Source organism: Monodelphis domestica, chromosome 1 (assembly GCF_027887165.1).
Source record: "Monodelphis domestica isolate mMonDom1 chromosome 1, mMonDom1.pri, whole genome shotgun sequence".
NCBI lineage: Eukaryota > Metazoa > Chordata > Mammalia > Didelphimorphia > Didelphidae > Monodelphis > Monodelphis domestica.
This window is the reverse complement of record NC_077227.1, coordinates 461,510,093-462,055,799: the sequence shown is the minus strand read 5'-3', so window position 1 is coordinate 462,055,799 and position 545,707 is coordinate 461,510,093. Positions and strand designations below refer to the sequence as shown.

At 41.1% G+C, this 545,707-nt stretch overlaps 16 protein-coding genes, 1 long non-coding RNA gene and 2 pseudogenes across 65 annotated transcripts; 8 read left to right on the top strand and 11 right to left on the bottom strand.

The window, feature by feature from the left end:
• Nucleotides 1–9,230: 9,230 nt before the first annotated feature.
• On the bottom strand, nucleotides 9,231–20,179 carry DOLPP1 (dolichyldiphosphatase 1). Of its 2 annotated transcripts, none has more exons than XM_001363898.4 (8): nucleotides 19,851–20,179; nucleotides 15,945–16,045; nucleotides 15,172–15,256; nucleotides 14,928–15,027; nucleotides 14,317–14,415; nucleotides 13,506–13,634; nucleotides 12,686–12,775; nucleotides 9,231–11,029 (listed from the first exon to the last, which is right to left on the bottom strand). In XM_001363898.4, the coding sequence occupies exons 1-8, from the start codon at nucleotides 19,924–19,926 to the stop codon at nucleotides 10,993–10,995; spliced, it is 717 nt and encodes a 238-aa protein (XP_001363935.1). In that variant the 5' UTR covers nucleotides 19,927–20,179; the 3' UTR covers nucleotides 9,231–10,992. The 2 variants fall into 2 exon arrangements, with proteins under 2 accessions (XP_001363935.1, XP_007475182.1); XM_007475120.3 differs by lacking the exon at nucleotides 19,851–20,179 and adding an exon at nucleotides 16,165–18,616.
• Nucleotides 20,180–50,597: 30,418 nt separating this feature from the next.
• MIGA2 (mitoguardin 2) lies at nucleotides 50,598–77,457 on the bottom strand. Of its 7 annotated transcripts, none has more exons than XM_016427976.2 (17): nucleotides 77,362–77,457; nucleotides 74,473–74,525; nucleotides 72,965–73,078; nucleotides 71,704–71,914; nucleotides 70,793–70,905; nucleotides 69,716–69,833; nucleotides 67,685–67,824; nucleotides 66,027–66,144; nucleotides 64,538–64,638; nucleotides 63,892–64,007; nucleotides 59,462–59,534; nucleotides 58,565–58,651; nucleotides 58,106–58,204; nucleotides 56,773–56,907; nucleotides 56,154–56,207; nucleotides 55,317–55,433; nucleotides 50,598–53,994 (listed from the first exon to the last, which is right to left on the bottom strand). In XM_016427976.2, the coding sequence occupies exons 3-17, from the start codon at nucleotides 73,058–73,060 to the stop codon at nucleotides 53,794–53,796; spliced, it is 1,779 nt and encodes a 592-aa protein (XP_016283462.1). In that variant the 5' UTR covers nucleotides 73,061–73,078; nucleotides 74,473–74,525; nucleotides 77,362–77,457; the 3' UTR covers nucleotides 50,598–53,793. The 7 variants fall into 7 exon arrangements, with proteins under 7 accessions (XP_016283462.1, XP_056668497.1, XP_007475179.1 ...); XM_056812519.1 differs by having other exon boundaries at nucleotides 72,965–73,216; nucleotides 77,362–77,449; XM_007475117.2 differs by having other exon boundaries at nucleotides 72,965–73,204; nucleotides 77,362–77,449.
• A 53,527-nt stretch (nucleotides 77,458–130,984) lies between these two features.
• Nucleotides 130,985–134,109, top strand: LOC100013840 (HIV Tat-specific factor 1-like). The gene has a single exon (XM_056822804.1). The coding sequence runs from the start codon at nucleotides 131,128–131,130 to the stop codon at nucleotides 132,475–132,477; it is 1,350 nt and encodes a 449-aa protein (XP_056678782.1). The 5' UTR covers nucleotides 130,985–131,127; the 3' UTR covers nucleotides 132,478–134,109.
• Nucleotides 134,110–140,257: 6,148 nt separating this feature from the next.
• SH3GLB2 (SH3 domain containing GRB2 like, endophilin B2) lies at nucleotides 140,258–171,990 on the top strand. 9 transcript variants are annotated; one of them, XM_056822808.1, is made up of 13 exons: nucleotides 140,451–140,833; nucleotides 156,762–156,903; nucleotides 158,870–158,998; nucleotides 159,807–159,940; nucleotides 160,765–160,857; nucleotides 162,842–162,853; nucleotides 164,061–164,123; nucleotides 166,225–166,248; nucleotides 167,250–167,339; nucleotides 168,356–168,456; nucleotides 168,741–168,755; nucleotides 170,299–170,539; nucleotides 170,810–171,990. In XM_056822808.1, the coding sequence occupies exons 1-13, from the start codon at nucleotides 140,771–140,773 to the stop codon at nucleotides 170,915–170,917; spliced, it is 1,215 nt and encodes a 404-aa protein (XP_056678786.1). In that variant the 5' UTR covers nucleotides 140,451–140,770; the 3' UTR covers nucleotides 170,918–171,990. The 9 variants fall into 9 exon arrangements, with proteins under 9 accessions (XP_056678787.1, XP_056678796.1, XP_056678802.1 ...); XM_056822809.1 differs by lacking the exon at nucleotides 162,842–162,853 and having other exon boundaries at nucleotides 140,258–140,833; XM_056822813.1 differs by lacking the exon at nucleotides 168,741–168,755 and having other exon boundaries at nucleotides 140,455–140,833.
• Nucleotides 171,991–172,963: 973 nt separating this feature from the next.
• NUP188 (nucleoporin 188) lies at nucleotides 172,964–221,573 on the bottom strand. Of its 3 annotated transcripts, none has more exons than XM_001363725.4 (44): nucleotides 221,441–221,573; nucleotides 214,035–214,089; nucleotides 213,180–213,253; nucleotides 210,275–210,359; nucleotides 208,635–208,715; nucleotides 207,540–207,584; nucleotides 206,404–206,496; nucleotides 206,140–206,259; nucleotides 205,049–205,260; nucleotides 201,687–201,801; nucleotides 200,116–200,316; nucleotides 198,959–199,048; nucleotides 198,395–198,460; nucleotides 197,263–197,382; nucleotides 193,881–194,007; nucleotides 191,971–192,123; nucleotides 191,679–191,805; nucleotides 191,263–191,350; nucleotides 191,045–191,121; nucleotides 190,204–190,318; nucleotides 188,874–188,994; nucleotides 188,620–188,686; nucleotides 188,066–188,194; nucleotides 187,071–187,210; nucleotides 183,788–183,894; nucleotides 183,282–183,488; nucleotides 182,981–183,150; nucleotides 182,550–182,619; nucleotides 182,031–182,098; nucleotides 181,330–181,525; nucleotides 179,735–179,812; nucleotides 179,289–179,374; nucleotides 178,863–179,008; nucleotides 178,247–178,428; nucleotides 177,955–178,155; nucleotides 177,496–177,588; nucleotides 176,339–176,497; nucleotides 175,563–175,700; nucleotides 174,853–174,927; nucleotides 174,498–174,713; nucleotides 174,229–174,360; nucleotides 174,059–174,132; nucleotides 173,783–173,912; nucleotides 172,964–173,608 (listed from the first exon to the last, which is right to left on the bottom strand). In XM_001363725.4, exons 1-44 carry the CDS (start codon nucleotides 221,470–221,472, stop codon nucleotides 173,432–173,434), a joined length of 5,238 nt encoding a protein of 1,745 aa, XP_001363762.1. In that variant the 5' UTR covers nucleotides 221,473–221,573; the 3' UTR covers nucleotides 172,964–173,431. The 3 variants fall into 3 exon arrangements, with proteins under 3 accessions (XP_001363762.1, XP_056678668.1, XP_056678671.1); XM_056822690.1 differs by lacking the exon at nucleotides 221,441–221,573 and adding an exon at nucleotides 220,824–221,062; XM_056822693.1 differs by lacking the exon at nucleotides 221,441–221,573 and adding an exon at nucleotides 219,559–219,634.
• LOC100618970 (stress-70 protein, mitochondrial-like) lies at nucleotides 183,965–187,023 on the bottom strand (annotated as a pseudogene).
• A 48-nt stretch (nucleotides 221,574–221,621) lies between the features above and the next one.
• On the top strand, nucleotides 221,622–374,302 carry KYAT1 (kynurenine aminotransferase 1). Of its 13 annotated transcripts, none has more exons than XM_056822772.1 (15): nucleotides 264,713–264,848; nucleotides 265,071–265,128; nucleotides 357,157–357,215; nucleotides 359,989–360,136; nucleotides 360,358–360,507; nucleotides 360,602–360,688; nucleotides 360,911–361,039; nucleotides 361,698–361,818; nucleotides 370,438–370,514; nucleotides 370,659–370,748; nucleotides 372,380–372,566; nucleotides 372,653–372,732; nucleotides 372,958–373,044; nucleotides 373,507–373,585; nucleotides 374,147–374,302. In XM_056822772.1, the coding sequence occupies exons 2-14, from the start codon at nucleotides 265,108–265,110 to the stop codon at nucleotides 373,570–373,572; spliced, it is 1,302 nt and encodes a 433-aa protein (XP_056678750.1). In that variant the 5' UTR covers nucleotides 264,713–264,848; nucleotides 265,071–265,107; the 3' UTR covers nucleotides 373,573–373,585; nucleotides 374,147–374,302. The 13 variants fall into 13 exon arrangements, with proteins under 13 accessions (XP_056678774.1, XP_056678754.1, XP_056678771.1 ...); XM_056822764.1 differs by lacking the exons at nucleotides 264,713–264,848; nucleotides 265,071–265,128 and adding exons at nucleotides 336,046–336,434; nucleotides 354,603–354,726; XM_016432438.2 differs by lacking the exons at nucleotides 264,713–264,848; nucleotides 265,071–265,128 and adding exons at nucleotides 336,046–336,434; nucleotides 354,603–354,726 and having other exon boundaries at nucleotides 373,978–374,302.
• Nucleotides 221,717–223,752, top strand: DOLK (dolichol kinase). Its single transcript, XM_001368130.5, has one exon. It carries the CDS (start codon nucleotides 222,058–222,060, stop codon nucleotides 223,642–223,644), a length of 1,587 nt encoding a protein of 528 aa, XP_001368167.3. The 5' UTR covers nucleotides 221,717–222,057; the 3' UTR covers nucleotides 223,645–223,752.
• On the bottom strand, nucleotides 225,942–246,697 carry PHYHD1 (phytanoyl-CoA dioxygenase domain containing 1). Of its 5 annotated transcripts, none has more exons than XM_007475109.3 (12): nucleotides 245,714–246,697; nucleotides 242,739–242,897; nucleotides 229,383–229,458; nucleotides 229,159–229,206; nucleotides 228,599–228,654; nucleotides 228,053–228,115; nucleotides 227,652–227,673; nucleotides 227,210–227,338; nucleotides 226,975–227,091; nucleotides 226,538–226,664; nucleotides 226,292–226,373; nucleotides 225,942–226,185 (listed from the first exon to the last, which is right to left on the bottom strand). In XM_007475109.3, exons 1-11 carry the CDS (start codon nucleotides 245,753–245,755, stop codon nucleotides 226,328–226,330), a joined length of 885 nt encoding a protein of 294 aa, XP_007475171.1. In that variant the 5' UTR covers nucleotides 245,756–246,697; the 3' UTR covers nucleotides 225,942–226,185; nucleotides 226,292–226,327. The 5 variants fall into 5 exon arrangements, with proteins under 5 accessions (XP_007475171.1, XP_056678866.1, XP_001368127.2 ...); XM_056822888.1 differs by having other exon boundaries at nucleotides 225,942–226,193; nucleotides 226,296–226,373; nucleotides 245,714–246,696; XM_001368090.5 differs by having other exon boundaries at nucleotides 225,942–226,373; nucleotides 246,262–246,690.
• LRRC8A (leucine rich repeat containing 8 VRAC subunit A) lies at nucleotides 262,511–303,930 on the bottom strand. Of its 5 annotated transcripts, none has more exons than XM_056822728.1 (5): nucleotides 303,580–303,853; nucleotides 298,959–299,083; nucleotides 278,994–279,091; nucleotides 274,758–276,922; nucleotides 262,511–264,755 (listed from the first exon to the last, which is right to left on the bottom strand). In XM_056822728.1, exons 4-5 carry the CDS (start codon nucleotides 276,912–276,914, stop codon nucleotides 264,480–264,482), a joined length of 2,433 nt encoding a protein of 810 aa, XP_056678706.1. In that variant the 5' UTR covers nucleotides 276,915–276,922; nucleotides 278,994–279,091; nucleotides 298,959–299,083; nucleotides 303,580–303,853; the 3' UTR covers nucleotides 262,511–264,479. The 5 variants fall into 5 exon arrangements, with proteins under 5 accessions (XP_056678706.1, XP_007475177.1, XP_007475176.1 ...); XM_007475115.3 differs by lacking the exon at nucleotides 303,580–303,853 and adding an exon at nucleotides 303,052–303,305; XM_007475114.3 differs by lacking the exon at nucleotides 278,994–279,091 and having other exon boundaries at nucleotides 303,576–303,930.
• Nucleotides 317,559–317,843, bottom strand: LOC130458313 (60S ribosomal protein L36-like; annotated as a pseudogene).
• Nucleotides 374,303–385,018: 10,716 nt separating the features above from the next.
• On the top strand, nucleotides 385,019–393,602 carry SPOUT1 (SPOUT domain containing methyltransferase 1). Of its 3 annotated transcripts, none has more exons than XM_007475105.3 (12): nucleotides 385,049–385,139; nucleotides 385,523–385,565; nucleotides 387,142–387,264; nucleotides 388,005–388,164; nucleotides 388,440–388,529; nucleotides 388,783–388,832; nucleotides 389,700–389,830; nucleotides 390,025–390,097; nucleotides 390,598–390,696; nucleotides 391,575–391,677; nucleotides 392,593–392,740; nucleotides 393,294–393,602. In XM_007475105.3, the coding sequence occupies exons 1-12, from the start codon at nucleotides 385,104–385,106 to the stop codon at nucleotides 393,366–393,368; spliced, it is 1,131 nt and encodes a 376-aa protein (XP_007475167.1). In that variant the 5' UTR covers nucleotides 385,049–385,103; the 3' UTR covers nucleotides 393,369–393,602. The 3 variants fall into 3 exon arrangements, with proteins under 3 accessions (XP_056678859.1, XP_007475167.1, XP_056678857.1); XM_056822879.1 differs by lacking the exon at nucleotides 385,049–385,139 and adding an exon at nucleotides 385,179–385,229; XM_056822881.1 differs by lacking the exon at nucleotides 388,440–388,529 and having other exon boundaries at nucleotides 385,019–385,139.
• Nucleotides 393,603–396,639: 3,037 nt separating this feature from the next.
• ENDOG (endonuclease G) lies at nucleotides 396,640–414,240 on the bottom strand. Its single transcript, XM_001367875.4, has 3 exons — nucleotides 413,347–414,240; nucleotides 412,503–412,612; nucleotides 396,640–399,591 (listed from the first exon to the last, which is right to left on the bottom strand). Exons 1-3 carry the CDS (start codon nucleotides 413,845–413,847, stop codon nucleotides 399,309–399,311), a joined length of 894 nt encoding a protein of 297 aa, XP_001367912.1. The 5' UTR covers nucleotides 413,848–414,240; the 3' UTR covers nucleotides 396,640–399,308.
• LOC103096591 (uncharacterized) lies at nucleotides 413,976–438,716 on the top strand. Of its 2 annotated transcripts, none has more exons than XR_008917469.1 (3): nucleotides 413,976–414,109; nucleotides 414,758–414,841; nucleotides 438,377–438,716. It is a non-coding gene; the product is annotated as an uncharacterized LOC103096591 (long non-coding RNA). The 2 variants fall into 2 exon arrangements; XR_458331.3 differs by lacking the exon at nucleotides 438,377–438,716 and adding an exon at nucleotides 425,960–426,096.
• TBC1D13 (TBC1 domain family member 13) lies at nucleotides 415,637–439,445 on the bottom strand. 4 transcript variants are annotated; one of them, XM_001363567.4, is made up of 12 exons: nucleotides 439,032–439,445; nucleotides 437,863–437,936; nucleotides 435,485–435,525; nucleotides 434,704–434,765; nucleotides 434,391–434,490; nucleotides 432,762–432,844; nucleotides 432,246–432,405; nucleotides 428,542–428,752; nucleotides 426,993–427,156; nucleotides 425,996–426,156; nucleotides 425,584–425,641; nucleotides 415,637–418,850 (listed from the first exon to the last, which is right to left on the bottom strand). In XM_001363567.4, exons 1-12 carry the CDS (start codon nucleotides 439,052–439,054, stop codon nucleotides 418,785–418,787), a joined length of 1,203 nt encoding a protein of 400 aa, XP_001363604.1. In that variant the 5' UTR covers nucleotides 439,055–439,445; the 3' UTR covers nucleotides 415,637–418,784. The 4 variants fall into 4 exon arrangements, with proteins under 4 accessions (XP_001363604.1, XP_056678840.1, XP_056678838.1 ...); XM_056822862.1 differs by lacking the exons at nucleotides 434,704–434,765; nucleotides 439,032–439,445 and adding an exon at nucleotides 434,572–434,648 and having other exon boundaries at nucleotides 437,863–437,937; XM_056822860.1 differs by lacking the exons at nucleotides 434,704–434,765; nucleotides 439,032–439,445.
• Nucleotides 439,446–440,762: 1,317 nt separating this feature from the next.
• Nucleotides 440,763–463,221, top strand: ZER1 (zyg-11 related cell cycle regulator). 4 transcript variants are annotated; one of them, XM_007475099.3, is made up of 17 exons: nucleotides 440,763–440,991; nucleotides 441,217–441,331; nucleotides 448,211–448,468; nucleotides 449,169–449,319; nucleotides 450,857–451,293; nucleotides 451,677–451,853; nucleotides 452,170–452,284; nucleotides 452,586–452,732; nucleotides 453,319–453,492; nucleotides 454,903–455,118; nucleotides 455,530–455,571; nucleotides 455,819–455,938; nucleotides 457,258–457,373; nucleotides 457,502–457,690; nucleotides 458,240–458,337; nucleotides 459,262–459,364; nucleotides 461,157–463,221. In XM_007475099.3, the coding sequence occupies exons 3-17, from the start codon at nucleotides 448,311–448,313 to the stop codon at nucleotides 461,212–461,214; spliced, it is 2,301 nt and encodes a 766-aa protein (XP_007475161.1). In that variant the 5' UTR covers nucleotides 440,763–440,991; nucleotides 441,217–441,331; nucleotides 448,211–448,310; the 3' UTR covers nucleotides 461,215–463,221. The 4 variants fall into 4 exon arrangements, with proteins under 4 accessions (XP_007475161.1, XP_001363446.1, XP_007475163.1 ...); XM_001363409.4 differs by lacking the exon at nucleotides 441,217–441,331; XM_007475101.3 differs by lacking the exon at nucleotides 454,903–455,118.
• Nucleotides 463,222–464,383: 1,162 nt separating this feature from the next.
• On the top strand, nucleotides 464,384–467,689 carry ZDHHC12 (zinc finger DHHC-type palmitoyltransferase 12). Its single transcript, XM_003339632.4, has 5 exons — nucleotides 464,384–464,751; nucleotides 465,182–465,333; nucleotides 465,544–465,624; nucleotides 466,229–466,395; nucleotides 466,639–467,689. The coding sequence occupies exons 1-5, from the start codon at nucleotides 464,652–464,654 to the stop codon at nucleotides 466,949–466,951; spliced, it is 813 nt and encodes a 270-aa protein (XP_003339680.1). The 5' UTR covers nucleotides 464,384–464,651; the 3' UTR covers nucleotides 466,952–467,689.
• On the bottom strand, nucleotides 467,411–487,922 carry PKN3 (protein kinase N3). Of its 3 annotated transcripts, none has more exons than XM_007475097.3 (22): nucleotides 487,600–487,922; nucleotides 483,438–483,720; nucleotides 482,179–482,315; nucleotides 480,480–480,594; nucleotides 480,226–480,365; nucleotides 479,560–479,743; nucleotides 473,959–474,102; nucleotides 473,573–473,682; nucleotides 473,206–473,349; nucleotides 472,718–472,793; nucleotides 472,481–472,640; nucleotides 471,925–472,051; nucleotides 471,740–471,807; nucleotides 471,341–471,404; nucleotides 471,026–471,117; nucleotides 470,690–470,866; nucleotides 469,899–469,961; nucleotides 469,625–469,701; nucleotides 469,042–469,184; nucleotides 468,819–468,926; nucleotides 468,590–468,670; nucleotides 467,411–468,352 (listed from the first exon to the last, which is right to left on the bottom strand). In XM_007475097.3, the coding sequence occupies exons 1-22, from the start codon at nucleotides 487,615–487,617 to the stop codon at nucleotides 468,140–468,142; spliced, it is 2,724 nt and encodes a 907-aa protein (XP_007475159.1). In that variant the 5' UTR covers nucleotides 487,618–487,922; the 3' UTR covers nucleotides 467,411–468,139. The 3 variants fall into 3 exon arrangements, with proteins under 3 accessions (XP_007475159.1, XP_007475158.1, XP_007475160.1); XM_007475096.3 differs by lacking the exon at nucleotides 487,600–487,922 and adding an exon at nucleotides 485,579–485,918; XM_007475098.3 differs by lacking the exons at nucleotides 467,411–468,352; nucleotides 487,600–487,922 and adding an exon at nucleotides 485,579–485,922 and having other exon boundaries at nucleotides 468,625–468,734.
• A 16,154-nt stretch (nucleotides 487,923–504,076) lies between these two features.
• SET (SET nuclear proto-oncogene) lies at nucleotides 504,077–511,035 on the bottom strand. The gene is made up of 8 exons (XM_001367588.5): nucleotides 510,134–511,035; nucleotides 508,145–508,202; nucleotides 507,170–507,312; nucleotides 506,601–506,704; nucleotides 506,334–506,447; nucleotides 505,804–505,974; nucleotides 505,566–505,712; nucleotides 504,077–504,995 (listed from the first exon to the last, which is right to left on the bottom strand). Exons 1-8 carry the CDS (start codon nucleotides 510,204–510,206, stop codon nucleotides 504,972–504,974), a joined length of 834 nt encoding a protein of 277 aa, XP_001367625.2. The 5' UTR covers nucleotides 510,207–511,035; the 3' UTR covers nucleotides 504,077–504,971.
• Nucleotides 511,036–545,707: the final 34,672 nt, after the last annotated feature.

Genomic DNA, 545,707 nt, shown 5'->3' with positions numbered 1-545,707 from the left:
CTGCATCCCAACCCCATAGTCTTTGCAAACACAAGTACCTTATGTTGAGAAAAAGAAAATTGCCTTCTGAATGGCAGGACAGTGTTAGCTTTATCTAATAAAGCAGTTGGAAGCCTCTAGGCTCATGACAAACAACTTCCTGCCTAAGTATTATTTTAGCCTTACTCTGAAGAACACACTGGGTACACATCTCTCCTTTGGACCAACCTCCAGGACTCATTCATTGAATATTAATACTGTGTTCTGAGTCCTTTGCTTGACTTTGTAGGAGAGGAGAAAAAAAAATCCATGCTCTTAAGGAACCCAATTTGTGGCAATGGATCCATAATCTTGATATGGGCATTCCCTTTACCAATGCAAATTGCAATCCATCTATATATACAACTCTTGTCATCCTGTGTGACTTGTTCAGATCCTTGCACAGATCACCAATACTGTGACACGGCCACATGCTGGCTTTTGGGAGGTGGTGCAGTCTTTTAAGCTTGTATTCAAAGTATTGAAAAAGGCTTTTGGGGGACTCTGGGTGGAAAGACATGGGGAGGTTCATGAGTCAAGTCTTGGAGTGAAAAAAGCAGATTCCCCATATGGGTTAGCCAGCCATGGAAACAAGGTATGATTGGAGAGGAACTTTAAAAAAATAGTAACTTTCCTACCACCCTGCATAATGCCTGTAATTATCATATAGTAGATGCATTGCAATATCTCTTAAAAGTTGTCAGTGAATTAAGAACCAAGCCTAGAGATGGGAGGTCCTGGGTTCAAATATGATACTTCCTAGCTATGTGACTGGACAAGTCACTTAGCCCCCAGTGGCCTAGTCTTTACCACTCTTCTGCCTTGGAACCAATACATAGGACTGATTCTAAGACAGAAGATAAGAGTTTTGAAGAAAAAAAAAAGTTGGGCTTCAAAAAAACCTCCTTAGGCTATTGTTACTTGCTACAGCTTAACTTGACAGCTGGCGCCATAGGAACAGGATCCAAGACAAGGCCTGGGAGGCAAAGATAGTCCTGAACCAGAGAAGACAAACCTCAGAGGCTTCACAGTTTTGCTAAAAGCAAACCCTAAAGGGAATTAAACTTGAACAAATGTATTCAGTGTCCAGCACATGCAAAATGTCACTATCATATCACATCGCTTTTGAAAGGGGCTTTAGTTTCAAAACAACAACCAAAAACCCCCCAAAAAATCACCTTCCTGATGCATGGATCCCATGGCATGTTCTGGTATTTAAGCCTAGTAAAGCACATGTATAGCATGTCACATTTACAAAGTGCTTTCAGAGTCATCATTTGAGTAATAATTCTGTGAGGTTGGCAAAATAGTTATAATATTCCCATTTTGCAGATGAGGAAATGGAGGCATGCAGCTTTTAAATGACTTGTCCAAGGTCTCATGGATAATAAACAGCTTCAGACTCCAAATCCTGTGCCCTTCTAAGGTTAGAATAATGTCACACTAAAGGACATATCAAGGGGTAACTAGGTAACAGTGGACAGAGTACCAGGTCTAGAGTCAGGAAGACCTAGGTTCCTACCTGTGTGACCCTGGGCAAATCACTAAACCCCCATAGCCCAGCCCTTAATGCTCTTCTGCCATATAATCCATACTAGGTATTGATTTTAAGACAGATAGTAAGGGTTTTTTTTATTATTAAATAAAGGGCATATCAATAGGGCTTTGGTTTTTCCATCTGTAAAATGAGGGTATAGAACTGAAGGGTCTCTAAAATACCTTTCAGCTTTGATTGTCTGTGGTTTTATGTGAGAGAAAGCATTCCTCTATTACTGAGATGGGAAGGAGAGGAAAGGAGGGAACCTATATACTCCAGGAATATATCAAAAGATCTAATTTTATTCCAAATCTCTATCCCATACCACTTCTCATGATGTTCTATTGCATGCAGGAAAGTCCGCCAAAGTACAGTATTTGATGAGCAGAGATTAAAAAAGAATACCATCCCTAGCCAAGAGATTAAGACTGCTAATGCTTGTTGTACAAGATTCCAGTCAGGACAGAACCAGCCCCAGTTCTCAGCACATGAAGGATTCTGGTCAGAGAGAAGCAGCAATAACTCTGACATTCTAAAACAGAGTTACCTTTTCCCATCCTGATTTGTTATCCCAGAGCAAAGCCTCTTGAGAGTTTGAAGTCCTCCCACCATACCATACAACCTAAAACTTACCCATCTCTGATCATGAAGACTAAAAGAGGGTCCATCCAACATGGCAGACAGTGAGGTAAAGTGGTATATGGAATTTGTGATCTAAAGGACCTGAGTTCAAATCCCGGTTCTTTCCATGTGGCTTTGGCTGAGTCACCCTCTGTGCCTCCATTCCCTCATCTATAAAATGAGTGTTGGACTAGATGGATCTAAAGTCTCTTCCAGTTTTAAATCTATGATCCTGTGAACCTCCACTGTCCCTAGTAAAAATTGGGTAATAGGCCTAGCAATAAAGAAATCACATATGCTTAGTGTCTTCTTTCCATTCACATAGTCCTTTAGTCTGATATGTGAGAATTTCTGATTCCAAATCAAGCACTTAATATGTACTCAGTTCTACTCCTGTAGATGACAAATAATGGAAAGTTTTCTGCCCAAAATAACTAAGAGACAAAATTCAATGCTAGCCAAGTTGTAGAGAAGCAAATACACTCATATTGATGGCAGAACTGCAAATTAGTAGAATCTTTATGGAGGGCAATCTAGCAGTTAATAAGAGTCCAAAAATAATAGTTGCTGGGGGCCATCAGTCCATGACACCTTGACAGAATCACACATGGTAGCTGGGGAGACCACAGAGTGGTCCTTAGTAAGATGTGACTGCCCAATCTTTCCCATTTGCATGACTTCTTTCATCAATGCCCCTTACCTATGAATTGACATGATTATTATTCCCCCTAGTCTCAAAAGAAACAATGCAAGAGCAAAACCATGTACCCTAATTCTCCAAAACATCACCAAAAGAGCAGACCCTCAAACCCAATCCCAAAAGACTATCATGGGTTAACTTTTATATAGGCATAATTCCCAGAAAAACAGCAGCTACAGGCCAAGCCCAAAACTTTCTCATGAAGTCAGCATACAAATCAATCATAGAGGCCTAAGTGATAAGTACAAGTACATCAAGCTTCAGTATGCCTCAGTGACTCAGGAACTCCCTAGAAGCCACCAGCCTAAATTTGAATTGTGTTCCCAGACCCCTCAGCCTCGATGATATGATTGTTGAATTGTCTTCTAAGAACTGCTGATTAATTATTCCATTTTATTAAAAGCAATACATAATTTTCCTTGATTGTTTGTAATCTCAAAACTTCTCACATGGTAATGAGAAAATTAAGCCACCTGTGATGAAATCATTTATCTTGTGTGCAACCTTTATTCTGTCTGTAATCACAACACAAAAATATAGAATGTTAATCAAGTGATTTGTTAAAAGTTAATGTATCACTTTTCCAATGATTTCTCTTTGATTTTGTATACCTGCATGTCAAGAATATGAAAATAAAAATAAATCCCAAGCCTGGGAATGTCAGAGCAGCTGAGATGCAAAGCAATCCCATGGCCATTATGATTAAGCTGTCTTCCGTTTGTTATTTATTTTATTTTATTTATTTTGACTGATTGTTAGCCACCTGTCAGGAACCCTGGAGTCACGAGTGGGGCTGGACCCTGACCATGGCAAATAGTCTTAACTTTAGACTCAGCACTCTATTGAGAATATACCCTAAAAGTATTCTCATAAACATTTTGTTAGAAATATATAAAACATGATTGTGTCATTTCATTAGAAGCAAATCAAAGTATGTTCAACATTGATAATAACCTAATATAAACTAAGGCATAACATTGTCATTGAATACTACAATGCCATTAGGGATAGAGATTAGACCTGTGATTTCAATGGTATAGAAACTCCCAGAAATGCCCTCCTAATGCAAGTTGACATTCTTCTCAGGAACTTTGGGAATTGTCCATTGTCTGAGTGTCAAATACAAATAAAATTGGAGCCACTAAAGCATGCTGAAAGCAACTAGAGAGTATAGTGGATAGAACACAGGACCTGTAGTTAGGAAGATGAGTTACAGTCCAGCCTCTGACACTTACTAGCTATGTGATCATGGGCAAGTCACTTTGCCTTGTTTGCCTCAGTTTCTTCATCTGTCAAATGAACTGGAAGAGAAAATGTCAAACCACTCTAGTATCTTTGCCAAGAAAACCCCAAATGTGGAGCACAACTAAACAACTAAACAACAAATTATCCATAAGGATCCCTACGGAACACATAATGCCTTAGTTTTAAAATTTACTGTATTTTATTGCATCTTTACTTATTTTGTTAAATAGTTCCCAATATTAACATTTTAACCTAGTTCAGACAGTCTTTGTGGGCCACAAGGGGCCCATGGGCCTTGTATTTGATACCTCTGGCCTAGAGTACAGTACAAGATTAGGTGACACATCCAGGGTGTGTCAGAGGTGTGACCCAAACCCATCTTCCAATTTTCAGACCAGCTTTCTATCTGACATACTTGAATACCATTATAACTGATAAGTATGAGGAATATAAAACATTTTGGAATGATCTATAGAAAGTAACATGAAATAAAAGAAGCAGAACTAAAAACAGTATTCACATGATATATTTACACAAATACAGAGATGCACAAATAAAGGGATTAACTAAACTGGGCTGACTATACCCAGAAATTGTTAGCACCTGTTTTACTAAACTCTCCCACAGAGACTATATATATATATAGTTACAGTATCTCTTAAGAGCCAAATGTAATGTTGCAGAAAAGGCATTGGGGACTAGCAATTTGGAGTTACTATGTTACTGTCTGGCAATAAGGTACTTTTCCCTGTGGAATCTGGCAGAGTACACTCTTTAAACTTTGATCTAAAAGAGAGAAAGTGAAAAGATGATGAAATATGCAACTTACCACTTAACAGAGGTGATACTTAGGGTACAGATTGAGAAATCAATTTTTTTACTAATGCCTACGAAGGGATTAGTTTTGCTCCACTTTGCATATTTTCCCAAGGGTTTTATGGTGGATTATTGGTTTGGTTTCATTCTTTCAATGGGCGGCGAGAGATGAGAGGAAGAAAAAATAGATTTTCATTCATTAAAATTTTTTTAAAAGGTGAGAAATGTATTTCTCCTTGAGAACTGTCTTAACTGTTATGTTATGAAGAAGCATTATAAAGGGGTAGCTAGGTGGCTCAATGATTAAAGAGCCACACCAAGAAACAGGAAATGCAGGATTCAAATCTGGCCTTAGACATTTCTTAGCTGTATGACCCTGGGCAAGTCATTTAACCCCAATTACCAACCTATACCATTCTTCTGCCTTGGAACCAATACATAGTATTGTGTCTAAGACTGAAGATAAGGGGAAAGAAAGGAAGGAAGGAAGAAAGGGAGAAGAAAGGGAGGAGGGAAGGAAGGAAGGAAGGAAGGAAGGAAGGAAGGAAGGAAGGAAGGAAGGAAGGAAGGAAGGAAGGAAGGAAGGAAGGAAGGAAGGAAGGAAGGAAGGAAGGAAGGAAGGAAGGAAGGAAGGAAGGAAGGAAGGAAGGAAGGAAGGAAGGAAGGAAGGAAGGAAGGAAGGAAGGAAGGAAGGAAGGAAGGAAGGAAGGAAGGAAGGAAGGAAGGAGAGAGGGAGGGAAGATAGGAGGGAGGGAGGAAGTTTATAAAGTGAATTCTATGAAAAGTATATGAGGACTTTTCAGTTACTGTATATTCTAGAAAAATTGTTTCCTGTGATGACTAACATAACTTAACTCACTTCCTGAGACTGAATTTAACTCTTGAGAAGAATTAAGAGGATCTTGAGAGATATTAATTGGTATCTGGAAAGAAATGAATGGTGAAATTGTATTTCTGAAAGTAAAGAGAAGTTATTTGCTTTGGGGGTTACTCTGGATGTGATCTTTTTCAGAGCCTAAACATGTAATTAAATATCTGTCTTCACTTTATTAAGGATTTCATTTGCGAATAAATTGTATATTTGGTAGTTTTAATAGTTACTTAATCACATGAAATTAAAAGATTTACTACAGAGAAAGATATGATTAACAATGATTAGGAAAGGAAAGGAGGCTTCTCCAGTTTACTTAATAAATAATATTTAATAAACTAGGGCAGGGAGTTAAGTCTACTTATTAATAAGAAAGAGATTACAAATTTATTTATACTGAGTTTGTACCCCAAAGAGATAATAAAAAAGGGTTGTACAAAAATATTCATAGCTGCACTCTTTGTGGTGGCAAAAACTTGGAAAATGAGGAGATGTCCTTCGATTGGGGAATGGTTGAATAAATTGTGGTATATGATAATGGAATACTATTGTGCTATAAGGAATGATAAACTGTTTGATTTCTATATGAACTGGAAGACCTCTATGAACTGATGTGGAGTGAAATGAGCAGAACCAAGAGAACATCATATAGAGAAACTGAAACATCGTGGAATGATCAAATGTAAAATTGACTGTGCTACTAGTAGCAATGCAATGATCCAGGACAATCCAGAGGAAGTTGGGGAAAAGAATGCTAAAAAAATTGTGGGAGTAGAAACACAAAAGAAAAATATTATCTATCACTTGTTTATATGGGTGTATAATTTGGGGTTTTGGTTTAGAAAGATTACTGTATTACAAAAATGAATAATATGTAAATAGGTATCAAGTGATAACACATGTATAACCCAATGGAATTGCTTGTCAGCTCTGGGAGGAGGGAAGAAGGAGGGAAGAGAAAATAAATCATGTAACCATGGAAAAATATTTTAAAATTAAAATAAATAAATTTTAAAATAAATAAAAATTTTGAAGCCAGGAAGAGAGATGATATATTATGAGCTCCTTGGTAGCAGGGACTGGGTATCACTGGTGCTTAGCACAGTGCCTGGCATTGTGGTGCCAACTAAATGCTAATTGACTGGTTAACTGACAGTCTGACAGTTTTTGCTGGATAGAGCAGAGTCCCCAGGAGACAGGAAAACAAATGATGAAGCCATTGCAATTATCTAGGAATGAGGTGATAAGGACCTGAATTAGGGCTACAGTGGAAATGGAAAGAGGGTTACATATGGTTCTCTAAGGACAAAAATAAGGAAGGGGATGGGTCAAGATGAGTTCAAAATTTATATTCAACATCTTGTCAACTGCCTCAGTTATCTCTCCCCTGATTAGAGAACAGTACAGCAGTAAACTACTCTTAAAGCTTTTCTTTATAAAGGGCTTGAACTTTCCAAGTAACTAGATTCTCCGTCAGAAGCTCTACTTAGTTTCAATTCAATGCCTCAACATTATGTAAAGCATTTCTGAACAAAGATGCCGAAAATCACTCAGCCAATCAAACTGGGTCCACTACCAGTGGGACTTCATTGCTGTCGGACAATCATTTTAAACTTCCCTTATCAATTCACTATCCCCCACTTCAAGCCTTTTCATCCTTTCTCAAACCTCCCGAGGCTCCCCTTGTCCCTACTTTCTTAGCTGAGAACCTTGCCTCATATTTTATAGAGGCTATTTGCAGTGAGCTCCTTCTCCCATCATTCAGATGACTTCTGATACTCTTTTCCTTCACTCCTGACTCACATAATGAAGTGGCTTTACTCCTTACTAAGGCTAAGTCTGTTCAAGTGATCCCACCCCATCCTGTCTCCTCCAACAGATTGCCCCTCTATCATCACCCCTCATTTTTTCTTTTAAATCCTTAGCTTCCATTTTAGAATCAACATTGTATTGGTTTCAAGGCAGAAGAGCTGTAAGGGCTAGGCAATTGGGTTTAAGTGACTTGCCCAGGGTCACACAGCTAGAAAGTATTTCAGATCATATTTGAACCTGTCCTCTTAACTCTATATCTACTGTGCTACCTAACTGTCCCTTATATTCAAGCTTAATGACATGTCTGTCCTCTTTTCAGAGCTCATGGCATCTGATGTGAACAGTAGAAAATTTTCCTTTTCTCCCTTAAAACATACATGTAATGCCCAAATTGGAGCCAGGGTGGTAAAAACAAAAGGTATATATACATATGTCTGTTTCTGTAGATGTAAATACAAAAAGAATCCAGCTTGACACTGACAATCACACTGGACAAGTCATTTGACTTTCCTACACTCTATAAGTTGCAGAGAAGTGCCCAACCTTCATTGGTCACACACACACAGAGAAACAAAAACTTCTACCTATTTATTTCGGAAGACTGGGTTGTCAGAAATTCTGCCCATACCTGAAGGGAGAATTATGGTTGATATGCAGGCTACTCTGGCATAGGTGGAAAGAGAACTAGATTTAGTATCTAAGAAGCCTAGCTTTGAGTGTCATTCTGCTTCCTAATCTGACCATGTTATTTCCCCTCTCTGCAACTGTTTTCTGATCTGTAAAATGGGGATAATACCAGTTGCACTACTTGTCTCAAAATGGGACTGAGATCTAAAGTGCTGTATAAACTGTGAGTCAGTCATCATTATTATTTTATATTAGTCTAGTTTTGAAATTCTGACTTTCCTGACAAGGAAGTGGAACAATGACTTTCAGAGATCATTCCTGCACTTCTTGGGAAATAACAATCCCCAAAGTTGAGCAACAAGCACCATCTCACCACTCCGTTTAATTCAATGTTCTTTATGGGAGTCTTTTTCCTCCAGCTACATTGCCTATGCTTCTATCTCCCTGAATTTCACCGGTAACAGCATATGTGGGCTAGTAAGGCAGCTGTCCCTGGAGACACAGCTCTACTCATCCATTCCACTTCCCAAGCCTCTTCCAAACGGGAAGAACAATAGCCAGCAGCATGAACAGTGGTGCAATGAATGACTTAGCCAGCTGTGGCTTTGCATGGAGGAGGTAGGTGCCAGTTTCCCGCCAGTGTCCTTCTGCCACCCATTGGCCCCAGGCAGAGGTTTCTTCATGATTTTCAAGGATGGACTTTGAGAGGTCATTGGAATTAAATCAGAAAGATAAGGGTTGCCACCACCTTATTTTACAGATGAGAACACTGGGGCCCAAAGAGGGCAAAGGACATACCTATAGTTAAATAGGTATCAAAGAGCACCTGCTGCTAGAAGTCTCACTCTTAGTAAGAAATTTCCTGAGCTAATGTGCTAGGTGGTTTGTCCCTGAACTCTTTCATCATCAGTGGTGACCACTGTTAAGATATACATCCCAGATAGTCCCACTACTGCAGCCACCTTGGAGATCACACACTGAAGTCATTCATTTTCCATATTTTATTTTAAAACAATAGTAAACAACTTTATTTATTGTCTTAATCCAAACCACCTGACATCTGGCTTATCTCTGGTCAAAAAATAAAATGAGAAGGAGAGGGTAATATGGGGACTGACCTAACTTCCCCGGAAATAAGCCCATTTTCCTGACATCTGGAATGGATTGGGGATACTGTCTTTGCAAAAGAAGAGAAAAGAAAAGCACCACCAAGGTGTGCTTCAGCAGCAGCAGCAGCTCAGGAAACCAATTTTTTTTCTTCAGTGATTTGAAAATGTCCCAAACTGTCCAGTTCAATTCTAGATGTTTCTTGGGGTTTAGACACATCTTCCCCTCAATGATTCCATTTAAAAGCAACTTTAAAACAAGAGACCCATGTACAAGTAAAATAACTCTTATGACAACTTCAAGACATCCAAGTTCTTCTGTCCAGCATGAGACCTGGTCTGATCGAACACATTCTCAGCTAGCATATTTCCAGTCTGTAGTAGCCCCCCATGAACAGGCTGAGACTTCACTTTGGAATAAAGTCTCAAGGAAAGACAAGTGTCTGAGCCCACCAGGGGAAGAAGGGTGGTGGCAGACACACCTAGCTCAACTCAAGGTTCTTTCCTTTTTGTTTTGAGTGGGTGGGTGGGTGGGTAGGTAGGGGTTCTGAAGTGGCTGGGACATTGGAAGTGGGAAGAGGTGAAAGGAATTGAAGAGCAATTGCTACCTGATGGCAAGACAAAAAGACAACTGTAAAACAGCTCAGGTTTCCGTCTACAATTTAAATAACATTAAAAAAAAGTTCTTTCATTATAGAAGGTACAACCCATTGCATGGCCAGGGATCAGAGAAGGCCCTTGGATGAGATCACTGCTGCCAAGAAATGTCATAACCAGACCAACGAAGCACTGTTTCTCTAAGTTATCACTCTCCCAAACATGGAAATAGCTGTGTTACAGGGAACAATACTCAGAAACAGCATCCACCATAATAGGCTGTTATCAGCAGAGAAGAGATAGGAATCAGAAAGGGATGATTTCCCCAGATGCTCTGCCATAAGCCCCCATGTTCCACAACCACACTAAGAGGAGAGGTAGGCTGCTTCCTAGTGTTCAAAGCAAAATGTCCATCAAGTTTTGTTTCTTCCATACAAAGTGCAGATAGATGGAACTGATGTCATCCAAATAGTCTGGAGTTAAGACTCTTCCTGTGCCACTGAGAAACCAACTCTCTTCAATGGGTTCCTCTTCAGAAAGGCATTACCCCAGCCCTAGCTCCCAACTCAAAAATCAAATTAATCTTAGGAAAAAATAATAAATAGCATGTATATTTCATACCACCTAAACTCCACACAAATAATTGGCTGTTAAGATTTTCCCCAACCACCCTGTCTCAAGCTCTCAGGTGAAAGCTGTCTTCTTTCTCCTCTATCATCCCACCCTCAACCCCTTCCTCTGGCCTCTGATGTTAGAGTACATTCTGTCTCTCAGTGTGCAGTGGTAGTATGGGCAAGGTCCATTTGCATCCTGGTCCTGAGGACAGAGGGGATGCCTGGCAAGCCACCCAAGCCAACACCCAGGCCTCTGGATCCCTGCTGAAGGCCCCAGTCTGGCCTTTGGTCCCTCTTGTTGATTAAAAAAAGAAAAAGAAAAAGAAAAAGAAAAAGGCTTCATGTGGTGACTTGGGTCTGTCGAGGTCTCCATGGCAGCATCCTACCAGTCAGATCTGTGGGGCTGGCCCAGCCACGCCCAAGCACTCTCACTGCAGCTTTGTACCCAATTTTCGCTGTCTGTTTCTGCAAGGTAGCATTGAACAGGTGACCGGAGAATGGTAAAAAAGAAACAAAAAAATAAGGTCTTCCTCTGTAACGTCAAACAACTTACTTCCCTTTTCTCTAAAGTTGTGTTGGTGAACCTATGCCACGAGTAACTAGAAGGGTATGGCACATGATATGAGAATTGAAGTTTGGGCACTTGGTCTCTAAAGGTTTGCCATCGCTGTTCTAAAGTCTTTTTCTGCTCTCTACAAAATTATTTTTATTAAAACTCAAGTTTAGAAAGAAATTGTTCATGCTCTCTGTCTTATTTGATTTTAATGACAGCCTTATGAGGCAGGCAGGTCAGCCAAGAAATATCATCCCTACTTTACAGATAAGCAAACTGAAACTCAGAGAGAAGGTCACATGACCTAAAAGAGGTAGACTTCAATCAAGATTAATACAGTCTTCACTATATCATAATCCCCAGGCAGGCCGAAAGGCAGGCACTCTCTCCACCCCTGGCCAGCTGTGTCCTTTTTGCCATTAATAGGATTGCCTTTCCCCAAAGCTCTCAAATCCCCTTTCCTAACACATGTAGTACTTTACCAATTCAGCTTGTTATTCTAATTCAGCCCAGGATGCACATCTCTAGAGTGGCCCACCAGCCTACACACCACTAGGATTTTCTTTTCAGGCACTCTGGTAACTCTCTCATTTGGATGGTTATTAATCCTCTAGATTAGAAAACTATAAGGCTATGCTACCTACTTTACAGGATTTTGGTAAAAAAAAAATCCTCTGTAAATTGAAATACTAGAGAAATAGGAAAGAGTATTATCCTCTCCCCTTCCAATCCTTTTAATTCCTTACTGTGCATCAACTTTCTCCATGCTCTCCAGCCCCTTGTAGTACCGAGCCACCCTGGGTTCTTTAATGTTCTCTCTGATCCCTCATATCCTTTGTTTGAAAGCTCAATATTCCTGGCTTTTCTGTCAGAGAAACTCTGAAACTAGGTTCCTTTCAGATCTAATATCCTATGACCTGTGTTTTTCTCTGAGTTCTATGGGGACTTCTTTTTCTTTTGAATTATAAGAATTACTTTTTTTCATTTTTTTGTTTATTGAACCTTTATTTTCTGTCTTATTAGCAACTCGAAGGCAGAAGGACAAGAGCTAGGCAAATGAGGTTAAATGACTTGACCTAGGTCACAAAGCTAGGAAGTGTCTGAGGCCATATTTGAACCCAGGACCTCCCATCTCTAGGCTTGGTGTCCTATCTACTGAGCCAACTACCTGCCCCAAGATAATCTAGAATTATAAGAGAATATGAATAGGAAGCTGATCTGGGAGACAAGAAAGCTTTGGGTTCAAATCCTGTTTTTGACATAAACAATCTATGTGACCTCTGGACTAGGCTCTACACTTCTCACTGGTGTATGTAAGAGGAAATATCCTCAATGACTGTTCTCAATAATGGTAAAAAAATCAAAGGTCTGGTGACAAAAAAATACAAAACATGATAATCCAGGATCTTCCAATTTAACCCTCAATTGGAGAAACTGGGTCAGCTGCCTTCCAGTGTATCCCTAAATCCCAGACCTTAGGTAGGTAAGAGGACAAGAAGCCTTTCTAGGAGAACATATGGCCAGAGGGATAGGCTCCTGATTCAAGGACAATCTCCTATTGTACTCACCTGGCCTCTGCTCTGGTGACTGTGTATTCAAACCACAGGACATTGGGAATGAGGCTTGTATCTCGAATTAAGAAGAACTCAGATATGGGCCTAGGGAAAAAGAGCAGCAACACGTTCAGGTAACTCATCTTCTACAAAGCCAGCCCAGAACCCTCCCAAACTACCAAGTCCTGAGGAAAGAGTCCAACTGTCCTGAAAGAGAGTCAGGGGAATAGGGGAGTCCTGATGACAAGACTGGGTCAAACAGCAGCCAGTTCTCAGTGTTGGGGCATGGAAGGTGCTGAAAGAGACAGTGTTGGGTTGCCACATCTGACTAGGATCAAAGCTCTATGAACTATATTCCCATATAGTTCTAGACACAGAACGTGGTGCTTGTAAGTCTGAGACCTGAGGATTCTGAACTGTGCCTATACAGGGAGAAGATACTGTCCTAGAACTCAGAAGTTCTAAGCCAGAGGAATGCCCAGAGTCTAAGCAACAAATTCCTAAACACATAGAAAGAGTAGAGGTGATAACCAATATACTGGGTCTTCCACATTTCCTAAGGCTCATTCAGAATCTTAAAACACCTTCCTACTTGGGTTTTTTTAAAGAAATAGTCTGGAGAGCCTTGACAATGGAGGCCTGGGCTAACAATCAGGATGCATGGATTCTCTTCCTAACTTTGCCACAGGTCAGTCCTGTAGGTGTGCAAATAATCCCTGAAAGAAGAGCTCCCAATGGACCCAGGGAAAAATGAGAACATAGGGTGGGGAGGAAAAGGTCCCTGAACACCCTGAAAGAGAAGAAATTGGGGGAAAGGGATTTGGGAAGGAATTACCAGGCTGCTATCCTGGGGAACAGTGGAGTGAGGATCTCCTGTGTGAAGGCAAACCACGCGACAGCCATGATGCTTCCTGCAACCCCTCCATAGAGAACCTGGCTCCAGGTGTGGTACAACAAATACACTCTTCAGAAGAAAGCAATGGGAAGGAACCAATGAGAGAGAGACACACATCAGACAGACAGTTCCTGGCAGCCCAGGATGCCAGGTCAGAGCTGAGGCTAAGAGGCAAAGATGGTCAAGTGCCTATCACCTGAGATGAGATCCATGCTTCCCATGGGTTCAGTAGGACAACTCCTTTCTTGAAGGTTCAGGAAAGTTCTGACCTCCAGCCCAGGAACCCTGAACTCCAAACCCAAGGAGGACCCCAAGAACAGTAAGGCTAAGTCTTGCTTATGGGGAAGTTTCTTGGATCTAACCAAAATGTGGTGAGCTGAGTAGGGAACAAGAAAAGTGAACAGATAAAAGCAGTATTTAGGCCTTCCTCTTCAGTATGTTAAGCAGAATCCTAAAAAACAGCCCCATTATATAAACTCTTGCTCAGTAGATTACTCTGTCCTTCAGTTTTATTAATTTGGTGGCCTCCATGGCTGATTTATCTTCAATGTCTTTGGGAGGGAGGGAGGTCTAGGGTTATGCATCTGGCCAAAACTGAGGCAGAAAGGGGAGGAGCCAAGCTTAGGGTTAAGTAAAGGACCCCAGGGACAATTAAGAGGCCCTGAAGGGAGGATCAGTTCCTGAAGGAGCTGTGAACAGAGGAGGAAAGGAAGATGGATGAGCAAGAAGGAGGGCAAATACTACTGCATACCTACTATATGAGACGAGAAAGGCTATTGTCACAAGGCCCAGAGAGAGCACGTGTCTCCATAACAAGTCCAAAAATCTGGCATTGTTTGTTTGATGCATTCTGGAAAAAGGGGGAAGAAAGAAGGACTGGTCAGGAGATTGGTAAAGCAGGTCCTTGGCCTTTCAATCCTCAGTGCTGAAGCAATAGTCTCCACAATAGGCCTCAGCATTCTGACCTCTACTCTCTCCAGCTTTTGACCCCAATAACCATCAACACCTTTTGAAAGCATGGCTTATAGAACACCCCATTGTTCTCCTGGTTCTCCTTCAATATCTCTTACAACTTTACCTAAGTCACTTTCCATGGATCTACTTCTCTATCTTGCTTCCTAACCATGGCTATCCCAACCAAGTGACCCAGGGACAAGGCAAGGATCCAAGTGGAGAGGAATGTCATTGACCATTCTAGGAAGTGGGTACAGGAGATGCCAGTGCTTAGACAAAGTTCTCAGCCAGGACCAATAGAAGGCTTGGAGTGGATAAGGGCACAGAAAAAAATGGCTATCAAAAGATACCCATAACCCCAGTAGTAGTACCCCCCCTCCCCCAAACCTTCCCAGGAAAGTACTTTACCTTAAATAAAGAAAAAGGAAGGAGTAGACTGAGAAGAACCACATAAACTGGGAATGGCTGGAAGGCATCCCATATTTGGTATTCACCATGGAGTGGGTATCTAAGAACAAATAGGCAGCATCCATCAGGCAGTGTCTGGGGCACAAAGCTGTTCTCCCCCTGGATATCCAGCTCCCCCAAGCCAGGAGATGTCTTCATCCAGCTTCAGCTCTCCCACTGCACCCCTCCAAAGGTCCCACCATACCTCCACAGGGCCGGGGCTCCCGGATAATGTGCTTTATTAGCCAGTTGACCCCCTCGTTGAGTACCAGACCCCCCAGGAAAGAAATCTGTAAAAGAAGGAGTGGAGTCAACTCTGCCTTTGGAACCCATAACCAAATCCCTCCCTCCCCACCCATGCTGACCCAAGCCACTATTCCTAGATGAGAGGATTAATCTGGGGCCAGCAGGATAGAATAAAACACTGGTTTGTGGATACATATGTGTGTGCACGCAGACACACACACACACACACACACACACACACACACACACACACACACACACACACACACACAATGCTAGCTGCCTAGGTGTGAGTACTATCCTGGTGCAACTGACAAAGGCAAACACAGTGTAGTGGGACAGAGAACTGAATTAGGAATCAGAAGACTTGGGTTCAAATCCTGCCTCTCCCATCTACTACCTATGTGTCCTTTGGCAAGTAACATCAGGTCTCTTGACTCCCATTCCTCCACAGTAAACTGAGGCAACAGTTGAACTAGATGATATCTGAGGTTCCTTCCATCTCTAAATCCCATGATCACTTGCAGCAGGAGTCCTGGATCTGGGAAACCCCCTGGCTTGCCTTAAGGCACCTAGAATAACTGCCTGCAACACAGAAGAGGGCTTCCCCACTGCCTCTTGCCAGTCTTATAAAGATAAGCCTCCCCCAAAATCAAGAAGAAAGGTACAGAGTCACAGGAAGGGAGAAAAGGGCTGGGGGGGGGGGAGGGGGGGGCAGTGGGATAGACTCACAGTGTGAAGTTCTCGCTTGAATATGATGAGTGTCACAAAGCCAACAATAACGAAGATGGGGCTGAGGCTCAGGTAGGCAAGGAGGTGGCCAGAAAGATCGCCTGGGGATGGTGGGAGGCAAGGAAATGGAGAACCAGTCAGAAACCATCTGTTTGAATAAGAAACCCAGCAGAAAGCCACCAAAAAGCCAGTGCAAGGGCTCAGAGAGCCCAGGAGAAACCTTCAAGTCTGACCCAGGACAGCAATTCTGATGGTGAAGGCTGACTCCACACCATGAGAAGGGAGCAGGAATCACAAAGCAGAAGCTCCAGTTAACCAGCCTTAGCGATGGGAGAAAGCAGGCTCCAAGAGAAAGCCGCATCTCCTTGGCTCCTCCCCAGAGAAAGTACAGAGGAAAGCCAAGGAAAGGAAGAGAAGAGGCTTGGGGTCTTTCCCTGCAATGACCAGAAAGGAGGATACAGGTCAAATGACTCAACACAGCTTATGCTTCTGGTATGGAAACTCAGCTTGAGGCACACACCACCCCCTAGAGTTTAGGGCCTAGGCAGTGTGGCTGCTTCTCCCCACCCAATACAGCCCTCCCAGGCTGCAGGCTCGGGTGGTTTCAGAACATTTTCTCCTTCTTTTAGAAATAAACTCAAATCAACAGAGGCTCTTGATTCTTACCTTAGGGCTCAACCAATCTCTGGGGAAAAGAGAGGAGAGGGAGAGGTAGTAGTGTTGGGGAGTTGCAATTTGCTTCCAGTTTTACCTTATCTGTAATCTCTATGTCAAACAATATTTGCCCCATCTCAAACCTCTTCCTGAGGCCAATACCTGGTACATTTCCTAGAAAACAACCTAGGCCAAAGGCCAGATCCATACTGAAAAAATTCTAACCTAGGAAATGATCCCAAATAAACCTAACTGGGATTAATCCAGTTTGCACAGGAATCCAGAAAACACCAAGTCAAGCTTCAGCTCCAGGTAGAAAAAAACTGGAGGGGAGGGGGGGAAAACAGAGACCCTTGAAGCCCAGGTAACCCTGGGACTCCCAATGAATGACTCAAGGAATCCAGGCTTCAAGGGAAGCATTTGCCAGGGTGGTTTCATTCTAAACCTCCTCCAGCAGAATCATAGCAAAGAGTTAGTCTAGGAGATGTCAAGAACCCCAGTCAAGAAATGAAGAGACCAGAGTTTGGGTCTGATTCTGTAATTAAATGTGGGACATAGGCAAGTCATATTGCTTTTCTGAGCCTCAGTTTCCTTATTTATAAAACAAAAGACTAAAAACTACATAGTCTCTAAGGTCCCTCACAATCAAATACTATGAAATTCTATAACAATAAAAATATTTGTAGAATTTAAGCACTTATATCTTCTTTCTCTATCTCAAAATTTCTGGGATCATTTGTTTAGCTCTTTTTGTTCCCATAATTCCTTACCTTACATTAAACTCATCTATATACATGTAATATTCTATAGAATGGGAGCTCCTCGAAGGCAGGGTTTATTTCATTTTCATCTTTATGTCCAGCATCTAGCAGAATGCCTGGCACCTAGCAGCCACAGAAATTTCAACTGAATTTGAAGAAGTAAAATAGCATCTCTATTGAAACTTCCTGAGACTCAGAAAGCTTAGGTAGAACAACTAATGACAGAATTGGGATGCTAAACAAGCTGTTTTATTGTAAGAAGAGTGTTCTATGAAGACTTGCAAGCTGCATCCTTCAAGTCTGTATTCCTGTGAGTACCTAACAGAGTCAGACATGCAAAGGTACCTGATCAAGGCCTCTAATGCCTTCAGCCATTTCTGAGGGTCATGACTAAGTAAGCCTCTGGTCCTCTTCCACTGTCTACAGAAGGTCTAAATAACTTTTTTTTGGCAGCAGCAATGGGGAGATATAACTGGGGCAGAACAGTGAACACACAATGATGGCATGTGACAAGGGATATCCCTTTGGTGATTCCTCTCCTCTTTCCAGAGCCCAAAAGCAAGGATACTTAAAGGAGCCAAATCTGCCTAACAACAGTCTCTGTGTTCCCCTTAATGCAAGCAGGAGGCAGGAAGGATAGGGATAGGTCCACTGACTTCAGCAAGAAATCACTTTTGATTCATGTGGTTTCTTTGTGTTGGGGGAGGGGGTATCATTGTAGCCCAAAAATCTATCTCATTGAGGCAGCTAGGTGACACAGTGATTAGAGCACCAGGTCTGGGATTCAAATGTGGCCTCCGACACTTTCTATATGTGTGAGCCTATACAAATCACTTAATTCCAAGGAATACCTTGCCCTTCCTTCTTAGAATGTTTACTGAGACATAAAGGTTTAAAAAAGACTTATTTTGTTGGCTATGCAAAATGCTTAGGAAAATCTGTATACCTTCACCCTCAGAGGGGGCTAAGTAAGCTAAGGACAAAACCTTCTGTCAAGGCTCTACTCAGTGGGATAGAAAACAAAACTAGCCAGACATATGTTTCTCTCTCAACTGGGCCTTGGATTAATTGGAAGACTGTGTGCTATATATATATTGTAGAATTTAAAATCCAATTAGTTGTCCCTTTTTCTGCATAGGAAAGGGACTTGGCTATGTAACCCTGGAACTTCTATATACCCCATCTTGAGCCTAAGGGGACTCCTTCCCATAATATGATTTTTCTCAGGATGGATATGGCCTTTGTTTGGCTGTTTCAAAAGCAATACTGTACCAGGTACTGTTCCCAAATAGCTGTGAGATGTAGGGCAACTCACTTCATCTGAGTCTCAGTTTCCTCATCTGTAAAATGGGAATAACATACAGCTATTAAAATTTAAAACTGCACCAAAACTTTTGGTACAACCTGTATTTTCTTTGTATTACTACCTAACCCCTCAGAACCCTAGTGAGAAAAATACTTTGTAAACTTGAGGGAGGGAGGGAGGGAGGGAGGGAGGGAGGGAGGAAGGAAGGAAGGAAGGAAGGAAGGAAGGAAGGAAGGAAGGAAGGAAGGAAGGAAGGAAGGAAGGAAGGAAGGAAGGAAGGAAGGAAGGAAGGAAGGAAGGAAGGAAAGCTGTAAAAAACAGAAGTTCTGAATCCTGTGTCAGATTTGGAAATGTATTGCAGACAAAGGACAGGACCAAGCTTTCCAGGTCAGCATCCTTCCCACCCTCCTCCCCCAAACACACACACCCCTTTTTTAACAGATCACAAAAAGCTGGCGGAAACTCATTCCTTCACATCCCGTCCTTTCCCCAGACGGCCTGGGCTCAGTTCAGCCTTTGGAGCCACACCACAGGGTCCAAAGGGTCCCAGGATCCACATCCTGCAGCAGGAGAGTAGGGGTCAAGGGAGGGGGAGAGGGAAGATTTGACCCAGGGCGCCAGAGGAAAGGATCTCCCGGCTGTAATCAGAGGCAGCTCCAGTGGGGGCTTCTCCAGTTCCTGAATGCGACAAGGCGGTCAGGCGGCGTCTACAGGGGGCAAGGAGGATGGGCGGCTGGCCCAAGGCAAGGAAACTCCCAAGTGCTCACGCACTGTCCCCTCCCAAGCCGAGGAGGCAACACTCCCTCTGCACCTCTGCTTCTCTAGTCTTCAGGGGGCAGTGCCGGGGTGAAGAGAGAGTCCTGAGACCCAAACCACTCCATGCACCTAACAACTCTGCACCCCACAAGCCCACTTCACGGGTCCGTGCCACTGAGCCCAGGTAACTAGCCGCGCAAGCGCAGAGTGAGTGAGACAGCGGCTCACAATTTAGCACAGCTCATCGCCACCTCATTGCGCTTGCGCATTATGCTCAGCGCCGGGACCCTTCAATGGCTCACTATCTGACAGCTGCCACCCCAGTCCCCAGCTGCCCCCTCCCCTGGCTTACCAAGGAAGGTAGAGGTCGGGTGGGAAGGGGCGAAACATAGGGGAGTTTTCCCTTGAGAGCCTGGGGCTGAGTTTTACCTGCAGGATATTCGACGTGGGTGAGGGTCACCGGCCGCCATGAAGCGGGGAGCGAGCACTGTCCGTCCGCTGCCATCTTACCCGGAGACCGGGCTTTGCCGATTAGCCAATCAGGAGAAAGAGGGGAGATGGTCCTGACCTATCACGCTTAGACGACTCATCACACCCAATCGTCGGCCGCTACAGGTAGTGGCGCAGCCCATCAGAGCGCAGGCCATCGGCCTAGCCAGAGCAACGAATCAGAGAGTGGGGCTCATGAAGTCTTTGAGCTTCTCCCACCGGGGTTCAATCCGTTGCAAGCACAGGTACGGACCTGGCCAATCAGGGTGAGGCAAGGCTACAGCCCATAAACCGGAGCGGTGTGACCAATCAGAGAGAGAGACTGACGCTAAAGGGGCGGGCAGAATGAACCAATCAGTCTTTAGCTTGGGGGGCGTGTTGGACTTTGGTGGGAGCTTTGGTTTGGGGGCCTGGCTCTAGGATTATTTGTGCTCTAGAGTAGTTGGGGTTCCGCTCAGACTTTGGGTCTGCGTTTTTTAGTACCGCCTACTCCTAGATTGTTCTCAGCGGCAGGGTCTAGGGACTGGGGCATCTATAGCTCCTTAATCAGTCTACCTGAGAACTGAGGAATTAAGAAGAACTATTGTCCGGGATTGCTCAAATCAGTCTCTTTGAACGAATAAAAAGTCAGACAGAAAAAAAAAAAACTTATTTTTAAAGTTAAAAAAAAATTATTTCTCTCCCTCTCTGTCTTTCCCAGCCCTTGAGAAGGCTGTCAATTATACATGTGAAGTCAGGCAAAACATATTTCCTTATTAGCTACACACAAAAGCAAGAATAATGAAGTTTAAAAAGGATGCTTCAGTCTGCATTCAGAGTTCATCAGTTCTCTCTGCCTGTCTGTTTCTCTCTCTGGACGTGGATAGCATTTTTCATCAACTATATTCTTGTTAAAAGAAAATTTCATCATCCTTCAGACAAAGCCCCTACACCTACATCCACAGCCCTGTCTGTGAGAATTGATCCCTTAGGAGGGCAGCTAGTTGGTGAAGTAGGACCCAGAGTCCGGAAGAGATGTTATAAATCTAGCCTTAGAAAATAGCCATGACCTGGGAAATCTCATTATCCCGCAAGATTGAATCTGCTCCAAGGGATTTCTGGTGCCCATTCCAAGCTTCTCATTTCCCACCAGCTACACTACTTTTGTGTCTCTTAGAATTTCCACATGATACCCCAGAGTTCAGGATATCTTCCCACATTCCTTCCCCTAGCCACTCAAACTTCTGCTTCCTTCAACTTCAGTCTTCTCCTTTTAGATTGTAAACTCTTTGAGGGCAGGAACTGTCTTTATTTGTATTTGCACATGGAAAGTATTTAATAAATGTTTATTGACTATGCCTATAACCTGGGTATGTCCCTGCCAAATGAGGCAGTCACCTTTGTCTACATCAATTTTCCCATCTGTAAAATGAGGATAATAATAGCATCTGCCTAGAAAGGCTGTTGTTAAATTAAAATGAGATATCTGTAAGGTGCTTTTTAATAAAATGCTTCAAATACTATATAAGTGGTAGCTGTTATTATCTATAAGATAGGGATAATAATATTTGTCCTACTTACCATACAGAATTTTGGGAATAAAGCATTTTATAAACTTAAAAACACTATGTGTAATTGGCATATAATGACTTATTTTCTCTCATTTAAAAAATTTTTGTTTGCCCCTCCTTTGTGAAGGTACAAAGATGTGAAAAATTATGGTCCTTCCCTCCAGGCAACTTACATCCTTTTTTCTCCTTTTTCACATAAGCAGGCAGAAACATTTTTTCACAGTTAGTCCTTGGACACTTTCCTTTACACTCTTCAGATAGCTCTCAGTTTGAGCTTTGAAACACATCCCAATACTCAACACACAGCAATAAATGATCATAGTAATATAGTGTTTGATAAACCCAAAGATCCAAGCTTTTGGAAGAACTCACTATTTGACAAAAACTGCTGGGAAAACTGGAAAACAGTATGGCAGAAGTAAGGGTTAAAATAAAAAGGTTGGACTAAATATATAAGAGTATGGTCACCAAAATTAATATGTCTCAAGTCAGAATGACTTTTTTATGGTAGTTTATTTACAAAAGGAGAAAGAGTGACACTAAGGAAATAAAAGAGTAGATAATTACTCTGGCCAGGTCTGAACCAGGCAGGGCTTCAGAGGCCCCAGCAAAGTAAATTAAACAAGGATTTTAGCCACAAGGCCTCCTCCAAAACGAGGGGCCTCTCTGGAGGCTTGTACCTCCAGAAAGCCAGGAAAGGGAGTCAGCCTTTTTCACTTACCCATGTGGCAGTTCTAAGGGAAAATCCAAGAGCAGTCTGAGGTTCCCAGCCAGAGCTCCTGTAGGGCCAAGTTTGAAGGCAAAGGAGCTGGTCACAGGAAGTTCTTGCTACTTTTAAAAGCCCTTCCTTTTGTCACTTCCTGTGCCTTCCTTCCACTTTACAAGGACCAATTGAAGCTATAGCTTTGCCCAGGAAGCAGTCAGTGGGTTTCTGATTCATCACCCACTATTGAACACATGGGTCACAGACCTCCCCATACTTAAGAATAAGTGGGGTGTATATGCTTCTGGTGATTAAATATAAAACTGGGCAGGGGAGGGTTAATCCTATCTTCACAGAAGCTAGGTATAGACTAGCATCTCATACCATCTACCAAGATAAAGTCAAAATGGATATATGATTTAGAAATAAAGGGGGGGGGCAGCTGGGCAGCTAGGTAGCTCAGTGGATTGAGAGTCAGGCCTAGAGACGGGAGGTCCTAGGTTCAAATCTGGCCTCAGACACTCCCTAGCTGTGTGACACTGGGCAAGTTACTTGAGCCCCATTGCCTAGCCCTTACCACTCTTCTGCCTTGGAGCCAATACATAGTATTGACTCCAAGACGGAAGGTAAGGGTTTAAATAAAAAAGAAAGAAAGAAAGAAAGGGTTATACTATAAACAAAATAGAGAAACATAGGATAATTTGCCTGTCAGACATATGAATAAGGGAAGGATTTATGACCAAACAAGACAGAGAACATTATGAAATGTAAAATGGATAATTTTGAATACATTAAGTTAAAAAACCAAAACAGCTAAGATTAGGAGAGAAACAAAAAACTGGGGGAAAATGTTTATAGCAAATGTCTGACAGACCTCATTTCTCCATATATAAAGAACTGAGTCAAATTTATAAGCATTTAAGTCATTCCCCAATTGACAAACAGACCAAGGATATGAACAGGCACTCCTCAGATAAAGAAATTAAAACTATAAAAATCACATGAAAAAAATGCTCTAAATCACTATTGGTTAGAGAAATACAAATAAAACAACTCTGAGGTTCCATCTCACACCTATCAGATTGTTTGTGGAGGACTGAGGGGTTAAATCTCTTCCCCCTCCCCCCATTCTCCCTCCTCTATCCTGTAAATTCATAAAGAGGACACAGGTGCAGCGAAGAAAGCAAAGTAACCTTGAGAAAGTTATGGAAAGCAGAGAGAAATCTCCTCCCTGGCTCCAGAGGCTAGGCTCTAGTCAAAATTATTTTTGTTGATCATTTGCTTCCCTTAATGAGCTACCTTGGTAGAGAGTAGATAAATATGCACATTGCTTCTGGCTGAGAGGCTGGAACAGCAGAAGCCTGAGTGAGCAAGCAGTAGCCTAAAGCCTGTTGATAGAGTAACATGGTGGATTAAAGTTAAATTGTTAGAAGCATGCTGGTAACAAGTGTCATTCTTTTAACTCTTCAGTAACCCTCACCCCCATCTCTTTCTCAGACCCCGTGCAACAGTCTGGCCCATGAGACATCATAGTAAATTGTTATAATTGGTCAATATGACAAAAATTGAAAATGAGAGACTTTGAAAGAGATGTTAGAAAGTGGGGACACTAATGCATTGTTGATGGAGCTGTGAACTGATACAACTATTCTGGAGAGCAATTTGGAACCACTGCCATAAGCCATAAACATGTGTACACTCTTTGACCCACCATATGACCAACATATGACCACTAGGTCTATATTCCAAAGAGATCAAAGAAAGGGGAAAGAACCTACTTGTACAAAAATATTTATTGCAGCTCTTTTTGTAGTGGCAATGAATTGGAAACTTAGGGAATGTTCATCAATTGGAGAATGACTAAACAGGTTATGGTATATTGTTGTAATATGATACTATTGTGCCACAATAAAAGGAACTGATAGAATCTGAATGCAGATAGAAGCATGCCATTTTTCAATTTATATCCTTCATGAGCATTTTCTTGTATGTGTGATGTGTCTTCTTTCACAACATGACAAATATGGAAATATGTATTACATGATAGCTCATGTAAAATCTATATTATGTTGTTTGTCACCTGGGTGGGGGGGAAGAAGGAGGGAAAGAATTTAGATAGCAAAATGTCAGAAAATAAATGTTTAAAATTATTTCTATAGGGGCAGCTGGGTAGCTCAGTGGATTGAGAGTCAGGCCTAGAGATGGGAGGTCCTAGGTTCAAATCTGGCCTCAGACACTTCCCAGCTGTGTGACCCTGGGCAAGTCACTTGACCCCCATTGCCCAGCCCTTACCACTCTTCTGCCTTGGAGCCAATACATAGTATTGACTCCAAGACAGAAGGTAAGGGTTTAAAAAAAATTATTTCTATAAGCAATTGAAACAATATATAATAAAGTCAGAGGAAAAAAAAAAAGAAACACAGTTCCAAAAGCATGGAATATATATCTGGTAGATCCATGGATAAGGGAAAAATTTATGACCAAAACAAATTTGTGACCAGAAATAGCGCATGTAAAATGGATAATTTTGATTACATTAAATTTAAGAAAATTTTTGCACAAGCAAAGCCAATACAACCAAGATTAGAAAGAAAATAGAGAACTAGGGGTGGGGGAAAATTTGATAGCGAGTTTCTTTGCTACAGGCTTCATTTCTCAAATATATAGAAAACTAAATAAAATTTATAGGAATACAAGTCATTTCCCAATTGATAAATGTCAAAGGATATAAACAGGAAGTTTTCAGAAAAAAGAAATCAAATCTATCCATGGTCATATGAAAAAATTCTCCAAATCACTACTGATGAGAGAAATGAAAAGTAAAACTACTCTGAGGTGCCACCTCACACCTATCATATTGGCTAATATGACAGAAAAAGAAAAATGACAAATGTTAAAGAGGATGTAGGAAAATTGGAATACTAATGTACTGTTGGTGGAGTTGTGAACTGCTCCAACCATTTTGGAGAATAATTTGGAACTATGCCCAAAGGCCTATAAAAACTGTACATACCTTTTACCCAGCAATATTAATATTTGGTCTATTACCCAAAAAGATTTTTAAAAGGGTGGGGAAGATATATGTATAAAAGCATTTATAACAGCTCTTTTTGTGATGGCAAAGAATTAAAAATTGAGGAGATGCATATTAGTCAGAGAATGGTTGAACAAGTGGTGGTATATGATTGTGCTATAAGTTATAGTATACTATTGTGCTCTAAGATATGATGAGCAGGGACTGATGTAAAGTGAAGTGAGCAGAACCAGGAGAACACTGTTCACAGTAACAACAGCAATATTATTCAATGATCAACTGTGAATGACATCTATTCTCAGCAATACAATGATCTAAGATGATTTCAAAGGATTATGAAAAATGCTAACCATCTTCAGAGAAAGAATTGATGGAGTCTGAATGCAGATCAAAGCATACTTTTTTAAACTTTATTTTTCTTCTTGTATTTTGTTTTGTCTGTCCTTTCTTTTGCAATGTGGCTAATAAGGAAGTATGTTTTGCATGACTGCACATGTATAATATGTATCAAGTTGTTCGCTTTCTCAAGGAGGAGTGAGATGAGGGAGGGAGAAATGCATTTGCAACTTGAAAGTTTTTTAAATGAATGTTAAAAATTGTTTTAACATAACTGGAAATCTATATTTAAAAATAAAAGAAACACATGCCAAGGTTCAAAAGCTCTCAAGACTCACACCCTGTCAGAGAAAGTAAAGGGAGTAGGGATCTAGGATAGAGGGCTCTTCTGAGGGTGAGGGAGAGGGTCTTATTTGGTGACAAAGAAGAGATGGAGGGTGTCTATTAATTTCTCCATCATCACATATTTTGTATTCATTATACTAAGAGAAAAAAAATCAGCTTGAGTCTTAAGGAAGTTTTCTTTAATAAGAATTAAAATGTAGGCACTTCCGGTCAAGATGGCGGCTTAGAGGCAGCAAAAGTTCAGACCTCTGAAAACCCTTTCTTACTGATCATAAACTGAATGCTCCTAGGGGACTGAAATTCAAACCTAACAACAGGACAGAGCCGGGGAACCGTCCTCCTGGACTTGGATCAAAAAGTACACCCCCCAAAAGCTGGAATCCTAGATCACTCATGTCTAAGGGGAAGGCATAAGGAAGGTCCCAGGACCCCTCCCCCCAACCCAGAGCACTGAGCCCGAGGCAGCAGCAGGAACATCAGGGCCTGCAAAAGGGCCTCAGGGCTGGCTGTTCTGAAGGGCTCACCTTGAAAGCAACCTGAGCCAGTCTCGGGGGCTTCCAACACAGACAGCAGGGAAACAGAGAGAAACGGGGGACTCCATCTGAGTCTCACCAGAGGTTTTTGCTTCGGGTCACATCCAGTCCAACCCAGCTGAACCTAATCCCATCAGGAGCCCTCAGAGCTCAGGGAGGCCAGGACCCCTCTTCCCTTAGAGTGCAGGGCCTTCTGAAAGGACAGAAACCTCAGGGCCGGCAAAGGCACTGAGGTACCTTGCGGACAGTGCTGTGCCAGGCTCAGAGCGTGGAAGTAAGGCAGCGGAGAAGCAACTTGAGGGAACTGAGAGCAGTAACACCTGAAAAGCCGGCAGGCAGGGGATGGCAGACCCTGGGCTTCCCCAAGAAGACAGCACAGCTGCGGAGAATGGACAATTTGCCTGGGGCTAAAGCCTCGGACCATCAGACAGATACACTAAGAGCTAGTCCTCCTCACTCAGATAGAGATGGCAAGCAGTACAGAAGTGCAAAAGCCTCCAAACACCAAGAAAAACAAGAAGAAGGGGGTGACTTTGGACACATTTTATGGAGCAAAAATACAAAATACAGAGGAGATAGAAGAGGAAACACAAACAAATGCTCCAAAACCTTCCAAAGGAAATGGAAATTCTTCACAAACTCTTGAAGAATTTAAATAAGAAATTATCAAAAAGATGGAAGCCAGGAAAGGAAGGCAGGAAAAATGGGAAACAATGCAAAAGGAACTCAGCAATATGAGAGACCAAAATATGCAAATGTAGAAACAGCTCAAAGCCTCAAAAAACAGGTCAGACCAAACTGAAAAGGAAAATCAGTCTTTAAAGATCAGAATCAGGCAACTGGAAGACAATAATCTTGCAAACGAGCAAGAATTAATAAAGTAAAGTCAAAAGGCTAAAGAATTAGAAGACACCATAGAATATCTCACTGACAAGGTGACAGACCTGGAAAACAGAGGAAGGAGAGACAACTTGAGAATCATTGGTCTGCCTGAAAAACCAGAGATAAACAGTAATCTTGATATCATAATACATAATATCATCAAAGAAAACTGCCCAGAGATTCTAGAAAAAGGGGACAAAATATGCATTGAAAGAGTTCACAGAACACCCTCTACACTGAATCCCCAAAAGACAACTCCCAGGAATGTAATTGCCAAATTCCAAAGCTTCCAAGCAAAAGAAAAATTCTTACAAGACGCCAAAAAAAGACAATTTAAATATAAAGGAACACCAATCAGGGTCACACAGGACCTAGCAATTTCTACTTTGAACAACCGTAAAGCATGGAACATGATATTCAGAAAAGCAAGAGAGCTGGGTCTTCAACCAAGAATCAGCTATCCATCAAAACTGAATCTATACTTCCAGGGGAAAGCATGGGCATTCAACAAAATACAAGATTTCCAAACATTTGTAAAGAAAAGACCAGAGCTCTGTGGAAAGTTTGATATCCAAACACAAAGAGCAAGAGAAACATGAAAAGGTAAATATGAAGGAAGGGGAAAAGGAGAAAAATGTTATCTTTTTCTTTTATTCAAACTCTCTTCTATAAGGACTACATTTATATCAATATGTATATATTAATATGTGGGGAAAATGTAATGTGTAACCCTCAAAAATTGTATGCATCATTAGAGTAGTAAGAAGAATCACGCATAGGGAAAGTTTGGGGTATCAAGGAGATATGGAGAAAGGGGGGATAGAAAGAAAAAGGGAGGGGGGAATCAATGGTACTAAGATATATTCCAAGAAATAGGAAAAAACAACTAATTAGAATAATCTTTCTCACACAAAGATACACATGGGAAGGGGAGGGGAAGAATTCTCCTATAAGAAGGAGAGGAAGAGAGTCTTTACTTAAACCTTACTCTCAGTGAAATCAAATCTGAGAGGGAAGAGCATCCAGATCCATTGGGATCTTGAATTTTATCTTATCCAACGGGGTAAGGGAGAAGGGAAAACCAAGGGGGGTAGGAGGGAAAGGAACACAAAAAGGGAGGGAAGGAGAGGGGGGAGGGGGAGGGAACAAAAAGGGAGGGGCTAGAAAGGGAAACATATCAAGGGAGGGGACTAGGGGCACTGATTTAAAGTAAATCACTGGCTTAAAAGGTTATATCTAAAGAAGGAAGGTCAGAATTAGGGGAGGATATCAAAATGCCAGGGAGTCCACAAGTGATAATCATAACTTTGAACATGAATGGGATGAACTCACCCATAAAACGTAGACAAATAGCAGAATGGATTAGAAACCAAAACCCTACCATATGTTGTCTTCAAGAAACATACATGAGGTGGGTAGACACTCACAAGGTCAGAATTAAAGGATGGAGTAAGACCTTCTGGGCCTCAACTGATAGAAAGAAGGCAAGAATTGCAATCATGATATCTAACAAAGCCAAAGCAAAAATAGACCTGATTAAAAGGGATAGGGAAGGTAAATATATTTTGTTAAAAGGGACTTTAGATAATGAGGAAAGATCACTAATCAACATGTATGCACCAAATAGTATAGCACCCAAATTTCTAATGGAGAAACTAGGAGAATTAAAGGAGGAAATAGACAGTAAAACCATATTAGTGGGAGATTTGAACCAACCACTATCAAATTTAGATAAATCAAATCAAAAAATAAATAAGAAAGAGGTAAAAGAAGTGAATGAAATCTTAGAAAAATTAGAATTAATAGACATATGGAGAAAAATAAATAGGGACAAAAAGGAATACACCTTCTTCTCAGCACCACATGGCACATTCACAAAGATTGGCCATACACTAGGTCACAGAAACATGGCATACAAATGCAGAAAAGCAGAAATAATAAATGCAGCCTTTTCAGATCATAAGGCAATAAAAATAATGATCAGTAAGGGTACATAGAGAACCAAATAAAAAATTAATTGGAAATTAAATAATATGATACTCCAAAATCAGTTAGTTAGAGAACAAATCATACAAACAATTAATAATTTCATCGAGGAAAATGACAATGGCGAGACATCCTTTCAAACCTTATGGGATGCAGACTAAGCAATAATCAGAGGAAAATTCATATCCCTGAGTGCATATTTTAACAAACTAGGGAGGGCAGAGATCAATGAATTGGAAATGCAAATAAAAAAACTTGAAAGCGAACAAATTAAAAACCACCAGAAGAAAACCAAACTAGAGATCCTAAAAATTAAGGGAGAAATTAATAAAATTGAAAGTTATAGAACTATTAAACTAATACATACGACTAGAAGCTGGTACTTTGAAAAAACAAACAAAATAGACAAAGTACTGGTCAATCTAATTTAAAAAAGGAAAGAAGAAAAGCAAATTAACAGCATCAAAGATGAAAAGGGGGACATCACCTCCAATGAAGAGGAAATTAAGGTAATCATTAAAAATTACTTTGCCCAATTATATGGCAATAAATATACCAATCTAGGCAATATGGATGAATATATACAAAAATATAAACTGCCTAGACTAACAGAAGAAGAAAATAGAATTCTTAAATAACCCCATATCAGAAAATGAAATCCAACAGGCCATCAAAGAACTCCCTAAGAAAAAATCCCCAGGGCCTGATGGATTCACAAGTGAATTCTATCAAACATTCAAAGAACAGCTAATCCCAATAATATACAAACTATTTGACATAATAAGCAAAGAGGGAGTTCTACCAAATTCCTTTTATGATACAAACATGGTACTGATTCCAAAACCAGGCAGGTCAAAAACAAAGAAAGAAAATTATAGACCAATCTCCCTAATGAATATAGATGCAAAAATCTTAAATAGGATACTAGCAAAAAGACTCCAGCAAGTGATCAGAAGGGTCATTTACCATGATCAAGTAGGATTTATACCAGGGATGCAGGGCTGGTTCAATATTAGGAAAACCATCCACATAATTGATCATATCAATAAGCAAACCAACAAAAATCACATGATTATCTCAATAGATGCAGAAAAAGCCTTTGATAAAATACAACACCCATTTCTATTAAAAACACTAGAAAGCATAGGAATAGAAGGGTCATTCCTAAAAATAATAAACAGTATATATCTAAAACCATCAGCTAACATCATCTGCAATGGGGATAAACTAGATGCATTCCCAATAAGATCAGGAGTGAAACAAGGATGCCCATTATCACCTCTATTATTTGACATTGTACTAGAAACACTAGCAGTAGCAATGAGAGAAGAAAAAGAAATTGAAGGCATTAAAATAGGCAAGGAGGAGACCAAGTTATCACTCTTTGTGGATGACATGATGGTCTACTTAAAGAATCCTAGAGATTCAACCAAAAAGCTAATTGAAATAATCAACAACTTTAGCAAAGTTGCAGGATACAAAATAAACCCACATAAATCATCAGCTTTTCTATATATCTTCAACACATCTCAGCAGCAAGAACTAGAAAGAAAAATCCCATTCAAAATCACCTTAGACAAAATAAAATATCTAGGAATCTATCTCCCGAGACAAACACAGGAACTATATGAACACAACTACAAAACAATCTCCACACAGCTAAAACTAGACTTGAGCAATTGGAAAAACATTAACTTCTCATGGGTAGGACAAGCCAATATAATAAAAATGACCATCCTACCCAAACTTATTTATCTATTTAGTGCCATACCCATTGAATTTCCAAAAAATTTCTTTACTGATTTAGAAAAAACCATAACTAAGTTCATTTGGAAGAACAAAGGATCAAGGATATCTAGGGAAATAATGAAAAAAAATACAAAGGAAGGGGGCCTTGCAGTCCCAAATTTCAAACTATATTATAAAGCAGCTGTCATCAAAACAATTTGGTACTGGTTAAGAGACAGAAAGGAGGATTAGTGGAATAGACTTGGGGCAAGTGACCTCAGCAAGACAGTATATAATAAACCCAAATATCCCAGCTTTTGGGACAAAAATCCACTATTCAATAAAAACTGCTGGGAAAATTGGAAGACAGTGTGGGAGAGATTAGGTTTGTATCAACACCTCAAACCCTACACCAAGATAAATTCAAAATGGGTGAATGACTTAAACATAAAGAAGGAAACTATAAGTAAATTAGGCAAACACAGAATTGTATACATGTCAGACCTTAGGGAAGGGAAAGACTTTAAAACCAAGCAAGACTTAGAAAGAGTCACAAAATGTAAAATAAATAATTTTGACTACATCAAATTAAAAAGCTTTTGTACAAACAAAACCAATGTAACCAAAATCAGAAGGGAAGCAACAAATTGGGAAACAATCTTCATAAAAACCTCTGAAATGGTTTAATTACTCAAATTTACAAAGAGCTAAATCAATTGTACAAAAAATCAAGCCATTCTCCAATTGATAAATGGGCAAGGGTCATGAATAGGCAGTTTTCAGATAAAGAAATCAAAACTATTAATAAGCACATGAAAAAGTGTTTTAAATGTCTTATAATCAGAGAGATGCAAATCAAAACAACTCTGAGGTATCACTTCACACCTAGCAGATTGGCTAACATGACAGCAAAAGAAAGTAATGAATGCTGGAGGGGATGTGGCAAAGTCGGGACACTAATTCATTGCTGGTGGGGTTGTGAATTGATCCAACCATTCTGGAGGGCAATTTGGAACTATGCCCAAAGGGCGATAAAAGACTGTCTGCCCTTTGATCCAGCCATAGCACTGCTGGGTCTGTACCCCAAAGAGATAATGGACAAAAAGACTTGTACAAGAATATTCATAGCTGCCCTCTTTGTGGTGGCCAAAAATTGGAAAATGAGGGGATGCCCTTCAATTGGGGAACGGCTGAACAAATTGTGGTATATGTTGGTGATGGAATGCTATTGTGCTAAAAGGAATAATAAAGTGGAGGAATTCCATGGAGACTGGAACAACCTCCAAGAAGTGATGCACAGCTAAAGGAGCAGAACCAGGAAAACATTGTACATAGAGACTGATACACTGTGGTACAATCGAACGTAATGGAATTCTCCATTAATGTCAATGCAATGTCCCTAAACAATCTGCAGGGATCTAGGAGAAAAAACACTATCCACAAGCAGAGGACAAACTGTGGGAGTAAAAACAACGAGGAAAAGCAACTGCTTGACTACAGGGGTTGAGGGGACATGTCTGAGGAGAGACTCTAAATGAACACTCTAAGGCAAATACCAACAACATGGAAATGGGTTCGAGTCAAGAACCTATGTGATACCCAGTGGAATCGCGTGTCGGCTAGGGGAGAGGTAGGGGGTGGGGGGAAGAAAAGAAAATGATCTTTGTCTCCAATGAATGTTTGGAAATTACCAAATAAAATAATGTTTAAAAAAAGAATTGAAATGTAAATAGAAGAAAATGAAGATAAACTCTATATAATTATAATGATCTGGAAAGTTGACACTAGAGAAGAGTTGGAAAAAGGTCCATTCTTCCTCTTTTTTGCCAAGGTGAGAGAAAATGGCCATTCAATTCTGCATATACCATAGTCAGCCTAAGTTGACATGTTGGCTTATTTTACTTAACTTTTTTCTTTCTTTTTATTCTTTGTTGCAAGGGATATAGCTCAAGGGCCTGGGGAAGGAGAAAAGATATATTCAAGTGCATATGTTATAAAAAGACTAAAGAAGCACCATGGCATTGGAAATTGAGTTGACCTCAGAATCAGGAAACCTTGTGTTTGAGCCACTCCAGTATCATTGCTAAGAAAACTCCAAATGGGGTTCTAAAGAGTAAGATACAATTGAACAACAAATATTTGGGTTTTTTTCCTCCTGAAAGGGAACTAACATTTGTACTGCCCACCTCATAATATAAGTCAGTTATTAAAGTTCTAGTACCTACAACTCTTCACACAGCTGCCCCTTCTTAAAATTTCTGCTCAGTCCTTTTGGCATATCTAAATCTTCTATATCACTTAAGCTTCTATTTCTAGTTCTACCTCCTCTCTGAAATCTTCCCTGACCCCTCCAAAGACCAGGAAACATTATCTCCTTCCTCTGACTTCCTCTCCAGCCTAGGATTGGTACAAATCCCATAGTACTTAGTTCTATAGCCTTTACCTTATTTCACCAACCAGCCAAGGGCTTTACACACCCAGCAGATGGGTGTATGAGGAATGGCCAAACAAGTTGTGGTATATGAATGTAATTGGATATTACTCATAAGAAACAGACTATGAATGCAGAGGAACAAGGAAAGGCTTATATGAACTGAATGCAAAGTCAACTAGAAGAACCAGGAAAACAATATACACAATGACTACAATGATAAAAATGGAGGGGGGGGGGAGCAAAGCAATTGAAAGTGAATGTTGGGAAATTATAATGGCCACACTTGGTCCCAATGAGATATGAGGTGTTTTTCTTGCTTCTTTTCATAGATGGGGGACTAGTTATTGGACCACATATATGTTAGACTTTCTCAATGTTGGTTTTATTTAAGTTTTTCTTATTCTTCTTCCCCCCCCCCCTTTGTTTAAAAATGGGGGAATCTCTGGAAGGGATACATTAGGAAAGGTTGTTCAGCTATGTCCGACTCTTCATGGTTCCATTTGGGGTTTTCTCAGCAAAGATACTGGAGTGGTTTGCCATTTCCTTCTTCAGCTCATTTTACAGATGGGAAAACTGAGGCAAACAGGATTAAATGATTTGCCCACAGTCACACAGCCAATAAATATCTGAGACCTGACACTATCAACTGTGCCACCTAGCTGCCCCACTAGGAAAGGTAGGGAATATAAAAATAAAAAGTATCAATAATTTTTTTTATGGAAAAGTTCCTGAAGACTCTTGTCCCTACTAGAACAAAGGACAACCTTTTACCTTTGGCACTGCAGGAGTAAAATGGTGCTGGCTCATCCATGTGAAGGGTCAATCAGGGCCTCAAAAAAGTACCAACCTACACACATCTAGAACACTTCTTTATGTTGTAAATGGGTGACAGCAGAAGCTTTAAAAACAAGGGCAGTTGAACTTGGAGGTGATGTAGGAAAACTGAGACATTAACACACTGTTGGGGGAGTTGTAGTTCTGCTCACTTCACTTTACAACAGCCCCTGTGTAAAGATTAAAATTTGGGGAAACTGATGCAGGTAGAAATTAGTTTCTCTCTGCAAGGAGTATGATATTTTTAGAGGTTTATTAAAGGTTGAGAATTTAAGAAAAATACAAGTAAGAAAACACGTGTCTAGGTCTCTGGCCTAGACAACCTCACCTACATTATGAAAAGAGCCGCGTCTGCTTGCAAGCAGAAACAGGAAAGAAAAGAGAGGCCCAGAAGCCTTTCCAATCAGGTTAAATATCCCATCTTGATCTTGGCCCAGGTGAGAATTCAGTGATATTACAAAGCATTCTGGGGAATTGGAGCAAGGACTTCTGGGGATTGAAGTCCTGGATTCAAGTCTCCATTTTTACATTCCCTTGTTTGATCCTCTGGGAAGAAGGACTTCCCCAAATGATCATAAAAACATAATCAATTTAAAGATTACAATAATTTGAGGATAAGAGAAAAAAAAACGAACAAAACCAATAATTGCTGGACACATTGACAAAAAGCCAGTTAGGGGGCAGTCCCCTTTGGCATGAAAGTATACATACAAATAAATGTTCAATCAACTACACCCAAAGTTCATTTTTGTGCTGCTTGTGATCTGGAGGCTTCTTCATGGTGTCTTCTCCAACAGTTCAGTTTCTGGATTCAGACAGGTATCATCTTTCTTTACCTAAAATTCTTCTAAAAAGGAATTTAAACTTTGCAATTTAAAATAATGATTTTTTTTACATTCCCCCATTAAGAGGGTGATTGAAAAAACACAGGATCACTTGGGGATGCATGGCTGTGGTATGAGGTATATGAATCAATTGGCAAGAGAAATTAAAAAGATATCAGAAAAATCCAAATAAAAAAGAAAAACCTCTGGATGAAAATATAGACTATCAAAGTCTTATGTGTAAAAATTCCAAGTCAAGGAAAAATAAATCTATAACAGGTCCTTGAATCATGTGAATTTCAATCCACCCTCTTCAGACCATTCTTTAAAGGATGGAATTTAGCTATTTCCTGATGTAAAAAATAGACTCGAATACAGGACTACAATCCCCATGAGCCTTTGCTCCACTTCCCCAGAATGCCTTGTAATCTCACCTGGGCCAAGATGAGAAGGTATTTAAGCTGATTCAAAGGCTTTTGAAGGGCTCTCTCTCTTGGCTTTTTTGGACTTCCATTTTGGAGCAGATGTGGCTTTTTTTCATAACGTAGGTGAGGTTGTGTCTAGGCCACTCTATGGCGTGGACACGTGTTTCTTATCCTGTATTTTCTTTAATCCTTAATCTTCAATAAACCTCTAAAAAATATAATACTCCTTGCAGAGAGAAACTAATTTCTACCTTGCCTCAGTCTCTCCATATTCCTAAATTTTAACTGTTACAGTTGGCGACCTAATGGGGAAAAAAAAACTTTCAATCTTCTGATTTCTTTTCTGATCTTAAATTCAGTTTTAATAGCTAGTACCTAGAATTTTTTTTTTGAGCCATATCTCTCTGGCCAAGGTTTTCTACCCTTGCAAAGCTGCTACAGGCTCCCGACCTGTTGCGTTTGCTGCCCACCCCACCTGGCTCGGCCCCGTTGCTTCCTGCCTGCAGCTTTGCAGCCCTGATCGTCCTCACCTGGTACCTGGTCCCGGCCTTGCCCACCCCCGCAGCCGCTCCTGCTCCTGGGCTCTCACCGGCCTGCTGCCTGCCTATTTCTGCACCCCAGACCCACGAGCACAACGCCAGTTGGCTCATCACCCAGATCCTTGGAGCAGATCGCTCAGGACTCATTGCAACCAGCTGGTAACAGTATTGGCCACATGGGCAGAGGGGAGAGACAAGAGGGAAGAGACCCGGTAATTTTCCCTTAAGTTAAGCCTCCAAGCAAACGGGGATGTATTGGCTCCACGTGGGTGGACTGGGGCAGGAGGAGGGATCATATCAGCGGAGAGGGGAAAGAGAGAAAAGGGAGAGGAGAAGAAACAGATTTTTCAAACAGAAACTTAAAAAGCAATGGGCTGTTTAAAAGGAATTTTGACTGTTCTGGTAATTTCATTGATTTTACTTACCTGTCAGGGACCAGACTCAGCCCAAAGATTCAACTTTAACTTTGGGGAGGCAAATGGGTGGCTCAATGACCTGATAGCCAGACATAAAGACATTCGGTCCTGGGTTAAAATCTGGCCTCAGATACTTCCCAGCTGTGGGGCCCTGGATGGGTCCTTTGAACCCCACAGCCTAGCCCTTACCACTCTGCCTTCTGACAATAGACATTTAAATGGATAAGAACACCCAAGGAACTTTGAAGAAACTAAAGGCTATATTCTAAGGCATTTCAGACTCCAATGGTTTATAAAAATCTCTGTATTCTATTGCATTTTTTGTTATGGTTTAACTTTGTGATTTTAAGTTCATACATTACTGGATTCAATATTATTCTGTGAACTGAAGGTTGATTGAATTTATTCTAAATGTACTTAGTTTTAAAATTCTGTTGTTTTTCCCCTATAACTATTGAACAAATATTATTGTGAATAAGCCCATATATGAAAAAACAGCCTTTTTCTATTTTGCTGAGGATAGATAGACTTCAGAACTGGTTATAATTGTATTAACAACCTTGGAAAATTTAATGTGCTAAATATCTCAAATGATTTTAAGGGTTTTTTTAAAATATGATTTTTGGAATTTTTTTTTAACAATCTGGTTATTTTTGCCTGCCCCTAGCCAATAGTAGCTGAAGTGAAGTACATTTTATAACCCCCAACCTTCCCGCATTTCTAAATATGTGAATGGAAGTTGGGCAGTTAATCTCAGGGCATTTGTATCCCTAAAAGCCTCCAAGAAAAAGGAGCACCCCTTTATTTATACTCTTCAGCTCACTATTTTACTTGCACCAGAATGATATATAGATTTCTTGATTATGTTCTTAACCCTAGATGAGTTTTACTTTTTTTAAAAAAAATGTTTATTACCAAGGTTGAAAGATTGCTATGTTTGTAAAAATTGTGACAAATGTCCATCAATTCATAGGTTTTAAAAAATTTCATACAGCAACTTATGTGAAATATGAAAGTGTGTTTGTTTGCTATTGTAATTAATTGGGCTATTGAGAATTTTGGGAATATTGATATCTATATATTTGTACTACTGTATTTTTAAAAATGAAAAATTGTTAACTTTGTTCAATTCATTTGCCTTCTACTCACAGTGATCATGGCCAGATACAAAGAGGAAATGGATCTCATTTTTGATGAGAAAGCCTTGCATTTTATATTTTCTTAGCTGACACAGAGTGTCAATGATTATAAGCTATATTTTTGAATTTTTTAAAGCTCTTTTATTATTATATTTTTCTTGCATGTGCAATATACTTTTTCAGTTTTTTTATTTTTTTCTCTCCTTTTTATATTTGAAGCACGTCACCAGCATTAAGATTTTCTTTAACCTTTTGATTTTTAAGTTTAAGATACATTTGCTAATGCATGCCCTAAAAGGCTGGTGACTATAAAAATGATGCCACTAATTATTTTAAAAAAAATTATGGGACTTTGCTTAATGATTCTGTCTGATTCCAGGACAAGATATACACACAAGAGCCATTGCACAGAGCCAAAGAAAAGCAAATCCAGGATGGATTGATGCACTCCCAGGCCAATACAAAGGTCTTAAATCTAGTGTGAAGCCTCGAGGTTACTATGTTTAACATGTGTTAAGACATAGGCTTTCCTTGTGTCCACACTCACTCTGAAGATACTCACAGACGAGTATCCCCAAAACCTTGGCTCCTATAATCTGGTCCCCTTTTCTGCCTTTCATAGTGTGGTACCTTTCTGTAGTCCTGGCTACTGACTGGGTAAATGCCTCATTGCTTAGATCAATTTGATTGGGCCCTGATTCAAGGAACTGTTATACATTTATTTTTCTTTTACTTGGAATTTTTACACATAAGACTTTGATAGTCTATATTTTCATCCAGAAATTTTTCTTTTCTTTTTGATTTTTCTGATGTCTTTTTTTTAAATTATATTTTATTTGATCATTTCCAAGCATTATTCATTAAAGACATAGATCATTTTCTTTTCCTCCCCCGCACCCCCCATAGCCGACGCGTAAATCCACTGGGCATTACATGTTTTCTTGATTTGAACCCATTGCTATGTTGATAATATTTGCATTAGAGTGTTCATTTAGAGTCTCTCCTCTGTCATGTCCCCTCAACCGCTGTATTCAGGCAGTTGCTTTTCCTCAGTGTTTCCACTCCCATAGTTTATCCTTTGCTTATGAATAGTGTTTTTTTCTCCTAGATCCCTGCAAATTATTCAGGGACATTACACCGCCACTAAAGGAGAAGTCCATTACATTCGATTATACCACAGTGTATTAGTCTCTGTGTACAATGTTCTCCTGGTTCTGCTCCTCTCGCTCTGCATCACTTCCTGGAGGTTGTTCCAGTCTCCATGGAACTCCTCCACTTTATTATTCCTTTTAGCACAATAGTATTCCATCACCAACATATACCACAATTTGCTCAGTCATTCCCCAATTGATGGGCATCCCCGCGTTTTCCAGTTTTTGGCCACCACAAAGAGCGCAGCTATGAATATTTTTGTACAAGTCTTTTTGTCCATTATCTCTTTGGGGTACAGACCCAGCAGTGCTATGGCTGGATCAAAGGGTAGATATTCTTTTGTCGCCCTTTGGGCATAGTTCCAAATTGCCCTCCAGAATGGTTGGATCAGTTCACAACTCCACCAGAAATGAATTAATGTCCCTACTTTGCCACATCCCCTCCAGCATCCGTTACTTTCCTTTGCTGTTATGTTAGCCAATCTGCTAGGTGTGAGGTGATATCTCAGAGTTGTTTTTATTTGCATCTCTCTGATTATAAGAGACTTAGAACACTTCTTCATGTGCTTATTAATAGTTTTGATTTCTTTATCTGAGAACTGCCTATCCATGTCCCTTGCCCATTTATCAATTGGAGAATGGCTTGATTTTTTGTACAATTGATTTAGCTCTTTATAAATATGAGTAATTAAACCTTTGTCAGAGATTTCTATGAAGATTTTTTTCCCAATTTGTTGTTTCCCTTCTGATTTTACTTACATTGGTTTTGTTTGTACAAAAGCTTTTTAGTTTGATGTAGTCAAAATTATTTATTTTACATTTTGTGATTCTTTCTATGTCTTGCTTGGTTTTAAAGCCTTTCCCCTCCCAAAGGTCTGGCATGTATACTATTCTGTGTTTACCCAATTTACTTATGGTTTCCTTCTTTATGTTTAAGTCACTCACCCATTTTGAATTTATCTTGGTGTAGGGTGTGAAGTGTTGATCTATTCCTAGTCTCTCCCACACTGTCTTCCAATTTTCCCAGCAGTTTTTATCGAATAGTGGATTTTTGTCCCAAAAGCTGGGATCTTTGGGTTTATTGTATACTGTCTTGCTGAGGTCGCTTTCCCCCAGTCTATTCCACTGATCTTCCTTTCTGTCTCTTAGCCAGTACCAAATTGTTTTGATGACTGCTGCTTTGTAATATAGTTTAAGGTCAGGGACTGCAAGGCCCCCATCATATGTGTTTTTTTTCATTATTTCCCTGGATATCCTTGATCTTTTGTTCTTCCAAATGAACTTTGTTATGGTTTTTTTCTAAATCAGTGAAGAAGTATTTTGGTAGTTCAATGGGTATGGCACTAAATAGATAAATAAGTTTGGGTAGGATGGTCATTTTTATTATATTGGCTCGTCCTATCCATGAGCAGTTAATGTTTTTCCATTTGCTCAAGTCTAGTTCATATAGTTCCTGTGTTTGTCTCGGGAGGTAGATTCCTAGGTATTTTATTTTGTCTAAGGTGATTTTGAATGGGATTTCTCTTTCTAGTTCTTGCTGCTGAGCTGTGTTGAAGATATATAGAAAAGCTGATGATTTATGTGGGTTTATTTTGTATCCTGCAACTTTGCTAAAGTTGTTGATTATTTCAATTAGCTTTTTGGTTGAATCTCTAGGATTCTTTAAGTAGACCGTCATGTCATCCACAAAGAGTGATAACTTGGTCTCCTCCTTGCCTATTTTGATGCCTTCAATTTCTTTTTCTTCTCTAATTGCTACTGCTAGTGTTTCTAGTACAATGTCAAATAATAGAGGTGATAATGGGCATCCTTGTTTCACTCCTGATCTTATTGGGAATGCATCTAGTTTATCCCCATTGCAGATGATGTTAGCTGATGGTTTTAGATATATACTGTTTATTATTTTTAGGAATGACCCTTCTATTCCTATGCTTTCTAGTGTTTTTAATAGGAATGGGTGTTGTATTTTATCAAAGGCTTTTTCTGAGTCTATTGAGATAATCATGTGGTTCTTGCTGGTTTGCTTGTTGATGTGGTCAATTATGTGGATGGTTTTCCTAATATTGAACCAGCCCTGCATCCCTGGTATAAATCCTACTTGATCATGATGAATGATCCTTCTGATCACTTGCTGGAGTCTTTTTGCTAGTATCCTATTTAAGATTTTTGCATCTATATTCATTAGGGAGATTGGTCTATAGTTTTCTTTCTCTGTTTTTGACCTGCCTGGTTTTGGAATCAGTACCATGTTTGTTTCGTAAAAGGAGTTTGGTAGAACTCCCTCTTTGCTTATTATGTCAAATAGTTTGTATAGTATTGGGATTAACTGTTCTCTGAATGTTTGATAGAATTCACTTGTGAATCCATCAGGCCCTGGGGATTTTTTCTTAGGAAGTTCTTTGATGGCTTGTTGGATTTCATTTTCTGATATGGGATTATTTAAGAATTCTATTTCCTCTTCTGTTAGTCTAGGCAGTTTGTATTTTTGTATATATTCATCCATTTCTCCTAAATTGGTGTATTTATTGCCATATATTGCAAAGTAATTTCTAATGATTGCCTTAATTTCCTCTTCATCGGAGGTGCTATCCCCCTTTTCATCTTTAATGCTGTTAATTTGCTTTTCTTCCTTCCTTGTTTTAATTAGATTGACCAGTACTTTGTCTATTTTGTTTGTTTTTTCAAAGTACCAGCTTCTTGTCTTATTTATTAAATCAATAGTTCTATCACTTTCGATTTTATTAATTTCTCCCTTAATTTTTAGGATTTCTAGTTTGGTTTTCTGCTGGGGGGTTTTAATTTGATCGCTTTCGAGTTTTTTCATTTGCATTTCCAATTGATTGATCTCTGCTCTCCCTTGTTTGTTAATATAAGCATTCAGGGATATGAATTTACCTCTGATTACCGCTTTGGCTGCATCCCAAAAGGTTTGAAAGGATGTCTCGCCATTGTCATTTTCCTCGATGAAATTATTGTTTCTATGATTTCTTCTTTAACTAAATGGTTTTGGAGTATTCATATTGTTTAATTTCCAATTGGTTTTAGATTTGGTTTTCCATGTACCATTACTAATCATTATTTTTATTGCCTTGTGATCTGAGAAGGCTGCATTCATTATTTCTGCTTTTCTGCATTTGTGTGCTATGTTTCTGTGACCTAATGTATGGTCAATTTTTGCGAATGTGCCATGTGGTGCTGAGAAGAAGGTGTATTCTTTTTTATCCCTATTTATTTTTCTCCATATGTCTATTAATTCTAATTTTTCTAAGATTTCATTCACTTCTTTTGCCTCTTTCTTATTTATTTTTTGATTTGATTTATCTAAATTTGATAGTGGTTGGTTCAAATCTCCCACTAATATGGTTTTACTGTCTATTTCCTCCTTTAATTCTCCTAGTTTCTCCATTAGAAATTTGGGTGCTATATTATTTGGTGCATACATGTTGATTAATGATATTTCCTCATTGTCTAAAGTCCCTTTTAACAAAATATAATTACCTTCCCTATCCCTTTTGATCAGGTCTATTTTTGTTTTGGCTTTATCAGATATCATGATTACCACTCCTGCCTTCTTTCTGTCAGTTGAGGCCCAGAAGGTCTTACTCCATCCTTTAATTCTGACCTTGTGGGTGTCAACCCGCCTCATGTGTGTTTCTTGAAGACAACATATGGTAGGGTTTTGGATTCTAATCCATTCTGCTATTTGTCTACGTTTTATGGGTGAGTTCATCCCATTCACGTTCAAAGTTATGATTGTCATTTGTGGACTCCCTAGCATTTTGATATCCTTCCCTAATTCTAACCTTTTCTTCTTCAGCTCTACCTTTTAGTCCAGTGATTTACTTTGAATCAGTCCCCCTTGTCCCCTCCCTTGATGTTTCCCTTTCTAGCCCCTCCCTTTTTATTCCTTCCCTCTCCCCCCTCTCTTTCCCTCCCTTTTTGTTTTCCCTCTCCCCCTCCCCCCCTTGGTTTTCCCTTCTCCCTACCCTTGTTGGGTAAGATAGAATTCAAGATCCCAATGGATCTGGATGTTTTTCCCTCTCAGAGTTGATTTCCCTGAGATTAAGGTTTAAGTAAAAAACCCTCTCTTCCTCTCCTTCTTATAGGAGTTTTCTTCCCCTCCCCTTCCCATGTGAATCTTTGTGTGAGAAAGATTATTCTATTTGGTCTTTCTTTACCCCCTATTTATACATTACATTTTCCCCACATATTAGTATACATAGATTGATATAAATGTAGTCCTTATAGAAGAGAGTTTGAGTAAAAGAAGAAGATAACATTTTTCCCCTTTCCTTAATATTTACCTTTTCAGGTATTCCTTGCTCTTTGTTTTTTGGTATCAAACTTTCCACAGAGCTCTGGTCTTTTCTTTGCAAAAAGTTGGAAGTCTTCTATTTTGTTGAATGCCCATACTTTCCCTTGGAGGTATATAGTCAGTTTTGCTGGGTAGCTGATTCTTGGTTGAAGACCCAGCTCTCTTGCCTTTCTGAAGATCATGTTCCATGCCTTACGATCATTCAGAGTAGAACTTGCAAGGTCTTGTGTGACCCTGATTGGCATCCCTTTATATCTAAATTGTCTTTTTCTGGCTTCCTGTAGGATTTTTTCTTTTGTTTGATAGTTTTGGAATTTGGCAATTACATTCCTGGGAGTTGTCTTTTGGGGGTTTAGTGTAGAAGGTGTTCTGTGAGCTCTGTCAGTGGCTGTATTGCCCCCTTGTTCTAGAATCTCTGGGCAATTTTCTTTGATTATATCTTGTATCACCATGTCCAGTTTGGTGTTTATTTCTGGCTTTTCTGGAAGTCCAATTATTCTTAAATTATCTCTTCTCCCTCTATTTTCCAGATCTGTCACCTTGTCGGTGTGATATTTTATGTTCTCTTCTAATTTCTTGGTATTTTGGCTTTGCTTTATTAATTCTTGCTCTTTTACACGATCGTTGTCTTCCAGCTGCCTGATTCTGGCCTTTAAAGCCTGGTTTTCCTTTTCACTTTGGTCAAACTGGTTTTGTAGATGCATGAATTTCTTTTGCATTATTTCCCACTTTTCCTCCCAGAAGGCTTCCATCTTTTTTGTCATTTCTGATTCAAATTCTTCATGGGTTTGTGGAGTTTCCATTTCCTTTGGGAGGTTTCGGAGCATTTTCTTGCATATCGTCTTCTATCTCCTCTGTATTTTGTATTTTGGCTCCATAGAATGTGTCCAAAGTCGCCCCTTTCTTATTTTTCTTGGGATTTTGGGGCTTCTGTGCTTCTGTGGAGTTTGCCATCTCTGAATGTGGAGGATTAGCTTTTCTTATCTCTGTCTGGTGTTCAGAGGCTTTAGTCCTGGGCAGATAGTCGGTTCTATGAGCTTTCCCTGGGTTAAATTGAGTGTGCCTTAAGGCAATGACTTTCACTGGAACTGGAATGGAAGGGTCTGACCAGGGGGCCACACTCTCCCCCGGCTCTATCTGCTTCCCTGCTGCTAAGGTGCCCCCTCCACTGGTTCGGGTTGATTTCCGGAAGTTGCCTTCAGAATAGCTGGCCGTGAGGCTGTTTCGTCGGCCCTGAGGGTTGCTGTTGTTTCAGACGACCCTGCTCTCTGCGGAGGAAGGAGCCGTGGCTTCCCGGAGCTCGGAGGGCATTGATTTTCACTGAGACTCCGATAGAAGGATCCAGCTGGTGAGGCTGTCTTGCCAGCCCTGAGGGTTGCTGTTGTTTCAGACGACCCTGCTCTCTGAGCGGGGCGGGGCCACGGCTTCCTGGAGCCTTGGACCCCTTAGGTCCGAGTGTTCTTGGGTTCTGGCTTTTGAGGGGGGCCGTACCTTTTGATCCAGGTCCAGGTCCAGGAGGAGGATTCCCAGGGTCTGTGCTGTTGATCGTTTTGAATTTTGGCGCCTTAGGAGCTTATAGTTTGAGATTGATCGGGAAGGGTTTTCCAGAGATCTGAATTTTAGCTTTCTCTAAGCCGCCATCTTGACCAGAAGTTTGATCTCTGATGTCTTTTTAATATCTCTTGCCAATTGATTCATATACCTCATACCTCAGCTATGCATCCCTAAGTGATCCCTTTTTTTTTATATCACCCTCTTAACGGGGGGAATGTAAAAAAATATCATTATTTAAATTGAAAAGTTTAAATTCCTTTTGAGAAGAATTTTAGGTAAAGAAGATGCTACTTCCCTGAATCCAGAAACTGAACTGTTTGAGAAGCCATCATGAAGAAGCCTCCAGACCACAAGCTGCACAAAAATGAACTTTGGGTGTGGTTAATGAACATTTATTTGCATGCATACTTTCATGCCAAAGGGGACTGCCCCCTAACTGGCTTTCTGTCAATGCGTCCAGTAATTATTGGTTTTATTCTTTTCTTTCTCTTATCCTCAAATTATTGTAATCTTTAAATTGATTATGTTTTCATGATCCTTTGGAAAAAAATTATTTTTTTTGCAAACGATCAAATGGGGAATGTAAAAAATAGACTCGAATACAGGACCACAATCCCCATGAGCCTTTGCTCCACTTCCCCAGAATGCCTTGTAATCTCACCTGGGCCGAGATCAAGAAGGTATTTAAGCTGATTCAAAGGCTTTTGAGGGGCTCTCTCTCTTGGCTTTTTTGGACTTCCATTTTGGAGCAGATGTGGCTTTTTTTCATAATGTAGGTGAGGTTGTGTCTAGGCCACTCTATGGCGTGGACACATGTTTCTTATCCTGTATTTTCTTTAATCCTTAATCTTCAATAAACCTCTAAAAAATATAATACTCCTTGCAGAGAGAAACTAATTTCTACCTTGCCTCAGTCTCCCCATCTCCCATAAATTTTAATCTTTACACTGATCAATGACAATGGAGATACTTGGAGTAACAGAGTCAGGTCTTGGAAACTGCAATCTCCACCCTACTCAGGTAGATATTAGGAAGAGCTGTAGCAAAAGGCTCAAGATTTAATTATTTGAGAATATGGCCCTCAACAGACATGTGCAAAAAAGGACAGACCTCTGGGCAGTCCTAGGTCAAGCTAGAGCCACCATTGGCACTTGTGAGGCATAGGAAATGAGGTAGGGAACAGCCTCTGGAATTCGCTCACTTCCTGTGGACGGGGAGAGAGGCAGTTCCTGTGAGGAGCTTGAGCAGAGAGGAGGCCCGCAGATAGCTTCTTTCAGATCAGTCACGTGAGTCAAGGACTGATTCCCTTCTTTACCTTGGCCTTCCAGGACTAAAAACTCCCTCTGACTCTATCAGAAGGTTGAGTTAACCTCTTTCCCTTTCCTCCTCTCTCCTTCTCTTCCTCTCCCTTTTCTTACTCCCTTTGTGATTAAACCACCATAAACTCCATTCTGACTTGAGTGTTTCATTTAGGGAATTACATAGCTGATTTCCCTGGCGACCATAAATTAATATTTTTAACAACCTTTAAAGGTGATTTTCACCACAACAATCAGGGCCCAATTAAATGATCTAAGCAATGATGCATTTACCTAGTCAGTAGCCAGGACTACAGAAAGGTACCACACTATGAAAGACTGAAAAGGGGACCAGATCATAGAAGCCAAGGTTGGAGCCAAGGTTTTGGGGATACTCATCTGTGAGTATTGTCAGAGTAAGTGTGGATACAAGGAAGGCCTACATCTTAATGTATGTCAAGTGTCGCAACCCCGAGTCTCACACTAGGTTCAAATTCTTAGTAAAACTCATTTTGGGTTTAGAGATATCATTCTGGTGGAAGTAAAGTAGTGAGCTGAAGAGTTTATGAGAGGTGCTCCTTTTTTGGAGGCTTTTTAGGATACAAATGCCCTGAGATTAACTGCCCCACCTTCCATTCACATATTTAGAAATGCAGGAAGGTTGGGGGTTATAATTGTATTTCACTTCAGTTACTAGAATGGGTCTTATCTCATGGTAGGGGCCGGCAAAAATGACCAGAGATTGTTAAAAAATTTTTTCTAAAAGTTATGTTTTAAAAAAACCCTTAAAATCAATTGAGATATTTAGCACATTAATTTTCCAAAGGTTGTTATAGCAATTGTAACCAGTTCTGATGAAGTCCATCTATCCTCTATGTGACAATTTACAAAGTCAAAATAGAAAGGTTGTTTTTAATATATGGGCTTATTCAATAATATTTGTTCAGCACAGTTATAGGGGGAAAGCAACAGAATATAACAGTAGTTAAAACCCAGTACATGAAAATGAACAGTATAAAGAATAATATTGAATTAAGTAATATATGAATTTAAAATCACAAAGTTAAACCTTTAAACAAAGCAATCAGTAAAATGGAATAGAAATACAGAGATTTTTATAAACCATTGGAGTCTGAAATGCCTTAAAATATATAACCTCCACTCTTTAAAGTTCCTTGTATTATCCACTTAAATATCTATTGTCCGAAGGCAAATTGATAAGGGGTAAGCAATGAGGTCCAAGCAATCTGCTCAGGGCTACATGGCCATGAAGTGTCTCAGGCCAGATTTCAACCAGAGACCTCCTGTCTCTCAGTCCACTGAGACACCAAGCTGCCTCTCCAAAGTTAGCTAAAAGGTTGTAGGAAGCTGAATATTTTCCCTGACACGCAGGTGAAGTCAATAAAAGGATCAATGCAATTAAAAGATATTCTTGTAAAATAGCCATGCTTTTAAGTTCCTGTTCGTAAGTCTCTTTCTTCTCCTCTCCCTTTTCTCTCTCCCCTCCTATCATCTGCCCACGTGGTCAATACCCCCATCCACGTGGAGGCTTAGCCTAACGGAAAATTACCCCATTTGTTACCAATTGGTTTTTGATCCTGAAGAAACTGGATCTGCTACCAGCAGCCTGGGTGATGAACCAGTTGGGGTCGCGTGTGTGGGTCTGGGGCACAGAAACAGGCAGGCAGCAGCCAGCAGATGATTGCAGGCAGGAACACAGGCAGGCAGGGCCGGGACAGGAATGCAGACAAGCAAGGCAGGGAGCCGGAGTGGGCAGCCTGGGTGGGCAAGTGAGCTGCAATCTGGGTCAAACAGCAAACCGGTCTGGAGCAGATGGCTGCAGGCAGGCAGGGAGAAGAGGCCGAGATGGGTGGGGTGAGCTATCTAATGGATGGCTTTGTGAGGGTAAAAAAACCTTGACCAGAGAAACGAGGCTTAAAAAAAAATTCTAGGCTAAAAAATTTGAGAAGTTCTCATCCAATCTAGTGGTCGCCATAACTGTAAGAGTTAAAATTTGGGGGGAAGCTGGGGCAGGTAGAAATTAGTTTCTGTCTGCAAGGAGTATGATATTTTTAGAGGTTTATTAAAGGTTGAGAATTTAAGAAAAATACAAGTAAGAAAACACGTGTCTAGGTCTCTGGCCTAGACAACCTCACCTACATTATGAAAAGAGCCGCGTCTGCTTGCAAGCAGAAACAGGAAAGAAAAGAGAGGCCCAGAAGCCTTTCCAATCAGGTTAAATACCCCATCTTGATCTTGGCCCAGGTGAGAATTCAGTGATATTACAAAGCATTCTGGGGAATTGGAGCAAGGACTTCTGGGGATTGAAGTCCTGGATTCAAGTCTCCATTTTTACACCTGCTCAATCATATCTTAGAGCACAACAGTATACTATAACTTATAGCACAATCATATACCATTCTGGAGTGCAATTTGGATTTATGCCCAAAAGATTATAAAACATACAGCAATATCATTTCTAGGTTTGTATCCCAGAGATAAAAAAACAAAAAGGGGAAGGACAAAAATATTTAAAGTAGCTCTTTTTGTGGTGGTTAAGAATTGGCAAGTGAGGAGATACTCATCAATTGGGGAATACTTAAGTTATGGCATATGATCATAATGGAATATTTGTTGTAAGAAATGACAAGCAGGAGCTCAGAAAAACCTGGAAAGACTTAAACAAACTGATGCAGAGTGAAGTGACCAAACCAGAACATTATACATAGTGACAGCAATACTATATGATGAACAACTGTGAATAACAGCTATTCTCAGAAATACAATGATACAAAACAAGTCCAAAGGACTCATGATAAAAAAATGCCAGCTGCTTCCAGAGAAAGAACTGATAGTTTGAATCCAGACCAAAGCAAACTTTTTTCATTTTTTTTTGTTCCAGTTTCCTTTCACAAAAGGATTCATATGGGGAAATGTTTTATGTGATTACATGTGCAAAATCTATATCAAATCTGGGAGGGGAAGGAAAGAATTTGAGACTCAAAATTAATTTTTTTTTGTTTTTATATGTAATTGAGGGAAAAATAATGTCAAAATGAAAAAACAAAACAAAACCCAAGGGCAATCAGATACAGAGCCATGGTTCCTGTTTTTTTAACCTTCACCTCCTGTCATAGAATCAATATTTAGTATTAATTCCAAGGCAGAACAGCACTAAGGGCTAGGCAATTGTAGTTAAAAGATTTGCCCAGGAAGTGCCTGAGGTCACATTTGAAGCCAGGACCTCCCATCTCCAAGCCTAGCTTTCTATTCATTGAGCCTCCTGACTCCCATTCTTATCCCCTTTTCAGTCAATCTATGAATCCACTTTAGGTTCCCCATGTACTCCTGAATCTGCCACTGAATGGCTATGACCCTTTACAAGATCTCTAAGTTCCACTCCAGCCGAAGTATGATCTGGGTCTTTAATCTTTGAAAAGTGGGGTATTTCCTCTTTTATACACCACCCACTACTATCAGCACAGCTCGGAATTCCTGGGCCAAAAGATGATAAACTGACTAGAAAGGAGTACTCTTTAACTTGGTGAAATATCTCACCTATGCCAGCAGCTGCTTGACTTTTAGAGTGGTTTCTCCTGTTCATGGACTGGAGTTTACCAGTGTATGCTTAGATGTGCACTAAAATGTGTGCACCTTTCATCTGAATCCTTTCGTCACATCTTTACTATATTCCAAGCTGCATAATAGACCTAGTTTTCTTTGACTGGGGATAAAAAACAAAACAAAACTATTTGCCTAGACATAGAAGGTAGATCCCCTAAGGTCCAATGCATATAACAACTTTCTTAAGAAGTTAAACATGTAAAAGGAGAACTTGAATGAACAAAGGTTCTAGTTCCAATTCTGTTACTAATCAGCTGTGGGATTTTAAATAAAACATCATCTCTCTATAGGCCTCAGTTTCCCCAGGTTTGGATTAGAGCCAAGGTCTTTGATTTTTTTCTTTTCTTTTGTCTTGAACCCATTTGGTAGTCTAGTGAAGGCTTTGTACCTCTCTCAGAATGTTTTTGTTTTGATTTTAACTGAAGGCAATGCTGTTCAGTTAAGTTAGTGAAAATAGATGTAAAACTTTTTTTTTCCATCCAAGTTCACAGGTCTCCTGAAATCTAGCCAAGTTAAGAACTTATGGTTCCAATGACCTCTAGTCCCTTACATGTTCTATGATTTTAAGGCAAAAAATAATTAGAAACATAATGCTCTCATGATATAAAGGCTAAAACACAGGCCAATAATCCCCAAAGTAGACTCAGATCAGAATTTTGAGGACTGCATACCAGATATCACTTAAATCAATCTAAAGACATGCCCATGGCCTTCTTGCCACCTGCCAAGGGAACAAAGAATGCAATTTCTGAGTGAATTAATAACTCTTATGTCTCTCTTCAGAAAAGACCCCCCCCCCCCCCTTTTATAAAATCCTTACTGTCTTAGAATTGGTTCTAAGGCAGAAGAGCAATAAGAACTAGGCAACTGAGGTTAAGTGCTCATCGTCACACAGCTAGGAAGTGTCAAAAAAGAGGCAAAAAAGAGGCCCTCCACTCTCTAGGTCTGACTATCTAATAAGCCACTTCACTGCCTCCTAATAATCCCTTCTTCTACCAAAAAGGACTCACACAGGCCCACATAGTTCCAGGAGAGAGTTTAAGAAAAATTTTTTTAATTATTTTTTATTTGACTCCAGTCAACACACTCCACCTACCGTACAAAAGATAAAAGCTGTAAATCAGTCAGAGGCAGTTCATGGATAGGTAAACAAACAAAATCAAGTGAAATTATACCTTTATGAGATCAGAGCAAAAGACAAAGAGAGAAAGAATCAAGCACAAGGTTACATTCGTAGATTGTGTGTGAGTGACAATGGAGTGTTGGAGGAATGGAGATTAGGAGAAGACCATTTCCACCTAGAAAGCACACTGCCCTCCCAGGGGACCAGTTCTTCAGTTTACTGTCCATAGAGGCACATTTAGTACCAAAGGGAGCTATGAATGACTGAAATGATCAGGATTCATATCTTCTAGAAGTTTGGGGCAAGATGGTTCAGAAGGAGGGAGCAAACAATAAAATCTAGCAGGAAGACAAATGTGCATATTTTATAAAATTTCATTCCAATCTTTTTATTCCCCGTAAAATTTGACTTGGGACCCTGCCCCCAAAAGCTAGTTCTTAAGACTTTAAGAAGCCTAACACATCCCAAACTCGACTTTTTCGGGGACAACCCAACTTTTCTGCCCCATTAAGGCAGTTTTTTAAAAAGTCCTACTCAAGCCCAATGCTGTAATTAATCGCTATGAGTGAAGTGAGTCTGCAGGGCTAAGATAGAAACTCTTGAACACAAGGATAGTTTAGAGAAATGCTAACATAACTTATCTATAGTGGCCAACTGTGTTAGAATACCAAATACAGCTCTCTAAACTTAGACTACATTGATAGAGTATTTGTTTGCTCTCTAGCTAAATAAAAAGTTCTGGGAGATACATCTGTGAGTAAACAGAGTAAGGGGAAACTTGTTATCTACCCATCACTATTCTTCCCCAAATCTGTTGAGGCCATGAGCCCCACCCCAGGGCCTGACCAATCATAATGAAAGTGCTAGTTGTATATAGTGCTAAGGGATGAGACACACAGAGAGAAAGGGCCAGGGCACAAAGACTCTTGGTTTGGGAGTGATGGTTTCCCAGAAGGTAATCAACTGCCAGATACTGGGAAGGGAGCTCCTCGATGCTGAAAATACTGCCCCCACAGCACTGGAGACTAGCTTCCAGAGCAATTCAAGACCCCAGAAGGCTTTGGTCAGCTCTTTCCCAAGGGTACTGCCAGGAGTCTTTGGTGAAGGTGGAATACCATCCCAGTCTTTAGAAAGGGGAAAACAATAACCAAACAAGTCTCTTGAAAAGGTGTTTTTGAATTCTTCAGAGCAGTTTGGTTGGTAGGTAAAGGAGTGGCTGATTTTTTGTGCTGGTTAGACTCTACCCATTGACCAACAATACAAAATCACCAAAACATCAGGCCCCCCTGCCCATGCTGGCAGACATTCATCTGGTCTCAGCACAGAGTGGCAGCATCAAGGATAATGGGCTGGTTTTAGTAGCAAAGAGGAGCTGGAACACTTGGGCCAAAACGATGAGTCCAAGTAAGCTTATACATTTTGTAAGGGAATAAAACTCTGCAGATCATGGTCCATGGTCATCAGCTCAGGAATTATTCCAAGCAACACTAAATATGTAAGTGATCTTTCCAGGTAGAGGGTAGAAGGCAATAGATGCTCAACTCAACACTCACACAATATAAATAAAGGTTTAAAAAAAGATGGTCCTCAGGGCTGCTTCCTTCTTGCTGGATGGAGAGGATTAGGAAGGGACACCAATACATATTTGGCAAACTCTAAATGACCTTCTTTGCTCTGGTCAGCAGACTGCAGATTTGTGGTATAATTGAGATTGTTGTATCTAGAATTGGAAAATCTAAAGGGAAGTCTCAGCTCTCCCACTGACTAGTTGTGTGACTGAGCCAAGGTCCTTCACTTCCCTGGGACTCTTTGTTTCCTTGGCTGTAAAGTGAAAGAGCTGACTCAATGATCTTATCTCTTTCCCACTCTAACTTTCTGGGATCCTCCTTATCTCATTCCATTCTCATCTCCCAGGTTCCTAGTATTTAGCTTTTGTCATCTATTTGGCCATTTGTGTTCCCACTCTATTGAGATCTCCATGCTATTCTTAAGTTCTTCACTGCAGGTGAAATAGGAAAGGTGCCCATAGGCCAGGGAAATAAAAACCAGCCAGTCAGATTTCTGACATTCATTTCCATTAAGAATAATTGTGGCCCTCACCCCTTTGGCTACCCCCTCCCTTTGGTGGACACCGTCCCTTGATGTACTCTTATATTCTCTCATTCTCTCTCTCTCTCATCCTCAGCAGTAGCAAAGATTACCCTTTAATCCCATGGCCCCACATCCCTACTGAAAATGAGGTTCTTGACTCAGCAAACCTACCCTAGGTCTCAATGGCTCACAGCCAGTGATTCCACATCAAATGGTGTCTCTGGAGCAATCCTAAGGGCCTGCTAAATGTTAAGAGTTCCATCCCTATTCCCCCACTCCTCCCTCTAGGTCTTGTCCTTTCTTTTCCCTGTTATACACAACTCTCCTTCTGGTTCTTGCCCCTCAATCTACTTCATTCCTCCATCATCACACCCAACAGCACATTCCAGAGCACTGAATCTTCTCAGATTTGACTAAAGAAACAACCAGCCTTGATGGGGACAGGACTAAGAAACTTCACATTCTCAGCCTTCCAAGAAATCCACTAATCCCTCACCTAACCAAGGCACATCATCACAGCTGCACTGCTAAGCCCACCTAGTGAGACAGACATCTGTGCTGACCTTACTTCCAGTCTCACAAACAAGGCATTGCCAGCTGATTCCCCAGGAGAAAGAAGCCAAGGGGAGACATATTAGCTTCCTGGCCATGGCAAGGGAACTGCCACTGTTCAAAAAGGAGGGGGAGAGGAGAGGGGCATCATGAATATAGGAATCCAAGTGTGTCTCGGGTGTCCACCCACAAATATTAATTTGTGGCTGCTGGCAGCTACAATGAATTGGTCCTTCTGAGCTGAGATCTGGAGCCTAGAATTCCAACCTAAGGGAAAAGAAGCAATCGACTGGTCCAAGACACTGGCAGATCCCTCCATGGAAGGCAAGCAGATGGACCCTGAGGTCAGTGAAGTCAAGGGCCAGGCTAAGCCAATGCCACTCATGTAATTCAGGAGAGAAGCCCCCATTGCCATAGGTGAGAATAACAGAGGAGAGGAGTTAGCCCTCCTCAGGATAGCATGGAGGTTAATGAAGCTCCTCCAGGGGTCCGTTTTCATGGGGCAACATCCCGTTCATCTCACGGACAGGTTCTGTTCCCAGGTAACCTAGTAGGATCTCACTGCGTCTGCGGGACAGCTGAAGGATGTCCTCTGAGAGTGACTGCACTGTGGTATAGCGTACATTGTCCAAGTCAAACATGTCCTTCAGGTAGTACAGAATCTGATGCTGGGGATGGAAGGAAAGGAACTGGGTTTAAATTTTTCTAGGCTCCCCACATTTGACTGAACACAGACCCACTCCTCCAACAATAACTGCATATTTATATAGCACTTTAAAGGATTGCAAAATATTTATTCTGCAATAACCCAGTAAAGCAGGAACTACAGGTATGATTATCATCCCTCTTATACAATGAGGAAACTGGGCTCTAGGAGGTTTGGGGACTGCTCACAAACATATAACTGGTAGGGACCTACAGTAGGCTTTGGAACAGTCTCCCTGCTCCAGGCGCAGCACTCCCCCATGCTAGGCCACACCTCTTCTTGGTAAAGTTGACCACTTTGCTGTCCTAGCACCCTATCATGCTCATTCCCAACTCTGGGCCACTGCTAATGTTCCTTAGTCTGGTCAGAATATCAGTGGTCATCCTGCCTTTGCTGTCTATTACTAATCTGACACTGGGCCATTCTTTCATTTCTTCAATTTCTTCATCTACAAAATGCAGGAATTTTTTCTAGCTTTAAAATATCTGATAAATTACGTGTCAGCTGCAGGAAGGGTGAGTGGAGGGGAGGGAGGGAAATAAAGTGAGTATTGTAACCAAAAAAATAAATAAAATAAAAAATTTTTAAATGAAAATAAAATATCTGATTCCTCCTGGCTCTGCTTGTCCTATCCTACCCAGCCTTCAAGGCATAGCTCAAGTCCCATTTCTTCCATGAAACCTTCCCTGAATTCCAGCCCACAGTGATCTCTCCCACTTCTGCCTATTTGTCCCACCCAATTTAGCCCTTGATCACATTTCATTTCATATGGTTTGCTAATATTTTAGGTCAACTAGGGTATAAGCTCCTAAGAGGCAGTTGCTATATCAAGTTTCTTTTGTACCCCTTGCAAGAGTTTTAGCACAAGGCCAGATGTGTGAGGTTTTCAACAAATATTAATCATTCCTCATTTCCTTATCTAGAGAGGAAGAGTAAGGGAGAAAGATCCCATCTCCAACTTTTTAGAGCTACAGAGAGCCTCTCTATTGGCACAATGAACCCTGAAAGCAGCAGAAGAATTAAGACACATTACTTTGGAAAGAGGGGGAAAATATCAGCACAGTTCCTCATTTCTGCCTTGGAAGCTTTCTGATGCAGCTGAGCTGCCATCCCACCATCAGCCCTGCTTGCCTGGTCCAGCTGGGTTATGATGGAAGTATCACCAAGGGAGAAAGAAAATTTTATTTTTTGATGGGGTACCCTTGACAAACTGGTGGATGGGAGGGGGAGTAATAAGGCCAAAGTTCCCTACACAACAGAAGGAAACCAGTAAACTTATCTTACCTTGAAAAAAGTACAGACTTCAGCCAGCTGTGGCTTGGGCCCTAAGAAGCCAAAGGCAAGAACGGGGCTAACATGCTCCGATACGGAGTAGAAATGAGAGATGAAGCCATCAGGCACCTGCAGTCAGAGAAGGGAACCTACATCAGCTGGGCTACTCAGAGCACCAATCAGAAGGGTATTCAGTGCTCTGGGGCCAGCTCCTTCCTGGTTCCAAACAAATAAGAACCCCTTCTAAGAACCAAGTGCAGAGCCCATAAGGGTTAAGGTGGTATTGCTTTCTTTGGAAAAGGAAGCAATGATCCATGAATTATCATATATTATGTATCCACCCCCACCCCCAACCTCTTTGAGTTTGTGAGCTCCTAAAGAACAGGAATCACTTTGCCTTGTTAGCACTCAATACAAAGGGAATGGCCTCAATCTTCACACATCACCACCTACACCCAAATAGAGAGCCTCACATCTGGAATACCCCAATGCACTCATCCAAATTCTAATCATCCTTCAAGGCCCAGCTCAAGCCTTATTCCTAAAGCTTCCCTGACTACTCCTGCTCTCAATAATCTCTCCTTTCTCTCAGCTCCTACAGCATTTACTGTCTCCACTATACACATGATTACATACTGCCCTCTGCTGTTCTTGAATTATTATGTATATCTGTGTCATCTCTTAGACTGTAAACATCTTGAAGTCAAAGACTAGTTCTCCTATTTCTCTTATAGAGGCATGAATTTACTCATCACAATTCTAGACACAGATGCATGTTTGTATTCTAATTTGAGTGTCCTGAGAAGAAAGGGAATTTCCGGCCAATGGGCTCCATTGGACCTTACTCACCATTAGGAGCCTCCTCTTGGCTTTCAGGACTGACCAGCAAGCAGTGGCCAAAGCCTGGACAAGAGAAACATGGTCACACTCAGGGTGTCCTCAATGCATCCCACCCTACCCTACTCCTACCAAGAAATTGACTACCTCTGCTAGCATCACTGACCTAAAGTTGGAAAGGACTTCAGAAGCCATACAGAATTCAACCCCCTCTCTTTACGGAAAAGAACATTAACTAACAGACCCACAGTCACACAAATAGTAGGTATAGAGGACTTCTGAGCCCACACCAGGACCCTTTCCATTATACCAAACTTTCTCCTTAATAAGTTAAAGGCTTAGGAGTTTCTCCTGAGATGTTTAGAAGTTTTATGGGTTCCCCTTCAGCTCTCTTGATTTCCTCTAGCCAGCTTTTCACACTCCCAGTCTTCTTCCTTCCCAGTGCTTCAAGTCCTTATCTATTACTTCTAACTAGCACCACTCCAGAACTCCAGCTATGATAAAGGATTAGTAAAGGACATGCTCTAAGCCTCTAGGATCCAAGTAGCAGGTTCAGTCTGAAGTAGTGGAGAAGCTAGTTGACACTAGAGGAAAGAGTAAGAATTTAGATAAGGGCTGGAGGGTAACCTACCGTTTCCTTGAAGCTATCAGAGAGCCAGCGATTGCGCAGGACAGCAAGTACAGAGGAGGGGGGGTTCTCTAGGTCCTCAAAGGCGTCCATAAGGATGAAGTCCAACACGATGTCAAAGAAACTCATGCATACCACCTGGCAGGAAGGAGCCAGGCAATGAGGGGGCTGGGACTGCCTAAGGACCCTCTTGGTCCTTTCTCCCCTGGAGAAAGTGACATTTCAGTTCAGGAGAGTTAATAGAGATAATATTACAGATTTAAGGGAGCTTAGAGTTCACTGAGTCCAAACTCCCTCATTTCAAAGACGGAGAAACTGAGGTTCACATAGCTAGTTAATGAGAGAGCTAGGACCACAACCAGTTCTCCTAACTCCTAGTACAGCATCACATTACTTTTCATAAAGGGATCCTTCCTGCCAGCACTGGTCAGCTTCAGTGGCAGGCCTACTTTGTTTTTAAAAAGTCATCTTGGAGGACTGATCTGATTTCTCCTGACTGATAAATTTTTTAAAAACCTTTACCTTCTGTCTTAGCATCAGTTCTAAGACAGAAGAGTGGCAAGAGCTAGGTAAATAAGGTTAAGTGACTAGTCCAGGGTCACAGCTAAGAAGTGTTTGAAGTCCCATTTGAACCCAGATCCTCCCTGGCTCTCTATACTGTGCTACCTGGCTGCCTCTTGATACAGACCTGGGACTATATATATGTGGTTCTTTCTACAAACTACCACAGTTCCTACATTGTACTTTTCTGAGAACAAGCCCAAAAAGAGTTGTCCACCCTACCCTGGGCCCTTTCCAGTGTGGAATGGTAAGAGGATACTTGAAAAAGCCCTCAAGAGAAAGGTCAGAACCACCCCACTCTTACCTCTCAGGGCTCCTGAGAGGTAACCTAACTAATCCTATGGTCGTACAACTCACTGAGCCCAGCCCTAAGGGCTTGCCAAAAAGCCATTAGCTTCATGTTTAGGGCCCTGGATGGTGAAGGAACCCCAGGCATGCTGTGCCCCAATTTCTGGAGGCCCTAAGTGGTTGGAGCTAGGGGAGCCCAGTCTCAAGAAATCCTCAGCTTCCATTCCTATATCCAGGGACCTCAGACTAGATCTTGGGGACAGAGACAGGCCTCCCTCTCTTCCCCTGCCATCTTATCTAATCCCACCCATTTTAGAGGCTTCTTCATCCCCTGGCAGCAGTGGGGGCTACAGCGAGCTCCTGGAGGATGAAAGGAATCTAGTATTACCCAACAGTCTCCTTCTCCATTAAATGTGACAAGGCCAAAAGTCCCCTAGGGCTCTCTCACAAGGTCATGCAAGTATCCCAGCATCTGGGGTCAACTCACCCCCCGCCCTTCCAGCTCCAGCTGTGTGGTAGGCCAAGTCTCTGGTCTCAGGGCATAACTCAACATCTCCTCATAACTTTCCAAGAAGCCCTTTGGGTTCTAGAAAGGGAAAATGAGCATGAGTTCATCTGGCTACCAGAAAAGACTTCTGGGACCTCCCCTAAAGGAAAGAAGTAGCAAAGGCCAAAACCCTGGGTGGCATTTCCTAGAATTGGACACAAGCAACCTCTTAGGGTAGAGCAGTGAGAATGGAAGGAGCAGTAAAAGCCAGGAGGACACAATAAGATTATTAGGGGCATAACTAGGACTAGGATTCAGGCTTTGTGACTACCAGGAAGAGGTTGAAGAGTCAAGAATCTCAAAAGAGGCCTAAAAAGAGGGGAAATGATAGCCAAAATGTTCAGAGTCCACTCAAATTCCCTGCCCACCTACCACCCACCCACCACCATATCATTCTACCTTTTCAGCTTTGGTCATCAGGCCTGTCACCATTTGTTTCCCAACCTCCCCAAAGAACAGCTGGTTACTTTCATCTTGCAGAAGTCCCTGAGGAGGGAAGAGTGGAGTGAATCAATGGAGTGACATAATCCAAGAACTCCTAAGGCATTCTCCACTTCCTGCTCTACTATAAGGTCAACTCAGTGACTGATGAATTTGCCTGGAACTGCCACATCAAGGAAAAGGTCATCAACACTGCTGCCCCTCCAACCTAGGTTATCTTTACACTGACAGCCAGGCCCCCACCCCCTCCATGTTTGGTCTTTCCCAAGAGAACATAAGCTTCTTAAAAGGAGGAATCAGGGGCAGCTGGGTAGCTCAGTAGATTGAGAGCCAGGCCTAGAGACAGGAGGTCCTAGGTTCAAATCTGGCCTCAGACACTTCCCAGCTGTGTGATCCTGGGCAAGTCACTTCGACCCCCATTGCCAAGCCCTTACCACTCTTCTGCCTTGAAACCAATACAAAGTATTGGTTCCAAGACAGAAGGTAAGGGTTTAAAAAAAATATTTTTTTATTAAAAAGTAAAAGGAAAGAGCATCTTTTTTTTTTGTTGGTATGCCCCAAATGCAGAGCAGTAGCATTGGTCTATAAACAGGGTACTCATTAAGTACTTCCTATCCAGGCACCTATTTGAACAATATACCAGGTGCTAGGTACCTGGATCCATATGCTCCAACAGATGGGCTTCCAGTAGAGAAATAAGCAAGTGAAAGGAAAAACCTGGGTCCAAAGGAAGTCCTGTAGGCTGCAAAGTTACCTATGCAATGTGACCCTATGCATTGTGAAAGGGAAAAAAGCACCTCATCCTGTCCCCCCTACCTCAGTGTCCATTTTCTAAGCCCCTAGGCCTCTACCCACCTGGAAGGCCTGCCGGACACAGTGCAATTTAGCCAGGAAGTCCTGATCACTGTAGCAACCCAGAAGTTCTGTCCTAGAGAAGAAAACAAAAAATGTTAGGAGCCTTGGGGATTATAGTAGGATTTTGATCATAGTCAGCTTCCTCTCTGAAGTTTGGCTTTCTCAAGTAAAGAGGAGAGCAAACAAGGAGGGGAACAGGCTCAAGATATTTGAGATTTCTTCCAGGGCAATGACTATAATTCTGATTCAACAAGGATAGAGCATCTAATTGGTCTTCTTTGGTCAGTGGATGTTCTGAAAAGAGGTAGGAATTACTTGAGACTGGTCTAAATATAGACTGCCCTAACCTAGGCTTCACCTCTAAAATGAAACCTCTTTGAAAGAAAAAAAAAAGTACGGTGAGAGGAACTAGACCAGTGATTTCATTGGTATAATGAAAACATGGTTTTCAAAGGAAATTATTTCTTCCAATGCAGGTCAGAGACCTCGTTGAAATCTACAGATTTCTAGAGATGCCTAGAGACTAAGTGACTTGTTAGGGTCATAAAGGTTGAAATTTTAATTCAAGCCTTCCTTTCCTCTCTATCCACTCAGCCCATGTTGGTGAACCTATGGAATGCATGCCAAAGTGGGCTGCTCTCCTCCCCCTCTCCACCCCACCTGAGGACATTTCACACATGATCTGACCCTCTACCCAGCAGCCCAATGGGAGCACTTCCTCCCTCCCATCTCTGGGGTAAGGGGTGGGGGGGGAGAACAACTCAAATGTAGCATGAGGATTGCAGTTTGGGTACTTGGTCTCTAAAAGGTTTGCCATCACTGCACTAGACCAAGATGCCTGAAAAATCATTACTTAAAATTACAGTATTTTAAAATACTTTAAAAAAGCCCATTACTTTCCATCTTATAATCAATACTAAGGATTGGTTCCAAGGCAAAATAGTAAGGGCAAGGCAATGGAGGTTAAGTTACTTGCCTGGGGTCACACAGCTAGGAAATGTCTAAGGCCAGATCTGAACCCAGGACCTCTCATCTCTAGGTCTGGCTCTTAATCCACTGAGCCACCTAGTTGCTTCCATCTCAAGGCATTGACCAAATGTAGTATGAAGGGCAAATATTGTTCTGATTTTTTAAAAAATGAAAGAAAACAATCTGGAAATTCTATTTTTTTTTTCCATTTGAATAAGTTTATTTAGTCAATTTAGAACACTATTCCTTGGTTACTATAATCACATTATTTCCCTCCTTCCCGAATCTGGAAATTCTAAATGAATTTCCAGTGTAATAGTTGGTGACCATCTGGAGAGGGAAGAGATGGATACAAAGAACCAACCTGGCTTCAGCAGTAACAGACAATTCTCAGTGAATTGGGATCCATTCCCAATGAATCTTTTTTCTTTCCCCTGTAGCCTTTTCTTGGCTACTAAGCTAGTGGATGAGAAGAATGTTTGTGGTAGGTATAGTTTACTTAACTATCAAAAGCCCTCCATCCACTGCCTCCTGCTATTCTTAAGACACCTAGACTAGGACTACATAGTAATGAAGTCAAAAGGGTTTGGAAGTGGTCCAATTGCTAGATGCAAAGCAGTCATTTTCAAGGATATAAAGGACTGTCATGTGGAAAAGGGTTTAGATTTGGTTTTTGGGGTCCCAAAGTATAGGATCAGGAGCAATGGATAAAAGTTGCCAAATGAGGCCAATTTAGGCTTGATATCAGGAACAATTTGCCCATAATTGTACAGAAGTGCTGTCTTGGGAGGTCATAAATTCTCCCCCATTAGAATTATTTGAGCAAAAAGTAGATGGCTACTTGTGTGGTATATTGTAGAATTCCTTTTGGATCTAAGTTGGGCTATATGTCCATCAAGACCCCTTCCGGCTCTAAAAGTGGTTCTGGGCCAGAAGGCCTCCTGGCTGCTTAGTGGAGGGTTGGCTTGAGCTTGTAGTGGCCATGCCAGTACATCTCAGGATTATATTCACCTGATGAAGTATTAGAGAACTCAGTAGAGGTATACAGAAAAAATATATTACAAGGAGTAGCTGGGTGGGAAAACCAGGCTTGGAGATGGGAGATCTTGGATTCAAATCTGAACTCAGACACTTCCTAGCTTAACCTGGAACCCTGGAAAGTCACTTAACTCCAATTACCTCATCCTTACTGCTCTTCTGCCTTGGAACCAATATACAGTATTAATTCTAAGACAGAAGGTGAGGGTTTTAAAAATAAAACAAAACCAAATATCTTGAGAAGTACTTCAAGTGAGTCAGGGACCTTGAACTCATCAAAGACAACTCCAAAGCCCCACTGATAGCCTGTCTGTCACCCAAGAAGGCGTTCTAAAAGCCTTAAACTGGCTGCCCTGGTAATGAATTTTTCAGTCAAGGAAACTCTCATCTACTAAGTTAGTGATGGTGAACCTTTTAAGAGCTGGAGTACCATGCCCGCCCCCACCCAAGACCCTGTGCCATGCTCCTCCCATGACCAAGTGCTGAGGGCACCTTGCCTCTGCCTTACCCCACACAGGGGAAGGAGGAAGAGCTCCAACTGGGCTGCTGGGCAGAGGAAGTGAGGAAGGTCCTTAGCAAGGATAGAGAACGGGAGGGGAGTAATCCAGTAGTCCAAGCACTCTTCTCTCCTCCAGCTCTGCCCCCTGTGAGCTGCCCACCTTACCCCCATATGCTCTCATTGGGCTGCTGGGCAGAGCATGTGAAAAAGATGTTATCAGGCATGGTGGAGAGGGGGAGGGGAACAGCTCTACCTGAGCCCCTCTGCCTTTAGAGTAACAAATTGGGGGGAGAGGGGCGGGGGCTACGTGCCCATAGTGTTCTGCATGCCATCTTTGGCACCTGTGCCAAGGTTTGTCATCACTGTACTAAGTCAGAAAGATTGTGACTTGCATTGATTGAAATATCATCCATATCCACATTGATTTTTTAAAAATTTGTGGTGAATATTTTTAAAACTTTTTAAATTCAAATTTGTTTTATTTATTTAATTATGGTGCCACCAAAAAATAATGACATTTGGCCTCAGATACTTCCTAGCTATGTGACCCCTGGCAAGTCACTTAACCCCAATTGCCTAGCCCTTACCACTCTTCTTCTGTCTTGGAACCAATACACTATTGATTCTAAGAGAGAAGGTAATAGTTTAAAAGAAAAAAGGAAGAAATAATATAATGGACTCAGGCAACAGCTTATGAAAGTCTCTACCCCAAGCCTCCAGAAAAGCTATTTTTGTCCCATCCATTACCAAGAATTCTTAAATAAAAAAAGTTTTACATAGCATATATTTTCACAATTTTCCCAAATTAAAACCTTCCCTACATAGTCAGTTCTTCATCTATTAGTTTTTATAGATTCTCCTAAATCAGATTTTTCCCCCTTCTCTTTCGTTCTTTTCTTTCTCTCCTTTTTTCTCACCATATGCTTTTGTTAAAAACCCTTACCTTCTGTCTTAGAATCAATACTAAGTATCAGTTCCAAGGCAGAAGAGCAATCAGGGCCAGGCAGTTGGGGTTAATTGGCTTGCCCAAGGTTACATAGCTAAAAAAAATCTAAGGCCATATTTGACCAAATGCCTTTTCATCAGTCTTGTTAGCTTCATAGACTCCACACCCTGACCCTTTTAGTCAATTCCATTTCAGTTTATTATTTCAATTGATCAGAGGGGTAGTATAGTACCTGGGAAAACCACTTGATTTTTCTTACCACCAGTTTCTAGTTTATAAAATGAGGGAGGAGTTTGACTAGATGATAGATCTAAGGATTCTCTGAATCCTATGACCCTGTGAAATTGGAAAGGCAGAATGATACAGTAGATAGAGTAAGAGGCTTGTAGTCAAGAAGACTTGGGTTTGAATCCCAGATCTGATACTTCCTATATGCCCATGGGCAAGTTCCTTAGGCTCTGAGGTTTAGTTTCCTCATCTGTAAAATGAGTGCCTAACCTCACAAGATTGTTGGTTGGTTGTTAGGCTCAAATAGAATAATGCATATAAAGTGTTCAGTCTTCTAGTCACCCTGATGCTTATGAGACTATTAGGCTCCTGCTAAGCAAAGATGGCTCCAAATTCCCTTTTGCTAATGTCTAGTAGTATGCCATCATCCCTGAAGGTACTGAAGACAAATGCTTGAACTAAATTCCCAAACCTCTTTTCTAAAGAGTAAGGTGCCAGAGGGGCAGTGAAGTGGCTTGGTAGATAGAGTCAGGTCTAGAGATGGGAGGATCTGGGTTCAGATCTGTACAGACATATCCCACATGTGTGACCTTGGGCAAGTCAACTAACCTCAATTACCTAGCCCTTATCACTCTTCCACTTTGGAATTAATACTTAGTATTGATTCTAAGATAGAAGGTAAAGGGTTTTTTTTTTTAATTAAATTAATTTTTTAAAAAGAGTGAGGGTATAGGCTTTTTAGGTCCCCACCTTAGTGTCCGACAGAGAACCTTCCCTTCTTTCACCAGTTGCAAGGCCTCCTCGTATGCTGCAGCTGGCCTGGAGAGTTGAAAAGGGAGATCCCCTATCTGTAGTGAGTCAAACAGCTTCAGGAAGTAGAAAGATAAAGGAGAAAAATTCAGGATTAATAAGGCCCTGCCAAAAGTAATCATTTACACCTATTATATGACTGCCCCATAGCTAAGTAGGATGAGAAATACAAAAGACCCCTGCTTGGATGACTGGTCTTACATTTGTTATAGGTTGGTTTTCTTTTTAAAGTAAAACCAGTTATACTTGTTCACATAAATCTATATATAAACAATTAGAGAAAAGAATCACTTAATCTACCCTATCAGTATGTCAAATGAACACCTATCTGCCAATTCCCAAGCTCTTTCCCATAGTAGAAGACACACAAGACTGAGAGTCAGGAGGTATAAGCTGATTCACTGTGTGATCACTTCCCTGTTTGGGCCTCAGTTTCCTCATTTGTAAATGAATGGAGCTAGATATACCAGAAGATGCCCCAGCCACTATTCTCAGCCTAGTTCCAACAGAAAAGGATCTGCAGTGGGAAAAGATACCCACAACCCATCCCCTGTTTCTCCTCTCCTGGGCAATGCCCTCAAGTCACCTCTGCAGCAGAGAAGAAAGAGTCCTCGGAGGAAAGACTGTCCTCATCATCTTCCTGAAGCCTCAGTGAACCTTCTGTGAGAGGCAGCATGAGAGTCCTCTCTAGGAAGAAGGGTGAGAGATGAAAGCAGCCAAAGCTCATTGGAACCTGGATTTTTTCTTGATTACTTAAAGAACCACTATAATGTACATATTTTATCTTGTCTTAATTTCATATAAGTTTCCCTAGGATAATGGATAGGGGGGAAAGAGGAATTTGTATTTCTGTATGTGTATTCTCCTTGCCTTGTACAGAGTAGTTGCTTAATACATTCGATAATACAAATATAATGTATGCAAAATAGTTTATAATATTTAAAGCTCTCTAAAAAAGTAAGCTACTATCACTCACTCCATTAGATCAAGCAGATAATGTAATTCAGCACAGGCTCCAGTGCCAAACAGTCTGACTGCCAAAAGAATAAGGAGAAGAAAGAAAGAGGAAGGAAGGAATAAAAGGAGGAAGGAAGGGAGTAGGAAAGGGAAGAATGGAAGGAGGAAGGAAGGAGGGAGGGAGAGGAAGACAGTGAGAGAGGAAGGAAGGAGGGAGGGAGAGGAAGACAATGAGAGAGAGAGGAAGGAAGGAAGAAGGAAGGGAGGGAGGAAGGGAGGGAGGGAGGGAGGGAGGGAGGGAGGGAGGAAGGAAGGAAGGAAGGAAGGAAGGAAGGAAGGAAGGAAGGAAGGAAGGAAGGAAGGAAGGAAGGAAGGAAGGAAGGAAGGAAGGAAGGAAGGAAGGAAGGAAGGAAGGAAGGAAGGAAGGAAGGAAGGAAGGAAGGAAGGAAGGAAGGAAGGAAGGAAGGAAGGAAGGGAGGAAGGGAGGAAGGGAGGGAGGGAGGGAGGGAGGGAGGGAGGGAGGAAGGGAGGAAGGGAGGAAGGGAGGGAGGGAGGGAGGGAGGAAGGAAGGGAGGGAGGAAGGAAGGAAGGGAGGAAGGAAGGAAGGAAGGAAGGAAGGAAGGAAGGAAGGAAGGAAGGAAGGAAGGAAGGAAGGAAGGAAGGAAGGAAGGAAGGAAGGAAGGAAGGAAGGAAGGAAGGAAGGAAATGACCACAATACTCCCACCAACAGATCTCTTTAGCCTGTAAAGGTGCTCAGTATCTTCACATAAGCCTCCAGGCAAGAGAGTAGAAACCTTTAGAAAAATCACTCAGTTCAAGACTTTCAGTGGTTTAAAGAATAAGAGTTAGCTTCTAGTTCTGGTTCTATTAGCTACCTGTGGAACTTCTATCCCTGTAAAATGAGCATCTTAGCTTAACTTCTCAAAGTTCCTTCCAGTACTAACATTTTTTGCTATTTCCTAAAGGGACAGTTTGGAGATTAGAGAGAATGAATGATTATGAGGGCGACATGCCTGAGGAGGATGGAGTTGGAAAAAGATCAAGGACACAAAGTCTATTCAGGAATCATCAAACTTTGCCCAACTACCCTTTATCCGAAGACCTCTGCTCCAGCTCACCTAGATCCAAGAGCATACTATCTGATGGGAATGTAGAGCCAAACTCCTCCTGCAGGTGGTATGCCCGATGTAGAAGGGATTCTAGCTTCTCAGCAAACTCCTTTTTCTGGGACTCTGGCTTTAAATGAAAACAGCCCAACATTAACTTCTTTCCCATCAGGTTCCCAGAGCCAAGGTCCAATGGACAGGAAGGCCCTATTAAGTTTCCTCACCCACCTAAAACTCCAGAAATACTAAAGGGGAAGCTAGAGGAAGCAAAATCTCAAGATGCCCTGGGCTTTTGACAATAGACTCTAAGGATTATGGGAGGGGTGATTTTCACTACTGAAGTATTCACTATTGAATTCAGGTAGCCCATTTGAAACATGCCTCCTTGGCATGCTGCATGAAGGGGGACCTAACTGAAAATTCAGTCTAATGCTTCCTCTGTGGAAATAACTTATCTGTCTTACAGTCAGGAATGGGTCAGTCATAAAGTTCTTGGTTGCAGCCACAGCTTCTCAGATTTAAGCCAAGTAGTTTGACAACCTTTCTAGTTCAAAGTGGAATTTAAAAGGAATGAGAAGAGTTCACTAAATCTCTCTCAAACTCCTATGAGTTGTTATAGCCATAGAGGGGTTGCAGAGGTTGGGCAATCCTGGTCACAGTTTTCTGTATCCTTAAATGACCAGAATATAGATTACTGGCCTCATAATGGATATTGTCTGGGAAAAAGGGAAAGTGGGAGACAACAAAGAAGTATCTAATAAATACAGAAGACCTACAGTACAGCTGCTTAAAGCAAAGTATTTCAAACTGATTTGCAGAGGAATAGAATTCTGTAGAAGTTTACTAGGTTGAAGTGTTTCGGGGAAATAACTGAATTTTTCATATTTGAAATTCCTACATTTAATACCTTTCTTTTCTTGTCTCCCAATTGCACTCCTACTCTCTTTTTTTCTAAACCTTTGCCTTCCATCTTAGAATCAATACTAGGTATTGGTTCCAAGGCAGAAGAACAGTAAGGGCTGGGCAATTGAGGTTAAGTGACCTGCCCAGGGTCATACAGCTGGGAAGGCCCATATTTCAGAGGCCATATTTGAACACAGGACTCCATACTTCTAGGCCTGGCTCTCAATCCACTCAGTCACCCGGCTACCCCTTTATACTCTTACTTTTAATGCAAATATTGTAATATTGCACTTACTCCCCAATATTATGAAGAGTAATATTGGAAACTAAACAGCAAAACTCTTTGACTTGTACAAAGTTGTACAAATTTCTCCATTAAAAATATTCTGGGGCTTTAAAAACTCCCAGCTTAGGGACATCATGCTGATGAGGCCAAGGTCATGAATTCTCTCTCACAGGGATCAGATATTTTGCTATGTTCCACAGACACAGACTGACCCCAAAGCAGCTGCCTCACAGATGTGTCCTTGATCACAAGCAGACCCATGAAAGAATACAGATGGACAAGCACCAAGCCAGTTGCAGTCCAAAAGTAGAAAAATATAGTACAAACACAGAGGCTATGAGTCAGTCACATCCTCATCAAACATGTCTACCTGCTTCTGCTTAAGATTTGAGAGAGAGAGAGAGAATGACCTTCCTGAACCTATCCCTGTCCCCATCACTGCAGGATCCCCTCTCCTTGAGGGGGAAGAACAAGCACCTACCTCTGAGAGTACCTCAGATATGGTCTCTGGACTCTTGAGATTGTCCCAGGGTGTGGGGGTGCTGGTACTGTCTCTCCTCTGTCCAATACTCAAGGCCTGCTCCCATTTCTGCAGTGCTTCTTCAAACAGCTCCATTCCTTCTGGAACAGGTTGGGGAAGTAGTTAGTTTACACTCCACCTACAGACCAAGTAGACTGAGGAAAACTCTATCCAATTCTACTGGGGGGCAAGGCCAGTTCTTCAACAAACTGAACTCCACCTTAGAGACGATAAATCTGGATTCATGTTTCCAAAAGACAATGTTATAGGTGGTCTCTGGCTTTGCATCTAATATGTTCCTTGAAACTACATTTTTAGGTAGAACATAATCTTAAAAATAATCTTTTATTAATAGAATTTATTCATAAGTATTTCAGCCCCTCCTTCTCCTCCAAAGATATGTATATGTAGATTGTCTTTCCAGTTTCCATTTTTCATTTCATTCTCTGGAGATGACATTCACAAGTTATTCTTCAAGTATTAGGCTCTGTAGCTAAATATAATGTTCTCTTGATTCTACTCATTACACTGTTCATTATTCCATGTAGTTCTTCCCAAGTTTTTTTTTTAATTAGCCTGCTCATTGTTTCTTATGGCAAAATAGTATTCCCTCACAATTATATACCACAACTCATTTAGTCATTCCCCACTTGATAGGCATTGTGCTTCTATTTCCAGTTCTTTGTCACCACAAAAAGAGAGCTGCTATAAAATATTTTGGAACATATAGATTCTTTTCCCTTTCCCCTAATATCCTTGGAAACAGACCCAGAAACTATATTGTTGGGTCTAAGGGTATACACAGTTTTGTAACTCTCTGTTTGCAATTCCAAATTGCTCTCCAAAATGGTTGGCTCAGTTCACAGTTCCACCAACGGTGTATTATATAGATTTGATAATTACTACCTTTTAATACAATTTACAATCTGGTACTGCTAGAACTTTCCTTTCCTTTTTCAAAAATTCAATTAATTAAATAATTAATTTAGAGTTCTTTACTTTTTTAATTAATTCTTTTGATATTTTTTATCTTTTGTTCTTTATAAATTCTGTTGTTATTTTTTCTAGCTCAATAAAATCATTTTTTGGTAATTTGATTGAGATGGCACTGAGTAAGTAGGTTAATTTAGGTAAGATTGTCATTTTAATTATATTAGCTCTGCCCATCCCTGAACAATTAATATTTCTCCAATTAATTAGATCTGATTTTATTTATGTAAAAAGTAGTTTATAATTATGTTTGTGTAGTTCCTGGGTTTGTTTTGGCAGGTTTACTCCCAGGATTTTATTCTATCTGTGGTTATTTTAAATGGAATATCTTTTTCTACCTCTTCCTATGGGGTTTTGTTAGTAATATAGAAAAATGCTGATGATTTATGTGAGTTTATTTTATATCCTACTACTTTACCAAAATTATTGACAGTTTCAACGAACTTTTTAGCTGAATTTTCCACATATACCATCATGTTGTCTGCAAATAGATGAACCTTTTTAACAAACTATTTTAGTATAGAAATGCTAACTATAACAATAAGAGAAGGAAAAGAAATCAAAAGATTCAGAATGGGCAAAGAGATGAAACCATTTCTGTTGCAGATAACATAATGGTATAGGTGGAAAATCCTAGAGATAAAAAATCAATTTCTAACTGTGTAGCCATTGATGCCTTATTCCCCTCTATCCTGACATTGGAGGAAAATAAAGAATGAAAGTTACAGATACAGGTCTGCATTCTGAGTTACTGATAATGACAGCAACAAAAACTGAGGCACTGCTAGGGAAAGGAGAGCCCATTGGTTTGGAGATGGATCTCAATTCTCTTTCCCAAAAGGGAATGAGAAAGTCTCTAACTCAAAGGGAAGTATCACCAGGAAAATCATCAAACCCCAAGTAAGAGAAAAGAGCTATTAACTAGAGGACATAGCAGGGCCTCAAGAGATGGGAGGAGGAGAAGAGTCTGGAGAAGACTGGGTAGGAAAGCTTGCCTCATACCTTGAATGTAGAGATTCTCTGCATTTGCATCACCAGCAGCCCCCGACTCTTCAGTTACTCTAGGATCCCAGGGCCCAGATGATGCAGCTGTTGGGCTAGAGGAGTTCACTGCCACCATCTAGTCTCCAAGAAGGGGAAGAAAACCCAAAAACAGAATATTCAGTCTAAAGGTCTAAAGCCCTCTAGACTTCTTAAAGTAAGGATCTGACCCAGAACCATGACTTCCACAACAGGAAGAGATTCACCTTTACTGTCCCCAAAATGTACTTGGGTCCAAAGCATAGTAGTGATTTTGTTTTATGACATTTTCAACTGTTGTAGAGAACAAATGCCAGTGCATTTTAAAAGCTTCCAAATGAGGAATTAGTGCCATCCAACATATATACAACTACTTCATGGCCCATCTTCAATACAAATTGGCTCACCAGAACACCTCTCACCTGATTTCCAAATGCTATTAGAGCAGTAAAAAAAGGCTACACTGGACACTCTACCTGGTGCTGGTAAATTCTTCATTCTGCATTTAAGGTCCTCTAAAATCTGGCCCAACACTACTTATCCATGGACACAGGTACAGTCATGCTGGTCTTTGTTGTCTATTTTTTGTTTATGCTTTTTCCTCCAAATAGCTTACCCCTCCCTTCTCCTCTCTCAACAGCTCCATTCAATTATCCCTTATATATCTAGCTCAAGTCTCAAGTGCTCTACAAAATCTTCCTTACCAGTCACAGCTCATCCTGTTCTCTGTAATTCTGAATTTTAACTATGCTACAGAATCCATTTTAACATTTGACTTCTCTCTATTTTCCCTATCTAGATAGTAAACTATAAGGAAGTTCTCCTGTCCTTCTAGTCTTCAAGTGACTAGCATGAGTCTAAACAAATATTTTTGTTTTAATTAAAATGCCAGAGATTGTCAGTACTGTTTAGCTACCACCTATGGTCAGCCTGACTCATTCCAAAGCCAAGGCAAGTACCCTTGGACTGAACCACCAAATCCCAATCTGTGTACTCTTGTACACCCAATCCCCTGTGTACTCTTGAAACGTAGTTAGGATATTCAGGATGGGTCCTCACCGAGGCCAGGCTGTGAGAGGAGCCTGAGTGTTTGCTGGGTTCGATAGAGGAAATGCCACTCAGGGTGTCATTGCTCTTGCTGCTGGGACTCTGGACCCTTCGGCTGGAATAACCTGTATAACAAGAAATAGAGCAGGAAAAGCTGATGCCACAAACTAAAATTCTTTCTCTTCTCCCTGTCTTCCTCACTGTCTCTATCCCTTTCCATCTTCCTTGTGCATTGGTCAGGCCATGCTACTTCTCTGCTCCAAAACCTTCAGTGTGTCCCTACTGCCCACTAAGTTTAAACTCTTGTGCCTGACATTTGAGCCCCTACAATTTACCTTACTAGTAGTCTATTACTGCCCTCCTTGTAGTACTATATGCTCAAACCAAACAGGATTACTCACTGTCTCCTTAACTATAACTGTATTTTCTCATCATGTGGCTTTGCTCATGTTGCTCCCTATAACTGGAAGGTCTCTCTTTTCCTTACCTGTTCAATGTTTCCTACTCATCCCTTAAAGTCCAACTCAAGGGCTACCTTCTCCATGAAATCTCCTTTTCAATTATAAGACTGCATATGAAAGATATATGTGTATCTAATAGAGGGATTGTAAGTTCCATGAGGGGAGGTACCTTGTTTTTGTTTTTCATAACTTAGACAGAGAGAGAGAGAAAGAGAGAGAAGTATGGGTGTGCATAGGTTATAGGCTTAGGATAAACCTAGTCCTGAAAACCAGTTGCTCTCTCCACCCAGTGCTTTATTTTTAATCAGTTCTTTCTGTTATCTCCAGGCAGCCTAGATATCTGAAAATTCAGTTATGATATTTCTTATAGGGCCCGCCTCAACCCAGCTAGACATTTCCAACACAGACCACAACCCTTCTTAGAGTGCCAAGATGCCCTAGCTTCCAGCATGCAAAACCTACCTTTTTTCACTGATGGAACTTTTCTGGCCATGAAAATGGGAATAGGAACAGTTCCAGGCTTCCCAGTTCCTTTCTCTGGGCCAATCTGTTTCTTCCGTCGACGACGGCGCTTCAGTTGATGGGCAGCCAAAGCCAAGGCCACTGTTCCCAGTGCTGTAGCAAAGAGTACTTTCCGCAGGCCCGGAGATAGTCGTAGCTGAGAAAATGCCGACTGCCCCCAGAAGTAGGGAGGAAAAAGATCAGTGAATAGCTCTCATCAAAGCTACAGCTTCCCAGGCAGGGATCCAAGCTACCAGGGGAATTACCCTCCAGTTCCACTACTAAGTGGCATTCGCCTCTAGGGAGGAACTAGAAGTGAAAACTATTCAAATTAGACTTATGCAAGAAGAGGAATTTAGGAAGTTTAAATGATACTAGAAGAGATTTCATTCAGAGGGTCCAGTTGGACTATTTTCATCTTTATTAGATAATACCAAAAAAACCCACCAATTCACATCATGACAAGCAATTCTCACTTTTTATAGTCCTTTCATAAGTCACCTGATCCTCATTATATTGTAATATAGTTGGTAGGGCAAGTTTTATTCCCATTTAATTAATGAGAAAGCTGAGGCTTAAAATGACCTTTTCCAAGTCACACAGATACTTAGTAGAGCATCTAAAAATTATATGAATCTCTCAAATTTTTTTTCTTTTTTAATCCTTACCTTCAGTCTCAGAATCAATACTGTGTATTAGTTCCAAGGCAGAAGCATGGTAAAGGCTAGGCAATGGGGGACAAGTGACTTGTTCAGGGTCACCCAGCTAGGAGGTATCTGAGGCCAGATTTGAACCCAGGACCAACCTGAATCCCTCAGCTGCCCCTGCCCTTTCCCCTCCCCCCCCCCAGTCTCTCAAATTTTAATCCACTGTTCTTTCCACTGAATTGCTGGGCAGGAGTATCAAGAGTTAGTATTGAGGTGGCAAAGAGGACAGAGTGCTAGACTTAAAGTCAGAAAACCCTAAATTGGTGTCCTGCCTCAGATACTTACTAGCTGTGTGGCCCTGGGCAAATCACTTCACCACTCCATGCCTCAGTTTTCCTTATCTGTAAAACGAAAGGGTCTAAGGTCCCTTTTCTCCCAGTTCTTTATGATCCTATTTGCTGTAGCCAGGTTAAGATGGATTCAGAGGAGAAGAAAATGCCTCTCATCATCAGTGACTATTACTAATGGAATACTGACAGCTAAATATTGTAAAAAACAGAAATCCCATTTCTCACCTGTCCAAAGGTTGTGTAGAGAAACACAGGTATCTCTGCTACCGTCATGGCCAAAGCTTGGATCACGGACATGCCTTCGGTTCTTCGGAAAGCCATCCCGCGTTAGAGCTGCAGCTGTGAGAACCCCAAAGTCCCACGATGGGAATGGCTTGGAGAAATGTTTCAACTCGCTGCCCATGGGGCCACAGTCACATTCACATTCCTAAAGGGAGACTCCAATGCCAAAGTCCCTTTGCAGCACTACAAGAACAACTAAGAGTCAGTGAAAACCTGGAAAATCTCATCTATTCTACAGTCAAGAAAAGTCACTTGAAGTTCTAATAACAAACAAATGAGGTAGAATGTCCCCTTTTGGGGCCAAACACCAAACAGCCTTGGCACCAATGCCACAAGCACAGGGGCTACATGTATAGTTTGTGCCAAGGAGTAAACTAAGGAAGCAATTCCCCTATACAGGAAGTTCTTAAGTTCTTGGACTTCCAGGAAGTTCTCAGAAGTACTCTTCTTCAGGAAGTATACTTTGAGGCACCCATCTGAGACAAAACACTAGGATGGATAGACCATGGGGCTAAGGTAAAGAGATCATTCTTAAGTCTCCAAACTGTGCTTCATGGGAGAAAAGGGAGAGTGTTTGTCCTAGATGGAGAAGGTTTCTGGGAGGGAGGAAATGATGTGGGAGGAAGGCCCTAAGTCAGATGAGAGCAAACCAAGGAGATCTGTGCTCTGCATACCTAAACGCCAACTGCATGTTAAGGCCTACTAAGATTCAGGGCTTTCTAAGACACTGGCCTACAGGCAATCCCATGGTGCTTGTTTAGCATCAGACTTTCAATATACCAGGTCTGGATTCACAGAGATCTTATACCACATCTTACAAAGTTGCTCATGTCACCCCTGAGGATTTCTTAAATGTATACAGAGACCTTAGATCACAAGGAACAACTTCACAGGACAGCAAAGTGGGCATAATAAACACCAGGAGAGGGGCCTCTGGGTCCTGGCTAGAAATCAAAAATTACTCATCAAGGACAAACACTGACTTATCTCAGGTGAATGGGAGAGAAAGAACGGATGGTAGTGATTTGGCTCTTGGAACTGATGACATGGTCATTTTGTCAGTTAGTCAACCACATTTATTAGGTGCTTCTTATGTTTAAGGCATTGGGCCATAAGCACTAAAAAAATCGCTGGTATTTTATCACATTACTATTTTAGGAAACAACCCCACTCCAAGGCAATCATTCCCATTTATACAGCACCTTAGGGTACAAAAGAACTTTTCTTACAAAGAACAAACTTGCTGTTTATTATTCAGATGAGAAAGCTGAGGCCCTAAGAGGCTTAGTGACTTGCCCAGGGCTACATAGCTAGTTAGTGTCAGGGTCAATATCCAAGCTAAAATCTCTCCTGACTTGAAGTCAGCCATTCTATCAGAGGGCTCAGACTAGGGATAGAATCACATAGTGTAATGGATCAACTAATGGGCTTGGTGTCAGGAAGATACTTACTAGCTGAGTGACCATGGGCAAGTCATTTAATCTGAGTTTCAGTTTCCACAAATCTGTAAAATGGAGATAAAAATACTTGTCAATATCTACCTGTAGGCTTACTGTAATTCTAAATTCAAGGTGAAAAAGCATAGATAATGTAGCAAGAAAGTTCAAATTTTATCTCTGAAGCTTACTAACTATGTGACCTTGGGCAAATTAAAAATCATTGAACTTCTGTTTCTTTATCTGTAAAATGAAAGGATTGGATCAGGTAGCCTCTTAGATTTCTTCCAGCTCTAGATCTACCCCCATGGCACCTTATAAAATGTCAGGTTTTATTCTTTCTACCTTTTGACACTGGTTCTCAAAGTTGAAGGAAACAGATAACCAAACAAGTCTGACTTCTGTAGAGATAATGTAAAGATGAATTAAAAAACAGCTCAGGGAAAAGTACTTATTTAAGCTGAATTATCTGGAAAATTGCTTCACATGATTTAAAGTTAGAAAGCACTATAGGAATCTAATTCAGTCCCCTCATTCTACAAATGAGAAAACTGAGAACAAGAACAGTTAAGTGATTTGTCAAGGTCAAAAGTTTAGAAAGTAATATCCAGGATTTGAACCCCTTACTCCATCCAAATCCAGTGCTTTTCCAAAACACCAGGCCTAGAGGCCATAGTCAGAAATAGGTAACCTCTAGAAGGCCCTTCTGTAGCTGACTACAGAATTATAAAAACAAGGTACTAAAAACCTGAATTGTCATTCCTATACTGCTAAGGCAATCTGGACTGAAATAGCCACTTAAAGCATCCATGGGACTTTTTCAGGTCAGGACCAGAAGAAGAGGTCACTAAATTCCCATAAGAGGCTCCAGATCCTTTTCCCAAAAGCCCAGCCTCTCCCCACCCTCCCCTAGCCTCCCCCCACACCAAACAAAAAACACCACAGTTCTAAACTCTTGGAGCACAACTGCATTCTGAGTAGTCATCTACTTACACCATCTATCAACTGACAAGGATCAAGCCAAAGACAGTGTAAAAGGATAAAAGCTAGACAAGTAAAGAGAAACTGCTGCCTGTTTCCCCTGAACATCCACTGGCAGGATCAGATGGCAAATAGGAGGAGACTGGGAAAAGATAAAGATATCTTATCACTTACCAAAAGGAAATCTAGGAGCTGAACATAACTGATAAGATTTGGAGCTAGATGTTACTCTAGAGCCCAACCACTAAATTGCACAGATAAAGAAATTGAGGCTTAGGGCTGGGACATAACTTGGTCAAGGTCATACAATGAAAACAGGTCTTCTAAATTCAAAACCAAAGTCTTTTCCACTAGACCAGTGATAGAGGACCTTTTAGAGACCAAGAACCCAAATTGCAACCCTAACCCACATGTGAGTCACCGTAACCCCCTTACCCCAGACAAGGGAAGGAGAAAGCACTCCCATTGGACTACTGGGCAGAGGGGTGGGTCATGTGAGAAATGCCCATGATGCTCCTGGAGAGGGGGAGGGAAGCAGCCTCCTCTGGCACTTGTACCATAGGTTCACCAACATGGTACTAGATGGTTCTTTTACTCTCTGGGTGCTTCTGATTCTCTCAGAATGCCCCATATCAAAACAAGTACTCAGAATCACAAGTTCTGTACCCCAAGACTAGTATCTAGGGGTCTCCAGTGCTAGAGATTGTTCTCCATTGACTAAATTCAGGAATAGCATAACCAAAAGTTGAAATGGGGTACTAGGTCCCAGATCCTGATGCACGCTATATTAGCAGAGAAGCCTACAATACCTGCCCCAGGCCGGTATTGTATATATACCACTCCATTCTGGGGCACCTCTCTCCTAAGCTCACATCCTATTCTTCCATTTCATACCCACTCCATTTCAAATAGCTCTCCCCCAGACCCCTACCCAATACTTACGCTGGCCCCATTGCTTAATTTCTCCCCACAACTCAATTCTCCAACCAAGAACTTTTTCTGTAACCTTCTCACCTCTCCCCACCCCCAACTCTCCACTTAGAGCCATATCCCTCCACCCATCTCCCAGAGAGTCTGCCCCGCCCCCTAATACAAACTACCTCCAGCTTCGACCTTGGGCCACGCCCCTCCCCAGAGTCTCCCTAGCCAACCCCCCAAATCTACGTCCCAACAATTTTAGTACCTCCACCTTCTGAGAGCCTCTACTCCAATCCTCCCTCACCTTGAGCTAACCCCCACCCAAAACCGTTTCCCTAGCCCATTCTCAACAATCTACCTCCTGTGAGCCTTTTGCCCCAGCCCCTCAGGCCACCCCAGCAAGCCTTCCTACCTCCTGAATACCTCTTCCTCGGCCCCCTAACTTCCACCTTGAGCTATCGCCACCCCCCATTTATGCTCTCCCCCATTATTTCCCCCTGAAAGCCTCACCTTAAGCACTCGTCCTCGACCTCGCAAGACTCTCCCACCAATATCCCCCCATCCCAGCAAGCTTTCCCACCTAGAGCAATCGTCCCCCGAGCCCCCTATCTAAAAGGCTCTCCCCCAGCTCTCCACACCCCCCTCCCTGGTGCAAGCTTTCCCAATTCCCATGAACCCCTTCCTCAGAGCCTGGACCCCTACCTTGAGCCGACCCCTACCACTGCCCCACCGGGAATAGAGCAGGCAAAGCTCTTCCTCAGCTCCATCCCGGCCCCAGTCTCTGACACCTCCCCCCCCACTATCCCAACCCCAGGTTCCTCATAACCTCCCGCCGACAGGCCCGGGCCCAGTCGTCCCCTCTCACCCGGACCCATGCGCGCGGCGGCTGGGTGGTTGCATCCTGCCCGGCCAGCCCCGCAGCGTCCAGCCACTACCACAGCTCAAAATGACAGTGACTGCGGGGGATGGACAAGCGCCCCAGAGCCAAGTTCCCCAGGCCCTTACCGGCAGCTCCATCGCTTCGGAAGGGCAGCGTCTCCTTCGCCGGCGGCGCAGCCGAACCCTGATGCCCAGCCGAAGGGGCGGGACCTTCGATCTTAATGGACATCAATTGAAACCAATGAGAGTAGCGATTTCTCCGGTCTCGGGCAAATGAAAAGGAAGGGATTAACCGGCATCTCGGTCCCCGCCTTCCTTCCACCCGCCTCTAGTCCGCACTCCATAGTGTGGTTGAGCTGTAAGATTCCTCCTCTAAGGATGAGAGGTGAGAAGCATTGCTATTCTCGTTTTCTATTGGCTAGAACGTGTTGATTGATGAGATGGGCGGGGAAGAGGAGGGGTTTCTCTTAAAGGGGCTATGATAGAGCCGGAGATAAACTAAATTGTAGAGCTATATGAAGATAGGGAATTCCCTATCTAGGCCATGCTGGCGTGCAGCTGAGAATGGGATTGCATCTTGGACACGAATCACAAAAAAAGAATGAAGGAAAAAAGACAGGAAATCTTGGTTTTCCTGTGTCTTCCCCCCCCCCCCCCTTTCTCTGCTATGCCATAACTTTCCTCTGTGACCTTAGGCAGTCTTCCCTCACTGGGTCTCAGTTTATTCTTCCGTAAAATGGGGACAACACCCAACCTCCTTGACCTCCTTCAAAGGACTGCTGCGAGGATCAAATAAAACAATTGTATGAAAGGATTTTAAAAGTATAAAGCTAGTAAAAATTAATAACGGCTTATTTACCATTCCTATATTTAATTAAGCCCATGAGCACATATGAGGAAACAGAGCCCAGAGGTTGCATGATTTGCCCACGATGACCTAGCTGGCTAGAGGCTGATCTGGAATTGGAATCAAGGTTCCCCTGACTGCAAGTCGAGGGTTCTTCCCATCACACAAATGAGGGAAGCTCAGCTTCCATTGTCTGGGCAAGACCAAAAATAATGATAATACCTGATAGTCACATAGCAACTGCTGGCCGATAATTTCCCTTAATTCCCTCCATAAACTTGTAATTCAAGCAGTGCAAGATTTATTATCCCCCTCACCAAAGGAAATCAGGGGAAAAAAATGAATGGATTTTTAAAAGACTCCTATAATGACTCTTACCTCACCTTACCCTTATTATTGTCTTCAGCATAGCACCAATGTAGCCCCAGACCAAGAGCAGAAGAGCTTCCTGGGCTGGAGAAAAGAAAAGAACTAGGACAGCTAGGGAAAGGCAGTGGATTCTCATTCTCCAAATATATATATATATATATATTTTGTATATATATATATATATGTATATATATATATCAACATATTGCTTTTAATTTATTATTACTCAGAAAATAATATTACAATATAGTGTTTTAAGTAGCTTTTATTCGGTAGTAGAGAAGACATACTTTGCATACAAATACAGGCAGAAAAACAATTAATACATAAACTCTCAAAGTAATAACAAGAAAAAAACCAAATCTACAACTGAACTGCAATATTCAGGGATATTTATTTTTCTTTCATTAAAAATGGATGCTTTAAAAAAGGGGGGATGCTTTTCTTTTTCTTGGCTATAGTATAGTAATGGAAAAGCAATAAACTTTACAGAATACAGTAACATAAAGCTTATGGGGTGCTCAGGGAGGAATAGTATCTCTGGTATGGAGGGCTTGTCCTGCCCTCCTAGGGCAGCTCTCCAACCTCTGACCCCCACCTGACACCCAGCTCTCACTTGTGGCTCCTAGTAGCTGCTAGCATGTGGCAGTGGCCACACCCCGGGGCAACAGCTTAGACAGGCCGGCTAAACCTTGTGAGAGTAGCCATTGGGTTGTCGTGGACCCCTGGTGAACTAAGGCCTTGCTCACCCAGCATGTAAAGACTGCTTTGGCAGAACAGACGGAAGAAACCAATAAGAAGGTTCAACGGCTGAGAGGGCGACACAGTAAAGCACTGTGCAGTGCTTAGGGCGTGTTGGAGCACAAAAGACAACAGGGCCATCCAATGCAGCTGAGGAAGTCTCCAGGTGTAACGATTTTTCATGCCATTGGACCCAGGCTTCCAATGCCGAGAGAGTGGGACTGTCTCTGTGCACTGACTTTTCCACTTAAATCTTCATGCACAAGTATCTTTGTGCACACTCATCTATCATAGATGAAAACACACAAAGACAATCGTCATCCTCGGTTACTGAGAGACTACTACTATGAATGAAGATGGGTTTGAGGTAGAAAGGTGGTTATGCCTTTCCTCTTATATTAAATAATTTTTCTTTTCAAAATATGCTGCAAACAGGCCCCTATCCCACCCCATCCAACTTCTTTCAAAAGAACAAATTTTGCTAACTTTAAATTTCCTCCTGAATCTTTGAATCTCTACATATATACATACATATATGTGTATATCAGGAAATTAATATATTCATGATGCCAGAGAAGGCAAGAAACAGTTATCAACTTGGAGAACTGCTTGGATCAGACCTATAGAACCCTCATAAAGTAGCAGCCCCAAAGGGACCCCATAAAAATAATCAGTTGTTCTCCCAGAATTAGAAAAACAGATGAGTCTGGTTTATTCCAAATTTTTTCAGGAATTCTTTTCATATTTAGTCAGAACTAGAAAGTGCTTTTGAAATTATCTAATCCATTTCACTAAAGTGGAGGGGGAAGTTGAACAGGAGACTTGATAAATGAATGAGCCCCTCTACTCCAGGACACTACCACCCCATAGAATCACAGAACGATCAAGAAATTGCACCCAATACGGTGTGTTATTGGGTTAAAAGAATCACAAGACTTGGGCTGCATTGTTTTTCTTTTGTGCATTGTGACAAAGTTTTCTACTAAATAGCTGGAGACTAGCTTACCATTAACTGGCCATGCCCTGGCAGCTTTTAAAAAGGTGGTTTGGCAATTTGGAGATAGTTGAAGCAAGAGAGGTTTTTAAGGACTAAGTGGTCACGCAGTCTAAATAAGAACAACACTGAAGGAAGAACGAAGCTCTTCAGGAGAGATTGTTACCACTACTAGGTCTGTATCCCAAAGAGATCAGGAAAAGGGGGAAAGGACCTATTTGTACAAAAATATTTATTGGATTTCTTTTTGGAGTGGCAAAGAATTGAAAATTGAGGGGATGTCCACCAACTGGGGAATGACTGAACAAATTGTGGTAAATGCTGGTGATAGAATACCGTTGTGCTGTAAAGAATGATGAACCAGATGATTTCAGAAAAAGCTGGAAAAACCTACATGAACTGCTACAGAGTGAAATAAGCAGAACCAGGAAAACATTGTAAATAGTAACAGCAATATTATACAGTGATCAGTTGTGATATATTTAACTATTCTCAGCAAAACAATGATCTAGGACAATTCTGAAGGATTTAGAACAAAGAATGCTCTCCACCTCCAGAGAAAGAACTGCTGGAGTAAGATTGCAGTACAAAGCATGTGATTTTTTATTTTAGTTTATTTGGGGTTTTGGTTTTATATAAATTTTTTCTTACAAAAATGAACAGTGTAAAAATATATTTTCCATAATAACATATGTATAACCCAGATAAAATTGCTTATCATCTCTGGGAAGGGGAGGGAGAGGAAAGAGGGAAATAGTTTGGATCTTATAACTTTAAAAAACTTATGTGGAAATTTATTATTACATGTAATTAGTAAAAAAAAATCTTCATATTTAACGGGAGATTATTGTTTGCTCTTCTTCTAGGACCTCTTCCAGGGAGATTGGGAAATTAAGGATTTAAGTTCAAAATGAAAATAAAGTATAAAAAAAATAAAATCCAAGAATTTAACTAGTCTTCTAAGTTCCCTTCTAGCTCTAAATCAATGATTCACTGTCCTTGCACATAGTCATGATTAGTTCACATTTGTCTAGCTAAATTGGTATTTGTATATTCTTGGGTTCATTGTATAGTCAAAATCTAAAATAATGCAATTGCTCGATGAAGAAATCCTTACATTAATTCATCAGTTGCTAAGAAAGCAGATTTCAAATGGCTTTATTATAAAGGAGTTAAATCTCTTAGCTATAGAAAAATCAATCTTTAGTTCTTTTCAAGAGCCTCTAGGTTTTTCCCAACCTCTCTATAAGGAGAGGCAACATGTTTTTGTGCAAGGAGCACAATACTATGGAATTTTTTTTAAAAATAGTAGAAAAAAACCAGAGCAAGCACTTGCTCTGACACTTATAAATTCTGTAGGGTTGAATGGGGAGTTCCAGGAGATCTAGCACTTCTGGAGCAAGGGCTTACCTAACTCTTTTTGGGACTACTCATCCACTTTTGGTATCTACCTTTTGGCCAGCTCTCACCTGCAGTAAATGGGTTCAACCAGCTTGAGGGTAACTAACAGGCCTCAAACCAATTGGCAAGTTAGGGGAATGTCTACGCAAGCATGTAAAGACTTCCCCCAGCAAAATGTATACATAAGAGAAAACATGGTTTAAAAATCACTGTGCCAGTTTCAATTGAAAATTTTTTGAATGGTATTATTTAATTGAAATTTTTATTTAATTAATTAATTTATAATATTTTTCCATGGTTACATGATTCATGTTCTTTCCCTCCCTTTCCCCCCTCCCCTCCTGTAGCCAACACACAATTCCACTGGGTTTAACTTGTGTCCTTGATCAAAACCTATTTCCATATTATTGATGTTTGCACTAGGGTGATCACTTAGAGTCTACATCCCCAATTATATCCCCATCAATCCATGTGATCAAGCAGTTGTTTTTCTTTTTAATTATTTATTTTAAACCCTTACCTTCTGTCTCAGGATCATGTGTATTGGTGCCAAGGCAGAAGGTTACTAAGAGCTAGGCAGTGGGGGTTAAGTGACTTGCCCAGGGTCACACAGCTGGAAAGTGTCTGAGGCCAGATGTGAACCTAGGACCTCCCATCTCTAGGCCTGGCTTTCAATCCACTGAGCCACCCAGCTGCCCCCAACTGAATTTTTTAAAGATAAGTTTTGTGGTAGGTGGGGTCCAGCCTCACTCTCACTCCAGGGTTCCCAACAGGTGGCAAACTATCAGTCAAAATAAATAACAAACGGAAGACAGCTTAATCATTACAGCCATGGGACTGCTTCACATCTGATAGCTACTCCACCATTCCCAGGCCAGGGGTTTATTTTTATACCCATTTTCTTGGCACTCAAATATATTACCTAACACACATGTTCAAAGAGAGATAATTGGAAAAGTGATAGTGAATCGGAATAGTGAATTGTGATAGTGAATAGTGAATAGTGATATAGTGATATCACTTTATATAGTGTGAATAGTGAATAGTGATAGTGAATCAGATAGTGAATTGGAAAAGTGAAATGGAAAACTTTTAACAAAACACTTGATTAATAATCTATATTATTATATTGTGATTACAGACAGCATACAAGATAAATGATTTCATCACAGGTAGCTTAATTTTCTCATTACCCTGTGAGAAGTTTTGAGCTTACAAACAACCAAGGAAAACTACTTATTGCTTTTAATAAAATGGAATAATTAATCAGCAATTCTTAAAAGACAATTCAACAATAATATCATTGAGGTTGAGGGGTACTGGGAACATAATTCAAATTTAGACTGGTCATTTCTCAGGGTTCTTTACTAGGGAGTTTCTGAGTTAATGATTTGTGAAGTCAAGTCACTGAGGCATACTGAAGCTTGATGTACTTCACTAATGTGTGGGCCTCTATGATTGATTTGTGTGCTAGCTTCGTGAGAATAGGTTTCTGTGAGTGGGAAAGTTTTGGGCTTGGCCTGTAGCTGCAATTTTGCTGGGAATTATGTAGCTAAATAAAAGTTAACCCATGATAGTTTTTTTGGGATTGGGTTTAAGGGTTTGATCTTTTTGGTGATGTTTTGGGGAATTAGGGTACAGGTGTTTTGTTCTTGCATTATTTCTTTTGAGACTAGGGGGAATAATAATCATGTCAATTCATAGGTAAGGGACATTCATGAGAAGAGGTCATGCAAGGGGGACTGGGTGGGCAATCACATCTTGCCAAGGACCATTCTGTGGTCTCCCCAACTACCATGTGAGACTCTGTCAAGGCATTGTGGCCTGATGGCTCCCAGCACAGTTTTACATAAGAAATAACTAAAGGAAATAGGAGAAATTAAACCAGAAACACATTTTGCTTTATAACAGAATTCAGTGGGCAAGTATAAGGTATTCAGGGGAGTCCCATTTTAACTGAATGAATCCCCTAATCAACATGAAACTGAAGAGTCTGGATCTTTGGAGGTATCTGAGGAACTCCTCTATGAAGAGAGAACATATCACATTGGGCCCCTTATACTAATGGGTCATAGGACAGGGTCTATGTTTGATGTAGAAAGTGTTGATAACATCTACTTAATCTAGAAATACTCAGTAAATAGATGAATTGATCCTGCCTTTGAAAGCCTCTCCCTCTGAAGGTTTAAGGTAGCGAGGTGGCACAGTAGATAGAATGCCAGACCATGAGTCAGGAAAACTCATCTTCCTGAGTTAAAATCTGGGCTTTGCTACTTACTAGATGTGTGATTGCAAACAAGTTACTTAACCCTTTTAGCCTCAATTTCTTTAACTGTAAAGGGAGATGGAAAAGGAAATGGCAAATCACTACAGTTTCTTTGCTAAGAAATCCCAAAAAATGGGGTTATGAATATCAGATACCGAATAATCACACTACTGGGCATACACATCTGTCAAGAAATAAAGGGCCTGGAATAATGTTCTAAATTGACTGAATAAATTATTTTTTTAAGAGAAAATAAATAAATAAGAAATAAAGGTCCTGATGGGGGATTTGTTGACCAAATTGTGGAATAAGAATATGTGACAATGGTGTGAGCTAGGCATGCACACTTAGTAGGTGCTGTTCTAGCAATACTGCCCAACCTGGATGTTTGCCTGCTTTCTGAAATCTAGGAAAAAAGCAGGTAACCCAGAGTTAATCCATTAACCAAGAAGGAAATGTAATATATAATTTGGCCACTAGATGGTGAAACCCTCAAGCTACCAGCCAACAACTCCTTTAGAAGTTATTGAGTAGGCTTGATCACATGGGTCGGTGGATTTATGACTGTGAAAGTAGACTCTAAGCGATCACCCTGGTGCAAATATTAATAATAAGGAAATGGGTCTTGATTAATGGCACATGTTAAACCCAGTGGAATTGCTCGTCAGATATGGGAAGGGGGAGGGGGAGGGGAGGGAAGGAACATGAGTCTTGTAACCATGGAGAAATATTCTAAATCATCTAATTAAATAATTTTTTTAAAAAAGAAAAAAAAGAAGTTATTGAGTAGGCATAAGCTGGTTTGTGTTTTTTTCAAGCTCCCAGGCATGCCCACAGTCCATTAGCAAAGTTTCAGTGTGAACACTTGGGCTACTCTCCCTCCCACTGTCTGGAACTCAGAGGGTTTGATGTATGGATTAAAAATTTAGTTTAGAGAAAAATAAATGGAATAGCTGCATCTCCTTAGCTGCTGTCTCTGGGGTCAAGAGATTCTGCTATTGTTTCTCCATGCCTGCCATATTTGGGGCTAAGAGTTTCACAGGGGGTGGAGGTAGAGGCTGTGGATACACAGGTTTCACTCCCTAGGTACCCAGGGCCACTCTTTGTGTAAATGTGTGCTCAGATCAATTTTCTTCTGGTTCTCTCCTCATTTAAAGCCCTTTTTGATTTCTTTCAGGTTTTTTTTTTTAAGTATAACAGGATCTTCTCAACAAACTCCTATGGTTCCCTATCAAAAATATAAAATCATCTGTTTAGTATTCAAAGATCTTTATAGTTTATTCTCCTCTTCTTCCCTCCTCTCCCCATCTTTCTAGTCTTCTAGAGTCAAGAGATAGTAGCTGATAGAGACATTGATAGAGCAGAGAAATTGCCTTTTGTAAATGAGGCAGTCTCTGCGAATGCCTCAAGGAGAGAGAAAGAAAGGATAGTAGATAGGATTGGGGGGGGGGGTGATGGAGCCAGGTAGGAGATGGCAGAAATGAGTCAGAAACCAGGCCGTATTGATTACAATGGAGCCACAGCAGAACTCCGATCTCTGGACCACACAAAGGCATAATCCATCCAGTGATCCAAAATTAATACCACACAGGTCATGAGAAATGATATAGCTAGCTGAGAGATCAGCCTAGGTCCTTCAGACTATTTGCCAAGCCCAAACCTTATGGCTGAGAGAATAGGGTGCAGGTAATGGAATGAATTAGAAAGGGCTAGGTATTAGCATTGGAAAAGAAAGGTGCCTGGCCAAAGGCCAGGTCCCAGGTGAGAGAGATAGAGAAGGAAAGGAATTAAAGATGGAGCTTGGCCAGAGACAGACATAGGTGAGAGGTAAGATCCAAGAGAGGGAGGTGACTGCTGTGGCTGCTTTTAATGTCTTTGACATGCAAATTGTGAATTTTAAAAAGTCTCCATCTTGGTATAGCACCCCAAAATTGTGCACACCCACGTGTTTCATTTTAGGAATTTCATAAGTAAATTCCTTGGCGGCCATTGTTCAATATTACATCAATCTTAAATGGTAAAATTTCCTCCATTACAAAATGTACACAATACATATTGATGAATTACATAGTGTATTGCCATTGGGTAATTGTAAATTACAACAAGGTGTAGCAGTCCAGCCCATAGGTATTATGGAGAGACAAGGATTGTGAATGGGCACATGGCCATTCTGCTCATGGCAATGAACTCTGTTCCCAGCGGCTGGAGTTAGGGTGCGAAATTGTGCTTCCCTTTGTCTCACTCACCTGAGGATAAAAACTCCACCTTCACCTTGTTGTAATTTGCAATTATCCAATGGCAATACACTATGTAACTCATCTATATGAATTGAGGCATTATGTAACTTATCAATGTATTGAGTTCATTTGCGTATCAAAAAGAATAAATTGGGAAGCTGTGGCCAGCTCCTCTCTACTTGGACGATCTCACAGGTTTGCTCAACACTCTTTCCACCTTTCTCTTTCCTCTCTATCTTTACCTGAGGCCTGGCCTTCGGCCAGGTGTCTCTTCCTTTTCCAATGCTAATACCTAGCATTCTCTAATTCTCTCTATTAGTCTCTATTCATTTTCCCAGCTGAACTATATCATCCTCTGGCCAGTGCAGTGTTAAATTGGGATCTCTGGATGGAATATAGCCTTTCAGTGACATCCATTGATGGGAGCATGACTGCGGCTCCAAAATATTAATAATAATTGATTACTGACTCATTATTGACATCTCAAAGGTTGGCTCTTTCACGCCCTTCACGGGATCTAAAACTTCTATCCCTTTTCTATTTTCCTACCATAAGGTTTCCCACTGGCCGGGAGGCTTTACAAGGTATAGGTGTGGTTTATCTTAGCCAGGTGAACACAAAGAAACCTGTTTTCCCGCCTAACCTGGGGGAAGCTGGGATCAAGAGTTAGAGGCTTTACTAGCCAAGACTGAGTATGCTCTCTTCTAAGCCACTCTGTACATTCTAACTGTTTCCCTTGTCCATAGCTAGGTGTGGACTGCTACAGTAAAAAAGAAGAGGAATTATATCCGTTACTGAATCTATCCTTGTGGAGAGAGAAAAGAATATTTCTGGGACAGTTTAGATTCTTAGCCTTTCTCCTGGAAGAAAGAGCATTCACATGGCCCCAGGTCAACCCATTTAACAGATGAAACAAGGAAGGAAAGAAACATATAGAAAATAAAACATTTGATAGCATTTCTATGATGATCTCTTTTGTTGATGACACTAGAATTAAAACATGTACTTTATGAGGAAATAGAACTGACATATTTGAAAATGAAATGAAGAAAAATAGCTGGGAAAAATTATTAGGTATCAGAGACCAATAAATAAGGCAAAGCAGGAAGAACTGGCCTAGCTCTATATTGCAATTGCCTCAATAAAGACCTAGAGCAGTGATGGTGAACCTTTTAGAGATGGAATGCCAGGCTCCACCCCTGTCCCACCCCCCCCAGACCCAGTGCCATGCTTGCCTCCCCAGACAGCATCCTGTGCACCTCCCCCCCCACAATGAGTATCAAGTGCACTTTATACCTGCCCTTATCCCAAATGGGGAGGGAAGAAATACTCCCATTGGGCTGCTGGGGGAGGGGCAGGTGAAGTGAAGAATTTCCTCAGTGAGTGTAGAGAGGGGGAGGGGAATGACCAGAGTGAGCACTCTGCTCTCCTCCAGCTGTGCTGCCTGTAAGTGGCCCACCTTCCCTCCTGTGTGATCCTATTGGCTGCTGGGCAGAGAGGTGGGGACTATGAAAAAATGTCCTCAGGCGAGGGGTAGAGGGGAAGGGGAGCAGCTCCACTTGAGTCCTTTCTAGTAACACACTGGGGGGGGGGAGTGAGGGTGAGAAGCAGACACATGCCCACAGAGAATGCTTTGAGTGCCATCTTTGGCACTCATACCATAGGTTTAACATCACTGACCTAGAAAGAGCACCAGACATATTTGTGTTCAGGAAGATTCAAGGAAAAATCATGAATCATTTTTCTAGCCCAGGCAAAAGAGACAGAGACTGTCTCTTAGAACACTGGAGATGGAGTCTTGCCAAGAGAGTCTTCCAGCCTAGGGACTGGACTAGGGCCTGTGCCTGGATAGTTAGTTAGAAGTCATCCCATATCCCACAGGTATGGGCCTATTGGCTATAAGGGAGCAGGAACAGGAGACAGCACTGTTGTATATACCTCAGAGCTGTCTCACTTATAATGTAGAGTCTACATTATACTTATCCCAGTTTCAGGTTCTCTAGAGATAGCCCAAGTATATATATATATATATATATATATATATATATATATATATATATATATATATATATATATATATATATACATATATATATATATATTATTTATCCAATTCTAATTTTTAGAGAAGTATTTTCTTCCTTGAGTTTTGTGTTTCCCTTTCCATTTTGCCAATTCTATTCTTTAAAGAGTTGTTTTCTTTCATTTTTTTTTGCCTTCATTTCCATTTGGTCCATTCTATTCCTTAGAGCAGAGCTCCCCAAACTTTTTTACACAGGGGCCCAGTTCACTGTCCTTCAGACTGTTGGAGTGCCAGACTATAAAAAATACTATGAACAAATCCCTATGCACACTGCACATATCTTATTTTAAAGTAAAAAAACAAAACAGGAACAAATACACTATTTAAAATAAAGAACAAGTAAATTTAAATCAATAAACTGACCAATATTTCAATGGGAACTATGGGCCTGCTTTTGGCTAATGAGATGGTCAATTTCCAGATCCATATTTGTCACTGCTATCCATAACAATTGATGCAAGTGTGCATCAGTTAGTCTAGATCTGGTTGGAGATTTCAGATGTTTCATTCTGGAAAAAGTCTGCTGCCAAAGATGGTTGCCATTTTGAGTGCATGGTTCCTGAGTTTAGGATAGGTCTCAGAGGGGAGAGATGCATAGAAATTAGGCAAGCTGCTTGACTTGAATGCATCAGAGAGTCACAATTCTGCAGTTCAGTCAGTTCCATTTGGTAAATTGTATCCATATTTTCAATGTCAATAGAAAATGGGTTACAGAAAAGCTGTATGTCCTGTTCATGGAGATGAAGCTCTAAAAATCTGAATTGGAACTCCTTTTTGCAACTTTTCCAGTGAATCCACACATTTTTCTTTGGGGAATGCAATCAAGGATTTTTCCACTAACAGATTTTTGAGTTAAGGGGAGATGACAGAAATTTTCCTCCTTCACTTGTTTGATAAGGAGACCTAATTTTGCTTCAAATGCTTTCACAAGTAATTGCATATCACAGATGAGCTTCCCTTTTCTTTGAAGTAGCACATTGAAACTGTTGAGTAGCTCTGTTATATCTGTCAGAAAGGTGAGGTGCCATTTCCATTCTGCATCATTGAGCTCTGATATTTCTTTGTTTTTTTGAAAGCATAAAAGCTGTAATCTGTGGAAGTCATAGAAATGTCTCAAAACTCTTCCTTGACTCAGCCAATGGACTTCTATGTGGTACAGAACATTTTCATAGGCAACATTTAGCTCAGAGAGAAATTCCTGCAATTGTCTGTGGTTTAGTGCATTAGCTCTAATGAAATTAACACAAGATACTACAATTTTCCATAACAGAGTCCTACTTCAATGATTTACTACATAGCAGTGCTTGTTGGTCGATGAGGAAGTGTATGGCTATTGGATGAGAATGGTTATGTTTGTCCATCTCTTGGTTAATGCAAGCAATTACTCCTTTCTTAGACCCTACCATGATAGGAACACCATCAATTGTTACACTGGCTAGTTTGGCCCAGTTCAGCTCCAAATCCTTCACAGTTTGGGAAACCTTTTCATAGATATCCTCTCCTGTAGTTGTTCCTTTGATGCTTTGCAGTGCAGCAAGCTCTTCTATGACTTCAAAATTGTCATTTGTTCCAAAAATAAAAATTAGAAGTTGTGTAGAATCACGAAAATCATTGCTCTTGTCGAATGCCAAGGGAAAATAGGAAAGTTTTCTTGCGGAGTTTTGCAAATGCTGATGCAAATTGTCTCCCATTTCTTCAATCCTTCATTTAAGATCCTGAAAGACTAACTGTACTAAATAAGTCTGCCTTTTCTGGACAAAATTCTCCCTCCATAAATGGTCTGCCAGTGCACGATATTAGCTTGGCAACTTGAAAACTTGCTTGCAGTGATGAAATATTTAACTGCTTCTGCTTCACAAAAGTATTTTGCTGAGTTGTCAATGTATTTTTCAGTTTTAATATTTTGTCTTTTCTCACATCTCCAACCAAATAATCATATTTATCTTTATGTTGAGTTTGATGGTGTTGTGTAGCATACCAGGCATGTTAGCATCTAGAAAGTATGATTGATGTATTGATATTGTATCCTGTAGATTCATTTACCAGACACATGGTGTGGAAAGGGACAGTCCAAAGGACTAGCAAAGGATGGGCAAATTCATGGGCTGGGCCTTGACAGCCTGGGCTGGGCCTTGAAGGCCACCCTGCCCTGGCTTGCAGTACATTCATTTGCAAAGAGCGGGTTGGATTAATCTCCACCTCTTTGATCTTGTCATTGTCAGTTCAACCAATGTTAAGACCTATGCCATGTTACATATTCGTTGATCTCCTCCCAATCCACATTCCTAAAACCTCCAATAAATTCTGGGGAACAAGTGCGAATTCCGTCTCTCTCTCTCTTCCCCTCCTCTCCTCTTGCCTCTCTTGCATCACTGTATCTCTTTCCTAGCGACGCTGTCGCCCCCATGCTTCCTATTACCATAGGAGGCATTAAGGAGTTGTGACTCCCCACGTATTTTCTTATTCCTCATATTTCTCAGTGGGAAATATTACCGGAATTTGCGCCAACTCCCCATGTGTTTTAACCTGCTGTCTTTGAGTTTTTGTTATTCACCCATTTCCCTAGTCTCTCTTCTCCTCCTCAGGTTATTACCCACAGGTAAAAATCATATAGGGACCCTAAGCCGGGTCTCTATATGTTGACACAAATTGTATTCTTTGAACACAGACACTATATTCTGGCATATCAAACATACAGTTCTTTCCTTGTACTGCATGAAAAAGTAATCATAAGTCCACTGTTCCTTGAATATCCTACACTCCGAGTCAATTTTTCTTTCTTGACGTCATTGCTTCCTAGGGATTCCAAATTGTTATTAGTAAAAAAAAATACACACACACACACACACACACACACACACATATGTACAGCTCTACAAAAACAATATATCTACAATAATTTTGCCAACACAGAGGCATACAGATGTGTCCATCAATGCAGCCTTCCCAGTCCACATCATTTCAGCCTTACTAGTGGCATATTGGTGGAACTCCACTTCTTAGGCTCACACTGGTGCAGTGCGGGAACTGGCATAATTACAGAGCCAATTCCTTTACCACCTTTCCAGTTCACACTACCCTGTGCAAACTGCACTACAATCTGTGAACTCACACAGGAAAAAAGAAGGCACAACACTAGTGTGTGTCCTCTTGTGGTCTGTATTTATGGATCTGTAATTATGGACCATAATATGAAAAACACATGCCTCACTTCCCCCACATAGTACAATGGCAACCATACTCCCCAGATGCACAATATAATGGCCCCTATAAGCTCCCTTTGCCCAAAAGTCTCTTCCCACATTACTACACAGTACAATTACCCCCATACTCTCCCAGATGCACAACATAATGGCCCCTAGTATAGTATGGGGGCCATTGTACTACCATGTTCCCCCGAAAATAAGACACTGTCTTATATTAATTTGCCCCCCCAAATAGGGGGTATCTTTTAAAACACCCAGTGGCAGTGGGGGGCTTCTTATTCTGCTTTTCCTAGGTTTCAGAAAGCAGGTGGTAGAGGTCCACCACTGATGTCACAGCCCAGATCACTGCTATCCAATGCTTGTATACAGTACTGGAGGCAGTACTGGGCCTGTGACACTGTATACCTCTGTCTGGGATAGCGGAGGCTGCAGAGCTGGCTGGGATGGGCCTGTCACACCTTGCACAGGCCCATCACTGCCACCACTATACTGGGCAGCAGTATACACAGTGTGGAATCCCCTCCTCCAGATCGCCGCTCACCATGCTGATGTCTTCCATCGTGCAGCCACATAATCCTTTGCGCGGCGCCTTATTTTCTTTCAGTTATTCTCAGAACAAGGTGCCACACAAAGGATTATGTCACTGGAAGTAGCACTGTATGTGAGCAAGTTCTTCCAGGGGTTCTTTTGGGGCCTGACATCCTTTCATACTTTCCTTTGAGACCTCACATGTTTCCTTTTTGGCATTGTTGTCCTCTTCTGAGTTAGTATTTTGGTTTTACCTATCACTAAAGTAACTTTCCAAGTTCAAGGTTTGTTTTTTGTTTTACTCATTTTTCTAGATTCCCTCCCCCCCCCCTTTATTTTTATCTATCTGTTGAGATTTTTCTCTGTTCCTGGGGAAGAGGGAACACTGCCCCAAGTTTGCAGAGTACTCTTCTCTAGTACTTGGGGTAGGACCAGCTACTGTTGTTCCTTAAAATGTGTCTGTCAAGGAGGTAGACTTGCTGGCTTGCTCTGGGGAGGTTTGCAATTGTTTTGTTCAGCTATATTCAGCATCCCATTTTTCTAGTTCTCCTACTGTTTCATGGGCTGGGCTGGTCTCCACTCTGTAGCTTCCCTGCTCCTGCCAAGTGACTTGGGCTAAAGTCCCCTACTCTGGGGTCTGCTACCTCAGGAACTCTGCTGCTACATGTGCTAGGGGCCATCAGTCCACAACGCCTTGACAGAGTCACACGTGGTAGCTGGGGAGACCACAGATTGGTCCTTGGTAAGATGTGACTGCCCAATCTTTCCCATTTGCATGACTTCTTTCATCAATGCCCCTTACCTATGAATTGACATGATTATTATTCCCCCTAGTTTCAAAAGAAATAATACAAGAGCAAAACACATGTACCCTTATTCCCCAAAACATCACCAAAAGATCAGACCCTCAAACCCAGTCCCAAAAGACTATCATGGGTCAACTTTTACTTAGGTACATAATTCCCAGCAAAACTGTAGCTACAGGCCAAGCCCAAAACTTTCTCATGAAGTCAGCACACAAATCAATCAAAGAGGCCCAAGCAATAAGTACATCAAAATTTAGTACGCCTCAGTGACTCAGGAACTCCCTAGAAGCCACCAGCCTAAATTTGAATTGTGTTCCCAGACCCCTCAGCCTCGATGATATGATTGTTGAATTGTCTTCTAAGAACTGCTGATTAATTATTCCATTTTATTAAAAACAATACGTTATTTTCCTTGATTGTAAGCTCAAAACTTCTCACAGGGTAATGAGAAAATTAAGCCACCTGTGACGAAATCATTTATCTTTTGTGCAACCTTCATTCTGTCTGTAATCACAATACAAAAATATAGAATGTTAATCAAGTGATTTGTTAAAAGTTGATGTATCACTTTTCCAATTATCTCTTTGATTTTTTTTGTATCTGCATGCCAAGAGAATGGGTATAAAAATAAAGATCAGACATCAGGAAAGTGGAGAAGCTCGGTGATGCAAAGCAGTCCCATGGCCGCAATGATTAAGCTTTCTTCCATTTGATATTTATTTTATGTTATTTATTTTGACTGATTGTTCGCCACCTGTCGGGAAGTCATGAGTGAGGCTGGACCCTGACCACGGCATTCATGGAAGTGAGAAGGTTACTATGTGGAAAGGCATTATACCCACACTGTCTGACAGAGTCATAGTTTGGGGAATGAAGGCTACAGAGCAGCTTTCAGAAAAGATGAGGCACACACTCAGCCCCCCTCTTTGTGACTTCTTCTACTAACTTCCCTTACTAATGAAATTGTTATGACTATTGTTCTCTCCCCAGTACAGGAGAAATAATATGAGAGCAAATACTTATAGGGTTAACACACATATGTCCCATTTTAATCCCCCCAGATTATTACCCCCAAAAAGATTACATTCACAAAATTAAAATCCAAAAATCATTACCCACTATCCCTCCCTTTTCCCTCTTAACAGAGCTATACTTAGATGCCCACACTCATTGCAAGTCAAACACACAGGCACATCAATCACTCCTCTAAAGCACAAGCTACTGATACATTTCACTGGTTTGTTATGTTTACAATAACCAGAGCAAGATCACTAAGTGCTTGAGTGAAACATAAGGAAAAATGCAACTTAGAAATTAGAAAGATACCTGATTCTGGTCTGTATTAACTTACCCTTTAACCTCGGACCTAGCTGCAAAATATTTTGTTACCCATCTCCTAAGTAATTATGATTGATTGTGAAAGTTGATCAAAAGCAACAATGATTCTCTTAGCTGGTCATCCCACAGGTCAGGGGGAACTGACCTCCTTGTTACCCTACCTATGTCATTTATCTCTATCACGTAATTTTTCTGTTGTAGCAACATGGTATATGATCATAGAATGTTGATTAAGCAATTTGTTAAAGTGTGACATATTCAATTATCTGTAGAAGATCATGTATAATTGAAAAATGATTGTGTGCCAGAAAAGCATGTACTCACTGAACCATATAATAAACACAAACTCTGAGCCAGACAGAACAGCTTTGTGACACCTAAGCTCCAGGTTTGAGCACTTAGTTGTCTCCCATCTTATCATTATTCACCTAAACCATCACACCTAGGCAGAAGGGAACCTTGGCTTTGAGAGACCACTGGACGGCTTTCAAAATTACTATAATTTTGGCTTCTCTTCTCTGCTTTTCCTGGCTCCAGGGCTCTCCTGCCACTTGAGAGTTTGGAGGTCTCCTGCCTTCTATACCTATGTGCAGTGGCTCAGGTGGGGCTTGTTCCCATTCTGCAGTTTCATTGCCTCTTTCAGAGTGTAGGATTTTGGACTGCTCCAAGTTCTGCTAATTCTTGCAGAGGCAGTGCTACCTGACCTGCTTTCTCCTTTTACCCTAGTAAGACATATTCCTCCAGTTTTCCTTTGTTTTTTATTTTTTATTTTCAATTAAGTTTAATTAACTAATTTAGAATATTTTTCCCATGGTCACATGCTTCATGTTCTTTCTCTCCCTTCCTCCCATTACCTCCCATAGCCAACAAGCAATTCCAGTGAGTTTTACATATATCACTGATCAAGACCTATTTCCATATTATTAATATTTGCATTAGGGTGATTATTTAGAGTCTACATCCCCAATTACATCCCCATCAACCCATGTGATCAAGCAGTTGTTTTTCTTCTGTGTTTCTACTCCCACAGTTCTCTGGATGTGGATAACATTCTTTCTCATAAGCTTTCCTTTGTTTTAAGGTTATTTTTTTCTGTGTATGGTGTGTGTATGTCTTGGGTTCCAGGCATACATCACAATAATCCTAAAAATATGTACTGATCAAAGAATAGGAATAGAAGAAAGCAACAACTATTAGGTTCTTACCTTGGAGTCTGGTCTTGAATTCAACTCCCAGTCCAATCTGAGGCCTGTAGTTCAGTAACCAGGACAGAGCTCAGACCAAGAGAGAGTATATGGTTATATCACTTTAAAACTACAGAGTCATGCAATTAATGTAACAGGAGAGTTGAGACCAGTAACAATCTACTGGAGCTCCAATCAGGAGCAAGCCTAAAATCATTTCATCTAGACCCAAATTAGGGTTAGGAACTTAGAAAACTCAGCCCACAAGGAAATAGATCAGACTTTGCCCTAAGTCAAACTACTTTAGGTACACTGAGAGCCTACAGATCTTTGATCCAAATGGCCCCTGAGATCATTTAAGAACATAGTGCTGTGAGATCTAAAATAGTGAAGCCCATAAACTGTAGTGAGTTAAAATGGTTGAGGTTATAAATTGTGATAGATATAAGAGAGGGTGAGTAAATTTGACCACAGAAAATATGTTTCACTACAGTGTCTTGGGTTTTAAATCAAATATAAGGTGGTCACCAGGGAAATATTCCCAATTATTCAAATACCCAAGTCAATTGGGTTTTATAGAGATTTTAATTAACAATACAATGAGTAATCAAAGAAAGAGAGAGAGAGTAAGAAAGGAATAAGTATGAAGGGCCTCAAGCCAATAAGGCCTAGCCCTGAGTCTTAAGAGAGAAATCAGTCAGTTTTTTAACACTCACCACAAGGTCTGTCTAAACAAGTATTCTAGTGACACCAGGCCAGCTCCATCTCAGCTGACTTCACCAGAGAGCCTTCCAGCCAGAGACTGTTCCAAAGGGCCTTTCTCCAGAACCTCTCTCAAGAGATTCTTCCCAAGCGATCCTCATCAGAGATCCTCCAAAAGGATTTCTCCAAAAGGATATATCTCCTCAAGAGATTCTGCTTTTTCTTAGATAGGGGTTTTTCTCCCATGTCACCTCCCCTAAATCCTTACATCTACCAATCACTGTAGATGCTTTCCAAAGGACTGCCCATCTAAATTCCTGCTAAGTCGACCAATCTCCTCAGTAAGTCTGAATCAGAAAAAATGCTACTTTGTCGACCAATCTCCTCAGTAAGTCTGAATGAGAGAAAACACAGCTGAGTCAACTAATCTCATCAAGAGAAAACTTGCCCAACCCTTTTAGGTACCTAGCATCCCATTGTATCAATTCTAAAAACAGGCCTGGCTCAAAGAACTCCTTGCCCCACCATAAGCATGGATCCAAGTACTTTCTTTGTTTGGCAAGGAGTTTTCTGCTCTAAAGCATTCTTAAGTACGGGTGGAATAGAGGTCCTCCCATTTCTGATCCTGGTGAGTTCTCACATCAAAATGGGGAATGTTTCTCAGTAGGGAATTTGAGTATTCCTCAATGTGGAGTAAAATTTTTAACATTCATAAGTCTGTGAAATTTTAAGGTTCACAGTGCTCAGCCTTCCCAATAAGATCAGGAGTAAAACAAGAATGCCCAATTATCACCTCTATTATTTAACATTGTACTAGAAACACTATCAGTAGCAATTAGAGAAGAAAAAGAAATTGAAGGTATTAAAATTGGCAATGAGGAAACCAAGCTATCACTCTTTGCGGATGATATGATGGTTTACTTAAAGAATCCTAGAGAATCAACCAAAAAGTTACTCGAAATAATCAACAACTTTAGCAAAGTTGTAGGATATAAAATAAACCTGCACAAATCATCAGCATTTCTATATATCTCCAATCCATCTCAGCAGCAAGAATTAGAAAGAGAAATACCATTTAAAATCACCCTAGACAATATAAAATATTTAGGAATCTATCTGACGAGACAAACACAGGAACTGTATGAACACAACTACAAAACAATCTCCACACAGTTAAAACTAGATCTAAACAATTGGTAAAACATTGATTGCTCATGGGTGGGACAAGCTAACATAATAAAAATGACAATCCTGCCCAAATTAATTTACTTATTTAGTGCCATACCCATTGAACTACCAAAAAACTTCTTTACTGAATTAGAAAAAAACATAACTAAGTTCATTTGGAAGAACAAAAGATCAAGGATATCCAGGGAAATCATGAAAAAAAAATGCAAAGGAAGGAGGACTTGCAGTCCCAGATCTCAAACTATACTATAAAGCCGAGGTCATCAAAACAATCTGGTTCTGGATAAGAGACAGATAGGAGGATCAGTGGAATAGACTTGGGGTAAATGACCTCAGCAAGATTGTCTATGACAAACCCAAAGACCCCAGCTTTTGGGACAAAAATACAGTATTTGATAAAAACTGCTGGGAAAATTGGAAGACAGTGTGGGAGAGATTAGGTATGGATCCACACCTCACACCCTACACCAAGATAAATTCAGAATGGGTGAATGACTTGAACATAAAGGAAACTATAAGTAAATTAGGTGAACACAGAATAGTATACATGTCAGACCTTTGGGAAGGGAAAGATTTTAAAACCAAACAAGACTTAGAGTCACAAAATGTAAAATAAATAATTTTGACTACATCAAATTAAAAACTATTTGTACAAACAAAACCAATGTAACTAAAATCAGAAGGAAAGCAACAAATTGGGAAGCAATCTTCATAAAAACCTCTGACAAAGATTTAATTACTCAAATTTACAAAGAGCTAAATCAATTGTACAAAAAATCAAGCCATTCTCCAATTGATAAATGGGCAAGGGACATATATAGGCAGTTTTCAGCCAAAGAAATCAATACCATTAATAAGCACATGAAAAAGTGTTCTAAATCTCTTATAATCAGAGAGATGCAAATCAAAACAACTCTGAGGTATCACCTCACACCTAGCAGATTGGCTAACATGACAGCTATGGAAAGTAATGAATGCTGGAGGGGATGCAGCAAAGTAGGGACATTAATTCATTGCTGGTGGAGCTGTGAACTGATCCAACCATTCTAGAGGGCAATTTGGAACTATGCCTGTAGCAGCCCAAAGCTGCTCAATAAAGATAATTAAGCTGTAAAGTTAGTCTTAGGAGAACGCATTCTCTATCCTGCCCAAGGCCAGTAAGGCACTGAACTTTGATCCCAACTAGTTTAGGCCAGAACTCAGGTTTCTTTGTTCTCCCCAGGCTGAAAAAGGATCAGTCCTTATCTTATGATAATTTACCTTTCTAACAATGATAATTCCCTATGTCTTTAATTAATATGTATTATGAATATTTGCATATGAATGTTAATAAAAGATGAGCCTTGCAGCAGCCAGCTCTCCCTCCCTCTCTCTCTCTCTCTCACTTTTCCTTTCTTCCTTCCTTCCTTTCACTCCTTTCACTTATCTCTCTTAGAGCTCAGCCTCTGGCCATGCTCGGCTTTTCTTATGCAATTTCTTTTGTATCTCTGACTTACCTCTCCTGCTCTATCCCCTAACCAAAAGCCAAAAAGTCCCAGAATCAAGCGAGGCTAGATGGGACTGGGCTTGCTCTTTACCTGTTTCTGAACACAGTTTTGATTTCCATGGTGTTATAGTCACCTCAGGTTTCCTGTCCTTGGGAAATGAGGGACTGGCTGAGCTATATCTGTGTGGCTAGAATATTACAAAGGATTCGAGGCTGATTCTTTCTTCCATCCCTCCCGACTTCAGATCCTCCCCCCAAGCAGTAAAACTCCTATCTTTCCTTTCTTGAGGGAACTGCTGGTGGTCTCCCTCAATGCCCAAAGGGTGATAAAAGACTGTCTGCCCTTTGATCCAGCCATAGCACTGCTGGATTTGTACCCCAAAGAGATAATAAGGAAAAAGATTTGTACAAGAATATTCATAGCTGCACTCTTTGTGGTGGCCAAAAATTGGAAAATGAGGGGATGCCCTTCAATTGGGAAATGGCTGAACAAATTATGGTATATGTTGGTGATGGAATACTATTGTGCTAAAAGGAATAATAAAGTGGAGGAATTCCATGGAGACTGGAACAACCTCCAAGAAGTGATGCACAGCTAAAGGAGCAGAACCAGGAAAACATTGTACACAGAGACTGATACACTGTGGTACAATCGAACGTAATGGACTTCTCCATTAGTGTCAATACAATGTCCCTGAACAATCTGCAGGGATCTAGGAGAAAAAACACTATCCACAAGCAGAGGACAAACTGTGGAAGTAAAAACACCGAGGAAAAGCAACTGCTTGACTACAGGGGTGGAGGGGATATGATTGAGGAGAGACTCTAAATGAACACCCTAATGCAAATACCAACAACATGGAAATGGGTTCCAATCAAGGACACATGTGATACCAGTGGAATCGTGTGTCGGCTATGGGAGGGGTGGTGGGAGGGAGGGGAGGAAAAGAAAAGCATCTTTGTTTCCAATGAATAATGTTTGAAAATGACCAAATAAAATTTTTTAAAAAGGAAAAAAAAAAAGAACACAGTTCTCAATATCCAGAAGAAGTAGCAATAGGACCCAAAGAATACAAATCAAGACCAAACAAGACCAACCTATTCCCTCCAAGAGTGCTCAGAGCTTGGCCTTAACACAAAATCCCAATTCAAGAAGCTGGAAATCTGGCCTCACACACTTCCTATCTGTGTGACTCTGGGAAATCAGTTATTCCTATTTGCATAGACCCTATCCTTCTGTCTTAGAGTTGTTACTAAGACAGAAAGTAAGGCTTAAAAAAAAGAAGAAGAAGAAGAATTAAGGCTATGAGAATAAGTAAACAAAAGACCCTACAATAAAAAGCAATGGATGAATGGAATGCCCAAAACACAAACCTAGAAAAAGAGAATGACTACAAAACATTTACCAGCAAAGTCTGAAAAACAAAACACATAGTTTGGGTCCAAGTTCAACTAGAACTTAAACAATCAGAACTTTCAACTAGAAATAAAGCAAGTTTAAAAATGAGTTCATGAACTCATCAGTTTACAAATTCACAAGTTTGTAAATGAAATTAAAGCATTAAAGGAAAGAAATGAACAAAAAATGAGTTTGGAGCAAAGATAGAAGGAGAATTGATTGATTAATGCAGGACATACAAAACTTTACCCAAGCAACAGGCCCATTGAAAATTAGAATGGACTAAAAAGTAATTACTGTCTCCATGAAATAATAAAAAATATTAAATCAATGTCAAAAAAAACTGAAAAAAAAATAAAAGAAAATGTAAGGTATTAATAGCAAAGCAACTGACCAGGAAAACAAATCAAGGAGAAATAACTGAATCTTTGGACTACCTGAAACCAATAACTAAACAAAGAGCCTAGATATATTTTAAGAAATAATGCAAGAAAACTGTTCAGATTTATCAGAACAAGAGGGCATAGTGAAACTAGAAAGAATTTATCAGTTAAATCTTTTTTTTTAAACCCTTACCTTCCGTCTTGGAGTCAATACTGTGTATTGGCTCCAAGGCAGAAGAGTGGTAAGGGCTAGGCAATGGGGGTCAAGTGACTTGCCCAGGGTCACACAGCTGGGAAGTGTCTGAGGCCAGATTTGAACCTAGGACCTCCCATCTCTAGGCCTAGCTTTCAATCCACTGAGCTACCCAGCTGCCCCCATATCAGTTAACTCTTGAAAGAAACCCCAAATTGAAAACTCCCAGGAATGTTAGCCAAAATCTATACCTTTGAGTCAAATTTAAAATGCTGCTAGCAGCTAGAAAGAAATAGTTCAAGAATCAAGGAACTATATAGTCAAGTCCACATGGGATTTAGCAGTTACCACTACAATGAAACAGAAAACTTAGAATATGATATTCAAAAAAGGCAAAACCTATAGATTTACAACTTAGAACAACTTATCTAGTAAAATTGACTAAAATGCTACAGGGGAGGAAATAGACTGTTAATGAAATAGAATATGTCTAAGTATTCTTAATGAAAAGACTAGAACTGAGTAGAAACTCTGAAATACAAACCCAAAACTTGAGAGAAACAGGAAAAGACAAATATGACCTAGCAATTAAAAGGGACTAACAAGGATATATTTGTGGGAAGGCATCTAACTTATCCCCATTGAAGATGATACTACTTGCTGATGGTTTTAAATAAATACTGTTTATTATTTTGAGGGAAGACCCTTCTATTCCTATACTTCCTAGTGTTTTCTTTTTCAAACCCTTACCTTCCATCTTAGAATCAATACTGTATATTGATTCTAAGGCAGAAGAGTGGTAAGGGCTAGGCAATGGGGGTTAAATGACTTGTCCAGGGTCACATAGGTAGGAAGTATCTGAGGTCAGATTTGAACCTAGGACCTACCATCTCTAGGCCTGGTTCTCAATCCACTGAGCCACCCAGCTGCCCCTTCTAGTGTTTTCAATAGGAATGGGTGTTGTACTTTGTCAAAGGCTTTTTCTGCATCTTTTGAGATAATCTTGTGATTTCTATTAGTTTGGATGTTGAAATGGTCAATTATGTGGATGATTTTCCTAATATTAAACCATCCTTGCATTCCTGGTATAAATACCACCTGGTCATAGTGAATAATACTTGTGATAAATTGTTGTAGCCTTTTAGCAAGTATTTTATTTAATATTTTTGCATCTATGTTATATTATAAAGGGAGGTTAAGTTGTAACCCGAGGGATTCAGACTTTCAGTATTGAGAGGAGGAAAGAGAGGAGAAACTCCCTTCTCAAAGTGGGGTTTGGGGGAGACAGCTGATATTTAGGGTTGGCTCAGAGAGAAGAGAGGGGGTTTGAAGATTTTCCCCCTTCTGCCTTCCCTCCTTAGCTAAAGCTGCTCTCCCCATCCACTCCTGTCCCTCTTGTTCCCCCTCCACTACTCAAGACCAGAGGGTCTCACCTTGATCTGTTCACTCACACTCAGCTTGGAGAACAGATAACTTTTTAAATGTCCACTCAATCAGGATAATACAAAGGAATAACTGGTAGTAAAGAATGGGAAAGGGAAGTAGGGAAAAGGGGTCCCTGTCTCTAGCTAAACACTTTCCCTTCCCTCCTTGAGTTGGGCAGGAATTCAGGCCTTGGCAGCCTGAGCCCCTGTAAACCTTAAAATTTCTTAGACTTATAAATGTTGGAAATTTCACCATTGGGAAATTTCATACTTGAAAAATTTCCTACTGATAGTCTATTGGAATGTGAACCCCATTGGCATGGGAGGGTCATTCTCCTCCCTACTTAAGATTTCTTTAGGACAGAAACCTTTTGCTGAACAATGGAAAGGGCTTTGACCTATGCTTAAGTACAGAATAGGAAGTTCTTTGAGTCATGATTGATTTTAGAATCGATACAATAGAGATACTTAGAATGACAGAACCAGGTCTTGGAACTTCCAATCTCCACCCTGCTCAGGGTAACAGGATTTAGGAAGGGCTGCAGCAAAGGATCAAGATTTAATTATTTGAGAATATGACCTTCAACAGACATGTGCAAAGCCACAGACCTCTGGGCAGTCCTGGGTTAAGCTAGAGCCACCATTGGCACAGGGAAGAGATGGACAGTGATTGGTAGATGTGAGAACTGAGGGAAGGGAACTTGGATGGTTTCCTTAAAGATAGAGGGGTCTGAGGACTGGGGGGAGGTTGGAGAGGTTTTTGCTCTGAGAGGTTGTGCTCTGAGAAGCTTGCTCTGAAGGAAGCTGGAGGTGGAGGCCCCTGAGACTGTTTCTCCATTTTGGTCACGTGAGTGATAGAGAATGATCTCTTTCCTTTGCCTCAGGTATCTAAGGGCTTGGGCCTTTTGGCCCAGCCTAAACAGAGGGGGTATTTAAGCCCGATTCCCTTCTCTCTCTCTCTCTCTCTCTCTCTCTCTCTCTCTCTCTCTCTCTCTCTCTCTCTCTCTCTCTCTCTCTCTCTCTCTAATACTTTTCTTCCTCTGGTTTGTAATTAAACTCCATAAAAGGTTGACTGCTGACTTGAGTTTTCATTAAGGAATTACATAGCTGAATTCCTTGGCAACCTTAAATTAATATATATCAGTCTTTTAAAGTGATTTCCTTGTCACATTGTGGCTGACCACACGGGAGTCTAAAGAATTCTCTCAATAAACTTCTGAAATTCCTTGCCTTTTTACTCTACCGTCTCACCACTTAGTCCTTGTTAACAACAAACTTGGCTTAAAGACACAGCTGCTAGAACACGTGAGTATAAAAAACTTTTTCTCTCTTCTCTTTTCTCCTTAAGTTAAATTGGAATCAGCAGTTTTTCTTTTTCTTCCCTTTAATCTTAAGGGACAGCTGGGTAGCTCAGTGGATTGAGAGCCAAGCCTAGAGACAGAAGGTCCTGGTTCAAATCGGACCTCAGATACTTCCCAGCTGTGTGACTCTGATAGTTAGATAGAAAACAGCTGTTTTAAATCTCAGCAACAGGACCCTAAAGTCCTGGCTGGAAGAACTGTTTCTAAATATCCTTTCCCTTAAGGAACAACATCCTGGATTAAAAAAAAAAACCCTGTGGAAAGTTTGTTGCTTTGCCCTGCTCCCCACGTGTTTTGTGAAATTACAAAATATATATATAAAAATGAGTACTACATTCTTTGACAATTATATGGCAGCTGAAGAATTAGGGGCATTGAGGAATGCAGGATACCTCCAAATTTTTATATTAATAGGTACTGTCATTTTTGTACTCCTCAATACTATATTTAGAGATGCTTAAATAAAAAAAATTGAGGATAAAATAGAAAATATTGAGGATAAAATAGAAAATATTGAGGATAAAATAGAAAAAAATTGAGGATAAAATGCAAGCCCAATTAGAAGATCTAAAATGTTTCTTACAGGATCAATCGGCAAACACCCTCTCTACCAGAAACAGACCTGTTTCTGAACCTTTGAATGAGGAAATTTCCTTCCCTGAAATAGAGATGGAAAATACCTTCCCTATAGCCCAGTTAACAGACTGCTTCTCTCGTGCAGTGCAAATCTTGACTGAATTTAATCCCCAAAACCCTTCCCCTGCAATCCCAGTTTCTCATGTTCCCTCTCCTACAGAAAACCAAATTCCAACGCAAAGGAGATCTTGTCCTCCTAGAGAAACCTGTCCTTGTCAAACTGACCCACAGGTACAAAATTCAACTAGAGGCCTGTTTCCTCTAAGAGAAGTACCTGAAATAGGACGGAATGGGGATGTGGTGACTTTAAGACATAGGATACCGTTTACTCCCCAAGAAATAAATGAATTTACACGAAATATCCCCACATATGAACAAGATCCTTTTCTAGTAACAAAAAAGATGGGAGACATATTTTTTCAGTATAATCCGTCTTACAAGGACGTTGAGAACTTACTACAGGCTTTTTTAAGTGAATGTGAAAAAAATAAAATAATTGCTCATGTCAACAAAACCCGGGGGCGTAATGCAGCACATTGGCCATCTCAGGATCCCGAATGGGACTATAACAATCCTGAGGATTATCTACAACTATACCGTTGTAGAGAGGCCATCCTCACGGCAATGAAGGAATGTGCAGACAGTACAGATAAGTGGATGGAACTTGAAAAAATTAAGCAAAAGGAAGAAGAAACACCTTCCAGATTTATGGATAAAATAATCGAGTTTGGGGACAGATACTTAGATTGGGATCTAACTAAAGAGAGTAGTTTAAGACAAGTTAGAAGGATCTTTGTAAATAACTCTTGCAAAGCAATTAAGAATTATTTTAGAATGCAATGCCCAAGATGGTCAGATATGGACCTTGAAGAATTGCGGAAAACAGCTATATATGTTTTAAAGGGAAACAAAGAAAAGGAGGAAGAAAATAATGATGACATGGAGGAAATGAAGAAAAAAATAAGATATTTAATAGATAGGATAACTAAATTAGAAAGTGGGCATGATAATGAACCAACGACAATTGCCCCTCTCCATAAATCCAATTATCAATCCATTACTTGCCACTTCTGTGAGAAGAAGGGCCACAAAATGATGGAATGTAGAACCTTTCTTAAGATGTTTGGAAGGAATACACAGTTTAATAATAGCTTTAGAAATAATAACTATAGAAATGATGATAATGGTTATAGAAACCAGAATTCTAGAAATTATAATAATGACTATGGAAATAACTATAATGAATATAGAAATAAGAACTTTAGAAACCAGAATTATAGAAATAGGAATTGGGAAAATAATGATAATGCTCTAAATGAAGAAAATTATAATGATAATGAACAACAACAATATATGAGAAATGGCACTCATCCAAAAAATACTCGAGGTACTAATGACCATCAGAGAGGTGCCCTTCAGGGGGGTGCCCAAGGAATATCCCAAACACAATGATGTTGTCCGGGGGGGGGGGGGGCTGGGGCACAGGAATCAGAGGATACAACCTTTGATTTCCCGGACCCTGATGTCCTACTACCCATTGTCCCTATCCACTGCCCCCCCATACTAATGAACCCCATGTTACCTTAAAGGTGGGTAACACCTATTATGATTGTCTATTAGACACCGGAGCTTCCTGGTCTGTATTAAAGAGAACACCTGATTTACAATGTTATTCTGTTGGCTCAGAGAATGTAATGGGAGTATCAGGAATAACCCAAAGAGTTAAAAGACTTCCTCCTAGAATGGTGTCTGTAGGACCGCTAGAGGTACAACACTCCTTTCTTTTGATGCCTGACTCCCCTTTAAATTTGCTGGGGAGGGACCTTCTATGCAAACTCAGAGCCACAATAACCTGCTCCCCAGATGGTTCATTATCATTAGAAGTACCAGAGGAATCTTTAAATTTACTCCCTGTAATTCTCTCAGAGAATCAGGAGAAAAAAGAGCATCCCATCTTTGCAATACCTAAAGATATACCGGAGTCTCTTTGGGCCACATCTTCTTCAGATGTAGGGTTACTTAAGTTGGCTGTTCCTGTACAGATAAAAACTAAATCTAGCCCACCTCCTTCTATCCCTCAGTATCCCCTCTCAAAGGAGGCAATTGAGGGTATTACACCAGTTATTAACTCATTAATAGAACAGGGAATAATAATCCCTTGCAAATCTGAATACAACATGCCCATCCTGCCAATTAAAAAACCAAAAAGAGGGCCCGATGGCAAGTACCTCTATAGATTCGTATAGGATCTAAGGGCAGTGAATAATCACGTTATAAAGAGACACTCCGTAGTTTCTAACATACATACTATTATTTCATCCATTCCTAGCACAGCTACATACTTTACAGTAGTAGACTTGTGTTCAGCTTTCTTCTCTATATCTATACATGAGAACTCCAGGCATATTTTTCTTTTGTTTGATAGCTTTGGAATTTGGCAATTACATTCCTGGGAGTTGTCTTTTGGGGGTTTAGTGTAGAAGGTGTTCTGTGAGCTCTGTCAGTGGCTGTATTGCCCCCTTGTTCTAGAATCTCTGGGCAATTTTCTTTGATTATATCTTGTATCACCATGTCCAGTTTGGTGTTTATTTCTGGCTTTTCTAGGAGTCCAATTATTCTTAAATTATCTCTTCTCCCTCTATTTTCCAGATCTATCACCTTGTCGGTGAGATATTTTATGTTCTCTTCTAATTTCTTGGTGTTTTGGCTTTGCTTTATTAGTTCTTGCTTTAAAGCCTGGTTTTCTTTTACAGTTTGGTCAAACTGGTTTTGTAGATGCGTGAATTTCTTTTGCATTATTTCCCACTTTTCCTCCCAGAAGGCTTCCATCTTTTTGGTCATTTCTGATTCAAATTCTTCATGGGTTTGTGGAGAGTTTCCATTTCCTTTGGAAGATTTTGGAGCATTTTCTTGTATATCTTCTTCTATCTGTTCTGTATTTTGTATTTTGGCTCCATAGAATGTGTCCAAAGTCGCCCCTTTCTTCTTATTTTTCTTGGTATTTTGGGGCTTCTGTGCTTCTGTGGAGTTTGCCATCTCTGAATGTGGAGGATTAGCTTTTCTTATCTCTGTCTGGTGTTCAGAGGCTTTAGTCCTGGGCAGATTGTCGGTTCTTTGAGCTTTCCCTGGGTTAAACTGAATATGCCTCACTGGAACTGGAATGGAGGGGTCGGACCACGAGGCCACACTCTCCCCCCGGCTCTCTGGGTCGGGTTGCTTTCCGGAAGTTGCCTTCAGAATAGCTGGCCATGAGGCTGTTTCGTCGGCCTGCGGGGGGATGGGCTGCAGCTTGTTACAAGGGAATCACTTTAAAAGACTGATATATATTAATTTAAGGTCGCCAAGGAATCAGCTATGTAATTCCTAAATGAAAAACTCAAGTCAGCCGTCAGCCTTTTTTGGAGTTTAATTACAATAGGAGCAAGAAAGGAATTAGAGATATATATAGAGAGAGAAAAGGGGAGAGAAGGGAATAGGGCTTAAATACCCCTTCTGTTTAGGCTGGGCCAAAAGGCCCAAGCCCTTAGATAGCTGGGGCAAAGAAAAGAGATCAGTCCCTTTCACTCACGTGTCCAAAATGGAGAAACAGTCTCAGAGGCCCCCACCTTCCGCTTCCTCCAGAGCAAGCTTCCTCAGAGCCCAGGAACCACACCGACCAAAACTCAATCCTCTTCCGAGTCTCCAGACCCTCCTATCCTTAAGGACACCATCCAAGTTGCCTCCCCTCAGTCCTCACATCTACCAATCACTCTTCATCAATTTCCCTGTCAATGGAGGCTCTCGCTTAACCCAGGACCGCCCAGAGGCTTCTGGCTTTTGCACATGTCTGTTGAAGGTCATATTTTTCAAATGATTAAATCTTTACTCCTTTGTTCCAGCCCTTTCTAAATCCTGTTAACTTGAGTATGGTAGAGATTGGAATAATTAAATTTTGATCTAGGCTGCAGCCCTTACTCAATCCTATTAGGACTGAATAGGGTGGAGATTTATTCCAAGTATCTCCATTGTATCAATTCTAAAATCAATCAAGACTCAAAGAAATTCCTGTTCTATGCTCAAGCATAGGTCAAAGTCCTTTCCATTGTTCAGCAAAGGGTTTCTGTCCTAAAGTAATCTTAAGAAGGGAAGAGAAGGAACCTCCCATGCCAATGGAGTTCCCATTCCAATAGACTATCAGTAAGAAATTTTCCAAGTATGAAATATCCCAATGGTGAAATTTTCAACAATTATAAGTCTAAGGAAATTTGAGGTTTACAAGCTTCCCCAAGCTCCGAGGGCAGGGACTTTCACTGACTCTTGGATAGCAGGATCCAGCCCGTGAGGCTGTCTTGCTCGCCCTGAGGGTTGCTGTTGTTTTGACCCTGCTCTCTGCCGGGGGAGCTCTGAGGGCAGGGACTTTCACTGGGACTCGGATAGAAGGCCCTGAGGGTTGTTGTTCCGAGGACCCTGCTCTCTGAGCCGGGCCGGGCTGCGGCTTCCTGGAGCCTTGGACTCTGCGCTCCTACCCCTTAGGTCCGAGTGATCTCGGGTTCTGGCTTCTGAGTGGGGCCGTACCTTTTGATCCGGGTCCAGGTCCAGGAGGAGGGTTCCCAGGGTCTGTGCTGTTGATCGTTTTGAATTTTGGCGCCTTAGGAGCTTATAGTTTGAGATCGGTCGGGAAGGGTTTTCCAGAGATCTGAACTTTAGCTTTCTCTAAGCCGCCATCTTAACCGGAAGTCTCCCCAGGCATATTTTTGCTTTCATCTGGAAGGGATCACAGTATACCTGGTGTCGGCTGCCACAGGGTTATGTCGAAAGTCCGAGCTTATTTGAGCAAATTTTGAGCCAAGACACAGACAATATAACATTTAAAAATAGCAAATTAATCAAATATGTAGATGATCTACTCTTGGCTTCAACAGATGCAAAAACATGTCAAGAAGATAGCAAACACCTTCTTTTGGAATTGCACAAAAGAGGACATAAAATCTCTAAGGATAAAGTTCAGTGGTGTCTCCAAAAAGTAGAATATTTGGGATTCATCTTGACTGCAGCTGCTTGTTATATTTCTCAAAAACGAATTGAGAATATTCAAAAATTGAGTGCTCCTACCACTAAGAAACAGCTGAGAGCAATTTTAGGAGCAACAGGGTTTTGCAGACAATGGATTCCTTGCTATGGGGAAATTACTAAACCCCTTATAGCATTAACAAAGGATTCAGTTCCTGAACCCCTCAAATTAGAGCCTGAACTCTTGTCAGCTCTATCAGATCTAAAAAAGGCTATCATGTCTGCCCCTGCTCTAGGCATCCCAGATTACAACAAGCCATTTACTTTATATGTGCATGAGCGAAGAGGAGTAGCCTCTGGTGTGTTAACTCAGACTTTGGGACCTTCTCAGCGCCCAATTGCTTATTATTCTGCCCAACTAGACCCAGTAGCAGCGGGAGCACCACCATGCCTTAGAGGAGTAGCTGCTACAGCCTTACTAGTAACAAAAACCATTGATTTAGTATTGGGATGTCTATTAACAATAATGTGCCCACATGAGATAGAAGCATTATTGATAATACATAGAACACAGGCATTCTCGGATCAGAGAATTACAAGGTATGAAATAACCTTATTAAATAGTGAAAATATTACCTTGAAACACTGTTCAACTCTTAACCCTGCTACCTTGCTTCCAGATTTACCTACTTCAGGAGAACCATTACATAACTGTGAAACATTAATGTCCATGGCAGAAAAGCCTTGAGATAATCTCTTGGATACTCCCTTAGACAATGCAGATCTGATTTTATTTACCGATGGTTCCTCTTTTATGAGGGATGGCATACGTTACACTGGAGCTGCCATAGTCTCAGAATTTGCCACTGAATGGTCAGCTTTGCTACCTTCTAACATTAGCGCTCAAGGAGCAGAACTCATAGCTCTAAAACAAGCTTGTATAATTGCCAAGGATAAAAAGGCAACAATTTATACGGATTCTAGATATGCTTTTGGCATTTGTCACTCAGTCTGGATGCTATGGCTCCAGAGAGGATTTTTAACCTCAGCTGGAAAATCCATAGCTAATGCAGAAATTATTAATGAAGTTATTTCTGCTCTCAAACTGCCTAAAGCCCTAGCTGTAGTTCATTGCTCTGCCCATACAGGTGGCTCTGACCCTGTCTCTAGAGGAAATGACCGAGCAGATGCAGCTACAAAACTAGCAGCCATAGAAGGACCTGGATTAATTTTAACATTAACAACCACTGATAATTTAAATGTATCACTTTCCTATAATGAAAAGAAGTGGAAAAATGGAAACAAAAATTTAAAGCAAAACAGATTAATGGAGTATGGGTGTCATCTGAAGGAAAACCCCTGCTCCCTAGAAGTTTCTATAACCAAATTTGCCAATCTATTCATAAAAATGGTCATTTTGGTACCCAGGGCATTGTGGACTCTGTCAAGAGAGTATGGATAGCCCCTGGTATAACTACTATAGCCTCTAAAGTATGTTCAGCCTGCCCTATCTGCCAGGCATATAACCAACATGCATATTATGGAAAAGCCTTTGGGGGACATCCTCTGGCTTACACACCTTTTGAACATCTACAGATAGATTTCATAACGATGCCAAAGGCTGGACGTTATAAATTTTGTCTAGTAATTGTAGATCAACTAACCAGATGGCCGGAAGCATTTCCTACAACCTGAGCCACAGCAGATTTTGTTGCAAAGATATACTTTTAAAGGAAATTATTCCTCGTTTTGGGGCCTGCCAGCACGTATTGACTCTGATAGAGGGAGTCATTTTACCGATTCTGTCTTAAACCAAATATATTCTTGCTTGGGGATAACTCCAAAATTCCATGTTCCATATCATCCCCAGAGCTCAGGCCAAGTGGAGAGGATGAATAAAGAACTTAAGACTATGATTGGCAAATTATGCACTGAGACCCATTTAAAATGGCCTGAAATTCTCCCTCTGGCCCTATTTTATCTTAGAAGCAGGCCTAGAGGAGACTTACATATTTCACCATTTGAGATGCTTTTTGGACATCCTCCTGTACAGGCTAAGCCTTTCTTCCTGGCTTATACATTGCTATTAGGGGGAGATATTACTATTGCTTCCTATATACAGGAGTTACAGCACAAACTATGTGAACTTCATGAATCTGGAGCTGCAGTACAAGCTGGACCATTAGACTTTTCTCTGCATGACCTGAACCCAGGAGATAAAGTTTATATCAAGAATTTCAAGCGAACTGGAGCAACTCAACCTTCATGGGATGGACCATTCCAAATATTATTAACTACTCCAACATCTATAAAGATTGGAGAAAGAGACTTGGATTCACTGCTCACATGTGAAGAAAGCATCTTCTGCTGAGACTGATTGACTCTATCCTATCATATGAATTGTGACTCTATCTTATCATATGAATTAGAGATAATAATCCATAGACAAATGGATGCTGTTTTTTCAAGAATATATTGAATTACTGATTTTTTTCTTATTTTTCTTATTTCTTTTCTTTTATTTTTTGATCAGAATATTTGATTTTTTTCTCATTTTTTGTACTGAAGGTACACATAATTAATATTAATATTTTTTCCTGCAGTAATACAAGTTAATATATATACTCTTGCTATAATATCAATATATGCCTAAAAGCTTGAAACTATGGGAACCTGCCATTTATTGATAAAATATTATAGGACTGTGATTAATGTTTGTGTCTGATTCCAGGAAAAGGGATAAAAACAAGGAGCACAGACTAAACCTGAATAGTGCCAATAGAGCACACAAGAAATATTAAAGTGAGACTCAAGGTTGCGACGCTTAACTTATGTTTAAGTCTTAGGACTTCCTTGTATCTACACTCTTTACGAAGTACTCAAACAAGTACAAAGCTTGACTATCATGCTGGCTCCCTATATCTCTGAAGAAAAAAAAAATCAGACGAGGGAATGACATTTCCCCATCAAAATAGAATTCTAATTCTTTTCTTCTTATATTATGGCAACTTCCTGTAGTCTTGGCTACAAATGGCTAAGTGAAATATTACTGCATCCTGTCCTACATACTTGTGGGATAGAAATTACTTTAAACTGGACCTATACAAGGCCTATTTTGAATTTTTCTCATGTTTTTGATTACTTTTCTATTCTTTTGATAATTGACACATACACCCCCATAACTGAACATTGCATTCTGAGCTAAACTTGATATATTTTTTAATACTTACTTCAGGGGGGATTGTGTTTTAATTTAAAATCTAAGAATTTTTTTAATTTTGAATTTTTTTTGTTTGAGATTTTTATTAAAATCCAAGAATTTTGTTTAAGATTTTACTATTATAAAAAAATCAAAGATTTTGATTCTGTTTGAGAAAAGATCTTCAAGAAAGAAGCTTGAAACTTTTATTTCCAGAGAATGAACTGTTACAGAAAGATGCCAAAAACCTACACTTCATCAAGAAGATCAAGAATGAACTTTGGATGTGATTGATTGGACTGAACTTTTGATTGAACATTTATTGTAATTGTACACATTTATGCCAAAAGGGACTGCCCCTAATTTGGCTTTCTGTCAATGCGCCTAGCAAAACATTGGTTTTGCTTTCTTTTCTTTTCTATTTCCTCTCTCACTATTCTAATTTCTCTTAGAAAATTGAATATTGTGTATATATATACTTAGAAGTGCATTTAGAACTACAAAATGATTATGTTAAATGATAAATGGGAAGACTAGTCTCCCAATGATCATCAGGGGGGATTGTAAACCTTAAAATTTCTTAGACTTATAAATGTTGGAAATTTCACCATTGGGAAATTTCATACTTGAAAAATTTCCTACTGATAGTCTATTGGAATGTGAACCCCATTGGCATGGGAGGGTCATTCTCCCTACTTAAGATTTCTTTAGGACAGAAACCTTTTGCTGAACAATGGAAAGGGCTTTGACCTATGCTTAAGTACAGAATAGGAAGTTCTTTGAGTCATGATTGATTTTAGAATCGATACAATAGAGATACTTAGAATGACAGAACCAGGTCTTGGAACTTCCAATCTCCACCCTGCTCAGGGTAACAGGATTTAGGAAGGGCTGCAGCATAGATCAAAATTTAATTATTTGAGAATATGACCTTCAACAGACATGTGCAAAGCCACAGACCTCTGGGCAGTCCTGGGTTAAGCTAGAGCCACCATTGGCACAGGGAAGACATGGACAGTGATTGGTAGATGTGAGAACTGAGGGGAGGGAACTTGGATGGTTTCCTTAAAGATAGCAGGGTCTGAGGACTGAGGGGTGGTTGGAGAGGTTTTTGCTCTGAGAGGTTGTGCTCTGAGAAGCTTGCTCTGAAGGAAGCTGGAGGTGGAGGCCCCTGAGACTGTTTCTCCATTTTGGTCACGTGAGTGATAGAGAATGATCTCTTTCCTTTGCCTCAGGTATCTAAGGGCTTGGGCCTTTTGGCCCAGCCTAAACAGAGGGGGTATTTAAGCCCTATTCCCTTCTCTCTCTCTCTCTCTCTCTCTCTCTCTCTCTCTCTCTCTCTCTCTCTCTTCTCTCTCTCTCTCTCTCTCTCTCTCTCTAATACTTTTCTTCCTCCGGTTTGTAATTAAACTCCATAAAAGGTTGACTGCTGACTTGAGTTTTCATTAAGGAATTACATAGCTGAATTCCTTGGCGACCTTAAATTAATATATATCAATCTTTTAAAGTGATTTCCTTGTCACACCCCCTGAGAGAAAGTCAGGTTGACTTACCCCTGGGCAACAGGAGCTGAAGTAAAGTCTGCTCAGGTTTCTCTTCAGAAAGTCCCTTCAAAAAGAAAATGATCTATGTCTTTAACGAATAATGCTTGGAAATGATCAAATAAAATATATTAAAAAAAAAAGAAAGTCCCTTCAATTGGGAAGTGTTGGGGGGGGAGGATTTCCAGTCACCAGCAGGAAAAAGTGGGTAACCCTCAAGAGAGTCTTTTTCTTTCACCCTCTCCCTTTGGCTTCTCAAGACTGAGAGCCACCAACTCCTCTATGAGCCAGAGTCTTCTCCTCCTCAAGATTCCAATTCCTTGGGGCCCCTCCCCCGTCTAGGTGATCAATTTCACACACTCTTCAACCTATCACTTTTTCTTTAGTGCCAGCCTCTGTCACAATGTTCATTAACGAGATTGGTCCATAGTTATCCTTCTCTGTCTTTGGTCTTCTAACAATGATATATTCTAATAGGAAGTGATGGTACAAGTTTCCCCTTGAATCCCTGATTATCATCGGGGATCAAAAAGGAAGTTAAGAAACCAGAGAGCCCAAGATATTGTGTTTTGTTGTTGTTTATGTTTTGATGATGTTGAGGAAAAAGGAGGCTGGGGAGGGATACATTAAGGAACTGGGGGAAAAAAAAGGCAGAGTATTTAAATTTTATAATCAGGCTGTAGTAGTAGAAGACTATTCAAACAAGGAGAAAGAGGATGAGGAGCCAAAAATACTTAAATATCAATCACATCTGAACTAGTCAAAAGAATGAAGAAAATGCACATATTTACATGAAGTTGGTTGAAGAAATCTTTAACTCAACAAGCAAAGAGAGAATGAAAGGAGAAGACTAAATAAAAAAGATGGTATATTTAGGAAAGGATTGGTAATAAGTCAAAACTCTAAGAAAGAAAGGGAAAGAACATGTGAGTTCTGGGTGTGGAAAAGAAAAGGGGTCAGGTTAGCAAAAACACATTGCTTCAGGAATAGAGTATTGGTGCTAAGTATACTCCTTTTTCCCCACTGTGCTTCTTTGAAAAAAAAGAACTGAGAAATAAAGAAAGGAAAAAATAGAGTTAGGTCCAAATTAATGCAAGTTATGAATCCACTAAATTGGTTTCACTATATGAATTTACATTGCAAATTCCCACTGAATTGGAGCCAATTAATAATATTTTACATAATTATAATTTAAAATAATGTGGATTTCAGGACAATTCTATGGGACTTGTGACAAAGGATGTTATCCACTTCCAGAGAAAGAATTGTTGGAGTTAGAATGCTGATGAAAGCATATGATTTTTCACTTATTTATTTGGGCTTATGTTTTGGGGTTTTAGTTTCATAAGATTACTCACAAAAATGAATAATACAGAAATATGTTTTGCATAATAATACATGTATAACCCAGACTGAATTGTTTGCCAGCTCCAGGATGGGGGAGGGAAGGTGGAAGGGAGACCATTTGAATCATATAACTTCAGAAAAAATATTTGGAAATTTGTTATTACATATAATTGGCAAAAAAAAAGAAAGAAAGAAAAACAAATTATCTAACACTTTATATTATTAGTTTGGGGGGGAATAGTTTTAGCTTTCAATTCAATGGTTTTTTTTATTTTAATTTTAATTTTCTTTAATTTTTATAATTTCTATGTTATTCTAGTTTGTTTGTTTTTTGGTTTTGCCAAATTCATTGATTTGTCCTGTTTCTTTTTTATTAATGTAAATATTTAGCAATATAAAATCTTTCCTTAGGCATGTTGTAGCATACCAGGCATGGAAGTATGGTTGATGTATTAAATACCTGATCAGATCAGTTAATGATCAATGTATAGGCAGTTCTAAGGGCAAGAGAATTACTGGGCCTAAGCCACAAAGGATTAGCCCTCACCTTGTTAAACCTCATTCCTCTGAAAAGCGGGCATGTCAGGTGAATCCCCACCTCCTCTGATCTTGTCATTGTCTATGCTACCAATGAGAATCAACTATGCTTTGTTACGTATTCATTGATCCTGGCAATCCACACTAAAGCCTGGGGTGAGGCCATCAGTTCTTCCGCTTGTTTCCTGAAACCTTGAAGTTCTCCTGCGGTCTCTCTCTTTAGTGTTTCTAGCACCACTCTTGGCCACGTGCTTTCTATCTTGGAATTTTTACTTCTGCATGTCAGCATATTCCTCACATTTTCCTTTTACTATTTTTCTAAAGGAAAATGTCCTCAGGGAACCGCGCCATTCTCTATTTAAATTAACTTGTCTGTGTCTATTTATCACCCATTTTCTCAGACTCCTTGCTTCTTCTTGAGCCCAAACCCACTAAGGAAAATTCTTTTTTATAACAGCCCCTGGACGTCTCTTCTACATGTTTTGTTTGCATTTCAAAGGTTTTAGTAGATTGTTTTGTTGTGATTTTATTTGATGAAATTATCTAATATTAATATGATTTTATTCATTGACCTATCAAAAAATAAACAAATAAAATAATGTGGATTTGAGTACATGTAACTACTTCAGGGGATTTATTATCCTCCCTACTAAGGACCTAGATATATAAAGAACAATATGGAGAGGCAGCTAGGTGGCTGAGTGGATTGAGCACCACACCTGGAGTTGGGAGGATTTTGGTTCAAATCTGGTGTCAGATACTTCCTAACTCTGTGGAAGTCACACCTGGGAAAGTCACTTAACCCAATTGTCTATCCCTTATCACTTTTCTGTCTTGGAATCAATACTTAGTATCAATTCTAAGCCAGAAAGTAAGGTGTGTTGTTTTTTTTTTTAAGAATAAAGTTGAGGGAAGTACATAATTATTGATCATAACTATGAAATTTTTAAATGGGATGAATTCACCCACTCACTCATAAAATGGAAGAAGATAGAAGAATGGCTTAGAAACAGAATCCAAAAATGAGGGGATGCCCATCAATTGGGGAATGGCTGAACAAACTGTGGTATATGTTGGTGATGGAGTACTATTGTGCTAAAAGGAATAATAAAGTGGAGAAGTTCCATGGAGACTGGAACAACCTCCAGGAAGTGATGCAGAGCGAGAGGAGCAGAACCAGGAGAACATTGTACACAGAGACTAATACACTGTGGTATAATCGAACGTAATGGACTTCTCCATTAGTGGCGGTGTAATGTCCCTGAACAACTTACAGGGATCCAGGAGAAAAAAACACCATTCATAAGCAAAGGATAAACTATGGGAGTGGAAACACCGAGAAAAAGCAACTGCCTGAATACAGAGGTTGAGGGGACATGACAGAGGAGAGACTCTAAATGAACACTCTAATGCAAATACTATCAACAAAGCAATGGGTTCAAATCAAGAAAACATCTAATGCCCAGTGGACTTACGCGTCGGCTATGGGGGGTGGGGGGGGAGGAAAAGAAAATGATCTATGTCTTTAACGAATAATGCTTGGAAATGATCAAATAAAATATATTAAAAAAAAAAAAAGAAACAGAATCCAAAACTATTTTGTTTACAAGAAGCACACTTGAAACATAAAAATTCATACACAGTTAAACTAAGAGGTTGAAGCAAAATTTGTTATGCGTTAGCTGAAATTTTAAAAAGGGCTGGAATAACAATCATGATGTAGATTAGGTAAGAGCAAATATAGACTTGATTAAAGGAGATAAACAAGAAGATTATATTATGCTGAAAGCTACTGAAGGCAATGAATAGATGTTTAGCATCTATTCACCAAATGGAATAAGCATCTAAATACTTAAAAGAAAAGCTAATGAAGCTAATAGGGAGAAATAGTCAATAAAAATATAATAAGAGGAAATTCCCAATGTACCTTATTAAAGCCTACGCAAATCTAATCAAAAAAGAAATAAGAAAGTAGGTAAGAACCTGAAAAGAATTTTTTAAAAAATTGAATGGAAAAGGGAAGCCAAGATGGCAGGATACAAGTAGCAAACTAGCTGAATTCTTTCAATATTCCCCTCCAAACAACTTTTAACCAACAAAAGGTCAGAGTGAGACATTTTTCCCACTTAAGGCAGGAGGTTGGTAGAAACACTCTATGACACTGGGGTGGGAGTTACCAAAGAGCACAGCACAGCATCAAAGCCAACTGTGAGTTTTAGTGGTGCTCATGACAGCAGCAATAGCAGCTTTCGGAGCTCTCAGCCCTGAAATGGTAAAGAGGTCACATAACTGAGAAGAAAAAGGTAACAGGGGACCCTTTGTTGGCACTAGGCTGAGTTGGCTATGAATGGCAACTCTGTTGCTCATGAGCAGTTCTAGGTCACAGTTTCAAGGTGGAGAGGAGCACTTGTGGTAGCACACAAGGGAACAGGGTGCCTGGTCATAGTTCAAAGATGGAGAGGAGTATTAGTACTTATGGCTCCAGGGGACTGAGGGTCATTCCTGGATTATTAACAGAGCATAGACCAGAAGAGCAGTAACCATAATTCTCCTTGAATCTCACCATCTTGGAAGTACTTGAAACTTGCACACTCCCAGAACAAGCACTGAAAACAGCAGCATAAAAAAACCTGAGGCTTGGGACAGTACCTGCTGGCTCCCAAGTGAGCAACCTAACTTTAACATAAAATTCAAAGTCAAGAAATAGGTTGGGGAAAATGATCAAACAACAAAAAATGAGCTTGAACTTAACTGCTATGGTGGCAGGGAAGATCAAGACATAAACTCGGAAGAAAACAATAATGTAAAAACAGCTACAAAGCAAAGCCTCAAAAAATGTGAATTTGATCTAAGCCCAAAAAGAATTCCCAAAAGAGTTAAAGTAAGAAATAAATGATAGAAGAAAAATTGGGGAAAGAAATGAAAGTGATGCAAGCAAATTAGAAAAAGAGAATTAATGACTGGTAAAAGAGGCACAAAAAATACTGAAGAAAATACTATTTTAAAAATAGAAATAACCTAATGATAAAAGAGGTAAAAAATTCACTGAATATTAAAAAATAGATTATGTCAGATAGAAAAAGAGACACAAGAGCTCACTGAGGGAAGCAATTACTTCAAAATTAGAATTGGGCAAGTAGAAGTTAATAACTATGAGACATCAAAAAATAATAAAACAAACTAAAAAACTGAAGAAATAGAAGAAGATATAAACTATCCCATTGGAAAAAGAAATGATTCAGGAAATAGATTAAAGAGAGATAATTTAAGAATTATTGGACTGCCTAAAAAACTTAATTAAAAAAAAAAGCCCCTAAAGACCATTTTTCAAAAAATTACTAAGAAAAACTATTCCAATATCCACAGTGTAAAACAGAGATTGAACAAAATACACCAATCATCTCCTGCACAAGATCCAAAAATGAAAACTCCCAGGAATATTATAGCCAAATTCCAGAATTCCTGGGTCAAGGAGAAAATATTGCAAACAGCTAGAAAGAAACAATTCAAATATCATGAAGTTATAGTCAGTATCACACAACATTTAGTATCTTCCATGTTAAAGAAGCAGAGTTCTTAGAATATGATATTCTGGAAGTCAAAAGAGCTATGATTACCACTAAGAATAACCTTCCCAGAAAAATTAAGCATAATTCTTGGGGGCGCAGGAGGCAGAAAATAATAATTTAATGAAATAGAGAACTTTCAGGCAGTCCTGCTGAAATAGGAATCATCCTTCCTGTATAGAAAATTTAACATGCAAACGTAATTCTCAAGAGAAATATAAAAAGGTAAACTTGAAAAAGAAATCATAAGGGACTCAATAAGACTAGACTTTATATTCCTATTTGGGAAGATAAAAATATAACTCCTCAGAACTTTATTATTATGATAATAGGAGTTTCTACATAGAGGATATAAATATGTGTCAATTATGTTGGAATAATCACCAAAAAAAAGTGAGGGATGAGAAAGAAGGATGCCCAGAGAAAAGGTGAAAAGGAGAGATAGAACAAGAAAAATTATCTAATATAAAAAAGGCTCACAAGGAAGAGCTTTTATTTTGAAAGGAGAAATACGGGGGTGGCAGGCAATGTTTGAACCTCACCTTCATTGGAATTGGTTCAAAGAGGGAAGAATATATACATCTATAGAAACTCAGTTGGATATAAAAATCTCTCTTACCCCAAAGAGAGATATGAGGGGTAGGGGACAAGAGATAGGAGAGGAAGGGGGAAGGGATAAGAAAGCAGAGTAAGGGATGTAAAAATAAATTATGTTGGCGGCAAACTACATAAAATATAGATGGAAAACTTGCCAATACAAGTTCAAACCTATTTGGATACTTTTGATAGATATGTGATGAAGTGAAGCTCAAATGGCCCTTTAGGGCCAAGTGCAAGGACACTAAAGAGACTCTTATTATAAAAATAAATTATTTATTGAAATATATAAGGATAAAGAAGGATTTTGAATTCTAAGGGATTCTAAATCCACCTAAATAAATTCCCTGGTTCCACAAGGAACCACTTCTCCTGTGTTTCAAAAGCTACACTATTCCTCCCTGATCTGACTAACCCAAATTTATACTATCTAAATAAAAACTATTGCTATTATCCTTATAAATCTTAACTTCACCTTCAAATTATAAAATAGCAAAGGCTAGCTGATTGAGTTTCAACAAGAACCAAAGACCAGGTTTTTCTTTGGTCTTCTCAGAGTTAAATAATCTATAAAAACCACAATAGATATTCAGTAGTGTTTCCCAAGTTGGGAAAGGAAAACATTAAGTTCCTTCATATCTTTCCCTCAGACAGGGAGAGAGGCAAAGATGTTACCTCCTCCAGCCCTGAGAGAGAGTCTCAGAGTGTGGGTCTCTGCTAACTGCCAGAGACCAACTCCCAACTGCCAGAGAGTAATTGACAGAGAAAACTGGTTATAACTATCAACATCTGAAATCAACATACTCTCTCAGCTCTGCTTCAAACTCCAGTTCTTCCTCAAGCCAGTACTCTACTTTTTATCCCTAAACTAATAAAACAATACTTATTTTCTAATATCATCCTTACAGGGAGGAAGTATCAGAAGCAAAACAGTTTTTTGAGGAGGGACAGGATTAAAAAAAAACAACAACAGAGGATAGGCAGAAGAAACCAAGGGAAATACACAGTAATCATAACTGTGAATATGAATAGGATGAGCTCACCCATAAAGTGAAATTAAATAGCAGAATAGATTAGAAAAAAGAATCCAAAAACATGTTGTTTACAAAAAAACACACTTAAAAAGGAAAGACATTCTTAGGGTTAAAATACAGGACTGGAGCAAAATTTAGTATACTTCATTTAGCTGAAATAAAAAAAAGTACAGAGGTAGCAATCATGATCTCATACAAAGCAAAAGCAAAAATTGATTTAATTAAAAGAGATATTCAGGGAAATTATATTTTGCCAAAACATACCATAGCAAAACAATGAAATAATTTAAAAAAATTTACAGCAAGTTTTTCTGATAAAGATCTCAATTGATAAATGGTCAAAAGACACAAACAGCAGTTTTCAGAAGAAGAAATAAAATCTATCTATAGTTTATTAAAAGATGCTCTAAATTACTATTGATTAGAAAAGTGCAAATTGAAACAAGTCTGAAATATCACCTCATGCTTATCAGAAATATTCTGGAGGAAATAGGCACAAAAACATACTACTGGTGGAGTTTAAACTGGTCCCACCATTCTGAAGAACAATATGGAATCATGCCCAAAGAACTATAAAGCTATAGCTACCTTTTGATACAGCAATGGCACTACTAGGTCTATGGCAAAGAGATCAAAGAATAAATAAAAGGACCTATACATACAAAAATATTTATAGCAGCTTTTTTTTGTGATGACAAAGATTGGAAATCAAGGGAAAGCTTGTCAATTGGGGATTGGCTATAATAAATGATGCTGGGTGGTTTCAGAAAAAAAATTGCAAGATCTATATGAACCAATGCAAAGTTGAAGTGTAAGGGACAATGAATAAGTATGAAAAACTTAGTTACTATGATCAATACAATGATCCAAAATAATTCCAAAACACTCATGATGAAAAAATGCTATCTGCATCTAGAAAAAGGGAACTGATGAATTGTGAGTGCAAATTGAAGTATAGTTTCCTTCCTTCCTTCCTTCCTTCCTTCCTTCCTTCCTTCCTTCCTTCCTTCCTTCCTTCCTTCCTTCCTTCCTTCCTTCCTTCCTTCCTTCCTTCCTTCCTTCCTTCCTTCCTTCCTTTTTTCCTCTTTCATCCTTCCTCTTTCTTTGTCTCTTCGTCTCTCTCTCTCTTTCTCTTTCGGTCTTTCTTTTTCTTTCTTTTTTTGTGATATGGATAATATGGTAATATGTTTTGCACGATTTCACATATATAATTAATATAATTTTACTTGCCTTCTTAATGAATGGAGAAGGAATAGAAGAGGGAGAGAATTTAGAACTTAAAATTTCAAAGGAAAAGAATATTAAGAATAAATAATAGCCCAAAGGGCAATAAAAGACTGTCTGCCCTTTGATCCAGCCATAGCACTACTGGGCTTGTACCCCAAAGAGATAATAAGGAAAAAGACTTGTACAAGAATATTCATAGCTGCACTCTTTGTGGTGGCCAAAAATTGGAAAATGAGGGGATGCCCTTCAATTGGGGAATGGCTGAACAAATTATGGTATATGTTGGTGATGGAATACTATTGTGCTCAAAGGAATAATAAAGTGGAGGAATTCCATGGAGACTGGAACAACCTCCAGGAAGTGATGCAGAGTGAAAGAAGCAGAACCAGGAAAACATTGTACACAGAGACTGATACATTGTGGTACAATTGAACGTAATGGACTTCTCCATTAGTGTCAATGCAATGTCCCTGAACAATCTGCATGGATCTAAAAAGTACTATCCACAAGCAGAGGATAAACTGTGGGAGTAAAGACACCAATGAAAAGCAACTGCTTGACTACAGGGGTGGAGGGGATATGACTGTGGAAAGACTCTAAATGAACACTCTAATGCAAATACCAACAACAGGGAAATGGGTTCGAGTCAAGAACACATGTGATAACCAGTGGAATCGTGCATTGGCTATGGGAGAGGGAAAGGTGGTGGGAGGGGGGGGCAGGGAGGAAAAGAAAATGATCTTTGTTTCCAGTGAATAATGTTTGGAAATGACCAAATAAAATAATGTTTAAAATTAAAAAAAAAAAAAAGAAGGAAGCCTTCTGGCAAGAAAAGTGGGGAATGGTACAAAGAGAAAATGTCAGCTTAAAGGACAAGAACTCCCAATTGGAGAAACACATGGAAACCATGCAAAGTAGAATAGACCAAACTGAAAAGGAAAACCAGTCTTTAAAGACCAGAATTAGGCAACTGGAAGCCAATGATCTTGCAAAACAACAAGAATTAATAAAGCAAAGTCAAAAGACTGACAAAATAGAAGAAAACATAAAATATCTCACTGAGAAAGTGACAAATCAGGAAAACAGAGCAAGGAGAGACAATTTGAGAATCATTGGTCTACCTGAAAAGCCAGAAAGAAACAGAAATATTGATTTCATACTATAAGAAATCATCCAAGAAAACTGCCCTGATGTTCATGAACAAGAGGGCAAAATAGATATTGAAAGAGTTTATAGTACATCCTCTACACTAAATCCTCAAAAGACAACTCCCAGGAATGTAATTGCCAAATTCAAGAGTTTTCAAGCTATAGAGAAAATTCTATAAGAAGCCAAAAATAGAAAATTCAGATACCAAGGAGCACCAATCAAGATCACACAAGACCTGGTATCTTCCACACTAAAGGACCACAAGGCCTGGGAGATGATATTCAGAAAAGCAAGAGAATTGGGTCTTCAACCAAGGATCACATATCCATCAAAACTGACTATATACTTCCAGGGAAAGTATGGGCATTCAACAAAATAGAAAATTTCCAAGTATTTGTAAAGAAAAGACCAGAACTAAGTGGAAAGTTTGATATCAAAACTCAAAGATCAAGAGAAACATGAAAAGGTAAATAAGAAAGAGATGGAAAGGGGGAAAATGTTTTTATTCAAACTTTCTTCTTTAAGGACTATAATAAGAAAGAGAGGGAAAGGGGGAAAATGTTTTTATTCAACCTTTCTTCTTTAAGGACTACAATTATATATATTAATATATGGGGAAAATGTTATTTATAACTCTAAAAATTATATTCACTATTATGGTAATTAGAAGAATCATTCACAAGAAGAGATTGGGGTAAAAAGTGCTATAAGATGATATACAAAAAAAGAAAAAGTGAGGGGTGTGTGAGATTTAAAATGGTTGAGGTCTTAAACTGTAGTGATTAAAATAGTGGAAGATATAAATTGTGATAGATATAAGAGAGGGTGAGTAAATTTTACCGCAGAAATATGTTTCACTACAGTGTCTTGGGTTTTAAAATCAAATATAAGGTGGTCGCCAGGGAAATATTCCCAATTATTCAAATACCCGAGTCAATTGGGTTTAATAGAGATTTTAATTAACAATCCAATGAGTAATCAAAGAAAGAGAGAGAGAGTAAGAAAGGAATAAGTATGAAGGGCCTCAAGCCAACATGGCCTAGACCTGAGTCTTAAAAGAGAAATCAGTCCGTTTTTTATAACTCACCATAAGATTTGTCTAAGTAAGGATTTCTAATGACACCAGGCCAGCAGCATCTCAGCTGCTTTCACCAGCTCCCTCCTCCATCTGAATGTTTCAGAATGACTTCCCAGCTCTTCCCTGAGCTCTTATTTTTAAGGGCAAAATCTCCTATGTCACCTCCCCTAAGTCCTTACATCTACCAATCACAGTAGACATTTTTCTAAAAGACAGCCCATTTTTAGTCCACACCTAAGAAGGTGTGGATTTTTGAGTAATTCACACCAGGAAAGCTCTGAGTAAGTTTTCCAGTTCTTTGTTCCTTGTAAATTCACAAGTTGCTTGACCTTTATAGGTACTTAGCTTAAGAAAAGTATGGGTTTAAGTACTTTTCATTGTTCAGAAAAGAATTTACAACTTTATCTTCCCCTAGGGCAGACCCAAGTAGGTAAAGTAGAATTCTCACATTCCTGCTTTAAGTAGAGTTCACTGCCCAAATGGGGAATGGTCTTAATCCAATCTTATAAAGTAGGGTATGGGAAATTTTAAGGTTTACAGGGGTAATAGAAGATGGCAACAAGAGATATTTGAACAAATAAAATAAATACAATAATCTTTATCACAAAAAAAAACAAACAAAGAAGAGGGAGAGAATTTAGAACTTAAAATTTCAAAGGAAAAGAATATTAAGAATAAATAATAGCCCAAAGGGCAATAAAAGACTGTCTGCCCTTTGATCCAGCCATAGCACTACTGGGCTTGTACCCCAAAGAGATAATAAGGAAAGAGACTTGTACAAGAATATTCATAGCTGCACTCTTTGTGGTGGCCAAAAATTGGAAAATGAGGGGATGCCCTTCAATTGGGGATTGGCTGAACAAATTGTGGTATCTGTTGGTGATGGAATACTATGGTGCTCAAAGGAACAATAAAGTGGAGGAATTCCATGGAGACTGGAACAACCTCCAGGAAGTGATGCAGAGCGAGAGGAGGAGAACCAGGAAAACATTGTACACAGAGACAGATACATTGTGGTACAATCGAAGGTAATGGACCTCTCCATTAGGGACAATGCAACGTCCCTGAACAATCTGCATGGATCTAAAAAGTACTATCCACAAGCAGAGGATAAACTGTGGGAGTAAAGACACCGATGAAAAGCAACTGCTTGACTACAGGGGTGGAGGGGATATGACTGTGGAAAGACTCTAAATGAACACTCTAATGCAAATACCAACAACATGGAAATGGGTTTGAATCAAGAACACATGTGATACCCAGTGGAATTGTGCGTGGGCTATGGGAGAGGTGGTGGTGGGGTGGAGGGAAGAAAAGAAAATGATCTTTGTTTCCAATGAATAATGTTTGGAAATGACCAAATAAAAATTAAAAAAAAAAGAATAAATAATTTTTTAAAGTTAGGTACACTAAACCTCTGATAAGTTATTGAATGGGAAAAGAAAGGATAAAGCATTTCTCTAATGTTATGCTACCTTTCCAAAAACTGACTATTTATTAGACCATAAAAACTCGTAAACAAATTCCTGGAGTCAGGAAATGGTGTATCTAATTCAAGGAACAGTAAGGAGGTCATTGTCACTTAGATCATAGAGTAAGTGGAAGAATGTAAAGTATAAGAAAACTAGAACAATAGGAATGGGCCCAGTTTTAGAGGGCTCTAAAACCAAAGAGTTTATATTTGTTTTGTAGATAATAGAATACTGTAGCAGTCCACCCCTAGCTATGGGCAAGGGAAACAGTTAGTGTGTACAGAGTGGCTTAGAAGAGAGCATGCTCAGTCTTGCGCATGACCAGGAAAGCCTCTGACCCTTGACCCCAGCTTTCCCCAGGTTAGGTGGGAAAACAGGTTTCTTTGTGCTCACCTGGCTAAGAGAAACCACACCTATACCTTGTCATTAACCAATGATAATCATCCCTATGTATTGTGTATATTTGCATATCAAAGAGATTAAATACCAGGCCACAATAAGCTCCGCCTCTCTCTTCCTCTTGGATCTCAGCTCTCACTAATGCCTGTCCTTGCTGGAGCTTGGCCTCTGGCCATGTTCCATCTTTGATTCCTTTCCTTATCTACCTCTCCCACCTGGGCCCTGGCTTTCGGCCAGGCACTTTCTTTTCTCTATCATGTCTCCGACCTGTGTGGTATTAAATTTGGATCTTTGGATGGGTATAAGCCTTCTGAGTAGTCCACTGATCGGAGTTATTGCTGTGGCTCCTTGATAATTAATAAGGCCTGGATTTCTGACTCATTCCTGCCACCTCATATCTCTAACTTGACTCCGCCATCCCCCTCGCGGCATCCAGAACTTCTATCCTTCCTCTATCTTCCTACCTTGAGGCTTCTAGCTGGTTGGAGGAAGCTTCAAATACCAATGAGGTTTACTAATTAGGGGGATGATCTGATCAGAGCTGCATTTTAGGAAGAGAATTTTGCCGCCTGAATAGAAGATAAAGTGGAGTAGGGAGAGAATTGTTGCAGAGTTACCAACCAGCCAGTAAATTATTGAAATAGTCTAATTATTAAGTGATGAGGGTCTGTACTAGTATAATGACAGTATTAGAGGAAGGGACATATATTGGTAATGTTATGAAGCTGAAATTGACTGGACATGGTAATAGATTTGTTTTAGGGGTAGTGTGAGAGAAAGAGGAATCAAGGATGACATCTAAGTTATAAGCCTGAGTAATTGGAAAGATGGTAGTTCTCTCAATGATTAGGAAGAAGAGAGGATTTAAGGTAGTGGTAAAGATAAAAAGTACAGTTTTTGATAAATTTAATTTAATATGGTGAAGACATCCAGTTTAAGACACACAATAGGCAGTTGGAGATGTAAGACAATAAATAATTTCATCAAAAATGAAAATAAGATAATCTATTAAAATTTTTGGGATACACTCAAACCAGTCTTTTTTTAACCTTCTAACCAAGTATGCTTTCTAAGGCAGAAGATAGACAAAGTTAGGCAACTGTGGTTAAATGAGTTGCTTAAGGTATAAAAGGGAATTCTTTGTTCTCTCTGAGTTTATACTTGTGAAAGGGAATCCTTTATTCCCTTTGTCTATTTTGAGTTAACACTTTGGTTAATAATAACTTAAGTACCCTTACTTAGTACCTCACTAGATTGTGAAGACAGGATTAACTCTCCTTTGTCTACTTTTGAATTGAATCAACAAAAGCTTGAACACCCTACTTAGCACTAGGTGGAGGAGCTCTCTACCCTTTCAATGCAATCAGCCAGGAGATGAGAATTCACACCTCAGTCAGCCAGGAATCCGTGAACTCTTCTGATGAGTATTCACCTCTCCAGAAGGTGAGAAGCGGTTCCCACAAACACTACCCTCTGGGCAGTGCTCGGCAATTTGGAAGCTGTGATTGGCCCTTGTGAAAAAGTGAAGGGACAAGAAGCCACTATAAAAGGCCCTGAATTTTTGGGGCTAAAAAAGTCTACTCCAAGAAGGAAGTTAGCTTGAAGAAGGAGTTGAACTTCAAGAAGGAAGTCAGCTTCAAGAAGAAGGTTGGCTCAAGAAAAGTCAGAAAGTTGGCCTCACAAGTAACCTTCAGCCCCAGTCATCATCTTGACCTGACTCTTGGAGGGAAATTGGGTGAGTGGATAGCTGGCTTTCCCATCCTGTCTTCTGGAGAGAGTTTAATTCCAGTTGAAGTTCAACAAGTCCTGGCTGAATAGAGCACTGGAGCAATATTTAGTTAGATAGGCTAATGTCTTCTCTATGCTTTTGTGTTTCTTTGCTTTCACTCTTTCCATCTCTTTTGTAAATAAAAGCTATTAAAGTCATTTTGATTTTAAGCAATAATACTTACAATCAGTGACCACCATTATTATTTATAACCTTCATATATTTTAGTCAAACCATTAAAATTTAATTCTTACAAGGGTCACACAGCTAGGGAGAGTCTGAATTCAGATTTGAACCCTGGTCCTCCAGATTCTAGATCTGTCACTCTATCCACTGAGCCACCTAACTGTCCTTCAAACCAGTCTTTAGGTGAAAATTTATATCTCAACATTTTTAGCAACAAAATAAAAGAACAGATCCCTGAATTGGTTATGTAATTAACAAAACTAGAAAACTAACATATAAAAATACTAATTAATACCAAAATAGAAATTCTTAAAATAAAAAAAGAAAATAATAATTGGAAGCAATAAAAACATTGACTTAATTTTTAAAAATGGGAGCTGGTTAAAAAGATCGATTTTTTTTTAGAGAATGTGAAATTTACCATTATCAAAGCATTTTAGATATGCTATCTTAATCTTCAAATTTTTGGGAAGTGGGTGTTTTTATTATCTCTATTTTATAGATGAGGAAACTAAGGCAAAGAGAGGTTAAATGACTTGCCCACATACAGTAAATATTTAAGGCAATATTTGAACTGAGGTTTTCCTGACTTCTAGTTCAACATTATGTACTGTGTCACCTAGATGCCTTATATACCAAATATACTCAAAGTGTTCCTAACATTTTATTACAATTTTAACCTATTAAAGTTTTAAACTGACTAAGATTTTTGGGACACCCTGTTTATCATATTTTTTTTAATATATATAAATAAAAGGTATGCATAGTATAATAATTTTTTTACTGTATCTTCAAATGGATTTACAGGATGACTATATCAATAATTCATAGTTATACCTACAGTCCATCAATGAATTGATATTTCAGAAGCCCCAATAATTTTCATAGAAGCCCTTCCATTTTCTTTTTTTTTTAATCAACTTTTAGCAGTCTAAAGTGAGGTGGGACCTTAGTGTTGTTTTAATTGATATTTTTCAAACTATTAGTGAATTGGAGCATTTTTTTTTCAAGTGACTAATAATTGTTTGACTTTCTTCCTTAGGAAACTACCCCTTCTTATCCCTTGGCCATGCAACAGTTAGAAAATTACTCTCATTCTTATCAATTCTAATCAATTAATTCTATATTTGGAAATGAGATTCTCCTCATAGAAAGTTGCTGCAAAGATTTTTTTTTACCTGCTTCCTGTTTAATTTTAGTTACATTGATTTTGTTTGTGCAAAATATTAGCCATTTTATATTCTGTGATTCTCTCTATCTCTTGTTTGGTCATGAATTCTTCCCCTATCTATAATCTGAAAGGTAATTTTTAATTTGCTCCTCTGAATTGTTTATGACATTATCTTTCAAGTCTAAATCATGTATGTATTTGGAGCTTGTTTTGGTATGGCATATACTATAGTGTTCAAAGTTAGTCTATATTTACATTTCCTAATATTGAACCAATCTTGCATTTTTGTATTAAATCGAAACTACTCATACTTTATGATCTTTCCTATATGTTGCTAAAATCTCCATTTTATTAAATTTTATTTTATTATAACTTTTTAATTAAAAAATTGTCATTGTTTACTGCATAATTTGGTCAACAGTTTTCTTTCTCTATTTTGAATCTTGATTCAAGTATTAAGACCATATTTGTATCATAGAATAAATTTGATAAGACCCATTCTCCTATTTTTTAATAACTTATGTAATGTTGGAATTGTTATTTGAATGTTTTACAAATTTCACTTATAAATTCATCTGGAATAGGAGAAAGTGTTCTTTGGAAACTCACTTATATGTTCAATTTCTTTTCCTAAGATTGGGTTGCTTAAATTCTCTATATGTTGTTCTATTAATCTGGGTATTTTATATTTTTATAAATATTCATTCATTTTATTAGCATATAATTGGGCAAAATAGATCCTAAAAATTCATAATAAATGAAGAACTAAAGGAATACTTTCCCAAACTCTAAGTGCTATGTAAATGCTACCTATTAGTATTATATAGTATGTAATATATTTGTTATGTGCTCTATAGCCATGTGTACATTGCACACAACACAGAAATGTATATACATTTGTACAACATAACATTTTCTGTCCCCTGTGTAAGAATATTGAAAGTACATGTGTATACAGGCATACACATATAGATGTACTATGTTATTTATGTCATGCACTACCACTTATAATGTATATCATAACATTTAAGGTACATCATTTGTACAATTTCATACATTGAAGAATGCTGTATAGGACATATAGATACAGCCACATACAAAGACTTAGCCCAGTTTTGATATCTCTCTCAAACAGAGGGTCAGCTAGGTGGCCCAGTAGTTAGAAAGCCAGACAGAGAATTCTGAGTTCAAATTTGACTTCAGATATTTTCTAGCTGTGTGACCCAGAGCAAGTCACTTAACCTGCATTGCCTAGCCCTTGCCCCTCTTCTACATTGGAATCTATCGATTCTAAGACAGAAAACAAGGAATAAAAAAAAAAGCTTAGGTCAGAACTAAGATGCTTGGGACACCCTGTGTGTTGGTGTGTGTTTATATTTATGTATAGTTGGCCTATACCTGAAAGAAAACAAAGAGGAAATGAGACTTCTTTGCACAACTATATTTATAACAGCTCTTTCTGGTGGTGACAAAGAGCTGGACACTGAGGGGCTGCCCGTCAAATGGGGACGAGCTGCCTAAATGAGGGCCCCAACATAGATGATCCCTCCTGTGCTTTCCGAGATGATGCGGAGAGGGAGGCTGTAGTCCCAGCTGTAGTTCCATCAGCCCACCACAGTTGTCGCTGTCGCCGCAACCCCACCACCTCTGTGGCCGCTGCTTGTCGCCGCCTCTGTAGCAGTTTTCTGCGCAGCCGCGACCCGCGCAGGCGCCCTGCCCTCCCTCCGCCCGGCGCCCCTCCCCACCCCGCCCCTCCCCTCCCGGACGTATTCCCGCGCCCTCCTTCTTCTTCCGCTGCCTCCCCAGGTCCGGGGATCCCACCGGGACCGGGCGCTCGAGGTGCCTGCCCAGAGCGGAGATATGAGCAGCTGCAGGCGGGACGCCAATGAGGAGTTTAACGAACAGCTGAGGCTCCAGCAGCTCCAAGAGGAGGCCAAGCTCTCGGCCAGCGGCTCGCCCGAGGGCCCCGAGGGCGATGACCCTTACACTTTCGTGGACCCGGCGGATGGCACCGCCTACGAATGGGATCGAGACAAGAAGGCATGGTTCCCTAAGATTACGGAGGATTTCCTTGCCAATTATCAGGCCAATTATGGGTTCCCTGCTGATAGCTCCTCTTCTTCCGGTGGGCAGAAAGAGAAGCAGGCTGATGTGGAGGTAAAAGCTTCGCAAAAACCTACAGATCCAAAAGCCTCACAAAACCCTGAAAAGAAACAGAAAGGTGAAAAAAGAAAGCCTGAGCCTGGGTGGTTTCATGTCGAGGAAGACAAAAATACAAATGTGTATGTGACTGGCTTACCTCCAGACATCACAAAAGATGAATTTGTACAGCTCATGTCCAAATGTGGCATCATCATGAGAGACCCACAGACAGAAGAATATAAAATTAAGCTTTATAAAGACAAACAAGGAAATCTTAAAGGAGATGGACTTTGCTGTTATCTGAAGAGGGAGTCTGTGGATCTAGCATTAAGACTTCTGGATGATGATGAAATCAGAGGCTATAAACTGCATGTAGAAATGGCAAAATTTCAGCTAAAAGGAGAATATGATGCTAGCAAAAAGAAGAAGAAATGCAAAGACTACAGGAAAAAGATGTCTCAGCAACAAAAACAACTGGATTGGCGGCCTGAAAAGAAAGCCAACACTGCTCGAATGCGGCATGAGCGGGTGGTTATTATCAGGAATATGTTCCACCCGAAGGATTTTGAGGCAGATCCACTGGTACTAAATGAGATCCGGGAAGACCTCCGATCAGAGTGTGAAAAGTTTGGGCAAGTTAAGAAGGTCCTTGTCTTTGACCGACACCCAGATGGAGTGGCCTCAGTGTCCTACAAAGAACCAGAAGAAGCTGACCTATGTATACAAGCCCTCAATGGGAGGTGGTTTGGCGGTCGTCAGTTAAACGTGGAAGTGTGGGATGGTGTGACTGATTTTCAGGTGGAGGAGACATCCAGAGAGAGGGAAGAAAGACTGAAAGGTTGGGAGTCTTTTTTAGAGCATCATAACAAACAAAAAGAAACCGATTCTGCTGATCCAAATTCTGCTTCCGGAAGTGTGGCCCTGGCTAAAGGGAAATCATCCTCAGCGGATATGACCTCACCTGGAGCAAAGGAGGAAGCTGGTAATGGGGAATGCAGTAGAGGAGGGACCCAAACTAAGGACAGCAGCTTGGGCCTCGGTGATAATCAAGTCCAGGGATGTCATTAACCCCTTAAGCATGCTTTGTAGGGCAATGTTCGGATTTCTTTCTTTGTGCTTCTGGGTGATTACTGGTAGTATTTCCATGAATACGTGCATATTAATCAGATGTCATCCACTTAGTGCTTTGAAGTTTTCATTAAAAGCAGTATTTAATGAGGAACTAAAAATATTTGTTAATGGGCTGACCTAGTGAAACATCCCAAGTCCTTGGTGCGAGTGAACTGAATTTGTTTTTGTCAGATCCTTGCTTGTAAAGTCTCTAACGGTATCTAAATGTGTGAAGTATGTTGTAGTCTAATTTCAAAATTTGTGATCATAAGACTAAAAATAATTTGGTAATATTTAAATTGAATTTAAGGCTTAAGTTGAATTTTAAACATCACTATTAAATGTTTTTCTATTTTTAAAAAATGATGAAATTGATAGTTTCAGAGTAATCTGGGAAGACTTGTATGAACTGATGCAGAGTGAAGTGAGCAGAACCAGTAGAGCAATTTATACAGGAACAACAATATTATAAAGATAAACAACTGAAAGACTTGAACTCTGATCATCATGATAACCAACCATGATTCCAGAGAACCCATTATGAAACATGCTATCCATCTCTTGATGGAGAGGTGATGGACTCAGGGCGCAGAATGAGATATATTTTTTGGACATGGCCAATACAGGAATTTGTTTTGCTCGACTATGCATATTTGTTACAAGGGTTTGGTTTGGTTTGGTTTTCAGTGGGAGAGGGGAGGAGGGAGGGAGAGAATAGATTTTTGTTAATTGAAAAAAAAATAATTAAAAAAGAGAAAAGTAGCTAGATCAGACAAATTATATACATAATAAATCTGTGCTGGATTTAATATATTTTTCAAAACATTGAGGGATTGATTTTCAATATATTTCAAAGAAGTGTATGAAATGATTGGAAGAAACCATGCATAATACTTCTTCAACATTTCAGTACTTTAATAGATTTTGATCTCATCAGTGTAGGTATTGCCTTCACTGTTGCAGATTGCAACCTGATGTAATTCTCTTTCACATCTTCCCATAAATCCCCCCCAAGAGACCCACTGCTAGTGCTGGGGGCCTTTTTCTAGTTTTTTTTTACTTTGGTTACCCCTCACTTTCCCTTTGTGACTGGCCCTCTTTTTCTGGTAAAACACCTCTCTGATAACAGACTTCATGCTACTTCTGCAGAATTCTTCACTGATAATGTGTTAAAGTATTATCACCCAAAAATGGTGACTGAGAGGTCTTTAGCAACAGCTGATCTATATAGCTACTTGTTCATCTCTGTAAAAATGTTGAGATTAACTTATGTACATATCTAGAGTGTCCTTGATGAAAAACATAAGAAGGGAATACATAGGCTCTTGTAGACAGTTTTCTACAACAGACCACATCTTTGCAGTCACATAATTGATTGAAAGGGATGGGGAATACATGATCCTACTGTTTATTGTTATTACCAAAAAAAAGTTTGAGTCAGTAAAGTACAATAAAAAAAACTTCCAAAAATCATATAAGATTCTGTGATAAATATAACAATAAGGATAACATTGCTTAACAGTTTTCCCCCCAGTTGAATGTCAGCTCCTTGAGGACAAAAATTATTTTGAATAAATGCTTGGAGATTGATTTTTTTTTATCATCATTATCAAGAAAGACATAAAATAGATAAATATATGTAATGGGGGATGGGATCATGAACCAGCTCTTTTTTCTTCTTTCTCCTGTCCTAGTAACAACTCTTAAAGCAGAAGGGCAAGAGCTAGACAAAATGGGTTTAAGTGACTTGCCCAGGATCCCACAGGACGTATTTGAGGTCCTTCATACTCCAGGTCTGGTGCTCTATCCCCTGTGCCACCTACTGGCCCCATGACATGACTTTTATGAGCAGGAGCAGAATGTTCATCTGATACAATCATCATGTGTATTTAGGAGTTTATGTGGACATTGTATAACTGGTTCCAGTCGGCTGACCATGTGGTGAAGAAGAGCCTCTTTGAATGGCCATGTCTCAAGAACTTGAGGAAAGGAGGGAAAAAGAATCCAAAAGACACTAGTAAACCAGAACCTGGCCCTTCCTTTGGTGTGATTTCTTCTTGTCTTGCAGCTTTCTGGTGAGAGAAAAGAATGCTGTGAAGGAAGGGATTTCAGATCCTTCTGAGGTCAACCAATATGAATATGGGCCTTGGTTTTTTTGCCCTTGGTTTCATCATTTGTTGTTTTTTGTTTTCATTTTCGGTAAAAGAGCTTGGAACGGATGTCTTAGTGTGTTTTGGAAGGTCAAGAGAGATAGCCCATCGCAGTAAAACTCTTTTGGGGTCATTTTTATAGTGCTTTTTCTCCCTTGGATTTCTAGTGAGAGAGGAAAGAATATTCTCTTCCCTTTCTACCTCCAGTGGCAATGGTAGCTTGTATCAAAAGCATATACCAGGGATAGCTAGGTGGGGACATGTGTTTGCCTAACCAAACCTGAATCCCTGGCTGATTCCCTGGGAATGTTCTAGGCTTTTTTTCTTCCTTTCTTTTTCCTTTTATGAGCATGGGGTTCACATCTTGAGAAAGGGACATTTCCATATTTGGAGGTTCAAGAGTTCCCAAAATCCTGAGTGGGGCAACCACTATGCGACAAGAAAAGATTTCCTTAGGGAGAAAAAAGGTAAGAAAGAAAGAAAGTTTTCCTTAAGAGTACTATTTTTTTTAAAACCCTTACCTACCATCTTAGAATCAATACTATGCATCGGTAACAAGGCAGAAGAGCAGTAAAGGCTAGGCAATGGGGGTTAAGTGATTTGCTCCGAGTCATATGGCTAGATGATGTCTGACTTGAACCCTAGACCTCCCTTCTCTAAGCCTGGGCCTTAATCCACAGAGCCTCCTATCGGCCCCTGCTATTTTTTTTTTTTAAAGAAAAGAGTTCCATTGCCGAGAACTCAATATGTACCTGAAGGACTAAAGAGAGTCCTTCCCTGGGTGGACAGATGACATGGTCTTTGTCCAGTTGTGAGTTGCCTGAAGAATGCAGGCAGGTAAGAGGTGAATGTGGAGTGTTCAGGAATCTCTGAAAGAGTCTTTAGTTTCTAAGAGGAGTATACAAGTGAGAGAGGCTACTGAATATTCTGTTTGTTATGTATTTTTTCACACACACATTTGAATCCTTTGCATCTTGTGAAGTTTCGGTGATGAAAGAAATAAGGGCTTTCTTATACCTTTTTTTTTTAAAGAAAGAAAAGGAAGAAGGAGGAGAAAGGTCAGGAGAGTGAGTCACCAGGAGGTCTGGGAGCAGTCTATGCTGGAGTTTGTAGCTAGCCTATTAAGCTTTGAGGCCCTGAGGAGTAGGGAGATACTTTCAGGCCCCAGCAGTAGCTGAGAGGATCATTGTTCTAATAGTGATGCTGTACTTGGATGTGTACTTGGTGGGACCAATGCTCTGGTGACAGCCAGGGTCCACACTTTCTAGGAACTGAAGTGATACAGGGGAGAATATGCCACCAAAATATTTGGGGAATGTTTTGTATTTCTGTGCTTCTTATATCATTGAAGCAAATATCTCGTTGTAAAAACTAATTGATGTTGGAGGAGCTAGGTTGCTGAGTAGATAGAGAGCCAGACATGGAGATGGGAGGGTCCTTGGTTCAAATCTGGTTTCAGATCCTTCCTAGCTATGTGTCCTTGGACAAGTCATTTAACCCCAACTTCCTAGCCCTTCCCACTCTTCTGCTTTGGAACTGACATTTAGATTCTGAGATTAAAACTAAACTTAAACTAAATTAAGACTAAAAAACTAATTGATGTTAACTGGTTGGAACTGGTCCACTGGTGACTGAAAGAAGGAGTAACACACTGGAATGAGAATCTAACCTGACAGCAGAAGAGAAGTAGTTCAACCTTCCCTGAGGAGATGTAGTTAGCCTTGGCCTAGAAGGGTAAGTTCAGAATATTCACTGCAGGTGTATGCACCAAAGGTATTCTTCACAACCATGTAGGAAGCCCAACCCATCATCCAAAGAGAAGAAAGATTCCCTGTAGACCGTGAAGTCCTCCAGATGCTCCTGCTTGCAAATGACATTAAAACAATTGTTTCAAGCTTCAGAATGTCACAGAGCTCCCCCATAACAATCAGCCTCACAATCTATGTAGGGAAAAAAGAAAAGAAAGAATGAATGAAAAAGCATTTACTATGTACAAAGGGTATATTAAGACGGATGATAGATACTACAGATAGATTCTATAGATAGCTATCAAGGGCATTTGACAGTAACTTGCACTCAGATATCACTGAACTTTACAAAGCACTTACCTCATTTCCAATCTGAGGTAAATAATACAAGGACTGATACTGTTTAAAATTTAATTTTTAAATTTTATTTTTCCATGGTTATATGATTTTTCTTGTCTTCCTCTCCTCTCCCATGGTTGACAAGCAATTCCACTGGGTTATACGTGTATTATCACTCAAAACCTATTTCCATAATATTAATTTTTGTAATAGAGGCATCTTTTAAAACCAAAACCCCAAATCATATACCCATAGAAACAAGTGACAAATCATATGTTTTCTTCTGGACTTGTACTCCCACAATTCTTTCTCCAGATATGGATAGCATTCTTTCTCATAAATCCCTCAGAATTGAAGGACTGATAATATTGATATTCATTAAACTCTAGTGGCTCCCTATTACCTCTAAGATGAAGAGCAAAACTTTCTAGAATTAAAAATCCTTTGTAGCCTACATTTCTGGGCTTATTTATTACTCCCCTTGGGGACCCTTGAGTCCAGCCAAATTGAAGATGTGGCTTTTTGTTATTCTTCAAACATAACATTTCCATCTCCTGTTTTGTAAATGGGTTCTCTTATATGCTTAGAATGTGCTCCTCTCTTCAACTCTACCCCTCAGCATCTTGACTTTCTTTCAGAGCTTAGCTCAGAAGTATCCTTCTACATTAGGTCTTTTCTTGATTCTTCTAGCTGCCACCTCCCCCATCTCATCTTGGAAATCATCACTATGCATCTATTTTGCACACGCATGTGTGTGTAATTATAATACCCCCAACCACCATAGAATAAGGGAAAGAAAAGGGAATAAGCATTTATATAGTATCTACTACTTACCAAGCCCTGGGCTAAGTGGTTCTTTTTAGCCCTTACCTTCTTAGAATAAATTGTGTATTGGTTCCAAAGCAGAAGAGTGGTAAGGGTTAGACAATGGAAGTCAAGTGAATTGCCCAGGGTCACACAGCTAGGAAGTGTCTGGGGTCAGGTTTGAGCCCAGGACCTCTTTTCTCCAAGCTTGGCTATCCACTGAGCTACCTGGCTAGTCCTGGCTAAGTGTTTTTACGGATATTACTAATAAATTTCATTTGATCCTCACAACAACCCTATAAGGTACTTGCTATTATCCCCATTTTATAGTTGAGAAAACTGAAGCAAACCACGTAAGTGACACGTCCAGGGTTGCATAGCTAGTAAGTGTCTGAGGTCAGATTTGAACTTGGGTCATTATGACTCTATAGACACAGAACTCTTATCCACCATATCACCTGCTGCCTTGGAATGTAAGTTCCTCAAGGGTAAGGACTGTTTAATATTTGTCTTCATATTCCAAGCACCTAGCACACTATCTAACATATAGTAGGCATTTAATAATGCTTATTCCATAGATAAAAATCTATATTAGCTCAACTCCATAACCAAGATTATATTTGGTGCTTACTTTTTCCCAAATCTGGTTTGGATAAAACTAGGATGTAGCCTATATTTAGTTATTTTTCAATGTGTATATGTATATGTATCTTTGCCCTTTTGAAAAAAATCTCATTTTAGGGATACTATTTATTTTCAAATGGGAATCATTAAATGCCATAATCCACTCCCCCCAAATCAAAGCTTCAGAATCAAAGACAATGGAAAGATGAATGGCAGGTATAAGTAGGGATAACATAATACCTAACAGTGACTTGCCCATGAGAAGTGGCATAAAACATATGATCAAGGACCTTTCTAACAGGAAAAGGAAGTGGGTCATTTTATACTGAGGGCAAGAGAATCCCAGTTGCTGTATTGACATCCACAAAATATTAAAAGAACCCAAAGAAGGCTTCCAGCACTTTCTAGGGTTCCTCTAGGGGATTCACAGAGAAAAAAGAATTCAATGTGATGAAAAGCATGGATGGCAGGCAGTTCTCAAAAAAAAGTAAAAACTATTTTAAAACCATATGAGGGGGCACTGAGGTGGCTCAGTGGATAGAGAGCCAAGCCTAGAGATTAGAAGTCCTGGGTTCAAATGTAACCTCAGACACTTCCTAGCTGTGTGACCCTGGGCAAATTACTTAATTCCAGTTACCCAGCCCTTGTTGCTCTTCTGCCTTAGAACTAGTTTGTTATAAAATAGGAGGTAAGGATTAAAAACAAACAAATAAAAAGCATTGCTACAACTATTTGCTGTATTTTAGACCTTTGTATTTTTTATCTCCTTGGGGGTATATGCTTAGCAAATTTGATCTCCAGATCAAAGGGTATAGACATTTGAGCAACTTTTTTAAAAATTATAATTTCTAAATTTCTTTTCAGAATGTTTAGATCTGACCACTAACAGCATATATCCTGACTATTTTTCCATAAACCCTTTAACACTGATTATTGTCAATTTGCTGCAAAGGCTAAGAAATAAAAACTCAGATTGTTTATTTTTTGCAATTCTCTTATAATTAATAATTTTAAGTAATCTTTCATATTTTTTTAAACCTTTACCTCCTGTTTTAGCCTCAGTATTGTGTATAGGTTTCATCTGGGATCAAATTGTGGTCCATGAATGTAACAGAATATTACTAAGCTGTAACAAACAATTATGGTAAATACAGAGAAGCATGGGAAGACAAATGAACTGATACAGAGTGAAGTATGTACCAGGAAAATATCATAGAAGATGTCTACAACAACATAAATGGAAAGAATCTTAAAGTGAACGCTTGTGTTAAGTACAATTTCCAAGTAAATTTGGTCCTGAAGTAGAGAAAGTGCACCTATTTCTATTCTTTGCGGAGATTAAATCTTGTATTTACAGATTATGCTGTGAGGGACAATGTGTAAACCCTGATTCTGTTGATTAGTTTTGTGAAACTGGTTGTTCTTTTTTATTCTTTGCTACAAGACATTGGAGTGGTGGGGGAAGGACACTCTCGGAAAAAGGAGATAATAAAACAAAAGAGAAATAAAAAACAATTTTTTTAATAAGAGAACATATGGAGGGATTTTATCCCTGCTTGGATAAAAATATAATGATCATGAGGTTCTTCACAAGGTGTAAATTACTACATAAATGTTAGTTATTTATTATTAGGCATCAGCAGAAAGAGGGCCACACCAATGAAATCATGAATTCATAGAAGCCTTAAAATATGAATACATTTAAGAGTTAGAAGTAGATATTATAGCTATAATGGACATTTCTGTCAATCATTCCACTTTTCTTTCCTTGAGCTTTGTTCAAGAATGAGATGATCTGCACAGAGATGGCGTCCTTTCCTGGACAGCCTAATCCCTAATCACTCCAATTAGCCAGTCTCCACTCCTACAAGGTAATGGGGTAAAGAACCGACCCCGAACTTCTCTCCTGAATCCGGGGCGCTTTGCTACAGGATGCCTTCGTTCAGTTTCATCACTTCTTCTCTATCACCTTCCCTCCCCAAGTACAGAGCCCTTTTTTCCCTCGGTTTAGGGTCAGAGATAAACCAAGGAGGGTTGGGGCAGTCCCCCATCCCTCTCCCTCTCCCATGGGGGATGGCTCCAATCCAGGACAAACAGCTGGCACAGAGGAAACAGCTGCTGGAGAGCTCCGCAGTCCCCATTCTACTAACCTGAACCATCTGGCGATAGAGACAGAAATGCGGGAGGGGGTTTCTGATTGGGGGGGGGGGGAGAAGATCCTAGGGTTTTAGGAAGAGGGAAGAGGCCGAGAAAGAAGAGGGGTGGAGAAAGAGAGGGCAACCCGTCCCCTCGCTTTGTCTAGGGCTGCAGGTATTTTCCACTTTAAGAAGCAACCCAGCCGGGGGCCAGAGGGCAGCAGCGAGCACCGGCGCCGAGCTGGGGACGCGGGGCGCAGTGGGTTCTGCGCGCCGCGGCGGCACCTCCTCTCCCCGAAGCTGACAGGCAGCAGGTGGGCGGAGTGGAGGCCGGGGCGGTGGCGGGGCGGACTCCGCCGGCTCCGATGCGAGGCTGCTGGTCCGGGTCGGTGCTAGCGGGAGGAGGAGGAGGAGGAGAAGAAGAAGGCTCCACCAGCAGGGGGGCCAAGCCATGGACTTCAACATGAAGAAGCTGGCGTCGGACGCGGGCATCTTCTTCACCAGGGCGGTGCAGGTAAGCTGAACCTGAGCAGGGTTGGGCTGTGCTTGGATGAGCCGGGCTGGGCGGGTGGGGCAGCTCGGAGGCCTGGCAGCTCCTGCACAAGCCAGTTTGCTCCCTGGACCCCAGTTTTCCACCTCGGCTGCGCGTCGGGGACCTTTCCTCCTCTGCGAAATCGACATCAGGAGTCTGGGCTGCGGCCAAGAGAGAGGACTGAGGGGGAGCGAGTCGAAGAGCTGCTGGAGAGCTCCCGGGACTGCAAAGCAGTCTCCGCGGCGCCTGCCCTGCTTCCCATCTGGTGCGATCTGTGACTCGGCTTCTGTATCTCCTAGGGCTCTCCCCGAGAGACCCGGATGTCTGGGATGCTATAGGGTCTGTTTGAAGCATCCTAAGGCAGTTGCTAAGAAGGGAGGAAGGAGAGACCCTGAACCAGAGACCAGAGGCTGCTGGCACAGGACTCTGGATCTACGATGCGGAGTCTGACCGAGACAGTGTCTAGGAAGCTTTCAGTCCTAGGGAAGGCCCCTGCTATGGAGCCCTCCTTTTCTCTATCTGGCTTTAGGGAGATGAATTGACCCGGTCCTGGTGTGCCAAGCCTCCTCTGCTCCAGGCCCTCAGAAGCAGCTTGGGGAAGCAGGGAGGGGAAGGGAGGGGAGCTAAACTTAAAACTCATATATCTCTCCATTCTCTCTCATTCTAGCTATTTCCCCTTTTTCTCCCCCCTCCACTCCCTAGTCACTAACCAGGATAGCTCGATGGGGGAGGAGGGAGTTGGGGATGGGCTCCACCCGCTTCCCTCACCATCTTCCACTCAGCCCCAGATTCCTCTTAACTACTTAACCTAGGGCTGGGGCTGCCTGAGCCATACTGTTAGCATGGCCCTTTCTGCCCTTGAATAGCCAAAGGAAAGAGTGGCCTCCACATATGCTGAGCCATGCTTCCCTAAGGTAAAGGGAGTGATATCTGAGCAAGAAGTGTCCAGATTACCACTGAACTTCATAGTTTGCATCTGGCAGCTTTTTCTGCCTGTTTTTTTTTTTTTTTTTGTGGGAAGGGTGAGGGAAGGCTGGGGATGGAATAATGACCACATCCTGACCAGGACACGTGGCCCATGGGTCACACCCCCTATTCTAAGGCTGGTTGAGCAAACCTCGAGTAAACAAACATTGTGGGTTTCTGGCTTTCCTCTTTATCCAGATATGGATTACAGTTGAGGAGGGGAGAGGTCAGGGTAGGAGAGTCCCTGAATATTGAGACTGTTCTAATTCGCTTTTGTTTGGTCAGCCTGGAAATTCCTTCCCTAGGTGAATTTTGGGAGAAGGAAGTTTCTGTCTCAGTCTGGTATAGTAAAAAGAGCTCTGATCTTAGAGTCAAGAATTCTGATATTGAGCCCTAGTTTTGCCACTCATTTGGCACTTGGACCTTCATTCTGTAACTTCTCTCTGAACCTCAGTTTCCTTATTTATAAAATGAAAGTACTGAATTGGTGCATAGCTCTAAGACTCCTCCATAACTTAGAGTGATCTCAGCAGGAGGCAACTATCTGTATTCCATACTTAGGGTAGACTTCCTTGATGGAAGAGGCAATATGGCATAGTGAGAAGACTTAAAGTCAAGCAGACCTGGGTTCAAATTCTGCCTTATTCACTTAAGTGTTGTTTGACCATGAACTAGACAAATGTCTAGTTTTTGTCCCCTTTGAAGGATCAGTATTAATGATGTATTCAAAAGCTGATGCCAGTGAACAAAGTGTTCATGGATCCGACTTATCTGGATAGATTTCTAGTATTTCACATGGTTGATAAATACCAATCTTTCTATTGGTTTGGCTGAAAATTTGTTGGGTTTAGAAATTGTACTTTCAAAGAAATGAAGCTGCAACTGGCAGACAGACTGAAAAAAGATCCTTTTGAATACATCTTTAATACCTTTGTGATTTGTCATTACTGAAACCCCTCACCCTTTTAGTCTCAGTTTCCTCAAATATAAAATGGGGCTGGCGGTGACAATAATAGCATCTACCTCAAAAGATTGTTGTGAACTTCAAATGAGATAAGGTACAAGATCAAATGATTTACAAATGCCTCATCTCCCCTAGGGAAATAGAAAGGGACCACCTAAGTGGTGGAGTGAAGAAGGGTCTCAGATCTGCTTACAGTCAGTGACAAGGTCCTGGGAAGAATTGAGGTGACCTAGCTCCCAACCCAAGACCTCAGTTATTGAGAGCTGTGTCCTTGGATGTTCCTTGTCCATGTTTACTACAAGTTCCACAAGACTGTTTTCTCCTACTCCTGAAGGGCACAGGAAGCTGGTTTTTCTCTGGACTCTGCATTGACACCCCACCCCCGCTGCACACACTTATGGTCATGGCTCTGAGATTTGAAGTTGGGGGCCCTCCCCCTGGCAGAGAATGGTTGGGTTGTCAGGGCAACCGTATTATCAGCCTTTTTTATCTAGCCTAGACTGGATTGGCAGGTTCCTTCTCACCCCCACCTACCTCTAAGAACACTGGCCCTACCCCCGTTTCCCCTTCCAAATTCGCCTTTCTGCTGGAGCTGGGGGTTACCTAGAGTATGTGTTCATATCTGTCTGTGTGCAAGGGGAAGGCTGCACATGTGGAGCCTGGGTAGGAGCTACTAGCAAGTGAAATCTCTGGGGAGTAGGAGGGACCCTGTCCCACGCAGCAGGGAAGAGCTTTATAAATAGTGGCTTTCCCCCCACCCCCCATACCCAGCCCTGTTGCCTTCTGGCTCTGGATCAGCCCTACTCCCAGGATTCTCGGGCCAGGTCCCTTTTAAAATAGACAGGGCCAGAGGACCAAAGCTGAAGGGGAATGTAGGGGGTGAAGAGAGAGGGCAAGACTGAAGAGGCCCAAACGCACTAAGAGGTGATGGAAAGGTTTCCAGACCTCACACTTAAAAGTTGTTCGGTGTAAGGAGCACTAGATTTGCAACCTGCAGACTTTGAAAGCGATGTCCTCCATTTCCTCACTTAGAGAATGGGGAGCTTTCAAAGGTCCTTTCTAACTATAAATCCTAGGATCCAGACCTAAGACCATTCTTGGTTTCTGCTGTCTGAGCTTGGAGCAGAGAGGCCAGCTCCCTGAAGGAGCTTTTCATTCCTCTTTCCCTCAGTCCCAAATCCCTAAATCTTTGCTAGTGAGAGGACCAGAGCCTCTGCAACCATTAATCTTACCACTGCAGAAAGGATAGGGCAAGGATTAGTCCAGACCAAACGTTGGAGGCTCCTGGAAGAACCCATAGTATTTAAGGGGAGGAATGGCATCTGTCTAAGATATGAGGATGGCAATGGTCATCTGTCTTGTGTTCAAAGATAGGAGGGGAAGGTCTTCTTTTTTCTTCAGTCCTGTAGGTCCATTCTACTCTCCAAAAATGGCAGATGGGATATTAGAGTAAGGAAGGCAGTCAGATCCTGGACTATGGTGGATGGACTTAAGGACTGTGGGATGGCTGAGAGCTTCTCTGTCTGATATCTAAGGGTTTTTCCTCCTCAGTGGAAGGTGGGAACAAGAGATTTCCAGGGCTACCAAACCCTATTTCAGTTTTCCCTGCTCGTCTCTGGGTCTAGTTGCCATAGTGATGGTAACTTTAAACATGATTGGGGAAATGGGAAATATAGCAAGCCTGATATGATCTGGATTTTGGCCATTTAAGCTTGATAAGGCAGCATTATTTTCACATGAACTTGTCCAGCAAGCAGCTAGAAATGCTAGGCTGCAGCCCATAGCATCATGAGATGTGGGATTGGAAAGGCCCTTTAGCTCATCTAAACCAATCTTCTCATTTTACAAATTACAAAAAGGCCCCAAGAGGAGAAGTGATTTTTACCAAGATCATACAGATAGCAAATGGCAGAACTAGGTAGGATTCAACCTAACTTTGTACTGAATTTAGTGTTTTTTTCTACTATGACTTTCTCTTAGGAGACAGATCAGTTTGGTTGGAGATCAGTAATTTATTAAGCATTTATTAAACCCCTGTTAGATGCATGCTAGGAACTTGGGATACTAGTCCCCCTGCCTTGTAGGAGTTTACATTCCAGTAGGGGAGGGATATGGTCTGGACCTGTGATTTTATTGGAATAGGGAACTCCTGGATGAGAAAACTCCCTCTAACTATACCAAGTAGTATCTTCTCTGAAACTTATAGACTTGGGAATTACCTAGAATACAAAGAAGTTAAGTAATCTTCCCAGCATTGCAGAGCCAGTATGTCAGAGGCAGGATTTGAATCCAAACCTATCTAGCTTCAAGACTTAACTCTTTATTCCCTATACCTATGATGGCATAACCTGTGGCACACATGCTGGGGGGGGGTGCTTCCCTCCCTCCCATTACTCTTGCCTGAGGACATTTCTCCCATCACCTGCCACTCTGCCCAGCAGCCCAATGGGAGTGCTTCCTCCCTCCCCTTCCTCCAGGGGTCAGGTAGGGGTTCACACACCATGTGAGGATTGCAGTTTGGGCACTCAGTCTCTAAAAGGTTCATCATCACTGGCCTATACCAAGCTGCCACTTAGACAATATAAATTTGTGGTCATTTAATGGGCTTTATAACTAGGGAATTAAGAGATACTTTTTTTTAGTGCTTTAAAGTTTTCATATTTTAAAAAATATTATAAAGATATTTGATTTTTATCAATTATATGTAATAACATAAGTTTTCCACAACAGTTTTCAGAAGTTATATGATCCAAATTGTTTCCCTCCTTCTCATCCCTCCCTCTTTCCTGAGCAGACAAGCAATTCTTTCTGGGTTATACATGTATTATCATGCAAAACATCTTTCCATATTGTTCATTTTTTGGTAAAAGAACAATAATATTATTAATAATTAATAATGAATTAATAACCATATTAATCCAAAACCCCAAAATAGAACCCAAATAAACTAACGTGAAAAATCATATGCTTTGATCTGCATTCTGACTCCAATAATTTTTCCTTTTGAAGAAAGTATCACTTGAGCTGAGCCATGAAGAGAATTTGGGATTAGGGTAGCTATGTGGATAGAGCACCACACCTGGAGTTGGGAGGACCTAAATTAATATCTGGCTTCAGATTCTTCCTAACTGTGTGACCCTAGGTAAGTCACTTAACCCCAGTTGCCTAGCCCTTGCCATGTCTTAGAGTTGTTACTAAATCGGAAGGGGGAGAGAGAGACAGACAGACAGACAGACGGACAGACAGACAGAGACAGAGAGACAGAGACAGAGAGACACAGAGAGAGAGAGAGAGAGACAGAGACAGACAGAGACAGAGAGAGACAGAGAGACAGAGAGACAGAGACAGAGACAGAGACAGAGAAAATGTGTGTGTGTATGTTGGGGTTCCAGGAGGCTAAGATGAGGAGGAAGAGCATTCCAGGTAGAGGTGGCAGTCTCTGTAGGGGCATAGGAATAAGAGATAAAATGTTGTGGATAAGGAATAGCAAATAGGAGATGGCTGGAAATGTAAACCTGGGCATTTAGCAAACATATGGGACTAGTTTAGAACAAGGGAGACTGTAGAGATTGAAGAGGCAGAGACCTTTAGAAATACCTGCTCTCTCAAAATAAGCAGAGCAGGGAGAACATTGTACACAGTAAAAGCAATATTGCACGATGGCTATCTGTGAAAATTCGGCTACTCTCAGCAATGCAGTGATCTGGGACAATCCTGAAAGCCTTCTGACTCCAGAGAAAGAACTGGTGGAGCCATCTTTCACATCAGGGTAGCTTTGGCTTTATTTTGAAGTTTTGGTTATATATGAGTTTGCTCTTACCACAAGGACCAATTCAGAAGTGTGTTTTGCATGATAATAAAAATGAAATTAACCAAAACAAAAACAAAGGTGCTCTGGCCAGCTTTGGTAGTCGTGGGGTGGGTGGGGAAGTTGTCATGGTGATTCAGTATCTTAGTAAATGCTTGGTTGGGTGGGCCAGAAATTGGGAGGTTGTTCTAGGTTGGAGACAAGTGGAGACAAGGAGAGCAGTCAGTTTTAAATGAGGGGCTTTTTAGGATGAGAGAGACTTGAGAGTGTTTACCGAGCAGGGTGGACGCAGGCAGGATGAGCCCTTGGGAGCCCAGGAAAAGGAATGCAAAAGAAGGGGAAGTGAGTGATGGGGAAGGGAGGAAGAGAGTGTTGGAGAGAAGTGGTTGAGCTGGCAGAGTTCAAGGGAACTCCCAGGCCCAGGACTTGGGTCGCTTCAAATGGTTGCCCATGCAGCATTAGCCCAACTCAGATTCTCCTTTCATCCCCAGGATAGATCCTGGTTGGCTGCAGTAGCTACATGCTCAGTAGGAAGAAACCCAAGCCCTAGTGCATTATTGATGGGCTGGAAGGCAACACCCCTTGTTCTCTCCTCTCCCTCCACCCCCACCCCTGGCCAGAGAGGCCACTCCTCAATAATTTATCACTATTCCTTTGGGAGAAACCAGGGCAGGGCCTTCTCCCAGGCCTGAGTAAATTCATCATAACCCATGCTGGGCATTACCAGGCTGTGAAACATGCTGCCCCCTCCCCTCTCAATTTCTTTATATCCTAGATGGGGCAGGAAGGAGGAACAGTGAGACTAGGGATTCCAGCTCTAGCTCTGGAGCTAAATTTTGGGGTAAAGAGGCGGCAGCAAGTAGTTCCATCCCAAGAGGAGAGGAGCAGAAGGTAAAGGGATCAATCAATCAGTCCAGATGTGAGTTTTGCCTCCCACCCAAGAGTGGGTATTCATCATGCTTCTCTAGGGTTTACCACAATTCTCTGGTTCTTAGCCTGGCCTATGAAGGCTACCTTATGTTCCTTTCATGGCTAGAAATATTTGAGCAGAGGCAGGGGTCACCACAGGGGATAGGTATTCTAGCATTGGGTAAGTGGGTTCTCTAAAGAACCCAAAGGTATGTCCTTCCTACCTGGGAGAGTCTTATGTCTATGTACTTTCAGAATAACAGGATTTAGGGAAGTCTCCTATTCCTCTCTTTTTCCTTTGAGGCAGAGGCCTAGAGGCTTTCGGTAGGGAAATGTATCCTTGTAGCAGAGATGCAGGAAGAGGCACATAGCCAATAAGAATTAGGAGAAAATGACTCAGAACTGGGAGAATTATCAGGACAGCAAAGGCCCAATTTAATCAAGTCTTGGAAAAATGTTCTAGACAGTTTAAAAAAATCAAATTAATAGGTGAATTGCTTGAGGTAAATGATAGAGAAACTAGCATTCAAATTCAAATTTGCTTCCATCATTTCCTTTGAAAATAATCTATTGACTGCCTCAATTGCCCAAGGCACTAGGGATACAAAAACAAAATAAAAAGGATCTCTGCCCTTGAGAAACTTACATTTTATTGGGAGAATATAACATGGGAATGTGAACTACTGTAAACAGAGAAGTATATGTATGAGAACCTGGAGAGCATTATTAACTAAGAGGATCAGGAGGATAGAGGATGGCCCTTGAGCTGAGCTTTCAAGGAAGGAAGGGATTCTGAGGTATGGAGTCAAGAGGGAGCACACTCCAATCATGAGGGAAAAGTTTGGGGCACAGTGAATTGATTGGTTTGGTTGAAACATTGAATGCATCACGGGAAGTAATGTGTAATAATTCTGGAAAGGTAGTATGAAGACTGAATTTAGCTATCTCCTGATTGTAACAATGAAGGTATTAAGCTCTTCCTTTATTGGGAAGATTGAATTGTAATCCACAATCTATTTTTAGATTTTAATCCCCAAAAAGGTTATAACTCCGCATTTTAAGTAGATCTAACCATTTTAACTACAAAAAGGTGTTGAGTAACTACAAAAGGTGAACTAACCAAAAAAAGGTGTTAAGTAACCCAAAAAGGTATAATCTAACCAAAGAAGATGTGAACTAAAGAGTGAGCAGTCTTGGAGAAAAGCATCTGCTGTGATTGGTAGATGTGAAATTTAGGGGAGGTGACACAAGACAAAAAGATCTTTAAAAAGAGGACCAGAGGCCAGAAGAAGGTATTCAATTTGATATAGTGGATTCAATGAGATCAGGAGATTGAAGAGCTCTCTGACTCAGAGGAGAGACTGGAAGACAGACACTTGAGGTGCCAGGAACGACGGGAAGATAGACACCCAGACTTCTTTCCATTTAGACAGTCACCCATTGGTGAGTGAAAGGCTGACTTAGTGACCCTGTGTGACCCATCATCTTGAGACTGTTTTCCCTGAGTATTTCTTTTCCCTTAGTATTTCTACCTGACTTAGAGGAAGCTGGAGTTTCCTCTCTCTCTCTCTCTCTCATTCCTTAATATCTTCCCTCTATTGTAAATAAACTACCATAAATTCCATTTACTTTAGTAATTCATTTTGGGATTTAGAAATTAAATCCCTGGCTACCGACCACCTACTTAAATATTCAGAGTCCAACCAAAATTAAATTTAACAGTAGGCTGGAGCCAAATTGTAAAGAACTTTACATTCCAACATGAAGAATCTCTAGTTTGTCCTAGAAGCACCAAGCAACTTCTGATTTAGGAAGAAAATGTTGGCAGCTTTGTGAAAGATAGAAGAGAGAGAGTAGAGAATGGAATCTGGGAGCCCAATTCAGAGATCATTACAACAGGGGTAGCTAGGAGGCAAAGTGGAAAGAGCTCCAGGCTTGAAGTCAGGAAAACTCAACTTCTTGATGGCTTCAGTCAAGCCATTGAACCCTATTTGCTATAGCAGCTCTTTTTTGTGATGGCAAAGAATTGGAAATTGAGGAGATATCTATCTATTGGGGAATTACTGAACAAATTGGAGTATATGATAGAGGTAGAATACTATTGTGCTATAAGAAATGATGAACAGTATGATTTCAAAGTTAGAAAGACCTGTGTGAATTGAGGTAGGGTTAAATAAGTAGAATCAGGAGAACATTATACACAGTGACAGCAATATTGAGGAATCATCAACTGTGAAAGACTCAGCTACTTTCAGCAATACAATGCTCTGGGACAATTCTGAAGGACTTATGAAACGAATGACATCCACCTCTAGAGAAAGAACTATTGGATTCAGAATTTTTCACTTATTTGTGCTTTTATTTGGAGGTTTGGATTTTATATGAATGTTCTCTTATAACAGTGACCAATATGGAAATATGTTTTGCATGATGATACATGAATAACCCAGATCAAATTGCTTACCATTCTTGAGAGGGGGAGGGAGACTTATAAATTCAGAAGATGTGTTCAAAATTGTTATTATGTACATGTAAATGGAGAAATAAAATATTTTTTAAAAAAGAAAAGATGAGAATTTTTTTAATGATCATAAAATTTTTTAAAAACTATTTCCCTCAGTTTCCTCGCTATAAAATGAAATGGAGAAGGAAATGCAAACCACTCCAATATCTCTGCCAAGAAGCATCAGACATGACGAAATAACTAAATAATAACCAAAAAAAACTACAATAGCCCAGGCAAGAGATGATGAGGGTGGAGTGAGAATGGGACAAATGTGAAAGATAAACTAGGATGATGGCGGTGGTGAGAAGGGGAAAAATGTGAAAGATATTACAGAGGGACAATCAACAAGACTGGGCCTGAAGGAGAAGGAAAAATCAAGGGTGATTCCCAATCAAGGATGATTCCTAGCTTGTGAACCTGGAGGGTCTAGAAGATTGGTGATATCTTCAGCAGAAAAAGAGAAGTTGGAGGAAATGATTTTAATATGGGTTTAGCTTATTTGAGGTAACTAGTGGGCATTCAGCGACGCATGATCATATATAGGTAGTTGTCAACACAAAACTAGAATTCAGAGTTCTGGAGAGGGCCGAGGACTTCAGATTAAGAAGGGGTGAACAAACATTTGTTGGAGGAATCGAAGCCCAAGGCGGATGAGGATACTATAAAAGAACATCTAGCTACTTTATATGAGTTTGGGGACATTTTATAATATATTAATATAGTAGCATGACTCTAATCTTACTATAATTAATACTTACTATTAATAAACTAACAATTATTATTACTAATAGTGGTAGTAGTAATAGTAACCTCTTAGTAATAATAAAATTTAAGGTTTGCAAATCACTTTATAAATATATCTATTTTTGTCCTCACAACAACTCTGAAATGTAGGTGCTATTTGTATCATCCTCATTTTATAGATGGAGAAACTCATGGTTAAATGCTTTGGTCAGGGTCACATACAGCAAATAAGTGTCTGAAGTAGGATTTGAACTTAGGACTTCTTGCCTCTATATTCACTGCTCTCTGCTGTACTACCTAGCTGCCACCTTTGGATGGGTTACTAGTTAGCTGATCCAAGAGAATGATTTTTAGGTTCACTGCTATCTCCCTGGAAGAAAACTCAGTGATGGGCCACAAAGCTCAATCTTCAGCTCTGACCTTTTCAGGACTTTAATTAACGACTTGGATGAAGGTGCATTTGGCCGGGACCAAGCAAAGATGGATAGTGACTGTATGTATGACAGAATAAGGGCTAGAACACTGGACTGAAAGTGAATGGAAACTCCTCTCCCTGGGTCCAAAAAGCCCAATTCCACAAGCACAGGATGGGGAGGGGGGTGCTTTGCTCAGTGGTTCAGGTTAAAAAAAGACTAAGGTAATTTTCAGTGAATCAGCAAGCTGCAGCTGCCAAAAAAAGCAAATTGGTTGAGGCTGTCAGTCTAGAAGTACAGTGTCCAGGCTAAGAAAGGAGTGGTGGTTCCACCAGTCTCTGCAAAGGGCAGTCCACAATTGAGACGATTGTGTTGAGATCCAAGCAGGATTTTGAGAGGAATTGGCAAATGGGAGTAGATCCAGAGGAAGGGATTAGTTAGATAAAAAGACTTAAAGCCAAGTCTTTTATTTATTTATTTATTTTAACCCTTACCTTCCATCTTGGAGTCAATACTGCGTATTAGCTCCAAGGCAGAAGACTGGTAAGGGCTAGGCAATGGGGGTCAAGTGACTTGCCCAGGGTCACACAGCTAGGAAGTGGCTGAGATCAGATTTGAACCTAGGACCTCCCGTCTCTAGGCCTGACTCTCAATCCACTGAGCTACCCAGCTGCCCCCCAAAGCCAAGTCTTTTAAAGAGTAGTTAAATAGGACAGTTGGGTGGCTCAATGAATAGAGAGCCAAGCTCAGAAAAGGAGGTCCTGGGTTCAAATTTTACCTCAGATATTTTGTAGCTATGTGACCCTGGGCAAGTCACTTAATTGCCTAACTCTACTCTTGTTTTAAGATTGATAATAAGACAGAAGGTAAAGGGTTTTTTAAAAATTTGTTTGTTTTTAAGTAATTACAGGAGCTGAGGAATTTTATATTTCAGAAGGAATACTTTGGAGTGGGAAGTTGAAAGAATGATTGCTCTCTTTGAATATTTAAAATATGCAAAAGACAAACTTGTTAGGTGGACCAGAGGAGAAAACTAGAGATTCAGGTTTGGAAGTTATAGAAAGTCAGATTTCAACTTAGTATGAAGAGTTCTTTCAAATGATGGAAGCCGTCTGAAAATGATTGGCTTGCCATGTAAGGTAGTAAGTTCCTCATTGCCTAGAAGTGATATTTAAGCATCTGTCGTTCAGTTGTGATTTTAAAGACTGTTTCTGTACATCTCCCAGGAGGAAGCACAGGGGCTGCTTAAGGACTTGGTCCTTCTCTAATCTGCAGGGGAGTTTTGACCTGCTCCATTTCTAAACTGGGCCAGTTTGTTTCCCCTTAGGTAACCCAGTGACTCCCCACTCCTGGGCATGAATCATATCCATGCTGAACATAGTAAGGAATCCCATCAGTTTAGCCCACTGTAGCTTAGAACTCCTAAACTCAATAGATCCACCAGGCTTAGTCTTCCTAGTATCTGGAATTATAGATATATACCACCATGCAAACAGTTTATTTTAAAGTGCTTATTTTGTGTTGGGTATAGAGAAAGAGAAAAGGTTTAGAGAAGATTTATCAAGGGCAGCTGAGTGGCTCAGTGGATTGAGAGCTAGGCTTAGAGATGGGAGGTCCAAGGTTCAAATCTGGCCTCAGATACTTTCTAGCTGTGTGACCCTGGGCAAGTCAGTTAACTTTCATTGCCTAACCCTTAGGAACCTTCTGCCTTGGCACCAATACACAGTAGTGATTCTGAGACAGAAGGTAAGGGTTTAAAATAAATAATTTTTTAAAAGACTTGTTCCTTGCCCTTATGATGTTTATGATCTAGTTCAGTGATGGCAAGCCTATGGCACAGGTGCCAAAGATGGCACACAGAGCACTCTCTATGGGCACTTGGCCCCACCCCAGTTGGTTCCTAGAAAGGCAGAAGGACTTGAGAGTGGAGCTGCTCCCCTCCCCCTCTCCACTGTGTCTGATTACATTTTTTTCACATCCTCCGCCCCTCTGCCCAGCAGCCATTGGGACCTCTTTCTCTCTCCCCTGTCTGGGAATGGAACTCAACAGAGCACTCAGCCTCTGGTGGGGGGAGGGGCACAGCACTCATTCTAATGGGGTGGGGCCCAGCACTCCATCTCTAAAAGGTTTACCATCACTGATTTAGTTGGATGCAAAGATGCCAATCCTGGTAATTATAATATACAATAATCCAGCATATTGGAGATAATAAGCAAAATGCTATCTGAAGTACAAAGGGGAACGTTTTTACCTGTGAATAAGACATTGCTTTGAGGGAACAGCATTTAAAATGGTCTTTAAAAAATGAGTAAGAAGTGAAGAAGGGAAACAGAAGATGCCATTCTGGGTGTAGGAAATAATGTAGTCAAAGTCCCAGGGGCAGGAGAATGAAACGTGTGTTCAGGGGGAAGAGAGGGAATCAGGTTGGCTAAAGAGTAAATCAAGCTGGAACAGTAAGCTAGTACCTTGCTTATGGAGAGCCTTGAATGCCAAGTTAGAATTTTACTTAGGCAGTAGGGAGCTCCTGAAAACTTTGGATCAGGGCAACACGACAGAAAGGTTATTCTAGAAGCAATATGCAGGATGTATTGGAAGGCTAGAGAGCTGATTGGGCTATTTCAGTAGTCCAGGCATGTATTGGTAGTAAGGAACTTTGTGAATGTGGAAAGAATAGGGAAAAGGCACAAATGCATGTTCTATAAAAGAGAGATTGAGAGGATTTAGTGTGAACCAAGATATCTGGTGAGATGTCAGGAAACAGTCAAAGATAGCCCTTTGGTACCTTTACAGCCAGAAGTAAGGAAGTCCAAAGGAGGGACCAGTTTCACAGGAGAGATACCAAGCTCAGTTTTAGGTATGTTGAGATGCCATTGGGATCTCCAGGTGCATTTCCTGGGTGGACATCTGTCCATTTGCCAAGAGTGTTGTGGAAGGGATTCCTGTAGGGAATAAAAGGTTAGACTCTCCCTTCAGGATCCCCGCAGGATCTACAATTTAAGACTCATAAGACCCTAGGATTTAGAACTCGAAGGGACCTTTAGAGCTCATCTAGCCCAACAAACTTTACCATTTCTTAGATCAGAAGACTCGTAACGCGACTTGGCTGAGGTCACCTAAGGAGTAAGTTACAGAGTTGAGATGTGAATCAAGGCAATCGAATTCCACATCCAGGGCTCTTTTAACTACAATTTTGTGATCAAGTGTACTTGCACTCTGTATTTGGTGCCATGGGGTGGAGGGAGCAGGAGTGCATGCAGGCTGCCCCACAAGATGTCAGCCAACAATGCAGAAAGCAATAGCAGAAGTAACCAAAGTGATCTTTTTTTTTTCCTTCACCAGTTATGTAAAAACTGGATCAACATGAATAACTCAGCTTGAATTGCTTGCCAGCTCCAGGAGTGAGGGAGGAAAGAAGGGAGGGAGACAATTTGAATCATGTAGCTTTGGAAAATGTATATGGAAATTTGTTATTACATGTAATTAGTAAAAATAAATAAATATCCAATTATGCAAAAACAATTTTTAACATCATTTTCTAGCATTTTGAATTCCAAATTTTCTCCTTCCCTCCTTCTTCTTCTCCCTTCCTGAGGTGATAAACATTTTTTTAACCTTCCATCTTAGAATCAATACTGTGTATTGGTTCTAAGGCAGAAGAGTGGTAAGGACTAGGCAATGGGAGGTAAGTGACTTGCCCAGGACCACCCAGCTAGGAAGTGTCGGTCAGATTTGAACCTAGGTCCTCTAGATTCAAAAGCTAGAACTCTGTTCACTGAACCACCTTCGCTACCCCTAAAGATGACACTTTTAAGAATATGTTGTTTGATATTTATCTGTGCTCTCTTAAGTAAGATTTCCCAAGCCTACGCCTGATTGTCCTAATATATGCCAGTGACAGACTGAAAGCAACTAATTAATCTTCCTCTACTTCCTCTTCCCCCAGCTCTACCAAACAGCAAATGGTCTAGCCATATGACTTACTTCCATTATACATTGTACATCACACTTTTTATTAATACTGGCTGCCTTTCAGACTGTTGTTTCTCATGGTACAGTGAACAGAGCTCTGGAGTCAGGGGCCTTGGGTTCAAATCCTCCCTCTGATACTGAACTATGAGACTTGGACAAGTCATTTAAATCTCCCTTGGCCTCAGTATCCTTATATGTGAAATGAGGGGATTGGATTCCACAGCCTCTGAGGTCTCTTCCACCTCTAAATCTATGGTCCTGCATGGGGAGAAAGAAAGTGAAGTCTATCCATGGGTACAGCAGGACTTTGGAACCGGAGTGGGCTGGTGTTTGATGCCCTGTGATAGCAATGGGGGAGTGACCTGTCTGATTTTTTTTTACGAATTTATTTGGCTCAAAGAAAATTAGAGTCAAGCCCAGTTTTGATCATAGACACTCTCCTAAATTAAGTCAGGATTCATCCTAGTTTAGTCAGAAGGTGGTGGTGGGGAGTCTGTTTGGTCTTAGAATGTCAGAGCTAGAAGAGATCTTGGAGATCATCTATTCATTTTTAAAACATTCTACTATCTGATGTGTGCAGAGGACTGTGGTAAATAGGCATGCGTAATCCTAGGAAGAGATCTGGAGACCATTTATTTATTTATTTTATTTTTAATTTATTTTTTGACTTTTTAAACATTATTTTATTTGGTTATTTACAAACATTATTCATTGGAAGCAATGATCATTATCTTTTCCTTCCCCCGCCCCCCTCCCACCACTTCTTCTGGAGACCATTTAGTCCAGCCCTCTCTTTTCACAAATGAGGAAACTGAGGCCCAGAAAGATTATTACTTGACCCAGTGGCAGAGCTAGTGTTTGAATCTTGGTTGTCTGACTCAAAATCAAGTGTTCTTTCCATCAGAATAGCAAATTTGTCTCCCCCGAAATCAATAGTCCGGCACTCCAGTCCATTCCTTTCACTGTTGGTTCAACTGAGGATCCAAGAAAGAAGTAACTTTCCCAAGACAATAAATTAGTGTTGAATCCCTTAATTAGATCCATTTCTCTTGAATTCTGTAAGGGACAGCTCCCAATGCTTCAAAGTGACGGAAGGACAATTTCAGTGTGGAAAAGGTACAGGATGTTGGCTCCATTCCTGGTCCCATTTCCCCATCACAATGGTTAAAGGGCCGCTTCTCCCATCTATTATTCCTGACAGCATTCTTCTACATACATTCCAAAGCTGCCTCTCCCAGAGGCCAAAGGGGCAAAGGATGGTTAGTGTAGATCACAATGCTATCAAAGCAAATAGAAACTTGGCTCAGAAAACATCAAATTAATATTATCTATATTGTATTGCATTTTTATTTATTTTGTTAAACATTTCCTAGTTATATACTCCTGTCTTAGAATTGATACATCAATTCCAAGGCAGAAGAGCAGTAAGGGCTGGGCAATGAGGGTTAAGTGACTTGCTCAAGAAGTGTCTGAATCCAGATTTGGATCTAGGACTTTCCATCTCTAGGATGGCTCTCAATCCACTGAGTTACGTTTTAATCTGGTTCTGAGGCACCGTGGGAAGTTTGGCCCCTCTGGTCCTAAACCTGGACCCTGAATTCTCTTTCTCTCCTTTTTGTTCTCCCTTACAGTTCACTGAGGAGAAGTTCGGTCAGGCAGAGAAGACAGAACTAGATGCTCACTTTGAAAACCTCCTGGCTCGGGCAGACAGCACCAAGAACTGGACAGAAAAGATCCTTCGCCAGACGGAGGTGCTACTACAACCAAATCCTAGTAAGCAGCTGGGAACCCAGGTGTTGGGGAGGGATGTCCGCAGGATGGGAAGGGCTGGCAGAAAGGCAGAATCTAGCCAGATTTGGAGCTCTCTGCTCTGAAGGGCTGCATCCACCTAGCTAGGGTCCAGGAGTCCCCTGAGTCAGTCAGACTCATTAAGGGACTCTGCCACCTAAGGGGGAATAGTTTAAGATTTAGCATGAAGGTACATTGCCTTTGGTGTGGCTGTAAAACCAGTAGAATGTAAGCTCTGAGAGGGCAGGAACCAGTGGCAATACCTTGCAAATAGTAGGTATTTAATAAATGCTTATTCGATGGGGGGTTTCAGTGGGTTTAACCCAAGAGAAACCAAGGAGGTTTGTCTGATCAAGGGACTGTGGCTTTGGCTTCTCTGTTCAAAGGAGAAGATACAAAAGAATCATTCTTTGGGGCATAAAGACTCTGGGATGGGAGAACTGACTAGAAGAGTATAAATACCCTTTGGAATAGAGGAAGGAGAACATGGTAGGATGCTGGAGCTGGAAGCAAATTAGAACAGAGTGTGGGGTTGGAAGGGATCGTAGAGACAATCTGATTCATTTTATTGAGGAGAAAACTGAAAGGGATCTCAGGATCATAATCCTGGAAAAGCGAGATTATTTGCTCAAAGTCATACAGGCAGTAAAGTAAATAGCAGAACTGGGATTGAGCTGAGGTCCTGGGATTCCAAGTCACTACATCCTGCTTTCTCTTCAAGTGAGCTGCCCTTGAACCATCCAGGGACAGATCCAAGGAGCACCCAGCTGGCAAAGTGGATAGAGTGCCAGGCCTGAAGTCAGGAAGACCTGAGTTTGAATCTGGTCTCAGACACGTACTAGCTCTGTGTGACCCTGGGAAAGCCATTTAACCCTTTTGGCCTCAGTTTCCTCATCTGTAAAGTGAGCTAGAGAAGAAAATGGCAACCACTCTAGTATCTTTGCTAAGAGAACCCCAAAATGGGGTCATGCAGCATCAGACACAGGGGAAAAACAACTGATTATTTGACAGACCCAAGGCTAGGACTCAGGGGGCATTGCAGTATAGTGGTAGGTCCTCTGACTACCTTTGGAGACTTGGTTTTATTTCCAGTTCTGATATCTACTACCTTTGTGACCTTGGGCATGTCTGGACCTCAGTTTTCCCTTCTTTAAAATGAGGTGAAGGGGGCAGCTGGGTAGCTCAGTGGATTGAGAGCCAGCCCTAGAGATGGGGGGTCCTAGGTTCAAATCTGGCCTCAGACACTTCCCAGCTGTGTGACCCTGGGCAAGTCACTTAACCCCCACTGCCTAGCCCTTACCATTCTTCTGCCTTGGAGCCAATACACAGTATTGACTCCAAGATGGAAGGTAAGAGTTTAAAAAAAATGAGGTGAAAAAATAAAATGAAATAAAATGAGATTATTAGGGAAAGGGAGCAGCTGGGTGGTTTAGTGGATTGAGAACCAGGCCTGGAGATGGGAGGTTCTGGGTTCAAATGTGTCTGTGTGATCCCAGGCAAGTCATTTAACCCCCATTGCCTAGCCCTTACCACTCTTCTGCCTTGGAGCCAATATTTAGTATCAATTCTAAGATGGAAGGTGAGGGTTAAAAAAAATAATGAAGTGATTGGATAAGATTATCACCGTTTCCTCCAGCTCTGATTTCTATGGTCTGTAGTCCTACCTAAGGAGAGAATAAAAAGTTGAATTCATCTTGTTTATTATTTTTTAATTGCCATGTGGTTAAATTGGGCATTAATGAGGATCTTTTGTTTGGTGAGGAGGAAAGTTATACATATCTCTTATAATAAAAATGACTTGTGGATTGGAGATCAGTAAGTAGTGATGGCTGAAATGGGGTGGTGAGGGGAGGGAGAGGTTTGGATGCTTGGTGACCGGGGGTATAAGTGACCGCCGAGACAGACGTATTGGGATCATAATGGGGGGGGGTCTCCGTGGGTCTTGTTCCAGGTGCCCGGGTAGAAGAATTCCTCTATGAGAAGCTGGACAGGAAGGTTCCCTCTCGAGTCACCAATGGGGAGCTGCTGGCCCAGTACATGACAGAGGCTGCCAATGAGCTGGGGCCGGAGACACCCTATGGTGAGGCTGAGCCTCTGCCCAGGCCTGACTTCTCCCTCCTCCTTTCCTCCTTCTCCATAGCTTTTCCCTTTTCTCCCTCCCTCACAGCACCATAGATTGTCCAAGCTAAATATGCAACATGAGAACATCGCATTTTAGACTTGGAAAGGTAGGCGCCTTCGAGACCATCTAGTCCAGTTCCTTTATATTACACTTTAGAGAAAGAGAGGCCCTCAGGAAGCAACTTGTCTAAGGTCACATGGCTAATATGAAGCAGAGATGAATTTGAATCCAGCTCTTCTCCCCCTCCCCACAGGGCAGAAGCCCATGCCTTGAAGCTTGCCCAGCTTCTCATATTCCAATGCCAACACCTAGTGGCTCTGGCACACCCGTAGGGGAAACTCTCCCTAAAGCCTGGAGCACGGGGACAAGTTTCCAGCTTGGATCTGTGCATTTCTGTGTCTCTTTATACATCTCTGTATTTGTGTGGCTGTTTTTTTGATTGCCCGAGACTCTGAAGATCTATTTTGGTCTTAAAATGATAGTTTGTGTATTTGCAAGTCTGTATTTAAGTTCTTCTGACTTTGCGTATATATGTGTACTCTCTGGGGGGTTTGAGTATTTCTGGGAGGATGGGTGGGCACCTTCAAATGTGTGTGGTCTTCCAGATGCATGTAATGGATAAATATGGTTTTAGTCAAGCCACCTCGTCTGGGGGGGGGGGTGTGTGTGTAGGTGGAGAGGGATTCTCTCTATTTCTCTATAGGCACTTTCCACTCTCCCCATTCCTGGTGTATAACTTTTTGGCACTCTGGTTCCCCATCCTCAGGGAAGACCCTGATCAAGGTTGGAGAGACGGAGAAATGCCTTGGGGCAGCAGAGCGAGACTTCATCCACTCGGCTTCCATCAACTTTTTGACTCCTCTTCGGAACTTCTTAGAAGGGGATTGGAGGACAATTTCGGTGAGAGAATGGAGGAGCTCTGCTCCTAATCCTCGACTCCCTTCCCCGTTGCATGGTTAGAGGGCTTTTTTCTCCCATCACCCCTTTGCAGGTGTTTGCATCCTGAGAAGCTGTTTCCTCCAGGTCGTGCCTGGTGAGCATGGAAACCTGCCTCCTCCTTGTTGGTCCTTCCCTAGGTTCATGTCCCATCTAGTCAGGATGGAATATTTAAAGCTGTCTCTTCAAAAATTCTGTTCAATAGCATTTGAGCGATAGCATATGTATAACCCAGTGAAATTGCTTGTCAGCTCTGGGAGAGGGGAGAGACGAGGAGGGAGACAACAAGAATCATGTAACTGTGGGGAAAAAATTAAAAATAAAATTTAAAAGATTAGGAATGTGATAGGCAGTGGGGATGCAAATTAAAAGTGACACTGACCCAATCTTAAATCTCCTTTTGTCCTCGAAATCTGGGATTGCTAGAGCTGGAAGGAACCATAAAGATCATGTGGTCCAACTCCTTCATTCTCTAAGTGAAGAAACAGAGGCCCAGAGATGAAAAAGTCCTTGTCCTAACATCACCTTATGTAGCAAAGCTGGGACCTGAACATACATGTCTTTTGATTCCAAGTCCAGATTTTTGGGGGTCTTCCACTCTAGCATACTAGGTTCTCACATGACTTGGCTCCTGTCTCCAAATACAGCAGGGATCAGCCAGGCAGAAAGACCGTGCGTTTGTCAGCCTCGGTTATCAGAGGCAGGCCCTGGAGCTTGTGGAAACCAGAACTCTCTCTCGGGCAGCAGAGGCTGGCCTGCGTGTCTTATTGTTTCCCTCCTGCCTACAGAAAGAGAGGCGGATTCTTCAGAACCGGCGCCTGGATCTTGATGCCTGCAAAGCCAGACTGAAAAAGGCCAAAGCAGCTGAAGCGAAAGCTGCGGTAAGTTCTCCCCTCATCATTCCCCACAATGCTCAGGGCCTGGCCCTCCTCTCTCTGGAGTCTTGTTGGGGAAAAGATGACAGGAGGGTAAGGTGATGGGGAACTGGGAGGGAGGGTGTAGAATGAAGAGTGCGCAGTGCCTTTCCCTCTGGATTAGTCACCACTTTGACCCTACCTAAAATTTGCCTGGTTTTTGGCATGAATTCTTACTTGCCTGAGTAGCCTTGGAATGGCCTCTCCTGTCTAGTTGGGGGCTCTGAAATGTACTGATGGACTTTGTGGCCACTTTCCCCTGCGGGAGAGGGGGATAACTTCATTAACTCTTCCTGTCCCTGCCTAATCTAGCTTCCCACTGAGCATATCCAGGAGGGTAATATCTACAACCCTTACTGACCCTACTCTTTGACGGCTCACTTCTGGGAAGGAACCAAATGGGTCTCCTCTCCCTCTCTGGGACATTAGGTGCCTAGGCTTTCCTTTCCTGTAGTTTTGGACCCAAACTACAGGGTGTGTCTGTTTTTTCCTGTTGCCTTGGTCTCACTTGAGAATCTTTTACATGGCAAGATAATTGCGATGCATTGATAGGGCAACAGTCTGGCCAGCAAATCTGTTTGCTAAAGTATCAGCGCACATCAGAGCCTTCTGAAGCCTGAGGTGGGACTGGCTCTTGCATGTTCCCCATTTCCTCTCCTTTCTTCCAGTGTAAGCCTGTTTTCTGTCTCTCTCCTATCTGAACTCAAGGAATTGGGGCAAGAGGGAGACTGTGGCTCCCTTCCCCGACTCCATTAAAATTCCTATTTCCAGGAGGAACTTATTCCCTTCTCCTCCCATTCCATTTGAAGGTAAATTGGGGAGGCTCTTTAAAGCTGGTTCCGCTGGACTCTGGTGGGGTCTGTCATGGGGGAAGAGAACACTGAAGATCCTCTCTGTTGGAGGGTCCCCAGGTTCCTGGGCCTTACTGATCTGTTCGGAGTCAGGGAGAGTGGAATGGTTAAACCACTCACCTTGTTCCAGGGCCAAGGATGTTAACCTGTGCCCAGAGGGACCAGTAAAAATTTCAGAATGGGGTGTAAGTGGGACTTCTGGGGAGTGGTACCTTTCCTGTGTGATATGACTAAAAGGGAGAAATCTGAGGTCATTTTGCTTCTCTAGTCTCACCCCTAAAAAGATCAAGTCCCCCAGGCCCCTATCCTGGGCAAATACTCACACAGGAGATGGCCCATTTTCCTAAGGCTCCTGGAAGTAGGGGGAGGCAGGACTTTTTCTAGTTAGGATAGGAATGTTGGGTGTTAGGGAAACTGTGTCTGTGTATCTTTTAGTCCTTTTCCATCTGCCTTTTTTTCCTGAATTTGGTTCATATCTAATCTCCTGCTTTTTAACCTCTGCCCAGCACTTGACTCTTTCCTTCCCCAGACCATCCCTAGACCCACTGGCTACCTGTATTCAGAGGGCCCCGGGGAACATTCCAGATCTGGGACACCTAAAAGGATCAAGCCATCAGGCTTCCCTCCATTCCCTTCTTGTGCCCTGAATCTTACCTGGGTAGGTTTAAACCACAACCAGGAGGAGGAAGTCAGAGGACTAAGGGGATCTGCTAGAATGAGCCCCATCAGGCCCAAGTTAGAGGGAGAGGGATCTGGTTCTGGGCTTCCCACTTGCATTGGGGCAATCTCCTTTGAGCCAGCTGGGTCCCTCAAAGGAGCAGTATGCTCAGCTATGGTGGCTCTAGCCCAAAGTATAGGACATCCCCAAACCCGTCTGCCCCCCTACCAGAGGATATCCCTCTTCCACTGTCCAAGCCTCCCCACGCACGGGTCTCTTCCGAAATGCCATCTCTAGGACTACGTCTGCGTCTGTCCATCCTGTCGTCTTCGACAGGGAAGGAGGGAGATGTCTGGCTGGGGCCTATTCCTGTAGCTGCCTGCGCTGTTGACTCACTAACTTTTTTTGTTCTTTTTTGGTCTGCTTTGGTAACTGGGCTCAGTGTGAGGGAGATGTGAGTATATCTGTGTCCTAAGTGCTGTGCTGCTTTGCCATTTTTATTTTTATTGTTGTTGTTGTTTCTTCTTTTCACCTTTCCCTAAGGGGCCCCTGATCCCTCTCCCCTTGCCCCACCCTCCCTGAAAGGGTGGTGGTGACTGAAAGGTGGGTGCATTGAGGATGGCTCATGGCCCTCTCTGCCTCTGCCCCATAGATGCCATTAGAACGTGGCCTCTGATAATGTGGAATAAAATGGGGATGTCTGGAGAGCCGGGAGCTCATCTGGTCTCGGCTGCTTGGTGGCCCAGCCCTCCCTTTCTTGGAACTCCCAGGCCACTTGTGTTGCCTGGTTACCTCCTGGCCCAGGGCCCCAGTTGGGAGAGGCGGGTGCTGTCCCTAAGAATCGCTTTCTCATGCTCTGGCCGGATGGGTACATGGGTACATTCCTCAGGCCTGTCCATACTCCATTCATCCAACCCCATTAGGGCAGAACCATCTACATCGAAGGGAGGGGGACGGGAAGGGCTGTTTCATGTGGTCCAGGGCTTTGGGGTTAAGATGTTGCATTGGTGGGAGATGGCGCATCCACTGTGGCTTAAGTGAGTTGGGGGCCTGGGAGGGAGAGCAAGGGCCGAGGCCTGCTGATAGAATCTAGAAGGCAGAGCCCATGCCCCCCTCCCATCCCCAGGCTTCTCTCCCTTGAAGAAAATGGTGGTGGTGGAGGTGGGGGTCTGACCACTGACCTAGAAGTCTTTAGCACTCAGCCCAAGGGGACAGTCTTTCTTCCCCTTCTACTCGAATCCCGCACCTAGCACATAGCAGACAATAAATAAAGACCTATTGATTGAACATTTGATGCCAAAAGCCTCTCCTACACAGGCACTTGACAAAGTCTTGGATAAATCCAATTTATCATCTTTGGCCCCTCAGGGGGCTGTTGACCCAGGCTACAGGGGGATGCTGAGCCAGGGGCCCACCCTTAGGTGGATGGCTAGAGGCAGAAGCCTCAGGGAATCAGCTGAAGTTTTGGAGTGGGGGGTGGGTTCAAGTTCTCCACCAATAGTACTTCCCTAAGGAACCCCAGCCCTTTCTTTGGGCTCTCTGGGTACACAGGCATTGCCTGTGAGGGTCTGGATAGGGCATTTACCCTGGCTCTAGCTTCCTGGCCCCAGTAATCTCTGGCATGACTCGTCCGTGAATTCTGTTCCCCTCCCCAACCCCAGGCCGTGCCTGATTTTCAGGAGACTAGACCTCGTAATTACATTCTCTCTGCCAGCGCATCCGCGGTAAGCTCCTTGTCCTATTTCCCCATCCCTCAGCTTTCCTTCCTCCTTCACTGTGCTGCCTCCCACCTCTAAAAAGGAAATGGGGATCCCAGTCACCAGCTTTCTTCCTCCTGCCTCCAGCCTTCCTTACCCCCTTGGAGGCCCCGGAGGGTGGGTGAAGGGAACTGGATCTAGATTATCCATCAGAGGGTGGCAGAGAGCCTGAAGGTGTCTCTCCTGGGTCTGGATTTCCCTCCCCTGACAGCCTTCCCTCCAGCTCCAATGCTCTTTTCAGAGGGTGAAGAAGTGCCAACCCTTCCCTCACTCATCTATCTGCCCCACGTCCATGGCTGCCATCCTGAAAAATCTCTTTAAAAAAGATAAAAGGCAAATTGCTTTATTGCAAAAATGAATAATATGGAAATAGGTATAAGTGATAATGTTTGTATAACCCAGTGGAAGGGCTTACTGACTCTGGGAGGGGGGAGGGAAAAAATGAATCATGTAAATGTGGAAAAATATTTTAAAAAAACATAGCTGCCATCCGTATTCCATTAAGAGAGACAGAGTGCTGTAGAGAGACTTGAAGTCAGGAAGCTCTGAGTTCCAGGCCTCCCAGGGATTCTTAGCTATTTGGCCATGGGCAAGTCATTTAACTATGTCAGTTTCCTCATTTGTAAAAGTGAGACAGTTCATGTAGTGCCCACCGAGTTACTGTGAGGCTCAGATGAGATGCTGTGGGGCAGTCATGTGGCTCAGTATGTAGAGCATTAGGCCTAAAGAAGAGAGGTCCTGGGTTCAAATCTGACCTCTAGCTGTGTGACCCTGAGCAAGTCACTTAATCCCCATTGCCTAGTCCTTACCTCTCTTCTGCCTTGGAACCGATATTTAATATTGATTCTAAGTTGGAAGATAAAGGTTTTTAAAAAAAAAAGGAAAAGAGAAACATTCAGTAAACATCAAAGTACCCTATAATTGTCGACCATTATTATTAATGTCTTAAGAGTATTTCTGCCCTTGCTGAGCTGTAAGATCCCCAGGAAGACAGGGGAAGCCAAGAGGCATGTCTCTCTCTGGGGAGTCAGCCCTGTAACTGATCCCGCACCAATTCCTTCCTGGACTCTTGCCCACTCCAAAGACCCAAGGGATTGGTGCTTGGGGGGCTCAATCCATTCACACTAGCCACACTGACCCCAAAATACGAGTGTCCCTCACCAAGTGGACCCAAACACCCACCCTTGAAGGAAACTCCACATGCCAGCATTCACTTGCCTTGTGTTTTCAAGGATGTGTGTGTGGAGGGGGAGGACTAGAGGGCCCTACGCATTCCAGCCAGAGCCATTAGGGACTGCTGTCCTGGCACTGTCCATGTGGCCACCGTGTGGGGGAGGGACTCGGGAACGGCCGCAGGATTCCTGGGAGATTTCCCCTGTAGGCTCGGTCATCTGCAAAACCCCTCTAAGACCCTTTGGTCTCTGAGCACCCGTATAGGATCTAATGACTCCCTGTATTTCCCCCTGGCCCGAGTCTTTGGAAGGGAAAGAGGGGCTACTTGAAGGGAAAGGGCCTCCTTGTTCACTTCCTCCTAGTTGGTCGCTAAGAATTTCTCGTTTGTTCTCCCTACCACCCGACCCGTTCAGTGGGCGGGGACCCTGAGACTCAGATGGGATGTGACTGGCTCAGTCCTTCAGCCAGGTGGGGTCCAGCATCCAGCTTCCCAGCTCCCTGCCGCAGAAAAGGTGTGGGCCCTTAGCAGAGAAGGGGTGTCCCCGCAGAGTTCAGACAGCCAGCTGGGCTCCATTCACAGTTAAGAGTCCTTAGAGGCTTCCAGTCATTACAGCAGAGACTTGGGTTAGGTACCAGGAGGGTGAGGGACAATGTCAAGAGAATGCTGAGGGAGGGTTGGTAGTTCTTTCCTCCCTTCTCATTCCTGTCTCCCTCGCTTTTCCCAAAGGCCATGCATGTAGCACGTTGGGCTGACTCGCCCCCTCATGTCCAGCTGCAGCCCCTGAGATGTAGGGGTGCGGTGGGGGGGCTGCTGCTGAGCACTGGGGCCTTTTGGGGGGTTGGGCCTAGACCAGTGTCTCATCCATATTGATGTCTCCTGTTGTGGTCCCTACAGCTGTGGAGTGATGAGGTAGATAAGGTAAGTACTTCCCCAGGGAGGGGGGGGAGGCTTGAAATGGACCTGGAGGGGCCAGGCCAGAGGCAGACCCTGAGGCAGGAGGCCCAGCTTCCAATGTTGGCCTTGAGGCTTCACTAGGACACCTTGAGGAAGCCACTTTCACTTTTCTGGGACTCGCTGTCAATTGTGAGATGAAAGGATTGGACTCAGAGGGCAGCTGGGTGGCTCAGTGGATAGAGAACCAGGTCCAGAAATGGAAGGTCCCGGGTTCATATCTGGCCACAGACACTTCCTAGCTGTGTGACCCTGGGCAAGTCACTTGACCCTCATTGCCTAGCCCTTATCACTCTTCCGCCTTGGAACCAATTAATATACACAGTATTGATTCTAAGACCAAAAAAAGAAAGAAAGGACTAGTATCTCTCTTCTGTTTTGTTCTGTGGTTTTTTTAGCTCCAAGAGTTGATATTCTGATATTCTGTGGGTCCAGCCTTCTGGGCCATGGATTTTAGAGCATGATTAGAATCTGGGTCTAAGGGGGCAGAGAAGTGAGTGAGACTGATCTCTGACTTCCTCACAGATTTATATCCTTATATAATGGGTACAGGTCTGTTTGCCTTCTTAATGGGCTGGGGCCAGAGGGAGGGAGAGAATTTAGAATGGAAATTTTAAAAATAAATGTTAAAAAAAAAAAGAGATGCATGTTCTGGGGGTACAGTTCAGAGTTCAGGACACGAGAAGAGGGATCAGGATGGAAGGGCTGAGTTAGGAGGAGAGGGAAATGTCTTTGGCCTTGGGGAGAAGAGGCCCTCCTGGTCCCTGGCAGATGGGAGGGAAGGGAGGCTATTAGGTGAGAATGCCTCAGCACCTAGTATAAGGCCTAACTAATTTATTCAGGCCCTGAATAAATGCTTGTTGAATGACTGATTGAATGGGGATAGAAGAAGGGGAACAGGAAAAAGAAGGGGAAACTCATGTCCTCTGTCACCCCCAACCCACCCCCACAACCCCAATCTCTTCCAGGCTGAGCAGGAACTTCGTGTGGCTCAGACAGAGTTCGATCGGCAGGCGGAGGTTACTCGTCTCCTGTTAGAAGGAATTAGCAGTACCCATGTGAGTGTCCCAGATCCGCTTGAGGATTCTGATACCGAGTTATTTTCCAGCTTCCTGCCCCAGTCACCAAAACTCAAACAAAAATCCCAAGTCTGGCAGAAGTGTTTGAATTAAAAACAACAACAACAAAAAACTTATGGAAGAGAGAACACATTAAGGGGATTCAGGAAAAAGCAATACTCTACTCAAATAAAGGAATCCCTCATGGTTGGGTTCCAGGCATTAATGAAAGGAAGAGTGTTTTATTTCAGAATACAGTTATATGTATGACCAGTATTATGGAGGGCAGCTGGGTGGTCTTGTAGATTGAGAGCCAGTCTTAGAGACGGGAGCTCCTGGGTTCAAATCTGGCCTCAGATACTTCCTAGCTACGTGACCCTGGGCAAGTCACTTAATTCCCATTGTCTAGCCCTTACCACTCTTCTGCCTTGGAACCAATACACAGTATTAATGATTCTAAGATGGAACACAAAGGTTAAAAAAAAAAGACCAGTATTGTGTCAGGTATTAAAAAGGGAGCCTCAGAGGATAGGGTATCCTTATCCTCTGAAGAGATAAGCATTTATTAAGTATCTGTTATGTGCCAGGTTCTTTATAAATATCTCAATAACCCTGTGAAATAGAAGTTATTTTCATCCCTATTTTACAGGTAAGGAAATTGAGGCAGACAGAGGTTAAGTGACTTGTCTAAAGTCACACACCCAGTAAGGGTCTGAGTCTGGATTTGAACTTGGGTCTTTCTGCCTTCCAGACCCAGTGCTCTATACACCATACCATCTAGGTGCCTTGGAAAAAGAAACTACCCTGAGAATGGTTCTCCTGAGAATGGACCTAAAATTAAATGTCATTCTCAGAGAGCCTACCTGAAAGGAGTCTAAATTCTAACCCCTCCCTCCCCGCCCCAAGGGCCTTTCTCTGGGAGTGGGGGGTGAAAAGCGGCCAGGGCGGGGGTGGGGGTGGGAAAGGGAACCAACAGTACTTTGGTATCTCCCCCCCCCCCCCCCCCCCGCCCCCAGGTGAATCACCTTCGCTGCCTCCAGGAGTTTGTGGAGTCCCAGGCCACATATTATGCCCAGTGCTATCGACACATGCTGGACCTACAGAAACAGCTGGGCAGGTGTGCAGGATGGGGAAAAAGGGAGGGAGAGTGGGAGGGCTCTGGAAGAAGGCTGGCCTCGAAGCCGGGCCACTTGCTCTGGAGTGACTCTAAGCCACCCTAAGCAGGGGATTGGACCTTTGGGGTGGGCTCAGCTTGTCTGATGCTGCTCTCTCTGCCCTCGCTCAGAAGCCTCAAGGAGTCAGGTCTGAAAGGTTCTTGGGGGGAGGGCTGAAGGGAGGCAGAGGGCACGGAGGATGCTGTTTTTCACGTGTGTTTCTCTTGCCTTTTGCTCATGCGGCCAGTACTCAAGGTGTGATGTAAGTATGGGTGGGTGGCGGGAATGTGCCCTCACGTTTGGTTAGGAACAGCTCATCTCTGCCTCCACGACCTGGGCTCCTAAACATGAACACAGAAGATGGGTGCTTGCCCATCAGGGAAAGGGCTGCTACTTGAAGACTTACTTGTCCCCATCCTACAAGCTCAGTCATGCAAGGGAAATTAGCCCATGTCAAGAAGTGATTTCTTGAGGCCAGTTGGGTGGCTCAGTGGATTGAGAGCCAGGCTTAGAGATGGGAAGGTTTGGGTTTAAATCTGACCTTAGACACTTCCTAGCTGTGTGACCTTGGACAAGTCACTTAACCCCCATTACCTAGTCCAGTGATGGAGAACCTATGACATGCAGAGCACTCTGTAGGCATAAGCCTCCCTTCCCACCAGATTTCCTTACTAGAAAGGCATAGGGACTTGGGCAGAGCTGCTCCCCTCCCCCTCTCCACCAGGCCTGATGACATTTATTTCACATGCCCCACAACTATGCCCAACAGCCAATGGGAGTACACAGGGGATAGGGTGGGCGGCTCACAGAGAGCAGAGCTGGAAGGGAGCAGAGCACTCAGGCCACTCCCCTCCCCCCTCTACACTCTCTGAGGACATTCCTCACTTCACTTGCTCCTCCACGGGGAGCGCTTCCTCCCTCCCCTGTGTGGAGTAAGGGGAAAGGGGGAGCTAGCACTGTCTCTAAAAGGTTCACCATCACTGGCCTAGCCTTTATACTGATTTTCTGCCTTGGAACTGATGACACAATATTGATTCTAACGGGAAAGCTAAAGGTTTTTAAAAAAGTGATTTCTCTCTTATGACCCCAGAGCATTTTATTCTTCTATTTTAATTGGTATTATATTGTATCTATCCATATATGGCACATATAATACATATGATTATGCATATAATATATATTCTACATATTGCATGTAGAATATGTCAGCTCTTTGAGGGCAAGAACTATCTTGTTTATCTTTGAATTTCCCACAAGGCCTCCCATAATACCTTTTACATAAGGGTGGGAAAGGATCTGTGATTTCACTCATTTCTTCATGAGGAAAGTCCCATCCCATTGCAGGTTAGTTCATTCCTTCTGTGCCTCTTAGAAAGTTGCCCAGGGCACCAGGCACTTAAATCTTACTCAGGTTCACAGAGCTAGTGTATGTATCAGAAAACTTGAACTCAGGTCTTTGGGGCTCCAAGGTCAGCTTTCTAAGTTCTTCCATGGCCTCTCTAACATATAATATGTGCTTAACATATAGTAGGTGCTCATCTTTCAAATAGTCAACAAGTGTTGATTGCACACCCAGCTTGGTGTAGAAAACAGGAATCCCAGTTTTTGTCCTGAAGGAGCTCACAGCCTCATTTGTGCAAATCCTGTCTCTCTCGTTAAACAGAAAACATGGAGTTGTATAGTAAGGTGCTCTTGTTAAGAGAAAAGAGGGATGAGCTCTCCCTAAAGGAAGGCTCTGGAAACCTGAGTTTTTCTACCCATGTTTCCATCCAAAGTTTAAAAAAGAACTCTTCCTTCCCCTCCAGATTTCCAGGCACCTTTGTGGGCAACACAGAACCTGCTTCCTCACCTCTGAGCAGTGCCTCCCTGGCGACGGCTGCTGCCACCATCCCGGTAGTGCCCACTGTGGCTGGTATCCCTGCCACAGGAGAAGCTGCCATCAGCTTGGATGATGTGGCTCCACCTGCTAGTGGTACCCGAAAGGCCAGAGTGTTGTATGACTATGAGGCAGCTGACAGCAGTGAACTGGCCCTCCTGGCTGATGAGGTGGGCATCTTGAAGGGGACCCTGGGGTGTCTTCTTTGTGTGTGGAGAGAGGGGATCATGGATGGGAAGGGACTGACCTAATTAGTGATCTTTTGATGGGAAAGGCAGAGCCTAGCTTCTTTCTGTCCCCATGGCCACTCCAGGGGTCACAGGCCAAGGCTCAGGGCAGGGCTGAGGGTGGTGAAGGATCTGGTAGGGAGGGAGCCAACAGCTAGGCCCTCTTGGGCGGGTGGATTTGGAGCTCTAAACCTCCCCTCTACCTCCTTTCAGCTCATTACAGTCTACAGCCTCCCTGGAATGGATCCTGACTGGCTCATAGGGGAGAGAGGCAACAGAAAGGGGAAAGTGCCTGTCACCTACTTGGAACTGCTCAGTTAGGCAGGGCTCTGGGCCCACCCTCTGAGGGCTGCCACGGCTCCCCATACCTTCTCCCATCACTTCCCACTTTCACCCTCAGGTGGGAGAGAGAAGGTGGGGACGGGGGGGGGGGGAAGGGGGGGAAAGAAAAGGGTGCTGTCCCTTAACTCCTCTTGCTTCATCCTATTGTCTGTTCATTAACTGCCTTGACCAGTTCCTGGTTCAGGGTGGAAGCTGTCCTCCCCTCCCCATCATATAACATTCCATCAGGGATAAAAGGGGTCTCAGAGCAGCCCCTAGTCCCTGATCTTGCTTCTTCTCCCATTCCGTTCTAGGGACAGGACACTGAAGGCCTCCCTCTCCACTGCTTTTCTCAGCCCTCCTGCCCTTGCCTCAAAGCTCACTGAAGGAAGTAGATAGCCACAGTTTGAGGGAGGAAGCTAGGCCTTGGTGGGGGACTCTGGAGAGAGTAAGAGTTATGTGGAATGGGGAAGAGCCTGGGCCCTGAGAGAAAATAGGTCTTGAAAGCAAACCTCTCTGCTCCCTTGCTTTGGAAGTAGGGGGTCCTCACTGGTGCTTATGGTTTTGGGGTCAAAAGGCCCTTCAGATAATGTAATGATCACTTCCTCTGGACCTCAGGCTTTGGCTACATCCCTTAGTTGCCAAAAGAGAAAAAGGGGGCAGTTAGGTACTGCCTGTGTTGGTCCTCAAGGACCAGGGGAAGGGCATATAATGAAAGTGATCTGGGCTTCCCTGAAACAAAGAAGGAAGTGGCTGTCCCTCTCATTCACCTACCTAAACCACACCCCATCCCAGTCCCAAGAGAGCAACCTAGGGACAGGGGCCATAAGAGCCTCTCCATGGTCTCCTTACCACTGTCATTTCAGTCGATATACCTTAAGTGCAGCACCCTTCCTTTTATCCCTCAGGTAGGTAGTCAGACAAGGCTCCTGTTGCAGTCTGTCCCTATGCTCTGTCTCCATCCCTTCTCACACTCACTTTTTAACTGGCATTTTTACTTCTGTGTCAATGCCTGGCTGCTTGGCCTCTTGTGAATGATAATAAACCATCTGTAGTGCACAAGCTTCTACAAACAGGCTCCTTTTTTTTCATAATCAGTCTCAGAACTGTGCCAGAGCCATGTCTTCCCCTGGTATGGTCTGGCCCTGCCCTGAATGCTCAGCTCACAGGTAGGATGGGCTGTGTTCACTAGCCACAGAAGATGACTAGGTAAAACCCAACTTTCATTTATATATATATATAACCCTTACCTTCCATCTTGGAATCAGTACTAAGTATTAGTTCCAAGGCAGAAGAGCAATAAGGGCGAGGCACATGGGGTTAAGTGACTTGCCCAGGGTCATACAGGTAGGAAGTGTCTGAGGCCCTATTTGAACCCAGGTCCTCCTGTCTCTAGACCTAGCTCTATCCACTGGGCCGCCTAGCTGCCCCCAGCAAATATACATTTGAAAGGGTTATTTGTATCTTCTGTTCTGCTTAATGGTCATTAAGCAGCACTATGGGGATGAAAAGGGCCTAAGAGCATGGGAAAGAGAGATATTGGAGTCAGGCAAAAGGGAAGATTGGTCTTGGACATAGGCCACAACTCCCTTACCAAGTTAGACAGTTCCCTTACATAAGAAGGCATTCTCTCTCATTTTGTTCTCAGCTACAGGTCATCACCCAGGTTGCCAGAGAACCATCCCCATTGGGGTCTCGGCCTAGAACAACTTCCAGAGAAGCATTGGGGGGAGGGGGTATTCATATGTTGCATGTAGGGAGAAGAAAGGTGTCAGAATGGCAAGTCCTCAAGGGACACAGGGAAACAGAATGGCCCAAACCACCAAAAAAGACACAGGTCAGGTATAGGTGTCAATTGAAGGTGCATAAAAGTGGTATTTGATTCTCACATGTACAACTTGTGAGAGTATTTTAGTATTATCCCATTTGGCAGATAACAAACTCGTCATATGATTAGTTAAGTGTTGTGAGCAGGATTTCTAGTGTTCTTCCCCTATGCTATGGTGGTTCATACTAAAAGCTCTAATGATACCCACCACACCTGTGTCTATAAACAGTGTTTTAATATCTGTATAAATAGAGCAGTTACAAAAAATGCAATAACACAGTATGGAAAGAGACGCTTCAAACCCGTGCACACGGCCTCTTGTACTGTACATGGCACACACGCCTCTTGCTCAGCTGGCAGCGGGGGCTGGCCTCACTCGGGACAGGATCCGCTGAGGGAAGATGGGCCCAGCTGCTACGAGCAGCAGTGAGAAATGCTCGCAGGAAGGGAATATGCTTTCATGGGGTGTTTTTTATACAAGTGTCTAAGAAAAGTGATCCTCTGATTCCACTGTCCTCTCCTGACCCAAAGGTGAGATACAAAAGTAAGGATGGGTCCCCCAGAGAACCTGCTTGGACCATTGGTTTCCTGTAAGAGGTGCTTTGAGGGGGGCAAGGGGGTTGTCTCAGGCTAACGGCCCACAGGCTGACTGGAAGGAGGAGTGGCCTGTGGAAAAGTCAACCACCCTATCTCTGTACATGCTGGACAAAGGCCTGGACTAGCTGAATAAGAGGTTCTTGGCTCTCAGGGCCTGCTTTGGAAGTTGAGGCTGGCTTGCCTTGAGGTGAAGGAAGGACTCCAGCAGCTGGGGAAGTGGGGGCTCCACGGCGGAAGTAACGAGAAAGGCTGGAGAGCAATGTACTCTAGAATATAAAGGGGAAAGAGTAACATCAGCTCAGATTTTGACATTCTCTCTAATCCAGTTACTTAAGAGGAGTGTGTACTCCTCTGTATCAGGAAAGTGGACCAAAGGACAGGGTGTTGGAATCCCCAAAGGACTGTTTCCCTCTTCCCCTGCTCTGAGGCCCCCTCCATACCAATTCTGAGCTGAGCTCCTGCTTCATTCGCTGTTTGTCCCTGGGGTGTACAGCTGGGTCCCTCAGGTAGCGTACAGCCTGGGAGATGAGCAAGTAGAAGCAATTTTCCATTGTAAACATCAGGAGGGACCTGTGAAGGACCACAAACTAGTTGCCAGAGCTGAATAATGATGAAGAGACAACGACTGAAAATTCCCCACCCATCACCAATAAGATCCTAGGCATATACGGGAAAAAAAAAAAAGACCACTTGGTGCTATATAGAAACGGTCTTACTTCAGAGTCCTGGTCCCCTCCATCTGTGTGCTCAGCCCCACAGCCTGGGACAGGGATTCCTTTTTCTTGTCCAACTGTAGGGAGGGGGGGGTGGAAATATAAGAACCAGAAGTGAAATGAAGAAGATAAAGAAAGTCTGGTAAGGGAGATATTCTAGGCATTGGCCCTACCTCTCCCAACATGTTGAGGGCCACGTTCACTGTGGCCAGCAGAGTCCCAAAAGAGGGAGCCACATCAGAGTCGAAGGTTGGGGTCGTGAAGTTCAGGGCAAAAAGGATGTTGTATTCAGCAAGGTCTAGGGACTATAGAGAAGAGAAATTCAGGAGGCAAAAACCCATCCATTCCTAATCCTTCCGATTCCACTCCCTAATGACTAAAAACATTATTTTCTCCCTGTGCCAGGTCTTTTCTCCAGGACTGAGATATAAGGACAGAATACCTGGTCCAAAATGATCTGGCAGACATCAGGGGTGAAGTGGCGCAGGGCAGCCAGTGTCTTGCTAAGAATTTTTAGGAGGCTATACTGGACTGTTCGAAGGGCCCTCTGTTCTGCAGCCTCGCCGTCAGGATTAGACTGCTTCGAGGACGAGGGCTGGGGGGGGCGTTGGACTCTAGGAGTCACAGTTGAGGGCATGGCATCACTTCCATTTTTGTTCTATGGTGGGAGAAAAGGAACCAAGGATGATTTCCTCCAGGAACTCTTTCTGTTATCATCCAGAATAGAAGTAATTCAGAGTTACAATGTTGGGATTGGAGTAAAGGATTAACAAATGTCTTCCTGGAACTACCCTCACCTGTAAATAGTGCTGCAGCATCTTGCGGCTGTGCAGGAGAGAGGTGCAAGCCTGACATAGGTAACACAGATTTACCTAGAACACACCAGGAAAGAGGGAAGCAGGTAAGGAATGAGAGGCAAATGGGACATTTTTTTAAATCAAAGAGTTTTATTCAGATTATGCTTGTTTCCCCTCATACACTCAACCTTGACAGGAGCTCTGAATGTCCTTTTTATTTTTTTTTAAAGAACCTTACCTTCTGTCTTAGAATCAATGCTATGTATTGGTTCTAAGGCAGAAGAGCAGTAAGGGTTAGGCAATGAGGGTCAAGTGACTTGCCCAGGGTCACACAGCTAGGAAGTGTCTGAGGCCAGATTTGAACCCAGGACCTCCCATCTCTAGGCCTGCCTCTCAATCCATTGAGCTATCTAGTGCCCCCTGAATGCCCTTTGATAAAAGAAAAACTACCTGAAGGAGTAAGATACCCAAAATCCAACCCTTTGCTTCTAAAGGCTCCTTAGGGTCTTTGGGCTTTACTGTCATGTGATCTGGAATCCCATAGGATGTCTTTTATCTACAGTGCAAGTCCAGGCTGAGAGCACCAGTAGTCCCTGCTGTACCCCACCCCCCCCAAATCCCTGGATTTTGCCTTTCTAGGAACAAAGGCCTCATGGCCTACCTGACTAACCTATATGCCAGCCCAGGGTAGAAACCAAGCTGTCCCTTACCTGTATGTCTCTCATGAGCTGTGGCAAATGAAACTGCCACTCCTTCATGAAATTGGAGAGTTGCAGGATGAAGCCTACAGTGTGATCAGCTTCCTCTAGGCAGGCCAAACTTTGAACTGTCCTTACTGCATTGAGGCACTGGAGAGGAAATGAACTGGAAATAAGAACACTTCCAATATAACATGGCTGGGGTCAGGGGTAGGAGGAGGGTAGAAGGGACCATAGTAACTTAAAAAAAAAATCCTTACTTTTTGTTTGAGAATCAATACTAAGGATTGGTTCTAAGGCAGAGGAGTGTTAAGGACTAGATGGGGTCATCAAGTGACTTGCCCAAGGTCACACAGTTAGGAAATATATAAGATCACATTTGAACTTGGGACCTCCCATCTCCAGGTATGGCTCTCTATCAAGCCACCTACTGTCCCCACAGTAATAACTGTTAAGGGTACTAAAGAGATAGCAACAAAGAAAGGGTTGCCTAACTGGGGTCAATTCCTCTCATGAGAAAATAAACTTGGACCCATTATCAACCAGGCAATTATTTTCATAAGGGTCAATCACTGAAAGCATGAGAGGAAAACGAACAAAGATCTAAAGCATGAATTGCCTAGGCAGTATTTCTAACTTCATTAAATTGTCCAAGGGGCAACTCTGGCCCCCTTCCTTACACCCACACCACACTAGATCCCTGTCCACAACAAGTTTTCTATCTGACCATGTGGGGACATGGATGGCCTGGGAGTCACAACTCTAAAAAGTGAGCACAGAAGCTTCACCTGCAGAATTCGTTCCTGATGAACACCCACAAAGTCCAGGGCTTCGGTCAGGAAGTTATAGCGGAGAGTTTTGAGCAGACGTTCCATCAAGGACATGGACAGGCGGTAGACTCCAGGCCAAGAGGGGGCATCAAGGGATTTTCGAGAAGCACCAGGAGTCTGGGTGATATAAATAGGCACAAAATGGGACAAAGCTCTTTTCTCACTAGGACAGAATGACCAGTGAGCAGGGCTGATAAACAGAGAAGTCTTTATGTGTCTCAGGAATTATAGCATTGCTTTAAATTAAAAGAAAGCTTCCCAGAATCAACATAATTACCAGCCCCCAAGACCCTATCATGAGGGAAAAGAAACATCATATAATGTAAAGCACTAGGCAAGTCAGAGGATGTGTGTTCTAGTTCTATTCCTGCTATCTTCTTCTAAGCCTTACCTCAATTTCCATATTTGAGGAGGGTTAGATTAAATGAACTCTAGGATCTCTCTCAGCTCTAATATTCTATTCTATTTAAAAGGGATGGGGTCAGAATAAGGGTTCACTGGGTGGGCCACTGAGGAGGTACTCATTAAAACCTCAAAGTGAATTCCATAGCTAGCTACAGAACCAGCATTCAAGTTCATTCCTGCTCTGAGAGTATGCCCCCTAGTTCTCACCAACACCTTCCATTCTCCCAAACCATGGACCTGGAACAGGTGTGGCAAGGTCAAGAAGTCTTCATAGGGAAGAGGAAGAAGACAGAGAGCCCTAAAGTCAGCCATTAGAATACAAAGGTCCTACACTTGGCTTTGCCAATGGCCGAGGGCTTAGCTACTCCCTCTCTCTGGGTTTATTTCCTCAACTAAAAGGTGGGAAGAATTATTCTCCCTGTTTCTTCCCATTTTCCACAGCTGATAAGTATGAAAAAGGTAATGTTTTTGGTTTTGAAATTCTTGCTGATAAGCCAGAAAATCTAGGAGGGACTATTATAGTTCCCCCCACAGTAGCTGTGCTCTCATGAGGATGATGATTCAGAAGATATCAAGAATTACTTCAGGAAACTGGGACGGTAATAATCCCAAAAGCAAAAAAATAGGCTCATCCACGAAGAGAACAACACTCATTCTAAATCCGGTGGCTGACTCACCTGTACCCGTACTAGAAGCCTGGCTATACTCACCTGCACTGTTCCATTGGTACTGAGTTGATACACACTTAAGAGGGGCAAACAGATGCTCTGGGTGATGCCAGCTCCAGCCACAGCTGCTGCACCCTGGGACACAGATAACATGCTCTGAAGGCAGCCCTCAAGATACTGCAAACTCAATATGTTACTACTCCTCCACCATGGATAGAAGTCCCAAATACTGTGATATATCAATAGCTCTCTTGCCCTTATCATGGGGGATGAAGGTGGGGGAGGGAATGAGGAAAGTAAATAAATATAAGTCCCAACCATAAGCACAAGATGCAGTTGGGTTTCTGATATAATCAGCAACTTTCAAACCCTACCAGGAAATATCTAATGAGACAATTTAATCTGCGTAAGAACAAAAAAGGCAGTTTGGGGTTATTATGACTTCTTGGATCTATGTTTCTGATAGCTCAGGGATGGTGGCTCCCTAAATTGTCTTCTTACCTGTTGGGTTCGGGCCAAAGTGAACAGAAGATGCAGTGCGGCCTCTGTAAAGTGCAGGTTTTGCTTCATTCTCAGGCTCACCTCCAGGGTGGTGAAGAGAGTGGGCAGAATAGGGATCCTCCTGGTAACCTGAAGCCAAGAGTCTCCCTCCTCATCCACTTCACATAGTTCCTTGGCCAGGTGTAAGCCCAAGACACACACCTGCTGGGACCAAGAAAAAAGTAGGCAGAGATAGATGGTAAAAGGCTTCCTATGGTTGCTTGTGGAAAGGGGATGGACAGACTACCCTTACCCCATCCCGCTGATCCTTGTGCCGAAGCCGTGAAGAATCGTCTGTCTCCATGCTGTCCTTATCTTCTGGTGAAGTCCCTGAGGCCAGGCTGTGACGGGTCTGGTCAAAGAGGGCAATCACTTCTTCCTGAAGGGTCTCACAGACATTGAGTACCAGCTGGGAGTACTGTGGGATATCACTTACTGCAAAGTAGACAAAGGATGCATTCACAGTCCCTTAATACCACCTACTATTGGGCTTGGGGGTAGGGGTGAAGGAGTGGTATTCTTCAATGGTTATCTCTTGATCTAGAATAGTATACAAATTTCAACCAAGTGAAGGATACAGAAGAGGTAAATAAAGGGCTAGGTGAAAAGAGAGAAATCGAGAAAATACTGTGTAGTTCTAGAAGCAACGTGTACATGCCACACTTAAGAGGGAGTAATGGAAATGCTAAATTTTAAGAGACTCAGATTTATGCCTGGATTAGCAGCTCCCTAAGGCCAAATCTCCCACTACTGAAAAGGCTCACAGAAAACCAAGACAAACCAACATCAATTCCTGAACTAGAAGAAAGAAAAGAGAAAGCTATGTTGTCAGGGTTGTGGCATCCTTTTTGCTCTCCAGCCCATCTCACCTTTCCATTCTTTCATCTGAAGGACAGTAAGGAGGGCTGAGAACACTTTGGCCTTAGCCTTTTCCATTAGCTGCTGGTCTGCCTGTAGGATTCCCTCCAGAATCTGCATCAGGGAGCTAAGGGTTTCATCCATAGAAGCCAAATCTCTGGGAAAGAGACAACAGTGAAATAAAAAACCTCAGATGTCATCAGTAACTTGCCTTTGGCATCTGGATGCCAATTAACTAGCACTAATCAGATCCAGCTTTCTGGATCAATCATGGTGGAAAAGATATACTAAAACCTAATGTGGGAAATTTAATTTTAATGACAAGTTATTACTTTTCTTAGAGCAAGGGACTAGTAAAGAGGGTCAAGTCAGAGATTGATTACTGAAGCTAACTAGAAGCCAGCACCCTTCACCACTCTTCCAACATAAAACCTTACCTCTTCCATTGCCGAAGCAAGATGAGCAACAGGGTACATAGCATGGATCCTAGACGCAGACAGTTCACTGATGCTGGGACTAGCAGCTGGAAAAAAAATGGTTAAATTAAAACCCTGTATTGTGTTAGTTGGGAAATCTAACTTCCACACATCTGGTGGTACCCCCACCATTTCCAATCATTTCTTCAGCTCACTGTTTACAGATAGGGGTACTCAGAACTAGCCTTGAAATGATGAAGGGTAAAGAAGAATGGCCATTTCATAGACTTGAGGCTTGGAGAAGGCTTGTTTCTATATAATAGATTCTGAAATTGAATCATGCCCCTTACTGTATATCAGTATATCAGTGTATCAGCTGTATAACTAGCAGGCCAGTGCATTCTTAAGTACTTGACTTCATCAAAATATTTCATATACAGTGGATTTAAAAGCTTTGAAACACTTACTAACGCTTTGGTCCCAGCAAGCACATCAAGAAACAGGTGACGTCGAACAGCAGAATCATTTAGATACATTATATCTGCCTGAAAAAGAAGACAGAGAAGGTTTTTAGGTGGGAAGATTTTTCTGATATGTAAAGTGAGTGAGTGAGTGTGTGTGTGAATCTCAACTCTTAACAATGCACCTCAGCCAGTAATTTTATGGATCAATTAAACTATGCCACCCACTTTGAGGTTTAGGAAAGTGACCATAATGAGATATGTCAAGTGTCAAAGAATCTCATTTCCTTAGCTAAAATCCAACCATCTGGGCATGTAGTTCAGTTTCTTAAAAGAGAAAAGAAGATGCTGAGGTCACAAAGGCACAATTCAAGAAAATTCTGCCAAGTCATATGATATATAGCTCACTAGATGAGTAACTATTTACTGAAACTTCCTTGTATCTGAAGGTTCAGAGCTTCAAAACATAAACACAACACCCAGAACCTAGTAGGCCTAGAAGACACTAAAAGTTGTGGATCGTGGTTATGGTAATAGCGCCAATCCCTCAGGGAGACCCAAAGCTCAAACTCTGGCAGTATGAGAGAGGTTTCACAGAAGACACATATATAGTACACTTTAACTAAGAATGCATCCACTGAATCTGAATTCTTAGATCATTAAGTTCAACTTCTGCTGAGAACACCTCATCCAAAGTCTTTGCTAAAGCTCAAGTTCATAGCACAATGGTATCAAACTGGCAAAGGAAAATACAAAATGATCCTTCTAGAATCTACTACTGAACCTCCTTCCCAAAGTGCATACTTGGGACAGACACCCACAAAGAGTCCTGGACCTAAAAACTCTTTTTTGTTGGGACAACTAGGTGGTTCAGTGAATTAAGACCCAGGCCTATAGATTAGGGTGGATGTCCTGGGTTCAAATTTTACCTCAGACACTTCCTAGTTGTGGGACCCTAAGTAAGTCATTTAACCCCTATTGCCTAGGCCTACTGCTCTTCTGCCTTGGAACCCCCAAAATAGTATTGATTCTAAGACATAAGAGTTAAAAAACAAAACAAAAAACTTTTGCATCTATAAAAATTATAATAATTGCTTGTTTCCCTGAAAGGATCAGAGACTGATATTTCTGCAACCAATAAAAGTGAACAAAAATGTCTTGTAGAGAGGATGCTGAAAGACTGCTCTTAATATATTAATAAGATGGCCAGTCAGTAAGTATTTGCTGAGTACCCAGAGAATGTAACAATAGAAGGCAATTGGATATACTCCTAAACTGTGGGCCTTATGGAAAAAGGAAGACTATTAGAAGTTACAACTACAACACAAGGAAAAACAGGAAGTGTCATTCCTGCTGGGAATAATACCTTTATGGTTTTATCTAAAGAGTTTAAACAGCTGTTTTAGTCTCTTCTTTAGTACTCACTGCTGGTCCAAAACCTTAAGTCCCTAGTGATAATTCCTAGGTCTCTCTGTAAAGAGCCAATTAAATGACAGCTCTCACAGATTTGCCCAAAGGGTGGGTGGTGCCTTCCAGGAATATCAATCCACTCTATGACATGAGAAACAAGTGAAATAAAGCTGCTTGGGACACATGCTTACATGGCTGGTGGCAATAATGAGAAGCATCCGCCAGGCAGAGATCAGCATCTGGTACTCCACCAAAGAGGTGCAGCCACTGCCTTCTGTCTCTGCCGTGTGATCTGCCAAAGACTTGATATAACCTGACCAGTAGGCAAAACGCTTCTCACTGGAGAATTTCTTGAGTGTATCTTTTAGGGATTGGTCCAGTGAGCCCCTAAGGAGTTGAGGGGGAAAAAAAGGGACAACTTTAAGCAAGACTGCAAAATGATCAAACTGCACCCCAAAAGGCCAAAAATACCAAACCCCAAACTCCACCAATCTCCCAAGGTAGACAACTTAGGCCTTGTTTTCTACATTTTCTATGTAGATGGTTCCCACAATACTCTTCAAAGCATTTTTCTCCCCTGGGCCATTCACTAAATCCAATGCTGGATGATTCCATCAAACTGGCCTATACCACAGGGCTTCCTCCATAGACACAGAAACTTGCTTTCCTATATACATTCCTGATACTTACAAAAGGTATCAAAGAAGGAAGTCTTGGAGTCTTAAGAACACATGCTGAGGGTACTACTGTGTCTCTAGAAAGTTAAAAATTTCAAACTATCCCTTCTTTTGCTTTGGTTTATAACACTATAAATTCTCTTCATGGAAAGAATAATCTAAAATTTTCTCTACTCAAGCCTTTAAATAAAATCTCAAGAGGGAAAAAGACTCACTTAACTACATAATATATCTCCAAACAAATGATCTTCATAATTAAGGCACAGGTCTCCAGGATACTGGGCTAAGGAGGGAAAAAAGCAAAGAATATACCAATTATACAAAGAAATCTTGCATCTTAGTATTCCATATCTAGTCTTTAGACATGAAACAGAAAGCAAACACAGACAAAACTCATTTGGTTTCTAATGGGACAGGGAGATCCCAAACTAAAATTAGCAAATGACTTTTAAGAGGCAAAGACCTCAGGGTAGTAATGTCTCCAAAGCAGCTGACATGAACTGGATAGAGTCATCCATTACATATGTGGAGAATCAAGAATTCAACAGCCTTTTTCCAGGATAAGACTTAAAAAAAAAAAAGGTAAGTGTTATTTAAGTGGAGAAATACCTAGGATTTCACAAATCTCAAGCCCTTTGAGGAAATAGAGAAGGCATCTGTTCCTATTCCATTCTTCCAAAACCCAGCCTTTCTCCCTCCAATTTTTGTTACAATCATCATCTCACCCAACTTACTTCAGATGTTTCTGAGGGAGGAGATAGAGTCCCAAACAACGGGCTGGTCAAGTTCTCCCAAAACTTTGGTCTAAAAAAAGGATAAATACATTGTGATGATGTTGGTTATTCAACATAAATTCCTTAACTCACCCCACTGGCACTGTTCTCAATGATTTCTCCTTGAGAGATAGGAGAGCCCCAACAAAGGTCATCATATGGTGGTTACTGCTAACACTTCCCAGGCAAACATAGCCCTGTCAATCCATGTTGCTTTGCTCTGTGACTTAACATACTCCCTTGGAGAAAAACAAACCAATTCAAAGCTTACACCTGCTGTTTGTCACTCAGATAAGCACTGATGGAATTAAACCAAAGGCGACAGGATTAAAGCAAGCTGAGTTATGAGGCAGCGATGACCCCTGCTGGTGGGCAGTGAAGAAAATACTCACTTGGTCCTGAGAACCAGCATGGCACTGTCCCGGCGGTCCTGCCACAGGGCATGCAGAAAAGCTATGGCAGCACGGTGCAGTAGAGGAGGACACCAATATCTATCTTGCTGTTTTGAATCAATTAACTCTAGTACCACCTGGAGACAACTCCATTCTCCAAGACTGAATTCCTGGAAAAGAACAGAAAGTTCAGACTACCTGCCATCAGTCTTTGGAGGATTGAGCACAGAGCTGGCTTCCTATAGAGAACTTCTTCTAGGTCCTGCAGCCAGCCCAGATTCATTTTAGGAGAGGAACTTACTTTGGAACCATCATTTCCATCCTTTACTTCAAGGTTCAAAAAAAGCTCAATGAGGCCAGGTTGAGTCTCCACAGCAACAGTGAGAAACTCTAGGATCATAACCTTGATGCGCATATCCTCAATCTTGCTCTGTAGCCTAGTCAGAAAAGCATCCCGGATAGCAGCTGCATCACTGCCCAGGCAGGCATACACGGACATCGGGGCAACCTGTGGGAACACCAAGGTTTACTGCTCTGCCAATGTAGCAAATGTTCTCCCACAGAGTCCCAAGGTGGGCCAACTGTTTGAAGGAGCAAAAAGGGAAAAAGAATAATTTAGGAAAGCTACAAAAGAAAATTACAGTACAAGGAGAGGTCTATTCAGAGAAAACCATTTTACAAACCGCATAAACTTCACCATCTCCTTTAATAGCTATTTCTCCTCAGGTAAAGTTTTACATGGTTCCAAGGTAGCAAAGTAAAGAAAAATCACAATTTTCAAGATTAACTTGTAAAGAAGAATCTTACCGTTGCCAAGCGTTTCAGCAGCTGGATGGCAAGTCGTGGCAAGGCAGGATCATGTTTGTGATAGATGTATTTGGCCAAAACAGCAATAAGATTGTTCCCATGGGCACCTAGAAAAACACAAGAAGAAAGAGAAATTTCAAAAGTTATCTGATCCATGGGACCACAGAGAGATGACTACTCAAAAATGGTAAAAATAACCTGTAAACTATTCGAAAATATGTAGGTGCCACAGAAATCCAAGGAAACCACATTATCTTATCTTTTGCTAATTGTAAGTGGATGAAGATATGAGAGCAAGATATTGGAAAATCTGATATTGCACAATAAAATTATATGTTGAACGGTGTCTTCCAGTTAATGGGTCAGTAACAATAATTAGAATGGCAAGGCTCTAAAGAGAAACTGGCCTTTTGGAGAATGAAAGAATTTTTTTTTTAACATTTAGAACTTCATATTATCTGAATTACCTGTCAAATGATAATTAGCTAATACACTCACTAGAACTTATACATTAAGGAAATTATAGACAGAATACTACAAAAACACAGTAAGATTGAAGTTTGCCCATTTCTGCTCAGGAAGGTCTTATGCCCTCTGTTCCTAAGCTTCACAAATGTTTTCCTGATTTATGCTCCAGTCAAGATCAACTGGTGACATTATTGCTTCCCTTCTTTCTGATCTTCCTTCTGTTCCCCAGAAGTAGAATTTCCAGAGCCTTCTCACTCAGAGGCCATCTTTGTATATGCCATTTCAAAGAGCTTTAATGATGCTTGTTGTAGAGTAGATGCTGCCTGCCTGATGTTTTCTCCTGTTTCACTATCTTTGTGAGCTAAGAGCTCTCTCATTTTAGAGATTTCATCTTTACGTTTGTTACATTTATCTGCTAGAAGTTGGTCTTTGAATTCTTCCATCTTTGTTTCAGTATCATGAATAATTCCTTCTACCATATTGACAGCTTCTACACGTTCTTTCTTTCTCCTGTCTTCCTCAGCATACTTCTCTGTGTTCGTAACCATATTTTCAATGTCATCTTTGCTTAATCCACCAGAAGACTGGATCACAATTTGTTGTTCCCGTCCTGTGCTTTTATCCTTTGCAGAAACACGTACAATTTAATTAGCATCAATGTCAAATGTGACTTCAATCTATGGAACTTCACGTGGAGCTGGTGGAATTCCATCAAAGTAAACTGGCCAAGAAGTTTATTGTCTGTTGCCATCTCTCTTTCCCTCTGGTACACTTTAATTTCTACCTGTGTTTGACCATCAGCAACTGTAGAAAACACGTGGCTCTTCTTGGTTGGAATAGTTGTGTTGCTATTGATTAGTTTGGTGAAGACACCTCCTAATGTTTCAATGCCCAGAGAAAGGGGAGTAACATCCAGAAGCAGCACATCTGTGACATCTAATACACCTCCTTGAATGGCAGCTCTAATAGCCACAGCTTCGTCAGAATTGACAGCTTTACTAGGGGCCCGGCCAAAGAGTTCCTGTACTGTCTGCTGAACCTTGGGCATTCTGCTCATGCTACCAACTAGAATGACTTCTCCAATGTCACTCTTGCTGACTTCAGCATCTTGCATGGCCTTCTGGCATGGGGAAATAGTCCTCCTGATGAGATCAGTGATGATCCCCTCAAAATGAGCTCAAGTTAACTTCATGTTCAAGTGCTTGGGCCCAGAAGCATCCATATCAACTGGTGACATTATTGCTTCCCTTCTTTCTGATCTTCAGATCAGATAAGGTAAGTTGATATCAGTCTGCACAGAAGAAGAAAGCTCACACTTGGTCTTCTCAGAAGCTTCCAGTACTCGTTGAAGAACCATATTGTCTTTGGTAAGGCCACGTCCTGTCTCTCTCTTGAACTCCTTTACAATGTGCTGGAGGAAGGCCTGGTCTAAGTCTTCACCACCTAGAAAAGTATCTTCATTGGTAGATTTCATCTCAAATACACCTTTCTGAATTTCCAGGATAGAAATATCAAAAGTTCCACTACCTAAATCATACACAGCAATGACTTTGTCTTCAGATTTTTTTTTTTAAACCCTTACCTTCCATCTTGGAGTCAATACTGTGTATTGGCTCCAAGGCAGAAGAGTGGTAAGGGCTAGGCAAGGGGGTCAAGTGACTTGCCCAGGGTCACACAGCTGGGAAGTGTCTGAGGTCAAATTTGAACCTAGGACCTCCAGTCTCTAGGCCTGGCTCTCAATCCATTGAGCCACCCAGCTGCCCCCCTGTCTTCAGATTTGTCTAATCCATAAGCCAAGGCAGCAGCTGTAGGCTCATTAATCACTCGAAGTACATTTAGGCCAGATATTTGTCCAGCATCTTTGGTGGCCTGTCCCTGAGAATCATTGAAATAAGCAGGCACAGTGATAACAGCATTTTTTGCTGAATGTCCTAGATAGTATTCTGTAGTCTCCTTCATCTTCATCAAAACAAATGCACCTATCTGACTTGGGGAATATAGCTTCCCATGGGCTTCTACCCAGGCATCACCATTGGAGGAATGGATAATTTTGAAAGGAACATTTTTAATGTCTTTTTGCACTTCAGGCTCATCAAATCGATGACCAATGAGGTGCTTGGTGGCATAGAACATGTTGTGTGGGTTGGTGACAGCTTGTCGTTTAGCTGGCATGCCAACAATGCGCTCTTTGTTTGCTGTGAAGGCTACTCTTAAGAGAGGGAGTGGTTCTGGCACCTTCAGCATTCTCCAACACTTTTGCTTGTTTCCCCTCCATTACTACTATGCAGGAGTTAGTTGTCCCCAAGTCAATACCAATAACTGCCCCCTTAATTGTTTCTGATGCATAGTCTCGCCTTGAAATAATTCGAAAAGGCTCATGACTAAGACCATTCCAGGATGGCGGAGACTGGCAGCTGGGCCCCAGGAGGTGGCTCCAGCAAGGCGAGTGACAGCAGTGCAGCTGGCATTGAGCATGACGGAAGGCAGGCAAGGGTGGGCAGCGAAGCAGACTGAAAGCACCAGAGAATGAAAGAATTTTAAGGTTCAAAGGAATCAAAGAAATTAGCTAGCTTAGCTTCTTTGTTGTGAAGATGAGGAAACTGAGGACAAGATCTACCTAAGATGGTAAGATTTAAGTCATTAGAATTTATCTCTCAGTTGAATGATAGCCAGATTACCACATGGTTTCCACAAGTAGTGGCTGAAGAACTACTAGTCTCAACATGGAACCAATTAGGAAAAGTTTTCTGCTAAACCCTGCATAAAACCCTACACTATATATAGACCTAATGCTGATCATGAGAGAGGTACTTACCATGTTGAGTGAGAGCCTGTTCCAGGGGAGACACCACATTGGAAGGAGGTTTCAGTCTAATAACGTTGTTGGTCACTGAGAAAGCCAGTTTCACTGTCTTGATAAGTAGTTGACCTTGTCCCTGGCCTTCTGTCCCATCACTGAAAAACCAAATGAAAACTCAAGTTGATTCATCCAATTGTTATTCTCATCATATGTGATCTTTCAACTGAAGGGCCTGACAGTGGTCTAAGACTACTATAACTTCTGGCAGACAACCCAGGCCAAACTCAAGACTAAAGTAGCAAACTCCCTTAGCTCAAATGATATAATGAATATAAATTATTCTGCATACTTTAAAGTGTTAGAGAAACATGAGTTATTATCATCAGTTATGTAACAGTCTAGAGGTAAAGTGTAATCATACAGTAACATACCACCCACTGCCACACACACGCAATGAAATAATACCATGTAGAGAAGCATACTGTATGAGCAATTATTTCTGAATAAGAATAGCATGACTATAGCTTGAAGCAGAACCCTACTATAATTCACAACAATCAAATTGGGGCTGCAATCAAGTTATCTATTCGGAGAGCAGAAAGTGAAAGTCTTCACATGTATAAAGGAGTATCATATTGTTTGTCTCTTCAATGGGTGGGGCAGAGGCTGGAGGGAAAGAATTTAGAACTCAAAATAGAAATAGTTTGTAAAAAAGAAGGGAAAAAACCTTCTTGTAGACCACATTCTAGGCAAATTTAAATTAGAATAACCGGGAGATATGGGATCAGTAATGACAATACAAATACCACAGAGAAAACTTTTTCTCTTGGCTAATACATATGCTATAGATCTGTCTGTAGCCAGGAGTATAACATACAGAAAGACAGGGAAAGGGATACCATTTGTTAGCACAGAGGTTAGCATCTTCTGTTCACCTCAAGAAAAACCATTAAAATCCATCTGATAAGAAATTGGAAAGTCCTATCCTGCTGGTGGGAAATGGAACTTACCTTCTGGGCTGAGCTGCCATTACCATGTCAATGGTATCCACACCAATGCCCATGATGTTGATGACTGCTTGACCAGCTTCAGTGTTGGCCAGACTACAGATACAGAGAGACTGTAGGCTGGGAGAATGGCTAAAAAAACAAGACAGTTCTGAGTCCCTCAAAAGCCAGAAAATACATCTTTGGATCATAAGAGCAAGGTTAGAAAAGCATAACTTGCCAGACTCCATTTATAGAGCAATAAGGAGCCTTTTCTAGATAGTCAAAGACTTTTAACAAGCAATCTGGCCTGTTTTGTCCTTTGATCTCCAAATGCAGATAGCACACGAAAAGCAAATCCACATTAAATTTGTAGGGAAATGTACCACTGAAAGTTTTTTCAATCAAGTGACAAGTAGCCTAGGCCACACATACAGTCTACTGCTCCTCCAGAAAAGAAGATATGCTAGCTTTGCCCATTAGGCTTTTACTTTTCTTTCCAAGGTTTGCTGGAGTGGCTGCTGGCACAAGAAATAGAATCTAAACTTTCAAACCCCATCAACTCTTTCCCATCTCACCTGCTATGAATGTCTGATTCATGGCACAGATTCAAAATTGCATGGATCAGTTCAAGTATCAGGCAGCCTGAAATCAGAAAGAAAAGAAAGAATCTAAGTCAAGATGATGGGGAACACAATCCAGAAAACTGTTATAAAATCTTATGCTGCGGGACTTAACATACCACAGGAAAGGAAAATCATCAGAGAAATAGTAATCACACCTTTATTGAGCCCTCAAATCCCCACATGTTCTCTTTTAGGTATATCCTTACCAATTTGTTCTCTCACTCCATGGACATTGTAACGCCACTTGTGATAGCTGGGAAGCATCTCCTTCAGCACAAACATGATGCAAGGGGCCAGCCCTTGGCTCTGGGTGCTACCAAGCTGACCCTATAGGAAACCATTTCATGAGGTCTATTGCTATGAAGCCTTTCAATTACTGCAGAATAAACTGCCAAGAGTCAAAGCCCAAATAGAATTAAGGTAATGCCTTTGCATCATATAGAAGCAGGAAGCCAGAGGATACTGATAAGAGAAATAATATTTGTTAAGCCCTTAAGTCAAACAAACAGTTTGTTAAGCCTTTAAGTCAAATGAACAGTCCATATGAGGCCCTTATTCATTTGGGAAAGCAAACCAGGAGGCATAAGCACCTAACCAAACAGTGTCAGCATTAGGGAGGAGACAAACTAATAGGGAAGAAAAGAAGTTATTTTCAGCATTGAAGAATATATGGACTGCCTGCCCTTTGATCCAAACATAGCAATACTGGGTTTATACCCAAAAGAGATCATAAGGAAAAAGATTTATACAAAAATATTCATAGCTGCACTCTTTGTGGTGGCAAAAAAAAAGGGAAAATGAGGGGATGCCCTTCTATTGGGGAATGGCTGAACAAATTGTGGTATATGTTAGTGATGGAATACTATTGTGCTCAAAGGAATGATGAACTGGAGGAATTCCATGGGAACTGGAAATACCTCCAAGAATTGATGCAGAGTGAAAGGAGCAGATCCAGGACAACATTGTACACAGAGACAGATACACTGTGGCACAATTGAATGTAATGGACTAATGGACTTCTCTACTAGCAGCAATGCAATGATCCAGGACAATTCTGAGGGACTTATGAGAAAGAACACTATCCACATTCAGAGGAAAAATTGTAGTAGAAACAAGACAAACTGCTTGATCACACGGTTAAATGGGAATATCTTTGGGGATGTAGACTCTAAATGATCACCTGAGTGCAAATATCAATAATATGGAAATAGGTCTTAATCAATGACACATGTAAAACCCAGTGAAATTGTGTGTTGGCTTTGGAAGGGGGGTGAAGGGAGGGGAGAGAAAAAAACATGAATCTTGTAACCATAGAAAAAATACTCTAAATTAATTAATTAAATAAAAAATTTTCCCAAAAAAAGAATATATGATTTCTCCCTTGAACATTCTGTAGTCATGTTTACACAAGGGAGATCTCACAGCTTAAACTCCCTGTACTGCCACTACCAAACATAATTCAAGGAAACAGAATCTTGTAGGGTAAATGCTTCTTGTAGGATAAATGCTTCAGAACCATAAATGACAAGAACTTACCTTGACAAGAGTGGTGATTAAGCGCAAGAAGGCAATAGTGACTCCATATTCACCTTGTGGCTGCTCACTATTCATCAAGAGATTTCCATAACCCCCTGCATTCATTCCCTCAGCACTGATAAAGGAGAGAGAAGCAGCATGAAACCCAAAACACAATTCTTGCATTCCCAGGGAAGCACCAAATTTTTCATAGAGCATTCCAGTTACCTCTCAGGAAGCCTAAGTATAACAGCTGTGCGAGAACTCTACAAAATGGCCTGTTTTATGCTTAGTGGACATAAAATAAAATACATTTCATTCAAAAGGGTTTTCAGTAAAGGATACATTCTCATGCCTAAAAACATGCAGTATAAACATGCTTAAATTATAAAGAAGAGTAAGGTAAAAATGAGCAGAAAAGATGGATCCTACTGTTCTATGAGTTGAGGGCTGCTGGGCTCATTGAAACTCCTGAGGAATAGGAACAATGATTTGGCCATTTTGCATTTTAAGAACAGTGGGTCAAATTCCAGGACCCAGGATACACGGATTCTCTAGATTAGAAAGTAAACACCCACACACTTTAGAGTAAGTGCTGCTGGATGCCAAACATGTTCTTCAACAAGGCTTTCTGGTGGAAAAAGAGCCATAAGCAATAGCCTCCCCACCTTGTCCCCTCTTTAAACCAGCCCTTCTTTCCTTGTCACCTCTTGCATCCAAAATGGAAGATGAATGGGCAAGTGGCAGCAGGAAGCAGGTAGATAAAGAGGAATTATTCATTCATTCTAATTATTAATGAGGATGCTCTAGGTCTCTTAACAGATTTTCCCCACCCATCCCCCCCAGCTAAGAGTTGGCTCACCTAATCATCTGACTCATATTGGAGACTGGATGGGCTACGAATGGCAGAAACCCTGTATGGCGAAGATCAGTCCAAACCTATGAAGGAAAGAGAGAAGCTAAATATTTCCTTTTTGCTCCATCTGTGCATACTGTGATAAAGGATGGAAAGGTTTATACCTTTCCATCCTTTATCACAGTATTCCATAATCTTCAAGTGCTAGGAAAATGGATTTTCACCTTAGCTGGATTCCGGGCAGCTAATACAGTCAAACAATTGACACAGGAAGCAATGACATCCACAGGAGGAGAGATCACAGTTGTTAACCTAGTTGAGGAAAGAAAATCAGGCCCTGGAATTTCCTGAAAGTACTGCACTCCGTAAAAGTAGTAATACTATTTGTTCCATGACAAATATTATTTCCAATTCTTCTCCTTCCAAGTTTCTCTTCTCAGTTAGGCTAAACAGGAAAGCCCTCTACTGGAAGAAGAGTAGCTATACCAATGCCACCCACTGAGTAAACTGGCTTTGGACCAATGAATGTGTTGTCCTAGTTCCTAGAAACCCCAACATGTTTGAGAGTAATTACTCAGAGCAGGAAAACTAGGCTTCAAATGTTTTCATATAACTAGGAGACTGTTCATCAGTAACTTACCTCTGCAACAACATGTAGATGCGTGAAGTGATTGGCAGGAGACAGTCAGCTATGGACAAATCAGTGCTGATGACCTTGTGAACCAGGTCAATGACAGGTTTGACCCGCTGGCAGTGCTGAATCACATCTGAGGGGAAAGGTAGTTTGTGGGCTTGAAACTAACTCCTTTTGGATCATTGACCAATCCTATGTGAAGCAAATCAGCAAGACAATCCCTTGATGGTCCCAAGTTCTACCTTCCTGTTTATTCACTTCCCTCTCCCATTATGACTGACTCCCAAGTTGTTCTTACCTGCTGTGGATACAACATGCAGTAGCATTTCAATCTCACAAGTGAACAGAGTCCAACTGCTGTAGGAGTATTCCCATCGTACTAGATATGCCCGGTCATCCAGCATTACCTGACCCACTGTGCCCTGAGGTATACGAAGATTGGTCTGACCCCCTATGGCAGGAATGAAGAAGGAAGAAAAACCACGCTAATTCCTGGCCACTCAAAAGCAAGATAACTCATTATATCTCCATTCTTTTTCTTCTTCTTTTTGAAACCCTTACCTTCTGCTTGGAACTGATACTAAGTGTTGATTCCAAGGCTGAAGAGCAGTAAGGCCTAGGCAATTGAGGTTAAGGGACTTATCCAGAGTCACACAGCAAGGAAGTGTCTGAGGTCACATTTGAACCCAAGATCTCATGTCACCAAGCCTGACTCTATCCACTGAGCCACCTTATATGTGGGTATATAGGTTACAAAGCATTTCCTTCACAATATCACCATTAGGAAGGTAAATATAAATATATTATCCCCATTTTACAGCTGAGGCAACAGGTTCAGAAACATCAAGTAATTTGCCCAGATGTTTAGTCATGAAGCTGAGAACCACTTCATGTTCAATGTTTTTCCCATCCCATACTGCTTCCGTAAAACATTTTCTACTACTCTGGGAGAAGTACTCTTCCCAACAATCTCTGAGAGAGTTTAGAGGTCTTCCTTCCGTTTTAATGACAGAGAAAACAAAACAGCAGCTAAGCGACTTGGATTCCCAAAGTTCCAAAGTCAGTCAGCAAAAACTTGAGGATTAGAATTCCCAGGCTGATCTTCCAGCTTCGCGGGTCTGTAGTCACACAATGCTTTGTGTTTAAAAATGGTTATTTCCCAGGCATCATCATAACTTCACAATAATGGCAACCTTGTGTTCGTGCCTTACTTTAATGTTTGCTGAATGTTTTCCTCACAGGACTGAGAGGTAGGAATACATGAAAGCAGAAAATAATTGGTTTAAAGAAGTCCCTTTAGAAGGAACCTTTCCATTAAATATAAATTATGAAGATGTCTAAATAGGACTTATTCAGAGAGACCATCATAAAATTAAGTAAGAAACCACTATAAAATCAGCTAAGACTGGAGGGCAATTTGGAACTATGCCCAAAGGGTGGCTAAAAGACTGTCTGCCCTTTGATCCAGCCATAGCACTGCTGGGTTTGTACCCCAAAGAGATAATAAGGAAAAAGACTTGTACAAGAATATTCATAGCTGTGCTCTTTGTGGCAAAAAATTGGAAAATGAGGGGATGCCCTTCTATTGGGGAATGGCTGAACAAATTGTGGTATATGTTGGTGATGAAATACTATTGTGCTCAAAGGAATAATAAAGTGGAGGAATTCCATGGGAACTGCAACAACCTCCAGGAATTGATGCAGAGTGAAAGGAGCGGAACCAGGAGAACATTGCACACAGAGACTGATACACTGTGGCACAATTGAATGTAATGGACTTCTCCATTAGTGGCAATGCAGTGATCCTGAACAACTTGGAGGAATCTATGAGAAAGAACACTATCCACATTCAGAGGAAAAACTGTGGGTGTAGAAACACTGAAGAAAAACAACTGCTTGATTACATAGGTTGAGGGGGATATGACTAGGGATATAGACCCTAAATGATCATCCCAGTGCAAATATCAACAACATGGAAATAGGTTCTGATCAAAGTCACATGTAATACCCAGTGGAACTGCGCATCAGCTATGGGAAGGGTGAGGGGAGGGAGGAATAGAATATGATTTTTATAACCAAGGAATAATGTTTGAAATTGACCAAATAAAAATAAATTAAAATATTAATCAGCTAAGAGCTTCTAACCTCTCTAGACTTTCAAAAGTATCTGATTAAGGTAAAAAAAAATGAAGCCTGCCTTTTTCTTACCAAGAGGGTAAAGGAGTTTTGGTGTCTGCCTCCGCCAGAGGGTCCCATCTTCATGTGAGAGCACATCATGGGGCTTATGTTTATAAAGCTCATTGTAGAAAGACATTTTATCCAGGAAACTATATACCTGCAGATAGAGATGGAAACTTTGGTCATCTGCAACCACCTCAGTAAGGTGGAAAGCAGTCTAATTCCTCTTTCAATTTTTTAATCAGATCAGTCAAACACAGTCTTCCCTAAAATACCCCATACCTACTTTGCTATCTTCTGAATATAATTATAGAAAGTCTCATTTGCACCACTGACTTGGTAATTAGGTAGCCTTTTATATAAATGTCATATATCATATTACCAACTAGATTGTAAGTTTATTAAGGGCAGAGTCTGTTTTCAATATCTTTGAATTCTGCCATTATACCTGCAAAGAGTAGACATTTAATACATGTATTCAAAACTTAGAAAAGATTGTTGAGCTCTAACTATAGGTAAGATCTTGTATTAGGTGCTGGAGGACATAAAAGATGAATTAAGTATGAACTTAGATAAAGGATCAGTGACTGTCTGGGAAAACAGGATAAGCAAAAGCACTGAAGATAAGGAAAAGCCAGAAACAAGAAGATTGAGCCTTACAGATCATGCTCCCAGTCACCCAGGGTCAAAATTTAATTCTCCCCTCCTCTTCTTTCACTCAGATCCTCTAACCCAATGGATTCTGGTGGTGGAGTAGGAATATTCCTTGCTATCCACTGCAAATTACAAACTCTCCCTTTACCCCCATGACTCAGAAATTTCTCCCCCTTTTGAGAATTTTGCTATCAAAATCCCCCCCAATACAGATCTTGATGACAGTTATCCATTGGATCTCAACAACATTCAATGTCCTTCCTCAATGAGGTCACTGGCTGGCTCACAGACCTTACCTTTACCACACAACTCCTATTCTTTCTTAACATGACCCACTAGTGTTCCACTTCTACGTATATGAACTCTTTTTTTTTTTTAAACTCTTACCTTGCATCTTAGAATCAATACTGTATATTGGTTCTAAGGCAGAAGAGGGCCAGGCAATGGGAGTTGATGTTCATGAACTCTTAAAAATTCCTTTATCTGAACATCTTTCTTCTACCTTATAACTCCTAACCTTGTTCTTTGTCCTCAATGTGATGGCTAATTCCTCTACTCTGCAGTTCTCTCCTCCCTTCCCTATCTCAATTTCTTAGTGAATTCAGTTAAACTATACTACCACTTATATTCTCAGGGTTTTTGTGATAATTCTCTTTCACAGTTCTCCTCCAACCTATCTGACTGCTCCTTTGTCCAAGTTGTACCCACTAACCATGAATATCTCCCAAGGCTTTGTCCTTGACCTATTTCCCTTTTCCCACTCTACTGTTTCATTTGGTGATTTTGTCAGTTCCCATGGGCTCAATTATCATCACTATTCATATCAGATATTATATATAGATAGTAGGCCCCAATCTCTCAGCTCTGTAACAGCTGCTTCTTGAATATATATCAAACTAGATGTCCTGTAGCCATCTCAAAAACAACATGTCCAAAATAGAATTTTCTTTCCCCTCAAACCCTTTCTTCTTCCCCATTTCAATGTTACTGTTAAGGGCACCACTATTTTCCCAGTCACCTAGATTCATGACCTTGGTACTATCAGGGAGCCCTCACTAGCATTCAACTCACACATCCTATCTATTGTCAAATCTCATCACTTTTACCTTCACATGTTTTGTTGACATTCCTTTCTCTCCAATATTTTCACCCTATAATGGGCACTGATTATCTCTGCCCTGGACTACTGAAATAGTCTTCAAAGTAGTCTCATTTCAATTCAAGTCCAACCTCACTCCTATCCATCATACATTTAGCTGACAAGCTATATATATCACAAGACTTGCTGTTTTTCACTTCTGACTCCTACCTGCTGAGAACATGCTTTAAAACTGACTATTCCCTATACTGAACTACCTACTCCTGGCTTTCCTCAATATGTGGTTCATATTCTTTCTTCTACAGGAAGTCTTTCGTGGCCCTGCCCCTCAACCCTTGGCCCCCTTCTAAGATAGCCTTTTCTATACACATTTGCATATCTGGTACATTCATAATTATTTGAATGTTGATTCTCCCAATTGAATCTAAGTGTCTTTTAAGAACAGTGTCCAGAGAGAGCCCTGTATTTCTTTGTATCTTCAAAATCTGTCACAATGCTTAGAATAGAATAAGCCCTTAAAACAAATTTTTTTGAAACAGCAAATAGGAAAATATTTTGCATGACTTCACACATATAAATGATATCCTATTGTTTGTTTTCTCAGTGTGTGTGGGAGGGGTAAAAGGGAAGGAATTTGGAATTCAAAATTAGTTCAAAGTGAATAGAGGAAAAAATGTTTACTGACTAGACTTCCTCACATTAAGCAGTTGCCAAGTCCTGTCAAGTCTCCCTTTACAATACTCTTTGCACCTACTTCCTTTTATTCACAGTTACCACTCTTGTTCAGGACTTAATTCTCTCTTGCTAGGACTATTCTAACAGCATTCTAATTGATCTCCCTGTCTTTAGCTTTTGTCTTCTTCTATAATATCCATCATACAAGTTGCCAAATAACTTTCCTAGGGCAAAGATCTGACCATGTCAGTCTCTTGTTCAAAAAATCTTTAGAAGTTCCCTATTTTCTTAAGATAAAAGCAATCTCCATATGATGCTGCCATTTACAGTCCTGCACAATGTGGTCTAAACCTCCTTTTTGAGCGTTATTCTATATTATTTCCTTTTCTGTACAATATGTTCTGGCCAAACTGGATCACTACCTATCCCCAAAATGTAACAAGCTGTCTCATCTTCATGCATTGGCAAAGATTACCAGGAAAATGCACTGTCCCTATCTCAGTGTTTCAGAAGCCTTCCTCTTTTTCAAAACTTAGCTCAGGTGCCACCTTCCCTGATCTGTGACCCCAGCTAAATATGCACACATTCTTTCCCATCTTAAGTTTTCTCTTACTCTCATCACTCCCTACCTCATGTTATACCTGTTCCTGAAACATGATGCCCCCTAACTAATATTATTAATCTGTGCAAGTGTTAATGCAACACAACACTATCCCCTATCTGTCAACCCCAAATAGGGCACTTGAGGGAACAGACTGTCATATTTTTCTATGTCCAACACATAGCATAATGCTTTGCAAAAAGGAAGTATTCAATAAATGTGTTGAATTAGGCTAAGGACTAATGTATGCAAATTCTGAAGTTATCTTCCTAATGGACCAATAGAAAGGACTGGAATTTTGGATGGTAATTTTTATTAAAGGGATATTTATATGAAGCCTCTTAAGCTCTTACTTTTCATAAGCACCTGACTACACATCATACCTTCTTGGCTGTGGATTTCCCTGATACAAGGGCTCTGAGCAACTGCAAAAGAGGAGAGAGGAGATGGGGAAACATCCCACACACACTGTCCAAGATGATTCCTAGCCCAGAGGTTGGTTCCTAGGAGTGGAAGGAAATAAAATAATTAATTTCTCACTTTCAACAAATCAAAGCATAAGTTCCTCCCATATTTGGGTAGGTAATTACTTTTATTAAAGCAACAACATATCTTGTCTAGATTCTCCAGCATTCAAAACATAAAATCTTCACCGATAGCAATTTTTTTTCCTAACGTAAGTATTTGAAATTATTACAGGAAAGCATTTGCTACAACAAAAGTTATTACGTGACTATATTGTTCAAGGGTATTAAGTGACTGCCATATAAATACATGATAATGGGACAATTAGGTGGTTCAGTGGATAGAGAGCCAGGTCTACAGATGGAAGGTCCTGGGTTCAAATTTGGCCTCAAACGATTCCCCTATGTGACCTCAGGCAAGTCACTTAACCCCATTGCCTAGACCATACCACTCTTCTTCCTTGGAACCAATACTTAAGTCTCCATTCTAAGACAGAAGGTAACAGTTTAAAAATATATGTTTAAATGTTTGTATATATGCAAAACCATTGATCCCTATATTTGCATCTCCTCTACCAAATATGAACTGTGAATTTCCTCTAGGTAGAGCCTCAGCCTTATTATTATCACTTAATACCAATTTTCCCCAGGAATATTTTTCTGTGCAAAAGCACAATCTATAAGTGGAGGAAAGGTGAGTAATGAAATTCTGCAGATCAGGTAGATCATATTATATAGAGTATTAGCATTAGTATAGCTTTGGGGTTAGGAGCTTCTATTAATACTGAGAACAATGTTGGTAGGTAACCATTTTCTCAAAAGCCAAACTTGTACCCCAAACAATTGTAATACTTTCATAAATACTCAGATGTTCTACTACAGGTCTTTTTGAACTCCATTAACAAGGCTCCAAAAAAAGCATAAATGGAAGATGGTATCAAGACAAGCTTCCAATGGGGAAAGACATGAGTAGTTCAATGTGAGAAACACCTTTCCATCTAAAGAATTATGCAGCAAAAACGAAAAGGTTATTTGAGACTCTTAAACTTACCGTTCCCCAGAAGAGTTCTGGAAGAGAAGGGTCTGCTAGAACTTCACATGCTGTATCAATGACATCCTTTTAAGGGAAGAGAAAGAAACAGATATGGCTTAGTAGTTTCTTGCCAGTCTATCTTATCTCACTATAGAATGTTAAACCAAAAACATCAAACATTCTCCTATTTTAACATACTGGTATCACATTTTTCTATATGATCTGTAAATATGAGTAAGACACATAAAATTTATTCTCTTCCCTGAGTTTTTGTAAATTCAAGAGCTTTTCAGTTGTCTAGTGTTCATGCTTTAGTATACTTGAAAAAAAGATTCTTTATGGGTTGTGAAAATACAAGTAACATCCAAACTCTAGAATAATAGCTTTCATGTCCTTTGAACTCCAAACACATTTCTCAAACTGGTTCCACAAATTAAAAAACAAAAATGTAATTTCCAAAATGGCATAATATTGAGAAGAATCAACAACAGATACACATAAAATACTATTCCGGAAAGGCTATTTCACTGCTAAGCAGCTTTAGTATGTTTCATTCAAAGGAAACAAAACTCCAACACTTACTTGCTGATTGCCTAATGTGTGTAACTCCAGTGAGGTGAGAACAAAAGAAAGCAGTCCATAGACACACATACAAGCAGTACTGGTAGTACACTGTAAAATCAAAGCAACAAATGAGTGATGCTAAGGAACAAGATTAGTCCTTTCCCAGCCCTATCCCCAAATCCAGAATAACCATACTTCAGTTTATTTGGGCACTTACCAGAGAAAAGAATTTGAGATCTGATTAAAGTCTCCTAATTACTAGCAAAAATGTCCCAGAATTAATAAGGTCAAGGGAAATAATACAATTTAGAAAAAGCCCATGAAGGAATGCTCTTGAAATTATCAAAATTCATGGAAGATGATCCATGCTACTAAACTGCTATTAATAGCAGCTTACATTTAGAAAATGTTTATTATGTATACTTTACTTTCTTAAGTAGTGTAAATGTTTTCTTTTTTCCTTTTCATTTCTAAATCCTCTTCCTTTTACCACACACACATTGAGAAGGCAATAAATACAATATCCATTATATGTATGAAGTCATGCAAAACATTTTCTCACATAGTTGTGGAGTATTTAAATTCATGTTTAAGAGATGAAGAAGTTTAATTTCACAAAGGTTAAAGGACCTGACCACAGGAACAGAATCAATGTTGGAGCTGAGAATTGAGCCCCAATTTTTGGTGAGGGGATTCCCTTGACTAGTACAGATCTCTATTCTATGAATAACTTAGTAGGAAAGTCTTCAAGAATTGTCTGAAGCTCAAATAGTTTAGGTAAGTGACATATCCATTTTGCCCAATCAAGTTCAGTGTTTTTTAACAGTACTATACTGCCTTGCTGAACTCTCTAACTTGGTCAAAGAAAGCATAGCTAGACCTCACTTACATATCCCTGAGAAAAACTAACAAGTTTAAGCTAATACTGTTGGTATCACCATGATGGGACTATTTATAAGCTGAGTTTTTATGTTAAGAGGCCAATGGTAAATGATATCACCCACATTGAGTCTTAAAATAAGACTCAATAAACTTTCTATATAGCCTTGTTAGATCTGAAATTGAATCTAAATAGAAAATATTTCATCAGCCATGGTTCAAAATCAGGTTAATCTTTAAGAAACTGTTCTGTTTTCTGCCCATTTCCCACTCCCAAATGCCCAGGAAAGACTCACATTATTTCCTCCACTGGCTAGTGATCGGAGTAGTCGTGTCAGGTACTGGAAAACATTGAGCTGAATGGCTGTGCTGCCCATCCTCCTGATGACACTGCTTGTTTCCTCTGGGTTTAAGGTGTGACGGAGTAGAGCCCAGGCTAAAAGCACAGGGGAATGATGAGGGATGTCCCCAAAGGTCAACATCAGGTGATCCATACTCTATTAAAGGAAAAAGACAACAGCTAGTATAAATGAAATAGGAATGATCAAGACCTTGGTAGGTGTTGATACCAATCAAAGCTGTGTAATACCAGTGGAATCCTATTATAGGGCAAGAGGGACACATTGATTTCCCCTAAATACTGCTTTCTACTATCACAAGGGTTATCTAAGTAATCATCATTGCTCCAATGAGGCTCATTTAGATCATAAATTATGTTAATAAAAGAATCAAATGGAAAGAGATAAAGGTGTCTGGAAAATCCTACCCGCACCAGTAGATTTTTCCATTTTTAAGGAAGGATCACAAAGCACTCAAAATTTTATCAATTATCCTCCAAAATATGGATCACCTTCATCTTGTAATTTATAATCTTCATATGGGAAAATGTAGGAAAATCAATCCTTCTTGGAAACTGAATGATCAAAGAGGTAATATGGTTTAGAAGATAAAGAGCCAGTCTTGGAGTCAGGTATACCTGGGTTCAAGTCCTGCTTCTGATACATACTGGTTGTGGGACCTTAGGCAAGTCATTTAACTTCTCAGAGCCTCAGGCAATTGTCTAAGAATCTAGGGTGCAGAACAGTTGCTGATCTACATTGGTAGAGGGAGTTTCCTCACCAGGAGTTCCCTACACCAATAAAACACAGGTCTGGACAAAAGAAAGAAAGAAATTGAATAATCAAATCCTTGACTCATTTACTTTCCTGTTATTTCTACTTGAAAAACTGAAAAAAATTATAAAATAGGAGAGGCATTATGGAATAGCAAGCAGCTAGTACTAGACCTTCAGTCCAGAAGCCATTCTGGGTTCAAATCTCACTCTTGACATGATGTGTTACAATGAGCATACCACTTAACTAACCTATTATTAACTAGTATATTAATATATAGTATATTAACTATACCACTTAACTAGCCTTAGGTAACTCTCTAAGACTTACTAAGTTATGGATAGGACAGAAATTTGTACAGGTGAAGTGAAAAGGAGTTATCACATCAACAAAAATTACAGATCCCTGACATGTTATTACAAGAAAAATCAATAAAGACAAGACAAGGAATCTCTCTCAAGAGCCTTGCACAGACCAATAACAGCTCGTCTCTTATTCTTAAAACTAAGATGACAGAGTAGAGCTCGTTCTATGTATCTTTGTATTTTTATTTTCCAAAAATGAAAAAAAAAAGGGTAGGAAATCTAAATTGGGAAATTGACTATATTCTTGTTTAATCTATATTATAATGTACATTATTTTACACATATATATACACGTATATATGTATAAAAAAACTGTCAAAGATGTTCATATCCAGAGTGTTAACAATACTCCCAAAGAGATCTTCAATTACAACCAAATCCAAAGTTTACCTGACATATGAGCCCATCCTGGGCAAACTGGTGGAGCTCTGTTCTATCATCCAAAGCACATTTATGTAATGAATCAATATCCATTCCCTCAACAAGGATAAGGGCACTGAAGTAGCTAGAAAGAAAAAGTATCAGAGTCACATGTGAGGTTCCAAACCAGACTTGAGAGTAAGGTATGGCACAATGAACTTCATAGCATACTATCACTTTCACCTAAAAGAAGATGAAATGAAACATAAGAAATCAAAGATCCTCCATACAGAACAAAGCCAAGAGGAATAAAAGGAGTTCTAGATAACACCAAGAATGAAGCATACTTCCTGCTTCTTAGGAGAGAGGTGGCCAACTCAAATGAGAAATGATGTATGAATTTTCAAAAATAGCTAACACTGATTTACTTTGCTAGACTTGTTACAAGTTAGGTAGACAGGGAGGTGGAACAGTAACTAGTGCTGGTCTTGGAGTCAGGAATAATTAAATTGATATACTACCTCAGACACTAACTTAATCTCTTTCAGCCTTAGTTTTCCACATCTATAAATAGGAGATAATAATAGCACCTACCTCTCAGGGTTATTGTGAGGATCAAATGAGATAATATGTAAAATGCTTTGTAAACTTTAACATGCTATATAAATGCTATTATCACTGTTACAGAGCATAATAATTTAGGAGGGGAAGATGAAGTGGTGGGTAGTAAGGAAGTAACAGTAACATTTTTTTTCATCACTAAAACTTTTTTGAAAAGGAGCTGGAGAAGAATGTATTAGAAGAACATGAATTTGAATAGAAGTTGTCCTTCCCCACCAGTGTTACTTGTGTTGGCACTATATCAACCTCACAGAGGCCTTCCCAACAGGGCTCCAGAAGCACAGAATTCTGAGAGTTGAAAACAATTTCACAGGCCATCTAGTTCAAATCATATCCAAAAGGGAGTAAGTACTCAACATGTAGTTACCAAGTTTCTGCTAGAAGGTCTCCAAAGAGGGGAAATCCAATCCACTCTGGGGAGCTAGAACTATTGGAAGCCAAATGTCCCTCTTTGCAATGTCTAGTCTTTGCTAGCCCAGCCTTTTAAAGTCAAAGAAAACAAGTCTAAACGTGTCTCCTTCTTCCTACCCTTTTCCTAGCATTCCTTTCTTCCAAGTTTTAAAATATTTGAACAGAGCTACCAGATTCCCCTAAATCTTCTCTTCTCCAGTCTAAAAATCACTTGTTTCTTCAACTAATCCTCATATGGCACAGACTCAAGGCCTTTCACTACTATGTTTGCTGAAACAATCAAGCCTACCTTTGCCACTCATGTCCTTAAACTGTAAAGCACAGAAATGAAAATAATCAGATATATTCTAACAAGGGGAGAGTACAGAAGAACTATCAGCACATATCTGGAAATTAGAGCTCTTAATTCAAACAAGATGACCCTGGCTTTCTTAATGATCATATCTTTGTGACTCACTTTATTTGACAATAGTGTATGAATTTGTTGAAGAAAGAAATGAATAATATCCAACAACTTAAATGGATAAAACAGAGTTGGGATAAAACAAAACTGCCAAAGTTCACTAAACTCTTTCAATTTAAAAAACAAAACAAAACAAAAGAACATAACTATTACTAAACCCCACCCTCCTTCTCATATTTATGTAGTTTTATTTATTGAAGTATCCAAGTGTAAGATTTTACTTATGTTCCCTACTGAATTTCACATAAGATTCAGCTCAATGCTCTAACTTGGTAAGATCTTTCTGGATTCTAATTCATCAATTCAATATATTAATTATCTCTCTTAGCAAAACATCATCTGCAAATTGATGAATGTGCCATCTATTCCTTTATCCAACTTAATGACAAAAACAATTAGCACAAGTCTAAAAACAGATCCTGGAGATCACCTGCCACTCTGATGTGAGACCACTGAGGACCTCTCTTGGAGTGACTATCCATTCCATTCTAGATTCAGCTAATTGTATCATCTTCTAGGTCAGATCAATCTATCTCATCTAACGAGAAGAGAAGACAACACTTACTCCACCAAAATCCTTTCTAAAATGACAACATGTATCTGTAACATTTTTCCCTTCATCTATCAGTTTTAGTAAATAGTAAATCAGTATTTAGTAAGTAAGCAATGTTAGGTTAGTCTGACATGACTCATTCTTGATGAAGCCATGTAATTCTCTATACCCATCCTTTACCCTTTCTAGATGTTTACCAGCCATCTATTTAAATAAGCCATTCTAGAATTTCTCTAGGAATCTAAGTCAAATTCACTGGTCTACAGTTTGCAGACTTTTGTTCTTTCTTTAAAAACTTGAAGTTTGCCCTTCTCCAAACTTGTTATAGCTCTCTCATTCCACATCTTTCAAATATTACTGAAGGTTCAAAAATCTAAAGTTCTTTCTGTTCCTGAGAATGTGGTTCATCTGAATTTATCAAGGATTTATATAGCTTAGATATCAACACAGTATGGTATACAGTTAAAAAAGTGTGTTGGACTCAAGTCAAAGCCTCTGGTTTCAAATCCCACTTCTACTACTTACTAGCTATGTGACCTTAAAAAATTAACTTAACCTCTCTTGGCTTTAGCTTTGCATCTGTAAAATGAAGGGGCTGGACTAGACAGCAAGCCTTATAAGGTCCAGTCCAGCTCTACAACTATAATCCTAAGAATTCCCTCTTAGCCCTATCTGTCCAGTTATCTTACAAATAACAAAGTCAAATGAGATTTCTTACCACCAGACAAACCATTTCTAACATGACTGATCGGGTAACTAGCCAGACTATCAATATTTCTAAACAATAGAGTTTCAGTGAAATATATTATTCCATATGTGGAACGTGTGACAGTTAGACTGATTAAAGTACCACAACAATAGGTTCATGTTCTGTGTAACCCAGGAATAACCATGCCTCAAAACCAGAGTATATCTGGTTAAGCCAAATCTACCATCTCATCTCACAAGTGCGAGATTTGGTCAGAAGAAGAAACAAATGAAAGAAAAGAGATGTTTCAGTATAAATTAATCTTCACTCCTAAAGAAAGAACTCAAAATTCATGCCCTAAAAACTAAATGAATAATGTCATTTTCCATATGCAGGATGGTACATTAGCATTATTATTCAAAGTCCCAGACCACACATCCTCCTACTCCCACTCTCAACTCTTTGCAAAATCTTACACATGATAGTTTACTCATCTACTCCCTTGACTACCAAATAAGGAGCATATCCATTCTTTCTTTGTCTCCTAGGAAAACATGAGCAACTAAATATGTTGGTTAAGTGTCCAAAACTTGTATACAAAGAACCAATACCTTGTAAGCTGAAATGATCAATGTCATTCTAATTTAGACACTTACCCAATCCTATCCACAAAAGGATCCATGCTCTCATCCACCAAATGTCTGTTGGTCTGCCTACAACCAAACCCTTGTGCTTTGAACATCTTAGTTAATAGCAGCAGGTCACCAGGAACCATTTCGAAGTAGGCATAATAAAGGAAAATTATTTCCAGCAGCATTGACTGCTCCCGCAGGCACTGAACAAACCAGCGAGACACTTGGCGTTCAGTCTATATAACCAAATGAGAAAGATCAAAAGGAGAGATTTAGAAAAGAATCAGAGAAGGAAGGAGATGCCAAATCAACTCAACATTTGCTATTTCTCTACTATGTGCAAAGCATCAGAAATATTAAAAAAAAAAATGAAATAGGGCCTGCCCTCAAGGAACTTACATTATATTAATGGGATATACTATCTAAACAGAGAAATAAATTCAAGTGGTATATATACAAAGTCTGAACTGCAGGACCTCAAGTAAAGCATCTAAGTTATAGTCTTAAAGAAGATATTCATAGTCCATAGCTACTATTGGTCACCTATTTATATATCCTTTAAAACTCTCTGCAATCAGAGTAGTGAGATCATCAATGGGGAAACTGAGGAAGTTGGACCCAGGCTCATAGTTCCAATATTTGCTTTTCAGGAGGTAAGGAAAATAAATTATCAGGGTGAATAATATTAAGTTAAAAGATTATTATGTAGAAATATTAAGTAAAAGGGTTATTATGCAAAATTAGGTATTTCGTTGTTAATGACAGCAATATATGTCTCATGTCTGCTCTGAACAGCATATCACCACTAACTTTTTTAGAGGAGTGTGGCCATATACATTTTCTTTCTTTTTTCTCTTTTTAATCCCTTACCTTCTGTCTTAGTATCAATTCTAAGATAGAAGAGCAGTAAGAACTAGGTAACTGGGGTTAACTGATGGCTAGGAAGTGTCTTAAGGCAGATTTGAAGCCAGGTCCTCCCAACTCCAGGACTGGCTCTCTATCCACTTTGCTATCTAGTTGCCTCATTTGTTAAAATATTACTGAATTTAGAGCCCTGTGGGGGAAAAAAAGGCATACAACTGTTAAGAACCAGCAAATATATCATGATAGCATACCATGAGATTTCCATGTGTTTCCCATGTTGGTGCCTCTGTTTTGTAAAGCTCCTCAAACTGCTGCCGGTACTTTGTGACCAACTCCTTCTCCAACTTATCAACACACTCAGAATACTCAACCTAAAAAATTCCAACATAAATATTTATAGCTAAGATTAGAGATAGTATATATTCAAATGTATAGGATCACAGATGTTATACAAGTATAATCACTACAACAATTTGAATAATATCATAAGAGCCACGAAACCTGGAAATACTTACCCTGTAGGGATGTCTCTCATCCTGGAAATAAGTGAGTAAATGTAAGACACAACGTAGAATACAGGTCCTTTCTTCATAGTAATAATCTGCAATCTGGAAAGATCAAAGACATCTATATCAACACCTAGTCCAATGCCTTAACTTAATGGGCCCTCAATAAATGTTGTTGTTAGCTGTATATGCCAGATTTTTTTCATTGCTTGAGTTAGTTTTGCTCAACTGCTCTTTCCCCTCTTTTTATTCAATGTTTTAAGGGATAGAAGAGGGAAGGGAGGGTAGAAATATGCTGAAAAGCATAGGAGATGTAAGACCAATAGCTATAAAAAATTATTTTTAAAATGTCTGTTGCTGACTATAGTCATGGTTGGAAAGTTAGAAATTACCATAATTATGCAAATACATCTAGGTACAGAAGCTCAAGAACAAGAGGGGTAAAGAAGCTTTGAATTCAAAAGAAATAAAAATCTTCATAAATCAACAGGTGAGAAAACTATTAATAATATAAACATGTTTCCAAACAAAATCTTTGACATCAGCTCTCAAATACAGAAAGTTTAAGCAAACTTGAAAGGCTAGCTACACAGGACAGAAAAACAATCATTACAAGAATAGCATGAATGTTTATCTTATCCAACCAGAAGCAAATTCCTAGCTCTAACTTTCTTATTAAGCTACCTAGTAGGAAACTGCTCCAGAGTCTATATAGTCAAATCCCAATTTAAAGGGAGAACTTTTTGAGAGAGAAAGTGTGGCTGGGCGTGAAGGGGAAGGGAAGAAAGGAGAGAGTAAAGAAACAAACATTATTTATTCTCATGGGTTTAGGATCGGAGAAAAAACTACAAATTTAGAGCTGAAAGGGACTTTAGAGATCATCTAGTCTAACTCCTTGATATCCATAAACATACTTTTATCTTACCCCTCCTCAAATAGCGCCTCTTCCAAAAATGCCTACTTTTAAAAGTGTGCTTATTTCATAGATATGAGGTTACAGACTCCTTCACAAAGAACTCATCCCTTCACTAAGGGAAAACTAGGGTCCAACAAATGGCAGGAATCCAAAATATTGAGGTTGATCAAACTAAACATTCTGACAGCCAATTTTATTAAAAAGAACTAAAATAGTTACCACTACTGACCTTCAGGATCAGAGCCTGGCTCTGTCTCTCATCTTGCAGTACTGTCTATAAGAGAAATGAATGTGAAATAAATAGTTTTATTGGCAATTATCACAAAGCAATAAAAACAATGTCAGACACTGAGGATGTCCTTAGTTTATGTCTTAAAAATAACTTTTATAATGATTATCTTAGTCATCCTAAAGAACATTTTTTATCCTTAATTTTCTAAGATTATAATCCATTTACCTTAGAGGCATTATAGAATCTCTGAAAGCTTTAAACAGTTCTTTAAAAATAATTTAAATCAGGCTCTTTCCATTAAATGCAACTACTAGTGACAGTCCCTTCCTTCAAGTAGCTTATGTTCTAGTGGGGAAGACACCACATATGTATAATCACATTTAAGACATTCTATAAATATATAAAAAAACATATTTAAAATACATACATAGGTATATATAAAACACATTTAAAGCAGATTTCCTGGGCCCTTAGTTGCTGGTGTCTTTTCCTTTTGGAACTAGGAAAGATTGTATGCAGAAAAATACACTTGAGCTGAGTCCTGAAGGAAACTAGGGACTCCAAATGGTGGATGTGATGACAGAGAACATTCTAGGCATGGGTAACAGGAAATCAAAAGTAATGAGATATGGGACAGAATGTTGTACAAGAAGAACAGCAAGCAGATCAGTATGGCTGAATTATAAAATGTACAAGAAGGCTAGAGAGAAGGATGGGGCCAAGCACTGACTTCAATAGATCAAAAACCTGTAACTATGGTTCTTACCATCATTGTTGTGGGTACTATACCTGATGCAGATTGCAACATCTCTATAACTGAGTAGATAGTTTTCAAGGGTAGCTACAGCTAAAAATTCATCGACTTATAGGCAGCTGTTAATGATTCCCTGAAGCTAACTAGGCTACATGTGCTCTGTCACTGGGTCATTTTCAAATCCTTTACAGGACCTGCTACAATTTATATTCCACTAACATAGTCTCTAATTACCTAGGGTTACCTCCATTCTACAATAGGACATCTGAGCGGAATTTTAGTGAAGACCGTCAGGAACTAGAGGTGACAAAATGTTAAAAACAGATACAACTGCAAACCTTTAGTGAGTCCCGGGTCCCCCTATAGTCCTCTTGAAGGTAACACTGAAGCAACTGCACACTCTGCTCTTCATCAAGGCCCTGAAACAAAGAATATATATAAAATTATATAAAGAATAACCATTTCAGCAAAGAAACCATAGAAGAGAATAATAATAATAACATCAGCATCAATAATGACATTTAAATAGCACTTAATATGTGCCAGGCACTGTGCTAAGCACCTTCCAATTATTATCTCATTTAGGCAACTAGGCAAGTGCCCTGGACATGAATCAGGAAGACCTGAATTCAATTCCAATTTCCTCATCTATAAAATGGAAGTAATAGCAGCACCTATCTCCCAAAGTTGTAGTGAGGATCAAAGGTGATAACTGTAAAGGACTTAGCATATTGTCTATATAACTGTCAGATATTATTGTTGTTAGATCTTCACACTAACCTTAGGAGGTAGGAACAATTGTTATTCTTATTTTATAGTTGAGTATACTGAGACAAAGAAGTTAAGTGACTTATCCAAGTTCACACAGCTAGTAAATGTCTGAAGCTGGATTTGAACTCAGGTTTTCCCAACTAAGTCTAGCACTATATTCACTGTGCTAGTATATGTAGTAAAAACAGGCATGGCACATGCACATAATTCCTGCAACTGAAGAAGCTGAAGTAAGACTAAAGACAATGGAATTTCTGGCCCAATATGGTAAGTCCATGGGACTAGGGTCTAGGTATCAGCCTGCTTATGGAGGGACAAATGGGTCCAAGCTGGAAGTAGAGCAGATCAAAGTCTCCAAGTCAATAAGTAATGGCATCAGGGGGCAGCTGGGTAGCTCAGTGGATTAAGAGTCAGGCCTAGAGATAGGAGGTCCTAGGTTCAAATCTGGCCTCAGACACTTCCCAGCTGTGTGACCCTGGGCAAGTCACTTGACCCCTATTGCCTAGCCCTTACCACTCTTCTGCCTTGGAGCCAATACATAGTATTGACTCCAAGACGGAAGGTAAGGGTTTAAAAAAAAATAAAAAATAAGTAATGGCATCAGGTTTATAAGTGGCTATAGGTGGGAAAAACTGGGTAACCCATTCTCCTTCTCTCTAACCTGCCCAAAAAAGAATAGAAACTATCCCAGGGTTTTTGTTCTTTAGAATGAACAAAGCTTTTAACAACCAAAGAGCAAAATTTCATAACATTTTTTTAAAAAGATCTCAGATCATGGAACCACAGATACTGTTCTCTTCTAGCAATGTTAGGAGACAAGGCCCCACTATTTAATTGTTCTTTTTCTTCTTTCCTCAAGCATCATATGAATGTCAGAAACAATTTTGTTCCTCTGTCCACAAAGTTTAAATTGTAGTGATCAAGTCAGTAAGAATCACTATCTCAAAATGTAACTTTTGGGCTTTCTGAAATTTATAAGAAAATGACACTATAATTCATATGAAATTGATACTAAATATAAATTAATCAACCTAAAGACCAAATGATACATATACTTAGGTAAGTGTCTCTAAAACATCATAAATGGGAGATAGCTTGTAGTTGGGATTCTAAGCAAAAAGAACTAAAACTTGGCTATTCTCAGACACAATATACAGATATTCACACAGAATCTACAGGAATATTTTGACACTAAGGTTTTTCTCACCAAAAATTTGCTGATCCTCAGGCCCAGCTCCTTCAGTGGTGGAGCTACATCTTTATTTGCTTTCACTTTTTCTGCTGAACTTGCACTATGAAAAAAACAAAACAAAATCATAACAAAACTTTTCTGACCTGAACATTCTGACAATACCAGAAAAAATATGATATAAGCTAGCTACCAATAGATTCCAATTGGAACAGAGAGTATTAATCTTTTTGGGGATCATGGATCCTTTCGAGAGTCTGGTGACTATGGACTCCTCAGAATGTTTTAAAATGTATAAAATAAAATGCACAAAATTACAAAGGAAACCAATTATATTGAAATAGTTGCCAAAATATTAACAAAAAAATTTCACAGACTCCAAGTTAAGAACCAATGAATTTAAGAGTGGTAGCACTGTATAGTAATAAGAACACTGGAGGAATTAAGAGACACGAGGAAAATGAGGTACAGAGAAACTAAATTATTTGTCCAACATCACCCAGGCACAATGTGGCAGTGCCAAGGTTCAAATTCTGGTCCAAATCCAGGGTTCTTTCACTCTACGAGCTCCTTCTGCCATTCATCCTCTTTGAACCTCAATTTCCTCGCATGCAAACTAGAGATAATACTTATATTACTGGACTAATGTGAAGCTCAAATAAGAAAATATTTCCAATGTGTTTTATAAATTATAAAGTGCAATACAAGCAATTATTAGCAATTTTAGGCTTCAGTTTCTTTATTTGTAAAATGGAGATAATAATCCCAGGTTCTGTTGTAAAGACAATTTGAAATAATAAACACGAAACCTCATGAAAATTGCAAAACACTCTGTATAGAGAAAGAAACTGGACCTGGAAGTTCAATGGTGCAGTGAATTCCCAAAAGTTTAGTCCCTTCTTTGCAACTTCTAATCTAAGACAAATGAGAGAGTTGACTGAGAGGTAAAATGATTTCCCAAAAATCACAAACCAATATTGATCCAAGGCAGCAGGATTATAAATTTAGAGTTTGAACCTAGGGCTTCCTGGTCTCAAGGCTAGATCTCTGTCATCATTATTCCAGGCTACCTTTGCGCAATGGCTGGCACAAAGGACACATTTAATAAATGGTTGCTGAGGGGAATGGAGCCAAGATGGCAGCTTAATAGCAGCAAAAGCTGAAACCACTCTGACGATCCTACCAAAACAAACTTTAAAAAGCACCTCGAAATGACAGAAGTCAAAAAACAACAGCAAGACAGAGTGAGGGGGCTTTCCTGCTGAACACAACTTGAAAGGTAGGCAAAGAGAGTGGGGGGAACTGGAAGGAAAACTTCACACAGGAGTGCTGGCCAACCACCCCCCCCTCCCCCCACTGTACCAGGTTCTGAACCTGGGCACAGGCTGACTTTGGGATCCCAGGATCCTTCCTACACCAAAAACAGAACACCCTATACCCTATACCTACCTCTTGAAGTCCCAGGCCCTGACACTAGTCCACAGTGAGGCCTAAAAGTCCATAGGACTTAGCCCTTTCAGGCCTTCCCTGCAGTAAAGCCTTAGCCCCAGGGCAAAATAGTTCAATAATTCGGGGTGCTTAGTACTGCAAGTCATCAGCAAAAACAGAATCAGCAGTTTTCAAAACTCCCAGGCCAGAACAAATTGTGGTATGTGATGGTGATGGAATACTATGGTGCTATAAGGAATGCTGAACTGCTTGGTTTTTATAAGAACAGGAAAGACCTCCATGAACTGATACAGAGGGGAACATTGTACACAGAAACTAAAACACTGTGGAAAGATCAAATGTAATTGGCTACTAAGAGCAATGCAATGATACAGGACAACTCGGAGGTACTGAGGAGAAAGAATGCTATACACAGCTAGAGAAAGAACTGTATAAGTAGAAATCCAGAGGAAAACATATGATTTATCACTTGTTTATATGGGTATATGATTTGGGGTTTTGGTTTTTAAAGATTACTCTATTATGGAAATAGGTTTTGAGTGATAATATATGTATAATCTAGTGGATCAACTCCAGGAGGGAAAAGGGAAGAGGAGACGGAAACAATCATGTAACCATGGGAAAATTTTTAAAAAGAAAAGAAAATTTAAAAAGGAAAGGAAAAAAACTCCCAGTTCACAGGCAAAAAAAAAGGCTGGGAAAATGAGCAAACAGACAAAGAAACACCTAACCATACAAAATTTCTATGGAGACAAAGAGCAAAGGCACAGAATCAATAGGGGATGATGAGATGCAAGCAACTACACACAAAACTACAAAGAAAAATGGGAATTAGTCTCAAGTGCTGTAAGAACTCTTTAAAAAAATCAAATAAGACAAAAGAAAAATGGGAGAAATAAATTAATGAGAAAAGAAAATAACAACTTAAAAAAGCAAAACTTGGTCAACTGGAAAAAGAGGCACAAAAATCCAGTGAAGAAAAGGGTTCTTTTAAAAAACAGAATTGACCTACTGAAAAAAGGGGCAAAAAAAATCCAAGAAAGAAAAGAGTTCCATGAAAAGTAGAATGGACCAAGTGGAAAATGAGGATCAAAAGGTTGTAGGAGAAATTCCTTCTTTAAAAAAGACTTCAAGAGACATCAAGAAACAATAAAACAAAATAAAAAGAATGAAAAAACAGAAGAAAACATGAAATACCTCATTGAAAAAACAACAGAAAAACGCAGTTGAATTGCTCATTGGCTATGAGAGGGGGGAGAGAGGAGGGGAGGGAAAGAATATAAATCATGGAAGCATGGAAAAACATGATAAATTAAGCTAATTAATTAATTTTTAAAAAGAAAAAACAACTGACTTGGAAAATATTTCCAGAAAAGTCAATTTAAGAATTATTGGATTACCTGAAAGTCATGATTAAAAAAAAAATGCTTGCTGATGACTGCCTATATCTAATTATTTTAAGAAGGTACCACACCTGGGAGGTTTGTAGTATGAAAGTCCCTCTAGCAGCCGCTGCCAGTGTTTATTCAACTCTGACTCAATCTGATTCTGAAAGAGAGCAAAGCAACAATGCAATCACAATACTAAAGAGGTACCAGTGTCATATTTATTTTTAAAGTGATCATCTATCCCCAAAGAATCAGAAGGAAATCCTTTTTAACTGGGTATAGATAAAGATGTCTCTTAGAGACCATAGCAATTATGATGTACAAGTGCTGCTCCATAAGCTAGAGTATGGGAGGGACAAAAGAACAAAGAAAAGGTTAAGGGTTAGAAATAGACCTCATTTCTTCTCAGAATATTCCTTAGAATGCAGAGAAGGAAAGTTTCCCACAGAACTTTCCCCCACCCTCCAACAATTGAAAGTCAAGTAATAGTGCTGCCTATTCTTTTTCTTTCAAAAACCCTTACCTTCTGTCTTAGAATTAATACCAAGTATTTGTTCCAAGGCAGAAAAGTAGTAAAGACTAGACAACTGGGGTTAAGTGACTTGCCCATGGTCACATAGTTAGGAAGTATCTAATTTGGACCCAGGACCTCCTGTCTCCAGGTCTGGCTCTCTGTCCACTGAGCCACCTACCTGTGCCCCTGTTGCCTCTTCTAAAAAGAATCATTTGAGCTGAGAAAGTGTGGAAGCTAGAAAATGTTAATAGGTCTAGTAAAGTAGGAAGTAGAGAATGAGTGATGCTAGTGAACATTTTAAGAAAAAAAGGGGCATAATAAGAGAAAATAATTATCTTGTCTTTCTACTGCAAAACCAAGACAATTTTCTATATGACAAGCTGTGTAGAGAAGTCAATGAAATTTTTTTAATGAGATCACAACTTACTAGTTCTCTCAGAGCTGATCTTCCAAGCAGAATGGTCCACAGTTCTCTACTGCTCCTGGATAAAGAGATAAAATCAACAGGAAATTTTGCTCATTTCAACTACAGTAGGCAAAGCCAATCCTCACTTGAGGATTCTATCCAAAAGCAAAAGTTCCAAAGGTATTGGAATAACCTATTCCAAGATCAATTCAAATTGGGTAAATGACTTAACTATAAAGAGGGGTGAACAAAGAATAGTGTACCTGTCAGATCTATAGGAAGGGAAGGAATTTAAGACCAAAGGTATTGGAATAAACTTGTAATTTTAACATTCATAGTATAAACAGATCAAACTATTGAGATGAATAAGACTAACTTCTGGTATGTTCTTTTTGTCTAAGTTGAGATCGTTCTGCACTATGAAGTTGCCCCTATTTATAACTCTATCTGGTTCCTTTCAGTCATCTCAACAACCAATAAAAAAATAAGGCTGGAGAAGAAGACAATGTGTGTTCAGGGTCCCATTCACTTCTGGAAAACAATATTAATCAAGCTGTAAAGCCCATTATAAAAAATTTTAAATAAAAGAAATTAGAACTACAGAGACACTTATATTGCAGAGAAATCGTGGGGGAGGAGGGAGGAGGAAATTCCCAATGTGGAAAATTCTACTGATAGTTCAGTGTCTGTCTGTAACTTAAAATGGAGAGGTCAAGTAATTTTTCCATGTTAACAATAAAGACTAGAACCTAGGTGTTCCTTACTCTCAAGTAAGCTCTCTCTTAATCCATATTTCACAATGCTTATCACAGGTTCTATAACTCTTTGAAATTTTTAAAAAAAAGTGAAAGAAGGTAACCTAGCAATACTAGATAACAAACTGTACTACAAAGCAATAATTATCAAAACAGCCTGGTACTGGCTAAGAAAGAGAATGTTGGGTTGATGGAATAGTTATACAATATACAGGGGTAAATGACCTTAGCAACCTAGTATTTGATAACTCTGAGACTCTAGCTTTTGGGATTAAAAACTCCCTATTTAACAAAAGCTGCTGAGAAATGAGAAAACAGTATAGCAGAAACCAGGTATAGACCAATATCTCACACCATACACCAAGATAAGGTCAAAATGGGTATATGATTTAGATATAAAAAGCACTACCATAAGTAAATTAAGAGAGCATAGAATAGTCTAACTGTCAGATCTATATGGAAAAGGGAAGAATTTCTGACCAAACAAGAGATAGAGAACATTATAAGATGTAAAATGAATAATTTTGATTATATTAAATTAGAAGGCTTTTGTACAAGCAAAACCAATGTAACCAAGATTAAAAGAGAAACAACAACTAAGGAGAAAATTGTATAACAAATTTCTCTGATAAAGGTCTAACTTCCTATAGAGAAAGAACTAAATCAAATTTATAAGAATACAAATCATTCTAATTGACAAATGGTCAAAGGATGTGAACAAGCAATTTTCAGATGAAGAAATCAAAGCTATCAATAATCACAAGAAAAAGTCTTCTAAATCACTCTTAGAGAAATGCAAATCAAAACAATTCTGAGGTACTACTTCACACCTATAAGATTGGCCAATATAACAGTAAAGGAAAGTAATAAATATTGGAGGGGATATGGCAAAACTGGGACACTAATGCATTGTTGGTGGAATTGTGAACTGATCCAACCATTCCAGAGGGCAATCTGGAACTATAATCAAAGGGCCATAAAATTGTGATCCTGTAATACCACTACTGGGTTGATATCCCAAAGAGATCATAAAAAGGGAGAAAGGACCTACTTGTAAAAAATATTTATAGCAGATCTTTTTGGTGTGGCAAAGAATTGGAAATTGAGAAGCTGCCCATCAATTAGGGAATGGCTGAAAAAATGTGATATATGTTGGTGATGGAATACTATTGTGCTATAAGAAATGATAAAGCAGGACAAATTTAGAAAAAGCTGGCAAGATCTACATGAACTGATACGAAATGAAATAAGCAGATTCAGGAGAACATTAAACACACTAACAGCAATATTGTATGATGCTCAACTGTGAAAGATTTAGCGGCTCTTGGCAATGGAACAATTCTGGAGGACATGCTAAGGAATGCTATCTACTTCCAGACAAAGAACTGTTGGAGTCAGTTGCAAATCAAAGCAGGATCTTTCATATCTGTTTATTTACAGCTTCATTTGGGGGTTTGATTTTGTATGAGTGACCAATATAGAAGTGTTTTTTACATAATACAAGTATGGTCCAGATCAAGCTGCTTATCATCTTCAAGTGGGAGGAGGGAAGCAATGGAGGGGGATAGTTTAGGTCTTATAATTTTGTAAAATATACATTGAAATGTATTATTACATTTAATTGAGAAAATAAATATCTTTGAATACATATATATATATATAAATGAAAATATCCCCTTTGGTTGTTCAGGAAACATGAATTTTTTTTAAAATATCCTAGAATTAGGGATAAAGACTGGCCCCTATGACTTCCTTGAAATAGGAAACTCCTGTTACCAATAATGCAGGCCATCACCATCACTACATATTTTAATCTCTTAAGTGTGATGCCTATAGGAGCAGCTATATGGATACAGCACCTGGCCTGGAATTAAAAGGGCCTGGGTTCAAATGTGGTCTCATACACTTCCTAGCTTTGTGATCCTGGGCAAGTCACTTAACTCCAATTGCCTAATCCTTACCATTCTTCCTCTCTAGAATTTATACTTAGTATCAATTCTCCACCCCTGCTCCCTTTTTTTAAACCCTCACCTTCCATCTTGGAATCAATACTGTGTATTGGTTCCAAAGCATCTTCTGTGGTAAGGGCTAGGCAATGGGACTTAAGTGACTTGCCCAGGGTCACACAATAAAGAAGTGTCTTGAGGCCAGAACTTAGTATCAATTCTAAGAAGATTGGGTTTTGTTTTTTTAAGTGTTGCCTATAAATCTATGAGAGGTTAAGTGTCTTGTCTGGGGTCAGACAGACAGCTTGTATCAGAGATCCATGGGATTTGAACCCAGGCCTTCCTAACTCCTCCTAAAGCCAACTATCTACTATACCACTCTGCCTCCCAATCTAGAATTAAATCTGGAAATGTGTCCTACAGGATTAGCCCCCCTTGAAAGACCATAATGAAGAGGAATAAAGCGATAGAGAAGACTATTTTGTAAAAGCATCCTGGACCAATGGATGGATGGGATGATGTGCCCTGCAGCCATCTAAAGATGCTAGCTAAATTTAGAGGCTCATCTCCAGGAAGTTGGTAACAAAGTGATGAGTTTTTCTGGCAACTGAAACTCAACTTGGACTAAGGTATGAAGAGTTATGATCAACACTGGGGAAGGAAGTTACTCACTGAAGTACAATATAAATATTAGAAATTTATTTTTCTAGTCTGAAAGCAATCTTTCAGAATTTTCAAGTTAAGATCTGAAACAAATCAAAAAAAGTTTATATTTGGTTCCTAAGAACTGATGCTTAAAAGGAAAAAAGCATCAGATTTTATCTCTTCCTCCTTTACTGAGCTTTCTTTGACCATTACAAGAAGCACTCCCAAATTCATTGCTCAAAGTTAATTACAAGATTATTATTAATACTAGCTTGACATTTTATTTAGTGTGTTAAAAGTTCACAGACATTTTACATACATTAAATTATTTGTACCTCAGAGTTTTATGAAGCCGGTATCAAGGGAATTAGTCTCTCATTTTAGAGATAAGGAAACTATGGCTCAGAGAGACTAAGTGATTTTATTCATGATCAAGCAGCTAGTGTCAGAAAAAGGAATCAATCCCAGGTCTTCCTTGCCCCAATTTCAATATTCTTGCCACTATTTCATAGACTATCGTATTAGTAAAATATGGGTTCACCTAACATAAGTATTTTACAAAAGAAACTCCCAACTTTTATGGTTTCTAAGCCCAAACAAAACATTCCATATGACCTATTGTGTAATTAAAATCTGTTACCCTAAAAAACTATGATCCCCAGCAAAACTAGGATCCCCAGAACCCCACTCACTTCCTGTCATTACATTCTGACACAGACAGAATATAAATTGGGTGGAGGTCTGTCTCTCTCAATTTTCCTTCCTGTCGAAGCTTTGGAGGAGCGAGGTTTTTTGAGCAGGTAGAAAAACTTAAGTCACATGATTCTATTTTGTTAGATAATAAACTTTATAAAAATAATACTTGAAGTACTGGACATTAATTTTAAATCCTACACTATGAAGTCATGAAGTCATAGGAGCATAGATCCAAAGGCAGAAGAGACATCAGGGGCCAGTTAATCTATACCTTCAATTTATAAATAAGGAAGCAGGCTCAGGAGAGTTAAACTTAAACTAGGAATAGTTGGCCATAGGATTTAAACCCATACCTTTGAATGCTAAAGCTACTGCTCATTCCATTGTACCATACTGCCTCCTTGTTGCCCTGTTACATTAAATACTATAATGGGCAAAGAAGAGGATTCAAAGATTATCTTCCCTAGAGATATCCATCTGGCTGAATACTCTGGGTAAGCCTGTGTGAAAGCTAGGTTCCTTTAATTCTACAGACTAAGATGCAAAACTGGGACAGAGCCATACAACTTTGATGATGTGATTCTTTAAAAATAGATATACAGACATTCTAGAGACATTAAATAAAAGATGCCTATTGTCACGAGTCCACAGAGAAAAGTATGCAACTTCAGTATAAATTGAGATTTAAGTTTAGCAACAAAAATCTTTTGAATAACAAGTCTAGTTTTGTTTTTAGTGTACATGAGTACGTGTGTATACTTACACACACACAGCTTACCCTTCTACAAATGCATTAGCTGAAGAAAAAAAAATCTTTTTTATATATAAGATATATAAGATATAAGAAAAACACTTAACTGATTTCTAATCAATTTCTGGGTTGATTTCCCAAAAGAAATGATTCAATTTCTGAATAGGATAGTAGATTCAGAAGATGGAAGGGATGTCAGAGGGCATTTGGTCTAATTCCCTCACTTTAAAGAATAATATGTCTTCAATTTATACATCTTTCAAGGAACTCAAAATAATTCTTTGACGTCAATTTCTTTTAACCCATAAGACCTTATTTTGCAATGGTCTAATGATGAACCATATGCTTATCATATCTAGGAGAAACTTGGGGCTTATTATAGCAAAGTAATTTATGCAAGGTGAGTCAAAAACTATCGGAAACAGAACCTAGGTTTTCCAACTTTTTGGACCAAAGACATATATATTTTAAGAAGGAACTGTAGCCTTTTTTTTTTAAAGAGGCTATCCTGGACAACAAACAGAATGGAGAGCTTAATCTAAAATAGACCATGGACTACTTCATGTCTAGAAATATATTCTACTGAGTCAGTGATACCACATCTTCTAGGGTTCTGGTATGAGTCTGATAAGTAGCTCAATGGTAACTCTAACCTATTTTCAATAAAACAGCATATCCTTGTCTGTGAGGAAAGCTTAGAAATGTTTGAAGCATAACTTTCACCTAGGTTCTGCAGTGGTTATGTAACATACCAATAAAGAGGATGGAGAAGTCTTGATATTGACTAAATGGACAACTGCCACAGTCTCTGATATAAATCCTGACACAGAAGATTGTGATAACCTACAAGAGAAGGTTTCATGACTAAACCTTCCATATATGATCTCATATCACTCTATATTCTTTTTATGCACTTAACACTTTCTGATTTCTATTACATTTATCAGAGTACATCAGCTTCCTTGATTATTCCCTTCTCAAATATCTCATAGAACTCAATATGGACCTCTCTTTTGAACCTGATAATAGACTCTAAACTTTTTTAGAGACATGGATTTACCATTTTTTAAATCTTTTTCATCTCTAGAGTTTGACATAGCACCATGAACACAGGAGATGCTGAATCTCACAGAAGGACATGATCAAGTCATACAAGGAAATATCTATATCAATCAGGTCAAAGAAGCATGAAAATATCCAAAAGGTCCATCCTCTTCATCAGAATGGATACTTCTACCTTCAATACAGATCTCTGGATACACTACTAAGGTGGGTTTGAAACCTTCCTTAGACTCTTACTAGCTGTGTGACCTCTGGAAAATTCATTTCATATCTCTGTACTTCAATTTCCTATTATGTAAAATGAAGGAACTGGCTTCTAGATAGAATCTAAGGTCCCTTTAAGCTCTAAATCTATGATTCTATGATCCCAAATCCCTCTTCCCTTTCCCACAACTTAATGGTTTTTCTGAGTTGTAATAGTTGAAAAAATTCCTTACCTGGTAGCAAAACCTTTCTACATCTAGAGAAAGTAATATTCTGATAACACAGTCTATCACATGATTAATAGATCTTGACCTGAAAGGTACCTGGAAGTTATGTAGTCCAATCAAGTTCCTTCATTTTATAGATGAGGAAACTTAGCCCCAAGAAGGATAGGTGACTTCAAGCTGCACAGTAAGCAACAGAAATGACATTTGAACCTCCAGAGATGGGGGTCTTTCTATAATATCAGTGAAATGCAAGTCCTTTCCAGTTTGAGGGCTTCAATTAATCCTTTCAACTCCATAGATATTAAAAGAGCAAGGGAAATTCCATAGGCCTTCCATCTTAAAGGACTTAAAGAAACACATGGACAAGGATGAGATGGGGTGGAGAGGCTGTCTTCTGTATTAACCACACTGATGAAGTCTAAGATTGATCAAAATATTAAGTATCCTAGGTCCTAGGACTAAAATAAATGTATTTTTTCAAATAAATCTTTGTTTAAATTTTCCTTAGTGTTTCCTGCACTTACCAAGCAGCACTCAACACCTGTTGAAATTAATTTTTCCGCTATTCAGTGCACAAAACAAGCACTCAATAAAAGTTTGCTGAACTAATGAATGAATTTGTCATGCCAGCCACTCTATCTCGGCCTCCAGAAAAGGCGCCAGGCAACTGCACCCGTGACAGCCAAAGGATCTGTTCCCCACTAGAGGCCTGCCCGTGGAGGACAGGAGATGGGGGCGGTTCCAAGAGGGAGGTCCCCGCCCCCAGGCGAGAGGAGCAGCTCCCCGCCAGCGGGAGTACAGCACTGCGGGCCCAAGCGGGGCCAAGGGGAGGGGAGAGCGGGCAAGCACGCTCCGCACGCACGAAGGGGAGGAGGGGCTGCTCTAGGCGTTTAGGCCTCCTCACTCTCCCGCCCTCCTAGTGCCCCTCCGCGCACTGGGGGCCTCGTGCCCGGGTTGGGGGCCGGTTTGAAAGTAACCGCCTCATCATCCGCCATCCCCGACCCGGCCGACGCTGCACCCAGCGCCTGCCCCTCCACTCTCTTCCTCTCTCTGTCTCCCTCCGCCAGACACCCTCCATTCACCACCGCTCCCTCTTTCCACATTCTCCATCTAGCTAGCACCAAGAATTCCCGGCCCGTACCTCACACAGAGCCCGCCGGCGGCAGCCGCCATCTTCGCGTCCCCCCCACGTGACCGCGCGGCAGCCCGCGCGCTAGCCGCCCGCCTCACGTGACCTCAGAGGGGCGTGACCGAAGAGTCAAGTGGAGTCGAATGGTTACTGTCGCAGTCCCCTGGGCTGGCGGTGATCTGTCACGTGACCTTCAGGGCTCAAGATGGCGGTTCCCAAGGAGGTGAAAACCTGTGTTTGAGTACAGGAAGATCGATTGACGGTGCTGGGTCTGGGCCACTGGGGACGTGGAAAAAGGGGAGGTGTGTCCGAGTTAGGGCTGCCTGCGGCAAGGTCGCACTGCCCTCTCTAACCCCCTTCCGGCATCCTAAACGTGAGTGGGGAGTGGCCAGTTAATCTTAAATCCTTTCTGGACTTTGGGGTCACGTTGGCACCTGCCGCTTCGTCTAGAGCTGGGGATCCCTGATTCGACAAGTACTTTTGTAAGCAACTGCTGACCAGTCGCCCTTATTTTCTTTTGGGAAACCTCCCCACTTCAGATTTGAAGAGAGAGCCTTTTCCTCCATGATCCAAATCCCTACCTCTTTGGGAGGGAAACAACCGCGCTGGCACAAACTGAGGGTAGTCGAATGGCTTCAGCCATGCCGAACAAAGCTATGCTGGGAGAAGCCACCATCGTGTTTATGGTAGTGCTAAGCATCCATGCCTCAGTATGGGACCGTTATTCCTGGTGTACTGTAGCCCTGGCTGTTCAGGCCTTCTATGTCCAGTACAAGTGGGACAGACTGCTCCAGCAGGGGGCTGCAGTCTTTCAGTTCAGGACCACGGCTAACAGTGGCCTCCTGCCTGCCTCCATGGTCATCCCTCTGTTGGGGGTGGTGATGAAGAAGTGCTGTGAAAGTGCAGAAAACGTCTACTTTGAGCGCTTTGGCATTGTGGTGGCAGCTACAGGTATGGCATTGGCCCTATTCCTGTCCATATTGGCACTGGGCATCACCAGGCCAGTACCCACGAACACTTGTGTCATTTCTGGCATGGCTGGAAGTGTCATCATCTATATCATGAAACATTCCTTGAGTGTGGCAGAGGTCATAGAGGTCCTGGAGGTCCTGCTGATCTTTGTCTATCTCAACATGATCCTACTGTACCTGCTACCCAGATGCTTTACCCCAGGGGAGGCATTGCTTATTCTAGGGGGCATCAGTTTTGCCCTCAACCAGCTCATCAAACGATCCCTGAATGTTATCCAAGGTCGAGGAGACCCAGTGGATTTCTTTCTCCTGGTGGTAGTAGTAGGGATGGTTATCATGGGCATCTTCTTCAGCATGTTTTTTGCCTTCATGGACTCTGGAACCTGGACATCTTCTCTTTTCTTTCACTTAATGACAGGTGTGCTGGGCCTTGGTGTCATCATGCCCTGGTTGTATCACCTAATCCGGGAGAATCCCTTGCTCTGGCTTTTCCAATTCCTGTTCCAGACAGACACTCGTATCTACCTCCTTATCTATTGGTCACTGCTTGCTGCTTCAGCTTGCATAGTTGTGATGTACCAAAATGCTAAGAGGTTGTCTTCTGAATCAAAGAAACATCAGGCCTCTACAGTTACCCGGAAGTATTTCCACTTCATCATAGTGGCTACCTATGTACCAGGACTCATATATGACCGACTATTACTATATGTTGCAGCTGTGGTCTGCCTAGCTGTCTTTATCATCCTTGAGTATATTCGCCTCTTCCGAATTAAGCCCCTAGGCCAGACCCTAAGGAACTTGCTATCTCTCTTTCTGGATGAAAGGGACAGTGGCCCCCTCATCCTGACTCACATTTACCTGCTGCTGGGCATGTCTCTCCCTCTCTGGCTATTCCCAAGACCTTGTGCTCCAAAGGGTAGCCTGGGAAGTGTTGGGGCTCTGGTCCCTTATGCAGGAGTGCTGGCTGTGGGAGTAGGTGACACTATTGCTTCCATTTTTGGCAGTACAGTGGGAGAGATTCATTGGCCAGGGACTGTAAAAACTTTTGAGGGGACAATGTCTTCCATATTTGCTCAAATCATTTCTGTAGCTTTAATCTTAATCTTTGACAGTAAGGTAGACCTTAACTCCAGCTATGCTTGGATTCTAGGGTCTATCACTATAATCTCCCTACTGGAAGCTTACACCACCCAAATAGACAATCTTATGTTACCACTCTATCTCCAGATTCTGCTGATGGCTTAGCCTTCATGCAGAATTAGAGCCATTTGGGTATGATGGACCAAGTGGTGAAAATCTGATTCACTTTTGCAGTGAATTGAGTTTTAAAATAAAATCAAAACTTCCCTTGCATTTGGCTTTGTTGACTTTAAAATAAGATAATATTTCAGATGAAGGAATTGGAAGCACATACCAATGAGCCTTTCCAGAAGTACATTCTTTTTTTAAATTATTTTATTTTTTTCTTCTCTATTACATAGAAGTACATTCTTCATAATTATGGGGTCCATTTAGAGTGCTGAAGATGTATTTGTGAGAAAATCCTAACCTTGAAAAATAGCTACTCATCTTGAGTAATTTCTACCTAATAATTTAGAGAATTGTGAAAAATGGATTTTATTTACTAGACTTGGCTTTTGCAAGAGAAAAGAATGGAGGGAGAAACTTTTCATAGTTTACCTGGGCAAAGGGGAAGAGGAGTGTAAAAAAATGAATGAGGAAATTGTCCTTAGCACCATTTATTTCACCTAAGTGGGTCATTGTATGCAGTATCCCTTAGACTGACCAGTAAAATACAGAACTGGATTGGTATAGCTGGTTGCTTAGAAACTAAGAGCACCTCCTAAGGTGGAGGTAGGCAGCAGGGGAACTAAAAGAAGATATTAGGATAAATATTGAGGGTCAGTTTTGAAGAATAGGAGAAGATGTAAAGTGCTCTAGAGAAGAGGTGCCAATCACATGGCTGCATGAAATGCATAATACTCCTGGGTCTGACCTGAACCAGATGAAAATGTAATTGGGAAATAGTTACCAAAGCAAATAAGAATACCAATAAAACCTAGATGATGTTAATATGTGGTTTTCTAAGTCAATATGCAGCCCACAGGCATCCTTATTTACAGTTTAGTGGCTCCCATTTTTATTTGAGTTTGACACCACTGATCTAGAGTCCTACTTCCTGACCTAAATGATAACTATGAACCAATAAAATCTTTACAGAGCCCCCTGCAACCTCTTAGCAACTCAAAAGGTAAGAGACCATGAGCTGGGGAGGAAAAGCAGACAGGGAAAAGGAAATAGCTTCTTCAAGATTATAAAATTTAAGAAACATAGTCTTTTTATAGTAAAAGTTTTGCAGACCAGCAAAACTTTGTCACCAAGTTAATAAAAGTTTGCATCTCATTAAAAATGAGATGCAAAACATCACTCATGACTTGCCACCTCTCCATCTCCTCTGCCCTGTAGAGCTCCTCTACTTCATGGCTGACTACCAGAGATGCCAATAGAAGGAAACAAGGCAAGCCAAGAGTATGAGTAGGTGTCTGAGGCTCTTAGCTTTCCACCTGTTCTAGCTTCTGCAGAATACAACACCTTTGCATCTATCTTGACTCAAGCAGCATCCTACCTTTGACAACAGAAAGGGTCCTACCACAGCAGGGACCAAGTTTCTTAGGACAAGAGTCTGGGATAGCAGACGGTTCCCCCATTGAGAATTCATACTGGGACCAAGAGATCTACTTCGAGGTCTACCTTTACCTGCCTTTGAAGAGAACCTGTGTCTTTTCCTCTGGCTATATTGTGAATTTTTGTCTGAACAGATCTTTCCTATAAGCTAAACAGAAAGATGACTGTATTTTGCTTGGTCCAAGAACATTTGCTACTAGAGCAGAAGAAAAGATATCTTCAACTATATGTAGCCAGCTGAAGTCCCATTTCTTTCTTCTTTTTTTTTTACCCTTACTTTCTCAGAATCAACACTATGTATTGATTCCAAGACAGAAGACTGGTCTAGCCCAGAGGTACACAGCTAGGAAGTAGCTGAGGCCAAATTTGAACCCAGGACCTCCCATCTATAGGCCTAGCTCTTAACCCTCTAGCCACCTAGCTGGCCCCTGAGGACCCAGTTCTTAATGTTTGTTGAATTCTGTGGTGTCATTTTGATTAGTGGCTTACAAAGTGTGACTAGAAATCATCTGCTCAGTCATAAATTCCTAGATATAAATGTGGGCATTCCCTTGTAACTCAAAAAAATTCTCATTTTATAGATGAAAATGCTGAAACCCAGAGAAGAGGGATGAGTTTCCTGAGATTATACAGTGGATTAGTGACAAGAGCAGGACTAGAATCCTAGTGTTGACTGATCCAGAGGTCTTGTCTACTTTGTCAAACTTAGTGATGCAATTCCCTTAAATCGTTCATTCTAGCATAGTCTGTGAAGGGACTGGTCTGTGTAGGACTAGAGTGTGTAGGACTGGTGTTGCATTTTTGTTATCAAAATGAAAGCAGCTTGAATTGAAAAGTATAGTAGAAAGTACCAACTATGCATTTGGTAATTTTTATTCAGTGACTGATATCATAGACATCCCTCATTCATTTCCTTCTCCCTGTGTTACTTCTCCCTTCCTTCTCTCATACATACATCAAGCTTTTTTCTTCCTCTCTACCAGGTGAGTCTGAGGGTTATCCAGGAGTTGATCCCAAGAAGAAAGGCAGATGTACTAGGTACTAAGTCGTCCAGGACAAAACAAGAGCCATTTACCCCAGAGGACAGAGGAAGCATCAGGTCTACCTAGGTCAGAAAGTCCAGGTAATGGGGTAACAGTTCACTCCTATCACTGGGGAAGCATAAAGAGCCATTTAGTGTGTCATAAAGTTAGAACTAGGGCTTTACCTAGAAAGGCAGGGGAATCCATCTTACTAATTACCATTAGGTATACAGTAGGGGGAAAGGCAGTTCTGGTGTTGGCTGAAGCCTGAAGAAAGAAAAGGGAAGAGAAAAAGGAGCAATTATTTTCAGCTGTTTTGTAGTCTTGAGGGTCTCCAAAACATTGGGGCAGGCAAGAAGGAAGAAGTATATGTGGATAGTCCCTGGGAAAACGGCCACCCTGCCAGACACTTCTGGGGCACTTTGGCTTACCAATTATCTTGGCTCCAGTGAGTGCCCTTGGATTCCATAAGGTGGAAGGTGTATGCATGGCGAGAATGTGTAGAGTGGTTCAGCTCACTCTTATGAACAACCTCTCCATGTATCAGGATGAGACCCCCTGGCAGGAGTGAAGAGTCACATTTCCCTACCTGAACATGTTTCATTCCAATACTTCTGTCTCCTATTTAGATATACCTCCAGTCCTCTTGAAAGCAAAAATAACAAATTATAGGGACAGTTTAAGTCTCACTATTTCTGTTAGCCACACCCCGTGGGCAGAAAAGGCCAATGTTGCAATCACCGAGAACAATGTGGTCTCCCCAAAATTACCCCATAGAGATAAAACCCTGAAGTGATTGGACTTAGTCGCTTAAATCATCCAATAGCCAGGCTCCTGTCTGGCATTCAATGACCTTAAGACCCTTTACCTTTATGGATAGGTGTGGGGATAAAACGGCTGTCCTCATAAACCTGTTCAGAGCCTATGAAGTTGGTGCAGCCCACAGAGCCAACCTGCACCCGTACCATCCTTCGAGAAATGCCATCTGCAATGTTCACAAGGAAGAATGATCAGGTGAAGGGGAAAGCCTCTATATGATAGCTTTCTCTCTGGGTAGCCCCAGAAAGAAAGAAGGGGAGATGTTCCGCAGAGGGGCTTCTTACCAGTGTGGGATCCAGGGATGAACCAGAGGCAGCCATTCTCCAGGGTAGCATCCTCTATCGCGATCCAAATGCCTAGCACTCGGCCCAATGGCTTAGTGTGGAGAAAGGTGGCATCCTGGTGTGGGGTGACTAAAACCACCAACATGTGGGTTAGGCAGCCTAACCTTGCCTTGACTCTTCTTTGATCCCAAACCTGAATTCTCATTCTGTTTAGTCAATATCCATTTCCTGCCTTTTTCCCTTAGCAACCTAAAACTTCTATCAAGAACAACTTTCCTCCATTCCATGGTTATCTATCTATGGCTGGTTCAGAAATAGTTCTGTATCCTGCTACCCACAAAGAGACAGGGACCTAATTTTCTAACCCTTCAGAACCTTATCACCACTAAACACCAATTCACTTTTTGCACCATGCTAGCCCAGGAACCTGTGCACAGCTTACCTTCCCCGCCAAAATGTGGTTGCTGAAAGAGAGGAAAGTGCTGATAAAACAGGAGAACAGAAGGGAATGGAAGTGGGGCATGGAAAGAGAGATTGAGGAGTGAGAAAGTCTCTTTGAATTTTCCAAGATCATTTCATTCTTGGTATTAGTAATTTCTCAAATTAAAATTTTAGAAAAAATTTTCTCACAGGATGTTGGGAAGATCACTCTCCTTATAAAATTGGGCTGAGGGGTACAAGGGCTTAAAATCCCTTATGTATTACTGCTATTTAGAAAAGTTTTAGTACCAATGTTATCCTTTGGCCCTCAAAATCTTTTGCATTTTACATTTGAGTAAACTGAATCCCAGGGAGACCTACCCAAGACCCTAAAGGGAATTAGTGTCCAAGTGGGAAACTTACCTTGAAGATGTACATGCTTTGAACTACCACAGGTACTTCAAGCCCCAGACTCTTAATCAGCTCCTAAGGAACAGTCCAGTTCAGGGACTCAGACCCATAACTATATTACCCCAGAGTACCATCAACCCCAAAGCTGGGAGCTCTTCAGAGTGGACCTTGCCTCATTGCTTAGCCACCCTCCTGGCCTGGATTTAAGACTGTTCCTGTTCCCTTTGGCAGAGAAAAAAGAAGAGTAGGGGGAAGAAGTAGAAAGCCTATTGTTTTCTTCTAAATAGCACAGAAATAATAGAATACTTTTTAAAGTACAGAAAAATTGGGGCATTGGGAATCCTCTCCACCTTCCTGCCAGCTTTAGTTCAGGAGGTGATGGTGGTGGTAGGAGTTCTTCCTATATCAGCCTAACCTCCAGCTAACTGGACTTTGGGAGCAGAATGAAGAGAAAATGAAGGCAAATAGTGGGAAAGGGAGCATGCTTTTGTCAGACTATGGGGGAGGGAGGCCCAAGGCATCCAGGGGAGAAATCTAAGGGAACTTTTCCTCACTCACCTGCACCTGAGGTGAGTGGGTAATGCACTTAAAGACAGGGTCATGGGCATGCAGAGCTGTATGGAAATGGGAGACTGACTCAATATTGACAGTATCTCAGCTGCTCTCCTAATCCATCACCTCCCCTCTCCCAAAGAAAGCAACCAAGAGCCAATACCAAATCAAGATATGGAACCCCAGACCACAGCACACCCCAGAGGAACAAGATGAGGACAAAACCAGGATGCCCATCAAGGAGGGTTGAAGAAAGTGAGCAACAGCCTCCAGCCACCTCCCTCTGACCCATGGCATACAACACCCACCCCCAGCACTGCTAGGCCAGAGCTGCATTTTTGTCAGTTTCAGTATTGTCACATGGACAAATGAACATAGAGACAGGCTGATTTTGATACCCCTACTCCAAAAGTAACTAGCAAACCATACATAGAAAAAGAGAAGCAGAGAGAAGATGAAGCCCCCAGGGAAGGACCAAAGCTGCCCTGGTGTGAAGGGGAAGATCTAGGCTAAGGAGAACAATTGGTACAATCCTTTTTGTTTTAGTCCTCCAAGACTTTTCTTACCATGGCCAATTTTGTTGATAGAGTTCTCTGGTGGGATTAGAAAATTACCTATATATATATATATAAAAGAGAAAGATGATAAGAACTCAGGAAAATTGAAAATCCATCTCTCAGTAGATAGAAATGATAGAGAACTGTTATCTTGTTCCCCCTAGCCCTTCAAGTTAGAGTGCTATGCCCCCCACCACCACCCTCCACTGTCCCTGCCCTCATCCACTTCTTACCTTCCTTGTCAAACACTCCTTTCTCAAAGAAAAATCTGATCTTGTCCCCACTGGTCAAAAAGTAGTCTGTATTGCCCTGTGAGAGACATGGGGAAGTTGGAAACAAATCATTCTCCACAATTATATAGATATAAACCCAGATATCAAGACATCATGATTCTATGTAATGACCCAAAGCTTACAGGAATTCTGAGAGCCAGAATCTGGAGAAGGAGCTGAAAAGATAAAGATTGATCCTGTATCACTTATGTATTGATTCTATTTACAATTAATTGATTTTATACTATAACTCCTTAAATCATGGCTCTTTGTCTCTAAACTTTGTTCAGAGCTTCAGCTAATCTAGAGTGGATTAAGTTTAAAAATCCAGCTCTCCTGCTAATTACTGATCTGTTCTTACCGCAAGAGGAATGCACAGGAACACAAGGGAGTCAGGTGTAATATCTTTACACTCACTACGAAGCTATCCTCTAAGGATGTCTAGTTTGCTACCTTGTACCCAGATTCAAACAAAGAACACTTCTTAGTCTTAGAAAGGATAGGGTGTTGTTGCCAGCCCCTATTACCAAATTTTCAATCAATCCTATTGTTCCTTGCACCTCAGCTCCATAAACAGTCATGTTGCTCTCAATCTCATGATGTCATCTACCCTGTTTTTTTCTTTTTTCTTGTTCTTTGTTCTGTACTCCACAAAACCTACATCAAGGAAACTATCCTTTTGGGTTTTTGGCATAAAGGGAGGCAAGCCATGGACCCATTTTTTGACAGGAAGCTTGGCCCTTCAAATAAAGGTGATCTTGATCAAACCAGGTAAACATGGCGGCAATCTAGACGTGAATTGCTTCCTCTCCCTTGTACCGAATGAAACAGACTACTTCAAAAGAGCATAAAAATCATCTTTGAAAGATTGGAGGGACTCTCTAGCAGCCCACAGCAATGAAGGTACATAGGGTTTGAACATTCCCACACTATAAGAGGGAGAGAAAGCTCGCTGCCAAGTGTGAGGTGAGCTGAGCTGCTCTTCCCCACCCCACTTATGGAATCGGAGTAGGGACCAGCGCACTCACCAGAGACAGCGAGTGAATGAGGAACGTCTCTGTAGTGAGTGGGGAACACTCCAGGGTCCTTGGGATCTAATGAGTACTCCCAGGGAACTACTCCTCAGAGCGGTTTCACTGGAGAGCGTGCAGACCACGGGAGCTCCTGCAAACTGCAAATGCCATGGAGGCTCTAGAAATGGTCTGAGGCAAAATCTCCTCCGCTCCTCGCTGTGGTGAGGGGGGGGGGGCATGCCAGGGTCCTTGGGAACTGACAAGGACTACCAGGGAAAGACCCCTTGGAGCGGTTTTACAGGGGAAGCCTGCATGCATGGGAGAGAAGAGACCACTGACTGCGTGGGCAGGTGTGCCAACAAACTTTGGAGGCCGGGAAGAATCAGCCTAAGGCAAAAACATCAAAATCTGCCCACCTCAACCAGATTCCTGAATAAGAAGGAAAGGGAAAACCACCAAAGGGATGGCTCAGAGTGCTCAAGATCAACCCTCCAAGAAGAAAGGGGAAAAAGTAACTATTGAAAACTTTTACGGAGGGAAAATGCTGGCTACAGATGAAAAAGTGGATGAAATGCAAGCAAAATCAAAACATGCCCACCAAAATGGAAATTATCCACAAGCTCTGGAAGAACTCAAAATGGAGCTTATCCAAAAGATGGAAACCTTCTGGCTAGAAAAATGGGAACAAATTCAGAAAGAGGTCTTCAGCCTGACAGACAAAAACTCACAATTGGACAAACAGCTGGAAGCCTCTAACAGAAGGGCAGACCAAACTGAAAAGCAAAACCAGTCCTTAAAGACCAGAATTAAGATATTGGAAGACAGTGATCTTGCAAAACAGCAAGAATTAATAAAGCAAAGTCAAAAAATTAATGAATTAGAAGAAAACATAAAATATCTCACAAACAAGGTGACAGACCAGGAAAACAGAGAAAGGAGAGACAATTTGAGAATCATTGGTCTAACTGAAAAACCAGAGATTAACAAAAACCTTGATGCCATACTACAAGAAATCATCAAAGAGAATTGCCCTGATGTTCTCAAACAAGGGGGCAAAATAGAAATCTAAAGATTTCATAGAACACCCTCTATACTAAATCCCCAAAAGACAACCCACAGGAATGTAATCACCAAATTCAAGAGCTTCTAAGCTAAGGAGAAAATATTACAAGAAGCTAGGAAGAGAAACTTCAGATACAGAGGAGCCCCCATAAGGATCACACAAGACCTATCAGGGAACATGCTAAGAGACCATAAAGCCTGGAACACAATATTCAGAAAGACAAGAGAACTGGGTCTTCAACCAAGAATCGGCTACCCATCAAAATTGACTATATACTTCCAGGGGAAAGAATGGGCATTTGACAAAATAGAAGATTTCCAAATATTCATAAAGAAAAGACAAGAACTCAGTGGAAAGTTTGACATCTAAACACAAAGAGCAAGAGAAACATGAAAAGATAAATATGAAAGAAAGGGGAAAGGAGAAAAGTGCTTTTTTTCCCTTTTATTTAAGCTCTCTTCTATAAGGGCCACAATTAGATCAAATTATATATATTAACATATGGGGGAAATGTTATGTGCAACTTTCAAAAATTGCATGCATTAATAGAGTAATCAGAAGAATCACTCATAGGGAAAGATTGGGGCATTAACATGATTTGGAGGGGGGAGAAAAAAAAGAAAGAAAAAGGAAGTGGGGAATCAATGATGGTACTAAGATATACTTGAAGAAATAGAAATAAAGTAAATAGAACAATCTTTGTCACACAAAGATACACATGGGAAGGGGAGGGGAAGAATTATCTTATAAGAAGTAGAGGAAAAGAGTGATAATTGGTATTACTTAAACCTTACTCTCAGTGAAACCAACTCTGAGAGGGAAGAGCATCTAGATCCATTGGGATCTTGAATTCTATCTTATCCAACAGGGTAAGGGAGAAGGGAAAACCAGGGGGGTGGAGGGGGGCAGGAACACAAAAAGGGAGGGGAGAGGGGGAGGAGAAGGGAACAAAAAGGGAGGGGCTAGAAAAGGAAGCATAACAAAAGGAGGGGACTAGGGGGACTGATTTAAAATAAACCACGGGTTTGAAAGGTAATAGCAAAAAAAGAAAGGTCAGAATTAGGGGAGGATATCAAAATGCTGGGGAATTCACAAATGACAATCATAACATTGAACGTGAATGGAATGAACTCACCCATAAAACGTAGACAAGTAGCAGAATGTATTAGAATCCAAAACCCTACCATATGTTGTCTTCAGGAAACACACATGAGGTGGGTAGAAACTCACAAGGTCAGAATTAAAGGTTGGAGTAAGTCCTATTGGGCCTCAACTGACAGAAAGAAGGCAGGAGTAGCAATCATGATATCTGACAAAGCCAAAACAAAAATAGACCTGATTAAAAGGGATAGGGAAGGTAAATACATCCGGATAAAAGGGAGTATAGACAACGAGGAAATATCACTAATCAACATGTATGCACCAAATGGTATAGCACCCAAATTTCTAATGGAGAAACTAGGAGAATTGAAGGAAGAAATAGATAATAAAACTATACTAGTGAGAGATCTGAACCAACCACTATCAAATTTAGATAAATCAAAAAATAAGAAAGAGGTGAATGAAATCTTAAAAAAAAATAGAGTTGATAGATATATGGAGAAAAATAAATAAGGACAAAAAGGAATACACCTTCTTTTCAGCAGCACATGGTACATTCACAAAGATTGACCATACACTAGGTCATAAAAACATGGCATACAAATGCAGAAAAGCAGAAATAATTAATGCAACCTTTTCAGATCATAAGGCAATAAAAACAATGATCAGTAAGGATACATGGAGAGCAAAATCAAAAATCAATTGGAAATTAAATAATATGATGCTCCAAAATCGGTTAGTTAGAGAACAAATCATAGAAACAACTAATAATTTAATTTCATTGAAGAAAATGACAATGGTGAGACATCCTTTCAAACCTTATGGGATGTAGCCAAAGCAGTACTCAGAGGAAAATTCATATCCCTGAGTGCATATATTAACAAATTAGGGAGGGCAGAGATCAATGAATTGGACATGCAAATAAAAAAACTTGAAAGTGAACAAATTAAAAACCCCCAGAAGAAAACCAAATTAGAAATCCTAAAAATTAAGGGAGAAATTTAAATTGAAAGTGATAGAACTATTGAACTAATAAGACAAGAAGCTGGTACTTTGAAAAAAACAAACAAAATAGACAAGGTACTGATCAACCTAATTTAAAAAAGGAGAGAAGAAAAGCAAATTAACAGTATCATAGATGAAAAGGGGAACCTTACCTCCAATGAAGAGGAAATTAAGGCAATCATTAAAAACTTCTTTGCCCAATTATATGCCAATAAACATGCCAATCTAGGCGATATGGATGAATATTTACAAAAATACAAATTGCCGCCCAAAGGGCGACAAAAGAATATCTACCCTTTGACCCAGCCATAACACTGCTGGGTCTGTACCCCAAAGAGATAATGGACAAAAAGACTTGTACAAAAATATTCATAGCTGCGCTCTTTGTGGTGGCCCAAAACTGGAAAACGAGGGGATGCCCATCAATTGGGGAATGGCTGAACAAACTGTGGTATATGTTGGTGATGGAATACTATTGTGCTAAAAGGAATAATAAAGTGGAGGAGTTCCATGGAGACTGGAACAACCTCCAGGAAGTGATGCAGAGCGAGAGGAGCAGAACTAGGAGAACATTTGTACACAGAGACTAATACACTGTGGTATAATCGAACGTAATGGACTTCTCCATTAGTGGCGGTGTAATGTCCCTGAACGACTTGCAGGGATCCAGGAGAAAAAAACACCATTCATAAGCAAAGGATAAACTATGGGAGTGGAAACACCGAGAAAAAGCAACTGCCTGAATACAGAGGTTGAGGGGACATGACAGAGGATGGACTCTAAATGAACACTCTAATGCAAATACTATCAACAAAGCAATGGGTTCAAATCAAGAAAACATCTAATGCCCAGTGGACTTACGCGTCGGCTATGGGGGATGGGGGGGGAGGAAAAGAAAACGATCTATGTCTTTAACGAATAATGCTTGGAAATAATCAAATAAAATATATTTTAAAAAAAATACAAATTGCCTAGACTAACAGAAGAAGAAGAAATAGAATTCTTAAATAATCCCATTACAGAAAAAGAAATCCAACAGGCCATCAAAGAACTGCCTAAGAAAAAATCCCCAGGGCCTGATGGATTCACTAGTGAATTCTATCAAACATTCAAAGAACAGCTAATCCAAATACTGTACAAACTATTTGACATAATAAGCAAAGAGGGAGTGCTACCAAACTCCTTTTATGACACAAATATGGTATTGATTCCAAAGCCAGGTAGATCAAAAACAGAGAAAGAAAACTACAGACCAATCTCCCTAATGAACATAGATGCAAAAATCTTAAACAGGATACTAGCAAAAAGACTTCAGCAAGTGATCAGGAGGGTCATTCACTATGATCAAGTAGGATTCATACCAGGAATGCAGGACTGGTTCAATATTAGGAAAACCATCCACATAATTGACCATATCAACAAGCAAACCAACAAAAACCACATGATTATCTCAATAGATGCAGAAAAAGCCTTTGATAAAATACAACACCCATTCCTATTAAAAACACTAGAAAATATAGGAATGGAAGGGTCTTTCCTAAAAATAATAAACAGTATATATCTAAAACTATCAGCTAACATCATCTGCAATGGGGATAAACTAGATGCATTCCCAATAAGATCAGGAGTGAAACAAGGATGCCCATTATCACCTCTATTATTTAACATTGCACTAGAAAAACTAGCAGTAGCAATTAGAGAAGAAAAAGAAATTGAAGGCATTAAAATAGGCAATGAGGAGACCAAGTTATCACTCTTTGTGGATGATATGATGGTCTACTTAAAGAATCCTAGAGAATCAACAAAAAAGCTAATCCAAATAACTTTAGCAAAGTTGCAGGATGCAAAATAAACCCACATAAATCATCAGCATTCCTATATATTTCCAACACATCTCAGCAGCAAGAATTAGAAAGAGAAATCCCATTCAAAATCACCTTAGACAAAATAAAATAATCAGGAATCTATCTGCTGAGACAAACACAGGAACTATATGAACACAACTACAAAACACTCTCCACACAATTAAAACTAGACCTGAGCAATTGGAAAAACATTAACTGCTCATGGGTAGGACAAGCCAATATAATAAAAATTAACATCCTACCCAAACTTATCTATTTAGTCCCATACCCATTGAACTTCCAAAAAATTATTTTACTGAATTAGAAAAAAAAACATAACAAAATTCATTTGGAAGGACAAAGGATCAAGGATATCCAGGGAAATAATGAAAAAAAAAATACAAAGGAAGGTGGCCTTGCAGAGCCAGATCTCAAACTATACTATAAAAAAGTGGTCATCAAAACAATTTGGTACTGGCTAAGAGACAGGAGGATCAGTGGAATAGACTTGGGGTAAGTGACCTCAGCAAGACAGTCTATGACAAACCCAAAGACCCCAGCTTTGGGGACAAAAACCCAGTATTTGACAAAAGCTGCTGGGAAAATTGGAAGACAGTGTGGGAGAGATTAGGTTTGGATCAACACCTCACACCCTACACCAAGATAAATTCAGAATGGGTGAATGACTTGAACATAAAGAAGGAAACTATAAGTAAATTAGGTGAACACAGAATAGTATACATGTCAGACCTTTGGGAAGGGAAAGACTTTAAAACCAAGCAAGACATAGAGTCACAAAATGTAAAATAATTACATCAAATTAAAAAGGTTTTGTACAAACAAAACCAATGTAGCCAAATTTAGAAGGGAAGCAACAAATTGGGAAAATATCTTCATAACAAAAACCTCTGACAAAAGTCTAATTACGCAAATTTATAAAGAGCTAAAGCAATTGTACAAAAAAATCAAGCCATTCTCCAATTGGCAAGGGACATGAATAGGCAGTTTTCAGCCAAATAAATCAAAACTATTAATAAGCACATGAAAAAGTGTTCTAAATCTCTGATAATCAGAGAGATGCAAATCAAAACAACTCTGAGGTATCACTTCACACCTAGCAGATTGGCTAACATGACAGTGAAGGAAAGTAATGAATGTTGGAGGGGATATGGCAAAGTGGGGACATTAATTCATTGCTGGTGGAGTTGTGAATTGATCCAACCATTCTGGAGGGCAATTTGGAACTATGCCCAAAGGGCGATAAAAGACTGTCTGCCCTTTGCTCCAGCCATAGCACTGCTGGGTTTGTACCCCAAAGAGACAATAAGTAAAAAGACTTGTACAAGAATATTCATAGCAGCTCTCTTTGTGGTGGCAAAAAACTGGAAAATGAGGGGATGCCCCTCAATTGGGGAATGGCTGAACAAGTTATGGTATATGTTGGTGATGGAATACTGTTGTGCTAAAAGGAATAATAAAGTGGAGGAATTCCATGGAGACTGGAATGACCTCCAAGAAGTGATGCAGAGTGAGAGCCAGGAGAACATTGTACACAGAGACTGATACACTGTGGTACAATCAAACATAATGGACTTCTCCATTAGTCACAATGCAGTGTCCCTGAACAATCTGCAGGGATCTAAAAAACACCATCCACAAGCAGAGGACAAATGGTGGGAGTAAAAACAAGAAGGAAGGACAACAGCTTGACTGTAGGGGTTGAGCGGATATGATTGAGGAGAGACTCTGAATGAACACCCTACTACTACAGAAACCAATAGCATGGAAATGGGCTGGGGTTGAGCACACATATGACACCCAGAGGAATCACGCATCGCCAATGGGAGGGGTGGGAGGAGGGGGGAGTGGGAAAAAGGTGATCTTTGTTTCTAATGAATAATGTTTGAAAATGACCAAATAAAATAATGTTTAAAAAAAATAAAGGTGATCTTGCTCAAAGAATTGCCTCCATTTACTCTTTTGTCAAATTTCACTCGCCACAGAGCCACTGTGCAACAGGAGAGGATTTTTGCTGTTCTTTCTAATAAATAGACTAACAGACCCTGTGTGCCTTGAGGCTGAAATATTTAGAGGGGCAAAGGTTACTAGCTCTGGCACTAGGAGCGTCTGACAATATTGAAGATTCTACCTCCTCCCCCAAATCTGAAAGTATTTTCAATCATTTTTGTCCCTAGAGAAAAGGAATTTAGCTAGATATGGGGGAATGAGAAGAACTAAGCCCCCAAAGTCACTCCCAAGCTCCTACCTGTATCTGCAATCTCTGGACTAGCATTTCTTTCTCATCACTTATCAGAGAAATCAGCACTCAGAATCATTAATCTGCTAGATTTTTCAAGGGAATCTATGAAGTTGGGGGGGGGAATTACATCTTTATTTCAGTATTGTCATTTTCCTTTGTAATCCTATGTATTTTGTTTTATCTTATTCATCTAACAACATTATTCTGAGTGGGGGTCATGGGTTTTACCAGATTGCTGGGGGGTAGGAGGGAAGTCCTAGGACACAAAGAAGGTTAGGAACCCATGATGGAGACTCTGCATTTTACAGATTATACATATGGAAGTGAAGAGACTTGCTTAAGGTCACACAGATATTAAGTAGTGAAGCAGAATTTAAAATTTGGTGATCATACTCTGATTCCTGGCCTTGTATTTTGTCCACCACAAGATGTTGCTTCTCTCGTTGAATCTAATTAAATTACAAGCCACTAGGTGGCATAGTAGTTAGAGTATTGGACCTGAAGTCAGGAAAATATCAGTTCAAATCCTGCCTCAGACATTTAAGTTGTTAATGCTCTCTTTACCTTCCATTTCCCTTGGGAAAGCCCACTCAGCTTTTGTCCTAGTTTCCCTATCTATAAAATAGGAATTCTCTACCTCCTAGGATTGTGAGATTTAAATGAAATGATATTTTTAAAGGGCTTTGCTAAGTTTTGTTGTCATTTAGTTGATTTAGTTGGATCTGACTTCTTTCTTGGCAAAGATAAGATATCAGAATGGTTTGCCATTTCCTTCTCCATCTTATTTTACAGATGAGGAAATTGAAACCAACAGGGTTAAGTGACTTACCCAAGGTCACAAAGCTAGAAATTATGAATCCAGATTTTAATTCAGGTCTTCCTGATACTAAGACCAGCACTCCCTCCACTGTGCCACCTAGCTGCCCCATTTGCTATCCCTAGGTGCACACTGTTATTTATTAAATTCTTGCTCTGTTCAAGGCACTAGGGACAGAAGGACAAAAAAACAAAAACAAGGCGGTCCCTGTCCTCAAAGGTAATTTGAGGATAGAAAGAACACTAAAATCATAAGGATCAAGAAAGTCTTCTTAGAAGATGTGATGCCTGTGACTATCCTGGAAGGAAGCTAAGAGGAAGAGGCAGGAAAAAACACATTCCAAGCATGGGAGATGTGAGCTAAGACTGAATCTCAGGTGACCAGGTGACCAGTCAGTATGACCCATGGCAATGGACAACAGAGTGAATGCAGAATGATTAATGCAGATGGTAAGGGCAGGCAGTTACCCTTGGTGGGAGTTTGGCAGGGCATGCCTGGCAACAGGAGCAGAGGACAGTTGAACTGCTTAAAGAGAGGAAGGGAAGGGAACAAGCATTTATTAAGCACCTACTGTGTGCTTTGTCATCATTCCCATATTTGGATGAAGTAAATGAAGGTATGAGTCCTGAGAGTTTAGGAAGCTGGGAAACCAGGGAGGTTAAGAGAGCATCAGTATGTAAATTAAAGCCTTCAGGAGCAGAGTTCAGGAGTAGAGAGGAAGCTATGAGCCAAGTCATGAACTCCTTGAGCGTACAGAGAGAATGCCCCGGGTGATGATGAGTGACCGTCCTAAGGATCTGGATAGTGATATATAGTGAACACCAAAGGAAGAGGTGTTGTTGAATGATTCAGGTAGAGGGAAGATCTCTTTCTCCTTCCATGAGGAGTGATGATTAGTCTTTGTATTTCTCCTGGTTCAGTATATGCAGAAAGCAGGACTAAAGGTATAATATTAGAGAGAGTTGTCAAGGATACTGTCAGGGAGACATGTTTACTTGAGTACAAGAAGATGGAAAGGGAGGAGGAAGAGGTTTAAGATGAAGGGAACAGCAGGGTCTTCCAGTGGGCACAATGGAAGAGGAGTACAGAGCAAAACCACATGGGAGTAAGGGGTTCTGAATAATAGGGACAAGGGGATGAGAAGGTAGGAATTTCCAAATGCTACTCAAAACCTCCACTTGTATGCCCTGCCAACACTTTAAACCCAATCCATGCTTAATGAATTCATCATCATCTTATCTAAACCTGTCTTCCTAGTCTGTTACCACCATAATCCTAACTGGGCTCAAAAAATTTTAACCCCTTTTCAACATTTACATTCAATAAACTGCCATACCAATCTCATTGTATAGAATTTTAGAATTGAAAGGAAGCTTTAGAGAGAGGGAGCATGGTCAAGTGATTCCTTGGGTGATCTCAAGAAAATCCCCTAACCTCTCTGGGCATCAGTTAGCTCATCTGTAAAATGAAGGGGTAGCCAGGTGGCTCAGTGGAGTGAGAGCCAATCCTGGAGCTGGGAAGGTCTTAGGTTCAAATCTGGATTCAGATATTTCCTGACTGTGTGTGATCCTAGGCAAGTCATTTAACTTCAGGTGCTTACTTCTTACTGCTCTTCTGCCTTGGAACCAATATACAGTATTGATTCTAAGATGAAAGGATTAAAAAAATAAAAAGATGAAGGGGCTGGGATAGATGATTGCTAATATCTAGTCCAATTCCAATTTACAATTCCTATAATCTAAATTTACCCTAACCCCTGATTTTGTAGATGAGGATACTAAGGCCTAGGGAGGGGAAAAGATTTCCCTAGTCAAATAGGTAGTAAGTGATAGAGTCAGGATTTGAACCTAGATCTTTCCACTTGAAATCCCATGCTAGTTCCACTGTCCCACACTGTTCTCAAAAGAAAACACAAAGATGCCTCTGGCTCTACAAAATCTATGTTTTTCCTAATCATCATATCCATTCCCCTCTTAGCCCAAGTTATAACACATAAAACATTTCACAATACAAGAGATAACAGAAGGATGAACTGAAGATGAAGTCTGCCATGCTACCTCATCACTTCTCCTTCTCATTGGATATCAGTGCATTTTTGCTGAATGCCTTCTCTGTGCCTCACTCACTACCTCTGAACAACCTGGTTCCACCATATCTGAAATCTCTCCCTCTTTACCTCCCTATCTCTTACCTGTATGATTGAAAATCTGTTACCCTAAAAAAAGAACTACATATCCCAAGAACCCACTGACTTCCTGTCATTATGTACTTCCTGTAGACAGAGGATAAAGGGCATGGACTTTGGAGGGTCCCTCTCTCTGATGTAGAATCAGCATTGATGGTGGAGAGTGGGGTTGACTAAAAAATGGCTAACCAGCCATGGGCACGTGGTCTTTATTTTTGTATCTTCTTTATTCCTTGATTTCTAGTGATCATTAATAAATCTCTTAAAATATAATGTTATTATTGAGATTTAATTTTAACTTTTACATGCCATCCCTAGCTACCATTGGGGGACTTTCCTGATCTAGCTCTCTCCCCACCAAATTTCTTGGAATTTATTTTTTCTGTTTTCAGTATGTGTACACCTCTCTTCCTCCAGTGGAACAGAATTGAATGGAATTGTGAGTGGAATTCTTTTCAGGTTTTGTCTTCCTATCAATAGAACTGAATTAGCATAGTAGGCCAAAGACTAGCCTAGCTTCTCTCCTCCTTATTCGATATCACTCAGGTGGCTTCCCCCTACTGCCTCCCCCTTCACTCCCATATCTCTATGCCAGGGGTCCCCAAACTTTTTACACAGGGGGCCAGTTCACTGTCCCTAGGACCATTGGAGGGCCAGACCATAAAAAAAAACTGAACAAATCTGTATACTGCTGTCTGGGATAGCAGAGGCTGCAGCGCTGGCTGTGATGGTCTTGTCACACCTTGCACAGGCCCATCACCACCACCACTATACTGGGCAGCAGTATACACAGTGCAGAATCCCCTCCCCCAGATCACTGCTCACCATGCTGATGTCTTCTATTGTGCATCCACATAATCCTTTGTGAAGCGCCTCTTTCTCCTTCAGTTCCTCTCAGAAAAAGGCACCACACAAAGGATTATGTCACCAGAAGTAGTCCTCTCACTGACCACCAATGAAAGAGGTGCCCCTTATGGAAGTGTGTGTGGTGGGGGCCAGGTAAATGGCCTCAGGGGGCTTCATGTGACCCATGGGCTATAGTTTGGGGACCCCTGCTCTATGCCAAGGCTAACCCTTCTGGGCACACAAGTGATCCCACATCCTTCTATCTTCTCTGGCAGCATGTCCTCTCTATCATCCCTCCCCTCTCACTAATCTTCGGGCTCTCCCTGACCACTGGCTGGTTCTCTGTTGCCTAGAAACATGTGGGTAACTCCTTTATCCTTGGAAGCTGTTACTTGATCCTTTAAGTCCCACTGATATTATTCCATATGTCCTTCCTTTCTTTCATGGCTACACTCCTTGAGAAGGTCACTGACAATAGGTGCCTCTCTGGTGGTTGTTGTCAGTCATGCCCAACTTTTCATGACCTAGTTTCCTTGGCAAGGATACTGAGACTTGGTTGGCATTTCTTTCTCCAGCTCATTTTACAGATGAGGAAACTGAGGCCAACAAGGTTAAGTGACTTGCCTAGGGTCACACAGCTAAGAAGTATCTGAGGTCAGATGCCTGAACCCAGATCCTTCCAGTTCCAGGTTCTATTCATTGTACCACCTATCTGCCCCTTAATAAATGTGTTTTTTTTTGACTGACTGAGATAAATGCTGTTAGGTATTGTATTAGGTACAAACATATAGAGCAATCAGAGACTTTTTTTTTTTTACTGAATCTATGATTTCATCTTCATAGAGAACTTCCAGTGAGGGAACTCCCTTCACTAATGGAAATCAATTCCTACTCAGCCCCTCAGAAGCTTAGAGTTTGCTAGGGCTCAGATAGGTTAATAAAAATCTTGCCCAGGACCACACAGGCTAAATATCATATTTTTCAGAGGTCAAACTTGAAGCTAGTCTTTCTGACTCCAAGGGCAATGCTCTGTCCATTCTAAAATGCCCATATCTAAAATTCTTAATATAAGATGCTCTCATTTGGCATTGGGAGAAGCGGAGATCTGGATGTATTGAAGACCAGGAGAGGGCAGTGTGGTGCAGTGGTGAGTCAGGAGGCCAATGTTCTACTGCCTTCCTACCTGGACTCGGAGCTGTTCCTCTTGTTGAGTAGAGAATTCAGTGCGACAGTGAGAAGGGACTTCCATTTCTGCTACAATCTTCTGGATTTGTTCTCTCATCATATCACACTCCTTGGGGGAAAATATCCCTTCCAGGACCAGAAATCCATCCTCCTGGAACTATGAGAAGCAGAACCTTTTTCAGCGCAGAACCTCTCCTCTGCCCATCCAAACCCTCACTGAAGGAAAGTTGAAAATGTCTCTAGTCTTCTTCCCTTTCCACATCAGCTTTTTAATTTAATTTGTTATTATTTTATTAGATTAGATAGTTTGTCTATTCAGCCTTGGGAGATAAGATAAAGGATTATCTTAAGGACAAACTCCAAATTCCTCAGCCTGACTTTCAAGCTCTTCCATCCATGGTGTGATCCTAAATAACCTTCCTGTAGGTCCATTTCTTTTTTTTTTTTTTTTAACTCTTACCTTCTGTCTTGGAATCAATATTGTGTATTGGTTCCAAGGCAGAACAGTGGTAAGGGCTAGGCAATTCGGGTTAAGTGACTTTCCCAGGGTCACACAGCTGGGAAGTGTCTGAGACCAGATTTGAACCTAGGACCTACCTCCTGTAGGCCTGGCTATCAATCCACTGAGCTACTCATCTGTCCCCTGTAAGGCCATTTCTTATAATTCATAGGATCAGAAATTGAGTTTTCAGGGACCTTTGTTGTTGTTCAGTCGAGTCTGACTCTTTGTGACCCCATCTAAGGTTTTCTTGGCAGAGATCCTGGAGTGGTTTACATTTCCTTCTCCAGCTAATTTTACAGATGAGGAAACTGAGGATAACAGTTAAAGTAACTCGCCCAAGGTCTCACAGCTAGTAAGTGTCTGAGGACAGATTTCAACTCAGAAAGATGAGTCTTCTAGTCTCCAGACCTGCACTCTTTCCACTAAGTTACCAACTTGCCCACGGACCTTAGTGGTCATCTAGTACATTTTATAGACGGGGAAACTGAAATCTTGAGAAGTATTTTACCTGAGATCACAGAGGCAGTAAGTGGTAGAGTCATAATTTGAACCCCCAGGTCTTTTGATTTCCAACTCAGCCCTTTTTCCATTGTTCTCTTTACAGTCCTTAAATTCAACCTGTTGCTTTCCCACTCCCACAGTTCCATCCCTTGAAATGTGCTTTTTTTCTCTATGCTTTAGTCAAGTCCTATCTGTCCTTTAAAACTCAGCTTAGAGGGCAGCTGGGTGGCTCAGTGGATTGAGATCCACACCCAGAGAGGGAAGGTCCTGGATTCAAATTTGACTTCAGATACTTTTACCTCTGTGATCCTGGGCAAGTGATGTAACCCCCATTGTCTAGCCCTTACCACTCCTCTGCTTAGGAACCAATACACAGTATCAGTTTTAAAGACAGAAGGTAAGGGTTTTAAAAAAGACAACCCGGCTCCCCTCCTAACTCATATCCTCCAAAGAACCTTCCTTCACACCCCAGCCATCCTTCACACCACATTCCTCATCAGTGGCCTTTCTCTTGACTCAGTTCTTATCTATAGCACCCATGGGTCTATTCTTAGGATAAACAGCCTGAGATTCATTACATTATAGTGACATATTTAGCAGATTTCACTGGATTCATATTATTGATGCCTGAAATATAGTAAGGGACACAACAACTCACATTTCTATCACATTAAGGTTTACAAAGTCAGTTTTCTTCATAACAACTCTATGGGGCATTCTCTATCAGTATTCTCATCCCATTTTATGGGTAAGGAAACTGAGGCCCAAAGAGGTCAAATGACCAATTGTCAGTCATATTCTGATTTCAAGTCTTCTGACTCCAAGCTCACATGCCAAGTGTTCCTTCTCCTACTAGGCTATAGACTATATACACTATAGAGTGTTAGTCCTGAAGTCAGGAAGAAAAGTCCAAAATTTTTTAAACCCTTACTTTCTGTCTTAGAATCAATACTAAGTATTGGTTGTTTCAAGTCAAAAGAGCAGTAAGGGCTAGGCAATGGGGGTCAAGGGACTTGTCCAGGATCACCCAGCTAAGAAGTGTCTGAGGCTAGATTTGAATCCAGGACCTTCCATCTCCAGGCCTGGCTCTCAATCCACTGAACCGCCCAGTTGCTCTTTAGGTTCAAATTTGAACTTGGACTCTTACTAGCAGTGTGGCCCTGAGGCCCTGCCTCAGTTTCCTCATCTATAAAATGAAGATAATAGTACCTACCTTAAAGGATGGTTGTAAGAATCAAATAAGATCATACTTGTAAAGTGCTTAGCACAGTACCTGGCACATAGGAGGTGCTAAATACATGTGGTTTTTTTTTTTTCTTTCCTAACCAGACTTTAAACTCCTTAAAGGAAGAGACTATATAACATTCATTGTGCCTGGGCACTAGATAGACTCAGGCAAATATTAGTAATTGTAATAACTGATACTTGCAGAGCATTTTAAGTTTTCAAAAGTTCATTATTGGGGCAACTGGGTGATTCCTTGATGGAGACAGGAGATCCTGGGTTCAAATCTGACCTCAGACATTTCCTAGCTGTGTGACTCTAGGCAAATCACTCAGCTCAATTACCTAGCCCTCTTCTGTCTTGGAATCCATACTTGTTGATTCTAAGACAGATAGTAAAGGTTTTGCCTTTTCTTTTTAAGTGCATTATCTTATTTGATTCTCCCTGTGAAGGAGGTAAAATAAATATTATTGGCTCCATCTTACAAGGGATGAAATTGAGGCTTAAAGATGATAAATAACGTGCCTATGTTGCCCACAGCTAGTAAAAGGCAAAACCTGAATCCAGGTCTCAGTTCATTCTACTTCTAAGACTTCCTATTCAACTCCTCCACCTCTGTAAGGGGTGATGCATAATGACTGCATCTGGGCAGTGGTACCATATTACTGAGGGTGGTATCCATCGAGTACCATCCTTGGAGTCAGAACCAAGTCCAGATTCCAGCTGGGTCACTGAATAGCTCTGACCTTGGACAAGTGACTTGAGCTCTCTGGGCATTTTCCCCTCATCGGTAAAATGAGAGTTAATCTAGAGGACCCTTAAAGTCCAGGCCTCGAGTCTCTTGCTTGGTCTGTGCCTTCCAGGTGCAGCTGATTCTATCCCGGGATCTTTCCATCTCTCCTTCTTTCCACCCACTGATGGCTTCAAGCGCTTCACAAATAAAGTTTGGGGTTTGGGGCTTTGGTTTGGTTTTTTTCTTTTTTATACTCCTGGCTCTTCCAATCAAAGCAGGGGGAACTCCAGGGCCCCAGGCTCATCTCCCTTCTCCTGTGCCCTCCCCCATCCCATTCTTGCAATCTGGCATCCCAACCCTGTCCAAAGTCCCCGTGGAACTCGGGGCGGGGGCCTTAGGTCACTGGCTGAGCCCCAACGGCGATGGGAGGCTAGGGAAGGGAAAGATGGGGAATTAAGTCTGAAATAAAGCCGGCCTAGGGCAATGTCCGAGAAACACGGGGAGCCCCATCCTCCTCTCCTAGCGGGGAGCGATCACGCCGGCGCGGCCCGCGGCCCCCACCTTCAGTAGCTGTGCCGGGCTCAGAGCCGCCATGGAGTGCAAAGGGCCGGGCTGACGGGGCTTCTCGGGCTCCCGGTTTGGTTTGGTTTCCTGAGAACAGAACAGGCAGCCGGTGCGGGCTCCTCGGTCCGTCGTAGCTTCCGCGCTGCTTTAGAAGGTGGGAAGGAGGTGAGCGTCACCTTCCCAGAGGCAGACCTTTGGGGTCCGAGCCGGTGGCGTTCCCTCTGGCTCCTCTAGGGCCGAGTCCCGATGCCCTCACGGGATGACAGCTCCGATTCCGTTCCCCAATCGGACTTCCGTCTTCAGGGTGCGGAGATTAAGGAAGAAGGGGCCCCTGGTCAGCCAATCACTATCCTGAGCCCCCACAGCTAGTTCCAGTGGCCCCGGGGGAAACCCGGAATTAGCGCTGCCCTTTAAACCACACTCAAGGCTTTATGTACTCAGCCAAGCGTCCAAATCAAACATTTACCAAGACCTTGTTATGTGCTATACTCCACTAAGTGCCTGGGTTAGAGAAGATGGGAGGCACCTGAGGCTGTACAAAACGAAGTCCCACCGCTCAGTCTACTGGGAAGCAGGAGGGAGCAAGAGGAGAGAGAGGGAACTCTCAGTAGAAGTTCTTAACTTGTAAAACACAGCTCAGATCATGTTGATCCTCTGCTCAAGAACCTCCAGGGGCTCCCTTATGCCTCTAGGATCAAATGAAAACTCCTAAATTTTGGCATGTCATTTCTTTCACATTCTGTCTACAGTGAACTTTTCCAGGACTATTTCACATTGCTCCCCCTCAAGCACTTTACATCCCTGCCAAAGGTCCTTCGTGCTATTCCTCACCTACTGATATTCTTTGGAGCTCAGCTCATGGGAAAGCCTTTCTTGGTCCCATTAATTGTTAGTGCTCTCTCTCTTCTCAAACGATCTGGTATACACATGGGCTTCTTAACTTTTGTTTAGGGCTTGGACCCCGTGATGAGCTGCAGCCAGTTCTTGGCAGGTCAGTAGAGACAATTGTTAAATTTTCAGAATGACCCAAGAATCCTCAAACACTACAAATCAGCCCTTGAATTATTTATTGTTTTGTTGATTGTCTAGGCTTAAGAAAGTAATGATGAAAATATTAATAATGCAAATTAAACTTCAAGAATCATGCATACATTTTCTTCCCAGAGAGCCAGTGGTTAAACATTTGCTAATATACTACTGTATGTGAACTCAGGTCTTTCTGACTCCAGGAGACAACTAGGTAGTGCCAGAGAGTACCATGGGCCTACAGATGGGAAGATCTGAGTTCAAATCAGGTCTTAGATATTACTAGCTATGTGACCCTGGGCAAGTCACTTAACTGTATTAGATACTAGCTGACAGAGTCAAGATGGCAGCTTAGTAGCAGCAAAAGTCAAAACCACCCTGACTATCCTTCCTATTAGATACTAGCTGTGTGACTCTGGGCAAGTTATTTACTCCTGTTTGCCTCAGTTTTGTGAAAATTAAATTAACTCTCCCCTGCCCATTTTTAGATTTAATCACCAGAAGCGTATATACCTCACTTATACTTGAGTGGGGGAGGTATGTGACCCATGTGTGCAATAGTGGATGATGAATTGGAATCGACTGACTGCCCCCATGGCAGTCCTAAACAAAGCTTTAGCTGTAATTGGTACACATAAAATGGAAGGAAGTCACAGGAAGTGACCAAAAAAATGGTCTTTAAAAATGCCAAGAACTTCCTATGAAGAGGTCTTTCATCTTCATCTTGGAGGAGCTCTGACTGAGGACCTTGGAATGTTTCTATTTTCCTTAGAACTACCACCATGTGGGACAGGTGAAAAAGGCTGACTCCTTTCCTGGATTTTCTGAAGGGACTAGTATAACAATCCGGCCAGCAGTTGTTATATAATTTTCCTTTGTGGGTTATAGCTTGAGAATGAGAAGGGAGCCTGAGAAAAATGGGTGATAAATGAAGACTCAAAGACAAGTTAATTGATATGGGGAGTGGCGCTACTCCTTATATTTTCCCTTGAAAATTAATTAAAGGATGATTAAATGAGAAATAAGAGAACACGTGGAAGTAAGAATTCCGAGATAGAAAGCATGTGGGCTAGGAAAGATAAAGAGGGATAGAAGGAAGAACTCCAAGGTTGCAGGAATCAAGAGAAAAAGTAGCACCCCTCACCCCAGCATTTATTGCGAATTGAGAGGTGATCAATGAATACGTAACATAGCAGGTAGGTCTTAACATTGGTTGAATAGACAATGACAAGATCAGAGGAGGTGGGAATTCACCTGACATGTGCTTTTCAAAGGAATGTGGTTTGACAAAGTGAGGGCTAAGCCTTTGTGGCTTAGGCTCAGGAATTCTCCTGCCCTTTGAACTGTCTATACATTGATCATTAACTGATCTGATCAAGTATTTAATACATCGACCATACTTCCCAGATGCCAACATGCCTGGTATGCTACAGACTAGCCTCAGGAGAGGCCTCCCCTCTTGAAAGAGGCTTCGTGTATCCCCAGGTCCTCAGTTCAAGGCTGATGCCCCTCCAGCCAAGGACTAATTAACCCTGCCTGGGTTGAGCCAGGGGTGGAGCAAAATACTTAGTGTTGTAGGTTAGATATCTTACCCTATTCTCTCTCTGATTTTCTTTCACTCTCTATATTTTATAAATAAATTGCTAAAAAAATAATTTTGGAATTTTTAAAATTCCTGGTGACCCTACTCTTTAATAATCCAGTCCAATCTTTTATAATAACCCTTTACATTCTCTCCCTTATAGTTTCCTCATCTTAAAGTGAGCAGGGGAAGGAAATGGTATACCACTTCAGTATCTTTACTAAGAAAACCCTAAAGCAGTGATGGTGAACCTTTTAGAGATATGAGTGCTGCGCTACTCCTCCACTGAGTGCTAGATATGCCCTGCCCCATTCTTACCCCACACAGGGAAGGAAACACTCCTATTGGGCTGCTTGGTGGAGGGGCAGGTGGAGTAAGGAATGTCCTCAGTGAGTGTAGAGGGGGGAGGGGAGTGGCCTAAGCACTCTGCTCCCCTCCAGCTCTGCCACCTGTGAGCCCCCCCACCTTACCCCCTGTGCACTCCCATTGGCTGCTGGGCAGAGGAGTGGAGCATGTGAAAAAATGTCATCAGCCACAGTGGAGAGGGGGAGGGGAGCAACTCTACCCAAGTCCCTCTGCCTTTCTAGTAATGAACTCTATGGGGAAAGGGGAGTTGCATGCCCACAAAATACTCTGTGTGTCATAGATTCGACATCACTGCCCTAAAAAGTTGGACACACAACTGAAACAAATGAACAACAACAAAAAACAACTTATTGACTCCCAGGCTAATGCTCTATTCCCTAGGCTGCCTAGTTGGCCCAGGTATTCAAATATGGTACAAAGAATGAAAAAAAGACCTGGTTCAAGGAATTAATAGTCTAACGGATATGGCAAGTATATCTATGTTGCTGTTGAGTCGCAGCTAACTCTTCATGACCCCATTTTGGGATTTTCTTGACATAAATACTGGTTCAACATTATCTTCTCTAGCTCAGGAATTGAGGCAAACAGGGTAGTTGAGTGACTTGCCCAGGGTTACACAATTAGGAAATGTCTGAAGCTGAATTTGAACTCATAAGGATAAGTTTTCCTGATTCTAAGCCCAAGGCTCTCTCTGCTGTGCCAGCTAGCTGCCCAAGTATAACACTTGTCATAAGCAGTATATTATATAAACATAAATATATATCAATGCTAGTTATTATATTATTATTCTGTATAATAATCATTATCTAAAAATGTGGGTGGGATTGGATGAAAGAAGTTTTAGTATCAGGGTAACTGGATTCTTTTCCCTCCTTTGTATTCTGGAGGCTTCTCTCCAAAGGGGGGCAGGTTCCTTGGCAACCAATATATCCTCAAAGGAAGATGGCCTACATAAGGACCTTTCGTTGAACTCTCCAAAGTATGTTACTTGAAAATAGGAGATCTGTCCCATTCCTCCTCCCCTTCAAAGGCTTTAGAAACAAAAAAGAATCTAGAGGAAGGAATCATCTAAACTTCTGCCAAGTGCAATGGTCTCACTCTTGAAATCCCCTCTGATGAATAGTAAGCTCCATGAGGTTTAGCACCATCAGAGCTCTTACTGGTTCTCATAGTGGTTACTTAATCAATGGTTGGTGAATTGGACAGAAGTCTTCTACCCTTGGCAGTTTGGGGATGTTCCTTTCCCAGGCCCATGGCAAATGCCATCACTGTGTTTTGAAAAGTTTCAACCCTTCCACATTGAATAGTCTCTGGGGAATCAAAAACCAAGCCAGTCAAAGTCCTTATAGATGGCAGCAGTTTATCAATGGAGCTTAGCAAAGCCTTGTATGGTGAGGAAAGTAGTTCCCAGCTGTTTCCTATCCTTGACTGGCTGGTTTGCATATTAATGACACAGCTTCCCAACTGTTCTCCAGGGCCAATAAATCAGCTGAAACCTATTAAAACTCACCACAGAGCCCTTCCCTGAAATGACAGCTTTGTTCTTGCTTAAACTTGAAGGGGACAGAGTGTCTGGGGCTGTGAGAATGAAGACAGGTCATCTGACTCTTGGGATTGCTGGCCAGCAGTCAAGTTTCACTCTCTGTAGCTGCCACTGCCATGGGCAAAGATTTCTAGGAGAAGGGAATGAGGGATGTAAACCCCACTGCCTCTGAAGCTGGACCTTCAATTAAGAACAAGTTGGCAAGAAAGAGGGGGGAGTGGAAGCAGTACAAAGGAACTCAAACTCTCTCACTCTAAGAGCTGTTTGGGTCCTAGTGAAAGGAAAGAAATCCCAGAATTATAGTTCATTAAAGTTTAGAAAATAGAAGGTAAAACATTTTTAAACTAGCAGAAATACTTTTTTAAATTACATGAAATCTGAAGAAAATTGGGAGTAAATCACAACAGTGAAAGTAAGTATTCATAACTGCATTTATTAAAGTAAAGAGAGGTCAGGTCCTAGGGTCACATAGGTCTGAGTTCAAATTCTACCTCAGGTTCATAGAGTAGAAGGAATTTTATCACAATAAAGTGCCTCAAAAGGACAAAAATCAAAATCAGACAAGTGAAGGGTGTAGCATCCCAAGCATATTCACATCTATGAAATATAGATGACTGTATTACTACTGTGTCTCCAAGCATGAGGCTTTACCGATAAGCTTTGTGAAGGTAACCTTGACCTGATCACGAGACCTATTGCCCAACACAAGTCCATTAAGATGTTCGGAGACTTGCCCGGGAAAGTGTGGTTATGTCCTACACGCCCAAAAGGTGTTCCCTCTACCTTGCCACCCAATCTTAATTGTCTATACTTTGTGATGTGGTTACTACGTCCTTGGGAGTACCGCCCAAGCAGGACATGAATAAATTCAGAGGCAATCCCATGAACTTCCTCTTGGCCTTTCTCCCTTCCATGGAGCTCCACTGGGCTCCTCAATGACTATGTCTCTCTCTTCTTGACCTTCCCTTTCCCGAGGCTGTAACCATCTCAGCCTGCATTCTCTATCTTAATCTCCTCAACCACCTTGTATTCCATTATCCTCATTTTCCGCCTTAAGGAAAATCATAGGGGTTGCCTGCCCTATCCAATCACTGATTTGTCCCTGTCTTTCATTTCCACCCTGGTTCTCGGTTCCTACCTCTCCTCGGGTCCCATCACAAAGGTGAGCCCCTTCCCTTGTGGGACCCTGCTGGTCAGGGAAGTCCATTAAGGAAAACCCCACAAAGGGGCTCTGCTACAGAGCGAAGCCTTGAAGGTAGGCAGGGTTTGGGCATTTTCACACTATAAGGGGTGTGATAGAGACATGGAGAGAGAGGTTTTGCAGGACTTGTGGACCAAGATGCAGGGCTGGAGCTCTAGATGTCTGTCAAGAGACGATTCCAACGAAATGTCCCCGGTTGTTGGCAGTTTGAGCTGATTGGGGGGGGGGGGGGGAGGGACATTTGGACTTTGTCTCTGACTGGGAGACACTCTCTCTCTCCCTGGAGGTTGAAGCTGGCTGAAAGACTTTTGTGAGGCTGATTTGATTTTTTGTTTTGTTTTGTTTTCTTTGGCTCTGAGCAGTGGAAGCTGATCAGGGGAGAAGCTTTTGAGTTGGTGATCTGTAAGAGAGTTGAGCTGGCCAGGAGAAAAGGAGAGACTTTGAACTTGGTTTCTTTCTGGGGTTAAGCTGAGAGATCTGGCTGATTTGTGAAGAAGAAGAAAGAAGATTTTTAACTGCTATTGTCCTCCATCTTTCTAAATGTCTAAGAGTCACACTTGTGACTCCCAAAACCCTCAATTTTATCTCATTTAGACTAGGGAAATTCCCCATCCCTCTTACCTCAGTTTCCCATCCTATTATCCCAATAAACCCCTTGACTGAGAAAGCAACTAAAGTATCATTATAGTTCACTCAGGAGGGAGGGAAGGAGCCAAAGGCTTCAAGAAGATCTGGGAGGTGAGGGAGGCAAAAGGGAGAGGTTGGTCAAGGGAGGGGATTGAGGGAGGAAGTAGGTTAGGAAATAGATTGATCCATCAGCAAGTAGTAGGGATCAATTAGCAGACAATCCCCCGAGTAAACCCCAGTATCTATCTAGAGCATCTCCCAGAGCAGTGTCCCCTGTGTACCAGTATCCCTGTGTGTGACATCCCCCAGCATTTCTGTTCTACCTCCATTATAAATAAGCAGGTTTAGGTTCCTGTAGCAGTCCTCTCTAGTCACAAGCCAGAGAACAACAGTCATTGCTGAAGAAAAAGGTTACCCCGCAGTTTACCTTCTCTATTTCAATAAGTAACAATTTCTCTCAGTTTACTAACTTTATTTCAGGGGGTAAAATTACACCTACCAAAGCATGAGCTAATCACCTCTGCCCCACACCACCTACCGTGTCAGAATCAGAGTGAAAGCTGGGGCAATCTCTAAATTCTCAGGGGCTGGCTGAGGGCAGCAGAGACTTACTACTGAGGACAGTACAAAGCCTAGGCATCGGAATTTAGCTGAGGAGTGGCCAAGCTGGGAGTGGAGATAGCACAAAGATGGCTGCTCATAGCAGACAGTGCTGGAGACTGGAAAAATAGCCTCAAGGCAAAAACTATTCTGTAGCTCACTTAAGCAAGAGATACCTGGCCTCCTCACTCGGACTTCTGGCTGAAAAAGGAAAGACAAAACTAACACAACAATGGCCACCAATACCCAAGAACTGCAATCCACAAGTACCCAAAAAAAAAAAAAGGAAGATACAAAGCCTCTTGACATTGGATAACTTCTATGGAGAAAAGGAGCAGAATACAGAGGCAACAGCAAAGAGTGACAAACAAGCAAACACATCCAAACTTAAAAAAAAACCAAACAAACCTGGAAACTGGTTACAAGCTCTCAAGGAACTCAAAATGGAGTTCAAGAACCAGGTAAGAAAGATAGAAGAAACTTGGGAAGAAAAGTGGGAAATGCAAGTAATTTAAAAAGAAAATAACAGTTTAAAAGATAGAATCTCGCATTTGGAAAAAGAAACGCAGAAATCACATTAAGTAATAAGCAAATTGTAGACCAGAATTAACCTGCTGAAAACCATGAAAAGTAGAATAGATCAAACTGAAAAGGAAAATCAAAAGATCATAGTTGAAAACCAGTCTTTAAAGACTAGAATTGGGCAAGTAGAAGCTAATGCTCTCTCAAGACAGCAAGAATTAAAAAAGCAAAATCAAATCCTACCTCAACCACTTGACTGTGTAATTGTGGGCAAGTCACTTGATCTCTCTCTGCCTCAGTTTTCTCATATGTAAAACAGATGATAATAATAGGACCTTAAGGGCTATGGTGAGGATCAAATAAGATGACATTTGTAAAGAGCTTCACAAACCTTACAGATAATAAATTATAAGTAAATCATTTATATAAAATACATTTTTATATGAATAATAAATCCTAATTATTATGAGCTCATAAGATTACTCTCACTGTTTTATCTTCTTTCTGTTGCTCTCCTGTTGACCAGATTCATATTTAAGGGGGCAATGGAGTCTAGTAGAAAGAACACTCTACTTGCTCTTGGCAAAGACCTGGGATTAAATCCTGTCCTGCAACACTTCCTAACTATGGGATCATGACCATCTCACAAGCTCTGTAGCTTGGTTCTGAATCTATAAAATAGGAAAAATCATACTTATAGTTCTCATTTGCAGAATTTTCATGTACAATCAAATAGGATAATCTATGTAAAGTGCTTAATAGAATTTAAATTATGTAATAAATTTAATTAAATGCATTTATTAAATTTAACCCTAGCCAAGAAAGATTATTTTTAAAAATTCCATCTCCCACATCTTTGTCTTTATTCCCCATGCCTGGAAATGATCTTCCTTCTAGAATTCCTGGCCTCCTGCAAAGCTCAGTTCAGTGACCACTTCCCACATGTGAGGCCTCTCCCAATTTCTCCAGCACCACCCTTGATCAGGACTAATTACATTACTAATTACATATGTTATGTATCTATTTAATTGCTCTTTTCCCCTTTTATAATAGAAGTCTCTTGAGGGCAAGAACTATTCATTCTTGTTTTTGTATCCCTAGGGCAGCTTCAGGTCTATAATGGGCACTAAATGCTTCTCAAATCATAGGTCTAGAGCAGGAAGGGACCTTGAGGATTAGTTGTTGTTCAGTCATTTCAAGTGTGCCCCCATCTTCAAGACCCCATTTTCTTGGCAAAGATACTGGAGTGATTTGCTATTTCCTTCTCCAGTTTGTTTTACAGATGAGGAAACTGAGGCAAAGAGGGTCAAGTGACTTACCAAGGCCACATGGCTATTAAGTATTTGAGGCCATATTTGAACTCAAGAATATGAGTTTCCCTTACTCCAGACCTGGCATTCTCTCCACTACACCACCTAGATGGATTACTTAATCCAATTCTTCCATTTTATAGTTAAGGAAGCAGAGGTCTAGAGAACTGAAAGGACCTATCCAAGGTCACACAGTGATAGATCCACTCTACTAGGTCCAAGTCAACCTAATCCAATTCTCCCATAATGGGGATGACGCAGTTCAAAAGTAGGAAGAGACGTAAGGGGTTATCTAGTCCACACATGTAGTAACTGGTAGTCAGAATTTGAACTCAGGTCCTCTGATTCCAGTCAGTACTCTTTCCACTATACCAAGCTGCATTTTAATGATTACAAAGCATTTTTCTTTACAACAGGCCTTGAATAAGGTGGGTAGTATTAGCATTATTTTCCCCATTTCACCAGAAAAATAGAAGAATGATGCTGTGAATTCATCAAGTAAGAGGAACTCCTTCCACCAATTCATATTAACATCTTGTCTTCAACCTAATAGATCCATCTTAGGGAGAGGTCAAGTCACTTGTCCAGGGTGTAAACCTTAACATTTCTTAGACTTATGAATGTTGGAAATTTCCCCATTGGGAAATTTCATACTTGAAAAAATTTCCTACTGATAGTAAGAACTCTATTGGAATATGAAACTCCTTGGCATGGGAGGATCCTTCTCCTCCCTACTTAAGACTACTTTAGGACAGAAACCTTTTGCTAAACAATGGAAAGGGCTTTGACCTATGCTTAAGCAGAGAACAGGAAGTTCTTTGAGTCATGATTGATTTTAGAATTGATACAATAGAGATACCTGGAATGACAGAACCAGGTCTTGGAAACTACAATCTCCACCCTACTCAGAGTAACAGGATTTAGGAAGGGCTGCAGCAAAGATCAAGATTTAATTATTTGAGAATATGATCTTCAACAGACATGTGCAAAGGGGACAGACCTCTGGGAGGTCTTGGGTTAAGCTAGAGCCACCATTGGCACAGGGGAGACATCGACAGTGATTGGTAGATGTGAGAACTGAGGGGAAGGAACTTAGATTTTTTGCTTAAAGATAGCGAGGTCTGAGGACTGAGAGAGGTTTTATGCTCTGAAGAGAGGTCCTGGAGGGAGAGTCCTGGAGAGGTCTTGAAGGAGGCTGTGGAAAGAGAACTCAGGAGGAGTCAGGAGGAGAATTCTCTGGAAACACTTCTTGAAAGGAGGCTCTCTTGAAGGTGGAGACTGAGGTTGGCATGAGAAGCCTTACCTAGAGAGATCTTGGGTGAGTGATAAACCCAACTGACTGATTTATCTCTTAGGACTGAGGTCTAGGCTTTATTGGCTTGAGGCCCTTCATTCTTATTCCTTTCTTATTTTCTCTCTTTTTCTATTGATTAATCAGTGTATTATAAATTAAATTTCTCTATAAAACCCAGTTGGCTTGGGCATATTCATAAATTGGGAATATATTCCCTGGCGACCATCTTATATTTATATAAACCCAAGACACAGTAGAAAACATATTTCAGCGGTCATAATTGTTATATATTTCCTTTGCTCCCAAACATTTTAATTATCACATTTTATGGCTCCCACTCTCTTATCTACAACTATTTAACGCTCAAAACTATTTTAAATCTAACAAGGGACAGTCTTTGAATCCAGGTTTTCCGGACTCCAAGGCCAGCACAGATGAGACCATTAGAGCTCTGATTAAGTGATTGGCTCATGATTATTTTTACTTTGGAAAATGTGTGCGACAAAAAGGACAGTTTCAGAAGAAATTGGGAATATGTGCATAAACTATTGCAGGATCAAGTGAGCAGAACCAAGAGAACAATTTGTACAATGACAGGATTGAAAAGAAAAAGGACTTTGAAAGATATTAGACTGATCTGATCAATGCAATGGCCAACAAAGACAGAAGAGGACCAGTAATGGATGCATGTCCTTACTACAAGATGCAGAATGTTTTTAGACATGGCCAGTGAAGGAATTTGTTTTACTTGACTATGCACTTGTGTTATGAGGGTTTTCTTTTATAGCTGTTGCTATAAGGGTAGGGATGGACAGTAGAAGTGGTAGAGAAATAAATGTTTACTAAAAAAATTACAAAATATAATGTCTGCTTATAGCCCTTTCTGGAACAGTGTTGTTTCAACTAGGCACTGAGATGTTAAGAAGTTCCCCATAGCAAGGAGGCTGCCCAGACTGGCTCAGACCCCCACTTACCCCTCCCACCATTGCTCATCCAGTCTCCAGGCTGTCAAAAGAGGGTGTGCATCATTTCCATTTTGTTATGTGTTCAAAAGCAAACAAGACCAAGCTCAGTCTGGATTGCAACACAAAAGACCAAGTGGCACACCAGGGCACTGGAGTTGAGAGGGAACTCCAAATACCAAAGAGCCATTGGAGTCTATGGTAGTCTTCAATTCACTGATTAAGATTTCCTCAGAAGTAGGAACCAGAGAAAGCTTCTAGCCTTATAGATATTCCAACTCCCAAACCTACAATAATTTCTTACTCTTTTGGCTAGCCCCAATTTTATTATGAAGCATTAATCATCAAAATGAATTTTCAGGCTCTCCCAACTATTGGCTTATTCATTACTGCCTACAGCCAAATCCATCTCCCCATCTTTAAAAAAACTCACTGGGCCCTACTATGCCCTCACTTTAATCACTCTATATACCTTTTCTCTCTCATGGCCAGACTTCTGAAAAAGCTGCTCATACTCATTACCTCTACTTCCTCTCCTCTAACAAAGGAATGGAGGGAGACTCCTTGTAATCTGGCTTCTCACTTCATCACTGTGAAGTCATCCCCAGAGTGAAAAATGATTTCTTAACTGTTGAATCCAATGATCTTTTCTTATTCTTCATCCTTCTGGATCTCTCTGCAGCTCTGTACACTTGATTATCCTCTCCCAATTTTTAGGTCATTTCCCTTTCATTCTCTGCCTTTCAGCAGCCTGGCTGATCTTCAGGTTCCCTCAATGGCTCATCATCAATATACTGCCTCTTAACTGGGGATAAATCCCAAGGTCCTATAACCTGGGCCCTCTTTTCTCTTATACTAATCATCTTTCTTCAGATGATTCCCATATCTGTCTATCTTTATCATCTATCTGTCCATCTATCAAACTCTAATCCCATCTCTGAACTCCAGTTTTGTATCATCATTTGCCTTTGGGACATCTCAAACTGGATATCTCAAACTCAACACACCCAAATTGTAAAATTGAGATTTGAACTCTGGACTCCATTCTCCAGGAGTCCTTGCTAGCTCCCAGAATGCCCTCTAATCTCACTGAATTCTCACCTGAGACGAGAACAAAATTTTATTTAAAGGGTCTTCCCCATAGGCGGGCGCTCTTTTTTGGACTTCTGTTTTGGAGCAGAGGCGTCTCTTCCATGATATGAGGTTATCTTGTCTAGGCCTCTGGCCTAGGCACGTGTTTTTTCTTATCCTGTATTTTCTTTAACCTTTAATAAACCTCATAAAATATAATACTCCTTGCAGAGAGAAACTAATTCCTACCTGCCTCAGTCTCCCTTAAATTTTAATCTTTACAAAATCATAACTCAGTGCCATTTCCCCCAAACCCTTTCCCTTTCCAAATTTTTCCTTTTGCAATTGAGGGTACCATCATCATCCCAATCCCCCAAGCTCACACCCTCAGGGTCATCCTTGAGCCCTCAACTCGCTCAATATCGCCATTTCCCCCTCCATATCTTCTTTCCTATATGTCCCCTTCTCTTCATTAACATAGCCATTAGCCTAGTATAGGCTCTCATTACCTCTTACCTGGACTAATGCAGTAATAGCCTTCAAACTGGTCTCCTTGTCTAAAATTTCTCCCTACTCTATCAATCCTATACTCAATTTTTAAAGAATAATTTTGATCTTGTTACCCTCCTACTCAATAAACTTTAGGGGCTCCCTATTACCTCTGTAATCAATGTAAAATCCTGTTTGGTATTTAAAGCCCTTCATGACTTGGTCCCTTACAACTGTTCCAGTCTTCCTATGCTCTATTCACCTCCACATTCTATGATCCACTTCTACTGGTGACCTATTGGCTGCTCTCTACCCCCTGCCTCCTTTGCACTGGCTCTCCCTCATGTCTGAAATACCTTTCCTCATCCTTGCCTCCAGGAGGCTTCCTCGACTTCCTTCAAGGCTCAGTTCATATCTCTTTTGCAGGAGCAAGAAAAATGTCTTAGTGTAATTTTAAGCTTTAATAGCTTAATGACCCTGCAGTTATTTATCATCAGAATGGGAGTTCCCTCAAGGGTGATTTTATTTTTTTGCCTTTTCTTTGTATTCAACTGCATCAGCACAGTGCCTAGCACACACAGCAAACTTCTTTACAAATGACTGTTGATAGATTTGGATCTTGGAAATCAGTTTTTATGGGTTCAATTATCATCTCTACTCAGATGACTCACATTATCTATCTATCTATCTGATCTCCAGCTCAAATCCCTCTCTTAACCTCTGATCTCACATTACCCATTTTTCCTAGAAGAAATTTCTAATTGAATTGGGGGAGGGAGGAGAGAGGAAGGCAATAAACATTTATATAGCACCTACTATGTGCCAGGCACTGGGCTGAGCACTTATTATAAATATCTTTTTTAAAATCCTAACCATAACTCTGTGAGGTGGGTGCTATTATGATCTTCATTTTACATATAAAGAATTTGAGGTAGACAGAGATTAGTGACTTGGCGGAGGTCACAAAGCTAGTATCTCAGTCTGAAATTGAACTCAGCTATTCCTGACTTTTTCTGTTGTACCATCTAGCTGCCTCTGCAGTATCTTGTGGGGATCTGAAAACCAACATATCCAAAAGAACTCTTCTTTTTCCCCTGATAACCAATATCTTTTCCTAATTTCTCTATTTCTACTGAGTTCACAACCATACTTGGAGTTTTCTAGGTTCATAGCCGTAGTGTCAATGTCATTTTAGATTTCTTATTCTCTCTTACCCTATATATCTAATCTAAGCAGTCATCGAACCTTGTCAATTCAACCTTTAGCATCCATCCTCTTCTCTCCCATGGTTACTGTTTCAAACAATCATCTTTTTTTTTTTAAACCTTGACCTGTTTTTAATCTATATTAAATGTTGATTACAAGACAGAAGAGTGGTAAGGCTTAAAAAAAAAGTAATAAGGGTCCAGGGGCTGATAGGTGGCCCAGTTGATAGAAACCGGTCCAGAGATGGGAGGTCCTGGGTTCAAATTTGGCCTCAAGACCCTTCTTAGCTGTGTGACCCTGGGAAGGTCACTTAACCCCCAATGCCTAGCCCTTCCCACTCTTCTGCCTTGGAACCAAGGCACAGTATTAATTCTAAGACATGTGGTAAGGGTTAAAAAAAAATGGTTTGAAGCAGAGCAGCCATGGGAGAGAAGAGAAGGGGATGGATGCCACATCCACCCCCATCTTTGGAATATACTCCTCCCAACTCTTATGAATCCCTAGTTTCCTTCGAAGATCATCTCAGGCACCTCCTACTTACAAAGCCTTTCTTGATCCCTTAAAAAGTTAGTCTTACCACCACACAAATTACTTTGCATATATTTTTGTGTGTGTATGCCCCCAGACTCCACAGAAATGTAAATAACTCCTTGAACACAGGGACTGTATAATTTTCTGTCTTAATCCGCCCAACACCTGGAAAAGTGCCTAGAACATATATGCTTAATAAATATTTGTTGACTAATAGAAATGAGATCTGTGAAAAAGATAAGCCTCTGCAGGGAGTCTAGTGTTTGAAAATCCCAAGAATGCCAATGATTGGGGAAAAGAACTTCCTTCCCTTAACAATAAGCTCCAAATAGATATACAATGTAAATATAAAAAATTATATCATATGAAAATGGAAGGAAGTACTTTTCAGATTTATGGTCAAAGGATGTTTTACCAAGCATGGAACAGAAGTGATTAGAAGATAGACAATTTAAGTTACATAAAATTTAAAAGCTTTTGTATGAACAAAATCAATGCAGCTAGGATAAGAAAGGAAGCTGTCAACTGTTTTCTAAAAAATTTTGGTATTGAATATCTTATAAAAAGTCTGAGACCTAAAATATACAGTGAATTAGCCCAGATTTAGAAGACCAAAAACCATTTCCCAATAGGCAAGAGGTTAAAGGATATGAACAGCTTTAAAAAAATAGAAATGAAAGTTAACAACCATGTTAAAAATGTTCCAAATCATTGATAACAAGAAAAAGGAAAATTAAAACTTTGAGGTTTCAGCTCACATCCATCAAATACAAAAAAATGACAGAAGGCAGAAATACAAGAGAGGTCATTAAGACTTTGGAGGAAGCATGAATTGATTCAGTATTTCTGGAAAATAATTTACAATCATGCCAGCAAAACAATTTTTAAATTGTTCACATCATTGGACCCAGAGATCCCTTTACTGGGCACATAACCTCAAGGAGGTCAATGATGTAGAGTAAAGGGGAGTTAAAAGTATCCGTATATGGGAGATCATAAAGAACTGACCTCTTTCATAGAGGGGGCAGTTGGGTTGAGAGCCAGGCCTAGAGATGGGAGGTCCTAGATTCAAATCTGGATTCAGATACTTCCTAGCTGTGTGACCCTAGGTCAGTCACATAACCCTCAATTGCCTAGCCCTTACCACTCTTCTGCCTTGGAACCAACACATAGCATTAATTCTAAGATGAAAGGTAAGAGTTAAACAAAAATAGAAAAAAAAAAGGCAAATGGAAGGGAACAAGTAGGTGGCCAGGCCTGGAGACAGGAGAAACTGGGTTCAAATCTGACTTCAGACACTTCCTAGCTTTGTAACTCTGGGCCAATCACTTAACTCATAGCCCTTTGCTTAGCCCTTACAGCTCTTCTGCCTTGGAACCAAGTATTGATAGATAGAAGTAAGTAATTAAGTAATAAATAAAAGCAATGACATCAGAGAAAGGTTTCACATAATGTAAAATATTCTTAGTAGCACTCTTTGTGGTTACAAAGCTAGAAACAAAGTAGTTGCTTGCTCATTGACTGATGAGTGGCTGAAAAAATTGTGGGATATGTATGTAAAGAATTATTTGTCAGTTTTGTTTTTCTTTATGAGAGTTCATGACACTGCTGTAAAAATAGCCTAAAACAAATGGCATTAATTTAAAAATGGTAAAAAATAAACTGCAAAAAATTAAAGATAACAGGGATGAGAAACAGATTGAAATCCCAAACCTGAAGGCAACACTCAGATTACTGCCTTATTCCCATTAGAATTCACCCCCACCCTTACCCCTTCCAGGTCTGTTTTGGGGCACAAAGGGTCAGCAGCAACAGGAAAGCATCCATGGCTTCTCTTGTAGAAGGGCAGACTGATGGCCCAGGCCAGGGGAAACACTCCCTACCCTCACCCAATGACACGAAAACAGCAAGGGGCATTTTGATGTCATAGCTTTATTGGATATGTGAACTGAGTCAGCGAGTCCAGACCCAACTGTAACGGATTGCTTCATGGTTGTCCGAGTCTCTAGTGTGCATTATCTCGTAAGGTTACAACCAATGCAGAAAAAAAATCATTAAGACAAGAGACGCTAAAACGTGCCCTAGTGTCCCAAGTGATCTAAGGCAGGGTCAGGTGGCACCCCAGCTTCACTCCACCCTGGGCTGGTTTGGCAACGTGCCCAAGGAAACAAATTGGCATTAATAGAAAAGCCCCAACTCCTCTCTTCTCCTCTTTAACAGGAATGGGAGGTCTGGAGAGAGAGACCTTGGAAAGCTACACTTTCAAAGCTTCTCCTCTCCTCCCTTGCTTCCCATGCTATGTTCCCCATCAAAGGGGCATAATATAATGGTGGTTTTAGACCATGTTTGTGAAGGAAGAAGAGCCTTGCATTTGGGGCTGAAGCTAATGGCAGCTATCACATGAAAGCCACACCACACAGCTGAGGGAGGGCTCAGGAGTGGAAGCAAAATGAAGCTAGTGATGTTAGGCAAGCCCAGATTCCTGTACCCAGGTATGACACAGGTAAACTGCCTCTGGGTAGAGTATACCTACTGCTAATGATTCTGCTCCTTAACACTGTATGGAGTGAAGTGGGGCTGGGAAAGGAGGAAGGGGAGATGACAGAGCACCAGGTTCATTTGGGGATTTGTCAACATGATCACTCTGTCTCTATGCTGCTCCCAAGCCTGTTTCTACTGCCTGGAAAAATTCCCTTTGGGTAGGAACAGCAAAAACAGATCAACAGCTGCTGCCAGAATACCAGAAAAGAGGGGAAAAAAAGGTCCACCCCAAGATCAGAGAGGAAAAAACAGACCTTTTGGTCCAAGTTCATGGAAGATGCTGGCAACACTTCCCAAACCCCAAGGGGAAAGGAAACACAATTCAATTTTGTCCTGTTGCTTTGCACAAGGGAAACCACCGCCCTATCCTGAGACATTCCTATCTACTGGCCCTTAGTGACTTTTTTTTTAAGTTTTATTTATTTTTAATACCCAAACCAAAATTTAAAAAACATTTTGCTTTTAAAAAAGAATCCTAAAAAAAAAAGAAAAAAGGATCTAAAACCTCCACAAAAACTCAAAACATGTCTCAGTGGACAAGTTTCAGACTTTTCTTCTTATCCCACTCAGCTTGTTGCAGGCACCATAGCAATGGGAAAACCAGCTCAGTCCTCATGACCCTCTTTTTTCACCCCTGACCCCTGAGGTCAGACCTTTAGCAGCATGGAGGACTGAGCAGGGAAACTGTCCGAGAGCAGGGTCACAGCTGGATCTTTTGGCTAGAAAATGGGGTTGGGGAAAAAATGCACTTCTAATACCATTAAAAAACAAAATTAAAAAAACACTCCCCCAAACACCCTATATCTGCACTGAGCTTTCAAGGGAATGTATAAGTTATTGGGAAGAAAGGGGGCAGGCCAGAGGAAGAGGGAAAAAATAAATACCAATAGCTAGATAATAGTCATCGACTCCCCTAATGTGAGCAGAGGCCCCTTGGCCCTAACTCAGCTGCTTGGAGAGAAACATCACCAGAAGAGGCGATTCTGATCCCCTGACCCTGATTGTCCAAATACTGCATGGTCCTCTGGTCTGCTCCAGGCAGAGCAGGCCCAGCCTCTTCTCACTGCCTTTGTCCAATATGAAGGCAGTCTCCACTGGCTCCCTGTTTCCTCTTGAGCTCCATGATCCAGGAGCCTGGTGCGGGAGGATCAACCTGCTCTCCACTCTCCTGGGCCTGCCTGGCTTGACTCCGGCTTTGACGCTCAAGGACTGCTTGGCTAGTCTGACGTAACAGGATGGCGGTAGTGGGGGAGGGAGTTTGGAAGCGGGCCTGGAATGGAATGGGCTCAGCATCGCCTACGCCAGCAGCATTGGGAATCATCCCCTGGATTCTCCAGAGGGGGTTCAGGCCTGTTCTTTGTCCGCCCTCCACAGCCGTTCCTTCACCTCCAGGGGCAGGGTATTAAACAGATCCTCCTCCACCACCAATCCACTCCGCTTCAGCAGGGGACACTCCCCCAGCTCCACAGGAAGACATTCCAGCCGGTTGCCCCGAAGCTCAATCTGGGTCAGGTTGGTTAGCTCACCCACCCGGGATGGTAGGGACTGTAACACGTTATTCCCCAGATGCAAGGTCCGAAGTTTCCGACACTGAAAGAGTTCAGGTGGAAGACCCTCGATCTGGAAAGGAAGGAAGGAAAGGACAAAAGAGATTTCAGTTCCAGGACTCCATAATTATCTGAAACCCTGGGCCTTCTAGACTCACCAGTCCAGGTCAGGGCCTAGTGGTCACCCTGCACCCCAAATCTACCCATGATCTTTGGGTCACCTTTTCCTCTTTAATTTCTTCCAGACCTTAACCTCTACCATTTTCCTTCTGCAAGTATTAAGAAGAGAATGACTTTGATAGTTGATGATTAAAGCAAATATCATATTTGCTAATTATCTTGTGTGGCTATTGATCAATTCTATAATGAATTCTCTGACTTTTTCCAGGCCAAATGAAACTCCTCTGAGCTGATGGAAAGTCTGGATGAAGGATTTACCAAGGAAGGTAAGAATACATTTCTGCCCTTCAATAATAGTGATTCATTCATGCTGCTGCCTCTATCAGACTGGATCCCCAATTCACCCATTACACCTTAGAATACACACATCAGTAGGGGTGACAGCCAGCTCTTTTCTCCCAAAGGGAATAGTAACTTTTCTTTCTGTTATTGTTGTTTTTTTTTAAACCCTGACCTTCCGTCTCAGAATCAATACTGTGTATTGGTTCTAAGGCAGAAGAGTGGTAAAGGCTAGGCCATGGGGGTTAAGTGACTTGCCCAGGGTCACTCAGCTAGGAAGTATCTGAGGCCACATTTGAACTCAGGACTTCCCATCTCTGGGCCTGGCTCTCAATCCACTGAGCCACCCAGCCGCCCCCTTTTCCTTCTGTTTTTGAGCAAGCCATTCTGGAATGCTCAGGGACAGTCCTGTTACCCCACAATATTCTTGGAGAGACAATAAAGGAAAGACTTACTTCTTTCTCCCTCTTTCCCCAAGGCAAAACTACTTAGGTTAGAGGGAAGCTAGGTGGCTCAGTGGAGTGAGAGGCAGGTCTAGAGATGGGAGGTCCTAGGTTCAAAGTGGCTTCAAGCACTTCCTAGTTGTATGACCCTGGACAAGTCACTTAACCCCCACTGCCTAACTCTTACTGCACTTGGAACCAATGCTAAGTATTGACTCTTAAGATGGGGACAGTAAGGGTTTAAGAAAAAAGAGAGCAAATATCGGGACAATAACTGGTTCAATATAATGGCAACAGTTCCCTGGGTCAATCCTTGTGGGAACCTTCTGCCCCTCTCTTTAGATGGTCTCTTAGGATGATGCTTCCTTGCTCTATTCAGAGAACAAGAAGTTTTAGCCATTCTCCATGAAGGTCAGCAAAAGTCCCATCTTTAAATAGCCACATCCGGCACCTATCACCAGGGATTTCTTCAAACCCTTCTTATACCTATTTATATTCCTAATCTGTACTTTTTTGAGAGGGTAGTATTGCATTCTGGATTCAATACCTCATGGTGACAAATTGGCTTTTTTCTCTTGGTTCTAAAACGGTCTCTTTTAAGCTTCAAAGGGGGAGGACAGGAGCCTTGGTTTTAAATTTTAGGATTTGATAAAGAAAAAGAATATTAGACTAGGAATCAGAAGACTTGAGCTCTAATTCTGTCCCCAATTCTCTGTCCCCAATGAACCATATGACCTTGGGCAAATTCCTTTGTTCCATAGGCCTCAGTTCCCTTAGCTGCCAAATAAGGCGGTTGGGCAAAGTGATCCCTAAGGTGGCTCCCAGGATTCTAAGTCTATGTGTCCTTTATTCCATGCCCCACCCCTCCCTCTTCAACCCTTTTAAAGACTATGATCACATTCACTCAGCTTTCATTCACACTGAAGAAGCTTTTTTGAAAAATGAGAACATTTGTCCTGGTTTCATAGTCAGTTCCTTCTGCCAGTCCCTAGAGGGGCTGGAGCCCCTCACCCAGAGGAGATGCTATAGCTTTCACTCCACAAGTGGACACTGAGGCAGTTGAAAGGAATATTATTACAAAGTTTCCAATTACAATGGCCTGGTAAGTGCCAAAAGAAGAGTACAAAGGTGAATACTACAGTACAGGCTTATGCCTTCCAAAGACTCCAAATAATATAGTTCCAAGGTCAGGAAAATCAATCTCTCCCTGGAGGCAGGTAGATAAATAGACAGAGGGACAGACAGAAGACCAGCCTTACCACTGAGACTGAGGCTGCTAAATTTCAAATCCCCAGAGGTCTGGAATATACTAAAGCTGTTGGAAGCACCTCCAAAGGACAGTGTGGTGGTGGTGGTGGTGGTGGTGGTGGCGGCGGTGGTGGTGGTGGTGGTGGTGGTGGTGGTGGCGGCGGCGGCGGTGGCGGCAGAGGCGGGGTACAGGGAGGTTCTAGTTCAAATCAAGTTTCCACCCTCTCCCTAGCAAAATCCTGTAGCCATAGGGCTGCCTTTCATAATAGTGCCACCCACCTAGACCATAAGAATCCTATGAGCAGTTAATGGGCAGTATTTCCCATGATGTCAAAGCAGGTGAGTGGATAGCTATATACCACAATTGGGAGTGACCTTAGGTTCCTTCCATCCCAGGACATTTTTTTCAATCACTGTATGGCCCCTCTGCCAAAGACAGGATCTTTGTTTATCTGGTTCTGTGATGGAAACAGGCCCAGTCTTTGGGGTAGGGTAGGGGAGTGGGGCATAGAGAGAAGCATAAAGGGAGGGAGTGAGAGAGAGAGAGAGGAAAGGAAGGAGATGGATAGACAGACAGACAGACAGCCCCTCATCTTGCCTGAATAGCTGTCTAAAAAGAAAAAATGTTCTGTGGTCAGCTTGGCCCAGCTGTGGGTCTGGGAGAAGGAGGAAACTACAGCAGAAATATAGACCAAAGAAGTTTGAGGGAAGGCTATAAAAGTGGGAAGGTGGGAATGCTATGTCTGCCAGCCACACCACAGCTGTGTCTATGCAATCTGGAGCCTGAAGTATCTGAAGGTTTTCCTCTAACCCAGGGGATCCAATAGAGGCAACTAAGCTCTCATTTTATCATTTCCTTTTGTGTGTGTTCTTTGCTTAGTAGAGAATAAGCTCCTTGAGGGAAAAGACTGTCCATCTTTTATTGGTATCCCCAGTATTTAGCACAGTCCTTGGTATACAGTAAGTGCTTAATCAATGTTTGTTGACTATTACGCTTTTATTCATCTCTGACGTCCTCCTTTCACTTTCCTCACAGTAGATCTTTCCAGTTTGTGATACAAGAGGTTTGTGCTCTGGATTTAAGAGTCAGAGGACCTGGGTTTAAATCCCAGCCATTACATTTATGACACTATCTAGGCCTCAGTTTCCAAATCTATAACATTAAAGAGTTTGGAGTAGATGGCTTCTGAAATCCCTTCCATTTTATAATCTATGATCTTCAAGTCCCCCAATTCTAACCGAGCTCCCCCCCACACACACAGATGTCTGCACCTCCTGCTTTACATAAAGTAAACTGAGACTATCCAACATGAATGACCTATTGTGTGACTTTGTATGAATCACTTTCTTCTCTGGGCTCTAGTGCCTCTCTTTGGAGGGTCCTTCTATAGCTTTCATTCTATAATCTTCTAAATGAGATGCTCATAGTCTCCAAGATAAGCAACTGACTTGATTTCCTTTACCTAGCAACTGCACCCTGGGCCATAGACAGACTATATAGTAAGTGTCCTCAGGGAGTACATGATTCCAGGTGCTAAACTCATACTCCCTGGGACTCAAGCCAAATCACTTAGAAACAAATCTAAGGGGGCAGCTGGGTGGCTCACTGGATTGAAAGCCAGGCTTAGAGATGGGAGGTCCTGGGTTCAAATCTGATCTCAGACACTTCCCAGCTGTGTGGCCCTGGGCAAGTCACTTGATCCCCATTGCCTAGCCCTTACCAACTCTTCTGCCTTGGAGCCAATACACAATATTGATTCCAAGGTGGAAGGTAAGGGTTTAAAAAAAAAAAGAAAGAAATCTAAATTCTATTTTGCTTAGGTGCTGATGGTATCTACTGTTGAAGGAAGATTACTCAGGTACCTCACAAATCAATGATATTTTATCCAACCATTTTTCCTCTTAGTTCAAATCTGGGAAGTAGATAAAAATGAAGGGGGGCTACAAATCAGCCCCAACCTCAGCCACTGCTGTATAACTCTAGGCAAATCACTTAAACCTCCCTCTGGCTAACTGTTGTTACTCTTCTGCCTTGGAACCAATACACAGTATTAATTCTAAGACAGAAGGTAAAGGTTTAAAAAAAATTGAAGGGACAGACTAAAATTTTTGATGAATCTAATTTAATTGTCTAATCCAGTCTGGTGATGACTTCCTTTTTAATCCTTATTTTACATTACTTCTCTTTACATTCTTGATGTTCAGCCAAACTGAACTATTATCTATGATATATGATGTATTTCAATGATATGCTCATCACCTGCCTCCATGCAAGTAGTCTCCCATATCTAGAATATACTCAATTCTCTTCATTTCACTTTCATAGCTTAATTCAGGTGCCATTTTACCTGGTTCCAGTTGTTACTACTCTCTGGGTTCTCCAGTTTTCCTTCAGCACTCTGTCTGGATCACTTTGTCAATCATGTCGCATTCTAATTTATCTATGCATGCTATTTCCCACCAAATAGCAAGCAACCAATCAATCAACAGGCATTTACTAAGCATCTATTAGGTATGAAGCACTATGCAAGGCCTGGGGATACAGATACAAACAATGAAATAATTTCTACTCTCAAGGGGGATATTCTGTTGGGGGAGAGAACACAGACATATTTAAACATACAGACAACATGTGTAGAATATATGCAAGGAGGCTAGGAAGGGTAGTCACTGGCAGTTGTGGGAATTAGGAAAGGCTTTATGTTGAAGATGGTGCTTGAGCTGCATAGATTGAAGGAAGAGAGGAGGCTCCATGATGAAGAGGGGAGAGTGCATTCCAGGAATTGCCCCAAATGGGACAAAAGAAAGGACTCTGTCACTTTTCATCTTTGTCTCTCCAATGTTTAGCAAAGTGCCTTAATAAATGTTTGTTGGATTAACCTGGTTTAACCCCACTGATAGGAGCAGCTAGGTGATGCAGTGGATTCATCTTCCTGAATTCAAATCCAGTCTTATATACTAGCTATGTGTCCCTGGGCTAGTCATTTAACCCTGTTTGCTTCATTTCCTTATCTGTAAAATGAGCAAGAGAAGGAAATGGCAAACCACTCAAATATCTCTGCCAAGAAAACCCCAAATGGGGTCACAAAAAATTGGACACAACTGAAATGACTCCAAAACAACAACTCAACCAAGCCTCATTCTCACTTTGGGGATATGTGGTCTCAACAGCTCAGGAAAGACCTTATCCCCTAAGAAACATCAGCTTTAGCTAGAGGGACCAGAGAACTCTAAAGAGGAAGGAGCACAGAGGTGTGTGTGACACTGATACATAAGGTAGAAGCTGGGCAGATTCTGCAGATCTGCTTGAAGCTAGAATTCTAGGTGCTGAAGAACTGAGAAAAGGCAGATGGGGTTAACAACAAAACAGCCCATTTTCATGTAAATATGTCAAATACTCAGAAAAGGCTGGGTAGAAACAGGAAATGATTAAACAGCAATCTGTTAACTAGGACTTTCAGATTTCCAGGAGGGTCTTGGGAAACATCCATGCCAAATTCCATTCCCTCCTCCTCCTCCCCTCTTAGTCACTGGCAGGCCCCCCCCTTTTCCTACAGAATGACCCTAAGACTGCCAAAGCCAAACAACAGAGGAACTCACTGGGGAACCAATTTCACAGGAAGAGAAGTGGCAAGAGGCAAGGTGTCTCAGGATGGATAAGAGAGTTCTTGGGAGCATGAAGACAGCCTCTGAACCCAAGATGCCATTCTTTCCATCACACAACCTTTCTCAAGGGCTTAAGGCTGGGCTCGCCCACTCCTCCTACACAATGAAGGTAAGGTAAGGATAGGGAGCAAAGGGTCTGCAAACTGGACTGAATTAATTCCCTTGGGAGACAACCCCAGGTGATGGGTGAACAGGTGATGGGATTGTAGGTTTCAAGGTAGAAATGCCTTGAAAGGCCATATAGTTGAACCCCCTTATTTTATTTTATTTTATTTTATTTTATTTAAAACCCTTACCTTCCGTCTTGGAATCAATACTGTCTATGGGTTCCAAGGCAGAAGAGTGGTAAGTGCTAGGCAATGGGGGTCAAGTGACTTGCCCAGGGTCACACAGCTGGGAAGTGTCTGAGGCCAGATTTGTACCTAGGACCTCCCATCTCTAGGCCTGGCTCTCAATCCACTGAGCTACCCAGGTTCTCCCTTCCCCCTCCCCCCCTTATTTTATAGATGAGTAAAGCCAAGCTCAGAGAAAGTGACTCACCCAAAAAGAGTAAGGCAATGAAGGGCTGAAGACCAAATTTGAACTCAGCTCTCTGACTTCAGACCAAGCATTCTTTCTGTGGCATCATGCTTAGTCCTAGATCTGACTCTGTTACCACTTAACTGCATGATTTAAAGTTACTTTATTTCTCCTTGTCTCAGTGCCCAAATCTGTGAAATGAAGGAATTGGACTGGATGACTCCTAAAATCCCTCCCAGTTCTAACTTTACAATACCCTGCTCTACTTACCCCCTCCTTATCGCCTTATGCTACCTCCAACCTAAAATACTAGAGTTCCCCTGAGGAAAAGTTAAAGTATCTGAGAGTTAGCCTGAAGGGAAGGCAATATCATAGTTTCAAATATTTGTGGAATTATTCCCTAGAGGGCACTGAGCTTTGGCTCTGTCTCCAAAGAAAGCAGGTTCAGGATAAAGCAGGAAAATGAGAGTCAGTGAGACTCTTAATTACTTCCCTGCTGTTGAAGTCTCCTATTTAAAAGACCTGTGACTTTCTCAGTCTTGGAGAATTTGTAGGGGTGAAACATTCATCACTGCACATATCCAACCTGTGATGGGCTTCTCCAAACTCAACTAGGTTGGTCCTAGGCAACAGACACACATAGCTTGTCAATGATCCTATATTCAACATCTTTCCAGCTTGGCAGGACAGCCTTCAAGAATCCAGTATTATTTACATCCTATGATGAAACACTGAATTGATGGAGAGACATGCAATGGGCAGTAATAGAAACAGGACCCTCATGTCCTGGAATCTTATATTTCTTACCAGTTAGCACTAATTAAATATAAACTGCAAAACCTCTACTTTCAGTATTAGTCAAGCAGAAGTTGCAGAATAATCAGTTATCCATTCTGTATCATCAGTCACCTGTACTGGATATCTGTAATGTTCTACATTGGGTACCAGCTTTGTGCCCGCTCTACATTATTTACTAACTGTTCTTTATTTACCTTAGTTCAGAACCGTTAGACATTATTAATTACCTATAGTGATCACCCATTGCACTGTATTCCCCTCCTTACATTTCAGAAGAGTAGTGAGACAGTTCCTATATTGACTAGTAACGCCAGGTGGGACCATGAGGAAACATGAGACGTGCACTAAGGGCTCTGGCATTCCAGAGAGATACCCCAAACCTGGATAGGCTCCTTATTTTCTCTGTCTGGTGCCCCCAAGTTCACCTATAACCAAAACACACCTCCATCTGAATTTGGTCATGCCTATTTTCCAGGGTTTTCAGAAAAAATGGCAATTTCCTTGGAATGGGAGGATGACTAGCCCCCAGACCCTAACAAATATGCAAACCCTGATCCGCAGGGCTACAGGTGGCTGCTACTCCACTGTACCTTGGGCTATTTCATCAACTCCAGAGAAGCTATTCTACTAGCCCCTGGGCTAACCCATCTACCCTAAGGCTATCTGATTAGCCCTGAGGCCATTCCACCAACTATCAGGCTATTCTGCCACCTTAAACCTCTTCCTCAAATAAAATTCTTTTCTTCTGGATTGAACAGAGTTTGAGTCTTCCATTCTTGGGCCAAGACCCTGCTAGGAACTTGGGTGTATTTCTCCCACAACAGAATGACTTAAATGGAAGGAGGTTAAGATAGATGGGGAAAACTTCCTGGCAAGTGATTAAATGCAGTGGGAGATTGGAGATCTTAGATCTCTAACCTAAGAGATCTTAAGAGAGTACATTTGGTTATTTGACAATTTAGGCATGGTATTAGAGGCTGGGGCTGCAGCATGTAACCTCTTTAGGTTCTATCTAGCTCTAACTCTACACGAACTTAATACTAGATGCCAGCAAGTTACCTGGCATAGAATACATGCCAGTAGTCTGCTTGTTTTCCCTTTAGCACTAGGAAAGGTCCAAAGCAAGCTTTAAACCCTTTAGCAAGCACACATTTAACTCAATCAAAATTTTCTACAAATATTCTTCAAGAAAGCAAACTTCAATACAGGTGATTCTCCAGGAGGAAAGGGGAGGGGGGGAGGAGGTGGTAGGCAGAACAATTAAGATGTTGTTTAAGAAACTCAAACCACAAAAACCACACAATCTTGCTGTAGGCCTCATCCCATTTGAGCAAGATGCTCTTAGCCCAGTCCGCACCCAGGAATGAGAGTGTATAATAAAATTATAAATTCTTCCTAATTCAGAGGTTGTCTCAGACACAGATCCCAAACTGGACCGAACCTTTCTAGGGGTAAGACCATTAGGTACCTGATATTGTTCCACCAAGCCTGAGTCTGACCCTGAATTTATGATGTGTTATGAGCTGCATACTTTTCTTCCAAGGAAAGTAAATGAGTCAGCTTAAATCCAAGTTCCCTTAAACTGATTACCTGGATTCTTTTTTAATTCTTATAGTATTATACACTGCTATGGATGGGAGTAGAAAATGACTTGAAATCCATTTTAATATCTCAAAATAAAAATATTGGCTGATTACAGCCTAAATAAAGGCCAATTTCACTTCAGCAGTTAATGTCTCTCCTCAAGAAGTCCTTTCTAGCTGTGGGTGGGGAGGATGGGGTGAGTAGTTCTTAGCTTTTTATGTGTCTCATGAACCCTTTGGCAATCTGGCAAATTCTATGGAGCTCTTCTCAGAAAAACCCTTTTAAAGAAAGGAAAGGCTCAATTTTATTTAAAGGCGAGTAAAAATAAAGATGTAACTTTTTTCCCCATCCAAATTCATGGACTTGTAAAAATCTATCCTTTGAGGATCTCTATGGATCCCTGATAAAGAACTTTTATAATAATGAAGTAGACTTGAAGAAGTAGTGGATTTGCCCAGACTCCCAATCAAGCCAACAACAAGGTAACAGGTTGCCTCAGCTCTTAATTCTTTGTTTCATTCATACTTTCTAGGAAAGGCAAAGACACAATCACAGATGTGCCATTTTCTTTGTACGAATTAAGCTTCCTGTTTTTTTTAGCTAACATATTCCTTCTTCTCTCTCTCTCCAAGATTCTAAAAAATAATCACTTTCTAAATGTTAATTAACCCAATTCACTGATCTTATAATAACCACAGAGACTCCTTTGCACTTTCAGATTAAAATGTCTTACTCTAGCTTTTCTTCAGTCTTATCTACCTTCTATGACTTATTTCTACATCTAGATGATAATCTCCTTGAAGAAACTGATTAGGCCTTCTACTGTTCTTATATTTCCCCCTCCAATACTGAGAATAAATTATTTAATGTATTCAACTTTTGCAAGCTTCTGTCAAAAACATACTTCTTGAGGGGGCAGCTGGGTAGCTCAGTGGATTGAGAGCTAGCCCTAGAGACGGGAGGTCCTAGGTTCAAATCTGGCCTCAGACACTTCCCAGCTGTGTGACCCTGGGCAAGTCACTTGACCCCCTTTGCCTACCCTTACCACTCTTCTGCCTTGGAGCCAATACACAGTATTGACCCCAAGATGGAAGGTAAGGGTTTAGGAAAAAAAAAAACATACTTCTTGACCAGTAAAGTAGAACAGAAAACACAGGTACTGGAATCAGAAGACCAATATTCAAATTCAGGTTCTGACACCTTCTAGATGTATGATCCTGGGCAAGTCACTTTACCTAACTTTTAGTTTCTTCACCTATAAAATGAAAATAATATTTAACACTACTATTTAGCTCCCAAGGTTATAGGGAGGTATTTAGAGTCTCCATCCCCTGCGTCAAATTCTACCATGAACTTACCCGGTTGGCTGTCACAGCCAAATTCTGAAGGTTCTGTAGCAGCCCAATGTCAGCAGGGATAAAGGTCAAGTTGTTGTGGCTGAGATCCAGGTAGCGTAGCTTGCGGCAGTAGAAGAGCTGAGTAGGGATCTTCTCTATCTTGTTGCGGTTTAGGTAGAGACGCTCCAGGTTGGTGAGGTTCCCGATCTGGATGGGGATGTAGGCAATTTGGTTGTACCACAGCTTAAGGCAAGTGAGGCGATGCAGGTGCTGGAAACTGATGATCTCCTCTATGGTCTTGAGGTTATTGTCCTTCAGGTCAATCTCCTGCAGGTTGTGGAGGCTGAAGATGGAGTGTGGGATTCGTTCCAAGTCACAGCGGATCAGTTCCAGCTCAGTCAGGTTCACCATCTTCTTTAGACTGTTGAGGACAATCAGCTTGGTCCCTTCGTTGTTGATGGAAAGCTTCTGGAGGTGGACTCCGACATCTGTAACCACCTGGGGTAGCTTGGTCAGGTTGCTCTTGAGCCGGAGGACCTTGAGCCGCTTTAGTTCCCTCAGACCATCGATCACAATGTAGCGGTTGTTCTCAGCATTAAGGTTGCCAGTCAAGTGGAGTTCTTCCAAGGTCTTTAAGCTATAGATCCACAGAGGAATCTCTTTGATGTCAGTGAACTTGATGTGCAAGGCCTTGAGGTTCTCCCTCAGGAAGGCCAGGGCAGGTGCCTCAATTTTGGCTGCTGTGTGGTAGAGCCAAAGCTCCTTGAGGCTGGTGAGCTGGGCAATGCTGGGAGGAATGGTCACGTCAGGGATGAGCTCCAGCTTGAGCACCTCTAGCTCAATGAGGTCAAAGACTGTGTCCGGAATCCCACTCAGCATGAACAGATGCAGCTCCAGCTTGTCCTGGGAGTTCTTGGTGATGCGCTGCCTCAGCTTCTCCAACGTCCACTCGTTGTTGAGGTTCAGCTGCCTTAACTTATTTTCACTCACTTCTGAGAGGAAGACAGCAAAACGCTTGGAGTAAAGGGGGTCATACTGGTCAATAAGGTGCAACATGAAGGCAAAGTCGTTCTTCACATCGGGGATGTCACTGTAACTGCTCTCCTCACGGATGGACTCAAACGAATACTTCTTGAGGGAGCGCCCAAGCATCCACCAGAGTGTATACATGCATATCAGGCCATAGAAGATCACCAGACTAATATAGAAAGAAGCCAGGATCTTGAAGAGAGTGGCTAGAGGGTGGGCACAGCGGTAAGTGCGGTAGCCTGTTAGGCTTTGAATGTCTACGGTACAGTCAACGTCAAATTTGATGTTGTTGACATAGTACACGGTGTAGCTAATGATTAGGATGAACTTGATCACCTTAATGATTGTCTGCCGCATGTAGAGGCGGTAAACAATATCCCCTTCCTCCACATGAGTCCGAAATTTCTTCACTTTCTCAAAGAGAGCTTTGGCCTGCTCCCCTTCCTTCTTGTCTAGCACTCCCGTCTCTGACCGGTCCACAATGCCTTGCTCAATTCTTGACTTACTCCGCTGTAACATGGGCACGGTAGCCTCTACATCTTCACTCACTGTGGATGACTTCTTGTCCATGGAGCCATTCATCTTGTTAAAGGTTGGCTTGGGATCACTCTCCTCCACCACTGTCTCAGAGAGTGCCCGGGTAGTCCAAGGTGAGTCAAAACATTTAAGCAGGATAGAGACAAAGTGCTCCAGTTTAGAACTGGTCCGGGGAAACTTGAACCAGAAGTTACTGCAGGCCAAGAAGATAAGTGTATGGAGCAGCACCAAATAGGGGAAATACTTGGCGAACCAGTGGAGCCGGTTCTCATAGCATACCGCATCCACATAGTTGTACTGATGCCGATCAAGGTCATACTTGATTCCTTTGGGCCCTGGGTCTGGAGATGGAAGGATGGTAGAGTTGTAATAGGTGGTATCTGGGGCAGGAGTAGACCAACCTTGGAAGGAATCATTGCAAGAGTCTTTAGTAACCCATTTACAAGGGAGACAGATCATCTTGTCTTGGGTAACTTGAAGGGTCCCTCCAAATACTGCAATCATCAGCATGACAATGGATATGTAGTCTGTGAAGACATCCCACCATGGCTTCAGGATTCGGTAGGCTGGCTGAGTATCAGCAAAGTATCGGAGCTCTGTGACAGGAATCATGGTTTAACCTGAAAGGAACCCACAGGCAGGTGTTATTGGCAGAGGGCAGCCTGGTTTCCAGAAGCATTAAATAGTAAGTGGTCTGGGGCTAAGTCAGAATGAGATAATAGACCGTTTTATTTTAAATTCTACTTGAAGTCACACCCTTATTTTAAATAATCCTTCTCTCAGAGGAGCTTAAATGACCAGCTAGAAAAGCCAATAAGATTTTCACTCCATTTATAGTGGAGAAAACAAAGATGAAAAGTTAGTCAATCTGTATGTGAGCAATGGTAAATAATGGAGGGAGAGACAAAATCTGGACCTGGTTTCCCATTTTATAATAAAAAATTCTATTCATGAGGGCTTTTAATCATTAAGCCACAACTAATTAATGTACTTCCTTTGTCCCTCTCATACTAAGAATCATTTTTCTATGTCAACCAAAAAGATCCTGATGTCACTTTTAATAAAAGATTTTGTCCAACCTAAAGAAAATGAATTAAATATTCAAATGATTAGGAGTAACACTTAAAGGACATCTAGTCCTCATCTCCAAGTACTCTTCTCCTAGATTACCTAAAAAAGAGATGTGTAAAGGTTTAATATGCAGATCTGTCTCAAGACAACCAACACTTTTAGGTAAGAGGAAAACATCTGGGTAATTCGAATTTGGCCACTCTACCATTAACAAAAAATAACATAAAAATAAGCTTCTCTAGTCAAACATTTCCCTTCAAGCCATCTTCAGTGTTTCATATCTTCAAATACTGAGGGTATGCTAAGATAATTGTGAAAGACATGGGTGAAAAAAGAGATGAACCAGTTTCTTCATGTTACCAAGATAGGAACTGAAACACTTGATCAAGGCACTTTTAGCCAGGATGGATCCAGAAAAAAACAGACACCAAGAGCCTTGGTCACTAGGCTACTAGAGCCATACAGGTTTCCAAGGGTCAGATCATGGAGAGGCTAGCAGACACTAGCAGGACCCTTTGGCCTGGTCATTTCTAGAGCTAGATGTCTATCCTCTCCTTGGAGGGCTTAAATCATAAGCAGAGTGACTGAAGGTTAGACCATACCATGAAAAAGACTGGAGGAGAGAGGCGCCCAGAAATGGCTTTGTGAATCCACAGAAGGGTAGCAAGCTCTTTAATAATAGGGATGGGTTTCCCTGAGCCACCTACACTGTGGGGAAACCAGTCCTTTTACAACTTGCTGAATCATTCAGTTCCATCTTCCACCAAAAGGTAAAGATCCTGCTCTCTCCTTCTACTCATCATTACCCTTGACTCCTACAGCCTACATCCAAAACAACATCTAGAATTTAAACATTTGCCAGGAAGTGACACTCATAAAGCCCACAGTACAGGGGACACAGATAACATGTGCTACCAGTATGCTGTAAGTCAATTGGAGTGTCCTAAAACCAGAGATTCAATTAATACAAGTCAGCTGCTCTGATGTTGAAGCAGGGCACCCTCTCAGAAAGGGTGCCAATATTGAAGATGGGGTGGGTTCCCCTGAGAAGGATGTGGTTACAACTGCTCAGTCTTTAAAGAAGGTTGGGGGATGGGAAGAGAAGGTATGAAATGGAGAAAGAGGATCCTGGCCTAATCCAAATTCAAGTCCCTGAGGAACAAACTAGTTCCTTTCTTCAACTCTGAGGTACTTTATTACTATTTAATGGATGGATGAAAATCACCAAGTCCAAGAAATAACCCAAAGTTCTTTTGTTTTGTGATGATGCATATAGAAAAGGGCAATGAGAAAGCAACGGGTTTGGTGGACTTGGTCAAGAAAACTAACTTAATGGAGTCAAGGTCTCTCCATTGATATGTAGGATAGAAACTTACAATAGGAGCAGTTCTCTGAACTCTGTTAATTAGAAAAGGTGAGACCTTTTCCAGTCCAAAAGACTGGACCAGTTTAATTATTAGGTCAAGTTATCCTGGGTAGTTTCCTTGAAAGAGGATGGGAAAGCTAACTACAGGACAATTCACAACTTGGTTATAACATAAATTTGGGGGAAGACAATTTAATCCTCCTGGTCACTACTGTTAACATACCAGAAAGAGAAACAATTTTGGATTGTCTCACCTAAATTAGCAACATGAACCAAGCAAAGGTTGGAGAGAAACAGTGCTTTCAGTAAAAGTCAGAGGGCAAATTCCAACAGACTTCTTTCTTGTCTCTCACTACAACAGAATATAAAAAGAGAGAGATTAATGTTCAGAGGATAGTTATCCAACTCCTTCAAATCACTTTTTGGAGGTTGCAAGTATACATGGAATGTCCTTAGTTAGGTTGTTGGATTCCTCCTTATGCAAGCAACATGACATCTTTGAGAAGCTGTTCTCACAATTTACAAAATACAATTTTATAATAATAATAATAATAATGGAGTTGAAAAGTACATTAGAGACTATTATTATTATATGTAGTTAACAATAATTATTATAATTGCCACAAAAGTCCTTCACTAACATCTCATCATGGCCTAGAGTTAACAGAGTTCTCAAAGGGCAAGAGAACATAAGATCTAGCAGGATATGCCAAATTGGAAAGAGTGAATTTAGTTTCAGGGCAGAGAGGATCAGTCTGGCTAAGTACAGAGAAGCTTGCCACTTGGATTCTGGCTGCAAAGGGATGAAATCTCTGGCCATCTCTGGCCATGGCTACTTGGAAAAAGAAGAAAAATGTAAAACGTCCCTCGTTTCTGGAAGTGTCTTTCTCCTTTCTTAGTGGAAGACAGCAGGAAAGGAGGCAAAAGACAGGTTAAGAATGACATGGTTTAGGAGAACATTGTACACAGAGACTGACACGCTGTGGCACAATCAAATGTAATGGACTTCTCCATTAGTGGCAATACAGTGATCCTGAACAACTTGGAGGGATCTATGAGAAAGAACACTATCCACATTCAGAGGAAGAACTGTGGGAGCAGAAACACAGAAGAAAAACAACTGCTTGACTACATGGTCAATGGGGATATGATTAGGAATGTAGACTCTAAATGAACATCCTAATGCAAACACCAACAACATGAAAATAGGTTCTGATCAAGGGCACAAGTAATACCCAGTGGAATTGCCCATGGGCTACGGGAAGGGTGGGAGGGAGGAATAGAATATGATTCTTGTATATTCACATCTAAGAAATATAAATGATTGTATGGTTATTGTGTCTTCAGACACAAGGTTATACTCTGATATTTGTGGGCGGACTCTTGACCTAGCCATGCTGCCTTTGCTCAAGGCAAACTCATTAACATTTGGTGCAGAGTCAAATTCCTTTGTAAAAGCGCCCAAAAGTTGTCATCATTACCTTCCCAACCAATCTGAATTATCTATGCCTTGTTACTTATTCGCTGAGTACCTCCCAAGCCACACTGTAATAAAGTTGGAAGGCACCCGGTGACTCTCTCTTCTGGTCCTGCAATCTTAAAGTTTTCACTACTGTCCTCCTCCTTTATCTTTCCTAAGGCCTCTTGGCCACATGCTTTCTACCTCAGAATTCTTACTTCCACGTGTCTGTAAGCTTCTCACATTTTCCTACCAAGGAGAATGTCATAGGGGATCGTGCCTTCCCTATTCAGTAATATTGACTTGTCTGTGTCTCTCATTCTTCACCCATATTCTCAAACTCCTTGCTCCTTCTCAAGTCCCAACCCACAAAGGAAAAATTTCTTTTTGTAACCGCCACTAGCAGGTTACACAAGGAATAATGTTCTAAATTGACTAAATAAAATTTTAAAAAAGAAAAGAAAAAAAAAAGAATGACATGGTTTCTAGATTAGTGATAAACATTAACTTAACTGGTGGTACTCTAAATATCAGATCCTTATTCGATGACCACAGGGAAAATATTACTAGAGAAACCAAACTATATAAACATTAATATTGTCTTTATAAATGAAACCAAAATGTAGAAGTTATATTAAATGAAAGATGACTCATAGCTTCTCTGATGATCATTTGAAAAGCATTTTATGTACTAGGTGCTAAAGACATCCAGGGCTATAAACACAAAAGTGAGAGAGTCCTTGTCCTCAAAGTCCTTAACAATCTATTACAGGGATACAATATGTTCACAGGTGAGTTAAGTACAAAACATGTTCAAAATGAACACAAAATGATTTAGGAGAAAAGGTAAGCACTAACAACTAAGGAAACTGGGGAAGGCCTCTGGAAGGAGGTGGCTCTTGAGCTAAGCTTGGGAAGGAAGCAAAAGTTCCAAAAGTCAAAGGTGGGGAGATAGAGCACTGCAAGCATGGAGGGTGGTGGGGAGAGGAAAGTCTACAAAGAAAGACTTAGAGGCAAGAGATGAAGTGATATATGTAGGAGGAAAACAAGCAGGTTAGTTTGGCTGGACCACAGACTATAAGACTATATAGTAGATGGTAATATGTAATCAGTCTGAAAAGATAGGTTGAAGTCAAACTGTGAAGGATTTTAAATGCCAAAGGCATTCATATTCTATTTCAAAGGAGCCTCAGAAGTTTCATAAGCAGAGAAGTAACACTTGAGAACTATTACTTTAGCATCTATATGGAAGTAGTATTGGAGAGGAGCGAGACCAATTAGAATGCTATTACCAATACTCCAGAAAGAAACAATATGGACCCATACCCAGACACTATAGTAATAGTGATGCCAGAAAAAAAAAGAAAAGAGTATAAATAAAACAATAATAAAATACACTGAGTCACAGAGAAAGAAGCAAGACAGTATTAGGATTACTGTATAAAATCTATTATATGCCTATAAAACCCTCCAAGCTCTACATAATAGAAACTTATAGTTTTATATATAATTATCCTTTTCTGTTCTTTTATGTATATGAAGAAAGAAAATGATCATGTTGATGTCTGTCAAGTTCATAATAAAAACACACACTTGTTAAAAAGTGACAATATAGCTGTGTGACTCTGGACAGGTCATTTAACCCCAACTGTCTAGCCATTACCATTCTTCTGTGGAACCAATACTTGGTATCAACTTTGAGACAGAAGTTAAGGATTAACAAAAAAAAAATGTTGAGAATGTAGAAACAAGTGAAGGTGGGCAGTTTTTTCCAGACTCAGAGTCTGACTCTGAAAGAAAGGAGAGACAGAAGATGACAGTTTGAGGGGATGGTAAATTCACTTTTTACTTTAAGGATGGGAACAATCTGGACATACCAGAAGGCTATAGGGAAAGTAGCCAATCTATCAGGAAAGAATAAAAGGACTGGCATGTGGTAGGAAAACTCATAGTGGATCCAGCCAGCATGGCTATGTGACTTCCTCTACAAGTGTTCAGAAGCTTATAAGCAGAAGCAGAAAAGGAAGATGATGCAAATAATTCAGGGTGCCAGTGGCATAAGGGGATTTATCAGTCCAAAACAATGTTAAAGCTGAACTAAAGAAGCCAGGCTAGGAATGATAACATGGGAATGCAAGATGAGACTGGAGGCTGGGATGAGGATAGGGATGAAGCACAGGGCAATCTTGAAACAGGAAATTGTGATCAGGTACAGGAATTTCAGAGTTACAAATAGAAGAGGTAGAATAGATGTAGGGGATAATGATGTTGAGAACAAGTGTATGACCAATCCTGTATGGCTGAGGTGGAATGAAAGTGAAGTTCATGGGACCTAATGAGGCTGATGAGCTAGAGAATATATGAATAATCAATATGAAAATTAGAAATAAAACGAATAATGGTAAAACAAGCTTCCTTTCTCTTGATAGAGAAGTAATGGTATACAGGTAAAAAAATAGTACATATGTGGCTTACGTCTCTGTTTTGCTCAACTGTTTTTCTTTTATCTAAGGGAAGGTTTTATCGGGAAGAATTATTGGAAAGTGTCAACAAAAAGCATTAATATATCCAATGCAATTTTAAAAAAGTTACTGCAACCCCTAAGATGCAGTTCAAGCAGTCCTCACGGGGAAAATAACATCTTTGCAATCACCCATTAAAATGAAAAAGAGAAGATTAATGAACTGATTATGCTTTTTAAAAAATTAAAGAATAAACAAATGAAAAATAAAATAAGCACAAAAGATGAGATACTTAAAAATAAGAAGAAATAAACTGGAAACAAAACAAATGAAAAATAAAACTAAAAGGTGATTTTTCTAAAAAGCCTAATAAAATTGACTAATTCTTAGCTAATCTAATTAGAAAATCAAGAAAATCAAATCAACAAAAAAACAAATGAGCAAGGTGAAATCACTGCAAGCATAATCAGAACATTATAAACAGTTATATTCAAAAAGTACTAACACAAAAGAAATAGAGAAATACCTTCAAAAATAAAAAAATATTCAAACTATCAAAATATCAGGTAGAGATCTTTAAAAAACACAATCTAAAAGGAAAACAGATCTAGCTATAAAGGAACTACCCAGGGAAAAAAGCCCTGGCCCTGATGGATTCATAGGAGAATGCTATCAAACTTTTAAAAAAATAGTAAGTACCCATTTTTCACAAATTATTCTCAAAACTTAAGAAAGTAGGAAGAAAAAAAATACCAGAATCCTTTCCTAGACAAATATATTTCTAATACTTAAACCAGGGAAAGAAAACTATAAACAACAGTTATTGATGAATAGTGACTCATTTTAGATAAAAACCTATTAATTACAGCATTTATCAAAAAATCATTCATTATGATACAACATACTACAAGTACAACATTGTTTTTATGTTTAAAAACCCTACAAAGTATAGATATAGAGGGACCCTTTTAAAAAACTATAATAAAAAAGCATCTAAAATTTAGTTTATCTAAAACTAAAAGCAAGCATATACAATGGGAATACACTAGAACCTTTTCCAATAAATACAGGAATCAAGCAAAGATGCCCACTCTGTCCCCACTATTATTTGATATGGTTCTATTTATGCTAGCAAATAGCAATAAACCAACAGAAAGTAATTCAAAGAATAAAGAAAGGTAAGTAGGAAATAAAACTATCCCTGTTTGCTAATGATTAATCATCATTAATGCCAGGAAAACAGCAGAGATACTGAAACAATAAATTCCAAAATGCTACAGATTACAAAATAAATCCACAAAAATCAACAGCACTTCTATATTATTGATAACAAACACAAGAAGCAATAATTGAAAGGGAAATCCCATTCCAAATAATTACCAAATCAATAAAATATCTGGAGATCAACCTCCCAAAGAACACACAAAAGACTTGTACAGATTTAATGATAAAATACTCCTTAACAAATTAAAGAACAACCTACATAGCTAGAGGAATATTCAGCACTCATGAGGTCATGCTAATAACATAATAAAAATGACAATACTAACAAAATTAATTTACTCTCTTCATGCTATAACACTCAAGTTTTACCAAGAGGATATTTCTCAAACCTTGATAAAATAATAAAATTCATTTGGAAAAACAAAAGCTCTTAAACCTCAAGGGAAATGATGAAAAATAAGTAATAAGGATGAAGGGAAAATAGTACTTCTAGTCCTCAAACTATATTATAAAGCAGCAGTTATCAAAATATTTGATGAAAAAATAGGGCAATAGACCAATGGAACAGCTGAAAATTAAAAAATAATAAAACTCAATAAACTCAGTGTTTGTAAAGTAGGGGGAAGGGGAAGTTACCCAAGGAAAAACTGTCCATTTGATAAAAACTGCTGGGAAAACTAGAAAGCAGTCTGGAAGAAATTAGAATTATAGACTAATTCCTTATACCACACTCTACAACACATTCTAAATGCATGACCTTAAAATTAAAGATCATAATAAAAAAAATTAGAAACAGATCATGTACCTCTCACAGCTTTGTAAGTAGGAAATATATTCTTTACCAAACAAGAAATAGAAGTAATTACAAAAGATAAAATAATTGTATAAATAACAATTCTACAGAATAATTTGTAAAAGTAAAATAATGATTACTTGAAATGAAAAGCTTTTGCACAAACTGTAATGCATCTATGATAAGAAGAATGGAAGTGGTCAGATGAGGGGAAAAAATCTTTGTATCAAATTTCTCTGAAAAAGGTTTGGTATCTAAGATATATAAAGAATTAATAAATCTACATATGGCTAAAAGTCATTCCCCAATAGATAAAATGGTCAAAGGAAATGAATAAACAGTTCTCAAAAAAAGAATTGCAAAGTATTCACAGTCACATGAAAAAATACTCCAAATTACTAATAATAAGAGAAATGCAAATCAAAATAACCCTAGAATTTTGCTTCACCCTACCTACAAACTGGAAAAAATTACAAAAAATGGGCAAGTCAATGGTTGTGGAAAGATAGGCAAACTAGGAGCTACACTACACAGGGTCTTGAATAAGAACCTGAGCAAAATCTTTCTTCCTGGAAACCAATCTAGAGCTTCAAACATAGGGAAAGGTCCAATACTGAGGCACCAGAAAAATCATGGCCTCAAATCTCACTTCAATTATTTCCACAGAGTGTCCCATCTGCCTAGATTTCTTCACATATGCCCTATCTACAGAATGTGGTCAAAAGTTTCTGTAAAAATGTTTCTAGCAAAGTCATGAAGCTTCTGGGGGCTGTTTTAAATGTCCTGAGTGCCAGAGAATTTTTTTTTACAGAGAACTCTGGCCCAATCAACAAATGGGGAAAGTGGCACATTCCTTTAAATTCCTCACACCTCACCTGAAGAGCAGGAATCAAAAATGACCAAGATAAAATTCCATGAGGAAATCTGACTGAATCCAGAAACTGCACATCCTGGAATCATCTTGTCCACAGATATGAAAACAATGAGAGAAAGAGATGCATGGAAGAAGTTGTATTGTACTATGTGGTACTGGTACCTGTTTTAGCAACTCAGAGCTTCACATATGAGAGACATTATTGGAAAGTAACAGTGGGCAACAATTCTGCTTAGGATTGTTGGTCTTTGTAAGACCTCTGTAAACAGAATTGGGGAAGTTTCACCATCTCTTTTTCTACTGGATTCTGGCTTTTGAGGCTAAGACAAAATAAGTATCTGGTCTGCAGCATGCCTAGGACAAGCATTCCCTTATGAGGGAACCTCTACAAAGTGGAGATTCTTTTTGGATTATGAGACAGAAGATATGTTTTATGATGCAGAGAGCTGAAGCCAAGTCCATACATTTGCCAGATCCTTTTTAGAGCTTTCTGGCCTATATTTTAAATTGGCCTCTATTCCAAGAATGGAAATTTTCTGAAGGTTGACCCGGTATCAGTTGAGGCTGAAGAAACAAATCCCAGAGCATAACCATGATCATTACACTTGTCTGGAAGCTTCCTCTGGAGGGGAACACATCCCCTGACTCCCATGTATGATCTTTTTTACTATATTGTGATTTATTTCACTTTGGGAGCAGGGAGAAATTTGTCTTATTTTGTAATATTCAGGCACTGCACTGTATTCTAAGGGAAAATCAGTATAAGATATATTGATGGTCCATAGGTGTGACACAATGCATGTTCTCAGAACTCAATTTATCAATCAGTTGTAATTATTATTTATCATATAGGATGGCTCTCAATGAGGGGTTTAGAAGATACTCTGTTGATGTAGATATCTGACTCTTCATGACCCTGTGGACCACAGCCCACCAATGCTGTCCATGGGGTTTTCTTGGCAAAGATACTGGAATGGTTTGCTCATTTCCCTTTCCAGTGAATTAGGGCAAACAGGGGTAAGTGATATGCTTAGGGTCATACAGCTAGTATGTGTGAGGCTCATTTTGAACTCAGGTCTTCCTGACTCTAGACCTGTGAATTTCAAAACTACTCCATCCTATTCAGACCATTCTTTAGAAGATGGGATTTAGCTATTTCCTGATCAATAACAATAGAGATACTTGGAATAACAGAATCAGGTCTTGGAAAGTACAATCTCCACCCTACTCAGGGTAACAAGATCAGGAAGGGCTGCAGCAAAACTCAAGATTTAATTATTTGAGAATATGGCCTTCAACAGACATGTGCAAAAAGGACAGACCTCTGGGACGTCCTGGGTCAAGCTAAAGCCACCATTGGCACGTGTGAGAGACAGGAAGTGAGGCAGAGGACAGCTCAGGAGTTCTGGGGACTTCCTGTGTGGAGAAAAAGGGTGGTTGGAGCCTGGTACTTGGAGTGGAGGAGTCCACAGACTGTTCTCCATTTTGGTCACGTGAGTGATAGGGACTGATCTCTTTCCTTTGCCCCGGCTATCCAGGGCCTTGGGCCTTTGGCTCAGCTTAAGCAGAGTGGGTATTTAAGCCCTATTTCCTTCTCTCCCTTTTCCCTCTCTCTCTCTTTCCCTCTAATACTTTTCTTCCTCCTGTTTGTAATTAAAACACCATAAAAAGGTTGACAGCTGACTTGAGTTTTCATTTAGGAATTACATAGCTGAATTCCTTGGCACCTTAAATTAATATATATCAGTCTTTTAAAGTGATTTCCATATCACAGACCCACCAATCTATCCACTGAGCCACCTCAATTGTAAGAAATTGTAAGAAAGAAAAAATATCAATAAAAATTATTAAAAGTAAAAATATATATTTACTAAAAACCTACTTATATTCAAAGTACTGGGCGGCTAAGTGCTCAGGAGCTATAGAAAAAATCAAAAGCAGTTAAGGAGTTAAAAAGATTTCATTTTATTAACAAATGAGAAAAGTCTACTGTAAAGGAGCAGCTCTGAAGCTAAGTCCCTGGCTCCAGAGCTAAGTCTTCAAGAGACCTAAAGCTTCTATAAGAGGTGAAAGCAGAATACAAGGGCTCCAGGCTTGAACTATGACCTATATACAAAGGCAGAAAAGGAATAAGGGGAATGGCAAATAACAAAAACACTAAGTTGGTTATGAAGCACAATGGCAAATAAGCCTGGAAAGATAGGCTGGAGTTCAGTTTGATGGTTTTAGATTCTGAACAGGGGAGATTGTATTTTATTTTAGAAGCAAAAGGAGTCCCAGCTGATATTTAAGAAAAGGAATGAGATGATTAGGCACAAGTTTTAGGAATATCAATTTGGAAGCTATGAATGGAGAATACATTGGAAAAAAGAGATCAATTATTTGATATTGCAATAGTCCAGGTGATGATTAAGGTCTGAGCTAGTATGGTGGCCGTGTGTATAAGAATAAAGAAAGGGAAATTGATCTGAAAGATTTCGTTAGAATCAATAATTTTGGTAATGAATAAACAAAAAGATATGATACATAGTTAGAATAGTTCCAATTTAATTTAAACAAGCGACTGAAATAGAAGAATGGGGAAAAGGATAAAGGAACAGGATGAAGTAATTTATCAATATTTTCTCAACAAAACTTTAATTGAACCAATCAACCTGGCACCAAAAGAGACTAGAAAGTTTCTAGATGTTATCAACAATCTTCTCAGGAGTTCAGCCTATCTATCCAAATAGAAAAAACAAACAAATGAATGAATAGATAATGCCTATTGCTACTATGCTATGAAGCTGAAAGGACAGTCCGTTGAATTTGTCCATTGGTACAAGTTTGAAGGACAATATACCAGGTGCACAATAAACTAAGACCAACTTTGAAGATAATAAACTCAGGCCAGAGTTAATTTTGGAAACATGGTGCTTCCAATAATTCAGGCTTCTCTCTAAAACAAAATCTATCTTTTAAATAACAACATTCTTCTATTGATTCCTCAATCAATAGACCAGTGCACATTTACTAAGACCCTTCTAAGTGCCAGGCACTGTGATGGCTACAAATCATAAAATAGGAATCAAAATTGCAGGTCACCTGGGGACAACTGGGTGGCTCCATGGATAGAGAGCCAGACCTGGAGACAAGAGGTCCTGTGTTTAAATATGGTCTCAGATACTTCGGAGCTGTGTGACTCTGGGCAAGCTACTTAATACCCCTTATAGCTTTTCTGCCTTGGAATCATACATAGTATTGATTCTAAGATGAAAGGTATGGGTTAAAAAAAAATTGCAGGTCACCTAAAGGGCAATGGCATTTACTGAATACAAAATAGGCTGTAGTATATAATACCAACAAAGAATTATGTAGGGAAAACTACATATGAAAGATATTATTCCCTATTAAGTGGCCAATCAGTTCTTAAAAGAACTATTAACTATTTTTTAACCCTTATCTTCTGTCTTAAAATCAATATTGCCTATTGGTTCCATGGCAGAAGAATGGTAAAGGCTAGGCAACAGGGGTTAAGTTACTTGCCCAGGGACACACAGCTAGGAATTGTCTGAGCACAATTTGAACCCAAGACCGCCAGTTTCTAGTCCTGGCTCTCAATCCTTTGAACCACTCAGCTGCCCCCTAAACTATTTTTTTAACCCCTACCTTCTATCTTAGAATCTAAATAATAAATATCTGTTAGGCAAATAGCTAAGAGCTAGGAAATTTGGGTTAAGGGGCTTGCCCAGGGTCACATGTCTGAAGCCACATTTCAACACAGTTCCTCTTGACTCCAGATGTGGTGCTCCATCCACTGAGCTACCTAGCTACCCCAGAATCACAAACTTAATATTAACAACCATGTGAAAGAATGATCCAAAGAGAAATGTAATTCAAAACAATCATGAGGTTTTATTTCACACCCAGGAACTCTGCAAAGGCGACAAAAATGTGGAACTCTGCAAAGGCGACAAAAATGTGTACAGTTAATGTTGAAGAATTTTGGAAATATGGGCTATTGACATATTATTAGTGGAGCTGCAAACTGGTAACATTTTGGAAAGCAACTGAATTGTGCAAAAAAAGTGACTAAAATGTCCATATCCTCTGATCCAAGAGATTCCACTGGTAGGGTGACATTAGACAACAGCATTAAAGACCTACTCTAGGTAGGTCAATGACAAAAAGGATCATACAATCTCTATGTACACAACAGAAATGCTTTTTGTGGCTGAAAAAAAAAAGAAGCAAGCAAAATAGAAGCCTATCAATTGTGGATGGCTAAACAAAATGTGGTCTATATTATACAATATTACATGCTATAAGAAACAATAAGTATGATAAATACATGAAGAAAAGTATGACCTAGCAGAGTAGCCAATATGACAGTAAAGGAAAATAATAAATGTTGGAGAGGATGTGGCAAAACTGGGACACTAATGCATTGCTAGTGGAATTATGAATTGGATCATTCTGGAAGGCAATTTGGAATTATGTCCAAAGGGCTTTAAAAGAATACATGCCTTTTGATCCAGTAATACCACTACTCGGTCTGTATCCCAAAGAGATTTTTAGTGGTAGTCTCTCGGTTACTAGTTTTTGCTGGTTTTAAACCTCTTTTGAAGGGTTACCTGGTAGAGATGCTAGGTTAAAACATAACTTTTCCCCTGTTCAAGGGACCACCACTCTTCACTTTCTCTCTAAGCAGTCTATAGGACTGACCCAGGAAGAGGCCATGTGAATAGTTTTCTACCTACCCTACAGGCTTGTCCAAGAAATAGCATAAACATCCACCTACACAAGTATTAGGCTATGAGTTGAACCATTGGTCTTGCTTGTTGACAAACTCATTCTCCTGGGAAACTCTGAGAGGATGTGGAAAAATAGATTTCACTGGATCCCAGGGTTTGTTTTTTGTTTTTTTAAGTCTATGTTCAGACAGACATTCAAGTCCAGTGGCTGAAATCCCAACAGATTTTGGAAAAGATTGGTAACATAAGGTCTCCATTCCCAGTTTAACAACAGAAACCCTGCCACTAGTCTTGGTCCCCAAGAACTTCAAGTCATTTCCTGTCTAAGCTTTAGTTTCCTCATCTGAAAAATAGAGCTCTTGTCTCCTGAGGTCTCTGTTTACATTTTTGTCATCTTTGCCAATTTTCTGGTGTGAGGTGAAATCTTAGGGTGGTTCTGATATGCATTTCTCTTATTAGTAAATTGTTATTGGTTTTTTAAAATCCTTGTGTGATAAGGGCTAGGCAACTGGGGTTAAGTGACTTGCCATGGGCCACTCTATATTTCCTGAAGGGAAATCAGTTATCTCTCTAGTCTGATTTTCCTATCTGTAAAATGAGGATTAACATTTAAATTATCTATTTCCTCAGGTAATTATGGAAATGAACTGAAATAACACACTTTGTAAACTGTAAAGCACTACAGAAATGTAGAAAGGGTTGGGGAAAAGATGGGAACACAAAACATGGTTAGTGGGGCTCCAAAATGATGCATGCTATTATGATGATGATGTTTGCTGGCTGGAGGAGAGACTGTAGCTGGATGCTGTGATGTTCTAGCAAAGAGGGTCCTAAAGGCACTGATTGGGATCTATTTGTCCACCAGCAGAGGAGGATATTGCAGAGAGATAGTTAACTTGACTACCCAAGTCCAGACACCTCCTTCCTTCCCAACTCCCATTAGGCCAGCCAAGGAATTCATTTATATCTTGGCCAGCTCTTCCACAACTTACTGAAAAGGTATGCTCCTTAGGAAATATCTAGGCAGGGAGGTGAAAAAACTGAATCACAAAAGGACAGGGGACATAACAGTTAACCAGTTACTTCAGAAAGCAGAACTGCACTGAACTCTGAACTTTCCTTAACTACACAACCCTGTCCTATCTGTCTGGGAGTAATGTCAAAAGATGACACTCTGCAGAAAGCTCTGCCAGCAGCCACTCCCTAAAAGACCTGAAGGGTAGCCCGGTAATTTTTCGATCTCAAAGAAAAGGACAACATTCCAAATTCCTTATTCTTCTCCATCCACTCAAAGGTTTTATGTGTGTGTGCATGCATGCGTGCGTGCGTGCGTGCGTGCGTGCGTGCGTGCGTGGTGTGTGTGTGTGTGTGGGTGTGTGTGTGTGTGTGTGTGTGTAAAAGGAGGGTCAGCTCCCCTCTAGATAAATCTACTTCATGACCACTTAGCCAAGGTTTCCACCTCTATGGCTGAGAAGACTTGGTGATGGGAGAAAACCCTGCTAAATCCTAAGAGCCCTGAACACAAAGGAAGTTCATCTTTAAGCTTCCCTGCCTGTCCTGATTGTTTTCAATGCTCCCCAGTGTCCCTCCATACAGCCCATCAAGCTATAGGTCCTGAAACCCACCATTAAGTAAAAACCAAGTAGGTGCCATTCTCTCTCTTTTTTTTTTCAATCCTTACCTTCCATCTTAGAAGCAATACTTAGTATCAGTTCCACAGCAGAAGAGTGGTAAAAGCTAGGCAACTGGGGTTAAGTGACTTGCCCAGGGTCGCACAGCTAGGGAGTGTCTAGAGCACATTTGAACCCAGGACTTTCTGTCTCCAGGCTTGGCTCTCTATCCACTGAGCCACATACCAGTGCCCACCTTAGATTTAAAAAAACAACAACAACAAAAAACAAACGTTTTCAGGCCCTTTGTTGTTTTATCATGGTCATTTCCTAATATACTCCTCTAAACATTGAGCCCTCTCTGGTCTGGGTCTATGATTTTATTGAAAACTCCAGGTAAGGCCTTCCCTATACTGATGTAGATGTGCAATTACTCTACAACTTACATCTTGGAGTTTCCTGGGCCATTGTGAAGTTAAATGACTTTCCCAGGGTCAACCTCCCAGTCTCTGTCAGTACTAAAACCCAGCACTTAGAAGCTACAAAAGTCAGTCCTCTGTCCACTAAACTCTTACTACCTCTAAGGAACTCTCCCTTATAACAAAGAAAATCAGTTAAGTAGAACAGAGTCACAAAGTGACCTTGTATGACAGCATGGCCATAATGCTGCACCTCACCCAACTTTACACCTCTTTTCTAGAGGTCAAGATTATTGACTGAAGTCAATAATAGTTTGACTGCCTTCAAGTGTTCTTTTCACTTATATTACGGGAATTGTCACATATACTATTCTCCTTTCTCCATTCTGTATCAACTAGTATATGTTTTCCATGTTTCCCTGAATTCCTCATATATGTCATTTCCTATTGTCTAATATATGACATTAATAAACTACAATTTGTTTAGCAATCAAGTCATCACCCATTCTACAGGTCCCCATTTATTTCCAGTTTTCTGTTACTCTCAAAAGTGCTTTTAAACAAACAACTCAGTAACAACTTTAAGACAGAAAGGTAAGGACTAGGCAAAAGGGGTTAAGTAACTTGCCTAAGGTCACACAACTAGGAAGTATCTGAAGTCACATTTGAACTCATATCCTCCCAATTCCAAGTCTGTGTCAGCTAGCTGCCTCAACTAAATGTTATTAATATTTCAGTGTTCAGGAAACCTATCTTTGGCCCTTCTTAGTCCAAAGATCAAGATGGCATTATCATCTTTGTCTGCTTGATGGACATGGGGTGAAACCTCATAGTTGTTTTTAAGTAAGTTATTATATTCTCTTTAATGATATGCCCTATTCTTTTCCATATGGTTACTGATCATTTCACTTTTCTTCAACTGTTCAGATCCTTTGACTATTTATCTACTGAGGAAATCTCTTAGCTCTTAGGACTTAAGTTCACAGGAGAAAAGAGGGAAGGGTCTCTTTGAAAATATAAGTGATGTAAAAAGGAGATATCAATAATAATTTAATTTTTAACAAATTTAGTTCCCTTCTGAAAAAAAAAAACAAACCTCACTTACTCTATGCTCCAAAAGATAATGATTTAGAAAGAAAATAGAAGGTTAAAAAAGATCAGAACCTGGAGCGTACTGATCCTCAAACTTGGCTCTTCTATTATTTCTAATTCCCTCAGCACTAGATCCATCAGGTTTAGATTGTAAAGCTCCTTTAAGTTAGGAAAGGTAATCACCAACCACTCAACAAGCATTAAATGCACCCTTAATGGTTCACCTCGTATGGGCCCCACACTGTGCTGTGGGCATTTAATTTGCCCAGTATGGTGTCCAGCATAGCATCTGACACCTATGGGTGACAGATAATATAATCCATTTGAAGATGAGAAGGGAGATAGGGGAAGGAAAGGGGAATAGATGGAAGGGGAGAATGAGGAATGGTTTCTAAAGAATATCAAGTCTGGAAAGAGTGTTTAGGTAGACTAGGAATAGGCAATCTCTTTTTTAAAGTAATGCTGGAGGCAGCTGGGTGACTCAGTGGATTGAGAACCAGGCCTAGAGATAGGAGGTCCTGGGTTCAAATTTGAACTCAGGCACCTCCCTCGCTGGACAAGTCACTTAACCCCCATTGCCTAGCCCTTGTTTCTCTTCTGCCTTGGAACCAATATAGTGTTTATTCTAGGGAAGGGAAGGGAAGGTATTCTAAACTAAGACAAGGGTTTTTTAAATTATGCTACTTGATTTCCATTAAGTTCATAATAAAAAAATACAACAAAAAGTAATGCTGACTCCACGTCTCCCAGTATGCTAGAGTTTCTAATGAAACCATGGCTCTCACTGGGAATGTAGGAGGCAGAAGGCAGCAGCTCTCAATAGACGGTAGAGAAAGAGGCAGAATGCCATGGGGCAGAGCAAAGAAATCTCTAAGTAGTGTTTTCAAATAGTAGCAGGTGGGATTAGACAGCTGCAACCAAGAACTTTTCAGATATATAAAGTTGATAAGAGACAACCAGCTGCTGAGGTAAGGTACCTCTCTATCCCTAGAGGACTATAAATGAATTCCTATCAATTTGTGTCATTGGCTACAGTAGTTCTCAAACGTTCAATCTCCAGGCCACTTTAGCAAGGCCTCGGTCTCCCAGGTCTACTTGCTACATCTATTCCCACAAGAACTGTGCAAAAAAATCCCCACAAGAATGAAACAGGGGAAATAGTGTTATTTGGGGGGAGGTGCCAGTAAAAGAGTACATAAACTGCCTGTTCATGCTAGGGAGGTCTATGACCTCATCCTTTTAAAAAATATTAATTTTCAGGGCCTCTAACCACTTGGAAAGTCACACTGGAATAGTGTGACAGGCAGGAAAACTCCAGGAGTGAGGAAGAATGGAGAGCAGATGCTTGGGAATGGGTGTCCTATCTCACAGGGTTATGGGAGAATCACCCGCTGAAGAGGAGCACCTGAGGAGAAATCCCCTTCTCCATTTCAGCTCTCTGAGGCAAAGCCCCAGGTACCTTGTGACACTTTCTGCTTTGCAGAACTCAAGCCACACTCAAATGTCAAGAATATTAGTCCAATACTATTCGTTTCCATCCACCTTACTGGGATTTCTATTCAGGAGAGTCAGGAAGACTAAACTGGGGGTTAAAGGAATAGGATTCTGCTCCTAATAAAAAGACCACCCAAATGCTCCCCTCATTCCCCCCAAGCAACAGGTTCCTAAGCCACCTGAGCAGAGTTTTTGTGACTTGAAGACCTGGGTAAACAGCACACAGAATCCCTTCTCTTTAAGCAGAAAGAAAGAGTTTGATCAAGAAAGATTCCCAAACTGGATAAAGAGGAACAGAGCCTGAGGAGCTCCCATCCCCCAATCCTTTCTAGCTCAGAGTAAAAAGGAAGGCTGGAACAATTAATTTCCAGCTGTCTTTCTGTAACACTTTCCCAGGAAAGAACCATTTCTAAGAAGCTGGTTTTTAGGATAAGATGGAAAAAGGGTATTAGGTCAAAGGGTCCTTGACCCAGAATGAAGTCAGTGATGAACAGGGAACAGTTTACACAGAAGTATGTGTGCAGTGTGTGTGTACACACAAACATACCCACACACACACACGACAAAAAGCACATGCTTATGGGGGCACTGCTTTCATTTCCTTCTAGCTGAAGGGAGCTGAAAGAGGGAGGAATGGTTGTGTCCCCCCAAAAGAGCCTACTAGCCATCATTAAGAGCAATTCCAAGCAAATAGTTCATAGATAGCCCCAGGCCACCCCCACCCAACTGTGGGGTGAGTCAGTCTGCTGGGATGGAACTAGAGCTTCCTGACTTGATCCTTTCCCCACTTCCTTTGCACCCCCAGGAAGAGGCACACCCTCTGCCCATTACAGAAGTGAGACCTTTTTCCTAGACTAAGCTGATTACAACCTCATGACAAGTTTTAGCTCTCAAATGATTCAAGTCTCTTGACACAGGTTTTCTTTTTTTACAAATGAAGGAAGCACAGGTAGTTACATGATGGGAATGTTGAATAAAAGGCACCAATCTCTTCTTTTTATCAATCTCTTTATCCAAAGCTACCTTGTATTTCAAACACACCACCACCCTTTTTTTTCCCTCCAAGCTGCCAGACCATCACTGCAGGACAAGGGTAGATATCAGACTCAAAGTGGAAGGAAGGAAGGAAGGAAGGAAGGAAGGAAGGAAGGAAGGAAGGAAGGAAGGAAGGAAGGAAGGAAGGAAGGAAGGAAGGAAGGAAGGAAGGAAGGAAGGAAGGAAGGAAGGAAGGAAGGAAGGAAGGAAGGAAGGAAGGAAGGAAAGGAAGGAAAGGAAGGAAAGGAAGGAAAGGAAGGAAGGAAGGAAGGAAGGAAGGAAGGAAGGAAGGAAGGAAGGAAGGAAGGAAGGAAGGAAGGAAGGAAGGAAGGAAGGAAGGAAGGAAGGAAGGAAAATCAGCAAGAGATAGTTCTTGAGTCCACTTGTGGATTTCCAGGTCCTTCAGCTTTATGTTTTAGAAAGTTCTTCCCCTAAGCCAAGCAGAGACAAGAAATGGTCCCCTTTTCCAGAGTCCAAATGAACATAGGTTTCAGTGAGAGACTACTACAGGTAGGATCACTGATGCTGTTTAACCAAACTCTGGGAGTGTACCACACACACTGAGTCACCAGACAGCCTGCCTTGACAAGCAGGGAGAAAGAAGTTTGCTATGGGAAGAAGACAGTTTCAACGAGCAGCTCTAAGCACATGTTTCACCTCGGAGTCAACTAAAGCTTCCTAATAGGGTAATGAAATACCTGAATTACTTTTCCAGGAATGGTGTAGCCTCTTCTCCTCTCTCTATAATCTTGGGGAAAAGGACAAAACTACTCTCCTATCAGTTCAGAACAATCTTATACTAGATATAAAGGGAGAGACTCTGAAGACAGACACAATGCGCCTTTTGGTCCCAGAAATCTACAATCTCTCCTTGCTCTAGTCCTAGTTTTCAAAGACAAGATTGACTACCCTTCACCTGACACTGGCAGCAACTTTCTGATGTTAACAGTAAGTAAAGGCAGGTTCCTATTACAAAGAGACTTGGTAGAATGATGCAAAGAGAGAAAGATCAAAGCCAGCCTTTCACACCAGCTGATGAGCAAGCCATCTGTCATCCATCAATCCTTAAAGGATTGGCAGTTAAGATTCTGGGGGCATCCAGGTGGTTTGTAAAAGCAATAGAATTTTACAACCACTTTTACTCCCTTTGAATGCCACTCTGGGTGTGAAGCTAAATTTGCATCAATACATTTAGTCTTAAGGTTTCAAGTCCTCTAGAGACCTTTAAACACAAACACTCATCTGATAGAGTAAGGAACATTAGCAAAGAAATCCAAAAAGAACAACTTATCTAATTAGAAGAAGGACTCAATTCTTCTTGAAGCCTCTCCCACCCCCTCCAAAGAGCTCAGTCCCTCAGTGACAACACTAAGAAACCAGCAACATCATCCCCCCTCCATGCTAGGACAATTCAGCAACTTCAATAGTATGAGAGGGCCCAAGTGCTCTGAGTGATCTCACACAAATCACCCTATCTCTTGGGTCTTCAGTTCCCTTATCTATTAAGGGGGTTGGACTAGATCTGATTCTCCTAATTTTCTGAAGAATTATCATCTATTGGCATTTAGAGTCTAGACACTCCTCCATGTTACCAGAAAAAAAAAAAACAGTTCAGATAACTCCATTATGTCAGATGCCAAGGAAGGGTAAGGGTGGATTCAGTATGGATTCAGGTAGAGAAGGAATTAAGGGTTGATAAAAGAGATGAGAACTGGATTTCCTGAAGGATCTTTGATGTGTTACACTTTTAAAAGAAAAGAATAAGCATCAAAGAAAAGGAAGCATGAACACCATAGGAGGGCTAAAGTAAATCTCTGAAAACAGCCTTGGGCTAGAAAAGAAATCCTAAAAATAACATACAAGCAAAAGATTTTTGTGACTTTTCTACATTCTTCCAATCTACCATATAGTCCTCCCTTCATACATAATAGAAATTTTTCCTTAGCAGAACACACTAACTCCCCTCCAATTAAGGCAATGTATTGATATGATTTTTAAATATCAGTAAGGCTACATTGCTATATCCTTTGGTTAGGGGATGAAACCACCCCAGGATTTCCCATTATCACCAAGAAATGATTCCCAAACCAGTCTCCTATTTCAAAATTATAATTACTTTAAACTTTTAAAAAATCTCTATTAGGAGGACAAAGAGTGACCATAACCAAAATGTGCTCCAAGATAAAAGCTGTCTCCATGGGATAAAAATATTACTATCAGGGACTGTTCTGTTCTCAGAGGAAATAACAGTCAAGCTACACACAGCATTTCTTTTTCTCTGGTCACTAGTATTTGCTTCTCAAGGAAAGCAGTACAAGCTGGAGCCCATACTATTCCAGCCAGGATGTCTCTGGCCATTAGGAGGAATTCTTACCCAAGAAAAGCAAGACACTCTGCTTCCTGCCTAGCCTCCCTGCTGAGAGAGATGGCACAAATTATGGTCCCAGCCTCTGCTTCCCTGGAGGTAGAAGAGTGCCTAGAAAACAGACAGGAAACTCCTGCAGGGCAAGACTAAGGTTGGGTGATTTTGTTCCTAGTAAGCAAGAAAGCCATAGAAGTCATGTTAGAATTAGACAGTTTCCTTTTCGTTATTTCAAATCCTGCTGACAGAGATTTCGGGCAGGAAAAAAAAAAAGACAGGATTCCAGCGAGAGACTTAGAAAAAGCCTTCAAAAATGAGCTCTCAAAGACCCATTCTGTACCATTGGGTCTATGTAAAAGATACATCGATACACTTAATTTTTGTATTTAAGTAGCACAACAATAAGCAGATAGACATGAAAACAAAGAGAAGAATTGCTCTCCTTTACTTCTAATTTCCACCAAAACTCCAGAGTAATACAGTGATAGATACCAGAGGAATACAGAGATTGCTGATCTTTTCCTGAAGTCACACTCAAGTATGGAACAAGACATTTTGTTTCCTTCCCATTCATGCTTAGAGGCCCAACATAATTTAACTGGTTCCTGCCCCATGGGCTTTAAAGTTAAGGGGGACATAAGAAAGGAGGCCATGGCCCTTACCTTGGAGCTGGTTTTGCTATCTATACTTCAGTCCTCTGTGCTGGAGTTGGACAGCATCTGTATTGACTGGATTCTGATTTGGTGCTGAAGCGCCACATTCCCCAAGCGCCATGGAAGCAGCCCCCCTGGAAAGAAATAAGAACCTAGCATCAATAAAGGGAGAAGCAGGAACCAGTAGTCCAAACCAGAGATAAGCCAGAGGATTAGGACTCTATCTGCTCTCAACTCACTGTGACATTTTAGCCTGAGTCAACCTGTACCCTCAGTGTCCCCTTTTTAACTATAAAATGGGTCTGATCTTTGCTAATATTGATGTCCCAAAGGAATCTAAGATCCTTACTCTGTAGTTACTCTGAAGAAAAAAGAATTTATTCTAGGAGTTATTATTGCCAAAACTTCCCAAGAATTCCATAGCAATGAAGACAAATGTCAATAGTGGGAATTATACTAAATTGGGATTAGATGTTAGGGAGGAGATGGTTTAGGGAAAGGTTCCATCTGAAATACAAGAGAAATCAACAGACCTAAAACATATTAACTCCCAGTTGTGAGACTCTCTTCCCCTCAAATTATCTTACATTTATATATGTACATGAAAGTGGCTTAGAAGGTAGGTCTTATTTAGTTTTCATCACTGTATCTATCCCCTGTGCCTCCTTGAACATAGTTGTTGTTCTGTTGTTTTTGGTCATGTCCAATCCTTCATGGCTCCTTTTTGGGTTTTTTTTTTTTGGCAAAGGTATTGGAGTGTTTATTCATTTCCTTCTTCTACTCATTTTACAGATGAGAAAATTAAGGCAAACAAGATTAAGTAAACTGTCCAGGGTCACACAGTTAGTAAAGGTCTGGCATTCTATCCACTGTGCCACCTTGCTTCCTGTTACACACAGTAGTTATTCAATAAACATTTATTGATGTTTATTAACCTAATTGTGCTGCTTTTGGTACCCAGTAATATTTATTAAATGTTTGGCAAACCAATCACAGAATCTGGGAGTTGGTAGGGACCTCAGAGGATCATCTAATCCAACCTGTACCTAAGCAGAGATCCCTTTCCCCTCCACTAGCAAATCATCCCTGACATAATTTTCCTCCAATCTCCACTTGAAGATGTCCAGTGATGGGGGTGGGGGTGGGGAGAAGCAGGGAAGGGGAGTGGGAATAACTGCTTGAGGCAACTCCTTCTACTTTTGAAAAGCTCTGTTTTATAGAGTTTTTGTTTCATCAAACTAAAATCTTGCCTCCCCATAACTTCTATCCATCAAGACTAGTTTTACCTTCTGGGAACAAGAACAAATTTGAACCTTCTTCCATATAATACCCTTTTACCTATGTGAAGAGAGTTAACACATCTCTCCTAATTTTTCTCTGCTCACAAATTCTTACCAGGAAGCCAGAAAACCTTGCTTGGTCTATCTGTACCTTCCTCTGACCAGTCTTAAAATATCCTCATAATTAAGAAAGACAGGGTGATTCAACCCTGTGAATCCAACCTTATAAGGTATGAGGAGTTATTTTCTATTCAGAGGGATGGTCTGAAAAATGGGAAATAATTTTTCAAGACTATCCCCCCCCCCCCAAGTAAGATTGAAACAAACTCACTTTGCTTAATCACCAGGTCACCCTCATACAATCTATCTTAAGACTGGCCAGAGAAAGGTAATGAGCACAAACACACAGAGCATCACTTCAATCTCATTTCCACTGGGACAAACCATCTGTCCCTCCACACCTAAAAACCTTTGCTTAAGGGAAGAATTTGACCTTCATGTCTATGATGCTAGTATGACCCCTACCATCTGCATTGCCAGGCTCTGCAAAACTGCCCCCTTATGACAGTTTCTGAAATATCAAGCTTTCTATAACACCGGAGACATCAGACCCCACTATTCTCTGATCAGAATACTTTGCTGACTACCTGAATTTTCAAAAGGCAGGGAATATGGTATAGCAGAAAGAACAATGTATAGAATCAGATGCATCCTTATTCTGCAACTTACTAATTATGGAACCTCCAGTAAATTGTTTCTCCACTCTAGCTCTCAGTTTGTTCACTTGCAAAATAAATGAACTCAACAAAATTATATCAAAAGTTGTCTATTTCAGTTCTAAGTCCTATGAACCTACAAGGCTGGGATGCCATTTACTGGCAAGCAGTATAGATGCTTCACAGATAAAAGAGATGCTGAAGGTAAAGGAAAAAGAAAAAGGACATTTTTTAAAACCATGCTCTAAGGGAACAGCTGGGTAGCTTTCAGTGGATTGAGAGCCAGGGCTAGAGATAGGATATCCAAGGTTCAAATCTGGCCTCTGATACTTTCTAGCTGGGTGACCCTGAGCAAGTCATTTAACCCCTGTTGCCTAGCCCTTACCACTCTTCTGCCTTGGAACCAATACACAGAATTGATTCTAAGACAGAAGGCAAGGGTTTAAAAAAAAGCAACAAATAAACAAACCCATGCTCTAATGTCAATTTAATCCATGTTTCCCTTTCCCCTTTCACCAGTCCTCCTGTCAACCCCTAATGCAAAGGCTTCCATGAGAGCAGGGCACAGAGAAAGACTTGTCAAGGACTTTCCCAAATAGAATCACCCCAAATCCTTGTCCTAAAACCACTAGAAGTCAAGATCTCCCAGTTCTGAATCTATAGACAATTTCTGTCCCTCTCAAATAGGATAGCATCAGTTGGGCACTAGGTGATTACCAAATAATTCTGCAATGAGTATCAAACTACCCAATGACTTAACAAATCCTGCCCTTGCCAAAAGGATAAAGATCCTTATTCAAACCTTGTCTTCCAAAAGCCTAAGGGAAAGAAAAAAGAAGCAGTGGTAGGGAAGTTTTAAAAAACAGCAACAATAAACTCAACCTCCAGAAGAGAAGACCTGAGGGAACATGATCTCTGTCTTCCAGTGTCTCTCATGTGAAAGGGGGAGATAAGTAGATATATATATGTATATATATATATATACTTGACCTCGTGGAGCAAAAGTAGGCACAATAGTTAATTACAGGGAGTTCTGTAATCTCAATCTAAGGAAAACTTCCTAAAAGAAGTGCTGTCCAAAAGTGGAACAGGATGCTTCAGAGAAGTTCTACATCACAGGTGGTCTTTAATGGAAGCCTTGTTTGCCAAGCATGGAGTGGACCAATATTCATGCTTCAGTTAGGGTTGGGATTAGATGATCTCTGTGCTTCCTTCCACTTCAGACACTACAATTTGTAAATTACTACCACTAGGGTCCCTCCAACAGGGCCTCTTCCTCTCCAGGTCTAGGAGAATCTCCCCAATTTAGAGCACACAAGCCCTTCCAAAGAAAGAGACCAGGCCCCTAAGGCAACACGTAAGGCTCTGCACACTGGATTAGGCCTAGGATGGGAGTGGAGAAATCATTTTTATCCTACCCATCATGCTGGACAGACCTGCCATTTATTCCCCAGGTGCTACTAATCAAGTGCCACCCTTCTGAGGGCCTCAGTTTCCCTCTGTAAATGAAGAGATTGTAGATGATCTCCCAGATCCTTTACAGCTCCGAAACCTTGGAATGCTGATTCTCTATTAGTCATATGCTCAAGATGAGGGAGCCAGCCCAAGACCAACTCCTACAGCCCAAGCAGTGGACGAAGTGGGAAGAAAAGTTAAGGCAGCCCCACTCCACCCCGTCCCCAGGAAGGGGGACCCTCCAAAGCTGATACGTTCCTACCGAGCCAAAGGACCTCTGAAACTGGGTGATACCCCAAAGTATAAGGTTCCTCAAACTGGGAGTTATCCTCAAAGTGAACGGCCCCTTTAAACTGGGTGATGCCCCCAAAGCAAAGGGTTCCAACAACGCCAGATGATAGCCCCAAAGCAAAAGGAGACTTTAAGCTGGGAAAAGATTGGGTGACACCCTCAAAAGGGAAGGCTGGGACCAGCCAGGCCGAGGAGGGGAATGCGCCTGGCACCACCCTTTCTCTCCCAAGCGCCTAGGACTGGGTTCCGTCACCTCCGAACGTGGGAGCCTTCCCCGGCCCAGGTTGGGGGGTAGCTGTGACAGCGCTCTTCCCGTCCCGTTCCCCAGCGCCAGACCCCATTCTCCGTTCCAGCACTTACCCCACAGAGCCCGGCAGCCTCCCGGCACCCTTCCGCGATTCGGTCCCCGCCGGCTCCTCCGGCCGGCGGCTCCTTTTGTTTGTCCCCTCACTGCACCACTCGGGCTCCTCCGCCCCGGACGTGACGTCACCTAGGGCGCACGCCGGGGGAAGGGGGGTAGCGGAGTTGGAAAAGACGGGGAGCAACCCCTCCCACTGTCTTATGAGAAAGGGGGAGGGGAAGGAAAGGAGGAGTAGCCATGTTTGTGAAGGGCTCTCAGACAACACACATCCTCCCTTGGAAGCACCATCTTACTTAAGGGCGGATGTAAAAAAAAAAAGACCACAAAAAAAAAAACAAAAAGAACTGGCAGAGTGCTCTTAAAGGGACAGTAACACCCGTTTAGTCTTAGTCTTGCTTGGGAGCAAGGGAGATCTTTGCAATCCAAACTTTCTCCTCCCTTGCAGCCGCGCGCGCCGGGCGCACGGTGAGTAGCTCTTCCTGATTTATAGTAAGAAAAGAGGAATGCATGACTGCGTGCTTACCTACCTGGAGCTTCTAGAGATCCAGCGTGCAGGTGCTAAGCGAGTCCTGTTCCTGTCACTGGACTAGGCACGTGCCTCCCGGGAAGTTGGGTACTGGGTGGGTAGGAGCTGGAGCCGAGCAGTCCCGCAGGATGAACCACGGGGCCAGTGGCTGGGGGTGCCTCCGCGCCTCCTGAGCTGAGGTCTCGGATCTCTGGAATCCCTTTGGTGATCGGAAACTGCCTCGCCCTGCAAACCAGGAAACCTCGGTTCTGGCCCCTTGGTTCTGGCTAAACAGTTGTGCGACCTTGGGCCTGGTCACCTCTCCTTTCTAGGTCACCGTTTCGTAATGTCCAGTGTCAGACACTGGTCGTCACCGTTACCATCACAATATCTCTCCTATTTGTCCTGTGCTTTTCAAACTTTAAGGCGCTTCCTCTCCCCATTCCCATTCATTCATTCCTTCAGTCAAAAAAACATTGATTAAGCGACTAGTATGTGCCAGGCACAGCGACCCCCTGATGGGGCTGCAGTGATCTAGAAGACAATCGGGCCCCTGCCCTCCAGGGGCCATTACTTTCTTTGGAGGGAGAACGCATGTACGAATATAGGCAAGTAGTAATCTGAGGCTGTATTTGAACTTCAGTCTTTCTGAGTCAACCGCTGCACCCCCAAATGTGTAGATACTAGGCTGAAGAGAGAGTGTCTTGGCCGGAATCAGGAAGACCCTGAGTTCAAATCTTGCCTCTGAGACTTCCCGACTGTGTGACCCTGGGCAAGTCACTTAATCCTGTTTCCCTCAATTGCCTCATTTGTAAAATGTGGTGGAGAAGGGAATGGAAGGCCAATCCAGTATCTTTGCCAAGAAAACCTCAAATGGTGCCACTAAGGGCCCAACACGAAGAAATGTCTGAACAATGACAACAAAAGGGAAATTGAGAGAATCATTAGGTGTTTCAGGGTATCAGGATAGATTTTCTGTAGGATCCACTTTCCTGCCAATTACCCAGGTTCAAAACCACTGATTCATCTTTAATTCACTCCCCATATCCATTTCCTTTTTTTTTTTTTAACCCTTACCTTCCGTTTTGGAGTCAATACTGTGTATTGGCTCCAAGGCAGAAGAGTGGTAAGGGCTAGGCAATGGGGGTCAAGTGACTTGCCCAGGGTCACACAGCTAGGAAGTGTCTGAGGCCAGATTTGAACCCAGGACCTCCCGTCTCTAGGCCTGGTTCTCAATCCACTGAGCTACCCAGATGCCCCCTCCATTTACTTTTACAGATCTTGTTAATTCTCCCTAGACAACATTTGTCCATCCTTAATAAAAAAACAAAAAAACAAAAAAACCCTTACCTTCCCATTTATTGATTCCATGGCAGAAGAGTGGTAAAGGCTAGGCAATTGGGGTTAAGTGACTTGCTCAGGGTCACACAGCTAGGAAGAATATGAGGTTAACCCAGGATCCCTTGACTCCAGACCTGGTGTTCTTTCTACTGTGATCCTAGTTAGCCCTATTAATATGATTTTTATAAAAGCTAAGATATAACCTTCAATTAGATGCTAAATGTCTCAGTAACAGCTTACAGTTTCTGACTTCAACCAAAGAGATGGTTAGCCAATACATTTCCTTCTAAAGATGTAGGAGATTCAGAATCCCATAAAAAATTCCTGCCTTTAAGGGACTTAAAGTTCATTTGGTAAGACAACCACATGAAAAGTTTGGTACTAATCCAAGAATTAAATAACAGCACAGAACAAAAAACAGATGTCACTGTGGTCTTCTCTCCTGTTTTTATGCCTTCAACTTTCTCTTTGGCTGCTTAACCTTAGGGTTAATGAGGTGCTGACCTTGATAACTAGTTAACATCTTAAGTTTAACCTACATTACTTTCATAAACATCCATAAACAGATTTATGAAAGATATGTAAAGATCTTGCAGCCCATCATCAGTAGAAGCTTTGAATCCCTGTGGTACACTGCAGGTCCATTTCATTAAATTTAGTAAACACTTATTAAGTTCTTACTATGTACAAGGCACTAAGGATATTAAAAAAGAACAAAAAACAGCCCCTGCCTTCAAAGAATATACATTCTCCTGGAAATAATACAGTGGCTTGATATTTACATAGTACTTTAAGGTTTACAAAACACTTTACATTATCTTACTTGAGCCTTGCAACAATGGAATATAATGAAGTTATTACACCATAATGTAGGTATTTTACAGATTAGGAAACTGATACTCCTTTTGTTTTCTTGATAATATAGAAATATGCTTTGCATATATTCATATGTATATAAGGAGTATCATATTGCTTGCCTTCTCAGTTGGTGGGGGCCCAAGGAAGGGAATTAAAAAAAACAAAGCTCAAATAAGGACATAATGGAAAGAAAAGGACTTGGAAAACTCGATTTTTAAATCCTGCTTCAGACACTTACTAGATTTGTAACCCTTGGCAAATCACTTAACTTCTACCAGCCTCAGTTTACTCATCTGTAAAATTGGAATAATCCTGTCAATCTACCTTTCAGGGTCGTTGAGAGGATCAAATGGGAGTAATATTTGTAAAGTGCCTTTCAGACCTTAAAAGTGTTCTGAAAATGCTAGCTACCATTGTTATTACTGACCTCATCATCATTATCATTATTACTATTATATATTACACTGGTCTAAGATCTATTAAGTGGTCAAGGCAGAATTATTCCCCATGTTCCCCCTAGAGCCAAGCCCAGGTTTCATCCCCACTATACCAGGGTGCCATTTGAATTTTTCTTTGGTGAGTATGTTGCTGGGGTTGACATGACTGACCAAATATAGCCAGTAGTTCTAGCATTAAGGATTTTCTTGAGCTAAGCCTGCTTGGGGAGATACATGATGGTAATCAAGGTAACTATTCCCAATAGAGAGGAGGAGGGAGAGGAGAGAAACAAAGAGAGAAACATAAGGTAACAACCCAGCAAAGTGAAGCACGCTCCTTTGTTGCTAAAGATTCTGCATTCCTGATGACCATTGTGTGCCTGGCTAGTGTGTGGTATGTACAGCTGATTTCGTAGTGGGATCTCTAGATTCTAATGAATTTTCCGTTTTTATCAATATTTGTGTAGGAATGTGAGGATGTGTGAGATAGCTGTTAAAAACCTTTGAAGTGAGAATTAGACTTGTCTGTCTCTCATCTTGTCTCCCAGTATTTTCTCTCGACTGCCCTCTATGCCTGGAACACACTCTCCCTCTTCTGCTTCAACTACTGACCTGCCTGACTTCTTTAAGTCCCACTTAAAATCTTCCATCTTCAAGAAGTCTTCCTTAATCCTTCTTCCAATTGTTTTCTATTTACCTTTACAGAGCTTTCTTTGCTTATATTTGTTTGCATGTTCTCTCCTCCATTAGATTGTTAGCTCCTTGAGGTCAGGGACTGGTTTTAGCTTCTTTTTGTATTCTCAGTGCTTAGCTCCATGCATGCATGGCATGTATTGTTGTTCAGCTGTGTTTAACTCTTTGTGGCTCCATCTGGGATTTTCTTGGCAAAGATACTGGAGAGGTTTGCCATTTCCTTCTCCAGTGGATTAAAGCAAACAGAGGTTAAGTGACTTGCCCAGGGTCACACAGCTAGTAAGTACTTGTCTGAGGCCAGATTTGACCTCAGGTCCTCCTACCTCGAAGGACCAGTGCTCTATCCCCTGCTCCACTTTGTTGCATGGCACATAATAGGCACTTAATAAATGTTTACTGTTTGGTTGATTGTCTTGAGCCCAAGGGATAAAAACTAGAGGCAATGGGTGAAAGTTGAAGTTCAAACTAATAGAAAGTTTCTCAACCATCATTAGAGCTGTCAAATTCTAAAGGGCTGACTAGATGACCACTTGCTGGATGGATTCGATATAGGTGGTTTCTAATTCTGCAGGTCTGTATTCTATAACAATGATTATAATACATGGCATGAAGTATGATTATAGCCGATTTCTGACTGTTCATCCACCTCACACATTCCTTACTTACATGTGAATAAAGTCTGAATTGTCGAGTCAGCTCCTTTCAGAGTTGGAGAAAAATACAGAAGGTCCCTAAGCCAGTCTGTACCTAAGCACTAAGCACAAGTTGGTTTTCCCTTGTTCAACCACTTACTACCTCTGTGACCGAGGGCAAGTCATCAGATTCCTTTCTGTTTCCTTTTCCTATAAAACGAGGGGGTGTACACTAGGAAGTCTATCTATGAAGTCTTCTTTCAGTTTTAATAACGTATGATTCAGTTCAATTCCCGAACCATCCCTGGGGAAATATATATAAATGGCTCATCTCCCATTATCCTTCGTGTTCCACAGACACCTGAAGGTGGAATGTTTGACGTCATCTCTTCTGCAGTATGATTCTGTTGCCACTGGTGCCTTGGGATATTTACATGGGTATCTAGATGTCATCTCCGGGCTTCTAAGGTTACTCAATTGACTTTTTTCTGAAGTCTAAAGGAGTTGTTTACAAGTGATATGTTCAAGAAATGTGTTAACTGCTGTCACTGTGCTCTTCCTCATCTCTCAATCAGCAAATATTGCACTTACTGAGTAAACCAATATGTATAAAGCTAAATATTAAATATGATCAGTGCTTTGAGAAATATAGAGCTACCCCATAAGATGATGTACAAAGGAAGGAGCTGATCACTAAGCACTGGGCACCTGACCCTTTGCCAGAGTAGAGCAACCAGGATGATGAAGGGACTCAAAACCACAATATGAAGATCAGCTAATCTGTTGAAGGAATTGGGATGTTTTAGCCTAGGGAGGAGATTTTTTATAGGGGAAAAACATTCCTTAGAGGCATTTTATGTTTTGTCCAGTGAGTGGTGTGTGTTTTAAGCAATTTGGCTCATTCCATTAGTATGTAATTTCCTTCAGGATAAAACCTGGTTTGTTTGGCCTTTTTGCCTCAGTATTCTTAGTGACTGGCACATTTATTCATTTATTTTATTCAAAGATATTTTATTTTCCCAATTACATATAATAACAATTTTCAACATATATTTCCAAAATTATAAGATTCAAATTGTCTTCTTCCTTCCCTTCCCTCCCTCCTCTTGGAGATGGTTAGCAGTTCTGAGTTATACATGTATTATTAACTAGCACATTAAAAAAAAAAAACATTTTGTGATTTTGGTTTAGGGAGCTGCAGGTGAGGATTTTCCTTATCTCAGTAGATTTCTCTTCATTTTCTAATCTTAGAGAGCCAAGGCATCAAACTCAAAAAGACTAGGGCACTTGGGCCTAAACAGTACAGTAGGGTTCCTGCAAGGGGCATATTGACTTAGAAAACCACATTATACATTCTATTTTATGGCATTTTAATTTGTTTTGTTAGATGTTTCACAATTACATTTTTTAAACCCTTACCTTTTGTTTTAGAATCAATATTGATTCTAAGGCAGAAGAGTCTAAGGGTTAGGCAATTTGGATTAAGTGCCTTGTTTAGGATTATACAGCTTGGAAGTGTCTGAGACCAAAGTCCTCCTGTCTGCAGGCCCAGCACTCTATCCATTTAGCTATCTAACTGCCCCGAGGTTACATTTTAATCTGGGTCCAGCTTTACTCAGGAGTGTTTGTAGGCAGCTTGTTGACATCTTTGGCCTAGAAGCATTGAGGGGTTGAATGACTTGCCCTCATCATAGATTGTTAGAGAAAAGGTAGAACTTGGGTTTAGATCCATCTAACTCCAGTGCCAGCTCTCTTTCCACTCTACCACATTGTATTTTTGCCTTGGGCATATTAGGACCTCAATGAATGTTGACTGAATTGGCTCTATGCTGTCTCTGTCTTCTTTCTATTACTTTCCACTCCCACAACCAGACTCTGGGGCAAAAGTTCTGGTCGTGGAGTCTTCAGGTTCAAATCCTGACTCTGGCACTTATTAGCTGTCTGATCCTGGATGTGTCTCAATTTCTTCCTAATATTTGTAGTGCAATATCTCCGGATTGTGCTAGAAGAGTGCTGTTAGTCTTCAAGGATTATATAAATGTAAGTTATCAAAGCCTTCATCTCTCATCTGGCCAACAGCCATGTAACTCATATCAAACTCTTTCCAATCCAAACTGCCTAGACCATTGTGATTCATCTTCCCTACACATACTCTACTCATAAACTCCAATTTTCTATGGGATAAAGTCCAACTCTTTAACATGGCATTCAAGGCCTTCTACACTTTGGTTCTAATTTATCTTTTCAGTCAGATCTCCTGTTATTCAAATGATTCTTACTCATCATCACCTGTACACACCTTGAACTTTCCAACCTCATGCCTATAGTTCATATCGTTCCCTAGGTCGAGAATGCTTTGCCCCTTCCTCAAATTACTGCCTGCTGAAATTCTGCCCACTTCCTCTAGTGAGGTTTTTCTGATCTGGCTGTCTTCTTAGATACCAACAATATTTTGTATTTCTGTACTTAATTAGATTTCATCTTGTGTTTTAGTCATTTGTGTCCATGTCTTTTCTCCTTCATTAGATTATAAACTCTTTGAGGGTAGAGATAATATTTTATTCATCTTAGTACATCTTAGTTCATTGTTTACTACTAGCATTCAGTATATGGTGGGACACCTAATGTTTGTTGAATGAATGAATAAATGTACAAGTGAATGACTTCAGGGTTGGGTGGATGGTTATAATTTTGTGTAAGGGATTTTTGTTATTGTGACAAGGACATGCATTAAGGAAGCTCAATTCTTTGTGAATTGACTAGTCAGCTGGACCCTGGAGGAAGCTAGAGGAAGGAAGTGTTATCATGGTTGGAAGGCTATGCTGAGTGAGCTCAGAGGAAAGGCCTGGCAGGAAAAACGTTCTTTTCCAATAATAACCTAGGCCAGCTGTGGCCTCCCCAGCCCATTCCTCCTGATCCCCAAGCACTGGGCATCTGACCTTCTGCTGGAGGAGAGCAACCAGAATGGCAAAGGGGGTTCAAAACTAGATGATATGAAGATCAGCAGATCGGGGAATGTTTTAGCCTTGAGAAAAGTCAAGATTGATTTCTGCCTTCAAATATAGAATACAGATTCAGATGAATGCACGTTCTTTGGGAACAGGGACTGTTGGCAGTTTGGTCTATATTTCCATCACCTCGTGGTGTACACAGTACACAGTAGGTAATTAATAGATGTCTATGGAATAAATATCTAAAGGTTTATCATAAGGAAGAAGAATTTAAAAGTTGTTTGACTTGGCCCCAGAAGGTAGAACCAGGAGAAGTCAATGGAATATGAAGATATTATTTAAATATAAGGACAAACTTTTTTTTAAAACTCTTAACTTCTGTCTTAGAATCAATACTGTCTATTGATTCCAAGTTAGAAGAGTGGTAAGAGCTAGGCAGTGGGGGATTAAGTAACTTGCCCAGGGTCACACAGCACTGCCTGTCTCTAGGCCTGTCTTTCAATCCATGAGCCACCCAGCTGCCCCAACTCCTTTGTTAGATGGGAATGCTAAGGCCTAGAAAAGTTGAATAATTTTCCTGAAAAGCACATAGTAAATCATGGAAAAAGTGTTACTTGAACTCCTTCCACAACACCATTATGTTTCTTTAATTTATATTTTGCCGATCAGCCTGATTGCCCTTTGGTACAGCCAAAGCACTGCTGTGTTTGTACCCCAAAGAGATAATAAGGAAAAAGACTTGTACAAGAATATTCATAGCTGTGCTCTTTGTGGTGGCCAAAAATTGGAAAATGAGGGGATGCCCTTCAGTTGGGGAATGGCTGAACAAAATGTAGTATATGTTGGTGATGGAATATTGTTGTGCCAAAAGGAATAATAAAGTGGAGGAATTCCATGGGAACTGGAAAGACCTTCAGGAATTGATGCAAAGTGAAATGAGCAGAACCAGGAGAACATTGTACACAGAAAGTGAAGCATTGTGGAACGATCCAATGTAATGGACTTTGCTACTAGTAACAATGCAACAAGCTAGGACACTCCTGAAGGATTTATGAGAAAGAATGCTATTCACATTGAAGGAAAGACATATGGGAGTAGAAATGCAAAAGAAAAACATGACTCATCACTTATCACATGTATATATGGGGGTGGGATTTGGGGTTTAGGCTTTAAAAGATCCCTCTTTAGCAAAAATGAAGAATATGGAAATAGGTAGCAAGTGATAACATTTGTACAAACCAGTGAAATTGCTTGTCAGCTCTGGGAGGGGGGAGGGAAGAGGGGAGGAAAAGAAAGTAAATCATGTAAACATGGAAAAATATTTTTTAAAATGAAATTAATTTTTTAAAAAATAAAGGAAATGAAGTTAGTCTGACACAACCTATTCTTGATGAAGCCATTGTCTTCACTGTTTCCCTTTTTTCGAGTATTCACATTGACTATCTCTTTAATGACATGTTCTGGAATTTTCCTAGTAGTCCAAGTCAAACTGACTGACCTATAGTCAATTTATAGACTGCCCCCCTCCTCTTAAATCAGACCATTCTTGTGTGGTTCTGTTTTCTATAGTATTTCACATACTAACCTGCCTGTTCTTTCAGGACCAGAGGACCAGAGTTCATCTGGATCAAGTGACTTGAATTCATCTTGGATTACAAGGTGTACTTCTATTATCTCTCTCTTATCTTGAATGTCAACTCCCACTTAGTCATTTCTATCTTGTCACTTCTTTATAAAGGTCATTCTCCTTTGAAGAGAAAATAGAAATAGAATAATGATTGGGCAGCTCTGCCCCAAGCATGGATCCTGTCCATTTTTTGATTCTCACTCTCCCCCATCCCCCACTTTTTTCCCCCCAAAAAACAAAAGAAAACCTCTTTTGGTTGCCCTTCCCTTCCCTTGACAGCCTGAGGTCATTCTGAGCTTTACCTTTCCTCATATTTTTACAGGAACATGCCAATATTCATCTTCTGTTATTAAACCTTCCATCTTCTGAATTATAGCATCTATATAGGCCCTAACCTCAGGCACCTAACTTCGACTAACTGCATCTCCTCCCATTGCTTTAAAGTTCTAAGATCAATCCAAGGGGTTGTGAGATTCTTCTAATGCTACTTTAGTTCATGAGCTTCCATCCAGTGTGTTTCTGCCCAATATTGATCAACTAGTTTCTCCCTCAATAATAATCTCAACATTCAGAGAAGGAACCGTTGGATGAATACAGATCAAAATATAGCTATCTTTCACATCAAATGTATTTCTGGTTTTATTTTGGGGTTTTGGTTATGTATGAATGTGCTCTTATAGCAATGATCAATATGGAAGTGTGTTTTTCATGACAATAAAAATAATTTTTTTTAACACACAAAAAATCATCCAAACAGTGATTAGTGCCCAGTATAATTCTGAACAAGTCATAGCTTCTTAATATCATCAATAGCCAGTTAACAATTAGCTTTTACAAAGAGATATTTTACTGAAAAGCTAGAACTAGCACCAAAGTATAGAAATCTACATTGAGCTGGAGTGCACTCTTCTCTCTCTATCTTAGGCACAGGGATGAATGGGCTCAAACTTAAAGTGGTTGCTACACAATATTCCCCACCAGCACCACCAAATTCACTTCTAGGCTCATTAGAGCCATAGAAAAGGTGTTCTTTTGCTTGTAAGAGCCAATGTCTTGGTAACCAGAGCAATTTGCTACTGGTCTAAGTCAAACATATCACTTCCCCCAACCCCCCCCCCCCCCCCCCGGGCTGATTTCTCACTGAACTATGCTATAAAAAGGTTTATCTCCTCTAATCTGTTCTATCTCCTCTTAACATTTTGGGAAAAAATGAAACCCAACTAAGACAGAAAAAGGGCAGTACCAAGGAGGGCTCAAGGACCTTTTTTCTACCCAAAGATCCATAATAGTTCATCTTTCTCCTCATTCAGAAATTGTCAGGATAAGAGGGAAATCAAATTCTTCTGTTGAAGCCATTTATAGGCTTCCTCAATTATGGTCCAAAAGCCAAATAAAAGACTTTTCAACATCATTAATTAAGCCAAAAGAACCAGTGTTAGAATATCTGCCTGTGCTCTAAAGGAGAAGGCAGGACCTTCCATTATACATTCCCCAAAGCATGATCTCATATATTGGCTATCAGCAGACAGAATACACATTGTACATTTTCAAAGAACTGGGCTCCTATTGGTTAATTCCTCATTAAATGTACATTTCTTTCTAAAATCTAAATTAGCTGATGAATTTCTTGTGCATATACTTCAGTCCCTTCAGACAAATCACATTTTTCTTCCTCAATGGAGTTATTTTCTTTTGTTCTTGCAGAATTTCATTCTTGAGCACCTCTTATTCCTCCTAGGCAGACTTTGCTTAAAGCATTTTAATCTGAGATCCTACCTGTCTTTGCTAAGAACCCTTTGAAATGTGCTTTCCCCAAATCTAGAATGCACTAAGATTAGACTAAGCCCAGATGTCCCCTTTTTTTCTATCACAAACTCCAAGATAGAATGGTCCCTTGGTCACTTCTCCCTAATGTTCCCATTGTATCCATCCTGGAAACCAGTTCCTTCCTGTTAGTGAGAATCAGATCCAAAATAACAAGTTAAAGAGTTATTTGTTGCTCTGTTTTGGAGGGGGAGAAAGAGAGAGAGAGAACTCCAAAAGACCTCTGGATTTAATTATTGCCATTTTGCTAATAATAATGGCAACATATTTATATAATAATATTTTATTAGGGAAAATGAATACAGAAATTCATAACTTTATAGAAGATAATTTCAGTTTTTAATGCTATAGAATCATTTTCTGCACTAACTGGGTGGGAGATGGGGCTCCTTGGCCTTTAAAACTTGTTTGGATAGTCTATATTATCAGGTCTCTTTCAGTGTTAATATTCCATGTTATAATTCTGTCCTAGCACTAATATTTTACATTCTAAGATTTCTCTTACTGTTAATGTTCTGGATTCTCTTGATGATTCCCTATAATTCAATTCAGTGGACATTCATCAGGGGCTTACTGTGTCTAGGGCTCCATTGCAGGTGCTCAGAGATACTCTGATGGATCTATGAGCTCCCCAGTGTGAATACTCCTGTCACTAATGCTGATTGTAGTCCATCTATACTCGATCATCCTCCTGTGTGATTTCTGTCTATGCTTATAAATCCTGGTGGGTGGGGGTGGCGGTGTATGTAGTAAAGCCCTTTTATCCAACATGCCTTTCTCTATTATCTTTCCACATGACATCCAGGTGGATCAATGGGATTTGTGTGATCTGCTTGTTAGCCCTTGCTCTCACTCCATGACCAACCTACCTTCTTTTTGGGTCATAACTCTGCTTCTGTCCTTATGATTTTTCTCTTGCACTGTTCTTCACTGTAATAAGCTATCTATAGTCTGTTCATGCCCAGCACACAGCCCAGCCACCTGAAACTTTCCTGGAGACTGTGATACTTCCTGACTCATATACAGACAGCACTGTCTGAAGAATACTGATGTTCAAAAGATGGACATTAGTACCAAAAGAATCAGGCAAATAGAACAGCTTTGAAAGTTAAATGTCGAACTTACTTAAAAAAGAAAACAACTGAGAGATAACTGTAACCTCCTTTTCTAATCAGTTCTTTATATGGATATACACACTTTATTGAGTGACACTCAAGTTCAGTATTTAAAAAAATTAAAAGGTGGGTTACAGTTTCAGGGAGAATCTTGGGATCATAAGAGCCTTGAACCTTTTTCCAAATGCAAGCCAAATATTGATATGAATAATCAGAGGAGAGAATTTTGGATGATTTCAAAATATGCACAGGAGACATCTGGTTGGAAGCAAGCTTGGAAAGCAGGGGTTTTCTGTACTAAATTTTGTGTTTTATCATCAATGAACAATGAACATAGTGGAATCTTATTTTCTCTGCCATAGTTCAATCATTTGTATGACTACAAAAATGTTTTCTATAAAATATTGTTTGCAAAAAATGCCTGCTCAAAAAAAATGCTACTGAGAACAACAATGTTCTCAGTAATGTGTAGATTTTTCTTATAAAGGTTTTATAGACCTAGAAAACTAGGCATAGCATATTTTTATCACTTTTTTCCAGCAATGAAGTCTGTAGAGGTTTTTGTTGTTGTTTTTAAAGAATTTGAGGGCAGCTAAGTGGTTCAGGGGATAGAGAGCCATGCCTGGAGACAGAAGGTCCTGAGTTCAAATTTGACTATAGAAACTTCTTAGCTGTGTGTCCCTGGTAAGTCACTTAATCCCAGTTGTCTAGCCCTTATTGCTCTTCTACCTTGAAACTGATATTTATTTATTAAATCTTTACCTTCTGTCTTAGAATCAATACTGTGTATTAGTTCCAAGGCAGAAGACCAGTAAGGGTTAGGCAGTGGGAGTTAAGTGACTTGCTCAGGGTCACACAGTTGGGAAGTATCTGAGACCACATTTGAACTGTAATGGAGGAGATGAAAGGAAGGGGGGGAGGGAAGAGAGATTGGATGGAGGGTTGGCTCTCCTCTATTACAGGGCAGGGGAAGGGGGGAGTTAGCAAGGTGCTGTCTTCACAGGGGGAGTGTGAGTAATGGAGGACAGGAGACAGGAGACAGGTTTAATTGATGAAGTGACCCTATATCTACCTCCGAGGAATTACAGCCCCTGAGGTCACATGACCCTCAGTAATTTCCACTTCCCAAAAGGGCATTGGCTACCAGCCCCCCCTCCCTCAGGGTTTAGATATGATCAGCTGCCAAAGAGAGTGATAGCTTCCTTGGTCAGACATACTGAGTCACAAGGGTTGGAATCAACCCCTCAATCCTTGTGGAAACTTAATCACCTTGTTTGATCCCTGAGGTAAACCCAAGCCCAAAGTCTAAATACTTTCAAAAGGATTTATTGAGGTTATTTGGGGAAGGTGATGGCAAAAAGGTGTGAGGGGGAAAGGAAGATGGGTGAAGGGGAGCCCTAAAAGCTGCCCTCCTTGCAGATTGGCTTTCACAGTCCAGAGGCCAGAAGTCACAGTGCCCTGGCCTCTTGCTTCACCAACTGCTTCTTTTCCTAGACTTATTCTTAGCCAAATCCCAAGTCCAGTTCAAGAGGGTAAATAAGAGAGAGGAATCCAGGGAGATGGATCAAAGGGCTCAAAGCCAGGATGAGTCCCATAAAAATTCCGGCTGAGAAGCACACAGATGATGGTTGAGTCTCCGTGAAGGTATCTGAGGGTCCCAGAAGGGAAGACAGGCCCCTCTGGATGAGTTCTTGGCTCTGCTCCCAGAAAAACACCTTCCCTCTTTACTTCCCAGGTTGCAAGTAATCCTGTCAGTTGGCTTCAGAGTTTTCTCCCCCTTTGGAACTCTCAGTATCCTCTTCGTCCCTCCTCCACTGCTGCTTAGCTTAACCATGAGTCTGGTTTCTTTCCTAAATACAGAATCTCTCTTCCCTTATATTACAGAGAGGGGAAGCAGTAAGCCCTCCTTCCAATCTCTTTCCCCCTCCTCTCTCTCCTCCTTTCATCTCCTCCATTACAGAACCCAGGACCTCCAGACTCCAGGTCTTGCTTTCTATACACTGAGCCTCCCAGCTGCCCCAAGAGCCGATATTTAGTATTGATTCTAAGACAGAAGTTGAGGGTTTTAAAAAATAGGAAAAATAATTCAGACTTGGCAAATTTGAGTTTCCTTTGCAGAATTAAATTGCAGGATTCTAGACCCCTGGTCTAGTCTCTCAAAAAGTGTCCTCCGGGGGCAGCTAGGTGACTCAGTAGATAAGAGAGCCAGATCTGGAGATAGGAGGTCCTGGGCTCAAATGTGGCCTGAGATACTTCCCAGCTATGTGGCTTAAGACAAGTCACTTAATGCCAGTTGTCCAACCCTTATTGCTCTTTTGCCTTGGAACTTGTACTTAGTATTGCTTCTATGACAGAAGGGAAGAGTTTAAACAAAATAGAAAGAATTTTATATCTTCCCCCTCCCCCCTTTCAGCTATCTTGGGCATCATTTCCTCTATGCATTATCAGAATTGTCCCTCTCAGCACATATACTATGTTTTTTTGTTTTTGGTTGGGTAGGTAGGGAAGGAGGCAGATTCCAGTTTAGTCCTTCTTGGCAGCATCCTTCCTCATGGCAGCTAAGATGTTTCTAAGCTCCTCTCTCTTCCTCTTGGCCAGGATGTGAGTTCCCACCTTTTTTGTGATGAACTTAAGAGCTCATTTATCCTTGGAGACCTTTAACCATTCCATGGCCCACTGATCGTGAGGGGTAAACCCACACACCTCCCCAACCACATCCCTCCGATACTGGAATGGAGGCTTTAAAAAGTTCTTGGCAACTTTGTGACCCTTTTTGAGGCCCATGGCCATGGGGTTGTGGATGGCCATGGCTTCTTGGAGATGGCAGCTCCAAAGGCAGCCACAGCAGAAAGGAGGAGAGAACACTCAGCATGTTTCCTTTATTGATAAGCTACTTGCTTTTCCCGCCTTTATCTTTAATACCATTTTCTATTTTATTACGTAGTACACCAGAGACTATGGTGTTAAGGACTCAAATATGGGGATTCTGCCGCTATTGGAGGACAAGATAATTTTTAAATTAAAATGTCAATAATCTGTTCCACTTTGTTTGTCCTCTTCTTGTCCTTCTGGTTTCATCATTAAATGCCCTGGGGATAATTTGGAATCAGTCCCCTTGCCAAATCTCCTGTAATTCTATTTTTCCTTCACTTCTTTTCCCTGTTTTATGGGACAACAGAGATAATGCTGCTCATATTTTCTTCTAATATCCTTCCCCATAAGATTTTACAAATGAATTTCTATTTTAAACTGATGCTGCTCTATACTGCTCTCTCTCCCACCTTGGCCAGAAGATCTAATATTGGCTAACCGAAGAGGTTTCTTGACTCTTTTGTTCTCCTTGTTCAGTTGGCACGCATTATTTTTTTTTATCTTTCTAAACCCCTACCTTCTATTTTAGAACCTCTACTAAGTATTGTATCTAAGGCAAAAGAGCAGTAAAGGCCAGGCAATTAGGATTAAGTGATTTGCCCAGAATCACAGAGCCAGGAAGTGTCTGAGGTCAAATTTGAACCCAGGACCTCCTGTCTTTAAGTCTGGCTCTCTATCTACCCTGCTACCTAGTTGCCCCTCAACAAGCATTTATTATGTGCTTTTAGTTTGTCAGGGACTTGAACAATGATACAGAGAATGAAACTATCCCTACCATGAGGTCAATCAGTCAATAAGCATTAACATTTTTAATTTTTAAAATATTTTGTTTTAGTTAGCAAAAAGCTGCCTTCTTACTCTCCCAGCCTACCCCACCCTCACTGAGAACTCAAGAAAAACAAAATTAAACACATTTATAGTCAATCAAAACAAAATCTTCATGAGCCACATCTGAAAAAAATTTTTTTGAGTCATTCTGCATTAAGCTCTTCACCTCTCCATCAGAAGGTAAGTAACAGGCTTCTGGTATTATGTTTGGTCATTATGCTGAAAAGAGTTCAACATGATAGCATTCTATGATATTGATATACTTGTTCATCTATTCCCAAATTTATAGGCACCCTCTCAGATTCTCATTCTTTGTCACCTTAAAAAAAGCTGTAAATATTTTTGTGCTTCCTGAGTTTGTTTTGGTTAGGACTTCTCCTGATCTACCCTCCCTCTGATTCTCTCTTCTCACACTTATCTTTCCCTCCCATTTTCCTGTTGAGTAAAATATATATCTGTACCCATTTGTGAGCTTGTGTATATTCTTCCTTCATTAGACCAGTTCAGATAAATGTGGTTCAAATGCCAGCCAGATCCTTTTGCCGCATCCTCATTTGTACAAATGTCTACAAGTGTACCTTGATTATGTGAGATATTTTCTCCAACCTTTCTTCCCCTTCTTCTCCCTTTCTATCCCCCGGTGGATTCCTTTACCCCCTCTCTTTACATTTTCTTCTTAAGATAATCAAAACATAACAGAATTATTTCCAGGCCTTGTCTAATTTGGCTCCCTTTATGAATCTTGATGATTAAAGGGATCAAAAGGGCACACATATCATCTCCCCTTATTTGATAATCCTTGTTTAGGCCTCAATCATTGTCTGTTCATGTTTACCTTCTAACATTTCTCTTCATTCCTGTGTTTGAACTTTGAGGTTTTTCTGCAGTTTTGGCCTTTTCATCTGGAATGCTTGGAAGTCCTTTATTTCATTAAAGATTCATGTTTTCCCCTTAAGCATTAAATTCAGGTTTTCTGGAAAAATTATTCTTGGCTATAAGTCTATCTCCTTTGTCTTCTAAAATATTGGGTTCTAAGTTCTCCATTCCTTTACAGTGGTGACTGCTAAATCATGTGGATTATTGTGTTCCAAGTTTTCCTCTCTTTTATAGTGGTGGCCACTAAATCATGTGCAATCCTGACTGTGGTTCTTTAGTACAAAATTCTTTCTTTCTGGATGTTTACAGAATTTTTTTCTTTGACCTGGCATCCCTGGATTTGGGCTAAGATATTCCTGAGAGTTTTCATTTTGGAGTTTCTTTCAGAAGTTAACTGATAAACTGATTTCTGCTTCCACTTTGCAATCTTATTCTAAGAGATCTAGATAGTTTTATTTTAAAATTTCTTGAAATAAGACATCTAGGCTTTGTTTTAGATAATGGTGTTTAGAGTGTCTAATGATTCTTTTTTTTTTTTAAACCCTTACCTTCCATCTTAAAATTAATACTGTGTATTGGCTCCAAGGCAGAAGAGTGGTAAGGGCTAGGCAACGGGGGTCAAGTGATTTGCCCAGGGTCACACTGCTGGGAAGTGTCTGAGGCCAGATTTGAACCAAGGACCTCCCATCTCTACCATCTCTAGGCCTGGGTCTCAATCCACTGAGCCACCCAGCTGCCCCCGAGTCTAATGATTCTTAAATTTGTTCTCTTTGACTAGTTTTCCAGAGCAGTTGTTTTTGCTATGAAATACCTTACATTTTCATCTACTTTTAAAAGCTTGTGACAATGTTTTAATATTTGTTGTTGTTTCATGGAGTTTTATTGGCTTCTCTTTGCTTCATGCAAATATTCAGGAAGGCTGTTACTTGGTCAAGATTTTGTACCTCTTCTACCAAAATGCTAATTCTAATTCTTTTTTTTTCATAACTTTTTTTTAACTCTTACCTTCCATCTTAGAATCAATACTATGTATTGGATCCAAGACAGGAAAGTGGTAAGGTATAGTCAGTGGGGAGTAAGGGATTGGCCCAGGGTCACACAGCTAGGAAGTGTCCAACCTACCTACCCCCCTTTCTTTTTTTGTTTTGCTTTTATCTTTTTTTAATAGTTTATTTATTTATTAATCTTTTCCCATGGTTACAAGATTCATGTCCTTTCCCTCCTCTCCCCCCACCTCATTCATGTAGCTCATGTGCAATTCCACTGGGTTTTACATATGTCATTGATCAAGACCTATTTTCCCTATTATTGATATTTGCACTAGGTTGATTGTTTAGTCTACGTCCCCAATCATATCCCCATCAACTCATGATCAAGCAGTTGTTTTTCTTCTGTGTTTCTATTCCCACAGTTCTTCCTCTGAATGTGGATAGCATTCTATTTGATAAGTCCTCCAATTTGTCCTGGATCATTGCATTGCTGCTAGTAGAGAAGTCCATTACATTCAATTGTACCACAGTGTTTCAGTCTCTGTGTACAGTGTTCTCTGGGTTCTGCTCCTTCCATTCTGCATCAATTCCTGGAGGTTGTTCCAGTTCCCATGGAATTCCTCCACTTTATTATTCCTTTGAGCACAATAGTATTCCATCACCAACACATATCACAATTTGTTTAGTCATTCCCCAATTGAAGGGTGTCCCCTCATTTTCCAATTTTTTGCCACCACAAAGAATGCAGCTATGAATATTTTGGTACAAGTTTTTTCCCTATTATTTCTTTGGGGTACAAACCCAGCTATAGCTGGATTAAAGGTCTGCCCCCTTTTCCATAATTAATTTCTTTTCTAATTTTTTCCTTATTAAGTACTTTCATTTCATTCTATTTACAAAAAAACATTTTTAAACTCTTTTTTTTGTTTTTTTTTCTTAATCTGAGTTTTGCTGGTAGATGTTTAAGAATCTTCCCTTTCTTCTGTGTTTCTGTATTGAGCTTCCCTTGCACCACATTAACTCCTTATAGCCATGTTCTTTTTTGTTTGCTCATTCTTCCAATCTGTTTCTTGACTTCAGGCTTGATGTTAGGGCTGGTCTCTATCACCCTTCTGGTAGGAAGGTCTAGTTTGGTCCTATTTCTGTTTTCTTGGGGTACTGAGTGTTATTCTAAGATCTCAGGGACAGGATGAGTAATTTCAGTATTCCTAAGGTGGTCCAATTAAAGGCAAAAATCTTATCGCTACTAATATATACACTTCCCCCACTACATCTGAGTTTTGCAAATTCTTGACCTGGGTTTGGACCTGAGTAAGAATAAGCTGCCATTGGACTCATCCCCTATCAGCCAGCTGAAACCAAGCTCTGTTGGTTCAGAGTACACAATTTTGGCTTCCCCTAGTCTGTTCTTGGTTATCTCTTTATTGGCTAGATGCCAGAGATGAAACTGTCTGAGCCATAGCAGTACAGCAGACTTTTGAACTTCCTTTGTACAACCCATAGCTTCCCTGTCCTGGAAGGAAACTTCCCTAAGCTGAGCCACTTTTCAGTATGCCCTGGGTCTAAGACCCAGAACTAGGGAATGAATGACAAAGCTGCCAGTTTGTACCTATCCCCATCGATGTGCCCCAGTATGAGTCCTGGGGTGTCCCATCTGGATCTGGGCTCTCCTTATACCCTTGTACATGTCTCCCCTCGGGTGCTGAAATGGCTATCTCATGGCCAACCCCTGTTCCCAGTGTCCTTGAACCTCTCTGTCTCCCTCTCCAAAGCTGGGCTAGACAAATGACTCACACTGACTTTTTCCTGGATTTGTCTTCCTGGATTCAGTCTGGTGCATTTTCCAGAAATGCCTGGAGGAGTTTTGGAGGGGAGCTCACTCATCTACTCCTATTGCTCTCCAGTCTTCAAGAGCATTAATTAAATAGACATCACATACCCGGAACTGTACTGAGTACTGGGGATTAATACAAAGAAAAGCAAAACCAGTTTGTCCTCACGGACCTCACAGTCTAATGAGGGAGACAACATGTAAATAAGTAGGTAACTATGAGATACATAAAGAGTAGATGGAAGGGGAGAGCTCTAGCAGTTAGGACAACCGAGAAAAGCCTCCTGTAAAAAGGGAAACTTGAGCTGAGTCTTGAAGGAAGCCAGAAAAACTGAGATTCAGAAGTGAGGAGGAAGAACATTCCTGATGTAGGCAGCCAGTGTAAAGACACCAAGATGGGGGGCAGCGAGGTGACTCTGTGGATAGAGAGCCAGACCTAGAGACAGGAGATCTTGGGTTCAAATGTGGCCTTGGACACTTCCTGCCTGTATGACCCCCTGGGCAAATCACTTAACCCTATTTTTTTTTAAACTATTCTTCTGCCTTAGAACCAGTTTCTAAGATAAAAGGTAAAGGTTTAAAAAAAATGGTGCCAACATGGGAAATAGAGTGTCCTGCATAAGGAACAGCAACTAGGCCAAAATATAAGTAATGCAAAAAAAAATACTAATAAATACAGCATAGTATGTGAGGGCACTAGCAGCTAAGAGGACCAGGAAAGGCTTTGTATAGAAGGTGGTGCCTAAGCTGGATCTTGAAGAAGGAGAAAGATTCTGTAAATTAAAACATTACCTTTTCTCTTACTGTTAATACTCTGGATTCTCTTACTGATTCCCTTTAATTCAATTCAGTGGACATTTATCAGGTGCTTACTGTGTCTAGGGCTCCATTGCAGGTGCTCAGAGATACTCTGATGGATCTATGAGCTCCCCAGTGTGAATACTCCTGTCACTAATGCTGATTGTAGTCCATCTATACTCGATCATCCTCCTGTGTGATTTCTGTCTATGCTTATAAATCCTGGTGGGTGGGGGTGGCGGTGTATGTAGTAAAGCCCTTTTATCCAACATGCCTTTCTCTATTATCTCTCCACATGACATCCAGGTGGATCAATGGGATTTGTGTGATCTGCTTGTTAGCCCTTGCTCTCACTCCATGACCAACCTACCTTCTTTTTGGGTCATAACTCTGCTTCGGTCCTTATGATTTTTCTCTTGCGCTGTTCTTCACTGTAATAAGCTATCTATAGTCTGTTCATGCCCAGCACACAGCCCAGCCACCTGAAACTTTCCTGGAGACTGTGATACTTCCTGACTCATATACAGACAGCACTGTCTGAAGAATACACTGATAACACTAAGTTTGTGATGCTGAACTATTTGAAAGTGTCAAGGATTTTGGTGGCTGAACAGTGGGATGAGTCAACCACCTTCCCAGGAGGAGAGAATGGATCGGAGAGGGAGAGGACATGAAGGAAGGAGAGCCAACAGGGAGGCAGTTTCAATAGTCCAGGCCAGAGATGAGGAGGCCTCAAAGGAGGGTAATAGCTGTGTGATTGTAGAGAAGGGACCGAAAGGAGGAATTCTGTGAACGCAGAAACTCACAAGATTTGAATATATGAGATGTGTTGGAATGGTAAGTCCAGGGTGCACTGAGGTTATGAGCTTGTGAGAACTATGGTGGTACTGTTGACAATATAGAGAAGTAGGAAAGAGGGAACAGTTTTAGGATAAAAGAGAATGAATTTTGTTTTGGACTTGAATTTTGAGATGCCTATGGGACAAATAGTTTTTATGTTCTTTTTTTAAGAAACTCTTACTTTCTGACTCAGATACTAATGATCAGTCGTAAGGCAGAAGAGCAGTAATGGCTAGGAAATGGGGTTGTGACTTGCCCAAGATCACACAGCTAGGAAGTATCTGAAGTCAAATTTGAACCCAGGACCTTCCATCTCCAGGCCTGACTCTATTCCCTGAACTACACAGCAGCCCCTGAACATCTAGTTTTCAAATGTCCAAAAGGAAGTTGGTGACTAGGATTCAGGAGCTAGAATTGTGCTCAATATATAAATCCGGGAGTCATTTGCAGATATTAATGTGAGCCAGCAGTGGGCAGTAAGGAACAGTAATAGGAACAGGACTGTCATACTCTGAAATCTTGCATTTCTCACTAGTTAGCACTAGTTAAACATCATCTGCAACACCTGCAATTTCAGCGTTAATCAAACATGAATTGTAAATTGCTTAGTTATCGACTCTGTGTACCAGATGGGTAACATTCTATTCTAGGCATCAGCTTTGTACCCATTCTGTTTTATTCATTGCTTATATTTCTCTTAGAAATAATTAATTACCTATAGTGGTCCTCCAGTGTACTGCATCCCCCCTCGATGGTCCCACTCTGGAAGGGCATCAAGACTTCTTGACAAATGATGACAAGGTGGACAATGGAGGAACCTCCACCTGAGTTTGGGAAGGGAGATGACAAGCTACCAAACCCCAATAAATATACAAACCCTGATCCATAAAGGGAGGCAGCTCCACCCCTCAGAGGAAGCGGCCACCCTACAGCGGAGCTGCTGTCTACTAGCTGCTGGGCTTCTCCATCAGCTCTAAGGCTACCTGATTAGCCCCCCACTAACTATTAGGCTATTATACCACTAAAAATCACTTCTTCAAATAAAACTCTTTTCTTACTTGACTGTGTAATTATGGGCAAGTCACTTGGCCTCTCTCTGCCTCAGTTTCCTCATATGCAAAACAGATGATTATAATAGCACCTTAAAGGCTATGGTGAGGGTCAAATGAGATAATATTTATAAAGAGCTTTGCAAACCTTACAGATGAGAAATTATAAAAATCATTTATATAAAATACAATTTGAGTCTCCCATTCTTAGGGTGAGACCCTGCTACAAATTTGGGTGCATTTCTCCCATATCAAGATGATAATTGAACCCATGGGAGCTTATTCGATCACCAAATAAGATAGTATGGTTGGGAATTCATAACCATTTTTGTGTCCTGGGCCCAATCTGATGACTGTTCCTAAATGCATAAAATGAAACATATAGGATTACAACAGAAAACAATTATACTGAAATGTAAATATCAAAATATATATTTTTTAAAGTTAATGGATCTCCACCTAAGAACTCCTAATATAGAGGGGAAAGAGATGAAGGTCCAGGACAGCTTTTGGAGACAAGAGGGTGAAGATCAGCAAAAGAGACTGAGAACTAATAGTCAGACAGGTAAAAAGAGAACCAGAAGGAAGCAATTAACAAAAATTTAGAGAGGAGAAAATATCCAGGAGAAGGTAAACAACAATGTCAAATGCTACAGAAAAAAGTTAAAGATGAGTAGCTAGGTGACTCAGTGGATTGGGCCTAGAGATGGGAGGTCCTGGGTTCAAATTTGGCCTCAGACACTTCCCAGCTGTGTGACCCTGGGCAAGTCACTTAAACCCCATTGCTTCAGCCCTTACTGCTCTTCTGTCTTGGAAACAATACACAGTATTGATTTTAAGATGGCAGGTAAGGGTTTAAAAAAAAAGTCAAGGATGAGGATTATGAAAAGGCCTTTAGATTTGGCAATTAAAAGATCATGGCAGGGAGAGAAATTGGGAGGACCTGGGTTCAAATATGGCCTCAGATACTTCCTAGCTGTGTTACCCTGGGTAAATCACTTAACTCCAATTACCTAGACCTTACCCCTCTTCTGCTTTAGAATGATACTTTGTATTGATTCTAAGAGAGAAGGTAAGGATTTAAAAAAAGAGATCATAGGGGAAGAGGAAGGATTCAGGGGGAAATCTAGGCAATGTCAAAAACAGAAACTATCAATAAAAATCCATTTTTTACCAAAAAAAGATCATTGGGAACATTAGAGCAGGCAGTTTCAGGAGGATGGTGAACTGAGGGGCCATTTTCTAGAGGTTTATATGAGAGTGGAAAGAGAGGAAGTGAAAGCACCTAGTGTAAGATTTTTTTTCAAGTTCAGGCAAGAATGGTAGGAGAGAGGGGATTATCACATCAGGGAGGAATGTTTTTTTAAACATTCATGCTTTTGTAGGCAGAGAAGGAGCTTTGGTTCTATCTAGGAAGATAGCATAGACAGATGAGTGAATAAATAACAAATCTTTTAAGAGCTTCCTCTGTGCTGCAAAGCACTCTGTTAAGACCTGGCAGTACAGTTAAAAACTTGCAAGACATTTCTTCCTCTCAAGAAGCTCACATTTCAGTAGGGGGAGACAGCACTAATAAAAACTTCCAGCTGCAAGTCAAATGGGAAGACCCAGGGTTCCTTAGGGTGCAACACCAAGGAAGATGGTCATGCCTCTTCCTTAATGTCATTCCCATTGATAAAATGAAATTTTTGATATTCAACCATTTGAAAGTGTCAAGAACTTTTTTTTTCTTCTGATTCTTGAATTCCTGTGGCTAATGAGGGCAGAGAGGCTATAGCACTCAGGCTGAGGCAGTTAGTTGACAGATCCTGTCCCTCCTAGGGGGTTCCTTTCTTGGACCTTGCTGCCTCAGCAAAGTTGTCATGGGCGGGTGGTCAGTGATAGGGCTGGGAGCCCTTTTCCATAAGGTTTGCTTCCTTAGATAAGGCTGGGTGTAGAGGAGGCAGGAGGAGGAGAGGGAAGGAGGTGTCTGCAGCACTTAACTGGTGGTAGTAGTTCTGCAAAGATTGTGCCCCTCAGCAATGGCTGTGGGGACTGGGCAGGCAGCAAATCAGGCTGGACTACAGGCTGGTGCAATTCCTTGGACTTTTGGTCTTTGACTTTTGTTACCAAGGCTCAAAGGGAGGTGCTAGAGGTGTTGTGTTGTGAGTGACTTGTCCCAGTTACATCTATAAGTAATGCAAAAAAAATGCAAATAAAAACAGGATAGTATGTGAGGACTCTAGCAGCTGGGAGGACCAGGAAAAGCTTTGTATAGAAGGTGGTGCCCAAGCTGGATCTTGAAGAAGTAGAAAGATTCTGTAAACTGTAACAAGAAAATAAAAAATTAATTCCTTAGATATGATTGGAGATGTAGACTCTAAACGATCACCCTAATGCAAATATTAATAATGTGGAAATAGATCTTGATCAATGACACACGTAAAACCCAGTGGAATTGCATATTGGCCACAGGAGGGGGTGGGAAAAGGGGAGGGAAAGGTCATGAATCATGTAACCATGGATAAATATTCTAAATCAATTAATTTTAAAAAATAAGTAATCCCTTAATCAATGCTTTGAGGGTGGTCCAATTATAATCTTAGAAATTAGAATTTAGAATTACTAGGATGGAACTGTATGATTTATATCAAGAATATAGTTCCAGGCAACAGTCTGTGTATATAACCAGATTAAGAATGTACTTCCAGACCTCTGACAAAGGTCTAATTACTCAAATTTATAAAGAACTAAGTCAATTGTACAAAAAAATCAAGCCATTCTCCAATTAATAAATGGGTAAGGGACATGAATAGGCAGTTTTCAGTTAAAGAAATCAAAATTATTAATAAGCACATGAAAAAGTGCTCTAAATCTCTTATAATCAGAGAGATGCAAATCAAAACAACTCTGAGGTATCACCTCACACCTAGCAGATTGGCTAACATGACAGCAAAGGAAAGAAATGAATGTTGGAGGAGATGTGGCAAAGTTGGGACATTAATGCATTGCTGGTGGAGTTGTGAATTGATCCAACCATTCTGGAGGGCAATTTGGAACTATGCTAAAAGGGTGCTAAAAGACTGTCTGCCCTTAGATCCAGCCATAGCACTGCTGGGCTTGTACCCCAAAGAGATAATAAGGAAAAAGACTTGTACAAGAATATTCATAGCTGCGCTCTTTGTGGTGGCAAAAAACTGGAAAATGAGGGGCTGCCCTTCAATTGGGGAATGGCTGAACAAATTGTGGTATATGTTGGTGATGGAATATTATTGTGCTCAAAGGAATAATAAAGTGGAAGAATTCCAAGTGAACTGGAACAACCTCTAGGAAGTGATGCAGAGTGAAAGGAGCAGAACCAGGAGAACCTTATATTGTTAGATTTAAAATAGTTTTGAGCGTTAAATAGTTGTAGATAAGAGAGTGGGAGCCATAAACTGTGATAATTAAAATGTTTGGGAGCAAGGGAAATATATAACAATTATGACCACTGAAATATGTTTTCTACTGTGTCTTGGGTTTATATAAATATAAGATGGTCGCCAGGGAATATATTCCCAATTTATGAATATGCCCAAGCCAACTGGGTTTTATAGAGAAATTTTAATTTATAATACACTGATTAATCAATAGAAAAAGAGAGAAAGTAAGAAAGGAATAAGAATGAAGGGCCTCAAGCCAATAAGGCCTAGACCTCAGTCCTAAGAGATAAATCAGTCAGTTGGGTTTATCACTCACCCAAGATCTCTCTAGGTAAGGCTTCTCATGCCAACCTCAGTCTCCACCTTCAAGAGAGCCTCCTTTCAAGAAATGTTTCCAGAGAATTCTCCTCCTGAGTTCTCCTTCCACAGCCTCCTTCAAGACCTCTCCAGGAGCTCTCCCTCCAGGACCTCTCTCCTCTCAGACCTCCTCCAGAGCATCAATCTCCTTCAGTCCTCAGACCCCGCTATCTTTAAGCAAAAATCTAAGTTCCCTCCCCTCAGTTCTCACATCTACCAATCACTGTCGATGTCTCCCCTGTGCCAATGGTGGCTCTAGCTTAACCCAGGACCACCCAGAGGTCTGCCGCCTTTGCACATGTCTGTTGAAGGTCATATTCTCAAATAATTAAATCTTGATCTTTGTTGTAGCCCTTCCTAAATCCTGTTACTCTGAGTAGGGTGGAGATTGTAGTTTCCAAAACCTGGTTCTGTCATTCCAAGTATCTCTATTGTATCAATTCTAAAATCAATCATGACTCAAAGAACTTCCTGTTCTCTGCTTAAGCATAGGTCAAAGCCCTTTCCATTGTTTAGCAAAAGGTTTCTGTCCTAAAGTAGTCTTAAGAAGGGAGGAGAAGGATCCTCCCATACCAAGGAGTTTCATATTCCAATAGAGTTCTTACTATCAGTAGGAAATTTTTTCAAGTATGAAATTTCCCAATGGGGAAATTTCCAACATTCATAAGTCTAAGAAATTTTAAGGTTTACAATATAGAGACTGATACACTGTGGTACAATCGAATGTAATGGACTTCTCCATTAGTGGCAATGCAGTGATCCTGAACAACTTGGAGGGATCTATGAGAAAAACCACTATCCACATTCAGAGGAAAAACTGTGGGAGTAGAAACACAGAAGAAAAACAACTGCTTGATTCCATGGGTCAAAGGGGGCTATGATTGGGGATATAGACTCTAAATGATCATCCTAATGCAAACATCAACAACATGGAAATAGGTTCTGATCAAGGACACAAGTAATACCCAGTGGAATTGCATGTTGGCTATGGGAAGGGCAGGAGGAGGGGGGGAGGGAACGAATATGATTATTGTAACTAAAGAATAATGTTCTAAATTGATTAAATAAAATTTAAATTAAAAAAAAAGAAAATTCCATGGTAAAAAAAAATAAAAGGGCTATACAAAAAAAAAAAGAATGTGGTTCCAGGATAGTACCTCAAATAATCATCTGAAGTCTCTATGTTAATATATTAATCATAAGTGAATTACTGTTTAAATCCTGTGTGAATCTCTTTTATAATGTACTTTATATAAAATTAATTCAGGTAAAAGGTTTCAGAGACTAGAAAGGCCTCAAAAGTTCTCAGAGACCATAGTGGGTTTGGAAGGCCTTGGAGAGGTTGGAGATTTCCCAGATAAGGGGGACTGGAGATAAATATGAAACTATAATAGAGTGTGTATTTTGCAATTCAGGGTCTCAGGCTTCAAACTGGGAAGCCTGCAGAGCTCTGGCCTCTAATTTTTTTGCTCCCAGTAAAGCCAGACCTTTGCCCAGGGTGGTTTCCCAGACTCTTTTCTTTCAAAGTATATATTGTAGGGAATTTTTAATATCCTGAAGAATCATGTATTCCAAACATGGAGATGGCAGGTCCAAAGGCAAACAAAGATGGGAGATAGAGTGATGCTTGAGAAACAAAGAAAAGATCATTTATGCCATTCCCAGTGTGAGATAGGAAGTAATATATAATGAGCCTGGAAAGCTATGTTGGGGCCACATTTGTGAAGGACTTAGACATCCAGAAGAGTTTTTATTTTGTGCTCAAGACAATAAGAGGCCACTAGGTTTTTTTCAGCAAAGGAATGATGTGGTCAGAACTGGACTTAAGAAAAATCCCTTTGGTAGCTGTGTCAAGTCAGTGAGCATTTATTAACTGCCTACTGTGTCCCAAGTACTGTGGATACAAAGGAAGGTAAAGACAGTTCCAGCTTTCTAGATGGAGGAAAAATTGAAAAGAGGAGCGATTTTGGGGAGGAGTAATAGGCTAGGCAAGAGGAAGTGAGGATGTGAACTAAAATAGCAGCTGGATTAATAAAGAGAAGTGGTAGATGCAGCTGGGTGGCTCAGTGGATAGAGATCCAGGCCTAGAGATGGGAGGTCCTGGGTTCAAATTTAGCCTCAGATACTTCCTAGCTGGGTGACCCTGGGCAAGTCACTTAACCCCCATTGCCTAGCCCTTCCTGCTCTTCTGCCTTGGAACCAATACACAGTACTGATTCTAAGCAGGTAATGGTTTAAAAAAGAAAGAGAGTGAGAAGTGCTTAGATGGGAGAGATGCTGTGGAAATAAAAACAAGACTTGGCAACTGATTGGCTCTCAGGAGTGAGGAGTTCAGAAATAACAGTGAACCTGGGACTTTGGAAGAATTGTGTTACTTTTTACAAAAATAGGGAAAATTGAAAAAGGGGTAGGTTTTAGGGGAAAGATCATGAGTTCTCTTTTGGACCTGCCAAGTTTGAGATGTCTCTCAGATGTCTAATCTGAAATGTTCAATAGGTAGCTGGTGATATGAAACTGAAGCATAGGACTAATTAGAGTTAGATCTATAGATCTGTGAATTGTTTGCATAAAAAAAATAATAATTAAGGAGTTGATGAGAGACAGAGAAAGGGAGGAGGCCAAGGAAATAACCTTGGGGAATGTGCACAATTAAGGAGTATCCTTTGGAAGATGAGTCCTGCCAGGGGCACTCAAGAAGGAGTGGTCAGAGAGGTAGGAGGAACATAAATGAAAAGCAAATATCCAGGAAGAGAGGGTGATTGATAGCATCACATGTAATAGAGAGGATAAGAAGAATAAGGAATGAGAAAAGATGATCAAATTTGGCAATTAAAAAATTTTTTTCATATGTTTGGAGAGTTTCATTTGAGCAATAAGCTTAGAAGCCAAACTGAATAGATAAATGGATGAATGGCGAGATAAATAGATAATTTATTAAGATTTTTACCATGTGCCAGGCACTGAACTAAGATTTGAAGCTACAAATACAGGTCCCTGCCCTTGCATTGTAATGAAGGAAGACAAAACATAAAGGGGTACTGGAAAGCTAAAGGGAAGAGGATATGATCTCTCCATTGCGAGGAGAAATGGTGTGATTGAAGATTTGGGCCCCAGTTAAGGAAAGTTAAAGCTCATCCATCAGGGCTAAGATACTCAGGGTCAGAGATCCAGTTTGACAAAGAAGACAGATAAGAATCTGGCTAAAGGGCAGGCTGCAGGATGAGGGAAATGCCTGAAAAGGGAAGAGAGAAAATAGAGGCAAACAATGTAGATAAAATTTTTTAGGAGTTTACCTAATAAGGAAGAATGATCATCTGGGGGATGGTAGAGTCTAGGGAAAGGTTTTTGAAAATGGGGAGATTCATGGGGACTGATTTACATCAACTGAAATAGTGATAATCTATGCCAAAGTCCATTATTTTGTTGATTTCTGTTGGTAGCGTGGTTAAATAGGTCAGGCTAGAGTTACCTCAAATTACCCAGCATTATTTTTTTTTATTATGATTACAGTTTGGTATTGATCTAACAATACACATATAACTGATTCAGTTTCCTGTTTAGGATATACTGAATTTCATATTTTTGTGTGATTTTATTTGTTGCTCAATATATCCTGTGCTTCCATCTTCCTTCTAGGAGAAAGTATTTGTGACTTATAGCCATGTACCCTTTGGCCTCTCTTGTTTCTTATACCCAAATCATGTTTTCTTTCCTATATATTTTAAAATTTTTATTGATGTTTTTTGTTGTTACATCACATTGATTTATGAACATATCCTCCCAATACATTTTTCATTGTCCTCTCCTTTCCACTGAAGTCACTACTTATTAAAGCATATGATTTAATTTGAAGAGTTTCCAGCCACAATTCCAAAGACTTCATGATGAAACATGCTACCCACCTCCAGATAAAAAAGGAAGGGACTCAGAGTGATCGAAGTTCTTTTCCTTGTTTCTTTTCTCTCTAATTATTTGGGGGGAGGATGGGGGACATGGATAATATGGGAATTTGTTCTCCATGGCAATATGTATTTGTAACAGTCTTTGTTTTTCTTGCCTTCTCAATGGGTAGGGAAGAGAAAAGAGAAAAGGGAGAATTTAGAACTGAAAATAAAATAAAATTGGGGAAAAATAATTTGAAGGATTTTACTGTTTTGTTTTTTAAAACCCTCACTTTCCATCTTAGAATCAATATTGTGTATTGATTCTAAGGCAGAAGAGCAGTAAGGGCTAGGCAATGGGGGTTAAGTGATTTGCCCAGGGTGGCACAGCTTGGAAGTTTCTGAGGCTAAATTTGAACCCAGGACATTCCATCTCTAGGTCTGGCTCTCAATCCACTGAGTTACCCAGCTGCCCTTATTACTGTGTTTTTCTGTAGTGAACCTTCCATGACTTCATGGGAATAGAGTTCCTCTTCCCAGGTGTTTGTGACATACCATTCCTGCTGAGTACACCAGAACATAGAAATCTCAGTTCAAGGCTGCATAAACAGTTCCAAGAAATCCTGAAAACCGGTAACTCCCCTGTTCACATTCTGGGGAGGATAGATTGTTTCTCTCGAGAAACAGCTTTAAATCTTATGTGCTGCATACAATAAACATTCCTTATCCCTGCTTTGATAATGTTCCAGTCCTTCCTTCTTGCCTTAGCAGTCCCCTATTATGACTCCGTAGATGTCCCTGGCATTTTTCCAAGAATTTCTCTATCTTCTTACCCTTTGCAAAAGATTCAGGGACTTCAGTGGTATACTATCTTCTAGGTGGTCATTTTGCAAATCTCAGTGTATAGTACAGTACAAGATGGCCAGTGAAATAGTCTTTTAATTATTTATTTTAAACCCTTACCTTCTGTCTTAGAACTGATACTGAGTATTGGTTCCAAGGCAGAAGAGCAATAAGGGATAGGTAATAGAAGTTAAATGACTTGCCCAAGATCACACAGCTAGGAAGAGCAGATTTGAACCCAGAACCTCCCATTTCTAGGCCTGGATCTCTATCCATGGAGCCACTCAGCTGCCCCAAAATAGTGTTTCCTGATCTGTTGCCTTTAGGCAACAAAGGTGAGCCATCCTTTCATTTAGTTGCCACTTCCTTTTGTCTTATGGGTTCATTGATATCAAGGCCAATATTGACTGTATTCAGTAATAATTCCTGTAGTACTAGTAGATAGAGAACTGGCCATGAATTCGAGAAGATCTAAGATCCTGCCTCTGTAGGAGTGCAGGCTGAGGGAGGTTGGGGTCTGACTCTAGGAATTCACTTAAGTTCTCAGTGTCCTCATCAACTCTCAGAGCAAGTACAGTTTTATATTGGTAAAAGAAATCATAAATCTGGACATACATACAATAAGTATCATTGTCATGGGGCAGCTAAGTGGCTCACTGGATAGAGCCAAACCTAGAAAGGTGGTCCTGAGTTTAAATTTGGCCTCAGATACTTCCTAGCTATGTGGCCCTGGGCAAGTCACTTAACCCCTGTTGCCTAGCTCTTACTGTTCTTCTGCCTTAGAATCACTATACAGTATAGATTCTAAAACAGAAGGTAAAATGGTTTTTTTTTAAAATTATTGTCATTATCCTTCTGTCTCTTATCATAGTTATTTGTGTGCTCATTCCCCATCCTTATCCCTCACCATTAGATTACAAACTCTTTGAAAACAAGATCTTTCTATCCCTATTGCCTAGTATAATGCCTGGCACTATTAGGCATTTAGGAAATATTTCTCTGATTGAATGAAATAATTTAAATCAGATCAAGATTCAGCAGTTCCAGACACTAATGCATTGTTGGTGGAGTTGTGAACAGATCCAACCATTCTGGAGGACAATTTGACACTATGCCCAAAGAGCTATAAAACAATACATACCCTTTGATCCAGTATAATACCACTGTTAGGTCTATATCCCAAAGATTTTTTTTAAGGGGAAAGGACCTACTTGTACAAAAATATTCATAGCTGCTCTTTTTGTGGTGGCAAAGAATTGGAAATTGAAGGTGTGTCCCTCAATTGGGAAATGGCTGAACAAATTGTGGGATATGATGGTGATGGAATACCATTGTGTTGTAAGGAATGATGAACAGAATGATTTCAAGAAAGAACTGGAAAGACCTGCATGGATTGATGCAGAGTGAAATAAATAGAACCAGGAAATTATTATACACAGTAACTGCAATATTGTGGAATGATCAACTGGGAGAGACTTAGCTACTCTCAGCATTACAGAGACCCAGGACAATTCTAAGGAGCTTAGGACAAAGACTGTTGTCCACCTCCAGAAAAAAGAACTGCTAGAGTTGGAATACAGATCAAAGCATGTGATTTTTCACTTGTTTATTTGGGGTTTCAGTTTTATATGGTTATTCTCTTACAAAAAATGAACACTATGAAAATGTTTTGCATGTATTACCCAGATTGAGTTTGTTTGCCAGCTCTAGGAAGGGAGGAAGGAAGGGAGACAATTTGGATCATATAATTTCAGAAAACTTATGTGGAAATTTGTTATTACATGTAATTGGTAAAATAAAATATATTTATATTTTAAGAAGATTCAGTAATCCTATAGTTTAGTGGAACAGATCAGAAGAACAAGGCCATAGAAGCAGGATTTTTGGTTTTATATGGTTATTCTCTTACAAAAATGAATGCTATGGAAATATGTTTTGCATGTATTACCCAGATCAAATTGTTTGCCTGCCCTGGGAGGGGGGAAGGAAGGGAGACAATTTGCATCACATAACTTTGGAAAACATATGTGGAAATGTATTACATGTAATTGATCAAATAAAATGCTGGATTTATAATTTTAAAAAGATTCAGCAATCCTATAGTTTAATGGAACAGAGCAGAAGAACAAGGCCTTGGAAGGCAAGTGTGAACTCTTATCGTGAGGGACGCTATCTGTTATTACTGGAGAGGATGCTGGAGAGATGGCATCTGGGGAGAGCCAGGCAAGGGAGCTTCTTGGAGCTGGTGAGTTAGTTCAGATGGGTTCAGAAGGAGGGAGGCCCAGGAAGCGATCTAGCCTGCCCATAGAAAGGAGGAAGCTGGAATAGAGAGGTGCATAAGGATACTTGGGTGTCATTGGATAGGGCAGCTGGGTGGGAATGGGAGGAGACATTCCAGTGGACTGCATTGTGTCCTGAAGGGCAGAGTTCAGCACAATCCAAATAGCCTTGGATCTTGCCCGTGCCCTCTCCCCTTGCCCCTACCCCCAGCTCTCTCTGTCTCTAAATACCTTCCTTTCTCCTCACCCTCCCCATCCCCTTCCCTGTCTTGTGGACTGAAATCCTCTCTCCACCCCTCTTCTCTTTTCTGTGATTTGTTAAGACTGAGAATGATTCCTGGTGTCTAATTTCAAGCCAGTTTGTAGAGCTCCTGGGTAGAGGTGGAGAAATCTGGTTTTACCACTGGGTGTCAGGATCTCTGCTTCCCCTCCTGATCAGTGTAATTCTTGGAGGATCTCGGGCTCTTTGTCAGGAGTTCAGGCTAGCAGCTCCTGAGAAGGAAAGGCTTGGTGTTGGAGCCACTCGGGAGAGGAGGCGCTTCTGGAGCACTCTTGAGTAAGTGGATCCACTGACTGACTTCCCCAACCTCCTAGGGACCTAGGCCCCTGCCCCCAGCGTCCTGCACAGGGTTTAGAGAGATCCCCGAGTGGGAACCTCTCGTTTTATTCTACTTTTGTTTTTTGGATGTCTTTTGTTTTTAAGATCACATTTGAACCCCGCTTATCTCACTTAATCCCTAACTCTTCTCCGGTAACCAAAATTAAAACCCAAACCAAAACAATTCCACAAAACCAATGCATGCTTCCACTTCATCTGGTCACCCGGGCCACAATAAACACCTTAGTCTCGTGATTGCTCAGGTGTGTCCGACTCTTTGTGACCCCACAGACTTGTCTGTAGGGCCTGGCAAAGATGCTGGAGTGCTTTGCCATTTCCTTCTCCAGTGGGTCCTCATTTTACAAAAGAACTAAAGCAGAGAGGAAGTGACTCACCTGGGGACGTACAACAAAAGTGTCTGAGGCCAGATTTGCTCTTGGATCTTCCTGACTCGAAGTCCAGTGTTCCATCTACTGTGCCATCTATCTAGCTGTCCTTATAGACTTCTACCTCCCTGATTCGATGCAAGGTTGCTGCAGTCTCCCCTCTCTACTCTGGGGCCAAGTTTGGGCATTATAATGCCCAGGGCCCAGTTATATTTCATTCTTCCCGTTTACACTATGGGAGTCTTTGTACTGATTGTTTTTCTGACCAACCCATCCCTCACCCCCATTTCATAGATGTGAAAGCTGAGACTGAGATAGGAAATGTGCCTTGTTCAATAGTAATAGACTTAGAATTCAAACTCAAGCCCTCTTGATTTAAATTACATTGCTCTTCCCATGACAACACTTTATCTCATTTTTTGGATCAGAAAGGCTCTTCAAAACACTGGCCCAGGGGGCAGCTGGGTAGCTCAGTGGATTGAGAGTCAGGCCTAGAGATGGGAGGTCCTAGGTTCAAATCTGACCTCAGATACTTTCCAGCTGTGTGACCCTGGGCAAGTCACTTGACCCCCATTGCCTAGCCCTTACCATTCTTCTGCCTTGGAGCCAATACACAGTATTGACTCCAAGACGGAAGGTAAGGGTTTAAAAAAAAAATCAATACAAAACACTGGCCCAATGACCCCAGGGCAATCACAATCAATATGGCTAACTATCATTTTATAGAAGAGACAAGGAGGTTGAAGACTTGCCCAAGCCAAATATAAATGGGAATAGGGAGACCAGAACCCAAATTTTTGCTCCTTTGAATGTCATCATTAACAATAATAATAATAACGATGCTGAAGAAAAACAACTGCTTGATCAATGGAGATATGATTGGGGATGTAGACTCTAAACGATCACCCTAGTGCACACAACAACATGGAAATAGGTCTTGATCACCCTGTAGAATTGCTTGTTGGCTATGGGAGGGGGTTGGGAGGAGAGGAGGGAAAGAACATGAATCTTGTAACCATGGGAAAATATTCTAAATTAATTAATTAAATAAAATATTCCAAATTAAAAAAGAATAATAATAATGGTGCTGTGGGAAGAGTGCTTGATTTGGAATGAGAGGACCTGAATTGGAGTCCTGTTGCCGCCATTTGGGGGCATGTCAAGGGCCTCTGTTTCTTCATCTATATAGTGAGAGGCTGCTCTGGACTAGATGACCTCTGAAGTCCATCCAGTATGTATGTAAATACTATATGTAAGTAGAACAGCCACACACTAAAATATCAAAAGAAAATGTATCCATCTGGATACTATATATCTATACTATAAATTTCTGACACCCTGACCTTAAAGGTCTACTGAGCCTCCACTGTTTTTAGCCCTCCAGAAATGTTGGATCAGTTCAAAACTCCACCAACAATGCATTAGTGTCTCAATTTTGCCATGTTCCTTCCAATATTTATCATTTTCTTTTACTGTCATATTGACCAATCTGATAGGTATGAGGTGAAAGCTCATAGTGGTTTTAATTTACTTTTATCTAATCAAGAGTGATTTAAAACATTTTTATATGATTATTGGTACCCTTGACTTCTTCATTTAAAAAATGCTTGTTCGTATCCTTTTGTCAATTGGAGAATGACTTGTAGTCTTATAAATTTGACTTAGTTCTCTATAGATTTGAGAAATGAGAACTTTATGAGAGAAATTTGTTGTAAAATTTTTCCCCAGCTTGTTGTTTCCCTTCTAATCTTGGTTATATTGGTTTTGTTTTAAAAAAACTTTTAAATTCAATATAGTCAAAATTATTCATTTTTTTCTTTATTCATTCTTTATCTCATTTGATCATAAATTCTTCCATTTTCCATAGATCTAACAGGTAAACTATTCTATATTCCCCTAACTTACTTATGGTATCGTTGTTTATGTCTAAATAATATGCTCATTTTGACTTAATCTTGGTATAGGGTGTGAGATACTAGTCTGTACCTAGTTTATGCCATATTGTTTTCTAGTTTGAGTTTTCTAAGCAGTTTTTGTCAGATAGTGAGTTCTTATCCCCAAAACTGGGATCTTTGGGTTTATCAAACACTAGATTGTTATGGTCTTTTACCCCAGATCTATTCTACTGATCCATTTTTTAGCCAATACCAGATTGTTTTGATGATTATTGCTTTATAGTACGGTTTGAGATCTGGTACTGCTAGGCCACCATCCTTCACTTTTTTTTTCCATTAAATCCCTTGGTATTTTTGAACTTTTATTCTTCCAGATGGATAAGTTTACTTTTGATATTTTAGTGTGTGGTTGTTCTATTTACATAATTGTAATCATTGTATAAATTGCTTCACTTTGCATCTTTCCATGTTTCTCTGTTTTCATCATATTCATCATTTCTTACAGCACAGTAATATAGTTTGAGGTCAGGAAGTGCCATTCCTCCTTTGTCCTAACTTCTTTTCATCATTTCCCTTAGCATTTTAAGATCTTTTGGGTTTTTTCCAAATGAATTTTATTATTTTCTCAACTTATGTAAAGTAATTTGATTGTTATAGCTTTGGTAGTGAAAATTAACTTTGAAAGTATTATCATTGGCACAATCTAGCCATGAGTTCTGAGCATTCCTCCAGTTATGTAGATTGTTAATTCTTCAAGGAACATTTTGTAATTCAATCTGAGCCTCTTATGTGCTTTGAAAGGTTGATCCTTAGATATTTAATGCATTTTGTAGTTATTTGGAATGCAAATCTCTCTTCTACTCTTGTTTCTTATGTTTTGTTATTATATTGAAATGCTATTGATTTTTGAGGATTTATTTTAAAACTAGCAACTTTACTGAAGCTATTGTCAATTAGTATTTTTGCTGATTTCCTCAGTTTTTCCAAATAAATTGTCATATCATCAGCAAAAGGTATAGTTTTATCTTTTTATCTGTATTTATTACTTTAATTTGTTTCTCTTGATGGAAATGTTATTGTTAGCATTTTCAGAACTATATTAAATAACAATGGAGAGAATGAACATCCTTACTGTACTCTCAATTTATTGGAAGAGGTTTTAGTGTATCACTATTGCATATGATACTTCCTTTTAATTTTACATAGATGCTTTTTGTGATATTAAAAAAGGTCCCTCTGTGCCTATACTTTGTAGGGTGTTTAGCATAAAAGAATACTATACTTTCTCAAAGGTTTTTTCTGCATCTATTCAGATGAACATGTGATTTTTAAATTTTTTTATATGATTATACTGATTTTCTTTATGTTGAACCATCTTTATATAAATCCCACTTGATCATAATGAACAATTTCATGGATAAATTGCTATAATCTGTTCAATAGGATTTAAAATTTTTCTTGAGTCAATGTTCATGAATGATATTGACATCGTTTTCTTTCTTTTTTCTCTTTCCCTGGTTTGGATATTAAAATTATGTTTGTCTCGTAAAGAGATTCAGATAGAATTCTTTCTTCTCAATTTTGGAAAATTTATAAAGTATGGGTCCTGTTTTTTAAAAGATTGGTAGGATTTTCCTGTGACTCCATCAGAATCAGGAGTGTTTTTCTTTCACAAATCTTTTTAGGTCTATTTCCTTTTCTGAGATTGTGTTATTTAAGATCTCTAGCTGATAGTTCTAGTATTTTATTCTTTTTGAAGATATTCCTCAAATTCTTTTATGTTCTGATTTTAGTTAGCATATTTCCATAATGTGTTCTGATTATTCTGTTTTTCTTCCGACTATGCTGTGATTTCATCTTGTTCATTTGCTATTTTGACCTTTCACTAGATTTCTGCCTTTGTGTATATTTAGAAAGAAGTCTTTTGCTGGCCCTTCTGTTGTCACTTTTTTGTTGTTTCAGTCCTTGCCTGCTATTTTTACTCACTCCTTTTATATACTATTGTTTGGGGTGTTTGAGAGGTAAATAATCTCTTTGGTTCTGGATTTCATTCTAAAAAAGTTAAAATCTTTTATTGAATGTTGATCTTCTGTTCAGTATAGTTAGCTCAGATTGGTGACCCTGGGCTTTATCTTGAGCTCCATTATGGAACACATTATTCCATTCTGATCTTTTTCTAGTGGGTATAAAATAGTCTTGTGTTATTAAAATACCCTCTCCTTTGTATTGGAAGGTCTTTCTCCTGATATCTTACAGAGCTTGTTTCTGCATTGAATTGTTAGATTTAACTATTATGTATCTTGGAGTCTGCAGGTTTGGTTTAGTTTGGTTTTTCTGAAGGCAATCTGTGAATTCTTTCCATTGGAATTTCATTGTCTATTTTCAGTAGTTCTAGACAGATTTCTCCTATTTGTTTCTTCACTATGGTATTAAGTGTTTTTGTCCTGTCATATTCTTCTAGGAGACTTGTAGTAAGGAGATTTCTGGGTTTGCAAAAATTCAAGGAGTTGCAGGGCATAACAAGGGTGACTGACAGCTTTCAAACCAAGATTCCAGAGAGCTGGCTGGGTCAGAATTCTAAGGCAGTTGGGGAACTGGCAACTATCTCTCTCAATCTGGGATGCAGACAGAGGGGTTGTGTGGAAGTGTATCTATGAAGGAACCAAACTTGGAGCTGCCAGAGACTTGGATCATCTTTAAGGAGAGGTTGAGTGAGTGTTCCCCTTAACACTGGTGGACAGGAGTGAGTGGGTGTGAACCTCCTCCCTTCCTGAACCTTGTGGGGACTATTCATCTGGATACTGCAGTTTGACCCAACCAAGGACTCTGGAGTTGTGAGAATCTGGGCCCTGTGAACTTTATTAACTACTTTTATCTGTTATTACCTCTTTTATTTAGTTAGGTTAAGGTTATTTAGAAAGGCTAAGATTTTAATATCTGGGTGGGTTAGAAAAGAAGTCACTCCCTGACTCCCCTTCCAAATTCCTTGTCCCTTTTGCTAATAAACCTGTTATATATATATATTGTTAGTGATCCCTTTTGTTTAACTTCCCTATTACATTTTGGCAGAGCCAGCTAGGCAAAACCTTAGGAAAATAATTGACTTTGATCAAGAAAAACAGATAGAGGGCAAGTTGGCAGTTGGGGGCTAACTGGAAGATTCCATTGTCACTCCCAGCAGTTGGTTGCTTCCAATGCAGATGCCATGGAACTCTCTGATTCTTGCTGAACTCTGGGGAGGGGATTTAAAAAGTTGAAGTCCACTAGCACATGTGCTAGGTGTCCATTTTGGGTTTTTTTGTTGTTGATTTTTTAATTGATTTTTTTTTTGGTTCTGTTCTTGGGTGTTAAGTAATATAAATAAAAGTGGATAACAATAGATCATATTCTATATCATATATTAGTTTTATGTTTACTGTAAACATGTCAGGGGACGTGACAAATGACAAAATGTACCTTTTGTGGCATTGTGTTTTACACATCCCTTATGTAATCTTTTATCTGTTTCCTCAATGTTGTTATGTGATGTTAGGGTATGAGTGGATGAAACCTTTGATGTGTTTAACTATGCAATCAGTATTAGCATTTGTACCTTTGAGCTGTATATGTTTATTTATATTATACAAGTGTAAATGTGTGGTGTTTGGTATTGGTTATAGATTGAAAGCTATTGTGGTGTGGATTACTAAAGACTCTGAGATGAAGCAAATGATTATAATTATGAAGGTAAAGATAGAGGCATTAGGGACATGCATGAAAGACAATGATTTTAACAAATGATTTTGGAAATGATTTAAAGGGTAATGATGTTACTAATGAAGCTAATGATGGGAAAAGTAAGAATTTTACTAGATTACAAAGGGAAGAGGCATAATGCAACAAAAACCAATCATCCTTGTTTCCATTAAGGAATATCCCTGTTGTAACTGATGACGAAATATACAAAGTAAAAATACACAAATTGTTTACACCAGAAAATTTAGAATCAATTAAACATAGGACTCCATCATTTACAGAAAAACCTAACAACCTTGTAAGGGAATTTCAAAGGGCTATAGATATATTTGACCCTGATTATGGTGATTTTTATATATTGATGAAAGAATTATTAACAAAAAGAGAAAGAAATAAGTTTATTGATGAGATAAGGAATGATCCATTATTGACCCCATGGCCAGAAATTTTTCAAGGAGGGGATATGAATAATAAAACTGATTATGAATTGATGAAAGAGGCCAGAGTGTCAATAATGGATGTAATGAAAAGGCACACCAAAAGACCTAATGCTTGATCTAAATTTGAGAATTATCAAACAAAAAACAAATGAAACACCTACAAAATTTCTGGAGAGAATCACAGAAGCAGCAGAAATTTTATTAAACATGGATGTTTTGGAAGAAGGCACAATTGCTCATATTAAGAGGATATTGTGAGAAATGCAATCCCTAAAATTAAATAATTCTTTAGAAACAATTGCCCTGATTGGGAAGAAATGGGACCAGAGAATTAAGAAGAAAGGCAACATATTTATGTATTGACAATGAGGATAAATATGATGAAAGGGACACTGTAATAGAGGATTTAAAAAAGAAATTGAGGGATGCAGAAAACAAATCTAGGGACAGAAAAATAAAGGAAGCGAAGACTGTGGCAGCTCTAAGATTTGTGCAGCCAAATAACCACTACAAGCCTAAGGAAAGGAGATCTGGAACTCAAAGGTGTTTTTTGTGCAATCATATAGGTCATTTTGTAAAGGAATGCAGTTTTAGAGGGCAATTTTCCAAATTATTTAACAGAAATAGTGGTTATAATAGACAAAATAATTATAATAATTGGAATAATACTTATCAAAGGAGAAATAATGTAAACACCTGCCCTAATGCTTGCTGTCAAGGGGCTCAAACACCTGATTTAAACACTATGCAGGAGAGGGTTAAATCTGGAGCAAGGTCCAAATATACTCAAGTAGTTAACGGTGATCAGAACAAAGGGGCATGTTCATTATGAAAGTGTACCCAGAGTTCTTCTGTATTTGAACAATCAAGGGAAAATGGTGATGTGATAAGATTAATGAAGTTATAAATTATGTGATTGAAACAAAGGATAATGTAATTAGTATTAATAATTGTGAGAAAAAAGAAAATTGTAATGTAAAATTAGTGGAAAATTCTAGTGATTGTGAAATAATAGATAATAGTGAAGAATGTAAATTGGATAAAGATAATGTGATTTTAAATGCGAGCAATGATAATAGAGATTATCAAGACCAATGAGAGTAGTGAAAATGCTGATGATGGTGTTAAAGATGTGAAATCCTGGGAATATCATACAATTCAAGCAGATGTAAATTTTGATGGACAGGAAATGACTGAGCTTTGTACTGATGTTACTATGCTTGCACCAGTGTTGGAAACATTTCAACCACCTAAAGTACAGAACTATATGTATCTGTAACTATTGAAAATCAGAAGCAGGCCACTGAGATTTAGTAGCCTGAGAGATTGAAATCAGGAGCAGTAATGCCAGAGACAGCAGCAAGGAACTGAGGAACATGGGCTCAAGCAGATGGGCAAGAGAAGCAGCTTATCTCTTCCTCAACGAGTCCCCAGGATAAAAATAGCCTGGCTGATAGGGAGAGTGAATAGGCAAAAAATAGGGAAAGAGGAGGAAGCTGGGTGGCTCAGTGGATTGAGAACCAGGCCTAGATATAGGAGGTCCTGAGTTCAAATCTGGCCTCAGACACTTCCTAGCTGTATGACCTTGGGCAACTCACTTAACCCCCATTGCCTAGCCCTTACCACTCTTCTGCCTTGGAGCCAATACACAGTATTGTAGTATTACTACAATGTAGTAATTTTAGTAGACTCTGTAAAAAGGCAATGGGTAGCACTAGGAATAGTTCTGTTGCAAGTAAGATCTGTATGAATTGTTCTGTTTGCCAAAAATTCAATCAAGATGCATTCAGAAAGAAAGGTTTGGGTGGTAGACCTTTGGCATATTGTTCATTTGAGAGTTTGCAAATTGATTACATCAGCATACCAAAAGCTGGAAAATACAAGTTTTGTCCGGTAATTGTGGACAGATTGACAAAATGGTCTAAAGCTTTTCCATCAAATACAAATACAGCTAACTTTGTGGTAAAAGTGTTGATTAAGGAAATTGTTCCTGGGTTTGGTGTGCAATTTACCATAGACTCCGATAAAGGATCTCATTTCACCCAAGATATCCTGAAAAGAATCTATGAGGATCTAGGAAGAACACCTAAATATCATGTTCCTTATCACCCACAAAGTTCAGGTCAAGTGGTGTGTGTGAATAGGGAACTCAAGACTATGGTGGGGAAAATGTGTTTTGAAACTCATCTAAAATGGCCAGATATGGAGCTGTGAACTGATCCAACCATTCTGGAGGGCAATTTGGAACTATGCCCAAAGGGCAACAAAAGAATATCTACCCTTTGACCCAGCCATAGCACTGCTGGGTCTGTACCCCAAAGAGATAATGGACACAAAGACTTGTACAAAAATATTCATAGCTGCGCTCTTTTGTGGTGGCCCAAAACTGGAAAACGAGGGGATGCCCATCAATTGGGAATGGCTGAACAAACTGTGGTATATGTTGGTGATGGAATACTATTGTGCTAAAAGGAATAACAAAGTGGAGAAATTCCATGGAGACTGGAACAACCTCCAGGAAGTGATGCAGAGCGAAAGGAGCAGAACCAGGAGAACATTGTACACAGAGACTAATACACTGTGGTATAATCGAACGTAATGGACTTCTCCATTAGTGGCGGTGTAATGTCCCTGAACAACTTGCAGGGATCCAGGAGAAAAAAACACCATTCATAAGCAAAGGATAAACTATGGGAGTGGAAACACCGAGAAAAAGCAACTGCCTGAATACAGAGGTTGAGGGGACATGACAGAGGATAGACTCTAAATGAATACTCTAATGCAAATACTATCAACAAAGCAATGGGTTCAAATCAAGAAAACATCTAATGCCCAGTGGACTTACGCGTCGGCTATGGGGGGTGGGGGGGAGGAAAAGAAAATGATCTATGTCTTTAACAAATAATGCTTGGAAATGATCAAATAAAATATATTTAAAAAAAAATAAAAAAAATGGCCAGATATTCTTCCCATAGCTTTGTTTTACTTATGTACTAGAGCAAGAGCAGATTTACACATATTATCTTATGAAATGCTCTTTGGACATGATCCATTACAGGCAAAACTTGTAAGACAGTGTATACATCTCTCTTAGGAGGAGATTGTCAACTTGCTTCTTATTTAAATGCATTGCAACAATAGTTTAGAGAACTGCATGATATGGGAGTATTGATCCAATTTGGTCCATTGGATTATTCTCTTCATAATTTTCAACCAGGTAATCTGTTATATGTGAAAAATTTTGCTAAAACATCACCAACACAAGAGAATTGGGTAGGTCCTTATACAATTATATTAGTGTCACCATCTTCAGTGAAAGGATTAGCTAGTGACTCATGGATCATTGTTCACATATTAAATTAGCTCATGGAAGTATTAAGGAAAATGTACAAATCATTGAAGAAGAAAATGAAGAAGAAATCCTGGAAAGCTGAAATTCATCAGGCAAATAGAGTCTGCAGTCAAAAAGATCAGTAAGGAAAGGACCATTCCAGTGGAAGAGGACATTCGGACAGAAGAGGACACCGCAGATGAAGAAGAGGATTAAAACAATTGATGGACATTGTGAAAAGACTGAAGGACTTATAAATATTAAAATAAAGATTGAATGGAATTTTCCATGAAGAGGATCACGTGATTAATGGACTAATGATTTTAAGGAATTTGGAATAATGTATTATAAAACAATATAACATAACATATATTCACTCAAGTATACACCAATACATTTACTATCATGGATTTTGGAGAGGAAAAATTCTTCAAACAAGTTGAAAAGAGAAGAAATAATCTGAAATTGTGCTAAGTATATTGTATGCAACAGTAACAAAACACTAAAACTACAGTAACACTGACATAACATTAACAAAACAACATAACATAGCATGAATAACAACATAACAAAAACATATACATCAAAATATAAACATGGTTAGGAAACATTGAATCACTAGTTAAATGAGTGAAACAGTGTATAGCTAGGTACTAACAATATTATAATTAGTTATAAAATAGTTAATTACTAACAAAAAATAGTTAGCTACTTAGTTTAGGACAGTAATAGTATAAAATTTAGTATAGGAATATAGGTAGATAGGAGATTTTATTAAGATGGGGCTATAGTTAGATATTTTCGAGTTTAAGGTTGATAAGATAAGATACTGAACTACTACAAAATACATTGCAACATACATAGAACATTTGACATAGCATCACATATCACACAAAAAAAATGTAAATACATATTGTAAGGGGGAAAGGGGGTTAATTTTTTAAGGGTTAGATTTTATAGTTTAAGAATGTGGTTGCCAGGATTTTAATTAATTCCAAGGAGATTTTATTTACATTTTATTTTTTTTAATGTAGAAATAGTGAAGCAAGAAATCAGAGAGAGGATAAGGTAAGATATCTAGCCTCAGCACTAAGTAATTTATCTCTGGCCCCTTTCCCCCTCACCCCCCAGGCAGGGAGAGTTAGTTTTGACCTGGGGAAGCCTCTCTCAAGAGTAGGTCTTTCCTGAGGCCAGTCTCTTCAGAGAAAAACCAGCAGTTAAGAGTTCATCTTTCACTCACCACTGTCAGTCCAGTCAACAGATTCTTTATCAGCCTCACCAGGAAACAGAGTCTCAGGTCCAGTCAGCACTTCAAGGAATGAAGAATTTTTCTCTCACAGGAAGTCACAGTTCCTTTTAAAGATGCTTCCTTTGCATCACTTCCTGTGTCTTCCCCTAATTTTATATCTACCAATCACAGTTGATGCTCTGCTCAAGGACTGCCCAGAAGGCAGTCAGTTGATTCTGATTGTCACCCACTATCGCACACATGGGTCACAGACCTCCCCCACTCAAATGTGAATGGAATGTTTACACCTTTGGTGATTAAATCTAAAATGAGCAAATCTTCATACTCAACTTTAAGTAGGGTGTTCTAAAAATAGACAGGGGTTACAATTTTATCTTCACAATCAGGGGAGAGTTAAGGATTTTCATTGTTATAATCAGGGAAGTATTAAATTTAATCTTCACAATATGTAAATATATGTAAATAGTATGTATAATAGGATTATAAAATCAATTGTATTATAGTGTACATATATGTATAAATATGAAGTGTATGTGTATATATGTATAGCATATGTATATTTATTGTATATAGGTGTATATATGTAAAACTTATGTAAACAGACCATTTATGTTCTGTTTGTGTATGTACTATTCAATGTATTTTGCATAAGTTTGATGGGTTGGTTTAATTTTTTGTGTAACTTATACAATGTGTTTATTGTAATTTTCAAAATTTTTGTCTTTGTTGTTCATACATTGCAATAATAGTAGAATTTTCTGCATGAGTTGATGAGTAGTACTTTATGATTTTACTGTTTTGCATGTATTTGTGTTTATCTTTTGGTTTTGATGTTATTTGCTTATTTTGCTTTTGCATATGTTTGATCTGTATTTTAAACTTTGTACTTGTTCATTGTATACTTTCCTCTTTTTTCCTTTCCTTGATTAAATCCCTAGAATAGGATAGTATTAGAAAGGATAAGATAGTTGAGTGTAGATTGTTTATTATTTTGGGTAGAAATTTTAGTTTAAGAAATACGTACTTAAGTGCACAAATGCCAAAATAGTGTTTTCAACACAATTTTGACTTTGTGCAAAGAGGGGACTGTAGTAAGGTGTTTGCAAAAATTCAAGGAGTTGCAGGGCATAACAAGGCTGACAGCTTTCAAACCAAGATTTCATAGAGCTGGTTGGGTCAGGATTCTAAGGCAGTTGAAGAACTGGCAACTATCTCTCTCAATCTGGGATGTAGACAGAGGGGTTGTGTGGAAGTGTCTCTATGAAGGAATCCAACTTGGAGCTGCCAGAGACTTAGATCATCTTTAAGGAGAGGTTGAGTGAGTGTTCCCCTTAACACTGGTGGACAGGAGTGAGTGGGTGTAAACCTCCTCCTTTCCTGAACCTTGTGGGGACTATTCATCTGGATACTGCAGTTTGACCCAACCAAGGACTCTGGAGTTGTGAGAATCTGGGCCCTGTGAACTTTATTAACTACTTTTATCTGTTATTACCTCTTTTATTTAGTTAGGTTAAGGTTATTTAGAAAGGCTAAGATTTTAATATCTGAATAGTTTAGAAATAAGTCACTCCCTGATTCCCCTTCCAAATTCCTTGTCCCTTTTGCTAATAAACCTGTTTTTTATATATATATTGTTAGTGATCCCTTCTGTTTAACTTCCCTATTACAGATTATGATGCTTAGATTATCTCTATGCATCTTGCATTCGAGAACAATACGTTTTGCTTACATAACGATCATATTTTCTTTTAATACTGCTAACTGGATCAGGAAAAGGCCCTGGTAGAAGGTTAGGACCTGAATTCGACTTTAAAAGAAACTAGAGAGTCCATCAGAGATGAAGTCTTCTATAATCTTCAGCCTCTAAGGTACAGGAAGTAAACTAATTCTCTATAAGTGCAAAGGGCAGTAATACTTAGGGTCGATGTATAGAAAAGTTGCAGGGAAACAACTTTTAGTTCCATGCAATAAAAAGCTTCCAATTAGAACTATCCTAAAAATAGAATAGGCTGCCATTTTGGATGAAGATGTTCAAGTGAGGTCTGGATGACCAGTACTTGTCTAGGAATGCTATACATATGTGTATATGGGAAACAATCATGTATTGGGTAGAGGAACTGCACTTCTATGGTCTCTTGAGTCTGGAATTCTGCTCAGGGATAAATGCTTAATAACTGTCCCACCACATATGTGTATATGTATATATATATATATATATGTATATGTGTATATGTGTGACTCTTTAAAGCTGAACCTCCATTATTGTTTTCTAGAGTCAACAGTCAACAACATAAATCAAGTCCTGACATATCCTTGCACTTTCTAAGGTGTAAGCATTTACACTAAAAATTAAATAGTTGTCTTTCCAGTAAAAGCATGCTCCAGCATATCCCTAATGGTATGGATTCTAATGATTGAACTTCAGGCTTCCTATTCTGGGTAGTTACACCCTTGCTTTTCCCATCTGTAAAATACATAGAATAATTCCTAAGGCCTTCCCTTAGGGGTGAGCATATGAGGAGGGAAAGGGCTCTTGGGGCTCTTTGGAAGGCAGGGTCAAGTGATTCTAGTCCCTAGCCATGGATCAGTCCATTTACCATTTACCTTCAGTCCCAAATCCTTCTTAATCTAGAATCTCTAGAGGCACTCTTTTTAAATTTGGGATTTTTTGTTTTTTGTTTTTTGTTTATTTATTTAGTTAATTTAGAACATTTTTCCTCGGTTACAAAATTCATATTCTTTCCCTCTCCTCCCCCTCCCCATAACCGAGGCACAATTCCACTGGGTTTTTCCATGTGTCCTTGATCAAAACCTATTTCTGTGTTGTTGATGTTTGCACTAGAGGGATCATTTAGAGTCTATATCCCCAATCATATCCCCATCGACCCATGTAATTAAGCAGTTGTTTTTCTTCTGTGTTTCTCCTCCTACAGTTTTTCCTCTGAATGTGGGTAGTGTTCTTTCTCATAAATCCCTCTGTGTTGTTCTGGATCACTGCTTTGCTACTAATGAAGAAGTCCATTACATTCGATTGTACCACAGTGTATCAGTCTCTGTATATAATGTTCACCTGGTTCCGCTCCTTTCACTTTGCATCAATTCCTGGTGGTCATTCAGTTCACATGGAATTCTTCCAGTTCATTATTCCTTTGAGCACGATAGTATCCCATCACCAACATATACCACAATCTGTTCATCCATTCCCCAATTGGAGGCCATCCCCTCATTTTCCACAGCTATGAATATTGTAGCATCCCAAGCATATTCACATCTATGAAATATAAATGACTGTATGGCTACTGTGTCTCCAAGCATAAGGTTATACCAATGAGGCTTGTGAATGTAACCTTGAACTGGCCATGCGGCCCTTGGCTAAGACAAACTCATTAACATGCTCGGACTCAATTCCCCGGGAAAGCTCGGTTTGCAATCTACACGCCCAAAGGTGTTCCCTCTACCTTGCCACCCAATCTTAATTGTCTATACTTTGTGATGTGGTTACTACGGGCTTGGGAGTACAGCTCAAGCAGGACAGGAATAAATTGAGAGGCAAACCCATGAACTTCCTCTTGGCCTTTCTCCCTTTCATGGAGCTCCACTGGGCTCCTCAATGACTATGTCTCTCTCTCCTCTTGACCTTCTCCTTCCCTGAGGCTGTAACCATCTCGGCCTGCATTCCCTATCTTAATCTCCTCATCCACCTCGTGTTCCTTTGTACTCATACTCTCCTATCTAAGGGAGTATCATAGGGATTGCCTGCCCTATCCAACCACTGACTTGTCCGTGTCTTTCATTTCCACCCTGGTTCTCGGTTCCTACCTCTCCTCGGGTCCCATCACAAAGGTGAGCCCCTTCCCTTGTGGGACCCTGCTGGTCAGGGAAGTCCATTAAGGAAAAACCCCACAAATATTCTTGTACAAGTCTTTTTCCTTATCATCTCTTTGGGGTACAAACCCAGCAGTGCTATGGCTGGATCAAAGGGCAGACAGTCTTTTAGCGTCCTTTGGGAATAGTTCCAAATTGCCCTCCAGAATGGTTGGATCAATTCACAACTCCACCAGCAATGAATTAATGTCCCAACTTCGCCATATCCCCTCCAACATTTCTTTCCTTTGCTGTCATGTTAGCCAATCTGCTAGGTGTGAGGTGGTACCTCAGAGTTGTTTTGATTTGCAGTTAATTATAAGAGATTTAGAACCCTTTTCATGTGCTTATTAATAGTTTTGATTTCTTTATCTGAAAATTGCCTATTCATGTCCCTTGTCCATTTATCAATTGGGGAATGGTTTGATTTTTTGTACAACTGATTTAGCTCTTTATAAATTTGAGTAATTAGACATTGGTCAGAGGTTTTTGTTATGAAGATATTTTCCCAATTTGTTGCTTCCCTTCTAATTTCGGTTACATTGGTTTTGTTTGTACAAAACCTTTTTAACTTAATGTAATAAAAATTATTTTACATTTTGTAACTTTTTCTAACTCTTGCTTGGTTAAAATCTTTCCTTTCCCAAAGAGCTGACAAGTATGCTATTCTGTGTTCACCTAATTTACTTCTAGTTTTCTTCTTTATATTCAAGTCATTCACCCATTCTGAGTTTATCTTGGTGTAGGGTGTGAGATGTTAATCTAAACCTAATCTCTCCCATACTGTCTTCCAATTTTCCCAGCAGTTTTTATCAAATAGTGGATTTTTGTCCCCAGAGTGGGATCTTTGGGTTTATCATAGACTGTTTTGCTGAGGACACTTACCCCAAATCTATTCTACTGATCCTCCTTTCTGTCTTTTAGCCAATGCCATATTGTTTTGATGACTACTGCTTTATAGTATAGTTTGAGATCTGATACTGTTAGGCCCCCTTCCTTCACATTTTTTTTTCATTATTTCCCTGGATATCCTTGATCTTTTGTTCTTCCAAATGAACTTAGTTATGTTTTTTTCTAATTCAGTAAAGAAGTTTTTCAGTAGTTCAATGGGTATGGCACTAAGTAAATTCGTTTGGGTAGGAGAATCATTTTTATTATGTTAGCTCTTCCTACCCATGAGCAATTAATGCTTTTCCAATTATTTAGATCTAGTTTTAATTGTGAAGAAAGTGTTTTGTAGTTGTGCTCATATAGTTCCTGTGTTTGTCTTGGGAGATAGATTCCTAAGTATTTTATATTGTCTAGGGTGATTTTAAATGAAATTTCTCTAATTCTTGCTGCTGAGATGTGTTGGAAATATATAGAAATGCTGATGACTTATGTGGGTTTATTTTGTATTCTGCAACTTTGCTAAAGTTGTTATTTCGACTAGCTTTTTGGTTGATTCTCTAGGATTCTTTAAGTAGACCATCATATCATCCACAAAGACTGATAGCTTGGTCTCCTCATTGCCTATTTTAATACCTTCAATTTCTTTTTCTTCTCTAATTGTTATTGCTAATGTTTCTAGTACAATTTTAAATAAGAGGTGATAATGGGCATCCTTGATTCACTCCTATCTTATTGGGAAGGCTTCTAGTTTATCCCCATTACAGATAATGTTTGCTGATAGTTTTAGATATATACAGTTTATTATTTTTAGGAAAGGCCCTTCTATTCCTATACTTTCTAGCGTTTTCAATAGGAATGAGTGTTGTATTTTGTCAAAGGTTTTTTTCTGCATCTATTGAGATAATCATGTGATTTCTGTTGGTTTGCTTGTTGATATAGTCAATTATGTGGATGGTTTTTCCTAATATTGAACCATCCTTGCATTCCTGGTATAAATCCTACCTGATTATATTGAATAACTCTTGTGATAACTTGCTATAGTCTTTTTGCTACTATTTTATTTAAGATTTTTGCATATTGGTCATTAAGGAGATTGGTCTATAGTTTTCTTTCTCTGTTTTTGAGCTGCCTGGTTTGGGAATAAGTACCATATTTGTGTCATGAAGAATATGGTAGAACTCCTTCTTTGCTTATTACGGCAAGTAGTTTGTATAATATAGGGATTAGTTGTTCTTTGAATGTTTGATAGAATTTATTTGTGAATCCATCTGGTCCTGGGGATTTTTTCTTAGGGAGCTCTTTGATAACTTGTTCAATTTCTTTTTGTCATATGGGGTTATTTAGGTGTTCTATTTCTTCTTCTGTTAATCTAGGCAATTTATATTTTTGTAAATATTCATCCATATCACCTAGATTGCCATATTTATTGCCATATACTTGGGCAAAATAGTTTTTAATGATTGCCTTAATTTCCTCTTCATTAGAGACGAGGTCTCCCTTTTCATCTTGGATACTGTTAATTTGGTTTTCTTCTTTCCTTTTTTTTTTTTAAATCCTTACCTTCTGTCTTAGAATCAATACTATGTATTGGTTCCAAGGTAGAACAGTGGTAAGGGCTAGGCAATTGGGTTTAAGTGACTTGCCCAGGGTCACACAGCTGGGAAGTGTCTGAGGCCAGATTTGAACCTAGGACTTCCTGTTTCTAGGCCTGGCTCTCAATCCACTGAGCTACCCAGCAGCCCCCTCTTTTTTTCTTTTTTTTAAATTAGATTGACCAGTACTTTGTCTATTTTATTTGTTTTTCCAAAGTACCAGTTTCTAGTCTTATTTATTAAATCAATAGTTCTTTCACTTTCAATTTTATTAATTTCTCCTTTAATTTTTAGGATCTCTAGTTTTCATCTGTGGATTTTTAATTTGTTCACTTTCTAGTTTTTTAATTTGGATGCTCAATTCATTGACCTCTGCCCTCTCTAATTTCTTAACATATGAACTCAAGGATGCAAATTTCCCCCTAAATTTTGGTTACACTGAATCCCATAGATTTGGAAAGTAGAGGCACTTCTTAACATTTTTTGTGTCAGGGACCTCTTTGGCCATGGATCAGCAAATGGATTTATGGACTCCTCCTCTGAATTTTCTTTTTAAGTGAATAAAATAAAATACAAAGGATTACAAATTACTATGTTGAAATGCAGTTTTCAATTTTTCAAAAGAAAAAAAAATTTCCCAAACCCTTAAAAACCCCTCACGGGAAAGGTTCCATAGATCCAGGTTAAGAACCCCTGATCAATATGGACCCCACTTTCACCCACATTCTCTTCTGCCTTCGGAGGGGGAAGTCAGTGGTGCCCCTGGTATCTGGGAAAGCAATGCTCAGGAGCCCCTCGGTGCTGATGGTGCTGAGTCAGCTGGGAAGGAGTTCGGAGGTGAAGCTGGCCAGGCCCCTGCACCAGATGGTAAGTGTGCATGCCTCTCCAGGCTTCGGGTAGCACAGAACTACTTCTCAGTTCATCCCCCTCAGGTTAACATCCCTTCCTCTAAATATTGCCCAAGAATTGGATTATCCCTGCAAATTCCCTTGGGGATTATTTGTTGTTCTGTTATTTAGTTGTTTCAGTCACATCTGACTCTTCATGACCCTTTTGGGGTTTTCTTGGCAAAGATACTGGAGTGCTTTGCCATTTCCTTCTCTAGCTGACTTTATAGATGATGAAACTAAGGCCAATATTGGTTAAATGACTTGCTCAGAATCATACAGCTAGGAAGTATCAGAGGTCAAATCTGAACCCAGGACCTCCCATGTCTAGGCCTGACTTACTCCACTGAGCTACCTAATTGTTTCCTTCACCCTCCAATTAAAAAACTTTTTTTTATGATTTTAAGTAGCAATACCAAAATGGAAATCCAGGTTCTTCTGTTTATCCCAGGGTTCTTTCTTCCAGAGTTCCTTTGTCCTCCAGGGCAGGATGCTAACACCATATTAGATAGCCAACAAAGGAGCTATGTCTATGGCTAATTAAAAAAAAAAAGGTTTTAATATGAACTATCATCAACAAATATTCCAGTATAAAAAGAACAAAAAAAAAGATTGGTGTGTAGTTTAAGTGTATGTTAAAGTTAACGCAGTGATAACAAAACTTCTATTTGTCTCCTTCCAACCCTTTTGTTTTCTTCTTTGTGTGATTTTTATGTTTTTCAGTTAACTTTTCTTAAAACAACCAAAAAACACCTTATTATCAGTTCTAAGACAAAAGAATGGCAAGGACTAGGCAGAGTTCAGTGACTTGCCCAGGGTCATATAGTTATGAAATATCTGAGACCAGATTTGAATTCAGGTTCTCCCAACTCCAGGCCTGGAGCACAAGTATATTACCAAGCTGCTTTGTTGTATTTTTGAGTAGCTTTCATTTTTCTAATTCACTTCTGACTGGAAAACCAGATTTATAAGCTTGTTTGAAATAGTTGACAAAAACATCTCAGTGGATGCTGAGTGAGGGCCTGATGGGATTCTCATGTAGTCAGAGGCTTGAGCTTTGGTCACTGGAATTGGTAACAGCTATTTTAGCTCCTCTGAAACCCACTTTAAATTTAAGTTCGTTTAATTTCCTTCCTTTCTCTTTATAGCAAATAAATGGGACCCTGCCCTCCATTAAAAAAATTTTTTTTTTTTAATTCTTACCTGTTTCAGAATCAATATCAAGTATTATTTCTAAAGCAGAACAGAAAGGGTTATTTGGAAGTTGAGGTTAAGTGGCTTGTCCAGGGTCATTATGCTTAGAAGGTCAAATTTGAACCCAGGTCTTCCCGACACAAGGCCTGGTAATCTATCCACTCTGCTCCTGCCTCCACCCCCTTTCTTAATTCTTGGATTCCTTCTATTTTCTTCTCTTCCCTAATCCCTAGAATTTATGACCCCTTTAATTTCCACCTCACTCCTCAGTTTCTCCACTCTCTTCATTTCCTCTCTCTTCCAGTTTTTTCCCCACCCCATGCCCTGGGTCTCTGTCGTCCTCAAAGAGCCCTAAATCTCCTCCACCCCCTTAATCCCTCTTCCGTCTTCTCTCTTCTCTTGAGCCCTTCCTCCAACCTTGGTTCCCCCATAGTCTTCTCCTCTGTGCCCCATTCTTCCTGCCTCCCATTCCCTTGCTCTTCCTTTTCATTTCCCTGTTTCTTCAGCCTTCTGTCTTCATCTCCCCATCCCCATCTGGTTCCTTCTCTAGGTGGCCCTCCTTTGCCCTTTCCTAACCCAATCCACTTCTCTCAGCCCTTCCTACCTTCCCTCTTGTCCCCACACCCTACTTTTGAGGGGCTCCCCTCCCTACTCAAGTCCCTTGGCGTAGTTCCATAGCAGAGCAATTTCAGGGAATGGAATTAGCCCTGCTGGACCATTACCACATGAAACTGTGGCTCCGACCCCAGACAAAGGCTAAAACTGGCCTGACTGGTCAGTGACCAGTTTAAGCCTAGAAGCAGTTTCCCAGGGCACAATTGCCTGCCTGCCCAAATCCAGTCAGAGAGCTGGGAGGAATGGGGAGAATGTGGCCCAGATGCGGGTTACTCTTTACACAACTGTAGGGGTAGCAGCTTTCAGATAAAGAGCTTGGGCCCTAAAGAGCCTGGGGGAAACATCCCATCTAGTCCTGGATCAGACCTAGGTGGGGCATATTCCGAGATTAGAGATCTGGCCTGTAGCCACCGGAGAAGGGATGGTTTTTTACATTTTTATTTTAATGAGGCTACTTTCCCCGCCCCCGGGGGGGTGGAGCCAAGGATGACTGGCAGGAGCCAGAGCCACTGGGGAGGGAGGAAGGCTCTTCCTAGGCTCTGATTAAGAGGGAGCTCCTCACCTCCCAGCACTAGTCGCCTTGCTCTCTCTCCCTCTCCAGGTCACCATGGCCAAGCAGGTACCGGCTCGAAGGCTCGAAGGCATCGACAAGAACCCTTGGTGAGTAAGAGGCAGAATGGGCATCTAGGGTTTGGGGAAACGGGTGGGGAACAAAAGAACGGGCAAGAACCTTTGGTGACTAGAAAGAAAGAACCGGCATTGGGATGCCTGACGGCTCAAGGATTTCTGGTAGAACCTGTCTCATTCCTGTGCCTTTTTCTATCAGGGGGGGAAAAAGCAAAACCTGTTCGGGTTGGAGGAGCTGGGAATGAGGGCCTTGAGCCCGGGGGGGCGGGGTGTGTGTGTGTGTGTGTGTGTGTGTGTGTGTGTGTGTGTGTGTGTGAAAACTTCCAGCCTCCAAATGTATATGCAGATGACAGTCCTACCCTCCTCACTCCATCCTTCCAGGGTGAAAAAGCATTGCAGCCTGAGAGACAGGGAGTTAGATAGCTCTGAGAATGCTTAGTCTGACCAGCACATTTACTGGGGACTAGATAGAAGCAGTAGTGGGTGGGAGGCCACATCTGGCCAGGCTTGAGGAATAAAGGCAGGGATGAGTGGCCCTAATGGGGTAATTCGTGAATTCTTAGACATAAATGGCCTTTGATTGGCTGGGGATCTGCTCTCATCCATTCAGTTTTCCATTCATTCAACTCTCTGATAGATGCTCTTGGAAAGATCCAATGAGATTGTATTTGTTCTCAGCAAATCATTTAACCTGTGTCTGTCTCAGTTTTCTTGACAGCAAAAAGGGGATCATAATAGCACCCACCTTCCAGGTGGTTGTGAGAATCAAATGAAATAATATTTGTAAATCACTTATCAAAATGGTTGGCACATAGGAGGGTTTTAGTAAATCGTGTTTTCTTGTTTCCTTTCCTCTCAGAATTTATAATTGGGCAGCAGGCAGACATATATTGGTTGTGCTAACATTTATATAGTCCTTGGGGCCCCTAGGTGGTTCAGTGGATAGATTGCTGGGCCCAGAGCCAACAAGACCCGACTTCAAATGTGGCCTCAGACGCTTCCTAGCTGTGTGATCTAGGACAAATCACTTAAACCAGTTTGCCTAGCTCTTGTTCTTCTGTCTTAGAGTTGTTACTAAGACAGAAAGTAAGGGTTTTTAAAAAATATGTAGAAAGAGAGCTGTCCATACATGCAAGATAAATTGGAGATAATTTCTCAGAGGAAAAGCCTAACACTGAGGAAGTCTGGAAAAGACTTTTTACAGAAAGTGAGATTTTTAGCTAAGACTGGAAGGACCAGAAGGGAGAGGATTCCAGGTATGGAAGACAGCCAGTGAAAAATGCATAGTGGGGCAGCTGTGTGGCTCAGTAGATAGAAAAGCTAGGGCTGGAGTTGGGAGAATCTGAAGTCAAATTGGGATTCAAACACTTCCTAGTGGTGTGATGACTAGTCACTTAACCCCCATCTAGCCTAGGAACGGATATTTAGTATCAATTCTAAAATAGATGATAAAGGTTAAAAAAAGAAAAGAAAAACACCCAGACTTGGGAGACAGAATAGCTTGTACAAGAAGTTTCACCTAGGAGATTACTGTCACTGGATCAGAGGGGAGTCAAGTCTAAGTTTATAATAACAGGTAGGTTTACAAAAGGCTTTACAAATATCTATTTTATCTTCATAGAGAGAATAGCTATTAAATAATTTCTCACTTTGCAGATGAGTAAACTGAAATATATTAAGGTAAAGTGACTTACCCAGGGTCTAATAGCTAGTTTGAGGCTGAATTTGAACCTAGGTCTTCCTGTATCCTGGCCCAGGACTCTATATTATGCCACTTAGCTGTGATGAATGGAAAGATAGGAAAGGAACCAAGTTATCAACAGAACTTTTATTAAGCTCCTATTAAATGCCCAAATGGAAAGTATGGCTTAGAGAGCTGGCTTTGAAACATGGAAATCCAGAGTTCAAGTTATGCCTTTGATGTATCCTTACTGGGTAACTCTGGGCAAATCACCTAATCCCTCAGTGCTAGTCTAGGTAGCTATCCAAGACTAAATTGCAGAGAAGGAACTGCCCTGCATTAGCAGTTATTTATGCCAATAAGATTTCCAATGCATCTGTAGTCTCTATATACCTAGCCCTTGTGAGTCTGGTTGAAGATAGATAAAGTACCTCTTGGCCCAGCTTCAGGAGGTGGAGAGGATTGGGGTCTGGTCTTTTCTATGACCAATGAACTATGGTACTATGTGACCAGAAGCTCAGCTTTTTTTTTTTTAACCCTTACCTTCCGTCTTGAAATCAATACTGTGTATTGGCTCCAAGGCAGAAGAATGGTAAGGGTCACAGCTGGGAAGTGTCTGAGGCCAGATTTGAACCTAGGACTTCCTGTTTCTAGGCCTGGCTCTCAATCCACTGAGCCACCCAGCTGCTCATCTATTTCTTAAGAGCTTTCAGTTTTCTGAGAAGTAACCTGGACTTCCAGTAGAAAGTTTCACAGAGCCCTACAGGCAATTGGAGGGGCAGAGAACTTCAGAGGTGGGAGGGCAAAGAGGTAGAAGAGAGCTGGCCTAGAGCCCAGAGTTGAGCAGCAAAGCAAAAAGCAGGAACTTAGCTGCGAGATCCTGGATGGTAACCTCTCTGGGCCTCAGTTTATTCATCTTTAAAGTGAGAGAGTTGGACTTGTAAGATCCTTTTCAGCTAAACCTATGGCCTAGTTCTGGCCTCGTTCTAGGATTTACCCTTTGGGGCTACATAGCAGACCAGACGCCAGTGCCCCTCATCCTTTGTCCGTGCCCATGGACAGGGAAAACTGTGCTGATCCTTGTTCCCTAATTTAATTTTTCCTGGTTTTCTACTCCTACCCTAGGTTGGAGTTTGTGAAACTGGCCAATGAGAATGAGGCTGTGAACTTGGGCCAGGGCTTCCCTGATTTTGCACCTCCAAAATTTGCCACAGAAGCATTCCAACAAGCTGTCAGCGGAGACGTCATGCTTAATCAGTACACCAGAGCTTTTGTGCGTCCCCCCTCCCTTTCCCTACTCAGTCTTCCCTTCCACCCTCATCCAACCTGAGTACAATGACCAGACTTAACTCATGCCCTTTCTACACACCTGTCTTCCTCCTAATAATGTGGAGAGTTGAGCCCAGAACCAAAAGGGATGAAAGGGAAAACTCTAGTCCACCCAAGGAGACATTGGTCTTTGATGTTGGCAGGTTCTCTTGATTCTCTCCACAGGGCCACCCTCCCCTGGTAAAGATCCTGGCCAAGTTCTTTGGGAAATTGCTGGAACAGGACTTGGATCCCCAAAAGAATGTGCTTGTGACAGTGGGTGCCTATGGGGCCCTCTTTTATGCCTTCCAGGCCCTGGTGGATGAAGGAGATGAGGTGAGAGAGGTAGAGACAGTAGGGGAACAGAGGTCCATGAGGCATGGGCAACTAGTCCTAATGGTGACTCCCCTTACCTTCAACCTGTCCCCAGGTTATTCTCATTGAACCCTATTTTGACTGCTATGAGCCCATGACAAAGATGGCTGGTGGCTGTCCTGTGTTTGTGCCACTTCGACCGGTGAGAATTTCAAGGGACCCCAGGCCAGTTGGGAGTCAAGGGCCAGAACCTGGGATGCAAGTGTGGCTGAATCCTGTCCCCTTTGGGAACTAGAAGACAGGGACGTATGGGAGAAAGGGAAAGGGTGAAGAGAAGGTGGCATCAAGGAAACAGGGCAGGAAGAAGACTCACCTTGTTAACTGAACAACACTCTTCTGGCTTCTCTCCGGCTTCCTCTGCTAGCCATCAACCTATAAGGGGCAGTTGATGTCCAGTGGCGACTGGCAATTAGATCCAGATGAGCTGGCCAGCAAGTTCACTCCCCGGACCAAGGCCATCGTCATCAATTCACCCAACAATCCCTTGGGCAAGGTAAATATACTTTTCTTGAGAGGTCTGGATAGACATTCATCAGAACTTCCATTGTAGAAACCCCCTGTGCCCATACATATTTGCTCTTGGGAGTTCTGCATACTGAGAGGTGAGGCAATTCGTCCACAATGATCACACACAGCTGTGGTCTGACAAAGTCCAGGTCTTTAACTCCAAAACTAGCTACCTTTATTTTGCTGCCTCTCTAATTCTAGCCTAGTGTTATAGCACTTTAAGGTTTGCAAAGAGCTTTACATTTATTCTTTGTCTCATTTGATGCTCCAAACAACCCTGCGCAGTTGTGCCAGTTTCATTAACCTTCTTTGACAAAAGAGGGAAATGGAGGTACAGAAAAGTCGTGGGGTCATGTAAGTAAGAGCTGGGACTTGAATTCAGGTTTACTGAGTAAATTCAGTGTTCTTTCTACTTGTTATACATGTACTATTTAGGACTGACGTAAGGTATCCTTTGGTTATCTTCTCCTCCCTTGACAGGACCCCCTTAGGGTTCTGAGTTTGAATACTGTCAGTCATTTCCATAAAAAAAAAAAAGTGAAGACAGGCCCCTCTCCCTTTTCCTTGGAGGTGGGTCTCTGCTGGATAGAGTTCCATCCTGGGTCTATCTTTTCTTTTCTCTCCACTCTGCTTTTTCCTTACAGGTGTTCAGCAGGGCAGAACTGGAAATTGTGGCAAATCTGTGCAGAAAACACGATGTCCTGTGTATCAGTGATGAGGTTTACCAGTGGCTGGTGTATGACGGAAAGAAACATATCAGCATAGGTAGGCCAAGCTAGGAGGCATCCCCTCTCTGAGCAGCAGAGGATCTGATGAGGCTAAAAACTATCCATCCCAGTCAGTCAGTCAGTCATATCAATAAGCATTTAGTAAGTGCCAGGCTGTGAGAAAAGCAAATTTAACAAGCATTCTTTCATGTCTTCTGTTAGTAAAACATTGTGCCAAGCCCAGGGGGACAACCCAGAGTTTAGAGGAAATGTGGTCCCCTCCCTCATGGAACCCACAGACAAGAAGCCCACTGCAGCATTCTGAGCCCGTGGTCATTCAGCTTCAGCTTGAGGGGAAAACCATTGCCTCTCCAGGCAGCCAGCCCCGGGCTAGGCAACTTTAACTATCAGGAAGTTTTCCCTTACATCCTATAAATCTGAATCTTTTCAAGGCTGTCATTGCCCCTGGTTCTGTCCCCTGGAGCCAAGCAAAACACACCTGCTCTCTCCTCTCCCTGTAGCCCTTCAGATAGTTTGAAGACAGCTCTCATGGCCTCTATGGTCTTCACTTCTTCTAGGCTAAACATTTTTTAATTAAGTTTAATTAATTTAGAATATTTTTCTATGGTTACAAGATTCATGTTCTTTCCCTCCCCTTCCCACAATCCCCTCCACCAATGAGCAATTCCACTGCATTTTACATGTGTCATTGATCAAGATCTATTTCCATATTATTAATATTTGCACTGGGGTGATCGTTTAGAGTCTACGTCCCCAATCATATCCCCATCGAACTATGTGATCAAGGAAATGTTTTCCTTCTCTATTTCTGCTCCCACAGTTCTTCCTCTGGATGTGGATAGTGTTCTTTCTCATGAGTCCCTCCGAATTGTCCTGGATCATTGCATTGCTACTAGTAGAGAAGTCCATTACCTTCGATTGTTAGGCTAAACATTTCTAGATCTTTCAACCAGTCCAGTTAGCAGAATGTCCAGTACCCTCAGCTTCCTGGCCACTCTCTCCTGAACATGCCTCAGGCTGTCTGAATTTTTACTAAATTGTGGTGCCCAGAACTAAAACACAGGCATCCAGATGTGGTCTGACTAGGACAGAAGATTATGGTATTATTACCTCCTTCATCCTGGTTTCAGCCTATGATAACATCAGCTAATCTGGCTTACCGAAGGACTTTACTTTGCCTTGTCTGGCACAGTTGACTGATCAAAGTCTTTTTCTTTTTTTAAGCCCTGCCCTTTAAGTCCAAGTATCAATTCCAGGGCAGAAAAGTGGTAAGGCAGTTAAAAGGTTTGTCCAGAGTCATAGAACTACAAAATATCTGAGATCAAATTTGAACCCAAGACCTCCCATATTCAAGTCTGAATCTCTATCCACCAGCTGCAACTTGGTGAAAGCCTTTTTTTTTTTAATTCAAAGATATCTTAATTTCCCATTTACACATAACAATTTTCAATATGTTTCCAAAATTATAAGATCCAAACTGTCTCCCTTCCTTCCATACCAGAGATGGTAAGTCATTTGATCTAGACTATATATGTATCATGCCAAACAAACTTCTATATTAGTCATATTATAAGAGAATACTCATTTAAACCAAAACCCCAAAGTAAAACCGCAAATAGACTAATGTGGAAATAGTCTGATTTGATAGGCATCTGACTTCAATAGCTCTTTCTCTGGAAGTAGATAACATTTTTTATCCTAAGCCCTTCAGAATTGTCCTGATCAAAATCTTTTAACTAGGAGTGGTGATAGTGGTTTGGAACATTCCTGGAGGGTAGGTGAATGTAGAAGACAGATAACCCAAATCTTGTGTCAGAAGCCCATTAGAGCCCACATATCTTTTTTTCAGAGGAACTTATCTAGCCTTCTCTCTCTTTACTTTTTTTCCTTAACCCTTACTTTTTGTCCTAGAATCAATACTAAACACTGGTTTCAAGGAAGAGGAGCACTAAGGGCCAGGCAATTGGGGTCAAGTTATTTGCCTAGGCTCATACATCTAGGAAGAATCCAAAACTAAATTTGAATTCCAGGCCTGGTGCTGTATCCATTGAGCTGCCTCAATTCATATACTTTTGAAGTTGATAATTTTTAATTCAACATAGAATTTAGCATTTGCTTTTATTAGAATTAGAATATATATAATATAGAATTATTAGAATCCATCTCATTCATTCTCAATTCTAGTCTTTCAAAATTTATTTGGAGTTGGTTTTATCATCTACCATATTAGTAAATGCTATGAACTTAGAATCTTCTGCCAGTTTGAGAAGCATGTTCTATATGCCTTCATTCAGTCAGTGTTAAAAGGCATGAGGCTGAGGATATATTCCCTGGGCTCCTTCTCCAGAGATCATCTTCCTAGCTGACATCAACCTTCTAATGACAGTTCTTTGTTGAGCTTATTCAGCTCAAAGTTCATCTATCAAAGTCATCTAGCCCATCTTTTCCACAAGAATCACCTGAGGTTTAGTTTAAATGCTTTGCTAAAATCAAAGTATGCCATGCCTTTAGAATTCTTTTAAACTAGTAAAGATTCAAATAGGCTTAGAGTTGAAAGGGACCTCAGAGGCCATCTATCTAGTCCAACCCACATCTGGAAAAGAAATACCTGGCAAAAGTGGATCTCCAGCATCTACTAGTAAACTTCCAGTAAAGGCAACATTCCATCTTCGGACAGCTTTCATTCTTAAGCTTAAATCTATTATATTTCTTTGAAATTTATGTCCATTGGTTCTGCTCTCCAGGACTAAACATCATCAGTATAATCCTCCTTTTTTGGGACAATTCTTCATATAATTAAAGACAGCTACTGGATTTCTCCACCAACCCAGTGTTTGTCAGGCTAAATACCATTTCCTTCAATCCATCCTTATATAGTATTGGCCTAAGGCCTACCAGTCTAGTTACCCTAACAAAAGGGAAATAAAGTTGTCTTGCTATGACCTATGGTTAATGAAACCCTCCTGGCTTTTAATGATCACTGCTTCCTTTTCCAAATGCTTCATAAACTACTTCTTTAGGTTAACAAGTTCTGGAGTATTCCCCAGAATATATCAGGTTTACTAGTCTATCATTTACTCACTCCACCCTCTTCCCTTTGTTGAAAATTGAGACACCTTTTGCCGTTCTTCAGTTCTTCTTCCCTTTTCTGAGATCTTTCAAAGATGGATGATAGTCATTCTTTTTAGTATTTATTTCCAAGGACCTTTGATCTTATGCATCCAGGAAGTGACATGAACTCAGTGGTGATAGCTAGATGTTCAATCAATCAACCAAATTTTATCAAGGGCCTAGGATCTGCCAGGTACTCTTCTAGGTACTGAAGATACAAAGACAAACAAATAAGTCCCTGTCCTCAAGGTGCCACATTCTGTTTGAGGGAGACAACAGATACACACTTATAGGGACACACAAAATAAATACGTGATAATTGATGCAGGGAGGCATTAGCAGCTGAGGGAAAGTAATCTAGAAAGGCTTCATGTAGACACTGCTTGAGTTGAATTTTGAAGGAAACAAGGGATTCTAAGATACTGAAGAAGGAGGAAGTGCATTCCAGTCATGGGAACTGCAAGCAAAAAGGCACAGAGATGGGATCACTATCATAGGTAACAAAAATGAAGGTCACTGTATCTGGAGTGCAGAGTGCCTGAAGAAGTCACATATAACAAGTCTGGAAAGGTAGTTTAGGGATGGATTGGGAAGGACCCACAGAAGATCTTATAGGCAACAGGGATCATAGATTTAAATCTGGAAGAGCCTTGTAAAGTCAGCCTCATTTAAAACAGATAAGTAATTTGGGGTCTGAAGAAGTTAAGGGATTTGCCCAAGGTTACCAAGATAGGAAGTGGCAGGCCAAGATTTGGACCCTGATCCTCTGACTTTAGTCTTAACTCATGACAGTTTATTGAATAATTGAGACAATCAGATGTGTGCTTTTAGGGAAATCACTTTTACATATATGTGGAGAATGGATGAAGGTAGGGAAAGGCATAAGGCAAAGATATCCAATTAGGAGCTTATTGAAATAGTCCAGGTGAGAGGTGATAAGAGATTTAACCAGGGTCATGTTTATGTGAGTGAAGGAAAGGAACGGTGTGAAAGATCTTGTTTCTATCTCCACAATATTTGGTAACTAGATAAGTAGAGTGAGACAAAGTAAGGAGTCAAGGATGGCACTAAGGAGTCAATCTGGGTAAATGGAAGAATAGAGGAGCCCTTGACAGAAAGAGTTAAGTTCAGAAGAATGGTCTGTTTAGAAAAGAAAAAAGTTCTTTTTAGATTGTTGATTTTGAGATACCTGAAATAGATAATATCTGTTTCAAAATATCTATTGGGCAGTTGATGGTGTGAAACTGGAGCTCAAAAGAAAAGGCTATAGAGAACTGGGAGTCATCTGCATAGAGATGATGATTAAATCTGTAAAAGCTGATGATGTCACTTTATGAGAGAATTTAGAGAGAGAAATTGGCCCAGAAGAAAGGGCATGCCTGCATTTAGGGACTTAAAATGGCTGATAAGCCAACAGAGGCACCTAAGAGGAAAAGATCAGATGGGAAGGAGAAAGATGGGAAGTCCAGAGAAGAAGGACTATTCTTGAGAGACTGTGGTTATGAGTGTTAAATCCCATAGAGAAGTCAAGAACAATGGGCATTGAGGAAAAGCCATATTTGGCAATTATGAAATCCCTGGTAACTGTAGGGAGAATAGTTGAAGGAGGAGTCTAGAAACTAGACTTCCAGGGCCTAAAAAGAGGAAGTGAAAGTAATAAGTATAGATGACTTATGAAGAAGGAAAAGGGGGGGCTGTTCTAAGAGTGCATATGCAGGAAATTCAGTGGCCATTTCCTGAGGAGAAGGTAAATCTTTGCTATTTATATTCTTTGCTTCCCATTCCAATGATTATTTGTGGAAGAATAAACAGAAACAAAATAAAGATTTGAGTATTTTTGCCCTCCTGACATTCTCCATTATCCTCATAACATTCTTCATTATCCTCATCCCATCCTTGCTGACCCAGTCTTACCCCATGAATATCTTTTGCCCCAAATATAGCCTTAAAAAGACCTATTGTTGCTTTTAACATTAATCATCACTTTCAGCTCATTCTGGCCTTTAGCATTTCTAAGGACTGTGCTACTCTTTACCTTCAGTTAATGACCCTTGTAAAAATTTCCAGAAGTTCAGCGAGTTCCCCTTATGCTCACTCTTTAGGCATCTCCCCTTTTGCTTTTTATGAATTATTTCTACATGGACACATAGGATTTAGAGTTGAGTGTCTAAAATTTCATTATCAACTTCTCAGCTCTCTCAGCCTGACTTCCTCTTTAAAGTACTAGGTCCCTGGATCCTACCTCTTGTTTCACTCAGTACTTTGAAGGCCCTTCTCCCAAACCTAGAGCACCTCTCATCTACCCAGCTTTTCTCTAACAAACTGTCAGAGTCATCATTTGCTCCCAAGGTTCTTGTCATTTCTACTTTAAAAACTAGTTCTTCCTTGATGGTCATAATTAGGTACAGAATAATAGTTTATCTTTTGAGGTATGAAATTGTTCATTCAAGACTTCTTAATAACAGCTAGCATTTAGCTAGTGTCTTAAGGTTTGTAAAATGATTTACAAATGTTTTCTTACAGCAGCTCTGGGAGGTAGGGGATCTTACTATCTTCATTTTGCCTATGATAAAACTGAGACAGACAGAGGTGAAGTGACTTGCCCAGGTAGCACAGCTAGTATGTAAGGCAGCATTTGAACTCAGGTCTTCCAGATTCTAAGTTCAGGGCTTCATCTACTGTGCCCCCTCACTGCCTACTTTTGGCAGAGAGTTGTCATATTTCCAGCAGTATCTCAATCACTACCACTTTATGCTATCTATTGCTATGCCATCCATAGATAGATACAAATAGATTTATATATCTGTTTCCCAGATTGTCACCTAACCCTTCTGTTAGCAGTATTCCCCTATAACAATATTTGCTTTTTGATTCTCCTTAGAATGATTCTAGCCCAAATCCTTTTTGCCATGATTCCCACCTTGAATTTTTGAATTTTCCCATATAAATGCATCTCAATCACCTCCAATGCTATTTCTTGGTAGCAAGTAGTACCCCCACTACAGACAATACTACTGTGTTTTTTGAGTAAGATGTACCATTTCAGATCCCCAAGTCCCATCTCATCAACTTTCCTTGATGTCTAAGAGGTCAAATTTGCCTCCTTTATGTTAGAATCTCCTCTTTTCCTTACTGTCCAGACTTTGTGCATTCACATACAGACACCTGAAGTTGGGAGCTTTTTTGCTGGTTCCCTTTCTGAATGTTATCTTCCTTGTCTTCCCCACTACCTTCCTATGGTGTACCTCTTACTGGAGCATCAGGCTTGTCAGATCTCTTAGGGCTTTTCTCTCTCTCTTCTTCATTTTTCCAGTTTAAAATCCCCTGATTAGATTCAAAAGATTCCCCAAAGTATGGGGTTTGGGGCCCCTCCTCAGGCACACTCCATTTTTGTCCAAGAGCCTTTCATTCCTATATTTTAAACAGCAGTCCAGAAATCCAAATCCCAGTCACCACCACTCTCATGTTTAGCCAACTGTTTACTTCCCAAATCTGCCTTTCTTTTTTGATTCCTTACCATCAATTGGTGGTAAGGATGAAAATACCATCTGTGCCCTCAAGATCTTCAGGGTTTATTTGCTTGGTTTTTTTGTCCAGGTTGTCATAATCCTTATTGATGATCTTGGAACATTCTTTTTAGTGATATACTTTGTCTTCACAGGAATCACCAGAATGAGTTGTAGACATCATCTTTGATAATTCTTGGGAAAACAACCAACCTCTCTGTTTTTAAGCATGAGATGGCCCAGGCCTAGCTCCCTGACCCTTTATAGGAAGCCCCTCACACCTGTTACACATTTCTAGTTATTCTTTTCTCTTGGTGACTAGCCCGCAACACTCCAATCACCTGACAGTGACAAGAATTCCCCTCTGCATTGCCACATCCATTTTCATCTTTATTTTCTCCTTGATGCATTTATTCATTCTTTCACAGAACATCTCATTCTTCTTTATAATTTGATGAGCAGAAGGGCTTCCTCTAGCCCTTCACTTTCTTCTATAGACCTGAAACCAATTTACATTTTGGATATACTGCTAAATGTTCCCAGCTTGCCCTATTTCCTAAAAACAAGATCAATGATCTTTTGTCTTCTTTTGGCTATCGCCCTCTCATCTAACACTTCTATCTAAGTCCTGTCCCTAACTAATAAAGTGTCAGTCTGTGAGGTGTTATTCTAATGAAATCCACTCACTTGGTTTCACCATGTTACCCCATCTCTACAATTTTTTACTTCTCTGGTTACTAGTCTGGCTCTCTGGCTCTACTTGGGGTAGAAGGATATATTTAGCACACAGAAGCAGAGAAAATCCAATTATTTAAGAAAACACAAAAACACAGGACAAAATAACTATCTAATGATTATTACTTGCCTTATTCTGTCTGGTTGATCTCAGAATACTCCTCTCTGCTAACTCTGACCCTGTCTGTGTTTGGGTGGAAGACTTAATTTATTTGGCAGTCAAAAACACAAAGCCAATTTCCTACTAAGATCTGCCTTCCTCGTTTCACCTACCTGATGCTCTTGAAACCCCCTCCCCTCTACTTGTCTTGCTCATGGACGTCTTTTCTCCACTTAGTGGAGAAGGGAAGCTTACTTATTTAGTTGACAGAACACAGAGATGTTAGATGAAATCTAATTCTCACTACCTTATTTCACCTTGCCCTTGATTTCTACCTATTTCACCTGATTGCTGCTGGTCTTGGCCTCTATTCAAAGGGCAGATTTACTTAACAGATGAGGCACAAGTGTAAGAGACAAAAGGCAAAGTCCAGTTGTTTATTTAGATATTCCCACTTCATTTCTTCTTGCCAAGACTCTACAAATTTTTTTTCTTATTTGTCTGGGCAATAAGCTCTCTGACTTCCTAGCTTTTACTGCCCCTACTAGTAGGAATTACCTGGCACCCCTAACCCCCATGCTTTTGTGAATGGGCTTGACACATAGGGAGTATAGAAATGGCTGGAATGCTCCTCTTAGAGAGCCTATATAAGAAATAATGAAGGGAGAATGGCCTCAGAGAAACTAGGGAAGGTTTACATGAACTGATGCAGAGCAAACAGAACCAGAACAGTTTATAACATTGACAACAAATGACTTTGAAAGAATTAGGGTCTCTGAACAAGAGCATAACAACCAACCACAATTCCAGAGGCCTCATGATGAAACATACTACTTGCTTCCTGATAGAGAGGTGAAAGACTCAAAGTGCAGAATGAGACATGTTTTGGGGAGAGGGGAAACACAGATAATGCAGAAATATATTTTACTTGCCAATATATTTTTATAACAGTTTTCTCATTTGGGAGGGAGGAAGAGGGTCCACTGGAGCAGAGAGAATACAGATTTTTGCTGATTAAAAAAATAAAATATAGTTTTAAAAGAAAGGAGAGGAAGAGTCTGTGCTGTCGCAGCTAACAGCTAACAGACCCTCTTTGGTGCCCTTGGTCTCTTGGCCTGCTCCAGCCTTTCCTTGTGGCATTTGACTACCCATCATTCATTTTGTTCCAGTCCCCTCAACAACTACTTTTTCTTCTCCTTGGCAGCCACTCTTCCAGGAATGTGGGAACGCACCTTGACTATTGGCAGTGCAGGAAAAGCCTTTAGTGTCACTGGTTGGAAGGTGAGCCTTGGGAAAATACGGGGATTTGAAAGACTGGAGAGGAAGTCTAGGTGAGGGCAGGAGTGAAGATAGGGGGAAAAAAAAAAGGTTTGGAGAACATGGGGCTCCAGGGGAGAATCTAATCCTTTTCTTCTTCTGGTCTAGGTGGGCTGGACCTTGGGACCAGATCACCTTCTAAAGCATCTTCGGACTGTCCACCAGAACTCCTTATATCACTGTCCTACTCAGGGCCAGGTGAGGGATTGGAATGCCTTTCTTTCCTGGTGTCGGGGACTTTGGACATTATGAAAGACTAACATATCTGGATAGACTTTGGGATAGACCCTCCCCCTCTATTCCCCCCCCCAATCCCTACTGAAGGAGATTGCCACTAGCAAGTGAGAGAATGCAGCAAAGGTTCAGAGGAAGGGACAACCTTAAGAAATGTGATGAGTCGGGAGACCACTATAATTAGAGCTACTTAGGTTCTAGCTGACAGATGCTAGCTTCAGCAGACAGCTCATGGGTCCCCAAACCAGGGTGAGTAAAGTGGATCTGGTCATTTGACCAGAGGCTCAAGACTGACAAAGAAACATGCAGAATCAAAATTCAGGGGGCTCAAAGCTAAGAGGGATAGCAGTGAGATTGGGTGTCACAATATGGCACACTCCTAGGCTCATGCCTTGTGAGGACCAGTAGAAGGAACTCAAGATGTGTAACTTGGAGAAGACTTTAGAAAGAATCTGATAATTGTCTTTTAGTATCTGAAGGGCTCTCATAGTAAAGAGAGGTTAGCCTTGTTCTTCGTGGCTCCAGAAGACCAAACTAGGGGTCATTGTTGTCATTCAGTCATGCCTGACCCCAATTTGGGGTTTCTCTAGCAAAGATACTACACTGGTTTGCTATTTCCTTCTTCATGTCATTTTTCAGACGAGGAACTGAGGCAGACAGGGTTAAGTGATTTGCCCAGGGTCACATAGCTAGTAAGTGTCTATGGCCAGATTTGAACACAGGGAGGTAAATGTTTCAGATTCTAAACCCAGCACTCTAACCACCATGACACCTAGCTTCCCTGAAAGGAACCTTAAAAATTATTTACTCTAGTCTATTTATCTTGCAGAGGAAAAAAACCGAGGCTCACAGTATTGAATTTCTTGAGCTTATATAGCTAGTTTGTAGTAGAAGCCTACCAGAAATTGAGGTTCTTGGGAGATTAATTTTGAGGCTTGTATATGATTGACTGGAGAAGGAAGATACTAGAGATGGAGAGACCAGTTAAAAGACTACTATAACAATCCTAGTGAGAGGTGATGAGATCTTGAACTAGGTTAGGGCTGATAGGAATAGAGAAGATCACAAATAATAATAACAACTTGGGGCAGCTAGGTGGTTCAGTGGATAGAGAGTCAAGCCTAGAGCCTGGAGATCCCAGGTTCGACTGTGGCCTCAGACACTTCCTAGCTGTATGGACTTGAACAAATCACTTAACCCCTATTGCCTAGCCCTTACTACTCTTCTGCTTTAAAACCAAATTTAATATTGATTCTTAGATGTTAAGGTAAGGATTAAAAAAATTTTTTTTAAATAATAGTAACTCAATTACATAGCACTCTAAGGTTTACAGAGTATTTTACCCACAACAAACAAACCAGGGAAGTAGGTAGTACAAGGGTTTTTATTATCTTTTGACAGTTAGGAAAACTTAGGCCCAGAGGAGGCTAAGGAACCTGCCCTAGGTAACAGCTAAGTGACACTGCAAATGACGAATGGATCTAGTTAGGAGGGAAAGCGACAAATCACTGGTGAATTGAAGATTGCCCTTGAGCTGTTGTGATTCTGGGCAGCATCCAGGGTACCCCTATCCCACCCTTTCTCCTACATTCCAGGAAGCTGTATTTTCCAATTTTGAGCGGGAACTGAAGCTCTTTGGTCAGCCTGATAGCTACTTTGTCCAGCTGCCTGAAGCTACTCAGAAAAGTCGAGATCACATGATAGAGAGCTTGCTGACCGTTGGAATGAGGCCTGTTATTCCCCAGGGCACCTACTTCCTCATTGCAGACATCTCTACCTTCAGTGAGGCCTGGGGGAGTAGGGAGAGGGGTTAGGGAGCATTGTGGGAGCACATCAGGGGCTTAATGGGATGCCCCCATGTCATGCAGAGGAGAAGATGCCCGACCTCCCTGGCTCAGAGGGGGAAGCCTACGACTCCCGCTTCATCAAATGGATGATTAAGAACAAGGTAGGTCCCAGAAGGTTGCAAGCAAGACTTTGCCCCTCCTCCCAAGCCCTTTCCCTCTCTAGGCTTGGATCAGAGAAGACACCTTTCAACTCTGACCATCTGGGAAGCTGTTGCTCTGGATTCTTGAACCAGGAGCAGCTAGGGTCAGAAACAAACTTTGCTTGTAACCCCTCTTCTTCCCCTTCCCTGCTTCTCTGGGTTGGGACTTATCGCTTTGCCCCATAGGGCTTGGTGGCTATTCCGGTCTCAGCGTTCTACAGCTCTGAGCAGAAGAAGCATTTTGACCACTACATCCGATTCTGCTATGTGAAGGTAAGCATGTGCATGCTGGGAAACAGTGAGGAATCCCGTGATGGGATATGATATGGCATCTTCTGCAGCCCCACCTCCCCTCTTAACTTAAGAAGGAATTTTTAGCACACCCAGGGATGTAAACTCTTGTCAAGGATTGGTACCCAATACCCCTGTGACCTGCCTGGGGTATAGAAATCGTCAGATGGGCAGATGCCTGACCCACCTCCATATACCTATTTCCTCTGTCCTATCCAGAACCACTACTCCTATGTGGGGATTGCTACTTCCCTGGGCCACTTCACAAAATTATCTGACTTTCCATGAGTCTTTCCTTATCCATTGGCACGGCCATGGGTCTTTCCTTGTCCAGCAGGAATCAAGGGTACATCCCCCTGGGACTAGAGGGGGCAAAGAGGGATCTAGTGCAACAAGGCTTGCTGGCTCTTGGGCAAAGCATGTTGATTCCAATCTTCTGTTTAGAGTGACTCCACTATCAAAGCCATGGATGATAAGCTACAGCAGTGGAAGACAGAGCTCAACGGCTGATTTCTACACCTAGGTCTCTCCCATCCCCCTTCCCATTCTACTTGATTGGGCCCTTCCCTTTCTCTCCATCCATCCTTTGTGCTTCAGGTATTCCCAGGTTTGGGGGAGGGAAGGGGGAAGCCCCTTAGATGTGGCCCATGTCAGAGTGGGAAGGATAAAAAGGGAGCACAGAACCATCCCAAGTCTTCCTTTGTCTGCTCGCCCTTTTATTCTGGGATTTGGGGGACCTAGGAACCCTCGCCTAACCAGCACCCACACTCCCATCCCTTTGAGAGGAAACATTCAGCTTAGTCAGCATTGGAGTGTTTTCTCTATGGCAGGGCTCTTCCCAGAACCTCCCTTTCTCTTTTATCATTTCCTTTTCTCTCCATTGAATCATAAAGTGGGATTTCCTTCCCCACTTAGAAAACCTGAATCAGCCACCCCAAACTGAGACATGAATGCCAACCAGGCCAGAAGTCACCTGAGGTTTATAAAGACATCTGACGGCTTACTTTTATGCCTCCTGGGTCCTGTGTCGATTTAATTGCTAGCTTCTTCCTTGGGTTTTTCTTTTCTTCTTTTCACTTTTAAGGACTGGCACAATATTGTAAAGAGTCAACAGTCAAGTTAACTTGCACATCCAGCCAATCACAGCCTTGAAAAGATCCCTTTAGACTTGAATCAAGAATGTTTACTTCAAGCCAAGAGCCATATTTTTCTCTTAATAAAGTTTATTGTACTCTACAAAGGCAGTTACTCTTCCTTCAATGACCTCTTTGCTGGGTTGAAAGACCAATTAAAAATATCATAACTTAGTAATAATCCTGTAAAAATGAGAAGAAAAAATGAAATTTTTTATCTCAGCTAGCAAAATCAAATGTAAAAAAGTTCATCAAAGACCAATAAATAGCCATATTTTTAAGTTCCTATTGAAAAAACATTTCTTCTTTCCCTCTTGTCTCTCCCCTCCTATGTTCTGATCCACCCATGTGGAGCCAATACCCCTGTTTGTTACTAGCTGGTAGAAATGAGTCTGAGAAATGAGAAATGAGTGATCTGCTCCAAGGCTAGAGTTTGTTGGGCAGGCAGGTCACCAGGTGATTGCAATCTACGTTGAATCAGGTGGGCCAGGTGAGCAAGAGAAAACACTGGGGTGGGCAGGGCCAGGACAGCAGCAGGGAGGGAGCCGGAGCTGGAGTGGGCAGCCAGGGTGGGCAGGTGAGCTGCAATCTGCAAACAGGTCTGGAGTGGGGGGGGGGGGGGGGCTGCAGACAAGGATGCACGCAGGCAGGGAGAAGCAGCCGTCCAAAGAGGATGGTGGCGGCAGACAGGCAGGGCTGGGAGCGAGCTATCTAATGGCTGGAATGAGCAGCAGCTTTGAGAGGGTAAAAAAACCTTGACCAGAGAAACATGCTTAAAAAAAAAATCCTCAGCAGTAGCTATTAAAGGCTGAACTAAAGATCAGTAAAGAAAAGAATCAGAAGATTGAGAGTATTTCGTTTTCCCGTTAGGTCACCAATTGTTAAGATTAAAATTTTGGGGAAGCTGAGGCAGGAAGAAATTAGTTTCTCTCTGCAAGGAGTATTATTTTATGAGGTTTATTAAAGGTCAAGGGTTAAAGAAAATACAAGCAAGAGAAGCACATGCTAGGTGGGCCATAAGGCCCACCCAAATTTCACTCACATCATGAGCCGTGTCTGTTGCCAGCGGAGCCAGGAAGAGAAGAGTGCCCACCATGGGTGGAGACCCTTTGAATAATGATTTGCCCTCGGCCTAGGTGAGAATTCAGTGAGATTACAAAGCATTTTGGGGAAGTGGAGCAAGGACTTCTGGGGATTAAAGTCCTGGATTCAAGTATCCATTTTTTACAATAGTTGTAGCTGAGCCAATGTGTAATGTCAGAATTTACATTCAAAAATTATTTGTATTTCCCTAAGCAATAGTAGCATTTCTTACAAGTTTGAAATTTTACAACATATAGAAAACAAATTCCTTTTGACAGTATATAGCGTAGACATACAAAATAAAGGGTATACAGTAGTGTCTGAATAACTGTAGCTATTCTCTTCTGATCCCATGTTAAAGTCTTTGTAGTATAGGAAGTATCTGTTGTCATTAACATACACATGTGGGGGTTTAGTCCATACAAGTTAACATTCTTAATATTGGGGTTTAGTTATGATAGACTTCAGCATGACAAGTGTCCATCAGGTGAATAATATTAAATATACTTAAAATAAGTGTAATGTCAGTCTTTGGTGTGTTTGTAGTCACCAGTGATGGTTTTGTCCAGTGTGGCTGGAGTGTGGCTGGTGTGCAACAAACTGATGTCATCAGTGTTGTTCATCTGCTTCTCTTCCTGGTCCTGTGTCACATGGCATGATGTGCTTTGTGGGTGACCAGATGTTTTCACTATCTGTAGAAATACAAGCAAACCCTCAACCCAATGTTGGGTCCCCTATAGTCTTTATCTCCTGGTAATATGCAACCAAATCCAGGGTTACCATACAGTGTAAACTTTATCATTACATTCAAAATGTTATTGCATAGGATTAACCTCTATCCCTTCTGGGATGGAGAAGAGATTGATGGTTGGGTGTACCATTACATCCTTTTTTTCTTTTAAGAGCTTAAATGCCATTTCCAGCAAAATTGACCTTTAAATAAGTCTGATTCTAATAAAGACATACTGTTTTTTACAAATATAAAATGAACCGTTTAAGACAATTATCATACATACATTTTGGATAATATAAACAATTTCTGCTGCAATTGAACAGTATCCAATGTACTGTTATAAAATTCCCAATTGCATAATTTGTTATTTGATCAAATTTGGGTAACATGGAACAATTCCAATAAAATAATTGCAAGTTACATATTGTACAAATACCATTTGAAATATTCAGGTACATGATAAACCTTGATCTTACAACAAATACCCATATACTTGTAGAATAGAATATCTGTAAGCAAATCAATGATATTCTTCTGTAGGTCAACCGTCTCTTAGAAAAAGTTCATTTGTGTGGATAGTTCATTAGAACTGTCCCTAAGGCAATGGTTTTGCCTTGTTTGTTTTTCTGCTGTTTTTTCTGATGTCTGGCCTCTGTGCTGTGCTGTGGTTGGTGCTAGACAGACATCTGCTTTCTCCTCTCTCTGAGCTGACTTTTTTTTTTTTTGAAATGCTGGATGCCTTCAGTTTTCCTCCATGGATTTCTGGTATCTGAGAAAATAGAAGCAAAATCTCGACCCCAAATGAAAGACAATGACTGAAAATATATCCTTTTTGTTTTTAAAATTTAGGACTTTAAAATTTCTTTGATCCCTTTCTCCAATTGCTTATATTTAAGAATTTTCTGGAATATCCGTCTTATGAGATAAATTCTATGATTTATCCAATTTAGCCCATCTATTGCTGGTAGAAGCACTGTTATTTCAAAACTATTTTGGAATGGTCAAATGTGCCAGATTATTTAAAAGATGTGCAATAACTTTGCATATTTCTTCATGTTGAGCTTTAGCTCATACCTCATGAGAGTAATTATCTCCAATCACATATTAGTTTTCCACTTCTACAACAGGAGCATATGATCATGCACCCTTTTGCCAAAATTGTGCAGTCCTTAAAATCCTGAAGTTACCTCTTTGAAGTGAATGAGTGACATTATATATTCCACAAAATTTGCACTGCCAAGTAATTTCACCTGTTTGCATAGAATATTGAGGTACAATAGATCTGGCACTCTGATATAGTAGTGAGTGCTTATTATCTGCCTGCTAAGAAGCACTGGCTGCTATGCCATTTTCTCTTGAAATTCCCTCATATATAAGTTAAGGAAGGTTCATGTCAGAGTAAATATGTGTCATAAAATTTTCACTTTGACTTTGCAAGATAGCATACATTGATTTTTAATATTCACCTTTTAAACCAATAACCATAGAAACAACATACAATGAATCACATATAATTTTACAAGTTTGTGCTATGATATTAAGCATGTGTCTAACTGCAGTCAACTTTGCTTTCTGCAACAAACTATACTGTGCATGCATCAATATTACAGGACTATCTGATATAGAGCTTCTGCTTTTTCCTGATTAGATGCAGTGAAAGTATTCACAGCATTATCAACAAGGTGCAATGATGTTATTATTTTTAAACCTTCATATCTAAATTCATAACTTAAAAGATTCTGGTACCAGGAATGGTATTATCAATTTTACCTATAAACTTTGCAAAATTCAATTGCCAAAATAGATATTTTACAAGTAACATTTGAACTCATATTCTTGTCATTGGTTTTAGACTAACATCAGTATCAGGACCAAAACTTGTAATTTGAGTAAGTAGTAGTACTGCCAATTCTAAACCACTAATAAATCACTGTACCGGTTAACAAATTAATTAATAAAATTAATAAATAACTACTGGTTAAAAAATTTGAATCCATCCAACAATGTGTCCACTCTGACGTCATGCAACAATGAGAGTGTGTCTCATCTTTAAAATTGATGCTGTATCATTTTGAGAATGAATAATTATAAATAATTTGCTTTTTGGATAAAGTTGCATTAATGTGCCTCATATAAAGTTTCTGCACATCGTTCAGATTTTTTAAACAATGCCTAATAATTTCTATCCTTGGTGACCTCATGTCCTGTTAAAAACAATTGTTCCTACATATCTAAAATTTGGATATATTTGAAATTTCTCTGAAGTATATACCGATTTAAGCTTGTCACCTAAACAATTGTACTGAGTATTAACTTTCCTGTTGACTAATTCCAATACTTGTGATAAAAACTTTTAACCTAAGGTGCAGGTGTTATGCCATCCACGTGGCAGGATTAATTTATCAATCTGCTGGAGTAACTTTCTTTTTAAGATCCAAATAGGTTTAGAAGCAAGTCATGTGGCTGGAGCAGCCCATGTAGCTTCACATCTAATTAGAAGCCTTAAAATTTCTATTTGCCCCATCATACTTAACCTATAGTTATAATACTAGAATTTAGACTAAGATTCATTACAGATAGAATATCTCTTGTCCAAAGAGACTATGGTATATGAAAAATATCAGAAAAAAATTTTAACTTTCCCTATAAAGAAATATGATCAGATATTTCTTTGTAATTTTGCCATGTCCAATATAAATTGGAACTATTTAACTTTAAATATGACTTCACAGTAACTCCATTTTTTAGCAAAGATCTGTTTAAAATAATGGTCTGGCTGGATTCTCTGAGTGCTTTAAAGAGTCTCCCAGATCCCCTTTTGATATGCTAAAATTATGCTGAGCTCTGCTGATAGATAGCTAAAATTCTTCCTGTCTTTTCAGGATTATTTCACCAAAGTTCAAGTTTTGCTAATGCCTGTGGTCCCAGTAGGTATGGTGTGACCCAATGCTGTTCTTTGGGACATTCTTTGAAAAATTTTAGAGATCACCTTGGCTTTAAACTGACATGATCCTTTAAAGTGTCCAGCTTTGCTTGAGGCAAAGCAAACACGTTTTCTCCTTTTTAAATTGAACTGCCCTCAGATTCTTTAGACCTAACGTTCTTTATGTCTTGGGATGTTCTTATAGCCCTTTTGTGAGGAATTGTCTCCTCAAAGAACTCTTTAACATTTATCAGCTAGCCCAATGTGATGAAAGCTTTGTTCTGAGAATAACAATTGCCTATTAAGACTTCAAAATTTACCTGTGCAAGATAATTCCTCATAGGGAGTGGGCCCATGAATTTTCTTATGATTTTTAGCTTGTTCCTTGCATAACTTTTGAAATAAGCAGTTTTTAACTTAAGAAATCTTCTGCACTAAACTTAGATTCACTTAATACCAATGATCTGGCCTTAGAGATTGCTGGCTTATCTAGTCCAACAGACCCTAATGAAAGGAGTTTTATTATCATACTGAATTTTCCTGCTTTAAATCTCTTTAGCGGTCAGGAAGGCAATATTATTATGCTGTACTAAATTTACTTCTGCCCTTTCAGAATTATCTCTAATTTCTGTTGGAGAAGCAGTTTCAACTGCTTTCCTATGCAAATTTAAAATGATTGTAATACTGCATTAAGTTCTCCTGGAGGCAGAGATTGAAATTGAGGAGTGGGGCAAAGGGGGTAAAGATAGATTCACTGTCAACTTCTGCAGTAGCTGACAGTGGGGGTGGGGGTGGGGGGTTTGGGCATGAATAAATAGTCAAATAAAGGCAAAAAGTTGAAAGAGGAATCCAGTTAAGTACATTGTTAGTAGCATTAGTGAAAGGTTGGGGTAATAGCTCAACTCTCCACATTTAGTGCAGTATTCTGACTAGATTCCATGTGCTCCCAATTGCTGGTAATATTCTTTGTAATTACAAAGCTTTTTTTTTTTTAAACTTCCTTTGATAGCTTGCTTTGTTGTATAGAAACTACTCCTCCTTCTTTTAAAGGCAGGACATTACAAGAAGCCTGGAGCTAAACTTCTGAGATCTTATTTTCTAGTTTTAAAGATCAATGGATCATCAATTTGACCTATTTGATCCCATTCAGCTACCCTTTTTTATGGAAAATCAAGATTTTAAAATAGTCTCAATGCAAGGAGTAGTCTTTGAAAATTTAAGATCTGGCTTCTGAAATAAAGACTTCAACAATCTAATATAACAGGTAAGAAACTTAACAGGCATGAAAAGATAGATTTTCGACCCATATTCCTGAATGGAAAAGCACTACCTCACTGGCCAAGCGCAGATCTGCTGATCCGTCTCCAATCTCTACCTCCAACACTTTCTCCTTAGGTGACTTGCATGAGTTGGACGCCAGATATAAGGACCTGTCTGCGGTCCCTGTATATATTTACCTGTGGGTAATAACCTGAGAAGGAGAAGGGAGACTGAAGGAAATAGATGAATAATAAAGACTCAAAGACAACAAGTTAAAACACATGGGGAGAGGCGTGATCTCCGTTAATATTTCCCATGGATAATTAATTGATGGGAAATATGAGAAATAAGAAAACATGCGGGGAGTAAGAACTCCTTAATGCCTCCTATGGACAAGAGTGTCCGAGGATAAATAGGAAGCATGGGGGCGACAGCATCATGAGGAAAGAGAGATCAGGAGGAAAAGATAGGACAGAACAATCAGACCATCCAGGGAGGTAAGAGAGATTTGCGCTTGTTCCCCAGTATTTATTGGAGGTTTTAGGAATGTGGATTGGGAGGTGATCAATGAATAGGTAATATGTCATAAGTTTTAACATTGGTTGAACTGACAATGATGAGATCAAAGAGGTGGAGATTAACCTGACATGTGCCTTGCAAAGGAATGTGTTCTGATAAAGTGTGAGCTAGGACCCTGTGGCTGCTCAGGAATTCTCTTGCCCTTTGGACTGCAACTTCTATACAATGATCATTAACTGATCTGACTATGTATCTGGTAAATGAATATATATGATACAATATCAATACATCAACCATACTTCTAAGATGCTAACATACCTGGTATGCTACAGTAATGAATGCTGGAGGGGATGTGGCAAAGTTGGGACATTGATTCATTGCTGGTGGATTGTGAATTGATCCAACCATTCTGGAGGGCAATTTGGAACTATGTCCAAAGGGTGCTAAAAGTCTGTCTGCCCTTTGATCCAGCCATAGCACTGCTGGGTTTGTACCCCAAAGAGATAATAAGGAAAAAGACATGTACAAGAATAGTCATAGCTGTGCTCTTTGTGGTGGCAAAAAATTGGAAAATGAGGGGATGTCCTTCAATTGGAGAATGGCTGAACAAATTGTGGTATATGTTGGTGATGGAATACTATTGTGCTCAAAGGAATAATAAAGTGGAGGAATTCCATGGAGACTGGAACAACCTCCAGGAAGTGATGCAGAGAGAAAGGAGCAGAACCAGGAGAACATTGTACACAGAGACTGATACACACCAAATGTAATGGACTTCTCTACTAGCAGCAATGCAATGATCCAGGACAATTCTGAGGGACTCATGAGAAAGAGCACTATCCACATGCAGAGGAAGGATTGTGGGAGTAGAAACACAGAAGAAAAACAATTACTTGATCACATGGTTCGATGGGGATATGACTGGGGATGTAGACTCTAAATGATCACCCCAGTGCAAATGTTAATAATATGGAAATAGGTCTTGAACATGTAAAACCCAGTGGAATTCACGTCAGCTACAGGAGGGGAGGGAAAGAACATGAAATATGTAACCATGGAAAAATATTCCAAATTAATTAATTAAATAAATGATTCCAAATTTAAAAAATACCTATAATTGGGAAATATACATGTGTATATATATATATATATATACTTTTTTTAATGAAAAACTTATCTTCTGTCATAGAATCAATACTATATATAGGTTCCAAAATTGAAAAGCAATAAGGTCTAGGCAATGGAGATTAAGTGACTTGTCCAGAGTTATACAGCTATTGTCTGAGGCCACATCTGAACCCAAAATCTCCTATTTCTAGGACTGGTTCTCAATTCACTGAGCCACCTAGCTACCCCTTTAATTGGGAAATATTGAACAAAATAAATAAAAATACACTAAAAGCATAGATAACATTAATATGTGATTTTCTAGGTCAATTTGAGTCCTTTAGGGATCTGTATTTCTTTGACTCCTCCCTGAGATCATGCTCTCTAACTATAGATGTCCCTCAAGGATCTGTCCTGGCCCTCTTCTCTTCTCCCTCTTTACCAGGTCAGTTGGTGATCTCATCAGATTTCATGTATTTAATTACCATCTCAACACTAATGATTCTCAAATCTACCCTTCCAGCCCTAAACTCCCTGCTGACCTCCACTCTCACATCTCCAACTGCCTTTCAGACATCTCAATCTAGATACCCAGAAGATAAATTTAAAACAGCATGTCCACAAGAGAACTCATTACATTTCTCCCAGGCCCTCCCCACATCCCCCTACAATCTTCCCTATAGAGGATGACATCATCCTCCCTGCTCACAACCTAGGAGGCATTCTGGATTCCTCACTCTCTCATCCCTCAGGTCCAAACTGTAGTAAATTTCACCCTTGCAGCATCTCTCAAATATGGCTTATATCACCTCTGACTACCCCCTGATGCAAGCTCTCATCACCTTGAGATTATTGTGATAGCCTGCTGATGTTCTTTCTACTTTCTCTCCCCCTATTCAAATTCATCCTCTATCCAGCCACTAAAGTGACTTTCCTAAAGTTTGGGCCAAATCATATCACACACACCCAACCCTCTTACTCAGTAAACTAGAGTGGCTTCCTATTGCCTCCAGGATCAAATCCAGAATCCTCTTTGGAATTCAAAGCCCTTAATAATTTAGCCCCTCCTACCTTTACTATCTTCTTATACCTTATTCCTGAACATCTATGATCCAGTGACTTCAGTAATGCCCAGTCTCCTAGTTGTACTCCATCTCTTGGCTGGAAGCATTCTCTCTTTTGTCCCTCAAATCTAGAATGCACTTCCTTTAAGTTCCAACTAAAATCCCACCTTGTAGGGGAAGCCTAACCCCACTTAATTACAGCATCTTCCTTCTGTTAATTATTTCCCATATATCCTGTATATAACTTGCTTTGTATAATTTGCACGCATGTTGCATTCATCATTAGATAGTACACTCTGGGAATAGCTAGGTGCCTCAGTGGATTGAGAGCCAGGCCTAGAGATAGGAGGTCCTGGGTTCAAATGTGACCCTGGGCAAAGTCATTTAACCCCCATTGTTGAGTCCTTCCCACTCTTCTGCCTTGGAACAAATACATAGTACTAATTCTCAGGTAAAGTAAGGATTTTAAAAAAATTATCCTTGAGGGTTGTATCCCTAGTACTTAGCATAGTGCCTGGCACTTAATAAATCTTGACTGATTGTTGATTGATTGATTGTGTAAAAATAGACTCGAATCCAGGACTTCAATCCCCAGAAATCCTTGCTCCACTTCCCCAGAATGCCCTCTAATCTCACTGAATTCTCACCTAGGCTGAGAGCGAGATGAGGTATTTAAACCTGGTTGTGAATAGACTCGGCCTCTTTTGGACTTCCGTTTTGGAGCAGACACGCCTCTTTCATGAGGTGAGGTTATCTTGTCTAGGCCTCTCTGACCTAGGCATGTGATTTCTTATTCTGTATTTTCTTTAATCCTTAACCTTTAATAAACCTCATAAAAATATAATATTCCTTGCAGAGAGAAACTAATTTCTACCTGCCTCAGCTTCCCCTAAATTTTTAACTGTTACACTTGATGATTCCCTTCTCCCCCTACCTATCTATTTGAGGACACCATTGCCACAGAAGCTATTTACATAATTTATAGTATATATTTATTAATATTTAAATTATATAGCTCTGAGGTCTAATTCAGATGCTTCTTTCCCAAAATGCCAGCCTAACAAGCTGACCCGGGCCTGCTTGCCTCCCCTAAGCCCCAACTCATGTTCTGACTTCCTCTTATCCTTTCCTAAACTATCCCTCTGTTCCAATCATACATAAAAAAAAAAATAGAAAAGCCCCATAGAAACATTAAAAAATATTCCTGGTATAGGCTAGAACAGAAGACAATGAACAAAGAATGATCATTGGTCTGAGCACTCTCCAAAGCCCTGGTTGTTTTCCATCCCTTCTATGCCTGAGTAAGTAGTTTGTCCCTGTTACTATATCTAAAAAGATGGTCCACCATTCAAACAACTTTGGTATTATACTGTGTATACTTGATGGACTCAATGCTTCATCTCCACCCCTTGCAGAATGCAATGTCTCACTGCTATGGCTACACACACACTTGACCTCAGTGGCTGGCTTTAGGTGATGGATGAATCTCTTTCAACTTAGGGTAGTCTGGAAAACAGTCTCTGGGCTTTGATTGGGCAGAATATGCCAAAGCCTGCTAAAGTCTGATTCCAGATCTCCAAGCTTGCATTCTGTAGGGTAAAAGGAAATTAGGAACTCCTGGTCACAACTTCACCTGGATGAAGCTTAGCAGGAACTGGAATAATAATAACACTTACTAAGTGTAAAAGTCCCAGCACTGCTGGAGCCAGGGTAGGCTGAGAGTCATAAGACCTGGACCGTAGTGCAAGCTCAAATACCCATTTCACCCCGTAGATCTTGGACAAGTTGCTTCCCATCTTTGGGCTTCAGCTGCCTCACCAGTGAATTGAGACAATACCTCCAGGTTCTACTTCAATTTAGTTGAAATGAGAAAGAAATGAGACAAAATCTGGAAGCCAAGGTTTTATTCTGATCCTCCACAAAAATGCAAATTTTTATTATTCCGCTTGGCAATCTGGGTATGGTTTGGAATGGGTGGAGCGGGCGCGGCCTGCAAACCTTAGGCCTCCAGCTGGGCAGCTCAGAGCAGCTGCTAGGAAACAGGTGAGCCCGCCTACAGCCCGGTGGTCCTCGCCCTGGCCCCGCCTCACCCAGCCCCCCTACTACCTGGCGCGCACACTTGGAGCACCAGATTGGATGGTTGAAGGAAGAAGGATGTGGTCTCCAAGCCGCTCCTCTGATTGGCTGGGGGGCGGAGCCACCGAGTTTCTGAGCGGAAGATGGCGGATCTCGTGGGGAAGCGGCCTCGGATCCAGGTGGGCTGGGGGGTTGGCCAGGCGCTTGGCTTTCCCGGGCCCTTTGGCCGGGGGATGCTCCTACCGTGGAGGCGGCTCGCACTATATAAGGTCCTCTAGCGTGTCTGCTCTCTTGGGGCCTATAGATAACTCTGGGACCCCAGGTGTGGCCTTACCGCAGCAGCGCGAAACTGCTCGGAGCTGCCCGGAAGCAGAGGATTGACTCTGTGGGTATGGGGTCTGAGTCCCGGGCAGTGCAGGGCCGGGCTCGGCGCGTGGCCGATGTCCAGACTCCATCCTATCCAAGATCTGGGTTCCATCCTGGCCGGGATCTGGGCTCAGTTTCTGTCCGAGTGGAGTGGTGAATAGGGGGAACGCTCAGTCTTTGATCTGCTTCTTTCCAGGGAGAAGTACGAAAAATCGAGTGGCGGAAATTGAAGAAAGAGAGTAAGAACCGAGAGGGCAGGAGTAATTTAGGGTGATGGGTGTTTAAAGTGTTGGTTCGTTTCCGGGCATAGTGTCTCCCTCTTCTCTTTCTTTGCACCTATAGAATACTTTCAGAGCTGGAAGAAACTTTAAATGATATCTTAGTCCAAACCCTCATTTCACATAGGAGAAAACTGAGCGTTCAGGCCGAGGAATCCCCCAACAAACTCTAGTGGTCTTGCCATTGTAAGAAACTTTTTTATTTTAATTTTTATGAAGACCTTTTTCGTTTTGCATCAAAACTAACAAACATAACCAAGTCTGGCAGTATATCACACCCATTGTCCCCTACCTCTTCTGGAATAGATAGGCATTTACCAGGCAGGAAGCTAAACACTGATCATCCTTGTCCTAAAGAAGCTTCAGTCTAATTGGGAAAGACTACACTGATGTAATCAGGAAGGAGTACTTTCCTAGTGTTGATTAAATGATTGATTTCTGAGTTAGAATAGGTAAATGAGCAGAGTATATTTGGAGGTGTTAGGGCTAGGGCCAGGTTGCTGATGGTGACTTCATCAATCAGAAGTCCCCTGTCTGAAGGCTGGAGCTTGAAGTGCCAAGTAGATGCTAGAGAGCAGGAGTATTGCCACAGGAAGATGACCATTTTTATAACTGTAGGACAGTAGCCATAGTAAATATCTAAAGAGCAAAAGTTCTTAAAGCCCAGGAAAAAAGGATGGGGGAGGGGACCAAGCTAACTAACCCTTATAGAATATCTGATGCCTTTTTGTTTTCTCTCTTCTACAAAATGGATTAGGTAGCTGAATATTTATGAAAATTTATGGGGCAGCTAGATGACTCGATGGATAGAGAGACAACTTAGAGAAGAGAGGGCCTGTGTTCAAATGTGCCCTCAAATATTAGCCATGTGACCCTGGACAAATCACTTAACCTGAATTGCCTAGCTCTTTCTATTCTTTTGCCTTGAAAGTTATTCTAAGACCAAAGGTAAGGGTTTTATTTTTAAAAAGAAAGAAAAACTTAAGCATTAAATAAGTCATTTGATTTTTGCTTACAGAATTTCATGCAGGCTTCATATGTTGAGTTTAACAAAACCATTTTGGGTTTGTTGAAAAAAATATGCTAAATTAGGTTTTAGTGATTATTTTATAGTCTTGGTTTTTTTACATTTTTCCAGCATGTTGTTTTTAATCCAATTTCAAATCTTTGAGAGGCAACATGAAGTATTAGGAAAACTGCTAGATTGAGGAATTTGCAGATTTGAGTTTTGGGTCTTTACTCAAACATAGATTACCATATTGATCATGGACAAGTCACTGAATCTTTCTGAGACTCAGTTTCCTCATCTGGAAAATGGAGATGACTATGCTTAAGCATTCCATCTCAAAGAAAACAAACTATATATTCTACAGTGTTTATATTTTTGGGACTTGCAGTTTAGTTCTCTACATCTCCCTCAGAATTTTCCCAACATCTCCTGCTTTCAGAAATTCTTCCCTCAGGCCATTGCTACCCCTGTCCACACACCAAACCCATGAGATCATCCACATCCCCCATATGGAGATCTTTTTCCCAGGGAAAGAAGAGAAGAAGAAATGGAGAGAGCTGAAAATGATAAAGAAATTGGAGAAGCAGCGGGCTCAGGAAGAGGCAGAGAAGCAGAGAGAGGAGGCTGAGGAGACACACAAGCAAACAAATGGTATATCCTAGGGGCTTTTCTACTCAGGAAGGCTCAGGGCCCAAGAACACCCTAAGAAATCAGCTAGGGGCCTGTTCTTTAGTTTTGTTGACTTTTCATTGTTTATAATAGGCCTGTGGCAGCTAGGGTCTCCTTTTAGGGTTGCCAACCTGGTTGTTAAATAGTCACATCCCGATGTGATTTGAGAAGCTTAGCATCTTTCCCACTCAGTCCCAAACACCCTAAAATGTACCTGCTGCCACCACTAGTCACCTCAGGTTAAATTCCACCATCAGAAAGTCATAAAAACATAGCCTGCCATGATGGGAAAGGGACATTAGAATCTAGGCCAATCCTTGCATTTTACAGGAGAGGAAACCAAAGCCAATGGAGGGGGAAATGGTTCACTAAGGTCATACAACAAATTAGTGGAGCTAGGACTAGAACTTGGATTTTTAGAGTTACTATGTTAAGGGACTGTCTTTTGCTGAAGGACACTCGGAGGCCATTTTCTATAATTAATACCTTCCCATTGGCATAGTTAATTGTGAACAAAGCCCTCAGAAAAAGATTTGGAGAAGGGCCTGGAATGAGAAAAGGGAATCCTTGATGCATGTAGTCGTAGAGCCTGCATGAGGGAAGTAGGATGCTAGGGAAAGAGTCCTGAGCTGAAGATTCAGATCTAATGTTTAGGCCCAGTTCAGGAACATTCATTCACTTTTGAACCATGGAAAGTTATTTCCCCTTTTTGGCTCCTCCAGGACGATCATATACCCTGAGCGTGGCCCTCCCTGGCTCTATCCTCAACAATGCCCAGTCTCCAGAGCTTCGAACCTATCTGGCTGGACAGATTGCCCGGGCCTGTGCCATCTTTTGTGTGGATGAGATTGTGGTATTTGATGAAGAGGGTGAAGATGTCAAGTAAGGAGCTACCTAGCCCAGGGAGGAGGGGACAGTATTGAGATGGGTAGGGGAAGGGGACCTTTGCTCAGTACATACAAATGGCCCATGGAGGCCACTTGTCAGAGCCCAGAATCCCAAAACATTCCAATTAAATGAAAGGGGAACTAAGCCCCATTCCCTGGGCAGGAAAGGCTAGGGACCCCTTCTCTCCTGCCCATGGGGTCACCTATTTCACAGAAGCATTTGGAGGAGTTGAGCTTCTAAGTCAACTAACCCATTTCATACCCTTCTAGGAGCATTGAGGGAGAATTTGTTGGCATTGGCAAAAAAGGACAGGCCTCGGTGCAGCTAGCTCGAATCCTCCAGTATTTGGAGTGCCCACAGTAAGAGGAAATTTGTATTGGAGAGAGGGGAAGGGGAAGCAGGAATGGAAGGTGGAAAGCCTCACTCCAGAGAATCCCCTCTCACCCCCAGCCCTATCTCTTGTTGGGGAGGAGGGAAGGTGTCTAAATCCCAAACAGAGAATGAAACTGGAGAAGGGAGGATTGGAGAGCAGGGCCAGGAGGAGGGAAGGTACTTATAACTGGTCCGAGAGGGGAAATTCTCCCCTGAAATTCACTGAGAACTGTGTTCTAGGTACCTGAGAAAAGCCTTCTTCCCCAAACACCAGGATCTGCAGTTTGCAGGTAGGACCCCAGCTGTGCTCCTGTATCTTTCCTTCATCCCTCTTACTCTTAAATCCTCCCCCAGCCCAAGCTCCTATCCCTGTAATTGTGCCTAGAACAACAGTTATCTTGGAGTCCAAAGATCTGAGCTCATTGCCCCATTCCCACCTTTTCTTTCTGAACTTCTGTGACAAGAGAAAGTTTATCATTGTATAGCCCTGCCTTCATCACCTTTAGCTCTCTGAATCTTAAGTTCCCTTAGCTGTAAAGGGAAGAAGCTAATACTGTAGGCATTTTCACAGGATTGTGAGGGAAATGTTTTGCAAACCTCAAAGCTTTATATAAAATGTGAAGTTTTGCTATTAGATTCCAAATGATAGGTGTTAGATGGATTCACTAAGGGAAGTTTGGGAATGTTCTCTATACAATATGTTTGATTTGAGATAAGCCAAAGTCACAGAGAACAAATGCCATCTTCATTCACTTCCCGGCTGTGGCCTGTAGTTTTCTCCTTGGTTAAAATGTGCATATTTGTCAAATCTGGCCTTAGAAACTTCTGAGCTATGTGACCCTGAATAAGTCACTTAAACCCCATTGCCTAGCCCTTACTACCTCTCTTCTATCTTGGAATCAATACTTAGTATTAATTCTAAGGTAGAAGGTTTTAAAAAAAAGACTACATGTTTAATTACTTGGTCTCTAAAGTTTTTTCCAGCTATGGAATTCTCTAACTTTCCCCCCCCAATCACAAAGCCCAGAAGTGACCAAGTGAACACTAGAACCCAGGTCTCCTGTTTCCCAGGCCTGGGCTTTTTCCTCCATACCACAGTCTTCTGGAATTTCCTGGTATCTTCTGGGCACCTTCAGTTCTGTTCTCCTTTTTTTCAGGGCTGCTGAATCCCTTAGATAGTCCTCACCATGTACGGCAGGAGGAGGTTTTGGAGTACCGGGAAGGGATTGTGTTAGACAGGCCGACTCGGCCTGGACGAGGCTCCTTTGTCAATTGTGGCATGAAAAAGGTACCCTGCCTGGGGCCCCTAGACCTGGATGCCGGTGGCTTTCACCAGCTTAGTACAGTGCCTGATGCACAGCAGGCCTTAATAAATGCTTCTTGGTTCCAGTAGGCATTCCTATTTTTCCCCAGGTTCTCCCCTGGGGAGGGATGGGGGAAGATTTCTTGCTCAGGCCCAGACTCAGACTCTTCCGTCTGTAGGAGGTACAGATAGACAAGAACCTGGAACCTGGTCTGAGAGTCACTGTGCGGCTGGATCAGCAGCAGATCCCAGGTATCCTGCCCCTTCGTCTGCCACCCAGCCCCTCTCATGAAGTTTAAGGGATAAACAGATCCAAGGGCCTTGATGGATCCCTGCTCATAATGAAGCTGAAAGTGTGACCTTCCTCCTCATATCATGTCAGTGCAATTTACCTGGTCTCCTTTGCTTCTGTCACATTTCACATCTATATTGTCATACTGGGTTCTCCCTATTAGGTGATGAGCTCCTTAATGACATTTTCATTCTTGTATTTCTAGTGCCTAGTAAATAATGGGCTTTTAATCAGTGATGGTTGGGTTGTGCTCTATGAATGCTCTAATTCTCTAATTTTTTTAATATCTCCTCCTGTGACTAGCACACTTCTCTAGGTATAGGAAGCAATTAGCAAATGTTGATTGATTAGATTGGCTGGAAAGCCCCTACTAGAGATGGATTTGCAGAAGGGGCCCAGGGTTTATGGGGGGAGAGGTCCCATAGTCTTCTTTCTGATCTCCTTCCTTCTTCCCTTCCAGAGAGCAAAAGCCTAAAGGGACGAGTTGTATCAAGCCAAGAGCCCCGCACCCATGCTGGGCTCTACTGGGGCTATAGTGTTCGCCTGGCCTCCTGTCTTAGTGAGTATTTGACCTCCTACCCCTAGTGGGCATTGGCTAATGCACCTAAAGAGCATTTGCCTGATAGCAAATTTTCTAAGTGTAATCCTGGCATTGCCACTTAATCTTTGTGTGACCTAGGACAAATTATTCCCTAGCTTTGGGTTTCTGTTTTCTGATTTGTAAAATTAGAGGAAAAGACTGGAAGATTTTTAAGATCCTTTGTCTGATAGAAGGAACATTGGACTGAAGTCCAAAGACCTTGGTAGATCATAAGCTATTTGATTGAGACAAGTCAACCTCCCAAAATGAAAGGGTTGGTTTAAGATAGGGGTTCTTAACATTTGTTGTGCCATAGTTTTCTTTGCATACTGGTAAAGCCTATAAACCTCTTCTCACACATAAAACAAAATATATAAGATTACAAAAGAAACCCATTTTATATTGAAATAGTTTAAAAAAATTTTTAAGTTCACAAATCTCAGGGTAAGAATCCCTAGAATTGATTTGTTAAGTTTAAGTCATGTCTGACTCTTCCGTGACACCATTTGGGGTTTTTTTGGCAGAGATACTAGAGCAGTTTATCATTTCCTTTACCAGATTATTTAACAGATGAGGAAACTGAGGCAAACAGGATTAAATTACTTTCCCAGGGTTATACAGCTAGCATCTGAGGCTGTGGTTGACTCTAGTCTTTCTGACTCCAGGCTAGTTGCTGTATCTAATGCGCCACCTAGCTGTCCTTCCAGCTCTAATATCCAGTGGTTATAAGTTTTTGGTTCTTTGCTTGGGATAAGAACCTTCTAGGAAATGGGTCTCAGAATTAAGTGCTGTTTGGGATGGCGGGGGATGACTGAAGTATATCTGCAGTCTTAGCTAAACTGGACTCTTCTCTCCAGGTGCAGTGTTTGCTGAGGGCCCCTACAAGGATGGCTATGACCTGACCATTGGAACCTCAGAGCGAGGAGAGGGTCTGGCCTCAATCCAGCTTCCCAATTTCAAGTGAGCTACATTCAGAGACAGAAGCACCAAGGGGGTTGGGGGTGGGGAATGGGGGGCAAGACAGAGAGCTCAAAGGAAGCAAGCTAAAAGAGGAGCCAGGAAATGTTTTTGGAGCTAATGTTTTGGAGCTTAGCTCACTTGTTCCCTCCTCCTGTCTCTTCCCACCCCAAATGCAGAAAGTATGAGTTATCTCCCTTCCTACTGTACCCATCCCCTTATCATCCCCAGAGCCATGGGCCTCCATCCCAGGAGGAGAGCTCTCTCATTTGTTATCAGTTATCCTTGTGCCCTGCTCAGAGATAAGCCAAAGAACATAGTCTCTGTCTCAGATAGATTGTGTTACCCAGCTGGGGAGACAAGTAACTTGGAATGGGAAGGATGGATGATAAAATCTCACTATTAGGAGGTTCCCCAGGTGTCAGCTGATCTAGTAGATGGAATCCTCCTCTGCATAATCCCTGCCATTCTGTCTAAAGACTGCCAGGGATATGGAACCTATCTACATCTCTCTTTAAGACCAACTTTGAAAGACAAGAACTCTATAATCAATGCAACCACTGTCTCCCGCTTTCGGAAAAGTCTTAATTGCTAGGGAGTTTCTCCTTATAAGCCAGAATCTGCTCCTAGGTCTTTCCTTTTGGCCCAAGCTTAGCAAGTCAGTCCTCCTTCCACTTGACAGCCTAAGGGATTCAGTGATCGTGTCCCTTTGTAGAGGCCACCCATGAAGGAGAGTTGTGGTCCTTTGTTTAATAATACTTTAGAAATTCAAAGAAAGCTTCCTGATGGAAGAGGATGGCATGGGACCTGGGCTGGAAAGGATGGATGTGGTTTGAATAAACATTGCAAGTGATAAGACCTTCCTGATTTAAGCTCTCACTTTCACCCTTCCCTACTCTCTGTTCTCTCTCCTTCAAGCCATGCCATTGTGGTGTTTGGGGGCCTCCAGGGGTTAGAAGCTGGTGTTGAGGCTGATCCCAACCTAGAGGTCACAGATCCCAGTGTTCTCTTTGATTTCTACCTCAACACCTGTCCGGGACAAGGCAGCCGAACCATCCGTACTGAGGTAAGAATCTCAGTACCTTTTCTCCTATGGCCCCCACCTTCCTGTGATGCCATTTCCTTTCCCGTTAGCCAAGGCTGAGTCCTGGAACTGCCCTGAAAACCCTTTCCTCTGAAGAATTCCCCTTATCGAACATTGAGGCTTCTCTCAGCAGCTTGAGAGGTGGGTGGAGGGGGGGGTTAACCTTTCTTTTATTATTGCCTCTCATTTCCCTAGTGTCCTTTGTCCATCAGTAGATGATGCCCTTGGCTATAGATGGAAAGATGAAGTCATAGCATATTAAATGTTAGAATGAGGAGATCTTTTAGAAATAATGTGTCTGACCCCATCATTTTACAAATTTGGAAATGTGGCTAGAAAGGGAGAAAGTGGACATAATCCAGAAAGATGCATCCTTCTATGTGTGGAGTTTTGCCCCCAAAGCCTGCTATTGTTCTCTCCTAAACATATTAGGCTTTTAGAGGGGTATTATGGGATGGGGGAATAAGCCCTCTGCTGCAGTTCTGGGAACCTGGGTTCTGCCTATCATTAGCCAACTTGGGTCTTTCCATTCCAGGAAGCCATCCTCATCTCCCTGGCTACCCTGCGACCTCATATCACTGGGGCTGGGGCTGGGGCTGGGCCTGACTGAAGGCCTCACTAAATGCTGCAAGACCTACTGTAGCACTGACTGACCTGGTGTTGGCGGCAGATTGACTGGCAGGAGGCCTTGGGACCCTGTTTGCCAGTCACAAGATGGATGAGGAGAGACTCCAAGACTGAAACCAGTTCTGGATGACCCTGCCCAGTCCAGGGGCAAGAGGGCTGAAGGTCCTAACAGACAACTCACCAATGAATAAAGTGGGGCAGTGCCCCTTCCTGGTCACAGCTTGCTTTTACAAACTGTTTATAGTCCATAATCTTCTGTTTCAGCATCACCCCAGCAGCCCTTCACAGTTTATAAATACCTTCTCATATCTGTCATCTCCTCTTAATTCAACAGTCATTAAGTGCTTGCTGTATGCAGAGTGCTCTGCTAGCCAGGAAGTTTAGGTGTTCCTCAAACCCCTTGTGAGGTAGACAGGATGTTAATTATACCACTTTACAGGGGAAGGAGCAGATTTCAGTGTACTTGTCTCCACAATACATTGCCTGCAGATGAGGAGCAAGTACAATGGGAAAAAAAATAGCTACAGGGGGAAGCTAGATGGTTCAGTGGATAGAAAGCCAAGCCTAGATGCAGGGAGGTCCTAGGTCCAAAATCTGCCCTAGACACTTGCTAGCTGTATGACCCTGGATAAATCACTTAAGCTCCATTGCTTAGCCCTAACCACTCTTCCTGTCTTGGAACCAATATATAGTACTGGTTCTAAGATGGAAGATAAGGGTTTAAAAAAATATGTATATTTGCTGCTAAAACTGAATTCTTCCCATTAGACTGAAGTTTCTGTGAAACAGGCAGCACCAATATGCTTCTGTCTCCACTTCCTCCATGGAAGTAGGCACTTCCAGAAATGACCTTAAGACAGCAGTACTAGGCTGTGCCAATACAGCTCCCCTTGGGTCTTCTAGACTGCTTCTCCTAAGCAGGCTCCCTGCTCCTCACGCCAGCTTCCTGGGGACTCTTAAGACTTTTAGCAGGAGACACCTCTGTGCTCAAAGGCTGGGCAGGCTTTCTTCCTTAAACTTCAGACATTTGAAGGGGCAGCTACAGGCCACTGCTGGGGACAGAAGCTGTAGATTGCAGGGGATTGAACAGAGAAGGGAGAAAATGGAGGTAAATAGTATATTTCAGGAAAGATCCAGGATAAACGGGCCAGAGGAATCCAGGCAGTCAAGGCTCTTTAAAGATAAGTAAACAGTTGTTTAGATCAAGGGGAAAGTATTGCTGGGGAGAGATTGAATATGGAGAGAGGGAACAATTAAAGGAACAAGGGATGGGAGCAGGGAAGAGGTTAACTATCCCTCATTGTGCCCTGCTCAGAGATAAGCCAAAGAACATAGTCTCTGTCTCAGATTTTATTACCTAGCTGGAGTGACAAGTGACTTGGAATGGGAAGGTGTGTTTCGTTGGAGTTATGATTTCACCAATGTAGGTATTTTTCCCCTGGTGCAGATTACAACCAATTAGTGCCTTTTTGTTACCTCCTTTATTAAAGTTATTAGGTTCCATTGTTTCTGCTTCTCCCTTACCTAGATGTGTCCTTTCTTTTAAAATCTACTTTTCAGATTTACTTCTCTTTAAAAGTTTAATTTTAAAAAAGTTTAATTTTCCCCCAGTTACATGTAAAAAGAATTTACAATATTTTACTTTTTGTAAATCCTTACTTTCTGTCTCAGAACAAGTATGTGTATTGGTTCTAAGGCAGAAGAGTGGTAAGGCAATGGGGGTTAAGTGACTTGCCCAGGATCACACAGCTAGGAAGTGTCAGAGTTCACATTGGAACTCAGGACCTCTCGTCTCCAGACCTGGCTCTCAATTCACTGAGCCACCTAGTTGCCCTCAGTTTCCAACATTTTAAAAAGAATTTTGTGTCTCAATCTTCCCCACCCAGATGGTAAGCAATCTGATACAGTTTTACATGTATAATATCATTGGATTCAGTTCCTTCTCTGGAAACAGATGGCATTTTTTATCTAGTCCTTTGGAATTGTTTTAGATCATTGTATTGCTAAGAAAAGCGAAATTATTCCCAGTTGTTCATTGTACAGTATTCCTGTCACTGTGAACAATGTTCTGGTTCTATTTCAGTCTTTCCAGGTTTTTTTGAGCTCCTCCTGCTTGCCATTTCTTACAGCACAATAGTATTCCATCACAATCATACACTATAACTTACTCAGCTATTCCCCAAGTGATAGATATCTGTTCTTTTTCCAAATCTTTGTCCCCACAAAAAGAGCTGCTTTAAATATTTTTAAATTTAAATATTTTTTCACATTTTTATCTCTTTGTGCTGGGGAGATCCATGCCTTTTCCTGTGCTACTCTCATCCATGTCCAGGAGAGGCAGCATGATGTAGTTAATAGGGTACAAAATTTGGAGTTAAGGAAATCTGGATTCAAATCCTAACTCAGTCTCAAAGTATGTGACCTTGGGTGTTGGGACCCCCTGTCTGGGGTCCAGAGGGGTAAGAATGTAAATGGACTCAGGAGGGCTGATGGCAATCTTATTGGGGGTAGTGAGGATTTTTATAACCAGCTAGAGTTTCTACCCAAACTTTCCAGATACATGTAGCAGGCAGTGTTTATGTGGTAACAGGTAATGATTAACTATGAACCTTATACCTTGTATGGGGATTGGAGGATATTCAAGAAGATGTCTCCTGCTAGAGTTTCCAGGGATGTGGGATACAAACATGCCCTAGATGGGGAAGGAAAGAAGTGCGGAATGTGGCTGGACACTAGCTGAGGGTTCCTGAGTCTCTGCTTGAGGGTCTCATCACCTGGGCAACTTAACCTCTGTGCCTCAGTTTACTTTTGTAGAAAATGAGGTTGGGCTCACCTCTCAAGTCCCTTCTAGGCTTAAACTCATGATCCTATAAACATCCCTTAAATGGTCCACTTAAAAAAGTAAAACTGAAAATATTAAATATTTCTCTAGTGGATTCTGAATGGGAAATTCAATGAGTTCCTAACAATACAAAGAGCACCCCAATAAATCCTGGATGAGATCACCTATTTGTTAGGAATGGTACTGATCCCCTCCATCCTCTTCTAGGGGTGGGCCTGGCTCGGCTCATTGACTCCACCTGAACTCACTTCAAAGTCAAGTTACCAGGAAGCAGCCAGAACCATGGGCAGTGAGTACTTGAATTCTCAGAGTACTGGGGATGGCTGTAGATACTTTCCTTCAACTGACACTGTAACTCCTGAGCCCCCACACAGGAGAGTTTACAATTTACACAAAATCAAACACCATTGACTCAGAGATAAAACTTTTACTAAATGACAAGGCAAAAGCAATAATAATCTAAATATTCACTCCATGCATAATCATAACATTTACTCAAAAGAAAGCAAGATGTTTACTCAATAAAAACAGCAGCAGAAATGTCTGAACTGTAGCAGCCCATCCAAAAACCTAGATCACACTTTCCCACCAATATGTTGTGCTAGTGGGAGAGAGTGGGCACATATTTACAAAAACTTTAGCAGAGAGGCATGTGAATAGAGAAACTCATGTGTTTAGGGCAATTCATAGCTGGAAAGCAGGCCAAAATGTCTGCAGTCTCTTTAGAGATGGTGCCCTCTGCACCATAAGTCATCTTCTGGCAAAATTATTTCCTGCTATTTGGTCCTCACGGGTCTCTTGCTAACCAAGATTGCTTCTCTGCTCTCCATAGTCACTGAAACACTGGGAAGCTCATTTGAGAGGGTGGTAAGAAAGTGTTACATTCTTTCAGTGAAAAGCAGTTCCCCTAAAACCAGAAAACTGCAAAGCTCTAAGAGATCTATTTCAAGTACTTTTTCCCTCTTAAGCTGTGTAGACAGGGCTTAGGTCATATAGCGTTTGCCATACAGCTCTTCAAATAGCAGGATATTCTGTTTTATCAACTCTTAACAAAAAGCCACATCTCACAGCAAAGTAGATGCAAAGCTTATCTTTGTTCCTCTATTCCCCTGCTAAAACAAGAGAGTACAGAATAGGACCTAGTAACCCCCTCCTCCCACAAAGTTTTCCATCTCTCAGGCTAAAAGGAGCTAAAAACCTTGTTTCTCCAGCCAATCGGCTTTCAGCAAAGCACTGTTTCTTTGCCAAAAATACAGCTGTAGATTCCAACTGTCAGCTTTGATCAACTCCCATCAACTCCCCTTGTGTTCAATCTCCTTCTCCTGTTTCTATATTCATTTAGTCATTTCCCATCCTTCCACTCCCCTCCTGCATTGTTATGCTTCTAATACCTCAAACTAGGATCTCTTCAAGGAGTAACAGTAATCTATCTCTGAGCAAAAATGTGAAACTTAAAAATTCTGTATTTTATCAGGCGTGACTAGCAGTACTTGTATAATCTTCCCATAATCCCCAAATACTTACTTGACTTGTCATTTAACAGCTATGTCCTTCATAAGTCATAAGTCACATGCAAATGAACTGATGGACCCCATGTCCTGCAGCCATCATCACCTCAGTCAGTGATTTACAGCATGCTGAAAGAACTCAATACCATGACCCCTGGGATGAAGAGTTGAAGGAATTGGGATGTTTCACCTAGCTTAAAAAAGTAGAATCAGAACCAGTTACAGGAAATTACAGAGGCAGATTTCTGCTCAATAACACTAAGAGCTATTAAGACATAAAATGTAAGATACAATTCTTTTTGTATAAAAAAGACTTCATACTGTAGCAAGTCCCTCATCACTTTAAGTGTTCAACAGAAATTTGAACTGCCTTTTCTTGGGGACCTCCCAGGACTGTCTATTCCGTAATTCCAACCTTATTCTGAAATTCTTCAAGCAAACCTTAACTGGATTAAACTTTGTATATTCAAATTCTGAAGAGGAAAGGTATTTCTATAAAATGACAAGGCTAGTATTCTTCAAGGCTAATGGACTGGGTCTGGAGGAAGTTCCCAAAAATAATTCTGGGAATGGTGTCCTTTGGTCATTGGTGTCCCTTCTAAATCACGCTTAGCCAATATATTCACTGAGATTTTCTTTTGTCCCATACTAAACAGATTTGTTCATTCCTACTTGAAAACTTTGAGATCTGGCAATACCAAACCAACTTCTTTCCTACCTTTTTCATTATTTCCTGAATATTCTTTTATTTTCTTAGTCACTTGGAATAGATAACTTAATCACCACAATGCCTATGTTTGAGCACTGTAAAATTTTTAAAATTTCTTTTTAATGTCTTACCAACCTCCTCATTTCTGAAGGGACAATGAAGCTCAAAAAGACAAAATGATTTTGCCAGAAGACCCAAAGGCCTTCCAGTCCCAGGCAGTGGGGATGGAAACAGAGCAGGCTTTCCTAATTCCTGTAGAATTTTTGGGATTTTCTGATCCTCTCTTAGCTAAATGTATCTAGTTGACCACCCCCCATGTCCAGTAGGCTATAGATCACAACCAATGAGCAGCAGCAAACCTTTTCTTTATTACAATGATGAATTTTTACTTCAAGGGGTAGAAGGGGCGTCCCCTCTAGCCTACCAAAGGTAGGTTCAATGAAATATAAACCATAATGTTTGACTCTCCCCTACCCTAATATCAGGTGCCTAAGAATCCCCTGAAACAGTTTTAGGAAAGACAGATGTCCCAACAGAGTTGAAGAGCTCTAGCCTCATCTGTCTCCTAGAATCAGGACCAAGGACAAGCCTAGGTACTCAGGGGTACGGGTGGACCTCTAGCCAAGAGGATCAAACTCCTCCCAACCCCTTAAGCCTCCAAGGATACCCAGGAAAGCATAGGGAAGGTTTGGGTATCCACGAGCCCTAGGAATTCTGGCATTATACAGATGGGGAAATGACTTGCTCAAAGTCATACAGGTGATAAGCAGCAGAGCTGGGACTCAAAAACCCATTGCCCTGTCCACTCTACCCACTGCACTGTGTTACCCCTTGTTCTGTCCTTCTCCAGGGCCCTCAATGCCTTCACTTAGCCCCAGAGGCAATGGCCTTCAGGTTGCCGGTCCGGGTGAGAATGTTGGGCACAAAGAGCAACCCAGAGGCCCGCTCAATGCTTTCAATTGGAACCAGGAAGCGTTCCAATGGGATATTCTCATCCACAGGTGCATTGGGCATTACATATGAACGAAGCTCGATCTGCCCCCCAGGAGCCTCCAGGATCAGCACTTTGAAGAAGTGAGTGGGCACTGCAACATTGTTCTTGCCAATCACCTGATACTTCACATACATCTTGCCATCTGCTTCCCTCCTGGACAGAGCAGAAAAGATAGGAAAAGCAATGGACCAAGAAGTTCAATACATATTCATTAGTGTCACAACAATGGCACAGTGGTCCTGCCTTCAAAGCTTTTATGAGCATTTATCAAGTCCCTACTGTGTGCTAGGCATTGTACTAAATACTGGGCATACACAAAAAAAGGAAAAAGACAAGTCTGCCCTCTGGGAACTCTCAATTTAACAGGTAAGAAAACATGCAAAACAACAATATACAAAATAGATATCTATATAGCTATTTAATTTTTATAAAACTGGAGATTATTTCAGGAGCACCAAGGTGAGGACTGGGAAGTTTCCTGCAGAAAGTGGACTTTTACCTAAAACTTGAAAGAAATCAGGAAAGCCACAGGGAGGAAATGAAGGAGAGAGTCCAGACATGGGAACTAGTAAATGAAAATGAGTAGTGAGGAGATGGGGTGTCTTATGTGAGGAACAAGGATGTAGTAGGGTGTAAGAATACTGGAAACATATTGGAAGGGACAACTTAAAAAGCCAAACAGCAAATTTTACATTTCTCCTGGAGGTAATAAGGAGTCACTGGTGTTGACTAGATGGGTGAGGGATGGGAGGTGGAGGATAGCTGACAGGTCCAGACTTATACTTTCCAACGATCAATTAGAAACCTGAGTAAAGGATGGAATGGAAACAGGGAGACCAGTGGGCAGGTCATTGCAACAGCCTGGGGATGAGGTGAGATGGGGTGATGCGAGCCTGCACCGTGATAATGATAGTAGAAGTGGCAAAGGAGAGAAGGGGGGCATATATCAGAAGCATTGTAAAAGCAAAAACAATAGGCCCTGGCAAATGATCAAATACGGAGGTTGACAGTGAGTTGAGGATGCCACCTAGGCTGCAAGCCTGGATGACTGGGAAGATGGTGGCACCTTTAACAGTAATAAGGAATGAGAAAGCTCAGAAGAGAAGGTCCATTCAGCAGCACAGCAGTAAGGGGATAGTGAGAATGATCCAAGGCTGAGGCTTGCCAAGCCAAGGTCTACAACAGGACGAAGGGGTAAAGAACCCAAGAGAAGAGGATCGTGCAGAGTTGAACTGGCCTACCAAGTGCTCAAGATGAGATGGGGAAGGAGAGCGGCTAGTGCAAGATTGATGGCTTGGGAAAGAAATGAAGGGGAGGGATTAGAGGTCATGGTAAAAATGAAGAACAGGTTTGGGGATTGCAAGGCAGAGGACATCAAATGACAGGAGATGGAGTCAGATAAAGAAATTTCAGAGCTATTGAACATAAAAATGATGGATTTGTAGATGTTGCAGAAATATGCCAGAAAACCTATACTTCATCAAGAATGAACTTTGGATATGGTTGACTAAACTGAACTTTGATTGAACATTTATTGTAAATGTATACATTTATGCCAAAAGGGACTGCCCCTAATTTGGCTTTCTGTCAATGCGTCTAGCAAAACACTGGTTTTGCTTTCTTTCTTTTTCTTTTCCTCCCTCACTACTCTAATTTCCTCTTAGAAAATTGAATATCGTATATATGTATAGTTAGAAGTGCATTTAGGACTACAAGATGATTATGTTAAATCAATACGAGAACCTTTCTTTGTGTAGCTGAGGCAGGATTGAGGAGTGGCTAGATAAGATGTTGGAGGAAATATCAATATGTACATTGAATATGAAAGCAGGAGTTAGGAAAGAGAAAGACTGAACCCTAGGTCCTGAGGAAGAAAATAAAAATGCCTCAGAGTTTGATAGATAACTGTCAACGGCAGCTTGATTTGATGACAAATGTGGACTGGACAAGTTTCAGAGGAGAGGTTATTCAGTAATGGTGGTAGAGGGAGAGCCTGAGAGCAGCATTTGGGGAGCAAAGAAATTCCTGACTTCTCCACCATGACCAGTCAGGGAATACAAGTAAAAGTACAACCAGTGCTAGAATGGGTGGCCAGGAAAATTGTGTCATCAGGAAAGGGCCAGGTAAGAAAATGGTTTATGATGAGAACTAATCTGTTACCTATGGATCAGGCATTCTAAAGAGCATGGCGGAATTGTTGGGCAGCTTTTGAGAAGAAAGGGAACAAAGAAGCAGTCAGCAAACGATCAAAAGTGGGATTTGGCCAATGGGGTTCAGAATCATTGGGATGGACAGGGAAAGGAATAAGCATTTATAGAGCACCTATTACATGCCAGGAACTGTACTAAGTGCTTTACAAATATGGCCTCATAGACTCACCCAAATCATTGAGGAATGAGTTCAGGTAGGCTAAAATAATCTATAGACATTTGGTCTGAAGGAAGTTAGGCCAGAGAATATACAGCTTGGTGTGGGAGGGTGAACCAGGCAGAGGCAAAGTAACTGCTGTGGAGTTGTAGGTGACCAGAGACAGGGCCTGGAGTGTGATGGAACGGCTGGCTGCCCTGGAAGTCCTCCTGGACAGGCCCAGGGGAAGGCGACTAATACGGAGGTGTCAGGGACATTCCTCATTAAGGTGGCAGAACGTTTTATCAAAGAATAAAATCTGAGATTTAGAAAGGGAATCAGGCGTCATCTAGACCATCTAAAGCATGAATATACAAGGGAACTAAGATTTCACCAGTGCGAGTCCTCTTTGCCTGGATGCAGATCACTACCCATCTCTTCAGACTATACACATCTAGCAGACAATACTCCTAAAGCATGGCCAAAAAGTGTATCATCTACTGGCTAACCTTGTAATGATGTGCTTTTCTGTACTTAGCTAGTCTGGTACTAAAACAGCCTTTCCTGTTTGGAGAGATCCGTCAGCCCTTGGTAGCTATTTGGTAACATAGATAAAGCTCTGGACTTGGAGCTAAGACAGACTTGAGTTTGAATAGTCTCAGGCACTTATCATTTATGATATGCTGGGCAAGTCACTTAACTTTCTTCAGCCTCAGTTTCCTCATCTGTTGAATGGGGATAATAGTAGCTACCTTGAAAGTGGTTATAAGGGGCAGCTAGATGGCTCAGTGGATAGAGAGCCAGGCCTGAAGACAGGAGGTCTCAGGTTCAAAACCAACACCAGACACTAGCGGTGTGAGCCCGGGCAAATTATTTAACCCTAAGCCTAGCCCTTACTGCTCCTCTGCTTTGGAACTGATACTTAGTATTAGTTCGAAGACAGAAGGTAAGGGTTAAAAAAAAATTAATTGTAAAGCAGTAACAATACTGTACAATGATCAAATATGAATGAGTTAATTATCAGTAATGCAGGGTCCCCTCCAGGTCATGGAGCACTAGGGAGACTGGGGAAGTGTAGTTGAGAAACTAAAATAGAATACAAAATTGAAGTTTAGACTGAGGAGGATAGACAAGGAGAGTCAGCAAAGGTCCCCATGCTGGGTGTGATCTGATGACAGAAGCCCAAGCTAGTTCTTCTGGCAATGACCCAACAAGAGCTGTAGTTAATGATGTCTGTAAAAGCTAATATTAGGGCTAAAAAAGCATACATTTGTCTTCAGAAGAAATCAGGGATGGTCTCTTTATTGGTTTAAAATTTTACATGTATGGGTATGTCTTTTTAAACAGCAAAAATTCACCTTTCCCTCCCATGCCAAACCTCCCCAACCCTTCAATTTAAGAATGGGGGGGGGGGACATTATAAACATATATAATCAAATAAAACAAATTCCTGCATCAGTCATATTTGAAAAAACATCTGTCTCATTATGTTCTCAGTCCTTTAGCTTTCTAGTAGGAGGTGGGTTTTGTGCATTACACTGAAGAGTCCCCAATTACTCCAAAGTTGTTTGTCCTTACTATATTGTTGTCACGATACTGTTCTCTTGATTTTGTTCACTTTGCTTTACATTTATTCACTTAAATCATCCCTGGCTCCTCAAAAAACGGTCCCCTTCATCATTTCTTATAGCACGATAGTATTGCATCACATTTATATGCCAAACCCTTACCTTCTGTCTTAGAATTGATACTAAGTATCAGTTCCAAGCAGAAGAGTGGTAAAGGCTAGGCAAATGGGGTTAAGTGACTTGCCCAGAGTCACACAGCTGGGAAGCATCTGATGCTAAATCTGAACCCAGGACTTCTCATCTCTAAGCCTGGCTCTCTATCCATTGTGCTACCTAACTGCCCCTGTTCTATAACTTACTCAGCCATTCTTTTTTTGTTGGCCAGCCCCCCCCCCAGATCCCCATGCCTTGACACCTCAAAAAAAAGTCACTCAACTCCTATTGCCTAGTCCTTACCTGTTTTCTGCCTTTGAACTATTACTTAGTATCAATTCTGAGACAGGGTTTTAAAAAATATCATTTCAATATAACAGAGCCACTCCCAGATTTTGTCTTAATTAGACTCCCTGAGTTCTGATGATAGGTGATATGTGTATTTTTCCCCCCATATTGGAATGTAAACAGTTTATCTTTGTTTAGTGTCTTATAACTGTTTATTCATGTTCTTTTTATGATTCTCTTAATGCCTGTACTTGAACTTCAAAGTTTCTTTGTGGCACTGGTCTTTACATCCAGAATGCTTAGATGGCCAACATTTCTTTAAAGTCAATTTTTTCTACTGTAGGAACATACTAATTTTGCCAGCTAAATTCTTGACTAAAATATCCTTTGCCTTCAGGAATATTGTAGGCAGGCCAAATTCTCTGCTTCTTTGTAGTAGTGACTGCTAAACCATATAGGATCCTTATGTGGATCCCAAGTACTTGTTTTTGTTTTTGTTTTCCTGGCTCCTTCTAGAAGGTCTAGATTTAGCTATTCTGTTCCTGTGCGTTTTTATTTGGGTTGAAAAGATTAAATTGATTCTATATAATTTTCTTATTGATCCTATTGGCAATTTATTTTGTCCTATAACTGTTCAAGTCATGATTCTCTGTCTCTTAACTTAGTTCAAAAGTTCAGATGAAATACCACTACTGGTTTTATATCCCAAAGAGGAAAAAAAAAACTGGACAAGGACCTGTTCGTTCAAAAATATTTATAGCTGTGCTTTCTGTGGTGGCAAAAAAAAAAATGGAAAATGAGGGTTGTCCCTTAATTGGGGAATGGCTGAACAAACTGTGGTATATGATTGTGATGGAATACTATTGTGCTATAAGGAATGATGAAATGCTTGATTTCTATAAGAACTGGGAAGGCTACATGAACCAATGTGCAGTGAAAGGTCAGCAATAATAATACTTAAGTTACCACCCAAAGTGATCTTCTTTTGCATTTACTAGCTTAATCAGCACTTGCATCACTAATTAAGAACCACCTATGTGAAAGATATGAGCATCTTTTTCTTTTTTGTATCACTGTCACTGTCATAACATCTCTCTCTATAAAAAAAGGCCATCTTCTAAGGCTCAGGGTCTCTGATGGGACCAGGGTCCATCTTTATTGTGAGGTGGGCCTCCTCTCAATAAGCCTATTATTTAGCTTGGAGTTCTGTATTGGTGTGATAAATTTTCACCACAGATAAAACTGCAAGATTTCTGCCCTGGTTGTTCCTCTGTAGCTTTCAGACAGTGCTAGAAGTTGGAAATCAAATTCCACTTTCATCCCAGAATCTGAGCCAACCGGGTGATAAAATTTCTAGTGGCACCTGTTCCTGCACTTTGCACTCACTTCCCTGGTAAGGTTTGGGCACCAACTCTTGCTTTGGTTTATAGGTTCTTCCTATGTTTGAGTGCTTCTCTCAGCCTCTCTTCCTTTGCTGACCACGGATGGAAAAAAAGCTTGCTGTGATGTTTTCTTGAATTTTGCCACGAAGGTTCAGACTGGTACATTTTTTAGATGTTTGAAGGGAATTTTCTGTGATGATGGTGATAGTGGTGTTTTTTTGGCCCAGAGAGATGGGGCGGGGGGTGGGGGGGTGGGTAGAGGGTCAGGAAGGGAAGCTTATTGTACTCCTTCCTGGTACTCCAACATTTGGGGGCTTTGGCATCATCTGGCATATGCTTCTCCAGGCCTCTACCCAACTGATATTTTTCAAGCACTACCATAAAGTCAAATTCCCTTATTTTATAGATAAGGAAATTGAAGCCCAGTGAAGGCAACTGAATCATTTGTCAGCAAACATTTATTAAGTTCTTACTATGTGCTGACCACTGGGCTAATCACAGGGAACACAAAGGCAAAAGTAGAAACATCTTTGCCTTCAAGGAGTTTACATTCTATTGAGGGAGAAAATCTGTACAAATATAAATAAATATAAAATTAAGTAGTTCTTTTTGTATGTTAGCCAATTAGTTATTGAAAGAGACAGAAAATTAACTATTGTGAGAAGAAAAGGTATTAAATCAAAAGGTAAAGGACATAAAGAATTGACCCTTTCAGAGATAAACACCTGGGTTGTTGAAAGAAGTAGTGACAAACAACTGTTTGTAGACTACAGGACGATCAAATATAGGCTGTTGGTGTCAAAGCTAAGTGAGGTGCAGCAACATAATGACCTGGGACAATTATTCTGAAGGACATATGACAAAGAATAATATCCACCTCCAAAGGAAAAAAGTACTGGATTCAGATGCAAGTTAAAGCATATCTTTCATATTAGTTTATTCATAGTTTTATTTTGGGATTTTGGTTTTATATGAGTATTCTCTTATAACAATAACCAATACAGAAGTATGTTTTTTTTGCTTGATAATACATATATAATACAGATCAAATTGTTTACCATCTTCCAAAGGGGGAGGGAAAAAGAGGGAGGGAAACAATTTGGATCTTATAATTTCAGAAAATGTATGTTGAAAATTGTTATTACATGTAACTGAGAAAATAAAATATCTTTGAATTTAAAAAAAATTTTTTAACTAAGAAGATTTTTATGAATTACCTCATAACGGAAAAACTCTGATCCAAGCCATTGAGTATTGAAAAACTCAAAAGAAGAGTTAAGTTGACAATAGGAACTGGCCAAGAAATAAGCTAAAAGGAAGACTTTAGCTTCTGTGCTTAGGAGTGTGATGACTGGAAGAGAATCATCCCTTTGCAGTAAAAGTTGGGAACCTTTCTGTTTGGAGGAAAGGGAAATTTATGAGGAGACCATGGCTACTTCCCTTTGGTTTAAAAACAAAAAGCAAAGGGGAGAGACTGGCTTTGCAGCTGCTCTACAGAAGACAGAAGCTGAAACTGACTAGATGATGAAGAGTTGGCTGGGCTTGTCTACAATGTCCAGAGACCTAGCCAGAAAAGTTGGCAGTTCTTTAGCTTAAGGGAGCTGCTTATCATTACAATAACACTATCTCAGAGCCATTTTAAGGAAATATGTGAATAAAAAGGGCTTGCCACTTTTAGCAACAGAAGAGAAGTGATTTGCCCAGCAGAACAATGAGGGTCAGAAAGGGTTTAGATAGCAGAGAATTATCTTCATATAGGGCAACCTGTTCAGAAGAGACCAAGGACATAAAGACCTACAATTCAGGGTTATGAGCACATACGTTGTACTCATCTATTTATGTCTCTACTCGGTTTCTCTAATTATGTGTCCACTCTTTCCCCTGGATACTGTGTATGATGATAAAAGAATGGGACCCAGGTGAACTGAGATGTATATAATTTATGCATTTGCTTTATATTGAGTAATTGTGATGGATTGATTAGTTTTACATTTACCTCATTCTATAAATAGTTAATGGATAGAGGTATTATGGGAAAAATGGTGGCATATTAGGACCTACTGGAACCCCATCCCTTCACATACTCTCATTAAAGCTTAAAAATGCATCAGTTTAAAGAGGAATAAATGGAATCGCTTGGAGAATCCCCTACCTAGCTCATAAATTCTGCAGGAATCCTAAGCAGACAAGGTGGAATGGGTGGAAAGTGTGGTACAAAGTAATTTCATAATACCTAGAGAGGAGTTCTGAGCAGAACTGGCAAGAGAGGTCCTAGAACCCAACAGCACCTAGAGTAGAGGTAGGCCTGAGCCCATAGCAGAAAGGACCCTAGTCAGAACACAGAGTAGGAGAAGCCCTCCTGTCCTTTACTAAGAGCCCAGCAAAGGGAGAGGGTCCTCAAGCAAAGTCTAGCACAGATACCAGTTCCCAGAGCACTGTGGCAAAAGTTGTGCCTTGCAACAAAAGAAAGGAGAAGGGCATTGCAAAAATTCAAGAGTGTAGGAGCAGACCTTGAGACAAGCACAAGCGTCCCATCAAGACACAGGCTGCAGTGGTGAGGAAAGCAAGAAAAGCATCAAATATTATGAAGAAAAACTTTACAATGCAAGATCACCATGAGATAAATAGCAAGGAAGAAAGCAATCCCATAAAAAAGTCAGGGAGAGCTTCAAAGAAAAAAAGATGTTCTGGACACAAGGATTATAAGAATATTTGGAAGAAATGAAACAAGATAGAATTCTCAAGACAAAGGGAACAGAAGTGCTGCAACAGAGTATCAAAAAAAACTATTTCTTTCATAGACCAGAAGTCAGGCAAATCTGCTTATTTGTAAAAATAGGAGTGGAGGGAAAAAGAAGAATAATTACAAGAGGATGGAATGGAGGGAAATATACAATCTAATCATGAACACAAATGGGATTAACTCAATCATAAAGTGGAAGATAGCTGAAGAAAATTGATACTAATCAAACGGAAAACATGAGGGGTTGGAAAGAAAATAATATCTTTTTATGATATAGATATGATCAAATACACACATAAATAAAATCGGGGAGAGAAAAGGCAGAGAGGTAAAAATACTATAGATCGATATCTCTAATGAAAAGGGATGAAAAAATTTAAATATTAGCAAAAAGATTAGAACATATTTTTTAAAAATCACATAATATGACCACATTGGGTTTATACCAGGAATACAAAGTTGGTTCAACATAAAAGGAGGATTATAAATATAGTACAATATTATAAATAGTATAAGCAATATTAATAATATAAATAATAAAAACCACAGGATTATAGAAATAGATGCAATCATTCTTTTAATATGACAAATAATGTCTATCTAAAACCAAGAGCAAATATTCTATGTAATGGAGAAAAGTTAGAGACCTTTCCAATATGACCATGAGTAAAGTGGCGGTAGCTAGGTGGCTCAGTGGGTAGAGTATCAGGCCTGGAGACAGAAGGGCATGAGGCAATGGGGATTTGCCCAGGGTAAACAACAAGGAAGTGCCTAGTATTGATTCTAAGACAGAAGGTAAGGGTTAAAAAAAATAATAATAATTCAAGGATGCACATTATTGCCACTACAATTCAGAATGTAGTCCCAGAAATGGTTATGGCAATGAGGCAAGGAAGAAATCAAGGAACTAAGCAGAGGCAAAGAGGAAACAAAACTCTTGCTTTCTCTAGATGATTTACTTAGTAAACTCTAAAATCAAATGAAATTCATAGAAACAATAAATTCAGCAAAGTCAAAGAATATAAAATAAATTCATGTAAAACATTGTTACTATCTATTACCAACAAAACCCAGCAGGAAGAGCCAGAAAGAGAACTGCATTTAATATACTGACAGAAGGTATAAAAATATTTGAAGTTTAGCTACCAAATACTCCCAAGAACTCTAGGAATCCAAATGTAAAATATTCCTTGCAGAAATAAAGACAAATCTAAATAATTGGAGGAATATTAATTGTTCATGGATAGGTCAAGCTGATTGTAATAAAAAATTATAAAATATACTAATTTATTCAGTGCCATGGTAATAAATTACCAAAGGATTATCTTATAAAGCTTGAAAAATGTTTTTAAATTTTAAAAAATTCAAATGAAAACAAAATATCAAGAATTTCAAGGATAATAATGAAAAACAAAATAAGAAGGAAAAGGCCTTCAGTACTAAGTCTCAAAGTATTCATAAAAAATCATTTGGTAGGGGGCAGCTAGATGGCTCAGTGATTATAGAGCCAGCCTGGAGATAGGAGATCCTAGGTTCAACTCTGGACTCAGATACTTCCTAGCTTAACCCTTAACCCCAACTACATAGCCCCTACCACTATGGTACCTTGGAACTGATCTATACCACTACTAGGCCTAGCTCCCCCCTCAACAAAGAGATAAAAGAAAGTGATAAAGGATTCAAATGTTCAAAAATATTTAGAGTTGATTTCTTCACAGTACCCCAAACTGGAAAACTAAGAAGGTACCCATCTGTTGGGAAATGGCTAAACAAATTGTGGATTGTAAATGTCATGGAATATCACTGTGCTCTAAGAATAAAACGAACCGTTTTAGAAGAATTTGAGAAGACATCTATAAAATGATATCGATAGAAGAATGAAGAACAGCCATATATAATGGCATTGATGTTATGAAGAAAAGCAGATTGAAAGACTTTAGAATTCTGATCAATGCAATGATAAACTCCAGTTCCAGAGAACTAAAGATGCCACTCATGTAATCTTCTGTTTTAGAATTGATACAAGTATTGGTTCCAAGGCAGAAGAGTGGTAAGGGCTAGGCAACTTGCCTAAAATCACACAACTAGAAAATGTCTGAGGTCACATTTGAATCCAGGACCCCACATCTCTAGGCCCAGATAACACTCACTTCTTGCTAGAGAGGTGATGGACTTAAAATGCAGAAGGAAGCATACTTTTTTTTGGATGTAGCCAATATAGGAATTTATTTGGCTGGACTATGCATATTTGTTATGATGTGTTTTTCCCCCTTTCCTTTTTTTTTTGGTTGTTCAATGGGGGGAGCACAATGAGAGGGAAAGATAATAATTGATTTTATATGGATGAGAAGCGCCCAGTGCTAGAAGCTTAGGAGCTACAGTGGTAGGGTTAACATATTCTTCCCAATACAGTTAAAGCACCGTTAAAGTCGGAGTTGTAGCAAGATGGTGGTCTTCCTTTTCTGGTAATACCCAGGCATTCCATGCAGTGGTTAAATGTAGACAAAATACTGGGGGAAGGGGAATCAGGAAAGACCCCAGAAGGTGGTGCTTGAACTGAGGATTGAAGGAGACCAGGGATCCTAAGGGGCTGGGGAGAGGAAGCGGGCATTCCAGCATGGGGGGATAAATAAAAGACTTGTGTGAAAGCCTGAGGATGGGCAATGGAAAGTCACTTAGGTAGGAGGCTAGTTTGGCTGGTGCACAAGTGTGTGAAGGGGATGGTGGTATAACAAGGCTGAAAAAGCAGAGTGGGGCCAAAGTGTGAAGAGTTTTAAATGTCAAACAGAGGAGGCTGGATATGATCCTAAATGACTAACAGCTGTGGAGAGGGCAGAATGCAGAGACTTTGGGCCGAGACCAATTAGGAAGATATGGAACCAGTCCAGATAAGAAGTGATAATACCCTGAATTCAAGGGATGGCCATGTGACTACTCACATGAAGGGTTGATATGAGAATAAGAAGAGCTGGCATTTATATAGTATTTTAAAGTTTAAAGACACTGTACATGATTAGTCTCATTTGATTCTTACAATCATCCTGGGAAATAGATATATTAGCTCCATTTTCCAGATGAGGAAATGGAGGCTAAAAGAGGTTAAGTGACTTGCCATGGGGAATATAGCTAGTAGATGCCTGAAGCAGGATTTGAACTCTGGTCTTTGAGTCCAAGTCTAGCACTGTATCCACTATGCTACCTAGTTCCCTCAGATTCTGTGGAGGTAAAATTGAGAAGACTGAGCTTTTAAACCAGGGTGATTATCCTCCACAAAACTAAAGAAGATACAAGGAGAAAGAGGTATCTGGCTCCTGAAGACAAAAGCTTAAGTTTACACCCACAGTTTGGGGACAGGATATGGATAATGACTTAGCAGTCAAAAAGGTAGAAACCCCAGGATAAAGAATCACAAAAATCCTGGGGAGACAGTGGTCAACAGTGTCAAATGCCACAGAATCCAAGGAGAAGCAGGATGAGAAAAAGCTCTTGATTTGGCAATTAAGAGAGATCATTGCTAATTTGAAGAAAATATTTTCAGATTTAAGTTGAGGCGAGTAGTCAAATAAGGAGTTAAAAAATGAAAGGAAATGGAAGAGTAAAGACAGATTTTTCCAGAATATTGGCTGAGAAAGGGAGATCTATAGTTGACAGTTTAAGGGAGGATGGAAAGGTCAAGTAAAGATATTTTTAAGGATGGAGAAGAAATGGACATGTTTGTAGGCAGCAGAGAAAGATTAAAGGTGGAGAGCATGAGAGTAGGGAAACCCTGCTGGAGATAGGAAAAGATAGAATCAAAGATGAAAGTATTTGAGCTGGTCTTTCCCAGAAGCACTACTTCATCAGAAGTTTCATCAAAGAGAGTGATGACAATGGATTTGATATATAGAGAAGGGGAGAAGAGAAAACTCAGAGTGAATGGGTTGAGGAAGAGTACAACTGCTCTGGAGAATGTAATAGTCAATTAAGGAACAGTGAAAGGAGTATAATAAAATAGTAAAAGACCTTTAAAGCCTTAAGGGCCCAAATGAGATTAAAGAACAGATTCACAGTGGACTCCAAGTGATTGTGACTTCCTCAGGCATAGTTCAACAACAAATGAATCAGAAGAGAGTAAGTGGATGAAGAAGTAACAACAGGATGGGATATGGCAAGGCCTAAGCATCAATTGGGATAAGGGGTTCTAGAATGCAGTCATATTTGACTGGTTAACTACAGGGTCAAGATAGAGAAGGGAAGAAAAGGGTGGGTGTGACTTGAATGAACACTGAGGGAACAGAAGTCAGTGGAGGGGGAGGGAGAGAGTCTGAGAAAGAGAGAGAAAATGAAAGAATAATGGGTGATGATTCAGTAGAGCAGCTTCTGAAATCTAGATCCTGGATGTATGTGTGGGTGAGTGGAGTAAGGATGATTTGTTCACACTCACAGTCTTCAGTGGAAAGAGGAGGATTGGGGAGGCAGGGAAGGAAGCCTAGACTGGGCCTAGATGCTAAGAATCCTCAGGCAGGAGCTCTTCCTTCCTGGAGGCAAAGCCCCCTTGGCTTTCTTGTTTAGAAAACCCCCTCCTTGCTTTTCCTGGGAACTCACCTGGGTAGGAAGAGCGGCCCAGTGCAGACATAGACATTGTGGTAGGTTTGGGTCAGGTTTCGGCAGTACTTTTCCAAATTATTCCAGGCGTTCTGGTTTAGGTGGGGGACCTAAAAGAGAAAGAAGGAGCCAAGTCTGAATGTTCTGACTTCAGAACTCACCAAACATCTCCTGAGTTCAAACACCAGTCACAGGCCCTCTTCTAATTATAGGCACTAGATATATTCAATAATGGCAAAGCACAACCTGGTGGTGGCAGGGACCAATTTGTAAGGAAACGGCAAACCAGCACAAAGTCTTAAGTAAGACAGGAAAACACATTGCAAATACCTACAAACGTATCATCATTGGAAATATTATTTCCCATTTATCCTGTATATAGCTTGTTTGTAGGTAACTGTTTGCATCTTGTCTCCATTATATTTTGTCTTCCTTGAGTTTAGCAAAATGCCTGCTGGCACATACCTAGCAGGCGCTCAAGGTTTATTGCCCAACACACAGCCGCAAACATAACCAGCGTTCCCTAGAATAATTCCACCCTTGAATAGTTCTGGCTCAACGCCAAAGAATCTTTAGGGTCCTTCCACCTCTACATACTATGTAATCCTAAGGAAATCGCAGATTTGTCTACACTCGGTACTTCGGGCAACTCCAGCTTCCACCAAGGTTCAAATCCTAGGGAAAAAGAGCCCATTGTAAAGGTTTATGCTAATGGCAGGCCAGTATATTTGGGTCTGCAGAGAGTCAGTGAATTTGGCTGCACTAATAAGTGCCTCTGGGCAAGCCCCCCCGCCTCTCCTCTGGGCTTCGGTTTCCCGGGCAGGACACCCTGGCGGGTGCTCACCTGCGGCGCCACGTTGCTCAAGTAAAAGGTGTCTTCCATAGCCTTCTGGCTCCAGCGGTGGTTGGCGGCGGCTGCCAGGTGGCCTCGGTCAAAACCACTGCCCCGGTAGTCGGCGTTGGTGGCCCGGTGGTAGACGTGCACGGAGTCATCCTCCTGGAAGCCGCAGGTCTGGCGGTCGCCGGGGCCCCGCAGTCGCTCAGGCTTCAGCTGCTCGATGACCCACAAGGCGCTGCGGCTGCGAGGGTCGTAGCACAGCACGTAGGACTCGCGGCTCTTGAGCTGCGCCAGCCCCGGTAGCCCGTACTTGGCGAGCTCGCCCGGGCCTCCCGCGGGCACCACGGGCCCTGCCGCCGCTGCCGCCACAGGCAACACGGGGAGCCGGCTCCAGAGCCCTCCGACTCCCGGGTTGGCCTTCCTCTTCAACCAGGCTACGGCCCCCGCCCCCAGCCCAGCCCCGAGGGCCAGGGACAGCCCTGGGACCAGCCAGCGGCCTGCCTGCATGTCTTCCGCCAGGAGCCCCCTGTACGCCCAAGCGAACTACTAGAACGCTCCGACCTTAGGCGTTCGGCCCCGCTCCCGGGACGTCGCTCTTAAAGGGACAAAGACCAATGTAGCCACTGTCTGCGAGGCTCAGCGAGCGGCTCCCACCTGCTGCGCTCCTTGAGGCGCCGCTCAGTAACCCGGAAGTTCCAGAATCCTCGAATACTTACGACTGACCCCACATTTCTCTGGATGTTGGGGGTGTTGCCCTTTTAAGAATTTGGTTAGTGTCTTATCAACTGCTACTAAGGAACTGCCTGGTAGCTCTAATTTCCTGCCATAGGGCAATGGTTAAAGCCTGGCAACTGCTTCTCGATTGCGTGGAGGCATGTCTCCACCCAGAGTGCCAAAATTCCTTCAGGAGAGTAGTTCCTCCCTCCTAAATCCTTTTGACTGGGGGGCCTTTCAATTTAAGAGGCAAAGTCATAAAATTATAAATGTGTTTTATATATATATATACATATATATATAAAATGAGCATTTACTGAAGTGTAACTGCCAGTTGGCTGGAGTAACTCCACAGCTCAAAAGGAGACATATATGTGGGCTTTTACACCGCCTTACAAAAGGCACAAAAAGGGTCTATTAGGTGAGGCCATTCAGCCATTTTATTGGGGGGGGGTCGAGTAATAGGAACAGAATATCGAATGTTGCAGGGGAGAGGGGAGTCTAACCCTCGAGTTGTAATCGAGATCAGGTCAGACAGTTCTTGGGGGTTTCCCAGTAACTAATCTCATCAGACCATCTTTGTGGGGTGGGAGGTCTCTAATTAATCCCATCAGAATGTTTAGGTCTAAATAATGGAGTCCTTAATGGAATCAGAGAATCGGTATTGATATGACCATAAAGGTTTCATTTCTTTGCCCCCCAGGCTACTATTTCTGGAGAAAAACAGACAGCATTCAAGTTTCCTTCACACTGGCAGAACAAGTTGGCTTCTCATTCTCTGGGAAAGGTAGTGAGTGCCTCATGCAATCTCTTTTCCCTACAATGTTACAAAACACATGGCCGAGTGATGTCCCCAGGTCCATGAGAGCTGGTCTATGCACAACAGAGTGAAATCTCTTTGTAGAGATGGAAAGCCAGACTAGGTGGTAAGCACTAGTCTTTCAGGGAAGGAAAAAAAACACAACACCTTCATTCTCAACCCCAGTCTTCAAAAGCCTTAGCATTTAAACAATTCATTAAAATATCCTAAGGGGATGGAGCCCAACCCTGGAGTAAATAGCATAGTAGTCCTCTTATCACAGCCCTACCATTAGAATACCTACTGACCCACTAGTTCTGGTGCATGAATCCTAAAAGCAGATTTATTATTTTGAAATTGCTGCCTTCAGACTAAAGGAAGTCCCTACTCTTAACTAAACCTGAGTAATTCTTTGCAAATTCTGCAGAATAATGCCTACTATGAGGTCAAAATTCAAGTATTAGCCAAGCCTGATTTTCACTTTTGTTTAAAGTATGGGTTCCCAGTTAGGAGAACCAACAGTTGTGTTAGGCAAAGACTGGCAATAGAATATACTAGTTTTGAAGGTACTATTTCCCTTCTTTGAGCCTTGGTTTCCCCCTGTTTAAAAAAAAAGGGGGGGGGGGAGTAATGAACTAGATATTCCCAAAATTTTTGGCATCTCTAATATTCTATGGAATCCTGATATTCCCAACTTCTTTTCACAACAGTTCTTTGACCTCATCACGGGATTTTCTCCCATTACAGGGCTTTTTTCAACACAACTCAATCATACCAAATAGGTCCATTGCAAAGGAAAGACACATGATTTATTAAGACAAGTTTTCATGAACAGCATTGATTAACAAAAAAATTTAAAAGAAAAAAATTCTGAGCAATCCAAAGAAATGCCTACTGGATACCATGCATAAAAAACTAAATAAAGTCTGAGGTGTGGTTTGGGGCCTTAGGTCCAACTCTTGAGGTTCTCCAACAAAGACTTGCCTCTAGCCATACAATGCTACAGGTACCAGCCTTTAGGAGACCACTGACCTAGGACCCAGGCCTGTAGACCCTGACCACTTTCATGAGTCCACCATTTGAATCTGGGGGCTTAACCAAAGGGAAGGAAACCCAGATCTCCAACAAACTAGACCAATGGTCTAGACACTTCCCATAAATCTATCATAGCCTGATTCGTTGCTAACACAGAATTCTCCCTACAACCCCAGCCTTCCTTGCACGGTCAAGAAAGCATCAGGACAAAACAGTAGGTTTCTGGGGTGATCATGTCCCATCTTCATTACAGGGTTATATATAGCACAGTATAAGCCCGGAGAAGGCAAGAAGGGAATGTGTCTAAGCTTATCTGGGCAGTCTTGGCTAGACCCCTGAGCCAAAACCCTCAGGCCATAAAAATACTGAGGTACAATCCTGGTACTGTAAGGTAAAACAGAGAATATTTTTCCAGCAAGGGATCAACTACTCTTAACATCCCATGGGAAAAGATGGTAGACGGTCATAGAGTCTGACTAGGAAAACATGCCCCAACTTCATTCCACTTTCTCCTGAAGCTTTAGAAAGGGTCATCCAAAAGGAAAATAAGCAAAAAGAATATAAGTGCTTCCTACCCCTGTGAATGGAAAGAAATCTCTAATCACTCCCAGGTCCTTTCTCAAGCACATGTCCTACCCCTTAAAAGTGTCAGGGATTATAGACACAACCTAAAGCTGGGGGTGAGTGGGAGGTGGACTGTATCTTTAAGCAGTTCCCTGCTCAAGTTATCTCCCTATTACCCTAGAGTACCACAGACTCCACATCTCCAATCAGAAGTAAGGAGTTAAAAGGAATCACCCAAGACTGAGCAAGTACCATCAGGTGGTGAGCCAGCCTAAAGGGAAAGAAATCATCTATATATTTTTTCTCTCCCTCCTTTCAGAACCAATAATAGTGACAGATAGGAATGCTATAGAAATAAAGGTGATGGGGTGATGCTGGAATATTCAGGCGACTTTGATAAGTCATGAGGACTACACATTCATTTTTACCACTAAATTTGCCCACCTGTAATAAATAATGGAATTTTAATAAATAGTAAAATCTCCCAAATACTGTCAGGGCTTAGAAAAGTGAGAGCAGGAGACAGAAGTTTATGAAGACCCTAGCAGAAATGGAATGAGGTGCTTGGCCTAATAACTAGAACCAGTAAAAGAAATGGTCTCATTATCAGGAACGTGGCAGGATTCAAGCCTGGGAAACCTAAGGATGCACATGTAAGGAAAAAAGCCTAAAGAGTCAGATCCAAAATCCTGATCATGCTGCATGACAGCATGTCATGTCATGTCATGACAGATAAGAAGAAAAAGAAACCAATTAAACCTTGAAGCCCCCCCCATAATACCTTGTTTCTTTTACCTTCTCCTAATATTATATTGTACATACGCACTCCAAAGGAAATTAACATGCTTTTGAACAATGTAAAGTCATACATTCAATCATTGCTATATCAAGGGGTGAAGCTGGCCAGCAAACCCTTCTAGGATTCTTCTGCTTTAGTGTCTATGCCAATGGAGTGCTGGCTTGTTCCCTAAGCAAATGGACTTTCTTGTACTAGCTCATTTGGGTTCTTCAGTCCTCAGTATTAGCATCAGGATGTTGTTTGGAGATAAGCCCCACTACAAATTACAATAAGTGCTTGTGCAACAACCGACCCAAGGGGGAACATCTTAATGATCTCAATTTCTTTTCATCATTTGATACCTGTCCCCAAATCAGTATAAGCTAAGACACTTTCCTTAAGCCACTTAAGAACATTCATAAGAAAAAAACTCCTAGATTCCTGCCTCCCACCCTCCAGACTCTTTCCAGGCAAATGTACTATTCTAGGGTTCTGAATACAAAGAGACCTAAGGGAAGAGAAAACAAAGGTTTTGTGAGTAATATTCAGTTCAAAGTACTCATAGGGCAAAACTTAGTGACTTTTGGATTCCAAGACAAATTTCTTTTAATTGGGCAGTGAGGAACTCTGGGTTTACCAAACTCAGAAAATACTGTTGGCCTGCCAAAACATAGTGAGCAGAGGTTTAAAGGTGAGAGAATTGGGGATGGAAGAGACATCCAAGTTCCTAAACCACTGTGGGCATACAAGCAAGGTCTAAGCTCCCTCATACTGGCACTATTCTTGGCTCCCTGGAAATGGGATTTTCATGTCATCAGGTGATTCACTACCTGGGAATTCTATTCAACTAATTGCTTTGACAAAATTGGTGTGGAAAATAGCCCTGAAATATAGTAAAACAGGAGGGTGAGAGGGAAGAGAGACACTGAGAGAGAAGTTCCTCTATCAGCTTCTGGTTCTTTCTAGAATTACTTTTTTCAGGGAAGGAGCCAGAGCACTTATTAGGAAGAGAATAAAGAGTCTCTATACAATTCTTTACTTCTCCATCCACCCCCAAGAGATAAGGTGAAGCAAATCCAAAAGTAGGAAAAGCAGTAGTGCAATCCTCAGCAGCAGGACTGAGAAAAAGATAGGGAGGTAGAGATATGAAGGGCCTCTTGTCAACCTCCAAACAGCCCACTCACTCAATTGGAACTTCCCATAGAAAGTGAGTCTATCTTGAAATGACCTGGAGGAAAGTGCTACTAGGGTATGGAGTGTGTAAGGGGGTAGGGAGCTTGAGAAGGGAATGGGAGATAGTAGCCAGATAATGAAGAACCAAACTAGGGGAAAAAATACAATTATAAAAGAATGGAGCTGCTTTGGAGGTGCTGACTAGGTCATGTGGATGTGAGACACCAGGAGAAGAGTATTCAATCAGCTCGAACTCTACTGCTCCAACAGCTCCAGGCAAAGGGAAGGCTTCTGGGAGTCTCTAAGGGCTGACACAGACTCAGCCATGAGCACAGGGCCTTTCCTTAGGTAGTTGGAGTCCTGGACCTCCCTGTTATAGGCTTACTTCGAGTCCTGGAGCTCCTTGGCTTTCTGTAGGATGTGGTGAACATCTGTGATGGGGTAATCCTGGAGAGGAATGAAAATAACAGGTTTGTACATGAATGCATCATCAGCAAAGAATTCAGGGGCTAGAGGAAGCTGCTACTGAAACAAGGAAAACCCTTTATTCCCCCCAGTCCACAACTCAGAAGTGCTCTAGCTCCTTTAGGTACCTCATCTAATTTCATTTCCACACTACAATGGACCTTGTTTGCACCTCCATTCCATAAGTGTAGAAGCTGATGTCCTCTGAAATCAAACCTTTATGTATATTTTTAAGCCCTTATCTTCCATCTTAAGGTAAGGTAAGGGCTAGGCAATGAGAGTTAAGTGACTTGCCCAGGGACATACAACAGGAAGTATCTGAGGCCAACTTTGAACCTAGGACCTCTCTTCCCTAGGCCTAGCTCTCCATCCATTGAACTACCTAGCAGCCCCCCTTTATGTCCTTTTTTTGTGCATAAGATCAAAAGAGGAAAGATCAGAGAGAAAGAGGTTCCCTCTGTAATGTAAATGAACCTTACCATAGCCTCTTTTCCATCACTATGATGGCACTATTCTCTATATCTCTTTTCCCCAGTCTCTCTATAGCTTCAAATGATGAGTATATGTACAGACTGTAGAAGACTAATGATATCATGGAATGAAGTCTTGACTTGTGCATGAATTAGATTTAAGTGAGGCAGAAATTTCATAGTCAGCAGCCTCACTCTTGCTTCTGGTCATCCAAATCCAGTGGCAGGACAAAAGTCAGGATTAGTGGTGATGGCCTGAGTATGCAATGGATGGACCTTGGCTTTGTGATTGTGAAGATCACCTTTAAAGATTGGTATAATATTATTTATGGTCACCAAAGAATTTATTTATGAAATTCCTAAAATGAAACACTCTAAGAATGGAGTTTATGGTGGTTTAATCACAACGGGAGTAAGAAAGGAGAGGGAGAGGGAAAGAAGGAGAGAGGGGAAAAAAGAAAAGGGTTAACTCAACCTTCTGGCAGAGTCAGAGGGAGTTTAGGCCCGAAGGCCAAGGTAGAAAGGAGAATCAGTCCTTGACTCATGCGACTGATCTGAAGGAAAGCTGCCTGTGGGCCTCCTCCCTGCTCAAGTTCCTAGCACGAACTGGCACCTAGCCTTGTTCACAGGAAGTAAGCAAATTCCAGAGGCTGTTCCCTACCTCACTTCCTGTGCCACACAAGTGCCAATGGTGACTCAAGCTTAGCATAGGACAGCCCAGGTGGGCAGTTAGCTATTTCTGATTTGTCATTGACTAGCACATGCCCGTGTAGTCTGGATGTGCACAATTTGGGGTGCTAGACCAAGCAAGATGGAGATTTTTAAATTCACAGCTTCTTCGATCTCTGACCATCCCTAGGTGCTCCACAGTTCCTGCTTTAGTCACCTTCTTGGCCATCAGAATAAATTGTTCTCATCAGCCTACTCTACCAGGAAAAGTCTTCATGAATTTGAGGTAGAAGCTTCCTAACTCACCAACAGGACTATTGGCCATTGTTTCCCCATAACCTAGTTTAGCCCATCTGGCAAGATGGTTTGCCCCAGTGTGGACACCATAAATGGTACAGCTCCTTAAAGACAGCAAGTTAGATATGTACAGTACGAAAAATGATGTGGTGGTGGTGGTCCAGTTGTGTCTGACTCTTTGTGACCCCTTTTTGGGGAATTTTCTTGGCAAAGATATGGAATGGTTTGCCATTTCCTTCTTTAGATCATTTTACAGATGAGGAACTGAAGCAAATAGGATTAAGTGATTTTCCCAGGGTTACACAGCTAATAAAGTGTCTGAAGATGGATTTGAACTCAGGAAGATGAGTCTTCCTGATTCCCAGGTCAGTATTCTATCCACTATACCACCTAGCTGCCCCATCAATTGAGGTATAATTGGACAAAAATAATCGAGAATGAATGGCCAATATACCCACTCAAGATCAAAAAAGTTATGGTTGTAGTAGAGGAACAGACCACACTTAAGAAATGTATAAACAGGATGTAACCCAAGTAACTGACCATTAACCCTTGTCTATGGCTACTTTAGCACACTTGGCAATCTATCATTGGTCATGCATGTTTTAGCACATAGTATGAATCTGACAAGGCAAGCCAGGTGGTATAGTGCATAAGACAATTGCATTTGGAGGCAGAAAGTTTAAATACTGCTTCAGACACATCAAATGGGAAAGTCAGGAAGGAGAAAGACACTACCACCACCACCATCAGGACAGTATCCAACCCCCTTGCCTATCCTTAGGCTGGTCATAGAACTCATATGGGATGGAGGAAGGGCCAAAATAAGAAAAAAATTACTTCTAATACCAAGAACATCCTGCTCTATAGTGAGATAATTTGGTTTTTTGTTAAAAAAAAAAAAAAACAAAAAACCTCATCTTCTGAATTAGAACCAATATTAAGAATTGGTTCCAAGGCAGAAGAGTAGTAAGGGCAAGGAAATGGGGGTTAAGTGTTTTGCCCAGCGTCACATAGCTAGGAAATGTCTGAGGCCAGATTTGAACCCAGAACATCCCCCAGACCTGGCACTCTATCTACTGTTATCCCTACCTAGTTACCTTTCTCTTTCCCTCTTGATGAGACTGAGGACCAGGTTTTACTATTTGTATAACCTGTAGTCCCTAGACAATGCCATGAACCTGCTCATGTTACCTAAGGACCTCTGGGCCTTGCCATTGAGCCCTTAGGCTTTTTGGATCTTTCTAGTCACCCTGCAGCTGAACTGTTTTTTACGTGCTGTTCCTCTGAGTAAGAATTAGTTTCCTGAGAACTGAGATTCCCTTGCTTTTCTATTTCTGTCCTGAGTACTTGGCACATAGCCAAGTGATTAATGTTTTTGTATTCATTCAACCTGGACAAGCTTTAACTTATCTCAGCCTCAGTTTCCTCATGTATAAATTGGAAATAACAGTACCCACCTCTGAGGGTTGTTGTGAAGATCAAATGAAGAAATATTAAAGTACTTGGAAAACTTAAAAGTGCCACATGAATGTTAGTCATCATTGCTCCCTGTCATCCCTACTCTTTCACATATTTTTAATCCCTCCTTGTCTTCTGCTTCATTTCCTACTGTCTACAAACACTCTCTTATCTCCCTTATCCTGAAGAAAACCCTCACTTGATACTTTCCATCACTGCTATCCTTCATTTCTTCTTTTTTCATTTTTAAATCCTATCTTGTCTTAGAATTGACACCAAGTATCAGATCTGTGAACCTTAAAAATTCCCAGACCCTACTTGATAAGATTGGATTAAGACCATTCCCCATTTGGGCAGTGAAAGTACTTGATCAGGAATGTGAGAACTCTACTTCACCATACTTAAGCATGCCCAGGGGAAGATAAAGTTGTAAACTCTTTGCTGAACAATGAAAAGTACTTAAACCCATACTTATAGTAAGACAAAAAATTCTTAAGCTATGCCTATATTGGGTTTATTGAATAATTGGGACAAAAGGGTGCTAAATACCTATAAAGGTCAGACAACTTGTGAATTTACAAGGAACAAAGAGCTGAGAAACTTACTCAGAGCTTTCCTGGTGTGAATTACTCAAAAATCCACACCTTCTTAGGAGTGGACTAAGAATAGTCTGTCCTTTGAAGAATATCTACTGTGATTGATAGATATAAGGACTTAGGGGAGGTGACATAGGAGAAAATGCCCTTTAAATAGGAGCTCAGATTCATTTTGAAACATTCAGATTGAGGATTGAGCTGGTGAAGGCAGCTGAGATGATGCTGGCCTGGTGTCACTAGAATCCTCGCTTGGACAGATCTTGTGGTGAGTGATTAAGGACTGACTGATCTTTTCTCTTAGGGCTTAGGCCTGGGTTGGCCCGGCTTATCCTTTTCTCATTATTTCCTTTTTCTCTCTTTCTCTCCTTTTCTTTAATTCCTCATTTGTATTAATTAAATTCTCTATAAAACCCAGTTGACTTGGGTATATTTCATAATTGGGAATATTTTCCCTGGCGACCACCTTATATTTGATTTAAAACAAGACACTGTAGTGAAAACATATTTTCTGTGGTCACAATTTACTCATCCACTCTTATATCTACTACAATTTAAGTCTTCCACTATTTTAACTGCCACAGTTTATGGCCTCAACTATTTAAATCTTACAGTTCCAAGGCAGAAGGGTGCTAAGAGTTAAGCAGTTGGGGTTAGGTGACTTGCCCAGGGTCAGGGAGCTAGGAAGTATCTGAGGCCATATTTGAACCCAGGACCTCCCATCCCCAGACCTGGCACTATCTACTGAGTCACCTAGCTGACCCATCCTACATCTCTTCTACCCTTTGTTGCTAAAGGCTATCAAAAAGGCTTTCTAAAATAGACACCTCCAATTTCTTTCTACTCACTCTCTTCTTAACCTCTTTTAATCTATTTCTGACCTTATTCCACTGAAATTACTCTCTCCAAAGTTACTAATGATCTCTCAGCTGCCAAATCCAATGGCTTTTTCTCAGGCCTTATTTTCCTTGACTCACTGTTGCCTCTCTCCTTGACACTTTCTTCTCTCTAGCTTTTCAGATTGGTCTTCTGGTTCTTGATCTTTCTTTTGCAGGTTCCTCATTATAATGGACCATGCCCTTGGACTATAGGTGTCCCCTGGGGGGTTCTGGGGTAGGCCCTCTTTTCTTCTTCCTCTCTACTACTTAAGTTGGTGATCTGATCAGCTCCCAAGGATTCAATTTCCATATCTATGCTGATAATTCTCAAATCTATTGATCCTGCTCTAAGCTTTCTGATAACTTTTTAATCTTTTAATATGGAACTGGATGTCCTGAAGACATCTTAAACTCATTACATTCAAAACAACTCATTACCTTTCCCCACCAGTCAATTTCACTTTTGTGACATCTCTTGTATAGACCCCCTTCTCTCCCCTGACAGTGCTCCCACTCTAGTGCAGCCCTTACCATCATGAACCTAGACTACTGCCATAGCCTGCTGGTGGGTCTGCCTGTCTCGAGTCTATCCCCGATCTAAACCATCCTCTGTTCAGCCATTAAAGTGGTTTTCCTAAAGTGCAGGGCCAATTATGTCACTTCAATGCTCAATAAACTACACTGGTTTCCTATCACCTCCAAAATCAAATACAAAATGCTCTGTTTGGCATTCAAAGCCCTCTATAATCTAGCACCCTCCTACCTTTCCAATATTCTTAAATCTCAGTCCCCAACAGGTCTTCTTTGAACAGTAAAACCGTCTTCCTGGCTGTTTCACGAATAAGACACTCAATCTCTTGGGTCTGAGCATTTTCTCTGGTTGTCCTCCATGCTTGGCACATTCTCTGCCTCTTCCACTGACTACTAACCTCCATGACTTCCTTTAATCCCCGCTAAAATCCAACTTTCTACAGGAAGCCTTCCCCAACTCCTATTAATTCCAGTGCTTTCTCTCTTGCATTATTTGTTTATCCTGTATATAGCTTGCTTTGTATATATTTGCTTGCATACTGACTCTTCCTTTAGATTATAAGCTCCTTGAAGGCAGAGGCTATTTTTGGCCTCTTTTTGTACTCCTAGCACTTAACACAGTGCATCCAGTCATTTCAATTGTGTCTAACCCCTTATGAGTCCATTTGAGGTCTTCTTGGCAAAGATACTGGAGTGGTTTGCCATTTCCTTCTCTACCTCATTTGACAGATAAGGAAACTAAGGCAAACAGGGTTAAGTAACTTGCCCAGGAACACTCAGTTAAGTATCTGAGGCCAGATTTAAACTCAGGTCTTCCTGATTAGCCCTCTATCCACTGTACCACCTAATTACCATCAAATTACATATATTTATATATCTACTTCCACATATATATCTATATGTATACAGATACAGATATAGATATATATAGAGAGAATGCATGTATGTTGTTGTTAAGTGACTTGCTCAGGGTTCCACAAATATTAAGTGTTTTTTTGACTCCAAGTCTTCTAGATTACAAGCTCAGGTCTCTAGCCACTGTGCTACCATATAATGACCTATAATTTGTGATGTATGGAAAATTGTGTTTGAGTAGACTTAAGAGGAAGAAAACTTGCTGAGGAAAAGTAAAAGATAAAAAGAAAGTAAATATGATGATTATTTACATAAGGTCACGTAGCTAATATTGGAGTAAAGAGTGCTACTCTAGTTGTATGTTCCTAAACACTGTTTCCCCTTTGGTCTTATGGGTTGCAGTGCTCTGACTCTCATCAATTCAGGCTTGCCCCCATGAGGCTTCATTTGCTCCTTGAAACAAAACTGTCTGCCTTCATATTCTGTTGCCAGAATGTACTTCTTCCTAAGATTTGTCTCTCAAATTCTAAGCCATGGTTTTTGAACCTCTTATTCCCAGTATACTTATAATCAATCAATAAACATTTTATTAAGTGCCTACTATGGCATAGGGCAGCTAGGAGTCTTCCTGGCTACATATTTATGTATGTACCTGTTATCTTCCCCAGGCGAATGTAAACTTCTTGGGAATAAGGATTGTTTCATTTTTTGCACATATATTCCCAGTATATAGCACACACAGCAGGTGATTAACAAATAATTGTTGTTTGATTATCCATTCACCTATAACAGCCTCCCCTATAATACTTCTCAAAGCAACGTTCAAATCAAGCTCCAAAGAACAAAGGGTCTCTGAGCCCTACAGTCTCCTTGTCAGTAGTCTCCCTGACAGGACACCTCAGAAGGAAGAGTTCAACTATAGTTGTTGGCCATATCAGCCTTGTTTTCCTCAGGCCCTTACCTGAAGCAGCCTCATGTTCAAGGTGAAGTCCCCTCCCAATAACTGCTCCCGGATCAATCTAAAGAAAACAAGTTCCAACACAACTTGAATTTTCAAATTTCAAAAGAAGAGCCCATGGACTATGGATATCTAATTGCTAAGAGGCCAAGACATAGTCCAGATGTCCCTGAGAAAACATCCTGCTTGACCAATAATCTCATTCCTTCCACCACTAATGAGGATTTTTGTGGAATGTTCTCCTAAACAATCCCAATGTCAAATAAATGGAGTGGTTCCTCTACCCCAAAACCCCATTCTGGCCAAATAGGTGAATTCTTTATTCCTTCTTCTGGCATTCCTCCTAATCCCATCCTATGGCCTCTCCCTGACTGCTCAGTGGAAAGAGGGCATTCCTGATTCACAGGAGACTCACACCAACATGGCACAGCAGACAAGGAGGAGGAAGTCAAATCGGTTGTCATCAGCGAAGAGGGTATCCCAAATTCGGATTACATCAGGAAGCAAGAACTCCTGGGACAGCAGCAGTGTTAGCCATCGAAAAGCAAAGAACTGTGGCTTGATGTTTTGCTCTTGCTGTGGGTTATAAGAAGACAATTTGGGGTTAGAACAGGAATCTCTGGACATTTGGTTCTTCCAATATCCTTTTCCAATCAAGGGCTTATTTTAACCAGATCTCAACTGAGTATGCATTTGCAAATCATATTTTAAATTACCAGTTCTCAAAACAGACAATAAGTCAGCTAGTCAACAAACATTTATTAGGTACTTAGCATGTGCCAGGCACAGTGCTAAAAAGTATCAGTATAAAGAAAGGCAAAAACATGGTCCTTCACTTCAAGGAACTCATACTCTACCCTCCTGAAGGTGGGATTTGAGTTGAGTTTTGAAAGAAGCCACCAAGTAGAGATGAAGAAAAAGAGCATTCTAAGCATGTGTAAAGAATAGCAAGAAAGCTAATGTTGACAGATTATAGAATATTTGAGGGGAATAAAGTATAAGAAGACTGGTAGGAAGAAAAGAAAGGTAGAAGAAGAAAGGTAGGAAAAAGCCAGGTTGTGAAGGGTTTTTAATGCCAGGGGACCCAGTGGAATTGCAAATCGGCTGGGGTGGGGTGGTAGGGGGAGTTGACATGAATCAATGAATGATGTAACCATGGAAAAATATTCTAAATTAATTAAATAAAAATTTTCAATTAAAAAAAATAATAAATGCCAGGGGATTTCATATTTGTTCCTGAAAGCATTAGGGAACCATTAAAGTTTACTGAGTAGGGGGTGAAATGGTCAGACCAGAAGCCCTAAAATGCCATGATCTGCCAAGTTCCCCCCTTAGTCCCCAGCCTACATATAGATCAACACTGATAACCAACAGGGGCAAAATCAAATGGCCTGTCAGAGGGCCTTTCTCACCAGCTTCAAGTAGAGCTCTACATCCTTCTCCTTTAGGGTAGAGTACACCTTTTCCATCTTGTAGGTAATGCCACACTGGGAGTCATCCAGGCTCTTAATGAAGTTGTCCCGGATCTCAGACATCAGGTTGGTAAAGCAGAAAAATGTATCTGCCTCAGCATGCTCTGGAAGAGACCCGAGGGGCTGGGGCTGGGGGCTTCAACCGGCACAGAGAAAGAGCAAGGAAGCAGTTATACTTCTTCCCTACCACACTTCTCCGGTTTGGCTAGGGCACCCACCTAGGATCCTTTCCTCTTTCTTGACTCTGTCAAGACAAATCTTACCCATCCTTTGTGGCCTCACTCAAATCTTTCCTCTGAGAAATCTGTCTCAACCACTCCAGACCACAGGGATTCTACACTCCTCTATAGGCCTAGCTATGTCCTAATATGTGTAAAGTAAATGACTGTATACTGCCAAATATCTTTAACTGTATGGAGGTACTTCTTCTTGGTATATGATTTTGTTGTTCTTTTTTAGAACCCTTACTTTCTGTCCTAGTAACAACTCTAGGACAGAAGGGCAAAGGCTAGACAACTAGGGTTAAGCGCCTTGCCCAGGATCACCCAGATCCTCCCAACTCCAGGCCTGATGCTTCATCCACTGAACCACCTAGCTGCCCCTCTTGGTGTTTTTAAGACTACTATTCTTATTTAAAATGTTCACATGTAGGTTTCCTTTCCCTTACACTAAGCTTCTTGAAGGTAGAGACTTTGTCTCCATCACCTATTGTAGTGTCCTAGGCACAGTAATAACATAGTACCTTATATTAGTATAGCATTTTAAAGATATTTTTAAAGCAATTTCACAAACAATAAGTTCTTTGTTCTACTCTTAGGAACTAAATGGCACTATAGCTATTTGTCGGGTAAGCTACAGAACAGACTATGTTTTATTTATTCTTCTTTAGACCAAAGCAGAGAGCACAATGCATGCCCAGAGTGGACTTTTCATAAATGTTTGCTGAATGAATGTATTTTATCTCTTTGATCTTCACAAAACTTCAATAGAGTCAGCACTGATTAAGCATCTGCTATTTATAATGACCCTGAGAGGCAAACAGAGTGGGAATTGCTAAGAGTGCAAGAAAAAGAGCACTGGACCAGGGGCTCTGGGCTCTTGCCCCAGCTTGGCCATTAACAATGAGCCACAGGATAGGAGAAAGGTCATTTTATTTTTAGGCCCTAATCAGCACAAGAAGGGAGGTCAGACCTAATGGTCTGAGGTCCCTTCCAACAATAATATCCCGATTCCTATTGATGAGGAAGAAACTGAGAAAGATAGAAGTTATGGTTATTGGCAAAACCAGGATTACACTCCAAAGTCCTCCTATCTCCTGGGTCCAAAGCTCTTTCAGTAGTAACACAATAATGCTTCCCCATAAATGTTTCTCAATTTTTCACTTGATTTGATTTCCCCATTTCCCTGAAAGGGAAGGAGAGATAGGGTAAGTAGGGGCCCTAGAGGCAGAAGGAACTTGATGAGGATGAATCATCCTTGAGTCTCTCACCTTTCCATTCACTATTGGGATCAGTGGCAAAGGTGTAGTAGAGAGGCCCCACGATTTCATTCATGCCCTGGACGTAAGCGATGCCTGGGTTCAGTTTGGCATAGATGAAGAGAATACGCTCCACCACTTCCCAATGAGCTTCACAACCATTGGGCAGAACTTCATACTCACTTAGTGAATTCGGGGCTGGGCTCTTATGAGGTGAGCTCATCTGTAGAGAAAGGAATGTCATATTAAATAAAACCCTCTAGAAAAAGAATCATAAGTCCAACCAAGGTAATGACTGCTATGTGTGGTTATGATATGTGTGTATGTATATGATATGTGAGATATGTGTGGTTTAGAGTAAGAGGTGTCAAACACGCAGCCTGTGGGCCACATGAGGCTTGAAGCAACACTGTCCAGTGTGGTCTAAATCAGATTAAAATGTAATTGGGGGGGTCACTAGGTGGCTCAGTGGATAAGAGAGCCAGGCCTAGAAATGGGAGGTCCTGGGTTCAAATATGACCTCATATACTTCTGAGCTATAGGACCCTGGGCAAGTCATTTAATCCCCATTGCCTAGCTCTTACCACTCTTCTAAGGAAAGGGTGTAAGGGTGAGTGAGTGAGTGAGAGAGAGAGAGAGAGAGAGAGAGAGAGAGAGAGAGAGAGAGAGAGAGAGAGAGAGAGTGTGTGTGTGTGTGTGTGTGTGTGTGTAACTGCAAAAGATCTGACAGGCAAGTAAAAATAAAGTAGAGATTAGATTTTAAAACTAAGGGAACATGCCTCCCCCACTTACCCCCAAAGGAATCCCAATGTATGGATTAGTGATTCCATAACTTTTTTTTTAATCCTTCCCTTCCCTCTGAGAATCAATACTATGTATTGGTTCTGAGGCAGAAGAGTGGTAGAGGCTAGGTAATGGGGGTTAAATGACTGGACCAGGGTCACAGACAGGTAGGAAGTATTTGGGGCCAAGTTCCATATCCATTTGAGTTTGGCACCACTGCAAAGACCCTGCATTGCAGTGAGAGAAGCAGAGAAAAGTTCAGTGCAAGAGGCTAAGGAAAAAGTAAGGACTGTTATAGACAAAAGAGTGGTTGCCATAAACTGTGACAACGAAAATATGGTTTCAAGACTGTGAATTGCCCACACTGTAAAGATAATTTTTAGTGTCTTGATGTAAATCAAAAATAAGTGGTCGCCATGGGAAAAATTCCCAAATATGAAATACTCAAGTCAGCTGGGTTTTATGGAGACTTTAATTAATACAAATGAAGAAATTAAAGAAAGGGAGAGACAGACAGACAGAGACAGAGAGACAGAGGAAACAGTATGAAAGGGCCTAAGCCATTGGCCTAAGCCTGAGCTTTAAGAGAGACTAGTCAGTGCTTAATCACTCACCACAAGATTTTGTCCCAGGCAAAACTCTAGTGTTCAGAGAGACACTCCAGTTCAGCTCCTGAGCTCAACTAAGTTCAGCCATGGAGAGACCCTCCAATTCAGCTTCCTAAGCTGAACCAAGTCCAGAGGCCTCTGACCTCCTTTTAAAGAGAATTTTCTCCTATGTCACCTCCCCTAAATTTTCACATCTACCAATCACAGTAGCCGTTTTCCAAAGGCCTGACCATTCTTAATTCACATCTTATCACCTTTTATGGGTAGACTAAAACTGAGTAATTCACATCTCTTTGCTAAACTTGCCCTTTTAGTGATTGATTTGACCTTCATAGGTACTTAACACCTTTTTTTTTATTATATCTAAAAATAGTCCTAGCTTAAGGGCTTTTGCCTCTCTATAAGTATGGGTTAAGTACCTTCATTGTTCACTAAGGAGTTTTACAACTTTATCTTCCCCTAAGGTATGCCTAAATATGGGTGGAGTAAGGTTAAGTTCTCAATACATTCCTGACCAAGTACCTTCATTGTTTAAATGGGGAATAACTTTAACCAATTGTTCTAAGGTAGAGACTGAGAAAATTTTAAATTCACAGGTCCTACTCTAATACTGTATTGGTTCCTCTATTAATCTTAACTCAAAGGCTATGATGGAATAGAAGCTAAACTGACTTCCATTGGTAGAAAGGGATACTCCTCAGGCAAATATCAAGAGATGAAAACCAACTAGCCACTTCCAGCCACCAGAAGATCAGCAGTCAAAGTCAAAGGCTATTCAAAAGGTTAAGTTTACATGGTTATTTCCTAGTATATACTTCCTTATAGTGAAATATTTTCCTGGGTCAAACAATATTTGGCTAGACATCTATGGTGCCCTTGTAACAGAAAAGAGGTAAATGGCAACTTTCTAAGAGTTGACGTAGACCATTTGAAATGGTTGAATATTTATTTTTCTTACTATATGCTCTAGTCCCTATATTTGAATACCTGTAACTACCAATGACTGTCAAAATAAAGTTTTGTATGTATGCATGTATGTATGTATACTCACATATATTAACTGCTGCTCTCCTAGACTCATTGATTTTTAAAGTTAAAAAAAGCTTCTATTGCAAAAATTCAAAACTAATTTGTTGATATTTAGAAAGAAAATGTTTTCAATCAGAAAAGGAAGCATATTTAAAAAACGACATGCATAGACTTGGGAAAGAAGTCAGAAGCTCAGTGTTTCTGGGGAAAAAATTACAAGACAAACAAATCAAACTTAAGACTACAATTTACCTATTTCCTGAAGTTTGCCCCATGCTACAAAAAAAAAAGTTTGAATATGCTGGGAGATCATCAGAACAGCAGCACTAAGCTCTGGGTATGTGTGCTTTTTAAACCTTTACCTTCTGTTTTAGTATCAATTCTAAGATAGAAGAGCAGCAAGGGCTCAGCAATTGGGGTTAAGTGACTTGCCCAGGGTTGAAGAGCTAGGAAGTATCTGAGGTCATATTTGAACTGAGATCTTCCTGACTCCAGATCTAGCACTCTATCCGCTGAACCACCTAGCTGCACCACTAAGCTATTAATTAAGCTCTTGCAATGCTCACTTATTTTGTAATAGAAGCAGTTTCTTAAAAATATATTGTAGGATCCAGATAAAAGAACTGTGGGAGTAGAAACACAGAAGGAAAACATTTCCTTGATCACATAGTTCGATGGGGATATGATCGGAGATGTAGACTCGAAATGATCATTCTAGTTCAAATATTAACAATATGGAAATAGGTCTTGATCAATAATACATGTAAAACCCAGTTGAACTGCTCACTGGCTATGGGAGGAGGGAGGAAAAGAACATGAATCATGTAACTATGGGAAAATAGTCTAATTAACTAAATAAATTTAAAAAAAAATATATATATATATATATTAGGGAGCAGCTAGGTGGCTCAGTGGATTGAGAACCAGGCCTAGAGATGGGAAGTCCTGGGTTTAAATCTGGTCTCAAACATTTCCTAGCTATATGACCCTGGGCTAGTCACTTAACCCTCACTGCCTGATCCTTATACCTTTCTGCCTTGGAACTAATACACAGTATTGATTCTATGATGCAAAGTAACGTGTTTTTTTTTAAAAGACAATGTAAATTTACTTTGTGAACAGCCCTTCTCAGTGTTTAAAATGGCTCTGAACCACTGAAGAACAATCACTAACAGCAAGAGTGAACTACCATAGACAACCTGGAATGACTACTGCCCTATGGACAGCAACAGGAAGAAGGACATTAGAGAAAAGTGACTTCCTGAAGGTTCCCATTCCTCCCAATAAGGCTCTCACATTGGTGACTCCGCTCCGGTTTTTTGCCACTGTCTGTGATTTCAATGTAGTCTGTTCTACCCGCTTTCGGAGGGTCTCAAATTCATTCTGAGGGTCCAGGATGAGGAGGCAAGGGTAATCCGTAGGCCTCTGGAAAAAGGATATGTCTGGGCATAGCCTCCTAAAACAGGGGATAAAGACAGGAACATCAGAAGCATTCAATAAATCTTTGGCAAATGAATGAAACTGAGCCAGTGAAAAGGATCTGCCTCTAACCCAGGAGTGCCAAGTGCTAGCACCACAGGCAGTCAGCCTCCAGGATCCCTCTTGTCTAGCTCTATCATTAATACAGTCTGGTTTCAGTTTCCTGAATATAATGCCACAAATTGCTCTTCAGGCCTTCTTACCACAGGCCTTTGGGGGAAAACGGGAAGAAAACAGCAATATCTGAAATGACCACAAAGCTCCAAGTGGCTTAAGTGCCTCCTCAGCTTGGTCTTCTCCCTCCCTCCCTAGCCTAGTTGTCTCCACACTCACCGAACATCTTTGTCTATCTGCAGCAACACCTCATTGTCCTTGAAGTAGGTATTCCACCGACTGTCAGGGTTTGGATTGAGTGGCTGGATGGAAAGAGGAGGTGGGATTAGCAGCCTCATCTCAAATAAGAACAGTCCATAATCAAGGATTTTTATTAAGCTCACTTCTTGGGACTATAAAGGGACCCTGTCTCACCAACAAGGCAGGGAAAGACAACAATTACAGCTAGTCTTGTAACCTACAGCCATATGTGTGGCCAGTCCTACAATCTCCAATGTTCTTAGCTATACAAATGGAACAAGAGAGTTTAATGACTACTGCCAAAGGGATAGGAAATTGGCCAAAATTCCTTAGTCTAGCATTCAAGGCCCTCCACAATTTGACCACAGGCTATTTTTCTACTCACCATTACTCTCTTATATGAACCTTCAGTTTCAGCAAGACTTTTTTTAAGCCTTATTTTCTGCCTGAGTGACAACTCTGAGACAGAAGAGCAAGGGCTAAGCAAACAGGGTTAAGTGACTTGCCCAGGGTCACACACACAGCTAGAAGTGTCTGAGGCCATGTTTGAACCCAGGTCCTCCTGATTCCAAGCCTACTGCTCTATCCACTGGCCCTTCTCATTGTCTTCCAAAAATACTTTGGGCATTTGCACTTTGGATGCTTTCTTTTCTCTGATTAATTTCCTTTAAGGTCCAGCTCAAAGATTATCTTTTCTATAAAGTTTTTAAATCCCATGGTGAGCCCTTCCTCCTTTGACCTTCAAAGTATAGTTAAGCACTTATTTAGCTCTTCACTAGCAACGCAAGGAAGTAGTTATATCATGTCGTGTTTGCCTCAACAAGACTGTAAAGTGTGGCTTGTTTCTTTTGCAACAGCAAACTAGCAATCGCTGGCTTGCAGAATTGCTCAGTAAATGTGTGTTGGCTTGATGTCTCACATAGGTCATTTCATTCTAGTTCTTGCCTTTCTCTAAATTTCAGGAAAGAGCAAGAGATTAGCAACTCCTGATTTAGCAAGGTCCTTTGTGTCAGGGAAGTTCATTCCCTCCCTCTCCTGGAGGGTCAACCTGTCCATCAAGATTCCTCAAATGCGAACTCAGCATCTGCCAAGGTCAATAAAAGAGAGGGGTCAGGGACTGACCAGGGCTTTTTGGACAAGCTCCAGGAAGGAACAGGCAGGTAAGGAGGGAAGGGAAGAAGTTAATGGAGAATAGGCCACATGTGGTCAGGTAACTTAGAGTAATAATGAGATTTCAAAATGATTGTCTACCCTTTCTAATAAACTTTATAAAAATTAGTAATGGGGTAGGTATATTAATTTAATTGTAACACCTTGAAGGGCAATGGGATAATAACTACCTTCAGAAGTCTTTCAGTTAAAGGCAATATTTGACCCTGGGAATGGAGAAGCAATTGGGAGGAAGGGAATGAAGTAAAATCACTCCTATCCTGCTTTTCTAAACCCTATAGATTAGAGGCACAAAGGTTGGGGTGAGAGGAGTAAAGAAAGACAGAAGGGAATTCTAAAACCAAGAAGGGATCCCTCTAGACTGTAAGCATCTGCCACCCCTGACTTGCACCTCTTCAGTTTCTTTCATTAAATCAGCAATTGGCCCTTGGCACTCACATGGTCTTCAAAAGTGACATCCTCTCTAGACACACCCAGGTTAGCTTTGGCTATGCCAGGCTGAATGATCATTTCTCTCAGGAACTGAGAATATAGCTCCCTGTCAAAAGAAGGAGGAGATAGGTAAGCAGCACAGAGGAAAAGGCTGGCTCCCTCTCCTCACACACAGGCACACACACACCTTGCCCACGACTCTTGAACAATTCAGCATAAAGAGAATGTTTCTGTCTTCCTTCAGCTGAGACCAACCCAATTCTCCTGGGAAAAAAACTGTAATTGCACTGAGGATAAATCACTCCCCTTGGAAGCTCACCTCTGCTTGGCCAAGATGGAGGTCCATGAGGCCCTTTCCAAGGGGAGGTAGTTCAAAAGAATCTGCACAAAGGGAAAAGATTGAGGTTCTGATATTCTGTACTGACAGCAGCCCTTGAGGAGAAACTCTGGTGATTTCTGATAGGAACAAGTTCAATGACTGTATCCTTAAGGATGTGGGAATGAGATCACCCTTCATTCTTTACTCAGTGGCTTTTCTCCTCCTGCCATACCCCAAAGTCATGCCTTGTCCTTGCTCTTCTACTTTTTCTTCTAAACTCTACCATGAGCCCTTTTTTAGAGGATCCTCTGATAAGCTACAGGGAAGCTGGAAAATAGAAAGTTCAAGTTTTCCTCCTGGCTTGGGCCAGAGATGTTAGGCAAATCCATTACTTTTTTAAACCCCATGCATGCCACCTCCCCTCATCCCATAGCAGAGGGCTTTTAAGGCTCAAGGACATTTGAAGGTTCTCTGATTGAAGAAGAGTTAAATGAGAGTTGGGATTCTTTTTTGGTTGCCTGAAAGGATCACCTGGTCTAGTATGTAGCAAAGAACAGTTTACTCTATGACTTTCTATGAACAACTTTGGTGCAAGAGGGGAGAGAACAACCTTCCCCTCCTCCCAAAGGCTCCTTGGAGAGAATATCTAAGAGGAATAGAAAACCAATAACTTCCAGCAAAAGTTTTCCCAGTCAGTACTAGAGAGATAGAGGAGGGCTACCCCATGCAGAAGCTCATGTACTCACGGGGGAGCCAAAGCCAAGCCCCCAGGAACACCCACCTTCCAGCAAAGACAGCGTAGTCCACCCTCACAAGGGATCCCTGTAGAACACAGCAGGCAGAGGTCACTCATTTGGGCCAGGGCCTTGAGGACACTGACTGCACACAGGGGACTAGGTTTAAACTCAAAAAGGTAGTAATGATGGGATAAGACATAATGTCAAAGGTTTAATTTAAGGATCACTGAGATAGGATCCTGGGGATACACAAGGTGTAGCTAGGAGTTTCTGCTTTCAGGAAGATGTTTCCCTTTTCCCTAGCAAAGAAGACAGGCAGTGACCTCATTTACTCCAGTGGTAAAGAAAGATCTGATCAAACACAGTGCTCAGGGAAAAAAGGTATTCTTGTTTGGCATCATAAACAGATCAATGAGGTTTTTGAACCTAATCTTCAATTTTCTCCTCTTAGTACAGGTCTTGAATTCCAGTGGGATACATCTGTCTGTGAACTCCTAGGGGAGAACCTGTTCCCCAAAAGACATTTTATACATTTCAAATGACTCATGGGGAAGTCAACATATCCTCTGACTTAGCATAAAATTCACCCAAAACATCAGAGCCTATAGCTCAATTAAGGCATTCTCTAAAATCCCTGGAGATTCAATGTTGGCATGCCTTTAGCTTAAGGAGAACAAATCTCCATCTAGATTCTCAAGGATATCCATTTTATGAGTGTATCAGCACATAAATTCTAAATTAATTCCTCAACATCTCAACTAAATTTGAGAGAAGAGGCCTTATTCTTCATACCTTAAAAAGGTAAAAGTATACAACCCACAACACTCTTAAGTGCAGCATGAACCAGATAAAAATGTAATGGAGAGGGCAGTTATGTAGCTTAGGGGACTAGGAGCCAGCACTGGGTTCAAATTTGACCTCAGACACTTCCTCACTGGGTGACCCTGGGCAAGTCCTTCACCCCCATTGCCTAGCCCTTACTACTTTTCTGCCTCGGAACCAATACATGGTATTGATTCTAAGATGGAAGGTAAGGGTTTAAAAAATGTTATAGAAAAATATTGAACAAAATGAAACAACTTTAAAACTTATAACATTAATATCTGCATGGTCTAGTGGCTCCATTTCTATTTGACTGTGACACTACTGGTTTACAGGATAGAGCGAAAGACTTACAAAGTCAGAAGACCTGGCCTCAAATCCTAACTCAGGGAGTTACTAGTTTCACTGCAAATAATCTTAACTCTCTGGGACTTGGTTATCCCATCTGGTAAATGGGGGTAATAAGAGCACCTATATCTCTGAGATGACATTTGTAAATAACTGCCAAACCTTCAAGTATTGTATAAATGAGTTTCTGTACTATTATTATTAAGGAAAGAAATTTATCAAGCTACTATTATGTGTTAGGCAGTATGCTAAGTGCTTCATATATATTATTTCAGTTGATCTTCACAACAACATGAGATACATGTTATTATTATATGTATTTTATAGTTGAAGAAACTAAGGCAGGGACAGCCAGGTGGCTCAGCTGGTAGAGGGCCTGGGTTCAAATATGGCCTTAGGTATTTCCTAGCTATATGACCCTGGCCAAATAACTTAACCCCAATTGTCTAGTCCTTACCTTTCTTCTGCCTTGAAACCAATACTTTGTATTGATTCTAAGATAGAAGGTAAGGTTTAAAAAAAAGAAAAAAAGGAAGACAAAGGCTAAATGACTTGCTCAGCGTCATAGCTAGAAGGTGTCTGAGACTAGATTTGAACTTTGACTCTTAGCCCTGGGACCTACCTTGCTGATTATTTTTAAAAAGAACAACTTTCTGGGGGATCAGACATGAAAAAGAACCATTTATATTACTAATGATATTTTTTAAAAGTCTGGCAAAGAACAGATATCTCTTCTCTGAATATGCACAGTGCCGGTTAAAACCAAGTTAAACATTGATATGTTTCCCCGGCTGGAATTTCACCACTAAGCAAAGTTCAATATGGTCTTGTTCAGTTTGGGGGTCAGTTTTACGATTCTAAGGCATGAGGAAAAAATAGAAATGATTCTACAACTAACCAGATTAAGGCATTTAAGAAGTTCACTAAATAGCCCCTAGAGCTAGGAGAGGCTTCTTTAAACCTAAAAAGTTCCCCAGAGCAACATAACCCCAATGTTGGAGCAGCTCCCAGCTGAAAATGCTGACTGCTTCAGCAACATTAAAGATGAAAAGATCCAGGAAGAACCCTTTAATTCTTCTGTCATCAAACTATGGCATGGGTATAAAAGCACAAAGTCATCACAATCAATGGCTAATCAGTTGCAAATAGTTCTGGGGGCTGTTTCTAGAACTATCCTAGACCAGACCAAGTTTGATTCAGTTCCTGCCTCAGTATTCCTAGGGAAGTTTCCATTAACATAAAATTGCCTTACCACTGAAACTAAGTTCTCGAAGCTTCCCCAGGGCAATCTTGGGCTCCCTCAGGACATCCTGGAAATCTGCAATTCTAAAAGAAAACATCAGGTTCAAAAGACCCTATCAGTCCTCAGACTTCTCCATTCCTGATCTCATTTTCTTGACATTTGCACAGTCATCTGCTACAGAGCTGTTTTCTCAAGGAAACTTTTGGCAGCAACTTATTAGCTATACTACATTTAAAAAGCCATTACTCTCCATTAAATTAATCCAAAATAAAAGAATCTCAGAGCTGAGGATTTTTGAGATGTCTTTTCCAACCCCCTCATTATATACAAGAGGAAATTAATGCCCAGAAAGAGGAAAATCATTTTGCCCAATGCAACATATCTAATTGGTTGGTTAAAAGAGACATTAGGAATGGGACACCCTCATTCCCAGGCCTGTGCTCTTTCCACTGCATTATAATACTTTCCCTAAAATATGCCCACTTATACCTATAATTCACTCAAATCTATTTTTGCAATCTAGGCTGTGCCATAGAACAAGACAGGAAAAGCCAACAAATTTGAAGCACTTTTCACTTCTGAAGGTGAGGCTGGGAACTAGGACATATGGCTTCTCCTTTCTCGCAAGACCTAGGACCATGACTTTGGAATCTCTCAAGTTCTGAAATATTAGAGGGCGAATAAGAGGTGATGGGGAATCAGAGGAGGAGACTAGCAGGAGGCTATAGGGGAAGAAAGAAGAGAAATGGAAGTAAAATGAGTTGGGTTGGAGGGTATGGAGAGAGGAAGAAAAAGAATGAAAACACTAAGAGAGACAGATGGAGAGGAGGAATGGGAAGACAGGAAGAAAGGGGGACTAGAGTTGGCAGGGGAGGGAGGGAATGGGGAGGAGGCTGGACAGAGACAGGGAAGATGAAGGACAACAGTGGGAGCTGGGAAAGAAAGTAGAGGGTGAGGGAGCAGACGGCAGGGTGGAGGTGGGGGTGGGAACAGAGTGCAGGACTTGGAGGGTGGACACAAAGGAGTCATAGGTAGAGTCCCTAGATTCCAACTGCACCGCGGGGCTCACTATGGGATGAAGGAGGGAGTGACAGTAGTCCCGGCTCCCTACGCTGTATCCAGTTAGACAACCTCCTGCATCCCGCCCCCCGCCCCTAGGGCCCCCTGCACCCACTTACCGGCTCTGGTGCCGAGTCGACATGTTGTTGACTTCCGGATTCGCCCCCCCCCAGCCCCCCCAGTGGATGCCACGGAGCGCGGAAAAAAAGCCTCCGGCCGGAAGCGCAACCCGTGCACCGCTGTTCCGTCCCGTCCCGTCCCGTCCCGTCCCGCCCCAAGCAGCCCGCGACGCTAGTACTCCAGCCCAGCAGTCCTCCTCTGGCCCGCATGGACCCCGCCCTCCGGGCTTCACCCACCCACTCTCTTCCCTTAGAGGCGGAGCCAGCTCCCTCTAAGGTTCGTTTCCTTCTGCCTGGTGTACGTCCTTTGTCCAGCGCCCAGGGGAGCTTCGTATCCTTGACCCCTTCTCCGGCCCGAACTGCCCCCCTTGATGTGGCTCCCCTGGCGCCCACCGAGGAACACACGAGACCCCAAAGGTCCCACCTAGCTCCGGCCTGAGCCTTCCACTTTTAAAGGAGGCACTTGATACAACGTTTGTTGAATAAAGGAAGGAAAATGAATGAATGAATGAATGAATGAATGGTTATTTAACCTGGGACTTAGAAAAGAAGTTCCGTGCCAAAGGATCACTGCAAGTCCTTGGCAAAGCCAGGATCCTAGACCCGGAGGAGGGCCCCTTCTCCAGTTCACAAAGAAAGGTTTCTATTTACCTCTGTTCACTTTAGCCACTACCATAGCTAGATATTGGTCGCTGAGTGTAGCGGGCAGAGGACGGGAAGAAATGCTGGATTTGGAGTTAAGAGGACTCTAGTTCTAGTTCTTATACCTTGGCCTAGTCACTTAAACTGAGGGAAGGGGGAGGGAATGAGGGGACTGGACGGGGGAATCTAGAGGTTCGTTACTTTCAGCTCTAAATCTATCTGTTTGCCTCTTACTTCTACGCCTTATAGACTCTTCCATTTCTAAATCCAGTTCGGTTTTCCATTGCACCGTGCTTCCCATCTCCCTTTTTTCAGGCTAGGAAACTGCAACCCAGAAAGAGGAAAGGTCAGGAGGGATGGAGTGCGTGAGGAATACAAATTCTGCTCCGAGATACTAGGATAAGAGGATAGAGTCTTTTGGACTCTCCTCATTAGGCAACTAGGTGGAACAGTGGCTATAGCTCCTAAACCTAGAGTCAGGATAGGCCTGAGTTCAAATCCAGATTAGATAATTACCTGTAGTGACCCTCGGCTAAGTCACTTAGCCTCTGCCTCCCTCAGTTTCTTAATCTGTAAAATGGGGTTCATAAAGCACCTTCTTCCCAGGGTTGTTGTGAGGATAAAATGAGATAATATTTGCATTGTGGTTTTAATCACCATAACAACTTTAATTACTATTATTTTTGCACAGTGCGTGGAAGGCTATGTATGTGTATCGACTTTGAGACTGCCTTAGTCTTTGTTCCATGAGAGAGACCCCAGACTGTGCTCTCCTCCTCACTTCCAGCAACTGTACAGAGGGAGGAGACCACTTGATTTTAGAGAAGGTCCTGGATTGGAAAGTATGGAGAGTGGCATCGAATATAAGTCTGACCATTCACTGGAACAAAAAGAGGCTAGAAGTGAGGGGAGCAATTAGGAAGCGAGAGGTGGCGAGAAAAGCGGTAAAGAAAGTTAAAAAAGCAGGAAATCCGGTAAAAGAAGAGACCTTACATAAACAACAGAACCTTCCCTCGGCTCCCATGGTTTCCCGCCGGACTCTGGATCCAGGGGCCCCGTTCGTGGTTGCTAAGGGGCGGCCCCGGAAGTGACGGACTCCGGGTTTGTTGACAGCGGCGGCGGCGGCGGCGGCGGCGGCGGCGGCGGCGGCTGAGCTTGAGACCGAGGAATCGAGAGGCGGACGGAAGAGCTGGGATCAGATCCGGGAAGACGGGCTCGGGGCCTGGAGCCCAGAGCCAGCAGCGGGCGGGCGGGCAGGTCGGCCTTCGCCCCGCCCCAGCACCGAGGGACCGCACGGGCCGCCGACGGCCGGGAGAAGGTGAGTGCGGGGGTCCCTCCCGCCTGGCTTGGGTCTCCTGGCTCCGAGATCCACTGGATTATTCCCCCACCCCCCGCCGCCACCTCTGCTTGTGGCTCCCGGGAAGCACCCGGCGAAGCGATGGGACAACCTCGCTTCCCCTTCCCTAAGCGCTGGCCGGATCAAATAGATCCAATGGGGTCCTTAGATCTGGACTAGATTTTTGTATTCTCCCATCACCTACAGCCCTCGTGCGCCCATCGGATCTAGTGAATTCCCGGCCTCCTGGTGCAAGATTCGCTGCTTCCCTTGCTGCTCCTATTGGATCTTAGAGCTCCATCCTCAATCACTCCATCCTCAGGTCCGACCCCCTCTCCCTGCTACCTCTCTCTGCATTTTATTGGAGACTGCTAAAGCACTTTGGGGCGACTTCTCCCCACCTCCGCCCCGACTTTCTCCCAGGATTAGCTCCATCCGAGGTAGAAACCCCGCTTCACCTTGCTTCCTCACCTCCTCGATGCAATATTTCTTTCCTAAAATTTCTCATCGACTCCCTTTTTTCCCCCACATTCCCCACCCATCTAGTAGACTGGGGCTGAGAAGGGCTGCATCCTTTTTGTCCATAAAGGCTGAGGTAGAATTCCCAGTATATTTTAGAATCAACTGTGAAATCCTCGTGGGCCCTCCCCTACCCCCCCCAAAAAAAGTTACTAAATATTTGGCTGGGGACGTTGCTAGTGTCCTTGTGTTGTTCTGTAATTTAAAGTTTGGACTTTAATCTTCTTTCCTGTAGACAGAATTATGGATGATGGGTTTAGGCTCTCCCCTTTTCTCCCCATCCCAACCCATACGATGTTAAGCCTCCAAGTTCATAAGTTATGGGTGTCCCAATAAAGGCTGCTTTTAAGTAATGTAATATATGTGGCAAAGGGAATTCCATAACTTTAGGGTGTTAAAGCTTGTAGTGGCCAAAGAAGTAGACTTAAAATGAAACCAGTCTAGCAGTCCACTCTAGAAAGAAAACTTTAGCATGATCCACCCAGGCTCAAAAGTTCACTGAGACTGTAGGTGGAGCCTAATCTGAGGGTTTTCTGTTTCTTACTCTGAGTGTGTTTCTAATTCCTTAGAGTAGGTGAGGGAGTGTTGCCTGAGATTTACCACTAATCATGCCAGAAACATTTTAATTCAGGTAAAATCTGGTTAAAAAAAAATCAAAAACAGCCTTGAAAAAAAAATGGGAGTCACAAAAACATAAACTAAATTCTAAGGCCCATGTGTAGGTAGGGCAATCCTATATGCCATCTTCGTTTGGTAGAGTATGGTAAGACTGGACAGAGGGAAGAAATATGGACTGATTGTAAAGGCACAAGCCTTGGATCTTTTTTTTTAGCTGTGGTGGAGCCACCTCCTTTCTTCAGTCTCCCCACTCCCCCAAACTCCCTTAGATTGTACTGTTATATTGTGATTATGGTGAGAAAAAGATTCATGAAGTAGATAGGAGTCAGGAAGATTTGAGTCTGAATTCTGTGCCAGATTATTGACTAACTATTTGATCCTAGGCAGATCCTCTCTAAGTCTCAGTTTCCTCATCTGTTAAATAGAGATGATAATAGCATCTATATCACAAGGTTGTGGTGAAGATCAACCGAGATGATATTTGTAAAGGGCTTTTGCACACCTTAAAGTACTATATAGTATACTAGCTGTTTTCATACATCCTGAATGACTATGGCAGGTTCGTAAGGCATTGAGATTTTTCCATCTTGGTTTAAATGTGTATCTCCTCCTTGGGCTCTAAATCCCCCAAACATACTATATAATATTCATAGAACCAAGTGAAGTTTTTAAAGCATTTTTACATTTCATTAGAATCTCACAGTAACACTTTGAGGCAGTCAAGACATGGATTATTAGTATTTATTTATACATTGGGAATTTGAGGCCCAGTCAAGGTATTTGACTTGTGATGTGACTATTCAGTCATTTTAATAGTGATCTGGGACTAGAGTCCAGCTGACTTTCTTACAGTGTCAGATCTCCCAAGTAATTAGAGCAATATCTTCTATAAGCACAGAGATAATTTATCTATGCTAGACTTTCACCTGTAGTCTTTTTTTTTTCAATCTAAGCTTAAGCTTCATTAACTGATGTATATTAACACATAACATATTAATATATATCAACAGAAACATAATAGCTATACATTTTAATGTTTTGAACAAGGGAGAAGATAAGCATGCTGCCCTGTGTCTTGGCCAGACCACATCTGGTCTGTGTTCCATTTTGGGCACCATATTTTAAGAGGCAAAGAGATGAGCTACAGAAAGCTAAAAGGAAGGAAACTAGGAAGGAAGCTATGCTATGAGAGGATCAGGTGAAAGGCCCAAAGTAGAGAAGATGGCAAGAAGCCTTTGATATTTGAGGGAGCAAACATTCTGAGTAGCTGTCGAGGGCTCATGAATGGAAGTTACAGAGAAGCAGTTTTTGGTTTAATATAAGTCAGAGTTTACTAATAATTGCAGATGCCCAAGAAATGGAAGAGATTGACTTGTTAGATAATTAGCTCCTTATCACTTGAAATATTCATGTGGATAACTGATGGTCACTAGTTAGTCACCTGTAATCTTATCTAGAAATAAATAGAATAAAAGGCTATAGGACTTTCCTTCTCCTCAGTCAATGTTGGAAAGCAGGGAGAACATGAAACCTTTCAAGATCCCTGACTGCCCACCTAGGTTGGGTGCTAACTTTCTGTACATTGCTCAGTTGTATCTCTTTCGATTATAATGTTGAGGGATATTGACCTAGGACTTTATAGCTCCAAGTCTCCTCTACTCTGAACTGGCATCAGAATGTATTTATGGAAGTTATTTTATTCAAAGCATTGTACAAAGAGCTGTGGGAGAGATACAAATGGAACTTAGAGTCTAATTGAAGAGATGAGATAAATTAAGTAATATAACAGTCAGTGTTAAGTGCCAGAAGAATGAAATAGACAATAAGTGGTATTAGGGATTCAAGAGAAGCCCAGAGAAGCTTGTAATCCAAAAAGAGGAAACTGAGACCCACAGAGAAGGCTTGTTCTTGCCTTTATTTGATGGCAAGAGAGTAGCAGAACCAAGAACGGAATCTAGGCATTCTGAATCCCATCCTGGTATAATATGCTCCATCCTTTATTCCTTTTAGATCATGCCATAAGCAACACAGCTAATGTTCCCCTCCATTTCTCTTTGTGTTCTACCCTTATCTTCCAATATTTCCTTCAAGTCATTCTCAGTTCTAAATCTTAACATTATGGGTTTAGTCATTCTGTGCTCCTCATTTCCTGTAGAATGCCTACACCAAAATGTTCCCTGACTCCTGGGAGATAATAGTAGATTCCTAGATGCCAAGAGAAGTCCTGGACTATCCAAGGATTTATATACCCTGCCCTCTTATTCTCTGACCTAACTAAATCCTCTGGGCCAGCTATATTGTACCTCCTGTTGTGAGTTGGACCAATTTTACTGTTATTCTTTTAGTTCTGGAGAGCTTCCAACCTCTATAAATAGGGCATTTGTTTTGATTTCCCCCCAAGTGTCTTGGTTAATATTTCACAAGGCCAAAGCTGCTTCAAGGCTTTGCCCTTGCTCTCTTCATCAAGAAGATTTCAGCTTCCCTTTGGGGTTGAATTGAATTGAATCTGGAGACCTGAATACACTTCTACTATCAACTCTGGGCAGGTTGCCTTTCCTTCAGTTTCCTTTCCATTCACTTCCTCAATCTCTATCAAATAGCTATTATCTCTAGTTCCTAGAGAAGCACAAAGGATTATTACTCTTCAGTGATCTGTCATGATTATTGGTGGGGGAGGCTGTCATTTGTTGCTGAGTTTCTTGATTGGCCATGACATATGGTGATGGGGTCCCACCCAGATTCAGATAGAACCCTGGGGACGGGGAAGGGGGTAAGGGGGTTCTTATAGCCTGTCAAGTGGCATGACTGAGAAGAACATTCTTTTTCCCTGAGGTTCATTCTTTAAGGACAGTTTAGTGACAAGACTAGAACAGCTCTCCTCTTAACATGCTCCCTATTCCCAATCAGCCAGATTGGCATTGCTAAAGAAGTGGGTCAGCAGATAGTACAGTCTGCTTGGCATGTTGTGGTGCCAACCTCCAACCTCCAGCAGAATCCTCTGATGACCTGGAAAATAAGGCATCTAAGTGGACCAGTGTGCACAAGCTATCCCAAGGCAAATTAGTTTTCTTGGTCCCCAAATAGCAAAGGAGAAGGCATCGCTTGGTCTTTAGTTCCTAATCAGTAAGCCTTTGTCCTCCCAACTGAAAGCATTCATTTTCTCTTCAAAAAATGTTTTTGCATAGTTTTTCTTAATATTTACAAATCAAGTCTAAAATATTCTCTATTTTACAAGTATTGGATCTAGTAGATCTAATCTGTGTCCTTTTAATAACATGTTAGAAATGAGAGTTTCCTTAACATTTCTTTTGGAAAAAGCCAAAGGCAAAGAATCAATTCAGTCTCTGTTCCTCAAAAAAAAAAAAAATTTAGACCCATACCTTCCTTCTTAGGATCAGTACTGTGTACTGGTTCCAAAGGTTAGGCAATAGAGGTTAAGTGATTTGCCTAGAGTCACACAGCTAGGAAGTACCTGAGGCCAGCTTTGAACCCAGGACCTCCAATCTCTAGGCCTGGCTCTACCTGCTTCTTTTTTTAAAGATTTTTAAAGAACATTTTGGGATCCTCTTTACCTCTATTCCTCCCTACCTTCTGTTATCTTTATTGTGTTCACATCATATCTGTCCTATAGTAGAATGTCACCTTCAGTGTCAGTTTGCTATTTTATCCCTGGGGGTTAGCCTAGTACCCTGAAAATATAGTAGGTACTTAGATGTTTGGTGAATGCATGAGCCCTGACTCTTTTATTTCTAGTGCTATGTTAATCACAGTATTAAAACAAAAGAAAAATTTAAGACATGTTCCCTATTTTCTAGGAGATTACAATCCACTCTTGTTAGGGAGACAAGACATCAAATAGTAATTTGATAATTCAGCGCAGTGTGGGTTTAGTGCCAAATGAGTTGTATAGGCTACAAGGCTATAAGTTCTCTAGGAGTTGTGAAAAGCTACAGAGCCCTGTGGTTTTAGAGCAGAGACAGAAAGGGCCTAAGAAAAATTGTTTGAATTAACCTGAACCTTGTATGACTAGTAATATATAGATCCAGATGTGGAATCTATATGAACCTAACCAGGGGGACAGTATTACATATGGTATTCAATGGTATGGAAAATTAGTAGACTGGCATAATTGGAACAAGTGATTCATGTTAGGTAGCAATGGGTATTATGGAAGCCTGAAATGCTAAGCAGAGAAGTTTGGATTTCATCCATCGTAGCAAAAAGTTTCCTCCCTGCTAGTCTAGGAATCCCTTCCCCCCTTTTGCCTCCAAGCCTGGGAACAATGGCTCTCAGGCACCACTGGACATTTTGTGGGAGAATAGTTAATATTGGCAAAGTAAAGCCATACCCCAGCATCCTGTTTGCTGTACTGTCCCCCGAGGGTGTCACATCGCCAGAGGGACAGCTGGCACAATGAACTTATTGTGTAAGGTACATAAGGCTAGGGGGGAGCACAGGCCCAGTGCCCAGGGCTGCACAAACCTCAATCTGTCTAAAACTGCCAGAAGGTAAAGCAGATGGGGGTAGCCAAGGCTTGCTTCCTGAGGCAGGGTTCCCCAAGGGATTTGATTCCTTGGAACAGTCCTGGCATTGGGAGCCTGAGATAGCCCTTGCTCTTGCCAAGGCTGGCAGGTGCCAGAGAAAGGGGTTCGTGGAGTAGAGGTGGAAGAACTGAATCAGGACAAACAGGCCAACATTATCATGTCAAGAAGTATAGTAGGGGAATAGACACAATAGCAAAACACATCCAGGGATATCCAAGAGCAGAATCTAGAATGGTGAGACCTCCAGCCACGAGACCTAAGATCTGTTGGGTTGGAAGGCATAATTCCCCAGGGGAAAAAAAATGTCCATTCTTAACCAATTTTAGACATTTTTAAGGTTAGGAGATGGTGGAAGATGACCTAGCACAGACTCTAATATCTAGTCAGCAAACAGTTTATCAGCTTATGACCAGCCTGGAGAGGAGCCTTTCCACTCTTGGCCAGTCTTCAGATGAAAGACTTAAGAGCTGTGATCTAGGAGTAACCATCTGAAAAAAAGTGATAAATCAGCATCTGTAGAAGTTCTTAACCTGCATTATTTTCATTCATCCACAATCATAGGTACTCATCTCTCACACCACAAACATACCCATTCATAAACATCTCCCCCTAACGGCCCCTTTACTTATTGATGAACCAGGCATAGGTTATCTTGGGCTTTTCTGACTCTCCCAGCCCACTCAGACTCCTCTAGCTGTTGATCTTTGGTGATGATAACTACCAAACTTCTCAGCCAGAGAGGAAAGGATCCACAGGGAGCTGGGGGAGAACAGGGTCCTGGAATGAGAATGTATGACTGAGTTCTTTCATACATAGTAACTGGTATTTAAGAACTAGGTCACTCAAGAAAGCAACCTCCAGCTCGGAGGGAACAGAGCAAGCCACCCTTAATATTATGGACCAAGTTTTCCACTATCAGAAACTTAGAGAACAGCCTGAAACCACTTTTCAGTGTCCTAGAATGACCTTAGGGTGGAATTGGATAGAGTCATAAGTGCAAAGTAGAAAGCTTCTCTCGACAAATGACATAGGATTGTGGTTAAGAACAGAATGGAGTCAAATATGAAGCCTGTATGTGGCTTACAGTATTCCTGTTGAAGGACTACATCACAAGGTCTTAGATTGGTCCCAATTCTAGGACAAATCAGAACTATAGCTGTTAAGTGCTTTAAGATCCTTTACCCAGGCAGTTAGGTAGCACAGCGGATAGATTGCCTGAATTAAATCAGGAGGTCCTGGGCTCAAATCTGGCCTCAGACGCTTCCTAGCTACGTGACCCTAGGCAAGTAACTTAACCTCAATTTCCTAGCCCTTGCTAATCTGTGTTAGAACTAATACTACAATAGAAGGTAAGGGTTTAAAAAAAATCCTTTGCTCAGGTTTCGAATAGAAGTCTGCTCTTTGAACAATTGTATTTATGTCCGTATTTGGCAAGGGGATTCCCTAAGCCAGTAGTGGAGGCTGTTTCAAATGGAGCAGCCCAGGGTTGTTGCTCATCTCCTTGTTTTCCTTGTTGCCAGGCTGTCACCATCTCAGATGTCTCCCTGACTACTACTAGGTCTTTATATCATCCCTGGGGCACCGACGGCTCAAGCAATACGCCTGTGCCCCAGCCCCAGGATGGCATCGGACAGCCCCGAGTCCCTGATGACACTCTGCACAGACTTCTGCCTCCGAAATCTAGAGGGGACCTTAGGTTACCTGCTTGACAATGAGACTTTGCGACTTCACCCAGACGTCTTCCTACCCAGTGAGATCTGTGACCGGCTTGTCAATGAGTAGGTCAGGGGTTAATGATGGGGAGTGGGATATACATGTATATGGGGTTATGTTTTGGGTAAGTAAATACATATGTGTATAAATTATTATGGATAAATGAAAGTATTCAGGATCCCAGATTGGTATTCCAACTTAGCACCTTTTTGTAGATAAGTACCCAGAGGAGCCTAGTACCACCTATATAATCTTGGTCATGGATCCTAAGTCTCATCTGGAGACTGGCCCCCTAGGTGGGAAGTGGCTTATTTCCATGTTGGTCACAAGGAACCAAAGTCCTAAGGAACTTTGTTGATCACATTTTTTTTGGCCACAACATCCTATGAAGAGTGTTTGCTAATGTGTAATAAGATTACAATATACATTAATGAAGAATAAATTTGCTGCATGAAAACTAAGGATTCCATCATACAATCATGAAATGCCCTGTATTTGTTTACTCTTTAGTTTACAAAATATATTCCTATCTAGCACTGTATTTCATCTTTACAACAATCCTGGACCATAAACAGGGCTGAAGTTATGTCTTCCATTTGCCAGATCAGGACACAGGCCTTCTGGAAGAGATGAGTTTGACTAGGCCTTGAAATAGAAGACTAGGGTTCAGATTGCCAGAGAATTCTCTAGAAGGGCATTCCAAGTCCAAGATACTTCCCTTGTTCCATATTCTAACCCCAAGATTGAGCCATTCCTTTCCCTCAGGTATGTGGAGCTAGTCAATGCTGACTGTAATTTTGAGCCCCATGAGAGTTTCTTCAGCCTCTTCTCAGACCCCCGAAGTACCCGTCTCACTCGTATCCACCTTCGAGAGGATTTGGTACAGGACCAGGACCTGGAAGCCATCCGCAAGCAGGTAGGCTGACATAAGGCCTGTAATCAGGCATGGGGAATCTGAACACTTGGAATTTCCAAATAAACTCACAAAAACAATTGGGACATAAGAAGTATTAGGTTTAGTTCCCCACACTCTGGAATCTTAAAGAAAAAATGAAGATGTGGGGGATAAGGTCTAGATGATAACTAAAAGAATTTTAGAGAAAAGAAATCTTATTTTATACAAAAAGCTGTCAAATTTGGAACACATTACCTTAGGTGGCTTAGTCTGAAAATGGAAATAGTTTCATCAAAGGCTTTTACTAAATCAGTAGATTTAGTCTTCATAACAAAGTATTTATTAAGGGAAACTGGGGGTGTTTGGGGCCCAACTCTTACCTTTTGAAGTTGACGTCAGGTCGAACACTCCTCTGGGACCTTTATCATAAACAGATTCCTGAAGTGAAGTACCATGGTTACATTACTGATATTATCTTCAATCCAACCAGGTTAGACTCAGCCTGTTCGATGCTTTGAGGGGGTGGGAGGCAGTATTAGATGCTATCTCTGTTCCTGGTCTATTGTTGTTCATTCATTTCAGTCTTGTCCAACTCCCTGTGACCCCATTTGGGGTATTCTTGGCAAAGAAACTGGAGTTGTTTGCCAGTTTCTTCTCCATTTCATTTTCTAGATGAGGAAATGAGGCAAACTGGATGGAGTGACTTGCCTAGGGTCACACTGCTAGTAAATATCAGAGGTCAGATTTGAACTGGGGTCTTCCTGACTCCAGGCCTGACACTATCCACTGTGACAGCTAACTGCCCTGTTCTTGGTCTGCTATTTCCCAGTTATGTGCAAAAAATTGTTAACATTCATTTTTCTTAAACTCTTACCTTCCGTCTTAGAATCAGTACTGTGTATTGGTTCCAAGGCAGAAGAGCAGTAAGGGCTAGGCAATGAGGGTTAAGTGACTTGCTCAGGATCACACAGCTAGGATGTGTCTGAGGCTAGATTTGAACCTAGAACCTCCTATATCTAGGTCTAGCTCTCAATCCACTGAGCCATCTAGTTGCAACCTACATTCATTTTTTAACATTTCTGTTCCAAATTATCTCCCTCTGTCTTCTCCTACCCCCTTCTTGAGAAGAAAAGCAACTTTATATTGATTATATCTATGAAGTCATGCAACACTTATTTCTGTATTAGCCATGAACAAGACAGGTTTCTGAAAGTTTGTTTGTCCTTCCTCTTCTATCTTGTTTACCATATAATAATAACAATATATCTTTGGGTATAATACTTTATTTTTTGGAAGGGCTCTCATATCTGTTTTCTCATTCGAGCCTCACAATATCCTCAATGATGTGGGCAAGGCAATTATGATTACTCTAGTTTTATAAATGAGAAACCTGCGTTGCTTTAGAAGTATGAAATTACTGTCCTACAATGAGTGACATAACTGAAATTTGAATGCAGACTTTTGATGCCCATTCCATCCCATCACCTACTGAAACCATATAAAAAGGTTGAGGAGGAGAAGAAATTATAATTCTTACATATCTCCCTGATTTTCTTAGGATCTGGTGGAATTATACCTGACCAACTGTGAGAAGCTGACTGCCAAAAGTCTGCAGACACTGGGTAGTTTTAGCCCTACCCTGGTCTCCCTGAGCCTCTTTGGCTGTAGGAACATCTTTTATGAAGAGGAGAACCCTGGGGGCTGTGAAGATGAGTGTGTGGTCAACCCCACCTGCCAAGTACTAGTTAAGGACTTCACCTTTGAGGGCTTCAGCCGCCTTCGATTCCTCAACCTTGGCCGAATGACTGAGGGGATTCCTGTGGAGTCTCTTCTTCGACCTCTCCGATCCCTAGCTGCCCTGGACCTTTCAGGCATTCAGACCAGTGACGTGGCCTTCCTGACCCAGTGGAAGGATAGTTTGGTATCACTAGTTCTCTACAACATGGACCTGTCTGATGAGCATATCCGTGTCATTGTTCAGCTCCACAAACTCCGGTGAGCCTTTTTTCTTCTTCCCATTGTTCTCCCTTCACCTATATTCCCTAGGACAGAAAAATTAACTTTCTGAGGACCTAAGAAAAGAACCCTCTTTGTGACAAAGTTGCCTTGGGGTGGAGATAATTTTGGGACTCTGAGTCTTCTTTGGAATGGAGGCTTTTTCAGAGATAACTAGATTTCTCTGGTTGAGAACTGGGGCTCAGTTCTAAGGAACTTTAACCCCTCCATCTCAGACATATAACTTAGCCTGGACTCCAAGTTATCCTGGAGTATATCCAAGGCCCAGGAGGTTTGTTTCCAGAAGGTATGTATGTATCAAGGGGTATTATAAACACAAGCAGACCAGCTCCTAACCATCCAGACATCCTGTTGTCCAACAGGCACTTGGACATCTCTCGAGACCGCCTCTCCAGTTACTACAAGTTCAAGCTGACCCGGAAGGTACTCAGCCTTTTTGTGCAGAAGCTGGGAAACTTAGTGTCACTGGACATCTCTGGCCACATGATGCTAGAAAACTGTAGCATCTCTAAGATGGATGAGGAAGCCGGGCAGACCAGGTAGGAATTGGACCAGCAAAATTAAGTAAGATATTCCAAAACCATTTTCTTCGAGGGATGATCTCAACTTTGGGTCATACTAGGTTAGCGTAGTAATTGAAGAAAGTTTTTTCCTAAGCTCAGGGCTCATTCAGGATCTAGTATTCCTTTTTAGCTCATTAAATTCTTAATAGGTACTAAGCCATACTATTCCATGGCAGTGCTATGCAAAATCTATATTCAGCTTCCTAGTATGGACAGTGCCATGGGTGATCCTTTCTTGTTATGGGGCAGGTTAACTGTAGCAACTGACCCAACAAGTGGCATCTCTCCCCAGCATCGAGCCTTGTAAGAGCAGCATTACCCCCTTTCGAGCCCTGAAGCGGCCCCTGCAGTTCCTTGGGCTTTTTGAGACTTCCCTGTGCCGTCTGACACACATTCCAGCCTACAAGGTAAGAAGCTAAGAGAAGTCAAGGCAGTTTATGATTTTGGAAGAGATCCCTCCTAATTTTCCCTTAATCCCTGGCATTTCAAGTTGGGAAACAGCAGATTTGGCCAGAGGCCCTGTGTTTCCAGAAAAGCTAAAGACCACTCTAAGATGAGATGCTCCAGTATAAAGGAAGCTACCTCATTGAGATGATCTCAGGATCTGGGGATTCAGTTAATGCAGGCCCCTGTGATTCTTTCTGCTTTACTCTCTGGATAGATTGTTCCCCTCTTCATTTTCTCAGTCACCATTTCCCTTGTCACCAGGTGAGCGGTGACAAGAATGAGGAACAGGTGCTAAATGCTATTGAGGCTTACACAGAGCATCGCCCAGAAATCACCTCTCGAGCCATCAACCTTCTCTTTGACATCGCCCGAATAGAGCGCTGCAATCAGCTACTCCGAGCCTTGCAGGTCAGCTTGCTTCTCAACCCAGAGTCTCTCCTCCTTCCCAACATACCCCAGAACTTCCACTACTACAGAGAGCCTCCTTAACCCAAGGCCGCATTTTCCTTAATAATAATCTCAGGGTCCTCCTGGTTTCTTAGATCTGAACTGAAATTGGGAAGGAGGTCCTGAAACTGTTTGTCATCTCACAGGGTGGCGGTAGTTTGTCAGTAATATGAGCACAGCTGGTGCTCGGATATAGCAACAAAGAGTAATTGCCAAGGCCCTACACAGTGATGACACAGACAGGGGAGAAGAGAGCTAAAACACAGAGTTATGGTCAGCTTGTAGGACCAGCAACCAAGATGTCCACTTCCCAACTCCACCTCATACTTAGGTCACTTGTTTCCCAAAACTGCCTTTTCCCCTCAAACTTCTTAGTATTCATTATATCCCAATGCATTTCATGTAGTTGCCATAGAATAGTTGAGATGGAGAGAGAAGGGAGGCTTACAGGGCAGGTCCCAGGACAGTTTGCTTTTAGCTCTAAACTACCTACTTGACTTAGATGGGATCTCCTATCCCTGGCTCTCTCTTCCTTTTCTCTGAACAGCTGGTCATAACCGCCCTCAAGTGCCACAAATATGACAAAAATATCCAGGTGACAGGCAGTGCTGCGCTCTTCTACCTGACTAACTCAGAGTACCGCCCAGAACAGAGCGTCAAGCTCCGCCGGCAAGTCATCCAGGTGGTACTCAATGGCATGGAATCCTACCAGGAGGTGACGGTAAGAGCCCTTGTCTCTCCCTGGAATGAGCTGGTAGCTATATATCTGCCAAAGTGGGGGATGAAAGGCTTTGAAGGACAAAGGTGGTTGGCATGAATTGAATTCTCTCCACATGCCATCTTGTGTTGGCCTTCACTAAGGGAGCTTTCAGTTTAATGCGGGAGATGAGGCAGGAACACATGCTACTCACATAAGGACATTTAACAACAAGAAGGTAACTTGTAACAGACAGAGAGCTCCAGCAGACCAGTCTACTGGAGATTCCCTGAGCTCCACTTTGGGTGGGTGGTTTCCATCTCTTGGACAGGTTGCCCTTTCTCCTTCACCTCTGCCTTTAAGAATCTTTAGCTTCCTTCAATTGAATGAGCATTTATTAAGCACCTGCCATGTCCAAGGAACTGAAACTAGGAAAAGACAAAATGAAAGATAGTTCTTTCTTTCACATATCTTCTACTAATTCAGCCAAGGTACTGCCTTCTATGCAGTTCCTCAATCTCCTTGAGGTCAGGAACTATTTTTCATTTCTGTCTTTGTATCCCTAGCACCTATAATATAGTTGGTGCTTAATAAATGTTTGTTGAACTAAATGGAAAGTTGCTCCCCTCCTTGAGAGCTTGAAGAACTCTATTGCTTATTACATCCCCTCCATCTGCCCTAGCCTCCAGACCCCATGTATTATTCTTGTGCTTATTGATCTGGCCTTACCTATCCTACTTTCTGCTCTACCTTTTCTTTTTTCACCCATATCTTCTGTCTTAGAATTGATACTAAGTGTCTTTTCTAAGGTAAAAGAGCAGTAAAGGCTAGGCAAAAGAAGAAAAATGATTTGCCCAGGGTCACACAATTAGGAAGTGTCTAAGATCACATTTGAACTCAGCATTTCCTGTCTCCAGGCCTGGCTCTCTATCCACTGAACCATCTAGCTACCTCTACCTCATTATATTTCCCCCTCTATTCAGGTGAATCTATGTTCACTGTCCCTGGCATTTATGGTTCTCTCTTTAGTCCTTTTTCCAACCTTTATTTATGGTTATTCCCTTTCCATAGTGCCCTCCAACCACCCTCTACCTGAGTCCTCAACTCCTTCATCTTCCAGGAAGACTTCTCTCTCCAACCACTCCAGGCCACAGCCCTCCCTCCTCCTTCGAGGCAGCACTACATAGTTGAGCACCTAATTTTTAGCATTCTTTTGTGCTGTTGTTTCCTAGCTAGACTGAGCTCCCTAAGGGGCCAAGGATTCTTTCTTTTCCCCCTCGCATCTAGCTGGGGCTTGAGAAAGACTTAATTAATTTGTGATTGATCTATGTATGTGTCTGAAATAGGGTGAGTCTGGAAAGTCTTCATGGAGGAGTGGGAGGGTCAGGGTGATGGGACATGGCTGAGCACCACTTCCCGGCCCACCCTCCCCAGGTTCAGCGGAACTGCTGCCTGACACTCTGCAACTTCAGCATCCCGGAGGAGCTGGAGTTCCAGTACCGGAGGGTCAATGAGCTCTTGCTCAGCATCCTCAACCCCACTCGACAGGACGAGTCAATCCAGCGAATCGCCGTGCACCTCTGCAACGCCCTTGTCTGCCAGGTGGACAATGACCACAAGGAGGCGGTGGGCAAGATGGGTTTTGTCATGGTGCGTGAAATGCCTGGGGTTAACACCCCACCTTATTTATCCAGATCCTTTTCTGCCTTGAATTCCCTTCCTAATATCATGGCTAACTTGTACTTCTTTCTACTTTTAGTTGAGGGCAAGGAAAAGTGTTAGGGGAAAAAAAAATAGGCTGTACCAGGTCATTTAGCTTAGAGAATGGGAAGGATTTCTTAATAGTGGACATTCGGTAAGTATTAGAATGGATGACCAAAGGAAGTTTAGGAAGGTTCTTCCATTAGAGTGCTCTCAAAATAGAGTTGATACTTGCCAGCTTGGATTGGTTTAAAGGGAAACAAGGACAAACCAAATGACCATAGAGATCCCTTCTAGCTTTAGAATGTTTAGGAGTCATGATTGGATGTCTACTTAGTAATTCATTTTCTCTGCCTACAGACCATGCTAAAGTTGATTCAGAAAAAGCTAATGGACAAAACAGTAAGTTCTTATGTAATAGCTATCAGCTCTTCTTCCCTCCAACAAATGGAAATGGTTTGTTCCATGGGTGGGGTCAGTCCCTCCTCAGAACTCATCACGGAGCAGTGGCATAATAGCTTTTAAATATCATCTCCTCTCTCCATGCTACAATTGGGCATCAATAGCCTCCATTCCTCCAATTCTGGTAATCTGGATATACTTTGTCCCTGGGAAATAGCAGAGACTTATCCATTGCTCCCCCTTGCAGTGTGATCAGGTGATGGAATTCTCCTGGAGTGCTCTGTGGAATATCACAGATGAGACGCCAGACAACTGTGAGATGTTCCTTAACTACAGTGGCATGAAGCTCTTCTTGGAGTGCCTGAAGGTTAGCACTACACTGGGAAACCTGGATGAGCCAGGCTGGGACCAACAAACAACATCACTGAGGCATTATTCACTCTTCACGACTCCTTGGGAATTAGGGTCTTGGTTTCATAATTCCATCCTTCTTTTCATGGATCCCACTTACTCATTCAACTAGTCAACCAACAGTTTTTATACACACTGGGATGCCTACATTGAGTCTATCTCACCTAGGAATGATGTCAGCATCAGTGGACCATGGGGATTTACTCTGGGTAGGCAGGGTTGCTCTCCCAGATGTCACATTCAAAGGTTAGATTTATCCCAAGGTCTCTTAGTGTTCATGTCCTAGCTCTGCTATTTAGGAAGTGTGACCAAACTTTAACATTCTCCTGACTTTCCATCTAATTATACCATCCCTGATGAACCTTCCCTTGTAACAAAGAAGTAGAATTGACCAAATAAATCAACACGCCTAAGCCACATCTGAAAATGCATTCCTCATTCTGTAATCCAGCACCTTTCTGAAGAACAACCAGGAGGCTTCCTTTATCATCACTTCTGAAGTCACCGTTGATCATTTCAGAATTCAGAAGTCTTTCATTGTTATCCAAACTCTTTTCTGATCCATTTATATTTCTAATCTATTGGTCATATCATACCCATTATGAGAAATAACTCATCTTGCTCCAGTCTCTCAAGGGAAGCCTTTTCATTCCAGTATTTAGAGGATGTTTCAGGTTTGCCCCTACCCATGCTGTTATGTCTCTGTAGGCCTCAAGCGTGTTTCCTCTTAGCACTCACCTTTCCAGCATGAAGAGAATCAATTTTTGTAATCTGTCCTTTATGATTACATGAGAGAGAGAGAGAATAGAGTCCCTGCCCTCAAAAAGAGCTTACAGTGTTGTTAAAATATGACTCATACAGAAGAAACACTTAAGTGCTACAAGACTTTACATAATTGAGTATTGAATTATGCAGTACTAACTTCCCTGCTGGAAAAGGGGTCACAGAAGGGAAGACCAATGAGAGCTGGCATACTTGGAGAAGCTCTAAAGGAGGACTTGACCCCGACCCTGAAGATATAAATTGGACAGAGGGAATAGGATGAGAAAAGGAACAGAAGTAGAAATAAGCAAGGTATAGTGTAAGAACACCCAATGGAATCTGCTCTGCTCTGAACCAGCAAGGGCCTTCCCCTAATTAGAGACATGGAATTCCTGTAAACTTTTTCTTAAGATTTTTTCCATACCTACAGGGAAACCTTTGCTTTAATGGCTTTCACCAAATCTCATCCCCCTTGGTCTGCATCCTTATATGTGTCTCTCTATTGTTCCCTAGGAGTTCCCAGAGAAGCAGGAACTACATCGGAATATGCTAGGACTCCTAGGGAATGTTGCAGAGGTAAAGGAACTGCGGCCCCAGTTAATGACGTCACAATTCATCACTGTCTTCAGGTTAGTGCTTCCATAATTTGGCCCCCCCTTACTTCCAGATTGGTGACCACACTGAGTCAGACCTAGTTCTTAGTCCAGGCTTCCAGTTATGTTAGTCAAAACGTTAACCTTCTCCCAACTCCTGCTAGCAACCTGCTGGAGAGTAAGGCAGATGGAATTGAAGTATCCTACAATGCCTGCGGTGTCCTTTCCCACATTATGTTTGATGGCCCAGAGGCCTGGGGCATCTGTGAACCCAGGAGGGAGGAAGTTGTAGAACGAATGTGGACAGCCATTCAAAGCTGGGACATCAACTCCCGGAGAAACATCAATTACAGGTAAGCTGAGAAGATGGGGAGGAGGTCTCCCCATTTTGGTGGTTTGGGACTTAACAGGAAGTCATAGAGAAAGAAGTATATGGAATGACTCTCCTATTGAAAGGTTTAGGTAGAGCTCATTCAGTCCCCAGCTACTGTACTTTACTATAGATCATTGAATCCCAAGATAAGGAGAGCTATTTAGTTCTTTCTTTGTCTCTAGGTGATCCTTCTTCAGCCAGAAAAGTTAACTATTCCTCCTCTTCCTGAAGACCTAGCAGTATTTTGCAAATTTGTAGCCACATATGTTTTTACTTGATTTTAACTATATATCTTGTTGCATTTCTTTTCTGTCATTTGAACAACCCACCACAGTGGGCTGGTTTGAACCCAAGACACTGAATATATATTTTTGGCAGCCCAGTTGAATGCCAACATTCCCTGTGTAATCCCTCTGTGGCCCAGAAATCCTCTTCCTCTTTAGTCTGATGTTTTGAGACTTTGCAAAATATAGAAAAACACAAGGATTACTTGACAAATAACAGAGGTGAGACTATCTTATCATTTCAGGTCATTTGAGCCAATTCTTCGCCTACTTCCCCAGGGTATATCCCCTGTCAGCCAGCACTGGGCAACTTGGGCTCTGTACAACCTTGTGTCAGTCTATCGTAAGTATCTGCCCATTTGATATTCAGATAGACCCACTATGTTCAAGGCCTTGGAAAGAGACCCTGAGGAGAAATAGTCACAAATTATAGCCATAGTCCTTATCTTTAGAGTACCTCAAGATGAGCTAGAGCAGAAAAGAAAGACACACACCATCAGAGTCATTTATAGAGCAGCCTGTCCCAGTAATTATAATGCTGCAAACTAGATGTTTAGGGGACCTGAAGATAGGAGAGACATCCATTACCTTGTATTTATTGCAATTAGCACAAGAACTTGGAGCCATTTCCAAAACCCCCTTTGTTCTCCACCAAATTAAAAAGTCTTGGTTCTGCCTTGACACCCCTCAGTTGTTAATTGTCAGTAAATGGGGTCAGAACCATTGACTTGCCCCAAAACCAATAGAAGTGAATCGAGTCCTACCAACTATCTCAGCTCCCCATATAGTATCATTACATTGGCTTGAGTTATGACTCAAGTCAGTCATTCTAGGAAAGATAGGTCCCAGGAGGCAGCAAAGCCTCAGTACTTACAATCTTCTGACCCATAGCGGGCCCATCTTCTATGCTGGATCTGCTTTTCCATCTTGCCAGGTTTCAACTCTCTCTCTTTTGGGTAGAAGAAAGCATATATGAGCAAGGCTAAGTTTCTGGGCCAAGACACCTATCCTGATCTGTCTGCCTGTATCACCTACTTCACAGGATTATTATGAGGCTAAAATGAAATAATGTATGTAAAACACTTTATAAACCATAAAACACTAATTAAATATGAGTTATTGTTATTATAGCTCCCAGATTGTAAGCTCTTGGAGGCCAGGGACTGTGCTTTTATTTATCTTTGTATTACCCACAGTGCCTGAATAAAGGGCCCTTTATACATTTGTTCAATTACCTTTGACTTGTGGCCTCCCTCCCTCCACACAGCGGACAAGTACTGCCCCCTGCTGATCAAAGAAGGTGGTATGCCGCTTCTGAGGGATATGATCAAAATGGCTTCCGCCCGGCAGGAGACCAAGGAAATGGCCCGGTAGGAAACAAAGGAGCTGCTTCAATACTTAACTGCATGCAACTGTGATTTTGGAGCATTGGGATTGGGGGGGGGGGGGGGGGAGGGAGGTTTCATTGGTGATAGGCCAGTGCATAAAATCAACCTTGGGTGGGGGAGACCCCAGGAAGCAGAAGATACTGGCAGGTAAGATTAGAGCAAGAGCAGCTAAACTGGACAGTGGTAGGATGAGCTGGCAACATCGCACCAAATGCTTCTGAAAAGACAGAGGTTGCAGGGTGGCCCCAAACCAGAAAATTATGGTTGTGCTTCCAAACTATGTGGAGATGTGAGATTGCTTTCATTTTTTGAACTAAGTTATCTTGCTTCCCCAATGGTCTCCATCCAATTTTATCATCTCTAGGTATTGGCTCCAGATTAGAATTTTTTGTTGTTCTTGGTCCAAGGCTGTTTGTTGTAAGACTCACAGAGCAAAGTATGAGCTTTAGAAACAAGTTGTAAAAATTAAGACAGAACAAAGTTAGAGCGAATTTATAAATAAGAAACTAAGTAACATTTCAGAGTTAATTTCACAAAAGGAGTACTCAGACCAATATGTCAGATTTTAACTATGATACCTAAAGTCACTTTATCTCCGGTTTTAGAAATGGCCAATACTGGGGCCGCTGGATGGTTCAGTGGATAGAGAGCTGGGCTTGGAGATGGGAGTTCCTGGGTTCAAATCTGGGCTCAGACACTTCCTAGCTATGTGACCCTAGGCAAGTCATTTCCCTAGCCTTAACTTGGAACCAATGATTAGTAGTATCCATTCTAAGACAGAATGCAATGGTCTAAAAAAAGAAAGAAAGAAAATGACCAGAGACACTAAAGGTCTCCACAGTGTTTATGCCAGATAAGGAACTTTTCCTTTGCTGGTTAGAAATAACTTACTTTAGTCCAGTGTTGGTGAGGCAGAGAGCCTAACTTGCCTTGGACTTGAGCCCACCTCTCTGACATTCTGGCTGGGTAACCCCCAGGAAAGTCATTTAAACTTTCAGTGCCCCCAGGCAGCTTGCTAAGGTTCCAGTTGGAGAGAAATTGCTGGTCTCCATTGGTAAAAAGAAGTTCCTCACCCAGAGCTTCCTTTTGTATGAAATCACAGGTCCAGACAAGGGGGGGGGAAATGGAACTGATAGCACTGGTTTAGGCACCAAGGTTCTAACTTGGTGGTTTTCTCTGAAAAGCCATTTTCCATGCCCTGTCTCATAGTGGACATTCCTTCCTCCCATAAAGGGACAAGTAAGATCCCTTTAACTCTTCCTCTTCTGGGGCTAAAAGAGCACTAACTGCTCTAAATAGAAAAGAATAATAGCTATGAGCAAGAATTGGACAGGTAGTGGGTGGTAAACTGTGCTGGCCAGAGGACCAATAGACAAGGAATTGGGGCATCGAATAGCAGTCATCATCCTGATACTGACCGCATATCGGGAAAAGAAATAGAAGAAGCTCTGAGTGATACAAGTGGAGGGAAAGAAATAGATGGTGAATGATTGAATAAGAACAAACAAAAGGACCATTGGATGACAAGTATAATTGAATGCTTGCCTAGCTATAGCATATATACAGTAGTCTTGATCCTAAGGGTACAGAGCACAGCTAACACCATCATTCTCATCTCACTGGCTGACAAGTGTATCTAGACATACATATTGATGCATCTGGGAAACATTAGCTCTGTAATCCTAGCACATGGGCTCACTCATGGCACCTTGAAGCTCCTTTTCTAGGCCGTGAAACTAAATCATTCCTCCCATTCTCCTTGTGTCATCCTCAGGAAGGTGATAGAGCACTGCAGTAACTTTAAGGAGGAGAACATGGACACATCCAGATAGAGGCAATGGGCCCTCCCGATTCTGGCCCGCACAGGTCCCAACTTCTCTCTAAATTACTGTATCTAGGGAGGAATTCTCACCAGCCTGGCTGTCGGAAGGCCCCCATCCTGTGCGTGTGGGACCCCAATGAGATGAAGGTGCACTGGGGGAACTTTTGCACAACCAATGCTTTTCCTTAACATTAGTAAGATATATATATTATATATATATATAATTTTTTGTTAGGAAGTGTGAATTGAAGTTTTGTGTGTATGATTTCTGTACAAAAACAAAAGAAACATCCCCCTCCCCGAGTCCTTGCAATATTCTTTGGCCTTTTTAAGCCTACAGAGAGCCTCCAATATTCATTCCCTTTTCTCCACCAACCACCTGCTGGCTCAAAGCTTGGAAAATTGTGACTCATGTCTCCTATTATTTCCACTGTCCCTCTTCTGTTGTGCAAGGCACCAGACCATCCCTGGTCCCCTGCATCAGATCCCCGGGACAGCCAAGAGCCTAGGCTAGGCCCTTAGTTAGGCCTGGTGGGGTTTGAAGCTTAGTGGTAAAAGAACACAGAGTCTTAGAACAAACCCTGAAGAGGTCCCAGAAAGCCCAGGGTCCTTGGCTGTTGACTGTTAGAGGCAAGGCAAAGCCATTCACAGTGCCAAGACATAGACAGAAGTGTTGATAAGAGGCTCATAATGGACAGAGGTCTCTCACCTATGTAAGCTCAGAATCACCGTTACCCCTCTGGAGAGACTAGTACTCTGTCCACTGTTCTCCAAGGTGATTTTTTGCATTGATTTTTGCAAGCCACAGACATATACCCACACTGAAAGCCATGCTGCTAAGGTGGCATTAAGCTACTTCCTTACTTCTCCCTCTCCTGCTTTGACCCAGGCCTCCCTCCCCTTCAAATAAAGGGGGAGTGAATGATCTCTTCCTCTCATAGTAGATAGAGCAAGGACAGATTCCTCCTCCATCCCAACAGATGCACATGCCTCCAGGTCCCTGGAGCTTCTCAAGTGCTTGCCTGTCTCAGATAGGATAGCTGAGCTGGCCGTACTTCCCTGTCCCAGCCCCCCACCCCACTGGCCCTTGGCAGCTGACAACCCCATCACTGCTTCCTTGGTCACTGCTTCCTTGCAGCGGCTGAGAGCCTAGAGGAATGACTCAGAGCAGCCGGAAGAGACCTGGGGACAGCTGGAAGTGAGAGCTTGCCAAAATAGAGTCCTCAACCCCAGCATACCTTTTCCCCCACTCAGATTTGCATTAGAAACTCTGCATCAAGAGTTGGGGCAGCTCCCTCCCAGGCCAACACTGTGGCAAGACATTTCTCCAGACCAGCACAACAGACACTTTTCAGTGGTACAGCCTAACCCATCCCATTGGGAGCAGGCAGTACCATGGGGCATTGTAATCTCTGACTTTTCTTTTGGAACCTCTGTGCTTTGTTTTGGACAGTGTGAGACTTGTATGTATTTTTAAATGTTTTGTTCCAAACCCTCTCCATTTTTTTTTTGGTGTAATTTTGAATTGTTTTGAAGTTTGGACAGGTGGTAAGGGGGAAATTGTAAACGAGATGTACTTAGAAGCCAGCCACTCAGAAAATCTTTTCTCCTCTTCCTCCTTCTCAGTCGTTCCTATTAACCTTTCCCCTGAGTGTTAATCTCTGTATGAAAACGGATGGTAGAGGAAAATTGAAATACCTCTTTTCTCCTTGGTTTTCTTTTGGTCAGTTCCCAACAAGGATAAGCCTGTGTTGGGTGAAATCTGAATTTTCTGGTCCTGGTAGTGAAGCTGAGTTTGAGTAATTTGCTGGCCCATCCACCAGAGACTGGATATTTCCCTATGGACTCCCTTGGCCCACCCACCCCCACCCTGCCCCTACCCATCCCTCCCTCCCCTCACCTGGGCTGTCCCTGCTATGAGGACCTTGGCACAGCTTTTTGCTTTGAATGAGCACCCAGGTCCTGTGTAAGTGTCTGTAACTTGGGATGTCACAGAAATACATTTTTGTGCAAAGTGGAGGGGGTGTCAAGAGTCTTTATTGGGGGAGGATGGGATTCCTGGACCTAAAGGAATTAGAGGTTACTTGTTCCTAGCACTTAATTCATTCACTTTCACCTCACTGAAAGTTACAAGGGTAGGGAGGGCTGGGTTCACTTGATGATTGCACTATTTGAGAGACTCATTCCTATCAAGGAAAAGTAGTTGTACCACACTTCACAAAGAAAGAAATTCTGGGGTATTGTGACTTAGAGAGCTGGCCTCAGACCCAGGAAGATTTGGGTGCAAGGCTCACCTTCTGACACCCTGGACAAGTCATTTAACTCTCACACAGTAAAAGGCAACTTGTCTTTTACTAAGTGTCAGAGAAGCTGCAGGTTTGCATTGGAAGTAGTTCCTCACCTCTACCAGTGAAATCACTAGTCTAGACTCCATGGCTAGCCAAGGCATAGGGTTTGGAACTTGGTGACAAGGCCCTCTCAACCTTCTCTTTGAACTAATCCCAGGGGCTGGGTGTGGCTTTCAGGGCTGTACTTTTGGAAATATGGTATCTTCAATTAGGCTCAACTACTGGAAAATTAGAGAACTAGGAACGAAACCCATAATACACATATCCCTAATATGTTGGCATTGTCCAAAAGGTGGCAAATTGGGTGCTCAACTAGTCAGAAGATTAAGAACATCAAGAGATTTTCTAGACCAACTCCCTTAATCCAACAGATAGGGAACCAGGGAGGAAGTGACTTGTGACCCTGTGAGGGAATGGGTAAATGAGAAAGAATCAAGGCTGCTGTATGAATTGGGAGAATAGACCACTCAAAAAGAAATGTCTTTGGACAGCCCGCGTTCCTGGTCCACCTATCAAATAGGCAGATTCCATCAATCTACAAACTTAACATTTAGGCTCTATTATTCCTAAACGCTAGTGGTTGGGGGGTACGAAGACAAATTAAATAGGCCTGCCCTTAAGGAGCTTACGTTCTGAGTGACTACATATGTGTGTGGATATACATAACATATACAAAAATCAGGTAATTGGAGGGGCGACTGTAGCCTCCGAAGGCCGTGATAAGGACCCCCTGTGTAACATTACCCACCCCTTCTCTCCACGAAAGACAGGCTTGGGGCCATCTTTCTTTAGGACGATTAAGTTCCGGGGGTGGGGCCAACGAGAGGCGAGGCCGGAGGGTGGGGCCACGCGCAGGGACGGGTAGTTTTCGAAGAACCCAAGAGTACCCGACCCTGGTCCGCCCTCTGCTTGCTTTGCACCTGTCAGCCCCGGGTGTCCCGCCTCCCAGGCCCTTGGCCAATCCTCGCCCCGGGCGCTCAGGATGGTCCCCGCCCTCTCATCCTGGCTTCTCTAATCCCCAAACTCCGAGGCGCATTCGACCGCCTCTTCCGGGTTTGCGGGTGAGACGGGTTGGGGGGCGGGGCCCGGGGCCTAGGCGATGGGACCGCGGGCACTTCTCAGCCCCGGGGTCCTGGTGCGGACCGGGCACACGGTGCTGACCTGGGGGATCACGCTAGTACTCTTCCTGCACGAGACCGGTGAGCCTGGGGCCCCGCCCGATCGACTCCAGACCCCGTGGGAACTGCCCACCTTCCGATTCCCACACCCGGAAAGCCAACCCGGGCATCCCCTCCCCCGACCCCAGACCCTCTTCTGGTCGCAGCCACCGTCCGGCACGCGCCGGTCCTCGCTGCCTGCGGAGGTTGATCGCTGCTCCCTGGCCTCTGAGTTCTCTCACCCGCTTGCTGTAGTCCAGTCTCTGTCACTGTCCTCTATCTCAGGGTCCTGGACGTGCTTCCCCCAACCCGCGCCCCTCGGCTACTGCTCAGGAGCTGCCGGTCTGCCAGTCCCCCTCCATCGCTCCGGCTGCCTACTGAGGCCCGCTCTACTCGGTTTCCCCTCGGTCGTTTCCCTCGTGCCTATCTCCGCCTTTGTGGGTCTTTCTGTTTGTCTCGCCCCCGACTCCAGAATTGAAGCAGCAGGAAGCCAGAGGGGAATTGCTACAGCCCCTGCTCTTCATCCTTCTGGTGCTCTGTTCTCTGCTTCTCTACCTGGCCGTATCCCTCATGGACCCGGGCTATGTTGGGCCTGACCCGGAGGCTCCGTCGCCACCGCCCCAGGTAACTCCCACGGGCCCCAAGGAGAAGCCCTCCAAGAGTCTGAGTTTTAATCCCATCCCAAGTGGCACAGGGAGGGAGCAAAAGTGAAACTTGAACCCAGATTTCCAGAGTGCTAGACTGGTTACCCCACTACATTTTGCCTCCCAAACCTGGGGATAAAAGCCATAGCATCAGGCACCAACTTCCCTTCCTCTCCCTCGTCCTGCTCAGAAAGAACCCAAGGAGGAGCAGACAGCTATGATCCCCGAGAAGACATTCCGACTCCGGCGATGTGGCTACTGTTTGCTGCAGGTTGGTGAAGGAGACACAAGGGGATTGAGACCAGAAGGGACACCAGAGGCCAAAAGCACCTTCTTGCCTGAATGGGTTCTTTGACCTCCCCCAGAGCCAGGAGTTTGATGGAGTCCAAGGGAGCAGCTGAGATGTCATTCAGGTCCCCTTCTCCCTCTCCCTACCTTGCCTTGCCTGGGATGTGATTCTTCTTCCCCTGGAAGCTTTCCAAATTCTGCTCAAGTATCACCTCCAGGAAGTATTCTCACTCTTACACCTACTTCTGGTCTCTGTAATCAGACTAGTTTTATGTGTGTTTAAATCTTTACTTTCTGCCTTAGTAAAAATTCTTAAGATAGAAGGGCAAGGGCTAAGCAATGGGGGTTAAGTGACTTGTCCAGGATCACATAGCTAGGACATGTCAAGAGGCCATATTTGAACCCAGGTCCTCCCAACTCCAGGCCTAGTGCTTTATCCACCAAGCCACCTCACTTCCCTCTTTGTTTTTTTTGCAAGGATATCCCCTCTCCCTTCCCCTTAGCAGCCTTATGTCCCTAGCTTCAATATGAAGTCATCCCTGCCCCTGTACTAAAAGGCTGTCCTCATCCCCTTCCCAACCCCACAGCAACCCCTTCGTTCCAAGCACTGTCGCTCCTGCAAACGCTGCGTCCGCCGCTTTGACCACCACTGCCCTTGGATTGAAAATTGTGTGGGTGAGCGCAACCACCCCCTCTTCTTGGCCTACTTGGCCGTTCAGCTGGTGGTGCTCCTGTGGGGCTTGCACCTAGCCTGGTACGTACTCTTCTCCCAAGTCTAGAAATTGGCCCTACCTTCTTGCCCAGAGTCTGATGTGGGGGAGATAGAGAAACTTCAGGAAGGATAGGGTCTGGGGAAGCCCCTGCAACCATAGGGTAGTATGTGCTCAGTTCTCTAGGGATGATTCAAATGAAGACATCTGGGAGCATGTTTCCTCTCTGAAGGATCCCTTTGGCTCCACTGAGGGTTCTTCCCCAATGCTGCTCTTTCCTCCTGCAGGTCCGGTCTCCATTTCCGTGAGTCCTGGCAGAGCTGGTTGCCACACAATGGCCTCCTTTTTCTCACCTTCTTGCTGCTGAGCATCTTCTCAACTGTGGTGACTCTGCTTCTGGCCTCTCATCTCTACCTGGTAGCCAGTGACACAACCACCTGGGAGTTTATCTCCCCACACAGAATCGCCTACCTGCGCCACCGTCCTGACAGCCCCTTTGACCAGGGCTTTGCAAGAAACCTGGCTCGGTTCTTCTGTGGCTATGGGGCTGTACCTTGGGAGGTACTCTATGCCCAGGAGGAAAAGGGTGAGGCTGTTTAGGGCCTCTAGGAAGAGCAGGCACTGGGAGCACGCTCTCTCTGATGACTGCCATTTAGGCCAGCTGGCAAGGCTCCACCTAGATTTCACTCCATCTTGTCACTTATCTATCCCCATGAAGTACTACTGGGGGAGAAGAAAGTACCTCTTTGCTACCTGGGACCCATTTGTGCCTAAATGGATTCTTTCCTATCCTGCATCCCCACAGCAGGTTGCTGGACCCCCTGGGGAACCACTAGACTATAGGACACTGCTTGCCCCCTCCCCAGGAGACAGAAACTTCATCCCAGAGACTTAAGCTGGGTCAGGACTGGGGAGTTGGACAACAGAACTTTTAAGGGCCACAGAGATGTTTATAGGGGAGGCCTTGGCTGGCTCAAGGCCCAAGGAGGGAAGCAAAAGTGACTGAGGCTCAAGTGTGCACCCACACACCTACCCAGGCTATTTATAAAGCAGCCCCTGTTTACTGTAAAGGCCTTTGAACTTTAATTCCTAAAGAAGTCTCAGAACTTTTACATTTTTCCTTCCTTCCCCTCAAGACAGCACCCCCAGCTTCCCATGCCAGACCATTTCCCCTACAGCTCTGCAATTTACAAATTTAATAGCCCAAAAAGCAGGTAGATTTTTTTTTAAAAAAAGTAACACACCAGTGCACCCTGCTTCCCACTGTGACCCTTCAGAGGTGTGTGCTTTGTACAGAAATGTTCAATAAACCCTGGCTGCTGACCAGCCTTGGCTCCAGCTGCTGTCACCAGCTCACTCCCTAACTCCCACATCCTCTTCCCATTCCTCCCCAGCCTAGACCTAAATCTGGAAGGTCCTTTGACAGAGCTAGAGAAGGCTTCCTCAGTCTTTCCTGCTTGTCTTCCAGGGATCTGAGAGGAATTACTGGGACCCGAATAGGGTTCATAAATAAGGGAGAGCATTCCCTTCCCTGGGATGGATGACAGCCAGTGGCTTCAAGGGGAAGAAATAGTGCAAAAGTTGTGGGAAATGATTCTTAAAGCTTCAAGGTGAATGGATGGTGGAATCTGCCCACTGAGGGGAGAAGGGCCTGCTGAGGGCACATATATCACATAGAGGAGGCCTACCAGGCTTCCTCCTGCCCCCAGGCTTTCTGCAGAAACCCAACTGGGTAAAAAGAAGGAAAGGATTGGTTTACTATGCAAGGCTGTGCCTTTTCCTGATGGCTCAAGCCTCCAAGAACTGGTCCGAGACAAAGTCAAAGCCCAGGAAAGCAGCCTGCTGTCGGGCAGTGAGTGGACAGTGGCGATCGGGAGGCGTCAGGGCTGGAGGCAGCGCTGTAAACTCTTGGTCAAAGTGACGCAGGTCAGCAGGCCCACGGAGCATTGGTACATAGGGAGGCTGGATCCGGCAAGAAAGCAGAGCCTCCCAGTCTGTGGACTGAGGTAAGGTGGAGGGAGGGAAGGACAGGAGAGAAGCCAAAGGCATCATAGTTACCAACACCTTCATATCCATTTGCTCCTAAGGACTACTCTCCCAACTTCAGCTCGTCTGTTCCCCCCACCCCACTGCCTGACCTGGTTTTAGGGCCAACCTAGGAGTGTTCATTCACAAAGGCCCCAATTCATAACATGCACACACATGTACCCCTCCTGGAGGCACTACCATCTTATTTACCCTGAAAAAAGGATGGACTTTGATTTCCTCTGCATCCCGTCGGCCTGCCCCCAAACGCTTCTCAGGACACTTCTGGAGTAACTAAGAAGGCATAGGAAAATGCTCACATCAAGCAGCCCCAGGCCTCTTCTTTCTCACAAAATGTCTGGAGGGATGAGAATGGAAAAGAGGACCAGGGAGCCCTGCACCAAGGGTACCCACAATATCCTATCTAAGCCAGGGTACCCACCTTCTGAATGAGTGCAAGGCCTTCCACAGACAAGAAATGGGGATAGGGAGCTTCTTCATTGACAATGCAGTCGAATACCTCCTCCTCTGTGTCCCCAGGGAATGGGCACTGTGAAGAGAGGCATTTCAAGTGGAGAGGAGCTAACAACTCTCCAGTCCCTCCTACCTGGCTTCATTTCCCAAAAGAGGTTGTTGAGGAAGCTTGTAGTGGGGAATGGACTCACCTCACCCACCAGCATCTCGTAAAGCAGTACTCCCAGCCCCCACCAGTCCACTGCTCGTGTGTATGATTCATCTGTCAGCACCTCAGGGGCCAGGAACTCTGGAGTCCCACAGAATGTGCTGGTCCGGTCTCCAAAACCCATTCCTGCAAGGCCAGCATCATCAGATTAGGTGACCCCAAGAGGTGGATCTCAACATCTGTACAGCACCTAATTTCATAATTCCCAATACGTAAGCCAGGAGTGAAAGAGGTATCTGACACTGCCACTACCAGTGTCTGTCTGCTCCATGTACTTTGTACATAGAGTTCTTGCCTAAAAACCCTTTGAGGAATCCACATAGCCCTAATAGATAAAGGACAATAGAGAAGGAGCTCCTCCCAGGTAGAACCAAACTGAGTCTGACCCCATCTAAAAAGAAGACTGAAAGCAATCATGATCACTTGGAATGGGTCACATTTGGAAACTACATGACTACCTCTTACCCTGACCCTGAAAGCAAGGTGCCAAGAAGGCTATGGTAAGGAACCCTGGGCTTCAAGCCCTCAGTTTGCCAGGCTGTCCTTTGCCTCTAGACAAAGCTCACCTTCCTTACATAGCCCAAAGTCAGCAATCTTGAGAAAACCATTGGCATCCAGGAGGAGATTATCCAGTTTCAAGTCCCTGATGACCAACAGGAGAAGGGAAAGTAAGGCAGACAGAATAGCTAGAATAGGCTAAGGAATTGGGTCCTAAAGTCTTTAACTGATCAGCTCTTCTCAGTTGAAGCTAGGAAGGCAAGGGGCTTCTCTCCAAAGCCCCCAACCTGGGCATCTCCCACATAGGAGGGTCCCTCATACCCCCTCCCAAGCATCATTTACCTGTAAACAATCTTCTTCTCATGCAGAAACTGCAGGCCTAGGACTACACAGGCCAGGTAAAACCTGAAAAGAGATCACAGCAAGACTAAAGATGACAGCTCACAGCCTAGGGCACACAGGGATCAAAGAGCCAGAGACAGGGCAGGTAGGAAGGTACCCTGACACATGAGTGACAAATGGAGAAGAGACCTCACCCTCAAGGCCCCACTGTACCTTTAGGGAAGATGTACCTAACACTAGCCCCCAAAACTTCTTAGGTCTCAGCAGCTGGAAGTGATCCCATCCAATGCAGATTTGCCCGGGGCACTCTAGCTCTTTTTAGCCTCTACAATGATCTACCTCATTGCACTTAGGAGCATTATCAGCATTTATATAAGTGCTTTTCTACTGTAGGGTATTTCATTTGAACCTTACAAAAATACCTGTGATGTAAGTACAATTATCACATCTTATAGATGAGGAAATTAATGATTTGCACAACTCACATAGGTGCTAAGTATCTGAGGCCAGGTCTGAACTCTGGTCCTCCTGACTCTAGGCCCAGTGCCTATCCACTTCATCACCAGCTGTCTCATTGGTTCCTGTGTTTGTTTGCATCTTTGAATTCCAGGACCCAACATAATGCCTTGAATATAAATATGGGTTGAATTGCATGAAAAAAAAAATGGGTCAGCAACTGACCCTGTGAAGCCTACCAGGGGCTGAAAGCAGAGGGAAGGGTATGCCAACAGGCAGAAAAAAGGAAGCTAGGGAGCAAGGATGTGATAGGAGGGATGGGGAGGAATGCCCACCGAGCCTGAGGCTCAGGAAAGACGTCAGCATGGATTCGCATCATCAGGTCACCCCCAGGTACAAACTCGGTCACGAAACAAAAATGGCTGGGGGTCTGGAAGCACACCAGCAGAGAGAGCAGGAAGGGGTGGCCAGAGTGACCCACCATCTCCAAGATTCGCTTCTCACAATACAAGCTGCAAATGGAGATATGGGAGATGGGCATCAGAACCTGGGGTAAGAAGCAAATTCCAAAAGGGCCAACTGCCACATCTCTCCCCACTGGCTTGCCTTGAAGACAGCCCTGATTACTACAGCCACCTCTGAGGGGATAGTAGGTGCTACCATACATTCACCTCTCCAGCTCATCCCGGCTCAAGACTTCTTGCTTCTTCAGTGCCTTGATTGCATAAAATGTTCCAGTCTTTTTATACTGGGCAAGGAGAACCTGAAACCCAAGGGAAGGCCAGGACTGAGAAGGAGCCTCTCATTACATCCAATGAGAACAGTCCAGTGGATCCCAATGAGGATTCAGAGTTGCCAATCCCTATCCTCTCCCCAGGGGGAGATTGGTCCAGATCTTCCCACCTGCCATCCCCACCCACTTCCCCATACCCAGGAGGGGAAATACCCTATGACCTGAGACCTTACTCTTTGAGGTCCTATAATACCTTCCCAAAATGACCACGACCCAGCACTGCAATACAACAGAAGTCTTGGAACTTAGGAGGTTTCCTGCAAGAAGGAAGAAGAATAGGTGCTGGAGGAAAGGGAAAGCAGCCTGCAGAATAATGGGAAAACTCACACCTACTATGGACCACATATTCAGTCTTCCCAGCCCTGGCTCCTCCTACCACCTAAATCTAGTATTTCAACAATTAAGGCCAGGCCAAGGGCCACAAAGCAACAGCTGAGCATTGGCTGGAGACATCCAGGTCACTGCTTCTAGCCCCTTTCCCTTCTGCCACCCTTCCCACTCCCACACAATCCTACCACAGGGCTCCCTGGGTAATTGAGTCGTTCCCATTCTGAGCAGATTCAGACTCTGATCCTGTGCAGTGGGTACATACCTGATGGGTGTGGCACATGGCCCCTGTCTCAGACTGTTCCTGTAGTCCATGTGAGGGCGTTTAGTACACTATGAGGAAATAAGGGTGGGAAGGGAGAACTCTCAAGACAAGACTGGTTTCCCCTCCTAGAGACCCTTCTTCCCAAACATACCCTGCCCCATACCCACCACCCATTGCCCCCTTACCGGTGACTCCACAAAAGCTGAATCCAGAGGCAGGTGGAGACGTGGGGGCTTTGGTGGTAGCTGTTCCCCAACCAGGGCCTTCCGTGGTGTAGTCTCCTCAACCAGGGGTTTTGTCAGAGGGAAGGAGCTATTAAGAAGCAAGGAGATAAGGCCTCAGCATTTTAGAGCTTGAAGAATCATCTCTAGTCCAGATATCTCTTTGTACAGGTAAGGAAAATGAGACCCAGAAATATTAAATGCTCAAGGTTACACAGAGCCAGGATTGGAATCTAAATCTTGACTTCAGATCTATTTTCTGTCCTCCACACCATGGATCTCTAGCTTGGGGTAGTAGTATAAAGAGCACTGGACATTAAGGCCTGAGGTCTGCCATTTACCAACTAAGTGGCCTTGGGCAACTCACATAACCACTCTAGGCCTCAGGAGTTTCCTCACCTATAAAAAGGGCTTAAGTAGCATCTCTATGACCCCCATCCAGCTGTAAATCTATTTCCCCATGATCTTGACCTTGATGAGTGAAGAAAGCCTTTTCCTTCTCATCTCTACTAAACCTTACCTGGGGGATAAGGAGCCAGGAGAGTCATGTGGGGAAGTCGAGGAAGGCCGACCTGGAGGACTAAGAGTACTTGAGCTGCAAGGAGGCAGCAGGCTCATGACCAATCGACCCCAGGCAGCCATGCTGATATTCATCTGGGAAGCCCGGAGGAAATCCTGACCTGGAAGAAATAGAGCCAGATCAGCTGGGGCAGCCTACTCTCTGCCAGCTCCTCCCTACCTCCACCAGACTCCTCACCTCGATGTTTGGAAAAAATGCGCTTCTGCCTCTGAAGCCGGGGCCTCCTTTCAATAACAGGGTCACAGAACATCACCTGGGGGCAGCGTGGAAGGATGAGGGTATTACAGTCTGACTCTGAATTGAGCATTCTGTCCTTTACCCCAGGAGTCCCAGGCCCTCTTCACTCCCCATCTCTGGCCCCTGACCTCCACTTCCATATTTCATAGCCCAAGTTCCACAGCAAGCTGACCATCAAGGTCAGACCAAAACCCTAGCTCTGGTCCAAAGCCAGGCATAAGGCATAAGGGTCAGTCCTCCACTGAGGGAGGCTTTGGAGGAGAAGGTGGGCCCTGTGAGCCCTTCCCATTTAAGGGCAGTTCCTCCAACCCTATTCTCCTGCCCTTTAACATCTATTAGAATGGGTGATGAGGAATATTTATTGCCTACCCGAAAACAGTGAGAGGGAAAGGCTGGGACCCAGCAGAGGGAAGGAGAAAGGGTATTACCTCCACAAAGAGCTGCCCCTGAGGCTCCAAACCCAAGGACAGCGTGTGCCGAGCATTATCCAGGAAATCCTCCAGCCTCAAGAAGGCTACACCACACAGCTCCCGCCAGTCCCTCCACTGTACCCCGATCTCCAATTCACGTGACTGCAATGGTAGTTGAGGGTGAGGAGGCAGTTCTTGATTCCTGGGGTCCCTCTCCCACCCTGTGGTGCCAGTGTGAGGCAAGCTATGCTTTGGGGAGATGGAGGTGTAGATGGGGGCCCAGCCAGGGGAAAAGAACCCCCACTAATCTGGGAGAGGGAGGAGAGACACAATTTTGATTCAGAAGTGTTAGTTGCACTCCACTGGGTGATGACCAGGGCCTTACCCGCTCTAGGGGGATCAGGAAAGTCTGGTCCCAGGCCTGGGCACTCACAGGCCCCCAGCCTGTCTGGCCCACCATGTGGTTATCCACCTTCAGCACCGCCAGAACCTCCTCTGTAAGAAGGACACAATGAGAACTGGGGGAGGGGGTGGGGTCAGAACATACAGGCAGAGATGCCAAGAATGCAGTGGGCAGGGGAACCCTACCCTCAGTGGAGGAGATGGGGGAGAGTAAGTGGGGAACGGGAAAGAAGGAAGGCCACAGGGAAGTTGGAGACTTCTTCCCAAGGACAATACTAAGACCCAGGTTGGGGGCAAGGGTAGAAAGCTCCACCGAAGGAAGTCGGGAGAAATGGTTACCTACCCCACTGGGTCCCTTCCCAAACTCACTGGTCAGTTCTTCCACACGCTGCTGTTTGCCCCAGCCCCATGGCCGACTTTCTCCTGGGCTTCCCATCAAGGCAGCCACACGAGATCGGCCAGGAACCACTTCTAACAATTCCTGGCATCCTGTGAGCCGAACCTCCAGGGTCCCTGTGGGGTACAGTGCCAGGCTGTAGGTTCAGGATTAATCTTCTTTTCCATCATCCTTGGGTTCAACAGACTCAGAACTTAGAAAACCTAGAGAACACTGGCCCCCGGCTTTCAGAAAGAAAGGGTAGAAGGAAGGGAAGGAAAGAGAGGAGGGATCCATATCTTCAGTCATGGGAGTCAGAGGAATTGTGGGAGGTTATAACCACCACATAGAGACCAACCATTGCTAAGTTGCTATACCAATTGCTCCCTCCCTCCAGGCTGGAATAAGGCCAAAATCCTCAGAATCAGGGAAAGAGAACATTGATCCTAGAGCTCTATTCTGAGATCCCTAGAGCCCATGGGATCTGAACTATTCAAAAGCATCAGAGAACTTCAGACCCAGCCTCTAATCCAACCCCAATACAAAGCAGGAATCCCTTCTACAATATCCCAGACAAGTACTCATTCAGCCTCTGAGAGAAGACCTCCAATAATGAAGAAACCAGTATCTCCCAAAGAAGCTCACTATTGTCAAATAGTTCTGAGATTATTAAGAGATTTTTCTGTCTTCCTTTAACAACTTTTTTTTTAAACCCTGACCTTCCATCTTAGAATTAATACTGTATATTGGCTCCAAGGCAGAAGAGTGGTGAGGGTAGGCAATGGGGGTCAAGTGACTTGCCCAGGGTCACACAGCTGGAAAGTGTCTAAGGCCATATTTGAACCCAGAATCTCTAGGTCCGGCTCTCAATCCACTAAGTCTCCTAACTACTCCCCTTCCTTTAACTTTTATTCATTGCCCCTTGTTCTACCCTGTAAGACCAAACAGAATGAGTTCAATCTCTCTTCTACATAACCACCTTTCAAAAATATTTAAAGGCAGCAATCATGAGTGATTGATCAATCACCTCCATCCTCATGATAACTATTTTCTGAATAAAAAATTAAAACAACTGTAAGAAATGATGAACAAGATAAATTCAGAAAGAGCTGAAAAGACCTATATGAACTGATGCAGAGTGAAATAAGCAGAATCAGGAGAGCATGGAACACAGTAACAGCAATATTGTGGAATGATCAACTGTGAAAGACTCAGCTACTCTCAGCTATACAATGATCCAGGACAATTCTGAGAGACTTATGACAAAAAATGACATCCACCTCCAGAGAAAGAACTGCTGGAGCCAGATGCAGATCAAAGCATATGATTTTTCACATTGGTTTATTTGTGATTTTATTTTAAGGTTTTGGTTTTATATGATTATCTTACAACAATGAACAATAATGGGAAAGGATCTGTTTGTGTAAAAATATTTACAGCTGCTCTTTTTGTTGTGGCAAAGAATTTGAAAAAGGGATGTCCCCCAATTGGGGAATGGCTGAACAAATTGTGGTATATGATGGGGATGGAATATTATTGTGCTAAAAGAAGTTATGAATAGAATGATTTCAGAAAGAGCTGGAAAGACCTATCTGAACTGATGAGAGTGAAATAAACAGAACCAGGAGAACATTGTGCACAGTAACTACAATACTATAGAATGATCAAGTGAGATAGACTCAGCTACGCTCAGCAATATAATGATCCAGCACAATTCTGAGGGACTTATGAAAAAAAAAATGCTACCCACCTCCACAAAGAACAATTGTAGTTAGAATAAAGATCAAAGCATATGATTTATCACTTTTTTATTTGGGTATATGTTTTAGGGTTTTATGGGATTATTTGCTTACAAGAATGAATAATATGAAAAGAAAAATTTTAAATTAAAAAACCCAACAATGAACAATATAGAAATAAGTTTTGCATGATAATACACGTTTAACCCAGATTAAATTGCTTACCATCTCTGAGTAGGGGGAGGGAAAGGAAGGGGGGAGCACTTTGGATCTTATAACTTCAGAAAATATATCTGGAAAACTGTTATTACATGAAATTGGGAAAATAACATTTTTAATTTTTTTTAATTGAAGCACATGATAAAAAGCAATTTCTTTTGCCAAGTCTTATCAAAAGTGTGCTTTTCTTAAGATCATGACACTTGAAAAATTCAAGATGTAGGGCTGTCTCATCCTAAATCATTAATAGAAATAAATAAATGAAAAAAGGATTTTTATTAAACTCTACTGCCAAACATTGTACTAAGCACTGGAGATTTTTTTAAAAAGTGAAGATAGTCTCTGCCCTCAAAGAGCTTCTATCTAGTTTTGTTGGCTATGAATTCAAGCCTTTAAAGGGCACAGGAAGAGTAGATATGGCCCAGACCTCAAAAAGCTTACATTCAGATGAAGAGAAAAAATAATGTCACCATGCAGGATCTGCAAAGTACCAAATAAGTGGTACAAATCGTAAATACTGGGCATATTCATAAAGAGAAGATATCTCTGACCACTGGAACTCAAAACTTCAAGGAAGAGTTGGCACTTGATATGGCACTTGGAAGATGGTAGAATTCACATAAACCCTCCCCCATCTCCAACTCCTATTTACATAATATTTTTAAATGTACAGGGACATCTAGATGGTGCAGTGGGTAGATTGTCAGGATTAAAGTTAGGAAGAGTCATCTTCCTGAGTTTAAATCTGGCCTCAGACACTACCTGAGACCCAGGCAAGTCACTTAAATCTGTTTGCCTCAATTTCCTCATCTGTAAAATGAGCTGACAACGGAATAATGATATCCAGTATCTTTGTCAAGAAAACTCCAAATGGGGTCATAAAAGAGTCAGAAGCACATGAAATGACTCAACAACAACAAATTAAAGCGTGCAAAGCATTTTCTTCTCAATAGTTCTATGCTGTGAGGACAAATGTTCTTTTAACTATTTTAGGGATGAGGAAATTGAGAACCAATTGGTGTCCAGTGTGGCATGGGAGAGACCTAGATTTGAATCCCAGCTGCAATCTTTATTTATTAGTTGTGTAATGCAAGTCCATCCCTCTAGCTATGCTATCAGGAAGAGAAAGAAGGGCATTCCAGGCTGGAAAACTATGATCTGGAGGAAGCCTGTCTTTATCTGTTGTGTTGTATTCTCCAACCAGGATGTTGGCTTTTCTAGGGCAGGGATTACTTCTTCTTCGAACCATCAAAGCCTTCAGTAAATCCTGATTATTAATTTGACAAAAAGAAAGGCCCTGTGGATGTCCAAGTATTTATACTAGCAGCTTTTGTGGCAGCAAGCAGCCAGCCAATATCTGGGGAATGGCTACAAGGGAGTACTGCCAAACTTCAAGAAAGAATGAATGTGAAGAACCCAGAGAAGTGGGGAAGGTTTACATGAACCGATGCAGAATGAAGTAAACAGAACCAGCTAAACAACATACACAGTGACTATGTGCAAGAGGAAAGAATGATAACAAAACAAAAGGAATGTGTAGAAATTACAATGACTAATGACCTCATGCTTCTTTATAGGGGAGGAGGCAAGACCACGAGTGTGAAACAATGTGCATCTGTTAGTTAATTTTGCTGGTCTTTCTTCTTCTTTATAACAAGGGATGACTCCCTGGGAGGAGTGGGGAAAAAGAAACTGGGAAATACTGGACGATGTAAAAATGAAAGATATCAATACAATTTTATTTTTAAAATAAGTCATCTTCAGTGGATTGAGAACCAGGCCTAGAGATGGGAGGTGCTGGTCTAAGAGACTTCTTAGCTATGTGACCCTGGACAAGTTACCTAACCTTGTCTGCTTGGCCTTACTGCTCTTCTGCCTTAGAACCAACATTGGTTCTAAGACAGAAGGTAAAAGTTTTTTTTTAATTTAAGGGAAAAAAAGAAGTCATCTTATGGGACCCAAGTGCTTACTAAACGGCTTATCTCTCTAAATACCACTAAATGATTGATTGATTGATTGACCAGAATTAGAAATTTCTACTTCTAGGAGATAGTCAAGAAAGAGAGAGGGACTGCATGAAGCTCAAGTCCTTGGTGTGGAGACATTCACTTAGCTCAACAGTCATCCAAGACTTAATGGAACACATAGATATGCCCATGCCTGGGGAAGAGACCCTAAGGCTGCTTCTCTCTCTCTTCTCCTACAGTTCAGGGGTACTGCATCAATCCTGAGGCTAGACTCTCAGTCACTGCCTTTCCATGTCCTGATGTTCTCAAAGCAGACTATTTCATATCATTTCTTTTACTCTAGAAACCCTGAGATATGACTTCCTCAGGACCTCTCAATTCAAACATAAGGGAGGGGGTATAAAAAAGGTCATAGGGAGGCTAAATATGGCAGAAAGGGAAAGCGATGGTAGACATAAGGGAGCTGAAGGAAGTCAAGAAGAAGGGCATTGATAAACATAGACTCCGGGGAAGCTAGGTGGCTCAGTGAATGGAGCACCAGACCTGGAGTTGGGAGGACCTAGGTTCAAATCTGTCCTCAGACACTTCCTAAGTGACTCTGGGGAAGTCAATTAATCTCAGTTGTCTAGTTCATACTGTTCTTCTGCCTTGGAACCAAGACTTGTAGACTTGTATCACTTCTAAAGGAGGGAGAGAGAGACACACACACACACACAGACAGAAGAAAGTAAGAAAGAGAAAGAAACGAGGAAGGAAAGAAAGAAAGAAGGAAGAGAGAGAAACCATTAGAACTATAGAATTATGGGATGTTGGAGATTAGAAATTATCTAGTTCGACTCAAGGTTACCGCAAGATTCTTCTCTAATAGGATGTGGTCATATGGCCTCTGCCTGGATAACTCAAAAAAACAAGGAAGCAAAGGGTGAGTTATTTCTATTATCATTATAATAATGTTACCATTAGAATAAATAATGCTCTCATGCTTGTAGAATAATTTAAACTTTGCACCTTCATTAATACTCTGGATCTTCACAATACCAGGGAAAGGAGGCAGGGTCCAATTTGGTATTATCATTTAAAATCCAAGGAAAGAGAGCACTAAAGAAATCAATTGTCCTCACTGATATTATTTCCTGCCCTCTATCTCTCCCCCACTTTCACTCCACAGTGAAATAGTGTGGCAGTGGCCAGCCAGGACTAGAGCCCAGACTTCCTGACTCTTAATCTAGGGGGCAGCAAGGTAGTGCAGCGGATAGAGTGCCAAGACTGAAGTTGGGAGGAATTGGGTTCAAATTTGGCCTTGGATACTTCTTAGCTGTATGACCCTGGACAAGTCACTTAATCCTGACTGCCTAGCCATTATTGCTCTTCCATCTTGGAATGGATACTTGGTATAGATTCTAAAACAAAAGGTAAGGGATAAAAAAAATTAGTAGGGAATGAGAGGGTAGGCGAGAAGAGAAGGAGAATTTAAAACTGCAGAACATGAGAACTAGGAATCCTATACTCAACCCCCCCCCCCCCCAGCCCTAAGTCTTATACCACTAAGGCTCGGTCGAGGCCAACGACGCAACATGAGAGTCTGGAATGGGCATCCAGGTCACGGCCTCTAGCCCCTCCTCCATGCCCTGAGTGAAAGCTAACAGAGGTTGGGGGCCTTGTTCCTCACCTGTGAGGGCTATGGGTTTGATGAGAGACCCAGTGGGCTGGGGACTCCTTGGCATGCCTTCCCGTAGTTCCCGAGCCACGAGGATTCGGAGGGGGTGGGCTGGAGGAAGTTCTGTCATTAGCCGTTCCAGAGCCAGACGTAAGAGGTCCAGCTTCTGCAAGGACTCTCGAAGACGAGTCTGAGCCTTTAGGGCAGAGAGAGATGGAGACAAGGTAGGTCTCCCTGTAGGCTCTCCCAGCCTCTCCCTGTAAGATCCAGTGTTCCAAATGGCCCATCCAGAGCCTGGAAAAGGAGGAATAGGGCAGAAGGGGTAGAAAAGAGAAGAGGAAGAAGGAAGGGGGAAGGGCCGGGAAAGACCCTCTTCGTCAGATGAGTCAGTCCCAAGGCTGCGGAGTTACTCACAGGATTTAGATCAAAAAGAGAGCTTACAAGTTATCAAGCCATTTCATAGATGAAGAGGCTGAGGCCCAGTGAGCCAAAGAAACTGCTCCGCCGTCACCCGGGGAGCAAAGAGCAGAGCCAGGACTTGAAGCCAGGTTCCCTGGCACTAACCCGACTTCTCTTCCCACTTACCATAGTGCTTCCTCTCAGAGTGATGGACGGCGTCCCAGAGAGCCTGACAGCCCGTGCCCCACCTCCAGCTCAGGCCGGGGTCTCCAGTCTTACCTCAGCCAAGGCCTTGCGGTCCTGCAGCCTTCGGCCCCCCAGCAGTTTCACCACATTCTTGGCACCCTCTGCCACAGCTGTCTCGATGCGAAAGCGATGACGAAGGTCCCCGGCCCGCAGCTCCCTGCGCTGTTCCGGCCCTGGGGCAGTGTGTATTGGGGTGGGGGCAGTGTGAGAAGGGGAGCGAGCCTCCTGGCAGACAGGCCGGGACCAGCCTTTCCCTGCCTCCCCACTTCAGGCTCAGAGTACCTCACCTGGCTCCAGGGTCTCTCCAGAGGCTCCCAGCTTCCCAATCTGCATTCGGAGAAGTTCGATTTTCACCTTGCTGTCTCGAAGCATCTGCTGAGCGGCGGACAGCAGCCTGCGTTCCTGTGGATTCAGCGGTTATGAGAGGTCCCACCATGCTACCTAGACACAGCCCTCTCTACCAAGCCAGTCTGTCCCTCCTTCCAGACGCGGCCCAAAACCCCCTGCAAAAGAGAAAGTTCAGAAAATCCCGGCTCACTAGCCACCAGGACGGGGAGGGCCTCTGGGGGAGGCGGCATCCGAGCTCTGTCTCTAAAAGGCGGGCAACAAGGAGAATTAGAAAAAGGGGAGCTATTCCGGACGTGGAAGAGAGCTGGCGCAAAGGTACGCCCCAGGGAAAAGCCCTCTGACATGAATGTTCTTTCTTTCCTTGACTGTCTCTTAAGCTCCTCCATCCGCTAATAAACACCTACAGGTACTCTCTCTCATATGCCAGGCACTGTGCCAAACACTGGGGAGAAGCCCTGGAACAGTCCCTGCCTTCGAGGAGCTGATGGTCTACTAGGGGAAATGGCGTGCCCACAACTACGAACCGTCAAGCACTCCAGAGGACACGCGCCAACCCCAGCCTAGAATGAAAGGTCAGGAAAGGCTTCGGGCAGGAGGGGCAGAGGGAGGAGGCAGGGTGCAGCTCATCTCTTCCCCTTGCTCTCTGGCTCCTCAGGGACAGGGGCTGTGTGTCTCCTAGCACGGGGAGCCCAGCACCCAACAGCGGTGGCCCAGGCACTCTGAGGGCAGATCCTGACTCGAATGTCCTCGGTCTTAGGCTCCTCTTCTTCAGAATGCTCAGTCCCCTCCTGGGGCTCCGTTAGACTCCAGCTAAACCTGACTATTCTCTAGCACCTAAATACTTCCTGATATCGCCCACCATGGTATTTCCGCTCAACCTGTTTCCCATGCCTGGAACATACTCCCCTCCCCCAAGTCCCCTGTTGAATTTCTGCCCATTTTTAAGGGACCAAACTCAAATGTGCCCCTCCTCCATGATCCTGATCCTCTCCTAGCCCTTCCTTTGGGATCAACTGCTCTCAATTTGTATTAAGGGTCCCTGTGGCATCTTATCTCTCTTCTAGAATTCAAGGGCCATGAGGGCAGGATCTCATGTCTCTCACACAGTACACTGCACACAACAGATGCTTAATAAATATTTTTTGCTGTTGTCTTTACTCAGAGTGTTCTAGTATTTAGCGTAGGCATACAATACGTTTATTGTATTATTTTATTTATTAATTAAATTAATAATGCAATTATTTAAAAATAATACTTTTCATATTATTTATAATATATTTACATTATATATAATATTTATAATAATATAACATGTTGTTTTAATAAAATATAAAAATAATTAATTAATTAAAACATTAAATGCATAGTTTACCAACCCACTCCCCATTCTGTTGGGAGGAGAACTGCCCCAGGTCCAGGCCCAGGATCCAGGTGTCTTGGTGCCCAGTTCTAAAATAGGTCATGGGAAGGGCAGCTAGGTGGCCCACTGGATAGAGTGCTATGCCTGGAGTCAGGAAGACCTGAGTTCATATCCAGCCTTAGACATTTACTAGCTGTGTGACCCTGAGCAAGTCACTTAACCTTGCTTGTCTGTTTAAAAACATAAAAATGAAATAAAAAAGGTCATGAGAGTCTTACCTTTGGGCTGCCATTGGCATAGGTGTTAGTCATGTTCTCTGCTCCCTGTTTCACCTTCAATTCTATCTGCAGCTGCTTTCTCAAAGCTTCCAGATGTTTGGCCACTGGCTTTTCCTCCCTTAGGTGAGGCTCAGAGGCTATGGAATTTACAGGAGAAAACAAAACCCTGTCCTTCTTTCTTTCCTGAGTCTTTTTTTTTCAGGAGCTCAGGACGGGGAGAAGATAGCAGGAGGAGGCCAGGATTAGGGTGGAGGATTGGGGGTAGATCTCCTAAGCTCAGCTTCTTCTCAAGCTCAAAAATTCCTTGATCCTCAAGATACATCCCAGCTCTCCAACACATTCTATAACAGCTGATAGCAGCAGAGAATAAACACAGCCACATCTACGAAATCATGTAATAGCAAAACCAAAAGGCTATATACCTCAATGTCTCTATGCAACTCAGTCATTGATTAGGTAACTCATTAGAACAGGAGGGTCCTTCATCTGGGGTCTGAACTTGTTTGTTTTCTATTTTGATAACTATATTTTAATATAACTTTTTTCTTTGTAATTCTATGTAATTTTTTTTTTGCATTTAAAAACATTATTTTGAAAACAAAGTCATTAGGCTTCCCCAAACTGCCAAAAGGATCCATAAATAATAAAGGTGACCTCGGGATCAGTAGAGGGACCTGAGGGTCAAGGATATCTGTCCACCAAAAGTCTGAGTGCCTTAAGGGCAAAGGGCACCCTTCACACCAGGTGCTCCCCAAAGGTGGGAACCCAAGATGCTTTCAATTTTAGTTCTGATGAACACCAGAGTTTGTAGAGGTAAAAAAGAATAATAGGTCAGAGATTTGGAATTGGAAGGAACCATTATTAGAGATCATCTATTTCAATATCCTCATTTTTCAGAGGGGGAAACTGAACCCCAGAAGAGGAAAGTGACTTTCCCAAGGGACACAGAAGTAATCATTGACAGAGCTAAAATTTGAACATAGATTCTTTGACTCTAAATCCAAAACTCTTTCTACGAAGCCAAGTTGCCCTCCATAACAGATTACTAAGAGGAAATCAAGAATGCTTAGAGGATTTAACAGACTCTCCAGACCATATTCCAGGACCTCCTCCACATAGTTCCCCAGTGTCTCTATTAGAGCCAGCTCTCATGGGTTGGAGTGATGTCAGACTCAGCCTTTACTTTCCCTTGCATTCCTAATTTCCCTAAAAAGTCAGGAAACCAGCTCCTGTCTTTCCTGACCCCAATCAGGGCTCACCAGCAGGGCTGTGGGTCTCATCAGGGAGCAAAATTCGAGCATTGAGCTCTTGCAAATCCCAGTGGAGCTGTTCTAGTCTTCGGTTGGAGGAGCGGAGCAGCTGGTCCACGTGGCCCAGGTTTCGACGGGCAGTAGTGACCCTGCGTAGGTTCTCTGCACCTTCTTTGATCTTCAGCTCTTTTTGAATGGCCTTTCGGATCACCTCCTTCTCTCCTTCCAACCGATGCTGGGAACTGGGGTCCAGAGGATTCTCACCTAACCCCAGCTGAACTGTGGAACTCCCCTGCAGAAGAGAAAGTAGGAGGAAGCACAATTCAGCCAGATGAGAAGACCAGAAGCCCTCCCCAGATTGCCCAAAGGGTCAATGACTCAAAAAGAGGGAAGAACCTTTGGGCTAGAGTGGGCTGAGGGAAGACTGAATGAAACTGAACTTCTTTAGGGCAAAGAGGTTCTGGGAGGTCTTCAGTAAGCTGATGTCAAGCTTTCTATTTCTAACCTCTACCCAAAATGAAATCTCCAATCAGAGAGACACCTGGAAGAGGTGAGTTCATCCACTTGCCCATCATTTGCCAGGGATCTTTTGACAGAGGAACATAGCACTGAACAATGACCAAAGTGAACTTCGGAAGGCTTCCCTGCTCTAGGCTAATTTTCCCACAAAGCCATACAAGTTAAAGCTTGGCCTTATACTGTCCCACAAGGCCAAAAAGCCCAGCTGAAGTCAGCTACAAGCAGGTGAACCTAGAGTTAGAAGACCGAAGGCTGAGCCCTGCCTTTGACCCTCAGCTGTGTTGTTATTGTTCTGTGGTTTTAGTCATGTCTGATTCTTTGTGACCCCATTTGGGGTTTTCTTGGCAAAGATAACAGAGTTTGCCATTTTGTTCTTCAGCTCATTTTATAGATGAGGAAACAGCAGGATTAAGTGACTTGCCTAAGGCCACCCAACTAGTAGGTGTCTCGGGCCAGATTTGAACTAGGTCTTCCAGTGTCCAGGCCTGGCATTCTATCCACTTTGCTACCCAGCTGCCCCTTTTCCATCACTTATCCTTTCAACCTCACTGACCTCATCCATATAATGGAGAAAGCGATTGTGAAGAAAGTACTTTGTAAATCTTAGCTCTATAAGAGTAATTATCAGTCAGGGCCAATATTATTTACAGGCTAATGTCTGTCTCTCTGCTCTCTCACCCTAAATTAGTGACTGGGCAAGAAGAGAACTATGAAGCCCCTACGTCCTCAACAGGCACTCTTCGGCATAAGGGGCAGAAATAAATACGGACTAGGGCCCTGGACTCATAAGCCCCTGTGGGGCCGTGGCATTCAGACCATCAGCAGAAATCTGGCCCCAATAGAATGAAATTCCAATATCATCCTTTCAGATTTCTATCTGCCCTCTAAGTCTCATAATCTCATTTGAAGTCATGTAGTCCAGGTCTCCTTCACCCCTCCCCATTCCAGGTGGATTTTATCCAAGTTACTTAAGAAAAGTGGTGGGGAATCCCCAGCTCCCAAGGTTCCCCAAGAAAGGATTTCTATCTTTCCTATCCACTAAGTCCTTCCTAATAGCTAGCACTAAATCAATCTACTTTTTCCTTATTCTTTTCGAAGGAATCAAAAACATTAACTCAAAACCTTCACACATATACCCCAGCACACCCCTTTCTTGCTTACCTCAAAGCTACAAGATTCCAAACTTTCCAAAGCAATTTCCCATTCGTTATCTCACAAAAATCCAAAAAGTCATTTTTCAAATGGGGAAATTGAGACCCTAAGTGACACGCTGTGTTAATGACAAAGCCAAGACCAGAACCCAGGTGTCCACACTTCCTATCTAAGGAGTCTTTCCACTATCCTATCAGTAGCAAATGATACCACTTCCATAGAGGAGTCCTCCGAGAGGTCTTAGATACTGAAAAGAACAGAATTCTCTGGTTAAGAATCTAAGCACTAGATCTCCATATTCCTACATGTGAGGAAGAGATTAGTCTCATTCACTTGTTCAGAGGGAAAAAGGCAAAACTATCTTTAGGGATTGCCAAATTTCTAAGCTAAAAAGCTTTCCCATAGCAGAAACTGACTCACCCTGTTCAGCCACCACCCCCAAAAAATCCCACTGGGGGACTCCCCCAAACCTCTGTTACCTTGGGGGTCACACCAGTCTCCATAATCTTGGCCTTGAGGGGAAAAGAAAAGCCCCAACTGGTCTCTAGCTGCCCTCTTGTCTGCCCCTCCCTGTCCGGCTGGGGCCGAAGACAGGGGTGGGGGCCCAAACGGCTCAGGAAATCCTTCACCCTCCACCCGCTCCGGGCCTTGGGCCAAGCTCCTGAGCAAACAAAGATCCCATGGAGCAGGGGGCCTGACCACTAGGGTCCTGAGTCACTCTCCTGGTAGGGAGGTTCCCAGCCAGGAAATCGGAAAATGTGTACAAGCTACCCTTGGAACACACCAGCCGCTCAAAGGGAGGGAGATGAAGAGGCTGAGCTGGGCCCAGAGTAAGGACAACCTAGACAAGTTCATCTCCCCTGCTAGCAGGAACTAGGGCCCACCCCTGACTCAGGGCCCTTTTTAATACAGCCTGAGGCTCCTCATGCACTCACTTCCCGCCATACTCTGTATGTTTTCCTAAACCTGGATCCTATCCCAGTCTGTTGGACCTGGAGATAGAGACCTTCTATATAGATCCATCAACAGTCTAGAGTAAATTCCTCTATTTTAAGATTGGGGAGGCTGAGGCCCAGAGAGGGAAAGCCACTTCGAGGCAGAAGCAATCCTGGAACAGGCAGGGTGGTGCAATAGTGAGTGAGTTGTGCAATGAGGTGAGTAGAAAGAGAATTGGATTAAAGTTAAAGAACTTTAGCTGCATTTCCAGAATCTGCTCCTTAATACCTATTGACATGTGGACAAGGCTTAGATTCTTCCTCTGTAAAATGCAGGAGGGGGACCCAACCTCTAAGGTCCCACTCTAAGATCAGCCAGGGATCTTAAAGGCCCTTTCCAGCTCTGGTTGCTGTCCTTCATTCTCAAAGACCAAAATGACATCACCGGCGATATCCCAACGCAAGAATAAATTGGATTCAAGTAAGGCAGAGGTGTATAAAGCCATCAAAGTCCAAGGGCAAGACAGAGACCAAGGGTAAGTCGGGAGACGCGAGGTAGCTTGGGCTGCACGCATGGCCTTGGCAGTCTTCAAATGCCTGGGTAGAGTACTGCCCCGGCCCCACAACTCACCAACCCATGGGAGGCCTCAGCCTGGTTCAGCCCGGTCTGCTGAGAGGGTTTCTGGGAAGGTGAGAGCTGGTGTCGGGTGGAAAAGCAGCCCTGAAAAGGGCTCAGCGAGCCCTCACATAAAGGTGCTAGCTTCACTGAACATACTGGACATCCCCCTTCCAGCTCCGGGCTGCAATTCTAGGAGCCCTGGGTCTCCAGACTCCCAATCTAGAGCTGCAAAGGGGAGGCAGGGGCTGTGGAAGGGGGGCGCGTTACTCCTACTGACCCCGGAAAGGCTGCTGGAAATGACCAGGGTGGTTGGCCAGTGAGCAAGGAGCCTAGCCTAGGCCAACCTGGAGGAGGGGAGGGGAGGAGGGCTGGGAGGGCGCCTCTCATTCCCTCCAGGGCCAGGGTCTCTCCTAGCTGCCTCCCTGAAGAGAAGGAGACAGTGAGAAATTAAGGCGGAGGATCTTGTCCTTCTTTGTGTCATGGACCCAAGTCCACAGACCTTCCGAAACGTATGCAAGGACCCCTTTCTTGTCCGTGTCCCTTGCCTGGGTTAATAATTCCACAGTTAAGAGCTGGAAGTTTGGAGGGTAGGTTGGGGTGCGTGAGGAGGCCAGGATCGGAAGGGGGGGGGGATAGCGGAAGCCCGAAATACCTGGAGCTGGAGGGGAGGGGAAACCCAGCCCCATTCCCGCCCCACCCCACGGCCGGGACCTGTCCAGTCGCTCCCTGCCTCTCTCCTACTTTTGAATCACTCCAAGCGCACCCCTGCTTCGGCTGGGTAGCTCCCCCTTCCGCAGTGCCCCAGCTTCCTGCCTCCCCTTTGCAGAGCCCAGCGGCGCCCACCCCCCTTCTCGTGTGCCTGGACACCCTTTCCCCCACGGTGCCTCCACTCCCCCCACCCTCAGATGTGCCCGCCCCTCCCCAGGAGCTCCCCAGCCGCACTCACCTGCCGAGGGTCCCCCATGATGCCCTCAGCGGCTCGGGCCCCCCGCAGCTGCGGCTCCTCCGGAAGCCCTGGCCCCTCCAACTGCCCTTTCAAACTTGAAACTTCCCGGGAAAGCAACTCCCAAGAAGCGGGATCCAGCGCCCCCTCTCGAGGATGGAGACCCTGCAAGTCCCTGCCGGGATCCTGGGAAATCCCGAGGCCCCAGAACCCCGAGCCCCTGGCAGATCCGGAGGGGCTTGTCTGCCCTTCCCCAGAATCGGGGGAGACAGCGTCCAATTCCAGACTGGGCTACAACCCTGTCGGGTTATTACTTAGTCCCGAGGCGCAGCAGCTTGCCGAACCCCGCCCAAAGGTCAAGTCCCTGCCCGGAATCTGGGGGAGGGTCCCCCCTACCCCGGGTTCAGTCCCCGCCCCCTCACCTGGCCTTGCCCTGAGCACCCCAGCCCAGGGGGAGGGCCATCTCCGTGCTCCCCAGCAGGTGGTTGGAGAAGGGCTAGGAGTGGGGGACCCTTGGGTCTCGGGGCGCCAGCTGGGGCAGGAGTATTGTCCTTGGCAGGTGTTCCATATGCTGGGGGCAGAGCCGGCTAGGAGAAAGAGGGTCAATTTGCAGTCAGACACTGGCGGAAAGTTGGTTCTCTTAAGAAACTGTTCCTTAGCATTTGTGTAACCTTGATCTGGTCATTTCTGGCCTCCAGGCGCCCGTTTCTTCAGCTTTTAAACTAGGGGGCTGGACTGGCAGGTCCCCAAGGCCTCCAGTTCTAAATCCTCCTCGAGCCCCTGTTTCATACCAGCGGGCTCAGACAACTGCCCCGCACCCCCACCCAGGAAGGTGACTGGTGATAGAAGTCAGGGTAGGAGTGGGATGTGGGAGACTCCCACCTTCCTAGCAGCGCCAAGCACAGTGCCTGGCATGTGACAGGACGCTGGATTTATTTTTATTTTTTTGCGCGGAGAAAGGGAGGGAGGGGCCAATTTGCTTTTGTGGTTCAAGTAAACAGGGCCCGTTCTGACACCTTTCAACTCTCCCTTTCCTCCCCCTCCCCTTTATTCTCCAAGAACTGAAAATCTTTGAGAGCACTTGGCCAAATACTTCTTTTCTTAAAAAAGAAGAGTCAAGAATAAGCGAGTAAAACTGCTGCAGCCTGAGGACAGGTGCCTCAGAGCCAAACACACTTCTCTTTCACAGGATGCGTGTCCAGGTTCCAGGGGCCAGCAGCATGTTTTTGGTGAAAACTGCAATGCTCATGGCGATATATTTCAGATCAAAGAACGAAAAATAGCAAAGCCGTGAGGAAACAAAAAATACCCTTAGTAAATCTGTATCTTTTAGCATCCTGAGGGATTCAGAGCCAGATCCATAAAAAAGACATGATAAGAAATCAATATCGTAGATTTAATTTAACATTTTTTACCTCCTATGCACTAGTCATTGTTGTAGGTGCTGTAGAACCCTCTCCCCACACAGACTTTGCTCCATTCCACTGGAGGCAATGCTACATGGAAAACAAATGAGCCAATAGAAAATCATCTGAGGAGGAAGAAAGCTCTAACACCCAAGCTTCCCAAAAGAGATGGAGGTACCTGAATGAGCTCTGAATGAAGTTACAGGTTCTAGAAAGAGTTTAGAGGAGTGAGAGATTCTGGACAGATAGAGCCGACTCACAGACAGGAAGCTGTGAATTGAAGTCCCACTTCTCACTCACTGGCTGAGTGTCCCTGAATAAGGCATTTAATCCCTCTCGGGGTCCGGGCAACTCTGATACAGGACAGGTGCCTAACACATTCATGGAATCAGAAACACATTCCTACCACACACACACACACACACACACACACACACACACACACGCACGCGCGGCACACACACACGCACACACGCACACACGCACACGTTCTTGAAATGCTAGGCTGAGCAAAAAAAAAAGCTAGAGAGGCCCAGAAAGGTTTTAAGTTGGGGAGCTCCAGGTCAGACCTGTGCTTTAGGAATATTATTTCAACAGCTGTGTGGGGGATGAAATGGAGAGGAGAGAGACTTTAGTTAGAGAGGCTATTGCTATGGCAATAATCCAGGCAAGAGGTGCTAAAAGCCTGAACTAGGTAGGCTGATAGCCCTGGGAGGGAAAAGGGGGACAGATGGGGAAGTTGGGGAGAGAGAACGGATAGGATTTAGCAGCTGATTCAGTGGGGAAGGAGAGAAAGTGGTTTTGGAAATGAAGGATGACTTAGATTGGGTACCTCAGTGACTAGAAGGATAGTGGTATCCTCAATAAAAATAAGGAAAAACTGGGGAAGGGCCAGGTTTCAGGAGAAAGATACTGAGTTATGTTTTGGTGGGCAGGTAGGTAGCACAGTGGATAGGAGTGCCAGACCTGGAGTTAGGATGATTTGGGTTCAAATTTGGCCTCGGACATTTCCTAACTATGTGACCCTGGGCAGTTGTAACCCCTGTTGCCTAGCCCTTGTCACTCTTCTGCCTTGGACACAATGCTTGGTATCAATTCTAAGACAGAAGGTAAGGCCAGACATGAGGAAATGCCTCCAGGAGAAGGTGGGCTTTGATCTAAGTCTTGAAAGCAAGCAAGCAAGCAGGGAAACTGTGAGAAGTGAGGAAGCAGAGCTTTTCAAGCAGGAGGGACAACCTTGAAAAGGCCAGGAGTAGAGATGGTAAGCACTGTGTTTGTAAAACTGTGAGGTGGGGGTAGCTGGGTGGCTCAGTAGATAAAGAGTCAGGTCTGGAGATGAGAAGTCCTGGGTTTAAATCTGATCTTAGCCATTTCCTAGTTATGTGACCCTGGGCAAGTCATTTAACCCCAATTACCTACCCTTACTGGCTTTCTGCTTTGGAACAAATACTTAGTGTTCATTCTAAGACAGTAAGAGTTTTGAAAAGAAAAGAAATAGTGCAAAGTGGACAGATGACCTGCCCAGGGTCATGTAGCTAGTAAGTGTCTAGGCTAGATTTGAACTCAGGTCTTCTACTATATCCCTTAGTTATCCCATAGAGTGAGTACAATAATAATAATAAAAGTTCTTCCTGTGTGCCAGACACTCTCATTAAGTACATTACAATTATCTCATTTGATCCTCACAATAACTCTGGGAAGTAGATGCTATTATTATTTCCATTTTATAGATGAGGAAACTAAGGTTAAGTGACTTGCCCAGGGACACACAACTAGTAAAAATCTAAAGATAAATTTGAATTCCAGTCTTCCCCACTGCAGATATGATATTCTACCAACAACAACACCTGGCTGCTTGTTGACTGACTGACAGCACACAAGGGTCTGGAGTTCAGGAAAGACTAGGTAGGTCCCAGTATATGTGTTTAGGAATGATTTGCATAGCGATGATCATAGAACTCATGAGAAGAAAGCTCAAGGCAGAGCCTCAGGGGACACCCACAACTAGATACACAAAGTATTGATTGAGCACTTCCCATGTGTCCTGGCACTGTGCTAAGTGCCACAAATACAAGCAGACAAAATAGTGCCACCCACAAGTAGTTTCCATCCTAAGGGGGAAAGACTGCCTAGATGTCAAGGGAGGAGAAGGGTACCTGAGGCAATTCACCAGGCAAGGAGGAAGAGTTCAGAGAAAGCTCAGGTAGGAGACATGAAGCTTGGTTAGGAGTCCCAGAGAAGGAATCACAAGAGAAGAGGGACCCAGGGAAGAGATTTCTCAGGGTGACAATGCAATACTAAAATGCAGAGTCCAGAGGGAGTTCAGGCAAGAGTTGGGGGTGGGGGGAGAAGGGCAGCTGGATAGCTCAATGGATTGAGAGCCAGGCCCAGAGATGGGAGGTCCTGGGTTCAAATCTGGCCTCAGACACTTCCTAGCTGTGTGACCCTGGGCAAGTCACTTGAACTTGAACCCCATTGCTTAGGCCTTACCACTCTTCTGCCTTGGAATTGGTATTGACTCCAAGACGGGGGAGAGGGAGAGAGAGAGGGAGAGAAGGAGAGAGAGAGAGAACAGAAGGGTGAGGGAGGAACAGTTAACTTCATTTTTAGCCACCTCTGAAGAGCAGTCAAGCCCAAGAGCCCCCTCTCTGTCCTCCAGACCACAGTCCTGGCTTCCAGGCTGGCCTTCAAAGGCATCTTCCAGGGGTAAAACCCCATCAAGGAGTTCAGTCATCCCTGCCACCACCTGCACTGATCTGTGGTCAACTGCATCAGATGAGATGATAGGTCAGCCTAGCCAAAGCAGCAATGAACCCTGAAAGAGCAGAGGTCAAATCAACATGCAGTCATTAAGGGCTCATGATGTGCCAGGCAATGTGCTAAGCAATGGGAATACAAATACAAAGAGGAAGAAAGATGGTTTCTGCCTCAAGGAGCTTATATTCTTAAACCCTTACCTTCTGTCTTAGTATCCTTTCTAAGAGAGAAGAGCCATCAGGGCGGGCAACTAGGGTTAGGGGACTGGCTCAAGGTCACACAGCTAGGAATTCTCTGAAGCCAGATCTGAACCTAGAACCTTCTGACTCCAGGCTCAGCAGTCTATTCACTGGCCTGCCCCCCAGCTTACATTCTTAATGGAAACCACTGCAGAAATGTGACCACTACCTCTTCCTAGACCCATGTAGAGGCAGCCCAGAGACTGCACACAGAAACCATAGATTTAGTGATGCTCCCCTGAACACTAACCTGCTCCCAAGTTGGCTCCATTGCACTGTCCAGCCCAGCAAAGGCTCACCATCTCCCTCCTACTCCCGCCTGAAAACTAAGATAAGAAAGTCATGACTGTTAGAGTCCTTGGCATTGGCAAATGATTCAGCATCAGAAAAAGATATGATTTTTTTGTCAGTGGAATATGACAGAGGATGCTTTACCAGCTGCCTTACTGAGGAATTCCATGGACTGATGGGCTTTTCTTTCCATTTCCATCCTGCAGCTGATTCCTCTTCTGAGCACTGACTCTCTTTTGTATGTCCAGCACTTTTAACCATGCTTTGCTTAAAATAAGCAGCACTTAATAAATGTCTTTTCATCTATTCATTTATTCCTACTGGCTGAAGGGGGAAAAAACATTCACTACATACCTAATGTGTGCCAAGAACTATCCTAAGTACTTTACTGATATCTCATTTGATCCTCACAATAACAGCTAACATTTATAGGCACTATGTGCCAGGTAGTATGCTAAAGGGCTTTACAATTATTAGCTTATTTGATCCTCACAACAGTGCTGGAAGGTATTATCTCCATTTTACAGTTGAAGAAACTAAGGCAAGGATTAAGTGACTTACACAGGGTCATATGGCTAGTAAATGTCTGATATTAGATTTGAACTCAAGTCTTCCTGACTCTAGCCCAGGCACTTTGTCCATTGTATCACCCAGCAACACAGGGAGTCTCCGAATCAGCATTAGAAGGGATGCTTTTGAGTTGTGATACCATTGCCCTTCCTCCCTCAAGAAGTGAGAAGGTGGATTAAAGCCATTTAGACTCTCCCACTTTAGTCCCAGTCCAGTTCAAGCTTAGTTAGTGGTTTTTGAGTGGCTGATTATAGGAACTAAACCAAGATAACCTCAGAGAGGTCAATTTTCCTAGAACTCCATAGTCTTCTTTTGCATCCTAATCACATCATATGGGTATCTTGTCTCTTTAACTGGACTACAAGTGCTTCAAAACAAGGGTTCTTAACCATCTTGTTTTGTGTCAAGGACTTCTTTTCAGAATAATGCTTTTAAGTACATAAAATAAAAACTAGAATTACAAAGAACATCAAAGGTGATTTGGCATCAACCTAGAGGCCAGCCCTGCACAAAAAGTAGAAGAGAGTAATGAAATAAAAACTCTACTTGGTGGTTCAGTGGATAAAGCTCCAGGTGGTCTGGAGTGAGGAAGAATTCCTCTTCCAGAGTTCAAATCTGGCCTCAGACATTTCCTGGCTGTGTGACCTTGGACAAGTCACTAAATCCTGTTTGCCTCAGTTTCCTCATTTGCAACATAAGCTGGAGATAGAATGACAAACCACTCCACTATCTTTGAGAAGAAAACCCCAAAAAGGGTCACAGTCAGATATGACCAAAATGATTCAAAAACAAGTTTCATTTCTGCTGGCATCCCTAATGTAGTATGACTTTAGGCAAGTCACATCCTCTCTCATAGTGCTTTAGGAATGAAAAAATCTTATGGATCATTTCTTGTCTCTGCTTTCATTAATGTCACCAATCATTCTCTGCCTCAAAAACTAAAAACAAACAAACAAAAAAACCCAAAGGGCTTGAAAGACATTTTAAAAAAACTTTCCTTTCTTCCTAGTGGTGTAACTATAAGAATTTACAATTTAGGTTTTATGCTAAATATGAAAGTTCTAAGGTAATATTGTGATCACTGATTTAAAAATATTACAGCTTAAGTCAAAATGACTTTTAGCAGCTTATTTACAGAGGTGAAAAGAGTGAAAGTGGAAAAATGTAGATTAAAGAGACAGAAAGTACTGCCTAGCTACCAATACCCTGAGTTTAATCCCAATATCTCCAGACCCATGCAAATCTGAAAGTGAATCTCACCAGAACCCAAAGTCTTAATTAGGAAGCCAAAAATCTGAAGAGCCTGGAGATACTGAAGAATATGTCAAGAACCTTCAGTTTCACATGAGGCAAAGTGCCAAGAATCTCCTCAGAATACCAATGAGCAGAGAGGGTCTCCTCACCAAAGAACTAAGGAAGGAATCATTCCACTAACCACCACAGGATCCAGGGAAAGTCTCCTCCAGTCAGGCTCATTTCCTGTCACTTCCCCACTTTACAGGAACCAATTGCAATCTTTCAATATGCCTAGCACTGCCAGGGGTAGGGGGAGTGGGGGGGCAATGGTCTCTGGTGTTACCCACTTTAGCAAGTGACTTGTGAACTCTCAAACTTAGTGACTGGTAAGATACTAAGTAGGGGTACTTAAGTTTCTGATTAACTTAAAAGTTACTGAATGATAAGAGTTTGATTCACTCTTCACATAACCCTGGACAAGTCATTTAATTCCAATTGCCTAGCCCTTGCCACTCTTCTTCAATTTAGTCCTAGAAAAAGGTTTAGGAAAAAACAAACTCAAAATATTCTTTCACTTCCCTATCCAATCAAATGCCAGGTCTTACAGTTTCTCCTTTTATCATCTTCTCTCCATCCTCTCTCTGGTCCATTCCCACTGCAATCATCCTAGCTTTTAATCACCTTTCACTGAAGATGGCTGTAATACTCCCCCAAATGGTTATCCTTGTCTCCAGTTTATGTCCCTCTTTTCAGGTCTACATAATCTTATCTCTTACATATCACATATTATAGTGTTTATCTTACTCTCCCTAATAGACTAAGATCCTTAAGGGCAGAGAAGCTATAGGTTTTAGATAAGTCACTTAAGGCACTAGGAGCAGCTACCTGGCACAGTAGTGCTGGGCCTACTGAAGTCAAAAGATTCATCTTCCTGAGTTCAAATTCAACCTCAGATACTTAATAGTTGTTTGACCTTGACCAAGGCACTTAATCCTGTGCCTCAGTGTGAATCTTAAAAATTCTCAAGACCCTACTTCATAAGGTTTGGTTAAGGCCATTCCCCATTTAAACAATGAAGGTACTTGCTCAGGAATGTGAGAACTCTACTTCACCCATACTTAAGCATACTTTAGGGGAAGATAAAGTTGTAATCTCCTTACTGAACAATGAAAAGTACTTAACTCATAGTGAGGCAAAATCCCTTAAGCTAAGTCTATTTTTAGGAAGGTGCTAAGTATCCATGAAGGTCAGGCAACTTGCAAACTTGCAAAGAGTTGTGAACTTACTCAGAAGTTTTAGTCTTCCCAGAAAATTTAGTCTACTCAGGTGTGAATTAAGAATGGTCTGTCCTTTGGAAAAGTCTACTGTGATTGGTAGATGTGAGAAGTTAGGGGAGGTAACATAGGAGAAAATTCTCTTTAAAAGGAGCTGAAAAGAGGTCTGAGGAAATTCAACTTGCCAAAGCTGAATTGGATAGAGGCAGCTTGCCAAAGCTGAACTGGTGGGTCTCTGAACACTAGAATCTTGCTTGGGACAAATCTTGTGGTGAGTTGATAAAAAACTGACTGATCTCTCTCTTAAGGCTTAAAAGCTTAAGCTGGCCTATCTCTTTTCTCATTGTTTCCTCTTACTCTCTCTCTTTCATTAATTCCTTATTTGTATTAATTAAAATCTCCATAAAAACCCAGCTGACTTGGGTATATTTCATATTTGGGAATTTTTCCCTGGTGACTACTATATTTTTGATTTGAAACTATATTTATGCAGTCTCAATTTTAGGCAACCATTCTTTTATCTGTAACAGTTTATGACAAACACAACTTTATTTGTAACATCAGTTTCCTCTCTGTCAAATGAACTGGAGAAGAAAATGGCAAACCACTCCAGTATCTTTGCCTAGCAAACCCCATAAAGGGTTACAAAGAGTTGGATACCACTGACCAACAAGAAGTCAGTTAACCTCTATCTGGCTCAGTTTCCTCATCTGTAAAATTTACATAGTAAATGTTACACATAGTAAATGGTAACTATTATCATCTAAACTATCAACCCCCCCCACCTCCACATCAGTGCCTAGCCTTATAATCTGCTCATCAGGATTTGCTTATTGAATGAATATTGTACTGTCCTAATATCATCATTCCACTATTCAAAAACCTCCAGTGGCTCTACATGTTTCCCAAAGAATGAATTCCCCTCTCTTTCACAATGTTTCCAACATAGCTAGTTTTCAAAGTTATAAAATCATAAATCTAGAGCTGACAATTCTTTCCAGTCCCCTCAAGTAATAAAAGACAAAGGATCAAATCAATCAGCATTTATCAAATGCCTGTTGTACCAGGTTCAGGAGATACAAAAAACAAGACACTCCCTACCTTCAAGAAGCTTCCATTCTAAAGAATATGTGCACGTTTACTTTTATAGAATAGGATAGAGGGCTTCTACCAGATCACACGGATAATAGTAGACATAAGATTAGAACTCAGGTCCTCTGACGTCAATGTATATTCTGCTGCATGCAACATCTTTCTCCTTTATTCTCTACTGTCAAAACTATTCCCCTTTATGTATTCTATTATCAGTCAAATTGGACTATTCCCAAGGAAATATCTGAGGTCAAATTGAAACCCAGATCCTCCCATCTCCAGATCTGGGGCTCTGTTCACTCTGGGACCTAACAGCCCCTTCAACTAGCTATTTTTATCCTCTTCTTTCAGCAGATCTCAGGGCCTTTACCCACTACTTGGAATGAGCTCTTCCTCATCTGCACATACCTTTAAAGTCCTCATTGCCTTCCAGATGCAAGCTAGCTATCCTCCATGAAATGTGATCCCTTGACTGTCTTCCCTCCCAGGGAAAGTATCACCTCCCTTAACAAATTTCTCACGGAATTTGCCCATCTCTTTTTTTTCTGCTCTTCCTTTCTTCCTAGCTGCCCCCATATTTATTGTTTAAAGTATAAGATCCTTACCATATTTATTTTTGTATCTATGTATAATAGGTTTTTTTCAGCTTGAACCATTTAAAAATTTTATTGACGTCCTTTAAAAAATAATTCATTTCCCCTTTGATCGAGCCATAGCACTGATGGGTTTGTATCCCAAAGAGATAATAAGGAAAAAGACTTGTACAAGAATATTCATAGCTGCGCTCTTTGTGGTGGTAAAAAATTGGAAAATATGGGGAGGATGCCCTTCAATTGGGGAATGGCTGAACAAATTGTGGTATATGTTGGTGATGGAATACTATTGAGCTCAAAGGAATAATAAAGTGAAGGAATTCCATGTGAACTGGAACAACCTCCAGGAAGTGATGCAGAGTGAGAGGAACAGAACCAGGAAAACATTGTATGCAGATACACTGATACACTGTGGTACAACCGAATATAATGGACATCTCCATTAGTGGCAGTGCAGTGATCCTGAACAACTTGGAGAGATCTACAAGAAAAACCACTATCCACATTCAGAGGAAACACTGTGGGAGTAAAAACACCAAAGGAAAACAACTGCTTGAATACATGGTTTGAAGGGATATGGTTGGGGATGTAGACTCTAAATGAACATCCTGGTGCAAACAATATCATTGAAATAGGTTCTGATCAAGAACACAAGTAATACCCAATGAAACTGTGCATTGGCTGCAGGAAGGGTGGATGGAGGGGAGGGAGAGAAATAAAGTGAGTATTATAACCAAAAAAATAAAATAAAATTTAAAAAAACAAAACAAAATCCAAAGGTGGTTTGTTTGATAACCGTAGAGCACCCAGAAGAACTAATGTGTCCATTATACCTATATTAATGCTAGCCAAGAGAATGTAAATTTTTTTGTAATATTCCATACCCATAGTCCCCCACCTCTGTAAAGATAGGAGAGAGGGGGTAGCTAGGTGGCTCCGGATTGAGATCAAGGCCTAGAGATGGGAGGTTCTAGGTTCAAATCTAACCTCGGGCACTTCCTAGCTGGGTGACCCTGGGCAAGTCACTTAAGTCCCATTGCCCAGCCCTTACTGCTATTCTGTCTTAGAACCAACACACAGTATTGATTATAAGATGGAAGGTAAGGATTTAAAAAAAAAGACAGGTGAGAAGTAGAGCCAAGTTCATAGTTGGTGTTTAACAAATATGTTAAATTAAACCTAATCTAATTTCTTCATTTTGCAGATGAGGAAACCGAAGCCTAGTTTAGTACAAAGGAATCAATGGTAATTTCCAGGGCACTTGATCTCTGACTTTTTATGGTCTTCCAAAATGCCATTCTCAATCAAGACATTCTCAGTTGTCTTCATTCATCTAATAAACATTTATTAAATATCTACTATATGTAATGTTTAGTAATTGGTGTTGGAGTTAATACCAAGACCTAGACCTAGAGAAGTCTTTAAGTTACCAGAGGGTGATTAAGACCTAAGTGCAGATAAATAAAGCTATCAATTACAATAGAACTCCATGTCTTTATTTACCCACCTCACGTAGAAGTTTGAATTAATGAAATTAGATACAAAGCTATGTTCTATAAAGGATTATTTTAAGTTTCTTGAGGACTGGGACCAATTATCTTTTTAACTTTCTCCCAAGGATTATTATAGTGCTAGACAGCCCCCACTACAACCTCTCCAATCAGTGAAGACATAACCTAGCCATCTGTGAACTATGCAACTCAGTTTTGCGACTACAATGGTACCAATCAGCTGCCTGAATTGAAATTAAACTATTCAACAGGAGACACTGTCCAGCCTTTGTTCTACCAAGTCATTTCTTTCAAACCTATGCAACACCTTGGGAAACTGTCAAACTCTAAGGAAATTGCAATGGAAAATTGGGATAATTAGCAGATTTAAGACAAACACTGTCTAGGTCTCTGCAGGGGTGATCCTGGTTACAATCCTTGCTGTGGCTATTCATCACCTGCGTGTAGCTCTGACTTGCCTAGTCACCAGCCCTTTTTAAGACAAGTATTATGCATTTATGCATTTGGTTAACTCATGCTCTATCCATGTCATTAGCCCATTAAATTACAGGTACTGAGGAAGGCAAAGACCTCATCTAAATTACTTAGTACAGAGAATAGCACAAAGCTCTAGGATAAATAGTTTATACCTTTTGACGAATGAAAATTCATCAGTGTGAAGATTGGGAGTCTTGGAGTGGAACTTCCAGTGAGAATTCAATTCTTCATATTTTCGAGTTGAGGCTGGTGAAGAGGGGCAGAAGGATCTGTTGACTGGACTGACATGTGGCAAAATGAAAAAAGCTGGCTCCTTCCTGGATATTTTCTGAAAAGACTAGCCTCAGAAGAGACTTCCCAGGTCCTCAGCTTTTCAAGGCCAGTTGAAACTAATTCTCCCTGCCCAAAGGGGCCAGGAGTAAATTCACTTAAGTGTTTAGGCTAAATATCTTACCTTATCCTCTGATTTCTTGCTTCACTCCTTCTACATTTTGTAATGAAATTATAAATAAAATCTCTTTGGAATTAATTAAATTCCTGGAGACCAAACTCTTAAATAATCAAGTCCAACCCTTTAAAAATAACCCCCTTTTCCCTTTTACATGAGCGGATCAGTCAGGGATGTTTGTAATTTTTTATAAGATTTCCAATGACGAGACTCTAAATGAACACTCTAATGCAAATACCAACAACATGGAAATGGGTTCGAACCAAGAACACACGTGATACCCAGTGGAATCATGCGTCGGCTATGGGAGAGGTGGTGGGGAAGGAGGAAAAGAAAATGATCTTTGTTTCCAATGAATAATGTTTGGAAATGACCAAATAAAATAATGTTTAAAGTGGGAAAAAAAAGATTTCCAATGACTTTTCTCCAGGGAAATACACTTGTTTTACTTTATATCACTTTGGGATTAGAAAGCAAAAGTGAAATTAGAAATAGACAAGAGGATACTAGATCCAGATGACATCCAGACTCTTTTCTCTATACACACACACATACACACCTCAAACAGGTCAAACTGTCTTACAGTTGCAGATCATGCTACCTGCAAGAAGCACTTTTACCTTTGACAAAAATGCCTTCTTGATCTTATAAGTATGTAGATCAACTTCTCCAATTTTAGACTTCGAATCCTTAAGTGAATCTGGGCATAGGATATCATCTATCAGATATACAAACACCCTCCACCTCAAAAGTTTTTCCGATTTCTGTTTTAATCACAAAACCACAGCTAAAATCCTTTAAGCATTCCACAAGTATGCTTATAGTTCCCATATTAATAGCCAAAAAAAAAAATCCAACAGGAAGTAGGAGCAACTATGTGACCTTTAAAAAAACAAAAAACAAATGTATTACATGCAAATTACCATTGGCTCCTTCAAAATAATCACTCACTTTACACTAAAGTGCTCTCAGTACACTCTGTCATAAGAACTTTTGAGTTTAGTTTTCAATCACGTAGTATTCTTTTTGACTCCATTTGAGTTTTTTTTGGTAGACAGTAGCAGTGATTGGCCATTCCTGTCTCCAGATCATTGACAGATGAGGAACTGAAGTAAACAAGGGTAGACTTACCCAGTCACACAGCTAAAAAGTTTCTTGAGGCAACATTTGAACCCAAGACCTTCAGTTTATGGCCCTGCCTCTATTCATTGGGCCACCTAGCTGCCCTCTAATACTCCTATTTCAGCACTTGGCTGACTAAATAAAAGGCATGATAGCAATCCTACACAGTATCATTTGGGGTAAAAACATGGGAGCTTTTTCTATGACTAAAACTGATGTTCTTATGAGCTTTGATGTAATTAAACCAAATGCCTGAGGTCACAACTTTAATAGCCTGCCTTTTCAATCTGCAATTTATATAAAGTTTATTAAACAGCTTTCAAAACCAGTGATATTGATCTATGGAGACTCCCCCAAAATGGATTACCCTCCGGTCATCTCCTAGGTCCTCCAAAAAGCCAAAGTAGCTCCACTAGTCATCTAATGGTAATTTTCCTCCTTTGTTTTCCTCTAGTAACCCAGTGTCCTTTTTACCATGGTTACAATAGTTTTCTTCCTCACCATTTAATACTGCAAAGAATCTTGTCCTTTCAAGTGTAAACTTTTAACTATGACAGCCTGAGGCATTACAATTAACCCTACATTAGCACAAGTCATAATGGCATTTTAGAGTTGGAAAGGAAAATTTAGTGCAACTCCCTTAATAAGGACCCTGAAATTCAGAGAAGTTAAGGTCTTGCTTAAAGTAAAATGGTTAGAACAGGGAAGAATTCAACTAAGTTTTGACATCCAATCCTATGTTTACACCTCTACACCATGCTGGTCTCAAACCATAAATTTTCCAGACCACTGGCATTTTGAAAACATGTTTTGCTCACTATTAATATCATAAAATACACAAGTTACACTATACACAAGTCATATAGCAGGATGCATTGAAGCTACAGGTGAAGTGAACTAATCGCACACTTCATTATGACTAGACACTGCTGTCCTTAGCCTCCCTGAAAAAAGTAACTTTTTACTATTTAAAACAACAATTTTTAGTTACATATATATACAAAAGGTATAATTTCATACCCATCTTTTGCCAAACATATCTACCTATTATAGCATACAGTTATCATACACAAAATATTCTCTGCCTAAGCAAATTTACTCTATATATCAGGCTTTCAAAGTGTGGTCCAGGGGAATCTTAGGAGTTCCCCAGGTCCCTTCAGAGGATCAACCTGGACACAAAACCATTTTCCAAGATTATACATTTGAATTTCTAATGTATCCATACATATATATAATCCAAGTTTTGGAGGTAGGGTCCTCAAAAATCTTAAGTCTAATGGCGTCTTCTGAACAAATTATACATTTTTCTTCAATTTTTCTGCCCCAAACTTAAAACTACTGCTTTAAACCAGCCCAACCCACTCTTAACAGGAATCCTTACGTATTAGACAAGTAGTCACATCTTTGTTGAAGAACTCTAGTTATAGGTTAGTTCACTACCCAAATCAAAGGTAAACCAGCACATGGATAACATGCATTTACTTGTCTCAAACATTAATTTGCCTTCTTGCTCTTTCCATTTGGTGCAACTATATAGTTGCCTGCTATATAGAGCCTAACCAGACAGGTAGGTGGCACAGTGGGTAGTGGAGTCCTGAAGATTCATCTAGAGTTCATATCTGACCTCAAACACTTCCCAATTATGTGACCCTAGGCAAGTCATTTAACTGTCAGTTTCATCTGTAAAATGAGCTGTAGATGAAAAATTGCAAGCACTTCACTACCTGCCAAGAAAACCCAAAATGGGGTCACAAAAAGTGGGACCCAAAAGAATAAATCTCTTGAATATGTATACTAATATGACAAAGGAATTAATATCCATTCCCTTTACGGACTGCTGCTTTCCCATCTCAAAAAACTAGTCACTCGGGAACACTTGGGAATTGTTCACCAACCCAAGTGGCTTCACTGAAATGAGCTTAGCCCCGCTCCTAACAAATATGGATAGCCCAATTTTTGAAGTTGATTATTAACAAATTTACTTCTCGAAACAAATGGAATGCTTAGGGAATTTTGCTGTCCTTAAGCAAAATTCCCTAATTTTAACCAACTAAATTAACTTTTAAAATTTACTGAGGAAAACACCAAATTTTAGACCTAGCATATTCCAAACAGTTCTTTGAGAAACCTGGATACAACCTGGTGGTGAAATTCCCTAAGTAATTACATACCCAAAATTTCAGTTTTGAAAAAGGATTTTCACTCAAAAAACTCAACCAAGGTCACCAATAGAGCAAAGACCTCCCCACCACTAATTTTTATGGCTTTTATGAACACATTTCTTGCCTATCAATTGTTAAGTACAAATCCGGGCAGCAGCACAAAAATCCTCACTTTTCCTCTCAAATAGTAGCAAGTAGACCTTAGAAACCATCTAATCAAAGGACATTACTTGCCAGAGGTCATTTACCAGAGTTCTTCTACTCCTGGCCCACAAATTATAGCAGCCACCCAGAGAGGATGTAAATCAGTATATTGCCATTAAAATTTACAAAAAAAAAAAAAACCCTGCTTATAAAACGAGAACCCCAGTCCAAAGAATCTTTATGTTCCTTTATTGGAGCAAGATTCCTGACCATATACAGTGATGTATTTACCAAACACAAAGACCTGTGCAGAAAAATTACATTCTATCCATCTAAACAGGTTTTGTTACACATTGCCTCTTGTTGGAATAGTTCTCTATATTGTTTCATACATCAAAAAGCGTTTGCATTTTAACAGGCCAGCCTTGAACTCACATCTTTAAAAATATATGTGGCAGAAAACTTTAGCTACTAAATTTTACAGCATTAGAAGCCTACACATTAGGTAGCAACTTTCAGAAAATGTTTATATGCACCATGGCATTTAGCAAAGCAGTCTATCTCCAGGTTAACAAAGTTTCATTTGGGTATTTTTTAACTTTAGAGGTGGTATTTTAAGGAAACAAAATTTAAGCACTCCTTAGTTCCTTACCCATTTAAAATTGGTTTATTTCTCCTCAGAAACACTTCATAATGCCAACAAATATTTATCAATACCAATTCTAGTTGTAAACTGATTATAGACCCACAATCATGTCTGACTGGAGGAATAGCAATATTTTTGCTGTTCATCTGCTCCCAAGTATTTATCATCACAATCTATGAAGCAGTTGGATTAAAAAAGCCAAGTGTACAGAACACACTAATAAAGGTTTTTGATTGTCAGAACTACTCTATACCCAATAGCTTAATTCAAGATGAATACCAGCCACATTACATACAATTATATTTCACAGCTGTGGACAATGGCTTACTGACTCTTGACAAAATTCTAGATCAGTCCATACAGCCCTGAGTTAATTTTGCAAAATGCACATCATAACAGCGATCAATTGTGCCAAATTTTGTGACGCTCAAAAGTTCGACAATAATCACATCAGACTTGGGAAGGGGAGGTCTGAATATAGTCTATTCTGAGAGAAGACCATCAAATCCTTTGTGTACACATTTAGTTTTATTGTAACAAAGCAACTTGTACATTTTAACGTTTAAAACTGAGCATCTTCCTTTCCAGTGAAACAAAAAGAAAATTTAAAAATAAACAAGAACAAAATTACAATAGAGAATGTCAATTCCAAATAAGATCCTACAGGTTTGCTGATTCTCCATTGAGTGGCAGGGCTCAAAGTCATCATTAGGAGAGAATTTTATTTTAAAACTGTCATCTTAAACTGCAAGGATGTCTGTTAAACATCACAATTAAACATGCCAAAGGAGAAGAAGCCATGTTGTCAAAATGCCCACTTAACCCACCCAAACATCTCAAACCCACCCTTGCTGACCTGCTATACCCCATGGTTTTTTTTTGTTTTTTTTTTTAAAGTTTTTTCATTTTTTTAAACAAGAGAAAGTAGACAGATACATGTTGGTAAATGCTAACTGTCCATATTCACATAGAGACACAGTGTAATCTCTGAGCCCAATATACAGAGAAAGAAGGAAAAAAGCTAGAATTCTATGCACTACTACACAGGGGCCTAGCACCCTTCAGCTTCCAGCAGTGTGAAGGGAGCAGAAGGTTTCTTTTTTCCCACAGAACACAGTGTGTGTTGATTCCATAAACAGTTTGTTTTGAGATAGGAAGGGATAAAAATGAACTTGGAACAGAAACTGGTAGAGATTCTTTTCCCACTGTATTCTGCTCAAGGTATTCCCCCCTCCCACCCCAAAAAAAGTTGTGAACCATGGTGTAAAGAGGAGAGAAAGAGACCTCAAGAGAACAAGGCGAATGCGCACAAGAGAAAATAAAAATAAAAAGGCTGCAACTTGCTCCCAGGGACTGAAGAAAATTAAAAAGGTAAAAGAAGGTTTGGAATCCATCAGTGTTCTATTAGTCATCTTCTCCTTCATCCTCCTGTTGGGGGGAGGGAAAAAAAGAATGTTGGTTAATTCTTGCTGAAAAACCATGAGCTTTCAGGCAATCTTTCTGGCCAAACTGGATTCTATTATCTTATAAAAACTAGAAGTGCCAGGTAACAGACAAATGCTCAAGACTTTCTTTTTCAAAAACATTACCTTTTGTCTTAGCATCATTTCTAAGACAGACCAGCAAGGGTTAGGGCAATTGAGGTCAAATGGCTTGCCTTGGATCACACAGCTAAGAAGTGTCTGAGGCCAGACTTGAGCCACAGTCTCCCAGACTCTATACTGATTGGCCATCCAGGGATTTTATTGTGGTAAGCCTTCAAATTTGGATTAGATTTGCTTTCAGGGAATAGGGGGCTACGCTACCTTTTGTAGCACTGTTCATCTAGTAAGGAGATTCCTAAAATAACTAATTTTTTAAAAATACATAAATCAAGGTAGAAATGAATATAAATGGTAAAAGAAATACAAGACTATAAGCTGATTTTCAAGAATTCATTTAACTGATCATTCCATATCTGTTCTGTAAATGTCAATCAAATTTTATACATGTTCTCACCTCTCCTTCTTCTCCCTCATCATCATCTTCATCTTCATCTTCTTCACCTTCGTCACCTTCTTCATCAATGTCCTCTAAGCCTTCTTCTTCTTCATCATCATCATCATCTTCTTCTCCTTCCCCTTCTTCATCATCCATATCAGGAACCTTAAGAATATATAGGTAAATTGTTGAGAACTCACTCATATCATAGATCTAAAGTATATCATGAAAGAAAACTACAAACTCGAAAACTTACCAAGTAGTACTGTAATGGATTTGGCCAGATGTCGTCTTTGATAACCTCTCCCAATTCATCTGCACCTGCATCAGAATGGTCAGTGAACCAAGTGAAAAAGCTTTCTGGTTCTTCATGCTGCCTCTTCCGGCTAGCTTTATTCTGTGTCTGACTTGAACGTTTCGTCAAGTCCTAAGAAAAGAGAGGAAGACAAAAATTTAGAAACAAAAGCACATACCTCTCCACTAGTAATAGTACTTTCTAAAGCAAGTTTAAAGGGGTAAGATATCTATGAATGTATTTCTGTTCCTTAAGTTTAAGTTTTGGGTCTCCCTTACCCCAGAACAATAAAAGCTATCTAAACAGCAAAAAAGTCAATTTATTATTCTTGTTCTGATTAAACCCTTTTAAAATGAAAAAATGTCAGATCAGATACACTTATCAAGGATATAATCAGACATGTCTTTTTCTACAAATAATGTAATATTTAGAAAGAATTCATTCTTTCAAATTTAAATTTTCGAACCAAAAAAAAAAAATCCTGTATATACCTTCCCAGATTTCCATTTGATTTCAGTTGACTTTGAAGACGGATCTCCACTTTCATTAAGATGAAATTCTTTGGAGAGAACTTTATTTTCGAAGTAAGGGTTTTCATCAAAATACTATATTAAAACATGAAAACATTTGTTAAATGAACATGGCTATAAAAGGACCTACCCATAGTTATTATAATACCAAAATGTAAAATAAAAATAAAAACCACAGGCAAGGAACTCCCACAATAAGAAGGAAGATTCTAACTATAGATTACTTACAAAATCTATTCTGTAACCTGATTTAATATCTTCAAACTCTGTCACTTCAACTCTGGTCAAATAATGCAGTGCCTCTTCATCCTCCTCCCCAAGCAGTGCAGATACTAGATAAGAACCGCAAAAAATAGTTCCACAGGCCAATTAACCTTTTGAATTTTTTTTTAGCTCAATATGCAACATGCTGCAACTTTCACATTAAAAAAAAAATGGTTATGACCCCTCTTCCCTAAGCAGATGGTAGACAGGATGAGGTCTTAAGGTTGGTACAAATCAAACTACTTGGATTCACAAAAATTCAATATATATATATATATATCAGTAAACAAATAAAATCTGTTCATATGTACAGAATTTGTGTTACTAATCAGGGGTATACTCAAAATAAGTTCCACTGATTTCTTCTACTGTATGGAGTTAGCTATAATATAACCTTACATGTCATTTTAAGTCTGGGGTTCAATTTATACTCTTTACTAATGTTGACAAATTCCCTTAAAAAATGTGAAAATTCCACTACTTTTGAATATCACTTTTTTTGGTGCGTCTCCACTCAAAAATAGACAACATACCTTGTGGGTGGTTAACAAATGTTGTTACCCAGAAGTTTGGTATTTTGGCGATCAATTCTGACCTCTTCTGGAAGAAGGGTTGGCGGAGTTTGTTATATTTCTGTTCTACTTTCAAAATCTCCTCACTGGCTTGCTCATTCAGTCTGAAGCAAAAGAAAGACATGTTAACCACAGTTCTGTAAGGCTAAGGCCTAACAGATACAAATGAAGTTACAGCTTTGTAGCTTTGGAGTTTTAATTAATACTTATATCTGGTGCAAAAATTAAGTGACTGTTGTTAAAACAAAACTAATCTGGGAATTGTTATTTTTTTCCATCAATACCCAATCCATAAAGCCAAATGCCTAAACAATAACTGAATATGAAATAAAAAAAAAAAACAACCAGCCCTCATTATTTACTAAGGAAATCTAGTAAATAAGCAGATGAACAACAAATAATTGAGATTGCCAAAGAGCTTGGCTTCATAGGTTATTTGTTGTATATATTATAGTACCAGGACAACTTTTAATTCTAATTTCCTCAAGCCAATAGGAATTTAAGCCAAGACCAATTAGTTGCAAAATTAGTGTGCACACAGATTCCATAATTCAAATGCACTGTGTAAGGTTGGAGTAGAGACCATGATAAAACCCTAAGGTCTGATGGACAGATATTTTACAATTGGAAGGGCACAATTAAGTCAGACAAATCAGTAGCCTTCAAAGTCAAATTCAATCCCTACAAGGTCAATCTTGTATCAAATCCAGGTTGGTGATTGCTCAAGTGTTTTTGGGAGGAAAACATTGAATCTTAAGACTTCCAACCAAGGCAAGCCACCACTATTTTCTCAAAAAAGTAGCCAAGTGGATACTTAAGTAATTCACTGAACACCATGCATATTCCAAAGTTACTTTTAAATAAGTATTTAAGTACCTACATGTCAAATGCTTTACTTTAAAGCAATTCAGACTTCAAAAAAACCCTTCAGTTTACCTGTCTATTTCATTCTGTACTTCATCAATATGTTCAATTGCTTCCTGTTGCTCCTTTTCTGCAAAAAAAAAAGGGAAAAAAAGGAAAACATTTAAAAGAAAAAAGTTTAATTTCTTTTGGACAGAGGACTTTAATTTTCAAATTCAAAAACCTATCAATCTTACTCTGTTGAATAACCATTTCATCTATTCACTCAAAAACTATTTGAAAAATATTTTCAAATTTGATCAAGCTACCTAATTTTTAAAAACCATACTGCTGCCAAAAAAGCTACTTGCCTTACTAAAACTAAGCCATTAAAAAACATTTCTTTCATAGAATAACTTAAAGAAAACTATGTATGGACATCAGAATATTCCTCTAAAATGCCTGAAAAAATCCACAACTTCCAAAATAGAATAGCAGCTGCTAACCAGGAGCAGCCCGTGTCCAACAAACACTTTTGCTAACAATTTAAACACAGTAGCAATGCTTGAGTTTTCTCAAAGGGTATGAAAATTCTGCAACCCATAAGAAACCTAAGACACCCAAAACAGGTTTTTAAAAGGCATAGATCTTATACAACCCCTCAACCTAATCGTTTTTCAAGGTTATCATCGTATCTTATATGATCAAATTAATTTCAAATAAAAAAATCAAATAAAATTCCTTCTGGATCGGATTCTGAGCTCTATATCCCCAACCCCCAACCAAAATTTCGGCGGGCTGATGATGGTCTTTAGCCTGCTGCATGAATTCGGGGCACAAATATGTGAAGCACGTGTGAAGTGGGAAAACTTTCTTAGGGGTGATAGAAGGCTGAAAAGGTAGACAATAGGAAATATTCGGTTTTTAACAAGCTCTTAAATAAGAAAGGCGGGCAAGTTAACAATCAGGAATGAGAAGGTGGAGAAGCGTTTCCGGGAATCTTTCAGAGAGGGACTCCCCCCCAAACCTCTTAAATCCAGGCCGGAGGCAGTCCACTAAACCTCGATCTAGTCGTGGTTCGCCCCCCACCAAAGCATTTTTAAAAGAGCTTGGGAGAGGGAAAAGAACCCAACTTCCCAAACCTCGGCAATCTGGGCTGGGGGAAGCTGCTTGTGGAATTCAAGATCCCACGTGGGGGGATCTCTCCCAGTAACTACGGGTGGTGCTGGCCAGGGCATCTCCCGGCGAGGCTCGAACCCCAAGGAGATGGCCAGTGCCCACAGCCTTAACTGGCCGCGTGGTTTCCACTCCCCCTCCAACCTTTCCCACACCCCACCCCACCCAGCGCCCTCGGGGGACGCAGAGGTGGGGGAGGGGAAGGAAGAAGGGGGAGGACAGAGCTCCCGGCTAGTTCAACAGCCCACGGAGGGAGCAGTCCCGCCGCCCTGGGCCTGGGGCCGTGTCCAGAGGCAGCCGCACCATGTGGCGGCGGCGGCTGATGGGATAGAGAAGCATCATGGCGGAACACAATAAAGAGCCGCTTCTCAGGGAGGGGGAGGGGGGGTGAAGAGGGAGGGGTGAAGAGGAGGAAAGGGGGAGGAGTGGGGGTGGAGGGGGTCTCCCTCCGCCGCCAGAGCCGCGCGATGCAGGCCGCAGCGCCCCCGTCTTTGCAAGCCCCGTCCGCGGCGGCTGTGGAGCCACCTAGGAACACAATGCATGGGAGCACACCACGCATGTACACACACCATCAAAAGATAAAAATGTTATGAAAAAAAGAAAAAGGCGCTAACATGGCCTCCCCTCCTCCGCTAACACCGCGAGTACGGGCCTTTCGGCCCGCGCGCCGGCCCCGGCCTCCCCCCCCCTTTCCCGTTCCCTGCGCGCGCTACCTCGCGCTGCCGGCCTCCGCCGCGCGCCACCCTCCTACGCCCGCCAGCTCCCCCCCCTCCGCCCAGCGCCCCTCGCGCGCCCAGCGCCCGCTACCGCGCACCCCAGGCCCCCCGCGCGCCCCAAGAAGGAGGAATGAGAGGAAGAGAGGGAGGGAGGGGGGGTAAAATGGCGGCGGCCCCCGCTTTCCCTCACCTGAGGTCTCATCGGCTCCGTCGTGGTTGGAGTTGAGCTCCTTTTTACTGACTTTGGCCGCCGGCGCCGACATGGTGGTGCTCTCTCCGCGCTCACCGGCTCCGGGGAGGAGAGAAGGGAGAGGGGGGGCGGGCGGGCGGCTGCCTTTCACCTCACACACCACACGGGGCGGGCGGCTTCGCTCGGTCCGCGCGCTCGGGGCTCGGGGGGCCTCGGCCGCCTCCTCCTGGGGCTTCGGGCGCTCTCTCCGCGCGGCCTGATGGGGAGGGGAAGGGGGGGGACCCTGAGGCGGGGAAGGGGAGGGGCGGCGGCAGCGTCTTCCTCGGTATGAGGCTTCTGCTCCTGCTCTCAGAGACGCGAAGACGGCGCTCCTTAACTCACGCTCTCTCCCTCTCTTCCCAGAGCCGCCTCCTCTACCACCACTACCAGCACCACCACTACCTCCTCCACCTCCTCCTCCTCCTCCTCTTGGCGGCGAGGGGCGGGCGACAGGGCGCAGGCGCGCCAGGCCCCACGCGCAGGCCCCGCCCCCAGCCCGGGTGGCTCGCGCCGCTGCTTCATTGGCTGTGGCCCCCAAGAAGAGGGGCGGGGCTCTGCGCGCCAGAGACACAGGACCTCGGGAAGAGGCGGGAGAAGGGAGGGAAAAGAACGCGGTGTACGAGATTAGCTCTTTTTCTCCCCTCCCCTTGCCTTTCCCTTCTTCACCATACCCTGAACGTCAGCGCGCTACTAGCGCCCATCGGCGACGGCGCTGGCGGCAGCGGCGGAGGGGATGGGGCCGAGGAGGAAAGGAGAGGCGAGGGGGCGTGGCTTCCGTGTCCACCTCGCGCGCTGCGGCGGAGCTTCGGCGAGGCGGCTCGCGCGCTGACTACCAGAGGGGGAAGGGTGGGGAAAGGGATGTCGGTCACGTGGCTGGCTGATAGGCCTTTTTACTTGGAGCGGCACCTTGTTCCGGGCCGCGTGCTAGTTTTTGCTTCTGTGGCTCGTGATTATTGTTGGAAGCGCGGAAGGGGCGACGCTCTCGGTTTGGGGTCCTCGAGCCCCTTATGGGCCTATCATAAGTCCTTATGAACCAAGGATCCGAAAGACCGGGATGGGAGCAATTAATAATAGCAAATAAGGATTCCCCTCGTTATCCCCAGCAATGCATTAGGGAGAGTGAAGGGCAGGATTCCCAAACAACGGAGATTTAAAAGTGTGTCTTGCTAGAATCCAAATCCAAACCCTGATGCTTCATAATTGTATGAAGATTAAGGGATGGGTAATTGTAACCTATTAGGCCTCCTCATCAAATATAAAATGAAGATAAATTTAAGAATACCATTGGAAATTAGAGCTATTGTTAAGTAGCTTATTATTTTATATCTTGGCAAATTTTATGACTGATCTTGGCCATAATTTTCCCATCATAAGGGCCTCAGTTTCCTCTTTCCACTGAGGGGTTGACCTATTGACACTTCCAGAACTAAGCTTAGGTCCCTTCTGACTTTGCCATCCATTAAGTCTATAATTCTAACTAATGAAAAAAAAATATTAAAAGTTTCATTCAAGTAAGGCTAGATAATTGAGTTGAATAGATAGAAGAAATTTCTCCATGTCATCCTAAAGTTTGAGTTAATTTGCCATTTTTCATCCTATGAGCTACCCATTAGAGAAAAAGGGACTAAAATGTAGTCAATGAACCTAGATTCCTATAACATGCAATATTAAACTGGCCAATTTCAGTTGGGGTTTGAGTATATATAATGGTATCAGGCCCTCTGCTTATGGCCCTTGGAGTCTGGATGTGAGAGTGTGTTTATACTTAACCTTGTTAGCTTCTCAAAGAATTGTCTTCAGTTGCTGTTTTTATAGTTTTTGCTTATATTCATCATAAAGGTTTTAGGGTTTCATTTTGGGGAGGGGGGCTTGTCATAGAAGTGAAAGGCATCTTAGAAATAATCTAGCCTAATGTCCTTATTTTACAGAGAAGGAAACTAAAGCCCAGAGAGAGAGGGAAAGGGTCTTGTCCAAAGTTAACGTGAAGAGTTACTGGAAGTTCTGCTAACAAACTGGTCTCTTGTCTTCTAATATAATCCTGTACCAGATTAGGTAATTCTTTCATAATAGCTGACTGAAGGTTTACAAAGCTCTAGATATACATAATCTAATTTAATTCTCATAACAATCCTTTGAGGGAATTATGAGATCTCCCATTTTACAAATGAGGAAATAGGTTCAGAGAAGTTGACTGGCTTGTCCATTATAGTGTTAGGTAAAATTTGAACCATCTCTACTAACTCCAAATCCAGGGCCCTTTCCATTATACCACTCTGCTTCACAGTTTATATTTGATACAGTTTCATGGTTATGAAGCCTTGGGCAATGCCATTTTTCTATCTCTGGACTAGTCCTCATTGGAAAAATAAACAATTTGGCCTTATAATTGAGACCTTTCCTTTCCCTAACAACCTTTTGTTGTTCAGTTGTATCCTCTTTGTTACCCCATGGACCATAGCTTACCAGACAGGTCCTTCTCTCCTCCACTCTCTCTCAGACTATCTAAATTCATATTTGTTGTTTCTACCAATCTCATCCTCTATCATCCTCTTCTCAGTTTGCCTTCAAATTTCTTCAGTTACTTTTCCAATGGAGTGTCTTCTCATGTGGTCAGAGTATTTAAACTTCAGCTTCAGTATTTGACCTTCCAGTGAATACTCTAATTTCTTTAAGTATTGAATGATTTGAAAAACTCCTTATTGTCCAAGGGATTCTCAAAAGTCTTATAATCCTAACAACCTACTAGTCTTTGATTTTTTTTTCTTGATATCATTCAAAGAACCAGAATCACAGAGGATAGATATAGAGCTGGAAAGGAACTTTAGAGTAAATCTCAATGGATACTTATTGACTGATAACCTCCAATCCCTAGATGTTCTTTTACATACATTAACCTATTCATACACATTGCCGGTACACTCTTCTTCAAACAGCTTTTTTTTCCCTCATCATACTCCTGATTAATAATTTATTACTAATCATATCAGCACTAAAATCTCTCTCCAAAAGACCTTTATTAGAAGAAGGCAATTTTAGCTGAAGTGGTAAGGGAAGACTTCTCAGGGAAGGTTATACTTGAGTTAAGGTTGAAGAAAGACAAAAGTAAAGATTGCATTCCAAAAAATAAATAAAGATTACATTCCAGGCATACATGAAGGACAGCCTGCATGAAGGCAGAACTAGTCACAGAGTATTAAAGGAAATAAGATAAAATAAGGCTGGAGGGTAGGTTGGAGTCAGGTAGTAGAGAGCCTTAAGGCTAGAATTAAGGAGTGTGTCCCTTGTTCATTTTCTGTATTTGATGCTCATTGATACTGTCTTTTCCATCTTAGAATCAACTCTGCTTTTCTGTAGCTGCTGGGCCCCAGCAATCACCTGCCATCTCAAAGTTTAAGATTTTAGATGCGAATGAAGAATGGAACATAATTTCCTCTCATTGGGCTTGGCTGGTCCTATGAAGTTATTTAACTACAGATATTTGTACCAATATCATGGGAGGGAGATCTCTTAGAGGGAGAGGTTAGCAACCTATAATAAATGGCATTTGGAATGGTGGATTGGTAACAGCTCTCTTTTGTAAGTGGGAATAAAGTGAGTTATCTGTATGTCATGCCTTATTTGAGGAGATTCTAAGAAACTACTTATGAATAATAGTATATTATTTATTAGCTGTGTGACCACAGACAAGTCACTTAACTTCTCTTAGTTCCAGACTCTTTATCTGTAAAACAGTAAATTTGTAAAATTTATTATTTTGTAAAAAAATTATTTAAGAGATAGTAAATCTGTAAAGTAATAAAAATAGTCTGCCTTACAGGATTACTGTAAGAATCAAATGAGATAATAGATGTTGAGATTTTTGTAAATCTAAATGTTACATATCATGAGGCCAGTGATAGTAAATACCAAAATAGTGCTATATGCAGAACATTTCAAGAAACAACAGACTATATAAATTATGCACAGATGAATATAATACAGAGTAGATTGTGATAAAAGAAAAGGAAAGAACAGACAAAATGCTATAGAGAAATTTGAGAAGGAAGATGACAATTTAAGCAAAGGTATTATGGGAAGGCTTCATAAAAGATGTGACTCTTTGAGTTGAACCTTGAAGGAAAACAAATATTTCAGGTCAAAGTCAAGTTATAGAAAGCTAAATGAAGGCAAAAAGTGCACCCTATTGGACTCCAGAAATCCAATAGGAGAGAACACATGAAAATAACTACATACAAATATAAATACTGAATAGAAAAAAGGTAAATCAACAGAGGGGAGGCACTAGCATTAAGAAGGATGAAGAAAAGCTTGTAGAAGGAAGCCAGAGAAGCTAGGAGACAGATAAGAAGAGAGTTTTAAGTAAGGAGGACAATTGGAGAAGACTGAATTTGGGAAATGGAGTGTTGTGCAAGGAACAAGAGGGAGGCCAGTATCACTGAATTGCAATGTATATGGAAGGGAGTAAGGTATGAAAAAACTAGAAAGTCAAGAAGAGACAAGGTTTTGAAAGCCTTCAAGAATTACATTTGATACTAGGGAACCAGTAGAGTGTATTGAATAGTAGAAAGACATTTTCCGACTTTCACTTTAGGAAGATGAACTTGACAGCTAAGTGGAAGATACATTGGAATGGGGAGAGATAAAACAGGAAGGCAGGAAACAAACATTTATTAAGCATCTCCTAAGTGTGAAGCATTTTACAAAATTTCTTGTTAAATACTTGAAATAATTAGGAATGAGATTCTGTTTTTATACCTCTTTTGCAGTTGAAGAAACAAAGGCAGACAGGTTTCATGATTTGACTAGAATCACATATTAAGTATTTAAGGTCAGATTTGAATTTGGATATTCCTAACTCCAGGCCCAGAACTCTGATCTACTGTACCACCTAGCAGTATATATATGTGTATATATGTATATATGTACACATATGTTTATGTATATATTAATTTAAGAGGGGGGAGAGTATTAGTAACTAGGGGGATTAAGAAAGGATTATAAATTTTTGGCAAAAACCAAAAATGTGAGTCTTGAAGGAAGCTAGCTATTCTTAGAGTCAGAGGAGAAAAGAAATGCATGAGAAACAACCCAAACAAAGGCATAGAAACATCAATCAATCAATCAATCAACTTTTATTAAATATGTACTATATGTTAATCCTGGGAATACAAATACAAAAGAGTCTCTTCTCTCAAAGAGCTTATATTCTAAGGAGGGATACATCTTTAGAAGGGAATGGTGGCCCAGAAAGAGACTTTTGATCTAGGCAATCCCAGGGGTTATGAGTAGATCACTGGACTGTAAATTGTCATGAACTTTCCAAGAACAAAGAGATTACTGATTTAATTGTTCCTAGAGCAAGAACAAGAGATGGGAAAAAGGTGGGAATAAAATAGATGACAAGATATAGGTTGGATAGGCCCTGGTGGGTGGCTAGATAGGATGTGAAACATTTGGTTTGAGAGATAAAATGGGTTAGTAAGTTATCACTAACTCAATCAGGACAACCTTGACAACTTAGGCCTAGAGCACTCATCCCATCAATTATGACAATTCAGCACTAGCACAAAATCCCAAAACTGAATTGATTAACAGCATCCCCTACTCTTCCCATACTATTCACTCTCTCTTCTCCTTCATGGTAGTTAAACAGTCTTTGGAGGACTGAATCATGAAGGTCTCTTTTCTGGGGAGAGAGGAGCACTGGCAAGGCAGATAGGAAGATCCTTACCCCATACTGAGGAGGCTAACATGGACTGCTAAATTCCATCATATACTTGTTTGTTTTTCATATTTTCATATTTATTTTCACACTTAAATGATTCCTGTAGTTTCTAGAAAGCAGACCAGTTTGACTACAAGGGGAATAATGGGAATAAGTCTAGAAAGATTAGCAGAGGACAGCTAGGTTACTCAATGGATAGAGCTAGGCCTGGAGACAGGAGATCTGGGTTAAAATTTAGCATCAGATATTTCCTAGCTGAGTGACCCTGGGCAAATCACTTAACCTCATTTGTCTAGCCCTTACCACTCTTCTGCCTTGGAACTAATACTCTCTTCTCAAGACAGAGCTTTTTAAAAAAGAAAAGAAAGAGAGGGAAAAAGAAAAAGAAAGGAAGGAAAGAAGTAGGGAAGGAAGGAAGAAAAAGAAAGAAGCAAGAATCAAATTGTGAAGGACTTTAAATAAAAAGCTTGAATTGGGAAGGATTGGTTCTGGAGGTTATGAGGTTGTGAACCTGGAGGGGAGAGACAGCTTGGAAGGATACTAGTTCCTCAATAGAAATACAGAAGTTTGGAATAGGGGTAGATTTAGGAGGGAAAATATAATGAATTCCATTTTGTACATGGTGAGTTTCTGATGCATATAAGATATCTAGTTGGAGATCTTTAACCAGAAGCTGATATGGGACTAGTGTTCCGGAGTCATTTTATAGAGATGATAGTTGACTCCTTGGTACCTGAGGAATCATCAAGGGAGAGAGGAGAGGGACTTGGGCAGAGGCTTGGGAGACATCCAGTGTTAGTGAGGAAATTCAGGATTTTAATATAAAAAGAATGGGAAGTAAAAGTAGGAAGAAAAGCATGATGGATCAACAGAGACAAATGGGGCTGAATGATAATGAAGGACAAAGATTGAGAAAAGGCCATGTGACTTAGTAATTGATAGATCATGGGGCAAATGGTTTCATTTGAATGAGGAGCAAGGAAGCCATTTCTGAAAAATATGAAAGAAGAATGGAAAGTGAGGAGTTTAAGTGACTAGGAATTTGATTATAACAATAGCTAGCATTTATATAGTGCTTTAAGACTTGGAAAGTGCCTTACAAATATTATTCCATTTGTTTCTCACAGCAATCCTGAGAGACAGGTGCTATTACTATTCAATTTTGCTGATGAGGAAAGTGAAGCAGACACATTAAATGACTTGGCCAGGGACTCACAGCTAACATGTGCCTGAGGCTGAATTTTACCTCAGATCTTCTTGGCTCTAGGTCCAGTGCCCTATCCACTGTGCCCCCTAGCTACCTCTATAAAAGTAATGAGAAGATATAGGACAATAGCTTGAAGGAATGTAGGGTCAAGTGAAGATTGTTTTTTAATAAGAATGAGAGATAACTGGAAATGTTTGTATGCAACAGGGAAAGAACTCCTTGATAAGGACAGATAAGGGATAATTGAAGAGGCAGTGTCCTAGAGGAGATGGTATCAAGGACCTCAGTAGAGGGGTTGGTCTTTGAGAGAAGGGACACCTCTTCCTCCGAGACTGAAGGAGAGAATAAGAGCTGATATCAAGAGATTTTGAGCTATAGAATAGAGGGGAAGAGATAACAATGAATGATCTCTATTTTCTAAATAAAGTATGAGATGAAATCTGGTGCTGAGAGGAATTAAATTAGAAGGTTTGAACAAAGAAGAGAAATTTTGAACTACTGCTGTGAAGAGTGATAGTTAATTGGTAAAAAATAAATAAATAAAAGGACTGCTTTTCAGCAGTGAGGACCTTAGTTAAAAATAGATGACAAATTGGTTGTAGGCCACTGTGATTCACAAAATGCTTATGGCTTGGAGTGGAAAAGGCTGATTCTGTAGGTGACCCAAGATTGGGGTTGGCAAGGTATTATCAGTGATAGGGCAAGGGGGTAAAGGATTTAAAAATAAAGGATAGTATCAGATTGAACTTTAGGGTCCTGATATCAGTCAACATCTTTATTATTACTTGTCAACCTGTCAGTAGGAATTATCATAGAATAATAGGCATATAGTGGTCAAAGGGAATTTAGGAATCATTGGGTATAATCCCGTTATGTTACAGAGGAGTGAAATGAAGCCTGGAAAGAAGAGAGTTACCCCAAATTATGTATTTATCCAGTGGCAAAAGACCAGAACTCAAGTCTCCTGACTCCCTCTGCAGTGTTCCTTCTTTTTTCTTTGGTAGCTCTCTTGTCTCATCTATTCTTCCTTCTTTCTTTTTCAAGGTTTTCTTGTTTTGCTTTTTTTATCCATAATTGAGGGAATGTGGGAGAGGAGGGATTTTCAAATAAGTGATCTTTATGGTCCTTACTACTTCTAAATATTCTTTATTCTTAGGTCACATCTAATCCTATATGTTTATGATTCTTAAAAAAAAAAGGGATCTAGATGCCAAAGAAGCAGAAATAAAAAGATGACTCTATAGGAAGAAATAATATTTTGCCAGGACACTTCTTGGCAGTATGGCAATCTTTCCTGAGATTGAGAGAACTTCAGTTAAGAAAGAGCTCAAGAATTTTTGCCTCTTGCCCTGAGGAGAGGACTCTGCTACAGTGTTCAATATAGTGTTATAATTAAAATAGTTGATGTCATAAAATGTGGTGATTAAGAGTTGGGGTCTTAAACTGTAAGAATTAAAATGGTTGATGTTTTAAACTGTAGTGAGTTAGAATGGTGGAAGATATAAATTGTGATAGATATAAGAGAGGGTGAGTAAATTTGACCGCAGAAAATATGTTTCACTACAGTGTCTTGGTTTTAAATCAAATATAAGGTGATTGCCAGGGAATATATTCCCAAATTATGAATATGCCCAAGTCAACTGGGTTTTATAGAGAATTTAATTAATAATACAATGAGGTATTAAAGAAAAGGAGAAGGAGAGAGAAAGGGAATTTAGGTCAGCCCAGGGCAGGCCTGGCCAACCCAGGCCTAAGCCTTAAGAGAGCAACCAATCAGTTATCACTCACCACAAGATTTGTCTTAAGCAAGGATGTCTGGGGAACAGAGTCTCCCCAGAGGGAGTTCCAGCCAGAGTCAGCCTCCCAAGGGACTTCTTCTCAAGAGATCTTCAAAGGGCCTCCTCCAAAAGGATCTATCTCCAAGGATTCAAGGATTCAAGGACCCCTTGCTCCAGAGATTCCTTTTCTTATATAGGGGTTTTTTTCCTATGTCACCTCCCCTAAGTTCTTCCATCTACCAATCACCGTAGATGTTTTCTAAAAGACAGCCCATCTGAATTCCTGCTAAGTCGACTAATCTCCTCAGTAAGTCAGAACCAGAGAAAACACAGCTGAGTCGACTAATCTCATTAAGACCCTTTTAGGTACCTAGCATCCCATTGTATCAATTCTAAAAAAACAGACATGGCTCAAAGAACTCCTTGCCTTATTATAAGCATGGGTCCAAGTACTTTCATTGTTTAGCAAGGAGTTTTCTCCCCTAAAGCAGTCTTAAGTACAGGTGGAGTAGAGGTCCTCCCATTTCTGATCCTGGCGAGTTCTCACATCAAAATAGGGAATGTTTCCAGTAGGGAATTTGTTCCAATGGAAAATTCCCCAATGGAGAAATTTTTAACATTCACAAGTCTGAGAAATTTCAAGATTTACAATAGGGTGAGGTCTTTTACTGTGTCTGTAAAGCAGCCCCATCTATGTTGATATGTGGCCACAGTTTCTGCTATAAATGTATCCACCAGGGCCTGGAAAATAATAATAAGTATTCCAAGTGTAATTATGTTGTGGACAATATTGGCAATTTTTACCATAACTTCTTAAGGAATGAACTTGTTCTCAAACTGAAGCAAAGATTTGAGGAAAAAGGTTCAAGTTGGACCATTCAAATGGTCACACATGATAAATACTTCAAGATTTATTGGAAACTGATCAAGATAACCTTGATTTACCCAATGTCAGCCTGACGCTGGAACTACTTGTGCAAAAGAAAAAGCAGCTGGAGGGAATAAGCAAGATCATTTTTCAATTTCATCAGGGACCCCTTCTGTACTAAACAATAACTATTAAAATTGTCTCTTGACATGCTGTCAGTATCGGTAGCAGTAGTAGGATTAAATGTCTGAAGAGCAGTTGCAGAGTTGTGAGCTATGTTTAAGTCCTTTTTGCTGAAAATAAATGCAATAAGAAAAAAAAATCTACCAGTTTGGCTTGTTCCTTCTTTTGGAACTACAAAAGCAAGCTAGTGCCATGATAGGATAGACAATAAACTACTGCTTCTGTTTTCACCTTCTAAATGGCTGTCCCTAAATAATAATTTTATTTTGTTTTTTTACCAATGATATGTAAATATAAAATTCCACATAAGTTTTTCTAATTTATATGATCTAATTTATCTCCCTGCTTCCCTTCCCTTCTCCCTCCAGTAAACAATACATTTTTTTTAACCCTTACCTTTTGTCTTAGAATCATTGGTTACAAGGCAGAAGAGTGGTAAGGACTAGGTAATAGGGGTTAAGTGACTTGCCCAGGGTCACATAGCTAGAAAGTGTCTGAGGTCAGATTTGAACCCAGGATCTCTCATCTCTGGGCCTGACTCTCAATCCACTGAGCTACCCAGCTACCCCCCTTACATTTATCTCTTAAAGGAATAGATCTAGTAGTGGCATTACTGAGTCAAAGAGAAATCACAGTTTAATAGCTTTTGGGGCATAGTTATGAATTGCTTTCTGGAATGACTGGACCAAATCATGATTTGGAATTCATGTGGAATTTTCCCATGATTGGGAAAATTTAAATCCCATCAGCCTTGATGCTTATTCTACCTTGTAAGCATCCTCTAGCTCTATGATTGAAAGGTAGAGTCAAGAACTCCAAAACCTCCATTTAAGAAGAAAACCCATCTTAGAACATCTCATTTTTCTCATGACTGAACTACTTTGGCATTTCTCTGACTTCTCCACCATGCCCCTATATTGAGTACCTTCCCTCCCTAGTTTTTCAGTTTTTTCATGTTGCCTTCCACTATTAGATTGAAATTCTTTCCTTTGAGGGCAAGAATTGTCTGTTTTTTATATCTGTATTCCTAGTACTTAGTACAGTGCCTGGCATCTAGTAGGGGTTTAATAACTATCTATTGACTGACTAACAAGTCTTAAGTTAGATTGTGAACTTCTGGAGGGCAAAAGATTTGTCTTGGCAAGACAATGAATGAATGAAAAAGCCTCTCAAGTTCCTACTAGATGCCAGATACAATAGTATAGTACAGCTTTCCCATCTTCAAAAAACCCTCATTTGATGTATTTATCCCCACTCTGTCTCATGTCTCTCCTATCTTTTGTGACTAAATTTCAGAAAGTTTTCTACAAATATGGGCCTCCACTTCCTTTTCCTTTTACTCTTTTTAATCCTTTATAGGCTGGCTTCCAACCTTACCCTTCAATGGAAACTACTCTCTCTCTCTCTCAAGTTACTATTGATCTCTTAATTGCCAAATCTAATGATCCTTACTCAATCATCATCCTTCTTGACATTTTTGTAGCCTTTCATACCATTAATCAACTTCTCTTTGATTCTTCTTTTTAGACTTTTGTAATGTTCTTCTCTCCTGGCTCTTCTCCTACTTTCTGACCACTTCTCAATCTCTTTTGCTAGATCTTTACAAGGTCCTGGCCACAGGGTTCTGTCCTGGGTCCTCTTCTCTTATTCAATAATATTTAACTTGGTTATCTCTTTAGTTCCCATGGATTCAGTTATCATTTCTATACCGATGACTTTCAAAGCTACTTATCCAGCCCTAACCTCTCTGCTGATCTCCAGTCTCACATTTTCAAGTATATTAGCCATCTTGAACTGGTTGTCTTGAGACTTATTAAACTCAACATGTCTAAATGGAACTTATTATTTCCACATATACCCCTGTCAAATCTTCCCTGTTCTCTAATTTTTCTATTACTATTGGTATCACTAACCCTGCCAGTTACCTCAGTTCCTTATTTTTTTAAAAACTCTTACCTTCTATTATAGGATAAATGTTGTGGATTGGTTCTAAAGCAGGAAGAGCTGGGTGATGAGGTTAAATGACTTGGCTAGGGTCACACAACTATGAAGTAACTGAGGTCAGATTTGAATCCCAAACCTCCTCTTTTGGGGCCTGGTTCTCAATCTACCAAGCCACTTAGCTGCCCCTAATTCCTCACTTTATCTCACTGTCCACTTTCAAATCTGTTGCAAAGGTCCATTGTCTGTTACCTTTGTCACATCTCTCTTATATGCCCCCTTCTCTCTTCTGACACTGACACTACCCTGGTACATGTCATCTCATGCCAGGACTATTGTAATAGCCTGCTGGTTGGCCTCCCTGTCATAACTCTCTATCCACTCCAGTCTATCCTCCATTCAGCTATCAAAGTGATCTCCCTAAAGCTCACACACACACACACACACACACACACACACACACACACACACACACACACCCTCACTCACTCATTCACACTCAATAAACTTCAGTGACTGTTATTTCCAGGATCAAATATAACACCTTCCCCTCCCAACACATACACCTCCTTTCAGTTCTCTTATGCCTTACAATCCCCCAAGTACTTTGTGATCCAGCAATATTGACCTTATTGCTGTTTCTTTTTTCAATTTTTTCCCCCCAGATTACATGTCAATTCAGTTTTCACTAGTTGTTTTCTGAGATTTTGTGATCCATGTTTTGCTCTATCTCCCTCCCTTCCCATTTCCCAAGATGGCAGATAATAGGTTGTATACGTATTATTATACAATACATATTTCCATGTTTATCATGTTGTGAAAGAAGACATATTGTTTACCCTAGAGAAAAATTCATGGAGGAAATAAAATGAAGACTGGCATGCTTCAATCTATATTTAGTTTTTCTTCATCAGTGGAAAGCCTTTTTCATCATGGGTCCTTTAGAGTTATCCTGGATCCTTGCATTGCTGGTAATAGTTAAGTCATTTATAGTCAATCATCATTGTACTTTATTGCTATATTCTGTGTATGGCATTTTCCTGGTTGTGCTCACTTCACTTTACATCACTTCAAGTAAGTCTTTCCAGGATTATTTTTGATAAACTTGTTTGTCATTTCTTATGTCACAATAAATAGTATTCCATTATAATCATTTTGAGATAATTTCTATCCCGACTTTTTAAACTTTGACTGAAGTGTTTCTTGAAGATAGCATGTTGCTTTTGTTGATTCTGGCTTTTAATCTACTCTACTATCTTCTCCTGTTTTATGGGTAAAATTTATCTAGTTCACATTCGCAGTTATGATTACTGTGTTTACCTCCAACTTATTTTTCTCATCTATACTTTTCTTCCTCTCCTTTCAGCCTTTCCTTGTTCACAAATATTTTTGTTTCTTATTATTGCCTGCCCAAATTCATCTCCCCTTTTTTCTGTCCCTCACCTTTTCTTATTTCTCCTTCTCATCTTCCCTATAAGGTAAGATGGAATTCTATAGCTAACTGTGTGTGGATGTTATTCCTGCACTGAGCCAATTCCAATGAGTGGAAGATTCATGCTTTCCCTCTCCATCTTTCCCTCCACTATATTGAGTCCTATATGCTTCCTCTTGTGAAATAATTCACCCCCAATTTTCTCTTTTCCTATTTCTTATCCCTTGATTTTTTTATATCTCATAACATTCAATTTATTTGTTCCCTGTCTATATGTATTCCTATTCATTGCTCTAAACATGATAAATTTCTTAAGTATCTTTCTACCTTAAGTTTCCTAAGTAATTTAGTTACTTAGGTACTTCAAGTATCAAAGATATCTTAAGTATCTTAGTTATCACCTTAGGTAGCAATGCAAACAGTCTAACCTCATTGTTTCCCTTGATTACCTTAAGTATCTGTTATATAATAGATAAGTGATCTAGTTAGCATTTCCCCTATACTATTGAGTCCCTTGAACTTTTTTCTTTTTACTTTTTTATGCTTTTCTTTTGAGTATTTAATTTGATCATTGAAATTTCTTTTTAGTCTTGGTCACTCTTCAAGAATGCCTGGAAGTCTTCTATTTCATTAAAAATGTATTTCGTTCTCTAAAATATTATGCTTATTTTTTCTGGGTAAGTGATTCTTGGTTGTAGTCTTAGATCTTTGTCTTGTGGAATATCATATTTCATGGTTATAACATAGAAGCCATTATATCCTGTGTAATCCTGATGGGGGCTCCATGATATTTTAATTTATTTTTTTCTAGCTATTTGTTGTATTGTCTCCTTCATCTAGGAGTTCTGGGATTTGTCTATAATAGTTTTAAGATTGTTAAATTTGGGATCTCTTTCAGGCAGTGATTGGTGGATTCTTTCAATTTTTATTTTCCCCTCTCATTTGAAAATATCAGGGCAGTTCTTCCTGATAATTTATTGTAATATGGTGTCTAGGCTTTTTAAAAAAAAATCATGGCTTTCAAGCAATCCAATGATTCCAGCTCTCTTGGGTCTATTATCCAGGTCATTTGTTTTTCCAGTGAAATATTTGAGATTTTCTTTTTTTTTTTCTCATTCTTTTGAATTTTTAAAAATTTCTGTTGCCCTATGGAGCTATTAGCTTTCATTTGTCCAGTTCTAATTTTTAGGGACCCATTTTCTTCTTTGAGGCTTTGTATCTTTTTTTTTTTAGGAATCTATTTTCTTCAGTGAGTTTTTGCTCTAAGCTATTATATCTTTCCCCCCTAATTTTCCTTCTAAGTCTCTTATTATTTGTTTTTTGATCCACTTTTTGAGCTCTTCCAGAAGTTAATTTTGGGCCTGGTATCCTTCTACATTTACCTTTGAGGATTCACACATTTGTTTTGGCTTTGCTGTGCTCTTCTGAGTTTGCATTTTGATCTTCCCTTTTGCTGAAATAGCTTTCTAAGGTTAGGTCTTTTTCTGTCTTTACTCATTTTGGGGGGCTTTTTTTCATGGTCTTGCCTATATGTTGAGGCTTAACTCCACTTTGGGGGTAGAAGTACTGTCCCTGGTTTCTCCCAATGCAACTGTAATGGAGTTGGCTGAATTCTGCTCCTCAGCTGCCAATTCCCCCTGGTGTTGTGAGCATCAGGTTGTTCCTTCCACTAAGAGTTCCTCAAAGTGTGCTTGCACAGTTACTCCTGAAGCTCCTCAGCATGTTTTTAGAGTGGACTGCTCCTCACCCTGAATATTTCATTGCTTTCACCTTTTACCTTAGTAAGATAGGTCCTTTGCTGCTCCTTTACTTTCTTTGACTAAAACATTGCTTCACTCTATTTTCTGTTGGTTCTGTCACTACAGAATTTGTTTTGAGGTGTTTTTTTTTCTTTTATGGTTGATTTGGAGGAGCTCAGAACATTTCCTTATTCCATCATCTTGGCTGTAGGAAGTTGAAGTTCCCTCCTTGCTGTTTCTTGAACAAGAAATTCCATGTCCCAATTCTGAGCATTTTCATTGGCTGTATTACCTAGAATACTCTCCCTCCTCATTTCTGTCTCTTTACTTTTCTGGCTTCCTTCAAATCTCTGCTAAAGATCTACATTCTTTCAAGAAGCATCTCCTTATCCCTATTTAACGCCAGAACCTTTTGACTGTCAAGAATCTCCAATTTATCCTGATTATTGCTTGTTTGTACATAGTTGTTTACTTGCTGTCTCTTCCCTCTCCCATTATCTCTTTCATTCTTTGTATCCTCTGCCCTTAGGACAGTGCCAAGGACATAGAAAGTACTAGTTAACTGGCTTAATCAACTATAAAATGAAGGGGCTAACATCTATTAAGGTCTCTGTCAGCTTTGTATAATTCTGTGAAATGTTTGATTATCTTCTGAAAATTCCCACCTGAGTCTCTGACTTCACTATATAGTGTAGTAATAGAAATGTATGCTGGGTTTGGAGTAAGAGAACTACTTTCAAATATTTTACTTGGTCACTTATTACCTATGTGACCTCAGTACCTGACCCACCTAATATGTAAAAGGAGGAGATTGAGCTAGAAGAACTTTCAGGGCCCTTCTTACTCTAGCTCTAGGATCCTATGTACTACCTACATTAATATGAACAAGTGGCTAAATTCCACTCCCAGCCACACCTTTCTTCAAGATATTCAGATTTTTCAGTTCCTGATTTGATGAGGTGGGGAGGAGAGTAGTGCTTGTTGCTAAGTAGCTGATGTAAACAATGGTTTTTCTGACTAGGTAGGAGAATCTACTCCCTGGCCTTGGTAGCAAAAGACCTTTTGGTGGTGGCCCTATAATCTTCTTTCTCTTCTATCTGAGGTCACATTTGAACTGAAGTTCTCTTAACTCCAGGATTTGTGTTCTAATCACTGAGTCACCTAGCTTCCCCTCACAGTAATCTTCCAAAACATTTTGTTTTTCTCCTCTTACATAAGTGCATACTTATCCTGTGGTTTTATGTATTAGGGGCCTTGGGAATAGGACCTAGACCTGTGATTTCACCAGTATAGGAATTCCCAAGTAAAGAAACTCCCTCTACCAATGCCTTTTGGCATCTTCTCTGCAAGTCTTAGTTACCTGGAACACTAGAGTTTAAGTAATTGCTCCAGGGTTACATAGCCATGTGTAAAAGGTAGGTCTTGTGAATCTAGGTCTTACTGGCTTCAAAGCCAGCTCTCTCTCCCCTAGGACACATTTTTCTCCTTTGAGACTTAGTCCTCCTAATAGACTTCAAGCAGAAACCCAGTAGGGCAGTTCCTTAGATCATAGATTAAGATCTGGAAGGAACCTTAGAGTTCATTCAGTCCATAGGTATTAAACAGGCAGACCAAAACTATCTCCTGAGGCCAGTCCAAACCAGATTAAATGTAATTAGAAAATATTTAACAATATATCAAAACATAGACAATGTTAATTTGAGGTTTTCAAAGTCAATATTTGGCTCTGTAGGAATCAGTTTCTATTTGAAGTTGACCCCATTGATCTAGACACTTTCCCCCAATTTTATTTTACATATGAGATAACTGAGGCCCAGAAATATTAGATAACTTGCCCAAGTTCACACAAATAATTGGTGGATAAGCTGGAATTTGAACCTAGATCTGCGAACTCCAAATTCAACATTCTTCCTATTATATAGTAGGCTGTCACTCCTTCCTACTTTGTATCACCCATTCCACGTGGTAGAGGCATAATGCTTTCCAAAGAGTAAGGGGCTTAATGTTTAATGAGTGAATGATTAAATTAATAGTGTACCACTTTGTGTAACTTCTATACTTGGGAAACCTCATGTGACTCCCTATTGTTTCTCCAAATAAAGTACAAACTCCTAATTCTGGCATTCAAGACCCCCCAGTGATCTGGATCCATCTGGATTGGCTCCAATTTGGCCTGTCTTCTCTTATTTTCCTTTTTTATACTATATTCAAGCCAAACTGGACAATTGTCTCTCATCATTTGTTTTCTTCATGTCTTGTCCTGTAGCTATGCCTTTGCTGACATTACCCTCCAAGCTTGAGGAAACTATTCTATATCTTCCCTCTCTTTCCCCCCAAATCTGTAGAAGGACATTCCCCCTGGTGACCTGACCCCCAACCCCTACCCCAAAAAGGATCTTTCTCTTCTCAAAAGTCTTATAGGACTTTACCTCTCTCCTTGGCACCTACCTCATTCTCTCTTGAATCGTGTCCATGTTTTTTTTTCTGCTCATTTAAATTCCTTGAAAGCCAAATCTGTATCCCCAGTGTGTTACAAATATTTTGAGGGAGCTGCGATCTCATCAATGTGAGTAATCCCCCAATGGTACAGAGTGCAATTCCATTTATGCCTGCCCAGCCCTCAGAACTCTTATCTATGTCCTCCTAAAAACATGTCATAGAGGGTCTGCCCAAAGTGCTGAATCTCCCAACAGGGCATGGAAATCAATTGATGCTTGTGAATTGTGTAGGCTATCCCTTGACCTCAATATGTCTATGGTGACATCCTTTTAGCTGGTTCTCCCACTTAATTCCTTATTTGTAATGTGTTTCAGTCTGCTCAGGTCCTCTATTCACCTTTCTATTGCCCTTTGGTAATCTTCATCTTCATATCTTCAGAAATTTGCACTATTCTGTGTTTCGCAGTCATTCTATATCACTGGAGAAAGATTGTTAAAAAGACCGGTTAGGTGGCATGGTAGATAGAATGCTGGGCCTGGAGTCAGGAAGAACTGAGTTCAAATGTGACTCACATAATTATTAGCTCTATGGCTCTGGGCAAGTCACTTAACTTGTTTGCCTTTGTTTCCTCAATTGTACAATGAGAAAAATAACAACACCTACCTCTTAAGATGGTCATGAGGATCAAACAAGACAATATTTGTTAAAAAGTGCTTAGCATAATAGCCTGACCCATAGTAGTCAGATTTATAAGAATATAAGTCATTTTCCAATTGATAAATGGTCAAAGATATGAACAGGCAGTTTTTCAGATAAAGAAATAAAATTTATCTATAGTCACAAAAATTATCTAAATCAATATTGATCAGAGAAATGCAAAATAAAACAACTCTGAGCTACCACTTCATGATTATCAGATTGTCTAATATTAGTAGTAGTCTCTTGGTAACCGAGGATGACGATTGTCTTTGTGCATTTTCATCTATGGTGTATAGATGAGTGCACAAAGACACTTGTGCGTGAAGGAGATTTAAGTGGGAAAGTCGATGCACAGAGACAGTCCCACTCTCTAGGCGTTGGAAGCCTGGGTCCAGTGGCACGAAAAATCGTTACACCTGGAGACTTCCTCAGTTTCATTGGATGGCCTTGTTGTCTTTTGTGCTCCAACACGCCCTGAGCACTCCACAGTGCTTTGCTGCGTCGCCATCTTAGCTGTTGAACCTTCTTATTGGTTTCTTCCGTCTGTTCAGCCGAAACAGTCTTCACATGCTAGGTGAGCAATATTGGCTAACATTATAGAAAAGTAAAATGACAAAATGAGACACTAATGCATTGTTGATGGAGTTTTGAACTAATCCAAATTCTGGAGAGGAATTTGGAACCATGCCAGAGGGGCTATAGAACTGTGCATATCTTTTGACTCAGCAATATAGCTCATAGTTCTGTATCCCAAAGAGATTAAAAAAGGAAAAAAATATATATATATACACACAAAAACATTCAGAGTACCTCTTTCTTGTGGCAATAAAGAATTGGAAATGGAAGAGAAACTAATCTATTGGGGAATGACTTCAACAAGTTGTGGTATGCAATATGATGGAATGTATTGTGCTATAAGAAATGATGGGGGGGGGGTACAGCTGGGTAGCTCAGTGGATTGAGAGCCAGCCCTAGAGACGGGAGGTCCTAGGTTCAAATCTGGCCTCAGACACTTCCCAGCTGTGTGACCCTGGGCAAGTCTCTTGACCCCCATTGCCTAGCCCTTACCACTCTTCTGCCTTGGAGCCAATACACAGTATTGACTCCAAGATGGAAGGTAAGGGTTTAAAAAAAAAAGAAATGATGAGGGGAAACTAGGACCTGGCCTCAAATATGACCTTACAGTCCCCAATTGATAAATGGGCAAGGGACATGAATAGGCAACTTTTAGATAAAGAAATAAAAATTATCAATAAGCACATGAAAAAGTGTTCTAAATCCCTCCTGATTAGAGAAATGCAAATCAAAACAATTCTGAGGTACCACCTCACACTTAACAAATTGGCTAATATGACAGCAAAGAAAAGTAATAAATGTTGGAGGGGATGTGGTAAAATTGGGACATTAACGCATTGCTGGTGGAGTTGTGAATTGATCGAACCAATATAAAAATGGAGATTTGAACCCCAGACTTCAATACCCAGAAGTCCTTGGTACTTCCCAGAATTCCCTATAATTTCACCTGGGTGAGAACACAATTTGTATTTAAATTGGCTGCGAAGCTTACTTAGGGCTCTCTCTTCCTCAACTTGAAACATTGCAACATATAGTAATTAGGCTGTGAATGGGCTAATCAGCCCTAGGCACTAGTGGTTTATTAATTTGTATCCTTGATTTCTAATAATATTTAATAAACCTCATAAAATATAATATTTTTATCAGTAGAGTCAAAATGTAACTTTTACACCATTCTGGAAGGCAATTTGGAACTATGCCCAAAGGGCATTACAACACTGCCTGCCCTTTGATCCAGCCATAGCCCTGCTGGGTTGATACCCAAAGAGATAATAAGGGAAAAGACTTGTAAAAAAAATATTCAGAGCTGTGCTTTTTGTGGTGACAAAAATTTGGAAAATGAGGAGATGCCCTTCAGAATGGGGAATGGCTGAACAAACTGTGGTATCTGTTGGTGATGGAATACTATTGTGCTCAAAGGAATAATAAAGTGGAGGAATTCAATGTGAACTGAAATGACCTCTAGGAATTGATGCAGAGTAAAAGGAGCAGAACCAGGAGAACATTATACACAGAGACAGATACACTGTGGTACAATCGAATATAATGGACTTTTCTACTAGCAGCAATGCAATGATCCAGGACAATTCTGAGGGACTTATGAGAAAGAACACTATCCATATCCAGAGGAAGAACTGTGGGAGCAGAAACACAGAAGAAAAACAACTGCTTGATCACATGGGTGGAGGGGATATGATTGGGGATGTAGACTCTAAGCAATCACCCTAGTGCAATTATCAATAATATGGAAATAGGTCTTGAACATGTAAAACCCAGTGGAATTGCATGTCAGCTACAGGAGGGAGAAAGGAAGAAGGGGGAGGGAAAGAACATGATTCATGTAACCATGGAAAAATATTCTTAATTAATTAAATAACTTTTAAAAATAAATAAAATATGGCCTCAGACATTTTCTACCTTTGTAACCTGTGTGTGTCACTTAATCTCAATTGCCTTTTTTTTTTAACCTTTACCTTCTGTCTTAGAATCAATATTGTGTATTGGTTCCGAGGCAGAAAAGTAGTAAAGTTGAGGCAATGAGGGTTAAGTGACTTGCCCAGGAAGTATCAAGGTCAGATTTTAAAGAGGTCTCTAGGCTGGCTCTCAATTCACTGAGCCATCTAGCTGCCCAGTTCTTAATGCTCTTCTGCCTTAGAATCCATTCTAAGACAGAAGGCAAAGGTTTAAAAAAATAATAATCAGGATGCTTTTAGAAAAACCTAAAAAGATTTATATGAACTGATGCAAAGTGAAGTGAGCAAAAGGAGAACATTGTACACAGTAATAGCAACAGAGCACAATCATCAACTGTGAATGTCTTAGCTATTCTCAGCCAATATCAAGATCCAAGACAATTCTAAAGGACTCGTGATGAAAACTGCTATCCATCTCCAGAAAAAGAAATGATGGGGTCTGAATGCAAATCAAAACATATTTTGTACTTTTTTAAGGTGGGGATGGTTTGATCTTTTTTTTTTTCCACAGCATGATTAATGGAAATATGTTTTACATGACTGCACATGCATATCTGTTCTCAATGAAGAGGGAGAAGAGAGATGGAGAAAATATAGGGCTCAAAATTTTAAAAAACAAATGTTAAAATTTGTTTTTATATGTACTTGAAGGAAAAATAAAATATTTTTAAAAAAAATCTCCCCTTCAAAGCAGTCCATTTAATTTTAAGTTAGTCTGTCCACTAACTCCAATGACTTTTTCATTGCTTCTTACAAATCTGGAACTACTTTTCAGAAGCAGTAGAAGACTACTATATCTGGAGTTGAGACCCAACTTTATTTGAATCCTGCCTGCTGCTACTCTGCCAATGATATGGTCTAGAGCCATCAACTTTTTTACCTCTCTATCCTTGTTCTAAAATCTATAAAATTCGACACTTGAACTAGATGCCTTTTGCAGTATTTTTTTTTAACTCAAGAGAAATCTATGATTCATTTGAAGTGACCCCAAGGAGAGATTACCAATTTATTATCTTTTTTACAAATTATTCTTTTACACTTATTTTACAGAAGGAAAGTGAATTTGGCATAGCCTGAACTGGATCTCCTGGCTTAGGTGCTCTTTCCCAAACTATAAGCTTCATGAGGGCAGATATCAGTTACTCAGGGAAATCAACTTTTTGATTCCACAGACTTGGTTTTAAATGACTTGGGGTTGTCTCCAAAATTCCAGTTCACTCTCAAAGTAAAATTTGACTTTCACAAGATGAATGTGGTCTCCAAATACTTCCAAAGAGGAGGAAACCTAAAAGGTATTTAAATTTGGCCTGCTCATTTTAAAAGTGTATCTCCTCACCACAGATGGAAGGTTCATTGAAGAAAAGAGGCTTCACTCCAATTCTTCCTGGTGCCCACAATAACTAGCACAGGTCTGGGTATCCAGATAGCTAAATAAATATTTGTTGAAAGGACAGAGCAGCAAAGAGTAGAGCCTGGATGTTAAAATTAAAGCCATCTCCCCAATTATTTTATTTCTGCTCTCAGAAAGGTCCAAAACCTACTATTCACAAAATGAGGCTGACTTGGCCAGGAGAGCAAGACAATGAAACCTATAAGACTCCTCAGTGGACCTCCCAGTCAGGTCCTCAGTCATGATAAAGCCAAGTTAATGGGTTTGTTAAGGTGTCTTTTGTCTTCTTTGTAAATTCTTTGTGCTTTTCAGAACAAAAGTGGAGCTGGGGGAGGGCCAAGGCTCTAGATGATTGATTCCTGGAGGAAGTTAGAATGAAGAATGTACAAAGGAGAGTGATAGAATTATGCTAGTTTTACTTTCAGTTATTATTAGTATTATTATTATTTTTAATGTTTGTGTTTTAAGTAGACCTCTAGCCTTTTTGTGAACTGGTACTATGGAATCTGAAGTTGGGCCTCCTGGAAGCCTGACTTTTTTCCCTACACTTCTGTCTTTTAACCTTTTAGGCAATATTATTTCAAACAAACTGAATTTATAAATGCAAACGAGCATTTTCCTTCAAAATAGATACCTCTGGTGGCTATACCCTTATTCTAGTGATGCAATTGTTTTTGCAGATATGCTAAGGGTGTCCTTGCTAAATGTTTGTAACACTGAACTATAAAACTGAATTTTAAAGATTTGCCTTTGGAACCCTTAACTGATTCTTTTGCATACCTTTAAAGGAGAGAGGGGTGGGACAGATCTTTTCTTTGAGGATTTATTTATCTGGAGAAACAGCCATAAGTCTTTCAGCCACTAAATCTCCATTAGGTGTGAGATCAAGCTAGGTCATAACCTTTTCAGTTACTACTAGGCATATACCCCAAAGAGGTCAAGAACAGGGAGAAAGACCCACATGTACAAAAATATTCATAGCAGCACTTTTTGTTGTGGCAAAGAACTGGAAACAAAGTAAGTACGCACCAATCGGGAAGCAGTTGAATAAATTATGGTATAGGAATGTAATGGAATATGAGTGTGCAAGAAAGGATAAAAGGGATTCAAGGAAATCTGGGAGGACTTGTTTGAAAGGATGCAGAATAAAGTGAGCAGAACCAACAATAATAAAAGGAAAGCATCTACGAAAGGCAATAATTATAATCAATTCCATAACCATAAAGACTGATGAAGCATATGTCCCACCCCTTGACAGATCTCTAATCTTGATGGATTAGAGGTGCAGAATGAGACATAGCTTTTCAAAGGAAGCCAATGGGTAAATTTGTTTTGTTTGTCTATGCTCATTTGTTACAAGGGAAGGCTTTTATTTGGGGTAGAGGAAGGGGGCAAAGGGCAAGAGTTTCAGAGGAAGAAGAAAGAGAATGAGGCAAAAGAGGGAAGAAAAGATCATAAATGAAACATTAAATATATATATATACACACATATATATGTATATATATATAAATAAAAGAACATAAGGAAGTTCAGAAGGGGCTATAGACAAGTCGGTCAGTGTTGCTACTGTTATATTTAATTTATTAACATATACATTAAAAACAAGTTGTAGAGATTCAACTTCATATATATGCTCCTCTTTCCCTGTTCTTATTCATTCATGTTAATTAAGATTAAAAAATTTAAAAATCAAAACAAACAAAAGAATTAAGGGACCAAACATTGATGAGGACATAGAGGAAGTGATGAAATATTATGAGGATATTCATTAAAGCTCATTTGTGTAAATGTATATTGTTACTAATCAAGCTAAATTGTATTTGTGCTGATTTTAACATCTCAATAAAACAATTTTTTAAAACTTTTATCTTGTTTCTGAGGCAGAAGAGAGGTAAGGGCTAGGGCTAGGCAATGGGGGTTAAGTGACTTGCCCAGGGTCACACAACTAGGAAGTATCTGAGGCTAGATATGAACCCAGGCCCTCCCATCCTAGGCCTGGTTCTCAATCCACTGAGCTACCCAGCTGCCCCCAATAAAACATTTTTAAAGACAAAAAAGGCATGTAATTATAAACTGGTGAAATTTAGGAGTCATACTATAGAATGACAGTGTGGTTTAGTTTTAGACTCTCAGGAGAGTGCTGAGTTTGAATCCTGTCTTCAAAACATTTCCTGGGGCAGCTAGGTAGTTCAGGGGATAGAAGCCTAGAGACAGGAGGACCTGGGTTCAAAATAACCTCATATACTTTTTTTTCTCATATACTTCTTAGCTGTCACTGGGCAGGTCACTTAACCCTAATTGCCTACACCAGTGATGGCAAACCTATGGCATGGGTACCAAAAGTGGCACAGAGAACACTTTCTGTAGGCACTCCCCTCTTCCCCCAGTTCCTTGCTAGAAATGCAGAGGGCCTCAGGCAGAGCTGCTTTCCCCCTCCACCACATCAGATAACATTTTTTCACATGCCCCACCCCTTTGCCCAACAGCCAATGGGAGTGCACAGAGGATAAGGTGGCAGCTCACAAGCAGCAGAACTGGAGGGGAGCAAAGTGCTCCCTCCCCCTCTCTACTCTTACTGAGGACATTCCTCACTTCCTCTGCCCTTCGGCCTCCCTTGTGGGGGTAATGAGGGGGCATTCCTGGCACTCAGTGGGAGGGGAGGGGCATGACACATAATGTCTGGGGGTGGGGCCGGGCCCTCTGACTCTAAAAGGTTCACCATCACTGACCTAGACCTTATTGCTCTTCTGCTTTCTGGAACCAATACTTAGTATTGATTCTAAGAGAGAAGATAAAGGTTGGAAAACACAATTTACTATCTTTACTGGACCCTGAATGACTCTAGACCTCTTTGGTCTTCAGATTCCTCATCTGTAAAATGGGCTAATAGTATTGGCACTGTATTCCTTGTGAATGAAGAAAATGCTTTGTAAACCTTAAAGTGCTATACATTGTGAGCTATTATTATTATCCAATTTATTAAATGGGGAAGAGGTAAACAAGATAATCTGAGTTTCCTTTCTACTCTAAACCTAGGATGCTAATGCTGCTGAGTATTGAATCAGAGTCTTAAGAGGAAGAATATTAAAAGAAACCTATTTTTTTCATTGTTTTATTTTTATGGCTGAGGAAATTAAGGCCCAAGGAGGTTGATTTCCCTCCAGAACACCTTTCACTAGTGATAATCTAATCTCTGCTTGAATCTTTCTAGCAACAAAGAGAGCTCCCTTCTTACCAAGGATTCTTTTTCAATTGTTCAATGGATCTATGAGATAAGTAATATATTTAAATGTCTAACAAACATATGAATGATGTTTTCCAGGAGTAATTAGGGCCATTTTGCAAGATACTTTAGTCCAACATGTAGGTCATTCTACATATAACTTGTGGCTCAGCCCTTTCCCTATGACTCAACTCATAAGGACTTGGTCTGATCCTGGTGTTTGACTCAAGAAGATAATTTTCTTTTTGGCTCATTGCTTTCACATAGAATTTTCTCTGTAAAAACTCCAAACAGAGATTATGTTTGGGTTTCCACAAATGTTGATAACAGGAGCTCTGTGCCCCTGCATAAACATTGAAAATAAATGCATATTGGATGTAAGACAGGCTTTATTTGAGTTCATAGAAAATAAAAAGGTTTCTCAGGAACTCATAAATGGGTACAGAAAACACATAAAGCTCTTGCAGTATTTCCCCTTGGGAGGAATATGTTCTGGGCCAAGTATGTCTAGAGCAGTGTATGCAATGCTTGCATAAAGAGAAGAATATTCAGAAAAGATACAGTATTGGTTCAGTTGGTCAAGATTCCTACACCTCCAATTTTCCTAGGATTGTGCATCTGGTCAAGAAAGTTCATTGTCTCCGGGGCAGCTGGGTGGCTCAGTGGATTGAGAGCCAGGCCTAGAGACAGGAGGTCCTATTCAAATCTGGCCTCAGACACTTCCCAGCTGTGTGACCCTGGGCAAGTCACTTGACCCCCATTACCTAGCTTTTACCACTCTTCTGCCTTGGAGCCAATACACAGTATTGACTCCAAGACAGAAGGTAAGGGTTTAAAAAAAAAAAAGTTCATTGTCTCACAGGACAATGGGAAGTCAGTCAAACTTGTGGAATCATACAACTCACACCCAGGACTTCTATGCTTTACATGTTATATGCTTCAGGGAAGCTATATCCAAGTTCAAACCTTGAACCAATAGTTTTAAGAGTGGTTTTATTACCTTTTTAGGGAAAAAACTAGCTTAAGGGCCAGGAACCTTTTCAGTCTTCCTAGCCCTATTTCTATGGGTTCTAATTTTTCTCAGGGGTTATTAACCTAGCATCCATGAACTTATATTTTTAAAAAATACTTGGTTACTGTATTGCAATTTAATTATTTTCTTCTGTAGTTCCATATACTTGGCTTTATGCATTTAAAAACATTATTCTGATCACTATGCCATTAAAATTATGAAATGGACAGTTTCATAGGAAACTAAGAGACCTCTACAAACCAATGCAGAGTAAAATGAGCAGGATTAGAGCAATCTATAGGGTGACATTATTTAAACAACAACAATAACAACAAAACTTTGGAAGATTTTAGAACTTATACGTGCAATGATAAATGAGTACAGAGGGCCAAAAATAAAACCCAGTGTCTATTATCCTGTCAGAGAGGTGATGGACTTAAAATTCACAATGAGACATACATTTTTGGATACAGCCAAAATGACAATCTGTGGACAAAATGTCAATTATATATGTTTGTAATGAGGATTTAATTTTTCATTTTTAACTTGTTCTCTGGGGGAGTAGTGAGAGGGAGAGGGGAGGGGGAAGGATCATAAACTCTGTCAAGGGGTAAAGGAAGTGTCTCTGAGACAAAAAATTTTAAGAAACCCTGGTTTTGACGTGGCTCCTATCACATAACAAAACTTGAGATTGCCATCAAGATATCAATGACATTCTAATGAATTTCTGTAGCTCTTCCACAAGGTTCTAGTCAATGCCTCCTATAAGAATTTAAAATTTAGGTTTTATGCTAAATATGAGAATTCTAAAGTAATATTGTAGTCACCAATTTAAAAATATTACAGCTTAAGTCAAAATATCTTTTAGCAGTTTTATTTACAGAAGTGGAAGGTGAAAGTGGAAAAATGTAGATTAAAGAGACAGAAAGTACTGCCTAGGTACCAATACTCTGAATTTAATCCTAATGTCTCCAGACCATAAATATTAATCAAAGCAAATCTCACCAGAATCCCAAGTCCTAATTAGGAAGTCAAAATCTGAAGAGCCAGGAGATGCTGAAGAATCTGCCAAGAACCTTCAGTGCACAGGAGGCTAACACCACCAAGAATATCATCAGAACTCACACTGAAGAGAGTGCCCCACTGAAGCACCAACAAGCAGAGAGGGACTCCTCACCAAATAACTAAGGAAGGAATCACTTCACTCACCACTGCAAGATCCAAGGAGTCTCCTCCTCCAGTCAGGCTCACCCATGCAGAGAGTCCAAAAACTAACTGCAAAGGAGAAGTTCCTTGGACAGGAAATTCATGATTTTTTATAGTCCTTTTTCCACATCACTTCCTGTCCCTTCCCCACTTTACAGGAACCAATTGCAGTCTTTCAATTTGCCTAGCACTGTCCAAGAGGTGGGCAGTGGCCTCTGGAGTTTGTCACCCACTCTAGCAAATGACTTCTGAACTCTCATACTTAGTGACTGGTAAGGTACTAAGTAGGGGTACTTAAGTTTTGGATTGATTAACTTAAAACTTTCTGATTGATAGACAAAGAGAGTTTGGTTCACTTTTCACACCCTTAAGACTTGTAGTGCCCTGCAATTAAAAAAAAACCCAACACTAGAAAAAGAACAAATTAAAAAGTCCCAATTAAAGACTAACTTGGAAATCCTAAAAATCAAAGAAGAAATAAATAAAATTGAAAGTAAGAGAATTATTGAACTAAAAAATAAGACTAAGTATTGGTTTTGTGAAAAAAAAACAACCAAACTCAAAAACCCAAGAAAACATTGGTTAATTCAATTAAAAAAAGGAAAGAAGAAAATATTACCAGTATTAAAATTATTATTGTACTAGAAATGCTAGCTTTAGCAATGAGAGACAAAAGAAATGGAAGGAATTAAAGTAGGCAATGAAGAAACTAAATTATCAGTCTTCCTAGCTGCTATGATTCAATTAAAAAAACTAGTTGAAATAACTTTAGCAAAATTGCAGGATACAAAATCCATATAAATCATTAGCATTTCTATATATTACCAACAAAGTCTAGCAGCAAGAAGCAGAAAAAGAAACTCCATTTCAAATAACTCTAGACAGATATAAAATTCTTAGGAGTCTACTTGCCAAGACAAATACAGGAATTATATGAACACAATTACAAAACGATTTTCACACAAATAAAATCAGATCTAAACTATTGGAAAAATATGAAGTGCTCATGAGTAGGCCAAGTTAATATAATAAAAATGACAATTCTACCTAAATTAATTTACCTGTTCAGTGACATACCAATTAAACTACCAAAAAAGTATTTTATAGAACTATAAAAAAAAAATCAGCTGGAAGAACAAAAGGTCAAAGATATCAAGGGAATTAATGGGAAAAAATATGAAGGAAGGTGGCCTAGATTTCAAACTGTACTATAAAGCAGTAATCATCAAAACAATCTGGCACTGGCTAAGAAATAGTATGGTGGATCAATGGAATAGATTAGATACAAAATATACAGGGGTAAATGACCTTAGTAATCTGGTGTTTGATAAACCCAAAGATCTCAGCTTTTGGAATAACAATTCATTATTTAATAAAAAATGCTGGGACATCTGGAAAATAGTATGGCAAAAACTAGGGATAGATCAATTTCTCACACCCTTTACCATGATAAAGTCAAAATGGATTTGTGATTTAGACATAAAAGGTGGTACCATAAGTAAATTAGGGGAACATGGAATAGTTTACCTGTCAGCTTTATGAAGAAGGGAAGAATTTATGACCAAACAAGAGGTAGAAATTATTATAGGTAAAAAAGGAATAATTTTTATTATATTAAATTTAAAAGGTTTTGCACAAACAAAACCAATGTAACCAAGATTAGAAGGTAAACAACAAACTGGGAAAAAATTTTATGACTAATTTATCTGATAAAGGTCTCACTTCTCAAATATATAGAAAATTAAGTTAAATTTATTATAATACAAGCCATTCCTGAACTGACAAAATGGTTAAAGGATATGAAGAAGCAGTTTCCAGATGAAGAAATCAGTTATCAATAATCATATGAAAAAATGTTCTAAATCAGTCTTTGAATGCAAATTAAAACAACTCTGAGATACCACCTGACACCTATCAGATCGGCCAATGTGATAGTAAAGGAAAATAATAGATGTTGGAGGAGATGCAAAATTGAGACATTAATCCATTGCTATTGGAGTTGTGAACTGATACAACCATTCTAGAGGGCAATTTAGAATTATGCTCAAAGGGCTATAAAAATGCCTATCTTTTGATCCAGTAATGCCACTACTAGGTCTATATTTCAAAGAGATTTTTTTAAAAATGAGAAAGGAACTATTTGTACAAAAATATTTATAGCTTCTCTTTTTGTGGTGACAAAGAATTGGAAACTAAAAGGATGTCCTTCAAATTGGGGAATGGATGAACAAATTGTGGTATATGATGGTGATGGAATACTATTGTGTTATAAGAAATGATGAATAGGATGACTTCAGAAAAAGATGGAAAGATCTATATGAACTGATGCAGAGTAAAATAAGCAGAATGGGGAGAACATCATACACAGTAAAAGTGTTTGCATGATGATCAACTGTGAAATACTTAGCTACTCTCAGTGATACAATATGATGCTGAAGGACTTATGACAAAGAATGCCATCCACTTCTAGAGAAAGAACTATTGGAGTCAGAACGCAGATCAAAGCATACTATTTTTCATTGGTTTATTTGTGATTTTAGTTTTATATGAGTTTTCTCTTACAACAATGAACAATATGGAAATAAGTCTTGCATGATAATATATGTATAATCTAGATGGAATTGCTAACCATTTCCAAGAGTAGGGAGGAAAGGAGAAAAGGAGACAATTTGGATCATATAACTTCAGGAAATATATGTGGGAAATTATTCTTACATTCAATTGGGAAAATAAAATATCTTTAAAAATTACTTGTACTATCCCTTATACTTTAGATAGCCTCCCCACCCCCTATGAGAAACACACTTTAGCACTGTTATATAAACAATCCTTTTCCACTGGTCCTGTTCTGTTTGAATAACTTAACAGTAATAGCAACAGGAAATAATATATGACAAGGTCCTCATTACTTGCCCCTCCATATTGTGGCTCTGGTCTCCAGCTGCAGGGACCATGGAAATAATCCTCTTCCTTCTCTAAAAGACAACAGTGGTTAGGAAATTTCTTTTTCTATCTTTCAAGTTTTGACCTCTGAACTTTCAAGCTTGAGGTTACTTTTTTTTAATACATTTTTATTGATATTTCATTTATTTATTTATTTATTTTTTGTTTTTACATCATCTAAAATTTTCCTCATATCTCTCCTAGTTTGCTACACCTTCCGATGAGTTATTCTGCATCACAAGTAATTTTTTTAAGGAGGAAAAAATAGAGGAGGAAAAAAATTAGTAAAACTGTTCAATAAATCAAAATGCTGAAAATATTTCACAATCTCCCATCTCTTCAAGGAATGGAGGGGTAGGAAGGCAATCTACTTGTATCTCTTCTTTGGGGTCATACTTATTCTTTGAAATTTTGCAATATTCTTCCCCCCCATAGTTATGTGATTCTTGTTGTCCCTCCCCCCTCCCAGAGTTGACAAGCAATTTCATTGGGTTATACATGTATTATTACTCAAAACCTATTTCTATATTATTCATTTTTGGAATAGAGTAATTTTAAAAAACCCAAACCCCAGATCATACACCCATATAAACAAGTGATAAATCAATGTTTTCCTATGGATTTCTACTTCCACATTTCTTCCTCTGGATGTGGATAGCATTCTTTCTCATAAGTCTCTCAGAATTGTCCTAGATCAAGGGGGCAGCTGGGTAGCTCAGTGAATTGAGAGCCAGGCTTAGAGACAGGAGGTCCTAGGTTCAAATCTGGTCTCAGACACTTCCCAGCTGTGTGACCCTGGGCAAGTCACTTGACCCCCATTGCCTAGCCTTTACTGCTCTTCTGCAAGGCAGAAGTTAAGGGTTAAAAAAAAAAAAAAGAATTTTCCTGGATCATTGCATTGCTTTTATTTTTTAAATTTTTTTTAATTGTAAAGTCTTTTTTGTTTTGTTTTATGATTTTTTTTAATTTGGAAAATTTTATTTAATTTAGAATATTTTCCCATGGTTACAAGATTCATGTTATTTCCCTCCTCTACCCCCACATCCCTCTAGTAGCTGACATGCAATTCCTCTGGGTTTTACATGTTCAAGACCTATTTCCATATTATTAATATTTGTACTACAGTGATCATTTAGAGTCTACATCCCCAATCATAACCCCATCAAATCATGTGACCAAACAGTTGTTTTTCTTCTGTGTTTCTATTCCCACAGTTCTTCCTCTGGATGTGTATAGTGTTCTTTCTCTTAAATTCCTCAGTATTATCCTGGATCATTGCATTGCTGCTAATAGAGAAGTCCATTACATTTGATTGTACCACAGTGTATCAATTAGTCTCTGTGTATAATGTTCTCTTAGTTCTGCTCCTTTCACTCTGCATCAATTCCTGGAGGTCTTTCCAGTTCACATGAAATTCCTCTAGTTCCTTATTCCTTTTAGCACAATAGTATTCCATCACCAACAGATACCACAATTTGTTCAGTCATTCTCCAATTGAGGGACATCTCCTCATTTTTCAATTTTTTGCTACCACAAAAAGTGCAGCTATAAATATTTTTGTATAAACAAATCCTTTTCCATTTTTTAAAAATTTCTTTGGGATACAAACCTAGTAGTGGTATTGCTAGATCAAAGGGCATGCATTTTCTTTTAAAGTCCTTTGGGCATAATTACAAATTGCTTTCCAGAATGATTGGATCAATTCAAAACTCCTCTAGCAATGCATTAGTGTCACAATTTTGCCACATCACCTCCAATATTTATTATTTTCCTTTGCTGTCATATTGGCCACTCTGCTAGGTATAAGGTAGTACCTCAGAGTTGTTTTGATTTGCATTTTTCTAATCAGGAGGGATTTATAACATTTTTTCATACGATTATTGATAGTTTTGATTTCTTCATCTGAACTACCTATTCATATCCCGTGACCACTTGTTAATTGGAGAATGATATGATTTCTTATAAATTTGATTTAGTTCCTTATAAATTTGAGAAATTAGACCTTTGTCAGAGAATTTTGTTATACATTTTCCCCAGTTTGTTGCTTCCTTTCTAATTTTGTTTGCATTGGTTTTGTTTGTACAAAACCTTTTAAATTTAATATAATAAAAATTACTCATTTTACATCTTGTAATGTCCTCTGTCTCTTGCTTGGTCTTAAATTCTTCCCTTCCACATAGATCTGACAGGTATACTATTCCACATTCACCTAATTTGCTTATAATATCACTCTATATTTAAAACATATACCCATTTTGAACTTATCTTGGTATATGGTGTGAGATATTGATATACCCCTAATTTTTGCCATACATTTCCAATTTCCCCAGAAGTTTTTGTCAAATAGTGGGTTTTTATCACAAAAGCTGGGATCTTTGGGTTTATCAAAAACTAGATTGCTGATGTCATTTACCCCTAGTCTATTCCATTTACCCACTCTTCTATCCCTTAGCCAGTAACAAATAGTTTTGATGATCATTGCTTTATAGTACAGTTTAAAATCCGGTATTGCTAGGCCATCGTCCTTCACATTTTTTCCCCTTAGTTCCCTTGATATTCTTGCTCTTTTGTTCTTCCAGATGAATTTTGTTATTATTTTTCCTAATTATATAAAATAGGTTTTTTTGGTAGTTTGATAGGTATGGCACTGAATAAGTAAATTAATTTAGATAGGATTGTCATTGTTATTATATTAGTTCATCCTATCTATAAGCAATTAATGTTTTTCCAATTGTTTAGATCCCGTTTTACTTGTATGGAAAATGTTTTGTAGTTGTGTTCATATAATTCCTGTGATTGTCTTGGCAGATAGATTCCCAAATATTTTATATTGTCTAGAGTGACATTAAAAGGAGTTTCTCTTTCTAACTCTTGCTGCTTATTTTTGTTGGAAATATATAGAAATGCTGATGATTTATGTGGGTTTATTTTGCATATTGCAACTTTGTTAAAGTTATTATTTCTACTAGCTTTTTAGTTGACTTTTTAGGATTTTCTATACCATCATATCATCTGCAAAGAGTGATAGTTTGGTTTCTTCATTTACCTACTTTAGTTCCTTCAATTTCTTTTTTCTTCTCTAATTGCTAATACTCGCATTTTTAGTACAATATTAAATAGTAAATAAATGATAATGGTCATCCTTGCTTCACTCCTGATCTTATTGGGAAGGCTTCTAACTCATTCCCATTGCAGATGATACTTGCTGATGGTTTTAAATAAATACTACTTGTTATTTTGAGGAATGGTCCTTTTATTTCTATATTTTCTGGTGTTTTCAATAGGAACAGGTGTATTTTGTCAAAAACTTTTTGGGCATCTATTGAGATAATCATGTGATTTCTGTTAATTTGATTATTGATATGGTCAATTATGCAGATGATTTTCCTAATATTAAACTAGTCTTGCATCCCTGGTATAAATCTTACCCAATCATGGTGAATAACCTTGTGATAAATTGCTGTAGTCTCTTTGCTAGTATTAAGATTTTTGCATTTATGTTCACTAAGGAGATTTGTCTGCAGTTTTCTTTCTCTGTTTTTGGTCTTACTGGCTTGGGAATCAGTACCATAATTGTGTCATAAAAAGAATTTGGTAAGACTCCTTTGCTTATTTAACATTCACTTTAATTGTTTTGTGATTATTCTTTCCATTTATATTGTTGAAGTCATTGTGTATATTGTTTCTTGATTTAACTTATTTCATTCCACATCAATTTATTTAAATCTTTCCATGAACATGTATGTATTCATTATATTCATGATTTCTTACATCACAATAATATTCCACTATTCATTAACCACAATTTGTTTGGATTTCCCCAAAATGATGGGTATATATTTTGTTTTTAGTTATTTGCTACCACAAAAAATATTGCTCTAAATATTTTGGTGTATATGGGAACTTTCTTCTTATCAATGTCCTCATCAAAGTATGTCTGACATGGAATCTCTGTATCAAAGGACATAGTCATTTTATTCACATACTTTCAAATTTCCTTCCAAAATGACTGTCTGATTCACAATTCCCCCAACAATGCATTATCACATTTATCTTTCTACACTTATCCAATATTGACTATTTCTATTTTTGTCTCCTTTTAAAAAAATCTTATTAGGGGCAGCTAGGTAGTCCAACAGACAGAAAGAGCAAGGCCTGGAGTCATGTGTATCTGGTTTCAAATTTGACCCCAGATACTTCCTAGCAGTGTGACCCTGGGCAAGTCACTTAACCCACAATTTCAGCTCTTCTGCCTTGGAATTGATACTTTGTATCAATTCTAAGACAGAAGGGTTTTTAAAAAATAACTTCATGATCTTGGAGAAGTTACTTTGACATCTCTCTGAAGTTCAGTTTCTTATCCTTAAAATAGAGATGATAATGTTTTCACTACCTAACTCAAAAGGGCATCATATCTTTTCATATACCCAGTATGGAAAAACTCTGGGGTCATCTTCAATAACTCATTCTCCCTTGTCCTACAAGATTTGGCAACATCTTCTTGTTACTTCTACAACATTCTTTATCTCAGTCTATTTCTTTACTCATATGGCTGCCTACCCTAGTTCAGGTTATCATCAATAACTCTTACCAGGGCTACGGCACTTACAACCATTCACCTCCCTGCATCATGTCTTTCTCTTCTCTACAGAACTGCAAGAAGTGATTTTCCTAAAATAGAGTTCTATGTCACTCTTTTCAATAAACACCAATGGTATGGCTCCCAACCATCTCTAGGATCAACTACAAACTCCTTAGTTTGGAATTTAAAGTCCTTCATTTTTTGACCTCACCTGATATTTCTAGGCTTTCAAAAACAAAAAACCCAAAAAGAAACCTTCTTACCTTTTGTCTTAGATATTGGTTTCAAAACAGAAAAAGTGGTAAGGGATAGGCAATTGGGGTTAGATGATTTGCCCAGGGTCACACAGCTAGGAAGTGGCTGAGGTCAAATTTGAACCCAGGTCCTCTCAACTCCAGGCCTGATGCTCTTTCCATTGAACCACCTAGCTGCCCTTATTTCTAGATTTTTTACAGTGTACAACCAAACTGGCTTTTCCACTCTTCCTCACATAGAGTATTTCACTTCTCCACTACAATTTTATGTTATATAACCTCAGCTCACTGCAGCAAGGTCTTCACTGCAGCAAGGGAATCTTTTTACACCTTCCCAATCAATTTTCATCCCTCCTCAAGCCTC

What these genes read in the sequence shown, in the direction of transcription:
- ZDHHC12 (XM_003339632.4), top strand. Translation starts at nt 464,652, where the DNA reads ATGGGACCGCGGGCACTTCTCAGCCCCGGGGTCCTGGTGCGGACCGGG. An exon ending in GTGGCTACTGTTTGCTGCAG is followed by an intron (nt 465,625 to 466,228) that starts GTTGGTGAAGGA and finishes CCAACCCCACAG; the next exon opens with CAACCCCTTCGTTCCAAGCA. An exon ending in TGGGGCTTGCACCTAGCCTG is followed by an intron (nt 466,396 to 466,638) that starts GTACGTACTCTT and finishes TTCCTCCTGCAG; the next exon opens with GTCCGGTCTCCATTTCCGTG.
- TBC1D13 (XM_001363567.4), bottom strand. Translation starts at nt 439,054, where the DNA reads ATGTCGACTCGGCACCAGAGCCG. An exon ending in ATGTCACTTTTGAAGACCAT is followed by an intron (nt 432,845 to 434,390) that starts GTGAGTGCCAAG and finishes CTTTCCATCCAG; the next exon opens with CCACTCAATCCAAACCCTGA. An exon ending in ACCGGAGCGGAGTCACCAAT is followed by an intron (nt 428,753 to 432,245) that starts GTGAGAGCCTTA and finishes CTTTCTCTACAG; the next exon opens with ATGAGCTCACCTCATAAGAG.
- DOLK (XM_001368130.5), top strand. Translation starts at nt 222,058, where the DNA reads ATGGCTTCAGCCATGCCGAACAAAGCTATGCTGGGAGAAGCCACCATC.
- SPOUT1 (XM_007475105.3), top strand. Translation starts at nt 385,104, where the DNA reads ATGGCGGATCTCGTGGGGAAGCGGCCTCGGATCCAG. An exon ending in GACACACAAGCAAACAAATG is followed by an intron (nt 387,265 to 388,004) that starts GTATATCCTAGG and finishes TGGCTCCTCCAG; the next exon opens with GACGATCATATACCCTGAGC. An exon ending in GGATCAGCAGCAGATCCCAG is followed by an intron (nt 390,098 to 390,597) that starts GTATCCTGCCCC and finishes CTTCCCTTCCAG; the next exon opens with AGAGCAAAAGCCTAAAGGGA.
- PHYHD1 (XM_007475109.3), bottom strand. Translation starts at nt 245,755, where the DNA reads ATGAGGGGAAAATGCCCAGAGAGCTCAAGTCACTTGTCCAAG. An exon ending in CATCCCTGGATCCCACACTG is followed by an intron (nt 227,092 to 227,209) that starts GTAAGAAGCCCC and finishes TGAACATTGCAG; the next exon opens with ATGGCATTTCTCGAAGGATG. An exon ending in CCCCACACCTATCCATAAAG is followed by an intron (nt 226,665 to 226,974) that starts GTAAAGGGTCTT and finishes CACTCCTGCCAG; the next exon opens with GGGGTCTCATCCTGATACAT.
- ENDOG (XM_001367875.4), bottom strand. Translation starts at nt 413,847, where the DNA reads ATGCAGGCAGGCCGCTGGCTGGTCCCAGGGCTGTCCCTGGCCCTCGGG. An exon ending in TGAGCAACGTGGCGCCGCAG is followed by an intron (nt 412,613 to 413,346) that starts GTGAGCACCCGC and finishes TTTCTCTTTTAG; the next exon opens with GTCCCCCACCTAAACCAGAA. An exon ending in GGGCCGCTCTTCCTACCCAG is followed by an intron (nt 399,592 to 412,502) that starts GTGAGTTCCCAG and finishes TGCTCTGTCCAG; the next exon opens with GAGGGAAGCAGATGGCAAGA.
- LOC100013840 (XM_056822804.1), top strand. Translation starts at nt 131,128, where the DNA reads ATGAGCAGCTGCAGGCGGGACGCCAATGAGGAGTTTAACGAACAGCTG.
- SH3GLB2 (XM_056822808.1), top strand. Translation starts at nt 140,771, where the DNA reads ATGGACTTCAACATGAAGAAGCTGGCGTCGGACGCGGGCATCTTCTTC. An exon ending in GGAGTGATGAGGTAGATAAG is followed by an intron (nt 166,249 to 167,249) that starts GTAAGTACTTCC and finishes AATCTCTTCCAG; the next exon opens with GCTGAGCAGGAACTTCGTGT. An exon ending in TGGCCCTCCTGGCTGATGAG is followed by an intron (nt 170,540 to 170,809) that starts GTGGGCATCTTG and finishes ACCTCCTTTCAG; the next exon opens with CTCATTACAGTCTACAGCCT.
- LRRC8A (XM_007475114.3), bottom strand. Translation starts at nt 276,914, where the DNA reads ATGATTCCTGTCACAGAGCTCCGATACTTTGCTGATACTCAGCCAGCC. An exon ending in TGGCTGTGACAGCCAACCGG is followed by an intron (nt 264,756 to 274,757) that starts GTAAGTTCATGG and finishes CTTCCTTTCCAG; the next exon opens with ATCGAGGGTCTTCCACCTGA.
- PKN3 (XM_007475096.3), bottom strand. Translation starts at nt 485,602, where the DNA reads ATGGAGACTGGTGTGACCCCCAAG. An exon ending in CAAACCCATAGCCCTCACAG is followed by an intron (nt 474,103 to 479,559) that starts GTGAGGAACAAG and finishes TGTACCCCACAG; the next exon opens with GGACCCTGGAGGTTCGGCTC. An exon ending in ACGAGATGCTGGTGGGTGAG is followed by an intron (nt 468,927 to 469,041) that starts GTGAGTCCATTC and finishes CTCTCTTCACAG; the next exon opens with TGCCCATTCCCTGGGGACAC.
- SET (XM_001367588.5), bottom strand. Translation starts at nt 510,206, where the DNA reads ATGTCGGCGCCGGCGGCCAAAGTCAGTAAAAAGGAGCTCAACTCCAAC. An exon ending in TCAAATGGAAATCTGGGAAG is followed by an intron (nt 505,975 to 506,333) that starts GTATATACAGGA and finishes CTCTTTTCTTAG; the next exon opens with GACTTGACGAAACGTTCAAG. An exon ending in ATCCATTACAGTACTACTTG is followed by an intron (nt 505,713 to 505,803) that starts GTAAGTTTTCGA and finishes TATATTCTTAAG; the next exon opens with GTTCCTGATATGGATGATGA.
- DOLPP1 (XM_001363898.4), bottom strand. Translation starts at nt 19,926, where the DNA reads ATGGCAGCGGACGGACAGTGCTCGCTCCCCGCTTCATGGCGGCCGGTG. An exon ending in TTCCTTTTTCTTTATTTAAG is followed by an intron (nt 14,416 to 14,927) that starts GTAAAGTACTTT and finishes CCCTTTTTCCAG; the next exon opens with AATGCATCAAACAAACAATG. An exon ending in TTTCTCGTCTCATATAGTAG is followed by an intron (nt 13,635 to 14,316) that starts GTATGCAGTAGT and finishes TTTCTTCTGAAG; the next exon opens with AGTGTATTTGTTGTACCACA.
- ZER1 (XM_001363409.4), top strand. Translation starts at nt 448,311, where the DNA reads ATGGCATCGGACAGCCCCGAGTCCCTGATGACACTCTGCACAGACTTC. An exon ending in AATCCTACCAGGAGGTGACG is followed by an intron (nt 453,493 to 454,902) that starts GTAAGAGCCCTT and finishes CACCCTCCCCAG; the next exon opens with GTTCAGCGGAACTGCTGCCT. An exon ending in CAATTCATCACTGTCTTCAG is followed by an intron (nt 457,374 to 457,501) that starts GTTAGTGCTTCC and finishes AACTCCTGCTAG; the next exon opens with CAACCTGCTGGAGAGTAAGG.
- KYAT1 (XM_056822770.1), top strand. Translation starts at nt 354,640, where the DNA reads ATGCTCAGGAGCCCCTCGGTGCTGATGGTGCTGAGTCAGCTGGGAAGG. An exon ending in CCAACAATCCCTTGGGCAAG is followed by an intron (nt 361,040 to 361,697) that starts GTAAATATACTT and finishes TTTTCCTTACAG; the next exon opens with GTGTTCAGCAGGGCAGAACT. An exon ending in AAAGAAACATATCAGCATAG is followed by an intron (nt 361,819 to 370,437) that starts GTAGGCCAAGCT and finishes TCTCCTTGGCAG; the next exon opens with CCACTCTTCCAGGAATGTGG.
- NUP188 (XM_001363725.4), bottom strand. Translation starts at nt 221,472, where the DNA reads ATGGCGGCTGCCGCCGGCGGGCTCTGTGTGAG. An exon ending in GCCAGGCTCTGATCCTGAAG is followed by an intron (nt 206,497 to 207,539) that starts GTCAGTAGTGGT and finishes TGATCTTTCCAG; the next exon opens with ATTGCAGATTATTACTATGA. An exon ending in ACAAGGATCAGCGGGATGGG is followed by an intron (nt 178,156 to 178,246) that starts GTAAGGGTAGTC and finishes TGGTCCCAGCAG; the next exon opens with GTGTGTGTCTTGGGCTTACA.
- MIGA2 (XM_016427976.2), bottom strand. Translation starts at nt 73,060, where the DNA reads ATGGCTTTCCGAAGAACCGAAGGCATGTCCGTGATCCAAGCTTTGGCC. An exon ending in TCTACACAACCTTTGGACAG is followed by an intron (nt 71,915 to 72,964) that starts GTGAGAAATGGG and finishes TTCTGGGGGCAG; the next exon opens with TCGGCATTTTCTCAGCTACG. An exon ending in AGTTCCATCAGTGAAAAAAG is followed by an intron (nt 70,906 to 71,703) that starts GTAGGTTTTGCA and finishes CTTGTTATACAG; the next exon opens with GTTATTCCAGCCGAAGGGTC.